At 44.2% G+C, this 455,017-nt stretch overlaps 14 protein-coding genes and 3 long non-coding RNA genes across 45 annotated transcripts; 9 read left to right on the top strand and 8 right to left on the bottom strand.

Annotated features, from left to right (window-relative positions):
• Positions 1-3,312: 3,312 nt before the first annotated feature.
• Positions 3,313-50,582, top strand: SLC4A3 (solute carrier family 4 member 3). Of its 4 annotated transcripts, XM_079947097.1 has the most exons (23): positions 3,313-3,664; positions 8,479-8,631; positions 11,742-11,898; positions 21,308-21,630; positions 22,507-22,664; positions 23,528-23,733; positions 33,177-33,328; positions 34,020-34,200; positions 34,967-35,102; positions 35,639-35,819; positions 36,594-36,693; positions 37,807-37,991; positions 39,718-39,934; positions 40,233-40,457; positions 41,900-42,048; positions 43,311-43,505; positions 43,688-43,894; positions 44,616-44,705; positions 45,908-46,074; positions 46,552-46,805; positions 47,196-47,365; positions 47,659-47,832; positions 48,208-50,582. In XM_079947097.1, exons 2-23 carry the CDS (start codon positions 8,578-8,580, stop codon positions 48,283-48,285), a joined length of 3,759 nt encoding a protein of 1,252 aa, XP_079803223.1. In that variant the 5' UTR covers positions 3,313-3,664; positions 8,479-8,577; the 3' UTR covers positions 48,286-50,582. The 4 variants fall into 4 exon arrangements, with proteins under 4 accessions (XP_079803223.1, XP_079803224.1, XP_079803222.1 ...); XM_079947098.1 differs by lacking the exons at positions 3,313-3,664; positions 8,479-8,631 and adding an exon at positions 11,382-11,512 and having other exon boundaries at positions 46,552-46,736; XM_079947096.1 differs by lacking the exons at positions 3,313-3,664; positions 8,479-8,631 and adding an exon at positions 11,382-11,512.
• Positions 50,583-53,450: 2,868 nt separating this feature from the next.
• Positions 53,451-76,755, bottom strand: LOC307199441 (uncharacterized protein). Of its 5 annotated transcripts, none has more exons than XM_079947275.1 (3): positions 76,562-76,755; positions 54,108-55,311; positions 53,451-53,852 (listed from the first exon to the last, which is right to left on the bottom strand). In XM_079947275.1, exons 2-3 carry the CDS (start codon positions 55,302-55,304, stop codon positions 53,766-53,768), a joined length of 1,284 nt encoding a protein of 427 aa, XP_079803401.1. In that variant the 5' UTR covers positions 55,305-55,311; positions 76,562-76,755; the 3' UTR covers positions 53,451-53,765. The 5 variants fall into 5 exon arrangements, with proteins under 5 accessions (XP_079803401.1, XP_079803403.1, XP_079803400.1 ...); XM_079947277.1 differs by lacking the exon at positions 76,562-76,755 and adding an exon at positions 55,821-56,429 and having other exon boundaries at positions 54,069-55,311; XM_079947274.1 differs by lacking the exon at positions 76,562-76,755 and adding an exon at positions 55,821-56,429.
• A 138-nt stretch (positions 76,756-76,893) lies between these two features.
• On the top strand, positions 76,894-154,977 carry LOC307199279 (unconventional myosin-X-like). The gene is made up of 41 exons (XM_079947087.1): positions 76,894-77,072; positions 93,867-93,965; positions 95,271-95,429; positions 100,766-100,953; positions 101,355-101,489; positions 102,206-102,330; positions 102,694-102,707; positions 103,554-103,638; positions 106,619-106,722; positions 107,969-108,098; positions 108,690-108,808; positions 111,577-111,723; positions 112,767-112,867; positions 113,231-113,297; positions 113,699-113,791; positions 115,691-115,759; positions 116,754-116,836; positions 117,679-117,787; positions 118,850-118,930; positions 119,693-119,817; positions 120,472-120,586; positions 127,402-127,508; positions 130,615-130,917; positions 133,397-133,436; positions 134,992-135,774; positions 137,495-137,618; positions 138,427-138,670; positions 139,486-139,581; positions 139,918-140,011; positions 141,477-141,532; positions 143,584-143,726; positions 144,776-144,970; positions 145,700-145,857; positions 147,419-147,542; positions 148,186-148,483; positions 149,136-149,343; positions 149,550-149,686; positions 149,896-150,022; positions 150,405-150,854; positions 151,545-151,736; positions 152,319-154,977. The coding sequence occupies exons 1-41, from the start codon at positions 77,052-77,054 to the stop codon at positions 152,430-152,432; spliced, it is 6,162 nt and encodes a 2,053-aa protein (XP_079803213.1). The 5' UTR covers positions 76,894-77,051; the 3' UTR covers positions 152,433-154,977.
• Positions 154,463-164,697, bottom strand: AIP (AHR interacting HSP90 co-chaperone). Its single transcript, XM_079947371.1, has 7 exons — positions 164,422-164,697; positions 162,368-162,547; positions 161,149-161,337; positions 160,562-160,738; positions 160,040-160,181; positions 156,477-159,549; positions 154,463-155,645 (listed from the first exon to the last, which is right to left on the bottom strand). Exons 1-6 carry the CDS (start codon positions 164,518-164,520, stop codon positions 159,344-159,346), a joined length of 993 nt encoding a protein of 330 aa, XP_079803497.1. The 5' UTR covers positions 164,521-164,697; the 3' UTR covers positions 154,463-155,645; positions 156,477-159,343.
• Positions 164,698-165,137: 440 nt separating this feature from the next.
• On the top strand, positions 165,138-172,195 carry LOC307224791 (glycine N-acyltransferase-like protein 3). Of its 5 annotated transcripts, none has more exons than XM_079991923.1 (6): positions 165,138-165,793; positions 167,405-167,509; positions 167,953-168,060; positions 169,004-169,130; positions 169,482-169,611; positions 170,271-172,195. In XM_079991923.1, the coding sequence occupies exons 2-6, from the start codon at positions 167,432-167,434 to the stop codon at positions 170,710-170,712; spliced, it is 885 nt and encodes a 294-aa protein (XP_079848049.1). In that variant the 5' UTR covers positions 165,138-165,793; positions 167,405-167,431; the 3' UTR covers positions 170,713-172,195. The 5 variants fall into 5 exon arrangements, with proteins under 5 accessions (XP_079848049.1, XP_079848047.1, XP_079848048.1 ...); XM_079991921.1 differs by having other exon boundaries at positions 167,335-167,509; XM_079991922.1 differs by having other exon boundaries at positions 165,138-165,885.
• A 1,431-nt stretch (positions 172,196-173,626) lies between these two features.
• MTCH2 (mitochondrial carrier 2) lies at positions 173,627-186,671 on the bottom strand. The gene is made up of 13 exons (XM_079991907.1): positions 186,451-186,671; positions 183,927-184,011; positions 182,879-182,985; positions 180,910-180,936; positions 180,577-180,633; positions 179,289-179,346; positions 178,501-178,552; positions 178,224-178,283; positions 177,759-177,852; positions 177,216-177,263; positions 176,631-176,698; positions 174,353-174,428; positions 173,627-173,822 (listed from the first exon to the last, which is right to left on the bottom strand). Exons 1-13 carry the CDS (start codon positions 186,535-186,537, stop codon positions 173,736-173,738), a joined length of 906 nt encoding a protein of 301 aa, XP_079848033.1. The 5' UTR covers positions 186,538-186,671; the 3' UTR covers positions 173,627-173,735.
• Positions 185,348-186,444, top strand: LOC307224826 (phospholipase A2 crotoxin basic subunit CBb-like; the record flags this gene model as incomplete). The annotated part of the gene is made up of 1 exon (XM_079991953.1): positions 185,348-186,444. A coding segment is annotated over one exon (564 nt), but the record flags the coding sequence as incomplete, so codon positions are not given.
• A 1,929-nt stretch (positions 186,672-188,600) lies between the features above and the next one.
• On the bottom strand, positions 188,601-219,676 carry AGBL2 (AGBL carboxypeptidase 2). 8 transcript variants are annotated; one of them, XM_079991847.1, is made up of 19 exons: positions 219,050-219,676; positions 218,316-218,379; positions 217,535-217,660; positions 217,211-217,393; positions 215,989-216,096; positions 215,389-215,539; positions 211,431-212,210; positions 209,934-210,093; positions 208,986-209,112; positions 208,377-208,477; positions 207,773-207,903; positions 207,007-207,073; positions 204,671-204,790; positions 199,396-199,584; positions 197,722-197,838; positions 195,022-195,088; positions 191,506-191,697; positions 191,140-191,191; positions 188,601-189,828 (listed from the first exon to the last, which is right to left on the bottom strand). In XM_079991847.1, exons 1-19 carry the CDS (start codon positions 219,074-219,076, stop codon positions 189,495-189,497), a joined length of 3,096 nt encoding a protein of 1,031 aa, XP_079847973.1. In that variant the 5' UTR covers positions 219,077-219,676; the 3' UTR covers positions 188,601-189,494. The 8 variants fall into 8 exon arrangements, with proteins under 8 accessions (XP_079847973.1, XP_079847977.1, XP_079847974.1 ...); XM_079991851.1 differs by having other exon boundaries at positions 199,396-199,527; XM_079991848.1 differs by having other exon boundaries at positions 218,316-218,376.
• Positions 191,607-195,897, top strand: LOC307224837. Its single transcript, XR_013842770.1, has 2 exons — positions 191,607-191,718; positions 195,200-195,897. It is a non-coding gene; the product is annotated as an uncharacterized lncRNA (long non-coding RNA).
• Positions 219,677-221,738: 2,062 nt separating the features above from the next.
• LOC307199090 lies at positions 221,739-223,804 on the top strand. Its single transcript, XR_013831812.1, has 2 exons — positions 221,739-222,303; positions 222,716-223,804. It is a non-coding gene; the product is annotated as an uncharacterized lncRNA (long non-coding RNA).
• FNBP4 (formin binding protein 4) lies at positions 222,978-242,964 on the bottom strand. Of its 2 annotated transcripts, XM_079946690.1 has the most exons (17): positions 242,710-242,963; positions 236,848-236,940; positions 235,230-235,366; positions 234,789-234,972; positions 234,312-234,459; positions 234,108-234,237; positions 233,172-233,513; positions 232,111-232,309; positions 231,396-231,520; positions 230,330-230,434; positions 229,619-229,752; positions 228,474-228,649; positions 227,496-227,815; positions 226,801-226,945; positions 226,451-226,707; positions 225,791-225,948; positions 222,978-224,331 (listed from the first exon to the last, which is right to left on the bottom strand). In XM_079946690.1, the coding sequence occupies exons 1-17, from the start codon at positions 242,831-242,833 to the stop codon at positions 224,241-224,243; spliced, it is 2,868 nt and encodes a 955-aa protein (XP_079802816.1). In that variant the 5' UTR covers positions 242,834-242,963; the 3' UTR covers positions 222,978-224,240. The 2 variants fall into 2 exon arrangements, with proteins under 2 accessions (XP_079802816.1, XP_079802817.1); XM_079946691.1 differs by lacking the exon at positions 230,330-230,434 and having other exon boundaries at positions 242,710-242,964.
• Positions 242,965-243,093: 129 nt separating this feature from the next.
• Positions 243,094-250,577, top strand: LOC307223563. Its single transcript, XR_013842134.1, has 2 exons — positions 243,094-243,772; positions 250,125-250,577. It is a non-coding gene; the product is annotated as an uncharacterized lncRNA (long non-coding RNA).
• On the bottom strand, positions 245,905-273,272 carry NUP160 (nucleoporin 160). The gene is made up of 36 exons (XM_079989677.1): positions 273,146-273,272; positions 272,899-273,007; positions 271,398-271,608; positions 270,193-270,415; positions 269,731-269,815; positions 268,560-268,674; positions 268,091-268,249; positions 267,113-267,190; positions 266,628-266,725; positions 265,627-265,711; positions 264,820-264,888; positions 264,469-264,552; positions 263,953-264,123; positions 263,372-263,471; positions 262,346-262,511; positions 261,434-261,561; positions 261,162-261,322; positions 260,378-260,508; positions 260,134-260,204; positions 259,362-259,518; positions 258,421-258,490; positions 257,481-257,579; positions 256,770-256,889; positions 256,557-256,652; positions 256,346-256,440; positions 255,972-256,068; positions 255,785-255,890; positions 254,599-254,759; positions 253,147-253,207; positions 251,483-251,593; positions 250,769-250,892; positions 249,788-249,889; positions 249,153-249,294; positions 247,821-247,946; positions 247,460-247,564; positions 245,905-246,462 (listed from the first exon to the last, which is right to left on the bottom strand). Exons 1-36 carry the CDS (start codon positions 273,246-273,248, stop codon positions 246,376-246,378), a joined length of 4,206 nt encoding a protein of 1,401 aa, XP_079845803.1. The 5' UTR covers positions 273,249-273,272; the 3' UTR covers positions 245,905-246,375.
• Positions 273,273-282,568: 9,296 nt separating this feature from the next.
• PLEKHG3 (pleckstrin homology and RhoGEF domain containing G3) lies at positions 282,569-327,820 on the top strand. The gene is made up of 19 exons (XM_079950327.1): positions 282,569-282,733; positions 302,200-302,564; positions 303,820-303,920; positions 305,349-305,418; positions 305,710-305,756; positions 306,699-306,849; positions 309,351-309,482; positions 312,272-312,454; positions 314,170-314,262; positions 314,751-314,837; positions 315,376-315,409; positions 315,869-315,973; positions 318,604-318,675; positions 320,543-320,581; positions 321,232-321,266; positions 321,631-321,933; positions 323,020-323,121; positions 323,730-325,188; positions 325,665-327,820. The coding sequence occupies exons 1-19, from the start codon at positions 282,619-282,621 to the stop codon at positions 326,471-326,473; spliced, it is 4,302 nt and encodes a 1,433-aa protein (XP_079806453.1). The 5' UTR covers positions 282,569-282,618; the 3' UTR covers positions 326,474-327,820.
• Positions 327,821-328,509: 689 nt separating this feature from the next.
• Positions 328,510-419,895, bottom strand: SPTB (spectrin beta, erythrocytic). 10 transcript variants are annotated; one of them, XM_079989572.1, is made up of 38 exons: positions 419,730-419,895; positions 416,624-416,692; positions 386,133-386,194; positions 383,355-383,553; positions 379,051-379,202; positions 378,080-378,253; positions 375,381-375,472; positions 373,699-373,779; positions 372,950-373,065; positions 371,115-371,227; positions 369,992-370,179; positions 369,023-369,140; positions 368,041-368,199; positions 367,495-367,797; positions 366,942-367,092; positions 364,297-365,167; positions 363,541-363,678; positions 362,664-363,420; positions 361,927-362,129; positions 359,963-360,053; positions 359,156-359,302; positions 358,581-358,844; positions 357,544-357,759; positions 356,973-357,062; positions 356,108-356,392; positions 355,813-355,943; positions 355,379-355,583; positions 353,516-353,890; positions 352,594-352,838; positions 352,087-352,225; positions 350,921-351,005; positions 350,557-350,753; positions 349,643-349,752; positions 348,336-348,414; positions 338,230-338,492; positions 336,308-336,481; positions 334,487-334,529; positions 328,510-333,230 (listed from the first exon to the last, which is right to left on the bottom strand). In XM_079989572.1, exons 4-38 carry the CDS (start codon positions 383,500-383,502, stop codon positions 333,063-333,065), a joined length of 7,071 nt encoding a protein of 2,356 aa, XP_079845698.1. In that variant the 5' UTR covers positions 383,503-383,553; positions 386,133-386,194; positions 416,624-416,692; positions 419,730-419,895; the 3' UTR covers positions 328,510-333,062. The 10 variants fall into 10 exon arrangements, with proteins under 10 accessions (XP_079845698.1, XP_079845696.1, XP_079845701.1 ...); XM_079989570.1 differs by lacking the exon at positions 386,133-386,194; XM_079989575.1 differs by lacking the exon at positions 416,624-416,692.
• A 12,886-nt stretch (positions 419,896-432,781) lies between these two features.
• Positions 432,782-439,737, top strand: CHURC1 (churchill domain containing 1). Its single transcript, XM_079986251.1, has 4 exons — positions 432,782-432,941; positions 434,336-434,471; positions 435,793-435,863; positions 438,473-439,737. Exons 1-4 carry the CDS (start codon positions 432,903-432,905, stop codon positions 438,563-438,565), a joined length of 339 nt encoding a protein of 112 aa, XP_079842377.1. The 5' UTR covers positions 432,782-432,902; the 3' UTR covers positions 438,566-439,737.
• On the bottom strand, positions 439,194-446,320 carry GPX2 (glutathione peroxidase 2). The gene is made up of 2 exons (XM_079986265.1): positions 446,046-446,320; positions 439,194-443,502 (listed from the first exon to the last, which is right to left on the bottom strand). The coding sequence occupies exons 1-2, from the start codon at positions 446,265-446,267 to the stop codon at positions 443,152-443,154; spliced, it is 573 nt and encodes a 190-aa protein (XP_079842391.1). The 5' UTR covers positions 446,268-446,320; the 3' UTR covers positions 439,194-443,151.
• Between the last annotated feature and the right edge of the window lie 8,697 nt (positions 446,321-455,017).

The following is a 455,017-nucleotide window of genomic DNA, read 5'->3' as shown; positions in this document are numbered from 1 at the left end:
TGGTCACGCCTGTCTTTCCATACAATTTCATATTGAATCAGACCTCCAGCTGCAGTGTCCACAGGTTGAACTGGGGACCTGCTGTTGCACTTTTCCTACAGAGCCAACATAATGGTGGGAAATGATTACAGTATTTGCAGGAGTCGATGAGAAGCTGGAGAATATCGTACTTTACAATGTTTTAATGGTCAAGCTTGAGTCTTGAGGCTCTAGTGACTTGGGGTGGGGAAACTGGCTCTCCAGAAGTCGTTGGACAACAACTCCCATCATTTCTGACCATGGACTATGCTGGTTGATGGGAACATCCAGAGGGCCAGGATTCCCCATTGTTCTGTGGATCACTGCTTCAGGTCTTAATAATGAGTACCGTGTAATAATTTATTTGAGGCAGGGCTTGTTGGTACTCAGTACCTCCTTCGGTTTTCAGAAGGGCCTGAACCCTGGGGGTTTTGGATTAGGACAGAAATAAATGCACAGCCATGTTTCTTGGATCTTTTGCCAGTTTCCAAAGAAGTTTTACTGAAAACTTGTTCTGTCTTTTGTTTCTGACAATCTGTGCGGAGTAGCCAGGATAGTTCCATTTAGTGTGCCTTTGTAGAAGTCTGGTTCTCTGTCGAGCCCTGGCATTTCTACCTCAGCATGCTGCACATGCACACATACACCTTAAAACAAAACAAGCCATGCTGCGCACAGCATGGTCCTCCAATTGTATGGGAGTTCTTAGTATTAACCAAATGTTTGATGGGTGCTTACGGATTCCTTATTTGCAGAGCCATTAGTGAATGCAGGTCAAAGGGAGGACAGAAGTTCTCAGGTTTGTTATTGCTTTTCAAAGAACCCAGTTTCATATCACATCAGGACAGAGCCTTCCTATTTTTGTACAAGAAAGTCCCCTCATCAGATGTGCATGCCTAAAGCTTTAGTTAGAATTTATAGGAAGTCCAAGCCATGTTCCTTCTGCTTTTCTGCTTCTATTTTTATTTTGTTTATATTCATAATGATTACAGCCAGTCATAATTCTAAAAAACCCCTATGCTTACATTAATCAGTTATTATTGTGAGCCCAATTCTTTAATCCATTGCTATTACCTCTTGTCTACACATTATTTAAAGCAGGGGTGGGGAACCTGTGTGCCCCCACCCAGAAGTTGTCGGACTGACCACTGGCCATACTGGTTGGGGCTGATGGGAGTTGGAATCCAACAACATGGGGAAGGCCACAGGTTCTCCACACCTGCAAGGTATGGAATTCAAATCTGCATGTGCGCCAGCACAATAGATGTGGGAGATAATACAAAAACATCCCATACAGAAACTTAGCTGTGACTAAGGGCTCGTCCACACTAACTGCTCAGACCCATGTTTTTTAGGCACAGCACAAGCAGAAGTGTGGATGAACCCTTAGATATATTTCTTGATAAAATCCTTCCATTGCTCATTTGGGAATAACTCACTGCAAAGTACAAATGTTTGGTGGAACTAAGAGTTTTAGGTACTGTAGTCAATTGCAAGTCACTTAAAATCAGTTAACCCACTGAGGTCAGACTTAACTGCTCCTACTGCATTCTAAGTACAGTAGTTTGTGAATTGTTCCAATAAGTGTGTATGCATGCATGCATGTATGTATGTATGTATGTATAAATAAATAAATGACTAGCTTTAGGGTGTGGGAACTCCTTCTTGGTCCATAGAACAATCAGAATATTTAACACACAAGCAAAAATTATTACTTGAACAGATCTGCTCTCTCCTCTCTGGGAAATAAATTCTCAGTTTTCATGTCAAAGCTTTCCCTTATGAAATAATTATAATAGGGCACCAACAGTTGCTCCTTTTATTCAAGTTAACACACTTTTGAGAAAATAGTTGAAGGTCAAATAATCAGGCCTAATTTGGGTGGGAGCAGAACTATTTTTTGTGTCCTATATTATAGCGCAGGGACAAGGAATACTTTTGATGTATGGTTTATTGTGTTGACAAGATTAGCAAGCAGCTTATTGTGCATAGGTTTTAAACAAAAAAATAAAAAATCCTAGCATGCACCTGTGAATATGTGATCTGTGTAGTGTCTCTCTATAAAAAATACACTTTTAACATGGCTTCAGTTTCAGATGTAAGGCTGCTTTAAATTTACACACCCACACACACACACAGAGAGAAAGAGAGAATTTCCTGTTAATATTATATTTTTGTTTTGTTCACACAACATGTGTGATAATTTATTTGTTTGCTTGGTTATTCATAGGGCACCTCTCAGCTAAAGCATGCGAGGTGACTTAAAACTGGCACAAAAATTTGCACAGGAATTATAATAGTTGAAATTTGTATAGCATTTGCAAGTATTCAAAGCACTTTGCTTGCATTGTCAGAGTTGGCCCCATCATTAAGGAGAATGAGGCAGTCTGGGTATAATGGCAGGAAATATTTTTTAATTTGTTGTTAATGTGTTATTTAATTTTCAGAGAGTGGTGCTTGTGGGATTTTTTGTTTTAGACCCTATGCACCTTGACTTGGGAGGTGAGAGGCACTACAAAGTCTTGAGTCTGCCCTGCAGCACATTAACTAGCTGTAATCTCACAACAACCCTGTAAGGTACATCTGAGAAAGAGTGGCTTGCCTAAGTGAGTTCATAACAGTGTTGAGATTCAAAGTGGGAGCTCTTTGATGATTTATTTATTATTATTGAACGGTATTACTATGCTGCCCCATAACTGAAATTCTCTGGGCAGCGTGCATTTTTTTAAAAAAGGTTAAAATCATGATAAATTTGCAAAACCTCAAAACTTATTAAGAATCCCCAGGAGGGCTGAGTCTCTTAGCCACTGGTATCATTCTCAATTTGGTATGTGCAACACTTTGGAATAACAATGCATCATGCAAGTTGGTATGTAGAGATGGCATAGGAGCCAACTCCTTGGGGCTGATGTCCCTTCGGTTTCCCCAATAATATATTTGAGGGAGCTGGGGCTCCCAAAGTTGAAGGGCATTCCCGTTCAAATGGTGTGCGCGCTCTGCGTCTTGTGATTGATTATGTTGGGCAGGGCTTACCTCTCTCCACCCCAATATTTTATTTGTTGGCACCTCTGAGAGATGGAAGATGGTGTGCAGGCATCAAGTGGTGCCTGCACCACTGCGTTGCCCAACCATGCGGCTTTGCCCCAGTGCCATGCTCCTTGGGTGTGGAGGTGCCAGTGAGGCAGTCTTAGCAAGGGAGGTGACTTGGCGTCCCTCCTTCCCTCCCACCATCCTCTGACTCTCCAGAATAGCCGCTCGGCTCAGCTGCTGCCTGCTTCGGTGAAAAGCAGCGAGTGACTCATAGCCTGAGCGGCTCGCCACACAGAATTTTAAATAAGGGAGCCAGAGCAGCCAATGTGCAGCTCGTCTCCAAGCAGAGCCAGTAACAGCGGATGGCTGCCTGCAGGAGGAGCAGGAAGCTGCTGCTGCTGCTGCTGCACTGAAAAGGAGGAGGCAGAGGTGGTGGAGGAGAAGAGGAGGTGTCTCAAACAGCCACCCTACCTGAGCCACTAGCGGGGAAATGGACACATGTTGAGTGATCTCCAGCAGCAGCAGCAGGAGGGAGGGCAAGAAGAGGCCAGTCACAGCAGCGTGAATTCGGTGGACCCCTGGCTGGAGGCAGGCAGCTCTCCTTCTCATCAGCAGCGAGGTACAGTATAGCCTCTTTCCCCACCCCCACTCCTGCCTTCATCCCATCCTGGTCCAGCATCCTCATGTACCTGACATTGCCAGGTCCAGGGCAGAGAGAGAGAGAGAGCCGCAGGGAGCAAAGCTGTGGATCTCATAGCAGGACCCTTTTAGATGGGCTTGCCTTCGCCTCTCTTGTGCTTGGCACACAGGTTTGGGGCTTTCTTTCTCCGGAGTGTCAAGTCCTTGCTGCAAAAAATTTAAAGGAAATAAAAGGGTGTGAGGGCCCCCTAAGCATCTGCCAGGGCAGCAGAGGAGACTGCAAGGTATGTGCATGCTTTGTGAGTTGTTCAGAGAGCAGAAGAAGGAAAAAGGGGAGGGGGGGACATTTCAGAACAGGCCATGTATGTGTCTGCATTCTCATCGCCCAGCATGCCCACATTTGGGCATGCCCACAAAAGATGTCAGTGATGTGTCCTGCTTGGGAAATCTGGAGCCTCCTGAACGTGACAAGTGACAATGCAAACCCCCTCCCCCAGTGCAAAATCTAGTGCAATAAATCAGCAATCCTTTGATGAGAGAGAGAGAGAGACTCAGCTCTAGGGAACAGGTCTCAGTTTGGGAAAATTTGAAGCAATGCAGATGAGAATGCCTCTGAGCATGCGTAGAGTACTTTTCCTCACCAAACTCTGCTTGTGGGATCAGTGGCCAGGGCTTCCAGGTCAGAGGGTGTGGCTGTCAGGTGCAAGCTCCAGCACACTGCTCTCACACAGAAATTAACCACCACTGTGATCCCCCCAAAATATGCATATGCCACAGTACTCCTGGCATAGACACCCTCATTTGTGTGTGTGTGCTTTTGTACATGTCATGCCTTCAGTTCAGTCCCATCTACTGCACATTATTATCTCGGTGTGTGCTCCATGTCTCCAGTTTCTCATCATATTCAAGGGTCCCTTCCTCCTCAGGCAGGGGTTTGAACTTTGGGCATGTGCTAAGTGAGATTTTGAGCCCTTATCTCCTGCTCTGTTGCACAGGACACTGCATCTTGTCCCTCTCTTGGTCTTCCTTTGGCGCCAACCAGTGGCGTAGCGTGGGGGGTGCAGGGGGGGCCGGCCGCACCGGGTTAGGGGGTGCAAATCCATGGGTTAGGGGGCGCAAATCCACGGGTTAGGGGACACAAATCCACGGGTTAGGGGGCGCAAATTACTTGCCTTGCCCCGGGTGCTGACAACCCACGCTACGCCACTGGCGCCAACAGCCTATCATTTGGGAGTGACGTGCGTCTCTCTAATCAAATCTGTCCTTTTCTTCCTCCTCTTGCTTCTCTTGTTTATTGCCATGGATCTAACAAGCTTCAGGTATGAGCCGTGCCCTGACCACGCTCAGCAGTGTATAAAGACATGGCCTCAAAGCCCCCATAGTTTGAATGTAAAAGTGGGGACAGCTAGGCAGATAGACAAGGGAGTCCAAGTAAAATGATACCGGCTTGTATGAGAGAAAGATACATTATTGGCAAGGCTATAAAAGGTTGTAAGAATTAAGAGCTGCTTTAATCGTCAGCACCAGTGGCCCATCTGGCCTTATTAACAGCAGCCTTTAAAGGAAGTGTCCACAGCACATGGCTTTAATAGATTAATGTCCTTGTCAATCACTCCCAGTAAGACTTGCTGACTCTTTAACAGCTGTTTGAGCAGCAGAAATGCAGTAGGAGCAGGACTAGCGTGCAGGTACAGTGGTGGGAGGAGCTCCACTTTCTTCCAGCTTCTGGTAAAGAGCAGACAAAAGTTTCCTTGCCAACAGAGAGCATCATGCAAAAATCTGTGACATCGACATCGTAGCCTCTGTTACTGCTTTCCTTCCTCTCCCACTTCTCTCCTTCTTCCAGCTGTTCCTAGCCATGCAGCTGCCCCTTCCCTGCCTCCTCCACTCCGGGCCGCAGTCCCACGGAATGTCTGTTTGGGGCTTTCCACAGAGCCATGTGCTGCTACTGTTACTGAATCTACTTTTCTCAAGTTCCCTCCTCCGCCTTACCCTCTCGAGCACTCCCAGTCCTAGTATGTAACCAACAGAATGGAGTGGGCGAGGGCAAATGTCAAATGCAAATGATCCCATTCTTGCATTGCTGCAGTCTTGAACTGCCACCCTTTTGTCTGAGTATGGTCTCGGCAGGGGGGAAACCCTTGTGAAGAGGATGTATAACACACTGACCATAATGGAAAGGGAGTGCATGCTCAGGCTCAATCCCTGGCATTTCCAGTTAGAAGAATCAGGTAGCAGATAATGAGAAAGTCCTCTGCTGCAAACCCGTGGAGAACTACTTGCCAGTCAGCATAAAAAATACTGGGACCAATGATCTGTCAAGTATAAGGCAACTTCATATGTCCATCTGTGATAACAGAAATGTATACCGTACCTAATTACATGGTGTGTGTCCCCTTTTATCCTCACAACAACCATTTGAAGCAAGTTGGGCTGAGAGAGAGGGAAAATGATTCAGTCACCCAATGAGCTTCATGGCTGGATGGAAAGTCAAACTCAGATGTCACAGGTCATTGTTGAAAACTCAACCCCACAAACTATGTTTCTACAGTGGTACCTCAGGTGAAGTACTTAATTTGTTCCGGAGGTCTGTTCTTAACCTGAAACTGTTCTTAACCTGAAGCACCACTTTAGCTAATGGGGCCTCCTGCTGCTCTGGCGCCGCCAGAGCCCAATTTCTGTTCTCATCCTGAAGCAAAGTTCTTAACCCGAGGTACTATTTCTGGGTTAGCGGAGTCTGTAACCTGAAGCGTATGTAACCTGAAGCATATGTAACCTGAGGTACCACTGTATTTTGGAGTCGGCCCACTTTCTCAGTCCCTTCTCATGGTGTTCTATACATTTTGAAAGGGGGAATTCTTTCATTTTTACATTCTAAATAAATGAGTATTGAGACTGCATGGAAAGTAATACTCTCCAACCCAGAGGTCCCCAAGCATCCCTTATTCATGGCATCATAGACACATACATTAATGAATGGACCAACCCAAGCTCAGTGTTAGATAAGAGAAGGAAGGTGTTTCATATGCAGAAAGTCCCCAGTTCAATTTCTGGCAACTCTGGTTAAAAGCAAAGCAAAACAAAAATAAGATGGTATGCGGGTGTTATAGACAGATATACTTGGCGCTGCATGTGTATGTAACTGTAGCTAGAATCATCTACAATACATGCATAGGAGACCCTAATTCATTTTTAGACAATACCAGCAGCAGTCTTAACAAGCTGCTTGCTCTGGAGGCACTACATTTAAGTTTACAAAACTTCTTTTGGGAATATTCAGGAGGAAATGGTTTGTCAAGATCAGCCCAAGCCAACACAAAAACAATGAGTTGAAAGTTACAGAGGCAAATTAAAACAAGAAATAAAGTGCATGTTTATAATTGCAATTAGCAATAGCGGTAGATGCACTATTACAGGGCAGGGTGTTGGTCATCTAAGCTATACAATAGCTATTATCGCTCAAGGAGCAGTATTTTGACATTCAAGGATAATTAGATGTTGAAGCAACAGCAGGTTCCAGCTTAGTGATTGCAGGGGCATTCCTTGTCTCAGAAATCTATTGCTGTCTTAATTATGGTTGGGTTTAGTCAAATTCTTAGCCCAACATTTACCAGAATTTCTGCAAGCCTGCACCAGTATGTTTCTGACACCCTTCTGTGCTGAAATGTTGTTTTCAAGAAAGCTGTTTGCAATGTTTTTCCAGGAGCTCTAACAATGTATGAGTGAGGTTTATTTATTTCATGTCATTATTTCCTCAATTTGTACACTAAGAGCAATCCTATGCACGTCTGCTCAGAAGTAAGTCCTATTAAGCTCAATGGGACTTACTCCCAGGTAAATGTGTATAGGATTGCAGCCTAGATCCACAAAAGCAGTTTAATGTTACCTACAATCCTTTTGCTTAGAGACTTTTGCAATTCCTGTCCCAGAGGAGGGTTTACTTCCTCTCCCAGACAAAACAACAATTTGTATGCTTTAATGTATGGAGACATACACATATTGAAAGCTGACCAGCACCTAAAACTGAAATGGAGCTCTTTTTAAAAAACCTAGCCAGGTGGGAGGGGGGACCCTCTCATGAGTCCTATTTAAATCCAGCAAGGAAGCAATGCTATCCACAGTCTACTTTGTCCAACTATTTTGAAGAGAAGACAGAAAATCCCCAGAGGGCTATTAAGAGACCAAGTCTCTGCTCAGTGAAACCCAGTAGCTATGTAGGGCTTACGCAAACAGAGGGATTACTCAGCTATGCTTCCTTGATTAGCTATAAATTACTGCCTTTTAACCCTTGCAATCGTTTTCCTTTGCTTTGCTGTTTATTATTTATTATTGTCATTATTAGTGTTGTGTCATCTCAAGCTGTTTGCCTGTGCTCTCAAAGTCCTCTTCCTATTCCCATAAAGAGGCTTTTCCTCCACATAACCCTGTACACAGCACCCCCCACCCACCCCATTTCTTTATTAGATTGGTGACTGGAATGGCACATGACTCTCCAGAGGAGGACATCATTAGACTATCATTATTATTATGCCACACGCCATTCCTTTTACATCCTGACACTTAGCGGCATGCAATCTGAGCCAAGCAAGTTGTTGAGCTGTCCATAGCAATATCCAGGTCACTTTTCTGAGTGCTTATAATTAATTTAGAACTCAGTGTCTTGTGTAAGGTTGTCGCATGATTCTGAGCTGTGGCTCTTAACTTTCCATTAGTTCTTATTCATCACAAATATAGCTACACACCCTTGCCATTTCTCTGGTCCAGATGTCCATGTGTTCTATCCTTTCTCCACAGGTTATGCCACGCCTCAGACTTACTGGTTGCCTGCTAATGAAAGAGAAGGGTTGATATTTGCCCAAACGTTGCATGACGGTCCATAGATCTTAAACCAAGATGGCAGATGGAAATAATGCTCCTTTGGGAGGCATCTTCACTACAGTGCAGCAGGTGATTCAAAAATATATATATAATAGATTTGCTTATCAAGCACTGGCAAAACGTTTTTGCTGTGGAAAATGAGATTTGTGTACAAATCAGTTCTTTTGACTGAAGTTCTTTGACTATGAGCCCTGCTCAGAGTCTTCTCAGTTCACACGTTATGTGGGAAAATCTATACCCTAACTAGTTCACTGCTCTCAAGAGGAAAAAAGCATAACAGATTTGCACAACCAGTAAAAACAAGTCTTACAGCACTTAAGACTAACCAAATTTATTTATTTGATTCCATTTATGAATTGCTGCCCATATATATCTCCAAGCAACTTTACCACAAAAACAAAGACAATAAAAACAACTTTAAACAATTCCGTCTCTAAAAACAAAAACAAATCCGCATAAAAAAAATCTCAGATCCTATACAGATTGGGATAAATTGTGACATAAGCTAGAGCTCTTTAAATCTTTAAGGTGTCACAAGACTTTTTCTGCAGCAGGCTAACATGACTACTCTTCTGAAGACACTGCAGCAGTGTTTATTCTTTGAAGTTTGGTATTCAAGAAGTGATAGCTCAGAGCATTTCCCCTCTTTAATACCCAGAAATGAGTTTTAACAGACATTGGCTTTGATCCTAGGATAAGTTAACTCAAGGAAGGTCATGGAATAAAAGTGCCCAGTTCCCTTACTTCTTCCCGAACTCAACTTCACGTCACAAAAGCCTCTTCAGAGGGTGAAGGCCCATATGAATAATGTGCAATGGGGCACACGGGGTTTCTGGGAAATGGAAGAACTGACCAAAAGTGGGCAGGCCTCCACCTAATTTTGGGCAATTCCCCGATATGTTTCTCAGTGGGTGGGGGGAGTTGCAGGGGCAACAACAGGAAACTTTAATTCCATAGCTTTTAAAAACTTAACTTCTCTTGGGATCCAAGCTCTCCTGTCTTTAATATCTATTTGTGGACTGGGCTTTGCTAGTTATGTTCAAGAGAACAGAAAGCCTCTGTTTACAGATGGTTGCATAGGATCAACTTTTTCTATATGGATCAGTGATACTAATCAGCCAGTCATTTTCCAATATTATATATCAATATAGCACTAGTTATGCATAAATTACAAAAGAATATTTACAAAGAATGAGAGGGCAATGTGACATAGATTTATTGCTGATATGATATAATAACCTATAGCCTTTATCAGGCTAGTGAAAGCTGGAGTTATCTGATAGGAATCTAGAAATACTGAATGTATTGTTTTGGAGGTGGAGTCACTCATTCTGCAACTATTGTTTCAAGGTTGCCCCAGGTGATCAAGTACTCTCTATACCAATGGTATTCACTATATCACCTGTGGATCAAAAGATAGTTGCTATAAATTTTTGGCACATGAAGCAAATAATTGTGGATTTGAGCAACTGACTTGTGTGATTTTGTGGTATTATGAAATATTCATGTCTGTAAGAAATGACCAATCTTTACTTTGTTTTCATTCTCTATGTGAAGTCCTCTGAATAAAGCCATTTTAAAATTATTATTTTTTTACATTTGGAGTGTCTATATCACAATATGTCTGCAACTTTGATTCCCTATATGGAGGGAATCTAGTAATATATTCTCTGCCCTTAGACCAGGCTCCTTCAACATCCACCAGAAATGATGCTTCAAAGTAATCCTTGATGTCTAAAATGATAGGTGCAGGGCTCCACGCCTTAAAAATCCTTTACCTGCTGTGTAAGTTCAGCTGTGATCATTCCATGTTGAGTGAAATGTGCTTCCTTCACAACCTTGCAGGTACTCTTTAAATGCATCAGGAAGTAGTCCTGTAGCTGAAAGCAAATTCCAGGGCTGATCCCTGTCTCAAATTAAGCCCTTGTGCAGGGGGGGCCTGCCTTTCCAGGAGCAATGGCAACACTGTACCTACACACCTGTATGTGTATGTACAGATGCACAGTAGCACAGATATTGTAGATTTTCTTGACTGTTTATCTAGGGGTGGGTGTTGGGAGCTGTTCAGTGGTTTTACTTCCTATTCTGGTTCAGCAAGGACCTGTCACTGCTGGGCCTACTGTGTTGCCATGGTAACCGAGGAGTCCACAACAGCTTGGCACCAGCATTTCAGGCTAAATTGACAGGAATTCTTCTTCTTTTAACCAGTGTCTGCAGCTGAGGATTGGTAAGGGGTAAAACTGACAGAGCTCATAGCTGCAGGATTGAACTGTGGTGCTTGGAAAAGGCACAGGGAGGACTGAAATGGATCCAGAAAGAAAGGGCTGTATCCAGAGCTGTACAGTAAAGTGGCCATAACAGATATTCCAAAGTGGAAGATTGTAATGGAGAGCATGGGATGGGGTCAGGGCCTGTGGTAAAGACTCAGGATAGAAGAAGGCAAGATGGAAGAAAAAGACTAGAGGATCAGATGCGGGGGGGGGGGGGGAGAGAGAGAGACTGGGATTACACAGGTGTGCTCTGCAGGCAACCAATAGGAAACATCAGACAACTGTGACATGGACTAGCCAACATTGGATCTCGCGATCCAAGCCTATGTCCTATATTTCCTGTTCTACCTGTCTCCTGAGGTGAATCGCCATTTATCCAATCTCTTTTTGGCTTTGCTCCTCCCGCCCCTCAAATAAGCTGGAATTCAAGGGATCTTCTCCTTTCTGGAATGCAGGAGGGGATGAGAAAGAACTTGACAGTTAAAATATCAGATTGTGAGAGACACTGATCATAGAGGAGTGAAGAGAGAACAAGAGGAGAGAGGGTAAAGGAGGGTCTTGAACGGATGGATTTGGACACAGTCTGTTGTTCACCTTCTGGATATCTAAAATTGTACAGTGCACACGACAGTAAACTTCACAGTCCCAATCTGGGGAAGAAGGCAGACAAGATTAGGAAGGCAAGTTCGATGTAAATGAATATCAGGGTAGACAACCCTGCCAAGCATTTTACTCTCTATTGTTTTGAGGGCTCTTGTGACCCAATCATTGTGAAATGTGAATGTGGGTACTATTGGGGAAGGAGACTGGGAACAGGGAAAAGGGGTTAGCGTTTTTCTATGCCTCTCTGTATTAAGGGACTGTTTTCAGGCACTGTGTGATTTATCAGTTCTGCGGATTGGTGTGCAGGATGGTGAGGATGCTGAGACGGCCTTTCCTGGCACGGAGGATGAGGAGGATTTGGACAAGACCTTGGCTATCAAACGGTTCGGAGACTTGATCAGCAAGTCTGTGCTAAGAGACCAGGAGAAGCTAGGTCGCAGCTACAGCGAGAGCGACTTTGAATGTACGTATGTCTTATAAACAAACTGAACCCAGTTTATAATCAGAGCACAGACCAAGCACAGCCTTCAGGTAGGAACCATATTTAATTGGTATGGAAGGCCTGCTTACAATAGCCTATTTTTGGGTTGCTGTATTTCAAAAAGTGAAAATCTGGACAATTTCCTGAAATTTGAAATTTGATATCTAGGGGGGAAAGGATTCACAAATACAAGTTTCAATTATTTGACTTCAAATATTGTCATTAATTCCAAATATAGACAATATATATTGATCAGTTACTGTACAAATTATCCATTTGTCTCTCTGACTGGTGGCAACTGATTTTGAGTAGCTAATATCTGATTTCATTCTCCCCTTAAAGTTTATTGTAAAGCTGTTCCACTATGAAACCTTATTGGAGGTTGCTTGATGGAAGCCAAACTGGCTATAGACAGGCAGTTTTTTCTATTGCTGCCTAGGATTTATCAAAGAAATTAGTTTCACATATTCGTCCAGCTGGAGTCCCAGATATCAGGCTTCAACCAAATTATTAACTTTGTTTATTTCTGTACTGTTAGGAAAAATAGAGGGGGGGGCAGTGGGAGGTGCCAAGAGTTTCTTTGTGCTTGCAGGTGAGGCATATTTTCCTTGTTCATCTATCCTGAGAGAGAAAGAAAGCAGCAGCAGCTGTTTCTTCTTGTGTAGTGTACAGTGAATACACATATAATATTTTTAGAGTAAGCAGGCTGACCTGGAAGCACTCTCACTGGTTTCATTCTGATTGTAACTTTCCATTCCATGGCTGACTTCTTAATATTTTTTTTTTTTGCAAGTTTGAGGTGGAAGTTTGTCAGTGCTGATTTGCTACTAGATACATGCAATATCATCAAGAACCCCCACCCCCAAAGTAGTTTTGTACTTAAAAATATAAGTACCGGTAATAAGGCGAACAGTGAATTGATAAATGCTCATGTGGTACTTTTGAAAAATTAACAAAAAGGTGGACAGTTTTCATGAACTATAGGGGAGGAACAAGTGACAGGACAGCTAACTTTTTTTCTATCTAGATTTCCCCCCAATCTGGCTGCTGGTTGAGGTTGATGAGAAATGTAGTTCAAAACTACTGGAGGGCACCAAGTTGGGGAAAACTGTCATTTCTGTTGTGAAGCTTAGAGAAATCCCTGAAAAATAGACAGTGAGTTCTGTTTTTATATTATTTCTGTTTTCACCCTGATTGTAATAGTTAAATAATTAAGTATGAAATGAATCACTATTAGTGAACATGCTTGGATTCTAGCAAGCCACTGATTTAAAATACAAGGCCCATTTTCAACTGCTGCATGATAGCCACCAGTAACAAGCAAAGACAGCATGTGTGGCTGGTGGTGCATGCAGGACTCTGGGGTCTAGGCACACAGCCCAAATGTCTTGCTGGCAGTGACAAGCTAAAATTTGGTGCGTGAAGAATCCACTATTGTGTTAAGCAACTGCTCCCCTACCAAGAATTGATTGTGAACATGGGCACTTGGATCCACTTCCATCTAGATTTAGGCCTGCTTTGGGGACTAAACCAGCTTTGATTGCCTTGATGGATGACCTTATCAGGAGAGGGACAGAGGGATTGTGACCTTGTTACTCTTACTTGTTCTCTCAGTGGCCTTTGATACCATTGACCATGGTATCCTCCTGGATTGACTGAGTGGGGTGGACACTGGAGGCACTGTACTATAGTTGTGCTGTTCCTACCTGTGTGGTTGAGTCCAAAGAGTAACACTGGGGGGTGCACTTCAAGCTCCTGACACTTGTGCTGCGGTGTTCCACAGGACACTATTTTGTCTCCAATGTTATTTAACATCTACCTGAAGCCGCTAGGAAGCTTAGGGCAAAAAAATCAACTGCAAAGGGGACTTGGAGATTTGTACATTTTGTATGAGAACTACCTTTTATTTATATAACAAAGAATTTTAGTTGATTTGACTATGTTTTACTGTATATATCAGGGTAGGCAAACTAAGGCCCATGGGCCACAAGCGGCCCACGGGGGTCATTTAACCGGCCCACAAGCCGCCCCCAAACCAAGCCGCTCACTTGGTGAGTCCCTGCACGCTGCGCTAAACTGGCGCAGCACAATGCAGGGACTCACTTCCGTGGCAGCGGAAATCGCGTCTGCGCAGATGCAGATGCCACAAATCGCATCTGTAGAGAGGCAGACATCAGAAATCGCAGGTGCACACGCTCACACGCACGCATGGAGGGCTCTCCGCTGGAGTGAACCGGCCCAGGCGAGGTAAACCTTGCCGATCCCTGGTATATATAGTGACTGTTGATGTTTTTGGATAATGCCATGGCCTTTGGCTAGTGCAATAAAAGTTTATGAAATTTATATGAAGCTGTTGGGAGCAGTCATTAGGAGTTTTGGAGCATGTTGCCATCAGTACCCTGATGACACAGCTCTTTCTCCATCGTATCTGAAACAGGAGAGGGCGTGCAAGCCCTGTAGACTGGATGATGGTCAGTGAAATGCGTTTGAATCCTGGGAAGTTAGAGGCTATGTGGGTGGGTGGTTCCTCCTGTGTGTGGAAGATAAGCCAGTGATTTTTACAGTACATATCATTCCTTCCTCATTTCCCACCAATTAAACATTTCTGACCAACATTTATTCTGCTTGCCCCCAAACGCTGGCTGTTGCAGTTCATGGTTTTCTGTTTCCAGAGACATGCTCTGGTTTGTTTACAAGCAAATGACAGCCCTTGCACATGTTAACATGTTTAACTGCACGTGCAGTTTTGGTGCTGATGGGGACTAATTCTATGTTACGTTGCTAAGCTGCACAGAACATTCTTCAGCTTCATTGCTAAATTCCAAATTAAAATGATGTCAAACTCCATCAGATCTTTGACCTCAGACATGCAGGGATGCTTGGTAACATCCCCCAAACCAGAGTGCTCTGAGCTGTGAACTCAAAGCACTTCATTTCTATTTTAACACCAGTGTCCCTACCCTCCACAAATGACTATAATATGCTATATTAAGTAGAGAGGAATGTGGTGTAGACAAACCTATTTTAGAATAAACCCTGAGCAAAGCTTTGATTGGCCTCACCCAAAAGGAATATTTATTTTAGAACACAATGGTCAAATACTTGTTGTTGTTGTTGTTTTTTAAATTGCCCTATGTCATAATAATTTTTTTAGATGATATTTATTAAAATTTCCAATAAGAACATACAAATGCGAACAACAACAATAAAAACAAAACAAACAAAAAAAACAACAAGTATAATTTCAGATCTTATTTTCTCAACCTATTTTCCCCGACTTCCTCGTGCCTCCCCGTTTTGTATTCTAATTTCATTATCCAATCAGCAAATCCATTCCCTTATTTCCCAAGAGTTTTTTACTAATTCCATTCCTTTTCTTAATCAAGATCTCTGAAAACCACATTATTTTTAAACCCCTGTCAATCTAGCACTCATTAATCTTATAGTATTTATTAAGATAGTCTTTAAATTTCTTCCAATCTTCTTCCACTGTCTCCTTCTCCTGGTCACGGATTCTGCCCGTCATCTCCGCCAGTCCCATGTAGTCTGTCATTTTCATCTGCCATTCTTCCAAAGTGGGTAGATCTGGTGTCTTCCAATACTTTGCAATAAGGATCCTTGCTGCTGTTGTGGCATACAAAAACAAAGTTCTATCCTTCTTTAACACCACATGGCTAACCATACCCAGGAGAAAGGCCTCTGGTTTCTTCAAGAAGGTATATTTAAATACCTTTTTCATTTCATTATATATCATTTCCCAGAAAGCCTTAATCCTTGGGCACGTCCACCAGAGGTGAAAGAATGAGCCTTCATTTTCTTTACACTTCCAACATTTATTATCTGATAAGTGGTAAATTTTTGCAAGCTTGACTGGGGTCATGTACCACCTATACATCATTTTCATAATATTTTCTCTCAGGGCGTTACACACCGTGAATTTCATACCGGTGGTCCACAACTTTTCCCAGTCAGCAAACATAATATTGTGTCCAATATCTTGCGCCCACTTAATCCAGTGCCGAGGGCCTTCTGGCGGTTCCCTCATTGCGAGAAGCAAAGCTACAGGGAACCAGGCAGAGGGCCTTCTCGGTCGTGGCGCCTGCCCTGTGGAATGCCCTCCCATCAGATGTCAAAGCAATAAATAACTACCTGACATTCAGAAGACATCTTAAGGCAGCCCTGTTCAGGGAAGTTTTTAATCTGTGATATTTTAGTGTATTTTTTGTTTTTATGGAAGCCGCCCAGAGTGGCTGGGGAGACCCAGCCAGATGGGCGGGGTACAAATAATAAATTATTATTATTATATTATTATTAATAATCATAACTGATTTAACCGTTTCATCCTGCGTGTTCCATTTCAACAGCAAGTTATACATTTTTTACAAATTCTTAGTATTGAATTCTAGCAATTCTGTTTCCAATTTTGACTTCTCCACCTGGAAACCAATTTTCCTATCCAGCTTGTAAACCTCCATTATTTGATAATAGTGAAGCCAATCTCGCACTTTGTCTTTTAGATTCTCAAAACTCTGCAATTTCCACTTATCACCCTCCTGTTCTAGGATTTCACAATATTTTGGCCATTTAGACTCCATATTAAGTTTTTTCAATGCCTTTGCCTCCATTGGTGACAGCCACCTTGGAGTTTTGTTCTCCAGCAAATCTTTGTATTTAATCCAAACATTATACAATGCTTTCCTGACAATATGGTTTTTAAAGCCTTTATGAACCTTAACCTTGTCATACCACAAATTTGACCAAATTTCTAGATCTTTTTTCACTTGATTCCAACATTTCTCATAATTGTCTTTAAATAGATTCATGTTTTTAGCTGTCATGTTAATCCCCAAATATTTTACACTCTTGACCACAATTAAACCTGTTTCATTCTGAAACCTCTCCTTCTCCCCTGCTGTTACGTTTTTCTCTAATACCTTAGTCTTTGATTTGTTTAATTTAAATCCTGCCACTTGACCAAACTCTTGTATTAATTCCAAAACCCTTTTAGTGCTAGATTCTGGCTCTTGTAATGAAGTACCAAGTCATCTGCGAATGCTCTCAATTTATATTGTTTCGCTCCGAGCTGAACCCCTTTAACCAGCTGGTCTTTTCTTATCATGTTCAGCAAAACCTCCAGGCCCGAAATAAAAAGTAGTGGGGAAATTGGGCATCCCTGGCGTGTCCCTTTTTCTATCTTGAATTCTTCTGTAACTACATTGTTTACAATTAACTTTGCTTTTTGTTCAGAATATATTGCGCCTATACCATTTTCAAAACCTTGGCCTACCCCCATCCCATGGAGATTCTTCTTCAAAAAAGTCCAGGAAATATTGTCAAAGGCTTTCTCCGCCCTATGTCATAATAATTGCCACACTTCTAGATCCATTTCCAGGATGACTTACTCTCTTGGCCTAGACAGTAAAACACAAGTCTGAGCCTATGTTTAGTAGGCAGTATCTAGTTGTAGTAACAATGGTGCAGGTTAATGCTAAAGCTAAAAGAATATAGCTTAGGACACGCCTTTTGTATAAGCCATGGTATAATTTGGTATGATTGTCATAATCAAATCCATGACATTCTAGGCCAATTGCATTGCAGTTCCCATGGAGACAGTGCTTGAGCTAATTTCCTTCAACATCAAAGCTATAATAAACTAGCAAATAAGTAAAACATTGAAAGCAAAAACACAAAACACAATGAAAAAACCACAGGAATATTGATGGAATCTGATCCATCAAGTTATGATCCATCAACTTATTTGGGGGCTTTGCTTGGCAACATGTAGAAACTTGTAAATGTTATGGCACTTCTTTTCCATGTATGATGATGGTAGTTTAAGATGTTTTATACATGCTGGATCCTTCATGTTGTCTTGTCACTTTTTGATGGAGGATATTAGTCAGGAGTATAGATATGACACATAATATAATTTTTATATGATATCTGCATGTAGATTATATTGATGAAAATTACAAGTATGCATTTTCACAGAATAGCCTTTGAGAAGTTGTTGTTGTTGTTTGGCTGTAAGAAGTTCAAGCTTCCTACTTGTGAACACACCGTTGTTTAGACCACATAGCCTGAGTAATAACCACTACTGATTCAGATCCAGAGACTATGGCTTACTGACAAAAGGGAGGCAAAGTGAATGCTAAAAAGGACTGGTAAAATTCAGGGTTGTTTCTTACTTACAGGATTAGACTGATGGAAGCAAGATGGCAGCTTTGGATGGTGAACAGAGTTGTATGGTGCACTGCTGTTTTGAGGGAAACATCAATATTGTTTCTTGGATTGTTTCACTGACATCTGATGATTTCTTTGTATTTGGGGCTACTCAGCAGTGCTCATTCATGTGGATGCTTCCACTATCACAGTCATGATCACAGTCATGAACTCTACTGGAATATCTTACAAGGCAGGTCTGACTTTGGACAACTAACTACATCAGGGAGAGTAGTACTCTAGAGAGTAATGCACAGGCAAAGCCACAGCTGAGCCCAGGAACAAGAACAATCAAGATTCTTCTTTCACAAAGCATCTCTTCTTTATAAGCATAGCTTCACTCTGAAGCAGCCCCCTCATCCTCATCAGACCACGTCTAAGGGGAAAACAACATATTACACACAAATGTGGGCAATGACACAATGGAGTCATTTTTTAAAGTTTTTTAAAAATGAAAAAGAGGCTGTAGATTTGATAGAACTGGTGAGGAGGAGAGGGTATTTTTTTTAACTTTTCCCCTCCTGCTGTTTTTCCCTGATTCATTTATCTCTTTTCCCCATGGGGGGGGGGGCAGCTTGATTGGAAAATGGCTAGTGGGAAAGATTAAGCACCTCTTTCTTATCACTCCTCCAGTCAAATTTGTGGCTTCCTGGGAATGGTTTTACATTAATAATAAAATGATTATGACTTTGTGATTTGTATTTGTGTGTAAAGTGTAATTTGCCTGGTAGAAGGTTGAGCATCCTAGACAAAATATTAAAGCTATCTCCTATTGGTTCCTTGGGACGCAGGTGGCGCTGTGGGTTAAAGCCTCAGCGCCTAGGGCTTGCCGATCGAAAGGTCGGCGGTTCGAATCCCTGTGGCGGGGTGCGCTCCCGCTGCTCGGTCCCAGCGCCTGCCAACCTAGCAGTTCGAAAGCACCTCCGGGTGCAAGTAGATAAATAGGGACCGCTTACCAGCGGGAAGGTAAACGGCGTTTCCGTGTGCGGCTCTGGCTCTGGCTCTGGCTCTGGCCAGAGCAGCGATGTCACGCTGGCCACGTGACCCGGAAGTGTCTCCGGACAGTGCTGGTCCCTGGCCTCTTAAGTGAGATGGGCGCACAACCCCAGAGTCTGTCAAGACTGGCCCGTACGGGCAGGGGTACCTTTACCTTTACCTTTATTGGTTCCTTAAAAGATATTCTGGAACTCTTCTGAGCCTTGCAGCCATTTCTCATGCATTTTGCTTTGGTTTGATAGGACTACTGTGGGCACAGGCCCTACTTTACAGAGAAGAGTTCTCTATTTGAAGGGCTATCCAGTCAAACTCCAGTTTAAGTATAAAGAACTATAGGAATGGAGAGCAGGGGCCTTGAAGTTGCCCATCGCCAGTTAACACCTGCTCAGTAGACTGCAAGCATGCAGTTCACCTTGCCCACGTCTTCCCACTATGGTGAAATCCATTGTACTTCTGTTTAAATGATAGTCGTTCTATGCCCACCCACAAATAATTTATCTCTATGTATAAATCTCTGCCCTCTTCTCTTTTGGGTGATATGTTTCCTCTTTTTTGACAATGTGTAAGTGGCTACCCTAGATGAAGCAGTGAAATCCTCACATCCAGGACTAGTTGGAGTCCCTGCCTCTTCACTGTGCTAGTAAGCTGTAGTTTCTAGATTCCATTGGGCTGCTGCTGTTACTTACTCAGTGAAGTGAAATTCGTTGTTTTTGCCCCTTTATATAGCATTCATCTGTTGCTTTAGCAAAAGTCTTGCCCTAGGCTGCCACCTACAGCTATGTTGTGGTAAAGCTGATCCTGACTCAGTTTTGTTCTTTTTCTTAAAATAGATCCTGGTAATACTTAATGGTTGAGATAGAGTTACAGAGTTTTGCAAAGTTAGATTGAGGGCAAATACTGAATCCAAAAAGGATGGAGTGGCTTTCTGATAATTGCAGTTTACTGATTTATGGCTGATTTCATTTTCAAATCACTTTCCATGTTAAAGACTGAGAATGGCTAATCTGTGAGGTCCACTGCTTAGAGAGAATATTATATTTGCTGGGAAGACAGACAGACAGACACACACACACACACACACACACAGAGAGAGAGAGAGAGAGAGAGAGAGAGAGAGAGAGAACTGTGGAAATGCTGTATCATGGAGGCAACAGGAACTGAGTATTGGCCTCAGGACAGATAAAATATGCAATTCTGAGATATTTTTGGTGCCTTAGGGGTTGTTAGACTTCTCTTAGAAAGGGACGCGAGAGCGCTGTGGTCTAAACCACTGAGCCTCTTGGGCTTGCCAATTGGAAGGTCAGCGGTTTGAATCTGTGTGACGGTGGTGAGCTCCCATTGCTCTGTCCCAGCTTCTGCCAACCTTGCAGTTCGAAAGCACACCAGTGTAAGTAGATAAATAGGTACTGCTGTGGTGGTAAACAGCAGTTTCTATGTGCTCTGGCACTCATCACGGTGTCCTGTGCACTAGCAGCGGTTTAGTCATGCTAAACATGACCCGGAAAGCTTTCTGTGGACAAATGCCAAGGGGGGCAGCTGTCTCCCCTAGATCAAGTAAAACAATCAAAATATTTAACTAACTGACCGATCACATTGGTTCTGCCCCCACTAACAAAATCCTGCACCCCTAACAAAGTCCTGTCCTCCCTAACAAAAATCCTCTCTACGCCCATCATTGCCAGTTCTCTTCAGCCTGAAAAGTGAGATTAGTGCTGCACCCCATAGTCACCTTTGACTGGACTTAACCATCCAGGGGTCCTTTACCTCTTAGAAAGTTTAAAGCCATATGAAGCAGATGCTGTAGTTTCTTTCTTACAGTGACTGAGAAAGAAATGGCTGTGTTGCTGGAGGGGGGCATTGCTCAGTGGTAAAGCACGTGCTTTGCATACACTAGATCCCATATTCAATCCTCAGCATCTCCAGCTAGATCTGCAGAGTCACTGCCAGTCAATATAGACAGTACTGAGCTAGATGGACCAGTGGTCTGACTCAGCTTCCTGAGTTCTTTGGGTGTGTTGCAATGGTAATCCTAGCAGGGACAAGAAAAGCTTGCTAAAATAGAGTGTAGGTGTTTTCTGCCTTTTCTTTCCCAATCCCTGTTTGCCATTCCCTGCAGGGTGCTTTCCTGCCCTCTCTCCATGATGCAATCCCTCCCTCTGTTTCTTTTCCACAGTCCATCGCCAGACATCCCACCACATCCATCACCCCCTCTCCACCCACCTGCCTCTCCCCTACAAGAAGAGACTTCCCCACTCTGACAGAAAGAAGAAGAAAAAGAAAAAACCAAGAAAGACCTCTGTACCTCCCTCTGATGTCACCCCCACCATCCAGGAGGTGGAGGAAGAGGAAGAAGAGGAGGAGGAAGAAGAGGAAGCAGAATCTGAAGGGGAGGAGGTTCTAGAGAAGGATGCCTCGGCAGAGTCTGACCTTGAAGCCTCTCCCAAAGGAGAGTCTCATGGCAAACCAAAAGCAGGGCTGGCAGAAGGAAGCATTGAGGTGAGAGATTTCCTGCTCACACAGCAACAAGGGCCATGGGCTTGGAGATGCATATACAAGAATTAGGTACGGTGGAAACAAGGTTGAAAGATTTCCAGTACCCCCTGTGTTACAATGAGGCAGTGCAGATATTTTGTAGTGCTGGCTGACCTGACCATTAGTCAGAGTGTGGGTGTTACCTCAGGCAGATTTTTAGCATCATGAAAAGATAGCAAAGTGTTAGTTATTTTATGTATTATTGTGTATTTATTTCTAGAGTGAGGTGCTTTTGACCTTTTCTGTTTCAGACGCCAAAACAACTTGGCCAGCCTCGACTTGGGTATGTGTGTGTGCCATTTGTTGTTCTGCCATAGGCAGCAAAAAATTTTGGGCCAGACCTGATTGTATGTGATTGTGTGCATGTGCGTTATCTGTTAAGGACTGGTGGAATAATCACATACAGTGGTACCTTGGTTTAAGAACAGCTTAGTTTATGAACAACTTGGATCAAGAATGCCTCAAACCTGGAAGTAGGTGTTTTGGTTTGTGAACTTTGCCTTGGAATAAGAACATGTTTTGCTTCCCGCTGAGTGTGTTCCATTTGTAAATTGAGTCCCCCGCTGCTATGGGAAAGCACGCCTTGGTTTAAGATCGCTTTGGTTTAAGAACAGACTTCCGGAACGGATTAAGTTCATATACCAAGGTACCACTGTAGTATGAAACAGCTGGATAGTATGAAGCATATGGGGGGGGGAATGGGTGGATGGCAGTTTTCCAAATGATAAAGACTCACAGCCTTCCTTCTTTTTGTCAGTGTTAGCCAGGGCAATAGGAGTGGCATTTCCCAGGCTTCCTGACTGCTGTGCCAGATATGCTCTTTGCTTTGCTTCATTACAGTTTATCATTGGGAGTGATGAGGAGGAAGAGGAGGAGGAGAAAGCCTGTGGCAGCCCATGCCCTTTGCCATTTCATGTGGCAGAGGAATGCAGTCACCTCGCTCCATTCCCTTATCTCTCCGATCTGCTGCCAGAGAAGGAGCCTATTTCTTCCAAAAGGTAAGGGGACTCAGCTCTTTACATGGTTTGGGCTGCAGATGGGCTGCAGATGTTGTGGGTAGTGAAAGAAAGGTGCTTGTATGTACCCAATTCATGACCAAAATGTTATTATTCTGAAGACCCAAACACAGGTGGGACTGGGATTAATTTGAGTCACATGTAATCCAAGTTTAGTTCTAGAACCTATTTCCAATTTCCAAGTTCAGTCCTGGAATTTGTAAATAGCTAGGGAGTGTGGATCTTTCTTTTCATAACTGAGAAACATGTATGATGTCACCAGTGTGCTATATGCTTCTGGGCTTGAATTAGGGAGGTATAAGCTCAAATCTCTGCTTTGCCTTGAAGCCCTCTGGGTGACCTTGGCCCAGTCACTATCTCAGATTGTCCTATCACTGAGGGTATGTTGTGAGGATATTATGGAATAACCCCCATGTACAGTGCCCTGAGCTCTTTGAAGAACCTGATACAAATGTGATTGTTAACAATAATCACAACAGGCCCTCATGCACCTGAGATTAGAGGTCAGTTTTCCCAGACAGAAGACCTGCTTTCCAAGCAAGCTTTGAGCAGCTTTGGTTTTTAGAAGTGCAATTCTAAAAAAGGAACATCAGAGCTACCAGCTCTGATGTAACAAGATACTCCATCAATTGGATGGAGAGGGTTTGTTTGCAGGGTTTATCCTTCCCACTAGGAAATAGCTTGTTTCTGCTGAGGCAACATTCTCCCTTGCTTCCAAGATTGTTTAGGAGAGATCAAAAGTACGTAGCCAGTCTCGTTCCCTGGCTTGTCTCCTTTTATAGGAACAACTTTTCCTATTTCACTGCCTGTGCCAACATCACACCCTCTGTTGCTGGTCTCCACAGTTTCCCTGGATATAAAGATAACAGAGTTTGGGACAAGCGAAAACTTTGGAGTCAGGTGCCAAGTGGGCAACGGGCAAGCTACGACCTGAAGGAGAGGGTGTGTATCGGCAGCATGACCGCCATGGAGAGTGCCACCTACCAGCGAATTCCCACAGATGAAGCTGAGGCTCAGATGCTGGCTTCTGCTGACCTTGATGATATGAAAAGTGAGGTTCCAACTGGGTCCCTGGTGATGGGGGTGGGGGTGATAGTGATGGTGTCTATCTGCCAAGATTCTCTCCTAGTGCAGCACTGAATGAATATGGGAGGCTTATAAATGCATAAATATTGCTATGCTGCATAGAACAATAGCCCTTTGTACTAAAAGTGGGCAAGTAGATTGCGTAGTAGCTTTCACAAGAAAGACACAATGAAGGTATATGAACCTTTTGTTTATCCCTCATATATTAAGTGCTTAGATGGATACCGCCTCTAAAAGAGGTTGTGTTTTTGGCTATCACTGCATGCTCATTTATATTAATAGCTATTATAATATCTTCTAGCAACGGCTTCCATAGGTTAATTATGCATTGTGTGAAGAACTGGTTCTTTGTTTGTCTTTAAGCCTACTGTTTCTCTGTATTGATCAGTAACCACAAGCTTTTGTATTTGCGAAGATTTATGATCCAATCCTCCACATATTTACTCAGAAATAAGCCTCTGAGTTCAATGGGACTTAAGCAACACTAAAGTAAATATGCATAGGATTGTAAGCAGAGAATAATTGTTCCTGTTTTCTCTGTCCACCCCAGTCATGATTCTGCCAACCACTGTTTGTACCTCCTCTGACCACCTTTTTTATGAAGAGCTAAAAACCTAACTGGTTCCCTAGACCCCAATGATCCCTCTACTCTCTGAGATCAGCACAAATAAGTCCTACTTGCACCTACTCTAGTGTCAAATTGTTTACCCAAGCCACACAAAAATAATTCCTCTTGAGCTGTTGTCAGAACTGCCTCCATCTTCCACGCAGAAATAGGCACACTTTAAGCCAGGCATAGGTAACCTTGGCCCTCCAGATGTTTTGGGACTACAATTCCCATCATCCCTCACCACTGGTCCTGTTAGCTAGGGATCATGGGAGTTGTAGTCCCAAAACATCTGGAGGGCCAAGGTTGCCTATGCCTGCTTTAAGCCCAGGTCCTAAGAACAAAATAGCAGCCCTGTTGGATCAGATCAAAGGCCTATGTTGTCTAGCATCCTGTTTTTCTCAGGGATGAATGAGATGTCTATGGAAAACCCACAAAAGCCCTTTCCCACTGTTCTCCAGTAACTGATATTCAGAGGCATGCTGCCTTTGCTTCAGAAGGTAGTATGTGTAGCCATCATGACTAGCAGCCTCTGATAGCCTTGCCCTCCATGAATTTGTCTAAATAATTTTTAAAGCTTGTCCAAATTGGTGGCCATTCCCACATCTTGTGGTAGCAAATTCCATATGTGATGTGTGAATAAGTAATTCATTTTGTCTGTCTGGAATCCCCCACTATTCAGTTTCCTTGGACGATCTCTAGGCAATAGCAGTCAGTGTGGTTGGGCAGTGATGCTCACCTGACCTCCAAACAGCTGAGTTGCTGCTGCTAAATGGGAAAGGAGGGGAGTGGGGGAGCAGTAGGAAATTCAGCACAGTGCAAACATACTGGCAGGAGTGGCAGATTAGCTCCATCAGTAGATTTGTGCTTTGCTGGACTTCCCACTGCTTCTCCCCCTCTCCTTCCTGGTAAGCAGTAGGGACTCAGCTATTGGGAAGTCAGGCGAATGCTGCCACCCTGCCATGCCTTCCACTACTGCCCTCAAGTTCAAGTATTATAGGAAAGGAAGAAAAAGTCTCTCTATTCAGGCCCTCCTGAATATGTCAAAAATATCCTAAATGTTGCTGTAAGTCATTAGATAGTCTCAGTGCATAAAAACTGCCTTAAAGGTTTATTTAAAATGTGCAATGACTTTACTGAAAGGAATATAAGGTTTGCAAGTCTGGAACAGAGGTAAGAAAAAGAACTGTGCTGAAATAAAATAATGGGAACTTAGCTTATATTTTGAAATTAACTCGTAGGATACCCTTACCTTGTGAGGCTTAAATAAATTTGTGCTGAAAATGTATGATATGAATGTAAAACCTAGTTTTTCTTCGGTGATGTATCTCATGTTAACAACATTCATATGTAACACAAATGCCACAAGGAATGAGTAAATGGCAGGGAAGCAGGAGAGCAAGATCTGGAAAAGGCTCTTGTCAAATTATTCAGGCATGGAGGGGTCAAACTAGAACTTGCAAGGGAAACACAGAATTCTCAAAATAACACTGATGTGGGGAGTGGGGGGCATTTGTGGGGGGAGGATCAGCAGGCAGGATGGGAGTGTGTAGCCTTCCACCTGCTGAATCTCCCCTGGAAGTGTCCTTCCCTTGGACTGATTAATTCCCTTCCCTGGAGCTAGAAACTGGAAACTAGTCTAATTGGGGGGCATTTTCAGAGGATAATCAGCAGGCAAGGGATGGTTTGAGCACTGCTTTCTTCCACCCACAGATCCTTCTCTGTGAGTGCCAAGCACTGCCATTACCTCTCCAAAGGTGAAGTTGGGTGCTTGCTTTTGACAAGTGTGGCCCAAAGCCAGGAAGGAAGCAGACTGAAATAGGTTGTGTGGGGAGATTGATGGATATGAATCATCTGAATTAAGCCAACTAGGCATCTATCTGTGACTGCTCGTAAATGATGCAAATAGCATTTTTAGAAAAGGACTTTTTCTCAGGACCACAATAGGGAAGAAAATGGTTAAATTTCCTCTCAGGGCTGGATGGGATAATCATTACATGTTAAATGCAAAGACACATTTAGCATTATGTGTAGTTTGGCCCTTACACAGATAGTGCAGTGTGTCAGGCTCCCAACTTTATCCCCCCAAAATCAAGTGTTTAGAACCCCTTCCACATTTCCCCTCCACTCTGGGAATATTTTCCCCTCCCTTCCCCGTCCTCTCCTGTCCCCATATTAAACATGGTTTTGCATTATTGTGTGCTGACACAAATCATAGTTAAATCAAACAAGGTTCCCTTATAACTCTAGTTTACAAATCCACTTCATTTTCAGGGTTTGATTCCTGCATAATATCCTGTTCATACCAGGGTGAGGTGGGTCAATGGTCAATGGCAATAGTTCTGTAATATCTGCTGTATCCTCTTGCCAGCCCAAAACTACCAGGGCAAATAATTTCTGAGTTGTTTCTTTCAGCAGTACTTTAAGGAAACACCACTGTAATCACTAGGGCCAGAAAAATGCATGTTCAGTGTCTTTATGGAACTTTGCCATTCATTCTTCAGCTTAGTTCACACCTACACTCCCAACACTGTATTCAGAATCCACTGGTGAGGATTCTCTAGGCCTTAGTGCTTAGAGAAAAAAACTTGAAATACTTAACTTGCTTTCTAGCTCTGGCCAGTGACCCACAGTCTAGATGTGGTCTTCTGTTGCCAAGGGCTCAGTTTTGATTTATGAGTTTATGTCTTAAGATGCTGTCCATCCATAATTGACTGGATGGAATTCTGAGATGGTCAGGCAGGCCCTGTATCTTCCCAGGAGTTTTATTTCTCCTACTGACTTTCTTGGCTCAGAGTTATCAGCAACCTTTTGTCTTCTGAGAGATCTATGTATTTTATCTCCTGAAGGGAGTGGCCACATTAGATCCAGTTTCCTGCTCAGAGGGTCTAGTGTTGTTGCAATTGCTGATAAGTTTCAAAGGCATTAGGATTCAGTTTATGTACATGTGCATGTATGGGCTGTGCTCTATGCCATGTCCCTCCCCATATGCTGGTTCTTTCTATGTAAGAGCACAGAAGAGACGTCATGGAAATGCCAGCTCTGAGCCCCAGGACACAGAAAAGCCAATAGGCTGCTTTCCAGGCTTCAGTGGGAGGAGACACCCAAAGAGTGTGGGGGACACAACAGGCAGTGCCACAAGCCAAGAAACCTCTTCCAGCAGCACATGTATTGGATCTCCTACAGCAAACTTCCTACTGAGCTGTGGCAGCGAGCAAGGATACATATATGCTCCCTTGGACTCCAAGCAAGCAGGGGAAGTCTTTACACTTTTCACTTGCCTAGATGACGCATGCTGGCATTTCCTCTCAAATCCTGTCAGAAGAAATCCTGAATACTGAACCTAGCAGCTTCCTGGATTGTGTGCTGCCTGAAGAGCTTCAGTCAGAAAAAGGGTCCACCTGCTAAATCCTGCTCTTTGCCAATGTTGTGATTGTCACATGCCCCTCGACTCCCACCTTCTTAAGGACATAGCAATGGCTGTTCCAGACAGAGAGGATGCAGTGAAGGAGACAGGAGTAGGAGACAGCTCAGAAGTAGGGATAGCCATCTGTGTCGGTAACTCTTTTGGCTATGAGGACTTTGAGGAGTTTGCGCTCAACTTTGAAGACTATGACCTATGGGAGGCCATCCAGAACCACTTGGGCTATCCTAACTTGGACCCCACCCGTAAGTACCTGCTGAGACTTATACGCGCACATATGCACATTCCCTCACACAACCTGATCTCAACTATGCTTAGAGTCTAGTCTTGATTGGGTGACCAGGTTCAAAAGAGGTCAGGACCTTTAATAGTTGTGCAGACAATTTCATCCCTGTGTGACAATTAGCAAAAAATAAAATAAAATAAATCCTTCTCCAGAATTATTAAAGGTACAGGACTGTTGTCCTTCTTTGCATCTGGTCATCCTGTCTACCCCGGGTAGATACAGAGCACAGGGAAGTTATACCTTGCCCTATCCCATAAACATACTTTCAGGCATTTGTGTTATTTTGGCATGGAGTCTATCTGTACAAATCTACAAAGGATGGGAGGCTGAAGACACTCAATGGCAATGTATACTTCCTCATCCATACACAAATAGTTGCGCTCATGATTTTGCAGTTTGGTTCTAGGTTGTAATTTGTATTTTCTAGAAATACGGCTTTTGGTTACAGTTACACGAGCGTTGTGTTGTTCTTTTTTTTGAAACTATTTTCATTGATTTTTATCCATATAACCCAAGTAAAAAAATAAACTGTCACAAGACAAGCACATAAAAACTAAACCAAACCAAATCAGGGTTGGCATGGGATGTTACATTCACAAGAAGAAATCATAAAGCTGTGTATCCTGATATATGAGCATAATGTTATAACATATGTTATAAAGTGCAACGTATGCTGATTCTACTGAAGACACACTCACAGTGAAACACACATCTTGTAATCCTACTCATATGCACTAAAACCATATTGTGGCACAGAAAACCCTGGGTCTTAATTTATCACCCAGGAGTTCCTATTATCAGTGCTGGACAGAACCACATAGTGTACTTGCTAGAATTGAGTCAACCCAGGCTGAGAAGCTGAGTGGGGGCTTGTAGTGTTTATTTATCCAAAGACTTTCCTTTGGGGCCCACAGCCTCCCAGGTCAATTTCCATCATGAATACATAGTGAGAGAAATAAGTGAGCAGCTCTGATCTTGGGACGTATAGAAGGAATGTTTTCTATGCTGCTCATTGGAGTTCTGGCTGATTTAGAGCATGTCTAAATCCTACAATTTAAAGCTGCTATCGGCCCTTTTGAGGGGGTGGAATATAGGCACCATACAGATACATGTACTTTCCCTGTGTGGTGCTAAGGGCAGAAGGTTTTTACATCAATAAAACAGCACTGGGGGAAGAGAGTTAAATCTCCTTTTCCCAAAAACTGCTGCAATCAGAACTGCAGCTACCAGATGCCATTTAATATATATTTTTTAAGAAGGCAGGAGATCTTATTATGGACCTCCCACATCAGATCTGTTTGTTCTTGAAGCACCAAACTCGACTTCTGTCTGCACTGCTCAATCCCTCTCCAAGTGGATGTCAGGCATGGGAGGGGGACACAGATGTATGTGACTGACATGTGAGTAGGCTAATATTATTCTCTATGTTTATAATAGTCAAACAATTCCACCTGACATGCTTTATACATTTTACACAAGTACACGAGTTATACACCTGTATCACACATATATTTGCCCTCAGATGTTATTTCTGTCTCCAGATGAACTGTACAACTTGCCTATAGAAATTATGAGCACTACATATAATATGACCCCAGAATAGCAGCTCCAAGCAGCAAGAGTGCATTAGTATTGATGAGCACTTATTGGTTTTTGTCACTCTTATGTAGCTGTAAATGGGATGGTGTGGTATCCAGCTGTCAACAGGCCTCAAATCAGGCGCACAGCCAGTGGGAGGAAAATCCCTCCGGCAATGTATAGATTTTGTTTATATTTAATTTACAGTGCAATTTGTATATGTCTACTCAGAAGCAAGCTTCATTGAGTTCAATGGAACTTACACTGAGGTAAGCATGCATGGAATTGCAGTGTTAGTGACCCAGATTCCCAAGGTGTCAGGCTGTAAAATGGTCCTTCCCATGAGAATGTGGAACAGGGGAGTGAATCCTAGCATTGCGGAGGAGATATGATGACCATCTTCAAAAATCTAAAGGACTGTCACGTGGAACAAGCTTGCTTTCTCCTGCTCCAGAGGCTGGGACCTGAACCAATCAATTCAAATTACAAGAAAGGAGACACAACATCAGGAAGAGCTTTCTGATAGTAAGCTGTCTGACAGTGGAACAGACTCTCATGAGAGGTGGAGGACTCTTCTTCATTGGAAGTTTTATACAGAGCTTGGATGACCATCTGTCATGGATGCTTTAGCTGAGATTCCTGTATTGCAAGCTGTTGGGACTACATGACCCTTGGGGTCCCTTCCAACTCTATGATTCTATGATTCTACTGCATTTCATACTCCCAAGATTTATTAAAAGTAGATGAAGAATAGAAAGAGGGCATGGATAGCTGAACTATCTTGAGAACACTTGGGCAATACTGTCCAGAAGTGCTGTATTGCTCATAATTTATGCTACCTTTCAGTAATTCCACTGCTGTTGGGGAAAAATGAGAACCCCTGAACAGTTGCCCTTGGCATGAACCATTAACTTAATCAACCCCTCTCAGCTGTTTTCTGAGATAGACCACACCACAGCTCCCATTTTAGGTCAGAGAAGCCCTCAACTATAGCATTTGAACTGCTGGCATGAGAATGTCTGCTCTAGCGTTAGCTCCCAAGGCCTTACTAGACATTGGCAGACACTACCTTAAACACTGCCTGCTTTTTGATGTGGGAGAACAGAAAGGCAGAAAAAAGTTGCTTTTAAACTTGTTCATGAATGATCTGGAATGAAGAGTGTGGTGACATCAAATTGTCCAGGGTGGTAAAAGCAAAAAGCAGTTGTGAGGAGCTCCAAAAGCTCCACACTGGACATGAGTAAAATAGCAAATGAGGCTTAATTTCAGCAAGCACCAAGTGATGCACATTAGGTTATTTCCTCCACCCTAACTTCTAGGGTCTGAACTGACAGTGACTAACCAGAAAAGAGATCCTGAGGTCACGGTGCAGAGCTCAATTAAAATGGCAACCCAATGTGCAGCAGCTGGAAAAAAGGCAATTCTATGTTTGAGATCATTAGGAAAGAGGTTGAAAACGAAACTACCAGTTTGATAATGCTGTTACAATACTCTGTGGTGCAACTGCACCTGGAGTACTGTATACTCTAGTCACCTCACCTCAAAAAAGGTTGTTATAGAGCTGCAAAAGAGCAGAAAAAGATAACCAAATGATCAAGGAGGGGGGAGTGGTGATGAAGAACTCCCTTTGGAGGAGAGGTTACATTTGAGGCTTTTTAGCTGGGGAAAAGGTAAGTAATAGGGAATATGATAGAGGTATAGTCATGGTGAGGAGAAGGTGGATGCAGAATTTTTTTTCTCTCCATCTCAAAGTACTGCAAATGAGGCTAAATATGGGGAGGTTCTTCACATAGCTATCCTGTGGAATTTGCTGCCATCCAATATAAAGTCAGCCACCAACTTGGACAGGGGTTTAGGCAAATTAATGATGAGGTTATCTGTGGCTACTAGTTATGATCACTGTGTGCTGTCTTCAGTATCAGCATGCCTTTTAGTACCATTTGCTGGGGGACATGTATGGTGAGAGCCCATGTTGTACTTGTGGGTTTCCCATAGGCATCTGGCTGGCCCCTGAGAGCAGGATGCTGGATTAGGTGGGCCTTTCGTCTCATCCTGCAGGGCTTTTGCGTTCTTAACCTTTGATAGATTACGCCCTAGGTATTTTATTTATTTATGTGAGGGAACCACAAAGCAAAACAGAATATACGAATATATGAATATTTAGTTCAAAAATGTGGACTGTTTTCCAAAAACATGCTGATCAGAGGGGGCAAATTATAATATTCAAAAGCATGACAATCAGATGTCAAGATGTTTGCTGTGGGGAGAGTCAGCCTGATACAGTGTTGGGCTAGGACTAGGACGACCCAGGTTCAAATGCCAACTCAGCTACAAAGCTCACAAGGTGACCACGGGGCAGTCACTCACTGCCTAATCTGCCTCACAAGGTTGTGGTGAGGATAAAATGGGAGCAGGAGAATACTGTGTACTGCCAGAGCTTCTTGGAGAAGATGTTGATAAAAAATGCAATAGATAAAATAATAAAGGGTGTGCCTGTATACCTGTGATACAATAAAATTCCCTTCCTATACTGTCACTTACAAAGCCCTGAAAACCCTTCTCCCCACTCCCTGGCAGCCACAGATAAGCACATTATGTGCCCCCACTGCCTTGGCATTGTTCCTGCAGCTTCCAGAAAACAAACAGCAACAGCAAATTGTAGCTGAGCAGAGGTTTTGCCATGCTTCATGGAGTATATCACAGTAGTCATCTGTGCCTCTCTTGAGATAGAGATCTATTGCATAAGCACCTGCACCTGCTCAAGAAGAGTGTTCAGGGACAAATGTGTGGGAATAAAGCCTCTGTTTCCTGGCTGTGTTGCAAACTGCTTCACAGTCAGAATGTAGAGTAAGACAAGGACAGAGAGGGGCCACTGCTCAGTGGTAGAGCATTTGTTTTGCATGCAGAAAACCCCAGGTTCAGCATCCAGCATCTCCTGTTAGAAGCATCTTAGGTAGAAGGGCTAGAGAGCTGCTGCCTTTTGGAGTAAACAGTGCTGATCAAGATAGATCAGTGGCCTGGCTCCTTGTGGGACATTTTCATAGCTACCTTGAGACCACAGAATCCTGAAAAGAGAGGGGCTGTGTATGCTCTACTTTAAAAAGGAAACATAACACCCCGAGTCCATGCCCAGGTTATCCAAGCTGTGTACTGAGAAAAGCTTAATTCTGTGTTTTGTGTTAAGCAAATTAAAATGAATAGGCTCATTTTTCATTCTGTTTCTTATAGACATGCTGAGGAAGGAAGGAGCTATGCAGAATGCTGCCTCCATGCCCCAGCTTGAGCTAGCAGAAATTTTGCTCATCCCTCTTCTGACTGCTAAGTTTTCACCTAGTATTGCTTACCCATCTCTTAGGGCTAGAAACATGGGGCTGAAAGCTGAGCTGCTCAGATTTCTGACTATGCTCCCATGGCTGTAGTCATGGCATACAGACAACCTTGGCTACAGAAGGACAAGTTGCTTTTCCCTTCATTCTTCTGCTTGCCCTTGCTCCTGCCCTGCCTTTTTTCTAGGCCACCGTTTTGAAGATAATCCAGGAGTAAGAAGACATCTGGTTAAGAAACCCTCCCGGAGCCAGACTACCAGAAGCAGCAAAAAGTCTTTGACTTCACAGTCTGTCAAAAAGAAGAAGAAGAAGAAGAAGCTTGACAGGAAACCCCACGAGGTAATGGCCCTGCCTTGTGGAGACCTCACAATCTACAGGCAAAATTGGTAGCTTCAATCAGGTGCTGGCCATGTTGCCTGTTGGTGAATTGCTTCCCACAGAGGCAGTAATTATAGTCATTATAAGACTGTGTGACCCAAAAGTGAGGCTGAAGCAGTGTCTACAGAGTTCATGGCAAGTAGGTAAGTATAGGTAAGTAGTCTTATCCTAATCTGTGTTCTTTGGGTCTCCCTTGATACAAGATGCCCTATTTCAAGAGGAGAAATGGCTGGCCTGGAAGGGGAAACTAAGGGTTCATTCACATTTTCTGCTTGTGCCATGCCTAGAAAGCACAGGTCCAAGTAATTTTCCCTGAGGGAAAGCAGAAGTGTGGATGAGCCCTAAATCTTTAGAGACTGTTGAGATAATATGAATCTAGACCTCCTCCAGTTATATTCTTTGTGTACTCTTGGCCCATAGGCTGTATCAGATCCACAGGATGAAGGCAGGCACATATTTCCTCTGAAGTTATCTCTATTCTCTCATAGCAGGTCTTAAGCATTCTGTCATCAGCAGGGATTTCTGGTGCTAATAGGACAGAGCTAAAGAGCACCACCCCATGACAGCAATAGGTGCTAGGTAGGCTATTCTCATGAAAGAACTTGGACAGAGGAAGCAGCTGCAGTTCAGTTCCCTTTCTTTCCTCTGACAGGTATTTGTGGAGTTGAATGAATTAGTGGTGGAGAAGAACCAGGACATGCACTGGAAGGAGACAGCGCGCTGGATCAAATTTGAGGAGGATGTGGAGGAGGACACAGCACGATGGGGGAAGCCTCATGTGGCTTCACTGTCCTTTCGCAGCCTTCTGGAGCTCAGGAAGACTATTGCCCATGGTGAGTAACCAAGGTGGGGCTGGGCTTTTGTCCTGAGATGTATGTTGACAAGACCTTGATAAAAGCCATATCCCAGCCTACAAACAAAAGACACAAATCAACAAGATCTCTCATGATTCAGACTCTCTCAAGGGAAAGAGAGAGAATGGTAGACAATTGTGGGTTGTCTTCTGATTGCCAGGATATCTTTTCCATCATTCATGGCAGCCTGGTCCTGCAGCTGAATGTGCAACACTGAAGTCTTGGGCTAAGAAGGAGGCCACCAAAAAGGTTTGCTTTTTCTCACAAGAGGTTCAGATCCAATTGAAGATTTAGGGCAGGATTCAACTAAGTTATTGCGTGCAAATTATGAGGTCCACCCGCACAATGGGACTTCCCTCCTCCTCCTCCTGTGCTCTCCCTATGCCCCCTAAATCTGCTCTGGATGGTTGAGGGAGCCCCTAGAACAGGTTTAGGATGTGGGGTGGGAAGGTGAGGGGGAAAGTCCTGTTGAGGGAGAAATACTCCATGGGAGATTCTGGGGAGATTAAGTGATGTGTGAAATCCCATGCAGTGGGGTACAGATACATTTTTGTGAGTGAGCAACATAATGCCCTGAGTCATTGAGATAAAGTACTGTTATTGCTGTCAGAAGCAAAGTGGTATGAGCTAAAATTTCCTTTGCACAGGAAAAATGATAGGAGACAACAGTCTGAGATACTTTGTGCCTGAGAAATCTCTTCAATGATCTTACATGACCTAAACCTATTGGTCTTCCTGATCCCAGGAGCTGTTCTGTTGGACCTGGAGCAAACAACATTACCTGGCATTGCTCACCTGGTGGTAGAAACCATGATAATATCAGACCAGATCAAGGCCGAAGACAGAGCCAATGTGCTCAGGGCCCTGCTGCTCAAGCACAGGTAAGTAATGTGCTGGCATTAGAAAGACAGCAGGTTGGGCTTTGAGTGGCAGGGTCACATGTGGAAGAGCTGCTGAATGTTAAGGAAGAGTGAACAGTGGTATAAATACATAAAAGACTGCACAAAAAGACCAGGAATGGCAAGAGGGAGGTGGGTGAGAACAAGATAATTTTTTGGTGTGGAGCTGATGAGGTTCCTGAAGTCCTCTTAGGAACTAGAGATACATAAAGATGTTGGCTGTCTTAGGGTAGTGAAATGGATATCTCTAAGTGAAGTTGTGGTGATGAAAGAAGCTCATAGCTTAAGATATATATGGGCAGGGAGACCAGGACTTTGGGGTATATAAAGGTCAGGAAAATGGGGGTACGGAAGCAGGGAAATAGATGAGCAGGGATTTGTTGCTGTGGACACAACAGGAATAAAAGATGTGAAAGGCATATTTTCATTTTGGTCAAGCTCTGAGCTGCAATAAACTTTAGCCAAAGAAAGCTGGCCACTGTCCTGTAGTTCCTTTAACATCCGCATTATTTCTTCAGCCACCCTAATGATGAAAAGGAGGTATTCTTTCCCCGGAACCAATCCAACTCCAGCATGAACTCTATGGTAGGAAACCACCATCACCACCACAACCATGCAGTTGACACATGCATGCCATTGATGGGGGAAGAGCGCATTGAGATGACAGAGCCCAGAATCCATGACCCTGATTATAGAGAGGTGAGTGAGGAACAGGCATGGAGAGCTGAATTGTTCTGAAGAGTACCGTATTTTTCCGTGTATAACACACCCCCATGTATAAGACGCTCCCTATTTTGGGGGACTTAAAATTAAGAAAATGGGGGAGAGATTGCCCCCGTGTATAAGACTACCCCCCTTGTAAACATTTTTTTAGTAAAAAAAAAAGCCCTAGTCTTATACACAGAAAAGTACGATAAGTAGAGTGAAATCTCTGTGTGAGCTAAAGAAAACACTGATACCTTCATTATTAACTGGGCCTTGCTAAGAAATAATGAATTCAAAGCAAGGTGCAGAGATTTCAATGTTTTCCACAGCTTACTTTATTTCTGCTGGTCACAGGGAAGGAACAAGGAAAAGTAAGAGAAGTGGCATTGGTCAAGAGGTGGGGGGAAATACTTGTGGGAGTCATTGGCCTAAAGGCTTAGGAACTCTCTGAATTTTCTTCATTTTTATTACGATGTATATATATCACTTGATTGTAAAAAACAACAACTTCAAAGCAAGCAAGCAAGCAAGCGAGTGAATGAATGTTATAGCATATGTATGCCAAAACAATCGATTTCTAAATTTGCCTTAAATGAGCATTTAGAATCACAGAGAGCAGCAGGAAAACTATTGGACTTCAGTAACCAGAATGCAGCCTGTCTTTTTATGGCCCTTTCATTTAGAGAGCCAAGTGGCACTCCAACAGTGTGGGAGGTAAATGTTTTCATAGGCAGCCCTGGCTAATGAGAACCTTTGTTGTTGAGACAGAAAAACATGCACCTTCACAGCTCTGAGGGACATCGTCACAAATATCTCAAGCTGATGGAGAAGATTCCCGATGATGCAGAGGCTACTGTAGTGCTTGTTGGTAAGGAGCCCTGAGCCAAAATCTAGTACTGAGGCCTTGAGCAGGCTTTCATCAGGAGACCTGTGGTTTTAACAACAGTAACATTCTTCCTTTTGCTGGCATTATCTCATGGGGAGTTCAGGGGTTCGGTGCTGCTGCTACACTGGTGGAGCAGCCATCTTAACCTATACTCTCTCAGCCCAGGTGGGGAGGGGTTCAAACCCCACCATGGGGTAGGAGAAGTACCGGTAATATGGCTCCACTCACCTTTCATATGCCTGGCTGAAAACTGTCTTGGCAAAGGCAAAAAAATGTATTGGCCAGCATATTTGAAGTTTTCTGCTGCTGTGCTTGTCATGACAGCAGCATCTTTTGCATTTTGCCAGTATAATCGAGCTTCTGTCAGGTACTATAGCCCCTCAGTTACAGCAACTCAAGTATAGGATTGCTTGTAAACCTGCTCAGAATTTCTAGGTCAGTCATAGGTTCTTGATAATGAAAAGACAATTCTCTATTAGGTTCTGCTTAGCTGTGGTATGGATGGAGGGAACTCCAGAGAAGCTTCTGAATTTCGCCCTTGGCTTTGTTGAGGTGGCTTCAGAATTAGATCAAGATCACCTCATTAATGGAGATGTCATTTTTCAGCTGCAGTCTTCCCCACTTCTGCAAAAATAGGGAATGGGGCAGTAACCTCAAACTCTGCATACTCAGATGTTGCATCCTGTGTTACTCACACTGCCCACTGTTAGCAGGTGTTGTAGAGAGGGCACTGCCAAGTGGTACTTGCAGCTAAGGGCTCATCCACATCTCTGTTTGCCCCACCACTTTCTCCTGGGTAAACCCACAGCTTACCTCCGAATTGGACCAAAAGGAAATCAGGTTTTCTGCAGACTGCTGTTTGTTCCAGTTCAGCCGTAAAAAGCATATTTTCCAGGGGAAAGCTGTGGGGCAAATGCAAAACCACTTGCAACCATGCCTAGAAAGCACGGGACAAGGGGAAGTGTGGACATGCCCTAAGTGTGTTCATATGTGTCATTTTGCCAAGTCTCCCTAAACCTGGAGCATGCTTCCTGATCTCAGAAGCTTGTTGCTTCCACACTGATCATCATGGTCTTATGCTTCCCTTCCTGATAGGTTGTGTTCAGTTCCTTGAGCAACCAACAATGGCTTTTGTCCGTTTGAATGAGGCTGTGTTCTTGGAGTCAGTCCTGGAAGTCCCAATCCCTGTTCGCTTCATCTTTGTCTTGCTGGGGCCAAGCCAGTCCAACATGGACTACCATGAGATCGGACGTTCCATCTCCACTCTCATGTCAGACAAGGTGAGGAGGAGCTGAGTGTTGGTTCAGGCTGGAGAAGACATGAGAAGGGTAGCAGCAAAGGTGCTGAAAGATGCATTAGAAAGGGAACAGCATGAAGACGCAGCACAATGCCAAGGGAGCACAAGTCAGGAAGGGTTTGTAGACTTGTTCCATGCCTATTAAGCACAGGTCTGAGTGGTTTTCTGCTTGTTACGCTCCTTTCCCAGGGAAAGCCCACTCTTTAGTGCTAAACTGGAGCAAATGTCAATCAGGAAAACACCCGAATTGCTATTTGCTCTGATTGAGTAGTTTTCTGGAGGACAGGGAGGGCGGGGAAGCAGCAGGACAAAAGGAAGCATGGATAAGCATGGTGGGGGCAGGCTGGGAGGCAGGGGATGTTTGCTCCCCTCTGGCATCACCTTTGTCAGCCAATTGATCCAGTATTTCTGCACCACAGACTGCTCTGTGTATGAACCCTCTTCCCTTTGCCTCCAGCCATTTTCCTCCTTTGGTTGAATACTCTGCTAATGATTTATGCATGCCCACACGCCCCCTGACTTGCCAGCATGGGGGATGTGGGGAACTGTAAATATGCATGGGCTGTGCAGTCTGCACAGAGGAAGAAATGCTCCCTTGGAAGGACTTCTGATGCACATTAAAGCATAGAACCCAGGGAAGAGGAATGTGTTGGGTGGACATGCCCTTTCAGATGCCCCAAATAGCTCAACTGGTGCATTCCTTTACCATGCTGTCCAAACACACTCCTCTAAATATCAAACATTTTTCTGAAGGCTCTTCCCCACTTGCTAGAAGTTGTTTTTATTTGCTTTGAAATACTCTGTCCTGAACTGGCTTCTGAAGAAGGTATGCTAGCAAACTGACTATAGCAACTTCCTTAAAAAAAAACCACGTTATTGCAATTTTTAATCTTACAGTGCATCCCACTGTTCATAGGATAGAATAGGTGCAAGTCAAACACATTCAACAATATTTCACACTTGGATAAATTGTTAGTGAGAGAATAGAAGGGAAATTCTATATTTTTGTGCATAGACAACCAAGAAAAAAATACATGGATATCCACTGAATAAAAATTTCATTAGATTTAGTGAGCTCATGCTCACAGTAACAATGCCATATATATATATATATATATATATATATATATATATATATATATATACACACACACACACACACACACACACACATATATATATATATATATATATATATATATATATGGATGCGGGTGGCTCTGTGGGTTAAACCACAGAGCCTAGGGCTTGCCGATCAGAAGGTTGGCAGTTTGAATCCCCGTCACGGGGTGAGCTCCCATTGCTCAGTCCCTGCTCCTGCCAACCTAGCAGCTTAAAAGCATGAAGTACAAGTAGATAAATAGGTACAGCTCTGGTGGGAAGGTAAACGGCGTTTCCGTGCACCGCTCTGGTTCGCCAGAAGCAGCTTGGTCATGCTGGCCATATGCCAGGACAGGAATCAAATGAACAGGGATAGGTGGAGCATATGCTGTTGCCATGACACTGAATTACTACTGCTGTCAATCTGAACTGAGAAGAGAGTTACAGGGTCCTTTGATGACACTGAGATAATATTGGCTTTGAAAGTAGATTGATGAGCTCGTCTTGGGTCTGAGACAGCATCACCAGGCAATGTTATACTGGAGGACAGAGGATAAGTGATGGGCTGCTCTCTGCCTAACTGACCATCTTCCCTTGTTGGCTGACAGCATTTCCATGAAGCTGCTTACATGGCAGATGACCGCCAGGACCTGCTCAATGCCATCAATGAGTTCCTTGACTGTAGCATTGTCATCCCTCCATCAGAAGTGGAGGGGAAGGATTTGCTCAAGTCAATTGCCACCTTCCAGAAAGAGCTGCTGAGGAAGAGGAAAGAGCGGGACCAGAAGAAGTCCATCAAAGAAGGGAATGTTCAGGAAGCCAAAGGTCTCTTCTCTCCTTGCCTTTTGTACCTTGCCATTCTGCTTCATGGCCAGGGTAGGGTGGGTGAGGAAGGATTAGCACAGTCCATGTCTTGCCTCTGCATCAGCTCTAAAGAGACACAGCACAATTTCGTTGATGTTGAGGGAGGGGGCACTTTCTGAAAGTTGGAGTAGGCAGGGATGAGGAACCTGCATCCGCCCTGTCTAGGGATGCTGGCGGCTGGCACTGGTTGTGAAGGTATCTTGCATCTACTTCCCTCTCCCTTCCCCTCACCCCCACCATGCTGTTCATGTCTTTCCAGAGATCTGTGAGGTAAAAGCTGAGGAGGAGGAAGAAGGCGAGGAGGAGGATGACCCTCTGAAGCGCACTGGCATTGTCTTTGGTGGTTTGGTGCGGGACATAAAGCGCAGGTACCCCAAGTATCTGAGTGACCTCAAAGATGCCCTGCACAGCCAGTGCCTCGCAGCTGTGCTATTCATCTACTTCGCTGCTCTCTCCCCCGCCATCACCTTTGGGGGACTGCTAGGTAATGAGTCCACCCTCCTCTTCCTTCCTCACCTCCCCTGCCCCACCCTAGTTCCTTGCTCAAGCTGGTTCCTGTTCAGCTAGGCTGCCCAAGAGATTGAGCACATTAGTTTAATTTTTGCCTGTGCTTATACTGGCTAAGTGGCTGGGATTGGTTCATCTGTGCCTGTGCCCTTGCTGGGCAAGTGGGTGGGCTCAGTTGGCTCTTGCTATGTTCAGATGGGTTTGGCTCTGTCCCATTGCACTCTTGCCTGGCTCTGGGGCTTTCCAGTCTATGCATGTTCCTTTCCTGTTCTCTATGGTAACAATAAAAGCATTTTACTACTCTTAATAGTCACTCCCCAATATTGCTAATTTGCACGCAACCCAGAGTCCTAAATTGGATGGGCAGAGGCCAGTGTAGGACAGGAGAGGGTCTCAACAAATCTCTGCAGAGAAACATCAGTAAGGATCAAAATGGCCTAATGTAACCCAGCAAAATGCTGGGGGCCAAGGCTTGCATGTGGACATTGTGCTCATATCCCTGAAAGCAAAAAACAGTGCACAGGCACTAGCCCTTAACCATCTGGGGTTAGGAGAAAGAATTTGTTTAATGGTGAGAAGAATTGTCCCTTTGTTATTGAACAGATTGGGGGTATTTTAAGCCCAATTACCCACAATCCATTCTTCTATACGTGTTCATGGGCACCAATGTATTTATTACTTCTTAAGCACTTGATGCAACAATATTGCTAAAGCAAAGTAGGTCTGATTTTGATCAGTTCCTGGATGGGGGACTCTGCTTGCGAATCCTATGTATCTTGCCTTAAGTTCCATTATGGAAGAAAGGTGGGATATAAATGTAAAGAAATAAATGATTTTTTAAAGATGTCATATAATATAAAAATAATAATAACTGTAACAGCGTCATATATCCATTGACTTACATTCTGCACTTTTCTCTCATATTAGAGGTAGATCCAGACATCAGTTTACCCTGCTCCAACAGGGTGGGTACCATTCTCCCTAGGACACTTACTCTTCAGAAAACTCAGTTCCTTTCCCCCCATGTTTATGGGTAGGGACCAGTGCAAACACTTCCAAGAAGGTAACTGAAATAAGCAGAGGATTCAAAATCTCTGCAGCTAGAATATATCTCCCATCACTTGCTAGACTCTCTAACAAGGGTGTATTTCTGTACAGGAATGCATTCTGTGATGGAAATTATCTGTTAGAATTTAATATGAGGGAATTTGCTCATGTTGAGGTTCCTTGGCCTAACTGTTCCACAAAATTATCCAACAGTAGCGTATCTGTGCATGGAGGGACTCGTTGGCAGTGGCAATTGAGAGAAAAGGCTATGAGTTTTCTCCTGTGGTGAGCCCCCCCACCAGGGGGATCTGGGCACATGTTTCTGTCTGCCACTCTGCAGTTTGTCCCAGAGACATTGCTCTTTCTCTACAGGTGAGAAGACAGACGGTCTCATGGGCGTTTCGGAGTTGATCATCTCCACCTCAGTGCTGGGCATGCTCTTTTCTCTGCTGAGTGCCCAGCCTCTCCTTGTCATTGGCTTCTCAGGGCCTCTGCTGGTCTTTGAAGAAGCTTTTTACAAGGTATCTGTAAACTGGTGTCTTCCTTGGTTCTACATTGCCACTTTCACATGCAGATGTCCCACATACTGCAAGCTGCTGTACACTGCTTATGAAGTGCCCATATAGGACACGATAAGGCTTAAATCTGGTCTAATTCACACATTACTTGAGTGGTGAGGGTGTCACCAAAATTCCAAATGACACGGGGGCAGAACTGTGTGGGAAACTTTTTGTTAACTTATTTTCACCTATATGGATGGGGTTTTAACTACCGCAGTGGAATCACCTAAAAATGAGAGGTTTGTGTTCCCATGTACATGGGAGTCGCTGTACACAAATGGATTTATTTCCTGCTTACATGCTGATCCCACACTGCTTAGGTAATAACATAATTTAGTGACTTCAAGGCTGGAATTGACTCCATGCTGAGAGGTGACTCCTCTCAAATAATCCCCATCATCTTCTGCACCCTCTCAAATCATCACAATAATCTTCTGCAGCCTGTGAATAGGGCTATTTGGTTTATTAAACAATGTGCCTACGTTATCCTTGTTGAGGAAATGCTATGCCCATACCAGAGAGCGCCACTGCACAGGGTAGGAGCATGTGCTCTCAGTTTAATGATACAGGATGCATGCATTGCTTTAACCAAGGAGGCCCAACTGCCTCAATCTGTCATGGTGGGCTGAAAGAGTAGTTATTGGCCAACACTGCTGCTATTTCTGTTGCTTTGGGCATTTCTGATCTTTGCTTGCATGGGAATTTGCCCACAGAGTGTCCCTGAGTTACCTCAAGAGGGTTTGGCAATTATGGTGGGGCAAGACTCGAGCACAAATTTCAAAAGTGTTTGGTGATGGGTATGCAGTACAGTGTTTATGGTGGATAATACTCAAATGTGCCTCAGAATAGCCTGCTAACGATTTGGTAGCGCAAGACACTGGATGCTGATGACCATGTAACTGAACAGAGGATGAAGCCTGATGATTTCCTTTTCTTGCTGGGTTGTTTGGCACCTCCCCTCCATCAAACCAGGAGGGGTTTATAATGCCTCAACTGCAGGCTTGCATACTTCCCAGAGGGGTTGCGCTAAAACTCTATTTGTGTTGCCCTCCTGGGGCTGCAAACACAGTGAGCTTGTCAAATACATAACAGTCTGCAAAGTTTAGCAGGCCACATGTTGTGCAGACTTGCTCTTCAAAATGAGCCAAGGTGCAAAGAATGGAAGGGAAACATGCTCAAGCCAGTTCCCTTATTTCTGTCTCCTCTGTTTCTTTTTTTGGCAGTTCTGCCAGAGCCAGGGCATCGAGTATCTGACAGGCCGGGTATGGATTGGCCTCTGGCTTATTGTCTTCATTTTCATCATTGTGGCCGCTGAGGGCAGCTTCCTGGTGCGATACATCTCCCCCTTTACCCAGGAGATCTTTGCCTTCCTTATCTCCCTCATCTTTATTTATGAAACATTCTACAAACTTTACAAGGTGAGCTTTGGATCTGGATCTGTCTGGCTGGCCTGCTGGTATCAACTCTGTGCCAGCATTATGAGACAAACTGTGGGTTATTGATGACTTCTCGCACACCACCCTTAAGTAGGAAGATTAACAACTCTTCCGTCTTTCATGACTGTCTGTAAGTGTCCTCTTTTCTGACACTATATTCCCAGGTATTTACAGAGCACCCACTACTGAGGTTCTACCCGCCAAATCTTCCAAGAGATCTAAATGACAGCACATTGCCTCCTGATTCCATGGCTCTTGACGCTCAGATGCAGCCAAACACTGCCCTGCTGTCCCTCATCCTCATGTTGGGAACCTTCTTCATTGCCTTCTTCATGCGCAAGTTTAAGAACAGCCGTTTCCTAGGAGGAAAGGTGAGGCTAAGGCCTAAATAGCAAGAAGTGTGGTGGCATTTCCCCATACAAACATCTAGCCTTTCCATTCTACATGTTCACTGAAGCAGGGTTTTTTTTCCCCTGTACTAAGAGCAATAATAGGTGGAGATATTGTTCTGATCCCCTTCCATGCATAGCTTTTTATGAAGAGAGCCTGCCTCTAGTCAATACCACGGAGGCCAAAGGTACATTACTTCCCCCAGGATGCTGAAGTTCAACCACAGAAATGCAGAGGCTCAGCCAGGTACTCCACAGGGTACCTTTCCTCAACAAAGTGCTCTTCAGATGTTTTGGACTGCAACTCTTACCAGCCTTGGGCTCCATGGCAAATAGTAAATGATGTTGGTAGTTCTAGCCCAAAACATATGGAGGGCACCAAGTTGGGGAAGGCTGCTCTGGGGCATGCCCAAATGTTATCAAGATACCATTTTGAATCTGGCTGGCATCCCCATATGATTGACATATAAGGTGGCCAGGGACTGGCAGTGTAGTGGTGGAGAGAAGGGTCAGACATCTTAGCATCACCTTTAGGAACTTTATTCTACTATACCAAACCTCATCACAAAGCATTTGCAGGCAGAGTCATATGGTGAGAAATTCTTCAGTGGATGAAAGACCAGATAGGGTTTTTGGGCTCAGCGCCCAGCAACATCTCCAGCATGCCCTGTGCTTACTTTCATCTCCTGTGCTTGGTCTGTAGGCCCGACGAATCATTGGAGATTTTGGAATCCCTATCTCTATCCTTGTCATGGTTCTGGTGGACTATACTATCACTGATACATATACCCAGGTAGGTACTGCCTGTTCCAACTCTTCACCACCCAGTGGGTATGAGGACATGTGTTTTTCAAGGAGTTTGGACTTTAATCTGAGACTTCCATTGTCTATGTGGGTGCCAGCATCTGTGTCTTCTCGATCAGTGTAAATTTCACATGAAAGCAAGACTTCTAAACAGGAAACAAATCCAGTTCAGGCCATTCCGTGAGTTACATTGTTGAATGTGTCCCTATTACCTCTAGCTGGAATGTCTGTGGAATGTATAGTCACCTAAGGACAGAATGCATGTCTGGCTAGGCTTCCAAATAGTGTCAGATGCTATATTGGCCTAGGGTGTTCAGGTTGGCTGTGGTGGCTGTGCTGAGAGAGGCATACATGCCTTTAGTGTGCATACAAGCTGTAGTTTGGAATTGCTATCTACAACTGGTAGTTTTATCATGTTAGGCTGGGATTCCTTCTAATCTGCAGTAACTTCAAAATGGGGCTGTGTTTAGGACCATCAGTCTTTGTTGAGGACCACCAAGAAAAGATGCAAAATCTGCCATGTGAAAACTTCTGTGATCCCTGATCAGTGTTCTAAACTAGAAGTGGAGCAAGGGAAGTGGGATACAGTGGTACCTCGGGTTACAGATGCTTCAGGTTACAGACTCTGGCTAACCCAGAAATAGTACCTCGGGTTAAGAACTTTGCTTCAGGATGAGAACAGAAATCATGCGGTGGCGGCACGGCGGCAGTGGGAGGCCCCATTAGCTAAAGTGGTGCCTCAGGTTAAGAACAAATTCGGGTTAAGAACGGACCTCCAGAACGAATGTAAGTTCTTAACCCGAGGTACCGCTGTATTACAAAGCAATGTGAATGTTCTGCCACATTTGCCCTGTGTGACTGCACAACCCATCATTATATACATATAGAGAAGCAGAGCCCGCTGCAGACAGTGCACAGGTGTACTACAGCAGCTATGGGAATTGAGCAAGCTCAGTGAATGCATCTGAGACCCATTAAGACATACACCCATACGCCAGTACAGGCATGTCCAATTAACATGACTTTGACATAGATGCCAAAATAGAACAGCACATTCCAAGCTTTCTGTGGCATTCCTAATGGAACTGGGACCTACTGGTGAAGGGTGGGTAATAAAGTTCTTGTTGATTATGATATCTATTCCATGCAGAAAACAAGACTGATGTCTTTTCCTCCATGTTGTCACCACAGAAGCTGAATGTTCCCTCAGTACTGTCAGTCACAACCCCCAACAAGCGTGGCTGGTTCATCCATCCCTTAGGAAGCAACCAGGTGTTTCCCATGTGGATGATGTTTGCTTCTGCCATCCCTGCACTTCTGGTCTTCATCCTTATCTTTATGGAAACCCAGATCACCACGTAAGTGCCAGGCCTCCACACTGGGGGCCAGCTCATTCTGTACCTATCACCCTGTAGAAATGCTAAGTAAAATTAAATAATTGCAGCAGCTATAATTGGAATTGGTGTTGGGTGGGAAGAGAAGTCAGAATCAAGGGGATAGACAGAGTGACCCCTTCTGAGGGGATGTGACAGCAGGCTCCTAACTTCATTTGTCCTTGCTGTCTACATTGAACAATAAGGGACTACTGTTTCCATAGCTTCCAGGAGGTCTTTTCTATAGTGGGATGCATATTATTTGTCTTGTATGCTCCCTTTGCTGACCACATGCCTTGATTCTTCCAAGTCTCCCAATTAGAAAGAGCTGCTGCAAAAAATAGTAATATTAAATTCAAAATACTGTGTGCCACTGCTCCCCTTGCTACAGCTAAAATCTGTTACATTGGTCACTGAAACTCATGTTTGTTCTGCTCCCCTCCCTTCCTATCTCCTTTGCAGCCTGATTGTCAGCAAGAAGGAGCGGAAGTTGATAAAGGGATCGGGCTTCCACCTTGATTTGCTGCTCATTGGTACAATGGGAGGGCTCTGTGCCCTTTTTGGGCTGCCTTGGCTCACGGCTGCCACGGTCCGCTCAGTCACCCACGTCAACGCCCTCACAGTCATGAGCAAGGCCATTGCACCTGGTGAGAAGCCAAAGATTGAGGAAGTGAAGGAGCAGCGTGTGACAGGAGTGCTCATCGCTGGCCTTGTTGGTGAGGTCCACACAGAGGAGCTTGTTCTCTGAGGTGGTTGTGTGCATCTTAGCTCATTTGAGCAACCTGAATTTGTTCGGCATTCATTCCCCTGTGGTGTAGTGACACTGTTTACTTGTGGCACACTGTGGTGGTGGTGGTGGGGTGGAGCTTATGGGAACATGGCTCCATGAAACTAGTGGACACATACAGTAAAACAGTGAGCCTGCAAATCTCCTTGTTCTTTCTAACCATAGTTCTGTGTCTCTATATTAAAGCATCGGGCCTATTCAGTATATATCCAGGGGTGTACATGTGTGTCAATGTCAGGCATTGTCCCATGTTCTGATCGTGAAGTATGGGTGTACCTGTGTGTAGAAAGAGAATTCAACACTGTATCCTGCTCTTCAGGCCTGTCCATCGTGATGGGGAATGTACTACGCCAGATCCCATTGGCTGTGCTGTTTGGGATTTTCCTATATATGGGTGTGACGTCACTGACTGGCATTCAGCTCTATGAGCGGCTCCTCCTTATCTTCATGCCATCCAAGCACCACCCTGATCATGTCTATGTTGTCAAGGTAGGTGCACTGGGGGAGTGGGGAGTGATGAAAGGGGTGGCAAGTTCAGTGGGTGGCAAGTTGAGATGGGCCTGAAAATAAAGATGGGGAAGGACAGAGGAAAGGCATGCAGTGGCGGGCTTGACTGGCATGGGGAGGAAACCACTCACTGAGTGGTACCAGCACAGCTTTATGAGAGATAACCCTTCCATAGAAGGGAATGGAGTATTACACTGAAGCTCTGGTACTTTGTCAAGTGCTAAAAAATAGAGCTGCCCAAAGAAGGGTGCATCATCTGGCTGGCTTACCTTTAGGTGAAGACCTGGAGAATGAACCTGTTCACATGCATCCAGCTAGCCTGCATTGTGCTGCTGTGGGTGGTGAAATCCACTGTGGCATCGCTGGCTTTCCCATTTGTCCTGATCATGACAGTCCCCCTGCGACGATTCCTACTGCCACGATTCTTCCATGAGAGAGAACTCAAAGCGGTAAGCAAACGCCATTGCCTGATGTCTTAAACTGTTATGGGAGTCCCAGTCCTTATTCAGCCATTGGTCTAAAGTGGTATGCATCAGATTTGGTTAAATGGTCAATATCATAACTAAAAAACTTGGCATCGTGATATAATGTTTGAAGCTGGAGAGCAAGAGACTCTGTTTTCACCTTCTTTACTGTCCTGCAGTACTGTATTGGAGAACCAGTTTGGGGGGCGCACATTGTGAATTTTCCCAGAGACCACCCAAACCTGCCTGTAGAATCATTGTGCTCTGAGGTCTCTGCTCTGAAAAAGAGATGGCCTTGTACCACCTTGTATTTGAATGGCTGCTTAACTCTTTTCTTCTGTTCTTTCCTCCCGCTTGCAGCTGGATTCCGAGGATGCAGAACCAAACTTTGATGAAGATGGGCAGGATGAGTACAATGAGCTTCACATGCCTGTGTGAGAAGTTGGCATGTGTCTACTGGCCCTGGTACTCCCTAGGCTTCATGGGATAAGCCTTCTTTCCTTGTGCTTTCCTTGAACAACCACCAACCTGAAGTGGCTTTGAAATGATTGTGGGCCTGGACCAACTGGCAGCTGTGTCATAGCCCTTCAAGCAAGCTCCAGGCCACAAAGGAAGCTTGGGCCAAGCAGCGCAAGAGATGCTGCCTTCTGGACAGACAGAGTATGGGGCCAGCACCACCACCCCCCATTTCCCCCAAGCAGAGCTTGCTGGTGTTGGTGCTGTGCCATGCGTAGGCCAGAGTAGGTACCTTAGCCAGCTCTCATTAGCCTCCTCCCCTAAGAAGAGAAGTAGACTGCACTGTTTTGCTAAGGGGAGAAAAGCAGCAGGCCAGCAAAGGAAAAGAGCAGCTAGGTCCTGCCAGAAATGCCAAGCCTGATAGCATTCAGGCAGAGCCAACAGATTCATGGAGTGGGAGATTTCACATGCACCAACTGGTCTCTCCATGCTGAACCATTGCCATTCAGTCCCATGACTGTGCCCATGAACATTCAACAGCCTGTGGTCCACCTGCCATTCTGAATGATGTCCTTAGCTAAGATTTCCTGCCCACAGAAGACTCTGAACCTCTTCCATTTGAGGAATGGCAGTGATGATTGCTAAAGCCAGTAAACTGCTGGGTGAGTTAGCAAGGGCCTTATGCACCGATTTGCTCTCAAGTATAATGCAGGTACTTGTGCAATATCCATGTGCACATGCATCTGCTTGTGCACAGTGCTGTGCCTGTTCTCACCATCTCTCAGGACAGCTGTAAAGGTTGCCCAAAGAGTAGACAGTGATTTGTGAAGTAGATCTCCACCCCTCAGACAGGAAAAGGAAGTGCAGGTAAAACTTGCCAACAAAACCTGGAGACCAGGAAACAGCTAACCTAATGATTGAATGAAGACTATGATCATCTCACGGTCAGGAAATCATCACATAGATTTGACACCACTCTTGTGGCTCACTGCCCTCTTCAGGCCCAGTGGAAAACAGGAACTCCCAACATCAGTGTAGTAGGCAAGCTGCAAAAAGCCACACCAGATACAAACACTGGCACCTTGGCCTTTGGTATTTGCCTGATCACATAATAGAACCTCTTACCTATTGTACTAGACTTTGTGCTTCAGACTACAACTCCTCCTTCAGTATTTCCAGCTTCATCTTGTTTCTTGCTGTAGCCTCTTCCTCACAGCTCCTGCTCTATTCTCCATCCTCCGCACGGCTATTGCATTTCTCACCTTGTTCTTGCCTTGTAGTGGCCCCAGCTTGAGCAAGATTCACTCCCAGATCCAAGTCTCCAGGAGGCCACCCCCTAGCCTGGCCTTGGCAACTGGAATGGGGATGGCTCTGAGGAGGGCTGAAGTACTCTGCCACTGTGGCATTGAGCCATTGCACTGTATGAGCCCTCTGTAGCACTTGGGGCTTCTCTTCATTCATCCCTTGACATTTCCAAGTTGATGGCCTCCCATTCCTAGCTCCTCCTCAGTCCTTCACAACCACTCCCCCAACACCACCATCAGCCGCCGCCTTCTTGTACTCTTAAACCCTGCTATTTTCATATTTCCCTTCAACTGCCATATAAAGAAAATTCAGATTTTTGTGATAGGACTAAATTTCACAGAAATATACATTTGTTTCAGTCACTGAATCTGATTTTTAGAAACAGAATACTGTGCTCCCTCGTACTTCATTGGTGAATGTCATGTATCTAGTCCTGGGCACTGCACAGGTGGTGTGTTCCATGCGGTTGAGCACATGCACAAACACCATCAGTGCAAGGTTTCGAAGAGCTGCTCTCCCACTGGGCCATCACATGGGGACTCTACACTGTGATGTCCTGTAGCTAAATCTGTTCTGTTAGATTACGTATATGGAATAATGGGGTGTGCAAATGTGCCAGCTGTGACTCCTGCCGTAGTCAGGCATAAAACTATGTGGATTAAGAGTTTGGCTCATGGAACTACTCCGGGCCATTGCTTGTTCCCTGTCTATAAAATGGAGGCTGTCTCTCCCCACCTACCTCAGGGGCTGCCTGCTGATGGCTGGGTAGTTATGAGGCCAAATGTTTTCCTCTACTCATTCCCAGCTGGCTGCCAGCCTGCCCCACCCATAGACAGTGACCTCCATTGTGCCCTGCATAGCCAGGATTAGGAAACTTGAACTGTTGGGGGCAAAGTCCCTGGTACTCTGCCTGTGCATTACGACTCCTCTGAATGTAATAGAAATGGATATGCACCAATAAACCCTTCACTGGAGCATTGTGCCTGGGTTCTTGTTCTGCGCACCAGAAACAGACAACTCAGGAAGGAATAGCCACTCAAGTAGGATCATAGGAACACACTGGAGTATGGTAGGCCCTTCCTAGCATGACATGGATACATGTATTCTTAACGTAAGGCAACATGAGAGATTCCAGCAATAAGGCCGTGTGGAGGCATAGCTTGCTAACTAGGTCTGTTTCTAGAAAATGCACATCCCTGAGCACACAACCCTGTTGCTGGAATCTCTCATGTTTCTGAAGCCTCAGTCCAGCATATTAACAAATTGATGTCTGGCTGACAGTGTCTCTTCAGGGTCTCACTATCAAAGCAAAAAGGTCTCACCATTGAGGCAAAAACTAACATCAAATCATCCCTCCACTTAAATTGCACATTTAAAGCTGGATTTCCCCCCTTTACATTGCATAGAGATGCATGTAACAAAGCAAAACAGGCTGCTTGTAAGGAAAGAGAGGGGAAGCACACATCTGGAACCCTGCAAGTGTGTTTGTGGAGTAACGTGAAGGCAGGAGGTGCAGCAGAAAAGAAGTGGGCAAGGGAAGGGTAAAGAGCCCCTCCCTCCAAACACCTGGGCTGTGCTAGGAATGGCCCTTCTCTGATCCCTTCTCAGAAGGAATGAATTCTGGTGAAAATCAGGGCTTTCTCAGATGCTCTTGGTGGCAGAGACTGGTCAAACAGCTCTCAGGCTATCATCAAGGGCAAATTTAATAACATACAGTTTTACCTTGGCTCCCGAACGCCTTGAGAGTCGAACGTTCCGGCTCCCAAACAATCGAAAACTGGAAGTGAGTGTCCCAGTTTTCGAGCATTCTTTGGGAAGCTGAACGTCTGACGGGGCTTCCGAGTGGCTGCAGGAGCTTCCTGCAGCCAATCAGAAGCCATGCTTTGGAAGTCAAACGTTTCAGAAGTCAAATGGACTTCTGGAACGGATTCTGTTCGACTTCCGAGGTACGACTGTATTTGTTTTGAAGTTATAACACCACTTTGCATGTATATAGTGCTTTTCAAGTGATCAAAGCCTTTCCCATACATTACATTGTTATGCCTTTTAACAGCCTTGTAAGATGTCAATAGGGTGGCGCTGTGGTCTAAACCACGGAGCCTAGGGCTTGCTGATTCCCTGTGAGGGGATGAGCTCCCGTTGTTCGGTCCCAGCTCCTGCCCACCTAGCAGTTCGAAAGCACATCAAATGCAAGTAGATAAATAGGTACCGCTCCAGCGGGAAGGTAAACAGCGTTTCCATGTGCTGCTCTGGTTCGCCAGAAGCGGCTTAGTCATGCTGGCCACATGATGCAGAAGCTGTCTGCGTACAAACGCCGGCTCCCTCGGCCTATAGAGCAAGATGAGCGCGCAACCCCAGAGTCGTCCGTGACTGGACCTAATGGTCAGGGGTACTTTTGCCTTTACCTTAAGATGTCAATAATACCACATCCATAGTATAGACTGGAAGCTATAGGGAAGCTGTGGCTCTCCAGAGCACTAATGAGGAACCTGTGGCCTTCTACAACTACAACTTCCACTATACTTAACCACTGGCCACGCTGGCTGGGGTTAATGAGATTTGGAGTCCAACAACATCTGGAGAGCCAGCCACTTGTTCCCCATCCCTGGACTTGCCTGAAGCTACATACTGTTACTTGGATGGGATTTGAACCAGGGTTTTCTCTGGTCAAATTCTCAGCTACTGCGCACCAGAACTTTCATTGATTGAACAGTAATGGCAAGGTCTAATTGCAACAGAAAGGGTGGTAGCCTTCTCAGGGTAGTAAAAAGTACTTCTGGCCGCCACCACACTCTTAGAGTTCAAGATGCAGCAGGAGCTGCAGGAGCACCCCAGGTCATAAACTTGAGTAGCCAGCGGTGGCTGAACTCATCAGCAACATGTGTCCCTGTTTGCCCCCATCATGCAGTCCACTGACTATCATGACTTCAAGTCATGATTGATTTCATCACCACCACAAACTGGTTCTCATTTGGAATTTGGTCAGCTTCCCCATCCAGATTCTGGTTCCTGTTTTGCTTCCCTTTACTTTATCGGAAAACTTCTTGGTGGCTGATACTCTGTCCCTGTGGAAATACTGACTTGTCACCAAGTTCCAGTTCTGCTTTAAAAACAGCTGCATGCGCCGAGCGTATGGAAACCCGAACAAGTGAACAAGGAATACTCCATGTCTAGCTACTAACAGTGTGTGCACGTGTGTGTGTGTGTGTGTGTGTTTTAAAAGCAGCATCTCAGCAAAAAAAAAAAAGGTTGGTGACCACAACTGAATGAACCACAGCTCCCCTACTACACTATAGTGGAACAAGGTCCTGTGCTGTGCAAGCAAGAGCTATCCAAACCCCTACAGAAGCTAGCAATTCTCACTTACATCCTACCTTGCACAACTGTAGCTATTACTAGAACTGGAATTAAAGCCGCTGCTACTAGATGCTAGACTAGAGGATGGGTTTGGGAAGGGTGTTCTTTGCAGGCTATGGACATTCCAGGGACAACAACGGATCTACCTGAACAGTTTTCACCAACAAGAGAGACATCATGCCAAATTGTTTTATTTAGCAATCAATATTTATAACCTACCCCATCCCAAACTAGAACACCAACTGAAGTGTAAAAAAATAATAATGTTAAAAATCCAAACTCTCTACCACATGTTGTTGGATTCCCATACCCAATGGTTAGTAATGATGGGTGTTGGAGTCTTCTGGAGGGCTGCAGATTTCGCATCCTTGCTTTACCAGCTTAAATCATGCCTCCCCAAGCTACCTCATTCAAAAAGGCTTTACAATGCTTCCAAACAACTGTTCAAGCTTTGGTTTCACTGACTTTACAATAAGATATGGAACCTTTTGGTATGTTGGCTCCAAGTCATTTAGAACTTTACAGGTTAAAACCAACACCCCATATTGTGCCCAGAGGATCACAGGAAGCCATTGTCAATGCTGGAGCAGTGGTTTAAAATGCTCCCTGTGACAGGAGATGGATCACTGTGTCTCACACTGAATGGAGCTTCTGATAGTCATGAATGGCAGCTCAAAGTAAAATACATTGCAGCGATCAACCTAACGGAATCTAGGCTTGAGGTGGTATATATTAAGTGATGCACCCAGAAGCAAGTCGACCTTCATTTGAGAGGCAGGCAACCAAGCAGAAGGGAGAGTCTATGTTTCACTGGCGAGCTGAAGATCCAGGGGAACCTCTTCCCTACCCTGCAATAGCTGTGCAAGCCCCTGGAAGCGTTCCTGCAGCTGGAAGAAAGATAAAAAGACACACATTTCATCTTTCAAAGTGGACTGAATTTTTCCATCCTTTGTCTCAAGATTGCTATTTTCCCTTTTGAATTCCTGCGTTCATCGCTTTTTGGTTCCACCCGAGACCCAGTTCCATGCAGCCACAGGCCCACCACCTTCCAGCTGCAAGGGATCTAGCCCGCTCTGTTTCTGGGCTGGCAGCATACTGCCCACTTTTGGGTCCCACAGTCGGGTAACTTCCTAGCTTCTTACTGTATTTATTGGTCGCATAAGGACTGGCCTGACCTCCAACTCTAGCAGCCAGTCACCTTGCAGGATGTTCTTGCGGTATTCTTCCAGCCTCAGCTGCCTCCCCAAGGCATCCAGCTCACAGAGAACAGCCTGGCGCTGTGGGCAGGGCACACTCAAATGGTCTTTCTCCAGTTGCTGCTCAAGGGCTTCCAGTTCCCTTTCCTTAGCCCCCCGGTGATGCCGCAGGTTGGAAATGCTCTGGTTTACTTCCTGAATCTCTGCTTCCAAGATCAGAGAACGTTCCTCCCGCCACAGCAGGGACATGAGTTCCCCATGGATCTCGTGCAGCTCGTTCCTTCCCTGGCTGGCACTTCTCATGCAGGTGCCCCTCTCATTGCTGCACCTGCTGCTGGTGGCTTGTGGCGGCGGCCAAACCTCCAAGCAATCATGTTGGGCTTGCGGTAGTCCAGGCTGGCAAAGGGAACTGTTGTATCCATGGTGTTCCAAGCTGCCCGCAGCCAGTCCTTTGCCTCTCTTGGTTGAGCCTAGATCTGAGGGCACTGGGCGGGTGCCATGGTTGCTGGCATGGCGCTCCACCCACAGCCTGGCAAGCTGGGCAGTAGCCAAGCCCTTGTGAAAGAGGTCAGGAACCAACCTCAAGACCTTCCCAAAGGGACAGGCACTGCCAAAGCCCTGCACATCAAGCCAGCTTTGGGGGCTGAAAAACTGTGCATCAATTGTGTCCCCTTTCAGGAGCAAAGCCCATTTCCTCCTGACAGAGAACAACTGCTTGGCTGTGCGTGCAACGGATGCTGGGGCACGAAGGCCATGTCCTCTCCTGTGTCCAAAGGTCAATGCATCAAGCGAGTCATCATTAACGTACAAGTTTTCACACAATGGAAACACAACCTTGGTGTCAAATGACCCTTTCAAGGAGCCCAGGTACCGCACATAGGTGACAAACCAGGAGATGTAGCTGGCAATGTCACACTTATCACAGCCAGCTGTGATCCTCACTCTATCCTGTCCATCCTGCTCTCTGGACTCAGCAAGCTTTTCCAGCTGCTCGAGGCTCTGGATATCTGCAGCAGGGGACAGCAGCAGCAACACATTGTAAAGGGTGTCAATGTCAAAAGCTTGCTGGCAGCTTCTTATGTGTCCCTCAAAGGACTGGATCTGATCTTGCAGAGCAGTATACAAGGCTTCCATCGATGCCATCAGCAGCCTGAGAAAGTAGAATGGGGAAAGGTTAGGTAAGTTGTAAAAAGCAACTCAGCAGGCAAAGCTTTCCCTGTCACTGCAGTTGTTAAATACACAGGATTGTGAGCAGAACAAGGCAACCCTCAAAATAAAGAGGTGTGTACACAGTGGAGTCAAACGGCAATGAAATGCAAAAAATAGCAGCCTGTGACAATTCACTATTTACAAAAGCTCTTTATACCTTTGTGTAGACCCACTTAATACCAACTGAGGATAACACCTCAAGCATCTGATACGGTGGGCCCTGGGCCATCAAAATTCAGTACTTCTGTTGCTCTTGTTCTCCACTGGAAGCTATAACCCTCATGTCAGTGATAAGGCAACCAGAGTAAGTATTGAGACACAAAGGTGTCTGTGGTCCAAAGAGGTGCCATTTCCCCACCCCTCCCCCTCTGTATGAAAAGTACACCCAGTTCCCCCTTATCTCAAACTTCCTCCATGGCTCCCCAACACACTCTGCAGTTGGGAACTTACCACCTCCAGGAACAGCAGTCACCTGAAGAGAAGAACCAGGTTATGTCTCACTGCACAGAGGGACAAATAAACACCCTTTGCCATGGACACAGCATGTTGGGACATGCTTTCAGCACTGAAACAGGGGAACTCAGTCCTTACAACTTTAGCTGTAATCAGTGGGGCAAAGCTTGCAGTTGGCATAAGCCAGCCACGCTAGCAAGGGAGTACTCGTAAAAAGGGAGATTCCTGTGCCAGAACTAACAGGGTCAAAGGGCCGGATGCCAAGGAAGACAATGCTCCTTTAGTATTAAAAGTGAGCTTTTCCTCATCCCTGTGGAACAAGCTGAACTTGCAAAAATGTACTCCTAAGGCAGCAGTGTCACACAGAAACTTCTTTTCTTTACCTTGTGACCTTGTTGCCAAGGTCTGCTTTCCCTGGTCACAATTGATGTAAAAATAAAAAAGGCAAAGAAGCCCTGGACAGTTAAGTGCAGTCAAAGGCGACTATGGGGTGTAGCACTCATCTCGCTTCAGGCTGAGGGAGCTGGCCTTTGTCCACAGACAGCTTTCCGGGTCATGTGGCCAGCATGACTAAACCGCTTCTGGCACAATGGGACATCGTGACAAGTACCAGAGCACATGGAAATGCCATTTACCTTCCCGCTGCAGCGGTATTTATTTAATTACTTGCACTGGTGTGCTTTCAAACTGCTAGGTTGGCAGGAGCTGGGACAGAGCAACAGGAGCTCACCCACTGAACCGCCGACCTTCCGACTGGCAAGCCCAAGAGGCTCAGAGGTTTAGATCACAGCGCCACCCACTGGGAGGGAGAATGGATGATAATATACTGTAAGTGTATGGAGCTTCTCAGTCTGTAGCCCCCAAAATTGAGAAATCTGCGGGGATGGCCTATCTTCTTGGCTGAAGAAGATATCTTCAAAATCTTATGGAAATTTCCTAAACTGGAATCTTTTCTCCACAACACGCACCTGGTCCTTTTCTCATTTCACTTCCACTGACCCCCCACCTCCCTGCTGCCTTGGACCACACATCATCTTCCTTTTGCCTAGTGCTTAACAAAGAGTCACCTGGGGAGGGGTAAATGTTTAGGTTTAGAAAACAGACATGCAAATGAATAAATGTTCCCCTGGCGGTTGGTAACAGGGAAGTGATCAGATGCCTGGAGTTCTGAAAAAAAGAGGAACTTCTCTTTCTGTGCGAGAATCAACATCCTAGCACAGCAAAGGCATTGTGGAATGAGGATTTGTTACCTTCTTGGAGAAACAAGGGGGAAGGCAGCGGCCTTAGCCAGGAAGAACTACCAAAGCAGGCTCTCTGGCAAAATATGCACAGAGTGCGTTCTTTGGGAGAGACACTGTCCAGGGACAGTGAAGGGTCTTGCGGTGATTAGTGCTTATAGCAGGGGTGGGAAAACCTTTCCAACCCAAGGGACACATTACTTCACACGCAACCATCTGGTGTGTGTGTGTGTGTGTGTGTACGTGCATATGCCAGCGGTAGGCTTGGACAAGAAGCAAACATGGGCAAAGTAAGGGATGTGGCTCATCTTTCTACAGTAGGCTTTATTCCAGCTGCACAAATGTTAGAGGGCTCAACACACACACACACACACACACACCAGGCACAGCTCCCCATCCTGCATCCATGAAAGCAAGAGGTTTTGCCACATGCCAGCCTGGCAAAAGCATATGGGGGGGGCGGCATGGTATAGGGGAGGGGTGAGCAGGGTGGCTTGGGAAAAGTTCCAAGAGCTTGAAGGTATGCGTTAGGGACTTCTGGTCGGCGCCAGCGCTTAATGGCGGCTCTCTCCCCGATCTCCGGAGAGAGGGCTGCTTCACGAGTTCGGGTCTGACCGCTACGGCGAAGCGGGGACCCCTAAAATCACAGGCGCGGAAGCCTGTGAACAAGGAGACTCGGTGGGCACCTTTTGCGCCCCCCCTTACTGCAAAAGAGCCTTTTTAAAGGCTCCGGAGGAGCATCAGGGGATCGTGCGGTGCTGAGAGTCGCTACCCAGCCCGTGAAGTGAAGCCGCGTCGCCATAAGCGGAGAGCGCCAATTCCTTCCTGAAATCTGAACTGAAATTGAAATACCCGTAAGTAGGATTGGGAAACCTACTGGGATTATAAAAAACGTTTGAAATTTGGCTGAAAACGGGGATGGTAAATAAAGGAAGTCTGCCTCCCCCGGTTTGCATGGCTTTTAAAGCAACGGAACTGGAAAGCTGCAATTGAAGGAAAAGTAACTTTGAATTTTTGAATTATTTAACTTTGGCATTGAACTCTAATTACCCCTCCAGCAAGCAGGAGCAGGGGGGGAAGAAAAGGAAACTTGGCTTAACCTGCGTGAGAGGAAATTTAAGTGATTAATTCCTGCTGTCTCTGACTCTGGGAACAGACTGCCTGGGTGAAGCGCTTTGACAGGAACTGTCTGACAAAACCTGCTGCAAAGCGGAGAGCTCAAATAGATACAATTTTTGGGACTTTACAGAAATATTACTGTTGCAATTGGAAGACTGAAAGTTTCTAAAAGACTGAAAGTTTCTAAAAAAACCTCTCTCCAAAAGGGTTTTCGGTTTCTTTGTTTCTTCTGCTTATTGGACACAATGTATTGCTCCCTCTAGAGGGCTGAAAGGTTACAGTTGTAACATAGACTGTCAAATAAAAACAAGTCACTGGATTTTGCTACTTAAGAGCTGTTCCTGTGGGAACGACCTTGGGACATGAGTGGTTCCGCAGAAGACATAACAACAAGATCTAAGGCTAAAGCTGCACAAAAGAAAAGAGGCTCAATATCAGGCTTATTGCCAACAGGCACAGCTGGACAGGAGAAAGGAATAAACGTATTCATGGATTCAGTGACTCAAGCATTACTTAAAATAAATGAATCTTTAGAAAATTTGACTAAGCAGAGCACGGAGAATACCAAACAACTGACAGAACTTACAACAAAATTGGACTTAAATACCAAAAGCATTACATCTAATACAGAAACCATAAACAAATTGGTTCAAGAAAACGCCACAATTCGAAAAATTGCAGAAGAAGCTAAAATTACTGCAGAAACTACGCAGGAAAGTCTAATACCAGTCTGTAAGAAGTTGGACCAGCATGAGGCGGCCTTGTCTTTGTGGGAGATGCAGAGGAAAGAGAAGAATTTGAGACTTAGGTTGGTCCCTGAAAGTGAAGGGGACAACCTAGTGGACTTTCTCACAAAAGAATTATCAGAATTTTGGCAGGTAAACTCAGAGGAAGAAGATTTTAAGATAACAACCGCCTTCAGATTGGGCAGAAGGCAAGGCAGGAAGATCCCAAGGGATTGTCTGATAACTCTGAGATCTAAAGAGGAAAGAGATAAAATTTTAAATTTACATTACCAGAGAACCCTTCAGATTGGAAATGCTTCTGTTCAAATTTATAAGGACATCCCAAAATATATTCTGGAGGTAAGAACTTATTTTAAGAATCTGGTTGACCTGCTGAAGAAGAATAACATACCTTTTAGGTGGGAATTTCCACAAGGTTTGTCTTTTAACTTCAAAGGAAAGAAAGTCAAAATAAGAACAGTGCAAGATAAAGAACAATTCCTAGACAGAAACGAGGAGGACCTTGTGAAAGGAGTGCTAGACTCGACCTCTGACACAGACCTTGGAAACTTGACATTTGGACTGAAGTCACCAACGGAAGAAGAACAGCTGCAGGGAGCAGCTGGAGGTAACTAACTAATAATGTCTCTGCAATTTTTAACTTGGAACTGTAATGGACTCAACCTTCCCAGAAAAAGGCGTGAGGTCTTTCATATCTTGAAAAGAGAACAATTGGATTTGATATGTCTACAAGAAACCCACGTAACAAGGGCACACAGAAGACTACTTATAAATAAAAGATTAGGACAGGAATTTATTTCATCAGACAAAGTTAAGAAAAGAGGAGTGGTGATTTATGCAAAGGAAAAATTGGCCCCAAAATTGATCTTTAAAGATGAATATGGAAGAATTTTGGCAATTGAGATACAAATCCAAGGAGAAAAACTCCTGATAGTGGGCATCTATGCACCAAATGAAGGGAAGGCAGAATTTTACAAGAAATTGCATGAGACATTAATGGATTATTTGGATTATAAGGTGATCTTATTAGGAGATATGAATGGCGTGGTCTCTACAAATATGGATAAAGCACAAAGACAGGTGGTCTCTAAGGACAGGAGACTACCTAAGACCTTTTTTGAAATGACTGAAAACATAGACCTGATTGATATCTGGAGAACAAGAAACCCTCTTGAGAGAGGGAACATTCTTTTCAGAGGCACAAATGACATGGACAAGAATAGATCAAATATGGATTACTAGTGGAATGGCCCCAAGGATAAAAAAGGTGGAAATCTGCCCAAAGACATGCTCCGACCATAACGCAGTGAAGATGGAAATGAAACTAACAACAGCTGGATCCTTCAGATGGAGAATGAATGACACCCTATTCAGAGAGGTGGAGATTTACAAAAAGGCCCAAAAAACCTTGAAGGACTACTTTGAGATAAATCTGAGGACAGAGGTTGAGAAAAGAGTGATTTGGGACGCAAGCAAGGCCGTGATGCGAGGTTTTCTGATACAACAGAACTCTTTAAAGAGAAAGAAACAAAATGAAAGGAAGGATAAGATTCTGGAAAAAATAAAAGAAGGAGAAAAGAAACTGAGGTCTAAACCAAAGTCTCATGAAATTCTGAGAGAAATTAAGTTCTATCAAATGCAATATATGGAATTGATGAACCAGGAGATAGAATGGAAAATCAAGCAAATGAGACAGAGGACATTTGAATCAGCGGACAAATGTGGGAAACTTCTAGCATGGCAATTGAAGAAGAGACAGAAATTAAATACAGTCACAAGTTTGGAGGTGGATGGAAAGAACATCTTTAAACCAAATGAGATTAGCAACTGCTTTCAGAGTTATTTCAGGAGATTATATGCACAAGGGCCGGAAAACGAAGGAGGCATAGAAGATTTTCTTAAGAAATATGGATTACAAAAAATTTCGCAACAAAGCATGTTGATTTTAAATGAGAAAATAACAGATCAAGAAGTGGAGGGTGCCATTCAAAACATGCAACTAGGGAAATCTCCAGGACCAGATGGACTAACCTCCAGATATTATAAAGCATTGAAAGAATGGTTAATACAGCCGCTTAAGGAGGTTTGAAATGAAATATTAGAGGGGAAAAAGGCACTTGAATCGTGGAAAGAAGCTTTCATCACACTTATACCAAAGACTGAAACTGAAAAAAACCAGATCAAGAACTACCGCCCTATATCATTACTTAATGTGGATTACAAAATATTTGCTGACATTTTAGCAAAAAGACTGAAGAGGGTGTTAATGGAGGAGATTCATAAGGACCAGGCAGGCTTTCTCCCAGGAAGACACTTATCAGATAATGTAAGGAACATAATTGACATTATGGAACTGCTAACTATAAATATTAATACGAAGGCAGTCCTAATTTTTGTGGACGCGGAGAAAGCCTTTGATAATATCTCTTGGAAGTTCATGAAGAAGAATCTCCATGGGATGGGGGTAGGTCAAAGGTTTGAAAATGGTATAAGTGCAATATATTCTGAACAAAAGGCTAAGCTAATTGTAAATAACGTGGTTACTGATGAACTTTCCATAGAAAAAGGGACACGGCAGAGGTGCCCGATATCCCCATTACTTTTTATATCAGTCCTGGAGGTTTTGTTGAACATGATTAGGGGGGACCAGCTGGTAAAAGGAGTTCAGGTCGGAACTAAACACTATAAATTGAAGGCATTTGCAGATGACCTAGTATTGACTTTACAAGAGCCAGATACTAGTACAAAAAGAGTTTTAGAGTTAATTCAATTCTTTGGTCAGGTGGCAGGATTCAAGTTGAACAAACAAAAAACTAAAGTTCTGGAAAAAAACTTAACAAATGTTGAAAGAGAGAGATTCCAAAACGAAACTGGGTTAACGGTGGCAAAGAAAGTAAAATATTTGGGGATTAACATGACATCTAAAAATGTGAATTTATTTAAAGACAATTATGATAAATGTTGGACAGAGGTAAAGAAAGATCTAGAAATATGGTCGAATCTGAAGCTTTCCTTGTTAGGCCGAATTGCAGTGATCAAAATGAATGTATTGCCTAGAATGTTATTTTTGTTTCAGACATTACAAATTGTGGATAAACTAGATTGTTTCAAGAAGTGGCAGAAAGATATATCTAAATTTATCTGGCAGGGCAAAAAGCCCAGAATAAAATTTAAGATACTTACTGATGCAAAAGAAAGAGAGCTTTTGCCCTGCCGGATTTGAGACTGTACTATTAATCGGCAGCTTTCTGCTGGTTGAAAGAGTGGCTACTTCTTGAGAATGCAGATATTCTGGATTTGGAAGGATTTGATAATAGGTTTGGCTGGCATGCATATTTATGGTATGACAAGGTTAAAGTTCACAAGGGTTTTAAAAACCATATTGTTAGGAAAGCATTATATAATGTTTGGATTCGATACAAGGATTTGTTGGAAAATAAAACTCCTAGGTGGTTATCACCTATGGAGGCTAAGGAGGTGAAGAAACTTAACATGGAATCCAAATGGCCAAAATATTCTGAAATTTTAGAACAAGAAAGCGGTGAGTTTAAACTACAGAGTTTTGAGAAATTAAAGCCCAAGGTACGAGATTGGCTTCATTACTACCAAATAATGGAAACCTTTAAACAAGACAGGAAAATTGGCTTCCAGGTGGAGAAATCGAAATTGGAAACAGAATTGTTAGAACCCAATACTAAGAATGTATCAAGAATGTATAATCTGTTGCTGAAGTGGAATACAATAGATGAGACAGTTAAATCAGCCATGATTAAATGGGCACAGGACATTGGTCATGACATTATGTTCGCTGACTGGGAACAGTTATGGACCACCGGTATCAAATTCACGGCATGCAATGCCTTAAGAGAAAATATTATGAAAATGATTTATAGGTGGTACATGACCCCAGTCAAGCTTGCGAAGATTTATCATCTGCCCAATAATAAATGCTGGAAATGTAATGAGACTGAAGGTACCTTCTTTCACCTTTGGTGGACCTGCCCAAAGATTAAAGCCTTTTGGGAAATGATCTATAATGAAATTAAGAAGGTACTTAAATGTACCTTTCACAAGAAACCAGAGGCATTTCTCTTGGGCATGGTCGGCCAATTGGTGTCAAGGAAGGATAGGACTTTTTTTATGTACGCCACTACAGCAGCAAGGATCCTTCTAGCAAAGTATTGGAAGACACAAGAACTCCCCACACTGGAAGAATGGCAGACGAAAGTGATTGACTTTATGGGATTGGCAGAAATGACTGGCAGAATCCGTGACCAAGAGAAAGAGACGGTGGAGGAAGACTGGAAGAAGTTTAAAGCTTATCTTAAGAACTGTTACAATATTGATGAGTGCTAAAATGTCAAGGGAAAGGAAGATACAGAATTGCAGCGGAAATTGTTTGTTGAAATAAGATGAAATTGAGAAAGATAATAAATTTTAATTAATTGGAGTAAAGGGTTGCTGAAAAATTGTAAAATATGGATGCAAAAAGGATGAGGTATGGGGAAGTCCGAGAAAGAAGGCTTATGAAAATGAGGTTATGAAATTATATCTGTGTGTTTGTTTTTGTTTGCTGATGTATGTATGTTGTTTTGTCTTAAAATTGGAAAAATAATAAAAATTATATATATATATATATATATATATAAAAAATGAAGGTATGCGTTAGACTCCTGGGCCTGAGTTTCTTCACCCTTACGCTTTTTAGGTGGGCCTCATAAAAGTTGTGGTAAGAATCCCTGTTTCTCTAGCATAAACACTGGATCCCTGCTTGAGGACCAGGATCCTTTTTCAGCCCTTCATTTTTATTTTTTTAAAACCATTTTGCTTCTTTGCCCCATTCTTGGGTAACCTTAAGTATGGTTTCCAGAGGGGTCACTGTCTGTTGCAGCATAAACAGCAAAGAGCTTTGTGCTTACCCCACATCTTAAAGGCTGGCAAATTTATTATGGCACATGCTTTTGTGAACCAGAGTGCACTTCGTCTGATACAGCTACAAGGCTTGCTGACTACGCATATATTCTTCTCATATCAGGAGAAGAAGGCAGAAAACTGATAGCAGCAAAGGTGCTCTGATATCCAGGTGTCTGCTCTTACATCTGCGGGATGCAGCATGAATAGGGAGCAGCCCTCTCCAACAGCTGGCTTTAAAGGCAGAACAGGCCATGAAGATTTGCTTCATACTACGGCCCGTAACAACTTCTTGCCTTACTCTGCTACGAAACTCTATGTCAGTTACAGAACTGTATTCAGTCTGCGACCCCAGTCTTAGAACTGAATCTACAGAGCTGACCTCATGGCTATAGGCTACAACATCCAGCCTAATTTTGGCACCTTTATCTTTTCTCCCTCACCCCAATTTGTGTAACATCTTTCCTCATTAAGAGTTCTAGAGACCTCAAAACTTGCCATGATTTTCTGGCCTTTGGGTTGGTCCCCCAAAAAGGAACTGTCCAGCTGTGGATTTTGGATTGCTTATGGACCAAAACAGCTACGTTTATTTTTATGTACTGTACTTCTTGTGAATTTCCCTAGGAGGCAGCAGAGTGCCAGAGCTGGCTCTAGTAGCACAGTCTTGGGAAAAGATGCAGGCCAGGGCAAGGGGCAGGGGGAGTGTTTAGGTAACTTGCAATTACCCTACACATGCACTGATGATGCTTATTTCACTTTGGTGGTTCTTAAGTGTCACAAGGAACCACATTATCTCTTACCTTTAGTGACTGGAAAAATCCTCTTTTTAGCACAGTGCTGCCAATTTATAAAGCATGGTCAATAACTAGTTAATTCCACACCATGATTTCAAGAAGGGGAATGGGCACTTAACTATCTAGTATAAATAATGGGCAATCTCCACGCAGGCAGTATGAGGCTTCAAAAGCAGATTTGCCCATTGGAAGGGAGGACTATTGATCCTTGCGTCCTAGGGCTTACTGTGCTTCAGAGCTGCTGTTAGTGGGGGGAGTGGTAAACAGCAACTACAATGCAGGGAAGCCAATGAAGGAGGTGGTTGTGAGTGAGCCAGTCCCAGGTATCAAAAGGTTTGCAACATTTTCTTCCCTCGCGCTTTTTGGGGGGGAGGGGGTGTACTTTTACTAACTGCATTACAGTGAGAAGGGCAGTAGACTTGACCTGGTGCCTTCCATGTTTTGAAATACAACCCGCATCAGACCCAATCTGTGTGGTCAATGGCCAGGATGCTATCAGTTGTTGATCAAACAATCTGGAAGGCAAAGGCTACAGTAGAGGAAGGCTCTTCCATCATTGCCTCCTCCATGATCAGAAAGGCTTGATCTGATGAATCTGTTGGACGTGCACAGAAGCATCAAAAAACCTGAACTGGTCAGTGGGCAGGGAAAGTCAATGTGATGGCTTCCAGAAATTGCTGTAAAAACTCCCATCAGTCCCACCCAGCTTGGCCAGCGGTCAAAGGTGATGACATCTTGTTGGCTTTGACTCAGGGGCACCAACTTCTCTGTGCAGATGGACACTTCCTGCTAGACAAGACTCCAGTTGCTAGAAAAAGCTGAGCAGGCTGCTGGAAGGGGAACAGCAGGCAAGCCATGAAATGAAGATGTTGCAGAAGCACAAAACATGTCTAGCCCTGGCCAGGAAAGGCACTACAAATTACTGAAAGGGTGGCGGTGATTTCAACTGGGTGTCCTGCCTAACCTTCTGCAGTGAAAGTGTGTTCTGACAGCCAAGGAATGGAAAACATGTGGCCCTCCAGATGTTGTTGAACTCTCAACTCACTTCAGACCTGCTGTGGTCCAGGGGTGGGGAACCTGAGGCCTGCAAGATACCGCTGGACTACAACTCCCATCATTCCTAGCCATTGACCATTGTTCAACAACATTTGTAGGGCCACAGGTTCCTCATCCCTGTGCCAGCACAAAGCCACCGCTAATTGTAGAAATGTTTCCTAGATCAACCCAAACTACTCTATTTATTCTGCAACTGCAATTGCAACAAAAATGTGGTATCTACTCCATGCACAAACACACACACACACACTATGCATGACCCAAACCAGCCATTACATCATCAACTCATTTCTGCTTGCATTTCTGAGTATGAACTTATGCAGCCAAACAACAATGCCAAGCCAGGAAGAGGTAATATCAAAGCTTCTAACTGTACCAGAGACAGACACATTTCATCCGAGTTGGCTTGAAGAGGTAGAAAATATGCCAGACTTTGGGAGATACATTGCTTCATAAAGAATACAATTTCAGCAGTGCCTTTTTATTATTACAGTGGTATCTCGGGTTAAGTACTTAATTCGTTCCAGAGGTCCGTTCTTAACCTGAAACTGTTCTTAACCTGAAGCACCACTTTAGCTAATGGGGCCTCCTGCTGCCGCCGTGCCGCAGGAGCACGATTTCTGTTCTTATCCTGAAGCAAAGTTCTTAACCTGAGGTACTATTTCTGGGTTAGCGGAGTCTGTAACCTGAAGTGTATGTAACCTGAAGCGTATGTAACCCGCGGTACCACTGTATTTTATTTTTTTGCCACTTGTAAACCTGGTTCCTCTCTATGCACCCTAAGTCAAATATCAGCGTATGGTGAAGCTGAAGAATCTTTTCCAATAGACCTTCTGCACACTGAGTTTACAGGGACACAAACAGATGTTCAGCTCCACTAGGTAAAAGCAAGGATATTAGCTTATTAGTGAGATACAGTCATACCTTGGCTCTCAAATGCCTCGGCTCCCAAACGATCAAAACACGGAAGTGAGTGTTCTGGTTTTTGAACGATTTTCAGAAGCCAAACGTCCAGCGCAGTTTCCAATCGGCTGCAGGATGTTGGTTTCTGAACATTTTGGAAGTAGAATGGACTTTGGGAACAGATTCCGTTCGGCTTCCAAGGTACGACTGTATATTTAAAATAATATTAGGAATGAGCTGAAGTATATCACCTCATAATGAAGGGTGTGCAACTGAAGCAGGTTCTCACCAAAGCTCATCAGCCATCACAAATGGAAACTGGAAGACACAAAATCCCATCACCCCGTTCTACACCCAAACCAAGAGAGCAAAGGCTTAGCGTTCAACACAACCGAGGAGACCACACTTTCTTCCACACCCCTCCTCCAATAAGGGGAAATGTGCACAAGATATTTCCTCAAACAGTCTTATGGTTAGCAAAACTTCTCATAAAAATGGGGTGTGGAGAAGTAATTAATAATGCTGGGCGAATGAAGCACGTTTGCAGCTCGTACATTGCTGAGTGAAACGCTTGTGAACTGAAGGTGGTCTGGAATAGGGGATCAAATCCCCATTTCATTTGGACCATTTTGGATGGGACAAGCTTATATCTATGGAGACAGGTGATGGCATTATGCAGTTTGTCTTCCCAATAAAGTTAACATTTAATAATAAACAAGCAAACCATGGTCTAACGTCATCATTAACATTGCTGCTGCTGCTGCTGCTTTTATTGTTGTGGTTGAAGTTAGAGCTCCTTAAGAGTTAGGAGGATCCTACAGATACCAGGGTCTAGATGATATCCACTTAGGGCAGACCACATCTACTACAAAGTCAGCAGCCACTGCCCAAGCTATTGGAAGAGGCAGCTATTGTATTGGATTGTCCTTGCCTGTTGTCGGCTTGCAGTCAGAAACATTTTACATTAGGAATGCCAGCCAGTGCGCAGCTTTGGCTGGGATAGCAATGCCCTTTAGGCAATCCCCTTCTCTTCTGGTGGGAGCAGGTGTCACAGGTCCCCAGTGTGATCCTGTGAAAGCCTCTCACACCCCCTTAATCTCATTCCACCAGAGCAAGGGCACAGCTGGTGTGAATACGATCCTATCTCAAGGGAGCCAGGCCTAATTCCTACAAAAGCAACATGGAGAGGGGGTGGAAACAAGTCCAGAAAAGGTCACTGATTGAAAATGCAGAAGACCAGAGCTGAGCAATGCCCAAGCCCCTCTCTCTTCCAGCACTGTCAGAGCAACGCAGCACACGTTTGTAGCCAGACAATGCGTCCAGTAATGTTGACATGTGTTTTAATCTGGTTTTTAGCAGATTTTAGCAGGTTTTTAAAGTTTATTATTTCTGAATATTTTTAAAGTAGTTGTATCTAACTGGGTTTTTTTTTAAAAAAAAACACAAAAACAACCACCACACACAACCTGACTATTTTATTATTTTATCTTTGGAAATCTCTTTGAGGTTATATTGCAATGAAGCACTATAGAAATCCTGTGAAATAAAAAGATAATAGTTGCAAACTGGTTTTTGCTTTTGTTTAAATAAGAACCCAACACAGTTTTATTGCTTTTATTCATATGAAGAGCACTACAAAAGCAAACCAGCAAATCACAGAAGTCTCTAGCATAAAGTAACAGTTGTTACAGGAACATCATTAGAGGACTGCAGAACTGTTCAAGTTGTGAAATTATTTCTTTCCTGCACAGGCATTCCTTCAAATTCATTTCTACCACAAACACATGCTCCTGGGGCAGATAAGAAAGATTTGCAGGATCTGTTTATCTTGAGGTCCAAATCTGAAGATTGGCTGGAGCCTATCTCATGACACACATTCAGGTAGATGTCCTTTGAGCAAGCAGAGTGCACATTCACAACCCACCATGAAGAGAGTGGACACATTGCAACAAGTAGCAACAGCTAAATAAAACCTCTCTTGCACAACAAATCCACTCCCTCCTGCCTGCTCCGGCAAAGAAAAAAGTCAAACTTTTGAGGGGTAAGAAAAGCGACAGAAAACTACAGTACAGTGGAAAAGCAAAGGATAGTAACACCTTGATGGCAACATCGCATAACCTTCACGCAACTCTTACGGAAATAAATCAGGCAGATTGCCCATTGTACGCTTGGTCTGGAAGAAACCAGAACCCATCCTCACACTGGGGATTCATGAACTGACACATTTTAATAGCCATGCAAGCTGATCAACATGAATACAGTAAGCCTGTAACTTGCATGCGTTTAACTTGTGTGCATTCAGCTTTACATGAATGGAGGGAAAGTTAAATACATAAGAAGGGGGAACAGAAAAGGGAGGGGTTCTGGAAAAAATGTATTTGGCAATCCCACCCACCACTGAACCCAATGGGTTTTGACTATACAGTACATGATTTTGGCTTTAGGCCCGATCCCCAGAATGTAACACCTGTGTACGTTGTGGGGCTATCGTAAGATATTAACCTCCAAAAACTTCCTTTCCCTGCAGCCGGTTAATAAAATTTTGAAGCAAATCTTACTCAAAGTAACATGACTGCCATGGAATATGTCTGAGATTATGGCAGGGGTGGGGAACTAGATGTTGGTGGATTTCAACTCTCATGTCCTCAGCTAGCATTGCCGAACGCCAGAAATGATGAGAAATGTGGCCTAGCAGCATCTGCAGTGTTGTAAGTTCCTTGTCTCTGGATTGTGAGATGACTCAGATAAGTTGGATTCCTTTGCCTACAGCTCTGCACAAATAAGATAGATATTTGCATGCAGAGCTCTGCAGCAACAGCTGCAAAGCAAAACTATACGCCGCAGATGTTAACCATCCAGAGGACAATTCTCAGTTTTGAGGAGTCACCTCAACTAATGCAACCACAATTCCATGCATTGCTAAGCGCTAAAAGATCAAAACCTAAACCCAAAGGAAATGCAATCCACTCTTATGCATCATTACCATGAACGCTAGACAATCTCCTGATTTGCTGAGACAGGCGAGAAACCGTAACACACACAAAAATGAGTTCCCCACCACAGCTAACTAAGGCAGATTCATCAAAGCATCATTCCAGAGGGGTATCCCTGTTAAGTCTTATGGCAGCAAAAACAGCAAAGAGTTTTGTGTCACCTTAAAGCCTTATCGTGGCATAAGATTTCAAGGGTGAGAGAGTTCACATCTGATGTTGTGGGCTTTAGTCCAAAAAAAGCTTATGCCATGATAAATTTACAATCTTCTAGATGCTACAAGTCTCTTGGTTGTTCTTTCATAACAGTACAGATTTGGACTGTAGGAGTTACTTTTGGAAATCATTAGAAAAACTGGAAGAATTGTGGTCGGAAACGGATTTGTAAATATGGCTATGGGCGTGGAAAGAGTTGGTATTTTTCATTTATCTCAGACTTCATATACATTTTGCAAAGTATGAGTGAAACAGTACTGTACTTAGTAACATAAAAATATTATCACTATGCTCAGGATGTCAGACTGCAGAGGTCTTGGGTTCAAATCCCCACTCAACCATGAAGCTTACTGGATGGCCTTATGCCAAACCTACCTGTTAGGGTTCTTGTGAGGATAAAATGGAAACAGGGGAAACTATGTAAGCCACTTGGAATTCCTTGGAAGAAATCTGGGAAATATATGCAAGAAATCAACAAAACAAACCATAGGAGAAAGTGTATGGCTTGGTTAGTGTGCCAAAAAGAAAGAAAGAAATAGGCAGAGGGATAAATCTTTTGTTCTAAGATCTCCAAAATTAGGAATTTCAAGACTGGACAACGTCACCCAAGGACCAGAAAAGGAGGTCTGCAGTTCAAAGGGCACAGCACCTCCCATGGATGCAAAAGGTCCCAGGTTCAGTCACCAGCACCTCCAGATAGGCCTGGGGACAGCTCAGCTGAAATCCCGGAAAGCTGCTGCCAGTTGGTGCAGACAACATTGAGGTAGATGGAATAATGGCACGACTCGCTACAAAACCATTCCCTATGCTCTGATCAAAAGGAGATATGGGAGAGCTATCAAAAATCGGAGAGAGCGCTTCATGCAAAATGATCCTAGACTGGGAAAAGGATGAGCAATCAACCTAGAGACAATCATAGAATCATGGAATTGTGCATCTGGGGAGATCCCACCCCAAATATGGTGCATGAAGCCATCATGAGTAAGGTAGGTGTTGCCTTCAGGCAGAAGCTCCTGTCTATTTATATTTTGATAAAGCAGGTCTGACTCATATGGAGCTAGTGACATCATTGAATCGAAGTTGTTCATTCAGGGCATGTCTCATCTACTGGCAAGCTTACACACCTTGAGATATGGGTGGGTTATGCACAGACATAGCACACATTTCCTGCTGTGCTTCCTGCAGCCCCCAGCAGAATGGGAAATTCCCTCTCGGCTGCTTCCTGCTAAGGGCGGGGGGAGCATAGGTGCTGTCCTATGGTGGGGGATTGCGGGAGGGGGGGGTGCATTTGGACTGAGATGCAAGAAGTCCATGAGTACCTCTCCAGTTCAGGCGAATCCCTCTTCTCTCCTCTCCTCTCCTTTGCCTCCCCTCCCCTTCTTGAATGACCTCATCCAAGGAGCTGCAGGAGGAAGGCAGGAAATGGGTGCTCACCAGACCCTCCTTTGATGTGCTGATCGGTCTGTGTCAGTGACCAGGCGCATCTCCAGGCCCTTGCCAATCCCAGGCAGACAGGATGGCTCCCTCCCTGCAACAGGAGAGCATCCTAGATAGGGATCACCTACTTGTCGTTCAAAATGCTTGATAAGGAGGGGGGCTCCCAGAAGGAAGAAAAAGCTAACCTAGGCAGGAATTGGGAAATAATGACACAGGATCCAACAGAGTCCTGGATGATCCTGCTCTTGCCCAAAGCTCTCCCTGCTTTGTCAGTTCTTCAGTCTCCTCTGCATCCGATTTCTACTCTCTGAGGCTTAGGTTTCCCATCCCTGGCTCTTGATGGTGCATCTAGCCGCTCCCCTCCCCTCCCCGCCATGCCATCCCTGAGCTCTTTCCCCCATCTTCATCCCTCCCTCCAATTTAAGCGCTTCAAATCTCTCCTCAAAACCCACCTATTTATTAGAACTCTGGCAGAACCATGGGCAGTACTGGGGGGGGGAGCACCCCCCCCAAAAGGAGCTTCCCCCCCCCCAATTGTAGACTGTTATTTTTCTTTCAGAGTTCTTAATATGTGGAACACAACTCATACACATAGAAATATATTTTGCCCCTTCTATACCCACCCACCCTTTTTTTTTTCTGGTGCCACCACAAGGCGCAACTCCTTCGCTGGCATATCCTCTCTCTATAACTCTGTAATTTAAGCCTAAACACATCTAACTGAAACAATCACTTATTGCTTTCCTAATCACTGTGCCCCCTTCCCAGCTTTCCCTTCCTTGGTCATTTCCTTGCTTCCTAGCAGATCCACAGCACACATTCAAAGCACATTCAATGCACATGAGGTCCTGCAAAGAATCTTGGGAGCTGTAGTTTCCTCTGCACAATTCCCAGTACCCTTAATTTTTAGACTGTAAGTCCCTGAAAGCAGGGACCTTCCCTCTTATGCTCAGTAAGGCATCACACACCCTGGTGTGCTGCGTGTCTGATTTCCACAATGATTCAGTGATGAAAGTCCCAGTCACAGGAAAAGAGTCAAGAGAAACAGAATGAGTTTCAGTGTTTCAGGTTACAGTGGAAATGGCCTTGGATAGGAGCCACTATTTTGCCACCAGGCACTTAGACTGAGGTCCTCTTGGCTACCTCCAGTTGTGGCTTTGTGGAGGAAATGGGAATGGCCTGATCAATGACTGTAACATTCCAGTTCTTTCACTATGGTGTGCCCTACCCTCTCATTCATGGGCATTTGGCGGGGGGGGGGGGGACAGCTCATTTTTCTCTTTACAGACCAGAAGAAAGATAAAGAGAGAGGGGGGATCATGTTTCCCTTTTTGGGTTTTGTAGCTTATGTCGTTATCCATCTAAAGCCGCAATCTGACATACTACTAGCCTCTGCACCTAGCAGATTCCAGATAGAAGTCTCAGCTCTGGCGAATGTGGGACAAAGGGAACAGAATGTTTCCGTTCTTTTCCAGAGCTGGCAAAGCAAGTGACAGGAATCCCAGCAGCAGTGTTTTCTGTTCACTCCTTTGGCACACAAACATCTCCATACCTGCTGAAAGACATATGTGCCAGAGCCTCATTCCTGGCATTCTGAGGAACTGCATCACAGTCTGGAGGGTTTTTCTGGAAGCAAAACTCCTGAGATATAACTAGAATCATGTGCTAAATTTTGCAGCCAGATCCTAAACTAGCTATGCTCTCCATCTATGGGACCCAATATAAATTTACACCTCTCAAAGACCTTAATGCCTTTCCTATCACTGCAGACATAGAGAGATATTTGAAGAACTGGTGTCAAAAGGGTGTGGCACTTATGTAGCTCTTTCTGAAGAACTGACCCATTAGGCTCAGAGTGCTCAGGGGTACTGCCAGACAAGACTAATTCCATGAGACTTCCTAGCATTCATTATGCATCACCATGAGTGTTAACTGGTGGGATCTCCAGTATCTCATGTACCTTTTTGGAAAGACACTCTCATCTGATTGCACAAAGCCACTCTTGTTCTCATCTACACAAATATATAGCCTGGAGTCTGCATTGCTCTAATATACCATTTGTTCTCCTATTTTGTTGTATGCTAGGGATGGGACGCAGGTGGCGCTGTGGGTTAAAGCCTCAGCGCCTAGGGCTTGCCGATCGAAAGGTCGGTGGTTCGAATCCCTGCGGCGGGGTGCGCTCCCGCTGCTCGGTCCCAGCACCTGCCAACCTAGCAGTTCGAAAGCACCTCCGGGTGCAAGTAGATAAATAGGGACCGCTTACCAGCGGGAAGGTAAACGGCGTTTCCGTGTGCGGCTCTGGCTCTGGCTCTGGCCAGAGCAGCGATGTCACGCTGGCCACGTGACCCGGAAGTGTCTCCGGACAGCGCTGGCCCCTGGCCTCTTAAGTGAGATGGGCGCACAACCCCAGAGTCTGTCAAGACTGGCCCGTACGGGCAGGGGTACCTTTACCTTTACCTTTTTAGGGATGGGAAACCTGTGGCTCTCCAGATGTTGTTGGACAGCAACTTTCATCACCTCTGCCACTGCCCGTGCAATTGGTATTCAGAAGCATACTACAGTGGTATCTCGGGTTAAGTACTTAATTTGTTCCGGAGGTCCGTACTTAACCTGAAACTGTTCTTAACCTGAAGCACCACTTTAGCTAATGGGGCCTCCTGCTGCTGCCGCGCCGCCGGATCAAAATTTCTGTTCTCATCCTGAAGCAAAGTTCTTAACCTGAAGCACTATTTCTGGGTGAGCGGAGCCTGTAACCTGAAGCGTATGTAGCCTGAAGCATACGTAACCCGAGGTACCACTGTCCCTCTGACCGTGGAGGTGGAATGAGGAATCAGATTTAGTAGCCATTGGCAGCTTTATCATCTTAAGAATTCATCTAACCCTCATTTATACCCATCCAAGTCTGTGGTGATCACTGACTCTTGTGGGAGCAAATTCCATCATTTAACTATATGCTGTTTGAAGAAGTACTTTATTTTGGATGTCCGGAATCTTCCAACATTCAGCTTCACTGGAAGCCCCCAAACACCAGTTGGTGAGAGCATGGTGCTGATAATGCCAAGGTTGCAGGTTCGATCCCCGTATGGGACAGTGCATATTCATTCCTGCAATGCAGGGGGTTGGACTAGATGATCCTTAAGGTCCCTTCCAACTCGACAAATCTATGATTCTATTGTTATGAGAGATGGAGAAAAACTTTCTCCACACTAGGCATAATTCTATACACTTCTCTCATGCTGCTTTTCATGTGGCGTGTGGGTGTCATGTATAGTGTTGAGTTGTACTTGTTGCTCACAAACATTACCTTGAGGAAGCATCCATCCATCTTCATCTCATATACAGTGGTACCTCAGGTTAAGTACTTAATTCGTTCCAGAGGTCCGTGCTTAACCTGAAACTGTTCTTAACCTGAAGCACCACTTTAGCTAATGAGGCCTCCTGCTGCTGCCGTGCTGCCGGAGCCCGATTTCTGTTCTCATCCTGAAGCAAAGTTCTTAACCTGAAGCACTATTTCTGGGTTAGCGGAGTCTGTAACCTGAAGTGTATGTAACCTGAAGCGTATGTAACCCGAGGTACCACTGTCCAAAGAACAACTGAGACATATAAGGGATGAAATAAGTAAGACAGAGGTTACAGAAAGGGAAAGCGTTACCATTTCCAACTGGGTATTGTGAATGTCTCCTTTTAGGTCACTAGAAGTCCTTGAACTGGAGGACTCCTGCCGCAATTTTCCCGCAGAGACCCTAAAACGCCATTAATGGGTTTGCCACATGACTAGTGGCTATGGACAATCACTTCCTGGCTCTGATACAGACACCAAGCAGCAAGCTTTGCATCTCTTTTCATCCTTTCTTTCACCAGAACAAAAAGGAGTTCTTGTGGCAGACACATTTTGGCAGGCCCACACAAACATGAGTTGCAACACTGAGTCGATTAATAGATTAATTGGTTTAAAATATTTCAATCAATGAATTGGGCAGGAGATTTGTAAATGTTTTCAAACAGCCAGTATTTTAAAAAGGATTGTGGTGTACATGCCTGCTGAGAATAGATGTCCCCTCCTACGAGTAGGGAGGCTGCATTTTGAAGAGGATGTCCCACACAGGTAGCAGCTACAAACAATGGATGGCTTGCAAAAATCAGAATGTTTTTCTTTTTATAGGCAAACATATTCAGTTTAAATTGAAGAATGTATTGCTTAACTAAACAAAACTCAAAATGATTAATCAAATGAGTCTCCTTTAACATGCAACAGCTATAATATAGATGCAAACTTCTCTCTGAGTTATGGCATATTGTTGGTGTTTCAACGTCTACAGAAAACTCTTTTATTCCCCCAAACCTTTGTTGGCAATTATTATACATCTGTTTTTAATCTTTTTGCATTGGATTAACTATTATTGTTGTTATTACAATACAGGTTGTGGTTTTGTGGTAGTTTTTATATTCTGCTGTACACTGCTTTATGATTTTTAAATAAAAAGTGGTATAAAAACATATTTTAATAAATACATACTAATGCACACACACTAGTGTGAGCTAACTGCCTTATAATAAGTAATAACAACAATAACAACAACAATAATTAGTTATTACTTATACCCCGCCCATCTGGCCAGGCCTCCCCTGTCACTCTGAGCCTTGCCCATTTTTAATGGTTCCACTTCTTCCCTTGCTGACTTCCAGATATTTTGGACTACAGCTCCCAGCATCCCTGATCGCTGGCCACGCTGGCAGGAACTAATTGGAGTTGTAGTCCAAAAAATAAAAATAAAAAATCAGGCAGGTGGGGAAGAGTGTCCCAAGGCCTCTATTCCATTTCTGAGTGGAAATGTTTCTTGTTTTCTAAGAGCACATGCATGCACTTGAACACTATGGCGCCATGCGGTGCACAGCCTGTCATTTCACACACTACATCTGCTGGTGGATATTTTAAATGCTGAAAACATACTGAAGGGCAATTAACACACATACCCCACATATATTTAACCAAAATATTAGAATCCTCTTGTATTGAAATCAGTGGAGAGACAAGCTGTTGCAGAATAAAGAAATACAACAGGCACATACCCTCCAACATTTCTCCAGTGAAAATAGGGACACCCTAAGGAAAAGTGGTACATTGCAAGATCAAATCAGGAACCGGGACAGCTTCTCTAAATCAGGGATGTTCCTAGAAAATAGGGGCACTTGGAGGGTCTGCAGATCCCACGACAGTGTGTAACAGGTACAGAGAACCTGTGGCCTTCCAGGTATTTTTGGAGACTACAACTCCCATAATCCCTGATCTTTGGCTAGGCTGACAAATGTGAAAATAAAGAAAATTACCAGCCAGCGCGTCGCTATGTGAAACTTAGCACTTCAGAATCTCCAGGTCTCAAGCCATGGAACATATACTCGGCGCTAAGCACGAACAAGAGAGCTTCTGAGCAAGTGCAGAGTGCTTTCCCGCTACCCACAAACGAGATCACAGGGGGCAGGACTTCCAGTTCAGCGTTCTTGGGAGTGACCTCCCTGATCCCTCCGCGCCTCGAGGCGGGCGGAGGCGAAGGTGGGGCAACAGGCCGGCGCTAAGCAGGCGCCATCCAAGGCGCTCTCGGGCTCCAATCAGGCGTCGGGGCGGAGCCGCGGCTGGAGCCGGCCACTGGGCTCGATCTGCCTGCGGGATGCTCGTGCTGCGGCTCTTGCTACCGAGCGCGCCGGGGAGGCGCTGAAGATTTGGAACGAGGGCGCCGCCGCCGCCTCCTCACCAGGCCAGGTGGACGCCTATAAGGGAGAAGCGCCACCGCCTCTGGAATCGGCGTTGCCTTCGGAGCAGATGGACCCCCAGCTGCAGGAGGTGAGAGCGCGGCGAGGACGAGCCCGAGGGCACAGTCCCGCCCCCTCCAAGCTGCTAGTCCCTCGACACTAGGACTCTTCTTCTTCCCTTGCCTTTGCGCCCTCCTTCAAGCGCGGCGGCGGGCGCGCGGAATCCCTTTCTGGCCGGCCAAAGAGGAGGGGTCGCCCCCGGTCCCTAGGCGCCCCTGCTAGGCTCGGCTGGGCTGCCGTCAAACGGCTGAGCGAGACTGCCCGGGCGGGGGGTGGGTGTGGGGGGTCGGGTTTCGTTTTGATCCAAGGGTCTCTGGCGGAGGGTCGAGGCTGAGGCCAAGGGCTTCTCCCCCTTTAGATCCAAGGAGCAGAGGGGGGCTTCTCTGCCCATGAAAGGTGAAGGAGGGGCACCATCCTCACACTTAACCCTGGCATTGGGAAGAAGAGGGAGGGGGAAAGCTGCAGGGTCTCCAGCGGAAAACAGAACCGGGTCCGGTGGGGACCTTTTGGGAGCAAGGGGTGATGATCCGTTTGCTAGACCGGGGCTATGCTTGTCAAGCTTCGCTGAAGCAGGAGTTTCCTTCTGGGAGGGGAAGGCGGGCGTGAGACAGTCTGGTTGCTGTGGGTGACCCTTAAAACTGGCCCCGAGAATCTCCCACCCTTCAGCCAGTCTGTACAGTCTATTGGTGTCCAAGCCTCTCTCCAGTGATGACAAGGGAGGCTTTGAACCTTGACTTGTTGGGATGCAGGGGGCAGATTTGGCACATCTGATTTCCTCCTTTGCTTCTGTGAGGATGGGTGCATCCTCCTGTGTGAATGAGTAATATACCCCAACAGACGCGTTAAACCCAGAACTTGTTCTGAAATGGATGAGCCATTTGGGGATTTTATGTCTGTCTGTGTTACTAATTCACATGCTGGATTTTTGCTACGCTCATGTAGCATCTACCCCTCTGTTTCTCTGGGGAGAGGAGATGACAGGGTGCTCCCTTGATTGAAAGTGGCACTCAACTGCTGCTGTGTGTGGTTTTTTGTTTTTTTAAAAGTGAAAACAGTCACCTTACCCTCCTCCAAATGAGCAAATTCGGGCTCTGTGCCCAAGGAATTCCCGTCAATACAGTTGAAGAGGGCTGGTGTGTGTGCGCATGCGCATGTGCACATGCATATTTCCACATATCCTTATTCAGGACGCTGGACACAGGCAGCAGAAGAAAAAAATACTGGGGAGAGGAGGGGGAAAGGGAGGGCAAAGCAGAAAAAAAAATTAGTCATGAATAGTCTTGCCTGTTGATTCCTGAAAGAGAAATAACTGTACATTTCACATTAGCCGTCTCCAATATTTCCTCCGAAGTCAGTCTTGTTGACTTTGATGGAGTAAACTTTCAAGTTGTAGGAATCCATACTTATTTCATGTGCCAGTTTGTTATTCAATTATAATTTATACAGTACTGCAGGTGAAAGGACCTATTCTTTAAGTAACCACCGGGGGTCCAGCAACAGTTTGTGTGTTATAGATGAGGGGGGTGAAGCAATTTGCCTGGAAAACACTTGCTGCCTCACTTGGCCTCTACTATTGCCTATGTGTGTTTGGGCTTGGTCTTTGTAACTCAGAACACTTACTCCAAGCGCCATAGGTGGTTGCTGCTAAGTCCCCTTCATACCAGGGGCAACTTGGCCTGTTGCAGCCTGCCTTCAGGAGATGGAGCCCAAAGCCCTAGTTCCCCCCTGACCATTGTAACCTGCATAACCCTCTCTTGCCAAGAGCTACAGCTGTACAGACATCTGGCAGGTGTCTTATTAATGCAGCAATGGGCTACTGCTGTGCAAGCAAGAATGCCTTCTTACTCTGGCTTAGAAGTGCCGAAGAAAACTAAGGGCTGACAGTGGCCTTGATGTGAGCAGTGATGCTGCGTGCTGCACGGTCTGCTTGTCGCTGCCCTTTTCTGAAGCAGCACCAGTTGACTGAGCAGTAAATGGCTAGCCATGGCAGTCCTAATTCTGTTTTCCGGGACCATAGTGCGGAAGAGTTGTGTGGGAGCACAGCTAAGCTGTGACTTGGACTGGGGGGTTGATGGTCTTTCGGCCACTTTGGCCTTTGGCTTTCCCCTTGACTGATGCTTGAGGTTTTCCCACCCTCTGTTAGTTTCTGGGCCATTAAGCTCAGTGTCTGAGCTGTCCAGGCACTAAGGGAGCAGGAGCAGATAATGGGTTTAAGGGGCTCCATCTTGCCCCCACCCCCTCTTTGTGTTCTTCATCTGAACAGATGTTTTTATGGATTCCACCCTCCTCTCCCCTCTTCACACAGCAGGCCGTGTCTGCTGTTCCCTCCCCCAATTCTCCTTGCACAGAATGTGGCCGGGAGCTGCTGTTGCACCCTTTAACTGATTAACCTAATGCTGCGCAGAGCGTCTGGTGCCTGGCTGTAATTGTAGGGAGCCCCATTAGCTCGCAAAGGAGCATCTTGCGCCTTCAACCCTTTGCTCCCCAGCCAGTATGGAAAGGACTTGAAATGCAGGCCGAACAAAGTATCAGCCCTCCTTTTACATCCATGACAGTTCTTTGCAGCCCTTCACACACACACACACACACACACACACACACACACACACAGCTCTATAGGGCAGACACTGCAGGGGCCAGGGCTTTTCTCAGTAGTCTTCAAGCATAGTTGCAGGTACCTCCAGTGGATAGTCAAGTAGCCAAAAAGGATCTGCAAAGGAAGACAGAAATCTGTCTTATTCTGAGTCAGACCATTGGTCCATCTAGCTCAGCAATGTCTCCAATGACTAGCAATGGGTCTCCAGGATTTCAGATGGGAGGACATTGCCATTCCTCCCTGGTGAACTGGGATCTTCTACATGCAAAGCAGCATGTAGCTGCCCTTGGCTGGAATGCCTAAGGTTGTGATTCTTTTTTTAAAAAAATATACTGAAGGGCACTCTAGACCTGGTTAGAGGCACTTTCCATATTATTTATTTATGCATCTATTTTTACATTATCCAAGAGCTACTACGCTTGTTACTGGAACAGATTCTGGCAGCCCAGCACAAATGCTTACAACCAACAAATGCTTACAATGCCTACAACCAACAGGCTAGGTTTGCTCCTTTGCTTTTAAATTATATCCTACTTTTCTGTTGAACAACTTTCCCTGCATGTCTGTGGGCAGGAAGTGGGTGACACAGAGGATGTGATTCTCTGTCATGTCTGTGGCTCTTTGGGATGAGCAGGGAGGTCTGGGTCAGGCTCTGAGAAGCTGCTTCTCTTTCCACATCCATTTCTGGTTTGAGCGGCTCATCTAAAGCTGTGAGTAAAATCAAACCTAAATACAGCCATCTGCAATTTTTAAAATATAACTAAACAGAAGGGGGGGGGGGAGAAGAGCAGAAACAGAAATGAGGCATAGCAGACCAAACAACAACAACTAACCCTCTTCTGAAGTCGTCTTCTAAAACATAAGAGTTTTCTCCTTCCACAGTGATGGAAGGTCAGGAAGGAGGTGGGGAAGAGGGCTCCCAAGGCCTGTTGGGTGTGCAGTGGCTGAAAAGGTGTCATGTTATCTACCTAACCTTCAAAGATGCCCCTCAGCAGTGAGAGCAGATAGTCTTATATGGAGGAAGATTAGAGAGGGATACAAATCCCAAAGCAAATACTTTATTTGGTGGGGGAGTGGGAGGAGGAGAGCATGTGCAAAGTCAAGACTGAGAAAAGCATATGGGTGGATGGATGGAGGCTGAGATGAGGAAGCCGACTGTGGCAGGAGGGACAGAGTGTGAACTGAGGGGGATGTGTGGGCACGGGACTGCTCATATTTGCTTGCCCTCTTGCCCAGCTGGCTGCCACTTCTGTGCTTGGCATGATTTGCTGGCTGGATAACTTGGCTTCAATCAGTAGCTCCGTGCTGTGTCTTGAGTATATGAAACCAAACCAAACCACACAGCAACACTCAGAATGGGCTCAGTGGCTTGAAGGGCATCCCCTGTGGTGTTGTGGAAGTCCTGGGTGGCACAGAGCCCATTGTGCCTTTTAGTGCCTCTGCATGTACGGTGGGCAGGCTGCCCTGCTCTCTGGGGAAGCCTGCCAGCAGGCGTGGGCACTTCCCTTTGCAGGCTGAAAACCAGAGCAAACGGTTGAATGGTTGCCTTGCTCTCCCTTCCCCCTCCGATCTCAGAGAAGCCAAATCTTCCACAGTGGCCTAGTCACCCTGGCTTGCTTCTTCCCTGGACATGTAACCAGAAGTAGCTCAGCAAGGGAGAGGGAGAGGTGGAATGGGGGGGGGGGAAGATGACTGCAGCTCTGTGCCAGGAGGAAAGTGGCCTGCAATCACAATGAAAACTCCTGCACAGCTGGGTGTGTGTGTGTGTGTGTGTGAGAGAGAGAGAGAGAGAGAGAACCGGGTGGTCGGGGAGAGAAAATGGTGGCAAGGGGTGTCCAAAGGGAGTTGTGACTATGACAATGTTTTCCCTGTATGTCTGTGGGCAGGAAGTGGACGGCCACAGAGGATGTGGTCCTTGTGTTTGTCTGCCTCTTGCTCTCTCCCTTTTTTGTGCCAGGGCTTTTTTGGGATGAATGGCGGGGAGGTCTGGGTCAAGCTCTGAGAAGTTGCTCCTCTGCTCTCGTCATCCATTTCTGGTCTGGATGGTTTGTCTGCATGTTCCAAAACTTTGTGCTTCACTTAGCTCTCTGAGGATTTAGGTGGCTGCGTTTTTCCTTACGCCACCATCTTCCCAAGTGACTTTTCTTTGGTGGAGAAGATGGTGGAGCCACAGAGCATGGAACAACCTGTATCTAAAACCCCTTTGTTGACTCTTTTGGCTCCCGAACAAGTAGCTTGCCACCATAGAAGGGAATAAAGCATGTTCAGCATAAGTGAAGGTTGGATTATTGTACATGGGGCATGTTTGGCCAGGGAGATGGTTGCCTCACTGCTCTCTTCCTGAGAGACAGGGGTGATTGATGGTGTGTGTGTTAGGGGTAGGAGATGTAGTGCTCTCCAGATGTTTTGGTCTATGATTCTCAACAGCCTCAGCCAGCATGGTCAAGGATGATGGGAGTTGTAGTCTAGCAACATTTTGAGGGCACCACATGACCCCGCTGAAATCAGGAGGTGAGTGTGGCACTGACTGTCTTTATCTAACTGCCCATTTTTTAATGTAGGAGTGCTTAACCAGATGTTGGTTTGATCTCACGAGACTATTTATTATTTGTTCGCTTATTACAACCCAGTCCTTTCCTCCAGAGAGTATAGGGTTTTCCGTTTTATACTAAAAACAACCCTGGAAGGTAAACTAGACAGAGAGAGAGAGAGAGAGAGAGAGAGAGATAGGCCCAAGGTCACCCAGTACAATTCATGGCTCAGAACCTCCTTGGTCTTAGCCAGCACTAACCAAGACACATACCTTTATGGATATATGGCAGGGAAGATAACATGGGCAAGAAACAAAAGCCTCAGGAGTGGTGATCAAAGAGGTTCCTTATGGGCACTTGAAGGATATTAAATGTGATATGGAAGCATACAGTGTGATTGGCTGAACAATTGCACTTGCATTCAGAAGTTGGTGTACAATCTAAGGGACAATCTAAGACAGTGCTATTGCGTTCAGGTCCTGCTTTCAGGCTTCCCATGGGCATCTAGCTGGCCGCTGTATATGCAGGAGTAGATAGGCCAGTGGCCTAATCCTGCAAGGATCTTCTTATGTTCTTATTTCACATGTGTGTGTTTTTCACTTGTGTGCAACATCAAGATTTTCCTGTGTAAAATGCCCATTGTGGTTCATATTGCCAGACACCAGCTCAATGTGGCAAGTTAATGAGTGTTGAGTAATTGGCTGGGGAGAGGACAGAGAATTGAATCAGCTCCTAAGAATTTCTAACTCCTTCCCAACCCCCTTTTAAAGATACCAATGTGTCATTCATTGTAAGGCTACTTGACCATTCTGAAAAATTAAGTTTCCAATTACCGTATTTTTTTGCACCATAACACTCACTTTTTTCCTCCTAGAAAGTAAGGGGAAATGTCTGTGCGTGTTATGGAGGGATGCCTCCGGATTTTCCTCCTCTAAAAACTATGTGCGTGTTATGGTTGGGTGCGTGTTATAGAGCGAAAAATACTGTATATAAGAAATATCACTTCAGGAACACAGGGTAGGTGTTTGGGAATGCTTAAAAAAAAGTAAGGTGTTGTTGCATTACATTGCTTTCTGTGCCACCTCTGTCTATTAACACTTGGGTTAATTGCAACGTGAGGTAGTACGGTTAGTTATTACATTGTGAATCCAACAGCGTCACATCACATTAGCAATAAACAATTAGCAAATATAGTGGACCACAGTTTTTGTTAGGAAGAAACAACTGGCAGCCCCACAGCTCAGGCTGGCCTCCATAGCATCCCCCATGACCTCCGATCCCTGGGATGTGCTCCCATTATGATGCACCTTCTGAGCCCCTCTTTCTGAGGCAAACCAACTGGAGTCTTGTCCAAAACTTGCATCTTCTCACCTTCAGAGGCTCTTCCAGAGTTCATGCAAACACAACTGAGATGCTGAGTTGCAAGAGAATTTGAGTAGAGTTTCTGTGGCTGTTCATGACAAAGAGGGATATACCGTAAATAATGAGCCCTTTGCTAGTGATTTGGACTAAGATGCTAACGTTCATCAGGAGGAGACACGATAAGATCATAAGTAGAGCTTGCATGCTGGATCAGGCCAAGGGCCATCTCATAGTGGCTAACCAGGCTGCCTGAGAGCTTTACCGGAGCCTGCTCACCCTGGCAAGGAGAGGGTTAATAAACCTTTGTCTGTGTTTTGACATGTAAGTGGACCCCTGTTTAAAAAAGTAATAGCTGATCATGAATCTAGGTTCCTTGGTTTGTTCCTATCCCTTATCTAATCACCCACACACCGATGTACATCTGGATTTTTTAAAATCTTGGAGGCTGGGATGGGTAGGTTTGTGTCCAACATCTACTGCTTTCATTTCCTTTGGATTTCTCTTTCCCCATTATAGAGAGCTCCAGTGCTTGAATTTTGCCAAGGTCATTCTTGAATTTCATTTGTGTCCTCTTCCAGCGTTTGCGATTCCCTGGGGGACAAGAGGGGGAATGAACCTTGCATCTATTCTTAGGCAAGGGAGAAAGGAGGATCCAACAAATCATGAACCTGTTAGCTTGACTTTGGTCCCAGCCTTTTTGCTAGAATGAATCGTAAAACCATCTGTCTTGAGGACGGAGCTGATGTCACCCTGGAGGGGTAGCGTTGTGGCGTTTAAAACAACAGCAGCCAGCACAGCTCTGACGAGGATGCTTCGTGCCAACCGGCCAACCGGCGTGCACTCCCTCCTCTTTCGAAAATGTGCCTGGCCTGATCTATGCGAGGAGATGGGGGAGGGATGCAGTTTGCAAATGCACCTTGTCTTTCAGTAAAGCACTTTGGCACAGCTCCATACAATGTGCTCATGCAAAAGCTCAGAAATGTGTGGCTGCCTCGCAGCAGCTCCACCAAGCCCACGTTTACCTATAAACGAGCTCCCTGCTAATGCTTATCATTCTAATAGCTTCCTATAAAAATAACAGCTGGAACATTCACCCAGATCTTATTTTGTTGTGCCCAGAGCATCCAAGCTTGTGATGGTGCTCAGCTCAGATGCTGAATGCAGATGTGTCTCTGCTCACATCTTCCTATTATGGCACAAGAGAGAGAGAGAGAACTCTTGGAATGATGAACGTCCCATAAGATCAAAGTCAAAATGCTACTCTTTGATTGTAACAGAAATGGAGGAAAGTGTGTAGTGCATGACTGGTTCATAGTCACAAAGAAAGAGGGTGGAACGGAGCCCTGGGTGGGATTTAAAGAACACTCGCCATTTTTAACCAGACATGTGGATTCATCGAAAGCTCCTTTGACATATCGGTGTTGTAAAGTAGGTGTTCAGCCTCTTCATCAGAAGGCAAAGGCTCCAGAAACACAAACAATATAACATTAAATAATAAAAGTCCAGAGGGCTGTATTTTGAGAATTTGATAGTTTTCCATAGAAACACATATCATTTTTTGATCCAGATATCTGGTTGCACTTCAACCAGTGCAATGCCAGTGACACACACTGTTCTGCTTTTTCTTATTTTGCCCCACTCTTCTATTCTACTAGCTGTTTGTATGGCTGAGAAAGGTTCAGATACAATTCTTTTTGGCAAGCGTGGAAAAAAGAAGCAGCAGCAGCTTAAGCTGAATGAAATTGGAATAAAAGACCTATAAGTCTGAAGTGGACAAAAATAATTCTGTCACATCTGCAATGGGATCTGAGTATGACCCAAATCTGAGAAACATTCATTTAAAAAAAGGGGGAAAGGAGGGGGGGCACTGAACAGACTATTGATTAAACTGCTGGCCTTCTTTCACTTGTGTGTTAACAAAGGAAATCAGCAGTGAATAGATGTTTTAAGAAATATAAAGCTAGGAAGCCATGTCGTTCTAATACTCTATTGGCTTTGAAGCAAAAAAGCAGCTGTTAAACATTTCCGGCGTTCAGAATTTATTATTATTTTTTATTTTAACCCTCATCCTTCAGACATGGCCAGGTGAGCTGGTTAGTGCAAAACTCTGATGTTGGCGATGTGTTCAATGGATTGCCCAAAGACATGAATGCACCTGCCACAGATCAGCAGATGCAGCAGCCTTCCCCAACTCAGGCAATGCCTTATGGTGACTTGCTATGCACAGTTCTAGGAAAAGGCTGTGGCAGATGGTGCCATTGACTCCAGCACCAACCCTGTCGGGTAGCCTGGAAGCAACAGAGTGTCGCGTCCTATTTCTCTCTCTTTTGGCCACCACCCATATATGCACCCTTTATTTTATTTTATTTATTACATGTATATACCACCTTTATCTTCCAAGGAGCTGAAGGTGGTGTACATGGTTCTCCTCCGCCCCCATTTCACCCTCGCAACAACCCTGTGAGGGGGGTTAGGCTAAGAGATGGTGACTGGCCCAAGGTCACCCAATAAGCTTCATGGCTGAGTGGGGATTCGAACTCTGGACTCCGGTGAGTTCTGACTGACAGACAACTTTGTCCAGCCAACAGGAGGAGTGGGGCACAGCCAGGAAAATGGCCAGGGGTCTAGAGGATGAAGCAAGCAAGGTGGCTACAGGAGGGCTGTCAATGTGTTAGACATCAACCTTTCCTCTGAGTGCCTATTGGGGAGTTGGTGGGAGTGACCTGAACCTTTCCACCCGGACCAAAGGGAAGATGCTGGGCAGTATGCCTTTGCCTTCATCCTGGATTGTCTCTTCCAGGCAATGTTGTTCTACTGAACAGGACATCCATCAAATATCCAGTTTCAGACGACTCCCTATATTGATTGACATTTCTGCAAGAGCTTGCAGGATGAGGTGTACGAACAAAATGGAAGGAGTTTGGGTCACAGAATACAGACTTAATGGGTGTCTATATAATGACCCAAGTTCACACATGCATGCCATTCTAGTCACTTGATTATTTAATGCTTGTAGTACTGTTCATTTGACCAGCCTGTGAAGTTTGAGTTTGTGTGTTAGGGCATTTGTAACTGCAAACCCCTCCCATTCAGTTGGTTGCATGACTACATTATTTGTACACATGTAGGGTTTATGTGCATGATGAGGGATCCCATAAAAAAGCAACCAATCAAATGCATTCAGGTGAGGGAGGGATTCCCCCCCCCATCCTATTCTCTCTCCCCATTCTCCCCAATTTATTCTATCCTGATTGGTCACGTGGATAGTGCTGTTGGTTTAAACTGGTTTGTGCTTCAAGTGGTATATACATTCTGCCTGTACTATTTGATGCCCGTAACAACTTATTCATGCATGCAGGCCACCAGCTGATGTAGAGCTAACCACACAACGAACATTCATCTGTCAACTATCCTTAAACAGACATGGTTCTATATTGACACAGTTCAGTATCCAAAGGCACCATCAACAGTTGGGAGAGCGTCTGATGGGCCAGGAGAGAGCTGTCATTTGTGTCTATGTAGATGGAAGCAAATATCTGTACATTCTCCTCATTTTCAGTGATGGAACAACTGCTTGGTGTAGTTCAGTATACGAATTAGAATAAATTATACATATTAGAATTCTACCAAAGGGCCTTTGAAAGTAGCATCAAGCACCAGGCATCTTAATACCATGCTGCTGAGTAGCCTCCACTGTCATGGTCATCAAGGAAATCTGGATCGTGGAAGGAATTTTAACCTGCCTTCCCAGACCTTTGAGTACAGTACAGTAAGCTGAATTTTCACCTCTTCTAGATTGTGGAGAGGTAATGTGGAAGAAAAGTTCAGCGGGAGTCATCAGTGTGGAGACGAGAGCTCCTTTCCAAACAGGCTACCTCTTGCAATCCACTCATCAGAATTTGTGCGTATGTAAGAAGATGGCAATGATTTTACTTTGATTTTGTTGATGCTGACCCCATGCGACATGCTGTCGCTGTAGATAACAGTGAGGAGTGCATTTGCACGTTAATTGCCGTGAGGTGACTGAATAGATGTTGCTCTGAGTTTTCTTTTTTTGAGAGAGAGAGAGCAAAGCAATTGCAGAGTTTGTGTGGAAGCAGAGTGGAATTGAATGTCAAAGGGAACCCTGAATGCCCACTCTTCAGCAAAAAACTCCCCAGTTTCTTTGCTTCAGCAAACCGTGTTGCCTTGATACACAATGGACATGCAGTGTTGCTCAGCAAGGTGCAAACACTTGGTGGATCTGGGCAGAAGGGTGACACAGGGGCTCACCCGCAGCGCTTTAAGATCCCAGTAAGCGGAATACTAAGCAATTCCCCATATTGCCATTTGTGGGAAGAGTAGATGCAGCTGCTACTACAGCTGAGGACACTTTTGAACCAGTAGATCAGGGAGCTGGAAATTAGATTAGTCTAAAGGCATTGCTTGATTCCTGTTCCCTGGGGCGGTGAGTCTCCAGCCAGATCTTGCTGCCTGTGACCTTGCCCGGATTTGCAAGCTAAGCACAGCTGAGGAGGGTGGGTGGGTCTCTGCTGCAGGGAAGACCTCCAAGAAAGGAAGGGCGGTGTCAGCTGGTTCGCCCTGACCTGCAGCCACCAATGGCGCAGCCTGAGTTTCTCATCTCCCTTGTTATTTCCTTGCTGCTTGCTGACAGGGCAGCCTCCCTTTTTTCATACCAATTGCTCTTTAAGGCAGGTATGTTGTCTCATTCTTGAAAGTGAAGAAGGTATATCATCTCATGATTTGTTGGTCTTGCAAACTGGGAATTGCTGCAGTCCCCTGCAACCCACCTTTCTCTACCATGAAAAAAATGACACTGACATAGAGAGGAGCAGGATAATTTGTACTTGGTTTCCCTGCTGTCCCATAAACCTAGTTTATGCATGGCAGTATCACATATGTAATTACAATTGGGTGTATATAATGTGAGCAGAACTAGTAGGTTCCACTTAAAAGATGTAAAGTGATAAAGTCTAGCTGGAAAATGCTGGAAAAAGAGTATCTGAGCATGTCAAGCTAACAGATGGTGCTAACTTTTTTAAAAATACAGAAAATAAAAATGAATGTGAAACTGAAGAATAAGCATGGAGGTATTGACTATTGCTCTGCCATCATCATGAATTCAGTCTCTCTTATGAATGCCAACTTAGTACCTGTTTCAGCACAAATCTTATTCCTAGGCTAAAAACAAGTAGATGTCACCCACACACAAAAAATAGTGCTGTCATTGACCATGAGTCAGTTCTAACTATTATACACTCTTGTATCCCCCTCTCTCAAAGCAACTCTAGAGAGCCATAGCAGAAGATTTTTCCATGCAATAAAACATTGCAGTGGTTATGAAATGCAGTATTCACGCAATAGAAAAGTGCCAAACAAATGGATAAAACCTGTATACTGTATTCATTACTGCTTTTCCTTCTGCAGGGTTCTAAACGTGTTTGCAAGGGTATCCCATTATTGCAAAACTGACCACCTAAGAAGTCTCCTAAGTGTTATTGCCTTGAAGCTTATATGAAATTTCTAGTTAGCCCTTACTTTTGGAGCGCTTCATCTCCTGCTGATTTGCCTCCTACCTCTGCCTCTTCCCATTTTGCAAAAGCTCATCATCCTGGCCCATTCACCAAGCTACTTCCTCTGGTCAATTCCTGATTGGTAGTTGGTGCTCTCTTGTCACACTATTAACTGTTTTGAATGGTGTGGCTGAGCCAGTTCTGAGGCGGGACAGTAGGGAGCATGTAAAGGCTGAAGACAGGCTCTGTTTGGTGTGGAGAGAGTCAACAGGTATCCAGCCTAAGAGGGAAGCCATGCTTGTTGAGGTTTAGGGGAAGACCAAGAAGGCAAGATAATGATGGTGATAATGATGATGATGATGATGATGGTGGTGGGTGTGAGATCAGGCTGTGGAAGCGCAATGCTGTTCGAGATGTATAAATGAAATTCCCCATCTACGATCCATGTGGTGTGGCCTCCCTTTCTGAAAGCCATTATTGATTCCCTCCTCTCCAAACCTTCCTTGGGGACTGATCAGATAACCTTTTTTTCTCTTGTGGGTATAGTGGATGCTCTTCCCACTGGCAGTGCTCTTACTCCTGCTTCCATTAGCTAATTTCTGTTTATATGTATCCATCACTTATTCATGATCCATTGGATCAATCAGAAGATGCATTTGTTGAAACCTGATTCAAGCCTTATGTGGAGACTGTAGGCCTCCCCCAATGCTGAGGCCAGGAGGATAGGTTAGCAATTTTGATAAAAGTCTTGTAATGTGGCCATCAAACCACAGGGCAGGAACTTGGTTCTCGGCTCTTTGTTGGCACATGCCAACTGTAGTGGTTCAAAAAACTCTTTCTCCCCAAGAGATGCAGCATAATGTCCAGGGTGTTGGACTTCTGCTACCAAATACAGCAGGACAGGGATCTGTCTCCTGCTTTAGATAGTGTACCCCCAGGTGAGTATTTCACTGTACATCTTCTACATGGGTAGACTCTGTACATAGGTGAACCAGAGTCGAGAGAAGGACCATCATTCACTTGTAAAGCACACAGAAGGTCCCACATTTAATTCTTGGTGTTTCTGGTTAAAAGAATTAAGCAGCGGATAATGGGTTCTGCCTGAGCTCTGGAGAGCCTCTGCTAGGCATGTTAGCCAAGAATGAGTGACTTCACACTGTATCCTGATTTGTATTGTTGTGACTTAACACATCTCAACAAATAAAAAAGTACAGTGCTTACCATTGAAATGTGAGACAGAAAAGCACGCAGAGAGTAGCCTTTCCCATCACCTCTCAAGTCACAGGCCAGACACCAGTTTGAAAGTGGTTGTTTTTAAAAAAATGAAAAATCCCAACATTCCCCACCCTTTTCATCTTCTGGTGTTTGAGCTTTTCAAGTACACTGTGCATCACGGGCATAAGCTGAGACATTTTTAGCTCTTGAGTCAGGATCCCATGAAACTCCGGAATTTTGCAAGACCCTAAGGTGTCTTCAGGAGAAAGGTTCCTCTGGTACATCTAGTCATGCAGCTCATCTGCAACCAAGAACAAACATGAGCTAAATCACCATGGAGAGGCATAAAGGAAGCAGGCTCCCTGCATTCATTGCCATCGCTTGCATTGTAGCATCCTGGCTCTTGACCAGCCCCCCACCCAGGCTGCCCTTCTGCTGATAACCGCAGTGGCTTTGCAATCAATCCTTCCTCTGTAGGTTTCCCATAAACTAGGCTGGCTCTTCTTGCCTCATGTTGAAATCTCTTTTGAGGTGGTGCAGAGCTAGACATGATTTGAATGTTGATATTCATCAAGCTGGATATTAAATCTCTTTTGCTAGACTTTTTTTAAAAGAGAAAAAATGCTGTAAAGATATTCATATGTAGGTCATACTCTCTTCCTATAACATTTCTGTGAAGCCACACAATTTGGTAGTGACGTGGAGTGGAAAAATGGAGGGGTTGCCTAACCTCTTCGCTGATTTGCTGCATCTGTGCTCCAAGCTGCCCTCGTGAGTTGCATTTTCTCCCGCGGGGTTGCAGAACATATTGCTCAGTGCTTTTTTTCCTTTAAAAAAAAGTTTAGGGGTACTCTCATTTTCCTACTCATATTGAAATACTGCCCCTCAATGAGGCCAAACTTAGATTCACAAAATGTTTAGGGGTATGCGTACCCTTGCGTCCCCCCCAGAAAAAAAGCACTGATATTGTTGCATTGTATTATTGCAAAGCTGTTAAAACTCATTGAATACCATTTAGAAGTAAGAATTTGCTTGTTCTGGTTTTGCACACTGGGTTTAAATCAATATTTCCTGCTACTATAACTCTAGTCATGTCTGACCTCTGAGGGAAGAGCAAAAGTCCCATCTCCGATGCGTGACCTGAGAGAGACATTTGCTGCTTTTATTAGCAGCAAGTTAGGAAACATGTTTCTGAGTGTGTATATCGAGTGGTATCTTTTGGAGGTCAGGGGAAGCCTCCAATTTGGTTTCATCCCCCCCCCCCCCTGCCCGGGTTTGGCCTTGTTTCCCATTTCTGCTCAATTTCCTCATTTCAAGAAGATGGTAAAATATGTACCATTTAAACGGAGGATCTGGAACAAGTATTTAGAGGAGACCATCTGTGTGAGGACCTTTTCACAGAACTCTTCCCTCCTAAACCTGGTCAATCCTCACCTGTCCTTGGCCAAGCAGGGTCCTGTGTTTCCTGTGGGAAGGTGTATTGAACTGGTGGTGCTCAGCTGCAAGCAGCAGCCATTTCTACAATTGTCACAGCACCTTCCCCAGTCACTGTGTGACTGTAAGAACCGTTGCTGACTACCTACACACTGCCAGTTTATGTTATCTTTTTCTCCACACAAATGTCTGCCTGAGGATCATCAAAGCTGCATGTAGGAAGATGGTGGTGAGGGAAGTATTTTTTAAATATTGCAGTTGCATCCCACCTCCTGCCAAGGAGGTAGTACAGTGGTACCTTGGGTTAAGTATTTAATTCGTTCCGGAGGTCCGTTCTTAACCTTAAACTGTTCTTAACTTGAAGCACCACTTTAGCTAATGGAGCCTCCTGCTGCCGCCGCGCCGCCGGAACACGATTTCTGTTCTCATCCTGAAGCAAAGTTCTTAACCTGAGGTATTATTTCTGGGTTAGCGGAATCTGTAACCTGAAGTGTATGTGTTACGGTAAAATCTGGGTGCGAGGCTGCTCTGCCACCCAGCTCGTCGGACTAAGTCCGCAGGTCCCTGCGGAGGAAAATGAGCTCAGCTGGAGACAAGAACAAGCTGCAGAAGATCCAAGTTTATTGCGCAACAGGTTCAAGGCGAGATTGAACAGTGAGAAAGGGGTGACATGAACTTTTGAAACTTCCCTCGATGTCCCAGAATACAGTGCAAAATACATCCCAGTTACATCATGAATACATTAAGAAGAGGTTGGGTTACACAGGATTAACATATGGAGGAGGGAGGGGGAATATGCAGAACTGGAGATATGCGCAGATAAGCACATCCTGAGTACCAGTGATGAGAAGACAATGGTCCATGTACTGGCATTGCCAGGAGGAAAGGCTTGGCAGAGTGATTTGACAGGATTAGGGTCTTGACACCTTGCTTGAGGGATTATGGAGGACAGGGGAGGTGTCATGGAGTCCTAGAGAAATTGAGCAAATTGGCACGTTGATTTTCTATGAATTTTATAGATTTTAGTCCCTTTTGACATTGCCAATTGGAAATAAATGGATATATTGTAGCGAAGAAGAAGGTGAAGAAGACATGCCACCCCCCCCTTCCGTATCAGTATGTAATCTGAGGTACCACTGTAGTGGCATTTTTAGCCTCACATGAGACCCTGTGAGGTACATTGGGAGGGAAACAATGTAGGGGCAGTTGTGTAAGAGATGTGATTGGGAGAGAGGAAGGGCTGCATCTGGGGATGCGAGAGGTCTCATTTAGGTCTCATTTAAAGCCAAATCTGCACTTTATGGAATGATACGCAAACTGAAGCACAGCTATCCTTTGAAATTCACACTTATCCAAATGTTGCTATGCAGTTTCCCAACTGAACAATGTTTACAAAAATGCAGGTATGAAGGGAATGTGTATGTGGGTAGGTTCTCCTATTCATCTTAGTTTTCACTGGTGGTGTGGGAGCTTGGTGGGCCCTGGGAAGACCTGGTATATGTAGACTGCAGCAACAGGAGGAACTTAAGCCCTGTTTATGGCATGTGTGGGCCTGTCTGCAGTGTGCCTGCAGGTGTATGATTGAAGGTGCATTGAAGGCATGTGTAATGGGTGGGGTACAGGGCCTGGCCCCCCAGTCCCCCCCATTGTGCACACTTCTTGCATTAATTGAACATGGGAGCTACACTTCCGGCCATTACAGTCAGCCAGTAAAGTCTCACACTCTACATTTTCGCAGCTTGCTACAGAAATGTAAACAAAACAAAACAAAAACCCACCACAAGACACCATGTTCCCTGTGATGGTGCAGTTGGAGCCTGTGTAGGCATTCATGTTTCCTGATTTGTCACCATTTCAGGACTTGTTGCTATCTGATGACAGAATATGTGAACAGATGCCGTGGAAAAGCTTTGTCCTAAAGGTGACACCTGGGCTATGGACAGTCCCTCTCTGGTGGCTCCTCCACACCAGTCATGGCTAACTGCTGCAGTCATTCAGAGATGCCCATGTGTGCACCAGCCCACAGGCTTCATTTCTGGAAGGGAGGCTGCTTCCGCTGATGCTTGAGGGCAATTGCAGGAAGCAACATTAAGGGTAGATATGCTCACGAGTGCACAGATAAGTGTGGTCAGGTGTAGAGCATATGGCTTGAATCCTGCTATGATTGGTTGCAGGGAACACGTGTGTGGCTGCAGGAGCAGGACCGGCTGCAGCCCTGCACAGTTGGCTCTTGTGTTGATGGATCCGTGCTCTTCACTTCAGACTATGGCGAGGTAAGTGAAATGGAAACACAGCATTTTCATGAGCCGCCAAAGGAAACCCTTCCCTTGCACATTTGGGCTAAATAAAAGTTGGTGGCTCAGGAGACTCTTTTCCCCCTCTCCTGTGGCCATAATATGCAGCACGTTTAAGGTTGCCAAGTTACAAAGAAAAAACCTTCTTTGCATTCTTCCCTAGGTGGCTTTGGCAGGTACAGTTTTCTTAAGGCTTTGTCCTCCTTTTCTTAAGGCTTGCAAATTGGTTTTTCCTTGAATTACCGCTGCTTGTTGACATTGCCACAAAGCACTTAGATGCTCCGGAGAGGCGTCTGAAAAGCCAGACAGACTGAAGGCTTTGGAAGCAGCTGTATGCAAGCAATTCACACCTCTTAGCATTTCTAAAAGTGGCTGCCTCTGAAATTGGTGATAATCCCTGTAGGGATGCGGGAGTCAGTCCACTTCCACCTCCCTTTCTCCTATAATTTCTTTGGTTTATGTAAGGAAAGGAGATTGGCATCTTTCTCAGACCCTCCCATAGCATATAAGACAAAATGACTTCATGAAGATCAGTTATTTTTATAGTGTTACTTCCAACTATTGGGGCCTGTTAACAGAGTGGCAGAAGGGTAGGGTTTCTTCCAAGCCATTAGCTATCAAACTTTCCAGGCGCAGAAAATTTGTATTCTGATTCCCCTTCTGATATAGGTAACTATCGATATAGATAATTGGTATACACCTAAAAGTGCAAAGTGTGGAAGTAAGCTCATCTGTACAAAGATGTCTCTGCTTGTAAAACACAATGAGTCACTTCAGTTCACTATTGGGTGAACTCACCCAGTGGTGAGTCCAGATGTGTTCACTGAGAGGACTCGTTCATCGAAGCCTGCTCAATGTGTATAAGTCATGTGAGATGTCATTCAGCTTAAGTTTTACTCAAGAGTAGACTTGTTGAAATGAAAGGACCAAACTTAGTCATGCCTAGTAATTTTAGTGGCACTACTCTTGAGTAAAACTTTGTTGAATACCACCCATGGTTTTAATTTATTTCTTACTGTAGAAATAAAAGTTTATAATAGATGCGAAAGGACAAGGTAAATACAGGAGGTGGGTTGACCCCTCCCATTTCCTGTTACTTACATCTCTACACCCTTACACTCCTTTTACTGTTGAGCCCACCCACTTCATAAATAAACAGGGCAAGAAACCTGCCGACCATCATTGTATTTTGTTAGAAGAGAGTCAACTGGTCAACTGCCAGGAGTTACAGCCCCCCACAGAATCCTGCACCTCTACATGTACCATCTTTTTCCTTCCCTCCAGGTGTTCTGCTACCCGTGGGCCTCTGTGCCCAGAGAGAAAGTCCTGCCGATGCATCGGTCGAGTATGGAGGGGGTGGAGGACATGTCCATGCTGGGGGACCTGCACGAGGCGGCCATTTTGCTCAATCTGCACCAGCGCTACCAGCAGGACCACATCTATGTGAGTGACCAAAGCAGACAGATTCTTTGCTAGCCCACCAACAGGCTGCCAGAGCAGAAGTGGCCTGAAAAGAAAGCTTAGTTGCACAGCTGTCCTTTACCCCATCTCACCCGATTTGGAGACCTCTTAATCATGGCTTGGACAGGAGTCTGTGTCTCCTCCTGGTTGTGCTTTGGCTGAATCAAGTTAGTATTCCTGGGTCACTCTGTACACATTTGGAACACAGCATCACTAGCGGATTTTATGTTGAGTATAAGGCACAGCTAAGGCCCTGTCTACACATTCAGGTGTGTGTGTGTGTGTGTGTGTGTGTGTGTAAGTGTAATAGACATACCATTTCAGATTGCAGGTGGGGAGTGATACACACACACACACACGCGTATATAAATATGGAAGTGCTGTTTTTAATGCTTCTCTGTAGTAAAAGGAAAAGCCTGTAAGTTGGGGGAAAGACCCACCCAAAATTAGCACACCAGAGAAAGAGTTTTTGCCCTAGCCTGTTCTGTAGGCACTAGTTTTCTACTTGCAAGGGGCATTTTTACAAAAGGGAGAATTCAAAAATGCTATCCCATCATCTGCATTCCATAGCGATATACTCTGTTTTGCCATTTTGGAAACTACCTCGTTCTCCTGAATGCCTAGTCTAGGCTTGAGTGTCCAGGAGTAGTTACTGGGTTGCTGCAGATGAGAAATGCAGTAATGTTTGCCATGCCATCAGTGGTTGGTTCTCTTTGCAAGAGGATTCTCAGCAGCTGGCATTGAAGATGCTCCAGGTGTTTCTTCCTGGAGCAGGTTTCCTAGGTTGAATGACAGACATGTGCACCAGAGGCAGTAAACATCCTCTTTCATCCCGCTTCAGGAGCTGTGTACGGGAGGCAGAGAGATGCAGGGAGTTCGGTGCCATTTATGGTGTTTGCAAGATTACCTGGGAATGCGAGAAGGGCCATGAGGCATGCTCCTCCTTCTTTCTTACCTGTGTGCAAGCCTGTTCAAATTCTGATATTGAAATGTGGATCTTAGGCTGTGTTGCATAGCAACAGTTACTAAGGCAACAGGACTGTATGCATCTTGTATTCCAGTAAATGATCAATTAAGTGACCCGATTTCTGGGAAGCATCTTCTCCATTTTGGGCGGACAAGGAAGTTGCAAAGTCTGTATTGCATGGTAATGAATCTTTGCTGTCTTGTGATGGACATGCCTTCTCTTTTTGCTCTCTTGACCCAGGTCTGTCTCCATCCTGCAACCTCTCCAGTGTTCCCTGTGCAACCAGCTCTTTACTGCCCAGACCTTTACAATCGGATCTTACCCTCTTGAACATCCCTTTGACAACTGCCTACCCTAATTTCCTCAGTTTGCTACTTCTTCCCTCCCCCATCTCTCTTTTTGCTGTAGGGAAATAGAATAATAATTAGCATTTGCATACCAGTATATGTTTAAATGATCAGAGAATATTTTGCAGACACTGTATTGGGGCCATCCTACAACTTATATGAGACACGGCACCATGGCTCCTCCTGTTCTCTGTTTATTGTAATATCTAATACAGATAGTATGTGACACAATGTCATTGCACTGTACATTCCCCCATCCCTGCCAAGCAGCGATGCAAGGTACAGGCAGCACACACACAAACACACAGTGCAATGATACCCCCACCATACGTGGTTTACATTGGATTTTTCCAAGGAGGGGAGAATGTGAAGACACTCAGAAGCAGTAGCTCAGAGTCTCTTGTAAAATCTGGTTTCAGTAATCCAGTGACAACCCTGTACATTCAGTGTTATTATCCCCATTTTGTAGATGCTGGGCTGAGAGAAGATTTAGGCAGGAGGATGTATGCCTGTGGATATTTTTTAAAAATCCCAGGAGGCGCTTAAAGATTTATTGTGAGAGACAGTAAGTCCTGACACATTTCAGACCCATAGCTCTACCTTGGGGCAAAAGAGATTATAGAAAATTTAACTGATCTTTTCTTTTAAAAAACCCAACAACAACAATAAAAAACCCTTCATTCTGCTATAATTCATTTTCCCTCAGAGATGGGTCTACTACACTCTGAAATGTGAAAGACTTACTGGTTGCCAGAGTAAACCAGAGTTTAGTGTGGCAAGTTGCAGTGAGCTTTCAGTATGTTCACTCCCCCCCCCCCTCTAGCATAGCCAGAAGGAGGGAATTAGTTTAGCTTTAGCTTCTGTTTCCAATTAGCCACAGTTTTAGTGTGTCATCTAAATCCCATGGTTAACTATGGTTTGTTGAAACAAGCCAGCTTCGTAAACTATGGTTTGAAATTGGGTTTCAAATAAAGCATATTTAAAATTAAGCACACTTTGCTAGGTTCAGATGTCATAGCAAGATGCAGTTTAATCAAGAATTTAAAGCTTCTCTTGATGGCCTCTTGTGACTGAGCCAGAGGAGGAAGAGAGGGGTGCACAAGAAGGAAACTAGCCTTGTTTCCACAATGCTAAAGTACCGTATTTTTCGCTCTATAACACGCACCTGACCATAACACGCACATCGTTTTTAGAGGAGGAAAACAAGGGAAAAAACATTCTGAACGAAACAGTGGATGTATCATTTTTGTGCTTCATGCTGTGGCCACAGACATGTGATCTGATGGTGAATTTGGGCTGACCCAATGCAAAAATCCTGAGAATCCCTGTGGATCCATGCTTTGTAACCATGTTTTTGCACCATTGCAGCCCCAGGCAACAGTGGGTGCGTGATTTTTGGGGGGCAGGCTGTAGCCATGGACATGCTATGTGCTCTGATGGTGAATTTGGGCTGACCCAATGCAAAGATCCTGAGGATCCATGTGGATCCATGTTTTGTAACCACGTTTTTGCACCATTGCATCCCCAGGCAACATTGGGTGCGTGATTTTTGGGGGGCAGGCTGTAACCATGGACATGCTATGTGATCTGATGGTGAATTTGGGATGACTGAATGCAAAGATCCTGAGGATCCATGTAGATCCATGCTTTTTAACCACGTTTTTGCACCATTGCAGCCCCAGGCAACAGTGGGTGCGTGGTTTTTGGGGGGCAGGCTGTAACCATGGACATGCTATGTGATCTGATGGTGAATTTGGGCTGACCCAATGCAAAGATCCTGAGGATCCATGTGGATCCATGCTTTTTAACCACATTTTAAGTGGGGAGGGAAGGAAAAACACAGAAGGGACAAGGAGCAGGAGAGGGGTGTGCAGAGAAGCAGATGGCTAAGAATGCAGGAGAGGGGTATAGGGAGGAAAGGAAGGCAAAAGTTTTCCCTCACCTACCCACCCAAGCCAGCCAGCTCCCGCTCTCTCTCTCTCTCTCTCTCTCTCTCCCTCCTGCATGTTTTCAGCTTTCCCCTCTGCTTGCCTGGAGGGGAGGGGCTTTCCCTGCTCTTTGTTCCATTTGAGCAAACACAGCAAGGAAACAGAGGTGGGTGGGCAGTAAGACCCTGAGGCAGAATGCCGGAAAGCAGCCACTTCCTCTTTTCATGTTTCCCTTCTAGGAGACGCGATTTGAATTTTGCCTGCTTTTTTTTGCCTCCCCTTGCACTATTTGGCTCCAGGGACCACACATTCGCTCAATAACACGCACAGACATTTCTTCTTCCTTTTTAGGAGAAAAAATCTGCGTGTTATAGAAGGAAAAATACGGTATATTTTTTGACATCAGAACCAGGCCTGCTCCTGCCGTGCTACCGAAAAACAAGACACCATATGCCTTTAGTGTTATGTCATGGTTTGCCTCCCTCAAACAAACCACAAGCCAAGAACAAACCTTGGTTACAGTTCATGGTTTATTTGGAGTGAGGCAAATCACAAGCGTGGATTTGGATGTAACATTGGCTTAGCTCTGAGCAGCATTGCAGCAGGAGGAGATGAAGTAGATTTTCTCATTGTGCTCCAGCGTGGTTGCTTGTTCAGTGAACCAGGTCGAGTGACTTAAAGAGTACTGAGCAGTCCCCACCACCACCATGAAACATAACCACCAGCTCCCCAGCTTGCTTGCTTTTTTCAAGAAGAGTACATCTCTAGCATCTTGTAGAACCTGACACATGAGGCAACATGTACAGGCACCGTTCTTGTTTTCTGAGAAACTATCCTGCTTCCCCCTTTCAGTGTTTTTCTTTGTCCACCCCACTCCCAGAAACATCCCGGCCTACTCCCATTCAGCCAAGCCTACACAGTGGTGTCCTGCTTCTTCTAAGCATGGCCAAGGAGTAATACAGGGAAAGAAAGGAACGGGAGAGAGGCCAGGCAAGGATGATTCCCTGCCCAATCCTTACAGAGATGCGGCTTCCCCTCAGCCCAAGGCCATGACTTGTCAAGAAACCCTAAGTATCCCATAGAGGCTTCTTTGCCACTTGAGCACGATAGTACTGTCCATCTAATGTCCCATCTCCAGTTGTGGTCATCTCTACCTCTGAGGAAGGATTTGGAGGGGGGGCAATAAATAGGAGGGAACATTCTTGCTCCACCCTGGGTAGGCTCCAGTGAAACTTCAGGTACATCATTTAGTATCCCTGAAATGTACTTAGCTCAATTAAAAAAAACCTAATAAAAAAAATCTTCATCGCTGAAGGTCCCCTAGGGAGATTCTTCCCAAATATGAATTCTTCTCACCATTAGAATGCATCCTGCATTTTGTTGAATGGGCAGCTTATATAATAGTTTCTTCTTGTTCTCAGTAATGTCCTGTACCCTGAATTAGCATATCTCCCTCTACATTAATAGCTACCTCCCTCCAATTATTTTTAGAGAGCTGTAATGTACCCTCTTAGCTTCCCTTTTTTTCTTTTCTTTTTTCGGCTGGGCTGAAGAAGTTCAGTCCTTTTAAACCTTCTTTCAAGACCTGGCCTCCACTTAAAACCATTGATTTCTGTCCTGAGAATGATGGATCCTTTCCACCCTCAGGTATATAATAGCCTTTGATGTTCCTTATCCTCTCCAGAAGGATATCAGTGAGCCCAAAGTAGGTCTGAGGGGCAAACTGCGATAGGTGGGAGATTTGTGATTGTTGATCTTACAAGATCTGTGCTTGCGTCTCTTTTTGGAAGGCCTCTGGCTGGCCTGAACACAAACAGAACTATCTGTAATAATATGGCGATATTTGCAAGAAGGTGACTGAAACAAATCACCCTGTATGGAGCTTATTAGCATTTGAGCACTGTCAGATTTTATGGGATCAAAGTGCCCGGAGGGAGGTAGAATATTGCCCTCTTGTGGCAAACGGTGAGTGGCGGCTCTTACAGAAGCGCATGTGTACAAATGTATGGAGTTGGTCCCCAGCAGCTCACTAAAACCGCTTGTTTATTTTGCTGTTCTTTCCGCTTTCTCCTCCAGACAAACATCGGCTCCATCTTGGTCTCTGTGAATCCCTACAAGCCCATCGCTGGATTGTATGATGCTGATGCCATGGACCTATACCGCCAGCACTGTCTGGGTGAGCTGCCACCCCACATCTTTGCCACAGCCAGCGAGTGCTACAGCTGCTTGTGGAGGCGCCATGACAGCCAATGCGTCCTCATCAGGTGAGGGAGACACTTTGGATCAGGAGGGCAGACGAATCAAAGCACCCCCCCCATAGCATATAGTTAAACAATGGAGGATGTAGCGATGGCCGCCATCTTTAAAAGGGATCGGGCAGATTCACAGAGGATAAGGCTCTTTAGTGTCGTACCTCCATTCTTGAAGGCCGTATGCCTCTGAATACCAGTTGTTGAACCAGGGTGGACAGCTGGTCTGCTGCACCAGGGCTCTCCTTATCTTTTTATGCTCATTGCAGCAAACATCTCCCCAACCATTAGTCGGGATTTTGGGGGGAGTGCTTCATGTACATTCTGGAGCCATTCTTTCTGACTTGTCATTGAGGCTGGCATTCCCCTTGGTTGGTGCTGTCCTGAGCAGGTTGTTTTGGCTGTCCATTTAACAGTGGCGAAAGTGGAGCTGGAAAGACAGAGAGCACCAAGTTGCTGCTGAAGTTTCTATCAGCCATGAGCCAGACCTCACTGGGCGGCCCTGCGTCAGAGAAGAGCACACATGTGGAGGAGGCCATCATGGAGAGCAGGTACAAGCCCACACAGCACAGGGTTGGTCTGAGTGTGTGGTTTGGAGGTGTCTCCTCTCAGGGGAGCCACGTCATGGACAAGGGGTAGGACTGGCACTGGAGCTATCTGCCTTCTAGTTATGGCCCGCAAACTTCCTTTTTCAGCTAGAGGGCTGTAAATGCATAGAGAGTGTCCAGCAAAAGTCCTTATTCCTTGGAATATTTCTGCACTTGATATGGAGAATCCATCTGCCTGATTTTTTCCAGGTACCCTTCAGAGGTCAGCAGTCTGTGCTGTTTTGAACCAGGGGAGCAAAGCCTGCCATGCTCATTCCTGGTGGCTGTTTCCACGTCCATTTCTTCAGGTGTCCGACATGTTTAAGTGGGACTGCTTGGTGCACTAAGAAAAGCGGGGCTGTGCAGCATGTATAAGCTACATTAATTGAAAATGTTCACATATATTTGGTTGATTCTGCTTCTGCTGGTCAAGGGGGAGGAGGAAGTTGCGGTAAACACACTTTGGAGATATCAAGTCGGTCATTGCAGACATGAGGGCTAGAAACTTGGAAGGTTGTGTTTTTTGGAGGGAGTTGTTGTTTTTGTTAAGAGAGAGCTCAGTTCCTCAAAATTTGCCTAGAGTTAAAGAAAGTGCAATCTACTCTTATTATACACCCCAAACATCACTACTAATCTCCTTCCTTCCTTCCTTCCTTCCTTCCTTCCTTCCTTCCTTCTAGCCCAGTACTGGAGGCTTTTGGAAATGCCAAGACAGTCTACAACAACAATTCTAGTCGCTTTGGCAAGTTCATCCAGCTGCACTTTTCCCAGCATGGGCATATCCAGGGTGGGAGAGTCACTGACTGTATCCTCCTTTTTGGTGGTTTTATCCTTGATTACCTTAGCTCACACCCAAGGCCAAGCGGAGCTGGTGAGCTGGTTGTGTCTCCACTGCTGACTTAGCAGGGTATAATCATGTCAGGCAAGGGGACCTTCCTCCCCATTTTCCAGCTCATTTCCGATTCTGTGTTGTTGAGTTTTCCTTTGCAAAAGAGGGTAGCTCTCTAACCGTTTAGAATCCAGGAGTGAAACAATCCTGGCCTATATAAGTTGGGGACAGAGTTCTTTGCAGCCAGATTCCTATGTCGTTGAAAGATTCTTTGGCAGACACTGGGAAGTCTTTCTAGGAGCCATCGTACCATTACTTCCTCCTTAACTCATTGCTCAGATTTATTGGAGAAGGTGAGTAAAGTTTATCTTGATTGTGCCCCTCTTCTTTGCCCCTGCACAACGTCCAGATGATATGGAGATGCTATGATGGCTACTCCTGGGTAGAGTACTGTCTCGACACCCCTAAAAGTTCTGCTCAGTAGAAACTCTGGTGTGTCCACACTACATTAAGCTATATTCCCCTTTTTTTTTGTTTCATTTCACTATAAACCTTCACCGTCTCAGAAAGAACCATGAGTTTCCCATAATACATATGCTTCCTCATCCTTGAACATCTATGTTATTAATAAATGTCCTGTTTTGCGCAATTGCATCTGTGCAATTGCACTAATGGACCCACACACAAGACAGTACTGAAAAGGGAGGAGTGAGGCTGATTTGCTTTGCTAGGGAAAAGGGAGTAGTCAGATTCTGAGACTGTGAAGTAGGCAAATGAGCAACGTATCCCGGTGGGAAAGTGCATGGGTGAAATGGTGCTAAATTAATCAAAAAGAAAAAAGGGAGAGAGGCTCCAGTAGTGGTGAAGGAGCAGCAACAAGAAAATGGCAGTGAAGGAAGACAGCACAAGACCTCAGTCCTCCCACTCAAGGAGGGATATAATTTGGCACATGGAAACGGAGATTAAACGGTGACTGGTTATGGGTTTTGGTGTGGACTTCCCTCATTCTTGCATAGAAAACTGTATGCGGTGATGCACACCTACCTGGATTCATTTCATGCTGTTGATGTAGCAGAAACAGGGCTAAGCACAGTGGCTGCCCTTCCTCCTATGTCGAGCACACATTTCATTGCCAGGAGCTCTGCTAGTTTGTGTGTGCCTTTGGGGTCACACACACCCTTCATTCTTCTTTGTTTCAGAACAGAGTTGTTCACCAGAACCCGGAGGAACGTAATTATCATATCTTCTATGCCTTGTTAGCGGGCGTCAGCGAGGAACACAAAGGTAATGAGGATTCACAAAGTTGCATTCTCTCATTCAATGAGAAGAGCAATCTCCTGCAGTCAGGCTGGGATGGGGAACCTTTTTGGGCCAGATCCTTATTAGGGTTCCTGACGAGCCAAACTTGACAGGTGGGCGGGGCCATTCACCAGTCAAAATCCTTTCGGCACTGAACTTCAACCAAGGGATGGAGGCTTGCAAAGGATTGGAACTCTGTGCACTTCTCCTGGGGGCAGTGGCAGCAGCCAAGCAAAGGACAAGAGCCTCTCCCCACCTCCCCCTTGTTGCCACCCTCCTGCTCATGGGAGAAGCAGCTCCCATAGTCTCATTTCAGCTGAAACTGGACCAGGGGTTTCTCTTAATGCGCTTCTCAGAAGTGCTGCTTCTCCTGTGAGCTGGTGCTTGGTGGCAGAGGGGAGGGCGGGGTAGATTCTTCTCCCCCTCCTCTCGCTTCTGCTGCTAGCTGAAGAAGCACAGGAGCTGCAATTTTGAGAAGGCTTTAATTTCCGCCCATCAGCTGATAAGTGGAGATTAAATCTTGCTGCCTTTTGCTGTGTGATAGTGTTCCCTGCTGGAAACGGGACATGTGGGCGGGCAGTGCAGGATTAAACCTTGTCCTCCCCCTCATCTGCTCATGTCACCACTGATGTCAGCTGATGGATGAGTGGGTGTGGTTTGGCCTTGCACACCAAACTGAAGCCCCTGGAGGGCCAAGATAAAATCTACACCAGGGTGGGAAACTTTTGTCAGCCCAAGGGCCACATTCCTTTCCAGTCAATGCTCTGAGGGCCACATGCCAGTGGTGGGTGGAGCCAGAGGCGAAAGCAAGTCGAACAGCAGGTGTAAATTATACCTTTATACAGCAGGCCAGTTTTCACACAAAGACCCTTCTGTCTTCCATCTAGGCCAGTGAGAGGCGCTGTCAGGACTCATTCTAGACAGAAACACTTGAGGGACCAGTGAGGGGCAGCGTATGGTCTGGGGAGAGTGCGAAAGAGTAGACAGAGAGGCCTAGAGGGCTGGATTTGGCCCCTGACGCACCCTTGCTCTGTACAAATTAATGGTGGAGTCCTGAACTCAGAATTCTAGTTTGTGAATGGCATTTCTCCTACAACTTCAAGAAGGGATATCGTATCTCAAGTCCACTCTGAGACTATGTATTTAAATGATGGCTTGTATTTCCTGTTTAGGGCCTACTCGTCCCTCTTGTAGGAGAGGAGTGCAGAAGGGAGCAGGGAGACACCTGCGTTGCCCACAGAATCAATAGCCCAATTTCTGTACTTAACCATGTCCTTGGACAGTTAACAGAGGCATGTTTCCCACAAGGGCTGGTCAGAGCATTGCTCTCTTCCTTCCACCAGCCCTTTCTAAATCTCCCAGCCCACCATGCTTTTTGCTGCTCCCTGTGCCTTGCCGCTGATCAGATTCAACTTCCCCTCCCTCCTGCCACAGGAAGACTTGCATATTTTCCCCAGAACCCCCTTCTTCCTTTGAGGGATTGTCCGTGACCTAAATCAGTTGAATTAGCAATGGCTAGTTTTCCATGTTACATACCACCACGTTAACCGTAGCCACAAATTCAAAGCTGGGGGTGGGGGTGGAGAATCTTACACTACAAGCAAGAAAACTTTGGTTGAATTGTTTGAGGAAAATGCCTCAGGGGTTTATGTCCCAGAAATCCCACGATGAATGTGGGGCACTACAAAAAGCAAGGCTGAAATTGGAATTAGCCATGAAAAATTTTCATTGGAGACGCATCTCAGACTTCCTCGGGCCATTCTCTGCTTGGGTTGTTTTGGAGGGAGTAGCCTTTATTTCTGATGCAGTCGGCCTAGTTTAAGAGGGAAAGGGTGTAGCTTCTGATACCAAGACAAAGCTTTGGTACCCACTTAAATAATACTTTTATCAGGATCCTAGTGAGCCTGGGAATGGAGCTGAAAACCCCTGACCTCAGATTCCAGTGAGTGGAATTTGTGGTATTTCCTCTGTGGTGTGTCTGCAACTGGGCCAAACTCTGCTTCCTAAAAAAAGTTCAACAACTTTCGGGGTGTCCTGGTTTTTACTTTTTGAAATATGGCAACCCTAGATCTCAGATTGGCAGAGAGGGAATTTGCAGTGGCATCCAGGAATGTCCCTAGCAGAGTAATATGGTATCTTCATACACTTTAGCAGTCCCTGGGCTGGAGAAGGGAATTTCTGCCGGCAACCACAGGAAGGTATATCTGTTTGGCAGAATTGCTGCTGTACTTACTGATGCAGCAATAACTGGGTTTAGAAGTCTTCTGCAATTAGATGCCTGGGAATTGGTTGTTTAGTTCTCAGTATTTTGAGCATTGAGGCAAACTAGACATTACAAGTTACTTCCTAGCAAGTTTATTTGAAAAGAAAAGAAGAGTAAAACAGCATTGGGTGTCTCTAATTTTGAGCAGAGGAGCAGCAAAAGGAGGGTATACTTAAACCGCTTGCTCTTTTCCAACTCTAAACCACCCATCCAGGCTGCTTTCACCACAGGTTGGCCACTGTGGGAAGCAGAATGCTGGACTAGATAGGCCTTTAATCTGATCCAGCAGGATCCTTCTTATGTTTTTACCTCATGAATTAAGTACCCCTCTCACTTGCCATTCAAAACTGCAAGTTGCCAAGGCTGCTTACAATTTAAAAATGCCATATTTCCGCTGTGGACAAGGCAATTACAGGCTAGTGTTGGCTCCCCACAACTTATTCCACAATATATTATCCTTGAGTTGTTGTTGTTTTGGGGGGAGACTTTGCCATGCTGTGGTTTGGTCCTATGATGTTGTATAGGACTGGGGACTGCTGTATAGACAACCCCAGAGAAAAGGAGCAAGTGGAAGAAGAGTTGGTTGCTTTCTGGATGTCCCTGGCTCATTTCTCCCTGTTTGTTTGCCTCGTCTCTCCCCACACCCTCCTACCCCAACCTCCAATATGTTTGCTTCTCCTTTGGGGAGCTGCCTCCCTACAGAAGCCCTGGTCCTGCTGGAGCCCAAGAGCTATCGTTACTTAAACCAGTCTGGCTGTGTAACCAATGAGAACTTGGATGACAAAGAGATGTTCAGCAAGGTCATGGTGAGTCTTCCTTTTGACTCCAGGCAAGACTTTAGGCTAGGTGTGGGTAAGCTGTGGCCCTCCAGATGTTGTGGAACTACAACTCCCATCAGCCCTAGCAAGCATGGCCAATGGCCAGGGATGATGCATGTTGTAGTTCAGCAACAACTGGGGGATACAAAGGTTTCACACACCTGCATTAGGCAATGCTGCGAGGGCAGGGGGTTCTCTCTCTCTCTCTCTCTCTCTCTCTCTCTCTCTCTGCATGTGTGTTTAAAGGGAAAGGTGTGCCTGTTCCTTCTATGAAGACTAAATTGCAAAATAACTGAATGCAAGAAGATCATTTTTCACTCATGATGGCCTGTCTGTACGTGGTGCCTGCTAATTGGGTGCTTTGTCTGATAGCAATTTAGAGAGGCTGCTTAGACTAAGGTACTGGTAGCTTGACGACACTTCTCATTGTCTGGCCACTAGCGTATTTCCCCCCACTGTTTCTTGCAGTTCTGCACTACTACATTTGTTCCCATCACTTAACAAAAAAGGAGCTGGGGGAGGGATTTAGCCTGCAAAAATATAGGCACTGATTTGTAATGTAGAAGGAGGGAAAAGATGTGAGGGTGCAATAGGAATCATATTTATTATTTATAAAGCACTTTTGATGCAGAGTGCTGTATAGGAGATAAAATTGAAAGGTAGACTGTAAAATAAGGGTAAAGAAAGGGCATGCTAGGAAGAGAGAGCAGAAGAGGATCCGCTTAAGAAAAAGCCTGGAAGTACAAGAGGGTCTTCTTGTAGCTCAGGGATAGAGATCCTGTGGCCCTCCAGATTTTTCTGGACAGTGTCAGCCAATGCGGACACTGCTGAGGGATCATGGGAGCTGTAGTCCAGCAAGAGCTGGAAGGTCACAGGATCTCTGTCCCTGTTGTAGATCCTCTTGCATATAAGGTGAAAGGCTAACTGAAACCAGGCTCAACATTCTTGGCTCTGTGTTCATTGTGGCAAAAATCACAGCTGCAAAATGGAATCAAGGAAACAGGTAAGTCTATGAAACAGTCTCTCTAAAGGACTGAACTAGGATGATCCCAGCAGGTTTACTCAGAAGTAAGTTCCATGGACCTCAGTACAGTTGCTTCATAGTGAGTGTGTTCAGGGTGCTAGCCTTAGAAAGCAAAATCTCACAGAGGTATGTGTTAACTGGTTTGTGTGCGCTGATGTGTAAGGATTGCTTTATAGCAAGTCTAAGATTGGCCCGATGTGTTTTGAGCAGACTGCCCTCGAAGTGATGGGATTTGGTTCTGAAGAGATCAGAGACATTTTCAAACTCCTGTCTGGCATCCTGCAACTTGGAAACATTGAATTTATGACAGCCGGAGGAGCTCAGATTACAACCAAAACTGGTAAGCGACACCCTTCTGTGAAGGGCATCCCCACCTGGAATCTGCTTCTCCTCCCTCATCGTTTTGGTGATCATGCTGATCCTCTGGGCAGGCCTTGCTGCCTTTCTGCTACTGTTCACAGGACAAAATGGACGCCCAGGAACTGTAGGAGTTGGGGGACAATTCCAAGTCTAGTTCTTCCCAATATGAGACACTGTTAAATTCACAGTACATTTTTAACCCCCCAATTCAGGTTAGGTTTTGAGTGTGCGAATGGGCTCGAACTTCACCATGTTGTGAAACGATGGCTTACAAATCCTCTACCCTAGTTGTCATGCTGGCTTGCCAGAGATAGCTTTGCCACGTTTTGGAATGTCACGGTTACTGTGTTTCTGTTATTTTCCCGTCTCCCCCCTGGGCCTATCAGTGGAGTCTTGGGGGATCAAGAGTTGCCAGCAAGGTCTCTCCAAACGTCTATCCTGCCTCTTGATTGTATTGGCTTCCTGTCGCTTTTTGAGGAGAGGCCCCCTCCCTCATCAATCACTTCCACATAATAAGAACACATTATCGCAAGCATTACTGCCATCTCTCTTTTATCATCCTCTCTTCTAGTGCTGAATAATGTCAGCGAGCTGCTTGGCTTGGATGCCTTCCAGTTGTCTGAGGTGCTCACCCAGAGATCCATGTTCCTACGGGGAGAGGAGATCAGCTCTCCCCTCACTGTGGAGCAGGTGAGTGAGTAGCCAATGGGCTTTGCACTAAGCCTGGCTATGATGGGCACTTGCCTCTAGGTGGCAGCACTCACATAGTTGTCAAGGGGAAATGGCAGTTGAGGGATGCCTCGGATTTGAACATGACGTACTCCCCCCGCCCTCCAACCCTTGAGGAGGGCTTCCCAGAATGTGCACTGTGGCTCAGGAATTTGAGTAAGCTGGGATGTAGGGAAGCCATTGGCAAGGCAGGAAGAGAGGGTGAATCAGCCTTGTTAACAACTTTACCGCTGTAGAGCTGGGTTGGGGAATCTTTTTCAGCTGCCTTCTGAGGGCCACACACTGGTGCCAAGTGGGACCAAAAGTAAATGGGGGCAGAGTGATGAATGTGACTCATGTACAGTAGCGTAGCTTCTGCATGGAGCCTCAAACTTTTCTGTATCTTCCACCCAGATGAGCAAGAGGCATTCTCAGAGTTCAGGGACACATTCCAGCCAGGCAAAACTCTCAAGGAGGGTGCAGACCGGGGGCCAGTAAGGTGTGTGGTCTAGGTAGAAACCTGTGGGTAAGGTAGAGTGGGTTAGAGGGCGGCATTTGGCCACCAGGCCTTAGGTCCCCCCCCCCCCCCGATATCTCTGCTGCAGATGTTGCATAATGTGAGCTGGGTGTCTCTGGAGAAGCAACAAGCAAATAAATGGATTCTCCTGTAGATAAGTGCAGCAAGCACTCAGCAGAGGATACAGCCCTGGTTGCATCAGGCCAAAGGCCCACTCAGTCCAGCACTCTCTTCCCACAGTGGCAAATCAGATGCCTATTGGAAACCCGCAAGCAGAACATGAGGCACACTCCTCAATAGCCCTTCCTCACTAGTTAGACTTCCTGCTGCCAAATGCCCACTTTCCCCATCCCAGCCTTCCAGGAATGCCAGCCAACTATTGCCAGATGCATGAGAGAATGTGATGCCAGTCAGTTTGCAGTGTACGCAGAGCTAATTAGAATGCCAAGCATTGGTATTTTCCAGTGTGTTAGACAGAAGGAGCTGAGGCCCGTCAATGGGGCCTTTGACAGAACGCACATGTCTGTGTGCCGCCCACTCCTGCTTTTGTCCTAGTCCCGGGTGTGTTGAGTCAAGCACCCGTTCCTGGAAGATGTTGCAGAGATGTTGAATTACCAGGCAGTCTGGCCACTTGAGTTCTGCTCCTCTCTGTCTGTGCTTCGCTAAGCGCAGTTGGCTCCGGCCCAAACTATACAATGCAGGGAATGTGTAGCTGTTGCCCACCTGCATCTTTCCACCATGTCTTTTTGGCCCTGTTTAGTTAAAGACCATTTGAGAGGGCATCATTGTGCCCAGAGTTTCCTTTCCCCCTGCAAGCAGCAGCCAGTGATGCAGAGCAGGAGCAGGGAAAGTCTCAATGTGCTGGCATCTTGACTAAATATTACCGAGGAGATGCAAGGAGGCAGCCACCAAGTATTCCTTGTAACATGTGGTTTAGGCCTCAGGCTTCCTAAAGGACAGTGGTGGTCACTGAGCCAAAGGAGAGACCTTATGGCTCTCCTGCCTTCTGATCTATGGTTTCCTGCGAGCAGCGCTGTCTTAGCATATGCGCCGCCGGGATGCAAAGATCCGCCCAGCTCCCCCAAATTTAGTTTAACCCGCAAATTAACTTATTATGCTTATGTCAGACACCACGCTTATGCCTTATCTCTTGTTTATGAAAGAAGGGAGGGAAAAGAAACAAACTTTTTTATTTGCTCATTTATTTACAATACATTTACGTATACAACACCACCACACTTAAACTTATAAGTATTGTTTAGGCACCTACTTAGGAGAAACATCAGTCATGTCAAAGGTGCCGCTGACCCTGCTGCTGCATAGTAGCTCAATACAATACGTAACATAATATTTTGATGTAAGAGTTAATTTCACGTGCACGGCACCGTTGTGAGTTACAAGCGCTGTCATTGAGTCTGACAAGCGCCGCTGGTGCGGTGTGTCTTTGGTAAATGAGCACACAAAGTCAAAAGTCCTTTAGTGAAACAGTAGGTATACATTTCGGTAATACCTAGGTATATACAGTGGTACCTCGGGTTAAGTACTTAATTCGTTCCAGAGGTCTGTACCTGAAACTGTTCTTAACCTGAAGCACCACTTTAGCTAATGGGGCCTCCTGCTGCTGCCGTGCCGCCAGAGCACGATTTATGTTCTCATCCTGAAGCAAAGTTCTTAACCTGAAGCACTATTTCTGGATTAGCAGAGTCTGTAACCTGAAGCGTATGTAACCTGAAGCATATGTAACCCGAGGTACCACTGTATGTATTTTGTTTTTCTAGCTTGATCAGAATTCTTTATTATTTCATAACAGGTAGATAGTTAAGAGCTTCAGCGGTGGGTGCTGGGCACCCCCCCCAAATTCAGCACCCAGGTGCCCCGCACCCCTTGCATCCCCGGGTAAATCCCCCACTTGCAGTCCAGACCCAGGTTTATACCTCATTTTCTCATGGTGAGAACAAGGCCTAGTTTGGCACAGAGTTGAGAGGCATGCTTGATAGCAGCCATCCCATCCTTGGCAATTCAGGCACCTGAATTTCAGCTGCAGTTTCTCTGCTGTTCTATACTTAAAATTAGTTTCCCAGGGATAATGTTCATTTGCCAGGCCTTTGCTGCCTCGATCTCCCCATAGTTTGCTATGTTGCTCTCCAGCATATAGAGTGATGTTTGGTCTCTCTCTCTCCCTCCCCTTCATTGCTTACTGACAAGCATTGTCTTCCTCCCTGTTTGCCCCTAGGCTGCTGACTCTAGAGACTCTCTCGCCATGGCCCTGTATTCACAGTGCTTCTCATGGATCATTGGCAAGATTAACTCAAAGATAAAAGGGAAGGAAAACTTTAAGTCTGTTGGAATCCTGGATATCTTTGGGTTTGAGAATTTCCAGGTTAGAAATTAAACTATTGGGGATTGTTGTGTGGACCAAAGGAAATTTCAGTGCATGCAGAAAACAAGCTGAGCTGATTACCTGGAGGCAAGGCAAAGGCCTTCCAGGGTAATTTCAGTACATTGGAACATAAATTGCTCGATACCAAGCCAATTGGGCAGGGGATGGTATGGTCATTGCCCCTTGAACCTCATTCTTGAAATTGGAAACAAAGGCAGCTGCCATACACCAAGTCAAAGTTACACAAAAAATTTGCTTGTATATCACTACACCCTGTATATTGTTTGTCGAAATACACCAAGTCAGGCATCTACTTCAGTATTGCCTATACAGACTGGCAGCGACTTTCCAGGGCTCCAGACAGAGGGCATTCCCAGTCATACTTGGAGAACCCAGGGATTGAACCTGGGACCTTCTGCATGCAAAGCATATGCTCTACTACTGAGCTACAGCCCTTCCCCAAACTCTGACAATGTCCTGTGAAAATTACTTTGGTAAGGCATTTAGTCAAACTCTCTTGGGATGTATGTTACATGGGCATGCACTCCCTTGTGTTTCCCCCTCTTTCATTATTACATTTATATCCCAAAGAGCTTAAGGTGGCACTGCATATTATTATTATTATTATTATTATTATTATTATTATTATTATTATAATACCCGGCTTCCTTCCCTGATGGGTCTCAACCACGCAACAACTTGCCACAACCCTGTGAGGTAGATTAGGTTGAGAGACTGCAGCTGACCCAAGGTCACCCAGTGAGCTTCATTCACTAATCCTTTTCTTTATGTGCCCTGTTTTCAACTTGAATGGGCAGTCTTGTCATTTGCAGTCTCTGTGGTTTCTGTGCCACTGCATGCCCAGACTGGCAGCAGCTGGCAGGAGAGGCAATAACAAGCTGACCATCGGCACTTCTGCTGACCCTCCCCTTCTTCCCGCATGCACTTCCTCTTCCTTGCAGCCCTCAAGGGAAAAAAGATTTTCCCCCCCCCCAGACCAAGAACATGGGTGCTAATATTGGTTTCTCTTGTCACACGCACAGGTGAATCGTTTTGAGCAGTTTAACATTAACTATGCAAATGAGAAGCTCCAGGAGTACTTCAACAAGCACATATTCTCCCTGGAGCAGCTTGAGTACAACAGGTAGTTAAAAGTGGCCTTTTCAGGAGGCAGTGGCTATTGCTTATTGGTAGTGGCCTCTGGCAACCAAGAGAGCCCACTGCTCTCAGGTGGAGGAGGAAAAACTGCTAGCAGAAAAGCCGCTTTGGATTTCATCACTGACAATCCATGTGGGGGTCAAGGAAATCCTTGGAAAGCTTGATAAAAGCAAGAGTCACCCACTACTTAGCTGCCTGGGAGCAGTTTTACCTTCCTCTCTGCTTTTCCCCTCCCAGGGATGATATTCTCCTTTTCGTGTACTTCTGCCCTGTCCAAAGCGTCTTGCTGTTTCTTAACCCCTGCTCTCATATGAGTGCCTGACTTGTGTTTCCCCTCTCTTTTTGGCAGAGAAGGGATAAGCTGGGAAGCCATTGATTGGATGGACAATGCAGAATGCCTGGATCTTGTTGAGAAGGTAGGCCTCTCTCCTGTGTGATGGGTTAGCATGCAGTCAAGAGTATGCTTCCTCTGTAGACTGGACTTTGACCTTGGTCCCAAGTAGCAAGCCTTGTTTCTGTGCCTTAGTTTATAGCTGCTATTTTGCCTTTTCCTACCTTGGCTTCTGTTACTTTTATGGAAATGGACAGGCTTCATTCAGAAGTTAGAATAGTTCATTGTGAAGAAAAAGAAGAGTGTAAGGAAAAAGAAGGGGGGGAGGTATGATTGGAAATCATGGCTAACTCAAGGTGTGTGTGTGTTTGCTGTCCTTATATACATACGTACAATTTTTACACCCCCCTCCAACCTTACTTTAGGCTGAGCAAGATAACATTACATTAAATGATCACTGCAAGTCTTTTTCTTCTTTGGCTACAGAAACTTGGTTTGCTAGCCTTGGTTAATGAAGAGAGTAGATTCCCCAAAGGCACAGACAGTACCCTTTTGGAAAAGCTGCACAACCAGCATGGGGTAAGTGAAAATGCATATATACACAACACTTGCATGCATTTATCTATGCATTTCTAAAATGTATATCATAGGCTAATAATAATTAAAAAATAATATAGAAACCAATGTAAAATATTACAATCCCATTACAGTAAGCCTGCTTTTAACTTGTGTGTATTCAGCTTAATAATAATAATAATAATAATAATAATAATAATAATAATAGGGCCAAAAGCAGACAGGCACCTGAGAAAAAAGACTTTGGCAATCCTTCCCACCACTGAACCCAATCTGTTTTGACTATGTGCAATCTCCAGAAAGTAGCCCCTGCATAAATTGCAGGATTGCTGTATTAACAAACCAGAAATTGGAAGGGAAACTAAATAAAGTCAACATCAATTGCCTCCCAGCAACCAAAACACCTTTGTGGATAAAATGATTTTTAAGCATCCTTCTAAGAATCAGGAGCGAGTAGGCAGACCTTCTTAGACAAGGAGTTTGAAAGATAAGATATCATTGCAGAGACAGTCCCAAATCTCATAGCCCTCAACAAGGGGGTAGGGAGTGGGAACAAAACAGAACCTTAGCTGAAGACCATGAAGCAGAAAAGGGGAACATTTAGGGAGGAGGCATTCATTCAAGGACCTGAAACACAGACCACTTAAGGATTTAAAAGTCAAAACCAGGACTTTGAACTGGACCTGGAAACAAATGAATTAGCATCTATTCTAAATAATTGCAGTGGTATTTGATCTGCTTGGTTGGCACTAGTTGGCAGCCTACCCTCTGCATTCTGGACCAGCAGCAGCTTCCAGATGGTATTGAGGGGCAGCCCTGTGTAGAATGTGTATATTGCAGTGGGTGGTGGTATATAGTTTTGATTCATATATCTGACACACCAAAGGGATAGAAGGAGCAAGGTGTAGATTAAAGAGAAAAGGAACCTGTATGGAACCATAGTTCGATGCCCCTCAGGGATTTGTTCCATGCTCTTCCCCCCCCCCGCCCCACCACCCCACATTAACACACAGGATGTGTTCCCACAAACTACACTTTACATAATCTTGATATTTTAAATTTCCTCTCATCTATGAACAAAGTAGGTGGTGCTCTGTTCGTTGTATGAAATGGGAACTACTTCCACTGTGGATTTTTAAAAGAAGGCCACAAAGTGAGCAAGAGCAACACAGTCCACAAAGAACCAGTTATCGATACTTCATCTATTGGAACCTCTTTGGCTGAGCCTCTGCTTCAGCCTTGGAAGGTTCTCTTGGTGTCTTCTGATAAAAAAAGCAATGAAACTGTGAGGCCAAATTAACTCTCTTCAAAGCAAAGCAAACAGAATTGCATAATGTGTCTCTTAAGCAGATGACCCTAAGTCTCTTACCAAATGAATAGCTGCTAAGATTCAGCGGGTGGAGGTTTAAAATTAGGTTAACAATTCAGGGTAGAATAGCTTTCCTTGTTCAGTTTACTGGATAATGGCTAAAAGCTAACAGACACAATCAGTACTCTGTATTTTAGCAGTTCTGGGAATTCCAGTAGGCAGACTGATCCTAGTGGCTTGTGACATAGCTGGGATGCTTCAATCTGAGGCAGGGAATCTTCCAGAAGGATAATTTCTGGCTCATCAGAATGTCTGAGTTGTAGCACTGACAGAGATGTTTGCCAGGATAGTTCCCTGGTTTTGGCTCCACCAAAATACTCTTAACTGACTGTTGTGATTACTGTGCGGCCATTTTGGGACCGACAGTTTATGAAGTGCAATAGTACTGCACCAGAGTGCGGTCTTGGCCCTCACTGTTTGGCTTGGTTATGCGCAAAAAATTACCACCACTCATGATATTTAAAAACAGCTGCTGATGTGTTGCTTCAGGAGCTAGTGTAGTATAAACAGTGCTTCGCTCACTTCTGTTTCAGAACAACCAGTACTATATGAAGCCTCGAGTAACAGATTTTCAGTTTGGAATCCAGCACTATGCCGGAGAGGTAAGTGCATTTTGGCCTGATAGCTGAGCAGCTGGCTGAGTTTGGGGCCTATAAGCCAGTGAGCACTTAGGCCACAGCCAGAGGCTGACAAAAAAGGCCTAAAGTGCAGAATTTTATTTCTGGAATGGGCATGGGATTGAGCAACAGTCTCTATCAAGTTTTAAAACTCTTTTAAGTTGCCAGTTTGAGGTTTAGGCCTATCAAATATTATTTTGTTGAACCCCCACAGATGATAGACTTGTTTGGGACCAGAGCACATATTACAGTTGCTGTGGTTTAGAACAGCCTATCAGTCTTGGCCCACCAGAGTTTCCAATCTGGTCTGCGAGGCCATTTCCCCCCAAATCACGCCCCCCCCATTAGATGATAACACAGCTGAAACCAGCTGATGGGCAGGAGGGCAGGGTTTAATCCCGCATTAACTACATGCACTGTTCCCAGGAGGGAACAGGATGGCGCAGCCAAGGCAGCAGGATTTAATCCCTGCTGTGGCTACTGGGTTGCTTTTGAAGGGAGGTTGAATTAAACTCTCTTATTGAGAGGCAGTGGGCTGCAGAATTTATTTATCTTTGACACTTTTATCTACCCTTTTTCCAAGGAGCTCATGGCGGCATGTCTCACCCCCCCTTCTTTTGCATTATCATAACAACCCTTTAAGGTAGTCTAGGCTGAAAGGTATTGATTGGTCCAAGATCACCTGGTGAGGTTAATGGCCGAGAGGGGATGTTTGGACTTGTCTTCCTAGATGTTGTCCAAGATTCTGGTGGCTACTACAGTACATTGTTCCTGTAACATAGCAGAACAGGGCTCTACATATCGCCTCTGGGCTAGTTCCCCTTCCCCTTAATCAATAAAGGGCTTGAGAGATGCATAAGGTTTTTGGCAGCTTTGGGTGTGTGAGTTCAAGAGTTTTCCCTCCTTGTTCAATGCATCTGTGTTGTGCATTATCATGATGGCACATTTTAATGCTTGTGTTGCAACCTGTCACCTGCAGGTCCTCTATGATGTGAGGGGCTTTTTGGAGAAAAACAGAGACACCTTTAGAGATGATATTTTAAACATGCTGAAAGACAGCAGGTAAGCAACTGTATTCAAATGAAGCCCAAACTAGTTGGGAGCTACAGATGGGCATGGAGCAGAGTTGCAGAGCATACATAACATCTGAACACTTTGATTGGGGGTAGGGAAGCTGTTTCTTGGACATTCAGTACTGTAGACAGAAGGATGGGGAACTGGTATGGAGTCCTAGCACATGCTTTGGGCCATTTTGCAAGCCCCCAGAGGCAATTCATGGCTGTTGGAGCTTTAGCTGTCAATCAGCTCTTTGCCACGGGACTTCAGGTACCCAACCTTTCCATAAGATCCAGCATAATGCAGCACATTCCAAGATTGCTCTGAACTACTGTAGTTCATCAAAAGGAAGAATGAATGCAACATGTAGTTTCAGAAAGAGATAGGCAGCACCAGCCTGTGCGTTTCTGTCTTTGGAATTTGGCAGTACAGCATGATTGCATCTTGCGTGCAGTTAACTTGCGTGATTTCAGCTTTACATGGTTGAAAGCCAACCAGTTGAAATCTCACAAGCTAATTGCACATAAGGCAGAGAGCTCAAAAGCTCCTTTTGTGATGGATTTTTCTGGCATGGAAAGAGCTTTTAAGTTCTCAGAATTGCTTACTGGACTCTGGGATGTTCTTGCACTTGGGCAGCCCTGCAAGATCTTGCGAGAGCATCCCAGTCTGAGAACTTAAAAGCTCTCTGCCTTGCTTGGAAGGTAAAGATGGTCATGTGGGCCCAGTTCCAAGGTGGTGATCTGGGTATATGTGATTTTGTGTATATGCAGCACCCCCAGAACATAACCCCCACGCAAAATGTGATCAAATAAATGTTTTCTCTGCTGTATGCTCCTCTTTGTCTGCAGGCTGGATTTCATCTATGATCTCTTTGAAAGAGTTGCTGGCTGCAGCAGTGAGGACACACTGAAGATGGGAACTCAGAGGCGCAGGCCGACTGTCAGCTCACAGTTCAGGGTAGGAGCAGCAGGCCCAATGAAAGGGCAGGCAGACATTCAGACATAACAGCCCCAATAGGGTTTTTCTTGCCTGGGATGAGCTCAGCTTCCACAATGAATTGTCCTACGAACAGGACAGACATGCATGTTGGGATACTGCCAGGGAGACAAAGGCCATCATGACCCCACGTCGATTCCGGACGACCCATTGATCTCCCGTAGATACAGTATCAGTCAATTAGCGACACGAGCTTCCAGAAATAGCTTGCCACATTCCAGAGCTGGTGCACGCTCTTATCAGCAGAGTTCGCACAGCGAAAGATGCACTCAGGAGAGGATTATTTACAACTTTATTCAGTGTTGGTCAGAACAAAGGAAAAAACATGACTGCCTGCTTCGGTGTCTCAGGCACAGAGAGAGAAACGAAAGCAATAGACAAACAGATACTTCCTGTGAGCAGGAAATACGTAGGCTGTGACTCACAACAGCCTGTCCCCTTTTTAAGGTGGAACGGAAATATCCTAACAGCTACCACTGAAGTGTTGTTTAGACCTTAGGCTTGCTACTCTCTATGCTTTGCACAGACTCTCTGCCTTTTCTTTAATTTTTTTTGCCTTTTCTTTAATTTTTAAAGTGCCCTGTGTACATTTATTCATCAAAACATGCATTTTCCCCAGTCTCTCTTTCTTTTTCAAAAAGTCATTAGTTGGGTTTTTTTTAAGGTTATAAAACAGCTCCAGGGATTGCAGGGACCATTAACCAGTCAGTGCTGTGCATTGCCACCAGCCACTGTAAACTAGCAAAACTGCGTTCCACTAAGCCCAACCTGGTTAGAAAGTTGCGTGTGTGATGAGAATGTGGTGATTGTTTGCCTTCACCACAGATTCTGTGCACATGTACACAACCTTTAAGAAATGTTGGGCCACATGAAATCCACGGTTCAGAGGTTCCTGTTTCCCCATCCTACCCACAAAATTTTTGTATGACTGGCTGGTGGCAGGTTGGGGGCAAGAGAGAGGTCAGAATCTTAATTTTCCAAAAAAGTGACTCCTTTTCAGTGTTCTTTTCTTCTTCTTTTTAGGACTCCCTTCACTCTTTGATGGCCACGCTCAGCACTTGCAACCCTCTATTCATTCGCTGCATTAAACCCAACCAGGAAAAGGTGACATTCTAGAGCTGCAACAGACAGTTGGGCAAGGCGGGTGGAGAGTCACCAGACCTTACATGATATCTAGGCTAGACAGGAAAGTGGTGTTGGTGTTTGGGGGACTTTCTACCCTTTTCTTCAAAAGATGGTGAGCTTAGAACCCACCAAAGCTGTAGGCAGAAAAAAACAGGGCCTATTGTGGTAATAGGGGAATATTTTGTGACTCTGGTCTGGCCACTTACAGGGTGCTCTCCTCTTTTGACCAGAGCTAGCACAGAAAGGAGTGGAACAAAGCATGCTGATGTCTGAGCCAGGACTGGATCTCTTCCAGTGGATTCTTAATGCAAGGGGCGGTGCTGTCTATGCCATATAAGTCCACGGAGTGCCTTTCCGCTTAACACAGGGTTAGGGAGCTTGTGGTACTCCCTATGTTGCTTGCCTACATCTTCCATCCACCCCAGCCAACATGATCAATGCTCAGGAGTGATGTGCGTTGTAGTCCAGCAACATTAGGAAGGCCACAGGTTCCCTACCCCTTCCCTAACGCATCTGAAGATGCATCCTACATAGCAACAATTCTCTCAATCCTAGAGAATTTTTTTTCTGTATGTGTGTGTATTCACAAGTGTCTGCACACTCATGTAAGTGGGGCTTGTCATACGAGATTCTGAGGTTGCCCTTCACAATGCTCAGGCCAATATAATACTTTTTATACAAGGAAATCATTTCTTTCTTGTCTCCTATCCTTGGCTTGTCTGCACTCCTTGCTTTGCATAGTCTCCAAATCTCTTCAATCCAGAGGTGGTGCTGAAACAACTGCGGTACTCAGGCATGCTGGAGACAGTGAAGGTCCGAAGAGCTGGCTTTCCTGTACGGTGGATCTTTCAAGATTTCCTCCTCAGGTAAAAGTGGCATTGCAAGCAAGAGGGTGGAATTTTGCTGTCAAATGTGGCCTTCAGTGCTTTGGGACTTTGTGGAGGGGTGTGTGTGTGAAATAAATAACTCGATGTGGATGTTTTGCTTGTGAATAAGAGGAAAGCTAGGAGACCTGCTTTTGAGCAAAAAGCGCAAGGTGAGTCTGGGCAGGTTGTCTCTTTGTCTCCTATAAAATTTGACAATGATTGCAGGCTACTGCTTTCGTTTTTGTTGTCTGAACAAAGAGACTTGCACGTCCATAACCATTTGAGATGGCTGGTTGGAAGGGAAAGGACAAAAAATAAACATTTCCCAAGCGAAGTATATTTCATTTGTTAAGCTGCAGTTCAGGACCTGGGTTAAACTACAATTTTTAAGTTTTAATGTTTGGGGCATTTGATTACTCTTAAGAGTTATTGCACTTCTGTAGTTGGCTGCCAGTTGCTTGTGCTTTCAGACTGACTGGAAAAGACAGTGGAGGGCAGCCAGTTACCAGCTGTTAAGAGCTTCTAACCTGTCAGCACTCAGAAGCAAAAGGAGAGAGCAGAATAGCCCCTCACAGGGGCAGGAAGCTTTGCTGAGGGAAAGAAATTGCTTTGTACCTTAACTCCTGGTCAAGAGCATTCATTTGGTTCTCTCAGGTACAAGATGCTCTTGAAGAACTGGGGCAATCCTGACGGTGCAAAAGCTACTTGCGCCTCCTTTCTGCAGACATATGACAGCACCCAGAGAGAATGGAAGCTGGGGAAAACCAAGGTATGCCCTTTGTGTGCAAAAGAGCATGTGGAGCAACACCCTGTGCTAAGGAATCTTTCTAGAGGTAGCCTGGGTACAAGATTGATGTGGCTTCTAGAAGTTTCTGTGCCCACTATTAGGCATACTGAAACACACCCACCCCATCCTACTCCCAGCAACTTCATTCAGAAGTATAGTACACCCCTCATTGCTAAGCCACAGGCCATGTCTTCTCAAGAGGTTCCTGTGTCACTGCTTAGGCATTTTGACACTGAAAATAGAACACAAGAAAATGTCTCAGAAGATGCTGTGAAATTGTTACCTGGTTGTTGTTTTTTTTGGGGGGGAGGGAATCTGTGTTGATACGCTGCTCCTTTATTCTTGGATACTGTATCTTCCTACTATCTCTGCAGCCCTCTCCTCCCACCCCATCCTGCAGTGCAAATGAGGAAGGGACTCACGGGTTGGATGTAGACACAGTTGAACTGAGTGGGGTCAGGTGTGCATCAAACACTCCACCCCCAAAGGTCCATGCTGATTTGTTCTCCCAAGATTGGAAGAAGAGTTTGCAGTGCATGCTGTGTGCCATTGGGAATGATGGAATCCCCAGTGAGGGCTGGGCTATAAAATCGCAGTGGAAGCTTGCATGCTTTGCATTTAAAAGGTCCCAGCTCTGCAGAATTGGAAGGGGTCTGAACCCCCAGTTTAATATATGGCATCTGCAGTTAAAAGAATCTACAGATAAAGAAATTGGGGAAAGACCCTTCCTTGAGACCTTGAGGAGCTGGTGCCACAGCACAGTGCTGGAGTGGATGTTTCTAGGATCTAGTTCGGTACAAAGCGGCTCCTTGTGTGTGCTGGCCTCATGCCAGCGTTTCTTAAGCAACAAGGCAGATATTAGTGTTGCAGTCATCTGGGGTACAGATGGGCGCAGGGCAGCTTCTGATGCACAACCAGCTTGCAAATATGTGCTTAGCAAACCCAGCTGAATGAAACAGAAGCAGCTTGGGGGTTTGTTTTTGTTTTGTTCGTAAAAGAAAAAGGACCCACAATTCCTCCACCCCGGCCCCTTTCCAAATGTCCAAATCAACAGACTGTAATTACAGGCCTGATGTAATTTCGTTGCTAGGCACGCAGCCAACAAGGAACTTTGACAATGAGCATGCCTGTATGTATCTATAGCAATGTGTAGAAGATAATAGATGTTAACATCACTATAGTGCATATCAAATGGGTAAAATCTGTTTCACTGATAGAAATTTGGGTGCTACATTTGGGGTGATTGTAATTCTGCATACTGAGCAAACATGGAATTTGGCATTGGGTGTGTCACGTTTAGAATCTAGTCCAGAAATTCAAATCTGTTACTTATTTATTTCAAAGCAAATTTTTCACTCTTAAGGCTGGACAGATAGGCTTTAAAGCAAATGAGTGGTGCTCGGTGAATTCCCATGTTTGTTGCCATTTGCCACAATAAATTGGGACTGAATGGAAACAAATACATGCTCTTTGCAAATTCACAGTAGTGGTGCTTCTCTGTATGCTTTTCTGCTTCCATAATGCAGGAAAACAAGAACAGTGTCTATGTAGATTTGGAGAAGGGACCTATTAAATTTATTTTATTTAGAAAATATATAGACCTTTTAATCAGGAAAACCAAAAACTACCCAAGTGATGTACAAATAAAATTGAAGGTTAAACGCAGCAGAAATCCACAAAAACAAAAATATGTAAAAACATAAATAAAAACAAATACATATACGTATAAAAAAGTATGTAAAACCATAATAATTAGAAATAAAGATAAAACCAATAAAGCTTTTAAAACAGATATACAGGTGACTAAGTTACATATCTGGGTAGGCTTCCTGAAATAAAAAAAGTTTCCAGCAAGCATCTAAAGCAATACAGTGAGAGGGCACCCTGCCATTATGGTGTAGCACCAGCATTGCTGTCTCTTCTTCACCCAAGGGATCTGCACCAGATTTGCTTTGTGTCTTTGTTAGGAATAAATTAGATGTTCTGAGTTAATAAGGCCGCTAGGGAGCACAGTTGCTTGGGACAGCAATTCAAGAAGTAGTCCGGCAGGTCACAAATGTGCCTTCCTTAAAAGGCATGTGGGGGGATATGGGGAGCCATAGACTCTTACTGATTAGGCAAGGGCAACCAGTCGCAATTGCCAGCTACATTTAGAGCCCCTGCATTTAGAGCATGCCAAATTCAGGGTGAAGTAACTGGGCCCAGCCAGGACGTTTTAGGCTGCTGTGTGATTCTTTTCTGCAGCTTATCTTTCATTTCCCAGCAACACGATGTACAGTCTATGCATTATATTTATGTTCTGCAGCTTGTGCTGCCTTAAACGAAACTGGGGAGGGAGGAAAGCTCAGGCATCAGTCCTCGATCAAGGGAGACCAAAGGTGGCTTGCCACTAGCAAGAGAGGAGAAAGGAAACTGCTGTCTCTCTGCATACCAAGCACTTGGAGTTAATAAATCAACCTTGGAGCCATTAAAGAGAACAGGCAGACAACTGACCTTTGACCCCACCAAGAACAATAGAACTTTCCCTCTCTCGCTCACTCTCAGAGTTGCTGGTCCATCTGAGAAGCAACCGGCTGCCTGGCTGCCCTTTCCTTGCTGTTCAGGGAAGCAGGGCCACTTGGGGCAGGGCTCGAGCTCTTTGAAGTCTTTGCTTCTCAGGATGAGCAAGGAAGAGGGGCAACAGGGTGGGTTGAAGAGGCTCTGCCGCCTATCCAGATGGGATTGATTTTAGAGGCAGGAAATAAGGGAGGATGGCCCACTTTATGAAAGACACTGGAGGAGCAAGGAAAGAGAGTCACATCCCTGATAAATGGCAAAGCAGATGAGAATTGTTGGGGCACACAGACCACTTTTAAAAATTACTGTGAGCCACAAGGTAGAAATGACAAGGAAGGAGAGAAACCGTTGGAAGTAGGAGGTAGGTCAAATTTAAGCTACAAAATTGGTTTTCTGGCATCCAAATAAAATGGTGGGTTTTTTTACCTTGGTTATTAAGGTGGTAGTTTGGAGCCATTTGGGTAGTAATAGGGGGATGCCTGGCATTTACAGAGATCAGTATGTTCAGTGTCAGCGGTGCTCTGTCAAATGTTCAAAAGCCCTCTAGAAACTGACCAAAGCTTAATACATTGTTAGCCAGCATCACTGGGTGTGACGGATGGTGCTTTGTTAAAATGCTGCTATAATGGCCAAGGAAACCCTAGGGTCTGCTCCAATGTGGAGACCCAGCCTGGATTAAAGCTGAGGCAGAGGATGGAGCCCTGTTTATATGTAAGGATTACAATAACGACTCTCTGGTAATGTCCTCTGCATTGCAGATGGAGAAGTCAGTTGCCGGGTTTGAGCAGTGGGCGCATTCTGTGGAAGGGCAGGAGCAACATTTGCACAGGGTTCTCTATTGGGGGTTTCATTGCATATAAGCTTGCAGAAGCTAAACTTGGGGGTTCAGTGAAGAGGTACAGTTCATGGAGAGGGCTACTAGCCATAATGGCAAGTACCCAGTCAAGGCAAGGCAATGCAAGATTCGGAGACATACAAAAAAGTTCTTAGAACCATTCCACACATTACACGGCAGTGAGCTAAGATTTGTCACCAAGTGTAAAGGCAACATATTGCTGCGGACTATCCTGGCTCCCTAAGAAGTGTGCATGTATACACGTGTCCAAATGCATGTTTCCATCAATCTTTCATTTTTAGGTACATACCTTTAAAAAATAAATGTTGAAGCGGTAGGAGGAATCTATACTTTTGTAGGAGCACCACAAAGGTGTTAAAGAATGATAAATTTTCTAGCCTTCACCTAGAATGTCGTAATATAATATTCTTGCACCAAGGATAGAGCTGCCTTATTTCAGTGGCCTTGCCTCTGTTTTTAACAGTGTTTTAACAGTGGCCTCACAAACAAATTAAGCTGGTGGTAATAATAATAATAATAATAATAATAATAATAATAATAATAATAATAATTTATTTATACCCTGCCCATCTGGCTGCGTTTCCCCATCCACTCTTGGTGGCTTCCAATGGAATATTAAAAACATGATAAAACATTAAACATTAAGAACTTCCCTAAACAGGGCTGCCTTCAGATGTCTTCTGAAAGTCAGCTTTTCCTGGCTAAGTGGTGTCTCAATCTGCTGTTACATGCACAGGAGCAGAGTGAGCAAAAATGTTGGCAATCCTAGCCCTAGGCAGAGCAGACTTTCCAGTTTTGATCACTTAAAACTCTTGCTCTATAGTGGTGCAGCATCTGTAGCTATTGCTGGCAATTAGGAGCGTGGGAAGTTGTGTTTCTATTGAGTCAAGCACCTTGGTCCACCTAGCTTAGTACTGTTCACACTGACCTACAGTGACTCCTCCAGTGTTTTCCAGCCCTGTCTGGAGATGCCAGGAACTGGATCTGGAACCTTCTTGCATGCAAAGCATACGCCCCACCACAGAGCCACAGCTCTCCTTTTCCTTTGCTGCCTAGAAAACAAATAGGTCTTAAAAGAGTCATGAGTTTGCCTTGTGAGCCCAGTCCCTTTGTGCCTGTCAAGAGGCCCTGCCTCTGCGTTGAAGCATAGGGCCCCTCTTTGTCTCTGGAGGTGAGGCCGAGGTTGAGGGTTAGCGACATGCCCCTGCCCAGTGAGCCTCTTTGGCCTGTTCTGCTCCTCCAGGGTGTCGCTGAGGGCTTTATGAGCAACCTGGGCAGGCGAGGCTTAAGGAGTCCCTGCGTGGTCTTGCACATGTGCTGGGCAGGATGGGGAAGGAGTGGGAAGTGCTTCCTGTGCAGTATATTTCAAGGGGGGGATTTCTATACTGAGCAATTGTTTGGTGGAGGAAGGAAAAGGGCTAGTATAAGGAATTGTAGAGCACAGGAAAGGAAGGGGAAAGCAGGATGGTCTTTGTGTTTCTCATTAGGGACAGAGGGGAGCAGCTGCTGATTGTCCACTGTGGCAGTCTGGACTTTGTTTGGATTCTTGTAGCACAAGTTTGGGCAGGGGACAACTAGGCAGAGAGGCACTGTGCTGAACTTTTTCCTTGCCAGCTTTGCCCTTCACACCGGTTTCCGCAAGCCTCCAGCTTCCTGCTTCAAGCTAGGGAATTCTGAAAGTCATCTGTGATTTCTTCATTTCTTCTGTTTGATTTCTGCAAATGCTGCTCTACCAATTTTGAGCAAGGCCATGTGTCCAACACTTGGGGCTTTATAAGTGTGCATGTCTGCACAGGTTGCGTCCAAATGGTCTCCCCTGCCCCCCCTTGCGGGCTGCTCATTCACATCCCCTAAGCCACACAGCACCCACATGCTGATTATCCCCTTGCCCTCCATATAGCTTTCTTCAAATATTCATGTGATCAAGAGCTTTTTGTACTCCTGCTTTAGAACTTCAGTGCAGAAAGGAGACTTTAATGCATTGGCAGCCTAAGCCTTTGGTTGCATTGCTTTCACCTCAGACAAATGTGGGAGGCTAGCCATGAATGCAGGTGATGAAAACAGATTTTCTTGGGGATGTTAATGCAATCTTCAACCACTCGAATTCTCCAGAAGAATGCTGCATTCAAAATACCAAAGGCATTTGCTATCCCAAATATCTGTGCCACATAATCCAGGGATTGTGCCCCAGAGTCTTTGCAGCATTACAATGCATCCTCGGAGTCACCTTTTGGATTGTGTGTCACTTTATTGGAGTACCAATGTTTTTGGTTCACCGACAGCCACACAGGTGGACCAGGCCTGACCTTCCATCCTTCTGGAACCTCCCAGACAGGAATGAGTAACAGACCAGGCCCATGGCTGTTTTCCAGACCCCACTGTTGGAATTCCAAGACCTCATCATGGGGCCACTGAAATATCTAATGGGATTGATGCATTTTCCCTGACCCATGTGGAGTTATGCATCACCCACCAGAGCCACAAGTGTAGCCTGTTCTGAAAGCAGGCTTCATGCCTCCTGGTTTCAGGAATAGCACCCAGGTATGTCTTTTAATAAAAAAGCAAATGCAGAATGACCATTTGTTCTTGTGTGCATTCAGGGTGAGCCACACCTCTTGGGAAGGTTTGATTGCAGAGGAGGCAATGAAAGTGAGAAGGAATCTTCCAGCCAGCAAGACAGCTTGGAGACAGGCTGGCACTGAGGCAGTGATGCAAAGAAGCAGCCAGGGGGAAAATATGTGTGGATTATCTGCAGTGCAGGAAATGATATTTGGAAAGATTCTTCCTCTCCCTCCCTCCCCCCCCCCCCCCCGCCGTTCTCTCCCCCCCCCCTTCTTTTCTTGGAATGGGTATCTTGTCATAGTTTGGCCAGTTTTTCTTCTGCATTTTGCATGCAGCGCCTGGAATGTTGACACACATACCCAGAGCCTCATTAGCAGGACTCGAGCAGCAGGCCCAGATAGCCTTAAAAGATGTCACTGAGCCAAAGAAAGGGTTAATAGTTAAAAGCAGTGCAGCCTCCTCCCCCCTTTTTCTCTCCCCCTTAATCCTTGAGCCTGCAGTGTGGAAGAGAGAGAGAGAGAGAGAGAGAGAGAGAGAGAGAGAGAGAGAGAGTGCGGGGGGGGGGGGGGGCTGGGCTGAGTTTGGCTCCTCTCCCTGCACAACTTTCTCCCTTGTCCATCAGCGACAGCACCCAAAGGGGAAGGGCTGGCAGAGCAGGGACTGGCTTTGGCGCAGGAGCATAAAAGGAGCCCTGTGTGCCTTGTTACGGCAGGCAGGCAGGCAGGCAGGCAGGCAGGCAGGCAGGCATGGGACCTGCTGGTGCTGCCTGGGACTTGCTATTTCCTCTCTTTGTGTTTGATGAAACTCCTCCCCGGGGTACCAGGTTTTCCTGAAGGAGGCTCTGGAGCAAAAACTGGAGAAGGCCCGGGAAGAGGAGCTGAGGAAGGCAGCAACCATCATCCGAGCCCACGTCCTGGGCTACATGGCAAGGTCAGTGCTTGAATCGCCTTCTTTGCCCAGCTGCTAGAATGCTCCTTGCTGCCAGGTCTCTCTCCTTTCCAGCTTGCTGCTTCTGGCTGGGCTTCCACTGCTTTCCCCCTTCTCTGCTCCCTCTTGAAATCCCCATACATTCCCAATGCAGGCCACTGACTGTGAAGTTGCTTACTTCCCGGGTCTCTGTCCCCTGCCTCTTTCCTGTTGCATCTGTAATCCTCCTATGAAGCTGCCCTGCAGAGAAACTCCCCAGCTCTCCCTCTTTTGCTCTGCACTGAAGACCCTCAGCCCAATCTCTGTCTTTATTTGCCAGACCCAGGCCAGTCTTCCTCACTTATAGCTCCCCTCTCCAGATTCTGCTTCCCTGGTGGGCTCTTCTGGGTGCAGAGAAGGGGGGGGAGTAGCTGTAAGCTGGCTGGCTCTGCATCCCCACCATCTATCTGTCTCTGCCTTTTCATCTTGTTGTTAATTGTTGTTGTCTTGTTCTGGCAAATTGCTATGTGTGCACATTCGGACGGTCACCTGTGCTCCACAAGGACACTGGTGTTGCTTTGAGGAATTATTGCATGGGCTACCTGTATTCCAGGATCGTGCCATTAACAGCACAGGGGTTGCTACTAGAGGAGGAATTCAGCACCCTTGCAATTCAGCTTCATTTTTTAAAAAGTTTCTAGCCTTTAAGGTTGCAAAGAGGCCTGAAAAGGTGTGAGCAGCCCCTGGTGACATCTCAAACGCCATTGGCTAGGGAAAGTGGAGGATGGGAGCTGAACTGAACTGCTAGGAGGCAGGGGGGAGGGGCTCCATGTGCTTTTTTCTCTTTCCTGTAACTATCTGAAAAAGACTAAATATTGCATAGGAAATACATATTGCATAGGAAATACTGCCCATGCAAATTTACATAATAAAATATGCAAATAAAACTGGCATCTACCTTTCCTTAAAATAAAAAAAATGCAAAGTAGTTTAGGAAAAAAAATGGTGTAGTTTAAATTTGGGCCTACCAAACTAGAATGTTGATTGGTGAACAGAATAACGGCAATCTGCCTAGTCCCCCCCCCCACAATACTATCCAAGGGGAAGGTAGGCTCCTGTTGTTCAGGCAAGGAAGTCAAAGCTGCATCTGCTGTCTACAGCAAGACTTGGCTGGGCTCCAGCTGCAAACATGGATTTCCCAGGCTGTGAAAACCATCTGCATTTTGAGGGTATAATCATGAGCTAGGCCCAGGTCCAGGCCATTGCATATGAACTGGGATATTGTTGCTAATGGTAATGGCATTGTTGCCACTGCCAGTGCTGCTATCACCAGAATTCTGCACCAAAATAACCCTCTGGAATTCTTCAAACTAAGAACCTTTGCGTACAGATTGTTTTATTTTGCACAACCTATTCTGCTTCTGTTAGTTGTATAAAAGAGCAAGAGCCATGCAGGACACTGGAACAGGACTAGCTGTACCATCAGGCAAGGTGTGTCATTGGCATGCAGCAAATTGGCAGTTGTTTTGTTTATTATAATTATTATAATTTAGCTTGCCATTGGGGAGTGGGTGCTATTTGGATCTCCTGTCTTAGGCCATAGGAATCTTACTGGATTCCTAACGCCCCCTAACCACTGGAAACCTTGTTCTGTCACTATGCTGGCTTCTGAAGCCTAAGAGGATATGATGGCAGCACAAACTGTGTGCTAGATGATTGGTTCTACAGAACCGGCAGAACAGTTTTGAAGCAAACAAGCAGTGCGCTGGAAGGGGTGATGAACATGCTTTCCCTGCTGAAAATGCCTCTCGACCACTTTTCTCCTGGCAGGGCTTCTGTATCAGAGCTCAGGTGGGAGAAAAGGACAGGGGTGGGTGGGTGGAATACTGGGGAACAGCATGAGCAGGGAGGCTCCTTCCACTTTACATTCCTTTGCATGCAGTTGTTCCCTTCCATTCCCCACAGATTCTGGATGAGTCTCCTGGTGTGTTCTTGTTAGACCTTGAGGTTTCACCAGGGTTTGCACACAGATTATGGATTTTATCAGCTTTAAGCATGTGAGAAACTTGTTTGTTTGGGTATTTAAAAAAATAAGTTTTAACTTAAGCTTTGATTCTCAGGGTGCTGAACTCAGTGTCAATATCCATTTCAATTCTTGTGCAATGTAGCCACAGGCTTGCAGAGCACACACATTCCCTGTTCTTTAGCAGGAGACACCTCATAGTGCCACATGGAGTGTCAAACATAGCAACTGCCTGACTCTTGTAAGTATATTTCCTAGATAATGCTTCTATTCCACAGAAATAATCTACTAGTTCTTCATATTGGTCCTCAAAAAGAAAAAGAAAAGCATATAATCCATATTGGATTCAAGTGGACTGGCCTTAATTGCACTAATAAAAGAACCAGACCCTCAATTCAGGCCAGGAATGTTAGGACCTAGAATTTGAGTTTTTTTCTAATCTGCAGATTAGCTACAGAGAAGGGAGATTCTGAACATGTACAGAGTGCCCAGTCTCATTACTAAATAAAAGGCATTCCCCAACTCTCTCTCTCTCTCTCTCTCTCTCTCTCTCTCTCTCTCTCTCTCTTTCTGTGGTACGGGGACCTTAGCTTCCATATGTGGGGTGGGTGGGTGTAAAAACTACCAAACTACCCATTCTTCTGTTTTGGGAGAGCAGTGCATGGCTGTCTATGTGGGAGCATCTGGAAAAAAGACTGATATGCTGGGAGGAGGTCATGACATGAACCATCCCTTTATTGTTTGGAGGGATGGGGGAATCTGCCATTTTGCCTTGGGTTGGGAGGTTCCTTGCCATTACGCCACTCAAAGTGCTTAGCAAAGACAGAGCTGGTGTAGAAACAGGAAATGAGTGGCCCCAAGAGGGAGATGCCTAAAGCATTCTCCAGAAACCAGGTGGGTGACAGATGGAGGAGAAAGGAAAGCATGGAAGGAGTGGCTTCCTGGGGAAATGTTTTTTGGAGAAAGCGGCTGTGGTTGTGCTGATTCATTGAATCTGGCATCTTGGTACACCTGGGTCAGATGGTTTCTGAGGCAGATGCTGAGGAGAACCTAGTGAGCAATGGCCGTTGATTGACAGTAACCCCCACTTTGCTTTCGTTGACTCAGGAAGAGGTATCGAAGGGTGCTAGCCAGTGTTGTGACTATCCAAAAGAACTACCGTGCTCACTTCTGGAAGAAGTCCCTCCTGCGCCTGAAGGCCTCTGCCATTATCCTGCAGAAGCACTGGCGTGGGCAGCTGGCTCGCAGCCTCTACCGGCACCTGCTAGAGGAGGAACAGCAGCGGAAACGGGAAGCTGAGGAGCAGAGGCATCGAGAGGAAGAGCGGATTAGAAAGGAGGAAGAGGAAAGACAATGGCAAGAAGAGAGGGAGCGTAGGAGGAAGCAGGAGGAGGAAGAGGAGAAGAAAAGGTACAAGGCAGTCTTGGTTCTGTCTCCCTGGCCCAGCTTTCACAAAACTGCAGCTGAAGAGGCAGTCCTGTGCCAGGACTGTACCACTTCAGACTGCAGGAGTGAGAGGGATGTACATGATTTAATGTTCCTCCATGTAAAGGATTCCCTGCGTATAGAAAATCAGGGGTCATGGATAAGGATTTTGGCTTACCTACCTCTGGTGTTTTAGTTTCCTATGTGGAGGACTGTGGGGTATTTTTCACCCCCTTGCCATTTGATCAGTCCCCTGTAGCCTGAAGCGGAACAGTCCAAACAGGACTCTGCCTTTGATGTGTTGCTCGTGACAGGCACAGTTTTGTATATTAACCACTTTAAAAGCACAGCCACACAGTAGCAAACTTCTATATCCAGGTGAGCCTAATTGTGCTCAGACAGACTTGAATTTGGTGACCTTTTAAAAAATGAATTATGGGAAGTAAGTCTGCATATATATGTTTCTAGTAGGGGAGGAGCCATGCATGGCCCTGAAGCCCTGCCTCCTGACCATTGGAAACATTACCCAACACCCTCTTTGCCTTTGCAGATTTCACCAGATACTTCCTGCATTCTTTTTTGAGCCCAACCTCACTCCTTTGTAGCTGCAAGCTAATACTAAATTCCATGCTTAGTGAGAATTGTAGAACACACAGTGCTAATGATAAGGCTCATCTGGATGATACCACTAAGCTGGGACTTTTTCCTTTGGGGCACTCCTATACTCAGCACAAGAGACTAGCTATGGAGGTTGCACAACTTGCTCTGGTCAAGTGCTGGTCCCTTTGAGCCAGGTAGACCAAGGTGGTCTGAAGCTTCCTGAATATCTGGACTCTGCAGAATTTGGAAGCTCCAAAGCAGCGCACCTGGGCATGTCTTTTAGTCTCTGGGCTGAAAGGACGACTAAGCGCTAGGCTCTGAGGTTGTCTCAGGACATCATTGCAAGTGGCTGGTTCATGACTACAAGGGAGAGCGCCACAGGTTGCAATGCAGTGGTAGTAACTGCTCCCTTCTAACACTATGATCCTACTTTCTATAAACATAAATTTTATGAAATAAATAAGGGTGTATGGTTTATAAATTACTTTTTATTTGAAGACAAAACCTCCAAGTAGCACAACAATAAAATAACACAGTAGCAGTAGCATGTCAATATAACCATGTGGGAAAAACCACCTCATTAAAACATCAGCACCATGTTTTTAATATTTTCTTGTTTGTCGGTCACCCAGGGAATATTGATTGATCAACTGCTACAGAAATTTAATTTATAATTAATAATAATGTGTACAGTTTCTCTGTCCTTGACATACACCCATTTGCAGTGAGCTTTTTTAAAAAAATATATAGATACTGTATTGGGTTTTTTTAATTGTGTATGCGCCTAACACTGTTCCATATGTTACCACAGTCAACAGCGCTAATAATAATGAAGTGATGATTACCAGCCAAGTTATTACTTTTACCCTTGGAAAATGATATGTGACTTTAGGAAGTTGTGTATTTTTAGAAGGCTTCTTCTTGAGGGAAACTACTGCATAATACTTTTCTTTAAAAACACAGTTTCGGAGCCCACATTATTTATTTATTCTAGAAGTCCAGCCTCCAATTCCCTTTTCTTGGCTTTGTGGTCAATCAGAAGTGTTCAGTGTGACATTGCCTCCATTCCACTCTGTCCAGTTTCTTAGCTTGTTCCTCAGTCACAAGAGGGGAGAGCTGGGGAAGTCTTGACACACTTGCACACCTCAAATTAAACCAAGCCTGAGATAATCTGGCTGTCCTATGGGAAGAGGGTGCCTTCAGCTACCTTAAAGGTAAAGGAACCCCTGACCGTTAGGTCCAGTCGCGGACGACACTAGGGTTGCGGCGCTCATCTCGCTTTACTGGCCGAGGGAGCCGGCGTACAGCTTCCAGGTCATGTGGCCAGCATGATTAAGCTGCTTCTGGCGGACCAGAGCAGTGCATGAAAACGCTGTTTACCTTCCCACCAGAGCGGTACCTACTTGCACTTTGACGTGCTTTCAAACTGCTAGGTTGGCAGGAGCAGGGACTGAGCAACAGGAGCTCATCCTGTTGCGGGGATTCGAACCACCAACCTTCTGACTACTGAGTATGTTCATTTGACATTTTTTACCCACTGTGAGGCGGCCTCCATTTCCCTCCACATGCATTCTGCATTGTGAATTGTTCCATGTGTGTTCAATAGCAGTCAGCATATGTTCTGGAGCCTTACCAAAAAAACAAACAAACCCCAACCAGCCTTCTGAAAACCCAAGCCTTTCATTAATATAATAATTTCCCTTGGTTTAACTTTAAAGGCTTTGTTACAGCTCACAAAATTTTTGATCTGAATGCAAATGACTGAGGCAGCAGTGTTATTTAAAACTTCATTGATTTCAGCAAATTTTCATGGCAAGCTGGACTGTAGATTTTATTGATGCGTTTGTTCTTTGTTTTTGAACAGAGAAAAAGAGCAGCTTGAAGCAGCACTGCAGATGGCTCAGGTGTGTTCCATTATGACTCCCATCATTTGCCTCTCATTTCAGAATACTAAGCAGAATATGAAGACATGCTGGTGATCTTTGTTGCTTGACCTTTTCCTCTTTACAGGCTAAACCAAGGTACTGTTTGCAGAATGCAGTGCTATGCATGAGTGACTCCGTCCTCAGTCTAGATGACACTCCACTCCTATAAAGTAATATAAACACCTAGGATTGTATGCCAACAAGTATCAACTTGCACAACAGAACTTCCCTCTCCTCTCCTCTTTCTTGAAGCTCACTGCACATCCTCAAAATCTTCTCCAGAAGGTTGGGGGACCCTCTGGAGCAGATTTTGGGGGTGTGCAAGGAGCAGATGGGGAAGTCCAATTGCACAAGTGGAGGTTTGTTGCATGAGCAGAAGAAAAGTGTTGGATATGTCCCTAGATGTTGAGTGTTACATGGAGTGTTCCTAGGAATGGCGGTACGGTGTCATCTAGATTGAGGACAGTTTCAAAGTACTGTAATAAACAGAACTGCATCCTGCAAACACCAGATACAACCCATAGTTGTACAAATCCAGTGGAATATGTCAGTGTCAGCTGCTGTGGGATCCTGATCAGGGTTAGCAATGTGGCATGTGGGACAGTGGGTTACCTCTTTCTTTTGTGCCACAGTCCTATTGAAAAATACTGGGGGGGGGGGCAGCTGCTATTCGGCTCTGAATGAAAGCTTGCATTGGTGCCAGGGGAAATTTCTCTCTTGAACCAGATAGAGGCTCAAGGGGTACATTTTTTTAAAATGGTGAGGGAGTTGCAGCTGAGAGGGGGAATCTGCAAAAAAAAGCCAAAAAAACAAAAAAAACCCTACTGACCCCTGTTCATTAATGAGATCTTCTGGTGGATCAAAGACACTTCCATCCAAGGCATATTTGAATCCAGCCTATTGTCACCTGGCTTGGTGATAGACTATAGCCTTTTAAGAGAGTTGGAAGTGCTTGTGAGAGCCTTTGCTTCCCATGGTGTACAGTACAGATGTTTAGTTCTTTTGTCCCATGAGTACCTCGTTAAACAGGCCAGGTTTTTTTTAAAGCAATACAAAACAGCCAAAGACCAGTGGCAAAAGTGCTGTGAACATTCCCATCACAAAACAGTAACCCTCTCTCAAACCACCTTAAACTTTACGAGGACATAAAATTTTAAGTAAGACCCATCTCCAGCCACTGTTAGAGGCTGTATTACTCTGAATACCAGTTGCTAGGATCACAAGGAGTGAGAGAGTGCTGTTGCACTCAGGTCCTGTTTGGAGGCTTGACATGGGCATTTGGTTGGTCACTTTTGAGAGAACAAGATGCTAGATTAGATGGGCCATTGGCCTGATGCAGCCCTGATGCAGGGCTCTTCTTAGGTTCTCATGCCTTAGAACAATTAGAAGAAATGTTGCACATGCAGGGAGCAGAGGGAAGTGCCACTTGGCCACCATGCAAGCTCCTGCTTTCTCAGATCTGTTACTGTGACTCCATTAAGGCTGATCTTTGAAAGTTGTCATCTGCGCCCCTTTGGGTGACCCTTTCTTCCAGATGGAGGCACTAAGGACCCAAGAGGAAGACCAGCCTTTACAGGAAGAGGAGCAGCGTCAGATGGAAGAGATCCTGCGACTGGAGAGGGAGATTGAGAAGCTGCAGTGGCAGCAGAAGACCGACCACATCACCTGTGAGAACACCAAGAACGAGATAAAGCGGCAGCGGGAAGAGGAGATCCAGAGGCTGGAGAAGGAGGCGTCCAGGGTCGCGCAGGAGTTCCTGGAGCTGCTGGATTTTGGAAATTTGGATGAGAGCGTGCAAGGCTTCGAGCACTCTCTGTCCAACGAAGGGACCCTCAACATTGAATGCAGCCTTGTAGCTCCCCTGGCTGAGGAAGAAGAAGATGAGGGCTTTCCTGCAGATGAAGAGGGACCACCAGTTCCCAGCCCAAGTCTCCTGAACCAGGACAGCAGCACCAGAACCAGTGACAACTATTACTCCGAGGAAGATGCTTCTCCGAATATGCCAGTGCCTAGGAAGGGAGAGAACGAGGAGGGCAACTCTCTGTGTCTTTCCACAGAGAGATCTGCAAGCCCCCAGAAGGAGCAGCCTATGGAAAGCATCTACCAATCAGCCTCGGAAATCCTGCAGAGTGACAATGGGGACGCGGAAGAGCCAATTTATAGCTTGCCTCCAGATGTGGAGTCTGACTATGACCACGAGGAGTTTGATGGCAGCGGAGAGGCTGGCAGCACGTCCGCTGAGCCCCTGAATGGGGAGGAGGCCTCGCGCAATTCCCACAGCAACGGCATGGACTCCAACCGTGGCAGCTTAGACTCGGTAAGGGCCGTTTGCCTTGAAGCAAAAAACAGATCCTGCTCTGAAGCAGGAAGTGTGTTTTTCTTTTTATCTTTCCTGTGTACATTTGGCACCTCAGTGCTCTCTTGTGTTAACTGGTTACGTGCTCCTTGGGGTTAAAAGGCACTTTGTTTTCTTCAGTCCACATTCGCAGCCATTGCATTTCATCATGATGCTTGTGAACATATTTCTACTCCCTTCCATCCATTGGATTGCCTAGTTTCATCTTGCATAACTGTCCAATCCTTGTGGTCTCTCATAGGCATCTGCCAGCTTGGTTTCATTGGCAAATTCAATCCACACTCTTCCTGTTTGCAATCCAAGTTGCAAACAAAAAAGAAAGGGGGAAAATGTAGTGAATAAAATAACTCCCAAGACTGATTCCTAAAGAACTCCACTTCTTCTTGCAAGCTGACCTTGGAACTTTTTCAGTCTTCCCTTGTCTCAGGATGTGGTTTTGAAGGTACAGGATGCAATAGCTTGGATGAAGCCAAGAAGTTCTGGGCTTGGGCAATGCCTGGATGGGAGACTTCCAGGGAACTGTGTGTGTTGCCTTGAGTTCCATCATAGAAGAAAGGCAGGATATAAATATAATAGAAGAAAGGCAGGATATAAATAATAAAATATAGGCACAGGATTTTGTTTTGTTCTTAAGTGTTAAAATCCATTGTGTTGTGTTTCCTTTAACCCATGGGTAGCCTTTGGCCTCCAGCTCCCAATAGCCTCAGCCAGCATGGCTCAATGGTCAGGGATGCTGAAAGTTGTAGTCCAACAACATTTGGAGGAAACCACATTGACTGCCTTAACCTATTGGTTACTTTACCAATTTTCTGCTGTGTCTGTATTTTTCTGTGTGATACTAAAAGCTTACTTGCACAACTGGTGTGTCTGTGCGCATATGTTTGCATATGCATCTCATATATGCACATTTCCCATTTGTTCTTCACATCTTCATGCACATTTTTATGTTTTTTATATATGTTGGAATATGGATTTTGTGCCTGGTATTGGTGCATTACTTGCAGCTACAATTATTGTATGGGTATTTGTGTCTGCCAGATTTACAAGGGCACTTACTGGATATTGTTTGACCCCATTAATCATGCACACAACAGCTACTGTCCCCGAGAACACACTCATTGTATGAACCTTTTGGGGGTGATCTTAAAAAGGGAGTTCATGTACTTTAGAAGCTATCCCATGTAGAATGGCAGTTCACCCGTTTAATCTATTTAATGCCTTTGTGCTGCCCATAAGGACATTGTGTGTGTGTGTGTGTGTGTGTGTGTGTGTGTGTGTGTGTTAGGTTGTGTGTAAAGTTGTAGCTTTTCACATGATCTGCTCAGAAGGGGGTTAGACTGCCTCCCCCCAGAAGGGGGATAATGAGAGAGAGACAGAAGCTGAGATGGCCAGAATGCATTTGGCTGAACATCAGAGAACTATTGCAATAGAAAATTGGAGGTTCTTAAAGCTGATAGTTCCAAAATGGAAATAGAGGCCAAAGTCCACATGTTGGCAACTGAGTATGGCAGGTTTTGGCCTTTGCCTTGAAATCATTCACCCACTTTAGATCATTCCTGCTTCTGTATGGTTATCATACTGCCTGGCCAGCTCAGCACTTAGATCTGTAGTGGAAGTGCGATAGGACTTGGCAGGTTGTGCTGCTTTGTTTCTGGAGCGTAACCATTCTTTTTGCCTCCAGTTTCTAGACAGTGAGGATGAAGGGGATGCTTATATGGACACGGATGAAGAATTCTGCAGCAGCCGGGTCACTGTGCTCAATGGATCGGGGCCAGCCTATTTTCACAGCTATCTCTACATGAAAGGTAAGCAGCTTGGTCAGTCCCCTAAGCTGAGCCATTTTCCCCTGCTCCCTAATCCCCTCTCAGTATTTGCTCCCTGATTTGCTGTTTTGTTCTTATTCATTTCCAAGATAAAGTCAGTAAGGCTTCTTGTCAAGGAGGGATTAGAAGGGACCTTGGTTGCTTTGCATTGGCATCCACATAAAGGCTGTGATGTGCAGTCCCAAGTGTTGGGTCTTAATGGGCATGTACAGATGATAACAGTTTTTAGAGATGGCAGAGGCCCTGTTGTGGAACATGCTTGAAGTGATCTGGCAGCACTGTGAAGCAGTATTTGGGGTAGTAGTAAGGGGGTGGATAAATGAAATTAACGCTTGATGCTACAAAATTTGAATTTATAAAAAAGATACTGGTCTTAGTGGGGAGGGAGGAGGCACCATTTGGGCCTCACTTCAGGTAACAAAATATCTCATGCCAGTTTTGTGTGGGCTTGTGCAAGTACACACATTTACCTCCCCACTCCCAGTTTTACTTTGGTAACTGGCAGACCAGGGTGTGTTTTTTTAAGGTTGTAGGGGTAGGTAGTAATACAAAAAGTCAACCCCTGCCTCGCTGTACGTTGCCGCTAATGTCACTGTGATAAACTTCTGCATGCTTTTGCATGTTAGCATTCTGTGTCTACAGGAAGCCCCACATTTTTCAGGGAACTGTTATGGCCAAGGGCAGGAAGATACACCTGCCCCTGTCTTTGTCAGGTGCTTGTGGAGTGCAGGGTGGGTACATTCTGGTGGTGCAGTAGCTTTGACTGTGTCTCTTTTCTCTTCCTTGCAAGGGGGCCTGATGAACCCCTGGAGACGGCGCTGGTGTGTCCTGAAGAACGAGGCCTTCATGTGGTTTCGAGCCAAGCAAGAGGCCTTGAAGTCAGGCTGGCTTTACAAGAAGGGAGGAGGCATGTCCACACTGTCTCGCCGGAATTGGAAACGGCGCTGGTTTGTGCTGAGAGAGGCCAAGCTGATGTACTTTGAGAACGACAGTGAAGAGAAGCTGAAAGGGACGATTGACATCAGGAAGGCCAAGTATGGGACACTATTATGTCTGTAAGCCCTAGGGATGAACCAATATCCCACTCCTGCCATTGTTGGTAACAGGAGATGTTTGGGGAATCCTTAACAACCTGGGCCTGAGGGGAAATTGTTTGACTCCTTAAGTCCTGTGGGACATCTTTAGGCCTGAGGCTGTTAGAGAGGGTGGGGCCTTAGAGCCCCTTACCTGAGTGCAATGGCTATTTTTAAAGCTTCAGTGTCAGTACTGCATGTATAATGACACCCTAGGACCAGGCCCATGCAGAGCTTGTTTGAGGCCTGGGATGGAAGTCTTGTTCTTGGCATGATAGTTTAAGTCTGGCAGGCCCCTGGTGGTATCCCCCAGCCTGTTTAGCCCTCTGAGGCCTGTGAAAAGTGCAACCGACTGCCCACCCCCCACCTGCATGGGCCTACTTAGGACTGATTTGAGAATTTTCCTCTAGCAAATTTTGCCCCACGTTCTTGTGCACTCCCCCTGGCCTCTCTTGTCAGTGCCCTTCAACTTGAATTGGTTTAGCTGTCTCTTTGCCCACATTAAAAGTCTTTTCAGTGATGTTGCCCTTGCAGTGGTTCCTTATCAACAAAGCCCCCAAAGGTGGTCTCTAGGTGCAGTAGGCAGTACCCTCATTCCCACACCAGCCTGTCACCTTACTTCATCTTTGGGTGCTGTTGCTTCCTTGTTCTCAAGTATTTTCAAGAGATCGGGGAAGCGTTGAGCCTCCTTGAGACCAGGCAGGCCAATGGAGATGGATGCCAAACATAGACAAACTGCCTTTTCATCCTGGCTCTTCACACTTGTTGTTTTTCAGGGAGATTGTGGATATTCACGAGAAAGAGAATGCCCTTGATATTGTGACAAGTGATCGAGTTTACCACATAGTGGCAGAATCACCAGAGGATGCCAGGTAGGGGATGCAGGGACAGGTGTGTGTTTTTCTTAAAAGGTTTCTGCTTTTTCCCAAGGCGAGGGGTGGGAGAGCTGGAAGCAACACCCTTCCCATGATGTTGTGCTCTAAATAGAAAAGCAGTTATAAAAATAGGGAAAGGCAGGAGAGTGGAAGATGAATCATGATATGCATGATGTTATCGGTATTAGTAAATATATTTAATTACGTCTATGATGCTTTGTATACAACTGCATATTAATTATAGTATTCTAGACTATTAAAAATTAACCATTTCAGTAATAAATATATACGGGGGTTTTTTTTAAGTGTCTTCTGCTTCTGTCTTTCTTACAGTGACTGGTTTAATGTCCTGAGCCGTGTGCACAGTGCTACAGAGCAACAGCTGAGAGAGATGCAGGATGAACAAGCCAACCCAAAGAATGCTGTGGTGAGTGGTGGGTCAAGTGGACCCCTGAAACTGTCACTCTTCTGGCTGATGAAGGATGTTCCTAGGCATTTGGTTGTCCACTGAGAACGAGATGCAGGACTAGATGGGCCGTTGGCCTGATCCAGCAGTTGGGCTCTTCTTATGTTTATCAGTAAACGGCAGGAGAGTTCTTCATGGGCACCCTTTTACAGAACTGAGTTTGAAATAAAAGGGAGGCTGCCTGAAGGATTTAACGCCCTCAGCTAGTTTGATGGCAGGTATGTTGGGCAAAGGACGTATCTGAAGCAGGATTTGGGCAAAGGGATTATGATCAGTGCCAGGAAGATCTTTGTGGGGAGTAGTGTGTACACCAAGTGTCATTTGGAGAAGTGACCAACCCTCCAGGACTGTCATCCTCAAAGAATTGTTTAGGGGGAAGGGATACGGGAGCCCCATTTCGTTAATAAAGCGAGAGCAAATATGTCTTCATTTAGGGCCTGTCACCAAACCAAGAATACCGTCAAAGGTGGACTGTGCCCAGGAACTGTAGCTTGCAAATGGAAGGGGAAGGTGGGCTTTTGAAATTCCACTCTTGGTAGTAGAATGCTTGAAGTTGTTAGGGTGCATTTCAGGGTGCTTCCAGACAGAAGGTGTTATGTTACAGATAACTGAATCAGCATATCTGACCCTTGCATGCCATATTGGGGCTGTACTGATCACTGCTAATCAGAACAGTAGATTGGGATCTAGCAAGAAATATGTGGGAGACGCATTCTAAATCTGCAATTGGAAACTAACCCCATGCTAGCTGGTACTTTTCCCCTTGAAGGTATCTTCCCTGATGCTTCTTCGATTTTACAGTGTGTATGTGTATATCTAGATAAAATAAATGTATGCACACATACATACAAAGAGAGCTCATTCACACACCGGTATAAGGACTTGGGGGGGGGTGCCATGTCTCACCCCTGGCACACATTGGAACCTGGTCATCCATAGAGGTCAGAGGTTTTTGATCCTCACAGTCATTCATTCCTACAGGAGCTCCAGATGTTGGGATTACAGTCCCATCATCTCTCATCATTGACCATGCTGTTTCAGGCTAATGGGAGTTATAGTCCAAAGCATCTGAAGGGCCACAGGTTGAGGAATGTTGCCCTCTAAGAGAAAGTAAAGGGGTGCACTCAACATTTTCACTGCCTCCTGGTGACACCAACAATTACGAATGCGGCCTACTTCTAATTACAGAGCCACATCGTGTATTGTTGCTGCTGCTGTCTTCCACAAACATCCCAATGTGATGTACAAAAGATAATAAAAACAGCTAAAAATTAGTTTAAAACAGCAGGGGGGAAAGCAAGATGAATTTAAAAGCAATAAAAAGTGGATGCCTATGTGTGGATCACACTGGAATGGAACAGAATGGTAGGAACTGGATCTTGCATATATCTAGAAGTTTGTTCCATTTTTTGTTGTTGTTTTAAAGGGAACCCTGGACGTGGGACTCATAGACTCTGTCTGTGCTTCTGACAATCCTGACAGGTAAGCTACAGCTGAGTTCCTCTTTGTGTGTGCTTTTTCGTTTTGTGATTTTCAAATATTTTTGGTGCAGCAACAATTGTGTAACAGGGGAAAATATTTAAATCCATCTACTGCATATTCGAGTAAATATAAATGCAACAGATAAGGAGCTACTTAAAATGCCTCCAGCCAGTATAAATATCTCCCAAATGGCTGTGTTTATTTTTAGTGACTGGCATTGGCTCCAGAAGCTCCTTGAAGCATTTGCTTTCCTCTTAATAAAGTCTAGTTGCTGTGGGTTTGGGTTCTCGAGCTCTGGGTGTTTCATACTTCAGGAAAATGTGTGCAACTACACACCACCTGCCCTATGAGCTAAAGTTGTGTGTGCTCTGCAGAGAGATGGCTGCTTTTATGGCACAGTACCATCCTGTGGGGTGCTTTCCCTTATATATTACCATCATTTTTGTTGTTAATTATTATTTTTATTTATTTATACCCCACTTTTTTCCTTGCTGGGACTCAAGGCAGCTTACAGATAGAAACAAGAACCACTAAAAACATTTTTTTTTTAATCAATAATGAAAACTATATACGTATATAAAATCTGTTTAAGGCATACCAATAATTACAATCAAAACAGCATGGCACCAGCCCTTTAATTTAATTAAAAGCAGTCAGTTCCCAACAGCCTGTTGGGACAAGAAAGCCTTTATCTGCCAGTGCAAAGGCAACAAGGAGCCAGTCTAGCTTCTCTAGGGATGAAGTTCCAGAGACTGGGAGCAGCCACCAAGAAGGCCCTCTCCCATGTCCCCACCAAGCATGCCTGTGAGGGTGGCGGGACTAGGAGAAGAGCCTCACCTCAAGACCCAGGCAGGTTTGTATGGGTCAATAAGGTCCTTCATACAGCCTGGGCGTAAGCCATGTGGTACTATATAGGTAATAACCTGCACTTTGAATTGTGCCCAGAAACAGACCCGTAGCTAGTGGAGCTGTTCTAGCAAGGAAGTCGTCTGCTCCCTATAACCAGCCCCTGTCAACAATCTGGCTGCAGCTTTTAGAGCCAGTTGAAGTTTCGGAGTACTGTTCAAAGGCAGCCCCATGTAGAGTGTATTAGAGTAATCCAAACTGGATGTAACTAAGACATCAATAGGAGTATAGCATCTAGATCAAGGGAAGTAATAGTGTCACTGTATTCTGCTCTGGTCAGACCTCACCTGGAGTACTGTGTCCAGTTCTGGGCACCACAGTTCAAGAAGGACACTGACAAACTGGAACGTGTCCAGAAGAGGGCAACCAAAATGGTCAAAGGCCTGGAAACGATGCCTTATGAGGAACGGCTAAGGGAGCTGGGCATGTTTAGCCTGGAGAAGAGGAGGTTAAGGGGTGATATGATAGCCATGTTCAAATATATAAAAGGATGTCACATAGAGGAGGGAGAAAGGTTGTTTTCTGCTGCTCCAGAGAAGCGGACACGGAGCAATGGTTCCAGACTACAAGAAAGAAGATTCCACCTAAACATTAGGAAGAACTTCCTGACAGTAAGAGCTGTTCGACAGTGGAATTTGCTGCCAAGGAGTGTGGTGGAGTCTCCTTCTTTGGAGGTCTTTAAGCAGAGGCTTGACAACCATATGTCAGGAGTGCTCTGATAGTGTTTCCTGCTTGGCAGGGGGTTGGACTCGATGGCCCTTGTGGTCTCTTCCAACTCTATGATTCTATGATTCTATCTGTTACTGCGGCCAAATCCGACATCTCATACACTTCCCCCTCTTCCCCACGACACATGCCCATTTATTCCAGAATAGTAGTTTTTCTGGACGTGGCTAACACTAAGCGCTTCCACAGTTTAAAAGTTGCATCTGAAGCAGTAATCCGACTTGCATCCTTGAAAAGGAGAGCAAAATCAATGTGTTTCTGTGTGTGGCCTAACCTTGACATGTTTTCTTCTTGCTCAGCTTGAGTCTGGGCAAAAAACAAACAGATTTGTGTTGTGGCTTTGGAAAAATCTTAATATTGATGATGATGATGATGATGTTGACGACGAGATACTAATTTTGATGATGGTGATTTTCCAGGCCAAACTCCTTTGTGATCATCACAGCAAATAGAGTCATTCACTGCAACAGTGACATCCCTGAAGAGATGCACCACTGGATCTCCCTCCTGCAGAAGCCCAAAGGCGAATCCCGGGTCGATGGGCAGGAGTTTCTTGTGAGAGGTATGAAGGCAAGATGAAAGAGCTGGCTAAATATATTGTGCCTGAGGCAGAACACCTAAACAGTACCCTCCTTGCCCCAGTGGTGTTAATAATACAAATAAGCCATTTGCTGGCCTTTGAGGCAGCCTATCTCACCATAGCACTAGTTGCTACAGTCATGGCACAGCTCACTCTTCCAAAGTGATAATGGCATTTCCCACTTTATAAATGGGATAGGAAGCTGATGATGACCATGGGAACTGATGCAATAGAGTGGCTCATAACATGCGGTGGTGAGAAAGCCTCCAGTTCAAATCTCCCCTCATCCAGGAATTCTCTAGGTGGTCATGGGCAAGTTTGTTGCTTTCTTTGCCTCAACCCCACCTGTTCATAGTGGCATTGCAGGATGCTTGTAAGGGTTTACTAAGATAAAAGCCACCATAGCTTAATGTTCTGACAGCAGTGTATAAGTGTTAAGAATTGAGGTATGTATTCACACCCTTTAAGTGTGGGTTTCACTGACAAGATACCCAGGGTTAGCAGCAGAGTATTTAATCTGAGGAACGATGTAAACAGACTGAGGTTTGAGGTGACTGTGATTCATCCCAATAATTAAATGCTGATCCCATCATCGCTCTCTCAATTGTCAAAATTCCCAACCCTCATTCAGCACACGCTTCAGCTGCCCTCTCCCACTTGCCTTAACATTCTGTACCCCAAGCAGTCTCCTCCCGCCCCCTCACTTCCCTCCAAGCACAAACGCCAAACATGGTTCATTAAAAGCTCTTTGGGTGGTTGAAGTGTTACCTAAACTCTTTCTTTCTTTCTTTCTTTCTTTCTTTCTTTCTTTCTTTCTTTCTTTCTTTGCAATGCATGCTCTGATAGTGAAGGCAGGAAGTCAGCTGGGGGAGATGAAGGTTTAGACTGATTTGTGCCTCCTCCTTCCTCTGTTCTTTAAAAGAAAGGAACAGAAATTTGAAGGTCTCCAGTAGCATCCCGTTAGCAAGAGAGCAAACTCGATTTCTTGAATTTCAATTCCATTGGGCCCCATTGTCCCTCTTTCCCATCAGGCTGGCTTCATAAGGAGGTCCAGAGCAGTAGCAAGACCTCTTCCCTGAAGGTGAAGAAACGCTGGTTTGTGCTGACCAACACTGCCCTTGATTACTACAAATCGTCCGAGCGCACAGCCACCAAGCTCGGGACACTGGTGCTGAACAGCCTCTGCTCAGTGGTCCAGCCTGATGAAAGGGTCTTCAAAGAAACAGGTAAGGAAGGGGGAAAGGTGTTCTTTGTGTGCCACTGTGTCCTTCTCTGAGTGTTCGTTTCCATTCTTTACCATTTTGTGCAGAGCTATAAATGTGTGGAATATCATTTTGGTCATTTGTAATAGGACACAGTCCTGGCAGACTATGGGGAGGGTCTGCATTTTGCATGTAGAGGGTCCCAGCTTCAATCCTCATTTCAAAGGATCCAGCATCAGCGCTTGGGAGAATCTGCCTGAGAGACCAGCTGCTAGTATTGGGATAGATGGGACCATGGCTGGACTTTGTATGATGCAGATCACATGTTCATATGCCTTTGTCTGTTCTGCATTCATAGTCGGTAAGGCCCGAAGAGAATTTCTGGACTCACTCTGTTCATCCTACAAACCATAACATTTAATTTGCTGGTTTCTTTGGAGTGAAATAGCATTTGTGTCATGGGAATGATGGCACAGAGTGAGTCCTGTGGGGTTAAGTTGGTGCTCCATGGGCCAAGCCAATCAAGTGCACAAAGGAATATCAGGGGCTTTCTGTAGACCCCTTTGGGTGCCATTGGCCAGTTTAGATCGCACGGCAACTGCATCATGTCATGAGCAGCTGATATAGCGCAGTCAACATTGCCACCAGGATCTGGCCTCTGCCAGCGCACACTTTTCTCTCTCGCTGTGTCATTTGCCATCTCAATTACTCCAAGATTGGGCAGTAGTTGCCTGTTTCTGTTTGTGCCTTCAGGCTACTGGAACATCACTGTGCATGGCAGAAAGCACTCGTACCGGCTCTACACAAAGCTGTTGAATGAAGCCATGCGCTGGGTCTCTGCCATCCAAGGAGTCATTGACAGCAAGGTTCCCATTGAAACACCCACGCAGCAGCTGATTCGGGACATTAGAGTAAGTGCCTCTAACTCTTAATTGCACATGAGTATGAGGGACGCAGGTGGCGCTGTGGTCTAAACCACTGAGCCTCTTGGGCTTGCCCATCGGAAGGTCGGCAGTTCGAATCCCCATGACGGGGTGAGCTCCTGTTGCCCAGTCCCTGCTCCTGCCCACCTAGCAGTTCGAAAGCATGTCAAAGTGCAAGTAGATAAATAGGTACCGTTCCGGCGGGAAGGTAAACAGCGTTTCTGTGCGCTTCTCTGGTTTCGCCAGAAGCAGCTTAGTCATGCTGGCCACATGACCCGGAAAAACTGTCTGTGGACAAACGTCGGCTCCCTTGGCCAGTAAAGCAAGATGAGTGCTGCAACCCCAGAGTAAAGGGGTCCTTTACCTTTTTATAAGCTCTATATCCAGATTACTAGGATCCCCTTATACTCACAGGTTTAAGATATTAAGGCAAATGAGCTTTCCTTGCTCTCTTCATATACAACCTTTTAGGATTTGCTCGTGTGTGTAAATACCCAGGTATTTGAGCTTCCCTCCCATTATTTGCATCATTCTGCTCGGTTCAGAAGCGGAGATGTCCCTTGGCACTTTCCCTTTCTTCCTGCCCCTCTTCTAGGTATACAATTTCTCTCTGCACACACGTTGGAATAATCAAAAGCAAGAATGTAACATACACAAAGGACAGCGTCTATTAATTCTTAAGTACTAGGTCTGGATTCTACAAAGGACTCTGGTAGAATCCCTCTTTCAGCGGGAATAGTGTGTTAAGGCACATTCATACGTGCAGGATAATCCAAAGGCTGCACATTTTTATGGGAGAGTCATAACTCAGTGGCAGATCACAGTGTTTGCATACAGAAGGTCCCTGGTACAATACCCGACATCTCCCATGAAAGAAGGATATCCAGTATTAGGGCTGAGGAAAACCTCTCAGACCTTGGAGGGCAGCTGCCGGTCAGAATAAAGAACACTGGCTGAACCAGCAGTTTGACTGTACAGAAGGCAGCTTCATGTGTTTGTATCATAGGGATCCCTCCACTGAGCTATAAGGAAGCACCTCTTGTAATTTTCTCTCTGAAGTTTGCCGTTTGGCCCCCCCTTTTCAGGCAGACAGATGGAAATACATATACACTTGGTTAGTTTCCCTACACACACACACACGCGCGCGCACACACACACACACACACACACACACACGATTAAAATCGGCAGAAGGGTGTAGATGCACATTTTATTCAACAACAACTAAAAGCAATATTATGATCTGTCAGAACATGGCGTGTTTCTAAATATTCAGAATTCCTTTTGATGAGAGGGCTGTTGTTGGCCTGACATACTCTGGATATTTTGTGATATAAAGTGATCTCCAAATCCTTCTATGGACTTGGTTTGGCAGTTTCCCCTGTTGCTGACCACCTTGCCATTTTTGCAGTACAAGGCCTTTAACTATTGTTTTATCTCTTCTGTAATGGACTGGGAGCACTTCCATTCAATAGTGCAATTAGATAGTTGGAGGGAAAGAGAGAAGCCCTGTAAAGGTAACCTCTATTTGCCCACCCCTTCCTTTCAGGAGAACAGCATGAACCCTGAAGTGGTAGAACAGACCTACCGGAGGAATCCTATCCTGAGATACACCCAGCATCCCTTGCACTCGCCGCTTCTACCACTGCCATATGGGGACGTTGGGGTCAACTGTGAGTGACTTGGTGGCTTTCGAGGATGCTATGTCAAGGGTTCAAAAGGAATATTTTTTAGAGGATGGGATGGGACTGAGGCAGAATCTTGCCAGGATGAAGGTCATCCAGCTTTACAGTGCAACCCAGTATACACGTTTCCTCAAAAGTAGGTTCAACTTCAGTGCAACATACTTCTTAGCTGAGTGTGCACAAGAATTCTGTGTACACTGACTCAGAAGTAAGTCTCAGTGGGTCTTACATCCTAATAAACATGAACAGAATTGCACTGTAAATCAGAGTTATTGTGTTGACTCCTGCTGAACTCTGATGTTTAAAAAAACACTGTAGAAGTGGGAAGATGCAGTGAACTTACCAATGAAATGGAATTAACTAGCTGATATACAAAGAATTGTGCATTAAGAAAGGAGCAGAATCATAGCCCTATCATGTAACCATTTCTAATGCGGGGAACTGGATTGTCTCTCAAGTGACCTTTGCGTAATGATAATTATCAGAGGAGTTTCCTTTCTCCTCTGGGTTGTGGGCATGAGCAAATGTGTTTCCTGGAGTGATGAACTACCAGCTGGCCAGTCCGTAGTTGGAGGACATACTGACTGCCTTCTCCCTGCCTTGTTGTTTGTGCCGCCTCCTCCCACTGCAGTGCAGCAAGAGAAAGGCTACAGCAGCCTCCAGGACGAAGCAATGAAGATCTTTAACTCCCTTCAGGAGATCGAGACAGTCTCTGACCCCATCCCCATTATCCAGGGCATTCTGCAGACCTGCCATGATCTCAGGCCTCTCCGGGACGAGGTGTACTGTCAGCTGATCAAGCAGACAAACCACGTGCCACAGCCCAACAGACCGGGGAACCTTCACCACTGGCAGCTGATGACCTGCATGAGCTGCACCTTCCTGCCCAGCAGAGGAATCCTCCGTTACCTCAAGTTCCACCTCAGAAGGTAAGAACCATCCTGGAGGAATTTCTCTGCAATTGTAGCTAGCTCACTGACTCCAGAGCACTGAGGAATACATTACATAGCACCAGACGCACCAGTCGCTGCAGACGTATAGAAACATGGGAAGGCTGCTTCATAGTGAGTCAGCCCATCAGTCTGACTAACTCAGTATTATCTCCGCTGAAGGGCAACAGCTCTCCAGGATTCAGTCCTAGCTGGAGATAGAACCAGGAACCTTTTGCATGCAAACAGGAGGCCCTTTGCCTAATACTTGCATCCTTAGAGATCACTGCAGAGGCCACCCACCCCCAATTTACCTCCACCTTGCTTTGTGAAAACTCCAGTGCTTCCTGTACTACTGTCCCTCATACCTGCTTTCTACTAAGCAGCAGTGCCAAGCTGGTCCTGATATTTTTAGGCAAAGGTGTAAATATTGGTCTCAGAGGCAGAAAATAATAAATAACCTCTGTCCAAATGAATGAAATTTGCTTATATTAAGTGATACAACATCTTCATAGGCCGCAGGTAGCCCACAGCCTCTTGAGTCAGCTTGGCCTCGCTATACAAATGACACGGTTCTAGGTCAAAGTTTGTTTCATGACAGAATGGCAATATGTTATTTACCTCTTCTCTTTCCTCACCCTCCCTCAACCAGAGTAAAAGATCTCTTCCCAGGCACTGAAATAGATCGGTATTCTCAGTTCATCACTGATTCACTGAAAAGAACCAAGAGCAGGGAGTTTGTCCCCTCCCAGGAGGAAATACAGGCCCTCATCACCCGGGAGGAAATGACCACCACTGTCTACTGCCACGGAGGAGGTTCCTGTCAAATTACCATCAATTCTCATACCAGTGCCGGAGAGGTAAGAACAAAGGCAGAATTTTCAAGGCAAAGTTGTCCAGGGAAGAAGGGGCATTCAGCTTGCTTCAGATGGCGTCTACTAGCGGAAGTGGAGGGAATATCTCTCTCTCTCTCTCTCTTAGTCCAGCCTGTTTGCATCTGTCTGAGAGGTTCCTTGTGCAACCAAATCTTTTGTGGCGTGATGTGGTCTCTCTTCTCCCTTTGTAGGTGGTAGAGAAGCTGATCCGGGGGTTGGCCATGGAAGACAGTCGGAACATGTTTGCCCTCTTTGAACGCAACAAGCATGTGGACAAGGCCATTGAGAGTCGGGTGATTGTAGCTGATGTTCTGGCCAAGTTTGAGAGGTAGGTGTTTCACAGGAATAATCCTCCTGTTTAGCATTGGGGGATTTGATACTTTCTAAACAAGAAGGCCTTCTGCTATGTTGCTAGTCCTCTGAGACCTTATGGCAGGGTGCTACAGAGATGCTGTTTTCAGAGACAGATGCTACGTGTAGACCAGCTCTTCTTAACCAACGAACCAGATGGTAACCAGCTTCTTCCTCATCTTTTAGACTTGCTGGGTCCGTGGAAGAGGAGGATGAGGATGGGCACTGGCAGCTCTACTTTAAACTGTATTGTTTCTTGGATGTTGAAAACGTTCCCAAGGAAGGGGTGGAATTTGCTTTCATGTTTGAGCAGGTAAGTCTTCGCATGGTAGAGAATAAGCAGGTGGGTGGCTGGGTCAAGCCAGGGTTGTGGAGAATTTGCCTGCAACAGCCCATTGCCATTAGGACACTGAGTTGTTCATCTTGACTTATAAGGCAATATACATAACTTAATTATAATTCCAATGGGGTAAGCATAGGCATTGGGATGGTCTCTTGAAACAAACAGCCTTTGGGAAAAAAACGTATTTTAGTTAGCTAGTTATTTGCCTGCTTTTTAGTGTATCTACCTCCCAAGGTTGGTTACAACATACCAATGTACAGTATTAAAATTCCAAAGTTTCAAAGAACAATAAAATAGCAAGTAACAACATTTATAGACCCACAAATAAAATTGCTCCTTCTGCTATTCACAGGCTCATGAAAGTCTCATTGACGGCCATTTCCCTGGCCCAGAGGAGACACTGCAGCACTTGGCTGCTCTGAGGCTGCAGTACCTCTATGGGGATATTTCCAAAATCTCCTGGTCCCTGGACAACATCTATCCAGTGAAGAGGCTGAAGTCCAAAATCCTGCAGTCCATGAAGAGTAGCGGTCCCAGCAGCCATGCCCTGGAGAAAAGGCGGACCAGCTTCCTGGAGGGCACTCTGAAGCGTAGCTTTAAGGCGGGCTCAGTGAAGAAGCAAAAGGTGGAAGAGGAGCAGATGATGGAGATGTGGGTGAAAGAGGAGCTGTCGGCGGCTCGGGCCAGCATAACAGAAAAGTGGTGCAAACTGCAGGGGCTGCTCCAGCAGCAAGCCATGGTGGCCTACATGAACATCATGAAGGAATGGTCGGGCTATGGCTCCACTGTCTTTGATGTGGAGGTGAGAGACACACAAGAAGCTTCAGTATTAATCCTTCTTCTTTGAAAGATGCTACAGGAGGATTATGTTTATTATCTCAGTTGCACTTAATAAGAACCTTCAAAGATGGTTCCATTTTATTACCCCCACTATTACAGATTGAGGATTGTGGGGGAGGGAATTGAGGTGCAAGCTAATTGATGAATTGCTGAAGAGCCAATGTGGGTGTAGCTAAGAGTATTGGGCTAGGAGGGCGTACACCCAGGTTCAAATCCTGGCTCAGTCACAGCTAAATTACCTCACAGCATTGTTTGGAGAATAAAACAGGGAAGCAGGAGAACAGAGTAGTCAGACCTGAACTATCTGGAAAGGCAGGATGTAAACACAATAAATAAATAAATATTGGCTACCAAGCCTGTTCATGGTTGAGCTAAGATTTGGCAGATCCTATTAAAGAATGAAGTGGAAATCGAAATAAATAAATTAAATATTTTGGGTCTTACTTTGACACCATTTTTAAATTATTTGCTTTTGAGGTGGGAATCTTTACTAATTACTCTGGGTTTCATTGGATGGGGGGGGGGGAGAGGATTGGTTTTTGACCAGGGGCTTCCAGTCTTCGGTTCAGTCATTCACTCTCTGAACCGTCCACTGACTTTTTCCCCAAGCAACACCTTCCCTTTGCTAACTCTTCTTGTTTCTTTCCTGCAGTGTAAGGAAGGTGGCTTTCCCAACGACCTCTGGCTTAGTGTCAGCACAGAGAATGTGTCGGTGTACAAACGGGGAGACCCCAAACCCCTAGAAACGTTCCAGTATGAGCACATTGTCTTCTTTGGGGCTCCCCAGCCCAATACCTTCAAGCTGACAGTGGATGAGAGAGAGATGTACTTTGAAACCCCCCAGGTATGCTTCATGGAACACTAAGTTAGCCTGTTTTGTGAGTGACCACAAGCACTTTTGTGCTGAGGCAGGATTGGGTGGGCAAAAAGCATAAGCCGAAAGGCTTCCTTTTTAAAGTATGTTGCAGGGGTGGGGAACCCTTTTAGCTCCCCAGATTGGCCACATGGGTCAGATCTGACAGGTGGGTGTGGCTTAGGAATCACCAGTCACAAAGCTGGCAAAGCATTTCTCCCTCCCGTTCCCTGAGCAAAGGAGGGTGGGGGGAGCAAGGAAGAAGCTTGCAATTGACAGATTTTTTTGGACTGTGCCTGTTCCTTGAGCGGAATTTAAACCTCACGTGCAAGCGGGGGTTGAATTCTGCTCAGGGAACAGGTATGCGCAGCCAAAGAAATGCAGGCTTCTTTCTTGCGTTTCCCAAAGTGATAGTAGCAGTAGGGGTTGGGAGAAAGCAAGGGGATACAGAAGACCCTTCGCAAGTCCCCATTCCAGTTATATTCCATTGGCTTCTGGCCACCATCAGAAATTGCTGCTATATAACTGCTCAGTGCGTTAAGTGATCCTGACCGTCCCCTCTTATCTTATTAGGTGGGAGAGATCATTAAAATCATGAAAGCCTACATCAACATGATTGTGAAGAAATGTTGTAGCATCAAATCGGCCACCAGCCTGGACAGTCGTGCGAGTATCTGGACGAGGTGATGAGGCCTGTGGCGCTGCACTGAGCCCTTGAGGAAAGATACACACTGTGTTCCAGCCAGATTTGTAGCAAAAATCCTTTTTTGTAAGAAGGAGAAAACATCTCCCTTTGTTCCTTTGCTTTGAGAGAAGGAAAAGGGGACTGATGCTGAGCACCCACAGCTGCAGGGCTTGCTCTTTAACCAAAACCACAACCCTGACTACTCTGGCTAGCTACTCAAGGCAGCTGGAGGCCAGGCTCCCTCTGGCCTCACTCTTGGAGTAAAGACCTTACTGCAGATGCAAAGTGAGACCACCAGAAGCAAATGTGGCTACCTTTCTTGAAGAGATTGAGGCGCGGAAATATTTTGTGCAATAAAAGCAGCAGGTGGGTGGGTGGGGAGTCTCAGTGTTGTGCTGTGATGCACCAAGCAAGATTCCCGCATGTGCAAGAGATAGAGGTTCCAGTTAATTTGGCAGCCAAGCTCTCCAATGGTAAAGACTAAACTAACCCTTTGGGGGGCTGATGTTCGCTCAGGGATGAGCTGCTACTACTGAATATAGTATTGGGAGCCTCTCTGCTGCATGGAGGGGTGGGTTGTGTTGTGTTATCAGTATTACCATCCCCAAAGGTTTAAGGTTTAATTACTTCCAAATCACAGAGTTTTCAAAGCTACAATTATTAAAAGGCCACCACTCTGTTTGATGTTAGCGGAGATCCTCACAGAGGCTTGTGACTCTCAAAGCAGGATCCTTATGGAAACCACCAGCTGTGTGTAAAACGACACATATTTCTTTTGGTGCTGTTCTTCCAAGCCCTTTGGAGAGGAGCTATTTCTCATGGTGCATGTTTGGAGAGTTTGCCACTTGGTAGTATAAAAAACCCATTTCTCTGATGAGTCCAGGGGGTGAGATTTGTGGATAGATCTACGTGTATCCAGTTGCAAGGAGAACAGTCCCTTTTCCCTAATCACTTTGATGCTGCTTTCCCTTCCTTCCTGGAGTTTGGGCTGCTTTTATTCCTTATCCTTTTCTATAGGCTAGTTTTTATGCCACACAAAGCCTTGGGAGGCTACAGATAGTAAAACAGACTAAATGAATGGATTTTGAGAAGGTAAGAGGAGGGAGCTGGCTGCAAAGGCGGCAGAGAGAAAAACCAACTAGAGTCAAGGTAACTGAGAACACAGAAGGCTGAAGGAATCATCTGTGCTTGATGAGGTAGGGAAGGAACGGGGCACAGGGAGGAGTCAGATGAGTTGGCTGTACATCTCTGAATCCCCACCTGTCGGAGGACTTGCTCCATTCTCTCCTGAAACCCTCCAGCATGCCAGCCTGGGAAGAATGGGTTTATCCTGTAAGCTGCTGAAGCCCTAGGCAGGGATGGGGAATCTGTGGCCCTCCAGATATTCCTGGGCTACACTTTCCTTTATCCCTGTCCATGGGCTGTTCTTGCGGGAGCTTATGGAGGGGTTATGGAGACCAACAAGTTCCACTAGGCTAAGTGCCACATTGGTCCATTGTGGTTGCTTAGAAAGGCCATGTACATAAGCCCTCCAAAGTTAATAGCCTGCCGTGGGTTGGCAGATGACAGATGAAAGGCAGTTAATGCAAAATATGTCTCTATCCTGCTTCTTTTCATAGCCTATGGGGCTAGGGACTTAATTTTTAAAAAAGAAAAATACAGCCAAGATTCTCAGGATCCTGAATTCTTTGTCTACTATCCATTTCTACGTTTGTGTAATATGAGGGGAATTATATTCAACTATGCCTTCCTCTCTAAGCACAAAGGCAGCATTTTTCCCTATTCCAGGCTATTTTGGGGTTTTCCACTTTCTTTTTCAGCTAAGTAAATCAAGCTGCCAATCTGCTCTGACCTACCAAGGTTGAATTTCAAATTTCTTGTCCAGTCCACTCAGTAAAACCCAAAGAATCTGGAACCTTTCCTCTACAAAGGATTGTCCAATCAGGGATCTCGTTTCCACACTCCCATCCCTTTGTCCCGGGGAATGCAAATAAAGTAAGTCACACCTGTCTGAAGAAGCCATCCAGTGATGTAATTATAATTGTTTTCTTTTTTATTGAAGCGAAAACACAAAAGCCACAGTTCAGGGTTTAAGCAGCCACCTCTTTTCTCCTGTAAGGTGCCCACCCAAATATCCTGTGCATGTTATGTAGTTACATCAGCAAGGCTGGACAGACTGTCTCACCATTCTGTAGTTTTGAAAGAGAAACATGGCCTTAAGACACCAGACTGAGTCACATTAAGAGTTCTTACCTCTTTGTTTTGGCCCTCACCAGGTTGCAGAGTGGAACAAAGACGACTAGTGAACTTGATATTCCCTGTTTGGTCTGATACATACTAGAACCTTCTTAGTACACCTTCCTGCTCCCCAGTCCTTAGCCCTGAACTACTGCTCTTTCCTGGCTCATGGGTTGCTGCAGGCAGCTTAAACCCAATTAGAAGTATAACTTCCATTAATTCTATTGCAGATTTCCTTCTGCTCTTTTTGTTTGTTTAATTTGTAACTGGCTTTACAAGATGGAAGTTTAATAAATTATTGGATTGGAATTGTTTTTCTTTGTTTCAGTACCTCACTCACAGGCTCACAAGACATTTTTTTGTAGAATTCTTTCCCATTTTTTATTTTTTTCAAATTCCTTGGATTGTGTGTAACAGTCCATGCATGGGTGGAATGAACTTGCATAGCGGAACTCCATCTTCATCTCCTTCGCCCTGCAGTCTTCCCACAGTTTTAGGAACCATAGGGGCTGCAGAGGTGAGGAAAGCAAGGTGGAAGTCCTGTTGTGCAAGCAGATGTAAACTTTCACAACAGTGAGTTCTGTCAATTATTAGTAACAGACGACCAAAAAATAATACTAATTGAGCAGAAAAACCTGCTTATGGGTATCCAGCCCATGGGCTAAAGCTTTTCTTGTTTCAGAAGTGCTCTATTCCTTCCTGGGCTGCTTTATAAAATTTCTATCCGATCACTGAGGGGAGGGATTAGGCTACAGAAAGTCAACTGAACAGGGTACAATAATTTTACTTACAAGGCTGTGCCTGGATTGATTTTCTGCACCAACTCCTTGTTCAAGCCATTGAACAGGAGAGTAGGTATGCAGATGTTTCAACTTTCCTTTATACCAAATTACTTGTTTTCATTCTTGGAAGAAAAAGTTGCAATTTTCCTTACTGACGGCAATTCAGAGGTAAACGGGGGTCTAGACTAAGCATACCTGTCAGAGCTGCCTCTAGGTCCCAGCTCACAGAGGACCAACGCTAGGCTGTCGTAATGTACAAAAGTCTTTATTGAAGTTCAATTTCCATTTCAAAGCCGCAGCGCGCAGCCCTACATCTTAAACCCTAGATCGGCGAAGTCCCGTCTGAGTCTCCTCCCCTCTGACACCAGTTTAAGATCCTAGCCCTGCTCCACCTTTTCCGCTGCTCTCTCCTCTTCTGGGTCCTCCTGCCCGCTGGGGCATTGCCCTTTCTGGACTCTTCCGACGCTGAGTCGCTTAGCTCCTCCCCCTGCCTCCTGCGGGCTTTAGGACCCGGTTTCCAATCCTCATTCTCTGCTGTCCCGCGCTCCTGTACATTTGAACTTGCCTCTTGCGCCAACCCAGTGACCTTTCTCCTAACCGTTACACTACTTCGGTCACTGCTTCCCTCTTCCGGGATACTGGCCGGATCTGACCTCCCCTCCATTGTCCGACTTTCTGATGGAGGCGTGGTCAGCCCTGCCTCATCTTCTCTCCCTGGTGGGGAATGCACTGGCCCCGATCCTTGGGACTCTTCCCCCCCACTCTGCTCTGGTGGGGAAGCTGGTCCTGATTTCCAACTACTGCTCTGGGAGTCCCTGCTGCCCCCTTGCTCCTGGGGCGTTCCCCTTGGGAACCCACTACCCCTGGCCACTGGCGCCCCCTTCTGTGAATCTTCCGATTCGCTGGAGAGGCTCATGGAATCCCTCGGTCCACTGTCCTCTTCTCCTACGCTCCCCTCGGATTCTTCCCCTTCGCTCTCCATCTCCTCTCTTCCCTGTGCCTCTGCTCCTGAGCCCCTGACAATACCACTTTTTAATCCTCTGGCTTCTTTTCTAGTTTCCACCAGGACCCAAAGATGCCAGAACTGTCACCAAATTGCTTTTGAATATGTTTTTTATATAAACAAATACCATACACTTGAACCTGCAATATAGAAACACAATGATGATTTTTAAAAATTATTTCCCAAAGATTCTGTGTTAGCCAGGCTTGTCTTCTGCGACTGATTTGCACTAGTAGTACAGAGACTTTGATAGGTGTAGCATGAGACTCAAAGCTGACCAACAGAGCCCTACCTCCTCCAAATATAGATATGGTCCAGAAAAAAGCAGTACAACCTTTGTAGCTCAAAGACAGGCAACGTACAATAATCTAACCATTAAAAAACATAAGCAAAAACATTTTCTTGCAGTACTTTGTGGTAGAGAGGAAACTTTATTGTACAACTCTGAATTCTACTGGTGGTTATTTAGATGACCGTTACTGAGCACAATCTACGGCCAAGTTCCCCAGTGTAAGAGCCGCTGAACTGAATGGGAGCTGCACAGAAATAATAGATTGTGCCAATTGTGGCGTTCGATCCCACATTCTCTGTTCACCCACTTTATCCCTAGGGGCATGTGCTAGGCTAAATATACACTGGGTAGCAAATTTTAAAGCCACAGAAGGATGAACCAAGTGTTCCTTTCTGCTTGGTTCATGACATTTCAATTTTGATTTGGTATGGTGTTTGGATGATCTCCCATTTTCTCTGCAAGTGCATGTAATATCAGGACAACAATGGGCTGCTGCCCTCTGGAGTAGAAGTTGGAGTGTACAGGCACACAGTACTTTGAAAAAGCAAGGTGCCTTTTCCCTATGGGACACCTTGACAGCTACAGTTTTTAATCCAGCTATACAGACCGTGCTATGCACACTGGTGCTGAAAACAGTCTGGAGGGGGGTCTGCACTGTGTACAGATGTATACTGAAGAGAGACAGCACAGACCAACAAAACAGAATAAACTGATTTGAAAGGAAAGGTAACTGGGAAGATGTAAAAAAATTAAAATCATACATTATTATTGGCTCTGTAGATGTATTTGGTAGGAACACAAGTAATCCAATTTGAACTGGGTAGGTAAATGGTATCTCCCACTTTTAGGGCCAGTTTCACAGTCCAGGCAAAGATTGCAATCACACTCACCATACAACAGGGATTCAAGGCATTTTAAGAGCCCATTGTCCTGACATTGCTCAGGTATGAACTCCACTGATTCTGTACCCAACATTGGCAATCCAAGCACAAAACCCATTCTAACAAGCAAATAACCTTGGTGGGTTGGGGCAAAGATCCTTCCTCACGGAAGAACGCCCTGAACAAGTGTTCTTTGCATCCTAAGTCTTTCAGTGAATCTGACTGTCTTTGATTCAGTTCCTGAAATAATTAAAGGGAAATAGCTGCTTATGACGGCATGTCCACCCATCATCTTTTCCTACACAAAAGGAAGGGAAAAACACTCTCTGAGCCTTTGACATGATCCCCCTACTGTTGGCTGCTGTACTCACAGGGAAAGTTGGTGCTTATGAGGCACTGCCCTCCTGGTGTGCCCTTGGCCTTAGGTAAGTCACTGGCGCCAACAATTACCTGTGCTACTTGGTGTGGCTTAAACGTTTCAGAAGGTGGCAACAGTCACCCTTAATCAAAGTCACCCTTGGAGTTTCAGAATATGCTGCACAATATATTGCTCGAATCTATACATTCTAGCAGGGGCTGGTTGGCTGGCCTCACCTTTTGCTATTTGCTCCCAAGCCCTACCTCTCAGAGAAGGGAGGAAGGACTGAGGCCTGTTGCTGTGCTGCATCAGTTTGGAATATTTGCTATTGGAGGCATCAAGAAACAACATGCACAAGACTCCTCTCTCTCAGTCATGTACTAAAGGCCCAAAGAAATGAAGAGTTCTTCATTTTTTTGAAAGTGCCTCTTCCTCCAATCAGCTACAAAGCACCAGGAACAACAAGGAATGTTGACAGCAGCCATTACATCAAGTAACAGGGAAGCTGGCATTCGGCAGAGCCTCCTAGTTTGCAAAGCAGCACAGGGCACCACATGTCTATGGTTGACCTATCACACCACAACACACTTTAACTAAAGAAGCCAAGGGTTTCCAACGCAACCACCACAATGCAGTAGGTGCAGTCTCTCTTTTTCCTTTAAAAAGACCTGCTGGATGGAGCATCCAACGGTTTGGTTCCTTCTTACTCAGCAATACACCACTTAAGGTTCCCTCGCAAAGGGAGATGTATTTGGATCCCACACATCCCACACAGCCAGAAAAGGGCAACCTCACCTACACACTAGCCAGGATGGACTGAGTACAAGCGCAAACACATGCACTACTGCACACAGAGGGCATGGCAAGGAGGAATGGCACTCAAAGGGAGAACTGATCACCTTCATGCAACTCTCATCATAAATGGCCCATTCAGCCTTGGCCCACAACACAAAGCATACCTCACAGTATCTCCTGGCAGCTCTCACACAAGCTAAGTTTCTCTCTTCATGAGCAACACAGGAAAAGGCACTGTGTGCAATGGAACAGGGTAAAGGGTCACTTGGAGGGATAACATAAGAGGCTCACACCTAATCTGGCAGACACATTCCTCTTTGGCCTGGGAAATCAGAAAGCCTTCCCTTCTCTCTCCCTCTTCCCTTTGGCAAATACTGCTATTTGCACAGAGGCAACATACTTTGCTGACAAGAAAGGGCGGCTTCCCCAATATGTGTGCAAAGGGGAGGGCCGCACTAGCCCTGAGCCAAGGAGTCTCATGGTCCATTGGCGCTGCCTGGCCATAGAGCACCGACAGCAAAGCCTCAGCTGTCTTGAGTGGGACAGCAGCAGGCAGCATGGTGGCTACTGGGAGAATATGCCTTTGAAACGGATCTTGTCCTCGTCTTCTTTCTGACGTAAGCGGGTCTCCAGGCTACGCAGCTCCCGGGCAACCACAGGGCCCAACGACGGATCCAGCTGCAAGACCTTGGCAAAGTCAGCCTGCGCTTCGGTTGCATTCCAAACAGCAGCATGGGCCTTGGCTCGCTTGAAGTAGGCTTTGACGTTATCTGCGGGGAGAGCCAGCACCTGAGTAATGCAGGCAGGCTCCGTACCCTCTGACCAGGCCCACCCAGTGGTCTATTCCACTTTCAACCAGGGCACAATACAAAGCTCCCCCCTCAACCCGTTACATGCAAGGACTCTCTTATTTATTTTAAATGACACGTCACACCCATCCCCCTAGGTGGTGCACCAGGGTTCTCCCCTTCTCATTTTATCTTCACAACCCTGTGAGGTTGGATAGGCTAGGAGACAGTGACTAGCATAGCACAAGGTCACCCAGTGAGCTTCATGTCTGAAAGATTTTCACCCTGGTCTCCCAGGTCCTAGTCCAACACTATACCACGCTAGCTCTCTAAAACCACAGTAGGTCGCCTCTGCCCCCACATGCAGTCTCTCGCAACACAAAGTTAGATTAATCAAATCCCACAACTCCCTATTTTCAGAGCTGCTTCCCAGTCCCCACAAGGGCATGGTGTGGCCAGCAAAATGCCTTACCTTCATACTTGTTGAGAATAGAGGAGCAGTGATCCAGCACCTCGTAATACTCCTCGTTCAACAGCTTACACTGGCAGTAATTCAGCAGCAAAGGGGTGATTTGTTGGTCCAGCTGGATCCAGTCTGGGGATCCGGGCTGCTCCTGGGGTACAGGACAAGGAAAGGAGTGTGAGGCACAGCTGGAGGATTTCAAAGGTTCCCCTACATATGAGAACAGAGGTGCCATGATGGCTGGGCAGCACAACCAAGGGCCCTGTTGACTGAAAAGGAGTGGCCTCCTGGAAGCTCTGCCATCAGAGCAGACCTTATGGACAGGGGAGGAACTGCGCAGGAAGCAGGGCTGCCCTTTATGCGGTGCCAATCCTGCTTATCAATCCACAACTCACATCTGCCTCTGCAGCATGATGCAAGGGAGGTGGGATCCCTGCTACATTCGGAGCTGACACACCCACCCTCTTAACAAAAATGTGTAGACAAAAGTGAAGCTGCACTAGGGTGTGAGGAAGACGCGCCTTCAGTCACCTTCATCTGCAGGTTCTTGAGGCAAGCGATGGCATCATAGTACTTGGCAGCTGCCTCCTGCACTTTGCCTTCCTTGTAGAGCTCATTGCCTTCCTGGTGGATCAGGGGTACGGCCTTCACTTTCTCGTCATCTGACATGGCCCAAGGATCTTGCCGGTATGTGCCAGGAACTTCCACCTAAGCAAGGCACAAAGGCAGCAGGCTGGGTTAGATAGCGGGGGCAATGTGAGCAGTGTAAGAGCCCATCTGACTGTGTGCCTTCTGCATCCCAGGGCACAGGTAAGAAAAAAACACATCTTTGATGGGATTTATGAAACTGGGGGGAAGTGAAATAATAGGAGGGTTCTCAGTAGGCAGCTGCTGCTTCATCCCTGTGTGGTACCTTTAAAAAGCTAGCAAAATCATCTCATGTACTTAGCCAAGAAAATAAAAGCAGACACCAAGACAGATCTGTTGGGAATCAGCTTTCTCCTCCCTTCTTGCACATCCATACACCCACATACAGGAGAAACTCCCAAATACACAAGAGAGCCATCACTCTCCTGATTCTGACTGTCCCAGAGGACCTCACCTTTCCTTCCCCTCACCTTGAGCATCTCAATGGCAAAGATGAGGGGCTGGGGGTTCTGCTGCAGCTCATCAAGGTCTGGGTAACCCAGGGAGTGATGCTCATGCATCTGAGCAATGCCACAGCAATGCCGTTGTCCCTCCAGTGGATCCTTCCCAGCCGCAATGTTCCTCAAGCTCTTTGACACCATTGGGTACAAGACCACATGCTGGAGAGAAAGAAAGAAAAGATCAGGCACAGTCCTTCTTGCTAGGAGAGAAGAACCTCTCCCAGGGAATACCATCAGCCCCAAAGATGAGATAAAATTTTGTGCCTGTGCTGAAATGATGTATTGTCTCTCCAAAAAGAACAAATCTGGCATTCCATCACCTGTGCCAGATCCAAATACTTAGTTGTGAGTTGTGGAAGGAGAATCCTGAAAGCTGCAGCCAAGGAAACTCCAATTCTGCACCAAGAAAGCATAAGGATGTGTTAGGGAAACTACAGATGCCAGGGCTAGGGAAGAGACCTCTCCTTGCCTGGTATGTCTAAGCCACTTCCCACACTAGACCAAGCTAGCTTGCTGCAGAAGTGGGGGTTCTGGGTTCAACTTAAAAACAGGTATATAGAAAGAAGAGTACCTGGATGCCAAGATCCAAGTCTGAGGCAAGTACTGTTTAGTGAGAGAACCCCAGCAGATTTAAAATAGCAAAATATACAGCAAAATAAAGTGTGGAAATATAAGTTGTTAGACCTTCATAATACACCCTTCCAAGCTCCTTCCAAAGTTTTCCTCCTCCCCTAACACAGAAAAAGACCAAGGTAAGTTAAAAATGGTTTACTGACTTCGAATGGCTTCATAAAGTTGCACAGACACTAAAAGTTGGCTAAGTTACAAAGTGGTTAAAGTTTCTAAATGATTGGTCTAGGAACTCAAAAGAGTGTTTTGTGAGAGCCATGCTGAGCTTCTCAGGCAGATGTGCGTGGAGGTTAGTACAATAGGATTGATGACCTAAGGGGAAGTGACCTAACTAAGCCTGGCAGGACAGCTTATTCTGTGGCATTAACCCCTTCATGCATTAATTAAGACTTAAGAATGTTGGTTCTATGATAGCTCAGTTAGTAGAGGAGGAGACTCTTAATCTCAAGGTCATGGGTTTGAGCCCCACTTCCTGCACTGCAGGGGACTGGACTAGATGACCCTCGTGGTCCCTTCCAACTCAACAATTCTATGAGGCTGGTCATCCCACAAGGATTACCTTTGTGTCACACAAGAACTCAGCCATCTCTCCCTCTCTCATGGTGTGCAGGATAGTCTCCCAAACGGGCAGCTTGAATTTCTTGCCAATGATGAGCTCCATGGGCTTCCCTCGGGTACGGCTGTCATCCAAGACTCGCTGGTCCGGACTGCAAAGCAGTGTGCGGTAGTGGAAGGTCACCTGAAGAGAAGCGGAAGCAGAGTGGGTGGATCAAGGGACTGACGTGGCATTACACCAACTTCTAATATGACGAATAAAGCTAATAGCACAGTACATTGCCCTCACTGTATACAAGTGAAAGAGTTAGTGTAATCAAGTTCAGAACAGAGTTTGTAGAAATTTCAGCTTATTAGCTGATCCATTCCATGCACTGTAGGAACTGGACCTTTAACATGGTGGTACCTACCCTATGAAGCTCCATTTCATGGCATCAAGCAGGCACCAACTCTTTCATCTTTTCGGTGCCTATCAAATAACCTTCATTTTCTACAATAAGCTTTTCAAGTGGCGTTCTGTATCTGTCCTTGACATGTACACACACACACACACACACACACACACACATATGGATGTTGCTAAATCACTTTGGGATTTTATATGGGAAGCATTAAATAAATACAAATTTGATTCTCAACATCCATTTAAATAACTGGTCAAATCAACCAGTAAATAGATATAGAAAGTCCTAGCCCAGGGTTTTAAATAAGCCCAGAAAAGTTACCTAGCCTACAAAAATGTTTAGTAGCCAGCTGGGAGCTGGCAAAGAAAGACTGGAGAGTTGTAGTACCAAGCTGGATGCAGAGGAACAGAGCACTCCATTCCCTCCTCTGCTAGCCCACTCACTCACCTACATGCAAGTCCTGGCCACCCATGGCTACGACTTAAACGCAAGCCTGTACCAGCCCACTAACCATACCATACTGCTATGCGGGTGGACTGAGCAGCAGGTCTCACAAGCTACTGGGCCAGAAGAAACTGTTATTCATGAAGCTGTAGGAAATTATATAGCAAATAAAAATAACTTTTTATAAATGTCTCTGTCCCCCAATTTCTCAGGCAGAGAATAAAGGGGGGGGTTACTGCATTAGGAAGTGTAAATGCAGGAAGGGGCTTCAGCATCTTATAAACACAGATCTGCTTCCAACTGAAGGTGGCTTAGGTGACTTTTATCCCAGGAAGCTACTTTATAGCAGATCAGACTATTTGCCCCCTAGTTTAGGGTTGCGTGCTCTGACTAGCAGCAGCTGCTCAACAGGGTCTCGGGAAGAGGAGGCCCTTTCCTCTCCCTTCCTATCTGTTCCTTTTAATTGGAGATGCCTGGTGCAGAACCTGCATACAAAGCACCTGATCTGCTACTCACCTATGGCCCTTCTTAAAGGAATAAAGGTTTCTCTCTCACATACTGCGACTGGGAGAAGCAACACATGTCAAGTGTCTTCACTATCCAATTATGCAGATTAATCTGTAAACTGTTTACTGATAGCACAGATGTGGCTTTATCCTATTTTAATGCACATATTCAGTTTACAAGCACCAAGTCTGTTCTCACTGCAAATATGATCCTGCTTTGAAGGTTGAGGAAGGGTCTCTTGTATCAATTGATGCTTTGGGGCACCGCCGACCTTCTGATCGGCAAGCCCTGGGCTCTGCGGTTTAGACCACAGCGCCACCCGCGTCCCCCAAGCAGTGTATACATTTTATTAAATAAATAAGACCCCCCCACACACACACACTTCCTTCCCCCCCTCGGGATTAACCCGTCACATATTCGAAGTGGACTTGGAAGCACAGCTTGCAAAATGCACATTTATGGGCGGGGTGGGGGAAGAATCCCTCCATCTCGAAGGCAGGCACGAATCAGCCTCGAGTTAGCAAAATTCTGGATGTATAAAGCGTGGGCAACAAACTCAACTCGCAAACCCCGCACCCCACTATCTTCACCGTGCACGCGTATTTTAGCCTCCTCGTGCGTCATCGCCGCTCGCTTGCGCATGCGCGTTCCTCCGGCCTCGTTCCGTTATTTGCCTCAGCCCTGAGAAACCGTCCTCTCTCACCTTGGTACCATCTTGGTAATCTGGTTGGGGCCCTCGGCCTTCCTGCACCAACCGCTTCTGGATGCCATCCGCCCGGAGCTGCTCGACCTGGTCCGCCATGATGGCTCCTCGCCCGAGTTTTGCTTCGAGGCAACCTTCGTGCGTCTCCGTAGCCTACGGATGAGCCGCCGAAGCTCCCTTCGGCGGATGCCGGATGTCGTCGGTTATTTCCGTATCCGGCTTCGGACGCGGCTGACGGCAGCCGAAGTCTTTCGGAAGGACTCGGGCTCAGCCTCGGCCGGCTATACTTATTGTAAACAAAGGGGCGGGCGGCGCTGCTGCGTTGCGCGGATCTGGGCTCTCAACTCCTGTCCCAAGTAGCGTCCTGAGCCCAGTCTGCGCCTGCGCGTTTTTCTTTGCGCGCCTGTTGCGTCTCCCTAGTCTGCGGGGGAGCTCCTTGCCTTTGTACAGGAGCTACTGAGTCTGCAGATAACGTAGTAGTTATTGCATACTGCTAATCATGTCACCAACATGAAAAGTTTGGAATGTTCTGCCCTAGTAATTGCACTTCGTATTGCATCTTTACAATGCAATCCTATATGCTCCATTGAGTTCAATGGAAATGACTCCCAGGTACGTGTGCCTAGGCTTTGTCAATTTCCTCATGATAGCTAGATTGCAAATAAAATAGCTAGATTGCAAATAAATTATGAGTCTTGCTTCGCCATTACAAAAACATGGGAAGTGAGTGAACTAAAGACAAAATGTAATTATGTAAGAATTTTGCATATTTACATTTTACATACTATAGTAGGATTGTGTATAAAATTTATCTTTTTAGTTTTATATATTCACACACGGCTGATATTTTCACTAGATAAATAGATATAATTCAAATATATTGTTGTGCACTTTTTAAGGTAAATAAGGGTCCTTCTGAGGCCTTGCTAAACATGTGTGACCTGTGGAGAACACCCCCCACCTACACTGCATCATTTGCAGGCTTTGTTCTCATTTCGATTTTGTCCTAGTCCTCGTTTGTGCTAGCAGGCTGCTGGCCATGAATTTCTCATTTCTCCAGCTTCAGTTTTTTTCTGCTTTGTCATTTACATTCTTCACCTTCTTAACTAGGATGTTAGGGATGTGTGTTTTTTAATAATTAACCAATAAATAAATAAAAATACATGTTTGACAGGGACAGGATAACTGTTTCCAAGCTAGGTTGAACCATTTCCCCTGTGGGCTCAGAAAATGTGGGAATGAATCATTTGTCTGCTGCATGAGAACAATCTGGCAGAGGACTTTCCACCTTCTCGCTTTGCCCCTAACTGCCTCTGATGACTGTGTAGTAGACTGACAAGAGGACTCTAGCCCTTTCCATTGTACCTGGCAGGTAAGAGGCCCTGCTGAAGAGAGTATTTCCTTTCCCTTTTGCAAGGTCCCCAGAACGGGATCCAGAAACATCCTCATATCATTTTGCAGACAGTAAGTGCCCAATTAAGGAGGAGATGGGAGCACTACAGAGCTCCACACACCACAATTAGGTATTTTGGTGTTTTTAGTTCAGATCTAAGCTGCCTTTCTAGCACTGACAGCTGCTGCTTCTCCTGCTAGGTTTTAATATGATAAGTTATACTTTTGCTTTTTGATATATTCAACAAGGTTGATTTCTGCATATCTGGGTCTTGCTTCGCCATTACAAAGAAATCAGATTGTGCCAAGGGTCCACACTGGAGCTAGAATCTTTTATTGACTGGTGTAGGGTTGTCAGACACACAGGACAAGCACCTTGTACCTTTAACAGCTGAGTAAGAGAGAATTGGGACAGATGCCGTTTGTTATGGAGAGATAAGCAGAAGACGCATTGGCTGATGCACACATCCCCCAACCATGTGCAAATAGTAAAGGCCCAGGACCCTATCTCTAAGGGCATTCCAAGTCCTGTGCTTGGCATTGGGGAAACACTGAACACTGCCGTCAATGCTAGCGCACCTGCAGAAAAGTTATTCCTGCATGAATGTTGTGTGACAGATGCCAGTGTAAATTAACATGAAAGGCAATCGATGAAAGACTTGAATTCTGAAATTTCTCCAGAGTGATCTGGTGCTTCCTTCCTCCACTTAATACATTGTCCTCCTTTCTTCTGTTTGAGAGCACTTGGGAGAGTTTAGAAAAATAAGATGCCATTTGATTTACTCTCTATTCCAAAATCCAGGAAAGTTGGATGCAGGGTGCTACCAGCAGAGCATAGGTGTGTTGCAGAAAGATGGGTTAATATAGAAGCAGGGGCATAGGAAGGGGGTGCGATCCGCCCCGTGTGTCATCCCTGAGGGGGTGACAAAATGGCACACCGTGGGGGGCATCTAGCCTGCAGTGTGCCTGAGCCACATGTCTCTCCTGGGAGTGACGCAGTGGCTTGGGAGCCCACACTGCCTGAAACAGCAGCATGGGGCTTGTGTCTGCCAGGCGGACTCCGTGGGCAGCTTGCCAGCCACCCCCCTGGGTAGATCGCTGTGGCGCCCCCGTCCCTCCGGGTGCCAGAGAAGTTAGCTACGCCCCTGCGTTGAAGTAGCTCCAGGTGATTCTCTCAAACAAATGAAGGGGAAGGCCTCAGGAACAAGCTAGCTTGCTAGATGATGTCCCAAGATGACTTAGTCAAAAGTTATTTTGCCTTGGACTTTGAATTCATCAGAAACTCCTGACTCTGTTGAGACAGAACCCTGTTACTGATCAAGCTGTTACTAACCTTGAATGCACTTACTCCAATTTCCAAGTGCCCAGGTGTGAAAGGAGGCACAGCAGTGCCATTTTGTACAGCTCATTGTCTGTGTTCTGTGGCATTTACCCAGTCATATGACCCAAGTAAATCTGAGTCTGGCAAACTTCTACATCCCAGCATCATTAAAATGTGTGTTGCTTTTTCTGCCATGGCAGATTTTTGCTGAAAGGGAAGGTTAGATCCTTTCACCCCAAGCACCATTGGTCTTTGTCTTCATTTCTGGAGCATCTGCAGGCCCAGCCTACTCTGAGGATGCTGGTGTTAGTCAACAAAGATGAGCTTCGAGTGCTGAAGAAAGAGCTGAGGAGCTGTTTCCCCGAATCTCTAAAGGTGAGATGGCATCCTCCTCTGCTCTTTGCCAGGCAGATGCAGAACCTCTGCTTGGACGACGATTCCAACCCAAAGCTTAATGTGAACACCACCAGGAGCCCAGTCTTTGACAGATACCTCTTCAAGAATCTGAGGGAAGGGAGTAGTGGTTTCTTTCTTATCCTTTAGAGCTGGAAATGTCAGGGGATCAAGGAACTGTACTCTGGGCACAAGGGCTTTCCAGAAAATGGCAGATAAGGTTGGGCTGGCAATGTCTTGACTCACTGTTGGCTTCATGGATCAACTGACCACTGACAAGGTTAATGGCAAGGCTGGCCACAAAACTGACAGGCGACATTTGAAAGAAACCAGGAACACATCTGAATTCTTTTAATGCTCCTGTTTCTGTTACATCAAGATAGCTGAAATGGCCCTGCCGTGCCTCCTCCCTCTTGTCCCACCAGGTCCATGGGGCTGTGCTGAACGTGTGCCAGGGAAACGCTTTCCATCAGGAGATACTGGTAGATTCCTGGCCCAGCTTCCAAGTGGTCATTGCACGGCTCCAGAGAGAGGTATTGCTGAGATGGGACACCTAAGAGAGGGATGTTTGTCTTGGTTCTGAGTAGCATCAGCAAAGGGCTTGAATTGTGAGGACGAAGAAAGCACTACCAGTGGGAACAATCATTTTGCATGTTAGCCTTAACCTCAATTTAGTGCTGATAGCTTGGTAACTTGTACTTATGCTCTCATAGTGTAGGGGTGTGGTGCATTGTTGCTGGGGCAGCAACATGTCTGCCCCATTATTTTTAAAGGGGGATGATGCACACTTTTACCCAAGGGAGAGTACAGCCACATACAAAGAGTCATAGTGGGGAAGATAGGATTGAGAGGTGGAGCATTCCTGGTGCAGGAACTTATCTCTTGCCAGGGTGCCAACACCACCACAACAGGTGCCTAACTCCTTTGCACAAGTACTTTCCACAGCACACTCATAAATGAGGTACAAGCTGGGGCATATTTTCCTGGCAATGAAATATTGTCAGCTGAATGCTAGAGAAATGCTGTTCTCTACATCAGATATGCTAGTGGGGGGAGTCATTTGAGCCCCCTAAAACAGAAAAACTGCACATATTTTGCATAGTAACACTTAATTAGTTTAAAACAAGGGTGGCAAACCCCCAACTCAGAGGCCTGATCAGATCAAAGACCTCCCCGATATTGGGAGCAGGAGCAAAAAGAGGGGAGAAATTTTAAAAATGATGAGATTGATCATCTGAGGCTGGATGCAAATTGCACCTCCATCATCTGAAGAGGGGCATTTGTCACTGATCAGATGAGCAATCTGATGTGTGCTTTCTGTGGTTACCTATGTCTTGCAGAGGGTTTGCTATGATAAAAATCTTATCCACCTGTTTTAAAGCTTTTTATGCCTGCTCTTTAGATGAAGACTCCTAGGTGGGCTAGTGTGTGCAAAGGAATGACCTCTTCCCATCTTTCCTGCTTGTATTTGCCTAGAAAGTACCTTCAGAAAGGAACTATTTTATCCAATCTTGTGCAGTTTTCTATAAGGACCTAGATGCCTATGAGAAATTGGTGAAAGATTCTGATGCCATTGATTGGAAACAAGAATTCTTACTTCAGGGTAAGACACCTCTACACCCAAAGTTCTGTGCATGTGCCAGTGTTACTAATTTAGAATTCTTAAAAAAGGAATATTGTATGCACAAGTTTTAAGAGTGTGTGTGTACTTTTCTAAACTGTTTCAACATTGGCATATGCATTTAGAGAAGTGTTATTGTCACCTGTTCTGCATCTGTGGAAGAAAAGCTTAGTTTTGGTGCTGCTGAAATCCTCTTCACTAGTCAGAGCAAGGCTTCCTTAAGGTGATCACCATTTTACTTTTCCCATAATAATAGAGTTGTGGTCTATGCTTCTGCGACTTCTGCCCCTCTCTGAGCACCTCAATAATCCCCTCACCATTTTCTACACCCAGGTCTGCAGGATGGTGTGTATCAGACATCTCAAAACCTAGCAGCTGCCAAGCATTTCTCCACAAAGCTGGTGACTCGGACCCAGGTTTTTGTTGTGCAGAAACCCTTGAATTTGTCTTCTTCCACACCCACGTACGTCACGCTCTATGACTCAGGGGTTGCAGGTAGCAAGCAATACAAGGAAGGCAGGAGACTTTTGCCAGTGCACTAGTAATTTAGAGCATGGTGCCCACTCACTGGAGACCTGTAACAGGGGGAAATATGTGCAAGAGGAAATAAACTCAAAGCCAAGAGGTGACTCTTATGCTAGGCAGAGTTATCTTTTCAGGAAGAAAGGACAAGGACCTTGGCAGTTTCAAGATTTAACTCTGTTGCAGCAAGTACAGGAACAAACAACATTAGTGGCATTTAATAAGTCTCATAACAAATGCCACTCATCATTCCCTCTTAATTAATTTTGGAAAAATGTAGCCCAAGTAAGGAAGTCAGCATAAAAACTGGATCCCTCATTAATAACGGTAGGGAATAAATTTAATAAATAATAAACTAGCTAGGGCCTCCCATTCTCCATGACTAGAGATCAAACAAGCACCACCATGTGCTCGTAGATCTAGGAAACCCACAGAGGGCTCAGTTACACCGTTTGTCATGTTAACCTTCAGGTGGTTGCAGGGCACCCCAGCACCATCTGCAGACTTCAAGCTTGACACTTGGGTGCTGTAGCTGGCTGGTTCATCGTGCCTTAAGTGTTACTTCTGAAGGTAGGCCTTAACCTTTCTTTCATTCTTCAGGTCAGGATCAGAGCTGAAACTCTCATTTCTCAACACCACTCATGCTGCCCTGCTGAATGAGACCTGGAGTGTAGGTGGCAATGAGCAGAGTCTCTGCTATCTGACTCGGCTAATCGACTGCTTCCCTAGTAGTTGCCTTCTGGATGCTGGAGGATGTCCTATCTCTTGGGTCCTGCTGGATCAATTTGGGTGCCTGAGCCATGCTTACACCATGCCAGCGCACCGTGGCAAAGGCTACATTCAGCTGGTGATAGCAGCACTAGGCAGGAAGCTACAAAGCCTCAATTACCCAGTCTATGGCGATGTCCTGGAAAACAACACATCAATGCAGAGAGCCCTACAATGCCTTGAAGCCAACTTTACTAGTTGCTTTCTGTCCTATGACCTGCATACACCCACCTTTCCAGCTAAAACTGATTTGATCCAGACCTCAAACAAATAGCCAGCAGATGAAGGATAGATTTGATTTTCACCGATTCCATCTGTGCTCCCGGAAGAGTTTTATCTGACGGTTGCTGGGCCACCCAGAAGCATACAAACTCCCAGGCTTCAGAACTGTATCATGATGAATCAAAATGACTGAAGGAAGTCTACTGAGAATTTTTGACAGGTTTGAAGCCTCCAGTTGGCTAACCTAATAGTGCTGCTCCCTGTTTATGCCCTGACAAAACATTACTGTAGACCTCTTGCAGAGGCTCAGTAAAGTAATCGAAATGATAACGTCTGTAAACAGAACCTTAAATGAAGTATTGGGAGAAGCTATGTGCAATCGCTGTGGATAACTTTTAAGGCATGTGCTATACAATATTTTACTTTAACACCAGAAAATTCCAATTAAAGTATATCACATTTGTAAAATGCACACTGTTTGGCCTGAGGACCAGTAGATGATACATAGGGCCAGAGTCAACGAACTGGTCCCCCATCAGAAGCCCACACAGGAGTTCTGCTAGCAAAATAGGGCTTTCTCCTTGTGCCATGTGTCCCCTGAAATTGGCTCACAGGGTGGGAGGTGTTGAGAGAACCCCAAGAACAGAATGTGGTGGGAGGAGAGGAGAGATTGGTCTGTCTGGCAAGCAGAAAGAGTGACAGAAGAGTGTGAAGCTCAATTCTTCCCATAGTTTCTAGTATTCAACGCAAGAGGGCACTTCCAGCAGTATACCACAAGGGCTACTGTTTGGAGCCCATTTCTCATGCCTGTTCATCATTGCTGAACGACAGCTTCAAATAACAACTCAAACTTTACTGATACCAAGGAATAAAATAGCTACATTTGAGCAAGTACAAAGTATTATCTGGGGCATTTAAAAAAACCCCCACAAACCCACCCAACAACCCTGTAATAATGCATTTAGCTGTTCTAGGAGCCAAGAACAAGAGGTCCTACCTAAGCTTGGGGGAACACACACATTGTCTGGTACAATGTTAATAGTTTACTGGAAAATTGCACAGGTGTGTGTGCGTACCCTTAGTACTTGTGGGCAATTCTCTGCATCATCTTCACTCCTATCCTCTTTATCCATTTAGACAAGATGTTTCTTATTCTAGATCCAAAAACATCTGAAGGGCATAACTCCCATCCATCCCAGCTAGCATGACTAATAATCAGTGATGATGTGAGTTGTAGTCCAAAATATCTGGTGGGTACCATATTGATGAAGGCCAATTTAGGCTCTTAGAAATGTAAGTATCTTACCTGTACTACTGGCCCCACCAGCATAGTAGATATGCAGCTGCTTTTGCATTTCATGACATTATGTTCACCTATGTTCATCACCCTAATTCATATTCATTATTATCTATTTGGTCACATACTAGTGCAGTTTGATCCATTCATCCTCCAAGAAATGGCGGCCTTGCTCCAATCCACAAACCAACCAGCCCCTAAATGCCATCTAGAGTGAATGTAAGATGAGAGCCAAGAAGAAAAATGTGACTGGAAATGTAACTGCCTTTTATAATTAGCAAATGAGTGTACAAAATACCCCCATCTAAAAGCTTATCTTTAGGCAGTAGACAAATATGGCAAACTGCCACCTCCGTCCCTCACAAACCTAGCATTTCTTTTTGGAGACGGTAATGTGACGTGAGTAGCAGCAACCATGCTTTTTTTGTGAAATCATAGAAGGTCCAAGAGCGAGTAGCACAGATCGTACAGGAATGAGGACAGGGGGCTAACCTCACCTTAGCTGGCTGGTTTGTACGAGAACAAAAGCCTACAGGAATTATGCCTTCTGGTTACACTGTCTACAACTTTATTAACAAAGAATGCTAATAGAGACTTTCCTAGTAGCATACTGAGTTAACACGTCACATTCTGCACTGCCAGTGGTTTCACGGTCATGCTTTCAAAGAGCAATTTTGCTAGGCACAGACACATAAGAACTCACCTCTTCTAGAACCTCTTATGGCCAATAGACTGCATTTGACACATTTCAATCCTCTTGGAAAAACACTTTCAGAAGACAGTAGCTTTCTATTCCCACCCCCACCCCCAGTTTGTTCAAAACCCCTGAGACAGTAGCAGATGAGATGCAGGGACTTGTTCCTCAGAGTGCCCCAACACTTCGGCTGTGGAGGCCCAATTCACAAATTACTGTGACCAGAGAGAGGCCAATTTGGATCACAATATGGCAGCTGTCACTGTGTGGGAGCCTTGTGCACACCACCTCTTAATGGCCAGACTGGGTCATTTCCACCACAAATCTGACTGCTTGCAGTGGCTTGATTGGGTAAGGGGAGGAAGCCTGCCTAATCCACACAGTGAGCATCTGCCCTGAAACACGCCCCCCCGCCCAATGCAATGGCAGTGTGGAACCATTTCAAGCAACATTCTCCATGGTGGCTATCACAAGAGTGTTGCCAAGGAAATTTAGAGGCACACTCCAGCTCTGCTTGGTGACAGCATACATGCTTGATTTGCCCACCACAGCTTCCATAATGCTTAACTCCCTGCACAGCCAAGCAGGGCTAGCAATTTGCCAGCAATCTTTTCATGCCTGAATATAACAAAATGTTTGAAGGGGAGAAGGCTAAGAGCTGTACTGTCTGGGGACAGGAGGAAAAAAATATTGGTCCACTTTCCCTCAGCAACCCACAGTAGTCCTGGGATGGTACCATCAGAAGGTAGGAGCTGGGGAGAAAGATAGCATTCCCATCAACACAAGACATCAGTGCTCTCGGGAAAAGGAAAAGAACTTTCCACATTCCCAACAGTGTAAGCCGTCTCTTTTTTTTCTTCCTCTGACAGGGGTAGCTTTCCTGTCATCCCTGCCCCTGCTGCCTTCCACCGATTTGAGAGACAGAAATGAAACTCCCCCCATCACACTTGTCATTAAGTCATGCTCACAGCCAGGTCCATTGCCCAAGATTAATTTGATTATTTTTCTTTTTTAAAAAACTGTATAGAAATCAACACACTGCCATCATTCTGTGCATCTGGAGCGGCTGCAAGAGGCCCAGGGCTCAGTGAAATCTCTTCTCTTCCCACACATACCGCTTCCCTGCAGGCACCTTCCGGAAAAACAGGCTGTTCCCTCTGCTCATGTTACCCTGAAAACATGAGGAAAAAGGAGGCATGAGAGAGAATGTGAATAGAGACTGAGACTTTGGGGACAGAGGTCCAGCATCTTTCCAGCAACAAATACAGAGGGGTTTTTCCCCCTATTGAGGGTCAAATTCTGTCAGGGGTAATCTGTTTTAACTGGAGTGGGGGCAGAGTCTCTCTCTCTCTCTCTCTCTCTCTCTCTCCTTTCCTGAAGAAAGAAAGAGCTTGGAGAGGGCTCCCTATTTCAAGGCTCTCCCAACCATAAAACTAAGCCCCAAGATGATGAAGCTTGCCCACCCTGGAACATCAACACGGTGTGGCAGCTGGAATGCACCCAGAAGAGGTGAGGGCACCCCAAGTCACACAGTGACATCTTGGTCTGGCATCCTTGCTTGGGAGGCTGGTATACCCAACGGCCAAAACCCCTGGAAGAATTGGAGAGGGGAACTCTGTATTGCCAATTATTCCTCTCCCACCCACATCAAGGGCAATATGCTATGGTCCTCTAATGAAAGGGCAGACAAGACAGACATACCTCCCCCTGTAGCTGGCTCCAGCAGTGTAACCAGGACGAGTAGGCTGGGGCATAAGGAGGGAGGCCACCAGCGAGCCTGAAAAACAGCAAGAGGCCAGGGTAATTTACCAAAATGGCTCACCAACAATATCCAATGTGCAGAACATCCATTTCTAGTTTCATAGTCACTTGGGAAACAGTAGCCCAGATGCAACTTCTAGACTAGAGCAATTACTTCGAAGAACATTCAGGCTGAGCTTTCATATTAAAAAGACACAGGTCTGAATCAATGAATCAGCGAAGTAAAAGGTCTGTTCCAGTTCAGGCTTGCAGCCAGCTTTTTGCTGTGCTGTACAAGGCAAGGCACCCAGAAAACCAAAGCCCATCTTTACTACCATGATGAGTCAGCTCTGGTGTAAAGCAAAGCAAAATTATTTGTCCAGAGAGTGTAAAAAAAACCAAAAAACCACGAGTTCGGAGGAGAATGCAAGAGGTTTATAAAATCTTGAATAATGTAGAGATAAGTGAAGAAAAATATAAACATTTCCCCCCTTCTCATAGATTTGAACTGCGGTGGGAGAGAGTAAACACAGTGAAACAAGCTGGCAGGGCATTCAGAACTAAGAGAAATGTTTTTTCACATAACTGATACAGTGGCTAATAGAATCCCCATGTTTAGAGGCAGACTCTATTAATATCATATGCTGGAGACAAATGACAAGGAAGGGCTGTTGCTTTCATGCTCTTCTTGCAAGTTGTCTCTGAGAATATGACTACCTGTTGTTGGAAACAGAAATAATGATAGGTCTGACTTGCATGTAGCCATAGGTAAAGGTACCCCTGACCGTTAGTTCCAGTCGTGAACGACTCTGGAGTTGCGTGCTCATCTTGCTCTATAGGCCGAGGGAGCCCGCATTTGTCCGAACAGCTTCCGGGTCATGTGGCCAGCATGACTAAGCCGCTTCTGGCGAACGAGAGCAGCACACAGAAACGCCATTTACCTTCCTGCCAGAGCGGTACCTATTTATCTACTTGTACTTGGCATGCTTTTGAACTGCTAGGTGAGCAGGAGCTGGGACCGAACAATGGGTGCTCACCCCAGCATGGGGATTCGAACTGCCGACCTTCCGATCGGCAAGCCCTAGGCTCTGTGGTTTAGACCACAGTGCCACCCACGTCCCTGCACATAGCCATAGTTAATGCTTAAAAGCATGGTTTAATGCAAGTTTAACCATGGTTTATTGTGACAGCGCAGTGGGGTCAGAAGTCCTTACTTCACTTCTCCTCAGCTTCTGTCTGCATGGGGAGCAACAAACCACAAATCTTGGCTTGTTGTGGTGTCTGAAACACAAGGTTTGTGGTTTGCTTCTCTCCAAACCAAGCAGTAAGCCCATAACATGCTCATTCACATTAACTATGGTTTCATGTGATGCATGAACCAGACCTATAATTTAAGTATCTTCTCAAGAGATTCCACAGTTCTCAACATCCTGTCTCCTAGTGGTCAGAAGGTACATCCCAGTGTCTAACCCAGGCTTCCTCAACCTTGGCCCTCCAGATGTTTTGGCCTACTACTCCCATGATCCCTAGCTAGCAGGACCTGTGGTCAGGAATGATGGGAATTGTAGTCTCAAAACATCTGGAGGGCCAAGGTTGAGGAAGCTTGGTCTAACCCATCAAACAATGAAAGAATCAAAATTTTCTACCTCTGTGTGATCAGACTCATTAATAAAATCAACACCCATAAACCATGTACTGTAGTAAGATAAAAATGAATAATAAAAAAAGCTTGACAACAATGGGCAGAAACAGGACAGATCCCTTATTTTCTCTTGAGATTGGAAATCTATTGAATAGACCTGTAGTGTCCACATGAATTTAAAAATATTTACTGGATTTGCAGATGACCACAAGATTGAAAGCCAGGTTCAAATTTTTAGAAGTCCTTAGCTGCATCTCCAGCCACAACTATTTTGAACATAGGCAGGGCGCAGTGAAGGAGATGGCTCTTTGACCACTGAACTTTTAAATTAAACCCTTAAGAGCTATTCTAGGAGACTTTCCATGTCAGATGCTTTATTTTCAAGCTCTGTGGGTTGTGGTACCTAAATACTGAAAAGCAGCTGCTGAAAATATGAAGAGAACAGATGCGAGATGCAGCACATTGCTAAAACTCTCATTGCTTCATGAAGGAAAGGGACCTGACAAACCAAGACTAAATGAGACTGAACTGCGTGTATTATACATTTGAAAACACACAATCAAAAGCCAAGTTAGAGAAATCAGACTCTGCACTCACCCACAACTATTAATGGCCATCAGGTTTGAGACGAGTACAAAGGGGTAAGTCAGCATACTGGCAAAGAACTGTAGGTACAATACAGCAAAATACACCAGTGAAAACAGCCCTCAGTTTTCCTTCACAAGCCCCACCCAGCTGATGGCCTGTTAATGGCAGAACCTTCTTAGAGCTACAGCAAATCGAACGGTCACCCTGTAGTTGCAGGGAGTATGCCTTAGGCTAGAGAGAAGGAGCTCCACAGGGCAGTGAAGCGTTATTGCAGTTGCAATTCTGTTTCAGGACAGGAGTTCACAGCAATCACGAAGCAGATAAAATGAAACGGCTGGTAATTGTTCAGCTTAAGCCGAACAGTAGTTTGAGCCAAGCAACAGCACCTACTTAAGACCTCAGCACTAGAGATCAGATGGATCTCAAAGGTATTGAACAGAGATCCTGAGGTGTACAGCTTGCAAGGCTTCTTGCACAGGACATCACCAGCATCACCCCCAGCTTCAGGATGAAGTGCTCAAGCCTACGCTCACATCCTCAGGACACAACCCACCCCCTCTTCCCACAGGAAAGAGAAATGAACTGTACACTCACTCCAGTGACAGCCTGAGAATAGCTTTTCATCTCAGTCATGGTGGAGACCTAGAAAGAAGAGAAATAAAGTAACTGACCCCTGTTCCTCAATTAAGAGTAGTCACTCCCAAGTCCATCATAATCCCTGCATTGGAGCAAAATCTGAAGGAGCTGCCTGAAATTACTAGATGTAATGGAGGTAGCAACATACAACCACATTCAGAGGTTGAGGACAAAAAGGATATACAGTGGTACCTCTGGTTGTGAACAGAGGTCCAGCCATATCCCAAAGTTTTCGCAACCGGAGAGACCACTTCTGCACATGGGCGCGCAGCAAAACACTTCCAGGTTTGCCGCTTTTGCAACCTGAAGTTTACATTACCTGAGGGTAACGTAACCCGAGGTTCCACTGTATTGCTCAGGAGAATGTGCAGCAGGACCATGATAGGGACCTTTCAAGCTGACCAAGGCTAGGGGAGGAAACCTTTCATACCTGCCTACCTGAGCCCAGCACTCCACTGTCCACACCCCATACATCACACTACTTGTAGTGTGACTACTTACCCCATTCTCCAGTGCATAGGTATTGATGAGGTAGGCCAGCATGTTACAGAGCCACAAGGACAGGATGTCCCCAAGCAGGCGGGGGATAAGGCCCCTGGAAAAGGAAAAAAACTGATAAGTGAGGCCACATACTGCCTGGAAAAAACATCTTACATACATATGCACGCTTTCCTCCAGTGTGTGAGGCAGAAAGTCTGGCTGTATTTCCATGATGGGAGGCTGATCAACTTTAGTGCAAAGAACAATGTTACACTTTATCCCAAGAAAGATCACAATCTGCTTAAGAAAATCTCGGCTGAATTAGACCAAAGTTTCAACTAGTCAAACATTCTGCCTCCCACGAGCTCTGGCCATAACTGGACTCGCCCTCTGTCCCTCCCTGTTCCCCATGTCCCCCATGAACCAACAACCATGGCAGGTACAAAAGGAAGTTCACCCCCCACACACACACAAGCAAGTACTCACGCAAAAAATCCCAAGATGCCCTCTTCCCGGTAAATGGTGACAAAGGAGCTCAATACCCCACTGAAAATTAAGAAAGAAATTCATTTACTCTCAGAAATCAAGAAACAAGTGGCTCTCCCTGACCCCCTCCCCGTTTTCAACTTCAACAATGACAGGAAACCTCTGTGCTCACACACTAATTGCTCCCTGGCCTCTTTTTAACTTCTCCTACAAAAAAGGCATTGGCCTTGTGGGCTAAAGTCCAAAGGAAGCCGCCTGGTCACAAATATGCACATACCTGTACTTGGTCTCTCTGCCAATGAACTGCACCATACACCTCAACGTGATCACTGAAGGACAAGGACGGAGGGAAAAGGGAAATGACATCAGCAAGGATCCTCCCCACTCTCCTTCCCCTACTCAAGCCAACACAGGAACACACTACTTCGCCACTCTCCTAATTGAAGCTTAACTCAGACAGGACAGATATGCCCCTGGTTCGGGAACAGGGGTTCAACCACAGTTAAATGGAATAGAATGCCCCTTGAAAATTCAGGCTCATGGTAGGGAGCTATGACCTTGGATGCCCAAGTGACAGCTGTGGCCAGAATGCCTTTGCCTAGCTGACACCAGTGTGCTCACTATGCCCATTCTTGGTCACGACAACACTTGCCTCATACACATCACATTTGGATTACTGCAATGCTCTCTGCATTGGGCTGCTTTTGAAAGCTACAATTGGCAGAATGCTGCAGCCAGCCTGTTAACAGGGGCTGCGTACAGGGACCATGTGACCCCCTTACTGAAACAGCTGCACTGGCTTCCAGTGTGTTTTGACTCATTTTGTTAGGCACCTTCAGCTGATTAGGAAAAACGGAGTATAAATGTCATCAGGAAACAATTATATATCAGATAATTGATCAAAGCCAGCACTGTGCAAGATGGATACCCGAAGCACAAAAAACAATGACCATGAAGGGACCTGAATGTAACAAGGAAAGGCTGGTGAATGACTTTCCTCTTTCTTGTTGCCAGGGAGGAAAATGTGTGCTGGCAGTGACCAAAGGGCTGCTGGCCCCTACTTACCATGAAAAGGGTGGGTGACTAGCGTAGCAGCAGAACGTGCAATCATCTCTTGAGAAGTCTGTGACCAAAAGGAATGGCAAAAACATCAGCAAAAAGCCAGCCAAGGAAATGGCAAGATTTAAGGTGACAGAATGCTCCCCATCTGACAAGGTTCCACTAAAGCACCTAATGGCTGTCACTTAGTGTGAGTTACAACTCGAAGCATTTGTGTTAAGCAGCTGCACTTTGAGGTTAAAACTGAGTTTATAATTCCTCTACCAATCAAAGCCAATTTCAGCCGAGCCACAGGTTTCAGCTCATTTAGAGACAGTGCTTTGCTCTATTATCACGCTAGGCACAGACTTTCCAAGTGCATCCTATTGCCCACTATAGCACACTGGAAGGGCTCTTTCCAGGTGCCTCATCTCTCTAGTTTTAGGACTTCTGTGCCTGGATGTACACTCCCCTTTAAACAGCTTGTAGACATCCTGTCATACTGGGTGGGATTCACCTAACAAACTCATCAGCAGAAGCCCTGCCCAAGGTACAATGTGCTTTCCCCCCAGTCCCCCCCTCCCATAGAAGCCAATGCAAGGATTTCCACTCACGTAACAGGACTTGCCCTCCCTCTCCTCCTGCCACATCCTCCTAAAATCTGCTCTGGAGGATTGAGAGAACCCCCAGGACAGTGCACAATGGGAGGAGAGAATAAATTGCTCCTTCGGGCAAGGAGAACCCTGGGTTAATTACAACCCAATATTGCATGCTTAAAGTCAGTTCTCCTGGCCTCTGTTCACTGATATGGAACAAAACTGGCAGGCTGCAATGTGGGACACTTCTGCACCATTGCCAGGCACCAACCAAGGGCCCCATAGGCTCTAAAGCAGCCTTTCTCAACCTGTGGGTCCCCAGATGTTGTTGAACTACAACACCCATCACCCCTTGCTAGCAAGGCCAGAGCTCAGGGATGATGGGAGTTGTAGTTCAACATCTGGGGACTCACAGCTTGAGAACCGCTGCTCTAAAGGGTTCCCCACTGCCTGACTTGTCTTTGCCACCCAGTCATTCACCTCACACACCCTGCTGCTCCCCCAGCATCTTTTAGAAGTGGGTAGGTGGCAGTGTCTCTTTTGAAGGGGAGCCAAGCTTGGTTCCTATTCCTGGAGGCTGCCCATGTTAATTTAACCAAAACGCAATGTTTGATCACTTCTTTCAGTGAACAGATTGTCACCATTCAACCCTGGCACCTGTGCATGTGAAATCCTAATACATCCCAGCTTAGCCCATGTCAAATGAATCCATCTCTTACCTCCTTAACAACTTGCTCTAAGGAGGATGAGGATTCCTTGGGGCTGATCCCTGGGTCCTGGAGAGAAAAGTGAGCATCAGAAGTCATGGGGTGACGGCATTTCCAGTGCTGTCTGTAGAAGGCATCTTGTTGTGCTGTCTAATTCTGGATGGAAGATATTCTGGAGAACCCCAGAACTCCCAGAGAATGCACTACTCTACATACCATCTGATACAGGCAGCAGCCACCTCCCAATACCCATGAGCTCAGGGAAGGGAAATAGAGGAGCAATCACTTGGGTGGGAAAGGGAGAAGCAACTCATGCAAACAAATAAAAGCTAAGAACCTACTTACCTCAACTTGATCAGCTTCCTGGCAGTGCTAGAAGTAGGAAAACAAAGAAAAATGAGCCCATGGCTTATCTTCTCATTCTCAGCATTTTAAGCATACCTAATTTTCTTTGCATTCACTTTCCCATTCCCACGATTGGATTGCAAGAAAAGGTGTCTAATAAATTTAATTAATAAGAATAAGAATATTCCATGCTTCTAGATTCAGGTAGGTAGCCATGTTGGTCTGACGCTGTCAAAATATATAAAAAAATAGTAATAAATGTCCAGCAGCACCTTAGAGACCAACTAAGTTTGTTCCTGGTATAAGCTTCTGTGTGCATGCACACTTCTTCAGATACAGTGTATCTCAAGAAGTGTGCATGCACATGAAAGCTTATACTAAGAACAAACTTAGTTGGTCCCTAAGGTGCTACTGGACAATTTTTTAATTTTTTTAATATATTTCAATATTCCATGCCGTCTGTCTCAAAAATGTCCTCAAGATTGTTACTTGAAGTATTCCCAATGAAAAGAAAGTACATGTTACTTCTTGTACACTTATTGCAAGCCAGCTGAGTTTTTGGGAAAAAGTAATACATACTATATTTTTCCATGTATAAGACTATATTTTCCCCCAAATTTTTAAAGTTTAAAATTGGGGGTCGTCTTATACACAGAAAGTTTAAAATATTTATTTCTTAATTTTGGGCTGAAAAAATAGGGGTCCTCTTATACATGGGGGCATCTTATAGATGGAAAAATACGGTACTTCTGAAGGATTTTCATATACCTATAAAAACCTGCATGTTACTCTGCAACTATTATCCCACAGTATTTTCAGTGATTTCTCCAAGATGTATTCTAAGTCAACAACACTACTTATATATCTATGAGTTATATAGGATTCTTCACAGATTAATTATTGAAAGCAATGTGCATTTGAGTCATCTGCCAATCTAGTTCTTCTGTGTAACTAAAAGCAGAGAAGCAGCCTTAAAAAACTGAAACTGCTACTTACAGGTTGGCACAACCAAGTGGCCACAGTAGCAATCCAGGCAGTCCACAGAAAACAAGGCTAAACTAAATTTAGATCAAAATGGTGCATCCTATAAATAAACAGTTTTGATGCTCAGAGACCTGATTGTATGGTCAAAACCATGTGTGCAATAGAACTTCATCTCACTCTCCTCACCCATGCACCCTCCCAAAATCTGCTTCAGAGGATTGGGGTAACCCCTAGAACACATTTAGAGGATGCATGGGGAGAGGAGATGGAAGGGAAGTTCTGCTGCACAACCAGAAGCCCTTGCACTAATAAAATACTTTGCTGGAAACCACCCCATGAAACTGTCAAGTATCTTCCCATTCACTCTCAGCATCAATCACAATAATTATTGGCAGCAACCAAAAAGTATAACTTGCAAATACTTTTATTTGGAACTGTTGTTGGCTTGGGCCATAAAATGCCAAGCTATGCTTTGGTGCTCTAAGAACAAATTTTGTCTGCCAAGGCTTTAAGCTAGTTTACAACCCCTGTGTGAATGCTGAGTACATACCATACCCTGATTATTTGAAGACAACTGGAAATTTGGCCTTACACTGAAGAGGATGCAATTTAATGAATGGGAGCACACAAGAGAAGGAGGGGAGCAGATAAAACTCATTCAAGTGATACATTCCATGTGGAAACAGCCCACTGTGTTTACTAAGGCTTAATCCTAGACAACTACAAACACCCTCCTCCTCATATTTGCCATAGCAAGCATTCCTTCCAATCTCTGACAAGCTACAGAATGCAACTTGAGTCTAGGGAAGGTGGGAATAATACCTGAAGTTGCACACTGTTCTACAGGTGTTCCAAATAACGACTTTCACTGCCTTAAAAAGGCACTAACACCTTATTGGCAGGGCTTAGCAGGGCATGGCTGACTTTATCAGATTGTGAAATGTTTAGCATACTAATGTTGCTATAGAATAAAATTATATAGTACCTGTAAAACCTTACTGTGCACTATAGTGCCGATAGCTCCTGAGCAGAGTCTAGGAGTCAAACCTTTGAAGAGTCCAGCCCTTCCATCAATCTTCATAATGTGTTTAGCTGAAAGCAGAAGTCAATACAGATTAAAGGATCATACTCAACATTGACTCTCACCCCATTCACACACCTGCCTAGAGGAGATTCCAGCACCCAAAAATGTGTTTTAAAAAAAGAAGTTAGGGATGCAAAACTATTTAAAACTCAGCCTATCCCATGCTAGAGAAGACCGGGCCTGATGCCAAGTTAGAAACTTCAGTACAAAGGTCACGATACACAGCTGCAGGCATAATCTCCTGCACAGCAAAGCATGCTCATGTCCTATTTATTTCAGCATGCTTAACTGAACATTGGACTAGGCTTAAAATAATGTCAGCATGCACCAGAACCCAGCTTGCCCTTCCCAAACTCTGCCATTCTCTACAGCAAGGAGGGAAAGTCACAGGTTTCCCAGATATTGCCAAATGGTTAGGAAGTTGAACAACATCTAGAGGGTCACAGCTCCCCCATCTCTGGGTTGCAGTAACAAGTTACATGTTAATGATCCTAAGTTTGAGTAACAGTGTGCAAGAAAGCAAGATAGCTCAGAGCCAATAATATACAAGTCGGAGCATGAAGTGCGACATTGCTGGGACATGCACATGCATGCACAGGCTAAATCATATGAAGGATACTTGAAGGGCAATAGGCTACAGGAAGAGAGAGGCTCAGATGCCCAAACATTGTACTTTCCTGTTATTCTAACTCTGTCTCACTGCATGAATTCAAAAGCCAATGATCATGGCTGTAGCACTGAAGCTTCTTGAGAGTTGAGACTCACCACTTTACCTATATAAACTACCACTATTCCAACAGTTGCAGGATCTCTAGCTAATTCTTGTACACATGAGAAGCTCTGCTTCAAAGGCGTAGGCACCGCCAAGTGCAGTGCAGCAATTACAGCAATCCAATCCTGCTTTAAGTCTTTCTGGCTCATTCACAAATCTTATACATTATGCACTCACCATAAGCAAAGAGACCAGGCAGCTGATAGACCTGTCGCCCAAAGATATTTCTTCCCAAAGTTGGAGGGAGGGGTTCATATCCCACCTTCAAAATAAAGAGACAGCCTGCAGCAACCTGTACAGTGTGAACAGCACCCCAAGGAATAATCCCAACATTCCCTAGCAGTGAACAACTATGGCTGTTCCACTCACTGGACATTTGAAAACTGAACCATAAGAGAAAATATGATCGATTTTTTGTTCTTAGAATTCTATGGCTGTGCTACTAACTGTAAGTTTAAAGTTCTAAAACCACTATATTCAGAAGATGGTAATAGTTCGTAGCTCACATTAAATGTCTGGGTGGTCTGCAGCTCAGCAGAAAGTCTGGCAGAGTCACTGGATACCAGGTGCCATCTCTTAGTGCTATACATATATATGTCTTATTAGTGATTGTCGTAAGATGTTCTGGGAATCTTTTTGGCTAAAGAACAGGAAATAAATACTTTAAATAAAATTTGGAGCTACAGACCAAACATATATCTCCATAGACACCACACTATATTCCCCCACTTCTTTGCTCCAAAGTGATTCCCCCTTGCTTTTTTTCCAACCAGGTAAAGTTATTTTAAAATGTTTGTCCTTGATGTGATCTAGGTGACTCTGAAGATAAGGTTGCTGTGATTAAATGTTAAACAACTAGTTGAGAACATGGAGCTATTTTGCTTTTTATGCTGTGAATAGCCACTTGATTTGTCACAATATATCATACTAGGCAACATGTTTTCCATAGTTTATAACTCACATTATCAAGGTCTGCAATTTAGCAAAAAGTTTTACGGACAAATTGGATACTGTGTTTCACAAGTCCAATTTACCAAAGAAGACAATGTGCTTTCTTGGCAGAGGTAGGCAGTATTTATTTTTGAGATAGATAACCCACTACATAGCTCCACATATCCTCTGTGTAGTGCATCATATGAGAACCACTGTGAGGTTAATAACAGGAAGCCTCACAATTGTCTTTTGTCCTTAAATTCTGAACCTTATATTATAGGAATTTGTGTATCCAAACTCAGAAATGCTAATGTGCTTCCCGTTCCTGCATTTTTTATTAGAAGGTGGATATGCAGGCTGTTAAATATTTTAACAGACAGGGCTGTTGTACCTGGGGCAGCTATGCTTTTCAGCCAATGATGATACAAGTACAAAGCCACAGCTGGCCAAAAGCAACATGCAGCCAAATATACTAAATAAAGAAGTTCTTGAGGCTGGAACTACTGGGAGTGTCCGAAACACTACCAATAAAAATGAGAAGAGGACAAATTTGAATACGAGGCACACATAAAACCAGCGCAGAAAACTGATCCAGATTCAGAAATCAGCCAGGCTCACAAAAACATTTGAGTGAGGTATGCCAGTCTGAAACTGGCTAAAATTAAACATTGGCTTCTGCAATGAGGATTGTTCTGTGGCTAGCACTGGCAATTTTGTTCTCTCAGGAATGTGGACACAGCAAAGGCAGCAAGCGAGAGAAACGCAGTGTCTTGGATCTGATTTTGACCCTCTGGTGTTACCGACACCGGTTGCAAATCCCACTGCTAGGACTCAATCTATATGGCTGCTACTGTGGAACTGGTGGTTCTGGAAGCCCTGTGGATGCAGTGGATCAGTGCTGTTTCATTCATGACTGCTGTTACCGCCACGCCAGGGTCTCCTTAAAGTGTCACCGCAGGGTAAAGTGGCAGCGTTACAAACTCTCGTGCAATGGATCAGAGACGGAATGCCAGTCCACCAGTATCTGCGGCAGGATGGCATGCGAGTGTGACAAGCAGCTGGCGGAGTGCTTGACAGCAGCCAAACCCCGCAGGAAGCATTCTTTCTACAACAGGGAGGCTCTCTGCAAAGGACCCAGGGACCCTTGCCCAGCCGTTCACCGCAACTGGACTGAAATTCTACCCTGGGAAAGCCTTTCCCCTCGACCAGTCTCGAGGTGGGGCTCGTAAGTAACCATTCAACTCTGGAAGAGAACAGGCTGCAGCTGCTGATTCCCAAGGGCTTCCCTCGCCGGACCCACCTCAGCACCTGCGGTACTAGGCAGCGCAATAAAGAAAGACTCCAAAGCGAAGTTGCACTGCAAATGACGGCGCCTGCTGTCTGGATGGTGCGAAAGTGAGGAAGCGCTTCCCGCGTCCCTACGAGCGGCTTTCTTTTTCCTCCGCCGGGGCGGCGGCGCTGCTGCTGCTACGCCTCGGGGTAGGGAGGCGAGCAGCCGCCGCCCTGCGAAAAGGAAGTCTGAAGCAAAGCAAGGCCCGAATACGACCCAAGGCGAAGGGCGACTCCGCTACTTCGAGGGGCTGCTGGCTACGCGGGGAGGGGGGGCGCTGCTATGGAAACGCGTTTGGGAGCGAGGAGGCAACTTCTTCCCCAGTGAGCGAGGGCGGGAGGCGACCTGGGGCTTCTTTGACCTCCTCCCACCCACTCAGTGCCGCCCCCTTCGTCGCCCTCACGAGCAAGGAAAACCTGCCGGGACTGAAGGCCTCACCTGCACGAGCACCTTCACGTACATGAGCGGCTGCGAGAGCACCGTGAGGCCGGAGCCCAGCAGCATCTGAGAGGCCGTGTCCGCCATGCTGCAGCCGCGCCGGGCTCCGCCGAGGGGGTGGGGGGGGAGGTGGAAGCAGAGGCTACCGCGCCACCTCCACGTGACCTGCGGTAGAGGAAGATACGGCTCGAGCCGCTGCCTCCACGTCCTTTCCCTCCCCTCCTACTCCAACTACTTCCGGTTCCAGCTAGTCCCTGTTTCTGCCACTTCTAGAGCGCGATAGGCCTAGCCTATGGGGGGGGGAGCAATATTGACAGTGACCTGCAGCCTGAACTTCCGGTAAAAACCAACCAACTCGAAAGCTATGATTCTCTATGGTCGCCGCTCTATAGCTTTGCAGCTCGGTGGTAAAAGGGGTCTAGAACTGAAGTGTCAGCGAGGACTACGGTTGTACACAACTCTAAATCCCCCCGCCCCATTGAATTTCTCTTGGCATTTCTCGTCGTGCTTCTTAGATCTGATAGCCAATAAGAGAAAAAAATAGGCTTTTGCGTCACACGGTAGGTGGGCTAAGAATCTTCTGATCTAGAGGTAGGAAATTGTAGATTTTGAATCGGAGTAGCCACTGCAGAATGAGAGGCCGGGAAGAAGCTGTCGCGAGAAGAGTACATCATCCGCGCCCAGTTTTAGCTACATAAGTAAGTCATTGACAGGCGCCGGATGTGTAGTAGAGGGCATTGAAGTCGGGACAGTCAACGAGTGTTTAATATAGTTTATTCGCCAATACGTCAGGTTTTCAGCAATCGTTAGGTTTTCTTCGCTCTGTGTACCATTAGAGGCTTACTAGTTAAAATGTTCATGGATAATGAAAACTCAGGGTTGTTGTTTTTCTTCTACTTCCATGCCTTCCTGGCAGAACTGTAGTACAGTTGACATTGACTACAAAGGACTTCTTCAGTAAGAATTTGCAGGATCACTTTCCTAGCAGAAAGTCAAACTAACTAACAAAGCAAGCGCTGCCGCTGCCGCCGCTCTATTTAGTTTGCAATTCAAGTCTCATCTTACTTTGGACATCCTTGCTCTCAGGGAAGCTGCCTAGACCAAAATCAAGCATTCATTTTAAAGTGCTTTAATTATTACCCAGGAATTTTCCACATTCGGTTAATATGCAATACTACCAAAGCAAGTAATGGTTCTAGCATTTCAAAACTTCCAGCTTGTGTTAAGAGAAGAGCTTATGCATTGTTGCTCAGCACCTAGACTCTTGTGCGGTCTCAAAATGTAATATCCTTTAAGTCCATCCCCACTGTAATTTTCCCTTCATCATCTCTCCCTTTCCTACTTTCCAGAGAAAACCAAGCATTGACTGTTTAATTTTTAAAATGTTGCTGGTGCACATGCCTGCCCTTTTACAGAAAAAAACTAGTTCCCTCTCATTCTCATAACAGCAGCAGCAATAGCAACAAGGAAAATGGAGTGGACAGGTGAAGTATTCCCAATGTTTTGAAACCAACATATCTCTCCCATTATTTGGACACTGAAGGAAATTTCCAAGGCACTTACACATAGGGAAGAAAGGCAGGAGGTGACAGTGAACAAGGTAAAATTATAGCTGCATATAAGGTGCATTTTAGTTCAAATACGCTTTCCTGCCAGAATAACTGATTAAAAAATATATGAAATTGTACTTTTCCTAGATTTTTTGTGTATTTTGGGACAAAAATAGGTAGTGAAAGAGTTACTTGACAGAAACAAGTTGTAGCAAATGCTAAACTAATAGATGCTAGTTTAATACTAAAGAGAGTAAGAGGAAAATGCATGTAGATTTGCCAGTCTGTTTCTCATTTGCAGTTCAGACACATATTTAATGTGAGATTTCTTCGTTCCTTCCTGGATTATAATCCAAAATCTTCATAGTGAGAATAAATTATAGCTTAATGGTAACACAACTGACTTGTTTATAACAGGTCATCAAAGTTTACACCCGAGTGGATGGATTCTTCACAGAAATAGTTTTTAGCTACATTATGCAAAATGAAATATCATTCAATAGATTTCTACATAAATATGTTCTGTTTGGGTGTGTTTTAGAACACTAACAATTATTTTATGACAACTGAAAACTTAAAAAAATAGAATTGCACCTTCAGTACCTTTACTATGCCGTTTAATGTTCAACAATACATACTTTTCACTCACAAAGAGTAACAGTACCACTTTAGAGGTAAAAATGCAACAAAACTTGTACCTTAGTATTGCATTTTTTCCTTGTGTGGTTCCAACATTACAGCAACAGAATTGTTTCTGTTATTATTGTGCCCACTGCTACACAATCATCTATTATTAATTCAACGTAATAGTTTTCAGATATTCACCCTTCATCATTAAAATAATAATAATTCATGTACACATTTGATAGGAAACTTGGGGGGGGGGTTACAAAAATAAAAAAAAATGGTGGAATGACATGCAACCTCAGTAAATGTGAATTTGGGAAGTAATGGTGGAGGGTTGGGGAATGCGTGTCTGATGGTGGAAGTGGAATTTATAGAGAATTAGCATGAGGGAAAGGCTGTTTAACCCCTCACACTCACTGAGTCATCCTATGCCCACTGGATCTTTCCCCTCTTCTGATTTTCAACCCTGACTTGGTGGGGAATAATTAAAAATAGCCATGTGAGGCATCTGCAGAAGCTGCGGGCAAGGAGGTTCAGCACCTCCTACCTGCCAATACTTCCTTGCAAGTACTTCCTACATATTCACCTTATGAATAAAATATAGAGGTGGAAATTATGTGTTCTTCCTGAAATGCATTGTACTAACCAAAGGTCTTAACAGTGGGGAAAGCTTTGCCCTTTCATATTAGTTAATCTCAGCTACAAACCTATAAAAATAAGACAACTGAAATCTCCCATCCTCTTTATCAACACTCCAAATTCTCTCTCATCATCAAAATGCAGTAGACTTTGTGCTAAACATTTGTAATAGGCCTGCAACAGGAGAGTGCCAGCTTTCCTTCTAACAAGTTAACTCTTTGTGAGTTATTAAACGTCTATGGCTTCATAGGAGGGCACAAGATGTTCCTTGTGCACAAACTTTGCCTTTGGATTAGCCTCTCTGTTCTTCAGTAATGCATATTTTTGTCCAATCATGTTTGGAGTTCCCCTGACTTTGGCATGATGTTCATTTTCAGACTTCAGAACCATGTAGTCAATTTTGAGTGGTTTCCATTTGTATTCTCGGTAGGGAATAATCTGTGACCTGCTTTGGTTCAGATTCCACAGGTTTTTGTTGTCAATAATGCTATGAGATTTCAAAGAAAGACTTCGACGCAGCATTAAAGTCACAGAAGGCACTTCAGGATTCCACCACATGGACCTAAAAAAAGGGTTGGGAGAGAAAAATAGTTCTTTTAAATAATTAAATTTCAAATACTGTATTGTAGATAAAAAGTGGTATACAAGCACTTGTAATTAATTAATAAATTGAGAGTGAAAGAAATTCATTTCACAAAGACATAGTAGGGACCAAGACTTAACCACAACCTAAAGGTATTAGCATTTCATGCAGTTCAAAGCAGGAAAATGTCAGTTATCAGGGTTAGACTCTTAACTTGAGCAATTGTATTTAACATGTCTGGGGGGCATTGTTTGTTAAATAACAGTTGCAAGGACCCCTGAATAGAAACAGGACCACAGTATACAGGGAGGGGAGGGGAGGAGCTTCTCCCTAACAACAGAAGCAGTTTCCAGGAGCAAATTTCATTTAGACTGCAACACAGTAGAAAATGGGCCCTACCATGGTCCTAATCCCAACAAGTTTCCAGCGGCCATTTAACAAAAATCCTGAGACATATGCAATAAAGCATAATAAAGCATGTAGTTTGGCCTTGATTTCTGATTTTCATTCATGTTCTAAAAGGTGAGAGAATACAATACAGTGGTGGTTGTTTTACCAAGCAGGATTAGCAATCGCTGGAATGCTGACAAAGATTATCGGTACTTTTGTGTGTCTCAACCGAATAGCCTTTTATTTGTTGAATTATCATATAGCTCAAAGATAAATGAAGAGCAACTAGCCAAGGCTACTTTCCAAGTTTCACCTTGCATGAAATAGAAACTACATCATACCACACATTAGCCACCCAGCCTCAATTCACCTAGTTTAACCTGATTATAATACACACACACACCAGGCAACAGTCAGTGAGTACAGAACATGCCCTTTACACAGCCTCAGCATGTAAAGAGCATTCACATCACACTACACACATAACTGTAAACCTAACACCATAAGTGTCTTGTGGCCTCTTCAACACTAAACAATTCCTTATGGGAACAATGCATACACATGGTTTTCTTGGGGTGGGAGGGGGGTTGTATACATGATGAGGGTGGCTGTAAATGAGGTCCAAAAACACAGATGAAATACTTATTTGCAGTATACTGTATTCCACAAAAGCTTATGCCACAATAAATGTATTTGCCTTTAAGGTGCCACAAGACACTTGTTGTTTTTGATGCAAAAGACTAATCCACCTTGCTTCCTGGAAGTACATGTAATGTTTTCCTGCACATGTATCATCATGTAAGTAAATTGTAAGTGAAAAGGCCTAAAGTTAGACAATTAAATCAACGCCATTTCAGGAGGCTGTCATGGTGCCCAGGAGGAGTTCTGACCCGGTAGTACCTGTGTCGTTTGACTCCAAGACCACGAGGACATTCAGATGAAACACAAGTGCCTGTAAAGAAGTAAAAGGAAACACAAATGCCAAATCAAAACGAAACAGCAGTAGTGCATTTCTGGCTGAACTAAAGTCAGCAATGATGTGAATTTTCCTCAATGTCTTGTTTCACTTAATACAATGGTTTAGATTTGGTGTCTGACAGACATTCCAATTAAAGAGAACAAGTACCCATCTTGTCCAGATTCACACCTAAATTTGTCTTCTTCATCTGGCAGAATTTTCTTATTAGGATCATTCACTCCTAAATGCTCATTCTGTCCCTTAACCTCACAGGTAAATTTGTCTGCTTAACTACCCCAGTCCTGTACCTGCATTCTGTTTCTCATTAAATTCTTCATCAGGCTGTAAATGGAAGGAAAATGGGTGCTGTTTGATGGGTGACTTTGTGAGGCTCCGTCGCTGTTCTATTGATGGAATCATAGCTACGAGAAGCGGCTGGGGACCCTTGATCTTGATCTCAGGTTCAATTATTGGGATGTTCTGCTTACCCAAAGTGAGTTCTACACAGTGGAAAGACAGAGGTAAGATGAAGGAACGTAAAATGTCTTCAAAATATCCTCTGCAACCAGAAAGCCTATATTCTGCTATGAATTCAGTACATTGCAAGATAAATGTCTGTGACAAATACTCTGATATAGCTCAATATTGCCCCCTAGAGTGTCTGCAAAGAAAGATATGGGCAAAATCCAATTGTGGCATCCTGCTTCCACAACTGCCAAGTGGAGCTGAATAGCCCTGTTTTTTCAGTCACAATTTTAATTGCGATTCCATACCAACGGGTAGAGCTTGGTAGAATGCATCTGGGCTGCCTGAGGTTTATGCCCCTCCCTATACTCACTCCTCCCATACATTCCACTATCTTTTTCTTTTCTGCGCATGGGGTGGTGGTGGTGGTCTGCTTACCTTAAAAAAAGAAAAAAAACCAGAAAGTGTGCAAAAGCACAACATCAAATATTGCCAGCCTTATTTATCAAGTGGATGCCAATTCCCATTTTCTTTTTTGAATTTTTAAAATACCACTATCTTGCAAAATTGGTAAATGCGTCCTGAAAGTGCTGTACTGGTTATAAGTGAATGATGGCACCTTGAGACCCATGTACCTAAAAGAGCACCTCCCCTACTATCAACCCTCTTAGTCCCTACAACCAGTAGTAAAAACTGTTGGTGGTTACACCTCTGGCTAGTGCCCAGTTGGTGTTGACCCATGTTAGAGCCTTGGTGGCAGTTCAGTATTTGTGAAATGCCCTTCTGAGTGGGGAGCATCTATCTCCCTCCCAGTACTGTACATTTCCGAGCACAATTCAAAGTGATGTTACTGACATTTAAAGCTCTAAACAGCCTCAGCCCAGTATACCTGAAGGAGCGTCTCCACCCCCATCATTCTGGCGGTTCCTTCACTGCGAGAAGTTACAGGGAACCAGGCAGTAGCGCCCTTCCTGTGGAATGCCCTCCCATCAGATGTCAAGGAGATAAAAAACTACACAACTTTTAGAAGACATCTGAAGGCAGCCCTTTTTAGGGAAGTTTTTAATGTTTGATTGTGTTTTTAATATTCAGTTGGGAGCCGCACAGAGTTGCTGGGGAAAACCAGTCAGACAGGTGGGGTATTATTAATTAATTAATTATTAACTTTCAGATGGAACTTTAAAAAGTTTCTGTATATCCAGGTATTTGATGGCTGAAAGACAGTTTTTGCTAACCTTGAAATAAAACTGAAAAGCAGCAACATGGTCACATCCACACTATACGTTTCAAGGCACATTCAACACACATTTAAGGCACATAACATCCTCCAAAGAATTCTGGAAACTGTAGTTGACCCCTCAAAGAGCTACAAATCCCAGTACCCTTAACGAACTACAGATGCCACTCCCCTGTCAGAAATATATGCCATCCTCTGCCTTGTACTTAGGAGTATACAAAAACTGTTTTAAAATTCCTGTTTATATATACAGTACAGTACAGGCAATCCTCATTTTGCACAGAGGTTATTCAGGATCCCCTGCATGTTAGTGGGGCCTGCATAAAGTTTTTCACCCCACCCCTATTCCACTATGTTAGTGATATTTTAGTGGCATTTTTGGGTCACTTTTGGGTTTGGAACTGTGTGCGTGTGTGCAATCACACGTCAGTTGGCCGTTGTCTGTACAGTGGTATCTCGGGTTACATACGCTTCAGGTTACATATGCTTCAGGTTACAGACTCCGCTAACCCAGAAATAGTATCTCGGGTTAAGAACTTTGCTTCAGGATGAGAACAGAAATCGCGCAGCGGCAGCGTGGCAGTAGCTGGAGGCCCCATTAGCTAAAGTGGTGCTTCAGGTTAAGAACAGTTTCAGGTTAAGAACGGACCTCTGGAACGAATTAAGTACATAACTAGAGGTACCACTGTACATGAAAAAGCAGATGCATACAGTGGTGCCTCGCAAGACGAAATTAATCCATTCCGTGAGGCTCTTCGTATAGCGGTTTTTTCGTCTTGCGAAGCAAGCCCATTGACAGCTTAGAGGATTAGCGCTATTAGCGGTTTAGCGGCTTTTAGCGGATCAGCTGATAAGCAGCTTATCAGCGGATCAGCTGATAAGCGGCTTAGGGCTTAGGAAAAGGGGGGGGAGGGGGAAAACCCTGCAGGAACTCGCAAGACATTTTCGTCTTGCGAAGCAAGCCCATAGGGAAATTCGTTTTGCGAAGTGCCTCCAAAACAGAAAACCCTTTCGTCTAGCGGGTTTTCCGTCTTGCGAGGCGTTCGTCTTGCGGGGCACCACTATATCCATATATTTGCTCATGTACACCACTGTAAAAAAGGGCAGTGGACACTTAGTTTCCCTTAAATGAGAATTGGACTAGGCTTTGATTATAATGTAATCCAGAGAAATTTATCACTTGATTTACATGGCTACAGGTGCAATTTGGAAATTAGGGAAAAGGAGTAAACTTTTGCCTTTTGTCCCCATCGTGTCTGTGTATTTATAAAGCAATAATAGTTAATCATGGTGGCATGGTAGTGGCTCATGTCTGCCACAACTTTCTTTTCACCATAGAATCATAGAGTTGGAAGAGACCACAAGGGCCATCGAGTCCAACCCCCTGCCAAGCAGGAAACACCATCAGAGCACTCCTGACATATGGTTGTCAAGCCTCTGCTTAAAGACCTCCAAAGAAGGAGGCTCCACCACACTCCTTGGCAGCAAATTCCACTGTCGAACAGCTCTTACTGTCAGGAAGTTCTTCCTAATGTTTAGGTGGAATCTTCTTTCTTGTAGTTTGGAACCATTGCTCTGTGTCCGCTTCTCTGGAGCAGCAGAAAACAACCTTTCTCCCTCCTCTATGTGACATCCTTTTATATATTTGAACATGGCTATCATATCACCCCTTAACCTCCTCTTCTCCAGGCTAAACATGCCCAGCTCCCTTAGCCGTTCCTCATAAGGCATCGTTTCCAGGCCTTTGACCATTTTGGTTGCCCTCCTCTGGACACGTTCCAGTTTGTCAGTGTCCTTCTTGAACTGTGGTGCCCAGAACTGGACACAGTACTCCAGGTGAGGTCTGACCAGAGCAGAATACAGTGGCACTATTACTTCCCTTGATCTAGATGCTATACTCCTATTGATGCAGCCCAGAATTGCATTGGCTTTTTTAGCTGCCGCGTCACACTGTTGGCTCATGTCAAGTTTGTGGTCAACCAAGACTCCTAGATCCTTTTCACATGTACTGCTCTCAAGCCAGGTGTCACCCATCTTGTATTTGTGCCATAACACAGACATGTATACACCCCCCCCAAAAAAAAGCCATTTTCTGCAATGTGTGTAAGGATAGATTCCTCACCTTGATACTTCTTATCTACATTTTCTTCTTGCACAAATGTAGAGAGTGAATTTTCTAGATTTCGGTTCTGTATAAAAGAAATGTAGAGAATAAATCAGTATCTGACTTTCTTATTTTTATATATGCCTCATAATGAGTATTAAAGTGCACCCTATGTCTTTTTTTTTTCACCATGTAGGCACTTTCATTGCCCATGTGTGTCCAGGTGTTGCTCACCAAAACATTTCCGTACCCTATTTTACCTTTCCCGTAGATAAACAGACTTTCTTCTCTCCAGTCAACCAGGAAGATTGCCTTTGTCCTTTTGCAAGGGTCTGTTTTCTGCTTTTGATCATGTATTTGTTTTATTCAATTCAAAAACTAAGCAAAGCAATGCTGAAAAGGCTACCTTTCAGTATGGACTGATACTTACCTCAAAGCCTTCAACACCACTTTATTTTAGATGTACCTCATAGGCAGCATTTTTCTTACATTTGTTTGCATAAGTATAGGAAAGAGTATAGTACACTTGTGGACATCTATCATGTGAAGATCACACATATGCCTGTTTTGCTGCATGTTGGGAAGCAGTGATCCCTTCTTTATCCTTTTCTCAGTGTTTTCATATTAGAAGTATGCACTCAAACCCAAGGGACTTCCTTTGTAAGTATTCCTACCCCATTATTTCCCTCCACACATATTTTCCAGTAAATGCCCACTAACTATATTAGGTGCTAAAGTTTCTAGTACCATTGACAGTAAAGTTTGGTTATTTTTATATCTTCTCATCTCTCTTTGGTGTGTCCAAAGTGTACTGTAGGATTTCTCCAAAGCATTTTATCAGCCCTCTAATCTTGTTAAATTTCCTTGGCAATATTAAAAGAGCTCTTGGTTCAAGCATCTCTCTTTGTAGTTTCTTATATGCTGTGATGTCAGTCATCTTTGTGATACCCGGCTCCCTTGACCAACCATGTTCTTTTTGCTGCTCCTCCGTGGAAGTCACTTACACTGGGGTTCCTTTAAAGGACATGCATAAGTGGGGGGTTCCCCGTTCCGCCCCCACTCCATTCCGCCATGCCCCTTTTCGGTGCCCTTTTTGGGGCACGTGTAAGTGGGAACGCATGTGTCGACGGGAACCCAAGTAATGCCACTGCTCTGCAGGACCGAGCTGATGCATCCCGCAAGGCATCTCCAGCATGCCTATTCCAAAATTACCGGTAATGTGCAAATGGGGGAGGGAGGGCGAAACAAGATTAACATCAGAAGGAGAAATATTTTGTTATTATTCCGGGAATCCTTGTCACGTTTTAAGTTCTTTCGTCTGACACCGGCATACAACTGTATTTTGCAAAGGCACGTGTTAAGATCTTTCGTATCCTTTGTCTGATACCTGCATACAATAGCTGCATACAACAACCATACTTTGCAAAGGCAGATGTGGAACATTACAAAGAAAAGTTCATCTTTTGCAAGCATGCTCCTTGAAGTTGTTGCATTTGACACTTGTATTCGCTAAGACATACGTGGCACACAAAAAACTTTTATTTGGACATTATGCTTAAAAAAATTGATTCATTTGTACATACGTGGAACACAAAAGCTTCTATTTGGACATTACGTATATAAGAACTGATCTATTTTTATTTCCTGTTCTAAATGTTGGTCCTTAATTTCTTCTACTCAATTAGATAATGTGAAAAGACTTATGTTTATATGATGTATAAGGAATTTATATAGTTAAACACAGCTAGTTACGTTGTGAGTATATTTGTTAGTTGAATTTACATAACTATCAGTTTGACAGTGTTGTGTAAGTTGACACTGTCCTTTTCTGCAACATTCTCCCTGTCCTTATAAAGTTTGGTGACTGTTAAGGAAGAGGGGAGTGCCTGTGGCGAGATGTAGAGAAGAAGAGGGAGGGAGGGATGTTGGAGGTAGGAGAGGGAAACACAGACACTTTCAAGGTTATTTTAAATCCCTTCTTATAGAGCACACACACATCTTGGCACACACGCCATAAAGCTACTTTGCTATTTTCTTGCATTTCTCAAGCCCTCTGTGTAAAACTAAGGAACTGTTACTTAGTGAAGCTGAGAGGAGGATTTTTGTTGGGGGGAAGATTTTAAGAAGATAAACAGTTTTGCTGTTGTTTTATTTCGGGAAGATAATGGGCTGCAAGTTAAAGCTGCCAGCTCCCCTGAATGTTCCTAAGAAGGAAAGAGAGAGATAATGAAGGAAGATATGAGCTATAAGTTAATGAAAGGACAGCTCCCCTGTCTCTCCTGAACGTTTCTCAAGTCACTCCAGAGTGCCACGGCACACTGGTTGAAAACCAAAGCCCTATATTAAATTCTTGTTATAGCTCTCTAAATGTATGGTCGCCAAATAACCACTGAAATGGTCCACCACTCACATGTTATTTTAGTAATTAAGATAAAACGTTATGCGTAGTGTGGCAATGTTTTGTGCAGCCACCTACAACATATGCACTCAAAAGGGAACAAGTTTATGCTTCAACACTATATCCAATCTAACATTTCCTTAAAGTATTTTTCAAATATTTATTTCAAGCACATTCCTTTATTATTCATATCATGGGTCAGTCTCCAAGATGAATTGTGTAATGCAGTTCTTTAGTGTACTAATACACTTATAAATTTCATCTGAAAGGCACTGAGCATACGGTGAATTGTAACAGAAAATTAGATTCCACAAACCAACCTGACACACACAGAGTACTTGATTCATTTGCTTGTTCTTCTGTTCTGAACTGTTGTCTCTCCATGATCTCTTGGAAAGGCTATGATTTTTTTCAACACTTGGAGAAATTGTGCTTTCCTAAAGGAATTTAATAGAGAGATGGTATCTTGGCTCACTCTGAAATCACAGTGAAAGGATTCAATGGGATGCTGTCCAAGGTCTCTTAACAGAGACTCCTTATTCCACTCAAACAGGAAAAGCAGAGGAGAGTCGAGAAATTCAGAGGAGGAAACGGTCACACAGAGAGAGTCTCATTCAGCACAAGATACTTCACACATGGTTGAAGGTTGAATAGTCTCTGCAGTTACAGAAGTGAACATTTATCAATTTAATATTGTACATATAGGCAAATATGTATGCCTGCCATCTGATCAATATAATAAACATGAGTTCTGGAACATCATGCATTCTAAATCAATTCAAATAGTTGGATATGGGTGGTCTATTGATATAATGTGCCTTGACAATTAGAGTTCTTCAAACACAATCCTTGCTAATGGTCTTAAAATGCAAAATAATGAAAATGTCCTTTCACCAATATCTTTTTTATAAAGTCATTTCATTGATTAAAGGTAAAGGTAAAGGTACCCCTGCCCGTACGGGCCAGTCTTGACAGACTCTGGGGTTGTGCGCCCATCTCACTTAAGAGGCCAGGGGCCAGCGCTGTCCGGAGACACTTCCGGGTCACGTGGCCAGCGTGACATCGCTGCTCTGGCGAGCCAGAGCCGCACACGGAAACGCCGTTTACCTTCCCGCTGGTAAGCGGTCCCTATTTATCTACTTGCACCCGGAGGTGCTTTCGAACTGCTAGGTTGGCAGGCGCTGGGACCGAGCAGCGGGAGCGCACCCCGCCGCAGGGATTCGAACCGCCGACCTTTCAATCGGCAAGCCCTAGGCGCTGAGGCTTTAACCCACAGCGCCACCTGCGTCACCTGATTACTCATCCATTAATCAGATCAGGATGACCAACCAGCAGTTGGTAAAGAACATCGGCATGGTTTTGTCTGGGCCTCACAACCTGCTACTAATGCTAACAGATTTGGAGTACAGGACAGGGTGACACAATGGTGAAAGTTCATTGGCTTCCTCTTTCACAAACAGAGATACAATAAAAGAAGTCAGTTATCTAATGCCATTGATGCTATTGCAGCAAGAAGCTAGTACCCTCCACTTTTTGCCCCCTCAGTGGAACTTATTTGAATCCAGAAACTACTTGTAGGTCACATCCACTCAAAACAACTCTTTCACACCTGCAGCGAAGGTTTGCCCCTTCCCACCATCTGACAAGAAAGCCAAAGAAATTGATTTACACCTCTGGTCCCATCTCCCTGTGCCACTGGCAAATGCTAATGATCAAATTGTCTCTGTATATGTGATGGATCTCAGGCATGCCAAGCTGAGCTGGCTACAGAACAGGCTAATTGCCTTCCTATCTAATTACACCCTCCCACAATCTTCAGGAAATAAGTACGGTAGGTGCCTCTTTTTGCTGACCTACAATGTGCCATTTAGTTGCCTTGTTTCAGTAGCATATTTAGGGAGGGGTACAGGGGCCAGGCCACCCCAAGCGGTGCTTGGCTGGTGGGGTGGATGTGTGCTCCTTTCATCATTCTCCCTCGCTGCGCCTCCTCTCACCTGGCAACTAACTCTAGCCGCACTTTGCTGGCAGGATGGTGCCTGGTGCCCCGTAGCGATTCTGCTTCCCCTTTCCTTTGCAGATCCTCCTTCCCCTTTCCCCGTGAAGCAGAAGATGGGCTGCTGCCCAGTCTGGTTTTGCAACTGTGTGAGAGAGAAAACCTGGAGAGAGGAAGGGGTGGGGGAAGGCTTCCCTCCAAGCAAAGCTGGAGTAAGCAGTCATGTGCACACAACCCGGCCAACCCCCTTATTATTTTCCTCCCCTCAACGTCTCAGAGATCAATTAAAAGTGGTGAAGAGATCAGACTACCATCTCCTGTCCTTTTTGGAAACAGGGTCTTTTATCAGGATTAAACCATTTAAATGGCAAGGTTACAAGATAAGCACTTTGGAGTATTGCTTGCTTATAATGTGTGTGTGTTTGGATCTAGAGGGCAACCTACATGTTTATGCCATGTGAATACATAAAGAGGGCACTGTTGTATACAACCAGCTACAAAAGCAGAGTCTCATTTACACTGAAAATAAAATACCATTGACCATTGGATAAGCTGAGAAATGGTGACTGGCCCAAGGTCAGATGGTCAATTTGTGGCTGATTGAATATCTGAAATTACATCTCTCCAGTCCTACAGAACAATGCTAGCCCTGCCCTGAAGGATGATGAGAGTGGGAGATCCACTGTCAATTTGAATTCCTTCTGGTTCCTGAGGTAGGGTAGATGGTGGGAAGGGCTATTTTCTTGAGGTTTTGCTGCACCAAGCTGGAACAGTAGAGAAACACAAATTGGATCTCTAAGCTTAGTGTGCCTATGTAAGATCCAATGGATCCTTTGGTTGCCCAGTTCAGCCTCTACTGGGCCCCATTCTGGGACTCTTAATGTGGTCTGTTGCTGGTCTTGAGTGGAAGTCAGGCATCAGCTGCACTAAAGCTGATGGTGGAGAGGAGTCAGCACTTCATCTTAACCCACCACTCCTGCATCATAAGGGACCGCCCCACAGGCTGCCAGGCTCTGTAGCTGATGGAGGTGGGGCTCCCAGATGATGAACAGTGAGAGAGGCAGCAAACTCAGTGACTGCCCTGGGCAGCAAAAGCCCTAGCTATACCACTGCCTTGTTTTACATTCTTTCTGCATTGTCTTTTAAGAAAATGCATGTCTTTGATTTTATCATTTGTGTATGATATATTCTTAATTTAAAATATTTATTGCCTGCCCTTCATCAATTCTTATAAAAGGACAGGCTGCAACAGAAAACAAACTATAATAACCATATCAATAAAACAATGAACAAACTCATAAAAATGCACAGAGGTAGCCAAACAAACAAACAAACAAACAAAGCAGAGAAAGACATTAAAACAAAACAAAAAATTAAAATGCCTGAGCAAACAAATACATCTTAGCTTGGTGCCAAAATGATACGAGTATCAGTGCATATCATACTTATGAACAGTGTGAAAGCGTGTGAATGAAGGCACACACAACACAAACATGGGAACAGTGCCCCATATATATATTGACACCCTAGTGTAGACACAACTATAAATGGAACACTTTGTGAAAGAATACTCCTGTTTTTTGTTTGACTTATGTATTTATTTTATTTGGTGTATCTAGTTGAACATATGAACCTTCTTAAACTGAGTCAGGCCTGTTTACTCTGATTGGCAGCAACATTTCCTGGTCTCAGGCAGATCTTTTTTTCAGCCTTGCTATGAGATTATTTTTCTGAAAATAATCAGGGATTAAATATGGAACTCTTCACATCCAAAGTAGATTGTAGTGAATTTCAGTCTACAAAATGCAATTATCCCCCATGCTTTTCTGTAGGGAGGGGGGATTATGACAGAATCTTAGGGTCATATCCAACTGTGTCACTCCTGCTGATGGAAAGCTCTTTGATTCAGTGGCTACTTCTGTCAATGGAATGAGGATAGAACCAATTTGTGCTGATTCCACCTTCTTCCTGCAGACCCCTACATGCCTCCAAAATCTGTTCCAGTGGTTTGGATGACCCTTTCAAACACTATGTGCAAGTGGCATGGGTACTGTAGTGAAGGAATTGACAAAAATCCCCCCCTAACTTGGCTAAAGCAAGCCTCCAATGGATTAAATAATCTTCTGTTATTATAAGATATACCATTGAATGCAACCTTTAGGTATGCATTGGATGGCGTTGCTATATGTGCAACTAAACTATCTCCTGTCAAGGAAAAGAGTAGGCAGCCACTTATTGACAGTTGAAGAAAAACAGCATACCCACTAACCATTTTGAAATATGGCAACCCTTGCTACTATTATCATTACTACCACTACTAATGAATCACAATCTAGTTAATTAGACCACAGCATATAAGAAATGTTAACAGCTGTGTGCTGGACAGTTGGATGTTAAGGAACTATAATTAACCTGCAAGGGTATAGTGGATAGTGCCCATAATGATGACAAGGAACAACTACCTTCATCCCCACTCTGCTTTGTAATCTTTAAAATTTTATAATTGTGGAGTTTAAAAAAAAATTAGGTGTAAGGTCTCCTACTGTACCCTTTAGGTACAGATCATTCATATGACCCCTTAAAAAGAAAAATAATTATGTGTCAGACACTAACAAGGCTACCTGCTTCCTCATAGCAATCCTGTGCCATTAACAAACTTTTGTATTTCGTACAGTTGAACTTTAAAAAATGGGGGGAGGCACAGATGCTCTCTGGGGTCACCTTGCCCGAGGTGCTTTACACTAAGGAAGGACATTCCAGAATAACTCAGCACTGCAGTGGAAAAGCAGTGGTGTTCCTAAAATGCTAGGTAGTGGGTGCCACTGGCTGCTGCACAGTAGACAGCAGGAGGGTAGCTGGAAGCTGGGCAGGCTGGTGGCAGCAGGCAAAATGGTGGTGGGTGGGTGGCCAGGCCAGAGGGAGCATGTAGATTCTCTACTCCCAATCCTCCTCCTGAGATAAAGGGCTCAGTGTGGCTAATAGGTGGGCTGCCTTAGAAGTCACGAACAAATTATAACAAAACAGTGATTGTTTCTGCAGAATACTGAGGCCCTGTCCATATATTTTGCTACCTGAGGCAGAGCAGTAAATGGTGCCTCTGCCACATTCAGGGTGCTCTCACACACCTCTCATTCATAAACAGAGAGAGATTAGCCATCACTCCTACACACTGCTTAATTTCCAACATTATCTATTGTCCTGCCCCCATATTCTCTCACAAACACTAGAAGGTTAACAAAAAAAGATAAAGGGCCCCTGGATGGTTAACTCCAGTCAAAGGCAACTATGGGGTTGCAGCGTTCATCTCGCTTTCAAGTCGAGGGAGCTGGCATTTATCCACAGACAGCTTTCCAGGTCATGTGGCCAGCATGACTAAACTGCTTCTGGCGCAATGGAACACCATGATGGAAACCAGAGTGCATGGAAACACCGTTTTCCTTTCTGCCACAGCGTTACTTATTTATCTACTTGCACTGGCATGCTTTCAAACTGCTAGGTTGGCAGGAGCTGGAACTGAGCAACAGGAGCTCACCCTGTGATGAGGATTCAAACAGCTGACCTCCTAATCAGCAAGCCCAAGAGGCTCAGTGGTACCCCTCTACAGCTGGGTTATGCATGCCCCATTGTTGACAGATACAATGTGAAAGAGATAGAGCATGGCATATTCATTGTCATACCCACACTCACTGACTTATGTTTACCACTGCCAAAGTTCTTCATGGTATTGTTTGACAACAGCAGCTCTCTCACTCTTGCTCTCTATTATTCCTCATACACTAAATTTTCCAGAGGGGGAGTCTTGTGGCACCTTCAAGACTGCATCTGATGAAGCTGACTATGATCTATGAAAGCTCTACTCTGGTGCACAACAAGATTGAAGCTGGTCTGTAGGAACTGGCTGAGTGTGTGATTATATATAGTCTGCTATTGGGATAGCACAGCTATGAAACATCATTGTCTGAATTCTGGCACCCACTCGTCCTCTCTTTCCCTTCTTCCCTTTCACATGTCAGAAGTTTTCTTATTTGGACAATGTTGCAAGGTCAATGGCTTCAAGAAGAGAAGGAGTACGGGTAGGAAAGAAGAAGTGGTGTAAGGAATAAGAAAGAAGCGTTCTCTCTCAGTCTCCTTCTGCCACTAGGTCAGACTGGTGTAGGTAGGTGTATAGGCATGGGAACACACACTTCCCTCCACTGCTGCTATGGACTTGCACAAAACACAGCAATAAACCTGCTCATTCACTCTCCCTTCTGCTGCTCAGTTGAACTAGCACGCTCTACCTGGAGAAGTGAATTGCAGGAAAACCAAAGGCACAGAAAGAGGCAGGATGCTGCCAGCACCTCCACTTTTTTCTCACTGGCACTCCCTCCCAGCCAGCAGAAAGTGGGAAAGGAGTGTGGAGACTTAATGTTCAAAGCAGGAAGCAAGCTGGCTGTAGAGCCAAAAAGTGACAGAGTGAGGTAGCTGGCTGAACAGCCAGATTTGGGGGCATGTAGGACCTCAAAAATCTTCCACTCTAAAAAGTGCACCTCCCAAACCACTACATGTCTTGCCCAGGCTAGTTAGTGCAGTCATGTCAATGATGAAGGACTGAGGAAGATGAGAAGCTTCTGCTTGTCTTTCTAACAACGAAGCTCTACTAAGTTATGTCAGTAGACAGTATCAGACAGCCAACCCAACAAGCACTGGCAACCCCTGTTGCCACCTGGCAGCCCAAGAAAGCCAGACCTTTCCATGAGACAATGAGTGACCCACCTAGATTTCTCAATAAATAGCAGCACTGACCAGGCTTGCTGCAGGACAGTAGTGTGGTAAGTGACCAGTCAGTCAGTAGAGGCCTGGCTATGGCCAGTAACAGAGGAGTAGGAGGAGTGGCACCAAACTTAAAAGACGTATGGAGGCAGTGCACCATCAATTTACTGTGTAGGACAATAAACAAAAAATGAGGATGATGTGAGTAAAACTGGGGAGGTAAGAGTAATCACTTGTGGGGATGGGGTGGGACTGTGAGGGGGGAGAAAAGGGACTGATCTGTCACCCATGGCCTGAGGCTTCAGGCAAGTGTCTCATTCAGCCCCATAAAAGTGTCAGTCATGAGAATAACCTAGACCACTTCAACAATGCAAGAATTAAAAAAAAAAAAAAGCAACACTCACTAGACAGAAAACTAGTGAAATATCCAAACAGTTGAACTGCATTCCATTGGGAAACATTTCTAGCTGGCTGTCCTCCTCCAGCAAAGGCACTTATCTGGTCTGTTTTAATTTGCCTCTTACCAGGATATCTTTCTTATGTTTTGGTGTTTGACTCAGAGTAAGTTTCTGATGCAACTCATTCCTTTCCTTCCTTGTTCTGAGTTGTTTCTTTTTCTTCTTTTTCTTCTTCTCATTAAAATCCTTCAGAGAATAAAAACATAACAACACAATTGTGAAAGTGTTCCCAATTACCACCTAAATGCAGTCAAACAATGGTTTTGTTTGCATGCTAAACTAAACTAAACAAGCATAAAGATTCCGAGAGGAGATTTCAGCAACTTTGCTTCTCCCTAGTCATTCTGCTGATCTGCAATCCTGAGCTAAGCCATGGCTTGGCATAACATTTTGCCAAATCCAGGCTTGTGGTTTAGTCCTCTCCAGTGAAAATAAGGGCATCCCATTCCATAATGATAATTTTACTATTTATACCTCACACATCTTACTGGGTTGCCCCAGCCTCTCTGGGCTGCTTCCAACATATATAAAAACATAGTAAACATTAAACATTAAACAACCTTCCCTATACAGGATTGCCTTCAGACGGTTGGGGGATCAGATAACTCCATACCCTCCAACATTTCTCCACTGAAAATAGGGACATCCTAAGGAAAAGTGGGACATTCTGGGATCAAATCAGAACCCAGGATGGTTTCTCTAAATCAGGGACGTCCCTGGAAAATAGGGCAATTGGAGAGTCTGCTAATCACAAGCTGCAACTGATTGTCTTATGGCTTGTCTGAGAGAGCTAAGGCATGAGCCTGGGTTCAGACAGCATGCTAAACCAAATTGTAGCTTAGCACAGCAGCAGAATGACCAGGGAGCAGCAAAGTAGCCATGGTTTCCCCTCAAACAGCTTGTACACCTGCATGTTCATGCTAAACTATGGTATGGTTTAGTGTGAAGAAGAAGAAGAGTTTGGATTTGATATGCCGCCTTTCACTCCCCTTCAGGAGTCTCAAAGCGGCTAACATTCTCCTTTCCCTTCCTCCCCCACAACAAACACTCTGTGAGGTGAGTGGGGCTGAGAGACTTCAAAGAAGTGTGACTGGCCCAAGGTCACCCAGCAGCTGCATGTGGAGGAGCGGAGACGCGAACCCGGGTCCCCAGATTACAAGACTACCGCTCTTAACCACTACACCACACTGGCCACACTTGACATGCAAACCAGGCCTTAAAGTCCATTTCTATTTCCTTCAGCGACCGAAGTATTCCTAGATTCCAAATAAATAATAATTTAGAAATTATTGAGATTGCTCTGTGGCATTTAGGCTGTAATCTTGTGCACACTTACATTTGAGTAAGTTCTGTTGAACACAGTTGTATTTACTTCTGAGTCAATAAGCATAGGAAATATGCTTATCTCTCAGTGTTTGTTGTATTTTTCTGCTCAGTTCTTAAGTCCCACCCACAGTATAATTCTTGTTCTTGTTCTTTTTCACAGCATAGTCCTAATAAGTTACCTATCCAGGCTTCAATAGCAACCAGTAGCATAGTTTTCTTAGGACTTGTACAAATTGTCATCTTCCAAAAGACAGAAGTGCCTGCTTTACTTATTTGTTGCAGGCAGTCCAGCTATCTTCATTCAAAATATAAATTTTGTGGCTGCATTTTCCCAGCACTAAAACCACACTACATTATTGGCAGGAAAATGCAATTCTCCTTCCAGTTCATGCATGTTTTACTCTAGCAACTGCTATGTGGAAACAGGTCTCAAAGGCATCTCACAGAAAACAACTGACAAAATCAACTCAACTATGGGGTGTGTGTAGATTTTTAAAATATTTAGAGACTGAGCACTCCTTGCTATATCACTGAAGAACTAGGATATTAATTGTGTCCTTTAAACAGAAAAAGGCAAATGGAAAGCACCTCCTTCTCTTGCAGAAATGCCTAGCCTTTTAAGGCATGTTTAAAAGAACTTGCTGAAATGTGTTTTCCAAAAACAGCCAGTGTGACTATACAATGTAGAATTTCAATTGCTAGTATCAAAACAAGCTTAGTATTGAAAAAAAACATCTTTGCATAGATTACAATACCACTAGCATACTTTTCATTGACAATAAATTAGTACAAAAAGCATGAGGAAAATAAACTATAGAAAACAGATACAGCAACAAAATAAAAAAGCCTCATCAATCAATTTTTTCCATTTTTCATTAAATCCTTTGAAATATGTGCATTTTTTCTTTCCAGTAACAGAATGCACATCTCCTGTAATGGTCTCTTTCTGAGCCACTAACATCAATAGCAACCCAATCTGTAGTAAGGTTAGTGTCCCCATTACATTACAAGGGACCAGGATATTGAAGTTTTTATATTTTTCCAGGTAGATTTGTTCACCAAAAAATAACTCTCACCTTCTCATCCATGTTGAGCAAATGTGCAGGGGGGCCATCTGACTGGGAACTGTCTGAGCCACTTGTGCTAATTAAAGGAAAAGGAAACCATTGGTGTGATGCAGGGCAACATAACAACATAAGAAGGACCCCCAGGATTAGGCCAATGGCTCATCTAGTCCAATATTTTGTTTTCACAGTGGCTGAACAGTGGCTGGAAAACATGCAAGCAGGATTCAAGCACAATAGCACTTTTTCCTCCTGTGGTTTCCAGCAACTGCTATTCTGCCTCCTGTGCAATATATGTGAAATAGAGATGATCCAGTTGACATTGTGTACTTAGAATTTGAAAAAGCTTTTCATAAAATCCTAGACCAATGTTTCCTGGGTAAACTTAGCAGGCATGGAATAAGAGGAGAGATCCTCTTGTGAGTCAGTAATTAGTTAAGAAACAGGAAGCAGAGAGTAGGAATCATTACTGGAACAGATGGTAAGCTAACTGGCCTGTAATATCCCAAATCATCTCTGATCCTTTTTAAAAAAACTGGTATTACATCTGATCCTTGGGTATGGGGACTGATCTTAGGGACAAATTACATATTTTTTAAGAAGATTAGCAATTTCACATTTAAGTTCTTTAAGAACTTTTTAGTGTATGCCATTTGGACTGGGTGATATGTCAGGTTTTAATTTGTCAATAAAGCCTGGAACGTCACCTGTTGTCAGCACTATTTCCTTGTCATTTCTCTAAGGTTCGAGTCAGTAAAAGCTTGCAGACTTGAGTTACCTGGATTCAACATCTGATAGAGAGATGTCACTCCAAGTACCATCTATGTTTTGTACATGGCCCAGCTCTGAGAGCTTTCTCTGGATTTTTTGCTTCAGTAGTTCCTTAAGTTCAGATAGGCATTGCTGAAACTAAGAGAAAGGGTAGAAAGCATGGACGAACTGCTGATTAAAAACTTACATAATGCAGTTTTTTGGTTAGCAAATATCTCATCTGAGCAGAATTGAAGCACTCAGGGTTGAATAGATTTGCTAACCATTTCAAGGTTTTTTTAAACCACTTTCGGGGGGTTTTCTTACAATCAAGCAGTATATAAATTTATGAAATAAATAATAACTACTTGAAGATTTTTGCACATCTCAGATATATGAGCAGCTGAGAGGAAACTAGGAGCTTTGCTAAATGCATGTCTCAGATTTGTATCCGACCATGCTTCCATTACAAATCCAAATATCTCTGGCTTTCGATAGACACCTTTTCAAAATGTGAAAAGTAAAAAAGGCAGTATCAGAGGCTGGTCTCAGAAAAACAGGAAATAGTTAAAGACACTGGCTGGTCCATCATTGTCCTTTGACCCTGCTTAGCAGTAACAGGAAACTCTTACCTTAGAACGGTCAGGGTCACAAAAGTCCAATAAGGTGTCACAGACATGGTAGCCCAGAGATTTGAGATCCTCATAGGTAAAATGAGAGTTATTATTATTGCCTGAGAAAGACAAACAGACAAACAGACAAGTAGTTCTTCAGTCTTTAGCAAATTACACTCCAGTACACAACATCCAGCATGGAAAGATTATATGCTGAATGTCTTTTAAAACTATTAAATACATTGATGATTGAAACAGAGGTTATAACTTAACCTCTTTCTTTTCTTTCTTCCTACCTTTCTATCCAGTGTTATGACAAGCCAGAAATTACAGAGCATGATAATGGAAAAATAGATGTGATGGAGGTGATAATGGATCAGCTGAGGGGAAAGGCTCTCTGTGCCTCTGTGTGTATTCTGCATGCATGTGCATGTATGTGTCCTGTGGTTGCAATAATGTGGGGCAGCTACACTCACAGCTGCTATGTGATCCCTGGAAGTGAATGTCGCCCCCCCCCCCCCAGTCAGTCACTCCTTTGCTACATCCCACTACTGTACTGCGGTATACCACCAGCTTTTCATTGACAGATAATGTCTGCTTTGGTCTTGGACAAAAATGTACACTTACCCAGAGTTGTCCCACTGAATGTAGATTCCATAGTATAGCTATTCACTATCCCCATTCGCCACATCACAACCCGTCCTGTTCCTTCTTTGCACTTTTGGACTTGAAACTTACAGCTGTTGAAAGAAAACTAAACATCCAGATTGGTAAAATTAGATTGTATTTTAAGAACTAATTTATTATCTCTCTTTAGAACATAAGACAAGCCCTGGTGGATCAACCAAGGGCCCGCAGTGGCCAAGCAGACACCTCTTGAAATACTAAAACATCTTCTCTATTTACATTACTATATAGGACCATTCTTAGTATTTTAAAAATTCCTGTATATTCAACATATATTATTTCCCAGTCAATTCCTAAATTATCATCACCCAAGCCCATTTTATGTATACATTAACTAATCTGGACATCTAATGTTAGTCATTGAACAGACAAACTAACATCCAACTAAAGTCCATTGATTTTAGTGAGTCTATTCTGAGTATGACTTAGCTGGATATCACCCAATGTTTTAGTAATCTCATATTGGAACCAAATGAAGAGTTTGTTTGAAATTATATTTTAGCTCAAAGCAGGAAAAAACAACCTAGATTCAATATGCATCATCTGCTGTCATATCACTTCAAGTGTGGAATGACTGAATCTAAAAAATATAAGCCAGAATGTTTACTTCAGCTAAGTGATGAAAAATCTGGGCATTATAATGTAAATTGTTAGGAAGATAAAAGTATCTTTCTATCATGATAAGAGTAGTAGGCCAGATATAATAGCCAGCTTTAAGGTAATTTATAGACACTCTCATTAAAAAACCCAGGAGATAAGGAAATGTGGAGACATGCTTTACTCAGAACTGAGTGAAGAAACTGAAACAGAAAAACACATTGCAACAAAAGGTAATTTCCAACACATAATTCATAATGAACTAAGATCTTCCTATAAACTATACCCCACCTTGTCAGGAATATTCTTGCTTAACATAAGAGGAAAGATTCGTTCATGGAATAATCGCTCTTGTGCATATTTGCTGTTACAGCCATACATGAATATATTATTCTTCCGGCTGTGTCCATGGAAGTCACAGTACAACAGAACTTCACGATCCTCAAGGACCCTTGCAAAGAAATCAAACCCAATTAAACATATAAATGGCTAGCTGGCACACTAATAACCATACTGCACACTAATAACCATACTGTTCTATTTCTTTCCCACCGATGTGGAAGAATTAAGTAGTTGGAACAAGTTCTAGAAGCATTCCTGAATGAATGAAATCCCTTAAGCTAGGCCTCTATTCGATGCTTCATTATTTAAGGTAAAAAGGCAACCTGATCCTATGTTCCCAGTTAATGCTGTATTAATGTAGTTGCAATACCATGGAGTTGCAACAACTAAGCAGAAAGCACAGTAACAGCTGTAGGAACAAAAGAAACCACAGCAACACTGGCAGACATTCCCACAGCTTTCTGGGTAACTCTATCACCATTCATCAGTCACAATGTTGCCCACCAGTGCCATTCACACATTAGCCATGCATGAAAAGCACCAAACAGCATGTGGTACTGGCACAAATGGCAAAATAACATCATTTCCCTTCATTTCCCCACCCATCTTTCCATATGTGAATATTATATCCTCTTGTGCAAACTGTATGTGCTATGACATTCTTTCCTCCTCCAACAGCAGAAAGCTGTGTCCTACACACAGGAGGTACTCAGCCCCATACACAGGTAAACTCTCTTTTGGCAAAGGCCAGGCACTGCACTGCAGCCATTGCCACTGGTGGCATGAGGATCACAGATACATAAGGAAGATCAGCCACTGCATCCACAGAGCTCCCATGGGACCCCCCAAGAGAAAAGGGGTAAATATAATCACAGTTACTGCAGTCTCCGCCTCTCTCCCATGTTCAGGGAGAAGGGACAGAAGCATGAACACTACTGTGCAGGTTTAGAGACCATGTGCTTCAATCTGATTATTGCTCTCCTTAGTTATAATGGAAGTATAGGAATGCTCTGTTGTGACTATAGTTGCATACACTACACAAAACTGCCATGGAAATTGTCTATGGACAGATCTCTGTTCATGCACAGCATTCCCCCTCATGTTCACAGTAACTATCTTTTTTTGTTTCCCAGGAAAGACAAGTATTCAATTTTTAAAGTAGTCTCAAGAACTATTTCTTTTCCTTCCTGATCTGCATTTGCAAACATTCCCAAATCAAGAGCAACAAACCATGATAAAACAATAAAAACAGATTAAAACACAATTCCAGTGCAGACTCTTAAACCAATGTACATAATCTTTTCAATTTGAAAAATATATATAGATTACTAAAAATGCACATTTAGTCACAAAGGCTCTATAATGGTTTCCTTTGAATGGTTCTGAATTTCACCCACTCTGCTCCCAGGTATTGAGATCCAGTTCATAAAATGGTTTGTCACACACCTTTTGATCATGGCTCGAGTGTGCCAAATGCAAGGAAAGGATTCCTTCAGTACTGTTCTGTAGTTCCTGTTCAAGTCCCTTCCTGCCAGTGAGCAGCGGTAATTTCCAACAATTACTCCATCTGGGTTTAGCATGGGCACAACCTTGAATATGAAGAGATCCCGAAGGAGTCGAGCATCAGGGGAATCACTTAAGATGAAATCAAGGAAGCCTCTCATCACCCACGAACTGTTTGTTTCCCCAGGATGAACTCTGGCACTTAGTACAATAGCTTTCTTTGCAGCAGCAGCAATGGCACTTTTGGATGCATTGGTAATAGTGAGGAGGTAGACTGTGTTCCCAGCTAGACTGCGGCATAGAGGGCGAAGTTTGCAATACTGAGAACAGAGTGGATTATTTACTAAAGTCATGAGGTAGTGCTGCAGATCTGTATAGGTGTAAGGATAGAAGTGAGCAAAATAACATGTATCATGGCTATGTGGAAAACGAAATGTCCAGGTGAGGCAATATAGGGTCTGACCATCTTCTGTGTTATATTTATAATATTTAATGTTACTGCCCTCTCTCCTCCAGCCAATACCATGAGACTCGGCATCCTTTTCAGAGTACAGGAGAGGCTTCATCCCTACACTGTAGAGACTCTTGGCTTTCATCAGATTAACAATAGTGAAGCGATAGGTGACATCCTTTCTAGTATTTTGTACTCTGAAATAGTACCATTGCGTGTACTTGCTGGTATAAAGATCTGTCCGCAATGTGAGTTCATATTCATACTTGCCTCTGAAATGCAGTAATCAAGAAAAAATGCATAAGAAGCCATCAGAAACTTTCCAGTCTATGGAGGGAAATGTTACATATCATCAAAATTCTACAGCCTAAGGGTGATTTCAGGCTATCACTATTTTCAGGTGGGATTCAATAACATACAAGAAAAATTCAGGTTGCACAATTACAATTGATTGGGTGGTCTTGAGCAACAAACCCACTTCCTCATGACTGGACTTTTTGTAATAAGGAAAGTGACAGGAAAATACACTGGAAAACATGAGATAACACTTCCTTGATGCAATATTGTATAACCTCAATCAAAAATTGTATAACAATCAAATCAGGATGAATGCTCACTAAATAGCCAACAGCATCTAGCCTCCCTGCAAACAGATTGGGATAACTGCTCAATAAATAGAGCATCTGAAAGTCCCCTTACTTCACTTAATTTAATTGAATTGAATCAACTGGGTTGGTGTGGTTATAGCTATTGGCCAACAATTCCTTAGGGAAATGAAGTAATGATTGCTTGCTAATAACCCTGAATAGTTGGTTGATAGGAGATACAGAAAGCAAAGAAGCCCTGTTGATCTATGAGAAGAATTCCAAAATGCACATTAGCTTCCTTAGAACCAACAAAATAATGAGGAACTTTTGAGTTCTACAGAAGCTTCATCAGGCTGAATGGAAGTTAAGCAAAATGGAAGTAGAGAGAGAGAGAGAAGAAAAACACTTGGCTTGATGTTGAAGCCCCAATGTCTGCATTCAGATCTAAATTAGACATGAATTTTGGCATATAGTTTTTCAAAAAAAATTAAATAGCTACTAGTGTTCAAGGGTCAGGTGGGGACTAAGGCATGGATTTAAGCCCAAGCCATTGTGTGTACACATATTAATAATTGCCTTAACTTCATGAGCTGATTGCTTTGACAATGAATTAGGCATTAGCTAATAACCATGAATGGACAAGATTGGAATAGAACCCCACACTTTGAGCTTAAATCGGTTTAGAGTTGGTGTGAAAACTGCTGAACTGAAAGCTCAACAGAAAAATTGCATGCAGTTGGGAAAGTGGCTGCTCTATCAAAACTACAAAGAACTGATAAGCTAAGTGCAGTATATATTTTAAATATTATTTCAAATAATTTCAAACAAGCTCACTGGTGAGGAAATGCTTACCTAATAATTTGATGCTGTTTAGCAAATTCTGTTAATATTAAATATCCTCAGAACACAGCATGCGTAATATGTTTCTTATTCAGCTTCAACATTTATTTTATTGATTATTTGGAACATAAGATGCTGCCTTACACTGAGTCACGCCATTGGTCCATTTTGTTCAGCAATAATAATAATAATAATAATTTATTATTTATACCCCGCCCATCTGGCTGGGCCTCCCCAGCCACTCTGGGCGGCTTCCATAGAAACCAAAAATACAGTAAAATATCACACGTTAAAAACTTCCCTGAACAGGGCTGCCTTAAGATGTCTTCTGAATGTCAGGTAGTTGTTTATCGCTTTGACATCAGCTGGAAGGGCGTTCCACAGGGCGGGCGCCACTACCGAGAAGGCCCTCTGCCTGGTTCCCTGTAGCTTTGCTTCTCGCAATGAGGGAACCGCCAGAAGGCCCTCGGCGCTGGACCTCAGCGTCCGGGCAGAATGATGGGGGTGGATACGCTCCTTCAGGTATACTGGACCGAGGCCGTTTAGGGCTTTAAAGGTCAGCACCAACACTTTGAATTGTGCTCGGAAACGTACTGGGAGCCAATGTAGGTCTTTATTTGCTTGAAGTGGCTCTCTAGGGCAGAGCTTCCCAAGCTTTCCATGTTGGTGCCACACTTTTTAGACAGGCATCAATTCATGACACAGTTTTACTAGCAAACCAGAGGTTAAACTAACCCCTTCCCAGCCCTGGGAGGAGTGCAACACACCTACACACAGCAGCCGACACACTAATGTGTCAGGACACATAGTTTGAAAATCTCTGTTCTAGGGTTTCATGTAGACATTTTCATACACACACATTTTCAAAGCACTGGAAACCTCACCAAACTAGCATTCATACTTTAGTGATGTTGAGCATAAGATAAAATGCCAAATTCACAAAGGACATTTCAGAGGAGACTTTGCTGTAACAGAATTATACAAGAATTTATTGTGGCAACTTAAAGACTACCAGAAATTTTATGCCACAAAAAATCTGTTAGTCTTTAAGGTACCATAAGACTTTTTAGGGAGTATTGAGGGAGCTGGTCAAGTTGCCCACATATGTCCACAGAACTGCAATAATTAAAGGTATTTGGAATAATGTAACATAATAAATACAAGCTATCCATAATATATTCAATAAATTTCTGGTCATAAGATACCCATAATATATTCAATAAATTTCTGGTCATAAGATATTCAAAAACTGTTTGACCTGTTTAGGATTGAATCAGATGGATGAGCAGCACTTGAAGATCTAGGCATGTATGATGGGCACGCTAGTACTTAAAGAAAGTCTCAAAAAGTGATATACCAATGCAAGATCATAGAAAAAGCTAAAGAGAACTGTCAGTTGATGACCCAGACCCAGGGTGGGGAATCTTTTCAGCCTAAGAGTAGGCATGTCTAGAGGCAAAAATAGGCAAAACAAAAAATATGACTCTTACCTTTGTACAATACAGTGGTACCTTGGTTCTCAAACCTAATCCATTCCAGAAGTCTGTTCAACTCCTGAAACAGTTCAAAAACTAAGGTGCGGCTTCCGATTGGCTGCAGGAGCTTCCTGCACTCAAGCTGCATAGGACATTCAGCTTCCACAAAACGTTCGCTAACCGGAACACTTACTTCTGGGTTTGTGGGGTTTGGGAGCTGATTTGTTTGACAACTAAACCATTCGAGAACCAAGGTACCACTGTATGCTGCATTCCACCTGTAGAAAAGTTTCTACACCCCCTCCCCATCTCTCTCCAGCCAAGCAAGCAAGACAAATAATCAGAGTCCAAGGAGACAGTTCAAACAAAAGCACTAGAGGAGGAAGCAGTGAAGAACCAGTGAGGGGTGGGGCTGAGGAAGAGTGCCAGGGCCAGTAAGAGTCCTGGAGGGCTGTATGTGGCCCCAGGTTTGAGGTTCCACACCCATTATAACCATAATATTAAAAGGTTTTTCCCTCTTTTAGTTCCAGATAGTTCCTCTTACTCACACCCTGACGGCTTTCTGGAGATTCCCACTCTCAAAGCGTGATTCAAACAACAGCGTGGTGTCTTCTGGATCTCTTAAGCTGACTGCAGCTGATTTGATGGGCTCTTTCGACCCTCCAACTCGGGAACCAGTGAAACAGGTACCCTTGGTTGCTGCAGAAGAGGAAGCATAGCTATCACTGACTTAGCATTGTAGTTTTCTCTCAATTAGCAGGTATGTGTGCCAATTATGCAAAACCAATTAGTCCTGAGCAACCATGAACAAATAGCACTGAAAACTGGCTGCAAATAAAAAGATGACTTCAATTTGGCTTCCATTACTATTTTCTAAGAACAGGGCAAAGAACTAAAGATGCTGTACTTTCACAGGTGCTTTCCCCCATAATGGCTACCAATGGAGCTGTTAGAAACTTTACAAATTTGAGGCAGCTACTATTTTTAGGATTCAATTGTTCACTATTTATAATAATTTCAGGCTGTTTAAAAAATCAGACTTCCGAGTTTACATTTTTCATGCCTGCATTCTTGTTTACTGGAACGGACACTATATGGAATGTACTATATTTTATTACAGTTTATTGTCAGTGTATATATGCAAATACCTGAATCTATGACATAGACAACAGTTCCACGATCCTCTCCCATTACTTCTGGAGCCATTTCATTTTCTGTTGGCTGATAGAAAGGTTCAGGTTCAGGGGGAACCCACTCTAACAAAATACACAATGACATTTATTTCCATTGTGGCCTTATTTGTACTTTTAGAAGAAAAAAAATAAGACATTAAATAAGAATTGATGTATTTCCCCTCAATCTCTAGTTCTATGACAAGGAAAACAAATAAGTAGGAAGAACGGAATGCAAATAAAATTACTTAATTACTTAAACTGAAAACTATATGTGCTGTAACATGAATTAGAGTAGTGATAGGGAAACTTTGGCCTACAAGCCAAATTAGGTCCAGCACTGGTCCTAATTTGGTCTTTGTGGTCTGTCACCTGATGCCATGGTAAATCATGGGATTAACAGATGGGTGGCCCTGCCCATCTATTAAAGTAGCCATGGGAGATGTCAGGATTTGGCCCACCGGCTGGATCAAGTTCTCCAGCCCTGGGACTCTGGAGAAAGGAAAGCACACAACATAAAAGCCAAATCAATGAAGGTTCTAAGAGATCGGACTCTTGGGGCTTATTTTATAAACATTTTCATTAGAGACCATAGTAATGATTTGCTGATAATGCCAAGTTATGAGTCACAGCTAACACATAGATTTTCCCCCACAATATTAATTTTATGACCTCATTAACTCATCTTATTAAATAAAAAGTGAGTGACAGTCAATATTAAACTTACACTCCGCCATCTGGTGACAAACACTGAAATGGCAGTGTATTTGGCTTCACAAATATACTGATACCACTATTCACACATTATATTTTACATATTTTCCTAACATAAGTATTGATTTCTTTGCTATAACAAGGGAATGTGAGAAATGGTCTTAATTAAATCCTGCCACCATAATGGTTATTTAATCCACAATACATTTATAACAACAAATTTGGGAATCTCATCTCCATAGAGTCAACTGAAATAATGGTTTATTTGTTTTAGTCTGGAAGAACTATGAAAAGTGATTGAGTATTATTCACATTTTTTATAACTGCCCAGGAGAATCTTAAATTTACATTGTTCATTTTGGAGTGGGTTATCTGGATTTGTGCAAATGAAAAAGTATTCAGTCACAGTCCTTGTATAGCCATAAAACTTTAGAGCAAAACATTATCAACCATGTAAAACATTGATTTCAATCCAAGAAATTACCAATGTGGTGGATATAATCCTTGATCACTTCACATTCTACTGGCCAGAGTGGAGCCAACAGTGAATCATTGGGAACAGAAAAAAGATTCCGAGGTTCTCTCAAGCGCGGAATACCAGGCCCCTCTGGATGGTCAAACATAAGTTGGTTGCTTTTAAGAAGTGCAGTCTCCATCATAAGTGAACCTGAAAAGGGAAAAGAAATAATACAAAAGAAATTTATTTACAGATACCCAGGAGCCTTGCAGCTATGAGGCCACAATCATACATTTCATTCACAGCAAATCAATCAATATATTTCTCATATCAGGCTTACAGCTTACTTACAGAATGAGTTCTTGTTTGAATTATTTTCTGCTCTACTTTTCTTGTGGAAGTTACCCGGCTTTGACACAGGGCAAGAACTCTTCCAGCTTTCAAGAGGCAAATTGGGGCTCTGAGGAACATTTTCATCTGGGGGAAAAAATTCTACTATTAATGTGAAAAACTAGCCCAAACTAATATAGGCAAAATCAATTTATTTCTGAGCTTATCGTTATTGTAGTGAGCTACTATACTGGCATGAAAAACCCACTGAATAAAAATTTAAAACTAACATTATAGTACTAGGGCTACTTTTTATATGCCAGCAGCATAGCTTGTATGCATAGCTATCAGTGTCATCCAAATAATGAGGGACTATGTCAGTCTACAGTGCAATCCTATACATGTCTACTCAGAAATAGGTCTCACTGAATTCACTGAAGCCTTACAGAGATCTAACATAACAGATATTAGGCAGACAAATAAATTAAGATATTGCATACACATATTCTGAAGTAAATTCCACTAAAGTCAACAAGTGTTGCTTCAGGCTAGTTAGAACTTGGGTATAAGGGGGAAATTACAATGAGGGGTCTTTTGGCACCTTAAGAACTATTCATTTATTACATTTCTATGCTATACTTCCTCTCAAAGGAGTCCAGGGCAGCAAACAGCAAAACAATTAAAAACATTTAGAAATGTCTGAAAATGTTTTATAATCAGTTACAGAGCCTGATAATGGTAGATAAAATAAAACAAACCGATCTGTATGGGACCCAATCCCAGACTGGGATCAGATTCTTACCTTTGAAATAGCCATAGTATTGAAGATGCTGGTGTATGAACCTTTCATATGGCTCTTTAAACTGCTAAGGAAGGGAAAATGAGGAATGAGCACAATGAGCCTCATTTACCAAAACCACTGCATCCATTGCTATTTATTTACTACATTTACATCCCACCTTTCCTCCAAGGAGCTCGAGGCAGCACACATGGTTCTCACCTCTCCCATTTTATCCTCACAACCTTTGAGGTTTAGGCTGAGAAAGTGCCTGGCCCAAGGTCACTCAGCAAGTTGCATGGCTGAGTTGGGATTCGAACCCTGATCTCACAGGTCCTAGTCCGACACTCTCTAACCACTAAGCTACCCTGTAAGTTACAATGCTGAGATAAAGAATAAATTCTCTGAGTGCGCAGTATCTCAAAACGAACCAGACACGACAGTGGCGTAGCGTGGGTTGTCAGCACCCGGGGCAAGGCAAGTAATTTGCGCCCCCTAACCCGTGGATTTGCGCCCCCTAACCCGTGGATTTGCGCCCCCTAACCCTAACCCCCAGATGTTGCGCCCGGTGCGGCCGGCCCCCCTGCACCCCCCACGCTACGCCACTGAGACACGATCAAAGCGTATCATTCTAATCTCCGCTGAAGAGATCTGAAAGGTTTTCTAGCATCCCACCAATACTTAAAACCAGTTGAGAACCAGGAGGTGACTGACCCCCATCCAGCCCCGTACATTTTTGGACTGACTTTTGTACTGACCTCAGATGCTGGATCTGCCGGACACATGTCATTCAGCACAACAGCACAACTATCTGCCTCCTGCAGAGAAGCGGAGAAAAGGCGTTAATAAGAAAAGAAAGCCTATATGAAGTAGCCTCGTCTTCCACTTGGCAAGAACAGCAAAGGCTGATTATTCTGCCAGTCTCCACCCATGAGATTCCCCGCGAAGTCGGTGTGGCGTTGTGTGTGTGTGAGAGAGAAGGTTAATTTTGACAAAGGGACGGGGATATTACTGTATGGATAAATGATAGATACGGAAGAAGAGGCTTCAAAGCAGGCTTTTAAAAAGGTGACCTGCGCTTCCTCTGACTAAGGCCAAAAGAAAGTTATTCTACCTCAAGCGCCTGGCAACACTTTCTGCCGACCCATACGAAGCTGAAAGGCTTCTATGGCGACACTGCTTTGGTCACTCACAACAAAACGCCCGCAGACGCACACGGGACCGGCGCGCGCGCCTGCTTTTCATAACCGTCGACGGGAGGTCGCTCGCTCGCTCGCGGGCTTAGCCAATAACATTCGCCCAATCTCGGGACGGGGGGCAGGGAGTGGCAGGACTTGCTGCCTACCAGATATGTGACTCTCGTGCCCGCCCCTCAGTGCTCTCAGGAGCGCTCCCCCCGCCCCGGCCGCCTTCTTCCCCTCTTCAGTCTTAGCTACCACTACTCAGAGGAGTGGGGGGGCAGAGTATCCTAGTTACCAGCCACGCCAGAACTAGGCAGGATGGGGGTGGGACTAGCCGTTCATTGGTCCGTCAGTGCGGAGTGGCAGCGGTACAAGCCATTGCTTGAACTAGGATAGCTTCTCGCCTGGTGGGGTTTGGGGCTTTTTTCGTGCAGGTGGGGAGGGACCTCTTGCTTCTGTCCGATCATTGTCGTTTCACAGTCTTATGTCTCAGTCCGGGGTAGGCTGGGGCCATTTTGGGGGGTGGGGGGGGGCATCTGTTTGTCTCGAGACACAATGGAGCAGGTGTGGCAACTTGAGTACCTGAGACGTCCAGATATAGAGCAGTATATTAATGCGCTGGATTATGGAGAAAGCTAGAGAGTTCCAGAAAGACATTTACTTCTGCTTCATTGACTATGCAAAAGCCTTTGACTGTGTCGACCATGGCAAACTATGGCAAGTTCTTAAAGAAATGGGAGTGCCTGATCACCTCATCTGTCTCCTGAGAAATCTCTATGTGGGACAAGAAGCTACAGTTAGAACTGGATATGGAACAACTGACTGGTTCAAAATTGGGAAAGGAGTAAGACAAGGCTGCATTTTGTCTCCCTGCTTATTTAACTTATATGCAGAATTCATCATGCGAAAGGCTGGGCTGGATGAATCCCTAGCCGGAATCAAGATTGCCGGAAGAAATATCAACAACCTCAGATATGCAGATGACACAACCTTGATGGCAGAAAGTGAGGAGGAATTAAAGAACCTTTTATTGAGGGTGAAAGAGGAGAGTGCAAAATATGGTCTGAAGCTCAACATCAAAAAAACGAAGATCATGGCTACTGGTCCCATCACCTCCTGGCAAATAGAAGGGGAAGAAATGGAGGCAGTGAGAGATTTTACTTTCTTGGGCTCCATGATCACTGCAGATGGTGACAGCAGCCACGAAATTAAAAGACGCCTGCTTCTTGGGAGAAGGGCAATGACAGGCCTAGACAGCATCTTGAGAAGTAGAGACATCACCTTGCCAACAAAGGTCCGTATAGTTAAAGCTATGGTTTTCCCAGTAGTGATGTATGGAAGTGAGAGCTGGACCATAAAGAAGGCTGATCGCCGAAGAATTGATGCTTTTGAATTATGGTGCTGGAGGAGACTCTTGAGAGTCCCATGGACTGCAAGAAGATCAAACCTCTCCATTCTGAAGGAAATCAGCCCTGAGTGCTCACTGGAAGGACAGATCCTGAAGCTGAGGCTCCAATACTTTGGCCACCTCATGAGAAGACTCCCTGGAGAAAACCCTGATGTTGGGAAAGATGTAGGGCACAAGGAGAAGGGGGCGACAGAGGACGAGATGGTTGGATAGTGTTTTCGAGGTTACCAGCATGAGTCTGACCAAGCTGCGGGGGGCAGTGGAGGACAGGAGTGCCTGGTGTTCTCTGGTCCATGGGGTCACGAAGAGTCGGACACGACTAAACGACTAAACAACAACAATTATAATAATAAATAATAATAATATATGGGGGGATAGTTAAGCCCCGCTCCACATAATCAATCACAATAGCACACAGACACCATTTGAATGGCAATGCTCATCAACTTTTGCGGGGGAGCTGCCCCCCTCAAATATTTATTGGGGGGCCTGAAGGGACCTCAGCCCCTAAGAGCTGGCTCCAATGCAATGGAGAGCATAGCTGGGGGTGAAGTTATACCGTTGGAGTATCATAGCATTAGCAGCACCGAAGTGACTCCCCCCCCCCCAGCAAGCCTGGGCAGTTTGTATGGAGGTCCTGGTCTGGCCAGACGACAAGACTTCGCTGCTGTAGTCCAATGGAAAGTAGAGCAATATGTTTGGCTGCAAGAGTTGCAAGGAGGTGTACAAGGCACCATTCTACTGCATTGAAGACTCCACTCTGGATAGAAACACTAGAATTGCAGATTTGGAAGGGACCTAACCCCCTGCAATGCAGGAATCTCAACAAAAACACCCATGGGAGAGAAGCTGGGTTTTTTTACTGATTGCGTGGGGGGGGGGGGGGACTGCTTCCCTGTCCACACTTGGAGACACCCATGCACTGAGCAAAATAAAGGCAATTACTGAGCTACAGAAAAAGGAAATTTGCAGAGAATCATTTAAAAATAGATGCAGGAAATATTTAAACACTGTAATTTTATTCTGAGTGCTGTTTATTTACATTTCACTTGTAATTACCCTGCAATTATGGAAACTTCCAGCAGAGTGTAGATTAAAGTGAGGAGCAGCAATTATGGTTAGATTGTATTTCTAATTGTAAAAAGACTACCTTCCCATGAGACAGAATCATCCAGGTTTCAACTGCTGTATTACAGAAAAGAGCATTCGGACAGCATGAACGAAAAAGTCAGGACTTTTTGACAAAATCTTGGGAGTCCTTTCTTCCTATGGGTTAGCTTCTATGGAAAAGTTTATTTCCTTCCTTTAAAAAATGAACTTGTAAGAAATTAGTTGTTAGATGACAGTAGTAGTAGAAATTTTAAATCAATTTCTTTGTATACTTGTACACTATGCTTTTCGATAAAAGAGGAAAATGCTTTAAGTAAGATCACAACATTTAAGCACCATGCTGTCATAACTACAGTTTTAAGTGGAAAAATAGGAAGAGATGGGATGCAGGGAGTGGGGAGTCAGTTACTTGGTATGCCACTGTCCTTCAGTTCCTACTTTCCTGCCAGCAAAAGCCAGTGGAAGCTCTAAAAATGATGGACCTTAGACAAGCCACTCTCTTTCAGCCTCCACTCTCAATCTAAAAAATGGGGTTAACATTAATCTACCTTACAGGACTGTCTGTAAGTTTAGACTATGCTAAGTTTAGGCATATATAAAAACTAAGTATTGTTTAGCTAGATTTTCAGGAAGCATGTTTTTCTAGGAAACCAATAAGATCAGATTTCTTTTTCTTCAGTCAGTGATGAGAGGCACTGTTTAAGGATAAAAATAACCAAAACAAGCCTTCAAAAAGTATTCCATCAGATAACTTTAAATCCCTCTGTATAGCTTCTGTTTATTACTGCCCTCCCTTTCAAAAATATTATTGGAAGCAGGGAATATAATTTCTATAATTCTATGGTTTTACTGAGCAGAGCAGTAGCATGTTTTTGGTATCAACTACTCCCCAACCACCTCTGTGGTATAAAACATCACATTCCCAAGCATATGTCATTGAACTTTACAATTAATGCTGCCAATAGAGTCAAAGAAAAATAAAGAAGGTTCTGAAGTATAAAAAGTGATTTTATTAATGTATATGTACAAATTTACAAAGCCAGAAACTGGAGAAATACAAACAGCGTTCAACCATAAACTGCCTTTTCTTTCATTTACAGAAAATCAATACCACTTGATTCCGTTTTTAAAAAAGTAAACAAGGGAAAAGACGCAACACATTGACAGGTTGGATAAATATTCAGCCTGGCTTTAAATGTAGACAAAGACCCTACTTTTGCTGGAACCTGACAAGAGGGGCTCAGAACTGAGTAACAGAGAAATGCTAATTTTCCCTCTCCTCACTGCTAATGGCTTCTAGTACACATCCACCAAGCAGCAGCTACTGAGATGGGGAACAGTGCTGGATAGTGAGCAAGGGAGAACATATCCACCCCATGCATTCACCAGTGAGCATTCAGAGACAGGAGCAGCTGATGCAGCAATGTGCAGGCACACAGCTGCTGACTGGCTTGTGCTGACTTAAGTGCTGAGCCAGCTACCCCTACCTCTCTTTGCCCACCAATGAAGGCATTAGGAACAACCCACCAGTCAGTGATCAAGTGCTCAGTGGAGGAGGCTGAAAATTGCTTTCTGTCCCACCTCACTATAGCCACATCAATGAAACTATTAGCATGTTACAGCACCAAAAGTATATTCTAGGGTAACATTACAGGAAAAATAGCTAGTCTGATACAGGTTCTAGGACAGAAACAAGAACTGATTCTATGAAATCTAGCAAGAAGAGCAATGCTACCAAAACCAAGGTGCTGGCAAACATTAGGAATGGAACAAGGGGTTCAAATCATGCAGAACTGTGTCTGTTGTGAAAAGAATGTGCATCTTTAATTTGCATGTTCTGTAACACCCAATTGCAAATGGTCATCATCTTGTAGAAATATTTCCAGGAAGTGGAAGAACACTTTTGGGCTTAGCAAGGAAGAGTCAAAACGGCAGGTTCCATTTCCAACTCCACAAAGTGCATTAATAAATTCTGGTACCAGCTCTACCCAGGAACTGGACATAATGGTATTCCACCTTTGTGTGAACTGGGATTAGGAGGAGTTTAAGACAGGAGTGGTCAAGCCTATTCATTATTTCATAAGCCTATTTGCCAAATACACCTCTAAAAGGATTCACAAGTCCACGCAATTTCTCTGTCAGGTCGTTCAACTGAAAAATATGTATCCTCAAAAAGTTACATTTATCCAACAGTAAAAGTTTCTGAACTGTACATGTGTGGTTAAAAAACAAAATAACAACAAAGTTGACTCATGTGCTTGAAGTAGCTTTCCGCCTCTTGAGTCGAGATCGCCAGTCATCAGGCAAAGCCTCAAAATTTGCATTTCTCTCTGCCATACCACTGTGAAGAACAAAACATTAGGATTGCCAGTCAGCACTGGGAGAACTAAAGAAATCAAGATTTCTGATATTTTCCAGACTGTGCCCATTTGTGAAGGCAACCGATCCCCCAAAGAACCTGCTTTCATGTTTACGCAATACCAACTAGCATGTCCTGCCAGTGCAAAGATTTATGCTTGTACAATGGAAATGTTTCCTACTCTCCTCCCCTGTTCCTGTCCTCCCCAAATCTTTCTGGAGGGTTAAGTGAACCCTAGAACAGATTTAGCAGGCACATGGGGGGAGGAAGAGGGGAGTTCTGTTGTGCAAATATAAATCCTTGCAATGATGGGATGCGTTACGTACCACCCACATTCACTATCAATACATAGTATGATATAGCACATTAAATCCATTCTGCATATAAGGAATGTCACAGAATTAATAAATCACTTCATATGCAAGAGGAAACTAACTCTTTAAAGCAGGGGTGTCCAAACTTTTTTCAAAGAGGGCCAGATTTGATGAAGTGAACATGCGTGAGGGCCAACCAAAGTTGTTGACCTTTTTTTGGGATTGAAGTTATTGAGCTTTTTTACAAGTCAGAAATGCCGAGTTTATGGAAGCAATCTGCCCTATGCTATTTTGGTTCTTGAATATTTCAGGAAATGCATAATTATATGGCACTAAGAGATGCTTTATGATGTCATTTTTACACACCATGATTAGCCAGCTTCTGTGCAGGCTACAGATAAAAATGTGCTCATGATAAGATAAGGCAGGTTTCAGGCAAAGGGATTTTATACTGCAGAAGTCAGGAAGCATATAGAACCTGAGGGTGGTTTCTCACGCAAATCCCTTTCTCACACATTGCTATTTGTATACATCAACACGAAGTCTTCCCTGTATGTTGCACAAGGACAAGGAGGCCAATAATGAATCTCACATTACAAGGAGATCTGAGAAGCATGGTGGCCCTTAATTCCTTTGTAGTCAGCTGACGGCCGGTGGCGGCTACACGGGCCACATGACGAGGTCTGCCGGGCCGGATTCGGCCCGCGGGCCTTGTGTTTGACACCCATGCTTTAAAGGAATGCTGCAAGTACATAACATTTCTTTCTCTTCTGCCTCACATACAAGGTTTCCCCCAAGGTTGTGCTGTGACTTCTGGAAATTAGGCCTACAAGCTTGCTACTGAAACCCCCATATCCACTTCTGTTCTGCATGTGTTACATTCCCCATCTTCAGTTTTGCCCAATGCCCCTGAAAACATGACAAGACTCTCCAATCTTCCTTTAAAAAGGAACAGCTACAAATAGACCAACCTAAACCCTGCAGTGGCACGAGTCACTTAAACCAGAAACCATGGGCTGACAGTTGACACTGCACAGAAATCTGGAATCATTTACCTAAAGCAAATCACACTGGGCGATGCAAGGAGTGGGGTGCTATCAGACCGTATCTTGCTGTCTCTCTCATACCTGATTAACTGCTGCTGTTTCCATTCCTCAATTCTCTTCTGTGAGATCACGTCCCGATCCTCATCACTTGAGCTGGAGTTTTCTTCCTCATCCAGTTCCCGCTGAATGCTCTGCCACTTCTTTACAAGAGAGGGCATCTTCGTCTTGGTTTTTTTCCTCTGCGGGGAAATATTTAGCATGTTACCCTGATGACTAGAGATAGGCCTCCATGAACTCTTCATTCTCACTCTTGTTAGGAATAAGGTAGGCAAGACAGGAAGGAAAACAATGATTTTACCCATTCTTTTTGCTTAATCTCACATTAGAGTAGATCATAAAAAGCGTTCTGGCTAGCAGAGCACACATCCCAGCACAAAAGCCACAATGGCCCCCAAACAAGAAAACAAACAGAACCAGCTTGGTATCTCTAAGGTGATTAGGCCTCAGGGGAGTTGGTGGACTCAAAGACCTAAAAAGAGCACCTTCTTCTCTAATGTATTTCTGAAATCCCAACAGCTTCCAGTTTTGAAGCTGCCAAGTTACTCATTCTGTACCTATTGTCAAACAAGATGTATCAGTTCTAAAGTCTAGCAGAGTAAAATAACACACATTTCAACCTATATGAAGCTTGTCCAATTTCTGGCATGCACAACGACAGGAAGTACAAATTTAAGTACTCACCTTGCCAGCTCTCCTAAGCTTCTTTGACTTCTCTGGAGGTAGTGTTTTGGGTGGCGGTGGGGACAGTGGAGGAGGCGGTGGAGGCGGCGACAGCTGTTCTGTAGTGCTAGTGGCAGGAGCGGCTCCTTGTGTAGGAACTGGCTGTGTGGTGCTGGCAGAAAGACCAACAGGCACACTACACTCAGAATAGTTCATGAGTGCCGGCTGCGTTACTCCAAGGAAACTCTGTTGCAAACTCACCCCTGGGGTCTGAGGGCCTGTATACACAAAGGGGGGGGATGGGAATTATTTCCAAAACACTTTTCCAGGGATATCAAGCAGCTAAGAAGAAGGATGTGGATGTTACTCACCAACACCTATGACTGATTGCCCGTAAAGCACTGGACAGCTTCCAATGGTTGCTGCTCGTTGCACCAGTCCAGCACTGATTTCAGAAGCTTTTCTCTTAAGAGATTTAGTGGAGAGAGGTGCAGATACGTTGGCCTCAGAGTTGGCCTGGAAGCAGATAGATGTCAATTAGTTTGGTTCTTTTAAATAGTCTCTGTACATTTTTGGAACATGCATGTCTTTTCTTATAAAATTCCATGTTGTTTCAGGGAAATTGTCTTGGATGTGTAGGAGCTTTTACACTAACAAATCAAATCACTGCAGATTATCTGACGGGCAATTTTAGTTCTTGTGAAAAAGCAAAATTCATCTCCTCTATCTGAAATCATTCTGTTGGCTTCTCTCTTTGCAACATCACTATCACAGCATGTTTATTGTATATGGGTCACACAAATCCATTTTCTGACACACGTTTTACAAGGGACTTTGGCACAAAACTTGAATGGCAGAAACAAACTACTTTTCATTTACTGACTGCTATAGAAGATTGTAGTAGAAAGTTTATGCTACAGGCGGCAAAGAGGGCAAGACAGTTTTACAACAGTTTTACATTATAAAATGCAAGAATGCAGAAGATTCACAGGTCAAAGCTGCATACAATCCACGCCTGATACTAGCTTTTATAGAACTGCTAGAGGGTCCATCTGCACTAACTTACTTGGCTGTTGGCAACTGCTGGTCGGAGAAGAGGTTTCAGTACAGCATCTTCCTCTGTTCCTGGTGCTGGTGGTTCCTCATCTCCATCATCCTCCATCTCTACTTCCTGTATTTCCCCATCTTCCCCTGGTGGGGGAGGGGGTGGGGGAGGGGGAGGGGGAGGGGGTGACTCTGGAGGGGGTGGTGGCGGTGGTGGCATTTCCAAAGGTAAAGGGGGCTGAAGTACAGGGACAGAGGGCTGGAGCACAGTCCAAAATGGACTGAGAGGCACAAGAGAGGTAGCTGCAGCTTGACTAGAAAGAGGCTCTTTAAGAAGAGACCCTAAAAATGGGGGGGGGGGGGGAGAGAGAGAGAGAAAGAACATGTAGGTTTTTTTTTAATTACGCCATACCTGCAAGAACTATCCACCCAACTTATAACTTTCCTTCCACTATTATGCTGCTTCTTTTCAGAGAAGAAAAACTTCCTTGGAAAAGTATTACAATGATCCCACTAACCAGCCCCCAATGTTAAAAACCAAATTGGAAAAACAATACAAGCAGAAAGAATTTATACTTCCCATGTCAATATGGCATAGCGGGTATGCTATATGAACCACATGCATAACAATCGGCAGTGATATCTCTAGAGGTGGGTAAAGATGAGAGTGAGGAACTTGTGGCACTATGGATATTGCTAAACACAGGACCACAGGTCCTAACACAGGACCACAGGGCTTGTTAGCTGTGGCTGATGGGCACTCAACACCTGGAGGCCAGCAGGTTCCCCATCCTAGTACAGAAAACTGTTTTGCAAGTAATGCACTAATTTCAATTCATCTCCACCTGGCTGAATACTGCAATATAAAGAAGGATTTCTGAGCAACTGCCTTTGGGCATTGAATATACTTACGAGAAGTAATAACAAGGAGCCTACCTTCTTAAAAACATTATTCCAAATTGGATTAACTTTCTTTTAGCAAACCCTCAAGGTCCAGTACCTGTAGTATTATCAGACGATTCCGCACCAGACTCCATTTTCTCCTTTAGTCCTTGTTTAGGAAGAGCTTCCATTTTATTCTCTAGGATCTGCCCCTCCTCTTCCTCCTCCCCATCTGGGAACTCCCATTGGGATTCGCCTGATTGTTCGTTAACATAGAAATAGCGTCTATGATCCCTAAATCACAAGAAAGAAAACAAGGTTTTACGCTCTCGCCCCTGCACTGACACAATGATATAGTCCTCTCCCGCGACAGCGGAGTGCTCTCACAGGAAGAACCTCTTACAGTAGGACTGCTGTTCACAAAGGCAACAAACAGCTTTGAGGAAGGATTTGCAAGATGGGCTTACTCCAAACTGTTTGCGCTGCTGGCTCTGTGATCACAGCCCTGACCCTCCACTCTAAAAGTAGAGGGTTATTGAAGCAGCTTGTGGCTGATGTGCAATTAAAGGTTCAAGGATGCATTAGGAAATAGACTTTTTAGGTAGTCTCAGGATTCATTTCCTTCCAGAATAGCAAAAAGAGAAACAGCCCAATTTATGAAAGATGGCTGCTCCCCCATGGACTGCTGCAGTCACATTTATGATACTCTTGGTGTCAGACATAGTGAATTGCTACTGAGAGGGAGAGGATCTGGGAGCTGAAAAACAAAAGAGCAAAGATTTCAAATAAACAAAAAGAATCAAGAAAGCCAAATATAAGAAGAAATAGTTTGGTCTGACCTGCTGGCAGGAGACAGTTATCTTGTTCTTCGTTGAGATCCTCAGTGAGGGAGCTTTCCATAAGGACACAGGCGTTACTTGGGAGCGGAGTTCCTGAGATCCTGCAATGTGCACAGAGCTCTCGCATGCGCGACCCCCCAAGCCCGCCCTCCTTAGCGCATTTACACTCAAGAGTAAACACCAGCTCTGTCCAATCGCGGAATCAAATCCATTTCAACACACTTAACACAGACTTTATATTTCTCCAATTTTTGTGGCTGGCTGAAACTCTGTATGTGCCAGAGGCTCTCTGCCCGCTCAGCACCGCTAAGTGCAGCTGCTCTCAGTCTCCAGACAGATGACGGCACGTCGGCAGGTGGTGATGGTCACAAATCATGTCTGAGATGTCAAAGGTGAAAGGTGAAAAGGGGAGAAGAGTGCGTACCTGTCCCAGTGGCAGGACCAGCCTTTAGGGGCGGCGTTTATTTCATACTGTTTTAGCTGTTCAGCTGCATCTTGCAATTTGCGTTTGAGGTAGTTTCCTTGGAGAGCTCCTTCCCGCCAATCTGCAATACGGGTCTATACCAAGCAGGCAAGGAAAAATAATGAAAAACCTGTAGAGACAATTGGTCTCATGCACATCACTTTCCACTTAACTTTGCAGTTCTACACAGTGGGTGGAATTCAACGTCAGTTGTTGTGTTTGCACACACATGACAGCTTGCCAGATAGAACCATCTCCTCCTCTCCTAACCCAATGTATGCTGTTCTGTGGGTTCTACTGACCCCCCTGTGCCAATTTTGGAGGGCACAGGGGGCATGCAAGGGAGAGGGCTGGGAAGCCCAGTTGCACAAGGAAAATCAAGACTGGTTAGATGAATCTCACCCAGTGTTAGTAGCACTAATACAAGAGTCAGCACTAATGACAGAGAACATGATGAGAACTACATATAGATCAAGAAAGCCTCAGATACGTTACTGGACTAAAGCATTCCGCTTGAGGGCCAAGGGGGAGGGAGCGGGAAGGAATGAGGGAGAGGAAGCCTGTTATCCATGCCATAATACTTAAAACTTCCTAGATTCCTATCACACTGCAATGCTGCCAGTTGTTTGGCTCCCTATGATTAATTTTCAATAAAAGGTAAACTTTCGTTACCTCAGTCTGCAACAGTAGCATGTGGAAGTTAGAGATGGATTGTCTACTGATGCCCAAGAACTCCAGCTTGCTTATCAACATGTTGGCCAGCTCTCCAATCTGAAACTGCCAGAAGTAAAGCAAGCAAGGGGTCAATAATTTTGTGCTAGTCACAATGCACAAGGCAATTGCAATGCTGAAGTGTACAAGACACCATCTGTTTTAACAAAAAGAGGTGTGATCTGACCAGTAACTTACAATTGGCAAAAAATTGTGCCAAATTCTGAAAGTATGCTCTGCCCACAGCATTAGCAGCCATTTTGCAGGAATACGTTGAGGCTATCTAATATTTTCTCTACTTTTAACTCGAGTGTTACACATGGATAATCCATATGGCTAATGCAACTATTTTCAATTTATTCTCACACAAGAAGAGACTGTCCCATTTCCCAGTGCCAACATCTTCTAAACAGCAACACTTAATACAGGGATAATAGGTACAGGGAACACACAAAGAACATAATGGCTGAATGTTATTTCCAACTAAGTATTTCTGACAGACATTAACAACTGCATTTAAGTGCCAGACCTTCCTAATTCCCATCAAGAAATACATTATTTGCTACTAATACCTGACACACGTCACTAAAAAGCAGTATCAGAAGCACCCCTACGGAATAATAACCTAGAAGAATTTCAAAACTACTCTGCACAATAAAGCTACACAGCTTTGAAGTCTCCTAGCCAAGGTTAAGTACTGATAGGGATCTAAAGGCCAATATAACCCACAAGAAGGGTGGCAGTTTCAAACTGAGTTGAACTACAAACTTCATGTGTACACATTCATTGTGTGCTCAGATTCCAAACAGTCAATAATCAATTGCATACTTTTGGTATCTCCAATCAGTATAGCAGCACCTAATCATGCCATGAAAAGGACCGATACCTGTGTGGCAATTTCAACTGACTGAAGAAAAGAAAGTAGAAAGGAGAAAAAAGCCAACTCAATTTGAAGACATTTGGAAATGTGTGAACTGCCTCAAGTAATATTGCTTAGGTTTCACAGCAGAACCATAAACCCACATACCTTTAAGTCCTGCTCCTCATCTTCTGCTTTGAAAGTCCCTTGTGTTTTCACTTTGTCTTGCAATTCCTCTGTGTCTGGCTCATTGTCCGAGTTCTGCTCAGCCACTTCTGGTTCTTCTTTCACCGCTGAACAGAAAACAAGAGGGGGTGGGGAGTGTTTGTAAGTCATTCTCCATTTAGTGCCCAGTATATCTTCCCTTTTACAATGGACTGGCATAGGTAAGAAGAATGATAGGCAATTTACTAGGGGAAGGGTGGGGAGGAGAATCCTGCCTTTTCAACCTACTATGTTGTATTATGTTTTTCTTTAACACAAAAGACCATTTCAGACACTGGATTGGAATTATTGGCGTGACCAGTATCTTCCTACCTCAATCTTGGGGAGACACACTTAATACCCACTTTAAAAACTTAAGGGTGGGATTCACCTAAGGAGCCCATCAGCAGAAGCTCTGGGCAAGGGTTTCTCCTTATGCAACAAGGTTTCCCCCTGTCCCCTGTACTTTCAAACTGGCTCAGGGGTGGAGGTCTGGAGAACGTGCCAAACAGCACACAGGGGGAGGAGAGGAGGGATTGTTCCATCTGACATGCTAAAATGGTTGCACAGACAGAATGTTCATAATAGTGCAATGCTAAATTCCACCAATAGTTTCCCTCCTTAGTAGCACTAGATATAACTGAAGAACCAAAAAGGATCCTAAGCAGGAGACTCTTACCTGCTTGTCCAGGTTCAGGACTCTCTTGACCTGTCTTGCTAGACCCTCGGCTGGTGGATTCTGGGCTGGCAACCCCAAAGAGCTTCCATTTTCCTTGCTTGGGTAGCAACCGTCGTGCTAACTCTGACTGACTTCCATCAGAAAGTGGACTGGAACCCGAAATACTCCCATCACCTTCTTCTAAAGCACGTAGCTCTGCCTATAAGGCAAAACATTACTTCAGTGCTGGGGAGCAACTTATTTGTTTCTCTTCCTATTCCTCTACATTTGTCTACATGTCCATTCTCCCCTAGTACAACTTCTCTGGACAGAGATTACTTCAGAGGCAGTAGGCTTCAACATTGCAGAAAAATAAGACATTTATCTTTTCCATGAAGTTATCCTGTTAAATGCAAAGGTTCCGCCTGCACCTGATTAGAGACAAACTCAGGCTGCTTGTATAGTTTTAAGAGGTTTCAGATGCAGGATTGCTACTTGTGCACCCTTCTTAAACCGTCATATATTGAAAAGGAAGAATCAAGTTGAGGAGGCAGGCAAGCAAAGATAGGATCAGGGCCTACTCAAGTCGAGCTGTGCATTCCCCACAACAGGACCAACTTTACATTTTATATAATTCATTTGTTTAAGTATTTTAAAGCTATAAACTTCTTTGAATACTTTGGCAGAAAGGTGGTATATAACTGAAATTGATCAATCAAAATTAAAGACCAATGGCAGGCCAGCCACAACCTTGGAAAGGGGGGAGGGGACACAATATAAAAAAAAGTCTTCTCAAAGAGTTACACTACTGAAACCACAGCACAGTACTTTGTGACTAGAAAAAGCAACACCTCCTTGAGACAGCTAATGACTGTTGTTTGCAACATAACGAGGAATGAAGGAAACAACTTGCCTTGCCCTCTGCTGTTCTCAAAATTTCTGCATCAATTCAGTGATTTGTTTAAAAAAATCATGCATAGCCCTCAGTGAAGTTTCAGTAGTGGGCCATTTATCAAATAGACAGCAGAGAGAGGCAAATGGCTCATAGAAAAGTTTCCACAACTTCACTGCAAATGACTTACCTTCTTCCTCTCCAATACCATCTCTAGCTCAAGAGTATCCTGCTCCTCTTCCTCCTCTGCACTCTCCCCTGATTGCACCACACTACACAGGTCCTCCTGAGAAGGGTCTTCCCCAATATCTCGGTTGCCTTCCAGCTGCTGATCAGCAACAGTTGCTACTTGCTCTGGTGCTACATCATCTTCCACCAATGGATCCACCTCCTCCTTACAGATAACCTTCCGCCTCCAGCGCTCCTCTTCCTCCTTCACCACCTCAGGAAGTAGTGGAGCCAGCAGTGATGCAGCCACTCCCTTTTTCTCTTCTTCATTACTTGAAAGGGCCTGAATACCTTCATTCACTTCCTGTGAAGGCAATATGATTTTGCACTAAATCATTAGCTTCCTGCAATCAGTCACAGAGAACATGAATAACCTCCTTAAAGAAAAACAAGTTTCTAGTTCTCATTCTGCAAAGTTTGCTAGTGTGTGTGCCCAGCATTTAACAAAGGCCCTGGAATCAGAGCTTCCAATGAGATGATGAGAATTGCTCAGAGCATAAAAGTCCTATTTTCCAGACTTAGTAATTGATATCCTTTTAAACAGAAATGCCAGAAACAAATTGAGAAACTTATACATACAAACGCTGTGCTCTTCCACTGAGCTATCCAATCCCTCCCATCCTTTTATGACTCCGTTGAATTATCCATATGCAACAAGACAGATCTGTCTATAATTTATTTATAAAACCCCGAGAATATGACTTATGCTGTGAACATGCTCTGCACGGGAGTTCTTGCTCTAAAGTGCATGCAGTTCATTCTTGCCATCTGGAAAAATAAATCAGATGCCTACACAGTGCAAAACAAATATAATAGAGAAAAGTGGGGTTGCTGTTTTTTCTTCTCTTAAATTTCCATTCAAAAACAACTATTTTAAGCCAGTCAGGCAAATACTAACCTTCTTCAATTCACGCTTCACAAGAGTTGCCCTCCGTCCAGCACTGCTGGCAGCTGTAGCACCACCACCTTTTCCCTGGGAGCTTAGGTCTGCAACCACTTGGCAGTTTTCTTCAGCATCTGCCACAGAACTAAGAGAAAAGCAAATTCAGCAAGGGAAACTAAAAAAGTACCAATTCACTCTCCTCTTCTGTGCCATTCTTACCTGGGCTGGTAATGCTGGATGCCCTGAACTTGTGTTGCAAGGTATTGGGGCAGCTCCCAGGTAACCTCATTAGTCTGAGTATTCCAGTAATAATAGCAGCCTGTGTTTTCATCCCAAACTTCTTGCCAGTCTCCCATCTCCACTCCAACTATAGGAAGAAAGCAAGACTTCAGTGAGCATCCTCTCCAATCTGAGTATCCTCAGCTTTGCTCTATATACCTAGAGAAGATTGCAATTATATCCTCTCTCATCACTCTCAATTGTTATCCCACCCAACATTCATCAGCTGCCTTTAATAATCCTTTGAAGTCATAGACCTGGGCAGATTAGCCAAAAAAGGCTCCCAACTTTCATCTTCACACCACAACCAAATTGCTTTCAGTTAGAAAAGACATGGTAATTCATGGGTTATCAACCCTTGCAATGCCTCTAGTATACAAGCTTGTGTAGTAGCACAAGCTATTACATGGAGCTCACCTCCTGACAGGGAGCACTGAGTGTCATACTGCCACTCAGCCACCTGGTCTGTTCCATTTGCAGTTGCCAAAACTAGACTGGAAGCAGACTCCTTGGGTTCTGGGCGTGGAGGAGTTGGAGGTGGAGCAGTGGAGGGAACAGTGTTCTCAGCAGGCTGTGAAGGTGCTGTAATTGCATCTATTTCCTTTAAAAATACAAGTAAGATAAAACAGGACATCATTTGACTCAAAAAATTAAGAGCATTTAAATATTTGGTAATAACGTAGAAAGAGAAATTGCTCAACCCATACATCAAAGATTTAAAACATCTATCCATCAGTCTAAGGTTGTACACCTTTTCATAGAAACTGTAATGTATTGCTGTGAATATCTGTACGTTCTACCCAAGTTCTACCCAACAGGATTAATTATTTAATGAACCAAAACAGAATTCCTACTAACCGCTAGGAAGTTGGCCAGGGTACTGTCAATGTCTGTTGAATTATTGCCATTTGCATCTGTAGACTGTGCTGGTTTCTCAGACATCTCACTGTCTTCTTCATCGCTGTCTTCATAAGCGCCAAGTAAACATAAGCCACCTAGAACAGAAAGTCAATGTGACCATAACTGAGATAATGTATTAAAATAACCTACACTTGATCTTAGCCAAAAGGCCAAGAAGCCCTGAAAATTTGCTCCAGAGAGTCCTCCAGTTTTTGAGGATGTGCAGGGGGCTGCAGGGGATAGGAGGAGAAAGTTTCATTGTACAAGTGGAAGTCAGCTGTGCTACTGAAACAGCAACGTTGGATACAACCAGTCTTGCAGACACTCGCACTAGTGTTGCTTTCCCAAGTCTCACCTCACTGCACAGAATAAATTATCTGTCAGAAACATCAGAGTGCCTTGCACTAATGTCAAAATTCTTTTTTTATCCACAAAAGACAGTCCTGTTGTCTTTGCTTTATCACTAGAATGTGAAATAAACACTGGAAAGATGCTTTCCAGGTTTTTCCTGTAATAATAAACAGCTCATCTGCCCTAATTTTCAAGGAATGGTTGCATGGAAAAATCTGAAAAAGCAAGTAGTCGTCCCATAGTCCTGAAATGACGAGTTCAGTCAAACATAAATAGACTGAGGTTTTTTTTTTCATATTAAAGATGGCATTGAGACCAAAATTCTTAATGTTTACAACCTTCTATAATCTCTAAATCCAATCAGCCCCCTCTAAAAATGAGCAACAAGCCACAGTAAAGTACCCCTGATATTTCTAAGGTAAAACACAAGACAAAACGTCTGTTTAATAAACAACACTAAAGGCATCTGTCAGGAGCTGGAGTCAGGCAGAGGTCAACAATAAAACAATATAGCAAATGATGTGAGTGAATATAGCAAATGATGTCAGTGAAGTCAACTCTATTCAAAGAAACAAAACAGTTCAGTCCTGGTGGCCACAGCTACCCTTCCCAGTAGGTCTTGCCCCAATGAAGCAGTTCCAAGGATTGAGGATCTGTCTTCCCACCGCTCTCTAAGGTTTCCCCCACCCTTCCTTCCCCAGCAGCTTAAAGCTTCATCATCTTGTCTCTCGTTGCTCTGCTCTCTTAATTTCTCTGCATGTTCTGGGAGACCAAGGGGAAAGGGAGCTACTTGCAGCAGGCGGGGGAAACTGCCTGCATTCTTCAGCAGCCTGCCTCATCTCTATCTCCTGGTCCCCCTCCTCTCCTATCCGAGTCTGAACTGCACTCTGCCACAGCCTCTTCCTGCTCACTAAACCCTGCTGCCTCTTCATCTTCCGACACCTCCTCCTCTCAGTCTGCTCCCTCTTCTCCCTCGGACCACTCGTCATCGTCCCACCACCAAGAAGGCTCTGAGCCTTCTTCCGTTGGGGGTTCCCCAGCTGGTGCCTCTGACTACTCCTCTGCATCCAGCCAGTCCATGACAGCATCCTTCTCTCACAAGGATTTGTTTGTTGCTTTCACACTGTTCTTAAGATTGGTACACACCCACTGTATACCAATAACTTGACCTTTATAACTGCAGATTAAGTTAGTACACTAAAAGGGGAATTGAGAAATTTGCTACCTGTTGGTTTGACAGCTACAGGCCCAAGAGGCATGCTAGCTTGAGGTGGGTTTGGGGCTGTCCTTGGAGCCTCTTCAGTCACTTCAAATTCGTCTGGAAAAATCAAATGCAAAGAAACAGATGAAATTGGAAACTATAGTTGATGCCTTCTTGGTTTGCTCATACCATGAAGAGAGGAGAAAAAGGGTCACATGAGTAGGCAAAAGCTTTCTTCATATCTCAGCTCACTAAGTTAAGATATGATCATCTGAATACAACCATTCTTAGAAATGCCATCCTTAACACTTTATTTTTAATTTTCTATTACTGTAACATTTGTGAATCAAAAAAGCTCCAAAATGAATACCTACTTTTAACTCACAGGTCCAGCAATTAAAGTTCCCCCCAACAAATTTTAAAAGCTTTAAACCAGCAATTTGTTTATTGAACTAAATACAGCACTACATTAGTTGCTGTGGGTCCCCACTTGTATTTTTCAATTCAAAACAAACCCCTAAAAGTGGCTAACAGCATTAAATTGGTAAAATAAGCATTAAATACAAAATTACAAAAACTAAAACAAAGGTAACACAAGTTCAAAAATTCAGTTCTACAGCAGAAACATATGACAGTAAATACAACATCATTAGATATTTGCCATAATTTGAAGAAATAGCAAAAATTCTACCATAACTAAAACAAAAGCAACATTTAAAGAGAGTAAAACGGTATATAATTTAATTAGCATACATATTTAACTAGCAATCCTAGGGGATAGGGGAAAAAATACTTAAGACACACTGGAATGAGATATAGATATAGGGAAACTCTCTATTTAGGGCACAAGCCCCTATGCTAATTAGCTTTTTATTGTTTTTAATTAGTTTTAGAGACAGCAGCATGCTGCTAAAAAGAGCAAAACTAACTATAACTTCAGTTTTGGCCAATTACAATCATAACATCATTTTTGGTAGAGGCATCTTTACACCATTCTAATAATTTCTTAGCTACTTGCCAGAAGATTCATTTTACTGTGCAATGTATAAACAGCTGCATGACATCTAGTCACCTTCTCTGATTTTCATAGCACTTGCATCATAACACTTTGTTGTGGGAAAGCACAATCTTTGCCCCCAGTTAGAGTAATCATTGTTACTGAACGCAATGTAGAATGTGGTTGCCGGAGTGTTAAGACATTCCACCTGGGTAATTTCTGTGCTGTTTCAAGTGAGAAGACACAAATTCCACACAGTGTTTTAATGATTGTGCCTGACCTTAAATGTGCTACTACAGCACAAAATCACTCATCTGATTCTATTCATCTCTAATCCATCCCCTTACCACCACCCTACAAAACACCACGTCCTTCCTCCTGGACCCCATTAGCTGGGGATAGCCTGTAACACAATCAACTTGACATTTTTCTTATGTGTTACTAGTTTATAAATACCCTTTAAAAAAGGTAAAGGGACTCCTGACCATTAGGTCCAGTTGTGACCGACTCTGGGGTTGCGGCGCTCATCTCGTTTTATTGGCCGAGGGAGCCGGCGTACAGCTTCCGGGTCATGTGGCCAGCATGACCAAGCCACTTCTGGCGAACCAGGGCAGCATGCGGAAATGCCGTTTACCTTCCCGCCGGAGCAGTACCTATTTATCTACTTGCACTTTGACGTGCTTTCGAACTGCTAGGTTGGCAATACCCTTACAGACAGATAAATAAAATCAATATCAGAGAAAGGCTACAGCAAATAAATCAACAAGAATTTACAAGGCCTTTTCAGCTCAACACAATCATTTGGAACTCCCACCTCAGGAAAACCATTGAAAGAGGCAGTGAAAACCTGGTTCTTTATTAAGCTTTTTGGATAGTGATGCTATATTGTTTTTCTACTGTAATGTATTTTATGGAATTTTACAGTTGTGCACTTATTCTTTGCTGCTTTTATTTATAAGCTGCCTGAAAAGGCTTCAGGGCTAAAAATTGCAGGGTATGAAACACGAGTAAATAAATAATAAAAACCATTCTTACATGCACCTGGGAAAATCCTAAAACAGTTTTCAAATAGGCTTTCACACTTGAGAAAATATATTATCAGTTCCTCCCAGCATTGTTTGCATAGCAGCTACTCTCTGTGGACTGCTGCTGCAAAACATTCTTCTCACATTGCTGTTTAAAGCCTTAAGTGACTTAGGCTCCAAATACCTGAAAGACAGCTTCCCAACAGACTATACTGGTTACTAAGATCAGCAAAGCGGGCTTTCTTGGAAGTTCTGCTACCCTCAGTGTGGGGAATGGCAGCCCAGGAGAGGGCTTTCCCTGAAGCAGCCTCTAATTGTGGAACTTACTTCCCAGATGTTTTTGTCATATACAGTGAGGGGGGAAAGTATTTGATGCAAACAATGCTAAATTTGCCCACTTGCCCTCTGCCAAAGAAATGACCAGTCCATAATTTTAATGGTAGGTTTATGGTATCTGTGAGAGACAGAATAACAACAGGAAAAACCCCAGAAACCCAGAAGACAAAAATCAGAGATTGATGTGCATTATAATGAGTGAAATAAGTATTTGATCCCTTCACAAAAGATGACTTAGTACTTGGTGTCAAAACTCTTGTTGCCAATTACAGGTCAGACGTTTCTTGTAGGTGGCCACCAGGTTTGCACACATCTCAGGAGGTATTTTGTCCCACTCCTCTTTGCAGATCCTCTCCAAGTCAGTAAGATTTCGAGGCTGATGTGTAGCTACTCGAACCTTCAGCTCCCTTCACAGACTTTCGATTTTTGTCAAACCCAAGATTAGACAATACATGGTCCCGTCCATCGTCCCTTCGATGCGGTGAAAGTGTCCTGTCCCCTTAGCAGAAAAACACCCCCAAAGCATAATATGTCCCCCTCCATGTTTGACAGTGGGGATGGTGTTCTTGGGGTCACAGGCAGCATTCCTCCTCCTCCAAACATGGCGAGTTGAGTTGATGCCAAAGAGCTCGATTTTGGTCTCATCTGACCACAACACTTTCTCCTCTGGGTCATTCAGATGTGCATTGGCAAACATGTACTGTCTTGAGCAAGGGGACCTTGCGGACTCTGCAAGATCTCAGTCCTTCACGGCGTAGTGTGATACCAACTGTTTTCATGGTTATTATGGTCCCAGCTGCCCTGAGATTATTGACAAGTTCCCCCCGTGTAGTTCTGGGTAGCTTCATCACCGTTTTCATGATCATTGCGACTCCACAAGATGAGATCTTGCATGGCACCTCAGACCGAGGGAGGCTGACAGTTATTTTGTGTTTCTTCCATTTGCAAATTATTGCACCAACTGTTGTCACCTTCTCACCGAGCTAGTTGGCAATAGTCTTGTAGCCCAGTCCAGCCTTGTGCAGGTCTACAATCTTGTCCCTGACATCCTTGGACAGCTCTTTGGACTTGGTCATGGTGGCTACTTTGGAATCTGCTGGATTGATTGCTTCTGTCGACAGGTGTCTTTTGTACAGGTACTGTAACGAGCTGGGATTACAGGTAAGACGTCTCCCTTACAGCAGGTGCTTCTAATCTCAGCTCCTTACATACAGTGAAGATACCAGGTAGCCTGACATCTGGCTAGTTGATAGGGGATCAAATACTTATTTCACTCATTATAATGCACATCAATCTCTGACTTTTGTCTTCTGGGTTTCTGGGGGTTTTCCTGTTGTTATTCTGTCTCTCACAGCTACAATAAACCTACCATTAAAATTATGGACTGGTCATTTCTTTGTCAGAGGGCAAACGGGCAAATTTAGCGGGGGATCAAACATATTTCCCCCTCACTGTAGTTTCTGCCATATGCTGAAAAGACCTAGGCTTTGACAGTAAAGGTATATTGTTTTGCGGCACTCTCCTCTTATGGTGAATCTAAACTGTTTTGGTTGGGTTTCCTGCTCTACGTTTTATAACCATAAACATTTTACTTGGTTTTAATAACTATATGATTATATTGTTGTAACCACCCATGGGTGTTTCTGGTGACGGGTTGGTAAGAAAACTTATAAATGTGTACATGCACGCACAAATCAGTGTACATTGTGCTTTACAAAACAACACCCCCAACAGAAACAAATAGAGCTTGCAGTCTAAATAACAATGGGGTGCATAACAATGGAAATTTTAACAAATAAATAAATAAGCTAAAAGATGCAGATTTAATTATACACTGATGTTTCTATACATGCCTACAACACCCATATTCTGAAGCTACAGGGAACATACTAAAGCATATCTGGGTCTGGTTAGTGCTTGGCTGGAATGCCACCTGGGAAATTGGCAAAATATAAATACAATATATATTACATAAATAAAAATGAGAACACCCAAGAATAAGGGGATGTACATAATATAAACTATACTACACTGTACTGGTACTAGGATTGCTGGAGAGCACAAATAGAAAATGCATCCAGTCACCTGTCCAGATCATTCTCTCTCCTACCCACCCCACAGGCCAAGTTTGACAGGTGGGTGGGGCTGTCTACCTATCAATCACCAGGCATCACAATTACAACAGATGACCCATTTTTGCCTATATGGTTTAGTGATGATTAGCTGATCACTGAGTCTTGTGGAGCACTATGCATGACGCTTGGCAGCCTCACAGCTGATTATGTACAACCTGTGCACAGAATTTCCCAAGCTCTGACAATCCATTGATAGCCAGTGCTTGGGCAGCCCTGTGCAAGGAATATCGTAGAAAAAGCTCCTTTAATCCAAGCTCTGTCTGTAATAGACAGCAGATGTAGGGCAGGTGGGTGGCTTGGCTGAAAGGATCTGGTGGGCCTAACTGAGCCTGTGGAACAAAGATACCCCACTAATGTCGTAGAGTAACATGGTGTCAGCATCCTCCTTCATCATACACCAATACTTCTCACAATATACCTGCTATACGAATATGCACAAGAGCACTACACTAATCCCTATTGAAATGGCAGCATCAGCCCAAACTAAAGTTGCACAGGAACCAAGTAGTCTAGGTAGAACAGGAGACTGAACAGGAACTCAGAAACATTGTGTCTCCTGTTCAGTAGTCTAATCCCACAGGCACAGGTCGGATCAAGAGGGAAAAAAGGAAGCATGTATATGTGTATTTTGTGTACAGAATAGAGCAAGCACCACCTTGGAGAACGAGAGGGTCATGACTAGAAAGACAGGGAATTTACCTGGAAATTTAATTCCATTGTGCTCAATGATGCTAACTCCCAAGTAAGCCCGCACAGGATTTCAGCTTTATTTCTTTACACTGCTTTTGCTAACTAGATTAAAGGGACAATAGAATTAAGCTAAACATATCGAAGAACAAGAGCCGGGGAAAGGAGTGGGGGGGGGGGCTCTGAGGAAGCACAGCGAGTACCAACAAACCCAGGCAAACTGACTAGGAGACCTGGAACAAGTTAGGATCTCCCAGCCTCAGACTTCCCGTCTGCAAAATGGGCAAAAGCAACGGCCCAGGTCATCCAATAGTGGGAAGGGCGACCGAGATTATGAATTTGAAAGAGCCCTTGGGAACCTCGTAAGATAAACAACGAGGACTAGGATAATGGTGTTGACATAGTGGAAACGATGCGCCAGTGCAAGGAACGGGGCCAGAAGCCGGACCCACCCGGGTGACACGATCAACCACAGGGGCCAAACTACTGCGGCGAAGGCGCCGGGGGTGGGAGGGGGGCTGAGAGGCGGCCTTATAAACAAACCCTTAAACGCCCCCCCCCCAAAAAAAACCCCGTGCTCTCGCGGTGGGGAAGCGCCTCATTGAGCGTCACAAGACCAGGTAACTCTTTCAGCAGAATCCCCGAAGGGACACGAAGCCCCCCGCCAAGCGCCTAGGCCGCGCGGCCTGCCTGCCCGCGCCCTCACCCGCTTCCGACGCCGAGTCCCCCTCGCCCGGTGCCGCTTCTTCCCGGCCTCCGCGAGGTCCAGGCGGCGACAGCTGGAGGATAGGCCTGCGCCCCGCTGGCGCCGGCCGCGACTTCTTCCCCATGGGAGCTGCTCCGAGCCTCACTCCGCCCGCGCGAAGGAGACGCCGCCGGAGAAGGCAGAGGGAAGAGGCCGGACGAGGCGGAGAGAAGCGAGCGGCGCCTGGGCCTGCCTGTCCGCCGAGGGTGGGGCGGGGCGCAAAGGGTGTCGGGATGCCGGGGCGGGGCCTGCGCCCAGCGCCGACCCGCCTGCCAGGCGCGGCGCCGGTTTCCCTGACAAGCGCCCCGAGCGAGGGCAGGCGCGCGAACCTCGCCGTTGAGACATTTCTTAGCGCATCCTTCTTCCAAAGCAACTACTCTAATCATAGCTGTCAACGTTCAGATTTGAAAATAAGGGATCAGCAGCCTCGAAAATAAGGGATCAGCAGCCTCACCTGTCCCGGGGACAGTCTACGGGATATCTAACAATCCGGGATAGCAGCGGGAAACGACTCTGGAATAAGGGAATTTCCCGCAAAAAAAAAGGAAAGGTTGACAGCTATGACTCTAATCCGAACTTAAAAATGGAAAGCGTAATGCTGGTGGTCAACAAAAGAGGTTGGAAGGCTGTCATAAGAGAAATATTTAAAAATGTAGTATAAACACCAACAATTGGGAAACACTTGCCTGCGAGCGCTCCAGTTGGAGAACAGCCTTTACCAAAGGTGTCATGAGCTTTGAAGACACTCGAACTCAGGACACAAGGGAGAAACGTGCTAAGAGGAAGGCAGGCTTGGCAAATCCACACCGTGATCAACTCCCGCCCGGAAACCAATGTCCCCACTGTGGAAGGATGTGTGGGTCCAAAATTGGCCTCCACAGTCACTTACGGACTCATTGTTAAAACTGTGTTTATGGAAGACAACCTTACTTGGCTACGAGTGATCGCCAAAGCAGCAACTTGCAAGGCAGCCCCGGATGCACCCACTCCTCATGGGACGTATAATGTGACTTAGCGACAAAAGGTACTAACTGTTGTAAGAATGTAGAAGGAATATAAAGAATAACTCAATAATGATAGATACTGTATATTCATTATAGAATACGGCTAGGATAGGAGGTCCAACTACACCTTTTTCTTTTTTTCTGGTTTTTTCTTTCTTTAATTCATGTTAATAAATAAATATGACAACAAAAGATAGTAAAAATACAAATCAATTTAATTTATGTAAGTAAACAAAATACTTGTATATGGTTTTTTCTTACACGGATTATATATATGTTTACTCAAGAAGATGTACAATACATATGTATATGTATATGTTATACAAGATAGGCTACATGAAATGTGTCATATAAGAGATTGTTAATAAAGCAAAAAACAACAACAACAAAACATGTGACAGCCCCGGACGTTGCTTAACAGTCAAAAAGAGTTAGAACTTCATTTTCAGGGTTCGTCACATGCAAGATTGAGCGAAATTGAGTGCACAACAAGAGGGTATGGGCAATGGCGATTCAAAACAGGACAGGAATCACCCCTTTGAAATATATATACTTGAGTGTCAGCAATGGGACCTGGAGATGTTGGGATATTATTACCGAGGCTGTCACTTACACAGGGTGGGACTGATGGGAGGTGGAGCCCAACGTTTGGATGCCTAGAGGTTCCTTCCCACTCCGATTTATATTCTTCCTTTTCTCCAAGTAGCATAGGACGGCATAGAGGATGCCACCACTCTCATTTTGTCCTCTCATTGAAGTAGTGACTGCCCCAGGTCACCCAATGAGCCTCATGGTTTTTTTGAGAGAGGTGAGGGTTGAACCTAGGCAACACAGCCCAACTCTTAAGCCTCTACAGCGCTCAGTGATATTGCCATCGTCTGTTTGCATTTGTAAAAATTAGCTACTTTTCAGGATAAAAATACAATTGCATTTAGATGTTTGAGACTATGCATTGACATATGCATTCTTTTGCTGGGATTGCTACACAATTAACAGAACAGATAAAGGAAAAACTTTATTTAAGTAACAAACTTTTTAAAAAAGCGTTTGGAGAAAATGGAAGGTGATACTTCAGAGTGATTGACCTAAATACACATATTTTATTTCCATGGAAAATAGCTCTGTGATAAGGATGTGATTGTGTCAAGCCTCACCCACTACTGCAGCATGGCATTCTATAGCAGGGTGGTTAACCTTGTGCCCTCCAGATGTTGCTGAGCTCTCATCATCTCTGTCCCTCAGGTATACTGGCTAGGGCTGATGGGAGGTGTAGCTGAGCACAGGTAATCCACCCCTGCTCTACAGCTTTGCCCCAGGGTAATGTAGCCCTTGGTCTGAAAACAGTTCTTCATGTTATACACTTCGTATTCCATTCTAGTTTTTACTGGTAAGAAACCAGCTAGAAAATCAGGCCCACATCTATGCTCAAACGCTATCTCAGTTGCGCAGGGGTCTAACTGCTTTGTTTGTTTTCTGAGCTGGACAAGCATATTGACAAGGCAGCTCCAGCAATGGTTCGCCTCTCCAAAAAGTATGTGTATATGTAATTCTTAACATATTAGCGCCTTGCAAACAAGTCATGACAACTGCTTGGTGCCCATTCAGAGTCTGTAAAAGCAGCAGGGCTCTGCTGGCTGTGATGCAAGATCACTTTTCTTTAATAAAGCACTGGAAGTGGCCATTTTCACATTTTTTACATCCTCCTTTGGTATCCCTGCATCAATCCGCTCGCACAGGCACTCCTTTGGGCCTGCAGATCAGGACACTGGTCTCAATGTCACTTGAGAGAATATGGTCATAACCCATACCAACCATCAATAAAATGGCATCTTACCATTCGAAACTCAGATAATGCTAGCACTTAGTTTTTGTGTTGTTGATGATGTCATTTACACTCAAAGTTGCAAAAGAAATATTGCACAATTATGAAGCATTGACATTACTTCAGTAAATTTTCCACTGGAACAAAATTGTCAGTACAGTCAGGAATAGAAACGTCGAATGAGAACTAGTAAATAACTGATCATTATCTGTTCCCATTTCCTCCTTCAATGGAAATATCAGATCACACTTTCTATTTGTCTCCTTCAAAAAACATCTTTCCCTATGGGAAGATGCACTGCAATAAGCTATTGTCAAAAACAACTCTGGATTTTTAAACAAAGATTTCATTTTATTAAAGATAATTCAAAAACTGTCACAATAAATAAGACCAACATTAGCTCCCATATATAGTACAGTATAAGGAATAATTCAGTAGAAAGATGGTAGGAACATGCAATGTACAACCCAGGGTTTCATTGCTGGAAATGATTAGCACCCAGTTCGGCACAGGCTTAAAAGCTTAAATGTAATTCAGCGTCCCCAACATATTTATTTTAAAAAGTCTATCATTCCCTGGTAGGGAATGTTTGGTTCATTGTGAAAAAATAGAATTTGTAATAATAGCACCACCAGCAGCGCACAGGGTTCCCTATGACTCCAGCTAATCCATGCAAAGCAAATGCTTCACACATACTTCATGCCAGTTATGCACATTAGCACAGTCTTTCTTTGTAGCTTTGCCTGAAGGGCCACCAGGCACAAGGTGATTAAGTAAAGTCACACAATCCAGGTCCATCTGCTAGTTCCGACGATACAGAAGATCCCGAGTTGCCTTATCAACCTGGTTTTGGTAGACCTCTAATTTGTCATGCACCTTCTGATATAGCTGGAAAGGAACAGAAGTACAATCATTTTCTGTTAATAGGTATAGTTGAGGGATTGAGCATGCAAGAGATACAACTGCCCTTTATTGCCTTATACCAAATTTTGCAGCCTGTACTGACTCCCAAAGCAGCTGATAACAATTTAATTTCAACAGAAAATGCTAAAGATTCCTGCAGTATTTTCTGACGCCCAGCAGTTGGTTACATAGTTCAGGTTTCAACCCCTTCCCTTCAGAAAGCATTAGGGCAGCAGATGGAATTGAGGTCCAGCTCATGATATACACATAAGCTTTATAAACTCCCTTAGTCATGAAACTGGGGCGGGGGGAGGGAGGACTTGCAGCAGGTAAGTTTTATTATAGTATTTTGCATTTTCCCAAGTGAAACTTAATTTGCTGGAGGATAGACATTTCTCTATGCTGGTTCTTATACCTTTTTCAGGAGACTGAGTGTACAAACTGTTGTAATAATCAGTAACCAAAATGGCATGGAGACAGATATAATTGATTTATATATGAAAACATTTTACCACATTCTGGTTCAACAATAATCTTCATATGCCTCTTGACCAAAGCACAGTATTTGTAATCATATCCTATATATTAATATCAAACACATTCAGTATCAAGAAAGCTTGTAGTTGCCCCACTTTAACCTTATCCACCACATTTTCTAAGAAGAGTGCATTTGCAGCTGCTTGGTAGCTAGGCAAAGCAATGGGTCCAGGCCTGGTTTCTTGAGAAGTATCCACACCACAGCATTTTCATGATGGCAGGGACCATCCATTACACCATGAAGTCACACCCTGGACCTAATCTGTCGCCCAACCCCCCTGGGTTATATTTAATAAGCCAAGGATCAAAAGGCATATGGTCAAGCACACAGCTGAAAGCACCTTGTGAACATAACCAGGTTACATACATTCAAAGTGATACAGTAAGATATGACAATCCATAGCACTGGACACATTGATTTCTATTTTCCATCAGACATACTTACCACTGTGTTATGGTGATTGGTTGCATTTTCTCCTAGCACTTGAAGAAGCTGGTCAATTGCAGAATATGGAAGCCAAACCATTGGAGTTGTAGCTGATAATGGGAACTAAAAAGAAAATAAAACCTTTAATATAGCTGAATGAGACATTAGCTGAATGAGAAACATCCCAAGTGCAAAAAATGTAAACTAGGGCATGAGTCACTTTGGCCAGGTCTCTAGGCTGCAACATGGTCATCCAGGAGAACTCCTTGTCTGTTTTTTTCTTAGTTTTTCCATAATTCTTCAAGCTAGGTGCATTCCATCACTTTTTCTCATTTGTAAAAAATATATATGGTGGAATGAACTGAATACCCAATTGTACCTCAATGCCAAAGTAATGAGGTCCTTTCCCAAGTAAGGCATCCACATATTCCAGCACCAAATCCACAGCTTCTTCCAAGAGGTCATAGTTCAAATAGAGGCGGAGAAGTTCAGCAGCATCTACCATCTGTAGAGAAACAAATGAAACTGAGCAGACACTTACTGGAAAGTCTTTTTATATTTAAGAAGCTTAGTGGATGACAGGTAGCCCTCATTACTGGTGAGATTTATAAGAACCCAACACAAGACACATCCTGAAAAATAACCCATTGCAGAAATTCTTGTAAAATTCTGGACTGATTTGTTCTGGAGAAGCACAACTCTTTTATTTCTTGCAGTCAAGGCCATGGCTAGCTTGCTTCCCTGTCTTTCAGATCCCTGTGTTGCTTCCATTTCTACCCCCTTAAACATTTGCAAATTATTTCCTTTATTTAACAAAGGCTTAAAATGAAAAATCCAAATTGTTTACTGGGGTTGAAATGACTTTGGGTACCATGGTGGATGACCTACACCAGACAGGGCGTGTTGCTGTTGGTTCTGCCAGATCTCTCAGAGGCTTTTGTTATCATCTGAAATGTTTGGTTGATATTTATTTTATTATACAAATTCATAAACCACTTCACAGCCTTGTGGGCATCAAAGCAGTGTACAATAAAGTAAAATGCTATAAAATAAAAATAAGGTAAAATGCAAAAGTCACAAGTTGTAACATCAAAGTTCCCATTTCATTTACAACATTAAAAAAGTAAAGGTAAAGGACCCCTGACAGTTAAGTCCAGTCGCAGACCACTCTAGGGTTGCAGCGCTCATCTTGCTTTACAGGTCAAGGGAGCCAGCATTTGTCTGCAGAGTTTTTCCAGGTCATGTGGCCAGCATGACTAAGCCACTTCTGGCGCAACAAAACACCAAAACCAGAGCAGTGCACGGAAATGCTGTTTATCTTCCCGCTGGAGCGGTACCTATTTATCTACTTGCACTTTTTGGCGTGCTTTTGAACTGCTAGATTGGCAGGAGCTGGGACTTCGCAACGGGAGCTCACCCTGTCGCGGGGTTTGAACCACCAACGTTCTGATCGGCAAGCCCAGGCTCAGTGGTTTAGACCACAGCGCCACCTGCGTCCATTTACAACATTAAGAACATGCAATTTACTCACCACAGTGCAGATTTTAGCTCCTGAATTACTATTATTTGACAATTACTCAAGCTACAAACAAGTGTCACTGAAACTCAGTTATCACACTTTTAAAGCAGTCAACAGGGAAGTAATGAGCCAGCATTGTACATTTATCCTCCACTGAACACCAGCTTAATTGTGCACAGATCAGGTATTTACTTTGTAACTGTTGATAAGCCAGTTAGGCAAGGGCACTCCATGAGACAGCAACTTGTTGATTACACAGCGATGGTATGAACAGTTCTGAGACTTATATCTGTCCAGGTAGGAGGACAAAAGACGCCATGCTTCATCTGTTGCACTGCAACACAATTGGAATACCATTAACAGATGGATGGATACATGCATGTTTCTGTCTGCCAGTGAAAATCTCCATTCCTGAATCTTTTGATGGTTCACAGGGGAGTCTACACATCCCCTTTCCACAATTTCTTGCTCAACTTTTTATATGTGATCTTGTTTTCTTCTGTTCTTAATTCAGTTAAGCCAAAGTTTCTGGACCCCTAGAAAGTGTTGCCATGTGGTTTTATCTGAAGTACAAGAGCCACTACAGGATGTCCTTAACATTTGCACTTAAACCATCCTTCAAAATATACAAAGCAAAAAAGAAAGCATGAATGAACACTTTACTACTGCTGCTTCAAGATGGTTTGTTGAAGACTAAATGAAGCAGGACAACCACAATCCTGAAGTGCAATTTCTGGTATTTTATTAGCAAGAAATATTTATTTCCATGCAGATTTCTTGGACCACAAAGTACTTGCTTTCTTTTCCTGCAAAATATATCACAGTACCTGGTCTCCTTGGTTGTGATGACTGATGACAACTGATTTGCAGCTAGCCAATCCCATGCTTCTGTTAATGCTGTTTCCCCTCCAAACTGGAGTTTAATACATCTGGAATACAAATAACCAGGTACATTCAGATACTGTATGTACAATAGTAATTCTAACCCTTTTTATTTATTTTTTAAAAAACCGGTTGAATTCTTCCCACCCACCCCATATGGAGTTATCCCTGCTTTGTTCTAACAACTTTATTAGATTCTCTGGCTGAGAAACAATCAAGTTCACCTGAGCAGGAAATTGAACTTTTCCAAACATTCCATCATATAATTGCTCTTTGCTTCAGTTACAGATGCTGAAGTAATGGCTGTGCTCTAGAACCCTACATATGCACCTGGCTGTGCTTGATAAGGAGATCAGTGAGCTTACTGAATGCTTCTACTATTCATGGAACATCTTTGCTTATTCAGGACTGTATCAGTGACTGTCACCCATCTTTAAAACATCCTGCCACAATTTTAGCCGCCAGCACAAGTGTCACTGGTTTAGTTGCTACCAAGGTAGTTGAAATCAGACTGATACCTATGAAAATGGTAACATCAACAGAACAGGAAATGATTGAGAGGTTGTACAAACCAAGCACAGAAGCTTAAGTGAAAGTGAAAACGTGTATTGGTAATAGTTTCAGGGCTTGATTACCCAGCAATTTGTTCCAAGGATATTTGAGACTCTCAAATGAGAGTTGGCCAAGGCAAAATGTAAGCTTATGAGCAAGAATACATCAAATGCTCTAGACTCATTGCTGCCATAATCACTCCCACTTCATATCACATTCTCATATTACTCGGGCTTAGACATAGTTTTAAAGCAAGAGTGTATGATTTTACTTTAAAAGTACGTACTTTCAAATCCAAATATACTTTTTCCAAAACATCAATAGATATTTCACTACTCACATTATGTACTTAAGTCCAATAATATGTTACATACTTGAAAGTAAGTCCCTCAAACACAGGTGTTAAGGGAAAGTTGTAGGTCTGGCAGAGAGAAATGGCAGTGTCAAAACGACCAGCCTGCACCAACAGGGTTACCAGCTCCTTGGGGGATGAGTTTCCTAGGTAGATAACATAACAGAATTACATCATCTCAACCGCACACATATGTATATAAGTGGGCGATATTCAAATAAGTTTTTGTACTAGCACAAGGATTAGCACAAGTACAAGGGGATTTCCCCTTTTCCTCCCCCACGTGTGTGCTGCCACCCCCAAATCCGCTCTGGGGTGCTGAGTGAACCCACAGAACAGATTAAGGGGCACTTATGGAACTTTAACATTAGTGCTCTATTTAATACAACTCTCTCTATCTGCCACGCTTGTATACAGAGTAATTGCAGCATTCAGTTCTTATAGATGCAAAGCCACACACCCTCTCTCTCATAATTGAGTAGACCATGCCTACTGTGGATATGAGATCACAGAACACTATTTAGCAGAATCTCCTCTTGCTGCAAATGTAGCAGCAGCATAGTAACGGTAGTGAGTGTTTCACAAATTAAGACTGGATTCCACATCTCACAAACAGCAACGGGAGGATGTGGAAATACATTTCTTGTGGGTTACGGATCTCCCACACAGAGATTAAATTGCTCACCCTCTGTACAGTTATTAAGCCAAGTAGTATGAACGTAATTCCTGAGCTTACCTGTAATAGCAGTTGTTGTTGAATCATGTTGTGCTAAAGTTAGCCGTATGCGAGCCAGCACACATTCCTTTTCCAAATCCTGCAGCTCCAAGATTTCAATCCGGCTTCCCGCTGTACCAAAATAATCATTTATTTACAATGTGGCAACTTCAAGAGTCTACTATTGAGAATTCAAAGTTAAACCAGGCAATAAAAAGGCAAAATTCTGCTCTTGAGTGATGAACAGCTACTATACTAGCTTTCTTTTAGTCAACCCCAACTTTTTACACATAAAAGGTTTCCCACTAATCATTAACTTTATAAGGGGGCAGCTGATTAGCTGGATGTATTGAAGTCATCTGCAAATTAATATTTATATTTATCCTGATTTCCTATTTGAACAAGGACATCAGAATTTTCTTTGGTATTATCATAAATAGGAATGTTGGGCCCTTACCATGAATGTTCTAACTAGGGCAAGACATCAAATATGCTGGATTATATCCACCAATAACCCTAGTAGGCAATGAAACATATGATAGTCTTTTGGGCCAGCCATGTGACCCAAGGCTCTTCCTTTAATTATGTTAGATGAAAGTATAAGACAGATGCTGAAGCATTCCAAAACTAACACCAATGGCAGCTGTGAAATAGAATAATGCACACAGATCCAAAGTTAAGAGTTACAGTGGTGCCCCGCAAGACGAATGCCTCGCAAGACGGAAAACTCGCTAGACGAAAGAGTTTTCCGTTTTGGAGGTGCTTCGCAAAACGAATTTCCTATGGGCTTGCTTCGCAAGATGAAAATGTCTTGCGAGTTCCTGCGGGGTTTTTTCCCTCCCCCCCCCCTTTTCTAAGCTGCTAAGCCGCTTATCCGCTAAGCCGATAAGCCGCTAATAGCGCTAATTCGCTAAGCTGTCAATGGGCTTGCTTCGCAAGACGAAAAAACCGCTAGACGAAGAGACTCGCAGAACGGATTCTTTTCGTCTTGCGAGGCACCACTGTACATCCGGAGGAGGCTGAAGAGAGCTGGAAGAAAAAGGTTAAGTCCAGGGTGAAAACAGGGAACGAACTGAAGGAGGAATCTAGGGTCACATGGCTGACCCAAAAGACTATCATATGTTTCCCTGCCTTCCTGTGTAAAGAAATGCCTTTAAAATCATAGGCTGTAAAATTCCCATATCCTTTCTTCCTGTAGTGCTGCAGTGATGAGAAAAATGTTCCCCTCAGCACTAATGAAAATATAGAAGTCTTCTTAACTTGCCATTCTTGTGCCCTTTTGGCCCTCCAGAATAGTGGTTGTATTTTCATAGCTCATACCTATTCTGCCCCCAACAACAGCTCAGACAACACTGTCTACTGCACAGTTATTGCGATCAATTCAAAATACTGAGCTATGTGGGTAAGAAACCAATGCACCAGACTCTCACATCTCAAGGAGACATCCCAGATAACTAGCATAACACAGATAAAAATATGTAGACAAGATATGGGAGGGTATGGGAGATAGGGGAGGACAGGAAGGAACAAGACTAAAGGCAAATGCCCTGCAAACATGAATCAAAACTACCCAAACATAAGCTGGAAAGCAAGTAAGTCAGAAAAATTAAGCTGGTTGATCAGAATTTAAGGGTAGACATTTGGAATTATCTGCATTTGAGAAAGTGGAACAGCAGAAGACTCACTTGGGGCAGCAGCACACTCTCCATCATGACTTCTCTTGGGGGATGCTCCTGGACGTTCATACTAGTGTGAGATAGGATAAGCACTCTAAACAACTGGAAATACAAATCTTCAGTCTCTACAACAACATCTTCACTAGTGTTTAAGCACCACCAGGATTCTGTCTATGTTTCCCAAGATTTCAGTGCAGAAACATGCAAAGTGACATCCTCAGTTTGACTTGCAAGAAAATGGCAAATTCTGTAGCCGGAATCAATTAAGCAAAGGAAGCAAACTTGCATTATCTACTTATTCTGCATATTTTTATTCAGTGAACATTACTATGGGCAGAATAGTTGTGCTAGTGCAAAGGTTAGTGCTAGTGCAATGTGATTCCCCTCTCTTCATGACCCCATATCTGCTCTAGAAGGTTTGGGGAAACCTCAGAACAGATCTAGGGGGCATGTGGGGGAGGGCGATGGGGGGATTAAGTTCAGTTGCACAAGGAGAAATCCTTGAGCTGATGGAACATCTTGTTGCATGCTACATAGAATATAACCCTATGAATATTTATAATAGCTGTGTAACCACTTGCCTGCATCCAATGAAATGCTAATGCAGATGTACCTTGGAAGTTGAACGGAATCCGTTCTGGAAGTCTGTGCAACTTCCAAAATGTTCAACTTCCAAGGCGTGGCTTCTGATTGGGTGCAGGAGCGTCCTGCAGCCAATCAGAAGCTGCAGAAGCCATGCCGGACGTTCAATTTCCAAAATCATTCAAAAACCAGAACAATCACTTCTGGTTTTCGATTGTTCGGGAGCCAAACATTCGAGTTTACAGGTGTTCGGCTTCCAAGGTTCCACCGTACAAGACAAGCTACTTTATTTCTAATTATTTGTTATTGGGACGCCAGCACAAGAATTAGCAGTGGACATACTGGCTGTGTTTGCACATTATGTTAAACCAATTTATGTTTAATACCTGTTTAATGTGAACAAGCTGCATTGTAGTGAACATATATTGCTACTGCTTGTGGTTTGTTTAGAGCAGCCTTTCTCAGTTGTGGGTCCACAACTCACATCCCTAGCTAGCTCGTCAGAGATGATAGGAGTTGTAGTTCAACATCATCTGAGAACCCAAGGCTGAGAAAGGCTGGTTTTGGGAGAATCAGATCATGGGCCTGGGTTTGGATGACATGACAAGTCAAAGTTTTCACTTTGTTGCTCCCAGGGCACAATGACTAGGAGTGTGGGAGAAGCAAAGCAGGAATTTCTGAGTACTTCTGTATGAGGACATTGCAAATCTGTGTCAAACTAGAGTTAAACATGATTTAATGTGATCTGTGAACCAGGCAGTGTGACAGAGGTTGCTGCCATCTTAAACATACTTGCAAACAGCAGCCAAGGTCTTCATGAAAAAGAGACTGCTAATAATCAAAGTGAGATCAAATCTTGAAAAAGGGGATGTTTCATACCACTGCACCAGAAGCTGGCTGAACTATCCATGCATATTCAGGGCGAATGAGCCGCAAACAATTAAGAGCTGCAAGGTAACAGTTTGCTTGCTTCTGCAGTCCAGAGCGGGTACGGACTTCTCTGCCAAGGCGCATTCCATATTCAAACATGACTGTTCCGGCTGAGGAAAGAAATAAGACAATACAACAGTCACCTCTTCCCCAACTGAAATATAACAGCTTCAGGTTAGAACAGGCTGTAGTAGGAACTTAAAGTAGAAACAACTTGAAAATCACCTATGATCTAGTGGAGAGGAGGAAAAACTAACCAAAAGAGAAATTAAAATTTGTAAAACTTCAGAGCTGGACACTAAAACAGGAGATATTCTTAATTTTAAAGGTTGTCAGTATTGAGGAAATAAATGGATGAAGTTAGGGTACAGCAGCCTTATATTAGTTTAACTGCCCTGCCTTCCCTCAAAGTAATCTGGGTTTTGCAGTTTAGCGTAGATGCGTATATAGCCTACACCATGGTGTTCAGCTTTCAAAAACACCCGACACTTTTCTATTATATACTTTTTCCATTCAACTAAGAACATATTCAGTAAATATATAGTTCCAATCATACACCTGGAGCATATATGCAGTAGAGAATTAGTGGGCAGCAAAAGTGTTGAGCATCCTCTCACATACCATTCTCCCCTGCAAATACTCCCCCCTTCATGGCCCTCTCATTAGTGTTTATCACAGAAACATGGTGGCTTTTCTAATCCTCTAGCACAGGGGTTTGCAAGGTTTACCTCGCCTGGGCCAATTCACTCCAGTGGAGATCTCACTGTGGGCCGGATTGTGTGTGCGTGCCCACAATTTCTGGTATCTGCGCACGCGCAGACACAATTTCCAGCGTCGCAGAAGTGAGTCCCCGCGCCACGCTGGTTTAGTGCAGTGCACAGGGTCTTGCCGAGCAGGCGGCTCGGTTCGGGGGCAGCTTGTGGGCCAGTTAAACAACCCCCGTGGGCCGCTTGTGGCCCATGGGCCTTAGGTTGCCAACCCCTGCTCTAGCACAGATTAGCTATCATGGCTGCACTCTTTCACCACATGCACAGACTGCTCATTAATGGGAAACAAATCATCATCTGATTCAATGCCACAAGAATTGACATTTTAACAGGTGGGGCAATTTTCTCTTTTATATAATCTGTCATACCTTTCCGGTAATTATGGCGATAAACATGGAAAGCATATAGCAGCTCATAGTAATTATGTGTCATCAGATCTACTGCCCGAGCACGGTATTCAATTATTCCCACAACCTATAATACAAACAACAGTTAGACATAGCTGAAGATTTCCTTATACCACTACCTTACTGCTAACAAAAGCAGACCATTTACCTCATTGTGGAGATTCACATAGGGGAACTCCACAAGATCCTGGAGCTGGGAGCGTTCACAGAGAACTACCACCAACTGCCGTAAACAATCCAGCTGCCTAGAAGGGAGAAAGAAAGAGGTAACTCTTTGCTATCATGGACTGTGAATTCTGTGGACTGGTTTTTCACATTTTAAAGCAGTGTACACATTTAAACAGTATATAAATGTCTTAAATGTCTAGGCTCTTTAGAACCTAGGCAATATTTTCAGGGTTTTTTAAAGAGCCAAAACAAAAACAAAAACAACCAAACAACCAAACAACCCCAACCACCTGTGGTTGGCACTTGATTCATAAAAATAGGGTATATCAATGCCTAAAATATATGAAGTATTACCTGCTAGAATCTGGGTTATGGGTCATGGCTTCATATGCTTGACTGTTATGTCCTAAATCCAAGTGGTGTTTGAAAATGCATGTCCTCAGGGTAGCCTGCAATACAAATATGTTGAGTCATCTATAAACAGCTGGAAAATTAGTGTGGCGGCACAAACATATGCTGAATGAGAAGGACACACATCCCATAACAGCAAAACTTAATTCCTTACTTGGCTTCTCCAATCATCAGCTGCTTCTGTGATTGCTAAGGTAGCCAACTGAATGATCAGTTCAGGTAGACCCATGGTATCCAGAAGACGCAGAACCTAGGGAGGGGAATATACAGCCAAGAATGTTTTACCTGAACTATTTGTGAAAATGTTAAGTACATGTTATGCCACCCCTTCTACAAGAAAGGTTAAAAAGCTTGGAAACAAAAATACCTTGTCATAGTACTGTAGCCGTGGGGTTGAAGCCATTTCAACATCCTCCGATCTAATTAGTCTATCCAAAAACTCCTCTTTTCCAACTTCTGAGGCTGCTTCACAGAAACAGTCCAGAGCCTGAAAGAAAAAAAGAACTTAAACCAAGGCTTGAGACAAAGTTAGTCCGAAGCACAGAATAAACTGGGATCACTTCCATATTGTTTTGCTACAGTTATCAATTCCATACTGTATGTCAGAGGTTGCCAAACTTTTTAGGGCAGTGGTTACATCTGGAATTCTGAGGAACTGTCAATAGCATCAGTCACAAAATGGCACGCAGGTGCATGCTATGGTTATCAAATCACTACACATTATAACTCAACATGGATACCACTAAAAACTATTACTAGGAACAGTCCATGCACACACCCACACCCCACCCGAAGCTGCCACTGAAGGCCGGATATGAACAGTGAAACATCTGACTCTAGGAAAGCAGTAGACAGATTCATCTGAATAAAGCCTAGATTGGTAACACAATTGACACTTATTTTATATTTTGCTCCTGTTTAGAACAAAGCTGTCAAATCTACAGCATTCTGCAGACATCAAGATCCTCAAAAGTAGCTGAGAATCTCTCACTCCTAGCTATGACTACTGTCTAACCAACTTCTCTCCTTTTGTTTCTCAACTCAAACAATAAACATTTTTAGAGAAATAAGAATTTACCTTGTGCCCTTCTCCCATAACAAGGTAGCAGCGTCCCATCATAAAACAGCATGACCCCATATTCACATGGCACCAAGGTCCCAGAAAACGAATATATTCCTAATATACAAACATCCACTAATCAGACAAATCAATGTTATGTCTTACTTCCCACTGTACTCAGACATTGTTTAACCCACACCAATTAAAAAACATGAACAGGCAAGCAGCTAGGCTGGATTCCGATCTACACATTTAGGCTTGGAGCCTCTGTTCCTGTGAGATTAACTCTGTTCACAGAATACTCCTAGTGCTATAGTGAGGAGAGAAGAGAGGCATTTTCAAACACCCCTGCCCCCCCAAACACCTCTGCTCCATACCTTTGGGGGACCCTATGGAAAAACATGGGAGTTTGTGCTGTAACTGTAGGTGAGGGGGGTCGGTAAAAATGGCCTCCCCAATTCAGCCAGTGGGAGCCTCTACTGGATTGAGAATCCCTTCCGTAATATCCAGTTTTGATCCATTTGCCTGATTTATCTGGGCTACCTTTGAGTGATTATTAATTATTATTATTATTATTATTATTATTATTATTATTTTAGGGCAGCATGCACATAGCATCCTTCCCCACAACTAATCCACTGCTTTGAACCAGTGCTAGCTTTCTTTTTGCCAATTCTTTTTATAGATTTTCAAAATTATTATAAATCTTGCCAAATTAGTTCAATTTAATACAATTTTCCAAAACCGCTTCCCACTCTCCTTATAAGACATGCCCAAGATGAACCCCAGTTGCTGCTCATATTCTCAGTTAATCTCTTGATCCCACCATATGTACCAATGATCCATCAGCTGCCCCTTTACATCCCTGCATACAAAACCAGGGCTAGCTTTCTACTTAAGTATTTTCCTTCTATCCTTTAAATATTAATGTAAAGGATTTCACAAATAAAGATCTCACCTGCAATTGAGCATACTGACAAGCCCCCATCAAACATTCTGGAAAGAGGAAGTTAGGATTGCTTGGCCATCTGAAGACTGCATAAGGAATATAGGTTCTTGAATGGATGACAAGACCATGGCTTAATTTTATGAACTTCTATCATATCACGTCTTCCTCGCCTTTTCTCTTCTAACTAAAAAGTCCCAAACACCGCAATCTTTCTTCCTAGGGGAGTCACTCCACCCCCTTGATCATTTTGGTTGTCCCTTGACTGTGCTGTAGTCTTTTGAATGAATCAATACAGCAGCTCCTCACATGTACAATCATAGGGATGCATGGGAGCAGGAGCTGGTTGGAGAGCGAGGCTGTAGCATGCAAAGTCGGAGGGCAGGAACAGAAAGGAAGAAGAGGAAATAGAGAAGAGATGGGCAATGCAGCAGGCTTAGTGTGAGGGAAGGAAGAGGAAGAACAGGAAGACGGGAGGCAAAAGGACAGACAGAGGAAGAAGTGCTTGGGGCTTCTCCTGTGCCTTCTGGTCCCTCCACTTCTCTCACACACAGTCTCATACCTCAGAAGAGCATGAAGGGAGGGAGGATATATTTGGCAAGCTGGAATGCTTGCACAGGAAGAACTGAATGAGCACAATGATGAATTTCACCCAATGTCTGTATTTTACTTGAATAAAACTGAACTGTAACTCCCTGCTATAGAGGAATCACTGAAGCAAAGAATTTCAGAAATTTGCAAAAGAGAAGATTAGTATAAAATGTCAGTAATTGTCAGCTGGTTATGCCAAACTGTGCCTCTGTCTGCTGATTCTGCCCCTGCACATTGTGTTTGGAGGGCCCCAGTTAATTTTTATCCTGGGGTAGAAAGTTTAAGAATCCCTGCGCTAGAGGAACAGAAGAAAGCATAGTTCCTGTCCACCGTTTCAAGCAGAAGCTGCAACTGAAGGATACAAGAACTGCAGGAGATAACTCGAAATTGCAGAAAACATTTGAGGCCAACTCAAACTTGATTCATCCAAGGCTGCGTTAGGTGGGAACAGTTGAGATATTATGTGTTTTCGGGCTACCTCCTGAAAGAACAGCTCCACGATAGTTTGAGGGCTGGACACTAAAACAGATTAAAAGATGTTGTCTGCATCAGTATCTCTAAACAATGAGAAAATGCCATAAACATGTTTCGTACATGACTCTTCAATTTAATGGTTTCCCTAATACTAACTTCTATATTCCACTTCTAATAAATCTAGGTGGGATGCAGGGAAGAAAGGCTGTAAACTTAAATGCCAATTTTTAGATTTTGCTTACTTAAGATGTACTTTGCATTTTTAGACACAACACCAACTGTTTTGACAGGTAAAGACCAGATTTTCTAGCTATCTATATAACTTTCAAGTTTGAAAAATCTAGGCATAGGAAATATGGCACGTAGGATACTTAAAATTTGGAAAATCCCAACAATTTTAAAATAAAAATCTAGCCTAATGACTGCAGGTAAAGGTGGCTGGGTTAATGTTAAAAACAGCCCCTGAGCTATAGTAGTTTTGGTTCTCTGAGCAACGATTTCAGCATTATCTTGCTTTAAAGTATTTTAATCTGAGCACTGGAGAACTGATGTCTATAAACATGATTAATCTTTTAGCAAAGCCTTGTATTGTCACTTTTAAAAAACAGTAACTGAACATACTTACAACCAAAAAGAGACAAAAAGCTTTTAATTTCTTACCTAGCTTGAGTGGTGTTATAGTTGTAGAATCTGTCAGTTTTAATACAGAAAGATGCTGTAGGTTACATTCCCTGAAGAAACCAAGAAAAAATGCTTATCAGACAGAAAAGTCCTGAGCAGAACCTGCCTAAATTAGCTGCTTGCTATTATCAAACAAAATGCCTATTTTTCGCTAAAGGAAAAGAGAATGGCCACGCCTACTTCATCCATCATATTAATTACAAACTATAGGTAAAGAACTTACAGTTCATCAACTGGAACATCTGATGCCAAGCGTTGACTTGCCCACCTGATCAGGTAATATGATAATATCAAATGAGATGTGTGATGCAGCAAGTTCTGTTGAGTGTGGTATAGCTGGCCTCCGCCCAATACCTGAAAACACAACGTAAGTATTAGTTGTTGTTCAATAGCTGTCAATGGCCAAGTATTTTCACATTATTCAGAAAAGATGCAAAAATCCTTGTGGTATTATCCTCCCCTTCTCCATATAGATATTTATACCCCATTTTGACTTTTCTATAGCAATATCTTCAGGGCTGTCCCTAAGCAGTTGCTAGAAAGGAGAAGAATGAAGCCAACGAATATTGAAAGCAAGATAGCCAAAGACAGAAGTGCTATTTTAAGTGGGTTGAATGGGACTGAAGGAAAATCAACCCAGAGCCTATCTAACTGAAGTAAGCAGCTGATGTTGGAAACATGACATTACTATCTGATCTGAATCAACTTAAGCTCCTTCTTGTTAATAAGGATAATGGCTTGGATTCAGATGTGCTGCTCTGTGACAAGATATGTTTTGGCCCCCAAGTTCTTTCCTGGCTGCCAAGAAAGTAGCTCCAGCAACACAGTACACCCTGACAGCTAAGCGGTAATGTCCATTCAGCAACCATTGTAACCATTCCATTATTATTCAACACCACTGAATAATAATAACCATTCCATTATTATTCAATGTATGCTGTTCAGTTAATGATGTAAGGATTGTACTCCTTGAGGTCATACAGTCAACTTTGTTCCAATATACTCACAGTATCTCCAAGCCGTAGCAAGAGCTGCTGTAAAATCAACAAGTCCCGACAAAGCAAAAAGCGAGTCATAGACATCTTGTACACACACCGACACACCATGTTTACTGTTGTGCTACTACCATAGAGCTGTGAGAGATGCATGCGCACATTTAGGGGTTGAACTGTAGACAGAAAGGTGAGAAAAGGCAAAAATATATGCATCTACCGACATAAGCAGCTTTCACTTAATCAAAATGTTAGGGGGAGGGAGAGTAGAGCTACTGTTCTCTCACCAATATTGAGCCCTCTTTCCATTTCCACATCTGTCTCATAGTCCATTTCCCGGATAAGCACCCCAATAGCATCAATTGGGTTTTTGATCTCTTGCAATTTACTGTGAATATCCTCTATTAGATTCTCTCTTCAAGGAAACCAGCAAAATGTGTTAGGCTTCATAAAAATATACTGAAAATTTATTCAGTTATGAGGGAGTAAACATGATACAGAAGATACACTATCCACCCTATTAAGAATTATATGTGACACCCTACAACTAATTTTCCCACACACTGTCTCATGGGCTATGACACCCTCGGGTTGAGGAACATGAAATTGTAAGATACAAGTAATCTGGAACAAACTATTGCAATCAGCTGAGTGTAATTTGTACACTACCTTGAGACAGATTGTAATAGGCAGTATATAAAAACTCTTCATAGAAAAATGAAGTAACAAAAACACTGTACAACTTTTGAATTTATATGGCTGCTTTTTAGCACAGGGACCCTAGGGATTTTGCTTGTAGTGTGACCTTGGTTCAAACTGTCTGGGGCCTCAGCTGGAGATATAGTGTGTTTGAGGACATTTTTAACCAAAAAAGAAATTGAAGGCTGAATCTCTCAGCTCTGACAGAAAAATAACTTAGGGGGTTGGTGCGTAAGACTACTCTCTTGAAGAAGGCAGGGCCTATAATCTGGAAGGACATTGCTTCACAGGGAGGGTTATCAACTGTGCTGCCTCTGCCCTCTGAGGGGAAGGAATAGTGAGCCCAATTTTCTGAGAACTACGGCTACTAGAACTTTGTGGCTAGAAAATAAAACTCTCTCCCTCTCTCTCTCTCTCTTATCCAGTCAGCTAAATGCTATAGAGGGAGTGAGAAAATCATTTTTTATAAATGGCCTACTTTGCTCATAGCGCATGCTTACGTGTCATTAGCAATCAAGTCATGAAGGATCTGTCCTGCAGCTCTCTCTGGCGGCTGGGAACGGCAGCAAGCCATTTCCATTGTTAGTGCCATCTCCACAGAAATTGATTCACCAATTAACCGAAGGCACTGAACGAGACTCACAAGATCATGAGAAAATTCAGATTCTACAATAAAAAGGTGGTATTTAGAACTTATTTCAGAGTGTGTGTGTGTGTGTGTGTGTGTGTATGTGTATATATATATATACACACACACACACACACACACACACACATGTATATATTATATAATATATATAATATCTCACAATAAAAAAGCCAACTATGCTGGAAAAGCAGGGAGAAACCCAGTTAAGAATATACTTTATAATTGCTTGCACATTCTATCCAGGGGCAAAACACACACAAAAAAATCACTTCATTAGTGCTTACTAAAGTCAACAGGACACCTAAGAAGCACCAAGAATGAACTTCCCTAGTTATGTTGCTCTCCCACAGTGCATGATTTTGAAACATCAATAGATTTAAAACTCTCAGTCCAGCCTTTCAATTTATCCATTTGCCTGCTGACATGAGGCAAGTGCTTCTAGGAAAGTGATCATGAACTGATTCCTTAAAAGTTCTTGGAGAGAGACGCACCAAGGTTATTGTTACCTGCTAGGATATAACTAACTGAAAATAACCAACATGGGCAGGAATCCAAAGAGGTGAGAAATTAGATCTATGAGCCCAGAGACCCTTTATGCTTACACTTCTTGAGCAAAAGCTCCACATGCTAACATGGTAAATTGCTTTTAAAACAGAGGAGGGTTACCAAAGCAGTTTATTTTCCATGTAAGTAAAGTTTTGTTTTGAGAACTTGGAAGTTCCACTGCAGTAGTGCAAGCCTGATGTGAGTGGCTTTCTGGACCCTGGCTATTTATCAGAAAAATAAAACACTTTTTTAAAAAATGTAAAGACTATGTTCTAAATTCTACTCTGCCTACAACATCTTATAGTGGGTTCGTGCACTCACTCTCTCTTACCATCTAAGCCAGTGCTCTCAACTTCATTCACCAGTTGTTCATCAAGTGAAAGGTAAAGGTGATCCATTAGGGAGCAGGGCACAAGAAAAGACAGGTATCCCTGTGTGGGCAGAAGATACACTCATCATTTAGTTTTCAAACACCACAAAAAGATGATTTACTTACAATGGAAAGCTCAAAGCAACAATCTGAAGGGGGAAAATGCCCATAGTCAGAGTAGTCCACATTCTCAGCATCATAAATATTCAAAGATACAATGGCAAAATAGTGTACTGTAATTTAGGAAAAGCTCAAACTAGCCATCTTTTAGCAGCTTCTGTGATTTTCAGATCCTTATTGAAACTACGGACCATCTGAATTTCTAAGCAACATTTGCTCAGGAAAAAGTCCCATGTAAAACAAGTAAAACATAAATTTATATCTGCGACATTTATTACATAAAATTATAATTACACACTACTGAGAGCTCTTGAAACTTAAGACCATAATAATTAGGGTCATTGCCCGCCAGAGTTGGACAGGCCCATTTTGCTCTATGAAAGAAATATCTGAAATTTGCCTCTTTCTAACCTGATTCTCACCTTTTTAAGCAGGCACACCATGCTAGTGCATTGATTCAAGAGAAGTGCAAGTGGGCGTGAGAGTTCTTCTTGGTACTGAACACAGTAAGCATAGAATTTTGACCAAAATTCTATTTGCAGCTGTCTAAATACTTCTTGTGAGAATTCATACTCAGTCACATTTCCTTGGAACTGGAAAACAAGAACAAAAACACAGACCGAAGATTAGCTATCCAGCTCTGCTAAATGGATGTTGGCTGCTAAAGGTAATTTCCTCCCTTTCCTCTCCCCATGTGCCCCCATAATTTGTTCTAGGGAGACACACATGGAAAACCTAACCCTAGCAGAAGTACTTCATTGGATTGGATACCACCCTAAAAACTAGCATTACAACAGTAGAGCATTTTTTGACCTATCTTAAAACGAACACATAAATATAAGCACAATTATTACAAAGAACCAATGAAATAAGAATCCAAGAATGAAGGTAATCTTGTTGAAGCAACAAGAGGGGCAAAGACTAAACAGAACTCTTACCTCATTTTCCAGAGCTATAGTAATTTCTTTTTTCAGCTCATCCCAGGACAGGTCTGTGAGGTGCTCAGCTCTTTGAGAAAATATCTAAGGGAAAATTAAAAGATGTTTCTCACCATTAAACCTAAAAGCACATAATTCTAACAGCATGCCAAGCAGTGTCAAAAAGAATGTTCTAAGTAGATGACTGCTGACAGTAGACCACTGTAGCTGTGAACCGGCAGAGCAGAGCAGAGGAGTGCTCTGCCCTTCTGCCTCAAATGCCAATCTTGCCATTTTGTGCAATTGACTTGTTAGTTTAAGTTGTAATGGTTTTCCAGAAACTCCCCAACAAATGGTGATGTTCTTCCTCACCTGTAAAGCTTTAAGCAAAGCCGCATTTGTGAACTGTCCAGGCATGAAGATGGCCTCTGTAAATGTTTCCTGTAAGAGTCACCATGATTAATTATTTCCCAAGCAGATCATGTGATTCATTTTATTCCCTTCCACTAACAGCTACGTCCAAATATTGTCCCATGACTATGTTCTGGCAACTGCACAACTTCAGTTTAAATGACAATTTCCAATGTGCACTATATATTAACTGTGTGAAATTGTTAATACATTAGAGGTCCACACATGCTGCCTAAACCTTGAAAAAAATAAATCAACCTTGAAACTAAGAGTAAAACGAAGTGTAGAAATTGATGAACTGTTCATTTCTGAAACACAAAGTTTTGAACAAAAAAAAAATGAACTTAACAAAACAAGGCATGCTTCCGGTGGCCAAAGGAATCTTGCTTTCAGACACTTTGGGACACAAGAAGACCAAGAGTAATATCAAACACACACACACACACACACACACAGAGAGAGAGAGAGAGAGAGAGAGAAAGAGAGAGAGAGAACAAAATTTACACATCAATTAGTCAAAGCCAAAAGTCTTGCACTTCAGACCAAACAAAATGCATGTTTGACACTACTAATCTAACATTTTTTAAAAAAAAATAATTCCTTCTTTCAAAGATCCATCATTTCACTGGTCTTCCTTCTTAGCAACTGAGCACACAGATTTGTTTTTTCCATATATATGCAATGTTCATACTTTTAGGGATTCATACAAGTGCTACTCATCTGTGTTTTGCCATTCAAATTCATAATTAATTAATTTGAAGAACTCACCCTTGGGTCCTGGTCATCTCTAATATCCACTTCTTCAGGTGGCAGGGGCTGCACAGAGACTTGGTTCCACTGACCTGCAACATTGCTAAAACAAGTATGGACCATTTTAGCCAACTTTACATTTATAGTTCAAAAAAGATTACTTCCAAGTAGAATAAATAAATATATATACCTATGAACAATTAAACATAACCAACATCTTCCATATTTTTGACCCATGACACCACAAACCTACAATTATAAACTAAAAACAGATGAATGAAAGTTTGTTGATGCAGGTTTCCCCTACATGGATATGTGTTTATGCACACATAGAGACTATCATCGTCCCCTCCCCTCAATGCCAAGTGGAATATCTAAGGAACTATATTTCAGCAGCTCTGCAGCTTTCCAAAACCAGTCATTTTCCTCCCACCTACAAAATGGAGGGAAGTCTTCCTGTTTCTGTGATGCTGGCCCTGCCAGTCCAGTGTATGACCCTTCAAAACCACAACATCCCCAGACAAGGTAGCTTCTGTCCATTTCTCCAAGATGGCTGATACATATAATTGCTGGCTGTTTCAACAAATAGTCTAAGAACTCCTATGACATGCCAAGTCTACCAGGAGACAGAGAAATCTCCTTTCCAATTTTCACCTTGTGTCGCCACCTCTTAGCTTAAACAGGTGTGAAGCATGAAACTAACTGCTTGAGCAAGCCTGCATGCTGCTCACAGCCCACCCTAAGTATTATAAACATGGCTCCCCTGATCTTTTGTCAACCTCCTTAGCCATCCAGAAACGCCTTACGCAGAACTATATGGTAACTCCATGCTTCATCAATAGGTATCAAATCCTTGTTAGAAGTGCCAGCATAGGTTATAGTTAATTTCTTTGAAGTATCTTTCTGCTATCTCTTAATGTTGAGAGAATCTCCTTTTTAATTTGGATTCAGGGCTTAAAGTAACTTTTTCCTCACCCAATTTACTGCTCATGGTTACACCAGGGGTGGACAAAACTTACTGCTCAAAATTGATGTATTTCACAGTGGTTCTATTTTCATCATCATGCCAGAGTGCCCAGATCTCAGCAGTAGTTAAGGAAAAGTCAACAAGGGTCTCCTAAGTTAAAAACATACACAACAAGTGGATTAGAACAATGAATATGATTTTCAAACCTAAATATACTCAAGAGAATGAAACTAAATAACAACAGTACAAGGGAGAGAACTTGTATTTTGTTGAATCTATAAAAACTAATATTTTTTAAATTTATTACTAGCAGACAAATACTGGGGTTACACACAGAAGATCCCATGGATCAGAAGTAACTGATATACAGGAGGCAGGTACACACATCCTTTTCTCTCCAACATCGCATCATGTTGCTTGATCTCATATAGAATGGAAGATGGAATGGAAGACAGTACTCTACTGACCCCTATCAGTGCAGAGTGGATGTTTCTTGACAGACACATTCATTTTAATGTAAATCTTATTCATTCCCACCTGAGAAGTAAACAGTGATGATATGTGATCAAGACTATAGCGCTGACTCTCTGTGCTGACCAACTGGAAGACACAGAACTGCAAAAAAAATGATTCCGTCATTAGTGAAAATAAAACTGTAAACTATTTAGACAATCCTTATATTACAGTTCTCTAATTATAATACCCAGTAACAATTCAGGATGTAGTAATGGCACTAGACTGTGAAAATCAAGTTGAACAGATGCTATTTAAGTTGGTTGTTTTAGCACTTGTAGAGAAGAGGACATCCTTAGCAATTAATTCACTTTTCAGGCTTTCTCTTTCTGAGGAGGAGCAATAGGTTCCCTATGGAGATACCACAGGTGCATTTGAAATGGAATGCCTCCATGCCCAAGGCATAGGAGACATAGTACTCCTTTATGTAAAGTGTAATTTTGTCCTCTGCAGACACCTACACAGTGCTTTCCATTTCCTTTTTTCTCTAGCCTTCTTCACCTTACTTTCTTGTTTGCAAAGCTTGGAGATCTAAAAAAAGTGATACAGAAAATTGGGTTTGGGACTCAAGACAGGAAATGCACCAATCCTGTATGCTGCATCTCCAGAAAATAGTCTCCACGTTTCCCCCAAAAAAAACTACACCAATGAATTTATCTGCCACAGAAGGAAATGAGAAATTGTTCTTCCCTGGAATAATACATTTGATAAGTCCTTCTGAAAGCACTTCATCAAAATACATCTTATCAAGTATCAAGGAGCTATTATTTCCCAGTTTTTAAAGCAAAATACATTTGAAATTGTCAGCAAGATCTTTTAATCCAGGATCAAAAGCTATGCCATTTTGTAAACTTCCAGGACTGGACAAAACATGTTTAAAATTATTGAAGAAAACTTTTCTTATCCACATAAACTCTGAAACTGATGGGTCATACTAGTAGTTCCCTGACTCTCAACTTAACAGCAAATTAAAATTCTACGAATATAAGACAATTCAAGTACCTGTCCTTGTTTGGGTGCATGCAAGTATACACCAATGTAAAGCCCCAGGGTCTCAGAATAAGACAGCTGTAATCTGTGTCCAGTCCCAGCAGCAAGTCTTAGGTCCTTACTTACAGGCACAAATTCCAACATATCAGCCACCATCAGGCACATTTGATCCTGCCAAGATAAGAAGCCAGATAAGTAACACAATCTGCAAATGGGACAAATGCTTTAAACACACCTGCCAAAACAGCAGCTTGATATACTAGACAGATACTTTACCATGTGTTCCTTTACAGTAAAGGATACAGATCTGAAGGTTGTGCATGTTCACAGCAGACCACAGAAAAGGTAATTAATATAGCTTGCATATTCAAAGGGACATGTTGCCAAAAACCAACATTTGGAAAGTATCATTAGTCATATGAATAATCAACCATCAGCAATGACAACAGTATTCTATCAGAAATTAGCATTTCACACTCACTTTGTAAGACCACATTCGAAGTTTATGATCCTGGTAGAGTGCAAAGAGGAGGGCATCATGCTCACGACAGTGGACAGACAAGCTAACAGGAAGTTCTGAAGGACCTTGGTCTCCTCTGGAAAAGATTTAAACTAAATTTTATATATAATAAACAAACAAAAAAGGACAATTTACAAGAATTTAAAAGTTAGAAGTGCCAAATCTTCACCTGATGTCATGGTGACATCATATTGAGAGGTGGATACCACCACCCACCTTGTCAAACATGTGCCATGAGGTATAGGGGAGATAAGAATCTGGCCCACCAGTCAGATTAGGTTCCCCATTCCTGGTTTATAGTGAAGCACTACCTTTTCATATAAAACCATACCCCTTTCAAGATAAAAGTTACAACATTTGCTCTTCTAAATATTCCAAGCAACCATCAATCACAATGCAGCCATTTAGCCTCCAAAGTTTGAGGGCATGAATTTGTCAGATTTCCGTTCCACACTTCCTCAGTGTATCAGAATTATCTCTTCACAACTCTTCTCTATGATAGGTTAGGCAAAGAGATAATGATGACCACCTGCTGAGTCACCTGGCTAAGTAGAGAATTTCTTACTTCCAAACCTAACACTAGCCACCCAGGCTCTCTGAACAATAGCCATCATGTCTGGAAATAAAAAGGATGCAACCTTCTTACTAAAATGTAGGGAACCGTGAAAAACAGTCAAACGTACACACTTTCTAACCACTGGACTATGGGCAGATTTGGAACACCTCTGCTACATGCAATTGTAGCTGAAGTACTGAATCCAACAGCATCCCTGGCCTTCATACGGAAAAGAAAAAGCTGACTGTCTTCTGCAGGTTCTTATTCCCTCAAAACATGTTCATTCCTTTTGCTTTGTCCAGATCTGAGACGACTGGAACAATTTCAAGATTAACTTAAGATGCTTGTTTAGAAAAGAGAGCCACCTAAGAAAAAGCACATTACACTTCCAAGAATTAATTACACTTCTAGACATGGCTGAAAATCTAAGTACAATAGATTTTAGTTAGCTCATTTGGTTGCTGAAAAGAAATAACCTCCAATGAATAACAGGCAGAGTGCTCATTCAAGCCTGTTCCAACTATGCCACTGGCAACTGTAGAGACTTCAAGAGCTGTTTGCCATCAAAATACTAGCCTGATAGCTGTTGGCATCCAACCTGTAAGCAAGCGCTGCATGACTGAACTCTGTTTCAACTCCACGACTAGAGTTGAAACCATTCCTAAAAACAAAACAAAAATGATTTATTAATAATGCATGCATATATGGTGCACAACAGTAACTAAATCAGATGAATAATCTTTCAGAAGTCCCATGTGGAAACATTCAAGACAAAATGACTACTGATTTGAGACATTAATTGACGGTGTCCAAAATTGCAAAAGCAGGTTCTGCTGCTGTCTTTGTTCCCTTAGTTTAGTACAGCACACACTTCTCAATTAGAACAGTTTTGCGGATATGGGGAGTCAATTGCCTTATGCACATTAGAAAATATTTTAAACCTCCTTTAAATTCTTATTCGATGTGCAATTTCTGAGATTTATAACTGAAATGCAAAGCAACTTTAAATAAATTATCTAGATCAGCTTCTGTACTTACCATGAGTATTGTGAGGTGGCAGATTAAGGACAAAAATCCCACCAGATGCAGATGGCAAAGCAAAAAGTGCTCCTCCATCACTGGTAAGCCAAGCTGCTGAAGCAGTGGAATGAGTTGACAGACCAGGGATTGCAGGAATCACGCAATAGTTAAAAGGATCTCTTAAATGAACTTTTCCAACATCTGTGAAAACTGACTGTACATGACTTTCTGTGATCAGCTCCTATTAAGAAAATCCCCAATAAGCTGAGTTATCAATAAGAAATATAAATTTGAAGTATGAACATGGAAAAGTCAAATAGGAAATGCCTTTTCTATTCAAATTTGTCTTGTAACATATGACCTAGAAGTGTCTGAAAAATGGTATCAAAGGAAACATTAGACAAAAGCAGTTTCTTCAGAGCAATCAAAGGAACATAGGAAGCTGCCTTATACCATGTCAGACTGTTCAGCTAATCCAGTATTGGGAATTTTGGTGTCTCTCTAAGATCTCAGGAACAGGACTTTTACATGATCTGCTCCTGCAATTCTTTTAATGGGAGACACCAGGGATTTAAGCCAAGACCTGGTGCATGCCAACAAGGGCTCTGTCAATGACCTATCACCCTTCTCAGTGCATTTTATCTTAGACAAGATTACTTTGCACTATCTATATGTTTTGCTCCATACCGAAATTTTACCCAGCAAATTGTTCAACATAAATTTGCAACAATAAAAACATTTGAAAATTAGATTTTCTTTAATTTTCTATATAAAAAATGCAACCAAACATGTGGCCAAAAAAAAATACATTACAAAAAAATAAATTACAGAATATTTCACAGCCCATTCCCAGAAAGGGTCAGTTCAGAATCTATAAAACCATATGTACAAATCAGCAACCTGCAGTTAGTGATTGCCCTTCAAACCAGAATCAACCCTTACACCATGAATGAGTTGGGTTCAAGGGTTAGCCATAGTTTTCCAGTTCAGACATCACAATCATCTATGATTAACACTAAATAAGAAAGAATCTAAACACAAGGTGAGAGACAAGCCTGGGGCTTGTTTCTGACACTCCAAATCATAGTTTGGTGTATTACCTGAACTGAATATGTTATACAGTATATGCAATCACAATCCAAAATGATAGCGTTGTCTGTGTATTGTAAATTTGCTTGTGTGTTAATTCACACTCTTAGAATTTTTGAAAAAATGTTACTTACACTCCTATACATCCGAGTGGGGTGTGGTAAAATCAACCTATGTACTGTCTGATTGGTTGAAATCAAGATAACAACATTATTCTGGGTCTCAAATATATGTACTCCTCCAGGTAAGAGACTACAATTCTGAAATTTGAGCTGAACAGCATTGTTCAAAAGGTTTATATCAAGGGATTCCTCTACCAGTTCCAAGGTTGCACCTGACGTAGCCCTGCAAAAGAAAACAAGTAAATACATATATAGGAATTATAGGTTTACAGAGTACAATTCAACCCAGTATTTACATGGTGGAAAGACAATGGCACCAAGAAGCAAATCTCAAGAGTCAGATATATGTGCTACCTGTATTTCTATATGCCTTAGATTTTGAAAGCATACAAAGAGCATGCAGTGCACACCAGTGTGCAGTGGTACACAAGGAGGAAAAGCTGTAGGTTGCCCTTCCTCTTCTGGAAGTCCAGGAAGGTATACAGCACAATCAAACTAAAACATCTCAATCAAGCTATTTTAATACTGCAGCAGACAAACACAAAATACAACTATGAGATTCAACATCACTTTAATCTTCTCCCCCTTCACAAAGCCAGAACGGGGAATATTAGAATAACTATACAAGACTGGGAATGAACCTAGTGCCAAAAGGCACAAACAGCTGGAGGAGTTGCCAGGAGGCAGAGATAGACACATTGGGAACATAATTGTGTGAGGCTACTGAGCTCCATGGTTAGATGCATAGCTTCCTGTTGACCTAGCCCTGTATTTCACCAAGACAGCAGTAAAACACAATAGTTCTATAGTGTGGTTCAAGGAATTTTGTGGGCCTTTGCTCCTCAATACAGCTTCATTTGCTAATTCGTCCATCTCACTTCCTACATAATCATGCAGCTGTTTCTTCAAACTGCATCCCCAACTGTAATTCACACAACCTTCCATGCCCTACTGAGGTACCCATTCACAGAACTCTCCAATTTCAAATTCAATGGCCATTTTGCTGTCACATACAGTTATTATCGAAGATTACTGTCAATTACTGCTCAAGTCACCTGTCATTCATTTTAATGCCTTAACTTTTTTGGCTGTGGACCTTTCCTCTGCATGCTTTCCTTAGGATACACCCCAACTTTAGAATTCTCTTCCCACAGAGCTACAACTGGTGCTGTCCTACCATTCTATTCATAACTGCACTAGGTTAAAAAAGGCATTTTAAACTGTTAGCTTGCTTTAGTTCTGCTCTGGAAGAGCCAACGGCTCAAAACACTTCACTAGTGAATAACAGATCAAAACCAAAAGAAAAAGATCATCTGGTTTATTTGGGTATATCACCCTAGTCACATGCTAAACGGGATCAGGCGTCAGAAGAAGATGCCTGAAGGGGAAGCGGAGGGCAGCTCCTCTTCACTCTTCCCAACCTCTCCCATTGGAGTGAGAGGGCAGGATCCGATCCGTGGCACTGACTGGCGGGTGGGCTGCAGAAGCAAGGCCACGTCCTCGGACCACTCACCAGTGGATGAAGCGGTTCCTGGTCACAGACCCCAGCTGCGCGTTTTCTTGGTACCAGAATCCTCCGGCGCTGTCGGCGTAGCGAACGGGCGTGAGGGACGAGCCGCCGCCTGCAAGGGACAAGGCAAAGGAGGCACGTCAGCCAGGCAGGCAGCAGCAGCAGCGTGACTTTTACCATGCGTGCAACAGCAATGACACCCGCCCAGCAACCCACGTCCGCCGCCCGCTCCCTGGCCGGGCGCCTCTACCTGGGAGGCTGAACACGAGCTCGCGAACCCGGCGCCGCGCTCCCCGCTCAGCGCCCACCAGCTCCAGATATCCCCGCTCCGGGAGCCCGACAGCCGCCGCCATCTTCCCTTCCCGCGCGCGGAGCCGCAGTGGATCACGGGATAGTGGGAAGGGGGCGCGGCCGAACAGAGCCTGCTTTCGCGGTGAATCATGGGAAGTAGAGGTGGCCTGAGGGGTCTCTGTCCTGCGAAGGGCTAGATGGAGCGACTGCTGGGCAAGGAGCGCAGCCAGACGCCCGTCCAGTTAGACCAGGCGCAATAGGGAAGGGGCATTTTATGGAGCAGGTTTGCCCAACCTGGCGCCCCTCCAGATGTTTTGGACTGCATTTCCTGTCGAAACATCTGCTGGCTGGGCCTGATGGGAGTTGTAGTCCAAGACCTCTGGGAAGAACCAGGTTGGCAAAGAGTGGCAGCCAGGCAGACTTGGATGAAAAATGACTTCAGTGGTGTAAGCTAGCGAAGGGGGAAATGCAAGCAGATGGCTTCACGGATAAGCGTTTCAATGTTGTTTTATTGTTATACTGTAATTTAAAAAAAAAAAACTACACGGGAAAAGGAGCAACTCAGGTAGTTTAGGACATTTGCAAAAAAGAGGCCCTTGATTTACCTATGACGGCAGAGAAGAGGAACATTCATTTCCTCTCTAAAGTTTGCTATAGTTTATTTAGGTCACAAAATGGTAGGGCACAATCCAGCCAAAGTTAAGCAGTTATTTTTTTATAAAAAATATTCAAATATATTTTAGAATTCAAAGAGAGAGTTTTGATGGAGGAAGGGTATTTTTGCAGGGTTTGGTAAGAAGCAGTAGGGCTGGACCCGCAGTGGTGCTGCCTGCCATGGCCGTCTGTGCCAGGCATGGGGCAACAAAGCTGAGGTGCCCCTATCCACCCCCACAACCATCCAACCTTCTCTCCATGTTTGCTGTGACTGAGCATTAAGGACAATGCCTGTTGCTAAATATGTTCAGCAGGATATATTGGCTTTCTAATACATCTTAGGTGTGACCTCTGTATCCTTGGTAATCCTATGTTTTTAGGAAGATTTCTGAGAAATCTACATGACCGCAGTGTAAATCAGGAAGTGCTGTAAATCAGCCAGTTGGTGATAGAAAGGCAGAAATTTAGATTCCCATTCATTTTACTGTTCTATTAGTGTTCTAGGGCACTTCTTCCAATATTGTTTTCTGCCAGTGTTTCTGTCAACCTGCTGTTTGCTCTGTTCACAGGAACAGCAGCTAGCCTGGGATATGTTCACCTGCAACATAGCTCCCATTGGCATGGTTATTGCCAAAAGTTATCCTCCCTAACAGCATGTAATGGGCATGACAGATGACATTAAGAAGGTGTGGAAGAATGATTTTAGAGAGTTTAAAGATAGTGAATCAGATAGTGTGTGGACTAACTCCCCCTCCCAGTTTATACACTATCTTTGTGAGAATCCAGCAAGCCACCTTTTAGGATTCCTCTAAAACTGCCCTACATGGCAAATAAGTGTTTCCATCATGCAGTTGGGGATGTGCTGAGAGAGGATCACTATTCTACATGTGGTGGAGCTGTCCTTTTGCAAACAAGTTTTCAGAGGAAGCGTTCTTAGAGCTGGTTAAGATTACTAGCAAAAAACTTCAGTTAGACCAGTGTTGGCACTCTAGTCAATCAAAAGTGAGCTTAATGAGGAAATTAAGCATAACAAATTACTAGCAGTGTTATTGGCAGTGGCTCAAGTAGAATTAACAGGCTGTTGGAAAGGGAATACACCTCCTACAAAACACGGTTTGTATGTTAAAATATGGGATCATGTAGCACTGCTTGAGTGCTTCGCAGAGGATAGAGTGGTTATTCAAGGTAAAGCAAAAAAGGGAACATTTTGATACTATTTTATATGGTTTCCATTTATTAGCTGTATTAATAAATGGACATCCTCCTTGCCCTCTGGTGACTAATCCAACTTTGTGACAAGGTTATCTCCATTTTTCAACATGATACATGTGGAAATATATTGTGCTGATAAAACCCCCTGTAATTAGCAAACAAGTGTTGTTTGTTTTTGGTTGCCTTGTTTGTTATTAAATAACTATAAACTTCAATTAAAGGAAGTTTCCCCACCTTACCCAATGCTTATCTTCTGCTATTCTGGGAGTTGTTTCTCAGAACAAGGTTTTGGTTCTGGGTGGTCCCTAAACTGCGTGACACACATTCCATACAGCACTACCATGAACCAGTGCAATCCCTCAGCCCTGACAAGAATAATCTCTCGCTGGAACTGGGAACAGAACCAGCAGCTGGCACTTAGATTATTTCATCCTCCTTCCTTCTGCTGTGTGTTCCATGGCTGAAGGTGCAGCTTTCAGTGGCAAGGTCCAGCCTGCCCTGCCTCCCTAAGTCCTTGTTGTTCTAGGGCCTCACAGCACCAAGAGAGGGTAGGGCCACCAGCAGCTGCTGTGGGATGGAGATGTGGAGGACTCTGAATGGCGCTGTTCTGTCTGCTGGGAGCAGCTCTGCCTCCCTGGTGTTGGGAAGAGGTTGAAGGGCTGGGTCATCTCAAACAATACTTCCTTTCAGGCAGAAGAGCTGCATGAACAGCTCTTAGGCGGCTGTGGCTGTACAATGCACCCTGTCTTCCTATGCAGAATGGCAGCATTATTGTGCCAGTCAGGTGGCTGACGAAGGCCTGCTTCTGGGAACGTAGGCACTAGCTAGAACAGGCCCTGGGCTGGAACAGAGACACAATGGTGGACCAGGACAGCTTCTAAGCGGACCCACCTGTATTTCACATATCCTCAGGGAGAGGCAAAGGCAACCTTCCCACTGCCTATCTCTGTACCTGACCAACCCTTTCTAGTTCCATGCTTCTCAAGGCCTGACTATCCATTGGACTAATGGGAAATTTAGGAAATCAGGTCTACAAGGGAAGCTGAGGTGCCAATGGCACACATAGTTTGCCCTACAGCATTTTAGCCTTTTCTCTCTGACAACCGTTCTGCTGGTCCTGATGAATGGGCACAAGCAGATAGCGTTAGAAACTGAGATATGGAAGCTAGGAACTAAATGGCACCTTAAACCGAGGTTATGGGGGCAACAATGGAATGTCTAGGCTCACTTTTTTATAACAAGAATACAAATCTGGAAATGAATGAACTGCAGCTAAAATATATGTTCATTTTTCATATGGCCTAGTCCTTCCCCTGTCCACCCCCTTAATGTTCTTAAGAGGGTCTCTTCTCCAGTCTTCAGAGTAGCTGGAAGGTCCTTGTTTCCTTCCACTCTGCAGTTTTAATCTGAAATCTTAGACACAGTACTAAGAAATTCCCTGTTGCAAAATGCACCTAGAACAATGGGAATTTTGAACACTGCATGCATGCATAAAGTTATCTGATGGCTGCAGGAGATACCTTCCAACTGAAAGTCACCTTCAGAGATGCAGAATCTGAAACAGCGGGGTTTGCATTGCCTCTTTAACTTCAAGTCCTCTCTCCCCCCCCCCCCCGCCACTGTTTCTTCCTGGGTGGTATTGGGTGGATGGGGGAAGAGATTATGGTGTGTCTGGGGCTGTCTCCTGCTGCCCTGCCCCCTACCTAGTGAGAAGGGATGCTCACTTATGAATCAGGGTTCCCACTCTTGAAACTTCCCTGTCACTGCCCAATCCTATGCATGTGTATTCAAGGAGGCTTATACTCAGGTAATGGGGGCCCCTCACCTACTAACTTTTTGCTTATTATATACCTATTTATGTGAGCTTTTAGCTTTCCTCTAAGGAGCTCAGGGTTCTTCCACTCCCCAATTTATCCTCACAACAACTCTGTGAGGGAGGCTAGGCTGAGCAACAGTGACTGGCCCAGGGATCTTCATGGCTGAGGAGGATTTTAATCTTTGTCTCTCAGGTCCTACCTAATATCCTTTCATCTTGGTTCACAACTCCACATTCTTGAAAAGAAGCTGTAGAAGTGAACAAGCTAGTGGGGTGGGTGGGGCAGATATACTATTTCCCCCAAGGGGCATGCCTGTTAACGCATTGTTAAACACCACCCGCAAACTTCACAGCCATGTGAGATTCCAGGGAGTTCCAGGCATGTTTTACCCTGTGTTTGTGTTTCCTTTTTGGACAATGAGGCACAGAAGAGACTGTGGTGTCTTTATGATATATGGTTTATTTACACACATATACAACCTGAGCCTATGATGGAAGGGTGCACAACGTTACACCCCCAGAGGTTATTGTTTCTATCCTAGGTGCAGCCCTGAATTCTAAAGGATGCCAGCCATCGGGTTCTCTCTAATCTGTTGCTTTACTCCTACATTGTATCACTCCTAACCCTGTACTAGGCAGCCATCTATATAGTGAGATGGGAGAGCCCCCCTCCATATCATAGAATGGTAGAGTTAGAAGGGACCCCAAGGATCATCTAGGCTACCTCCTGCAACGCTTACCATAAAAATATATTGACATTATTCTCAGCTCTCCCACCCCACTAATATTGCTTCTCTGTTGCATTGCTGCTTACAGATTGGAACGATTTCCCTCCAACTCACATCAAGCAAAAACTGCTAACCTGAACTATGCTACTAGCCTTTGTTCTTCTAGTTAACCCAGAGCTTTGCTTATGGCTTTCTTGATGGGTCATCACCCTGTCTTTGTTTGTTTAATGACTCAGCCATTATCAGGTTGGCCTGAACAAGGGAAGATGAATCCAGCTATTAAGAGTGTATCTACCAGTTTAACTCTCCAAACACTGATTGCATTCTAACACTTACTAAATCCAGAAATTATGGGTGCCTGACACCTACAATGCTGCAACTTGCGTCTGGTTGGTTGTATTTTGGGTCATGTTTTGGGTATCTGGAAGATATATTTGCCTTTCTGGCATATTTGCCATTACATTTAGGTAGCTTGCAGCTCTGTAGATTACAGCTTGTTACATGCGCATGAAAACTCAGTCAAGCTTTAAAAAAGGCATCAAGCATCCTATTTTGGCTCAAATAATTCCACATGCAATCATATAGTGTCATGGTGCACACCCTGGCCTCTTGTTATTTCCTAAAATATTGCACGTATATATTGTACTGCATGAATTATTTTCACATTTTTATTCTCATACTTTTGTCTACACATCCTAGCATGCCTGATCAGATCACTGCACATCTAAATAAGCATTATTCGTCCAACAGAAGCCAGCCAATTGCCTCTGGAAGTCTACCAGAAGAGCATAAAATTGATGGCCATCCCCATGCAGTATGAAAAGATATACTGTCTCTGTGCATGGAGGTTCTATTTAGCTATAATGACTAATAGCTGTGCATCCAGGGTAAAACACTAGATAGGGCCAGCATCAGCCTCCCTTAGGTTCAATGCAGGGTTGCACATGAGTCTCTGGGAATAATTTATTTCAATGTATGTTACCACAGAAGCACTTCATAGGAGAGGTCTTTTTAATTTATTTGTTAATAATAAGTTTTATTAATTTTCAGTGTATAACCATAATCACAAAGGAGAGGTCTTATTGTGCATAAAGATTTCTTAGATTGTTGCATTGGATGAAATTGCTTTGCTACTCACAATAAACCTTACTTGATAGATTCAGACAAATCCCGTGCCAATCACAGATGTCCTCAGGAATGAACCCCCCTCTAGCTCCTCCCTTTCTGTTGTGTAAACAGTGACCGATGTTCATTAAAAAAAAAAAATCTGCAACCCATGTTTGATCTCTGAGGGCTGCTGAAATGTTTGAGTAACACCAACTTAGAATCAGGCCTGCCTACCTATAAATGTTATGTGCTTTATTTAAGATGACTGTAAATTGCTACCACTGACAGGGAAAGCTAAGTATTCAGTCATAAAATGTTTACCTGTTTATCCCATGGCATTTCTTTCTTTCTTTATTTTAATTTGCAGATTTTACAAGGAAAAGGAAATGGAAAAAGAGGAAATAAAATTAAAGAGGAAAGAGAACACAAAACACCAACATGATAACAAATTATTGTTATTATTATTGTTATTAGTAGTAGTAACAGTAACAGAAACCACCATCAGTTCACATTATGGATACAGTGACCATCAATAAATAAATCTTAAATTAAAGGTATACATCAATATAAGCCCTCCAGATGTCCAAAACTGAAACTGATGCCTATATGAAATATGTTCATGTAGCTGGGCAGTGAGGTCCTCAGACCATTGTGTATTTGGCAGTAGTTGTTTATCCTTCCAGGCTTGAAATATAAGTCTCTTAACCACCATAAAGGCTTGCAAAACCTACTTTTGTCCATCCATTAAACCTCATATTATAGGGACATAATTAAAAAGTATATAAATGTCAGCAAATATAAAGGATTTTGCCAATACAAAATTGAGGCGAGTAACAACTTTCAAATTGAAAGGTTGGCAGTTCGAATCCCTGTGATGGGGTGAGCTCCCATCACTCAGTCCCAGCTCCTGCCAACCTAGCAGTTCGAAAGCACATCAAAGTGCAAGTAGGTAAATAGGTACCGCTCTGGCGGGAAGGTAAATGGCGTTTCCGTGTGCTGCTCTGGAGAAGCGGCTTAGTCATGCTGGCCACATGACCCGGAAAAACTGTCTGCAGACAAACGTCGGCTCCCTCAGCCAGTAAAGCGTGATGAGCGTCGCAACCCCAGAGTCGTTTGCGACTGGACTTAACTGTCAGGGGTCCTTTACCTTTACCTTTTAACAACTTCAGACCACTGGATAAGCTCACATCATATACCTCAAAGAGGCATTTTCAGCATTACAACACCCTTCTGTACTAGACAGTACAATCTTATACAGAAGTTGTGGAGTCCAATATACTCAAAATATTAATTTTTCCTGAATCAATCTCAGATCCAAGGAAATACTCTGTATAGACTCTAAAGCAATATTCTATTGTTTAGGCTGTGTAATATCTTCTAATTCACTGTTCCACACTTCTCTAAGTTCCTGAATTTCTGCCTTACCAAAATCCATTAAGCATTTACAGTATAAGCATTGGTTATAGGTTTAGTTTTCTGTTTCTTCCATAGCTGTGGAATCCGTTGTTTGACAGGCATGGCATCTCTGAGTTTTGTGCCAAACACAACAAAAGATGGATGTGAATGAGTGAAGTGGCAACTGGCAGCTGTAATTAAAATAAATACTACAAGATCAATAGTCTGGTCTTCTATTGAAGTGGTTAACTCAGCACTCTTAGCTGAAATTGTATAAATGGTCAAATAAAAAGTGACAGGTTTTCCAAAGCAGTTTGCTTTGTCTATGTGACATTACTGTAGTTTGGAAATGCTTGTGGAAACATAACATTTTCCAGCCCAATCCTAAGAATACTTGGCTGGGAAAAGTCCCACTGATTCTAATGGGATTTACTTTAAAATCCTGTTTCCTTTTTATTTTTAAATGAAGAATTATTTAAAAACATACTTTATTCAAGTGAATGTACATATGAGTCTATATCCAGCCACAGACCTAGAACCATAACATACAGATCAGACATAAGGTCAAGCACATTATTATCCTCACTCAAAGCCCTGCCCATCTACAGTGTTGCCATTATTGACAGCAACGTATCTTGTAGCACAGGTGAAGTGCCAAATTTCTTCTAGAACCAGCTTTTATGGACAATTGTGCATTGGACGAAGTCTCTTGCAGCAAAATCAAGGATTTTTTCTAGCCACCTAAAAGGCTAAGAAATTTATTAGAGCATATGTTTTCAAAGACTCCCCATCCATTGAACCAGATACATGAAATGTTACATATGTACAACATGGTTTGAAGGGGGGTAATTATACACCCTGAGTTTGGAGTGAAAGCAAATGCAAATGCAGAAGAGTGCAATCATGCAATTAGCTGTGGTAACTCACAAAACAGTTGTTGACAACACAGGCGTCCTGTAATTGGTAAGCCAATTAACCCATATAATGGTTAAAAATTCGTAGTCTGGATTCAATCCACAAATTATAACGTTTGATATATGGTTCGTTACGGCTAGTTTACTACACCCCGGCAGTTTCTGTACTACTGTTATACTAACGGAAGCTTGGCCCAATATAAAAACATCACCTTTGTCCCCCTTTTTTGGTGTGGCGTTCCATATGGAGGCGATCGTTAGCAGGTGCCTCCGAGTCCGATACCGACAGGGTCAGGCCAGGGGAGCGTCTCCCCCCTCCACCACCTTGTCCTAAATCTGGCACGGGGAGGGCAAGGGCAAGGCAGGCGGGAGTTTCGGGGCGGTGCCATTGCCCCGAGCTATAGCTCAGCAACTCCGACTTGCTCCGCCCGGCCTAGTGGCGCGCCCTCCCCGGGAGAGGAGAAACTGCGCGTGGCGGCGGCGGCGGCCCAGGTAGCTCTGGGTTAATAATTACTAGGAAGAGGGAAGAGCCGCTTCGCTTCCTCCGACCGCGGCCCCTCCTTGCGGCTCCGGAGTCTCCACCTACCCGGAGCGTTGGTGACCCGCCCGCTCTTTCTTTCCCCCTTCTTTCCCTAAAAGCCTCCTTCGGCGGGGAGCTTCCTGCCTGGCCAGCTCTAATCTCAGCGGAGTCTTTCGTCGCGTGGATCTCGAACTGCTGAGCGCCGGAGCGGCTTGCACGGCTTTACTGAACCCGGGTCAGTTTTTTTGTGTTTTTAAAAAAATATCGGGTGACTAGACTCTTGGAGGATTTTTTTTTTCTTGGGGGGGGGGGGCGGAAATCGCTGTCTGCATTAAGTGGCTCTGGATCCAAACCCCTATGGGACGGGGGTTCTCGAGTCTCTCTTTTGCACCGGAGACGGGATTAAGGATCGTGTGCATTCTCCGGACTGGGATTTGGCGACTCTCCTTCAGTCCCTTGTCTCGCGCTCGCCGTTTCCCTGGACACGGCCCCGTCCCCGGACGGGTGTGCTCATCCGGGCGCAGGTGCCTCCCTGCCGTCGGGGTTCCCACCTCCCCAGGGATTATTCGGAATCGCTTATCCTCTAAAAAGCTTTGCCCGCCCACGCGGAAATGGGTTTGTGCTGCTACATATAATCGCGCGCTTCCCGAGTTGTTAAGGGAGGCGTGGACCTACTTTTGCTGCTCTCGCACGGCCGTCTGTAAATAAGAGTTCTTTCTCTCTCACCCACACCCGGGAATTCTGTAGACGGCTCTTGGGATCCTGCTGAGCCCGGGAAACGCGCGCGCGGGCGCAGTTGCGCCTTTCTTGATGCGCCTTTTGAATTAGGCAAGTCCGTATGCATCCTCCTCCCTAAAGTACCACAGAAGGAAATCGCGGATGTTTGCTTTCCCCCTTTCCTTAAGGTCCCTTGAGGCACTATAGTTTTCCATCCCATACGTGCCTGGCTCAGAAGTAAGACCCGTTGAGCTCCGACGGTTTACTTCCAGGAAAGTAGATAGGGAAAGGTTGCCGTTGAAATCGCTTTTAGTTACTCTTCGGTTGCACAACTGAGGTGAATTTTCCGACCCCTCCAAGCGAATTCTCATGGGTGGAATAGTGGACTGGAAAGGCGGGACTGGAGTATCTGAGGAATTTTGGAGCAATTCGCCAGAAATAATGTGGCCTAATGGTGTGTATGTGCCCTCAGCCACCGGGAGTGGTGAGTTTTTAACCGCAAATGGGAAATAATTGGGTTTGAGGCTTAAACTGTTCGTGCCCCCCCTCCAGGGGAAACCTGATGGCCGTGTGTGAACCTGAAGATAATGTGAATGGCTTTGGAATAGGAGGGAATTCGAGGCTGGCCAGTGACTCCAGGGGGCTATTAGAGCGAAAACTGTAGCTCTCCATCTCCTGCTGTTCAGGAATGTTGTTATGTCAGGAGATCAGTGCAGACATGTGCATATAATCGTTTCCCTAAAACACACTGGCCTGTAGTCTCACCCCTCACCTGACTCCTGCCTTGCTTCCCTCCTGCCCCTCCTCCCTCTGTGGGGTGTGTGTCTGCCTGCTTAGGTTGGGCAACTCCCATTGTAAATTATTTAAATCTGGCTTTTCAGAAATTTTAAAACATGATTGTGTAGTAGCAGGTGGGGAACCTGTAGCCCAGCAGCATATATAGGGCCACAACTCCCACCAGTTGTCACCAGCATGAGGGATGATCGGAGCTGGAGTCCAACAGGATATGGAGGGCTTCAGGTTCCCAACCCCTGTTGCATAGTAAAAGTGGGGAGACGACCTCTCAGTTTTGGGAGATTTTTGAGGACCTATACATAGGGAAAGCAATATCTATCACTGAACCAATAGAGGTCTGTGTGGTTTTTGAGTTCTTCCTTACACATATCATTAGTCTAATAAGAGAAGTCCTTTTTTGCCTTTATTCTCTGAGACTGACATCTCAAATACTGTGGTTGTTTTTTTTTACAGCGTTTCATTGAAATAATTTGGGACACCCCTCAATATGGTGCCTGATTGTGCCCTTGTGGGTAGTAGTATGCAGATTTTTCCTTTAGGTTCTGTTCCTGTGGGCTTCTCTTCCTGCTTTGCCCTTGTTATCATTATCGTTTTTGCTCCTTTTATACCCTGCCCTTCCTCCTGAAGCAACCATGTTTGGCTGAGGCAGCAATGATAAAAAAATTCTAAAAATAGTTTAAAATATTATCTCAATCGGTTATCTCAGGGTTGCAACAAAACTTTATTTCAAAATGTGAGAAAGTAGCCAGAAAACCCGCCATGGTTTTTTTTAACCACTTGTGGTCTACAGGAATGAGAGGTCCTGCTTTTATGTGCAGTTGTTTTAAAATGTGTTGATTGTCAACCAACCCACTAACATCATGTACGACCTCAATGTGTGAATTTCAACCTTGGAGGGTTTTGAGCTGCATAAATGCACTGAGAATGCTAAAACTTGGAGGGAAGTAATGCAATGAATGTAAACACATGCATGTGGAATTAAGTCCTACTTCAAAGGCTCAAAGGAAAACTATGCATTCTGAAATATCACATGGTAACATCATTATTTGGGCCATGTCATTTCAGGCCGCAGATAAGGGGATAATTTGTTTAAATGCTCTCCCATTTAAAGCACCTTCCTGTGTGCCTAAAGCTAACATAATGTGAATTCTCAACTGGCAGGGCATTCTTGGACATTTATAGCTTGGCTCTTAACTTCAAGCTTCCATCCAGTATGTTTAGTCATAGGAATTGGTTATTATTATCCAAAGAGAAAGAGGCAACCCAGAATTCTTGTTTCACCGGTATTATTGCAACCTGTGGCCCAGGCCTACTTTACACTTGCCTTTTCACAGATATGCTGTTTTAACAGATAAGGAGCCAGTGAATTCATGTTTAGTGGATGTGTCTCCAGCAGGGAAGGCCTTTCCCAGCTTGTGGTGTTGACATGACTGTGCAAACTGTCACACAGCCACAGAGGCATTCTGCCACACGGTACAGCTTCAGTCAGGTTTATGTCAAGCACTGAAAATTCAAAGTATCCCAGGCTCCTTTTGCACATTCCTGGAGAGATGTGGTTGCCTTGGTTGTTCACAATAATGTTAAAGAACTTCTGCCCACATCATTGGGTTTTCTTGTTGAAACAGGGCAGAACTTGTCCCTGATAACCCAGCCTGAGAAGGGTAATGACAGAGAATGTCATTATGTGCTTGGCCATGTTGACAGATAAACCATAATTTGCCTTTGTTTCACAATGGCTACATTTGCGATGGTGGTAAATGGCAATAGGCTATTTTGATGTAACATGGTGCAGCAGCAAGGGTATTGGGTTCGGATGTGAATAGAAAACATAATATTCAGATACCGAGTGAACTAACCAAGTCACATACCCATAAGAGAGCAATCCAATACACAAGAAGCCGCTAAAAAGCATGCTGGTGTAAGTGAAGACAGAGTACAGTTACATCAGATTGAAACGGTTCAGCAGTGGGGCTACTGCTGAATGAGGTGGCCTAAGGCTGGCAGAGGCGAAACGAGCCTTTAAAATAGTGCTTGAATTACAGCACCCTTTTTAGCTTTACCAGGTGCATCACATTACCAGGTCATGTGACCGATCTGAACAGGCTTAGGATCCAGCCTAACTTTTCCCCTTTATGGTTCTGCCCATGTCCTGCCCCCAGAGCACCCCTTTTTCAGAGCATATGCCAGATTAAACTCCACTGGGCCCTGGCTGAGATGAGATGGGGGAAATATAGCTGAGGATGAAGAAGTTAAGCTGGTGTAGCCTGGCTGTGTTCGGAACTTCCTTGCACAGCCGGATATCCACTGGATCCTCACCACCTCATCTTGCTATGGGATTCCTTCCCAAATGACTAGAATATAATCTATTTATATTCAACCTTTTCAGACCCAGGACCCACTTTTAACCCAAATTTTCATTTGGGGACCTATTTCTTGATCTTTTACCATATATTTGCATAGTGGTCGTGTTCCTGTTACAACCCACCTAGGTTCAGGTAGCAACGCACTAGTGGGTCCCGACCCACCAGTTGAAGAGCAAGTGATATGCTATTAATACATATAGCAGCCAATAAACAATAAGAGATGTTGCTTATTCCAAATAGTTGACGATGGTTAAAGTAAAAAGTTACTGTGAAGAGCTCCAAAGGGATGTCTCCTAAATTAGGGGTTGTCCACACTTTTCCGCTTGTCCCGCTGCTTTCCCCTGGGAAAACCTGCTGTTTACCACTGAATCGGAGCAAATGCCTATCGATTGATGTCGGCAGATTGATGTTTGTGATAGTAGTGGGTTTTTCTGGGGAAAGCAATGGGATAAATGAAAGGCTGTTTGGACCCATGCCTAGAAAGTATGGGGCAAACGGAAGTGTGGATGAACCCTTGGTGGAATGGCCAGTGGAATTCACTGTAAACAAGTGCGGAAGGATGCACAAGGGGGTAATAATTATTATTATTATTATTATTATTATTATTATTATTTTACATATACGCTCATGGGATCTGAACTGGAGTTGACTGATCAGGAATGAGAACTTAGGCAGATAGTGGACTGCTCAGTGAAGATGCCGATCCCATGTGTGGCAGTTGTGGAAAGTATAAATCCCATGGTGGGGATCATTAGGAAAGGAACTGAAAATAAAACTTCCAACATCCTAATGCCATTATACAAATCTATGGTGGGTCTGCCTTTGGAATACTGTGTATTTGCCTCACCTCGGAAAGGATATTGTAGAGCTGGAAAAGCATTCCAAAAGGGGCAACCAAAATGATAAAGGAAACAGAGTAACTCCCCCATGAGGAAAGGCTACAACATAAGGAGCTTTTCAGTTTTGAGAAAAAGCAGGTAAAATTACGCATCTTGTGGAGAGCGTGGCCAGAGGAAGCTCTTCTTGCTCTCTCATAATACTGCGAATCTTGGACATCCAGTGAAGCCGTATGTTGGAAGATTCGGGACAGACCCCCAAAAGTACTTCTTCCCACACTCATAGATGAATTCGTTCTCACAGGATGCAATGATGGCTACCAACTTGGATGGCTTTAGGAGAGAGAGAAATTCATGAAGGATAAGGCTACCAGTGGCTACTAGCCACATTGTCCTCTGTTGGAGGCAGCATGCCCCTGAATTCCAGTTGCTTGAATTCATGAGGATGCGGTTGTGCTCAGGTTGTGCTTTCAGGCTTCCCCTAGGCATCTGGTTGGCCACTGTGATGCTGAACCAGATTCGCCTTTGCCCTGATCTAGCAGGCCCTTGTGCTCTTACATTAATAGCTGTGTTGCATTTCCTTGCAAGGTCCTTCTTGCGTACAAAGGAGAACGCCTAGGTTAACAAAGGTGTGTTTGACAACATAGAATCTCCTAGTTAAATGTATTTTTTCTCTCTCAGTGAGCAGCCCATGAAAGTCCCTGGACTTCTCAAGAGACACAGATCTTCTTTCTCCTTCCCAGGATGTAGATTCAGCTCTCAGTTCAATGCAATTGGCTTTTGTGTACAAATGCAGTACGGAACCCCTTCCATTATATGGTTTATAAACCCTTTTCCTCTTCCACAGTGTGATTTGCATAGGCAAACACAGTACGAGCACCGAATCTCCAAGAATGAACTGGATTCCGAAATGTTAACTTGGCAAAAACAATAACTCCCGATGCAGCTAGCTAGTAGGAGTGTGTATGTGTGTGTGCTTGTGCATGTGTAGGGGAGCTGGCACTGGAATTCCAGACAGGCTGGTGGCGGCGGCTGCTACAGCTGCAGGAATGACATTTTGGCCTCTGCTGCCCTTTAATTTCAAACTCTCTGCTCCATCATACTTTTCTATTCAGCTCCTTATCCCCTCCTCACCCCATTCCCTTCTCTCCCTCACTCGTGGGTACCGAGGACTCAGAATGGAATAATGAGCTCTATGAAACCACCCTAGGCAGTGCTGTGTTTCAGAACTTCTTATGCGATAATGTGATTTGATACTTGGGGGGGCCTCTTCCCCCACAACTCTCATTTGGTACAGCACGGCCTCAGCTGTGCGCTGTTGCTTATGCCGTGGTCAACTGAGAAATAGTGGGCCATCCTATTATTGACCATTATTTTGTTTTAGATTTTTATTAATTATCTGTTACAGAATCGGTGAAAAACCTTCACAAAGCAATTATTATAATTTCTGCATACAAACATAAATAATAAAACATTACAAGACTAACAAGAACAGGTCACGGGTGGGGGGGAATGCAAAACACGAGCCTTCATTTTATTTTAATTCCTTGGTTCTTTGCAAAGTCACAAAGAAGTAACAGGCAAGAAGTGAAAGGTGTCTGCTGAAGAGTGATTGTGGGCAGTGCTGGAAGTTACAGTAAAGGGCACTGAGCTATCTGGACTTTCATCCATGCCGTGTACAGTGGAAAATCAGTTGCCGTCGTAAGCTCTAGAAATGAACATACATCTGAAAAGAGAGATCCTGAAACCTGTGATATTCTCTCTCTCTCTCTCTCTCTGTTGCAACACACAAGCATATAGTATATGTTTAGCTCAGAGATGAGCCAGAACAGTGCAAGGAGGAAGAGATGATTAATGGGCAATAATAATATGATGGATAATAAAGACAATCTCTGAGGTTGGAGGTAATCCCTGGTGTGACTGTTGTAATCCTGCCCTCAAGTGTAGGATGTGGAAGGTGGGGCAGATCCTTAGTCTCTTAGTATTGTATTGATCATACAATTTGCCTTTCTTGCCCAGCTGCGCAGTTATGAATTGGATGCTTCCCTTCCTTTATTCCTAGTGTTCTTCCTCTGCAGATGGGAATGGGCCTCCACTGTGAGACCGCTCTGGGGATCCGTTCTTCACACAGAGTCTTTGGGTGACTCCTGATGAGCTCATTTGGCTTTTGCAAGCAGCTGCCTCACAAAAATACCAGCTGTGCCATTAAAAGAGCCTAGCAGACAAGCCTCATTGAATCAACAGTCACACCCAGTGCATTACCAGTCTGCAAGCGTGAGCATGCTCCCATTACTACGCTGCTTTGCACAGAAACATCCACAATCCCCAACATACACACACTCATACACACAGAGATGTAGGTTGTTCACAACGCACTGTGGAGACCTGACAATTGCACAGCTTGTCTCCAACAGTAATAGGTAAAGCGGAAGGTGTGTTGTGTTTGCTTTTAATTAGGGAGGCATTTGCTGTGCATGAGAACTTAAGAGCCAAATTATTTCATGATAAAATGGGTGATCTTGATAGTGAGATCTAATGTTATTATCTTTCCCTGGCAGGTATGAGATGATACATGTGTTAAACGGACTGACAACCAGATTGCAAACAAGTTAAGCTGGTCGACTTGGATTTAGCACTGCTTAATCCTTATTCAGTATTTTGAATATACTTGTTTATTGATGGAATTGTTCAGGGCCATTGCACTCCCCAACCCAAACTGGGGATCCTAGGCCCAGAAGTGCCCCCGCTATGTAAAAAATGAGGATGTGCAGACTTGCACTGGGCACAGATTGTATAAAACTGCTGACTGCAAGTATAGTGTTGAACAATATACAAATAGTTTAGAACATTCTAACAAAGCCTTTTAGAAGTTGTTGCAATGAAGTTCAGTGATTATTAAAAATAAGCTAGACTTGTCCAAGGGGCCAAAGGGGTAACATCAGAGTTCTGTTGACCTGCTTCTTGAGAACACCTTTGTGCCATTCATAATTTTCTCCATTGTTATGTAACTGAAGAGGTAGATTGGAGATGATGCATTCACACAGCGCCATCCTTGATTTTGTACATGTGTCACATATACATGGAACTTGTTTCTTGTAGGTCATAGTAGATCACAGTGCACACAGCAGTAAAAGCTGCAATTTGCTAACAGAGCTAAATGGGCAAAGTACCAAAGTGAGATTTTGCAGAGTTGGTTTTTAAAAAGAGAGATCCCTTTGAATATACTGGATCTAGAGAAGTCCCCTGGAAAATGTCACATTCCATGTCTGTTGTGCCTTTGAACTCATGTTGTTATGGGGTAATGTTCAGAGACTGGTCTGACAGATGCAACTTTCACCTCAACTAAGAATTTTTCTGCTTTCTAATTTAAGGGTAGTTGCAGCTCTCAGCCTCTGCAAAATAATTATTATGGATCACTTGTTTGAGACAGGATCTTATGGTTAACAGGTACCAGAGCATCTTGCAGTTCACCTTCCTGCCTTAAGGCAGGAATGCTCCCCCACCACTTCTTGCATAATCCAGACCATAGTGTGCCACAAGCTTAGTGCTAGGGTGACTGAAGCGTCTTATGTAGACGGTGTAAAATTATCCAGATGCTTCAACTTAGTGAGCCAAAGCACATATTGCAAGGCCTTCTAGTTAAATGTGATGTGGACTAAAATTCCTTCCAAATAAAAGGATAAGATGTTATTTAGTGTTTCAGTAGGTTGTACATTTCTGTAAGTTTCCTCAGTATTTTGGTTGCTAAAGAGAAAAATGTAATCCGGGGCTTCTCCATTCTGCTGATATCATTTAGCGATGCATAGCAAAAGCTGAAATTGTCCCATGTGAAGCTCATTCCACAGGGAAATGGAGAAATCTAGCTCCAAAGCCGGACTATTTGGCATCCCCCTGAGAAGTAGGGAGTATAAAATTGAAGGCAATGACCATTCAAATCTTCCAGTGAAATCAGCAACAGAAGCAACAACCCCATCAGACTTCTTTCTTTTTTTTTTAAAGGTTCTTCAGGGATCTTTGGAAATGCAGTTATCATTTCTGCACAAAGATCTCTTCAGTGGTGCCAGTAGCATTTGACAAAAAGAAAAAAGATTTTCATTGTGGTGCTGGTTTGACTTGGTGTACCATAGCAAAGGAGAACAGTGATACCATCTGTCATCCTTGGCTGAGGTGGGAATAGTAAGGGGTGGGGCTGGACTGGAGTTTCCGCTGCTCCTTGCCAATAACTCTGATCAAGCTGGTTGTGTCCTGGAAAGCTTGCACACTGCTCTTAAGGGTAAAGTTAGACCTAATCTGTCTGGCTGCTTCCGAAGTAGCAGAGAGATTGAAATCTGCAGATTTTGACAGCCTGCCGGGAAAGGAGCGATGGCATTCTCTTCTCACGGGATGGATTTAGATGCAAGGGATCAGAGCTAACTAAAAGGAAGGAATGTGCATGAGGCATCGTATACAGATGGATAAGTATACAGATGGATAAGCAGAACCGGTATGCTGCGTAACTTTCCAGCAATCAAGCGGTCTCTGCGGGGGTGTAATCCTGGGTGGGTTGCTAATCTGCTCAGTGTATCTCAAAAGGTCAGGAAGAGCTCAGTGGATGTAGTGTCATGGGTGGCGCTTAAAGGTGACATGAAAAGGATTCTAAAAATTCCACAAAGGTATTTATTCTTGGTTGGGCAGCAGTGTCTTAGGAACATAATCAAGGTTTAAGCCCCCATGGTCACAGATCACAACCCACTGATAAAAGCATCTGCTTCAAAAAACCTTGTACCAGCAAAGGGTCTCCCTGCTCTTACAATAAGTCCATGAACCCACACCATTTATCAGCCTTTCTCCTCTCCTCTCCCCTTCCCTCCTGCTCCCTCACACTGGCCCAGTGAAGGATCAGTGGAAATATTTGGTATGAATTCCAGTGCAAATATTTGTTTGAGACTCTAAACAAGCCTCTGGAAAGGTCTGTCTGCTGCTACTGTGCAAGCATGGAAAAGTAAAACTGGCCATAATCATCAAAGAAAAAGGAATTTCTTTAAATGCTTAAGATGAAAGGGCCCTGCAGTCGAACATGGCGACCATTTTACAAAGCGGCAACATGCCAATATCTGCCTGGCTGCCACATGGGGACGTGGATGAGAAAGTTACTGCACATTCTCTCTCTGTGTCAGATAGCTGGGGAAGCCAGGCAGTGATGCAATTCTCAGCTTCCTTTGGCAGTGTGGTATACAACCATCTTCCTTCCTGGTTACATGCACACTGTAGTAATTTACATCGTAACACAAGTTAATAAAGTATGAATTCAGAATGGACTTAGAGTGCAGAAGGTGGATGTCTGGCTGATGGAGGGGGTGATTGTAGCAGGGCCCTGGCCCTTGCCTGCTAAAGGGGAGGTTTAGCTAAATGGCTATAGTGAGGTTCTCATCCCCAGTCATTCCAAACATGTCTTCAAAAGCAGTGTTGGCTGGTGCCTCTTGGGACTGGCAGTGAGGAGGCAGGGGCCAACAAAAGGTGAAGGCAGAGTCAGTGGACAGGCAGAAACAGCTAGTTCTGATCCCCCCCCCACTCTTTCTAGTTGAGTTCCTCAAAGGTAATGCTGAGATTAAGCAGGAGGGAGCTGGCAAGCATTGTGCCACCCCCTGGGCTGGTTGTAAGTATGAAGGCAGGCAGGGCAGGCTGGTGGGATCTGGCCAAGAGCAGTTTCTTTATTTCACAAAATTTATGTATCCCATGAATGTAAGAGAACCTCAAAGCAAATTACAAAAGTATAAAACAAAACATGAAAATTATTGATAAACAGGTAAAAATAGGTATTTAAGATACTCAAAAGATGACCAGTAGCTAAAACTAAATAAAGCACATGTTGCTTCTGCATGTCTGGAAGTTGGAAGGCTGGTGGGGCAGTGCCCCGTTCGTCCTAGTAGGCCAGCCAAAAGACTTGGGAACGTTTCCTGCCAGCCAGAATGGAGTCTGGAATTGGGAGCTGCAGGCAGAAAAGACAGTTGGCCTTTTTGTTGTTGTTCAGTGAGGGGCTTGGGGGCCCTTGGTTCTTCCTGTCTGGAGACTACACCATTTCCATTAAGAGGACTGTGGTGGCTGGTTTATAAACTGAGTTCAGATTGTGCCCCATAGAAAATGTAAAGTAAGAAATGTGTGAGCCCTGCTGTGCCTCTAAGAAGCAGCAGCAAAGGCCGGACTGAATGTCCACAGCAAACCAGCTTCTCATCTGTGGCGTTGGTTCCATCCAGTTCTGGCAGGGATTTGATAAACATTAGCTTGATGTTTGTGGTGAATTTCAGAACCAGTGAAAGCTGCTAGACTGGCTCTGGAAACACTTAGTTTTTAGCAAAAAACAAGTAAAGTCCTTGATGGCTTTTCAATTTGTCCGCCTCATTGCAATAAAGGTCAAGCTGGGAACTGAAACCCTGTAGCCCAAAGAGGCTAGTGTAATCTAGGTTGGAAAAGCAAATACGTATATGTTGTTTATTTGTCCTCTCTGAAGGCTTCTGAAACGGTGTGAGTTTTAAGGGTTAGGAGGGGGGAAGTATTAGTTGTGGCCATGATTGCGTAGACTTTTTAAGCTACATTTGAACAGGAAGGTATTAAGAGTATATAATTGGAAGGATCAGTAGATGAATTGGTTCTTAATATGTCTTAACTGCCTTAATGTATTCACAATTCAGGCAGGGACTTGCAGAGTGGTTATTATAAAATTAGCATAGGGTAACTTCATAGGGTGGAAGGCAGGAAAGTAGCAAGGCAAGTGTTGCCTCCCTGCAACCAAATGGTGATATGGAGCAGTGGGGATGTAGTTACACTTAATACCTCCCATGGCTGTTTATAACGTTTTAAAAAAGAATTAGGAAAAAACCCACCTTGGAGATCTAATCATGGATCTCTTCCCATCTCATCTAGTTTGGCCCTTGGATATGCATCTAGGAATGTAAACTGTGAATGTAACAAGTGTTTCAAAGAGGTATATGAAAAGAGAACCTGAGATAAAATGGAATAGACCACATGCTAATATAATGAAATTAATACAAGAATAAATTTTAAAAATGTTAGGTTAATGTTACACGACGGTACTATTTTATTCATGTAACATTAACCTAACTTTTTTTATTATTATGGCGCCGCAACCCCAGAGTCGTCCGCGACTGGACCTAACGGTCAGGGGTACCTTTACCTTTTTATGTATAGTAATTCATTCTTTTTTAAAAAATTGTCTACAACGCAAAGCTTATAAACAACTTATAAATATATTTTAAGAAAGAGGTACACGTGCTGGGGATGGGCTGCAGTTACCTGTTGAGTGTCAGCCTGGATTTGCCCCTTGTTACATGCATGTCCTCAGGTGACTGGTAGGCAGTGACTGAACACTTCTGGTCCCATTACAGACAGGGCTCTCTTTGAATGAGAGTCCCAAAGTTTTTCTTTTCGGAAATCTTTGCTTCTATTTGCAAATATTCTGGGGAACATTGAAGCCAAATGATTCCACTCTTCATCACAATACATATCCCACTGAAGCAAATAACTAAGCAACATAGAATCCTTTGGCTCACTGGCAAATTTTGGGCTTTGATCCTGATCCCATCTTCTTAGCGCTGGAGAAATGTGGAGAATCTGACATGCTGGCAGAACCGGTTTCAAAAGTTTCTTATGAAACACTCCCCCCCCCCCCCAGTGTCTGCTGCCCTTTATCTTCCAAGTCTATGGCCGCTTTCATGCTAACGAAAATTATGGCTTCACTGCTGACTGGAATTCAGGGGAAGAGTTCCATGTCCACATGTAAAATAAGGTGCGGCAGGTGCAGTTCTCAGAAGAGAGGCCTCCAGGTACATTCCATGTTGTTTCAGTCATTATTAGCTGTTCTTCCTGTGAGTCAATACTGAACCCTGGACAACTGAACTCTGTACACATCCTGCCCCCCATCCACAATATTGTGGTTAGTCCCTTTCTTTCATACTGTTTTCCTGAAACCTACCTTCCCATTTCCTGCTTAAGTTAAAATGCGCAGTTAGCCATTGCAGTGCTTTACAATAGGTACTTGATATTATTTGGATTTTACATTACTGTTATCCTTGCGATGATCCTAAACCTTACATTTATCCTATTGTATTGGCTAGCTTATTAGGAATCTTTGGGCACAGAAGTTCTAGCTTCAGTATATGAAATAAGGGTAGATTAGAAATCCCATCTGACTCCATAAATTCAGATTCCTGCCTGAAAGTCATGCACAGTGATGTGGTTTTTTTAAAAAAAGTAGACAGTTTTCTGGATAATTTTCAGATGTGCTAAATTGATTGATTTAGAATGTGTATTTGACTTCTTTTTAAAGTTTGGTTTACTAAATGTGTGCTATGTTTATTTACATGCCTACAAACATCTCAGCAGATTTTACCAGTAGCTAAAAGTATTTGAACTGTAATGTTTTGATTAGGAAAAATATAACTGAAGGACACTTAGCAGTGGAATCTTGTGTATGTTTGCTCAGAAATAGGTCCCCTAGTATTCAAGGGGGCACACTGCCAGGCTAAGTGTGCATGGGATTGCTGCCAGAAATGAGGTTCAAATGAATTAAAACTAATGCAAGGATGTACTTGGAAATTATTTTTATTAGAATATTTAATTTTTTTTTACTAAACACATATGTTTAAGATACAGCAACTCAATAGTGTATATACTTACATTGTTTAAGCTTTAAGGAAAAAGTTTAAGCACTGAGAGCTGCTAACATACTAATCTTAGCACATTCAAAGAGCTATGCATCTTTATTTGCTGGGTTGCGCTTCTGGGATCCTACAGAGGCTCTTGTGGGGTGGCAGGGTGGGGGAAGGGTTTTTTTTCCCAATTCACTCCCTTCCCTGCACAACCCCCAGTGCCATCTCCCAAACTGGTCTGGAGGGTCCTGGCTTGGGGAAGGGGGAATTAACAAAATTCTCTTCCCCACCCTTCAGCAGAAACATCTTGTGAGCTGAACTCTGCTGGCAGGAAGTCTGGAAACAAAACACACACACATTTTTCCTAGGGGTCGTCACTTGGAAAAGAAAGTTAATTACCCCTTTGAATGTGCCTCATTTGACTGGTACTATATATTAACTATATTTGTAATGTTATGAAACAATGCAGTTTTAGAAATGGAAAATGTTTCACTGAAAAAAATACAGGAGTGGGACATTTGCCACAATGGAAAGTTTTCTTCCCAACATCCGTGGATAGGTGTAGTATTACAGTGGAGTCTTGCACATTCTTGCAGAAGTCCTAGATCCGACTTAATTTAAGTTTCATGTTCTGGTAATGTAGGTGACATCAGTAGCAATGAAAACTAGATAACACAGTTTTACAACCCTATGCAACTTCCTGGATTAAGTATTTATCTAGATACTGAAGAAAAAGAGATATTCCTGGTTGTTTCTGAAAATCCCTCTTTACTCCAAATGAGGATTGTTGGAAGTGTAAGAAAGGGAAGTTTCACACCCTGTGTACCCAATCTGAGGTGTGACCTGGCTTGCTATCTGCTATAATGCTGGCTGTTATAATGACGTAGACCTTTGAACTGAGAGGCATAAAAAGTGCTGTTAGATTTGTTATTGATATATTGGACTTTGATACCACAGTGAGTAAAGGAGCATATCCTGCTTCTTCTAAATAGATGACAATGCTGCAGCCTTCACTGTGGCCACAACTGATATGAGAACATGTACTCACTGTGAGATTGTCTGCACACTCTGCTCCTAGCAATACTGTATCAGACGTCATGATCTTTGGGCTCAACAGGTTGGTTGTATGATCAGTGACTACAAAAAATGATATAGTGAATCAACAGGAAGATTTGCTTCCTGCATAATTCCTAGCCACTTGAAAACAAAATAGTGGGTTGGACTTATTGATTCACTAATCAGAAGTTTTGAGTGTGGCTTGGTGGGGGTGACTGCTAATCTCACATAGTGTCCTATCCACTGGGTGGCACTGTGGCTTTTGTCTGGCTCTGAACCTCCTAAGCAAAAGGCAACAGAATTAGATGAAAATGAGACTGGTAAATTTAAGGTCATGGGCACGTTCTTGCTTAAAATGCATGTGGATAAAGGATAGATGATTTAGACTAGTGCATCTCCAGTTCGTGAGAACTTGTAAGTTAGATTTGAATGGTGTTCAGTAGCTTATCGTGAGGAGTAAACTATGTACTTAGACTTTCAACAAGTTTTGATAAATTCCCTCACCAAGGATTCCTGAGCATGATTGGCTGTCATGGGATAAAAGGATAAGGTCCTCTTATGGATCAGTAATTGGCTAAGGAAACGGAAGCAGAGAGTAGGAAAAAAAGAAGTTCTCACAATGGTTTTAAACACTTCAACTTAAGCACCTACTAGTAATCTTACTAAATTTGAAACCTTGGGGTGAAAACTGAGGGTGTTTTAGGGAAAGGGCTTGTATCTGCAATATACAGGAAATTGTTAGATCTGTCTACTAGATCCCTTATAGGACTAAGTCACTATGGGACATGGATATGGGGACGGTTATATCAGAAACTAAGTGGAAGAAATTATGGACCTATGAACTATATTGGCTTATATGCAGGAATGTTTGTTGAACATATAAAGATGTTGTCGCATGTTGTTTCATCTTTCATATATAACTTCACAAATTACATCATGTTGTTGGTGTGGCTGTGGAGGCACAAGGGTCGTTGTTTTTCTGTTTACAGTGGGAGTGTCCTCTTGTACAGAACATTTGGTCTGAGGTGTATCTGGGAATTTCTTCTGTTTGTGGGACTCCTGTTCAAATAACTCCACAACTTTCACTTTTCAATGTATGGGATAATCAGACACAACAAGAACAAAACTGTGGTTGTTGGCAGCAGCCAGGATATCTATTTGCACAAAAGTAGAAGACATTGCAAGGATTACATATTTCCCTGTGGCATAAAAATGTATGGAACATTGAGATAGTGGGAGAAATAGTGCATAATTGGAATGTTTCCAAGGGATCGAAAATGTCGGAACATTTCCATCCTGTGTGAGGAGAGTTCATTTCTTACACTGCTACAAATAGCCTTCAGGACATTGTATCTATACCAACACCTAAAATATGGCATACTGTATGTAAGAATATGTGAATGTTTTATATATTATTGTGTCTCTCTATTGTGATTTTGTATCAACTGAGAAAATTTGTTTATAGTCCCTGCCATCCCTGGTTAGGTTGTACTGTATGGTGTGTGTGTATATATACATATCAATAACAATGGGATTGATATTGGCTCCTGTGCTTTGCAACTTGCTCATAAGTGACTTGGAGTTTGGAGTGAGCAGTGTGGTGGCCAAATTTGCTGAGGAAACCAAATTGTTCAGTGTGGTATAACAAGGGATTTTGAGATCCAAAAGGGTATATCCAAACTAGCTGAATGGGCATTAAAATTGCAACTGTAATTCAGTCTAAGCAAGTGTAAAGTGATTTGAATTGGGGCAAAAAATCCTAACTTCACATATGGGCTATGAGCTGGTGGTTCCTGACCAGAAAAGAGATTTTGGAGTCTTGAAGCACAGCTCAACAAAAATGCTCTCAGTATGTGGCAGGAGTGAAAAAGGTGGATTCACTGTTGAGGACTGTGAGGAAAGGGTTTCAAGATAAAACTGCTACTATCATACAGTTTTAGCTAGGAGTATAAATCAGTTGGATGTATTATATGTTCTAAGATTGTTCTTTGAACAATCAGATACAATTTAACTTTAAAGATGAGAATTTTGCTCTGCTTAGGTGTAGTTAAGTAAGACTAACCTGAGATTTATTTAGACATATTTCAAATGAGGAATGAGATATGATTTTACTTTTCCAGTCAGCAGTGTCCAACCTATTCAGTAAATGTTATTGAGTTACTCTGCAAAGTATCTAGAGAATTCCTGGAAACAAGACCTTTGGTCAAAGCAATGTTTACAAACTTCTTTCCTTACCTGGACTTTCTTTTTTAAAAAAATCTGTAAGCTTTATCTCAGCAAAAATGAAAATAAAGATGCAAATGTTTTTGCTAGATAAAGTCAAGGTCTTGCAAGTTCAGCTTTCTGTTTCTATCAGCTCTCTTCATCAAATGCCTCTGAAAATTAATAAGGGGGAAGTTTGTCTGCAGCATCTGGCTTTGGGAGAGTTACTGCCTGTGACCATGGAGGTTTCATTTAGCTGCCTTAGCTAATGGCTTCTGATTTATTCTTTCTGAATTTCTCCAGTCCTTCAAAAAAGTCACCTGAGGTAAAAGTTCATACCTCAGGGTTCCATAAGTTACTTCTTCAGACAGTACATACAGTCAGTCTTGAACCTACTGTCAATCATCTTCAGGGGTGTTCCAAGTTCTGGCATTACAAGAGTGTGAGAAACATTTGTCTTTGTGTTGCGTTCCCACTCATATTTTATGGAACTCTTATTATCCCACCCTTTCCCACTTCCCCTTGAGTTTGTTAGTTTAGAAAACCATACATTCCTTATAGGAAGGTTTTTGATGCCTTTGATTTTAGCCCACAATCCATTGCATACTTCATTGGAAGTAAATATACCCTAGCAGAAATTGGGACTAACTGAGCAATCCTATTGTTGAGTAATGCTGGCTATGGGGCTTTAGCATATGGCAGAAGCCCCACTATGCTAGTGGAACTCAATATATACTGGCAGACCATTTCACTGGCCTATCTGAAGTATTCTGCCCATGAACATGCTCTCAGAATGGCCAAAATTGGGTGAAGCCATGGGCAGGACAGAGCTGCAGCGAAGGAGCACAATTATGCCATATTATGCAGTCCTCCAGGCCACACCCACACTCCCATTAATGATGTAACTTTACACTGGCTCCAGACCTGGCTCAAGAAATTCCCTTCTCATTGAGTTCAGTGGGAGGAGGGGAAATGGCTTTCCCCACATCGACTCCTCCCACCACAAAACACCATGTTCTACGCTTATTCGTGGTATCTCAGCTCTCAGTCTCAGCACACCACTGCAGATGTATAAATTCCACACAGGGAGACCATGATTCTGGTGATAGACCAGGCAAGGTGGGGCTATATTTGCCTGGTTGTGTACACTTAGAGCTCATAAAGGGGAACCTTAGGGAGCGGAATTATGGGGAAAGGGCACATTGTGCAAACAGCCATGTGCTCCAGTCCCCATATATGTCCTGGAGAAAGGCTAACACTTCTCTTGAGGCTCCCACTTTTGGATTGCCCTGCTCTGAAAAGTAATAGACACTATAGGCATTGGTCCTTCAGAACGTGGGCTTTCCTATAAAGTTGTGCACATTTTCTGTTTAGTCAGTCATATGAGCTCCTCCAGCTAGTTTGCAAACTGCTGTCAGGTTAAGTGGTTCTTAAATAAACAGCACTTTAGCAGGGAGACTCAGGCCAAGCAGGTTCCCAGACACTTGGCCAGAAACACTTCCTTTTCTTTGTTTTCCCCTGGTCTGCCTTTCACGGCAGCATCCATCCCTTTTGTATCCAGTCTCAGGGCTTCTGCCTACCCTTCTGGGATAGAATCTCTGCAGCTGTTAACCACAGGGCCCAGCCTTACCCTATGATATGAGCAAAGGCTCATGTCTTCCAAGTCATAAAAGGAGAGGCCTTGAATTTTTTTGTTGAGGAAAGCTTGTTGCTTCTAGTGCAGAATCAAATGAGCATGTTGGTCTTATGTCACCACATTCCAGTGGGTTCCTCTACACAAGGAACCCTTAATTGAAGGTAGAAGGTGTGTTGCCTGTCAGTGATGAGCTTGGGAGATGATGGGTAATATGTTGGTGCATACAATGGGTGCCCAGTGTCAGAGGCAAATAGGTCCACCGTGAAATCATGGGAACTCAAGGGTGTGTTAAGAGTTAAGGAATTGTTGAAACTGTTCATGGCATTGTTGTCGTGGTGTCTAATAGCAGTGTGGACATCCAGCTCTCATGGTTTTTGCAATGAACCCACTTTTTTGTAGTTGGACCCCCAGTATGTTTTTTAAAACTGCTTTTAATTTTGGTTTTATTTTTTAAAAATCCAAAAGAGAAGCCTTTTCAAAAGAATTAGAAACTGAGATTTAAAAGATCACCCCATTCTTGTGCGTGTGTGACATTTAGTGGCAAACATAACAAGCATACTGTGTGTGCCATATATTTGAGTAAATAAGTTTGAGTAGTACACAATACAGAAGTATGCAGTTACCTTTTAGAGGCAAATTTTATTGTTGTCAGTCTTCAGAAAGTCCCTATGAGGTTCCTGATTTCAGAGTCACTCAGTGTCAAATTTGGTGAAATCCCTTGGGATGAATGGCTTTATAACACCATAATAAACAAAGCCTCCTAGGACACTTTGAGGGATGGGGAAATCCATGATTTTAGTGGCTATTTTAGCGGCTTGCCAGCACACGAAAGTGTTTCCAGACACTTCCAAGCCAGACCAGCTGTGTCCTCTTTACTCCCTCTCTTGTTTGTGTGGGAGGAAGTGTGTGTGTCTCAGCTGAAGTCCTCAGTGGGAAATGAGGAGCCAGATTTTGTTCTGGGCGTGGTGCTCACATGTAGGAGTGTTTGGGGGGGGGAGGAGAAAGACGTCAGCAGCCTCTACACCTTCAGGGTTCAGAGGCCGTTCCCGGCTTCACTTGGCAGATTTGCCACCTGCAGCAGCAGTGCAGACAGCCTGGCAGACAAACGAGTGAGGGATGTTGATCTGGGAGGAGAAGAGCACCCTGGAATGGCTTCCGTCGCAGATTGTTAAGCTGTTTGGTGAGGAGTTGGGTTTTTCTTGATGAAAAAGTGATCCCCGCCCCCTCGTTCAGGTACTAGGACTTTGTGAAATGGGTCTGGGAGCAGGGAAAGTTTCCTCCTGGCAGCCAGAAGGAATCTGGATAGAGATGGAAGTTACAGTAGCTGACAGAACATGGGCTTGTTGCCACTCGCTTGTCTACCTGCTTGGAGCTAGTGGAGAAAGCCAGGCAGAGTTACGCTATACCGTTGAAGGACACTCAAAGTGCATTCCTGCCCCCCTCCAATGAATTATGGGCGATGTAGTTTGTTCAGAGTTGCTGGGAATGATAACTCTGTGAAGGGTAAACGACAGTGTCCAGAATTCTTTGAGGGAATGAATATGTTTCAAATAAGCTTTAAAGGTATAATGTGTAGGAAGAGGCTGTGGCAGAGAGCAGGTCAGAGTCAGAAGTGGAGGCTGGAAAGGAGGGAGGCCAAGAGGCAGAGTGGAAGCAGGCTGCTGAAGATGCCAGGAGGTCTCCCCTTCCTGCTGTGATCAGCTCTCCTCCCTCCTGGTCTTCCAGAACATGCAGAGGAATGAAGAGGGCAGATCAAAGAGAGACAAAACAAAGGACCCTCAGGATAGGAGGAGCCTTAGAGAGTGGTGGAGAAGCAGAGACCCTTCAGTCCTTGCAGCTGCCTCATTGGGGCAAGACGTGCTGGGAACAGTTGCTGTGACCACTAGGCCTGAGATGTTTTGTTTCTTTGAATAAAGAGTTAACCTCACAGACGCTTTGTGAGTTATTGCTGACCTGCTCTTGGTCCGCCTTGAGAACACCTCACTTGTGGAGTGTTCTGGGCACTTAGTCTTCAAGAACTTGTTTATCATCCTTTCATATGTATGGTGAAAACCTAGTAGAAATCCTTAATTTCACGATTGCTTGCATAAATGTACATAAAATTTATAGAGCAAAAGATACATTAACTATATGTCTCCTTGGAACATACTCCTAAGATAGTACAAAAACTCTGCTGAGTTGCAAACAAATATGTTTTTGCACCAGTTAATTGACATGCTTTATTTAGGAAATAGCTGAATTAGAAAGCTGGAAAATGTTTAAATCAATTATGTACAGCAGCCCTTTCATCTTGGTGGTTTTCACTTTGATTAAAATTGCTGTTCCCAGCAACTCCCTCTAATTTATATGTCAGGTATAATATGTGTAAGATGAACCTTAACATTTCAGGATTCCCTGACAAAACTCTCTCTGTGCAGACTTCCCTCGGTTCCTGCTTACCCCGTCTCCTGGCAGAGATGATGTGGTTCCAACCTCTGCTGCCTCAGGCATGAGCTCTGCAGAGCACCCTCTGAACCACCCGCCTGCAGCCCTGACCAATGCTAGCCACATTATGGAGGACTGGAGCGAAGTGGCCCAAACACCTTCTGATGCCACCTCACTGAGGGCTGGACTGCTGCACAATGCCAACAACAATGCCTCCTCAGGGCCCTGGCGAGGCCTGAAGAGCCCTTCCCTTTCTTCGGCTGTCTCCCATTCCAAACTAAGCTACCTGGAGCGTGTGGTCTTGGAGATTGTGGAGTCGGAACGCATGTACGTGCGGGATTTGCGAAGTATCATAGAGGTGAGCGTGCCCATAATGCTTGCCTGCCTGTGAGGATGGAGTTCTTCAGTTCACTGCCACAGTGTGTTCACTGCCACAATATAAGGGCCTCCCATCTTCTGATCTGGGCATTAAAGATGTCTTCTATCTAGCTGTAGGAAAACCTGGCCTGGGCAGAAGGTTAGGAGCAGGTGCCTGCAGGCCTTCAGACCAAGAAAACCCCTCAGTATTTTACTGTGCAGAGTCCTTGTGCTTTGCCCTCAGCGGCAAACTTCACACACTGTTTCCCAAACAGGGATGTACTGATCATTATTTTCAGAGGCACAAAACACTTCCTGCTTGCCATGTTGCAGTGTGCGAATGCAGCGCATTGTGTGCACTGCTATGGACCTTGTTTATTTGCATGCTATGGCTGAAGGGCCAGGGAGTTCTGGTGCTAATTATTTCCTGGTTTAGAGTATAGAAAGGGGCTTTCTGCCCTGTTGGAACACTGTTTAGGCTGAGTGTAGGAAACAGGGAGTGTATGGTGGGAGCTGTGGGCTTGAAAGACCTACGTTGGATCCCAGTACGTTTCCGAGCACAATTCAAAGTGTTGGTGCTGACCTTTAAAGCCCTAAATGGCCTCAGTCCAGTATTCCTGAAGGAGCATCTCCACCCCCATCGTTCTGCTCGGACACTGAGGTCTAGTGCCGAGGGCCTTCTGGCGGTTCCCTCGCTGCGAGAAGCCAAGTTACAGGGAACCAGGCAGAGGGCCTTCTCAGTAGTGGCACCCACCCTGTGGAACACCCTCCCACCAGATGTCAAAGAGAAAAACAACTACCAGACTTTTAGAAGACATCTGAAGGCAGCCCTGTTTAGGGAAGCTTTTAAAATATTGTATTTTAATATTCTGTTGGAAGCCGCCCAGAGTGGCTGGGGAAGCCCAGCCAGATGGGCGGGGTATAAATAATAAAGTAATAATAATAATAATTAATAATAATGGATTATATTGGGGATGGGGGGCAGGTCTGAGGCCCTCCTGATGTTGGTGGCATCCAATTAGCCCCCACCAACAGAGTCAACCGTCAGGAATGATGGGAGTTGCAGTCCAACAAGCTCTGGAGGGCCTCAGGTTCCCCACCCCTGGATAATATGGGAATTCCCTAGAACATTGATTAGGTTGATTAGATCCCCATCACCACCACATGTTTAGGTGGCTGGAGCTTGGGGCAGTCTGTCGTATTTGCTTGCTTATTTTGCTACATGGCAGTACTTATGACACAATGTGACTTGGCAGAATTACTTGGCGAAGATAATAGACACTCAAGAGCTGCTTCTACGGCCAGAACAAGTTAGTGCACTCTTTGGGAACATCGAGGATATCTATGAACTGAACAGGTGAGTATGATGTTTGATCAACATGGCTTCACTGGCAACTGCCCCTGCCCCACCCCTTATTTTCCAGAGAGGACTGAAAATCTGTAAGCACAGCAGAAGGTACCCCCTCCCTAAATGGTCACAGTCCTATCATGACAGTGGGACAGGTTGGGGGATAGCAGGAGACTCACTTGCTTTGCTCTCCCTTGCCTTCCTTCCTGCTCTCTCCCTGTCTGCATAAGCTCCGCTGACATGTCTTAGGCTGCAGTCATAGAATTGTAGAATTGTGGAGTTGGAAGGGACCTTGAGGGTCATATAGTCCAACCCCCTGCAGTGAAGGAATCTCAACACTCCTCCATCCAATTTGAAACTATACTGGACCCCTTATCCCATTATCCCACTTACCTGGGATAATCAGTAGAGCTTCTAAGTAGAAGCCATTTAAGATTGCATTGTTATTAATGAGAAGCCAGCCCTGTGTTTTGCACATTACTGAAGTCCGCCTTGGGACAGGCATTTTCCTGTCACCTCTTTGTCATGAACTGGAAACACTTTACACATCTTATGGAAGCTGATAGATGCAGATTAATGCCTACTGATTGTGTTCTCAAGCTGAAGCTGACTGGAGGGTTGGATTGTGTGGGTGGCAAGCTTCTGATAAGTTCTGTTCCTCCCTTGGTCCAGCTCCCCTATTGCTGGAAAGCGGGAGCCAACATTCTTTCACATTTAGCCAGAAGGTTTGTCTCATTCTGAAAGTCTGCAATATAACAACATGGATGTTTGACCCTTGGGGTTTATTTGAACAGTCCTGGGCAGACATGGCTGCGGAAAGGAAAGTGGAGAGACGGTGTTGGTCTCAGAGCAGGGAAGCAACATCTATCCCTGTATGATGAAGCACTGAGGAGAGGAGAGGTCAGAGGGGCAGACTGAGTTCAAATTGCTCCTGGCTTACTGGGCGTTCTTGGTTTTGTTGCTTGCCTGTTCTGTGAACTAGCTTCCCCTCCCAAAATTAAAAAGTTCCTTGGGGTAGACATGAGCTCATAGTTTGTCACTGCAAGACACTTTGGGCAGTGGGGAAATGCTGTTTGTGACAAATAGGCTACACGAATAGTTGCTGGAGCAGCTAGTTGGCCATTTTAACCAATGAGTGCCCCTCTTTCTGTGTAATGGCTGCCTTGTGTTTTTGGCTCCCTGGCAACAGTGGAAGGGCTTCCCCTGTGCAGGTGGGTGCTGTGAGTACTGTTCCCAAATCTTTGCATGCCTTGAATTTTGCTTCTATGTTTGGGACTTGGAGGGGAGGGAAATGTTGTTTGCATTTTGCCTCCCGCATGTCCCTTGAGTGCCTATGCTACTAAGATGCTGTGCTTAGAACATGTGACACAAGAGGCTTCACCATGTGTGTGTGTCTGTCTGACTCACTGATTCTTCCTTTTCTCAATTTCTGCTCAGTGAGCTTCTGCAGGATCTGGACAGCTGCCACAATGATCCTGTTGCCGTGGCAAGATGTTTTGTGGACAGGGTAAGGAGATGAGCAGATACTGTGTTGTGGTAATCTCTGACTGTATAATGGAGTGTCACAGAATTCTGCTGCACAAGCCCTTTCGACACCCTTATTGGGTGCTTCCATTAGGTATGAGGGCTTAAACAAACAGTATGTAGGGTGAGGTTGGCATTCCTTGTATACAGCCGTACTGGGCATGTTTTGAGAGGCAAGCTGAGATTATTGCTAAGTGAATATCCAGCCATCTTTTACTGATTGCTCTCTCTCTCTCTCTCTCTCTCTCTCTCTCTCCCCCTCTCCCTGCAACAGAGTCAGGATTTTGATATCTACACTCAATACTGTAACAACTACCCTAAGTGAGTATCCTTTGCAGTGAAGGGAGAACTGGTTTCATGGGGCCTTGGGTGACCCTTTCCCCTCTAATAACTTAATCTTTTTACACAGAAGAAACCTTTGGTCAGCCTCTGTCTCTGCGGAAAACAGAATAGTTTGTAGGTGCTTTTTTTTTTTTTTAAGTCAGCGTTCAGTGACAAGATAACCCAAATTTTGCACTAATACCAGCTGAATTCTTCAGACTGTACATCTTACATTGGGAATAGCCACTGTGGTACCCTCCACATGTTGTGGGATTACAAGTCCCTTCAGCCTCACCCAGCCTAGCCTGTGGTCCGGGCTGATGGGAGTTGTAGTCCAGCAACATCTGAAGGGCAACATGTTGTTGTCTGTATTAATAAAATTGGTATACTCCCTTCATCCTAAGATCTCAGGGCATTTCACAGCATAAAAATACAGAATAAAACCACAAAGCACCTAATGTTGGCTGCCCTTGATTTATATAGACTAGCAGAAACAGAACATGTTTATGAAAGCTAAGCAGATTTGCATGATTTATATAAATCTGTTTATCTTTCATAAAAGTTTCTGGAAATCGTAGCAAGAGGCAAAGAACAAGGCAAGGTAATGAAGCCCCACAGCTGTTCTCAAAAGTCCTGCTCCAGGGGTCTTCCTCTTCTTTCCCTCTAACAGGCTGACTTTCCAGGTTTCCCCACACTCATCAAAGGAAATTCCCTGTAGGAGGTACAGGATGTGCTATATTGCCAAAGTCTGATTGCTTCTCTCTGTTAGCTAGTCTGGCTGTCACTGGCTTCCGGATCTTGTTTTTAAACCCTTGCATTGCAGTCCCTTGTTGGGGTGTTTGAGCATGCCTGTCCGTCAACTCATCTTCAAGGGAAGGTGGGAGGTTCTCTGCTTTGATCTTCAGTGCTATTCATTATACCATGATGCGTTTGACCCTCTAGCTCTGTGGCAGCTCTGACCGAATGCATGAGGAACAAACAGCTGGCCAAGTTCTTTCGCGAGCGGCAAGAGCAAATCCGTCACTCATTGCCCCTTGGCTCTTACCTTCTCAAGCCTGTCCAGCGCATTCTCAAATATCACCTGCTCCTTCAGGTAATATAGCAGTAGCCTAGTTGTGTTGTCTAACTTTGCAGCTTTGGGACCTGTGTGTTTCACTCTCTACCTGTTTTGTCTAAAATTCAACCATAAAATGTGCAGGTCTGTGTTCAAGCAAATATCACCTCTCTCTTAGAAAATGTATTGGTCGCTAGTCAAGTGGGAACAGTTGAGAACTAATACAGAGTTTGAGTATTTGCAATTATACAAATAGTCTCTGTGGGTCACACATGAGGAAATATAGATTGTAGGAATTAGCTATACAAGAAAATGGTTTCTCAGAATCTCTGTATATATTTCAAAACCAGCCCTATTTCTGTGAAGGAATCAGATTTGTATGTTACCAGTGTTTATCCATTTATGCAGAGATAGGATACTTTCCCCAATTGCTCTACATTATGTTTTTCATAATTCAAGTACCGTACTTTTCGCACCATAGGACGCACCAGGCAATAGGAAGCACCTTGTTTTAGAGGGGGGAGAACAAGAAAAAAAATTCTCCCCCTCTCTGCCCAGCGCCCCTTCAGCGAAGCGGCAGGAGGCGCTGCGCAGAAAGGGGGGAAATTTCCCCCTTCTTGTTTTCCCGCTCTAAAACAAGGTGCCGTTTAAGGTGCGTTCAGGCGGCTACCTTGGAAGCCTGGAGAGCGAGAGGGATCGGTGCGCACCGACCCCTCTCGCTCTCCAGGCTTCAGGTTCCTTTCGACCTGCTCTTTGGGGCTGGCGGGGGGAAGCCCACCACCAGCCCCAAAGAGCAGGTCAGGGAGCAGCGGAAAGCTTCTATGGCTTCTTTAGCCCCGCACGCGCTCTCCCAGCTGGAGAGGTGGCGCGCAGCTAAAGGGGCTCCTGCGATAGCCGCGCGTCACCTCTCCGGCCGGGAGAGGGTCGCGGGGGGCTTCTTTAGCCCCATGTGCACTCTCTTGGCTGGAGAGGTGGCGCGCGCCTAAAGAGGCTCCTGCCATAGCCGCACTTCACCTCTCCAGCCGGGAGAGGGTCACGGGGCTATGGCGTCTTCACTCCATAGGATGCACACACATTTCCCCTTCATTTTTGAAGGGGAAAAAGTGCGTCCTATAGAGCGAAAAATACGGTAAATAACAAAAAAAGTAATGTAAGAAGAGCCCTGGTGGATCAGGCCAAAGGCCCATCTGTGATTAGCCTGTCGGAAGCCTGCAGGCAATTCATCATACCACTAAAGCCTACATCTTCCTATGCTGATTTTCATAAAATGTTCTTGATACTGTCATATTTTAAGTTTAACAACAATAGACATAACATTTGAGTAACTTAATGGGTGTGCTTTTTTAATATAACTACTGAAATGATTCCACCCATGATCTTTTCTCCAATTAATATGGCCATAATGGCCAAATCCTGCAGTAAGTTACAATTTCTTGCTCGTATTTATCCAATGGACTGATCCTTCAGTATGGTTCAAAGGAAAAAGACCAGGTCTAATTGAATTTGCTAGCCTAGACTCTATCAAGCAGTCCCACCATGGATGATAATGGTCACCTTTTTGTACTTCCATAGGTGAATGACTTTTGTTGTTGTTGCTGCTGCAATCATATGGCATCTTGCCACCATGTTGAAAAAGTTTTTTTGCATTGTTATTTTTAAAGAAAGCATGGGACTTTGGTTCCAAAGATTCTCCCCAAAAACCTATGGAAATTTCACTGATCCAGCAGAAGTTTCCGTGAAAGGGTGAAGTGAGCCGCTTCTACCTACAGCTCCTGTGGCATCTTCCTAACCCGCTCCAGAGGGTTTCCCAACCTGGAGCAGATTTTTGCGGAATCACGGTGTTACGTAGGGAAGAAGGATCAACGGACATAGTCTCATACATCCTGAATAGCGCACCCCAGGCTTCGGGATGCAGGCAGCTCTCCGCAACCCTTGGGAGACTGGCGCGACTTCCCGCCAGGCTCCCACGGCTTGCGGAGAGCTGCCCGAAGCCCGGGGCGTGCTCCGCTGCGCTCCCCAGGTTTTGGGCTGCAGGCTGCTGTCCGCAAGCCTTGGGAGCCCGGCGGGAACTTCCGACCCCTCTCGCTCTCCAGGCTTCAGCGAAAGCCTGCATTCGCCCCATAGGACGCACACACATTTCCCCTTCATTTTTGGGTGAAAAATATGGTATGCTACTTAAGGCTTTGGGGAAGGGCCATAGTTCAGTGATAAGAGTATCAACTTCAAAAGCAGAAGGTCTCAGGTCCAATCCCTGGCATTTCCAGGTAGGGTTGGAATGTCCTACCTAACTCGAAAGACCTGCTGTCAATCACTATGGACAGTTCTGAACTAGGTTGACCAATGATCTGACTCACTCAGCATAATGGGTTTTTTTAAATGGCTTTAAGTTATTACTTGGCTTGACTCTTGTGTACTCTCCTGGGCCCCAGAGCTTAGTAAACTGGGCAGTTGTCAAGAGACAACAAACTGGTGAAATGAATTTGTGTTAGAGAGCCTTACGACTCTTGGCTTACCTTCTTGGCTGTGTGGTTTTGTCGTAGGAGATAGCAAAGCACTTCGACATAGAAGAGGATGGCTATGAAGTGGTGGAAGAGGCGATTGACACCATGACCTGTGTGGCTTGGTATATCAATGACATGAAACGGAAGCACGAGCATGCTGTGCGCCTGCAGGTAATTTGAAAGGGGAAAGTTGTCCCAGGTGTGGCATTATCCTTGGAGAGCTGTGGCAATTCACAAGTAAGTGTTATGTATTCACACTGGCTGATGCATCAGGCAATGCCACCTTTCACAACCCATAAAGAGAAATTCCCTTAAGAACGTATATGCAAAATGAAACTGACTTGCAAAACACGATGGCAACCATGTGTGTTATTACTATCTTTAGTGGTTTGCTCTCTTTCCTGCTGCTTCCTAGCACTGCAACATTCCTTACCATGAAGTGTTGCTAGCTAAAGGGATTTTTAAGATAGATCGATAGATAAAAGGTATTTTTGCTCCAGTATTCCCTTTTCCTCATTCCAGTTTGCAATGTCTAATTTTCCCCCTTTTTTTCAGACCTCAGTACACACATACACTGTGTTGTTTTTCCTGTGCTGCATTCCCCCCCCCCCACTTCCCATGATTTCAGTCACATCACAGCAGCACACTTTTCAACGTCTTGTGCCAGTCATTTAAGTCCTTTCATAAAATGTTTAACTTCATGGCCCTTCCAACAATACCCATGGAGCTTAACATCAAGGAGATGTGACAAGACACAAGCCTGGAAATCCCAGATGAGGAAGTGATTATCTCCATTTCTTTCCTGATGCTTAACAAGTTCAGGGACTGACCCCTAGTACTGAATATCAATTTTTGGTTTGAGCCTTAACACAATTAGAGTCCTGCAAATAGCCTCACAATATCACCCCAGCAGATTTTAAGTGCATTCCCAGTTTGCTTGCACTTCCTTAGCCTCTCATCATTCCAGATTTCATTTACATTATTCAGTCTTTAAAACGCCCTTGTGAGGACTCCACCCGTATCAGCATTAGTGTCGTGGAAATTTAATGACATGTTTCCAAACATTGAATTTAAATTTTTCTCTTCTTAAGGTTTGAGAAGTGCACGTAGGTTGCTGTAGGTCAGGCATGGCCAAACTTTGCCCTCCAGCTGTTTTGGGACTACAACTCCCATCATCCCTAGCTAACAGGACCAGTGGTCAGGGATGATGGGAGCTGTAGTCCCAAAACAGCTGGAGGGCCAAGTTTGGCCGTGCCTGCTGTAGGTGGTGTCAGGCCTTACCTTAGTTTTCATCTGTGTTTTTAGCCAATTAATTTATTTCTGCAGGGAATTTGAGCAAGGTGATGACGGCACCCTATGGAAACAGTAGGCAAGCTTTAAGATAACTACAAAAGTAATTTGAACTGGGGCAATCAATTCTTTAGTCATCTGCAATATACAGTGGTACCTGGGTTTAAGAACAGTCCTGTTTACGAACAATTCAGTTTACGAACTCCGCAAAACCGGAAGTAGTGTTCCAGTTTGCAAACTTTACCTCGGTCTACAAACGGAAACCGAATGGTGGAAGGGCACCGGCAGCAGGAGGCCTCATTAGGGAAAGCGTGCCTCTGTTTAAGAACAGATTCAGTTTAAGAACGGACTTCAGGAATGGATTAAGTTTGTAAACCGAGGTACCACTGTAATGGCATGAAAACACCCACAAATTGGAAACTACATAAGGAAAATGAAGGGTAGCGATCTGTCCAGAGCAAAGGAAGATGGTAGGAGCAAAATTCTTTCTAAATGACTCTTTTTATGGGTTTATATTACACAAGCTGTGGATCATATTCTGATCTGTGGGGGCTGTGTAGCAAATGCTTCTTTACTGGGCTTCAGGCAAGAAGCAAGAATTGCTGATGGAATGTCCTGTAATAATACCGGAGTTCCGGCTGAATGATTTGTCACGATGCCCCTTCTGGCTTCAACCTGTAACACTAGAACCCTCTGACTCAGAAATGGGGAACCTGTGCCCATGCTTAGATGTTTCTGGACTGTAACTCCCATCATACCTGAACATTGGCCGTGCTGACTTGGGGCTGAAGGGAATTGGAGTCCGGTTTGGAGGTGTATGTGTTCTCATAGCAGAGGGAACATTGAGGCAGAGAGAGAAGCAGCCTTGAATAGTTCATTAGAAGACTGGCTATAAATGACAGAAATATATAAAACTAGGGGCTTATGTTCCCCCAGCTGCTTTGGTTCAGCCTCACAGAGTGACTTTACACTGGACTAATCTACCTTTCCAGTGTCTCATTTGGAAGATCCTTAGAACCTTTCAAACTAAGTAGAAGAAAGGGACAAATATTTAGAATACTTAAGATTCCCTTATTTAACTTTTGCTGATGAAAGAGACCCTCTGGGTACGAAACCATTCAGATCATTTTGTTGTTGGTAATGCTAGGCATTTATTTTCAAGACTGCTGACAGATTTCGAAAATACTTTGAATGTTTGTGAAGGTTAAACAATGGAAGTGTTGGGGGGAAGCTTATATTCTGAGTTGTGTTGAAATGAATGTATTCTGCGGGCTAAATGTATAGCATTGTATCCAATGCTGTCGTTCCTCTTGTACAATGGGACTTCCCCCCTCGCTGCTCTTATCTCCCCTCAAGCCCCTTGCACATACTCAAAATCTGCTCCAGAGGGTAGGGACACCTCCTGGAGCAACTTTCGGGGACATGTGGGGAGAGGAAGCCCTGTTGCACTAGTGGAACACTACTTGTGTGGCATTGGGTACTACCCACATACCATAAAACATTCCACCCCCCCAAATTCTCAGATGGCTGTAATTCTGTCACAGTACAGACTACAACCAGTGCTGGCATCTTTGTGACTCTGTTTGGGATTGCCTTGAAATGGCACCTAATAGGGATGGAAATATTTCACCTTTTTTCTGACTGCCCCCCCCCCTTTTGCTGTTTTACAGGAGATTCAGTCATTGCTTATAAACTGGAAGGGTCCTGACCTGACCACTTATGGAGAGCTTGTGCTGGAGGGTACTTTCCGTGTCCATCGGGTCAGGAATGAGAGAACTTTCTTCTTGTTTGACAAGATCTTGCTGATAACAAAGAAACGGGGCGATCATTATATATACAAAAGCCACATTCCAGTAAGTAGTCCCAACCTTGCAATTCTGTTCATTCACGGGGATGAGTGAATCTTTTCAGCTTTGGTTTCTGTCAATTTTCCAATCTTGAAGTCCAGTCATCCACATTTCCACATCAGTTGGTTTGTTTTTTTACAGTCCATGAAAATTCACCAGCATTTTAGTGTGAATTTCTCCTGATATACATTTATGCAAAGCAATTTCCCCTAACCTAACATATTTTTTATGCTATTTACCCTGATCCATGTACTTTTATGCACACTTTGCCGTAATATTTGCATTTTTGTACACATTACTTGGCTGGAGGACTGCACTGCAAAATTTGGAGAAATGTGAATTCCAAAGGCTGGCTGAGTTTCGTTTCATGTATTGTTTTGGCAAGTGCAAAATTAGTAGATTCACTATTAAACGTGAACTGAAAAGAAGTTCATCTCCCCCTCCTCCCTATGAGTAGGCAGTGTGATTAATTCTTCCTCCCTGTTTTTGAGGGGTCAGGAGGGTATCTTGGGTATCAGGGTAGGAGGGGCGTGAGCATGAATCATTCTTTGTCACTTTGGAACTCATACCTGACAGCTGAAACAGATGTGAATTTATGATCCAGGATAGAAGGCCCCAAGGCAAACTTTTGTCTACCTGACCTGACTCTCCCACTGCTGCTGCCTTCCGTCTTCCAGCACAATCCTAGACATAACTCAGGAGGGAAGAGGGATGGCGAGGGCATTTCTCACACATACATGAGAGCAACAGTGTGAATTTGTTACCCCTTCAAATGCCCAGTTGCAAGAAAACGGGGAGCTTTGCTCCACAGACACATTTGCATTAGTGACTTCGAATGCAAAATCAAAGGAGTGGTGGCTTTTCCAGACTAATTAAGAGGAAAAGGGTATCAATGGGTGTGCTGCTATTTCCACACAGCCAAAAGGGAGTGGGGGGGGGAATCCATTTTTCTTGCTACTGGCTTGTATATAAATTGCAGTGGCACCTGCTGACCCCACAATGTGATGGTGTGAAGTGACTGCCCCAAATTTCACCCCCATCTCCTTTCTCTTTGTTTTGCTGTTGCCAAGAAAGGCTACCCTTAATCTTTCTGTACATCAAACATTTATATATTTATATGTGCCACTCTCGCCCATCTCAAAGGCACAGGAACCGACAACAACAACATGTGCATATGCAAGGTGATAATAGATCTGTTCCAACCCAATACAAATCTGTTTGGCTGTTTTAAGCCTGAGAAGGGGTATGCACCGGATACTTTTTCTTTACTTGAATCTGTGTCCCTACCATAACCAAGTATGAATATGCTTTGGATGTGCTGATGGCATCAAATTCTCTGTGGAAGGGGTGGGGAGAGAGGGTCAGTGGATGATGGGGTGGGAGGGGGACTGGTGTTCTTTAGTTCTGAATACAGCATGTTTTTCTTCTTTATATTATTTATGTCTGTTCTAAAATTTAGTACACTACATTGTTTTCAAAAAGGAACTGACAACAACACAGGAATTGACAAACACACACTTATAAATATTATAACAAACCTTATGGTCGCCCCCCCAAAAAAGTTGGTCAAGTTAAAAGGTCTTTGTCGTCCTTCTGAGGATGCCTCTCTGTTTATCCTGGCAGCCCTCGGATGATTCAGAGAGATGGCAGATTTGGCGAACTTTTGTTGTTGACGTTGTAATGGGTACCTTGGTTTGACATCTCTCCCTCTGCTCCTTCAGTGCTCCTCCCTGATGCTGATTGAGAGTACACGAGACTCACTGTGCTTCACCGTCACCCATTACAAGCACAGCAAACAGCAGTACAACATCCAGGTGAGATAAGCCACTGTCCTTTATAAGGGGGTTTGAAAGTGATTTGGGGGCAAGGTGCGGAGATAGTTGGAAACGTGTGTTGATGGGGTGCCTGATGTGGAACTGGCAGCCTGAATAAGGGCAGGCGCCGAGTGAAAATAAGAGGGGCAATAACAGGACCTGAGAAAATGGGTCGATTGGTTTTGGGGCAGAGAATGCAAGGTGTGTGTTTTGGAAGGAAGAGGATGTGAATGAGGGGTTAGGGCAGTTTGTTGGTGCGTTGCAATGCCAATGTTTGTCAGCGGTGTGGAGATACTGGTGATAAGAATGCTAATTGGGGAATATCATAAGAGTGTGAGTTGTTAGGTGTCCACAGCAGGTGGGCCTGGTGTGTGCGTTTGCATGATAACAGCGGAAAGAGTGGCAACACTCAAAAAGGGCTGAGGTGTAGCTGAGTCAGGTGAGTAATCCTGGCTTCCCAGATGCATAAGGTGTACTTTTGTTCCCAGGCCAAATCGGGGGAGGAGAAGCGGGTTTGGACTCACCACATCAAGCGCCTGATTCTGGAAAACCACCACGCCATCATCCCTCAGAAAGTAAGTGGAGGCTCTCCTTCCTTCTCCTTCGCATGTCTGTAGAATGGATGCTGGAGACCCCATGGGGTTCTCTGCCTTTCTTTAAAGCTTAGTCTGAGCCATGTCTCAAGAAATGCTCTTTTTCTTTTTTGAATCAGAGGGGTGCTATTGGAGGTGTTATTTCTTCTATACATCTTTGCCTTTTCTTTACTCTTGAGTATGCTTGATTGGTTCTCTTTACTGAATCATACAAAGCCCAGCCATATCAAGCTAGGCCTAGGCCTAGGAGCTTCCATAATGTGGGTATGAGAGGTTTGGTGTTTGGAATTTTGTCTGCTCCTTTGTCCAACTGAGAAAGGGGCAACTGTTGTGGTGGAATTTGTTCCTAGTGTCCAGGGATGATGGGGCTGAGGGGAACCTCCTTTCTCCTTTCCTCTCTCTCTGTTATTCTTTGGGGGAGGGAAGAGAGGTGGGAACTCCCCATTGCCTCAGGTTTCAGGATCCTGGATTTCCATTTCCTTTTCAGTTTAGTGCTAAGCCAATACCTTCTTTTCTTCAGGCCAAGGAAGCTATCTTGGAAATGGACTCATACTGTAAGTTTCCATTATTTTCTAAAAAAAAAAAAAAAGTCCCAGTAGTTTGTTTTTAGAAACCCTCCTCCTGCTTACTGTGTCCTCAGCAGGGCAAGGCAGCAGACATGTCAGAATTTCCCAACACAAGTCTAATAATGTACTCTGCCTCGTGGGGTTAGGTTCTTTCACCTGGTTGCAGGAAGATTACACAACACAGAAATAAACAATAAGTGGAATGTGATTCTGAGATGTGATGCTGTATTGATGATCCAATTCTCTGTCTCTTGTAATTAATATAATTGTCACCTCCTTGGATTGCGAACCTAGCCTGAGTTTGCTTGCTGGAGCCTCTGCTGCTAAATGTAATATTCAGGGGATTAGAATGGTAAGGTGGTGTTAGCTTGGTTCATGCATGAGGGGGTTGGTCATACCAAGGGGGGCAGTTAACAGGTTCTCAAACACTCCTGCCGCTTCCTTTAGATCCTTCTCGCTACAAATACAGTCCAGAGAGGCTGAAGAAGTCCCTGTCATACCAACCTACAGAAGACATTCCTCAGTATGGCCGGCAGGGGCGCCGGCAATCAGGTAAACAGGGCAGGGATGTACCTATCCAAGCAGTGGTGTGTGTGTGTGTAGGGGTGTGTGTAGGGGTGTGTGTAGGTGTAGCTGTTCTTACTGTATCCTGATGGCATACCTTGTGTGTACCTGTTGCTGTTGACTATAGGGCAGAAGTTTTTGTTTTCTGTAGTGGCTTGTCCAGTAGTCTGTTGATAGCAATTAATATTTGGCCTTGGAGCTTAGTGCAGCTGACAGGTGCTGGAGCATTTACTCTGCCAAGGCCTAATGACCTCTGGCACACCACAAACACACGCAGACAATGTTCAGAGAACATACCTTTGTTTGTTCTGGAAAGTTCTATGGGAATTTTTCTCCCACTGTCACTGTGAACTTGTCACCTTCACTTCAGCAATACAGGAAGCACCATGAAGAATCAAAACAGAAAGGAGAACAGGTCCAGTGCTTACTGGTAGAATACTTTTTCATTTTCGTTCTACACATTTTGGAGTGAAATACTCCCCCTTCAGGAGCTGTAGACCAGGTATAGGGAAGCTTTGGCCCTCCAGATGTTGCTGCATTTCAACTTCCATCAGCCTCAGGAAGCATGGCCGATGGCAAGGGATGTTGAGAGTGATAGTTCAGCAACATCTGTTATACCTGCTATAAATGGAGTTAATGGACATTGAAATACTGATTCTTAAACATAGGATAATACTCATTTATACCATATACATTTTTACATACATAAATGCAAAATAAAAACTACGAAACTTTGGTTGTCATAGACCATATTGAATTTTTGTTTTAAAAAACACACTATTCAATAACACACATAGAGCTAAAAAGAGGTCTTGTTTCAAATAAGTGTTAGAGCCTGTTCTCTTTCCTGTTTTGAACCTCTGCTTCAGAAACAGGTAATTCAGAGTTGGAACATGCCAGTAAACAACTTCGTCCTCTCCCCTCACCTGGTCCCTCTTGCATCTGCCATCAGTAGCCTAAACTGTGGAAAAACTGTGGCAATAGCAACCTGACTATTTATTGGCAGCAAGGTGATGAATTGGTTCAGCCTTTTCGTCTGACCCATCAGTGCTGCTGTTAGGACAGTCTTCGCTGACCTGGGGTTGATGGGAATTGTAGTCGAAAACATCTGGAGGCAAACGTTTGGCAAATGCTATTCTATGCAATTTCCACACTCAAGAAGTATTTATCATTCTTTCACAACATTCAGGCCAATCTGCTTCCAAATTCAGGAGGCTAGGATAGGTGGACATGCTGCCTTGAACACACGTAGCTGACAGACTTCAACCAGGCTAGTCCTCCATCCGCATCCTTGATCTGAGACAGGATCCCAGGGTGTCCGGTAGAGAGGCCTTTCCCATTCCTTCTAGCTGAAATGCAGGCTGGGAGCTGAACTGGGAAGTCTACCACTGAACTAGTGACCCCTCTCCCACTGCTCCCTCTGACTGCTCTTCAGATTGTTGTGTAGAACAACCACCTTTCACCAATGTGTCAGGCAAGCTTGTGCAAGTCAGGGCAGGCTGGTTCCATTTCGTTGACTCTCCTGGGTGTTGTACTTTCATACCAAAACATGGAAGCCGTTCCAAATTCCTTTTATTCCTACTTGACTTCTTATCCTAACAAAGGGTGCTCTTGCTGTCAACAACTCCTTACACGGCATAGGTTTTTTTGGGATGGGGGGGAACCACACACATCATGGCCCGCTTTCGCAACTCTAGTAGATGCCTATGGGTCTCTGTGTGCTGGGCTGAGTTTGTGGCGTGTAAAAGTGTGTTGAGGTCCTGTGTGCATTGTTTGATTGCTGTGTCAAGAGAGAACTGCTGAGCTCAAGGCTTGGGTGCTGCAATCCTAGACAGCTTCTAAAAAGAGAGCTCACTAGAGGAACTTCTGAAGGGCACCTGCTTGTTAAAAGCAGATCGTTAAAAGGTTTTATCCAGGAGTGTTGAGAAAATGGACCTCTTAAATAGCTATTGGGTGGTATTATGGACCTAATGTAGTCGTGTTCATTAATTTCAACAGGTCTGCTCTGAGTAAAACACAACGTAATATTTATGCCTGCAACAAGAGTGTCAAAACAACATGCTCTTTGTGCCCTGAAAATAATCTAGAATGGCCCAGAGAGTTGGAAGGAGACCCTACAAATAATCTAGTTCACACTGCAACTGGCAGCAGTATAGGACCATACAGCATAGGTTCCTCTTATGCTCCTCCCACCCCCCAGCAGTAGGCAGTTCTTCTCTCCTAGCATCACCACTACCTCCTCCTCCCATTCCAATGGACATGAGGTGGGCAAGTACACTTACCAAAGGAGGAAGGCAAGAGCAGTGGTAGCAGCACCTCTCTGGGTACCAAGCCGTTGCCATTGTACTTGCCCCCAGTACATTGTTCTGGGGCATTGTGGGCAATTCAGCATTGTGTTCATCAAAGTGGCAAACAAGGGAATCTGGGGCAGCAGAGGTGGCAGCGATGGATCCTCAGCAGGTGCCCAAGGTTTCCGACGGCTGACACTGGTCCAGGTGCATCACTGCACTGAGTCACCGCATCCCTAGTGTGGTGTAGGCCCCAGCAAGGCAGGGCTTTAGTAACATCCCCAGCAGAATGGTATTGACTCTAACAGGTATCTTATATCCTATCCTTAGAGCCTTTCCGTGGCAAAAACACTGCTGAGAGGCTCCTAGATGGACTCGAGCGTAAAGGCCGCAGGAAATCTGGTGCGGGCTCCACTGATTTAGCATGTGGCACGAAGGGGCTCTGCCATCTGGTGTTGTGGGGCTGGGAGCAAGCAAGTGGAGCTCTTTGGGTCAAACCTTACTGCGGAATAGCTTATGGGCTTTGCCTCCTGGGCACAATGCTGGCTGAACATGCCTCTCAGTCTCCAGCGAACGTCATAGATGATGCTGGCTTTTAAGCTCTACAGGCAGGGCTGTGTTTATTCCATGAGTTCACAAATTGGTATCTGACACAGAATTGCGAGAATCCCATTTTTTGCTCCTCTCTTTTTCTTTTATCAACTATACTACTAATTATAGAACCTACATAGTTAATTTCATTTAGCAAAGTCAGCATAGAAAATAAATCATGTTCTACAAGGAGAACAATAATTCGATTAATTTGCACATGTGTCAAAAGAATACTAATTACAGTATACAGTCAACGCAATATTCAAAAATCTGATCACACCCATATGTTACCCAACATCATTCCCTCTTTGTAGTTGCTTATTTAGATTAATTCTACATTAGTGCATGTTAAATCAGGGGTGGGAAACCCTTTTAGCTCAGGGGCTGCATTCACTTTTGGACAATCTTCCAGGGGCTGCATGTCATTGGTGGGCAGGGCCAGAGGCAAACGTGGGTGGAGCAATGGCTGAAGGTTACATTTGTAGAGTAGGTCAGTTTTGAAAAACACTCCAGGCAAGTAAGGGGCATTAGCATGGTTCAAGGACACATTCCAGCCAGGCAAAAACACTCAAGGGAGGGTCAAAGCAAGACTGTTGAAAGATGAGGCCTGGAGAGAGACTGGAGGTTCAGATAGAACTAGAGGGCTGCATTTGGGCCCCTGACCATGAAGTTCCCCATTTGAAATGCAATAGCACCAGACACAGTAAATGTGAAGTTCAGGTGGCTTTTGAAAAGATGTGGGAAATGTCTCTTGAAATCATAGAAGCCTAAGAAGGGCGAACAGGGCTTTAGGCACCTGGAAAATGGGACACCCTGTTTCCTGCCTGGGCTTTTGGCCTCCTTTCATCTTATTTGCAGTCCAACTTGGATTGTCAAAGTGGAATAAATCCTGCATAATAAGAAACTGCTGAGTTTGCAGGGGGAGGTGTCTGATTCTGGGCAGCAGAATCTGGATTTTTATTTTTATTTGCTGCTGGAGTATACACAGCCCCTTCTGTAGAAGAGTGGGTGAGAGACAGGGCTCACTTTTTAAAAATATGCTGGTTTATTTGGCCTCCTAGTTCATTTAGTCTTGGTGGCTTGCAAGCACAGATTTATTTATTTAAATTTAAACAATTTATATACCGCTTAACTACAATAGTCTTTAAGCAGTGTGCAAGGAACAGGATACAGAAAAGGTAAAACCTGGTTAAAACTAGAAAATCAAACTTCCAAAAGCGCCTGTTGGAATAATAATTTAAAAAGTCATCTGTAGGCACTGGAAGTCCAACAGGGAGGGGTCCAGTCTGATCTCAACTGGAAGGGCATTCTATAAAATTGGGTCCACAATACTGAACACACTGCTCTTTGTGGATAAGAGCCATATGTCTGAGCCATGGAGAAGTACTAACCAGGACTCCCCTGAAGGCCTGTGATTGGACAGGGATGGAGGGATTAGGTGTGGTCCTTGACAGGTGAAAGACTGGTGATGCTGTTCTCTGAGAGGCTTGTTCTGCACTGCACAGAGGAGGCTAGTGCTGTTCTGCACTTCACTCAGATGCTTCAAGGTGTTTCCTTCTGGAGGGGCAGAGGTGGCGGGCTGAGGCTGGTGCCGGGGTTCTCCCCACCTTTTCTGGTATTTCTGGGCTCCGAACCAGCATTTCAAGAACTGATCTCGCAAACTTTCCTTTCATTGCAGAACCAACAAAACAGATTCTCAAGCAACTGAGCAACAGAGGTGAGTGGATGTCCCCCTTTCCCACATGCCCCCAGCCTAGGTGGAAGAAGCTCTGTACTGACCAGATTTCCCTGTCCCAGGTTTACTTGACCAGTGTGGGTGGAATTTGACAGGTGCCCGTCCTTATGCCACTGGTCACTCCTATCTCAGATTTATTACAGCTAGCAGTTTTGAGCACAGGGCAATTCTATATTGCTAAACAAGGCACCTTAGATGCTGAAAGGCAGGGATGGGGGAACCTGGAGCCCTCCAGATGTTGTTGGACTGGACTCCCACCAGCCCCAGAGAGCAAGGCTGGCGAAGGGTTGACGTTTCCCCACCCCTGCTCAAAGTGTGTGAGCCTGAATTGTTCCTTTACTCAGTCACTCCTTCAGCAGTGACTTCTTCCTGTTGCCTTGTGGTTGACCCACTGCCTTCTCAGGGGACCCACAGCCGCTGGAAGGGACTGTAATAAGATATAAGTGATGTAAAAATGGCTCTCTGCCAGCATGTTTGCTGTGTCTGCTGCTTATAAAGAGTAAGAGTGTGCCTGAAATGGAGATTGGGAAATAGGGAGGAAGACTACCTGGGCAGGGAAACAAGACCCCACCTTTTTCCTAATGGCCTCTTTTTCCCCCCTTCTTCTTCCTGTGCTACAAATCTGGCAATAGGACTAAAGGTAAGAGACAGAAATTCTAGAAGACAAAATAAATGAGGGAAATTAAGATGGGTCTTCCCTTTCTAAGGAAATTAAAGTCTTGGGTGACATGCGATGGGCTTTGGGTCCCTTACCAAAACGCCACCTTAAAGGTAAACTGCTCTGGGGTAAATGTTGGTGCAGGGGCCATTATTCATTTTAATAACAAAATGACATTTCCCTCTGACCACTGCCATCTCCCACAGGGTGGCCAGTAAGCTTCTCACAGCTCTAAGCTGTGCGCTTCTGCTCACATGTTGAGCAGGCAGCGATCGAGCGCAGGTTGAGGAAAGGGCACCCTAAGCGGTGTCTCTGTTGGTGCCCCAGCTCTGGGGCCTTTCTAAAAGCCCCTGCTTGCCCTCACTTCACGTAGCATGCAGGCAGTGATGGAGCCCTTTTGGAGTTTGGGGAGCCCTCGCTCCCCACCAACAGCTTGCCGCAGCAGCAGCAGGATCGGCAGGCCCTTCCCCAGGAATCTCTGGAAGAATTGGCTGAAAGCGATGGCAGCGAGAAGGATATGGGGCCGGAGGAAGAAGACGAAGAGGAGGAGGAAGAGGAAGAGGAGGAGAGGCTGGTAGGAACGGAGCAGGTGGCAGACTTTGCAAGCTCCTTGATGGCCGTCCTCCACTGCTGGCACTATCGGGCCAACGCTTTGCTTTTCTCCTGGGGCAGCACGGTGAGGTGCCTGTTCAACCCCTGCTGCGTCTCCCTCCTGCATGCTGGCTTGGTGCATGGCTCGTGGCTGCCCTCCGTTCCTTCTGTGCCATCTTCCCATTAATCAGATGTGGGACAGCCCCAGAGGTTCCCGTGTGGTTTCTTTTGCAGCTGTTTTAACCCTTCAGTGATACTACTGACTGACTTGGTGCTTTTGTGCAGTCCTTCACGGGGGCTAACAAGATTTGTGGCTTGATAACAAAAGAGGCTCTTTGGGTCTTACCATCTCTGTAGCTGTGGGAGGTCCTTTTCCTGCCATTCCCTGTCCTCTTGTCAGGAAGGTTCTTCCACGTTAGCAGCTTGATAATGAGACAAAGCTAACGTTAAGCAGGAACCTCTTCCAAGTCCTGTTGCCTGTGCTATTGGACCGTCCCTGGATCCAGCACTAACTGTGCACCTTCCAGATAGCCTGCAGTTTTTAACTAGTGCACTCCACCAACCACACCAAAGTGCTGCAAGACGTGTAGAGAGTCTGCTCGGGAAATCTGTGTTCCTGGATGAAATTGGGACTGGCTTAAGCAACTGCAAGGCTCCTCTGTGCCAGGGCAGCAAGTAAACCAGAGCCACCAGCACTTGCGTTCACCTGCTGCTTGCAAGGCTGATGGATGTGACATCAGGTGGTTTTGTTGCTGCGTCCAATGGCTAGAATATTGGACTTGGACCTGCGTGGGCACTCGTGATGCATTTTAGCTATCTGGGACACTGTAAAGTCATATGGTGTTTCAGAATGACAAATAACAATGGCTAGGGATAAAAAAATTCCTTCCAATAGCACCTTAAAGACCAACTAAGTTAGTACTTGGTATGAGCTTTCGTGTGCATGCACACTTCTTCAGATACACACGTGCATGCACACGAAAGCTCATACCAAGTACTAACTTAGTTGGTCTTTAAGGTGCTACTGGAAGGAATTTTTTTATTTTGTTTTGACTATGGCAGACCAACACGGCTACCTACCTGTAAATGGCTAGGGATGTTTGGCTGCTCGTCAAATGGCTTCTTCCCAGTAGCATGTACTCAACTCTCTAATATTTTTGTTTTGGTTCAGGCCAAGAGCCACAAGGCACAGGAAGGGCCCAAGCAATACCAGTCGCCAGGCAGCAGTGGTGAGAAAAACAGGGTCGGGGATAATGTCTCATCTGTCCCAAAGGTGAGTGGTTGGTGGTTGGCAGAGTTGCTGTTTGGGGAAGTGCTATTGCTCAGTGGGTAGAGCTCCCAGGTTCAGTCTCTGGCATCTCCAGAGAGGGCTGGGAATGTCCCTTCTGAAACCCTGGAGAACCTCAACCAGGGAGATCACAGGTCCATCCAGGTTAGGACTGTCTGCTCTGTCAGGCAGCTTCTTACATTCCTTGGGGAGAATGGAATTTCTGCTCATGCCAATTTTGAGACAGGGAAACTCTTGGCCCTTAACACTAAAAATAGGATTCAAAGCCAAAGGCTCCTGGACATTCCACTTCCCAGACTCAGTTCCCATACTGAGTATTCTATGCCACAGTCTTTTCCAATGGATGGTCCACATTGTCCCCAGAAGATACAACATAAAAATGAGCAATATTTCTGTCTGCTATTGAGTCAACTTAGTAGTTGGTGGGTTCCCTGCCTTAGAAGCCAACATGTTTGCTGGGTTCAAGAGTTGGTTGCATTTGAGTAGTGACTATTAACTTAGCCCTTAAACTGTTTATCTGCAAGACCACCATTTTTGGGTTGTGCGTTAAGTGTGCAAAACTTTCCTTCTCTTTTTGTGGGCACATTTCCTAGGCGCGGTCAGCCATTGAACTCAGCATGGTCTTAGAAGCTTCTCCCCTTAAGGAAGAGTACCTGGAAGAGGGTCCTTCAGACCCCGAGTCGGTGGGCAACCCGGAGCCAGTCCTGGCAGGCCAGTGGGGGACCCTGAATCAACAGCGTTCAGATAGCCTGGAGCCCACTGAACATACTGAACTGAAGCCGCTTAGTAGCGAGGAGGAGGAGGAAGAAGAAGAGGAGGAAGAGGAGGAGGACAGACGTGCACCCCAGACCAGAAGCATCCTCCCTTTCTCTGTGCTGGATCAGGCCAGCGTCATTGCAGAGCGCTTTGCCAGCAGCCTCTCTCGCCGCAGCAGCCTGGCACTCGAGGAGGGCAAGGGCCACCTGACTCCAAAGCAGGCTAGCCGCAGCAGCAGCGTCTTGAGCCTGGACGGCAGCGAGAAGGCAGGATGTCGCACGAACAGCACCACGGACTCCCTGCCGCAAGAGCCCCTGGGTGAGCCCAGCAGTGCCTGCAGCGGGGCTGCCTCTCCTGGGCTGCTTGAGACGGACCATGCCTCCTGCAAGCGGAAGGAGTCCATGCTCTCCCATCAGGACCGCCTGCTGCTAGACAAGATCAAGAACTACTACGATTACGCGGAGCACCAGGACGCCGGCTTCAGCGTCAGGCGGCGGGAGAGCCTGTCCTACATCCCCAAAGGGGTGGTGAGGAATTCCGTCTTCAGGATCAACAGCCTTCCCCAGCCAGAGCCTGCGCAGGAGGGGCTGAAGCACAAGAGGCCGGGGGGCCCTCCCAGTGGTGGGGCTGGCCCCACAGCAGCCTGGGTGTTGTCAAATAGGCCTGTGGCTGGGATACAGGCCCCCCGCTCCGAGGCAGCCTCTGCTGGAAGCCCCCTGCCCATCACGGAAGCGGAGTTCAGGCCACCGGCTGAGATGATTAAAATCTGGGAGGAGATGGAGAAGCCGAGCGGAGAGGGCTGGAGTAGGAGGCCTGAAGGTGTCACTCGGCCAGGCACGGCAAATGGGCAGGTGGCCGGGGGCTCCTCTCTGCGGCACGCGGAGAGGCTCCGTGGCCAGGAGAACGGCTTTGACCTCCACGAGCCGCTTCTCATCCTGGAGGACGAGGATCTTGGGGCCATCACAGAGGAGTCGGCGGTGCCCTCTCCTGAGAGCAAGTCTCCTGTGGAGCGGGCTGCGCCTTCTAGGAAGCCCTGGAAGCTGGCCCATGAGCTAGGGGGCTCTGAGCAAGATCGGTATCTCCCCCGCTTGCACCCCCGGATAATGCAGCTGGCCCACCTGACGGAGGCAGAGCTGGCGGAGAAGGTGAAGAACAAGGTCTACCAGCTGGCCCGCCAGTACAGCCTCCGAATCAAGGGCCAGAAGCCTGCAGCGCATAGGAGGCTTGCTGAGCTGGAGGAGGAGATGAAAGGCAATACCTTGACTGTCCAGCCGGAGGCAGATAAGAAAAGCAAGGGTATGTATTGGCAGGAGGGCACTGTGCTATCACAGGCAGGACCTCATTGTTCATATTATATAAATTTCAGCAGTGCCTAGAAGCCATAGCTGTGAGCATAAATATAGGAGATTCATTGTGACTTATATTTTAAAGTTTTAGATTAATGACTTGTCCTTTCCTCTTGGGCTCGTGGGAGGTAGCAACCTTCATTAAAAACACCCCACCGGCAACATCCACCAAAAATAAAGATTCACAAGGGTCCTCACCAAAGTGACCAAGAACTTTGCAATTCTCGACTCCTCAAGCTGAACAGCCTCTGGGAACCTCCTTCCCTCCTTGCTGTTTTAAAGGGAAACAGCATAGCTGCTGTTCAGCCAACAAAAATGGAGCTACTGTGATTGGGGAGTGAGGGGGACCACCGTTGCAGCCTGCCCACCCAGCAAACCCCTTGCCTTATTGCTGCCTCACTCATTCCTTGTTGGTTTTTCTTCTAGGCAAACGGAAGCCAGCCTTGACCCTCCCCAATACTTACGAGCAAGTATTGCTGCAGGAGGCCAGCCCACTGACTCTCCCCCCATCGTCAACCTCGTCCCTGGACAAGTCCCCCAAGCGCTTCTCTTTCAGCCCCTCCTCCAGCAGCCCGCGGCTTGCCTCCCCCACCAGCAGCACCCTGTCTTGCAGCCCCCTCAGCCCCGTCATAGCTGAGAAGTTCAACTGGCCAGACGTGCGGGAACTCAGGTCCAAATATTCCTGTCCATCAGGGAATCAGAAGTGCAGGCCGCAACCCGTCAACAGGAGCCGCTCAGCCCCTGAAAAAATGGTGGATACAGCTGGTAGAGTTCTGGAGGAACACCAGTCCTCCAAGAGGATTGTGAAGGCAGCGGACAAACCCCAGCAAGGGGGCATGCCAGGCTGCAAAAGGGAAGCTCCGCCGGACTCCATCCTCCAGGGCCACGCCTGCGACGCGCACAGGGAATTGAGCGTTACGGCTGAGACCTCTCTGGAGAACCGTCAGCGAGTGGTTGTCATGGAAAAGCTGCTGGATGTGGCTGTCGATCCGGACGAGAGCTTTGTGCAGATTCGCTCCCCTACTTCCCGGGAGAAGATCTCTCTCAAGGCCGTGGTGGAGAGGTGCAAGGCCTACCAGGACTCGGAAGAATACCGCAGGCGTGAGGAGGGCCTCCAGGAAGCAGCTCCCCACAAAGCACTTCAGCAGGTTTGCCAGGAGAAAACAGACAGCAGCCAGCAGAGCCTGGTAAAGAACCTGAGGGAGAAATTCCAGACCCTCAATTCCAACAGTTGAGCTCCTATGTCTGTTGCTCCCATGTTGCTAAGCCCTCTTTTATGAACTAGGATGGTTCTGGAGTTGACATCATTTTCTCCTCCAGCTCCTTGAGAGGAGAAAGGACGGGTGACAGTCTCTTCTCCTCCGACCTGGATTGCACCTGGCTCATTGTGCTCCAACCTTCGTGTCCAGCTGCCTCTACCCTCTGGGAAGTTGCTGAGCTCATGGCTGTGCATTCTGAAGCAGGTGGTTGCTGTCCTTTGTTGGCTGTGCTGTTGGGAAGTACTCTTCACACGTTTCCGGGAAGCACTGAGAAGCTTCCCATCAGGACAGGCATACCACAAATCAGAGACTCCTTTGCAGCTACCCATATGGTCCACTAAGAAAAGGTGTTTCCTTTCCCTTCAGGACCAAATCTTTGCTTTGCCAAGCCACAGCAGAAATGAATGAGCCTTCTGTTGCTCAGTCTCATAGGATAACCATAAGTTATTGTTCCAAATTATCTTTTGTCTTTACTTTTTTATTTTTAAGAGCGTGATTTTACTGTGGCTGGCAGAGGGTTGATCTAAGACTCCCAGTTTGATAGTATATAATCTTAATAATATTGGTTGTGTACACATTTCAGTTTGTACGCACTGTGCAATAACCACTTTTGACCAGAAAATGTGGCTGTGGTTTCTTCACTTGGAGGGTGGGTGGGGGGAATGGGGGGGGGAATTGCAGCCTATGATTTTTTACTGCAGAAGTAAGATTGAGAAGTCTTGAGCGTCACAGAGCTCTCTTAAGTTCACCAGTGGCATGGGCTTACGCTAGTGTGGTTCTGATCCACTATAGTGCCAGGAGGTCTTAAAAGACCTGCACATCCCTTGGTAGAAGATTTATTCTATTCACTGGTCAGGCTGGAAAGATCACTGCCCCACCCCCACTACTGGATGTCTTTAGATCAAGTTTCTCTAAGATGGGACACTTTGCCAAAGGAAGCAATGCAGCTCCACTAGAGGAGAGCTTTGTATGGAGAAATAGGAAAGTGCTGCAGCTGCCCAGTCTTATTATCGAATGTTGGGTTGAAGGGTAGGCAGTGACGGTTGAGAGAAGTGGGGCACAAACACATTCTGGATTTCTGGGGCAGGAGTCAGGGTGCAATGGTGGGTTTTCATCAGCTGGGGTGGGAAGTATTTGAGGTTATTTCTCCACCAAACAGCAGAGAAGCAATGCCCACCTTCTTAGGGTGAGTTTCAAACAACAGAAAATGTCATGGGTCTGCTCCATTCCTCTCTCTGCCTGCCAAAGACTATCCCAGAGGTCCTTAGGCAACATCTCTGGACATGTTCAAGGATACTTTGCATTAAAGGCTATTCAAGATAACTTTTGGGGGTGCTCCCTTTTCTTTTGTAAGCTGGAAACGGTGTGGGTGTTCCAGGCAGCAAAATGACTGCATAGTGTTTTGTTTTTCCTTGATTTTGACAAAATTTATGTATCGCTTGATTGTAAGAACACCTCTGAGGGGTTTACAAAAATATAAACATTTAAATTCTCAGTATGGGGATTTTAAAACATCCAGAGTATTATTAAATACAACAGTAGCTGAAGAGAGATAAAACACATGTAACTGCTCCATGTCTGGGTAGGATTGCCTAAACAGAAATGTTTTAAGCAAGCGCCAAAAATAATATAGCAAAGGTGCCTGCCTGATGTCAATAGGAAGGGAGTTTCAAAGTGCAGGTGCAGCAATATGAAAAGGTGGATTTCTTAAAAGTGCAGAAAAGGTCTTATGTTGCACCTGTAACAGTGGCAGTTCTGCAGACCCAAGCCATCAAAAGGGCACATGTGGGGTAAGGTGACCCCGCAAGTAAACTGGTCCCAATCCGGTAAAGGCTTTGCATACCAATAGTAACACTTTGAACTTGGCCTGTTAGAAAATGGACATCTAGAGTTTTGAGCAGAGGTGTTACACACCAGCCCCTAGGCTCTCACATGTGTCTTTAACCACACTGCAGGTAACTGTGGGTGAGCCCTTCACGAACAGAAATTGCACACAAAATCCAGGAGCCAAGAAGGGTTTATTTGTTCATTTATTAGAAAAATGTTATTAAATTGCTTCTGAAGCACATTCTGAAGCTTTAGCTCTTTTCTCTGGACAGTGGAAGCACATTGGAGCAGGTGGAACTTGGTGCCTAGCTGTTTTTAAAAGAGTATGAACCCCCAAACCCTATAAACCTGTAGGAGAGGTCCTGGGCTACTTTAGCTGTTCTCCGTATCTCCAAGAAACAGCCCTTGCTCTTCTGAAGCAAACATGTTCTGGGCCTGGTGCATGTGGAGCTCCCTTCTAACAGGTCCTGACCTCTGCATTAGTAGTGGGGTCTTGGAGAGCTAAGCCTGATGGAGGAGCCGCTTGACGGAGGTGAAGTCGCTTTAGATCTAAGAAGGAAGAGCTAGGCGCAGCCAGGCAGGGCAAGGCTGCAAGTTGCCAGACAGCAAATGGTTCCTGCTTGGGAAATGGTAACACTCCCTGGGTCTGTAATGGGTAGGAGCACAATGCAGCGAGACATAATGGCACACCGACAACGACTGCACTCGAAACGTGCCAAGCTGAAATCAAACAGAGGTCTGGGAGCACAGCTTATGGTGCTGTGCACAAGCAAAAGGTTAAAGAAACGGGGGAGCAGAACAAGTACACATAAGGTCTGAAGCAACTTCCTTATTTAGCACATATCCTAGTATAGGGCAGTGGTCATACAGCAGGAATAGTCTCAAATAACATTTCAGCTTAGCTTTGTGTGTTTTCAGCTTCCTGAAAAGGAGCATTTTACCATACCTGAAACTCAGGAGTTGACAGGTGAAAATATCCTCCAGGAAGGGAAGGGATGGCTGAGCTTGCTAAAGCCAGAATGCTTATGAGGTCCCAAAGGTATTACTTATTGTACAATTGCAGTTGGGTAGCATGTTTAGTAAATATTTCTCTTCCTGGTGGCATTTGCTGGAGAATCGGCTCCTCCTAATTCTCATGTGCTTTGTTGTCTAAAAGAAAAACGGTCACCCTAAACTTGCAGGATCCCTACTATTCCTTGCCTGGTGCCTCTCCTAGACAGAGCTGCCTCACATAAGATTTTCTTTTTTAAAAATCCCACAATGAAGTCAAAACCTCCTGCCTTTCCCCCCCCCCCCTTTGTTGAGCCATTCTGTGCTCACTTCAGCAGGCTGATAAAGTATATATCCTCTATAAGCATGGACTGGAAGAGTGGAGAAAATACCACTTGGGGGGCATTCAGATTGTAAGTATGGCAGGCAGTGCTTTCTTTTCTAGAAAAAAGGGTGCCAGTACTGCACAGCTGCAAGCAGGGAGGCAGGCGGGGGGGGGGGGGACACACACCTCTCTGCATGTGCTCTTTCCCAATGCTGGCATCGTCGTCTGGGCACCAATGAACAGGCTGACGATAAGCAGCCCACAGGTTTTCAGCACAGCTTTGCAAGGTCACCAGAAGAATGCCGATTCCAGGCAGGCTGGGGGCTCTTGTTCCTAAGAGTGCCCACTGTTTTTGCTAGAGAAGAGTTCCCCCTCCCTTTTGCACCTTTGAGCTCTCCCTAGCAATAACCATCAGTACCCTGGTGGAGAGAATCCTTCCATGTTTTAGCCTTGAAATGGAGCATAAAGGCATTCTGCTTAAATAGGCCTTGTTTCACATGTGCCTAAGCTAACTGCTTTCAGTGAGCCTAGGCGCCCCTTTATCTGCACAGGCTAGGGCTGCATGCCTTGAATATCAGTGCTGTGGCAAATTATCCACAATATTTAAGTCTTTGTTGTAATAGCATGCTATATCACTGACTAGTGTCCAAACTGTGCAGCAACAGAGAAGTATTAGTGGGTTGACTGCTCTGACTGAGGGTCCTTATGGGCACTGCTTGCTCTTCCTCTGGAAGCAAGAAAGGCTTATGGAAGCAGTGGAAGCTTCTCCATTAAAGCTAAAGGCTCTCATGGCTACCTGCCTTCCCACTTAGAACCAGTCAAGAGTGTGGCACTGCTCCTCAGTCTTGGTGTTGCACTTGTAGAACACAGTGACAAAACCAGATTGAGTTGGCTCTGGCTAAGCCTACTGCAGGTCTCCTTGCGTTTTGCCCTATCAGCCCCCAATTGGCACCAGTTGCCAGCATCATTGAGGGATGCTTAATTAGTATGGCTGCCTGCTCTACTTTTCAACTTTCTTCTCCACCTCCCCTTGCAATCATCTCTGCACCTACTGATTAATTTCATATTTAAAAACCCAATTTTGCAAGATGTGAGTTGTGGTACAACCTGCTGTTCAGCAGTCACCTAGGTGTGCATCCTACTCTGAACATAAAAGGGGGAAGATCATCCTTTATGGCAGTGATTGTTTTATAATGGCAGAAAGGAGAAGGCTGGCAGCTAAGCCGTCGGATAACTGTACTGGTGATGTTCAGTGGGGTTAATGCTACCAGACTCCACAACCCGGAACACTATAATTCAAAACCATTTAGATGTATTGGCTTTTCGAATGTAGCATTGTGGAAGAATCTGCTCTGCTCATCACAATAGTGAGGCAGCCGATTGTCAGCTACCCATTACAGCCCAGGAGATCTGGAAAAGTTTAACACTTTTGAGACTTGACAAAAGGTAACATGTGGAAAAACCTCAAGCCTCAGCTGTTGGTACCTGGATCCATGACAGTAAGTGTCAAGCCAAGCCCTGCTTTTTCCCACAGCTGTGGGTGTGAGGCAAAGACAGCCCCCCCCCCCGAAACCCATCTCTTTTGCTTAAAGAGACAGTTTCATAGCTTCCTTTTCGAGCGAGGAGAATCCAAACCAATCTGTGCATGGTGTTTACAGAGCCTGCGCACTCCTGAAGTGATGATAATGGGATGCCCCTAGGTTAAGGCACTTTTTGTATGGTATATGGCACCCACAAAGAAAACATGGTTTAGAAATCGCAATGAGCCCTAGGGGTGGGGTGCTCAAAAGACAACTGAAGAATGGGAGCCTGCTGTTTTCAGAATCCTTACTATCGCTGCAAAGAGGCCGTTGCAGGAAAGGCAATCTCCAGGCTCCACTCAATGTCAAAAGCAATTAGCTCTCCAGCAATATGTTCCAAAAAGAGCAATACAGCTGAGCTTCCATCTGTCTTTGGGAGGGGGGAATGATGAATTCCTTCCTTGGATAAGGGGCGTGTGAACTTTATCATAAGGTCAGAGCTAGATGTGCCTGTATATATTTTAAACAGCCATTCAGACACCCACACATCACAGGCAGAGGTCTCTGCAGAAGGGAGCAGTTGGGATTAAGACTGCATTTACAGTAACTGAGAAAGCCACACTCCATTCTACAGAAGTGTAAGCAGTGCAGTGGATTACCAAAGGCCATGCTCGGGCACAACGCATCCTCGGAGGGATAAGAGAGGAGCCATTTGCTTCTGGAGAGCTGAGCCAACACAGAACAGATGTTTACAGAAAGCTCAGGGGAGGGGAGAGCACCTGGATTCAGCCTAGTCACAAAGTTAACCCCGGCATAAATATAGTGGGGCTGATAAAAACCTCATCAAGTAATGTGGGGCACAATCCAGCAAAAGTTAATGGAGGCTAAAGTCCCCTGAAACCCAACAGGCTGCTTCTCAGTGGGGCGTAGCTGCAACTAACTTCAGCTTCGTTGTATTCCTAGTGCTTGCAGCGGGTGAGCAAACTTCCTCTCTTTTTCACAAACACACACACACATTTCTAACACGTCTCCATTCTAACCAATTTAGTGCAGAAGTCTGAACATGGGTCATGCTCTCCTCTTTGGTTGCAACCCTGATTCATTTATAATCGAGCAAGGATTCCGCCACCAACGCAGTGGACTCTGGGTGGAACCTTTTGGTGAGAAAGTTCTGTGCTTTGTGACACGGTATTGTGCATGCGTGTGTGCGTACGTCACAGATGCCCCTGCAAAGAAGAGCATCAGACCTGCTGAAAAGAGAAAACTGACTTCCAGCATGAGGGTTGGATCTTGATGCATGGTGTGCCTGTGCTATAGATGACGGTGAAATTCCACATGACGGTTCTATTCCAACAGACAATTTGGGAAAGCAGCTTCTGGGAACCAGGGCTTTTGGCAATGAGCTGAGGACGTATTTTCCCCAAACTCCGAGATAAGCAGAATTGCTCCAGAGCCATCGTGGTTTTCATTCAGTTCTCTTTTGGGGTGGGCTAGGTTCCTGCTTCACTCCTTTCTTCCATAAAAAGCCCCTGAAATTGACACACTGTCTTCTTCCCTGAAGCAGTTCTTTGTTCACAGAGAGGTGTGCAAAGCATGATCACGCACAAGGTCAGCCTTGCTGAACTCTGCATTCCCAATGAACCAACCAAGGACACACACCTCGCAGCTCTGCTTGCAGCAGGGATGTTGCCTTGTTACCTGAAACACTGGCTTGATGCCCTGGGTTGTGTGGGGGAGAGAGATGGGGATGTGGTGGGAAATGAGAAGCAAGGCTGTGTTGTGGAGATGAGAACAGTGTTTTGAGTGGTGCCAGGAGTGCCCAGGGACACTCAGACATGCAGGTTTTCCCCCCTTTATGCACATTAGAACATAGGCATCTGGCTGGACCAAGCCACCTGTCTAGCTATTTCTTTTTGGGAAAGAAGCTGAATCTCTTCTCTTTGTCTTTCTTGGTCAGACTCACGTCCATGGTAGTGATGGAAGGCAGAGGCAGGCTTTGGGCCTTGGTTTTAATGCTTTGGGATTCGATTATTGCTGTGCTGAAGCCCTGAAGCCAGGTGTGCATCTCATCCTGCCAACAACAAAATCCGGTTTACACACACTTCAGTTGCCAATTGCTACCCAAAGCAATGTTACCAAAAGAAAAGACAAAAAGACATTTCAGCAGTCTCGACTATGTACTTTCTACATTTTTAAATGTTTCTTCAAAAACATCCAAAATATTGGCTGATTGTCGCTAGCTCCCCCAGAGAAAAGCTGAGGGGCAGGAACACATTGAACTAAGGAAGGAAAAAATGTTAAAGCAGAACAATTCAAAATAGATTAAGAAGCCAATAAATTCAATTACCAAGAGAATGATCAGTTCACACATAAAGATTTATACGTCTGAGTAGACATGGATACTCAGCTGCAGTGCTTTTTTTCTTTTAAAAAAATGTTTAGGGGTACTCTCATTTTCCTACTCATATTGAAATACTGCCCCTCAATGAGGCCAAACTTAGAGTCACAAAATGTTTAAGGGTATGTGTACCCCGTGTACCCCCAGAAAAAAGCACTGCCTATATGTGTCTACTTAGAAGTGAGCCCCATTAAGTTCACTGGTGCTTACTCCCAGGTAAGTGGGCATAGGATTGCAGCCTCAATCTCCTTATTAAAAAAAAGGTTGCACATTAATTCTACTCACGGAACCCTACCTAGAGACCCATTTTATTTTGCTTCCTTTTCTGTTAGAAATCAATGTTAGTTGCTTTCCACATGGCATTTCAATCTAATGCCAGTATTTCTACATATGGCTGCAGCCATTCAGTTGGCTCTGAATAGAATGCTGAGCTTTCCTGACTTCCCCAAAGTTCCAGGAACAGTCATTTAAAGGCAATATCCCTTATGAGAATACAGGACAATTGAGGAGTTTTCCCTCTAATATCTGGTAATTCAAATATATACATAGAGCAGTTGAGATGCAAGCAGACACACAGGTGCTACTAGTCTTAATACACTCAGTCCTCAAAAAGCAACAGCAAGCCCCAAGGTGGCATTTTGCTAGCCAGCTCTAGTAACTTAAAATAGTTATTTGATGAAACACAAACACCTTTTCTCCTACCCTATGAAAACCTAAATATATTCCAGCTCCTTCCCACTCCATCAAGTGGGTGTGACCCTAGCTGTACTTGACTGCTGATTCAATGAGCAGTCATGGTTAGTGGCCCAGCCGTGCCAAAGCTTTGATTAGCAAAACAGTATGATGCAAAGTGGTACCATTTACTTCAGTACATGGAAACAGTGACACGCGGTTCATTTCTTAAGCCCAGAATTCATGACAACACCTACCTCATCTTTGCCATGGAAGAGCCATTCACTCCCGTTGCTGAGTCTGCAAAGTACAAAAATTATTATATAATACACTTTTTTTTAAAAAAAAAAAAAAAGGTTACCTGGCTCTAAGGGTGACTTCTTGTCAGGAGGTCCACACAGAGAGTTGGAAGGGACTTCAAAAAGTAATCTAGTGTAACCCGACATTGCAGAAAATCCACTGCTATAGCATCCTTGACAGGTGGCTATCTAGCTTCTGCTTAAAAACATTTAATGAAGGAGAGTCCACACCTTCCAAGCTAGTCCATGCCATTGTTTCAACTTGTACTGTCTGGAAGTTTCTTCCTAAGGTTTAGTCAAAAATTCCTTTAATGAATCATTGGTTCAGATCCTATTCCACGGGAGTTAACAGGGGAGGGGGGATCTACTCTATCCTTTATGTGATAGCCCCCTCAAACATCTGAAGATGGCTATCATTTCACTTCTCAATCATCTTTTCTCCAGGCTAAACTCCTTTAACCTTTCTACAAAGATGGCCCCTCAACATCTTTGTCATCCTTCTCTGAATACAGTGAGAAGTGCAAATATGTGCTACTGCATGCTTTAAGAACCAAATCATTGCAGAGTTGGAAGATACCAAAACATCACCTTGTTTAACTGCCTTGCCCTGCCTCACAATCCTGTACAGTATGTGCAACTTGTGAAGAGTAAGCATACAAAACTGCTCAATGAACTAATTCTGCCCTGGGCTTGTTTGGGAGGAAGGGCAGGTTATAAAGGTCATCATAAGCAAACAAACAAACAAACAGTTTGAGGTGACTCTGGCAAATGTGTTTTAATTAACGTACCAAAGTGCGCTAAAAAGATCTGAGGCAACAAGAGAAGCACACAACTAATAAAAAGGAAAAATGCTGGTGTCTGGGAGGCTTTCTTGTGTAACAGGCTGAGATGGATTAACTAAAGAGTATCTCAGTAACTCAAGTTGGGAAAGCTGCAGGAAAGGGGATTCAAAATTATCAGGGGGCTGGAGGGACTCCCCTAGAAGGAAAGGTTACAACATTTGGGGTCTTGGACGTAGCCAGGGTGGGGCAGCTGCCCCACCCTAGATCAAGTAAAACAATAGAAATACTTAACTAACTGACCAATCACGTCAGTTCTGCCCCGCCAACAAAAATCCTAGCTACACCCATGTTTGGGGTAGTGTATAAAAGACAAAGAGAAGTGTGTCGTCACCCCCTCATTATACTCGAAACCCAGGATCATTCAGTGAAACTGGATGGTGGTAGATATAGGACAGACAAAAGGAAGCACTTCTTCACACAATGCATAGTTAAACTATGGAACTCACAGCTACAAGAGTTGTTGGTGGCTATCAACCTAATTTTTGATGTGAATTAGACAAATGCACAGGGGATAAGGCACACTGGTTGTATGCTGCCTCCAGGATCAGAGGCAGGGATTAGCTATTGTGTTCATGCCTTGTTTGTGGGCTCCCCATAGGCATCTTGGTTGCATTATGGGAAACAGGATGTTGAGCTGGATGGGCCTGTGGTTTGATGCAATGAAGAGTTCTCTTATGTGTTCATCACTTTGGACTGAATAAACATTTTCTAAAAATCATGAACTTAAAATATGCGTTCCACTCTGAGTCACACCTTGAAAGGCACCATTTCCCCAGATAACCTCTTGGTTGTTCAGACGGAAGATTGCCTATACCCAGAAAGCTTATCTTGCTAAAGGATCTGCAGCAATCGTATGGCCAGAAACTATCTGCCTTAGAGTTTGACCCAAACTGGCTCACACTGGAACAAAGTTTTGGAAAGCTGTTGGGGGCCTTACCTCAACTTGAAGACGTGTTTTTTCTTCTTGTAACCAGCAGCTACTTCACAGAAGGCATTCTTCAGCCGGAAAGGCTCCTCTCCATGGTAAGGCACACCCAAAGCCAAACTTTTGGCATCCTTAAAGAAAGTCAGCTCACTGTTTCTGAGCACACAGTATAACGTATTCCAGGACCTGCCAAGAAGAAACACGGCTTACAATAGGGGACACAAACTCTTCTGAGGCTGCATGCCACACTCCGAAACACAGCCCATTGAACACAACAGGACTCACTTCCGAGTAAACGTTTATAGGATTGTGTTGCGTGACTCCCCCACCGCCCATCAGACTCAAAAGATTTGTTTTGTTCATTCATTTGCTCACTTTCTAGAATCAGAAAAACAGGGCTTGGTTTTGATCTCTTAAATAGAATTTGCTATTAGTGTCTTTAGTAACACTAGTTTTTTAAAATCTCAGATTTAACTTTTGGTGTCAGAAGAACATTATTATTATTGTATTCCCCAGGAGGGGCAAAAGCTATATCTGAAGATATATTTTTTTAAATGATTTTTTTTTTGTAGTAGGCAAAACAAAAGATCTTTCAGAGAAAGAAAAGCAAAAGAGACTTATTCCTAAAAGTATCTTTGTTCAGGAGTGTCTATTAAGAGAACAAAATGAAATGAAACAGAACATGCCAAGACCAGCTGGACGTTTCTGTGTCTAATAAAAATATCCTAGAGAGAAGATTGTGAGTTTGGCCATCTTTTTGATCACTGTAAGTGGTCAGAGAATTTAACAAAATAAACTCTATGGTGCTTAAAATGAATGACTAGGAGTTTTTCTTGAAAGCCTAAAATCCAATGTTTGGTATGCAATGGTTTCAGCGTTTGAGGAATGTGATAACCTCCAGAGCATATCCCAACTATCCTCCACAGCATATCCCAACTATGCGACAGCGGCAAAACTAGCCAATAAGTATCAGATTCCACCTGTTTGGGCTAAAATAGTTCAAGATACTTGTAAGGACTTACAGCAGGGGTCAGCAGCCTGCGGCCCATGGGTCACAAGAGGCCCACGGGGTCGTTTAAATGGCTCATGAGCCGTCCCCAAACCGAGCCGCCTGCTCGGCGAGTCCCCGCGCTCTACGCTAAACCAGCGCAGTGCAGAGCGGGGACTCACTTCCATGGCACCAGAAATTGTGTCTGCGCATGCTCAGATGCCAAAAATCGTGTCTGCGCAGATGTGATCCAGCCCACAGAGCAATCTCCGCGGGAGCAAACCAGCCCAGATGAGGTAAACCTTGCCGACCCCTGACTTACAGGCACTGTGGACCACACCTTGTTCTTGAATTTAAGGATATTGCCTTTTTCAGCTGACCTCACTGGGCTACTGCAGTGCTGTGCTCCTGCATTTGTATGCTACAAATGCTACAGTCATGCTAAGAAAAGTCTCACAACAACCACACTCGCTTCGGCCCCAATCTCCTCTCGAGCACAAAGACTTTGCCAGCATGGGCCTTACACTGCAGGAAAGCTTTTCACCTCTCCTTTCCATAAAGCCCAACGTGCCAAGAACCTTTCACACGAGCAGGGGCGACAATGCTGGTCCCGCCACCTATATAATCTTCATCATTTGCCTCGATCTGTTGTGAACTCATAGGATTTGACTTCATTTCATTTGTCCTGCAGTGGAGACCTACCTGCCTGTGGCCCCCAGCAATAGCAACTCTGTAAAGCAGCCTTTGTCAATGTGGTACCCTCCAGAAATTTTGTACTACAATTCCCATCAGCCTAGCCAATGGTCGTGGATCATGGGAGTTGTAGTTCCAAACAACCAGAAGGCACCAGGGAGGCAATGGCTGCTGTGTATGTTAATTAGGGAAGCTGTTGCCAATTCTTCATACAAGAGACCAGCCCAGAAGCCATGCAAACATTCAACTGTACCTGTTGGAAGCCCTCTTGTTAGGTGCCTCTATATCGTGCTTCCGTCCTAGGTAGCCCTCAAGTTGTACGCTGTGAGATCTATCCAGCTGTGCAGGAAGGGTGGCTGTCTCATCGATCTCGCTCACAGGGGTCTGGACCACTTTGAAAAGGGATTCCTTTGTGGAAGTTTCCTCACCAACCACTCTGATCTCCATCTCAGGCAGTTTTTCCTCGGGCAGCTCTTCTGAAACCAATTTGTGATGTGGTTTCTCATTTTCTTGTATCTGCACGAGAGGGACAACTTGTTTAACCAAAAACAGAACCATTCAAGATGGCGTGTGTGTGTTTCTGACTTTTGCTCCATTCCATGGAAGGAAGTGAGAGTCTTTCTTCATATTATGTAGACTGAGGCAGTTGACTGTAGTGAACAAATGCTGTACCATACCACTTCAGAGGGCTGGAGGGAAGTATATATTGAAATGCCCATCACTCCACAGGTTCCCCTGGCACAGCAGTGGGGATTGCTTTGTATAGCCCTCTCCCTTACTACATGCAGGAAGCTTTTTCAGAGGGGTAGGAATCAAAATATAACCCCTCATTTGCAAAATTCTACCACTCTTATCATCTCAAGGTTTTTACTCAAATTATGTTTGTAAAAAAGAGATGCCACTGCAACCAAGTTCCTTCCTGTACTATTTGGGTACATGGAGAAGCCTGTGTGTGTGTGTGTGTGTGTGTGTGTAGGGGGTGGCAGCCAACACTGCCAATACTATATTATTGCTTTATTTTTAAAACCAACACCTAAAATCTGATTGTAGATGCAGTGATCTCAGTGGATAACCTGAACACTGAGCTTTAAACAGCAACACTAAAGTCACAGAGATTCAGTGGTTTGAAACTCACCCATCCCATCCTATCTCTCCCCCCCACCTTTTCCAGTCCATGTCTGAGTGCTTCAGCCAGGAAAATCCACTCTTTGACAACAAATAGGTGCAAATGGCAATTTGGGTTTTCAGTGGATTGCTGTTTGCTCCAATTCAATGGGAAAGAGAGGGTTTTGCAGGGAAAGCGTGGGGCAAAAAACAGAGTTCAGATCTGGATCTGGAAAGCTTGAACCTGTGCCTACAAATGCAAAGCAAAGGTAAGTATGGATGAACCCTAAAATCCTGCTGACGCATCCTAAAGCAGCCTTTCCCAACCTCGTGCCCTCCAGATGTTTTGGAACGCAAATCCTATCAGCCTGAGCCAGCTGGGCTGTGCTGCCTGGGGCTAATGGGAGCTCTAGTCCAAAACATCTGGAAAGTATGAGGTTGGGGAAAGCCGTCTTAGAGGATCTACAACTACTCCTGGGAAATGACCATTATTTCAAAGAAGGTTAAGTTTGTAATAGTCTACAGACAGCAATATATTTCATGCATTGATTTATGTAGCCCCATTAGTGTGCATGGTACTTTAGAGAATATGAAAGGAAAAGCTGCAGAAGTTAGCATAGAAGGAATATATGGTTGTTTCAAATACACACGGTTAGGCTTAATTAGCCAACAGGCTACATTATGACTTCTAATCATAGAATCGTAGAGTTGGAAGGGACCGCAAAGGCCATCTAAGTCCACCCCTAAATCTCAACACACAGTCACCCATCCAACTTGAAAGCATACTAGACCCCACTGAGCTTTGCAAATGTGCTAGCAGTTTTATTGCTGCACCACTAGGTGGAATACATAGGAAATAATATGTTTGTGCTAAAGACTGTGGGCAGAAAATATTACTTCTGGTGAGGGATTTCAAATAAGAGAGGTGTCACCATGTACATGTTATGGGAGTCAGTTCTGAGCATACAGGGCAGGAGACAATCTTTGGATGATAGATTGCTGGGAAGCTGGACAGCTACTCATGCAATCCCTACTCATGACCAGCAGTCAATCACAAACCAAAGGACTGAGCCTAAGACAAATCCTAGTGCCCTCTCTTTTCCATCAACAATAACATCAGCCAGGCACATTATCAATTCACAGACAAGTCCTCCAACCATCATGCACAAGCAGTACATTTCAGTAATTTACCTGAGCTAAGTGGGAATCCCTAATGAAAAGGATGAATGGGCACAACTCAAACATTAATCCTGCAGAAACTGGTGGGCTCAGCTCTCCAATAATAATAATAATGTTTATTATTTATATCCTGTCCATTTGGCTGAGTTTCCCTAGCCACTCTGGGTGGCTCCCACATATCCTATTGTCCAGTTTTTCAGTACCAAACTACTGGTACATGCCTGGGGAAACAATATAGTGCAGCCTCCCTGGTATCATACATCAGGGCACTGGTGGAGTTTGCATGTTTTAAGTATTTCCCTGACATACAATATCTCTGGGGCATGTCTAGCTAACCAGCATGCCAGACAGGTTTAGATCCTGTCTTCCTAACACAATAGCACTCTTTGTGTAAGCAGTGTTTCTGCCACAAGGGAACACTCCATTGTGGAATTTCCACACCAGTATTATAGTGCCTTACAGACTGTGTCATGTGATTTTTCTGAATGTGTAGATTGGCATTTACTTGAAAGGCCCCTCATTCCAGATGCACAAGGATGCTTTGGTTTGCAGTGGTCCACACAACTGATGATCCTAGCTTGGAACCATCATAGGCTGTACAGTGGCTGGAGCTGGCTTCACGTTTTAGATGTTCCACAAGATGTAGTGGTGGCCAACTTGGATAACCTTAAGAGGATTGGTTAAATTCCTAGAGGATCAGGCTATCGATGGCCATGTTCTACCTTCTCTGTCAGAGGCAGTGTGTCTCTTGAATACCAATTGCTGGACATCACAAGTGGGGAGGTCCTGCTTTTGGGTTTCCCAAAGGCGTCTGGGTGGCCACTGTGAGAGCATCCAGATGGGCGTTTGACCTGATTCAACAGGCTCCACTTATGTTCTTACGATTCCAAGCTGCCTAAATGGATCAGCTGCTACAGGGCAAGAGGGACAGAGAAGTGCTTTGTGTCGGTAGGAGCATATAAAGCCAGCAACATTAGGCACTTCTTGAGGCTTATATTTGCATCTCATACTGCCTCCAATTCAGTGGATCAGAGGAAGCAAAAGGAACTGAGGTCAATAGTCCACAGCACAGCTAAGAAGAGAGAGCATATTGTAATGTCTCTGTTAGGCATGTGTGATCCCAGAGAAGAGCAATAGCTGGCAGGGAATGCAGAGATAAGCACCCTGCCCAAAGTCACTTTAGAAACAAGTTGACGGCAAATCTGCTCAGCCTGGTACTGCCTAGAAGTGATAATTCCATGCAGGGCATTGTAGACGTACATCACAATGTTAAGATCCAACTAAATATTACAGGGGACAGGTAGATGTTGCTGACCCATCTCATTCTTGCCGCACCTTCTTGGTAATATTTGGCAAAGAACATATGAGATGATGCCAATGTGTTCTTCTGTGTATACCTGCTCTCTACAAGTGAAAGTAAGGGCAGAGAAATACTGACATCACTTTTCTTTTAACAAACAATACTGGGAGTTGTATGTTGGCAGGGAGGTGTCCTTGACATCCAGGTATTCTCTGCAATATATAGCTGGACACCTAAAGTGGCTTCAGTTGTCATCCCACCTCTCCACTGAACTGAGGTTTTGTTTGGGGGGGGGCAGTGGCTAGGGATCTCTTAATAGCTAATTCTCAGCAGCAACCACAATTCCCAGGATTCTTTGGGGGGAAGCCATGACCGTTAAACTGATATAATACTGCTACAAAGGTGTAGCACAGATATGCAGGGTGAGTCTCAGTGTCGTTACTGCCCAACACACTTCCAGCACCACACAAGTCACCAACATAGCTGCAATGTTGAAAGCCTGAATAGAGGATGTTGGAAAGGGTCCTTGGTCACATCCAAGGACCAATTTACGCAGTTGTTTCATTCCTGTGGAAACTGCACTTGTGTGAAACTATTTATCACAAATCTATGGTGGACGTAATCTGAGCTCATGAAGGCAACCTGTAAACTGGTTTGTAATATTTGACTGCAATATTGCTCCCAGTTTTACATAAAAATTAAACCAGGTGAGACAGAGTTCATATGATCAGCTGGAAAGCTAACCTGAGAGTGATTATTCAGTTTGCTAGTGCTTGGAGGGGCATGGTTTGGCCATGGCCAGGAGCTTCACTTAGTGTGCCAGGTGCAGTCCCTTCCAGAAAAGGGGGAATCTGGCCACTACCACACATACTTTGGACCACTCTAGTGTGAGGCTGCCTTTGAAAACTGTTCAGTAACTATAGCTGGCTCATAATACCAGGCAATTACTAGAGATCTTTATTTGGAGAATTTGACTGTATTGCTTTATGCACTGGCTTGCAGCATGTGTCCAAACCCAATTCATCCCTGGCTATAACCTCTAAAGCCACATATAGTTTAGGTCTGGGAAATCTGAAGGGCTATCTGCTCCCCACTCATGATTCTGTCCTCCTTTTAACATCCTCTGGGATGCTCTGCTGTTCACCCTACTATCATTTGAGGTTGCTTAATGAATAACTTCGTAGTTGTGCTGCCCAGGCTCACAAACCCCCTTCCCAGCCTTCAGAAAGATAATTAAAACTCTTTTGGTTAAGATTTGCTTTTGTTAACACAGAATATGTTTATGATGCTCCTGTTGTTTGCAAGTATATAAGCCCCACTGAGGCCTAGTGGACTTACCTTTGAATAACTGGTAGAAGAATTTCCATATCAACTGCATTCACTTTGTGTTTGCAACATTGAGAACTGCAAGTACATTGTGTGATTGTGGGTCTAAGTGCAGAATGTAATCATAGAACCACAAAGCTGGAACGAACCCCAGGGTAAGCAATGGCTCTAAAAACGAGACTCAAGAGCCAACAGCACGCTTAGGTGCCAGGAAAATATCAGCAGCTCTATCTTATGTGTGTCTAAGTTCCATTAACTTCAATAGAACATTGCCAGGTGTGGCCAGGAGTGCAGCCTAAGACATCTGTACTTGGACCACACAGTGTAACTACCCCCAGCATGCATCCAACATTCAACCAGCTGTGCAGAGTAGTGCAGGTCAGCCTTTGCCAACTTGGTGCCCACTGGCTGGGGTTGAGGGGAGTTGTAGTCCAAAACATCTGGTGGGTACCAGGTTGGCCAAAGGCTCTTTAGGTTATACTGGCTAATTCTGCATTGGCATCACACATTGAATGTAAAGCACACCAGTAGATCTGTGCTTGCGCCAGGTCAGAGAAATTACTGGGCCTGATGCCAAAGGTAGGATTCTATTCTTCTTGTCTTCCTACCAATGCTGACTTCTAATGGAGCAGTACTAAGGCCAGAACTTATTTTGTTGAGATCTTCAATAACTCCACGGTATACTTTTCAAAATGTCAAAAGCTTGCCTGCTTGGGGGGGGCGGGGAGTATTTTCCTCACCATTTGTTGTGTGAATAAATTTTGTGATAAAAGAGCACAGGTGCCTATTTCACCACGTAAGCATGCGGTAGGAAACCCCTGCTAATCAAGGCTTCCTGCCATGAGCACAACAGCAGCGAAAGCAGCTTTGTCATAACATGGCAAGTTATAGGAATGATACATGCATTTCATCAGTTGTGACCTGGCCTTTATGGCTTTATGGCTGTGGTGGAGACCCTGGGTCCTTCAGATGTTGTAGCCCAGCAACATTTGGATGGCCACAGAACTCCTAGCCCAGCTTTAGGGGAAGGCTGAAAAGTGCTCCAGGGACAAATAAATAGGCTACCTGAGGCAACTCCATGTATGACTTCTGAGGAATCTTTTTAGCAAAGCGCTTCTTGCTTCTACAGTTTTGAATGTAATCCCCAAAAAAACCTTGCGCAACTCTTATTGATTTGAGGCACATGGCAAAATACACCTAGACGCCACAGCTCAACAACTGAGTCTCTGGAAGAGGGGGAGGGTGTTAAAAATCTAAATTAGTGGAATAAATAATTTGGCCAAAGGTAGCCCCTAGCAAAGTGTTCCTCAGTCTTAATCGTCCCTGCCCCAATCTTAGGTCCAATGCCTTGTCCTTTCGTGCTGGCATCTGCTGGCTGGCTGGGATTCCCGAGTGCAGTTATTTTTCAGTGCTGTGCCAGAAACACCTGAAAAATCTAAACCGTTTTGACTATAAAAACTACAGCTGTGCTTCCTTTTCCTGGTGCCCTCTGCCCTCCTTATCTCATTGCAACAGGCCTTCTTGGTGCATCACAGTGAACAAGACAAAGTATGGAACGAGCTGTCCCAATGCCTGCAGGAATCCATAGAAACTCAACTTTGTGAACAGCTCCACAAAGACTTGTTTTCTCACAAGCACTCTTTTGCAGGGCACCTTATCCAGACACTTGGCCTTTGCTACTGTGACAGTGATCAGCTATTCCACAGAGAGCAGCAAAGCTCCAAGACCTTAAATACCTGCAGAGAGTAGATGGTCACAATAAACCAGTCCCAGAAGAAAACTGATATTACAGAACAGTCAGTCCCCAGGGGACTTAAGAAAAATGGCTTTTGAATTGCCTGCGAAACAAAATGCTTACAAGTGAGGGTTTGTTGCAAGCGTGTGTACTGAGAAAACAGCGGCTTCAAGTTGCTGCCTTCTTTTGTGATTAACCACAACTTACTTTGCAGTGTGTAGCATGCATACCCAGTTGCCACAAATGTCAAGGCCAGTAATTGTTACCAAGTTAGTAGAAAAGGCTGGATGGAAGCAGATATGAGAGAAAAGCAGCAACAGCAGCAGAGATTCTCTTCTCTTTTTTTGGCAGGATGGCCTTCAAAACACTACTCCAGGCCTCCAGGATTTATCCTTAACAGCGAACCTGCGAGGGATTGCTCCAAGGTCCCATTCTATTGCCAGGCTTACATGTGACCAATCATTCATCTGGTCATGCAAAATGGCTTGACCACAGGAGAGGCTGTTTCAGACAGGCACTTACTGCAGAGGTGGAGCCTTGGCATCAACTGATCTGAACAAAGGTTCAGAGAAGACGTCAGTGCTGCTTGGCACCCCACTCCCAAGTATGGCCCAAAGCCTGTGGGGCAAGAATGGAAGGAGGCTCATGTATTCTGGGAAGAAAGAGGCAAGGATGCATGGGAAGAAGCACAAGAGGGGACGACAGGCACAGATTGAGCCAGGGAGTAGTCATAATAAATAAAATAATAATAATAATAATAATAATAATAATAATAATAATAATAATAACTCCCAGGGAGTACTTTGGATGACTTGTCCATTAAAGGCACATTGAAAGTCTGTCTTCAGATATTAAGCTGGCGGCAACAGGACACAAAGAAAATTTTCAAGGTATTGTAAGCAAGCTGCTTAAGGGGGGGAAGAGCTGTAAGACTAAGAAGAAGGGGGAAAGTGAAAGAAGGCTGTGAGAAACAATGGCACAGAGAAGCGCAAAGGCTTACAGAAAGCAACAAAAGTGTTGGCAGAGTTGTGGATATTTTGCTGGACAGTACGGGGATGAGTAAGAGCAGTGGAAAAAAGCTGGCAGCAAGAAGGGCCTGCCTGCAGATTATCTGATGAGCTGCATGTCTTGCACTGTTAATGAGGAAGCACCTATCAATCATCATGTAGGAGGAAAGACCTGATTAGTGTATGTGGCGAAGACCGATCCTCTTGGAATGATGGCTTGTGCTTCCCAGTGTAAATATTTGTGGAGTTTTTAGATGTTCAGGTACACAACTGCCTTGGATAAATACAAAATGAAAATGGATGTGGATGCACACTTGTAGGTGAGTGTGCAGGACTGAGATTACTGTGCCTTAATGCTGTGTCTTCACACTCCAACAAATGAGCCTTTTTAGAACAAAATAGAACATTTATTGGCTGCATTGTGCTTCTGTTGCTTAGGGAAACTTTAACTGCATGTTTTGGGCTTATTTTGTGAAGCCACGGTGCCTCCGAATCACGTCGAGAGGTACATGTGGAAGGAGAGCTACTACCACATCTATCTGCAGTAACAAACCTCCATTTACAAAAGGGACGGGGAACCTGTGGACCTCTAGATGTCGCCGGCCAATGGGTCAGTTTGATAGGAGATGTGGTTTAGCAACATCTGAGGGCCATAGGTTCTTTAGACCTGGTTTACAGCAAAAGTGAAAAGCAACCACAGAACTGCATTTTGTTGGCATGTTATACTGAGGTGCATTGCCACAGGTCTTCCTTTGTACCTGTGTGTCAGGGAGCACCCTGCGTCATAAAGTAAGCCCAACTTTTTTAAAAAAAGAATTAAAAGTTTCCATGAGTTTGGGTGCCTCTGGTATAGCAGGTATTGTCCTAACAATTCATTTTGATGTTTCTGGAAGCACCTGTAAGATTAATAGTATCACAGCTACATTGGAAGAAATCTTTTAGGTATGGTTCTTTCTCAGTTGCTTTTAAGAAAGGTCATGATCACAGCACCTTCATCATCGTCCATTCGTTGCCCATGATCTTCCATTTTACAAGCACAAAAAGCAACCCACTTTTCCAGGAAGGGCAAGGTCACTCTATAAATTGCTAACAAAGACAGCAATGCAGACATGAATTCCATCTTGTGATTTCTCTTCACTAACTATAGGGTGTATTTTATGCATTTCTGTAGGCTCAATCACTCCACTCTTCTTCTCACCAGGCCACTGCATTGCACCACGTGAAAATGTATTGACTTATGCATCAATACACCTGACACATTCTTCCTTTGCAAGAGAATGAAACTTGGATCCTAAGACGATAGAGCAACCTGGGATGTGGGCCTGAGTAGCCCATGCTGGAATTTTGCTCATCACTTTCTTTTCACCATGAGTACAACAAGGCCTATCTTCATTCCTTAAAAGGGCAGAGTGGAATAAAGAAGAAAGCAAATGCTTATTAAAAACAATGTACAAAAAAATATGTTGTTAGAGTGGCCAAGTTGGATACAAAGTTCCCAGACAGATCAGATCTTTTCTTCAAAAGGGTTTCCCAAATGCCTGAAAAATAAAATATATATAGAACAACCCTCTCTTCTGGGTACAGTTGGGTTTCGAATAAACATTTGACTCCTTGATCCAGACAGCATTCGGAGCTGTGGGTAGGGAACAGGAAAGACTCCACAGGAACAGCAGGTGGTGAGTATCTTTGAAACATTCATTCATTTGATGCGGCTGGACTAATTAAAATCACTTGGAAGCCAGGAGCTTCTTTGGCTTTATAAAGAGATCAGGATCAGGCCTGTAAAGAGGAAAGTGCCTCAGGAATCACTCCAGAGAAGGTGGGTCACTGATTAAGCTAAGAGTGTTTGTACTCTTCTCTCCACCTGGCTTCACACTTTTTCTACGAGAACTATCAGATACTGTACCTCCACCTAGAGCTCTAAACCCAACATTATTCTGCACAAATGCCTTACTCTAGACCACTATTAAATGACCAGAAGTCTTATCTTCTTTTCCATCTAGTCACACTACTTACGATACCCTGGGTTTAAGGTTTCTGACACAGAAACTATTACAAAAAGCACACTGCTAGGCTTGTGTGCTGTTGCCAGGATCCTAACTGAGAAATGTGTGTAGCTAACAGACTAATCGTGTACGGTCAAAACTGTGCACCATGCTATAAGCATTAGACACCGTCAGATACAGTAGCTCCTTCAATGAGAATACAGCAGCTCTCCAGTTCAAAACATATACACAATTGAGTCTATGAAGGATCTGTTACAGCAAAAATATAATTTACAGGGAACCGCAGAGCAGCCTTTCCCAACCTTGGTTCCCAGATGCTGCTGGACTCCAACTAACTATCAACTCCACCCAGCATGGCCAATGACCAGGGAGGATGGGAGCTGCAGTCCAGCAACATCTCAAGAGCACCAGGTTGAGAAAGCACATATTAAAATAGTAACATTAATCTATATTTAACAGATCCATTTTGCAGATATCCATATTGGCTCCAAATTTCCTGGTGTTTACTATATTTATCAAAGTAGAAGACTGTGAAGAGTACTGCAAGTTAAAGTTCTAAATAACTGAACATAAGAATTCTTTTTTTCTTTCTTTTGCCAGAAAAATACATTTTGTGTATTTTTACAAAGATGCAACAAAACTGGATAACTGAATTAAGCTGTGGAGGTTTCCAGGAAGGAGGAACTAAAACTGATAACTGACCAGTGATGAGTCTTCTGCATCAGGAGAAATGGCATCTTCTAAACTTAACTCCTCCTTCTTCTCCCTCTCTTCTTCAGGCCTACAGTAAACACAGAAGAACATAGTCCAGTATATAAAATGGAAACAACATGGAGCAGAATAAGTCATCCTCCCTGTGCTATTGCTTGAGCAGAGATGTCCACTAATAGCTGACGAGGGACCTTCCAGAACAGATTGGGGAGGGAGGAGCTGCCAGAAATTAGCAAAAATTGCCTACCCTCTTCCATTAGTGAATGCCTCCTGCTGGATCAAAAGCCCCTTTGCCTGTGCAACATCACCAATTAGATACAGCCTACTGCTGAAGTTTGTTTGTGTGTGTTTTTAAAGAAGATACATATATATATATATAGTGTCTATACAAAGAAAACCATATTGCAGCGGTGCAGAGTGTGGAGCTGACGTTTCCAATTGTGTAAATAATGTGCATGCAAAACCCAGAACTCAACCCCATACAACCAAACTCAGTATGGAACAACAGCAACAAAGAAAGACACTAGGAATTTCAGCCCTAGGTTAAGTAGGATAGTTTTCACAACCACAAGAGGGCAGCATCTCAGTCCTTTTTTTTCTTTCCAACTCAACAAAGATCAACCCTACATTCATGAGATAGCTGTTGCCTCTGCCAATACAGTGGTAACTCGGGTTAAGAACTTAATTCGTTCTGGAGGTCTGTTCTTAACCTGAAACTGTTCTTAACCTGAAGCACCACTTTAGCTAATGGGGTCTCCTGCTGCCGCTGCTGCACAATTTCTGTTCTCATCCTGAAGCAAAGTTCTTAACCCGAGGTAATATTTCTGGGTTAGCAGAGTCTGTAACCTGAAGCGTATGTAACCTGAAGCGTATGTAACCCGAGGTACCACTGTACACCAGACTCAAAAAATAGTCTCAGGTTGCACTCCAGCAGAGGACAGAAATGTTAATCCTAATTGTGGAATTACACCCCTGGGACATCAATTGATACTGTTCATCTTGAAAGCACCATCTTCTTCAGCGTTATGAGAGGAGTTTCGCTTATTGTGACCCAAAGATGTGGATAAGACAGTGTTGAAGAGGTCCAACAGGCTACATGATCTCTGGATCAGTGTCTGGAGGCAGTAATGGACTGGATGAGAGCCAAGAAACTGAAACTGAATCCTAACAAAATGGAGATACTGTTGGTGGGTGGTTCTTGTGTCTAGGAATTGAGGATTTGGCCTGTTCTTGATGGAGTTCTGCTGACACTCGGGCAAGTAACAGCCCAAAGGGCAACTTACATACATGTAACCTACCCCATCTCAGTTTCTGGCTCTGTCTCAAAGTCAAACTCCAGGTCTGTGGTCCTTGCCACTTTGTGCTGCGAAAGGTCTTCTGGAATCGTTCTATTCCTTAGTAATTCAAGCTGGAAAAGAATATTTTTGGGGGGATATTAAAGAACACACAGGGTGGGGTTTTTTTGTATAGGCAGATGTGAAAGAGGCCACTCCCCATTCCCTGTTGTACCTGTGACTGCATTTTCATCTACCCCATCCCTTCAAGGGTCAGTTTTGCCGTTCCTACACCTACACATTTCCCCCATATTGCACTTCACTGTACTATTTGCCTTTTATGTTGCCGTATCACTGCTCTAGGGTCTAGCACTCGTTTTACTGAGAAAGGTATTAGCATGCATTAGGGTGCTATAACAGGCATTGAAAGCAATGCTTCGGCCAATATTTTTTTCCTGACAAATATATGTATATTCATCTTCAAATTATTATTTTTTTCAGCCCAATACTCTCTGCAGGAATATTCAAGAAAGCGTTTTTGAAAAGCTTCACATTAAAATAAAATGAAACACAAATTAGGCTTTCTAATGTCGTACCTCAATTTTTGAGCATCTCAGAAGCCAAACATTTTGGAACCCAAACACCGAAAACTAATTGCTTCCATTTTCGAATGCACCTCAGAAGTCAAACGGCTTCTGCTGCATTTTTTTCCTTTTTTCTCCATTGATTTTGCCAACCGCCCTTTGCGCCTTGGTTGTCGAACGTTTCGGAAGTCAAACACTCTTCCGGAACAGATTACGTTTGACAACCGAGGTACCACTGTAGTAATAAGAGGCAAGAGTTGGATCCCCATATTCCCAACCAGCTTGGTTAGTAGGTTTCCATTATTGTTAACCATACAAAGTGCTGGCAGGCTCTTCCTTCTGTGGTCTACTTACTGTGGTCAGACGCTCCAAGGCAGCAAAACGTTCTTCCCACGTGGCTGTGGATTTCTCAAAGGCTTCGTGTCTTTTCAGTAGCTTCTCCACAGCATCCACAGTTTGCCCGTAATCACCGCTGGAGAGATAGGGCTCCTGAGCAATGAGCCACGCCTCGGCCACTGAGGCATCCCTGGAAAACTGGCACACCTCGAGCACTGGTGTGTGAAGAGGAGAAGGGAAACCAGAGAGAGGGTCATGACTCAGCATGTGGGATGCACACACACTGATGGCTGGGCCTTGCCCTACATGGAAAAGTGCCCACTTGGGTGGAAAAGCCTCATTCCAGTCAGCCCACCTAGGAAACCCCTCGCGGGATACTTACACAAGCGAAGCCAGTCCCAACGCCTGTCCCACTTCTCCACCATCTCCCTCCTCTTCTCTGCCAGCTGCATCAGTTTTTCTTTTATCTAAAAGGAGATGGAGGAAAGTTTTCTCTCTCCCTCCCTGCCACAGATTTCATGGCAGTTAGGTTAAGTGCACAGAGTTTCCTGCTCTAACTATGTATAATGCTTACACGAATCCCGCTTTTCTTTCTTACCAGAAAAAACCCTAAGACAGCGCACGCACTCAACAATGATGACATGGGCAGATGCTCAAAGCTAAGCACACCTAAGTGCCTTACATTTCCCTCTGTGCTGGGTTGTGGACAGAAGGCATGGAATGCCTATTAGATATTCACATAATATAGATGAAGTGTGGGGATTTTTCATTCTGTAGTTTCTTGGGACAATTAAAACTATTGCGCATGAGCAAAAAACACAGGCAAAATAGGGAGCAGCTCAGGCCCATGTTTTATGCCATGGCAGCAGACCCCGTCTTTGAATGAGAGTTTGCTCCATGTATGTGGTAGGCACTGAACTGTCCTACCTATTCATGCTTTTTGCACCCTCCACAGATCCTCTTCCCCCTCTTGGAGCAATGCACATACCCCACCCCCACCGTGAGGTTGCAGGCATGCACTGTGCAATGGAGAATCCCCTTCCACTCTCCCCATCAGCTGACGGGCAGGAGAAAGAAGTGCTTTGCCAGCCTATGCTCATCCCTTTCCGAAGTGCCAAGCATAGGGCTGGCAATGCCCCGTGTGCTATGGTTCCCAACTGGCTCTCAGGTGCTTGGGAAACTCACATAAGGGATTTTAACAGGTAGATGAGACAAACTACCGGTCACTCATATGATGACATAATGATTGTCAGGCAGGCCGTCCCGCTCATCTGTCACAGGTGTTCATGAGAATTCCCCAGAGTGAAAAAGGCTCTCCTTCCCCTAAATAGAATTCTGAATGGGTTGCTGAAAATGTCAGAGGGGGAGAGGGGCTGCTCTGTCATAAATGCCACCTGGACTCATGGCTGAAGGAGGAAGCACTTTCGTTCCAGAAAGCCAGTGCCTCCATCTACACCCGCAGGAACCTAAGGTGGGGAGCAGCCATGCTTAATGCTTAATATATATTAGTCATCTGTCACAACAAAGCCTGTGCTGGGAAGCCCTCACCTCATCAGCAGCATGGTGCCTGCGCTGCAGCAGGGCTTTGCCAAGATCAAAGCAAGTGGTGAAGCTTTTCTGCCTGGTGTCTATCTCGGACTTTATGCCCTGGTGGTGTTTCATCAGAAGCTCCACAGACGAAACATCCCTTTAAACGGGGAAAATAATGGAAGAATAAACAAGCAGCAGAACGTTACTAACACCCAAGCGGTCCTCAGCCCAAGGACTTTTTCTCAAGTTGTAGGAGATCTCCTGAAAACCAGTCTCAAAGGCATGCAAAGCCTGAATCAGCAAATGTGATGTGCAACTGGCTTCCAGCCAGGCTGCTTCCCAGAATGTTACAGCTCACAGGGCTGATTTAAAAAAAAAAAGGGGGGGGGGGAGATTATGAACTTGGTAAGCAGCTCTTAAGGGTTGCATCAGCATGCCAGGAACTACAAATGGTTTCTCTAGCATCTGGGTGGGAAAAGAAAAAAAGGGGCTGGGTGGGAGTCCACTCCCATTCCATCTTGTTACCTGGGCTTCTCCTGTGTTTCAATCTGCCGGATCACACTCTCCATCCAAGATATGAGGTCCCGGACCATGCTGAAGAAGCGGAACTTCTCCGCCGTGTCAACCAGCTGAGCCCGCCGCCCCTCACAGGCAGTCAGCAGGGCCTTCCAGGCCTTCACCACCTCCTGCTCTTGCTTCTGAATAGCAACGGCCCTTTCCCCAGCATAGGCTGCCTGCAGGCGTACCGCCACCTCCTGGAAATGCTGAACCTGCCAGAGAAGAGGGAACTTTATATTGCAAGCCAAGAACGTACACTTCACACCTAAGACCAGAGTCACTTCCAGGAAACCTGTTTAATGGGCATTCAGCCTGTCTGTGGGGAGATTAGACAATGTTGCATCATTATCCAACACTTTCCCTACTGCAAAAAGTCTTGGTTTTGGGGAAAATTTATTTCGGATGTCCACATCAAGCGTCTGTTTTGCAGCCTGAATTTGTTAGACGCGACAGAAGCTTGCTCAAAAATACCGGTAGTATGGAAGCATGCTGGCTATGCAAGTCTCTCCCAGACATGGTTTCCTAATTTTAAAATGGAAGCACGAAGGACCAGTTTCATAGGGAAACGAAAACATTGAGAATCTGGTTTGGGCTCCGTAGCGCAATAAATCAAGAATGCCAGTTAAGCCAGAAGAGACTGTTTTCCTAATGTTCCAAAGTCTTCCAAGGGAGGATGCTAACTTCAATCAGATCTGGAAAACGCCACATAGACCTGTTCAATTTCCCTTTAGCCAAGACACACAGATGACACTAAAAATGTGGAAGGTCAAGGCCAAGCATCCCTGGAGTGCTTAAACACATATATTTCTGAACTATACCAGGGATTATACCAATACAGTTCCCCATGTTGTCCAGTAGTGAGCTATAGACTTGTAAGGTATGTGGTTACCTGCTGTCCCAACAAGTGGATGTCTCGCTCAAACGCTGTGTGCATCCTGTGGAAAGACTCTGCTGTGTTGACGTCCCGGCCCAACTCCTCCGGCAGCTCCTTGTGCTTCTCCTCAATGAGAACCAGGATCTCACCACCATCATAGAAGAACTTGTGCAGTTCATAGGAGGCAGCCAGCAGCTGTATCCTGGTATCAATCAACTCTAACAAGTCAGCCCAGCTCTCATTCAGACTATCTTTCAACTCCGCAATCGTGGCAGCTTCCGGGTGGCCAGCATCAATCAGCTGCTCAATTATGAGATTGACACCATCCACCCGCTCCTGCCCGATGTTTCCTGTTTCCCGGGTGAAGTCACGGAACTTATCTCGCAGTAGCTAGCCAAGAAACAAACCAGAGAGAACATGAGCATTCTAAGAGGTCTAATCTCATTCAACAATGGATGCAATGTCACTTTCTGTAGATCCAGAACCCATGTTCAGTCCCAAATTACAACATGAGACTTACTTGGAAACACACACACACACACACAGAGAGAGAGAGAGAGAGAGAGAGAGAGAGAGAGAGAGAGAGAGAGAATCTGCCAATTTTATCCTTTTTCTCTCTAGGATAACCATATGCAAAGGAGTGTAGGGCTCTTTTATTTTGCATAGTGATGTAAAAGAGTGTTGTTGTTTTCAGTTGCAGGCTGTCACCCAAAACTGAAAAAGCCTACCAACATATGAAAGCTTATGCCATAAGACATTTGTTAGCCTTTAAGGTACCACAATGTTCTTTCTTGTTTTTTCTGCCGCACACTAATGTGGCTGATTTTCTGAAAACAGCTTACAACAGCCACTCTTGTCATAACACAAGCTCTCTTCAGACATTAGCCAAGTGCAGGTATGTTGGAGTGACAGCACCATGCGCTCCAGCCTGTCCCTGACTAGACATAGCAACATGGTCTGAAGGGGGCTCCTAAGCAAGTTTGCTTGAGCGTGCTTACAAGTCCCCCCTGTGGCTGGGAAGCCTGAATGATCCCAAGGACAGGGAGGCTGGTAAGCATGTTCAAGGGAACACATTTGCGAGCCCAATTGTGACCTTGCTGCTGAATGTGGTAAAGTCAGGAGTAGAGGTGGCAAGGTTGTCGGACACAGCGCCATGTCTCCAACACACTTTTACTTTCTTAATATTTGAAGAAAACTATAGTGATTTCTGCACTCCAGGCTGCATGTCTTTTGTTATAAAAAAAAGATAGTGCCTAAACATGTAAAAACAAAAAGATATATTAAACACAGGATAATTTTAACAGGTAAACGAGAAAAAAGAAAAAAGAAAAAAATGTGAATATGTAAATATATATGTAATCAAGAGGACAAAATAAGAAAATTAAATTATCCTTTAAATTACTAAATAGTTTGCAACAGCATATGCGATTACTTATTTTCTTGTGCCTTATTGCACAAGAAGATTATTCCACTTAAAAGACAATTACTTGTTTGTTTGTGCCTTTACACCAACTTATTACATTAGTTAACTTTGCCATGTGGGCTGATTCCCATACCCTAACAAGCCACTCTTCCAGCATAAGAATAAATGATAACTTCCCATTGTAAACGTGCAGTGGTTAAACCCTCAATACATCGGGGGTTCCCTGTATGTTAAATGCAATTGAATTTTAACACACCCTGTACCACCTAGCAGCAATGTTTCATCTGGCCACCACATGACCGTGTGCAGTCAAATAACACCACTCACCACCCATTGTCCTCATTCACATGGTACTTATACCCCTAAAGTGGAACTGGCATCTCAAGAGAGATGGGGGACTAAGACACCTGGCCACAATGGGCTGCCTAATGCACATTCTGACAGTGCTTGCTCACAGTGACATGGTCGAGGTCTTGGCCCATCTCTGGGGATGATGCCACTACATCTCTCTCTGCGATCCACTGCTCCAGGTCATCAACTTCTCGCTTCAGCTTGAAGAAGTGGCACATGTGCTCCAGCTTACGCCTGCGCTCCTCAGACTGGTCTTTCAAGCCTGCATACTGCTTGTCTACTTGCCCCTGCAGCCGGATTATCTCCTCCCTGAAAAACACCAAAGGAGGACGTGCCTGAGCCATATCGCCCGCCAAAGGAAGAAAGACACAATCCAGCAGATATGCAGTGGGCTGCGTTTCCGGAGAGCCAAATGACAAGATATGGGATCTATGATGGGTCAGTTGATACCACGCTCCACAGAACTTTTTAAAAAATCTCCTTGCTGTTCTCTTCCAAAGCTTTGAGAGACTGGGAAACAGCAGCCAAACATACTTACCCTTCCGGGTGTCCAGCAGAGAGCAGCTTCTGAGCCCAGCTAGCCAGCTGCTTGATATTTTTCCCGTACTCTTCTATGGACCGCTGCTGGCGAAGGAGTCTCTTCAGCATCACAATGCCACTCTCTTCATCCTAGGAAAAGAAAACCCCTCCAGTTACTGATGGCATCTTATCCTGCCCCGGAGTGGAGCCAACCCAGGAGTGGCGCATCCCATTTCACTGTGCTGCCCCATCACTGCCCCCCCACCCCGACCTGGGGATGTGGCAGCAGCTTCCGGCAATATTAGCACCTTTACCTTTGGCTTCTCATCAGTCCCCATATAGAGCTCCTGCTCACTTATCCAGGCCTCTGCTTCACCAGCATCCAAGTAATATCGCTGAGCCTCACTTGCTTCTTCCAGGCGCTGCAACCTCTTTGACGTTTCCTCTTGCAAAGTGCTCCAGGAATCCCTCAGCTGATTCAGGCGCTCTTCGGTATCCCGGAAGTCTCCATCCCCCTCCGCTCCAGCCAGCATGGCCTCCCCTCTGAAAAGGACGTCCTCAATGCGTGGGGCATGGCCAGCAATTTCTTTCTGCAGCGTCTAGCAAGGGACAGAGGCACTTTTAAGGAGGTTTGGTTAAGATCAGAAAGCTCTTTGAAGGGAGCTCTTCCCATTTACTGAGTAGTCATTAATAGGGGCTACTGAAAACAATGTCTAACATGATGGCAATATTCAGGTCTTGCAGGCTGCTGCAAAGGGAAGCACTTTGGCATCTATCTGCATCCTCACCCACCCCGAGGGAACTCCTTTGACTCAGGGCTTGTACACACCAGAGTTTAGCATGGGCTAGGGTCTGCCTGTGTCCCCATTTATGCAGCATCGTCCATACAACCTCACTCTCAAATCAAGCTGTAAAGGGAGGAGGCTTGGCAAGGGGATGAGGCATCTGGCAGAGAGTGGTGAGTAGGCAAAGCTGGAGAGCTCCTGGTACATGCATATTTGAGAAATCCTCCCACTCCATTTGCTAACAGCTATTATACAGACACCACTGAACGTTTGGATGTTTGCAGCCACAGCCAAAATCCACCCAGCCAGCCTATGTGTTCATTCCAAAATGCAATTAAATTAAATTGGCGTGAGGGATGGGACGACAAAACTCAGAGGTGGTGGACAGACTCACCTGCATTTTCTTCGTAAGCATCTGTACTGACAGGAGGTTTGTGCCATGGTCAGTGGACTGAGCAAGGGGCAATCGCTCTTGTACCCAAAGCTGGAATACAGAAGAATTACTAAAGTGCAGGTACAGAGAAGTCAGGCTATATATGTGTACACAAATGGGGTGGGTGGGGGATGAAGTAACACTTGTATATTGGATCCTGAACATCCTGGAACTCAGACGTTTTGGCTCCTGAACACCGCAACCCGGAAGTGATGGTTCTGGTTTGTGAGCTTTCTTCTGGAACCTGAATGTCCGATGGGGCTTTCACATCTTTTGATTGGCTGCAGGAGCTTCCTGTAGCCAATCAGAAGCCTCAGTTTGGTTTTGGAACGTTTTGGAAGTTGAATGGACTTCCAGAACGGATTCCATTCGACTTCCAAGGTACAACTGCATTACTCTGTTTATCTAACACAGACTGCCTATGTGTCTCATGGGGACCAGTTGTACTGTAACAGAGCCCCCTGCCCTCTAAATTAAAGTAATAAGGTTGACTAGAAGTCCTTCCTAATGGCACATTCAGATGATAGCTCACCAGTTCATCTTCCAGATCCCGGTCCAACTGGTATCGAGCCTTGGTTGTCTCCAGCTCCTTCCTCCTCTTATCCAATGGCTGCAGAAGATCCTGGAACCTTCTCTCAATGATCTCATGCTTGCCATCTGCTTCATGCAGGTCTCCTCTGGTTGAAGGGGCGTGAGACAGCAAGTCTTCCATCTCTTTCTTCCTCACACTTACTTGCTCATCTAGTCGCTGAAATTAGAAAGCCTCTATTAACTCAGCCCTCTTGTCAAAATTTATATTTTTGGGGGCATAGGCTTTGGGCTTGGTGACATATTTACAAATTTCCAGCCTGACTTTCCCATTTCATTTCCTAGAAAAACAAGGACACCCTTTTTATTCACACCTGAGACTGGAGAGACTTGAAGAGAACCATCATGGAAAGAGTAATTGAGGAGGGTTGGGTCTTTCTTTGTGAGGGGTAAGAAAATGGTAGTCTCAGCAAAAAATGGAGAGCCCCTGTTCTGATGGCAAAGGTGAAAGAATACACTGGAATCAGGGTGAAAAGGGATTATTGCAGTATCTAAGGTCTTTCCAGGCACACGTCCTAAGCTCTGTGTCTGAGTGCTTGTTGGTTTGGTGTGTTTTTTTGCCCTGGAGCTTACCCCACAAAAACCCACTCTGTAGCACTCAATTGGAACAAATGTCAAGTCAGGCTTTCGTGGATTGCTGTTTGCTCCAAATGAACTTTAAAGAGGTGTTTTAACAAGGAAAGTTCTGGAGCAAAAAAAGGGGGGCAGTTCAAAAGCTGGACACAGCCCTGCCACACCCCCTAGTGCGGGCAGGGGGATTGTTAACAGATAACCACCCCCACCCCTGCCGCCTGGCAGCAGGGCTTTGAACTGACTTTCCAGATCCCGCCCCTCCCCCCGGCAATGGGTATCTGCATCGACTCCTCCCTCCACCCTGGAAATGGTATTTGACTAAGTTTTTATCAGACTAGACCCACTGAAAATAATGTACCTAATTTAGTCATGTTCGTTAATCGGCGAATGCCACCCCCTGTGACTTACTTTCAGGTTCTTCAGTAGGATGTTGACACTGGTGAGATCTTTCCCTTGGGCATCAGATTTCAGCTGCTCCTCCATCTCACTAATCCATGCATCAAGGTCAGCACAACTCTGTGCATAAAGGTCAGAGCGGTTGGCATCAAACAGGTGCTGAGCCTTCTCATCTGTGGTTGCTTGCAGCTTGTCCCAAAGCCGGTGCAGCTCCTCTAGCCTCTGGCAAACAATGTGTTCATACTGGGGCTTCTGCTCTGCTAGCTTCTGCCCTTCCTGGAGAAAAGAGAGAGGGGATGGGGGGAAGACATGGAAGCACTTGTCAGAGCAAAGGACTGGCTAAGAGGAAGGCCATCTATTTCTCATCAAGAATATACAGAGTAAGAAATACAGGGTTGGAATAAGATGGGTCTTTGTAGTCAACTACATGCAGTGCTCCAAGTGGTTGCAGGCAACACAACATTAGCTGGTGGCTGGATGAGGACAGGATAATGCTCCGAAATATCAGGAGTCACTAAGGTATAGAGACAATGGGAGAAAAGAGCTGGGAGAGATGTCACACTACTCCAAGTCTTGCAAGAACTTACCTCATCTACATTCTCTAGCCATCCTTGGTTAGAAACAAGTTCTGCCATGAAAGACTGGTGCTTCAACCATTTGCTGTGCAGGTTCCGGGCTTCATCGTAGGATATGTCTTGCGCTGTGAGCATCTTCTCATCAATCCAGATAGTAAGCTGCAAACAAAGGAAGTTAATTACTGCAAAGGAAGGTTATAGGCTTTTGCCAAACTCCCTTAACATTTTGCTAGTACTTGAAGCTAAGTGATAAATGCGGGTAAAATAATTAGCTAAACAAACTCAAGACTGTTTTGTTCATATTCTTACTTAATTCTCTCCCCACCCACCCACTTTATTTCAGCCACTTTTTAATGACTGATTGTGCTTCTCTGAAGTACTTGGAATCATAGGGCTGAGATGTGGAATTTATTTTTCCTGCTCCAGAGGCTAGGACCTTAACCAATGGATTCAAGTTACAAGAAAAGAGTTTCCGACTGAACATCAGGAATAACTTTTTGACAGTAAGAGCTGTTTGACAATGGAATGGACTCCCATGAGAGGTGGTGGACTCTCCTTCACTGGAGGTTTTCAAGCAGAGGTTGGATGGCCATCTGTCATGTATGATTTAGTTGAGATTCCTGCATTGTGGGAGGCTGGACTAGATGTCCCTCAGGGTCCCTTCCAACGCTACAATTCTATGATTCTAGGAACTGAAAGGTGCAGTGAGAAGTATTTACTGCTGGCATAATCCAAAGTTATAACCACCATTTGGAGAAGAAGGATAAATGCAGATGCACCTTAGATTGGTAGCAGGAGCAGTAGGCCTGGCATCCTTACCTCCTGGCAATTCTGTAGGAAGTTCCGCAGCTCATGATTGTCCTTCAGCAGCACCAAGGCCTCTTGAGATTTTGCAGTGTTTCTATTGTACCTAGAAACAACAATACAGTAGCGCCATTCTTAAATGGCTATTATTTATTCAATTTATATCCTGCCCTTCCTCCCAATTGTCCAATAGCTTAGCTCAGAGGTTTTCAACCTTTTTGAGTGCACGGGTCTCTTAAGCAACTACATTCTTTCTGCTGCAACCTTGTGGGGCTCAGGTTGCACCCCTTCTCTGCAGAGCTGGCAGCCTCTCTCCCTCTTTCAAACTCCCTCCCTTGTGGAGTGTTCCCTCAACCTCCTCTCCTCTCCACCTCCTTGGTAGTCCTCTGGGCAGCTGCTGCTGCCTTCCCTGGTCTCTGAGTCCCCACCCCAAATGGAGGTGCCTCCCAGAGGTGCCATTCACCTGCGGAGCTTATACCCAGGGCTGTTGCAACCATTGGTAGGCTGAGACGCGAGAGGGCATCAGAGGAGGGAGGGAAGGAAAGAGGGGCAGAGGCCAATGTTGCCCGTGGCATCCCTGACCATCATTCAAGGCACCCCAGGGTGCCACAGTGAAAACCACTGGCTTAGTTAGTATCATAACACACTGGTCCCAGCAACCCAGAGAACCCTGCTACACTTGTCTGTATGTGTGTAAAGCAGCTGCGCACTGTAGATTTCCAATGACAGCCCTTTAGGGAAGGGCTGTAGCTCAGTGGTAGAACCAGCTGCTTTGCATGCAAAAGGTCTCAGGTGTAACCCCTGACATCTCCCCAGGTAGAGCTGGGAGAGACTCCCTGCCTGCAGCCCTGGAGAGCCACTGCCAGTCAGCATAGTCAAAACTGAGCTAGATGAGCTGCTTCCTAAACTCCTGAATCATTCCATATCTCAAGCACAGAGGCAGAAAATAAGAATCACACATCAATGGGGCTCAAGCCTTGCATGTGGTCAAAAACAGAATGCTGCTATGTAGGCTAGAAATGGGACAGCTCGGTCGACCGAGCATGAGACACTTAATCTAAGGGTCGTGGGTTTGAGCCCCACATTGAGCAAAAGATTCCTGCATTCCCAGGGGTTGGACTAGATGACCCTTGGGGTCCCTTTCCAACTCTTCAATTCTATGATTCTATACAGTAATCACTGCAAGGTAAACAGGGCACAGCACAATAGTGAAAGCAAGTAAACTGACTTCTCCATCCCTGCCTTAACTACATTTTTGCTCCTCCTCAAATGGCAGCTTTCAGTTTGGAGCTGCAAGCTCAGACTGTTGTCATGCTTGTCTTTTATTATCCTGGTTAAAGATGTATGAATTTTCCTTTTTAATAGGACTTGTGGGGAGGGATGGGTTTGCAGCTCAGAAAAGGCCTCCCCAGATCTCCTCATATGCATCTCTTGTTTTGGGCTATTATTGCCTCAGAACAAAAATCTGGGTGATGGTTTTGCTCTGTTTGAAGAGATAACCAAATCTCTCCCTTTCTCTCTCCCCACCCCCCTTCCACACACTTCTTCAGATGCACTGAAACAGAAGCCACTAGACCCTTATATATGGTGGGAGGGTGGGGTTTTTCTCAGGAGGGTAGTAGATGGGTGATTGACTCAATGGGTATGGTAAACCTGTTGATGACTGTTAACGACTGCAATTAGTCCTACAGGAAAAAGCAAGGGATAGTATGCAGATGATTAGCATATGCAATGAGACAGGAATCCAATATCTCTATTAAGACCAGTTTTCTCCATAACTTTCAGTTTAGTGATAAGTTGTAATTCAGCAACTTTTCAGTGTATCTAAAGAAGTGTGCATGCACACAAAAGCTTATACCAAGAACATCCTTAGTTGGTCTCTAAGGTGCTACTGGACATTTTTTTAATTATTTTTTTGTATCTTGTAATGTGAGCAATAGTCCTGAGCTGTCCCGTTGAAACTATTCTACGAAAATTACCTCTCTTGAATCAGCTGCACTTTCTCCTTGATTTTATCAGAGTAAATATTTCCTTCAGCCACCAGCTTGTTCCCACTGGCCACCAGCCCTGTAACTTTTTCCTCGTTTGCTTCCATAGTAGCAAGGAAATCTTCAAATTTTCGGATAGCAGCCACTGATGCTTCCAAGGTGTCCGGGGGCTCGATGTGAGCCAGAGTGTATTCCTAAAGCAGTTATTGTGGAAGAAAACAAGTCAATTACTCAGAAAAACAGCACAGGAAGTTAAAAAACAACAACTCTTTTCTGCAAAGCCTAAAGCCAATTCTAGTCCACAACAGTCTGCATGTTAGTTTGGCACACTGCAGCCATCATATGCATGTCAGCTAAAGAGAAAGCACTTGAAATGCCTGCATAAAATAGAGCCCAGCTTTTGCAAACTGCTTCTATCAACTTGCCGCTAAGCACAGGATTCGGCTTTCAGCATGCATCAGGAAGACTTGTTTCTCCAATATTTCTCAATATGTGCTGAAATGCAGCTCCTGTACAGGAGAGAGTGCACAGCATGGGCAGGATTTTTCTGTGGCTGCCACATGCCAGCTGACAAGCTTCGTAAGACATGCAAGTGCTCAGATGGCAAATTCCACTACTGCTTCTCTGTCGAGCGCAACACTTACGACACTTAAGCACCAGGATGCAATCTTGAGACACTGATGTAACATACATAAAAGTTATAAGATGCATGTTCCCTGCTGCCATACCTGATTAGTAAGAATGATTTCCACTTGCTTTGCATCTTTAAGAAATTCCTGGAAGCCAAGACACTTGTTGAGGAATTTCTCCCTGCTATCCCACATTTTACATAAGGCATTCCAGCCTGTATCCATGCCCTGAAGCCGCTGCTCTAGCTGCTGATACTCAACATCTGTCTGTCCTTGGGTCACTCTGTCTCCTATCTCCTTGACACTGTGGTAATCATCCTTGTGTTGATCAATTTCTTCCTTAATGGCAGCATGCTGCTGCAGGAGGTGCTCAGCTTCTACCAGTGAGTTGGGCACCTCTTCTGAAGCAACAGCTTTTTGGGCCTTGAAGAGCCATGCCTGGAAGTCATCTAAGTCCTGCAAGAATTTGTGCAGCTTGCTGGCTTCTCCGAGAGAGGCCTCCTGGCTCTGCAACGTATTCTGCAGGTCCAGCCAGACTCCAGTGACAGCTGTCAGTCGACAGTAGATGTCGTCAGCTAGGTCAGGGTGCTCTTCAGCTAACCGGTGTGCTTCCTGCTGCAGGGATGCAAGCCGGGCTTGGATAGCTGCTAGGTCACGCTCAATGCCATATAACTTCCTCTGCATGGCAATCATGCCTGCCAGGTTTTTGCCAAGGTCCTGCGTAGATTCGATGACACTGGTTTTTTCCAGGATCCATTTCCTTGTCTCCTCGCAATCCACACAGTAATTGTGGAGGCTAAGGGCAAAGTCCACAGCTTTCCGCCTCTGAGCTACCATCTCCTGGAAGACTTTCCATCTAAAAGAAGCAGAGCAAAATGAATGAAAGAAAGAATCATTGCATTGAATGCAGCAGAGATCTTTTCTTTAGGTCCTTCTTTTTCATGCATCTGTTTTGGTCCTTTTAAGGGGAACTTACCTGGCATTCAGACGCTGCTGACACTGCCTCACACTCACACTGCGTGGATGCCCACTTTCTATTAGTCCAAAGGCAGCTTGATTGACCCCTTCAATCTGAGAAGCCAGGTTGTTCATTTCTTGCTCCAGAATATCAAACCTGAAATCAAGATCAGTTAATTAATTGAAAACTCAAGATGCACGGTGGATAACTTCTAAAGTCCTACTTTGAATGTGTTGTCTTTGTCCTATTCCTCCAAAACCCAATTTAATTATGCCACATCTCATGCCACATTCAAAAAACACCTAAACTCAGGTATTGGTAGGTCACCAGGGGAAAGGAAATCCAGAGTAAAAAGCCTTTCCCCATGCCCTTGTGGCCCTGAGTCTTGCATACATGGTAATTTTGCTTCCAGTCTATCTTCATATAGTACAGTATTTCAATACAGGAAGACAATGGAGGAGGTTCAGGCTGCTAAGGTCTAGGCCTGACACACTGAACCTTGAATTAAGCCCTTCATCTGCACTTTAGTGCTATATTTTTGAGGTCATTTCATGCATAAGAAATCATGTTTGCCAGGGTAATGTGTAGTTCTTTACAAAGTGGACTGTAACCCACAAAAACGTGTTCCACAATTACTGTAGATCCTGCAGTTGCTCCTTAATTGTCCCAGTTAATGTATGAAGCACTCCCTCCACACCCTTAACTTGCTTAGTTTGAGACAAATGTTCCAAACATCGAACATACACTGCCCAGGGAACAATCTCAGACATTTACCTGTGTTGCACAACATCCAGGTCCTCCAAGGTATCAGGAATCTCCATTTGTTCCAACCACTTCTCCTTCTCACTCATCCAAAGCTCACATGCATCTGTCTCACTGAAAACTTTGTAGAGATCCAAGGCATCCTGCAGCTTCTGCCTACGCAGATCTGCTAGGGACACAACTTCATTGTACATTGCCTGGATGGCCTTCAGTCTGTTCTCAAATCCTGGATCATCCCGGAACTCCGTGGGGAAGTTCTGTGCTTGCCTGTTCAGGTTGTACATGACTCTCTTGTTGTCTGCTACATCATCTAAAAGGTCCCTGTGCTTTTTAACAAGGGCTAGAGTGGAATATTCATCGTGCCCCACATCCTCACTCGACACCAGACGATGGGCATCTTGCAGCCAGGCCATCAAGTCATCCGCATCAACCTGGAACTGGAAGAAGCTCTCAGCATCCTGCAAGTTTTTCTTGTGGAAAGCTGCCAGTTCCTGCAGCTGGGCCCAGAGGGCTTTCACTTCCTCAGTCCGTCTGCGGATTTTAAGCGCACCAAAATGATTTTGAGCAATCATAGCTTCTCCCTCTTTGATGGTGTGCTGCAGGTGGGTTTCCTGAACGCGCAGCTCATCCTCGAAAGCCTTGTGTTTCCTCTGCAAGATGAGAACACTGGTCAGGTCTTTCCCATAATCCAGGGAGGAATAGATCTGATCTTTCTCTTTGATCCAGCTTTCAGCTTCATCCAGTTCCCAAAAGAATTTCCAAAGGCGCTTGGACTGCTCCAGGCGAGCTTTCCTTTCCGCAGCCAAAGCCATCAGCTCTCGATGACACAGCTGCAGGTGGTTCACCCGATCCTGTATCACCTTTGGGTCACAAGGCCGATAACCTGCACAAGCATGTGTGGACAGAAAGCTACTATCAGCAGACATGCACGATGCATTTTCCTTTAAGTCAGAAAGGGAAAAGGCACAACATCGATAGAGCACTTTCAGGTGGTTTTTTAAAAATGCTAGGGAACAACCCACCTAACAGGTGGTTAAGTAGCTGTGACATGAAGACAGACAGCTATGGGGGAATAACTATAGTTGTGCTTTTCATTTGTTCATTGATTCTGACAAAAAAGCAAAAGCAGAGATATGTGCTTTGCAGAGCTTCAGAAGGACAATGGACACCATCCCAAAAATAAAAAGGAAACAGAAAAAGGAATTGTCGCTTGAAATGGTGGAGTACAGGTCTGAGTGGAGAAAGTGGCTCTGATGGAACTTGCTACTGAAATTTATTTTAAAAGGTTACATGAGTGCTTGCAAGCTTTAGATGCACAGTGGACAGACTCTAAATAGTTTAAAGTGGACTTTTAAAAAATGGCACATAGATCTAGAGTGTAGGAACTATGTCATTCTTCCTTAGTGGCACTCAACAAACAGAGACAGATGAATTTATCAGTTTTGGTTTCTCTCAGTTTTTCATTTTTTTCCCTTCTAAGTTCAGTTCTACAAATTTCCAAACACTTTGCGAAAAACTCATCAGCATTTTAGTGTGAATTTCTCCTAGCAGATAACATATTTGCTTATTGTGCACATATTTACAAAGCCATGTTCCCTAATAAAATGCATTTTTGTATGTTATTTTCACCAATACATGCATTTTCGTGCACGTTTTGCCCTAGTGCATGCATTTTTTAAAAAACCCTTTTTTTACTAAGTACTTGGCTGAAGAACTGCCTTGCAAAATTGGGAAAAGTTAGAATTCTAAAGGATGGCTACACTTCAGCTTGCCTATAGTATGAATTCTGTAGGTTCACTTTTAAACATGAACTGAATCAGTTTTCTTCCCCATCCCCAGTCACAAATACTATTTGTATTTGTATCAAATACTGCTGGGGTACTAGCACATACCCACATTTCAGTCAGCACTCCCACCCACACTAGTCAACCAGTAGAGGTGAGAATTGCATTTCTGCCACACACAATACATTGACATTCACATCCTGAGTAAATGTAATATTCCCTAAAGAGAAGCACATCTTTTGAGGGAAGACAATGGGAAGCAGTACAACAAATAAGCAACAACTGTGCAATTCTTGCACTGAAAATCATTATCTGGAAAAGCCTCCAATATCATCCAGACTCCACCTCCCAATCCTTCTTTCTACTATCGCACCAGCTAGGCCCAAGAGGTAGCCGCCTGAAACCCCAGGACCCAGCAGTTTTAAAGGCAACAAGTGCTATAGATTCTAGCTGAACTTAAAGGCCCTACTTATGAATTAATTTGTGCACCCTGGACCCGTTTTACTATAAATTCAGTCAATTTAAGGTGGAACAGGAGATGACTTGGATAGCTCCATTGGCAGAACATGAGACTCATAATTTCAGGGTCACAGGTTTGAGCCCCATGTTGGGCAAAAGACTCCTGCATTGCAGCGGGTTGGAGAAGACAACCCTCAGGGTCCCTTCCAACTCTCTGATTCTAAGTGGACAGAGGCATTTTCCTTAAACCATTTTTTAAAAGGAAGAGGCAAGGATACAGATGGTCTCCCCTCACTCCTTCCCCGTTTATACTTAGGGCTTCTCAACTCAGAAATTATCATTCATCATTCACTCACTCACTCACTCACTCACTCACGGAAGTCATAAAATTCTTCTTGGAAAACAAACACCTACCATCTCCGTTGGCAAATCTAAGGGCAGCTGCACTGACATCACGAACCTTCTCAGCCTGGATGACCATGTCCGCCTCCATCAGTTTATGCTTCTGAAGAAGGTATTCCACTTCCAACAGGTGCTTCCCAAATTCAGGAGACAGGAGCTTAGCCTATAGAAGCACAAAGGAAGAATGTACCCTTTTCTCTGCCTCTGCTAGGGGCAGGCTACACATTATGTACAACCACATGTAGCGCAGCCTGATGGCGATTGTTATTTTAAGAAAAGCAGCTTCAGAATGAATTGATTTTGAGCAGAAAAGTAGCAGAAATAAAGCTTAATCCTTTTCCTGCCTGCCAGTTCTTCATTCCAAATTACCACACAAAGCTTGCCTCCCTAGGGTTTATAATGCTGCATTTTGAACGGGGGGGGGGGGGCGTGCAGGGGGAAGTCACTTGGAAAGATGATCTGTCTTGGGAAAATGGCAGGCAATGGGAGCACAGGATGAGCCTCCACCTCAATTTGATGGCTTCTTTCTATCAACCTGCAGTATTCCACCCAAGCCCTTCCTTACTTTCATCTCATCTATCCAGTCAATACTGTGTAGCATGTCTTGGAACAGCTGCTGCAGCTTAAGGTTCATCTCCAGCCGCCGCCGCCGGGCCTGCAGCAACTCCAGCAGGTACTCCCAGAGCCGCAGGATGTTGTCCTTGCGAGCATTGATGCGCTTGATGTCGTGGTAGTTCTCCATCTCCAGTTCCTTGGCCACCTCCTCTATGGCCTGGACCCGTTCCTTGTAGGCTGCTGTATCGGTTTCAATGGCTTCATGCTTCTTCTTTGCTGCCTCCACAGCTGGCAAGTCATTTCCAAAATTATCCTGCCCAAATTAAATTCGCCTTTGGTTAGCAACTGTGTGGCAACACGTTGCCTTTTCTTGTGCATGCTATAGAACAGAAGGTAACGGGGGGTGGGCGTGCCAAATTCCCCAGAAGGGATCTGGGTACCATTTTAAGCTGGTGCCAACAGAATGCTTGTGTCCCCCCAACATCCCTTGCTGTTTCTGATGCCACCAGGCAGATCAGAGACTGGAGCCAGCACAATCCCTGAAGCCACACATTACCTGTGCAACAAGGCGCTGGTTTTCATTAAGCCACGTCTCCCGCATTGCTGCCTTGCGATCAAAGCGCCGGGCGAGCTGCTCCAGCTTCTCCTGCCTAATAAGCTCGTTTCTCAGCGCCAGCTCCCGTTCATGCTCCGCCTTCTCCAGCTTCTCCCAGGCCTGTGCAAATGTGTGCACACAGGAGAACGAGAATTCAGTATGCAGGTACAGAATATACAATCAAGAGGCCGCAGCAATTCCTATGTAATGCCGCGTGGCACATTCTACAAAGAATTCCATTCTTATACGGGCTGCGCTAACCAACCTCACATCAGCAAAATGTTGCTTGGCCAGATAAAAGAGCTATTGTTCCTCCTTGTATTTTTCTCTAAGGGATTGTTCTCACAACACTTTTCTTGTATATGCAAGTAGCCCTGGTTTTTTTCCAGGCACCTGCTCATGTGAACACACACACACACAGTGTGGCAAACTGAACAATAACACATCCTAGTTGGTAACAACTCATATGGTCCCAGCAAAACTCCCCCCCCCCAAAAAAAAACTACACTCATGGAAAGTGCTGCAGACTATATATGTGAAAATTGTCCATGTGATTGTCCATGTGAGCATTTATTCAGTGTTGCTAGAATGAATAGGAAAAGTATTGTACAAAGCAGATCTAAGGTACTTGAAGGGAAACGTATTCAGCTTGTGGTGTGGGATCACATCCAGCTGTCCCTGTAGCTTCCTCCTTGGTTTCGACATTAGCTGCTGATCACCTCTCCAATCTTGCTGTATCATTTTTTTGCCATGCAGTAGTAGGGATTGAACCATGGATGTTATGAGTCCAAATTATGTGCCCTGTTACTAACCTAAGGCCCTTTCCCAAACAGCTAAAGTAATTAAACAAGAATTTTTAAAAGTTCTAGAAGAAAAGTCCTAACACTGAAATTCTCAATCTATCACATTTCTGTTAACCATTTCAAGGGACTGCATGAGGTACCCTGTTGATGTCAGACACTAATTTTCCTTCGTGAGGCGTATACACTTTCTGATTATTGGCTCGCATTCTTGACTGGATGGTAAACAGCAGGACTTCCAGGTTCCCCTTCTCCTGAAACCTGCCAAAGAACACAGCAAAAATGAGAAAACATACTTTTAGGTGAAGAATTCACAATGAGCAACACAAGCAATGTCTATTAGAGTCACTGAAATACAGTGTGTTCTGAGCTCAGGCCATAGAAGCTTAATGGTAAAAAGCAGTGAAATAAACTAATCATCTATCCAGAAGTCTAACTTATCAGCGTTTAGGGCAGTTATTGCAATTTGCATGCAGATAAATAATAAATAAAAATAAATTTAAAAGAATGATGGTGACAAAAGTTCTTTTAAAAAACTGGAACACAAACACCTTATAGCTATTTGGGGTTGATTCAAACCTACACATATGCAATAGCTTCTTTGGGATTGTAGCCTCTAAAACATAACACCAGCACTACGTGGTATCTTTTTCAAGCTACCATCAAGTTGTCATCTTTATGTTTAGAAACCCTTGGTTAACAGTTATAGAGAGGAAGGCATTTTTCCTTTTCCTCTCTTTGAAACTCAAGGTCAAGGGATCGCTAGGCATTCACAAAGCAACATTTGCCAAATTCCTCCTGTTTGAAAGAAGGAAGGCAGCAGAACTGCACCAAAAGAACCCACTGAAACTGCAATTTTATTTTGGCATTGTAACAAAATGCAATTCAGGGTACATCAACTGCCTTGTTCTCCTTCAGCTTGGCTCCTCACTGTTATTTGTTACAGTATCATTATCATCATCACGATGTCCCAATCTGCACAGAAAGCCTCAGATCACAACCGAATGAGTCACAATGCAGATGGGCACAGTTTAAGCTACTGGGGGGGGGGAATGGTAAACATCAGCAAAAAGTGGGGGGGGGCATCCTCCTTCCAGTTGACAGGTGCTTACTTGGGCGGTTTTTCCACTGTGCGGTATGTACTGAAGGACTGGAGCTGCTGCTGCACGCCTGCCAGAGAATTAGCAAACTTGCGGCTGTTGAGAATGGTAATGGTCTGTTCTATCCACGTCAGCAGGTCTGAAGCCAGTCCACTGTACTTATCGATCATTTTCTCAGTCTCCATCGCATGGTCCATTACCTGAGGAAAGGAATAAACAAAGTGTTGCTCCCCTGGCACCTGCTGCTCGAGGAAATATGTCAAGCCCGTTGTCAACCTACAGATCCTGCATATGGGAATCTTCTGCACTGTCAACAAGTCTGACGTTAGAAATTCTGGGAAGTCTCAATTCTGGAAGTCTCAGGCCTGTCAGGGAAGATTAACAAGAACCACCTGTCCAGCTGTAAAAGGAAGTGTGAGAATAGCAAGATGCCACCAAATGTTAAGGCAGAGGAACTAAAACTGAGTTATCACACACAAACTTATTTATCTTATACTACTCCCTTATGAAGACTCCTAGGGTTTGAGGACGGGGCAAGGCACATGGGAAAAACCACTCCCTGGTAGTTAACAGATTGTCTCTCACCCCTCACAGTTATTTTTCTGTCAGAAGTTTCCACAACCTCTGGCAGTTAGGGCCTAACCAAGATACTAACAGAACCAAGCTGGGTCTATATATGATGATAGGGGCTACCTCAGTTCTCAGTGGCTTGAGTAAATCAGCTGCATTCTGGGAATCAAAGAGTAAAGCGGAATGGGGTATTCTCTATACATTTGTTTTTAAATTATTGTAATGCTTTTGTGTATTTAATGGATTTTTAAGTAGTTTAGAGGCATTTTTTGTGGAAAGGGGTGGCTATGTCAAATAAACAATAATCCAATATTGTTTGTATTCAGTAATAACAAGTTCAAACTAGAATAGCTGCAAAGAAGAGCTATTAAACGGACTAGCCTATATGTGAAGAAAGCCAGCATAGCAGAAGAGGAGGTTGAGAGGCGGCAGGGCTGCCATTGCAGCAAATTACTGGCCATATCAGTCATTATGGCTTAGTAAGGAATTAGTAAAGAAACTGTTTTCTGTGGGCAGAAAGGGGACTTGCCTGCTCTACGGTGGTATTATGTGACCATGCCCTTACCTTTCCAACTCTCTTCCCCTCCACAGCAAGCACCTTCATCTTGGAGAAGTAGTGGTAGAAAGCAACTACGTAGGTGATGATGGATTTCTCATCCGGGTTCTCCGTGAAGACATCTGAATAGAAAACAGAATGCCAAGAGAGCTCTGCACTGTGCCCAAGAGCTTTGTGTGTGTATCTGCCACCCCCACCCCTTGAAAGCAACACAGCACACTCAGATACACACACCTCACTCTTCACAGCAAGAGAACTCCACAGCCTACTCAGATTGCAACTGAGCTAACACTCAGCTTCATTGCACCCACTCCACTTCTGTCACTTGATAGACCGCCTGGACCAGTCCCAGGAAGATCTTCACTTCTTCCCCTACCCACCCATCTCCTGGCTACACAGGGGGGACATTTTCCCCAATTCTTTATTACAAAGTAATTCTTTTTTTAAAACACACACCACCACCACCACCACCACAACAACAAAGACACTGCCCATCCTTGTAGGAGAAACTTATTGTGGAAGAATTTTGCATTGCGTGCCTGGCACAGAGTCCACCCATCTGGCACACCTAACTGCTAAGGAGGGGAAATGAATGGACACAGCAACGGTCTGGGATTTAATATGGATGGAACTTTGTTGAATTCAGACATAGGAAGCCTTGGCATAGGCATTGGGCATGTATCCCTCCCAGCTCCCACGCTGGGGAACTGAGGAATGACAGAGTCTATTCGGGGGATGGATCCATTGCAAAATGCAGGTTTACGTGGATGGTCCTCCAACGCCAAGGGAAGCTTTATGGCCCACTGGCCCTATGCAACTGGCTCTTTGGACAGAGACTTCCTTCCAGACCCCTCTAACGGGGTATCCTGTTATAGCTGCTGCAGAGAACTACTTCACCTCCACCGCCACCCAAGTGGATGAAGACTATAGGATTCCGCCCAAGGCCTAAACCGCCAAAGTTGTGACTAGTGCTAATGGGATGGTTTTTTTTAATGCACTCCACAGCTGTCAAACCAGGAGGAATCTGTGGTCCTCTCTGCTGTTGGGACTACAACTCCCATCACTCCTAACCATTAGCTATGCTGGCTTTACAGAAAAACATTCATGGAGCACAACTGGAAGAATGACTTCCACAAAGAACTTTTTCATACTGCATGCAGCATGGCTGATTTGTGTCTATGTGCAGGGCTTAAATTTTGGACTTTATAGTTTTCCTTTCTATTATAAAAAAAATCAGACTGAATGTGGCACATAAATAAAAAAATATAGGAAAGAAGGAAAACAATCTGAACAACAAAACACACATAACACATCATAATAAAACCCATGATCAGGAACAGCAGACTAAAAATACAGCATCAAAGGCTCTGATTAAAAAATGCATGCACAAGAATACAGAAAGATTTAGAATCAAGGAATCATGGAGTTGGGAGGGACCATGAGGGTTGTTTAAGTTCACTCCTCTGCAAGGCAGGAATCTTTGGCCCAACATGGGACATGAACCCACGACACTGAGATGATGAGTCCCATGCTCTGCTGACTGAGCTCTCCCTGTAACTCCCTTTCATTTCAGAGCAATGCAGCAACAGAAGAGCTTTCTGGTGGACTGTGCTGTGAGAGAGCTTACAGCTGCAAAAATAACCTCAGAGCTTTGCATCCACCTTTATGTATACATAACTTCATGATATTCTATAGTCAGACATTCTGCAGCCAATTCAGAGGCTTCCTCAGGTGAACCACCATTTCCTCAGCACTTACGGACACTTCTTCTGTATAATTCTCATCTGCCTCGTCAGCTCAATTCTCAATTTAAAAAGGGCAGGCACAGAGCCAAACAAACTCACCTTCTGGGTCAAGAAGCTGGGTGATGCCAAGTTGCCGTTCCGCCACAATGAAAGCATGCTCCAAGTTGTGCCTGGCATTCGAGTGCTTCAGCTTTTCAAAGTCAATCAAGTCAGGCCTAAAAATTAAGAGGACAGTGGGAAAGTTAAAGCACGCAGTATGGTAGGCCAACTTGACCATGCAAAAGGAAGTGAAAGCTAAGTTTACCAGTGAGGCTTGCAACAAAATGCTGCAGTGTGGTCTGCTCCTCTTCGGTGTCTCTGTCAGTGAGATACTCCATTTTGTTCCTCCTCACACACAATATCTCCCTCCTCCCCAACATTCAGAGTTATATTCAACTAACTTTTATTCAGAATAGACCCATGGGAATTCATGGCCATGAATAACCTAGGACTTTTCATTTCAATGGATCTACTCTGAGTAAAAAGTTGGTTGAATACAAGTCTATTTCAGCATTCCACAACTGCTGGGCATGCTCAGTCCTCATTGGCCTCATTCTTTTGTGTTCATGGATCATGACGTTTTGGACACATAAGAAATGGCACTCACCTCCAAATAGCAAGAATGATAACTGAGACTTATAGCAGACTAGTGGAGGGAATGAGGCAGAGTTCATGGAGGAAAGATGAGGCCAAATGTGTGCACATAGACTCATCATTACTAGGCTAGCTCAGGAACACCAGCAAAACATTCAGGTGTCCATCAACCCACTGCACTTAAGTTCTCTGAAGGGCTTTTCCCCAGACCTTACCTGTGCTTGTGAATAAGGGCATTGAATGCCAAGCCATCCTTCCAGCTGGATGTAAAATTGGTGACGTTAACATGGGGATAGCTGCGTTACAAAGGGAAATAACAGGGAAGACAAAAGGATTTATAATTCAGTCCAAGAGATTACAAAACGGTAATCCAATTACAGACCTTATTTTATATGAGGAAAAGCTTTTCTCTAAAAGAGAAAACAACCGATGCACAATTCGATTGGCACAAGTTACATTTTCGAGCCACATCTTGTACTTTGGAAAACACCAGAATTAACTTTTAATTAAAAGGCAGATGTGAGAAATGCTAGCAGGCACAGTTTGCATTTCAAAGTGCAGGTGCTGCTCCATAAAAAGAAGAATGTTTGGTCTGGATGGACAATTCTGATCATCCAGGTTTTGGGTAGCCAACATGGTTACCTTCGGGTGTTGTTGGACTCCAGTTCCCATCAGCACCAGTTAGCATGGCCAATGGTCAGGTATAATGGGAGTTGTAGTCCAACAACTTCTGGAAGGCACCATGTTGGTAGCTCCTGAATTCTGCTTTAAGACCAGCAAAGACCAATTAGCATTCCATGGGATGGACAAGCTCAGCCTTCCTTAACCTGGTGCCTTCTGCTTGCTTTTGACTGTAACTCCCATTAGCCCCAACCAACATAGCTAGGGATAATGGGAGTTGTAGCTCAGAATATCTGAAGGGCACTGGGTTGGGGGAATGCTGACTGTGGCCCACAGGCTGTTTCCATCCTTTCTAGCTACTTCCTTCTATGCACTCCAAAAATACACAAATATATATCCTCCGTTAATCATATTGGAAGCAGATTTCCCATTTTAAAACAAAATAATAATGATGAGGATCAGAGGGGCTACTCCTGCAATTGATTCTCCTCACTGTGAAAATGGAAATGTTCTGGCTCCTAGTTTCATCTGCGCTGAGATAGTCATGTCAAGGTTAACATATCATGGGATGCTTGGGCTTTTTGCACCCTCCTGAAGTAGATTTTCAAGCATATAAAGTGATAAATGAAAAAGCCCTCTAGAGAGTTCTCCATGCATTATCAGTCTACCCACAAATGACTCAGTTCATGGCACTTGAAACAAAACGTCAGCATGTGCAGTGGCTACATTACAGATAGAGCTGGAAGAACAGGCCCCCAGAGATGCCCTGCCTGGAATTCTTGCTCCTCTCCACTGCGAGCATTTGTATACCCACCAAAGTGCAATGTTGGAAGACACTTTAAATATTTTCACCTTGTCCCAAACATAGGACAATCCAAAAGAGATTCCTTCAAAAATATAGGGAATCAATTACAAGGCCTAAGCCTTCCTGAAAAGCGAAAGATACCAAGGTAATGGTGGCAGAGGGGAGAGAAGCTGTGCTTGGATTCTTTACAGAGAACGGGGCCGTTGTGGCACAAAGGAGAAGATTATGAGGACAATTATAAAAACAGTCATATGTCCCATTTTAAAACAACCTTATGACATAGCCCTGAAAGATCTCTGTCCTTTGTGGTATACTTTGATGGAGAGTTTTAGTTATATCACTGGTAAGAACTGAGTAGGAACATGGCCCAACTTCATGGTCCCATCCAGGTTTCCCTAGCTGGTTCTGCAGGCTTAAGCCAACTGGTTTACCGTGCATTCACTGAGTTGGAAATATTAGCAGTCATCATACCCAGCAGTTTTCATTTGACACCAGAGTAACAATGCATCCTTCGCGGAACGGGTTTCCCGGCCTTCTTGAGTCTGAACAATGATGTCCTGGATCTAAATTGAAATAAAAAATATTCCACTCTAAAGGCCTATCACTACAGATGCTTTGTGTATTAGTATGTGCATCTCAGGTTCTCAGCACACACAACTTAGCAAAGGTAACAGTCGTTTCGCATCATTACAACATGGGGAAGGGGGAATCTGCTGAATTTGCACTGTAAATGGATTATGATGCCTCTTCTATTGAACAATATTGCCATTCCAAAGTGTACTTTGCATAGCACCATTTCCACTCCACCTTGAACACTATTATTTGTTCCAGGGACTCCCCCTTATTAGCTTTTCTTAATCACCCTGCTTTCCACTTTCAAGATACATATGCTCCATATCAGGGGTGGAAGGAAAAAGGGTTGTACAAAATTAGAGATTTAATGACTAGAGGGAGACCTATACAAGGAATGTCTTACATGACAAGTTTCAGGGTGTTAAACACTCCTGGCTTAAGTCGTTACAGATTAGGACGTTCCTTAAAAGGTTATTCAAGGAAGTGACTAGTCTGTGCTTCAACAGGGTTTTTGAACATTCTGCTTCGTACTCAAAGGGTTCTGTTTCTTTTATTTATAAACTGCTGATTGACTGCAAGATGGGAAATGCAGATGGACTGCACTAGGCATGAGAATACGACCCAGGCTCAACACTATATGAAGACTCCTGGAGTAACATATGGGCAAAGCCTCCTATAAAGACCATTTTGGCCAAAGTCCAGGAGGCAATGCTGGAGGTAGTGCTCTGCTGGCACTGGACTCTGGTCAAGCTCTCTCGCATCACCTTTGCGACTTCATCCCAGTGTTGGTGGGGCCGTAACAAGAGAGGGAGCTTTATACATTTAGGGTGGGAGTGTGACAAGCTTTTTGGCAAAATATTTCTGATGTCATTTCCAAAATTATTAGTCAACCTCTGAATCCAAGCCCAGCTTTGGCCCTTCTGTCATTAAGACACTGATCTAGACCCTACCCTTATTCATAAGGATCTAACCACCATGCTGTCTACCGCTGGCCATTTAGAGATCACCTCCCACTAAAAAGACTCCAAGGGACCATGCCTGACAGGATGGCAAGGGGAAGTTCAGGATCTGGCTGTTTCTGCACATCTGACGCATCACATAAGAGTGGTTAGATTATCCACCACCGCACACTAAAGTTAAATTCTCAAAATTATTTATAACGTAAAGTTGAAAATCCAATATAAATGTTATAATACAATGTAAAACTGTAAGACAGGCACACTTCAGGGCGCCTATTTCTGGTAAGAAGAAAAACCCCACCCTACCCTCAGTCACTGGTCTCCCAGTGATTCAGGCTGCAATCCTATGTAGCCCCAATAAACACAGTGAGACTTACTTCTGAGTAAACATGCATAGGTTTGCACTGAATGAGTTGCAAACATACCAAACATTTCATTCTTCTCCTGACATCTTATTTGCAGCGTTAAAAAAAAAGATGGATTCTCAGCTAGGGTATTATTAACATTGCTAAGTATAAACTGCCGCATGTCGGCTTTTGTGCTGGACAGTGCAGAAAGGCACAGTCTTGCTCCAAAAAGGCTTACACTTGAACTGCTTTGAAAACCACCAGCATCCTTTCATATCACAATGGGTCAGATTAGTACAACCAAAGGGGGATTAGCTGCTGCCCACAGAAGCAGTTGTATGTGTAACTTGTTTGCACAAGCCCCAGAACAAATAGACATGATCCAGCCTAAAATGACACCTGAGAGCAATTCTAGCACAAATACTCAGATTATGGGACAGCCTTATTTCTGGCACAATGGTCGATGCAGCAGAAGTTACAATACTATGGAAGCAACATTTCATCCTTGAAGAAATTGTCATTGAGAGTTGCACTGAAACCTTCCAGTGGAGCTGGGGGAAACCATAAACAGGGCTTTTGACAGTGATGTGGATGCTGCTTTTATAAGAGAGAGAGAGAGAGGAATTTCATGCTTTGGGAGTTCAAGAGTTCAGGAGTATGCTTGCTCTTTCTTCCTCCAAGCCTCATAGCAGACTTTCCCATCCCTGGGTGGCAAGATCTCCCTGCTTATTTCTCTGCTTTCTTTGTGTCCTTTAGTGGCGTGAAAAGTCAAGTGCTAATGGCTACAATTCAATGGAGCAACATTTATTAACATACAATAAAAGACATGGCTTCATCCATTCTATAAAAACTCTACGCTGGCAACTTGCTCCAGCCTGGAAGAATTACTTCTCAGCATATGACAAGCATAGGGTTGGCATATGTCTGGAATTTCCTGGACATTCCTAGAATACAGTCCGGGGAAATCCGAACGTATGGCAACCAATGTCAGCAGTGTTGTTTTTGCCGATTTCCCTTAAAAATAGCTCAGAAATATCATTTGTTTCATTTTTTTACTGATTTTGCAAAAAAAAAAGTTCATCAACTTTGGGCAAAACTAAAAAAACTTTTCTGTTCAGATTTTCACTTTCGGAAATATTGCAACCCTAGACAAGCAAGAGTGTGGATATGAAAACCCCAAATAGTAATCTGCCAACATGTATAAACCCTAGTTTATAGCCGCTGTCAGAACATGATATCCTACTGATAACCTCCTCTTTGTCTTTTTGTGGGAATCTGGCCTAGCACTCACCTGGAAGCGCAGGATGATTGTCCAGATAAGGCCCAGCACCAGACGGTGATTGCCATCAACAATGTCGTGAGAGCCCATGTTCTCCAGGTGTACCCGTTGCTCCTTGAGAAACTGCAGGGCCTTGTCCACATTCTCCAGGCAGTGGATCCGCATGCGCCCCTTGGTGGGTTTGGGCTATGAAGTGAGGAAAAGGTGGTGTTTAAACTTCTAAGAGTTTTCGGCCATCACCTAATTCCCTGAAGGGAGAACACCCACATTGCATCTACTCTCTTTTAAGAAACAAATTCTAATTCTTGCAATAGCAAAAGGGGATCTGCTCAATAGCGCAGACTCTAAACCTTTGCTAAAATTATGACAAATGGTAGGTTTCCAAATACGCAGAATATACATACATTTCAGCTACATATTACAAAGTTGCCTACTAATTCTTCTCACCTACTTAAACGTGCAGCCTACTTTTTGTTCTCAAAAGCAAAAAATGCAAAACATAGTATGTGTATATGAAATCTGATATCATACAACCATGGAACCAGAACAAAGCTCACTTTTGTGAGACCCAGTCCACAACACCAAAGCACAATCTTTCATTTATCTTGTTCTCCAATGGTCATCTTATCTCATCTAGATTACAATGTGCCATGTGTTGAAAGGAGAAGATGAAGGACAGCACGCAAGGGGTGGCTGTTGAAAAACAGCCTGCATTAGAGTAACTTTACAGGTTAAACTAATTCCAAAACTGGAAACACAAAACGGCTTCCCGGTACCAATATATGCTGTGAAAAATCTGTATCCACAATCATTACTCCTGATGCTCTACACACAATTTGCACCTTGTTTTCTATGCAGAAGAAGAATTTTGTAATCCGAAAAGTATACTTAGGAAGAGCATGATTATTTTCCTTAGGGCAAGAATTCATGTATCTTATGCACTGTTAGTTCCATAGAAGAGCGAAAGTAAGAGGGAATTCTACCAGCAGCTCTCCAGAAAGAACCTCCAGCAGTTTGATTAACATCCTTCCATCTCTGAGGTCCATGTAGAGATCAGAAATGCGACAGGTCACACGTGCCAGGTGGGAATTCACCCATTTGGTGAAGGTTTTCTTCTGCACGGCTTCCCGCTCATCTGAAAACAAGAGAAGAGTATCTTAGTCACTGAACTCAAACACTCATAATAAAAATGCACACCCACATGAAATTCTGTAAAGCTGCTGCACAGGTGCAAACTCTGGTATGCGGTGGGAAATTTTGTATTCTGAAAATCTCAATGATTTGTTTTTGTTTTAAAACTAGTCAGCTTCTAGGCCTTATAGCATCCAAGGAAAGTTTAAATGTTTGGACAGTATTTGGTAAGATCCCCAAAGCCAGACAGGAGCTTTGTAAAGGTCAGAATTTAGTGCCCTGCACAGTTCCTTGTACCTCCCCTATAACTATTATTCTCTAGCACTCAAGTTCCAAAGCCCAGCTGCCACTGCTCTCCAGAATACCATTCTGGAGTTACAACATTTCAGCAGGCAGCTACTGGGCATGCACTTATTGGAAACAAAGCAGTATGGCTGCCCTGGGGGTTTCCCCACACTGGAGTCTACTCTGTGACAGCAGCTGTTTACATTTCCATTTAATTTGTGTGGTGCATGTGACCTTCAAGGGCCCACTCTATCACAGGAACATAAAGCCTTGAACTGGGGATCACATTGGCTGAGGCTGAGCCAATCAAGACTGCATCTGCTGATGAATCAGAACCACCTTAAGGCACAGTAGAGAACAAGGCTCTGAAAAACTGGCAAATGTGACTTTCAGGCAGTATGAAGCTCTGGATTGGCCAGGCCTGATTTGAATATTAGGATTTCAGTATTAGGATACTGAACTTTGGTCCTTGCTTGATCAGTAGTACAGTATTTTTTGCCTCCTGCCCTTCACACTAATGATCTTTGAAGCTTAAAAAGACATTGCAGTAAGAACAAGAGCTGTTTAAGATATGTTCCTGAACTTGGCTTCTTCACTATTATACTTTTATAGACTTCTTGAAGCTCAGTTACACAGATCAATTAAAGAGAGTTTGAATTTGTTCTGAGAACTTTTTATTAGGTGCAGCATGTCCACAATCTGACACTTACTCTGATGCTAATTACATTTCCCAGGACCAGAAAACTAAATGAACAATACACAGCTCATCTAATTGCATCATCACTGTAATTTAATTTAAACTATCCTAAGCCTTTCCTCTCACTCTGCCCCCCCTCCTTTGTGTAAAGCGAGGAATGGAAGGCAAGAACCAGCCATGAAAGAGAAAGAAGCTAAGGTGCACTCCCATTTTAAAATCAGGCAGCTTTTAGAAAGCTAGCTACTGGGTACAGGGCTTGCGATGTGTCAGGAATCCAAGACCGGAATTTCCAAAACGTAATTCTCAAGTCATGTGTCAGAGTGACTAAAATAGCTATGGCAGTTACCAGAATCACTGATAACAGCAGGGTACTGTTTGAACCCATCTGAAGAAGGGACAAACTGTGCTTTGGGGCACAGTAATATGCAGGGCTTATCCACACTTGCCGGTACCTTTTGCCTTGCTCTTTCCTGCTCTTTGCCCTGCTATTTTTGAACTTTAAAGAGCAGGTTTTTGCAGAGGAAACGCCAGAGCAAAAAAAAAGAAAAGAAAAAGAAAAAGCGGGGGGCGGGGTGCTTGGACACAATGTTTTAAATCATGGACCATGCCTAGAAACAGTGGAGGAAAGGTGAGTGTGGATAAGCCCTCAGGCACTTCATTGGCCTTCAAGCATTCTGACAAACACAAGGCACACCTGCCTGCCACTCAAAGAAAAATCCATCCCTTTCACCACTCTTTTGTCCACACAGTCATGGTACATCATGGTCACTTCCAGGCTGTCACTATCTTCTGGTTGGATCCAATCACATACTGGCAAATTCAGATTGTGAAATTGCAGTTGATTGGGAGGTCTTGTGCAACAAACTCACTTCCCTAAAAGATGGGGAGCAGGGTACGGAGGTTGTGCTAAGGAAAGTGATGGGGAAATATATTGGAAAGTGCAGGATAATGGTTTGACACATCATCTAACCTCCCTGCAAACAAACTGGAATGGCTGTTCATTAGATAGCCAACATTATCTAATCTCCATAAGAAGAAATCAGGATAAATGTTCAATAAAACAGACCATCCGGAAGCACCCAATGTAGGTTCAGAAATAATTAACCCACATCATTTGAACTTGCTGTGAAGCCACACAGAAGGCATGCTTAAAGAAAACTTGTTTCTTAGGACCCAGGCAACTGGGTTTGCTACATGGTGTATTGTCAACAGGAAGCTTGCAGGCAATTCCAAATTCTTGAGGAGCATACCTGCAGTAAACTATCATTGCTACATTCTCCCATTTCCCCCAGAATCCTCCAACGCAGAATTCACTTCCCCTATTCCCCAATATATTGTGCTAAGAAACATTACCGCCTGTTTATTGCACGTTTCCCCTGCAGGGAGAAAGTGCATTTGACTTGGGACCCCTCTAATTGCATTAGATTCTTCCTCCCACCCACCCGACTTAATTGGATGAGCTCCAGGCTCCCAAGGGCTTAAAATTCTATTTAGCCAAACTGATGGGTTCAAATACAAACGTGAACTGGGGAGTGAGTAATATTTAGACAATATGATCTCAGTTTATTGTTCAGCTAATTCAGATTTTGTTAAGAGTCGTGACTTGAGGCACATGTCAGATTCAAGCCTTCATTAGAGGACCAAGGCTGCACATAAATCATTAAAACGCAGGCTGGGAACTATCATCCTGCACCCCAGTTATTAACTGAACAATTCACATGAAGATACAGCAGGTGGTTCATCATATGGAATTCTTGAGCTATGTTTCTACACTGCAAATGTGAGCTGTTTTGAGGATCATTTGTTAAAGCTTCATTGCCACTTCCAAGATCTACAAACCTTAAAGATCTTAGGGCGGAAGCTGCAATAATTAAACAAGTCTGAAGCTTGTTTAGATTTGTATTGGTTTGAAATTAACATTTTGTATCAAGGCTGAAAAGTGTTTCTTTTCTGCTAAAAATTAGAGATTTCAGGCCAGTTATATGAATGACATGGGGAGAGTTTCTTGCTTTCATCCAGAAGTCTACCAGGTTAGGTGGCCAGTCTTCTGCCCTTGCAATCTGGCCTGTAATATACAGTAATATCCCTTTAAATAAAGAACCCCTGTAGATTCACAAATAGAATCTCCCACTATTTCTGCCTCCTCTCTCAGTGAACTGGAAGGCCTTTCCTTGGCCTAAACATAAATTCCTACCACTTTCATCTGTCTACACTCAGCTTTTCATTCATTCCACACGGCTGTGTTGTGCCCAAAGTTATGTGGTTCAGTAGGTAATGTATATGCCATCTCTCTTTCCTCCAAGTGCAAAGAAGCCTGTTAAAAACAGTCTTGTTCTGCAAGCACTGGCTTTCTAGTTGCAAGACAAAGCTTTTAGTGGGTGTCTGACTTGACAAACCCCCTTGTCTGTCCACCTTTCCCACTGCCACCTGCCTACTCAGACCTCTCTGCACCTGATTATTGGCCACAAAGGAAACACAATACAGCAATATGTTTGCTGCATACACCTTGTCTCTTGTTTTCCTTCCAAGTGCATGTGTGTATGTGAGTATGTGCTTGCGGGGTCTTGTAACCATACAGCATTTCCCCAGCTGGGAGGAAACAGCAGCCTGCTATACAGCTACTTAAGTGTGTGAGCTCTCTCCCCTTCTCTTTGAGAGACTGTCCTTGATATGATCGTAGCAAAAGGGAGTGATGGATGAGAGAGGGGCAGATGGCCACAGCAGGTGATATATGGCCTCAGTACTTATTTGCAAAGCTACATTAAAGCCTCCAAGATGCTCTGACACTAGCCTATGGTGAAGAATCATATAAGCACCACCTAACATAACATTAGGCTCTAAGGCAATCCCAGACAACCTGACCAACCCAAGCCAAATGCAACCTACCAGCCACATACATTAGGCTGTCAGAGTCTTAACAAAGCTCTTGTTTTTTCCTGCCTGCCTGCCTGGGACTACAAAAACAGAGACGGCATCAAGAACTTGGCAGACTGGTGCTTGGTAATTGGGCTGGCGGCCTGCAGGTTGTGCAGAGCTCTTAAGAGGGCTCTTTTAAAAATGAAGGGATAGCAGCAAAAACAGATCCTCGCAAAGTGTGCTACTACTCAGTGAGGAGAGAAAAGTTAGGGATCAGCATATGAAGAAATGTCTCCATGAGGCAATGGCCGTGTGTACCTGCCAGAGCTTTGATCCGAGATCTCTCGAACAGCCTAGCAGAACTGTTGTCATTGTCCAGCTCATCGTCAGATGCGTCCCAGCGAGCGTTGATCCGACTGTACTGCTGCTGAATCTCCAAGTGATCAAAATCAGTGGCCGATGTCATAGTTCTGGGCGTTTGGCTGCTGTTCTTGTTTTAGTTAGCATGAAAAGGTCCCTGAAGGGAAGCAAAGCAAAGTGTTACCTCTCCCAGGAAAACATGTTCTCAGTCTCCCACTGCCACCAAAACACACACATACACACACACACACATCTAAAAGCAAAACAAGACACCTCAAGATAATTCAAGGAAGCTGCAAGCCACAATTGCCGTTTACATATTTTTCTAGCTCCCAGCTTCTGCACGTTATGAAATATTGCAGCAGCCACCAGCAGGGTATTTGAATGCATCAGAGTTAACTGTGCCCAGTAGGTGGGGATATAACTTACAGGAAGATTGCATTTCACATAGCACAGCCTGCCTTTGTGTGGAGCTTTCAGAAAAACATTCTGCTAGTCTCAGGATTTACTTTGAAGTGGAATCGATGCATCCCATGTGTGTATATTTTTCACGTTGTCCACACGAAATTGTCCTCATTCAAGTGGCAACCTGTGCTGGTGTTTTTCTCCATCCTCCTAACTTTAATTGAGATTTTCCGGGGGGGGGCACTCTAACATGTTTTTCATGTTACCCAACTGTGGACATACTGAACCACAATGTGTGGGTTCTTTGAATGTGGGTGGGGACTATTCTCTCTACTACCATTCGTGGACTGTTTGTGCATCTAGGCACAACACACACTTTCTTATTTTTTAACCTACTGTTTTGTGCAAGTCTGTTATACTAGAAAACTTGTAGTTCATTGTTGTTGTTTTTTAAAAAATGGCAATGGACAGGTAAACAAATGCCTGTGTGCATGCCTAAAATGGAACTCTTGTTTTTGGAACAGGGTGGGTGGGCTACTAGTGGGCTTAGCATGACACAGAAATGGAGTTGTGGACACTATATTCTCCAAAAGGGGGAAATGAATTCACACTGGGAAGAACACAGGAAGGGGCTAGAAGGACTGGTCCTCTCTTTCTGACAATCCACATTTTCTGTCCTTTTTTGGGAGGGAAGACATAACATGAATCCTGACTGCCTTCTTCAAACTTCTAAAAGAGCAGAAAGAAAAACTCAGATAATGGACAAAAGTGCAAGCTCTTTTGCAATCCTAGGCAAAGTTTAAAACTTGATTTTCACCCTATACAATCTGCCATATCTTATTGTATGCAAGGGTAGGGATTGTTTTCCCGCTAAAGGGATTTTCCTGCTTCAGCCCCCTTTCCCTGCTCCTTACAAGTGAATGGAGAAAACTTTGTTCCATACACCATGAAGCAACAGAAAAAAGCTACAACCAGCAAATCCAGGAAGGAAGGGGTAAGGACACAAGGAAAGATAACCAAGTCCCAAACACATTTGACTAAAGTCACGCAGAGGAACAGAGCCTCTGTCTTATCTGCACTGAGTCAACAGCACCTCTGTCTTATCTGCACTGAATTTGTTCACCTACATTAATTCCTCAGGTTTGTTGCTTATATTGAGAGGTAGAGCTGCATTTCATCAGTGTATGGTGACACTTCAGCCTAAACTTCTGGATGACCATTCTCAGTAGTTGTATACAGATATTAAAAAGCAATGGGGACAAGATGAAAACTTGTGGCACCCTGAATGCCAAAGGCTAGAAAGTCTATAATCTCCCAGCACCACCTACTAGAATCAATCCTCCATAATGATCAGAACCACTGCAAGACTGTGTTCCCTAATCCTACCACCACAAAGTACCCAGAAAGATACCATAGTAAGTTACACTGAAAGTTATGTGAGAGGCCCAGGACAATCAACAAGGTCACACTCATCATGTCCATTTACTGATATAGGTTACCCACTAACACAGGGAGAGCCATCCTGAGGTTCTCAAGTTGTTGTTGGGCTGCAACACCCATCAGCCCCAGCCAACATGGTCAGGGATAATGGGAGTTGTAGTATAACAACACTTTGAAGGCATTGCCTTGGCTACTTATGCACTAATGCAATCAAAACAGTTTTTATTCCAAAACCAGGCCTAAAACCAGTCCAGAAAGGATCTTAAAAATCAGTTTAATCCAGAAATACATGGAGTAGAGATGCCACAATACGCTAAAATATGTTGCATAAAAAAGGCATGTTCAAAAAGAGGAAACAGTTACGCTCACTCAGTTCCAAATTGGATTCCTACCACTTTTTCTCCAGGAATCAGATCAGCATTTCCCTTCAGGGTGTTGGCACTACATTCCCCCTCCAAAAAAATAAAAACAAAACCACCTCCGACTGTCTGAAAGAATGAAACCAAAACACCTGCTCTGGTAGCTCTAATCCGTCAAGGTGGACTAGATGCTTCTGATTATGCATTGCCAAATCAAATTGAAAATTTTGGAGAGGGGATGCAATTTTTTGAGCCTTTAAATCCCTAATTTATAGCTGCTGACATTATAGTGAAAGCAGGGCAGCTCAAGAAATCCCTGCATCTCCAACTGTCTACAGTGTTACAGATAAACTGTCCTTATAGCATTACAATCTATACAAGGCCTTCTACAAGAGAATGGACATACTCAAAACTTCCTCTTTCCTGAAACATTTGTAAAGACTGCAGTCCTGGACCAAATATGCTCTTTTAGGATTTCCAAACCAAACCAAACCAAAACATGCTACTAATGCTAAAATAGCAACAGAGCTACCTGTTATTGAAGATTTGCTTCTCTCCCTTGGCACTACTGTTTCTTGTAACACCTGTGATAAACTGAGGGAAGATAGGGCACAGAAACTGCATTATATACTGTTATTCATTTTTTCCACTTTTTCTGCTCAGTTTCTTTGGGATTTCCTTTGGTCATGGTAAGTGATGGAAAAAATTAAGAAAACTAAACTAATGTGGCTAATTAATTTCTATCCAAGTTCAACTCATAGTTCTTTACAATCCCAACTAATACAATCCACTGAAATCAGCATGATCTAAGCACAGTGTTATTTTACTTTTTATTTCAGTGAGACTTAAAGTGTGTTTCACTTTCTCTTAACTGTATCTTTTTTTCTGCATGATGCTTCAAGCCAGGGGCTTTGCAGAACACAAGTAACACACATTTAATTGATCGGATCTTCTAAAGTGGAGAAATTGGCCCAGCAAACCTAAATGTGAAATTATGGCTAAGAGGCTATGTTTAAGCTGCTAATAAGGATTTAATGTCTCACACAATTTAGTAAGTGCTCATGTGATCCATGATTGCTGAGAGTATGGCCAAAAGACTCAAAAATTCTGCTGGTGTGTTAGTGTTCTTCAATATTTACCAGACAAGACCCACATTCCCAATGTATCAGACTGAAGGAAAAGTTATCTTTCAGCTAGCCTATGAGATGATGTTCTCCCCCATTTTATCTGTTTACTAGCCAGATTCCCAGCAAACAGTGGGAACATGTAAGGGTGGGAGACTCCACGAATAATGCTTATCTTTATTTTCATATTTACCTCTTCCTCTGGGACAATATTTCTCAAAGTCTGCTCACAGCTGCACTGTGGATAACCACCTTGTTCTCTCACATCTACTGCTCTCTTCTCCCACTCTGGTTCGAGCATCCCATTGTTGCTCTCCACAGTTTCTATTTATCTAGTCTATATATGCACATATTCATCTGTTACATGCACATGCACAGACATACTCCATGGCCCATATTCCAGGGATTGCGGACATATGGCTCTCAACATCTCTGTGCTGGCTGGGGCATTGGAGCCCAACAACAGATTGAAGGCAATAGGTTCCTCACCCCTGACACACACATTTAGGTTGAAATCGCACTGGCATAATCTAGCAGAGATATATCACAGTGCACTTGGGAATCTTCTTTTGTTTCAGTGAGTGTGCATTATCACCACTTAGAAATCATGTGTCTCCTACTTTAAATGTCTAGCTGCTCAAGCAAAAGATGTTCACCTTACTTGCCTCTCTCAGATGCTGGTCCATACTTCCCTGTGACCAGACTCCAATATAATCCTATCGCTTATTGTACTTGCCACAGCCGAACACTGTGTACTGCCCTTTCTTCATTGCCCATCCCATTCTCCTCCTAGTCTTGCCACCATTTCTTTCACTATTACCTGTTCCACAATGCAGTTTCCTTCACCTTTTCTCTGCCCCTCCGGTGTAACTAACAAGACTGAGAGGAAAACAACCGATTTCACCCATGAGAATTCCTATAACTCTCACCACTCTCTGGTCATTCCTGAGATGAACACAGTCTGAAAAAGCCTTCTGGGCATTTGCAAATCATCCTGGATGAAACAAATGCTAGCACAACTGGCAGAGTTTGACCCCAGATTGTCAAGTTTCACCCAGACCAGGCGGAGGGGAGAAATACCAAAGGGGATGGTATGAAGCAGACAGCCCTGGGGAAGGAGAGGGAACTGGGCAAGAGAGCTATGCCTGTTAACTATGACATAAGGAGGCCTTCCCCAAGGTTAAAATGTGGGGGGGGGATCCCAAATACATATAGTGAGATGAGGAAAATGATGGGTGGGGTACTAAAAAGCAGAAAGAATGTGTCTTTTCACAGGTGACATAAAAACACACAGAAGTTGAAATAAGATTATAAATCCACCTTGCTTCATTAGTCATCAATCAATTAACCCTCCCCCCCATACAATCAATTTAAAACAGCATTTTTGCATTTCACACATTCACACCAACAGATGGAAAGAAGCTCAAAAGCACTTTAAGTGGCAGGTATAAAATTTGTCTGACAGTCACTCTGTGTATTTCCCTCAGCCAGACCTCAAAGGCAGCATAATAAAGCATACAGGTAAGCTGCTCTAACCCTATACAGTGGCACATACAATTTGCTTCAACCTGTCCTGTGATTACGTTTGGGAGAAAGGAATAAGAGACTGGACCTGTGATAGCCTGAACCTATTACACTTATAATTATAATTGCTCCTTGGCTTTTGTTATGCATGACAGGCATTTCCTTTTGACCAGAACTCCTTTGAACACACAGTCTGAGGTGAGAGCCACAGCAGTTTGGAATACCTCAGCAGTTCCATGTCACTTGATGGCAGCAGAATTGTAAACATATGAACAGGTGTGCAAAGAAGGAGGAGATGGCTGAGGTTGTCACGAAGACATTCATGCCAGCTTATAAACTATTGTCTCAAGTTGATGACTAAGCCGCTTTTTACATTCTCCATCACTTCCCCCGTCAGCAAAGTGAGTCCAGGAGGAAAAGGTGGACACACAGACAGATGTATAAATATGGAAAATTGTGCAGATAGGTAAGTTATTTTTGCAAGATTCTCTCTGCCTGGTCAGCAGTTATGTGTAGGCAGCTGTTCCCTGCTGTTGAGCTGTGTCTTCCTGTTCAGATGTAAAAACTTTTCTAGGCCATGTCCCCTGAAATGGAGATTTTTCTGTTTTATGAAACGGACCAAAAATTCCCACCAGATAGAGATTATTTTTATAGCCACCTTTTCTGCCATCTTAAGTACTTTCTCTCCACTCTCTCTTATCTGTTTGCAGATCTTCAAGCATTTTAATGCCTTTGGCCTGGGCACAAAGCTCTCTAGTAAACACGCTCCCTGCTCTGACTTCCTTGCCAAACACTATTCTAATAATACCATCCCAGCTCCAACATTCCTGTCATCAGAGGATACCCGAGTGTTCAGATATTTCTGTGTACTGGAACTGCTTCTATGATCACTGAAACAGAACCCTAGAACAGCCCTCAACAGGAAGTGAGCTAGGATGGAATGTAGGACAAAACAGCCACCTATGCAGTAAGGAAGAGGAAAAGTTTGCTGTCTCCATAGCAATTTATCAGAGCCCTACGAGGAGTGATTTTCAGGGCCTCAACTTCAGGAAGGAAGGAAAGAAAGAAGCCAGGTGAGGGAATTCAATATGCTGCAAGCTGCTAGGCACTTAGTACTATCCGGGGATGTTGAGCCAAATAACAATCCTCGGGCTAGCATTATACCGTAATTCCATATTAAGATGGAAGGCTGGGCTATAAGATCTACTTATAAAAATAAAGTAGGGGTGGGGAGCTGGATCTGGCCAGCAAGCCAGATAGTTATCTCCCCCATCCCTTGTGGGCCAAGTCTGACAGGTGGGGAGGGTTACCCACCCATCTTTGACCTGATAACGAATGATCTAGCTTAGCCAAAAGGGACCTCTTTGGTTTTTTGCCCACACAGGTATGGTGGAGTACATTGCAAAGAATTTCACTAGACCCTTGCAATGCTCTGTGCAATACCCAACCATCAGTTGACAGTTGGGGCTTGTGGAGCACTGTTAACAGGGCTTTGTGGGCACTGCCATTTAGCTGAAGTGCCTACAAAGTCCCTTTTGGCTAAGCTAGATCATTAATAGTCCCACATCTGCTGTCACATATGACATCAGGTGTAGGGCAGATGGGCTTGGCTTAGTTTAGCAGAAATGACCTTGAGTTAAATGGGCATCCTCTACCTGAAGTAGAGCAAAGGTGCCTCCATATGGTCACTATTTGGGGGGAATGCATTTAAAGTGGATTAAAGGGCTCTGCAATCCTGGTGCAACTAATTCACTTTTTAAAAAAGAACCTGACTTTTTGCAGTTTGGAAAGTGATGAGAAATGCGTTGAAAAGTGTGGGATGAACAAATGGCTAAAGGAAGACATGTGAACATGCCCACCGCCCCCAAGCAAAAATGAATTATATAATTTCGCCTAAGAAAATGGATCAGTAAATGCACCTGATGTAGAATTTGGCAGCTAGATTGTTGACCAACGCAAGAAGGTCTGAACATATAACACCAATTCTGGCACAACTGCACTGGCTTCCAATTATCTCTGGACTTAATTAAAGGTGCTGGCTTAACCTATAAAGCCTTATGTGGCTCAGGGTCCCAAAACCTTGGAAACTTCATCTCTTCTCATGAACCAGCCCAGACCCTGTATTCATCATCCCAGGGAGGCCCTTCTTTGTCTGCCCCTTCCAAGTGGTTGCTCCCCGCTTATGTGAATATAATGGGAAACTATTGGACAGTGGAAAAATCACTTTCCCATGTAGAGAAAGTTTTGAATTAGTTTTAAAAGATTTTAATTTTTTGCAGGAAGTATAGAACATGTGAGATGAAGCATACATGAACATTCCAATTCTCAAGCAGGAGCCAGGCACATATACCTTGAACATTTCTTCGATGAAAATAGGGACGTCCCATTCCATAATAATTTTACTATTTATACCCCACACATCTTATTGGTTTGCCCCAGCACTCTGGGCAGCTTCCAAGATATATAAAAACATACTAAAACATTAAACATTTTTAAAAAAATCTTTCCTATACAGGATTGCCTTCAGATGGCTCGGGGGTTGGATATCTTCATGCCCTCAAACATTTCTCCAATGAAAATAGGGATATCCTAAGAAAAATCAGGACATTCCGGGATCAAATCAGAAACCAGGACAGGAATGTCCCTGGAAAATCGGGACACTTGGAGGGTCTGAGGCAGTAGTTTTAGAGAAAACTGGATGCCTTGAGAGAGGCATTATTTACTTTGTCCCATTGTTACCTATGGTCAATCAGGTTTTTGAAAGAATATAAAACGCTGCAAAACCTGTTTACCAGAAGTAAAAATGGGATGAACATTTTTACTTTCGCTTCTTTGAGAAACCTATCCAGTAGAAAGGAAAGTTTCTCAAGAATCCAAAAAGTCAGTTGAAGAACTGAGCTACACCCACTTAAGGCATAACCCCTTGCAACTTAACCCAGCAGTGTTATCTGGGTTTTTATGCCTGGTCTAGCCTCTCCTCTAACCCCACCCATGTACATCCATGTGCAGGCATTGATAGTAGCACTTTGTGACTTGCTGTTGTCACAGGCAATGTACAGAAGTATAATTAATGTGTACTGGGAATGCTTCCTGCACCATTAAATAAACTAATTAACTAGTGCTAATTAAATGGGGTATTTAAAAAAAAATGTTCCACTAAGTACACAGATCTCCATTCAGGATCCAGTGTCTCTTGGCTCCTTTTGCTGGGTGAGCAAATGGAGCCAAGAGGCACTAGATCCCAAGTGAATAACTTTGTATTCAAAACTGCCCCCTTTTCCTCCTTGCATCAATGGTGTCTCCAACATCCATATACTTCACTTTATTTTATTTTAGGGGTGGCAGTGGAATCTTTACTGTTTATCATCATGGAAGGTAGAGGGGTACAAAGGCAGGGGAGCTAGGCACCACAGGGCCAGTGGTGGGAAGAATCCAAGAGTGCCCAGGACTAGCAAGGAAGGAACTCTTCCTGATCCAGATTTACTAGAATTGAGACTTGAGAACACAAAATCAAAATACAATCTTCAGAAGAGTATTGCATTCTGTCCTGGAACCCAGCAAAGTTCTTTATTCCCTGTCAGGTCAGACCAGGGTTTCATAGCTCTTTAAGTTTAAAGAAACAGCATGCAAATGATTTTCCCATCTAAATTTATGAATTTCCAATATGTAATTCAGTCTGCTGGGTTCTCACAATCCATTGTTCCCCTTAAGAAAACTCAAATCAAATCATCTTTTGGAGAAAAGCAGCCTCCACCTGTTCTCTTTTGGACATCTTTCTCAGTACTTTTGGGTGGTGCACATGTTCTTGGCTGGCCCCAACCCATACTTTCAGTGGAATACATCTATGCTACGTCACCAACATGCAGGATCTGTGCAAGGCAGCTGTTTCACTCCCATTACACACTGGGCACACAGTGAGGCAGACCGGCACCGGTACTCCCACTCTATGGATTCCAACTATACAGTGCTCTACTTTTTACTACCAGTCTCCTTTGAAGGCAGCCTGTCTGCAACTTCTCTTTATTCAGAACCATATTTTCATTACCAAGCCAGAGGTGAATCATGCCAGCCATTTGCTTTCAAAGGCAGCTTTGTTGTCAAAAATGGACAATGATATCCACACTCTCCAATGCATTTAAAGAGGAAAACTCTAGCCAAGATCACCTAGTCTATCATGCTCCTGTTCCTTTCAAGCATGTCAGGACTTTAAGTGTTGGACACCACACTGAAAGCATCAAATACCGCTGCCTGAAGCGAAGTACGGTAATTCCAAGGTACATGCAAGGCCAATAACATGATCACGTTTACTGAAGAAGATCAGTGTTACATCACTCCAATCAGCTGCTGTTGGTGGACTACAGTTGCACAAGCACACAAAATGAACTACACAGAAAGGCTGCTTACCTCAAGCTCTCTTTCAGCCCAGAATTAGTTAAAGAAGTTTGTGGTATGCCTCTTGCAAACAATTCTCAGCTCCGTATACTTGGGTAAAGGCAGCAACAATGAATGACAACTGTCAAGTCTCTCTCCCTCTTTCTCTCTTTCTCTGTCTCTCCAGGCTGGCACGATAGAGAGGGTGGGGGAAGTATGTGCATACCAGTGCAGGTCATTTGAAAGATATAGATAGCAAGTGTGTGCACATATATCTAAAATTGTCTGCAAGCAGCTGTTAGTTCAGAACAGCTCTAAGAGGATCAGGTTTTCTCCTGCAGCCCCAGCATGTATCTGTGGAGTATGAGCAGCAACAAAGACACTGTTAGTTTATACAGCATCTTTCAGCATGTGAAGTCTTGTACAACTGCCATGTCTATCCTGAAAATAATCCATTGAGGTGGGTTAGACTGCAACACAGCAACTTGCCCAAGGCAAGCTTAGTGACTCAGTGGTAATTTGCACTTTGATCTCCTTATACTCAAATTCCAACTCTCCACCCACTTCACCAAATTTGAGTTAAGAAGCATAGCAACAACAGGAAGAATGCTCGCAACAAGAGGAAGAATAGGTTGTCAGAAACATCATAAGGATGATCTGCCGTTTTGGAGATAAAGCTTGAGATAAATAAAATGAATGGCAACACATTAAAGAGTGGGTATTACTAACATAATGCATCATCCATAACTATGCTAATTTGAGGCTGATGGAAGTTGGAGTCCAACACATCTGGAGGGCTACAGGTTCCTCACCCCTGGGTTCAACTTTTGGAAAGAACCAGAAATAAAGAAGCCAAAGTTGGGAAGAAGCGCAGTGGAGTCTCAGGAGTGTTAGTCCAACATTTTAATTTCTTCTATTCAGCAAAGAGAGGGACGCGGGTGGTGCTGTGGGTAAAACCTCAGTGCCTAGGACTTGCCGATCGCATGGTCGGCGGTTCGAATCCCCACGGCGGGGTGCGCTCCTGTCATTTGGTCCCAGCGCCTGCCAAACTAGCAGTTCGAAAGCACCCCCGAGTGCAAGTAGATAAATAGGGACCGCTTTCTAGCGGGAAGGTAAACGGCGTTTCCGTGTGCTGCGCTGGTGCCGGCTCGCCAGAGCAGCTTAGTCATGCTGGCCACGTGACCCGGAAGTGTCTCCGGACAGCGCTGGCCCCCGGCCTCTTAAGTGAGATGGGCGCACAACCCTAGAGTCGGACACGACTGGCCTGTACGGTCAGAGGTACCTTTACCTTTACCTTTATTCAGCAAAGAAGTTGCCTATTCCCTCCCTTCAGACTACAGTATCTATTAAATAGATTCTAATTCACGGGAGAGGGAAATTCTGCAGTGCCTCTTCTGCGTTGTGTTTGTAGCTCCTGCCAAGGGTTCTTGCAGCCAGTGGTTACTTTTACCCTAGTATTCACTTTACTACTGCTGTATGAGAAAAGTTCAAGGCCATCTTTGTAGCAAATTTTGTTAAAGAAAGCCAGCTCTTCACCACCACTCTCAGCTGTCGGAGGTGGGGGGGACGACCCAGATGCCAATGTAACACCTTTTTTGTTATCTGTGCCATAATTACAGCACACAAAATGTCTGCACAATACCGTACTGTAAACTGGGAAAATGCACACCATGTCAACACAATTAGATGGGCGAGGCAGGCACAGGGGACTCCAAAATGTGGACAGAAGTGACTCACATTGCCCATCCTGAACAGCATGCCCCCAGTCTGAATAGGGGCCCTACATGTGCAAATCTCCCTAGCTGAGATTACTAGAGCTAAGTGAGGTGGAGGAAAACATGCCTATTTCACAAAATGTGGAAGAAACATATTTCCAGGAAATTAATTGCCTTTTCTGTAGAAGATACCTCATTTCCTGCCAGGTGATGTAAATCACTCCAACGGATTATACCAGTTATGGCTGCTTGGGGACAGAGCCTAAACCAAATAACTTCCATCTGCCTGCTGAATGGGTAGAAAGCACGAAGCGCCACATTGCAGAAGACTGGCAAATATAATCCTTCTTATGTACATGCAAATAGCAGCAGCCTTCACACATTGTTCCATTCATGGCAACATGTTCATGGGTTAATTCCATGTCAAGTACCGCAGGCATCATTTTCTGAATTGCACTGAACAAATTTTCATACAAAATTTAAGCGGCAGCTATGTCAGCTATTTCAGAGCAGTTAATGAGAACAAAAGCCAAGGTTTTCATCCACTCTGCTTGAAGAAGTGGAAATGCACATCATTTTCCATCGCAGGCTGACTGGGAGGCGCTACATCCTATGCATAAGAATGTGGAAGGCTGCTTTCTCTTCTTGGCCACAATCCTGCACACAGTTACCAACAAGCTAACCCTACTGATTTCCAATGAAACTTGTGCATTGTTATCAGTTGAGCAGCATTATTACTTTGCTTTTATATAATCACATTAATGCCAGGAAAACACCAGGCAAGTACAAACATTTTTGTGTCCTATTTCTGTTTTGACAGATATTCAATAAAACTTGTGAACTGCTTTGGGCTCAACATCCCTGGAGCATAAGAGCTCACAGCTGATATTTTAAACAGTTGTCAGCCACTCTTGGACATTAAACTCCCTCCACACCTCCTGACAACCCTCAGCACAATCACATTAGCATGAAGGCTTTTCCATGTTGGCACATGAAGCCTCTCTCCTAGCTAAATGCTTTTCTGAATGCAGACAGATACCATTAAGCACTCTACAATTTGTGCTGGCTCATCTAAAATCCGTGTTCAAATTTATTCCGCTTTCAATAACAATAAATAAACATTATTCTGCTAAGCTGCACATTGCAGTTTTACAATTGTCAGCCCTTAATGAAGACTGAGCAAAACAAAACAAACAGCCAAAAATGCTTAAGTCCCTGGAAAGACTGGTATGTATTAATTTTGAAACTTAAAAAAAAGGCAGCAGAGTATACTACGTGCACAGTACAATCAGCCTTCCTTGATTTAAATATATCTGTTTTCTCTTCCTCCCTTCAAAAACGAATATATTTAATGAACCAGGGCTAGAACATCATGTGGGGCCAAGGCAGCAGTACATAGCTTCCGGTGGGAGAGACCTAGAACCAGCACTTCCTTCCCAGATCCTGTGCAGCACAGGTGTGGCATTCAAAAGCTGAAGTGCGACAGTGGAAAAGGCAACAATAATGTCCCTTTACATGGCACCCTGTGAACTTTTTTGATCCACGAAAGCCATTTCTCAAGTTAATGGAATAATTTAGCCACAAGACCAGCAGTAGCAGCAGCATAAATCACCAAGGCTGCTATGCAGCTACATCTTAAGCCAATCCCATAGCATCATCAAGGACAGTAACTGTTTACGAGGTTAATGAAATGTAACAAAGGCTGGAGATAGAGAATAGTTTTATCAGAGAGCTGAAGGCATTCTGAAAGAATGGTCATTGCTTCTGGTGAAGATGCTAATTTTACTTTTTGCTTCTGGTAAATAGGTTTTGCGTTGTTTTCGTAAGCATTCCAGAAGTTACAGGGAACAAAATTAATGCATTTTGAGCCCCACATTGGACGAACATTGCAGGGGGATTGGACTAGATGACCCTTGTGGTTTCTTCCAACTCTACAATTCTGTGAATCTATGTACCAAGGAAAGTGATGTCTCTCTCAACCACTTCCAGCTGTTTAAAAACATTGTATTTTTAAAGTTGGAGATAGCTATAGCTTGTAAGCCACATATTACTTTGAAACAATTCCAATAAATTTCAATAAGCCATAAATTAGGTGTCAGCAACCTTTTTGGACTAGTGGGCACATTTCAAATTTTGAGAGAGTGCTAGGGCACTATTCACAAGATGGCTGCCATGTGGGGTGTATGTGTGTGTAGCATAACACAAAATGGCTGCCAAGGGGAGTGTGACAGAACACAAAAGTAGAGAGACAACCATATGCTTACCATGGGAAGTCAGCTATGTCCCACTGGTGTTTTGAAGGCGCTCTCTCTCTCTCTCTCTCTCACACACACACACACACACACAGAGAGAGAGAGAGAGAGAGAGAGATTGTTGCTGTCAAATAATGACAGGGAGCATTCCCAATTCCAGGAAAAACAGTGGTACCTCGGGTTAAGAACTTAATTCGTTCTGGACGTCCATTCTTAACCTGAAACTGTTCTTAACCTGAGGTACAACTTTAGCTAATGGGGCCTCCTGCTGCCACTGCGCCACTGCCGCATGATTTCTGTTCTCATCCTGAAGCAAAGTTCTTAACCTGAGGTACTATTTCTGGGTTAGCGGAGTCTGTAACCGGAAGCGTATGTAACCCGAGGTACCATTGTACATACAAAGTAGCACACCACTCTCATTTTACAGAAATTGTTTAGAAATTATAGCATAATTCAGAAGGTACCTGCACATTTTGTCCTGCAAGGAGGGCTGGAGACTTCTGCCCTGAGGAAGCTCTGTTTTGCACCTTCAGTTTTGCCAGTTTGGAACATGTGAACAGCAAAACCCTTCCCTTACAGGGTTGTTGAAAGTCGGCACAAGAAAAAGCCTATAAAGCACTTTTTGCATACTTAAATATTAACTAATAAGAATGTGAATGTGAAAATACCATGAGTAGTTTTAGAAGACTGCATTTTTCATTTGTATAATTCCAGGAATTAAGAACCACTGGCTGGCAGCAGGTTAGACAAATTTATTTTCAACATAAAATATTAATTATCAGTAATACAGGTTAATTCAAACAAGGAGATACTTGCCATAGTCATTCTACACAGGTCAGCCCACCATTTCAAGGGTTGAGCAGTCCAAGCAGGGTTAAAAGATAATAAGGGGCAGCAGGAGTAACCCATCAAAAGTGAGACCTGAATCAGCATATGCACATTTTATGCAAATCTGTCTTCTTTAGTTGTCTTTTTCATGAAGTGTAAATGGCTACACCATATAGGATTGCATGGCAAATCATGAACTGATACCTTCCCTTTAAAAGTTATACACAGCCTTGGAGTGCTGCAAGCTGAGATTAAATGCTTATGATCAGATGAAGTATTTTCATTTCTGTCACAATCTTGAGTTTGTGGTTATCATTGGTTGTGCTTTATTTTTTTGTTTCACTGGGCTGCTGCCAAGCAAATTCCAACAGGATCCAAGTACTGTTGGCACTTTGGCTAAGACTTGGCATGGTATGCACTAGCTTTGTTTGGATCCCCAAATTAACAGGGCCAATACAAGAACACTGTGGCACCTCAAGATGGACTAAACTCTTCCTTCCTCAAATATTTTTGAAGGGGTTTAGTCAATGGCACAGATTAGTAGTAGTGACAGACTATTGTCAATTCCAGACTGCCTGTTTATTTAGCATCAGTCCTGATTTGTGCATTTGTGGGGCTCTTCTATGACATTAGCTATTTTTTTCCAGCATTCATTCTGATTTGTTTGCAGGGAGGTTATATAACATCGCACCTAGCATGTGTTATTTCATATTTTCCAGTGCTGTTTCCCATCACTTTCCTTACTGCATAGAGTCGTGTGTGTGTGTGTGTGTGTGTGTGTGTGTGTACAGGTTTATTGTGCAAGGATGCCAAATCAACTTTAATTATGCAACCCAAATATGTTGGTATGTAATTGAATTGCACCCAAAATAGCTACAGTCTGGAGCCAGGAAAGAGCGAGCTTGATAGGTGTATGATACACAGAGGGAGGCAAGATTGGAAGTAAATGTGTCAGTATTGTAATAGAGCAGGCATAAGCAAACTCAGCCCTCCAGATGTTTTGGGACTACAACTCCCATCGTCCCTGACCACTGGTCCTGTTAACTAGGGATGATGGGAGTTGTAGTCCCAAAAACATCTGGAGGGCCGAGTTTGCCTATGCCTGTAATAGAGCAACACACAAATGACAAAGAGTATGGAGAGTAAGCTTCCTGAGGATGAATCAATACCTGTTGTAGGACTGCTGATGTAGGGCTGGCCATTGCAAAAGCCTGAATTGTCTAAAATAATTTTATCAAATACTTATATTTTATATAAAAAGGTAAAGGGACCCCTGACCATTAGGTTCAGTCGTGACCGACTCTGGGGTTGTGGCGCTCATCTTGCTTTATTGGCCGAGGGAGCCGGTCATGTGGCCGGGTCTAGCGAACCAGAGCAGTGCACGGAAACGCCGTTTGCCTTCCTGCCGGAGCAGTACCTATTTATCTACTTGCACTTTGACGTGTTCAAACAGCTAGGTTGGCAGAAGCAGGGACCGAGCAACGGGAGCTCACCCCGTTGTGGGGATTTGAACCGCCAACCTTCTGGTCAGCAAGTCCTAGGCTCTGTGGTTTAACCCACAGCGCCACCCACATCCCTATATTTTATGTAAGCAGAGGCAAAATCTGCAGAGTTAATGTCTAAATTTTGTTAGTCTTACTTTTGGTTCAAGGTGGGTAGGACTCATCCTATTCTCCTTGCCCAAGGAAAAAAAGGCAAGAGCAGCTTCTCCTCAGTTGTTTTTCAATGGGGAGGGGATTATGCCTTTATTTGAGTAATAAGATTGCATAAGAGATGCCAAGGGGATAGGTTGCAGCTGTGCCAATTTCCAATTTCAGAGCCTACCTCTTTCTTCCTTGGGTTAGAGAAACCCTTTTACAGACCTGTGTTTTATAGTCTTATTGGGACTTTTTAATAAACCTGCATGAAGCTTTTTCTGAAACACACCTAGGTGGTTCGTACGTCAAGATAAACCATGGTTTATTGCAATTGGAATGAGCTGCAGCAAGACTCAGGTTTGCACTCTCCCCCTTCCATCTCCTCTGTGGCTTTCAGTTTTGGTTAACCGCAGTGCAGCATTGCATCCAAACTGTAATCTGAAGTTAATCTTAATCAGGCATAGGCAAACCCGGCCCTCCAGATGTTTTTGGCCTACGACTCCCATGATCCCTAGCTAACAGGACCATTGGTCAGGGATGATGGGGATTGTAGTCCCAAAACATCTGGAGGGCTGAGTTTGCCTATGCCTGATCTTAATTATGGTTTGTTGCAACAAACCAGCTCTATTATTCATGGTTTGAAGTTGAAGGATCGCTACAAACAAATGATAGTTAAGATTAAACACAATTTCGTTTTGGATGAAATGACAAGCTATGGTGAATCTAAAGCAAGCAAAAGCTTTCTGAATCCTCCTTACATCTGTACTAGAGAAGGAAAAGAAGGGCATACAGTAGAGTGCAAGAGCAAGGCTTGCTGTGGGTTATTCCCATCATGATACAAAATGGTTTGTGGTGATCCCAAACTGGCCCACAAAGGGTTTGTGGGTTTTTTAAAACTGCACATTCAATTTTGATGGAAATCATTAGATAGTTCATACTGGTGAGAGAATTGGAACCAAACTAGAGAAGAGAAGACATCATTTATGCAATTAGTAATAATGTGAATTGTGTTTTAAAGTGAATAGCTGATGTGAGGGCACAATATGGATTGAGAACCTAGCACGGGGAATAGTGGGTCTCGCTTTGCTACGCCCCATCCCCAGCTGAGATCCTGATCTAGCGCTGGCTCCCTGTATCTGCTATTTTCATTGGTGGGATCTTCCATTTGCATAATGGAAGCTGTTATTCCGATGCACCCAATGCATGCCCCCCATGATAATGACTACAACATAAGGACTATGAAGAGTAAACAGCTAAAGCTACCCATATACCAGGGGTTTCCTGTCACTTGTTGTTTATTTTTAAGTCAGTTGCTAATTGCATGAATGGTGTCTCATTTAGTTTGGCCCTTAAGTAGATCTCTGCCGGAAAACTATGCAAGTCAAACAGGCCTGTTCCTCTCTCCACTTTGCTTTTCAAACCAATTCTGTTCAATTAAGGATTCTCTTTGAAAATGTTTTTCCTATTATTAGTATACTTCTCATAGAGCTTGACAGGGACTGAGAGGAGTGAGTTTCTTTGTACCTGACAGTTCTCTGAGAATCTTCAATGCAGCATTTCCATTTAATATAGCTTGGGTTTCCCACAGAGCAAAAAAGGAAAACATTCTTTAGCACAAGAAAAATGGGATGGTCAAACAATAAAATAGACAAAAAGTATTGGGACTTCTCATGCAACTCCTTCAACTCATTAGATTTAATTTATGATCAAAATAAAAACAGGGATTTTAAATGCAACATTATTATGACAACACACATATTGTAATTTACTAGTTGCTTTCATTATGTATGAAGATTAAAATGCCCAGTTTTTAATTTATGGAACAGTACAACACTGTAAGATAAACTGCAATTTATCTTACTTGGTTTTTTTAAATCTGAACATGATTTTTAATATGAATGCTTTAAAAAAAATTGCTACTGCATACTCTGAGTTGAGAATGTGAAACACACACTGTAAATTAAAGGGTAGTTTATGGTAGTTAATGGAAAGTTGCATAAGCTGCTAGTTGAAATATAGATAAGGTCAGGGACTAATTTGAACCATTTTAATCCACTTGGTTCTTCGTATGCATAAATGAATAGCTTTCAGAAGGATCTCAAACATTTCTCTAAACTTAAATACAATATGAAACTTTCTCACGGTAGTAATGGACCTAAGCATGCAGAAACAGCTCAGTCTTAAAGCCAGATAAATTATTCTCACCTGTGAAATATTATAGTAGTGCATACAAAGAGAACAATAACCATACTCTGGTATTATGCACAACATATAGCCTAGGAATCTCATATGGCAAACTCACACAGCAATTCCCGTACCAAAGCCTGTCATCTCTCATTGTTTACAGAAGAAAGTGTAGATTTAGAACCCTGGCATCATGCAGTAACCTGACAATATGCTTTAATCTCCACTGCATCCTTTCATCCCAGAGCACTTTACTTGCTAATGCATGTTGCACAAAAGGACCGCTTCATCCAACTATAAGTATGTCCTCATCTTTAAGAAGACAGCATTCTAATTGCAGAGGAATATTTTCTTATAGATCAAAATAGGAAATTACTATTATTAATATTATTCACCCTGAGGTTCCAGGGAAGGCAAAAAATACTGAAGACTTATTTCACATAATGTGTATACAACCATAACTTCACCCCCCCAAAAAAAAACCCTCTCCCATGCAAAGCTGAAGTGTACATGACATACAACCAGACAGACCCTATAATCTGAGATGATCTTCACATGTGGGCACTATATACGGATGGTGCTAGTTGTGCTGTGACAGCCTGAGCTGGGCAGTCATTAACACAGGAGGGAAATTTGTGCCAGGTTTGGGGTTTCATATCAATGTGGCTCTGAACTGAATGGATATGCAGTCTGGCGTGTGTGCTCCTTGACTGTCAGAGTCACACTCCACCACATTTTAGCCATTCCACAGGCCTGTTTCCACTGGGAAAACAGCTCCACTGTCAGCATGCTCGTAACTTTCACCAGCTTACTTATCATGGCATCAGCTTATCCAGTGTTTGCCAATGTAGTGAGGTTTCTGCAGCCAGTAGATATTCAGTATAATATTGCTCATGAAGCTTCTGAGTCATTTTGTTAATTTTTATAAGTTCAAATAATAATGATGATGATAATAATAATAATAATAATAATAATAATAATATTTATTTATTTATTTATACCCCGCCCATCTGGCTGGGTTTCCCCAGCCACTCTGGGCAGCTTCCAACATAATATTAAAATACAATAGTCTATTAAACATTAAAAGCTTCCCTAAACAGCATATGTAAAAACATATGGATATGTTTTTACAAAATTTATTAATTACAGCAAAATCATATTAGCAAAGCACTGAAAACCTGCTGCCTTATCTCCTGTTTCAGGGCAGCCAAGAAATTTATTTGATATAACAGAAGTACAAAATATTTTATGGCTCTTGTACATTTGCAACTAATTATTTAGCAGATAAGAAGCAAGACTCCCATTCATAAAATACTGGAATGCAAATTCAAATTAACATTCATATTTCTTTTAAAATGGGGGAGGGGAACTGAGGGAGAATAGTGTTCGTATACCCATGTCCTAGAAAATAGGTATCTGTGCAAATAATTCCTCAAACTGTGACCCTTTTATGACATGCATAGAATCCTAGAGTGACAAGCAAGCTCCAGATCAGGAGCAGCCAAAATGGTGCCCTCCAGATGTTGTTGAACTACAACTCCCATCATCCCTGCCTGTAGCTGATGGGAGTTGGAGTCCAACAACTTCTGGAGGGCATCATGCTGGCTCTCTCTGCTCTAGTTCAATCCAACTGGGAATATTCCAAATAACCCCACCTGGATTCAGGAGTTAGTAGACTTTGGAATCGGCCACAATATATACTGTATTGGTTTTAAGTGCTGAGAAGCAGCTCCCTTTTGCCCACAAATGCAAACACTTTCATCTGGCTCCCTTTCCCTCATTCTCTGATGCACAGTTCCTAAGTGTTTCTCATGCAGAATCTTCAGACAGCATGAAATTCCATAAATAGCAACCAGCTCTGACCCAGGCCTCCACAGCATGTAAGGGAGAGACTAAGTGGTTTGATAATACCAGCGCAAATATAAAACACCAATCTTGGCAAAGCACCAGAAAGTTAAAGCCCGTAAAAGTGCCTATTTTTTTGACATTCTCAGAGTTACAGCCTGAGAGACAGACTCTACAAAATAACAGGCAGTTTTTCAAATGTATGTTTAAATTGGCATGTGCAAATGAGCAACCAAAGAGGCTTTGCTCCTTTTGGAAGAGGTAGCAGTTCTGACATGCAACATTCCCTTTGATCTCTTCCCCACTTACCACACACGCCTGGATACTGTGTCTCTGCACCATCTCAAGGTTTCTATCACAGCTCCACAGCTATCATTTGATTGCATCAATAATGCTTGATTCAAGGCCAGTCCTGTTATAAAGGGTGTATGTATACAACCTCAGAGGTTTGTTTTTAGGCTGGAGCAGGGAGCAGAGAACTGCTGTAATATCCCCTTGTGGCCTTTTGAATCAACATCTAGAAACATGTCCCTATCTAGTTTCTGAAATACTTCAGATCATTATTCAGGTTAACTTTTGTCAGCAATTCTCTGAGGACTAACAGCAGGTTTGGCCTTGGGAACAATAAATGCATTTTGGCTCAATGACAGCTGGTTCTCTTTATTTTTGGAGGAGGGGACAAGGTTGGGCTGGCAGCTTCAGCTTGTGTCCTAGACTCTGAGAAAGCCTTATTCAGCAAATTACCCCTGACAAAGAAGTTAATATTGCCACTTCAGCAAGATGTCCCCACCCCTTCACCTCCCTGAGAAATCTCTACATTCCATAATTCTAGAGGCAGAAAGCCTCAACAATAGATATGTGGCAGCACATAGGAAGATAGCAAGAAATCAAGATGAGCGGATGTGAAAGCTGCCTGGAATAAAGTGTTTGCTACGCTCCCTCTGTCTCATCATCATCTCTCAGTAGAAAATGGAAAGCAAACTACTGCAGGGTGGCAACTCCCACCTGCCATTGTTCCACCCTCCTACCCATTAGAGCTAAGGTTCTGTAGAGAGGAGTTTCTAGCCTTTGGGGCCTTGGTATAAATGGAAAATTGCTAGGTACTAACTTTGGAGATAGCAAGGTTATGCTTAAAATTCTACAAGGAAGGCTCAAGCAGTATGTGGACCGAGAACTCCCAGAAGTGCAAGCTGGATTTAGAAGAGGCAGAGGAACCAGAGACCAAATTGCAAACATGCGCTGGATAATGGAGAAAGCTAGAGAGTTCCAGAAAGACATTTACTTCTGCTTCATTGACTATGCAAAAGCCTTTGACTGTGTCGACCATGGCAAACTATGGCAAGTTCTTAAAGAAATGGGAGTGCCTGATCACCTCATCTGTCTCCTGAGAAATCTCTATGTGGGACAAGAAGCTACAGTTAGAACTGGATATGGAACAACTGACTGGTTCAAAATTGGGAAAGGAGTACGACAAGGCTGCATTTTGTCTCCCTGCTTATTTAACTTATATGCAGAATTCATCATGCGAAAGGCTGGGCTGGATGAATCCCTAGCCGGAATTAAGATTGCCGGAAGAAATATCAACAACCTCAGATATGCAGATGACACAACCTTGATGGCAGAAAGTGAGGAGGAATTAAAGAACCTTTTATTGAGGGTGAAAGAGGAGAGTGCAAAATATGGTCTGAAGCTCAACATCAAAAAAACGAAGATCATGGCTACTGGTCCCATCACCTCCTGGCAAATAGAAGGGGAAGAAATGGAGGCAGTGAGAGATTTTACTTTCTTGGGCTCCATGATCACTGCAAATGGTGACAGCAGCCACGAAATTAAAAGACACCTGCTTCTTGGGAGAAGGGCAATGACAGGCCTAGACAGCATCTTGAGAAGTAGAGACATCACCTTGCCAACAAAGGTCCGTATAGTTAAAGCTATGGTTTTCCCAGTAGTGATGTATGGAAGTGAGAGCTGGACCATAAAGAAGGCTGATCGCCGAAGAATTGATGCTTTTGAATTATGGTGCTGGAGGAGACTCTTGAGAGTCCCATGGACTGCAAGAAGATCAAACCTCTCCATTCTGAAGGAAATCAGCCCTGAGTGCTCACTGGAAGGACAGATTGTGAAGCTGAGGCTACAGTACTTTGGCCACCTCATGAGAAGAGAAGACTCCCTGGAGAAGACCCTGATGTTGGGAAAGATGGAGGGCACAAGGAGAAGGGGGCGACAGAGGACGAGATGGTTGGATAGTGTTTTCGAGGTTACCAGCATGAGTCTGACCAAGCTGCGGGGGGCAGTGGAGGACAGGAGTGCCTGGCGTTCTCTGGTCCATGGGGTCACGAAGAGTCGGACACGACTAAACGACTAAACAACAACAACAACAACAAACTTTGGAGATAATACGGAATATTATTTACTGACCTATTGGTGTGCTTTATGCTCAATTAATTTTATTTACTTGTGTTTTAAATGAATTGTTAACTGTTCAGTTGTTAGTGTTATACTGTAGCAATATTATAGTTTTTATTTTGCATTTTTGTCCTTGTACTAATGCACCCTCTCCCTTCCACTCTGGCTAGTACAGCTGCAGCAGAAGACCCACTGTGCTGTGCCCTCACCCCCAGCCGCTCCTGGGATTCCTCTACCCAGCTATGACTATTTGGATTGGAGCTGCAGTTATATTTGGATTAGCATTTTCAGATATGCTGTGATTTGTTTTGTGACACATGTACCTCAAAAAAGAGATTAAAAATACTTTGAATAATGATTCTGTGATTAAATACAATGCGGTCATAGTAAACCCTCTGCAATTTGCCTTGATTTTGACTCCTGGTCAGGAATATGAATGATACCCATTCTTTTTCTTCATGACTTAGAAGTGGGTCACAACTCAGTATTTTTCTGTGGGTGCAGTGAGTGTTGTTATTGTTTCCTGAATTGCGTTAACATACTTATTGTATCATTTCTCCAAATATTTAAACTGCGCTAACTTCAGCTTAATAATACAATGTATGTTTCCTCCCAGTTCAGTCAAAGCTAGTAGTAATGAGGCACCATAAACCTTCTCCCTGAACATACCACCGTCTGCCATATCTTATTCCACCCATGGAAAATTAGTCTCAATAGCCAAGTATGCTAAGATGCATATCCCAGTGCTTCCCTGTATGTTAAGAAATACCGTTTTAAAGCGAATCTAATGTGCCCTTGAATCTAATGCGCACCTCATGAAACCAATAAAGTATTTGCTGGCAAATGTAAATGCGGCATCAAATCTAACGTGCACCCTAATTTTCACAATGTCATTTAGCAAAAAAAGTGTGCATTACATTTGAGTAAATATGGTATATATTCTTATATATCACAGATGCCAACTTGAAGGTATCCTTACAATTAATTAATAAATATGCCCAATAACCAAGATACAGTGGTACCTCTGGTTACATACGCTTCAGGTTACAGACTCCGCTAACCCAGAAATAGTACCTCAGGTTAAGAACTTTGATTCAGGATGAGAACAATAATTGTGCTCCAGCGGCGCAGCAGCAGTGGGAGGCCCCATTAGCTAAAGTGGTGCTTCAGGTTAAAAACAGTTTCAGGTTAAGAACGGACCTCCGGAACAAATTAAGTTCTTAACCCGAGGTACCACTGTACTAGTTTACCTTTTGATAATGCCTCCCTACTTAATAATTGCTTAAGATTCTTTTAGTATATTTGGGCTAGCAGTAAACAGCATGGTAACTGGCACAACCCTTGCAGGTGTCAGGCATGCCAATTTGATGTGTGCGAAGCTCACAAATCCTTTCATTGTTTAGAGTGCAGACCATGGACTAGAATCCATGCAAAAAACCAGACACACAGAGAAGTGTTGGCTTTACCATTTGGCATGACAACAATTCTAGTCCACACATTCTTGTCCTTGAGAAATGCCTTGTGTATAGAAACTAACTTTCTGATACAAGACAGCTGTTTCTTTGAATAGCCAGCAACATATGAAGCGTCTATTGCTCTCTATGAAGGGCATTCTCTTCCCCACATTTTTACATTATCATATTATGTTTACAGGAGCTAGAGATAAGTAGACAGAGTATCTGTACATTCCCAGGCTTTTTATTTATTTAATAGATTTAAATGAGGGTAGATACCGTAGCAGGTGGAGTCAAAATCTATTAAATAAAAATAAAAAAACAGATACAAGTTATTATGCCAATCTTGAGGTTCTTTAGAAATCATAACCTAAGAAAGTGGGTTAAAGTCTTTTAGGTAAAAATAATAATAATGAAGTCAACTTAAGTGATTATGCAAATCACAAAACTATTTCAAAATCATTTCCGAACAATAACCTGAGTAGAATGTCAAAATCTGAGGAAAGAGTAAAATAAAACAAAATCTGCAAGACGCAAGCTTTGTGTCTTTTCTTATATCACAACAGGCACCTGATTTTCTTAATGCAGTGTCAGGGTTCAACTCTGACCAGAGCTCATATGAAGGTCTCTTCAGCTGGGGAGCAGATCTCTACAATGCTGATGATTCTGAGGAGCCACTGAAGCTGGACATCCCTGACTGGATGTCCTCCCCACAACACTGCCTGGATTACTACACAGCTCTCAGACTCACCCGCCATCTCCCCCAAGGTCCACAGGAACAGAGAAGATGGTGAGCTAGGCAGGAACTTCAGAAATACTGCTGCCAAAGTGCCCATATAATTGCCTGAGACATTACATGGAAGCACCTGCATGGATCATGGCCTAAGAGCCTGGAAAGGGTGAGCCTCCAGCTCCTACATAAATTTCAAGGCTGAGCTACTTCATTGGTACAAAAGCAGATCCAGTCTTCCAGATCTAGAGCAACAACACTTGGCTGGATCTCATTATTCAAACATATGTTTGTTGTTAACACTGAAATACAAAATTATTAATTTCATTATGAAAGCGTAAATCATTTGAGCTGTGCATGTTAAATTGCCCCAGGGCATTCATTCTTTTGTTTTCTTTACCACTTAGTGCAAATACTCATTTGTTTTGCTTTAAAATGAATGAATGCTTGTATATTTTAAAATGTATTTTATTGAGAGTTGGGATTCAATAGATTTCTGCCACCTTCTTAAGAATTGTCTTATAAATTGGTTCATGCTTTAGAAGAAGAGAAGAGTTTGGATTTGATATCCCGTTTTATCACTACCCGAAGGAGTCTCTAAACGGCTAACATTCTCCTTTCCCTTCCTCCCCCACAACAAACACTCTGTGAGGTGAGTGAGGCTGAGAGACTTCAAAGAAGTGTGACTAGCCCAAGGTCACCCAGCAGCTGCATGTGGAGGAGCAGAGACACGAACCCGGTTCACCAGATTACGAGTCTACCGCTCTTAACCACTACACCACACTGATATTTGGGCTTATCAGAGCAGCTGATGAGTCCGAGGAGGCTTAAGCCAGAAAGGATTTTAGGTTCTTCATAGGCCCTGGCTTCCAGATGGAGGCCTTATATCGCAATTTTTGTTTGTGTGCATTTTAAGATTTGAAACCTTTCCAACCCAGTGGGTCATTAGAAGAACTTGTAACTAAGAACTTTCACCAGTGTTTGATTATTTCCTCTTCCCACACAATCCATTTTCACTTTGTGCCATTTTAGGCTCTACACATAAGGGTATAAACAGCCTTGTTTATAGTGATCTGGAAGCTGCCCTGGTAATCAGTTTTGGCTGGAGAGTGGGATTTTTTTATTTTTTTTATTTTTAAAGACAAATCTTTAAATAACTGATTGGGCTCAAGAGCTACAAAATGGCTAAACAGGATCTCAACCACACTAACTGATTGTCATTGTGTGCTGGTACAGCCTGTTTGTACCACTAGAAAGAGTAGCTCTCACAATGAAAGAAAAATGGGGTTTGGAAGATTGGTTCATACATGTGTCACACTTTTTCTATTGCATGAAAGCAGTTTATGGACCTGCTTCTCCAAAGAGACATTAAAAGTTTTGGTCTTTCTTTCTGAGAGGGAAAACCTGGCTAAATTTAAGTGGTGCCACTTTTAATACATTTGAGCTCAAAGGTCTGAAAAACGTTCCTTTTCTACAAAAGAATTTTTTTAAAAAAAAGCAACTTCAGACAGCCTCAGATAGAAAATGCAACCTGTATACAATGACTTTATTTTATGGGGTTTAGTATATGGACTCATTAAAAAGAAAAAGAAAACTGAATTCCAAGCACCTTTTGTGCTCACTGTGATAAGATGATTCAGTTCAGCTGTAAAGTGCAACCCTTTTCCCGATCTTTGCTACTGTCTTATAATTGTCCAATGATGTTATGTAGCTCTTGCTTCTGCACTTTCCTTGCACAAATGGAAGAGAATTACTAGCTAACTCCAATCATACCAGTCTTGGAAGCAGCCTTTGAATTGTATAACAAGGACACTCCATTTTTAGGTGAGAATACTGAAAAATACTTAAAGATGAACAAAGCAAGGAAGTGTGCCTGAAATCCTACACACACTTATCTGGAAGAAAGTCCCACAGAGTTTCTGAATAGTATAGGATTTGCACTGTATACCTATTTACCTGGGAGTATGGCCTGCTTCACTGAATGGAGCTTATTTCTGACTGTACAGGATTTCTGCATAGGATTGCACTGTGCGTTATTGTCATTCACAGCGATTTATAGCTTCTGGGATCGTGCTGGGCAGAAAGCTCATTGTAGCAGAGTTTCTGTGTGCATGTGCAACAGAATTCCATAGCACCACAGGCTATACTACAGGCACTTACACCCCAAGGGGCACATTTGACTCCCATCTGGAATTAAAAGTTTTACTGAACAAAATTAAGCTGGGAATTAATTAAGACTATGTCGTCCTGCAGAGCTTGTGTCTTTAAATTTGGCAGGCGCTGGTCTAGAGGTGTTGTCATGCTGTTTGGTGCTGCCGTCTCTCCCTCTTTGCATTTGTGTAGTTTCATATCAAAGCCACATGCTACATTTACTACATCAATATAAATGCACTATTAGACCATCATCTCCTCTGGAGTACAGGGCTCCCTCTCCTTTCAGCCAAAAGGAAGTGCAGAAAAGTGAATAGAGTATTATTCTCATCTCTGCTCAGCTATCAAGCTCCCTAGGTGGCCTTGGGCAAGTCTCTTTCAACCAAAATCAGCAGGCAGTTCAAAGTTTTAAAAATGCCACTCAGAGCTCCTTGGAGGAAGGAAAGGTTACAAATGAAACAAACAAATTAATTAACAGACACAGAGCTTGGTCAGACAGGGCAAGCAGGAACATAGATAAAGCAATTAATCCATGGTGAAGGGTTGGATGAAACAAAGGTAGTCTCAAAACTCCTCTGAACTACTAAGCTCTCCCCTGTCCTATTAAAAATCAGTTAATTTTTCCTGACTATATTAACTCATCCATCATGGCAGTGACACTGCCCTACTGCAAAGTAAAGCCAAGGGGAGCAGTAATTTAGCAAATAATCCCTCTTGAGCTGCAGGAGTAGTGAGCAAAGGAAGCATTGAGCTACGACCTGTTAATACACAAAACAGTTTCTCAGGAGCAAACAAACTGCAAAGCGGATATTGTAATTCTAACCTACATACAGTACATTCCAAAAAGGCACACCGACTGGAGTGTCCTGTGTCAATTAATCTGCAATGGCGTGGAACAAACACAAATGCTCCGCATACATCTTACACTAAAAATAGATGCGTTACATAAAACAAAACAGCATCTCTCACACACATACACAAAATGCCTTGGAAATTTCCCCTTACACACACAACCGTCTCACAAATTTCAGTGCTGCCATGTCTCATAATTTATATTACATGTCCAAATCTCTTTCGGAGAGGCTAGTAGAATTCCATTCCTGGAGTCAAGTGTGCCTGTCTTCTTTTAATTTAGGGTCCACATGCATCAAGGTCAACAGATTCCATAGCACAGAATGATACGAACAACTGGTGAGACCTAGGCCGGTGTCAGTATGCTCAAAAACTCCACCCCGATGTCTCACTATGATTTTTAAACTCAGTCAAACACACCTCCTAGGTTTACCACCTGTATACTAAGCTAGAATTGCAAGAGCACATCAAGAGGCATTTTGGGTGGCTGCTCTTCAACTTCTTCTGAAAAAGAAAATCCAAGTCTGGTTCTTTCAAGAATAGTGTTTTTCTTTCCTTCTTAGTATCAGCTCATTTGAGATAGTCAAGGGTTAGACTAGTCAGCGAAGGTAGCTACTTGATTTAATTGGATGGTTTTATAAACCTATTTTTACGTTTATATATTGCTACTTGCCATGAACCTTTGGCATGAGGTGAGCTATAATTTAATAGAAGGATTTTTATTATTTAAAAATCCCTAACTTCACAGCATGTGGTATCACTCTTGCTTTGATGCAATGTAATTTAACCTCCCATAGATGATTCAGGATGAATACTCAACATACATAATAACGTATCTCGATTCTGTAAAGGAATTAAACTTCTATGTTCAAAATAAATTATGCAAACTAATATGACTTATAAAACTTTTAACTTGCAACTCTGCTGCAGAATTTAATTTGAAACTGAATATTTCAAAAATTGCTCCTGAATTGCCTCTTTCTTTGAAAGAAACATATACTTTGGGTCCAAAGAACCATGAGCAGAAGGAGAAAATATTGATAGTGGTGTTCTGAAAGCTCTTGAACAAGTGCTAGCAGACTCCTCACGGTGTAGGGCCGCAATGTTTTGAGGGTTCTGTTACAGTATGAACAACATGGTGAAGAATACAGGATGTAAACTCTACAGTGAGCCGTAACAATGTCTGAAGAAAGAGCTTGTGCAAAGTCACACAGACTTCTGATCTCATGCCATGTTCTTCATTAAGGCTAGAAAGTGTGCTTCTGCTTTCAGAAGAGACCTTCAAATTCACATTCATGTGTGGTATGAGAACAGCTAGGTAACGCTGATAGAAATGTAGCTTTAAAAAATCACTCTATGAGAGGAACCCATGAAGAGAACAGAAGCTCCATATTGTGAACCCTTTGGGGATATTGCTAAGTAATGCCCAAAACAATCCTTAACCAGAGGAGCTGCATTTAAAAAGAATAAATTTTGATTCCCATGAATTCAAAACCTGTTTCAAGATCGAAAATGCTACACCAAATTCGCCTTATGAGGCATGACTAAAGATTAAGAACTCAAGATTTACCTTTCCATTTGTCTCTTTATTAGGCTAGACATAACAGTTAAGAGAATCATGTGTGCACACATACGCACAAACAAAAACCTGCAAAACGACATAGTTGTGTTGCAGCAAATCATCAATAAGATCCACAAAGATGATTAATTAAGGAAGGGTAGCATCTGGGAATTTACAACACCAGAGGTAATTCTTCAAATGATTTTACAGTGGACAAGCAATTTAATGTAAGTTTCCAATGCTGTGGTATAGCCAAAGAGACTAATGTGGTCTCTGGTTGTATTAACATCGAGTAATGAGAACATAAAACAATTTACCCCTGTTAATTGTTTACAGCAGTGGCAAGATTCCTTCTATAATATTGCACAGAGTTCTGTGTTCCACATTTAAAAGAAACCGGAAAACTGGAGATTACAGAAGAGGCGCTACAATAGTTAAGTCTGACAACAGCAAATGAAAAAACAACAACTTTATTTTGCCTGGCCAGTGCAAAACCACTTTTCTCTCTTATAGTAAATTGGATTAATCTATGACCCATCAAACCACACACTGACACAGTTCAATATCTATGTATGCCATCCTACCGGAAGCAGTAAACCACCTGTTTTTGCAGCCTGTCTGGGGATGTGGAAGAGGAGTGTTGCCAATCATTTGGCAGGACACAATCCAAGGCTGGTGGGCTGTGTTTGACCTTATGGAACACAAGTTGTGCTGGGCTCCATTAGGAAGCTCAGCCCATTGATGAGGTTAATGTGTGTTTTCTGTACTCAAGTTCTACCAAGGGAAGTGACATCTAGTGCTTACAGTTTATAAATCTTACACGAGGCTCATGAAAGCTAGCAGTTAAAATGGTATGTATATTATGATACATGAGGGTTCTGTGGCTGGAGTTTCCCTCAACCCCCCCTCCCAATTTATTAAAAAGTAGTCACAGGGTGTGGGGCAATTTGGAATGTGGTAGGGGGGAAGGGATCTAACTATCTGAACCTGTATTTATTCTAATCTCTTCCCAAGAATGCTATTGACTATAAAGAGGGAAACATATGAACACTGTGTGCTTGTTAAGGCTTCCTCTTTGCACCCAACAGCACTTTCAGAGGGAAATTTGGATTGGGGCTGCAGCACACACACAAACTGAAGTCCTAATCTTGCCACTGGTCATTCTCCCCTCCATTTTCCTCAAGTAAGGCCCAGCACGTATACTGCTAGCTCCTCAATCCACCAACCTCTTGAAAAGCATGGTCTGGCAAGAAATTTGGAAAAGCTCAGGACAGATTTCCACCAAGAGATAGCCATCTATGCCTGCCCCAATGTCTACCAACAACCTGCCCCCCCCAAAGGTGTCACAGTAGGTACCTTCCAAATATCACATGGGTGCTGATTAATCAAAAGGAGCAGGTGCCACTGAAGACAATGCATGAGGCATCCCTTCCAGATCAAGGGTACATTTGATCCCCCAGTGACCCCTGGAAAACCTGCAACTGGCTTTCCTTCCAGCTTTACTCTTGAGAAGATGAAAACACCTTGTTGTGAGTAATTCACATAGAAGCAGACAGGCTTGAGTCACCCAGCTCCATTTGTTATCATTCTGTTTTGTCCAATTGTCTTCTTACTTTCTCTTGTTTATTCTTAATAAAAAGTCTAATATAATTTGGCTGCTGGGGTTTGAAGTGTGGTTTTGCCAAACACAGTGATTCTGGTAATTTCCCACATGTGCTACTAGGAAGAAGAGTGGGTTTCATGGAGAGGCAGTTGGATGTGGATGCTAACAGAGGGAACTGGCTCAGAAATACAAGGTGTTTGTCTCAGGACAGCAGGCACCAATACTTCTTTGAGCACCCCAGGTTTCCCTCCCATGTGGAGCTGTAAGTCTGAAATAGAGCAGTGGGGGCAGCAACTATTGGGAAATTAAGAGACAATTGGCCAACAATTGGCTGTTATGCAGCAGTTGCGCAAGGAAGGTTGCCAGCCGTTCTTCCTAGCCTTCTCTCCTTTTGTTACAACCACAAAAACTCCTTTCCTTTTCAAGAAAAAAAGGAGAGAGTTCCAACCACAGGACTCGCATCCATGTTGATGACTCAGGGAAAGGCTCCAGCTCAGAGGGAACACTTTGCACACAGATGGTCCCATGTTAAATCTCCAGTTAAGGTTTGGAGTGTCTGAAACCTTGGGAAGCCGCTGCCAATCAGTGCAGACAGTAATGAGCTATATGGAGTGATAGTCTGACTTGCCATAAGGCAGCTTCCTACGTTCGGATGGGGTACCCCAAGTTTTTTGTAGAATATGTTTATTGCTCTGATAATAATCTAACTGTATTTTTATTATTATTATTATTATTATTATTATTATTATTATTATTATTATTAAAGGAGAGAACTCATTACATAGAGTTTGGCCCCTGCTTTTAAGATTATTATTATTTCACATACCACTGAATGCCAAAACAGCTCTACAATGGACAGAGTGAATCAGGTGTGGATTCTCCAGTAAGAAAAAGCACACAGCACTTAAAGGAATGGATGTGTTGGCTAGCATCAGATTGGGCAACTTTAAAAACCAAATACTGTACAACAGTGAGCCAATAATGAAGGGCTTCTTGCTTTATCACACTAAATATGTTGGACTGGGTTCAGACCACTTGTATCAACTCACTAAGAATTCAAAATTTCAAACAATATAGCCTCACAATCCTTTTGTACAATTCTTCTTTGAAAGCAGAAGAAAAGGTAACATTATTTGCTCAGCCATTTCACAGTTTCAGTAAAAGTTCACAATGTAGCATCTGTGAAGGAGTTCCAGCTTAGACAGTAGGCTCCAGCACATGGATCAGTATGGAAACATAAGGTTTTAGGGCCAGTCTCCTGAACCCTAAGATCAGGAGACAAAAGAAAACAACCTGAGCAGACCAAGCCATATCCAGATGCGACTCTTCAACCGGAGTTGGCATATTCTCCAGCTAATTTCAGTATAAAACATATTGGCTAGGACCTGTATTTGGTCTAAAAACGCATTTCCTCAGATTTTTTTTCCTGTGTTAACAACATTTAACAAGTTGATGCATTCCATATGAAAAGAACACCCACTTGCAAGAACGTCCAGCTGGGGAAACAGTCAAATTCAGGTTCAGTTCCTTCATTGCTTTTCAGGGCTAGCCTGGGAATCAAACTGCATAGTAACTTCTAATTATTTAATCCAGATTGTTCACTAACTTATGAAAAACAGTATTCAGAATATTTCAGTAAAATAATGTATTTATTGAGTACTATTATAGCAACAAATGTGATTTCCCCACCGCTACCACCATCAATTACATACAAACTTAAGTCATAACAAAATCAAAGGAAAGCCATAAGTATATCCTTTCATGTCCCGGTTCAGGAAATATTTGCCAAGGTGACATAAAACAGAACAGACGCAAATCGCATTTACTTGTATGAAACATACTATTATATTAGCATGCCAGTCATCTCCAACTTTGGGGAAATAGTTCCTTGATAGATGGTTGCATGGCAGCTCAAGGCTAAAGTATGAGACTAGACTAGACAGGCCTTACAAGAGTTTCAACATGTTCAGTACAAAATAAAAAATAAAAAAGCAAGCCGACTCCTCCCCTCAAAAAGCTGATATGAGTTGGTATCTAACCAATATGGGTTTAGACTGATATGGTAGTAAACTATATGTATTGCACTGAGCTTCCTAAAGGAAGGGGAGGAACCACAACTCAATGGGAAGGACACATGCTTTGCCTGCAGATGAGCTCCAGGTACAATCCCTGAAATCTTCTGATAAGAAACCTCAGGTGGCAGAGTCTGCCTGAAGCCCTGGAGAGCCACTGCAGCCTACACTGAACCAGATGGACAAATAGTCTGCCCTGATATAAAACAGCTCCCTATCTTATTTGAGAATGTGATGCTGCTGACCAACCCTTACATACCTGAGTACTTTCATATTTAAGGATAATTCATATAGAACATTTTCTCCTGAGTAGAGGATAAGTCACATACGAAATAGACCTTAGTCCCATCTCAATCTTCTAATACCAATAACTCCCTCCAATCACAACAGCCACCAGTCAGGGAAAGAATGCCACAGAATTTGTCAAAATTGCTCCACATCCCAGTTACAGCAGCACCACTGGAAGAAGCAAGGAAGTGAGATTGCTCAACTCCTGGTGTGCCTGCCATTTGCAAAGGGCCATGGACAGCGTCAGCACAACACCATGTCTGGCACAGGGCAGTTGTGTGTCAGTCCTTTAGATTATACACAAACAATGGTGGCACAAATGGAAAAGCAGAAGATATGGATGAAAAAATCCCAGGCTAATTTTGAGGTAGCCTATTTAGGCAGTGCCACAAGACAGATGGGATCACAGGCAGATTTGATGCTTACTGTGGAGGGAGCGCAAGATGGGCTGGCGAAGGAGGTTGATCTGGGCACTGCGAATGGTTTGTAGAGAGACTGCAGATACAACACAATGAAGAACAAAGCATAAGAACTAAGAATAGGATGTTTTTAGTCACATTATACACAATTGGTTGGTACAAGAGAGAGACAGAGAGAAAGCTAATAATAGCACAGCCCACAACGGTTAACAGATATTTAGGCTAAGAAAAGCAAGGGCATTTTTTTGTAAGTCCCATATCTTTTGCCTCTATATTTCTACCCCTTCTCTATATTTCTGACACATCGGAGAAGATGCACAATTTGCAGAGATAGCAAGGAGTCAAATCGGGGTTTTTTAACGTATTACCAAACAATAACAGTTGTCTTTTCCACAGATGGATAATGTAGATTATACATAAATCAGGCACTGAATATCACACAAACCTTTTTCTTTATCAATACAGATAGGGAAAAAATAGCAACAGCCTTACTACTGGAACTTTCCTCCCTCAATAGAAGAAACATGTTTTTAGAGACTGGGAGAGAAACACTTACATTGCCCTTTTCAGTATAGATATTTGACTAAGTCCCAAACAAGTTATTTATTTTATAACTTTTGTGATAACAATAATTTATGACTCTGACCACAGATAATGAATAGGTATGAAAAATGTGTGTGTGTGTGTGTGTGTGTGTGTGTTGGAAAAGGATACCTATATAATGCAGCCATAAAACTGAGAGTTAATGCTAATAGGCAGGCAGGCAGCCAGAAAGAAAGACTTTGTTCATCCCTGCTTTTACAGATTATTTTGTATGTGGTTATGAATTGTACACACATACACACACCACAGAAATAACAAGCAGAAGCTCAATTAACACAATGCATTAAATGGTGTATGCCCAAACTCTTCTCCCCAATCACATTTAGATGGGAACAAGTCCTCCTCAATGTCACTGATGATTTCCCCTATGACATCACAGTCCAAGGCTGCAATCCTAAACTTGTTCCCTGCAATTACTTCAAAGTAAACGTGCAGAGTGAAATCCCTGAGACATCCACAAAGCGTATCACACAATTCTCTCATATTCAAAGTTTTGCAGACATTATAAATAATGGTATACCTGTGGTTATAAATATCAATAGTTATTATTATTATTATTATTATTATTATTATTATTATTATTTTCTAATTACCTTTACTTAAAAGAAAGAAGGAAGGCAATCCTAGGGTGAAAGATGACTATATTAAGAAATAGGAATTGCAATACCATACCATTTCCAGACTGAGAACTGCTTGGCATCTAAACTGATACAGTCTTATAGTCTACACTAACTGTATTTGTCACACCAATAAATATGAGCAGACAAAAGTTGCAGCCCAAGGTTCCCCTGCAGGCCAAGCAAGTAAAATACTCTTCGTCCATTATTTGTCAGTTTCAAGCCTCTGCTGTTCTGAACACCGAAGGTGCCAAACTGAAGCCTAAAGCTGTTCAGAACAAACAAGCCCACATCTATATAGATAGGTAGGTACAGCAATCACATTAACCCACATAAACAATGCAGATCACAAGATGATGTTTAAGGCTTCAGCCCCTTGCATCATTATGCATCTCTTTATTTATTTCTCTCATAATATTTATATACCACTTGATGGAGGTTTTTCTACAAAGCAGTGACATAAACAAAGTGCATTTTTTAAAAATCTAGAAAAATGGCAAAAACTTTAAAATCAGATTTGGTTCGTGACATCTTTGCTATGCCCTTCTGACAGAATGTATGAGCTATAGAATGATTTCTGTAGAATGCGGAGGGAGATAACTTGCAACTTCAGTTTGCTTATACATGCTTATTGTGAGGACAAACAAATTATGGGGCTAAAAAAATCCAGCACATGAAATGCTAGCTCGCTATTTAGGTAAGAAGTTAAATGGAGAGTCCTGCCCTGTGCAAAAAAAATACAGGTTAATCGTTACTGGTTTTATGTAACATCAGCTCAGAAGGCTCTGTCCTTACCTTGTCTTTACTCCTGTAAACACAAACACACTTTTTCTAAAATTGAATGACTGAAAAAAGCCATATTTACAACATAAAACAATGTCTTGCCTGCACCCAACAAATGATACAAAGCTACTACAACTTGCTTACATCAGCCCATGCGACCCACACATCTCCTCTATCATAGGATCTCCCCAAAACAGAGATGCTCCAATGCTGAATCCCATTAACTGAGTATTACAAATGTGTGGGACAATATAATATTGCATCACCTAGTGCTCTTTTCCAGGTTTGGGACATACATTTATACAAAAGGAAGCACGAGCAAGCTATAAATCACACGTCCAAACAGGTTCCAGGGGGCAAGTGTGCAAGAGGCAAATCCGGGAGGGGCGGACCTCTTATTCTACTGTACGCAGCAAAAGAAACAAAGTCTTGTAGCACAAGACATTTATTGTCTTGAAGGCGCTACAAGACACCTTGCAGGGGGGAACGGTAGGAGCACAGTTGAATTCAAGCAGGCATGCTGTCTCCCAAGTCCTGACATCGACACCCCTAACATAACAGCGTGTGGGAGAAGGAGACATGGTTAGGTGTCTGGGAAAGGTTACCCACCACAAAGGCTCCCTTTCGAGATTCCACTTCCAGGTGCGCTGCTGGGAATGGGACAGTTCCAAAATCTTGTAAGAGGCAGATTCACACGCACACGCAAACTCCTAACTTTGCCTTCTCCTCAGCCCCATCGCTCCCGCGCCTTTCCCGTCAGCAACCTTGGCTCGGATCTAGGGGGCAGCCGAGAATCTTAACTTCTCTTCTCAGTGGGCCAACGCAAACCCCCTGGCTGTCAGCCTCGGAGAAGGTGGGGGGCGTCGGCAATAAGGAACTGCAAGCCTTCCCCTCTCTTAATTCCCCCCCTCGGTGTTCCTCACCGCCACAACATCCGTTCGCTCTTATAAGAACCCCGCCTGCTCGGGGTGGCAGATGCCTGCGACATCGCCACCTCCCCCTCCCCACCTCCTCCTTCTCCAGCAGCCCGAGCCTGGTACCACCTGCCCGACTCCATCCCTCGCCGTGCGCTCCAGGTGCCAAGCGGCGTCTCTCCCTGGTCAGACTCACCTGCCTGGGGCACCAGCAGCACAGAGCGCGGGGCGGCGGCGAGACAGAGACCCGCGGGGGCCCGGGTGGTCCTGGGAGCGCTGAGCGGAGCCGCCCTGCCAGCCGGCGATATAAATAACATTATCTGGGCGTGCAGGGACATTCCTGCCCAGGGACAGCTCTGCTGCCCGGCCCAGATAGCCCTGCTCCCTCCGGGGAGGGAACAGAGGGAAGGGGGGGAGGCGGGCGGGCGGGGGAGGAGGCGCTTGCCCTGCAATGCAGCACAGCGGCCCCCCCAGGCCAGCGCCAGCAGCGGCACCTGGCGATGCCCAGCACAGCAGCAGCAGCCGCCGCCACCGCTGGTACCTGCCTCTTGCTGCTGTTGCCCAGAGGCTGAGAGGGAGTCCTTCTCCGTTCCTCCCCAAAACAACCACCCACCCTCACCCGCTCCCCTAAGGCGGGCGGCGCCCGGTGCAAGGCGAGAGTGTGTGAGGTCGCTTTCTCCTCAGGCGCAGCAGCCCTTGCACGAGGCGCTCCAGGGAGAAGGAGGAGCAGGGAAAGCGCCGCGCGCGCTCCAGACCGCAGGAGCCACAAGCAAAGGCAGAAAGGGGCGGGGGGGGCACAAGTGGGAAAAGGCGCCAGAATCTCCTCTCTCTCTCTCGAGGCGCGAGCGTGAACGCCAAGCTGTGAGGGAGATCTGCCACAGGCAGGCTGGCAGCGTGCTGCTCCAGCGAGGCGGGAGTCGCCTGGGATACCCCGGGCAAATGACTGGGAGGGAGGGAGGGAGGGAGGGAAGCCGGCCTTGGCTCCTCCCGCCTCTTGCAAAAACGCGCGCCGCTCCGTTAGGCGACTGACGATGTATTGGCTCCCCCCTTCGCCTGCCCCACCACGCGCGGGTGAAAGGCCAGCTAGGGCGCTGGCTGGGGCCGTGTCCACGGCTGCTGGGTGGCCGTATGCCAGAAAAACAGCCTCACTGGTTAAAAATAATTGGCAGTTTTCCTCACACGCACGCGCCCCGCCCGCGCGGCTGTATCTCTGCTTCCCGCTTTTTTCCCTCAGCGAGTGGAAAATGGGAAGTTTGCGGGTTCCAAGCCCCGCGCGCGCCCCCGTGGGCTTTTGTGTGCGTTTTCGTGCTGCCCACCAAGCAAGTTGTCTCGAGAGGAGCTTCTTCCTTCACTTGCAGCAGAAATCCCAAGTCACGGCGATCGATCAAGCTGCGCTTCAGATTGCTAGCTCTGCCGCCCTCAACAATCTGTTCCGCATCAGAACCAAAGCGCGGCAGGCAGCAGAGGCAGCAATAGCTGGATCCCCAACGGCCCCTGCTGCTGTACCGCGGCCGCAGCAGCATTTTTCTGCGCGGCGAAACTACCAGGGAAAGGCACGCCGAGGACTGAAACGCTCCTTGCAGACTCAACACGCGAGACAAGAATTTATGCAAGCGGAGGGAGGCGACTGACTCACACCTCGTAAGAGCTGCAGAGACACTCGCGGGCACCGGACGAAGGCTGAATCTGCTTTTCAGGTCCCGGCTGCAGCAGGATTGTTGCAATGCAAACTCCTGCTTCTCCCAAGTCAACAAATCCCGTTCGCCAAAAGAAAGTTGCTTGTGTGGCAGACGGTCACCATTGACACAAACACATGGTTTGCTCCCATTAATGTCCTGTCGCTAAGACATGCTAGAGGAGGTTGTGTATAAAGGAATTAACGTTCTTGATAGCTTTAGACATTTTAAAAAAGTAATAAACAAAAATTAAGGTATTTATGTGCATAACAGAAATACTGGAATATTTTAAATGGAAACCACTGGAGCATCTTGACGCCTATTCAGGACCAACAAGCAGAGGAAAAGTCTAGAAGGAGTGGGCAGAAGTTAGACGAGGATCTACCAGAACTCAGTGATTTGTAGAGCATCAGCAAGGATTCTGACTCCCAGTTGTTTAAGAATAAATAACACAAGCAAAAAAATATCTCCCTTGCTCTCATCTAAATTAGGCTACTAATATGAAGAAAGCTTGGAGATGAGGTACAAGAACTAGGTTTTTACAGTGGTTTTAGGATTTACTCAGATGTGTCCTGTTCTTCAATCCTAAGGGTATATTGTCCCACACTCAATACTATTTTGCACTTGGCTCCAGTGCAAAGATATTGTCAAGGCTGAAGTCTGCCTGCTGGTGGTCTAGAACACATCTTCTAAAGAACATAAGAAAAGCCCTCCTGCATCAGGCTAAAGTCCCATTTTTTTCCACAGCTGCTTTTCTGGTGCTTATGGGAAGCCTGGAAACAAGCCATGAGCACAACAACAACACCCCCCCCCCATTTGCAATTCCCAGCAATTGGTAATCAGAAGGATACAACCTCAGATTCTGGAAGCAATACACAGTAATAATAATAGTAGTAGTAGTAGTAGTAATAATAATAATAATAATAATAATAATAATAATAATAATATTTATACCCTACCTTTTCCCCAAGCAGAACTCAAGATGTCTTACAGAAAAAAAGAAGAGTTGCTAAAAACAAAAAATTATAAACAATTAAACATTAACAGAATTAAAACTATATACATATATAAAATATGTTCAAAACATACAAATAATTATGATAAAAACAGCACAACACCAGCCCTTTCATTAAAAGCAGTCAGTTTCCTAAATCTCATTGGAGCAAGGAGGTCTTCACCTGCCAGTGGAAGGACAACAAGGAGGGAGCCAGTCAAATTTTTTAAGAGAAGGGGTTCCACAATCTAGGAGCAGCCACCAAGAAGGCCCTTCCCTGTGTCCCCACAAAAATGCCTAGTAATCATTTATGGCCGTGTCCACCATTAATTTGTATAAACTCCTTTTAAAGGGAAGGGGTTGGTTATGTCTCCTCCTGATGCCTTCTCTGGACAAAAATTCATAGGAGTCACTGCACTGCCTCTTTGTCACTCCCAATGTAAGGTTATTATACTCCTGGGTCTTGAGCAGCATGGGAATCCAACAGAAACACTGTTTTATACCTCAAAACATTCTCTGCATTCCCTCTGCATTTTGTAGGTGAATTAAACCAATTTTAGGGTATAATAATAATAGTTATTTAAAAATTATTACAAAAAATTAATGCCCCAGCCTGATCACATTTAGTGAAACATTCTATTTCTGACTGAAATAATTGCCCAGGAGCAAGAAAAATCTGAATCAGTTTCTTTCTTTCTTTTTTTTTTATTTAGGATTTTCTTGTTTTACAGAAGTGTAATGCCTCGTATTCCCCCCCCCCCCATGTAACATTTTTACAAATCCGTTTCATTTGTTGAGGCATTAGGGGGAGAAGGGGGAAAAAAAAGGAAAAAGAAAGGGGGTGGAGGGAGGGAAGATGGATGGGGTGGGGTCAGGTGGTGGTGTTTCTATTATGCTTAATGTATGTAGAGTTTGGTGTCAGCGTTGTTTGTGTTGTTCACTTGTGTTCCTTTGGTGGTGAGAGAGTTTGGGGTTGGCCTAGGGTATGATTGTTTGTTTGTGATTGGCTGTGGTGATCTTTGTTTTCGTGTGTGAGTGGGGTGGGTGGGTGTTTTGGATCAGGTTAGCCATATTGATTTGTATGCTGTTGGTGGATTATTGTCATTGTCTTGTTGGGCTGTGTATGTGATAAAGGGGAGCCATATCGGGGTGAAGGTGTCTTCTTCTGTTTGTCCCCGTGTCAGTTTCAGTTTATTAGTTAATTTTTCCAGTAGGGCTGTTTCCCATACTATTTGGTACCATTGGTCCATGCTTACTCCTGACAGGTCTCTCCAGTGTCTGGTCATGGTGTTTCTGGCTGCTGAAAGTAGGTGGGTTATGAGTTCTTTGTGGTGTAAATGGGCGTTGTTGTCTTGGAAGATGTTTAGTAGGGCCAATTCTGGGGTGATATCTAATACTTGTTTAGTTATTTTACATATTTCTCGTATGGCTGTTGCCCAGAATAGTTGGATTTTGGGACACTCCCACCACATGTGGAGGTATGTGCCTGTGGAGGTACACCCTCTCCAGCATTTTGGTGAGGTTCCTGGGCGTATTAGCGCTAGTTTCCTTGGTGTTAGGTACCACCTGTAGGTGAGTTTCAGTGTGAGTTCTTTTCTTTTCGTTGATATGGATTTAAAGGGAGGTTTAGACCACATTCTGGTCCATTGCGTGGGGTTAATCTCATAGCCTATGTCATTCTCCCATTGTTTTTTGATTGCGGCTAGGGGGTTTGTGGGATTTTGGAGTAGTATTTTGTATATTGCGGTTACCGTCCCTTTACTGTTTTCCTTTGTTGTTAGGAGGAGGTTTTCGAAGGTTGTCAGGGGCCTAGTTGCTGCTAATTTTACTGTTGGGTTGTTTAAGAGGGCATGTAGTTGGTGTTGTGTTAACCAGGGCATTTGGGTGTCTTCTAGTTTGTCTTGTATTTCTTGTGTTGACAAAGGTTTGTTATTTTTATAAAAGTCTATTAGGCGATATAAGCCTTTGGTTCGCCAGGTTTTTATCTGGAGGTTTTGTGCTGCATGGTGGAATAATGGGTGGTACGCCAGGGGGATTGGTGGGGATGGGGTTGGGAATAGTTTGCCTATTATCAGTTTCTAATTTATTGTGGATAAGCTGCTATGGGGGCTTTGGAATTAGGTCACTGGCAACTTACAGGCATTTACAAATATACAATATAGTCTGAGCATAGGTCGAGATTGACATCTTAAGAACACAACATGTGCTTCAAAAACTTATGCAGCGCCAATCTAGCTCTTTAACCCTCTGTCTCTCCAAATCTATTGTCCACCCTGCCCCCTGCTTACACCAATCACACCCCATCCCCATGGGTGAAGTGGAAAAGAGGCTTCCTTCTTTCCAGACTCAGAACAGGCTAGGGCTATTGACCAGCTATCTTTATAACAAAGGAGTTACTTGTAGCCTTGGTCATTAACACAATCTCCAGCAGTCTGACTGGTTTAATCAGTTTAAAAGTCTTACAATGATAGAACCATGGAGTTGAAAGGGAAACCCCAGGAGATCATTTAGCTCAAGCTTCAGTCCATTAACACTATTTGTAATCACTCCATAATTTCCTCATTAAATCCTATACAGCATTTTCTTTGCTTCAGTCATTTAGGTCATAAAAAAGAAAAAAGTGTACAGCTCATATTGCCCCAATTCAGATTCAAACTTGTCTCATTTCTACTAATGTCTCATTTTTGTTTGTTACATTGTCCATTTGTTCTATCTTAATGCAGGATTATCTCATAGCATAGAGAATCATCCATTCACAGATGACTGTCCGCCCTTCTATTCTTAGTTTTATAGGAACTTAAATAGACTTCCCAAGACTCGAGTCAGCAACCACTGGTCAAGATGATATAGGCAGCATCTTAGTATCCTGTAGCCAAAGTAGTCCCATCTGTGTTCCTATCTACAACAGTGTCCAGGGCAAGATCAATCAAGAGGAGGCACATCTTTATCTAGCAACCAGCAATCTCATAATACCAAAATATTTTATTTCAGATTAGTACAACAGTGTGATTGAGGCATACACTATATATTTGCAATAAGTAGACAATAAATCTTGATAAGGAACTATGAATAGATTCAGGTAGGTAACCATGTTGGTCTGACACCGTCAAAATAAATAAATAAATAAATAAATAAATAAATAGATAGATAGATAGATAGATAGATAGATAGATAGTCCAGTAGCACCTTATACCCAGAATAAACTTAGTTGGTCTCTAAGGTACTACTGGACATTTTGTTTTAATTTTTTAATTCATTTGAACTATGATTAGATACTCCTCTTCAGAATATTTGTAGTTGTGGTCTATAGGCACTGATTCTAAACCCAGTGCTACATTTATTAGCATTCTAGAATTGAAAACATACAAACCATCGACAAATAAGCTTGTGGATAAGATACATCAGGGCGGTTCAATGCATGAACCCCACAAGACCTTTTTTGGCAGTACTCTGGCAACACTTGACTGCCTGTGGACTGCCTTCCGAAAGCTGGTTGAGTGAGACTCTGGGCTTTGGGAATGTGAGGCCTCTGACAGGATCCCAGAGTCTTCTCTCCTCCTTCCCAAAGCCTAATTGGCTCTTTTCCTGTTTTGGGAAGGAGGTATGAGGGCTCTAATAGGGACATGGGTGGCACTGTGGGTTGAACCACAGAGCCTAGGACTTGCCAATCAGAAGGTTGGCGGTTCGAATCCCCACAACGGGGTAAGCTCCCATTGCTGAGTCCCTGCTCCTGCCAACCTAGCAGTTTGAAACCATGTCAGAGTGCAAGTAGATAAACAGGTACCACTCCGGCGTGAAGGTAAATGGTGTTTCCGTGCGCTGCTCTGGTTCGCTAGAGCCAGGGCTTTTTCGGCTGCGGCTCCAACCTGGTGGAACGCTCTGTCACAAGAGACAAGGGCCCTGCAGGACTTGACATCTTTCCGCAGGGCCTGCAAGACAGAGCTGTTCCACCTGGCATTTGGTCAGGGTGCAGCCTGACCCCCTCCTCTGGCAATCTTTACAAAGCTTTAGTTTATGGTTGCCATCAATTTTGATTTTAATTCATTTTTATAATGTTTTATAATGTCACACTGTTTTAATGTTGTTAGCCGCCCTGAGCCCGGCTTCGGCTGGGGAGGGCGGGATATAAATAAAATTTATTATTATTATTATTATTATTATTAGAAGTGGCTTAGTTATGCCGGCCACATGACCCAGAAGTTGTACACTGGCTCCCTCGGCCAATAAAGCGAGATGAGCGCTGCAACCCCAGAGTCGGTCACGACTGGACCTAATGGTCAGGGGTCCCTTTACCTTTATGAGGGCTCTAGGACCCTGCCAGAGGCTTGTGCCTCCTTCCCCAAGCCTGGTGCCTGGCTGGCTTAGCTGACTTAGGGAAGGCAGTGCTATGGCTGATGTAGGGGTGTCCATTTTTAGCCTCACCATGTGACAAGGCAGTGTGTGGCCCGTGGGTGGGTTCCGTGTCAAAGTACTCTTGCAGCCCAGTTAGCATGAAAAGTTGGATAAATTGCCCTGGGATAAATAGTGGCAAGAGCTTTCATTAGCTAGCTAGCTATTTCAGACCTGTAGAACTGTGTGAGCTATTTGGTGAATGACACCCACTCCAGTATAGTGTTATAAGAATTTTAAGGTCTTAGATATACTGTATAATAAATGTTCATAAATGTACCAAGCAAACACGTACATAAATATATAAACCACATGTCTGAAGCAGCACAGGAAGACAGTCCTGAAACCATTTTAACTCCGAAACTGACCAAATGTTTAAGTAATTACCATCTCAAAGGAATGGCCGGACTACCAGAAAAGGCAATCAGATAAGGCATTATCAGATAACCTGGCAGACAGGAAAAACAACAACATTCAAATTTCTGTTGTAGACTGCCTTTTCTGTGATGTAGGTATTATGTACCTGGGAGGTGGTCTTGAGCTACACCCCTTCTGTGATGTATATATGATGTTTCTGGGGGTGGTCCCGGACTCCAGGGCGGGCAATTTAAAATGTCTAAGGACTTGTGTGCATGGCTCGGGATCCTCCTCCTTTCTCCTGCGTGTTGGGGAGCATCCTGTTGCAGCAGTTAATAAAGATCAGGCTTACTAGCTGCTTTGCTTCTCAATATTCTCTGGTTGGTCTCTGTTATTTTCTCCTACCGATAGAGAACCTACAAAAGGACTCTATATGGGCTCTTGGGAAAGGGAAAAGGAGCAGTGTTTTTTCTCATAACAATAGCAAGGACCTTCATAATGGGACAGCCATTTACACCTGGTGTTCAATTGGGGGGTGTTCCTGTTTATTAGGAGAAGCAAGATCTATGGTTGTTTTATTTGTTATTATAGGCATATCCTCCTCCCCTTCAAGCATATTCCCAGGGCAGTTGATCCACTTGTTGGAAGACAGTTTGAGCCTTTGGGTGCAATCCTGTATTCCATTAACTGGAAGTAAACCCCACTAAACTTAGGAGGACTTAATTCTGAGTAGACACGATAGGCTTGCACTACTAGACACACTTTTTTTCCTTTAGAGTAAAAACAAACAAACCGTTGCACAGCTGTACTTGCTCTCAGGTAGAACTTCTTTTTGTTAATAGCCAGAGCAGATGGTTGAAGGTAACAAAATATGGTAAGGCTGGAGATAGTTTGTAACATTTACTTAAGTTAGTTATAATCTTTGTACTCTGCCCTTACTTTGTCAAAGGAGCTGATTATATTGTACTTCTGGCTGCTCTGTAAACTGAAGGAGCTTTGGGAGCTGTAGTGAGCTGAGAGGCTGCTCCAGATGTTTTTAATCAATTTAAACATATAACTTGTATGACTTATGATTTGCTGCTGCACAGCAACAAGGTATGGAAACAGGCTATTTACTAATATTGATGTCTCTGTCCTCTTCTATATAGCCTGGAGTCAAAAGCACAAAATGTCAGAAATGCTTCAAATATGACATTTAGTATAGCCTTTTTTCTTGAAGATATATTTCAGAACAGCACCGCAGAATGACTCAAAAACAATTTGCCTAGCCCTAAGGAAGCACAAACATTTTCAATTAAATAATGGACAGAATGGGAAGGGTATACTTTGTCAAAACTTCTTTCACTTTTATAATGAAAAGAGGGCTGCAGTTCTGTGCACTCTTACTTTGAGATAAGTCTCATTAAACAATAATTGCAATCTGAATCATGTCTCTTCAGAAGAAGTAAGTAGGACTTAATTCAATTGGATTTACTTCCAGGTAAATGGGATTAAGATTGCAACGTTAAAGATAAAGGGACCCCTGACCATTAGGTCCAGTCGCGGACGACTCTGGGGTCTTGGTGCTCATCTCGCTTTATTGGCCGAGGGAGCCAGTGTACAGCTTCCGGGTCATGGGGCCAGCATGACGAAGTCGCTTCTGGCGAACCAGAGCAGTGGTACCTCTTTATCTGCTTGCACTTCGTGCTTTCAAACTGCTAGGTTGGCAGGAGCAGGGACCGAGCAACAGGAGCTCACCCCGTTGCGGGGATTCAAACCACCAACCTTCTGATCGGCAAGCCCTAGGCTCTGTGGTTTAACCCACAGCGCGACCCACATCCCTCAATGCACAGTGAAGTTAAATGAAACCATGTTGATTTAAACAGATTTATATGGAAATATTAAAGTCAGTCAAGATGCTATCCTCAAACATTTTCTTCAGCAACAGTCCCACTGACTTAAATTGGTTTATTCTAGGGCTACATATGCACCATACCTTTAAAGCACTTTCTCTCCCCCCACCTCCAAATAATCTTGGGACCTGTAGTTGCTGGGAAGTGTAGCTCTGTGAAGGGTAAACCACAGTTCCCAGGATTCTGAGTGTGGGTATGTGCTTGGGAAACAGTTATTTTTATTTCCTGTAATTAATTTTTTTGTACTTCTAGCTGTGATCCTACTCTTTAATTTCTGATGCTTTTATTTATTGTAATATTAATAAATAGCTTACCATGAACCTTTGAGTTTGAAGAAACAGGCCTGCTGTCATGGCATGTCATTCCAACCATATCTGTGTTAATTTAAATCGAACAAGATCACATTAAATCCATATATTTTGATTTAACTTGAATGTGAACAGGAATCCATGCATTCAAGATCTAACTGCAGGAATCTAGAGTGTCTTGCCATCTCTCCCTGCCCGCCCCCCATCCTCACAGTTTTGGGACCAGTTCACAACTTGAAATGGATTAGCATTAGTGCATACTTTCCTTCCATTTTAAGAGGTGTGGATGTGGAAGATAAAAGCCTCAAAATTTAGGTGACGCGCAGAGAGCCTATGTCCACCAGATTAGTCCACAATATGTTGCACATCTGACAACTGGGCCCCAGTGCTGATGGGAATGTTAGACTGCCTTGTTCTGTTCTATCATGTCACTTGCATTATTCTGAAGGATAGCAAATCCTTCAGGAAAACAAATGAGCTACTACATAATTATCAAAATAATTTAATGTGAGCTACAGGATAGAATTGCCCCTAAGAAATAACTACTGTGACCAACCAACCTCAAACCCAAGCATTTGGAAGCCTAAAATCTCAGCATTTTTATTTGCTTGACTTGTTTTTGCTTAATTAACATCTGGCAGTGAATGTCTATTAGCCAAACTCTGTGAAACTCATCAGCAGACAACAGCTCTGGCTGAAGCACTGCAATTGCTCCAGGAAACTCCACTTAAACTAACACTCAAACAATGTGTGGGAGAAAGGTAATTAAAAGCAGGGGTGGGGGGAACTGGGAATAAGATAGTAGGTTTTCAGAAGAAGAGCACAAAGTTAACCACCTTCATTTTTTTTCAGTATTGGTATTTATGAAGACATTTTGTAATACAAACCTGAAAAGCTAACAGAGGCAGGTGTTGAATTTTATTATGCCTGGATTATGTTTCCCTGGAAGTAAGACCTGTGCAGTAGGTCCACCACAGGGGTGGGAACCTCCAGCCCAGGGTTAAACTTGGCCCACCAAAAGTCCCAATTTGGCTCATGAGGTAATTTTATGTGGGATAACATTTGCTTGATGCAACCTCATATTAAGTTCCCATAAATAAATTGGAATGATTTATCAATAAATCCAATCTACCCCTAAATAAGTCCAGATGAATGCTCAATAAATATATAATTTGGAAGTGACTTTAGTTTGTAAGCCTGATGACAGGGACATTCTCTAGCTTTCTCTTTTAAATTAATAAAAACCAATTTGAGAGACAATAATTGTCTAAAAGTTGAGGTAAAAATATGATAAATAGAAAGTATGTAAAAGATAAGCAGGCTACCAGACCATGGATTCTCCTGAATCTCCTCTGAGCCTGGTAATGTTGCTTGGGTATTGGGAGTGTGCATGGAGACAAATGCCTCATAACGTGTCTGATTACAGTGGTTGGAGAGTTAGGGAGCTAGCCTTTGATGCTTGCAGTATGATGAGTTGGAGTGCTGGGAGCGCCCCTTCTTTTGCCTTGGCATCACATTGTATAAGAGGCTGTGGAAGAGGGTAATGGGAGCATGTTACCCATATTCTTCTGGTCAGGATCAAACTTTTATCTCCTACTTCCCAGATCTGTTCTTTATCCTTTTCTGAGCCAGGGCCACATTGACCCAGTTATAAATGTATGGTGTACATAGTTGGGGTGGGTTTTTTTTTTGGGGGGGGGGACGACAGATACAGCTTGTGGACCATAGGTTAGCCACTCCTGGCCTATCCTATGGAGCAAACCCCACAGCTGCGGCTGCCATTGTGTATCCTGGATTCTCCCATTGGCTGCTTGTCAAAGAGTGCTTTGCTTCCTGTGTGGGACTTGAATACTTGTCCCCGGGAGGTCTCTTTGCAGGCATCCCATCCAGGAATCTCTGTGGATGCTGTTTTGTACACCTTCTTCTATATCCTCTTTGTGGTTTGCTTGCAAAACAGTGGCCATGTGAGGAGTGTTAATGGGATTTGAACCCGTGTGTAGGAATGCCTGGGGACTGGCAGTTGTAGGGTCATTGAAGGCTGTGCACCAGGGTTGATAAAGTGGGGTACTTTGGCATCACACCATCTTGTGTGTTGTGATACTGGGGTGTGTGCTGGGGGCATGTTTCCACCACCCCTGTGAATGAATAGGCTATGTGTAGTGTCACTGGCACAGTCTCAAAGTATTGTTATCCATTTGTCCTGTTTTTATGTGCTTGCTCTTTGAAGTACAGTGGTACCTCAGGTTACAGACCCTTCAGGTTACAGATGCTTCAGGTTACAGACTTCGCTAACCCAGAAATAGTACCTCGGGTTAAGAACTTTGCTTCAGGATGAGAACAGAAATCGTGAGGCAGCAGCAGGAGGCCCCATTAGCTAAAGTGGTACCTCAGGTTAAGAACAGTTTCAGGTTAAGAACAGACCTCCAGAACGAATTAAGTTCTTAACCCGAGGTACCACTGTATATTTACATGTTTTGTGGGTCTTATTGCTGGTTGTGTATATTATATAGGGACCACACTGCATATGGTACTGCAGTGTTAGTCAACATGGTACACACCAGATTATGTTGGACTCCCATTCCCACTAGCCCTGACCATCACAGCCAGTGGTCAGGGATGATGGAAACTGTAGTCTCAACAACATCTGAAGAGCACTATGTTGGCTACCCCTGTTGTACTGTATCCTTTGGCGTGGGGGAATCACAAAACTATCATCTTCTATTCATCACAGAGTTCAGTGGGACTTTTTCTGAGGTAAATGCATAGGATTGCTGTCTCAGAGTCCGTGTTAAGTCTGAACTGGATAGAATGAATGAACTGATACATTCTGGTTCAGCAGTTTAGTGCTGGACTGGAGCCAACTTTCTGAAGCCTTTTTTTTTTTTAAAAGACATGGTGACTTAAACGTATCAGCAACAGACCCGCCGTGGGATGTTAGTTATCTAGATGTTGCCATTTGTTGATGTCATTTTTGTGACTGAAAGCCTCCTCCAGATCCCTTTTCACAGAAGGAAAACACTGAGGCGCGCGCCGTGGTTACCTATCAGAAATACGTAACCCTTGGGCGAGTGAGTTATTTTATCTGCAGCAGTACATACAGATCCCATTTAAGCTCCATTAGACAGTGGTACCTCGGGTTACATACGCTTCAGGTTACAGACTCTGCTAACCCAGAAACAGTGCTTCAGGTTAAGAACTTTGCTTCAGGATGAGAACAGAAATCGTGCTCCGGTGGCGCGGCAGCAGCAGGAGGCTCCATTAGCTAAAGTGGTGCTTCAGGTTAAGAACAGTTTCAGGTTAAGTACGGACCTCCAGAACGAATTAAGTACTTAACCTGAGGTACCACTGTATATATTTTTCTCGAGTTAGGAGCGCGTAGTAAAGAAAACATAGTTCGCAAAAAGGCTGAGCGGCGCATGGGAAAAAAATCTATCTATCTATCTATCTATCTATCTATCTATCTATCTATCTATCTATCTATCTGGGTCTGCTGTTAAGACGCCACCTTCGCACCGCCGCTAGGCACCGCAGAACGTTCCGCGCCCGAAAGATGACCTCATCTCCTCCTCAGCTCCGCGTACCTGCAAACCCCGCCTCCCCGCCCACAGCCCAGACTCCCCCTTCCAAGGCGCCCTGTACAGAGAGGAACGCTCGGAGTCGGGTCGAGGAAGTCTCGTTTGTTTCCTTCTTGTCTCTCGCGTGGAGTGTGACGTCAGGGGACGCGCAGAACCAGGAAGCAGCTGCAGAGGCGACATGTGCGGGGGCTGCGTGAAGACCGAGTACCCGTCGCGGGTAAGGGGCGGGCGGAGGCAGGGGCGGGCAGCAGGCGCCCTCTCCTTAATGGCGCCTCTCTCCGCAGGTTCACGAGAATGACCCGCCCCCAGCTTGCTCCAGATCAGCTTGGCACCCGCCACTCTATAGGCTGCCATGAAGCCACCGGGTGTCCCGTTTCTTCCTATATTGGCTTAATATAAGGCGGGCCTCGTCTCTGGGCCCGTCGGAAGTGCTGCTCCATTAGATCTGGGCAGCTACAGTCCGCTCTCGCACACGGGGGTTTAGCAGGGGCTTCCAGGTCAAAAGGTGTGACTTGCAGCCGACAGTCATAACCTCTACTACTTACAAAGTAAGGCCTGTTCCGCGCCCCCCTCCTCAGTGCTGCACTGTTCCCACCCAGTGTCTTCACCTTGGTAATGATTTGTTCGCTTTTAATTGGGACATCCCATGCCCCAGGCAGCTGCGGAAAGTCAGATTCAGAGTAGGTGGATGGAACTGCGTTGAGAATGACTAACCATATTCGTGCAGAATACTGAATGATGGCTGCACCCCAGTTTCCTGCAGGAAGGGTACAACCCTAGGTTAGCCTATCCAGCCATGTCCCATCACCCCAGCCACAGGGCCAGTGGTCATGGATGATGGAAATTGTAGTCCAAAATGTCTGGAGAGTGCCAGTTTGAGAGAGCCTGGTTTAGAACATTTGAAATCCCAGAAAAGCCTCACTGCTGAACTCCGTAAGTGTCTATAGAGTTGCGGTTTACAGGTGACAGAGTGGTTTTAGGTTAAGGTTACCAGATTTTTTTCAATGAATCCGAGGACACTTTTCAACTTCCTACTAAATAGATGGATTTTGTCAGGGGAGTGATTTGTAAATCCGGAGACTGTCCCTGGGAAACGGGGACGTCTGGTAACCTTATTTAGGTTATACTCTATGAATATATTTGCATATATTATGTTAGGATAATTGAGAATATGTGTGTAAAGTAATTCAGTATTACTAGCCCCATATGGTCTATGTGGATGCTGAAGGGAAACAGACAGGCATTGGCACTGAAAAACGGTGGCTTGCCTGAGACCTGAGACCACTAAATGTTTGTGGTTAGCCTAAAACTAGAACTGGAGAGGCCCAGTCATGCTATTAACAACTTTTACATCCTCTGTTAGAGCAAAACTAGATTTTACACCTAGTATATAAATTGTGTCTGTTAAGTTTCCACCTTCATTGCTAATAGCTCTGTATGGAAATCTGTGTAGCCCTGAATAAAAAAAACCCCATTGCTGAATTTTTAAAAAGAAAAAAGCATTTTGTTCTAGTTGCAGAACTCCCATGTATTGCATAATTTGAAAATTAAATTTTATAAGAAGAGAGCATTGGTTTCACAATAATAATTTTGTTCTTCTGAATGCCTTAGGGTAACACCTGCTTGGAGAACGGGTCCTATTTGATGAACTACGTGGGTTGCATTGAATGTAAAAAAAAGGATTTCGTGTTGATAACAAACAAAGTAGCAGAAGATGATGATGGAGAGGAAATTATCACTTATGATCGTAAGGAGGCTGAACTTTTACCAACTGTACAGACGTGCTCAGGGCTTAAGAGGCTCATTCCCAGAAGCCTGTGTGTTGAAAGCTGAATATGTTCAGAAGAAGCACTTTTTATGATGGTTACATTTTCAAATAGGTGGTAGTGATCCACTGTGACATGGTGCTCTCCAGGATACTTTTTGCAGCTGATGGAGGTAGTCATTTTCAGTTGTAAGCGTAACTACATGACCAGATTCTCTCGGAATTGTGGCTGCTGCTGAAAGAAAACCGATGTTCCCATTTCTTTCTATCTGGCTCTTGGGGAAATCTGTCTCTTGCAGTGCCATTCTGGCTACCAGCCCTCCTCTTATTTATTTCCTATAGCTTCCAAGAATGGTTTCTATCCCCATCTCTTTCATCATGCTTGGAAGCTCCTTATTTATTTTATTTCTTTATTGAATTTATATACTGCCCTATACTCACATGTCTTAGGATGATTCACAGAATAAAAATCAAAATATAAAACCACAAAATACATAATAAAAATAAAAATAACAACAACCCAATAACTCCCCCCCTCCCTTCAGTGAAATTGCTTGGAAATGTAATGCATGCAACTTTTGGTGATGATTGACTGAATGAACCACTATTTTTCTTGTGTTACCTGGCTAGTGCCACTCTTTAGAAACCAAATCAGCCATCTTCAAGTCATGTAGAGATGTAAAATTTTCTAAATAAATTTGTCATAAAATTGTGATGTGAGTGAAAGATTTAAGTTGCGATTAGATTAATTACCTAAATGCGAAGGCTGTAAAAAGCAACCGTGTTCAGCAGCTGTGGCAGTGAAAAAAAACTTGTTCTTTTGGAACATCATTCTAAGATTGGATGTATCTTCCTGGATTTTGCCACTTGGCTATTCAAACAATTTTAAATGAGCAACCAAGTGTCGAACTGCGCTGCTTCCCCCTCCAACTTCTCTGTACACCTCTGCTGTTCCTACTCCCCTTTTTCGTAGCTTCTGCTGCTACAATGGCTGTTTCTAGCTGGATGGGCGTTGTTATAGTAGCTACATATGTGCAGCTTCTCTCCTGTCAGTTTGAACAGTGGTAGTGATAGAAAAAGCAAAGTGAACATAGTATGAGAAAGCATAAATAATGGATGTGCACCCCCACATGCTTATGTGTGTGGTGGGCCTAACAAATGTCTTCCTTTGGATTCCTGTCTAACTGGTTGAATATCTTTTTGAAACAAGGGATTGATTCAGAGCATGAGCATGATTGGGGCCTAAGTGGTCCTGCTATCCAGGCTAATGGATCTTTTCTAAATCTATTGGTTTTCCTTTCAGATGTATGTAAGAACTGTCACCATGTGATAGCCAGGCACGAATATACTTTCAGTGTAGTGGACGATTACCAGGTAAAACGCTTGTGACATTCATTAGTCTCCTGTAACTTGTTTGCTTGTTTTTGTGTTAAGCTTCTGTGTCACTAAGATGCAAGAAGTATTGGGATCCAAGGTTGCAGTCCTGTGCGTACATATCTGGGAGTATGCCTCATTGAACATGCCAGGATGTATTTTGAATACATAAGCACAGAATTGTGTTGTGTATAGTTGTAATATAAAATTTCCATCTCTTTTTTTTTGGGGGGGGGGGGATCTAAAGACCATGTGTGATTTGCCTGATATGCTTCTGGGTTGTACTAGCTGCAAAATATGTTGCAGCTGCTACACTGCTTACAGTTATTCATTCTCTCTGTGTGGGTTTTAACAGTCTTTCATTTGGGAAATATGTCAAGGCACTATGAGGTCCATATCAAATGGCAGACTATCCAACAGATATTACCAAACTTCTTTGTCAGTTATGTTTTGCATGGGGGGTGGATGTTGCTTTGCTGATAGCCTCTGATATAAAGATAGCTCTTAATGTTTTACATCATGTTCAGTGGTGATAAGTGCTATTGCTGTCGCTGTCCACGTCCCCTCTTATAGCTGTATTTTCCCCTTTTTGTCTTTTGTTTGCTTATGTAAACAATGTGTTTTCAAAATGTGTGCCGATGGCAGATGGCATAATTGCTTACATTCTGCATGAAGTGCATAGCAGTATTTAGCATCTAATACAGACTGTTGCTTTTTAGAATCTCTGCTTTCATTATATATATGCAGACATGCAAATTTCTAACCCTCAACCAGTTGAAAGAAAAGCAAGGGGGTAAAGTAGAAGGTTTTTTTCCTGTGCTGGCCCAGGCCCACTCTGCACCCACTCACCCACACTGAAAGCCAGGCTTTAGAAGAGTTGGTCAACTTCTGAGCTGTAGGTTCCTGAGTGCAACTTCCCAGACCGAACACAATGTTGTATCTCTGTCTCCCTCTGCTGGGCGGATACTGGATCTTTGTTAACATTCTCTCAGATAATTCATTAGTCCTTATGACTCATGCACAACTGGTAGTGCTTATTAAATTTTCAACTGGATGGTTACACAACCCAGTAGTACTCCTGGGTCGCTACCCGTACATGTGAGAGCCACCACAGTTTCCATTATAATAAAATCCTCTCACATAGGCATATTTCTCTCTTTTTATTAAATGCAGTCACCAAAAGTAGATGATAAAAAGATATGATCAGAAGTGGTAAGGGTGGGCATAGTGGGGAGGATGCAGATTAAAGAGCACTGATTGTAAAGAGTCTTGGAAGATCTGGTGGGACCCATAAGGAGCTTCCATTGTGGCTCCTTGCTTTAAGTGAAAAGTCTTGTGTTCAGTTTCCGCAGTTATTCTGCATTGCCATGTCTATATGCTCTCCATGGTTAAAAAACAAATAGTAGAACTGTGGGTCAAGAACTGTTGAATTCTGCACTCTAGTTCTTGCAACAGTTAAGCAAATATGCATATACCGTATTTTTTTGCTCTATAAGACGCACCAGACCATAAGGCGCACCTAGATTTTGGAGGAGGAAAACAAGAAAAAAAAAAATTCTGAATCCCAGAAGCCAGAACAACAAGAGGGATCTGGCTTCTGGGATAGCCTCTGGCTGTTCTGGCTTCTGGGATAGCCGCGCCAAGCCTCTCCTCGGCAGCAGGATGAAGGCTCCACCTGCCCGAAGAGGCTGCGCACGGCTAAGGCAGAAGCCAGGAGAGGCGCTTCGCTGAAGGGGCGCTGCGTAGCTCTCCCTCTCTGTGCAGCGCCCTTTCAGCGAAGCTGGAGGAGGAACAGAAGGAGCCCCTTCTGTTTTTCCTCCGGCTTTGCAGGACAGGTGCGTCGCTAAAGGGGCGCTGCACAGTTCTCCCTCTCTGCGCAGTGCCCCTTCAGCGAAGCAGGAGGAGGAACAGAAGGAACCCCTTCTGTTCCTCTTCCCGCTTTGCAGGTCAGGCGCGTCACTGAAGGGGCGCTTCGCAGTTCTCCCTCTCTGCGCAGTGCCCTTCGCTCCATAAGACGCACTCACATGTCCCCTTTTTAGGAGGTAAAAGGTGCGTCTTATAGAGCAAAAAATACGGTACTTGCTTTTTTGTATACTTGGGTCTCTGGTATAATTCTGAGAAGGGACAGGGAAATATAGAAGCCTGCTTTTTTGTCTACTCTCCCCCTATTCTGGCATTGCCTGCAAATTTTAAAGATTGTATTTGTGACCATAAGGAGAAGAAAACAGGTTTTTTAAAAAATGAGATCTGAAGTTTTTCTGATGCTAAAGTCTACCCCCAGTACTTCATTTCATTTTAATAGTGTTGCGCCGGTTCTAAGCAGCTGGAATTGTACAGGCATGTCCTCACAATAAAAAAGAAAAAGATGTATTGGCTCATGTAGAAGCAAGTTCTAACAAACATGGCTTCAATATGATGTGACATGGCAAACTGCACATTAAAGGTCTTGGTTTGTAAAACAGCAGCAATTTTGATGACCTGGAGACTTTCCATTGTAGTTTTCAACTAGGTAGATGCTAGATTAGCCTGATGTGGCCTGGCCCACGTTATGGGCAGCAAGTGTTTTCTCTCACTCTCCCAACGTAAGTATGTTTTGTCTCTTGTTCTAGGAATACACCATGCTGTGCATGCTCTGTGGCAGGGCAGAAGATTCTATCAGTGTCTTGCCAGACGATCCTCATCTGATGACTCCATTGTTCTGAGCCTCTTGTTTTTAGCCGATTGTATCATGTTAATTTTGTAACAGCAAGTTATGAAACATGGATTTTTTTTGGGGGGGGGTCCTGTTCAGTCCATGCAGAGTCAAGTGATAGAACCCTCCTCCATGTTTTTAAGTTACAAGCTGCTTACCTCCTCTCCACTAAAGGTACATACTGCTTCCTAAACTAGTAGGTGATAAAGAAGCCCGTTTCCTCTGTGCTGGCTTTAGGGCCTGATTTTTAGGACCCATTGTCAGCTGGCTTTGGTAGGAGAAACAAAAATAATAATTCTGAGAGGGGTTGTTCTGCAGTTGGCTTCATGCAGAAATGATAACAGCATCTGAGAGATAATAGAAATTAATCCTCAGCAGGAAGGAAAGTTGCTGGGCAAGGACTGCCCAGATTATTTCCTTTTCAGTGTCAGGAAAAGTCTTTATCAGTGTTACATATTTAGTGAATTGGCTCAAGTATGGGAGGTGTTGGGTTCCTTTGGCCTTTCTGATGTTGCTGTACTACAACTCCCATTATCTCTGGCCATTGGCCATGCTAGATGGGGCTGATGGGAGTTGTAGCTCAGCAACATCTGGCGGGCCAAAGGTTCCCCACACTTAACACTTGAAAGGTGTTAGTGTTTTAGTTTAACAATTACAGTTCTGTCCTAAGTCAGTACCAGCCTGTGGTCCTTGTCTAGTTCTACCTGGCTTTGGTTGGGTTGTGAAATTAGGCGGGGAGTGGGGAGGATCTGGTGTGAGGCTGAGTAAAATGTGAAGTTGCCCTTCAGGAACAAAGCCAAGTGCTGTAACTTTTCAGCCACTGCTTCTGATAATTCTTGAGTATCAGCCTCTGGATCGCCCATTTTGGAAGTGTACTGTACTATATATTTTGGACAGTAGTTTTGTTCGCTATGCGTTTTGACATCGAAGATAGCAAAACCAAATTTTGCATGGTGGTTTTTGAGATCAAGGAGCAGGTTTTTGTCTATGTTTGAAAACTGTTGGATGCCACTTTGAATTACGATAGTGGACTGAGCCTTTCAAAACTCTGCTGATTTTAACCACTGATTTCAAAGCAAGCAACTCTGGGGACAAAGGCTGCTAGTGCTTGATGAGATGGGTCTTTGGTGTGATCCAGCAAGACAGTTCTTGCATTTGGAATTAAAGCTTTCTTTAAACCCATGGTGTTGGAACTATTTCTTTCCTAAATGGCTAACCGGACCCACTAGAAAATCGCAAGGGTACACTGACAAGCTTCATGGCGAAAATAAAGCATATTTTAGCCATCTTGTTGGACAGCATAGTAGGTGCAGTACAGCTTATGCTTCTGTCCTATTGAAATAAATGAGGCAAATGAGCCTGGGCTGCACCCATTGCATGGGATTGAACCTTGTGCTATTAGGATTATCCCATCAGCACAAGCATTTTTTGCTTGCCAGATCAAACAATCCCCTCTCTTCTTTCCCTGTGTACTGTTCTGGTGGTTCTCCCAACCTCACAGTGCTGATTTTGGCGAAGGGAGGTGTAGAAGCCTTGTTGCGCTAGCAGGACTTCTTGTGCTGGCTCCTGCAAGTGCAACTTTTAAAAAAATCTGTCCCATTTTTTAAATAAAGTGTTACACTAGCCAGCACTTCCTTTAGCAGAATTGCACATTGCTCTCCTTGCTCTGAAGGAAACCCTCTGTTCTTCCCACTTAGTGTTTGTTTCTTGGACCTGTATTGATTTTAATTCCTGGAAGGCCTGACTAAATGGAGTCTGTAATGAGCTTCATAGATTTATTTATATTTTAGACTAAAAGGGGGGAGGGGTCTAACAGGACCTGACTCATTAGATGTCTGTGTTTCTTTCCTCTTGCACTTTAAGCACTTCAGAGGAAAGTCTTTGTATTGCAGCCAGTCAAAAATGTGGTAGCGGCTGATCCCAGTCTCCTCATTCCTGCTGAAGGACTTGCCATAAAATACGGTGCTGTAAATACAGTAAACAGGCCTTGATATTCTGAAGTGCATGAAGAAAACTACAGCAGCCACCTCATTCAATTAACAGCATAAGGGATGCATTGGAAATAATGACCCTGCAAATAACAGGGGCTGTGTTGATGTGCAAAACGCCCATCCTTTCTTTGTGGTCCACAGCATGCTTTTATTATTGCTTTTTATGGTTCTACAATACCTGAAGAGCGTAGACTCTCCCAGGGTCATACAGGTGGACAGCGGCAGTACATGGCGAGTGTTGAATCTCCCTCTTCATCCATCTGGCAATGTGACTCCCGTTAAGAGCAGGCCTTGCTTTGAATGGAAGTCACATCGCATTGTACAGCTGACCCAGTTTGCAAAAGCTGGCCTTGTTCCATACAGCATATTAAGATACCTGCAGAAAGCTGTATCGTGACGGGGGGGGGGAGCATCTCTACTTTGTTCTATCATTCTTTCTGCTCTCTTTAGTCAAAACTTTGCTAATGTGTCTCTTTGTGAGGGTGAAAGGACAGCCGCTGGAGCTGCATTAGGCTCCCCATGATCTTTAAGAGAAGTTTACTGAATAAGCGGGGCATGCATATAGAGACTGGGAATGTAGTTTGATGTGGCAAGCCCAGGTGCAGGGGATTATCATTTAAAATGATCATAATGAATCTCAGCAATTAAATCTCCTGTGCATCTCTGGCATACATCAGACTAGCCTCCCTTAAGCAAAAGGCATTTTGTCAAGACATACTCAGGTTTACCATTTCCTAACTCAGACGTCTCCTTTTGCACCTGCTTCATGCCCTCTCATTCACCTTGACAGTTCAAAAACTGTCATTTGGCACCCCACAATTCTGCTTTACCTTTGTGGCCAGCTCTCCCTGGCTGGTTGGACAGAGTGCCAGCGACGGGGAGTGCTGCAGTCTGCCACTGTCAGATAAAAGCGGGTGGTGGTGGAGGAGGAATGATAAACAGAACTGCAGACATTTCATCTGCCTGCAGAATTCATGAGACCAGGTCAGCTTTTCTGCAGTGGGTGCCAGGTGCATGCCCCTCAAACCTAAATCCCAGATTGGGGCATTTTGCATTTTATTTGCCCTAGGTTAAACAAAGAGTAAACTATGATATAAATTCTTTTATGAGATAGAAGAGGCTTCTGGGTGTTTCCTGAGATGTGCAGAAGAGTATGGTAAAGAGTAGAGCAGGTTCCAATGAGTTGGATGTGAGCAGGAAAAGCATATAAAGAAAAATAGCGACATAAATGGCTCACCTGAGTTCAGCTGGCAAGACAAAAGCAGAAGCAGGAGTTTTGGTGCCGCTGAAAGCGATATAATCAGAAGTGGAGGTAGTAGATTCCATAAAATTAGAATCTTAATTGCCTGATTTTTCTCTGGATTAGGAAGAGCTTCTTCCACTTGCATTGAGTATCAGAACATAAGAAGAGCTTTCTGGATTGAGTCTAGCCTTCTGATCTCACAGTGCCAACCAGATGCTTATGGAAAGCCCCTAAGCAGGAGCTGAGCACCAGAGTACTCTCCTCTCCTGCGGTTTCCAGCAACTGGTATTATGATTTACTTTGCTTAGTAGCAAAGCCCAATTTATTTGCGCTGCACTAGCAATACGTGTTAACAAAGCTGGGCATTTTAATACTTCCTGCATGGAGCTGGGGCAGCATGTAAATTTTCTAACTAGGTATAGTCCCAATATCTTAAGACAAAGGGGCCTGATAGAATACTGCAAGTCATATTTGTTAAGTCTATACTTTCACGGGGGGAATGAATTGTAGCAGGGAATGCTTTTACCTAGCAGAGTTTAGGGTCATTTTTCAAGCCTCGTTGAATGGTTGGCGCCTTTGGGGGATGTGGAAGGACAGAAATATTAAGCTAATAAACGGCCCCCGGTGATTCGGCCTGGTCTTGTACACATACTGCTTTGTTTAATGCCACGATTTATGGGAAATGGGAATAAAAAGGACATCAAAGGCCAGAAATGGGAAACAGACGAGGTTTTTGGCTTTTTCAGCCTAGGAAGCAAAAGCAACCATTTTAAAGGTGTGTGATAAGAAAACAAGGTGGGATTCGTCAACTCATTTATTGGATTCATGAAACAAGGAGTGCCCAGCAAGAAAGGGCCAGGGGATCAGCACCTTTACACCTTTCGGGCCCCCTCCGTTGAGCTTTAGGAGGGCACCGTCACTCAGTAAAAGTCTGATGTTGGCTCTGTCAGGAGCTAGGAGGAAGCACCTGATACACTCAGAAAGAAGGTGAGGGAGTTGGGGCGTGGGGTTTTTTTCTACAGGTGGGCAGGGAGGAGACACCCATGATCACAGCGCAGTGAACGTCAAGCCATTCTTATGACCTGCCTTGCTCCATCAAGACACTTAGAATAATCCAGTGGTGGCTGGTGCCCATTGGGGACAGTAAGTGGAGCCAGTAAGTGGGGCCAGGTCCAATGACAGACAGAGCCCACTAACTCTAGTTTTGCCTCCTTCCTTCTGAGTTCTGCAAGAGCAAAACTGAGAAGGAAGAGGAGGAAGCCACCTCCCAGGGTGTTTGTAAGAAATAAGGTGAGGGCAGGCAGAGGTTGCCCTAATGGACCAGTCTCCACTGGAATAATCTTGGGGATGCTTGTTCTCCTCTTATTTGGCAAGCTTCAGGAGGCGCTGGATGTCGGGCTCGATGTTGGTGGTGAGGAATCGGGGGCTGTAGCGCTTGAAAGGCTCGCCTTCGGGCCCCACCAGGAACTTCTCAAAGTTCCAGGAGATGTCATGGCGGTGCACCGGGCTCCAAATGATGAACTTGGGTTCCATCATGAAACAGGAAGGGTTGTCATCTGGGTAAGGAAGTTTGTCCTTCAAGTAGGCAAAGACGGAGTGGGTGTTCTTGCCGTTCACCTCGCATTTCTGGCAAAGGGTAAAGTTGGGTTCGAATCCGGACCCAGGCCGCACATACTTCAGGCTGTTGAGGATCTCTTCATTCGTGCAGTTCTCCTGATGGAGAGAAGCGGGAAGCACAATGAGCATTGGGACACCCTGTACAGGTCAATCTCAGTCTATCCAGCAGAGTACTTTGGATGCAATCTTGATTTGGTTCCTGCTATGCTCAAATGCATGGCTAGTTTGACTTATGTGAAAGTGTCTTCCTTGCAAGGGCTGAAGCTCGTACAAGAGGATATTGCACAACATTCTGGGGCTGGCTCCCTAGAACAGATGTGAGAAACAAGGATTCTCATTGCTTTCAAGGCAAGAGTTTCATATATGTGTTTATAAGCAATAATTGGTTTCGAATCATCTTCATTTTGACCAGTGGGATGATTTTCCTGTTCTTTTAGCATATTGCAGTATCCCCCTCCCACAGACGCTGCTAGACTCTAGAAGTCTTTCTGGAATTGTAGAATACTGACTCTAAAGTTGGCTGGATTCTGTCAAGTGCTACGTGCAGTGAACCTTTGTTTTTTTATTTTTAAAAGTCTTATGAACACATCTTTTGTTTTCAGACCTTCTTATATGGATCCTATCTGGGGTGGTGAGGAGTGTGGGTTGCATGTGGGAGAGAGGAGTGGGTTGCCCGTCTGCAGCATGAGGCCACCAGATGATTGGCCAAGAGTGACTGTGGCTCTCGGGGAAAAAATAACTTGTTATCTCTATTCTAGGGTGTTAGGTTTCCACAACTGGAAATAACTGTGGTGCATTTGTGGTTCAGTGCCAAGAATATTTTCTCCTTGGGTAGGCTGGCCAATGGCATTTGTTTTATATTCAGGTCCATTGTGTTCAGTGTTTGGCACTGAGGAAGGCTCTGCCTGCTGGAGACAGCACAGAGACAGTTTGAGAGTGTGGACTGGCAATGACCTTAGGTCTTTCTCAGTTCTGTCATTCTAGTCAGGGCTACCTATTTTAGGTTTGTCTGCCGCTTTACAATTTATAGAACAATCCTGTGCCTGTTTACTCAGCAGGAACTCATTGTTCAGGGGGATTTACACTCAAGTAGCAGCAGCCTTGGCGAGACAAACAGTCCTGTTGCAAATTGCACCCATGTCTGCAAACATCCTTACAAAATCCTCATAGCTGGCTCCTAGACTGATGAGAGCTACTTCTACCATCTCCTCTGCTGCCTGCAGTAAAAGGGACAAAGTCATGTGTTTAGTGTGCTAGCACAAAGCCCATGCATTATTGCTAGCAAAGTTTATCCCAGAACAAACAAGTGGCGACAAGTAATTTCCTTTCTGGGCACCTGGCATGATGGGCAACAGAAATCTTCATATGGATTAAGGGCAAGCTCAGGAACTGATGCAAGTAGTGTCAGGATCACAAATGGTGACTGAATTAAACTCCTGACTGATCCCTAGTGAAAAAATAGATGCCAAAATGAAGCAGCTCAAAAAAACTGAAAAGCTAAAGTAAAAATAAAAATCAGTGTATCTAAGTTGATAGCAGAAGAAAGTATAAGTCAATATTTGGGTGGTATACACCTTCTTGAATCAAGCATCTCCCCCCCCCCCCCTTTTTTAAAGAAATTGGCCTCTAATATTTATAATGCAGAAAGATTGGAAATCTAAATATAACATAAGCAATTGTATGAGCTTTTGTTACTTTTTATTAGTTTTTATGATTGCATTTTTTGTAATATTAAGTTTAAACTGTTTTTAACACCCCCCCTGAGACTGTAGGGTGGGTGGAGTGTCATAAATGAAATAATAATAGGAATAGTAAAAACAATGTAACTGGCATAGATAATAATGGCTTTCTCTGGAATCAAGGAGTGATCCAAAGTTTCCTCTGGCAGAGCTACACTTCCCCAAACCCTTAACAAACTACAGTTCTCAGGATTCTTTGGGAGAAGTCATGTGCTTTAAATGTATGATGTGTACACAGACATTCTCTTATAAATTTCTACATTTTTGCTCCAAAGAGAGCCTTTGTGATGCCTTTAAAAGTGGCAATATTATAGGGTCGTAAATATGCTAAATTACATCTTAACAGAAGAGCCAGAATAAGTGTCAATTTATAGCAATTGAATTGTTTCTGAACAATGTATTTGAATTTTATTCACCTGGCACTTTGCTTCTCTCTTCTCCTGAGAATCCTGCAGGATTGAACAGTTATTCAGAAGTCACAGTCCAGGAGTCTTTCGGATAAGTAAAATTATCCCTCCTACACGATACACATGCAGCTTGACCCTCCTGCGTGGAAGCAAAGCCCCATTAAGTTAAAAGGGGCTGCAATCCCTCACTTCTCAAACAAGTGTACATAGGATCCACAAAGGAATGATGATAGGGTATTGAAGAGAATGGGCTTACTTGATGGGGGAGCTGTAGCTTGGCGGAAGAGCATCTGTTTTGCATGCAAAAGGTCCCAGGTTCAATCCCCGGCAGCTCCAGGTAGGGCTGGGAAACACCTGTCTAAAGATTTGGACTGCTGCCGTGCCACCAGTCAGTGTCAACAATACTGAGCCAGATGGTCTGACTTTGTTAAGAGATGGAGCCATCTTTTGCCAATAAAGGCTGGCCAAAGAGAGAATGAACCAGGTCACTTACCTGGTAGCCAAACTGGTTGCAAGGGAAACCCAGCACAACCAACCGCCGAGGGTATTTGCTCTGCAGCTGGTTCATCTGGGTGTAATCCCTCACCGTTGTGCCTCAGAGGGAGGCCACATTTTCTATCAAGACCACCCTCCCTCTGAAGTTGTTGAAATCCACCTTCTCCCCTTGGAGGTCGGTGGCGTTGAGATCGTAGAAAGATTTGGCTATGGGAGTCATGGCTGCAAGGACCACGGGCAGCAGCAACAGGACAGCAGTGAGCCCCTTGCAGATACAGTGACTTGCTTAAAATGCTCCTCTGTGGGTTCATGCGATTGGCTGCACCCGGGTCCTGCCGGGATGGGCGGAAAGTGGAGCCATTGCCTGTTATCGATCCAGCTCTTTACTGATTCGGAACAAAAGGCGCAGGTCAGGCCACGGTGTGTTCCATTGCAAGCATGTAGCTGAGGAAGGATATCCAAGCCACGGTGATACTTAGGCCAGCTCTCAATAATTCATGTTGCTTAAGACAAAGGAGCTTGACTCGGAGAATGCCAGTGTGATCCTCGGGAGTAAGTCCCACTGTGCTCAGTAGAACTTATTCCCTTGGAAATGTGCTTAGCATTGCAGCCTGGGCTGGGAGGGCAAGAACTGAAAATGCAGCGGTTTGTTGCTTTTGTAGTAGCACTTCGGGATCATTAACAGAGGTCAGGAAATAGTTAGGCTGGGCAAAACTATATAGGCTTAGTACTGCATAAGTTCATCCTGCAAATTTCTCTGTGGAGCCCAGTGAAGGCACATTTGCAGTACGATATCAGAGCCGGAATTGGTGTGAAAAATTGGTGTGTTGTAAGAAATTGCTGCTGTTTTGAACCATTTATAGCAGGGCCCGAGAATTGTTTCCTGTTGAATCTGCAACAAAGTGTTGCTGCATGGAGTGCTTCTCTTCTGGGTTCCAGACGCTCCATCTCTCTCCCAGTTTTCCATCCCCGCCCCCAACAGCCTATGAGCATTTCATGTCCACTGAGGTGTAGTGTGTGTGTTTTGAGTAGTGTCTGCATTAAGAGCAGTAGTTCCCAATTAGCTAATTACTGAGGACCTCCTATTTTTCAAAAGCCAAGCCATGGACGCTTTTGAAAATTTTGATAACTAGGGAGCAGGGGGGCGGGAATCCCAGGTGGCACTTACATTGGGGGTGGCATGCCAGATCCTAAGGTGAAGCGCAAGTCCAGGCACCCCCCCAGAGCCCGGTGAACTGCTCCCAAAAGCAGCACAGCCTGGGGCTGGGCTCTTAGTGCGCTGAGCTGCTGTGTCTCCGAATGGCGGCTGAGAAGGATGCAACTGGCACGCACTGGCACCCGGAGTGGGGCTGGGCCTTCAGTGTGCCCAAGCCATGGCGTCTCTCCTGGGAGTAAAAAAGCAGCGTGGGGCTGGCATCCGCCTGCCACCTCCACCTCAGCTGCCCTCCAGCAGGAGGGCGACTGTGAGTGACTGCAGGGCATCAGAGCTGCCTGTTTTCGCAGGCGGTGGTGGGCTGGCGCATGCACACTGCATCCTACTCAGCGGCCCTTCCAGGTGGAGGGCGCTGGAAGGGACACAGTTCTGGCAGCTTGCCCCACCGCCCTGGGCGGCCTAGCTGCAGGGCATGCCCACCCACCCCAGGGGCTTGCTACGTTGCCGACTCTATGGTAGTTACCTCTGCAAAGCAATTTTTTGAACAAAATGTGGGGTGGTAGCCCCTAGTAAGCAGGGGATTTTGTTGTTGTGGTTTAGTCGTTTAGTCGTGTCTGGACTTGGCAAAGAACTCTTAACTTCTGGCTCCGCCTAAACTCAAATCCCCCCAGTTTACTATCCCTAGTACTTCAAGACTCCCAAAAAAGTGCCTGGCTTATCAAAAACTTCACTCTTGTGGCCTATCCCCATAACACCTACTCACTATGGGCCCTACTAAAGCAAACAGTCTAATTGGTCAATGTCTAAAAGCTATCGAGCATCAGAACAACCTGGCCACTATAAGGAAATTCTGCCCTTGGTACGTTCATTTTCCACCTCTCCATTTTGATTCTCTGGCTCCATAGCTGCACAAACTTCTTATCCCAAAATACAGACGTGCTTTTACACTTGTAAGACTGGAGGTTTTGTCATCTGTGGTACTTGAGGGTCGATTCCAAAAGATCCCGCCTGAGAAACGTCTTTGCCCCTGTGGAGATGGTAGCCCCGGAAAAGCGGCTCTCTACAAAGACCTGAGGAACAAGATCATCACCCCACTCGTACTAACCATCCCAGGGCGCTCAACCACTGCCACAATGTCCTTTCTTCTATCAGATCAAAATGAGCAGATAACAGCAAAGGTTGCTAGGTTCATGGCAGGGGCAATCAGAATAAGGGCCACTAACTGACGGCTGAGTCAGGACTTTAAATTGTGCTCTTATATCAAACTTCCTTTTCTGCGTATACTGTAATGTTTTACTGTTGCTATGGCCAATGGCTAATGCGAATAAAGTTTTATCTTACCTTCCAGGCACTCCAGTCTTCCGCTGCCTCCTGTAGAGGATTTTAGGTATACTAGAAAACAAAGTGGGACGTGGATGGTGCTGTGGGTTAAACCACAGAGCCTAGGACTTGCTGATCAGAAGGTCGGCAGTTCGAATCCCCGCGACGGGGTAAGGTCTTGTTGCTCGGTCTCTGCTCCTGCCAACCTAGCAGTTCGAAAGCACATCAAAGTGCAAGTAGATAAATAGGTCCCGCTCCGGCGGGAAGGTAAATAGCGTTCCCGTGCGCTGCTCTGGTTCGCCAGAAGTGGCTTAGTTATGCTGGCCACATGACCCTCATGCTGTATGCTGGCTCCCTCGGCCAGTAAAGGGAGATGAGCGCTGCAACCCCAGAGTCAGTCATGACTGGACCTAATGGTCAGGGGTCCCTTTACCTTAGAAAACAAACTAGGGCTGAGCAATATCTCGTTTTCAACATTGTGATATATCAGTAGCTAAGCATGGTGATATTCTGAAATATCCCAAGGTCTGAAATTGGAGATCAGGCGTGGGGATGAGGGAAAGAGCAGTCATGGAGATCTGGTGGGTGCAGATCAGGCATGGGGATGAGGGGAAGAACAGCTGCAAAGATCGGATGGGTGGGGGGAGGAGAGGAAGCAGAGTCACCTCCATCCACTGCATGGGTTGAGTGGGAGGGGATGGGGATGAGGGGGGGGGGGTCAAGCTGCCGCTGTGGCTGCTGCTCCTTTCCTGCTGACTGAGAAAAGCTGTTCCGCCTCAGTGCCAGGGGAAGGTAGTGCCATGGTGCCTTGAAGCGAGGGCAATCAGCTACCCTGTTTTCCTTCAGCATGAGGGAAGGCAGCTCAAATCAGCAGCAATATCATGCTAGCAGTGATATGTTGCTGTGAATTGCTAGGTCAAAATCGTTATCCTGGTGTGATTTCAAAACCAATGTAACTGATTTGTAAGAAAGACAGTACAACCTGAAAAAAGAGACAAGGCATGTACTTTTGTAAACCAAGAAAATCTTTAATAAAAATATTTTTTTAATAAAAAAAAATCAGTTTTGGCCAATATATTGAAAAATCTCTCAGCGCTAAAACAGACCATAAAATTTGTACTATTACCATGCAAAAATGACAAAATAGTTGGGGGGGGGAGGCAAGGGACGGGGCCATGGACCCCCTGGGTGCATTCTGTAGACCCCCAGGGGTCCCTGGACCTCTAATTGGGAACCACTTGTTTAAAGAAAGAAAAATCAACCAATCTTTCGGGAATAATACGCTGCATCCAAACATAAGTATTATAAGACTTTGTTGGTGGAGGGAGCACCATACAGAGTGTCTGAAGCAGGAATTGGCATCTCTTTTGGAAGCCATGTGTCATGTCTTCTTTTTCTTTCTGAACCACCTCTCTGAGGTGTACTGTTGAGATAGTCCATTTGATACAGTCTGCTGAAGATGTCTATGAAAGGGCCCCAGATAACAGTCACATTTGTCAGCCTTCCTGCAGCTGATGATACAGTTAATCACCACTCTCTCCCTATTCAGACGCTAATGATGATGAAGAACCTGCGTTTTACAGATAGAACAAATACTAGGGGAGGAAGCAGCAGATTCTTTCTGAGCCTTTATGGCAAAAAGGAGCCATTGAGGTTGACAGCAAATTGGTCTCCCGCAAGGCAACAGACTGGCAGCTGGGCTAGTGAATTGACCCAACTCGGTAAGGACTACTAGCCTTTTCCTTGATGCTTATAATTACCACTCAGGATAACCATCTATCAAAAGTAAGAACTCTACATTTGAAAGGGTGTGCAAATTGTCCCTTTGAACATACTGAGGGCACACACAGGTGTATGTAGCAGTGTATGGTATATCATTCGACTAAGCATAAAGGATTGAAAAAAATATTGTCAAGTAACTAGCTTTGCTAAATTGTTATGCGAGCAAAGAACATTTCCTCACATATATTCCTTATGCAATTCGTATTGCTACTGGATTGAATAGATGAGCTGGGCTGGGGGAGGTTTCCAATTCTTTGATTGTAAAGAGCGGCTAATTGGGTGCTTCAGACCTGGCAGAGAAGATACCGCTTAGCAGATCCTCATAGTTAGTGAATTGCAGGCCAATGGCTCTTAACGGCTGTCTGCATTAATGGTTGGCAGAGATCAAAATGGGTTGCTCTTTTCCTTTCCTTTTCCAGCTTTCTCTATGTAAAAGGTAAAGGGACCCCCCCCCCCCGGCCGTTAAGTGTCAGGGGTGTCACTGTTGCTTACCTGGATGGGGAGGGAACAAGACGTTTGGGGCCACGCAGTTGCACCGCTGGGAACATCAGGTTGGCTGGTGGTCAACCCATAGCTCTGACCTCACCATTGTCCCACCCAGCCAGCCCCAGCCAGGTAAGCAGCAGCAACATCGGTGTCAGAAGGGGCAGTTTCGCCCAGCACAAACACAGCTGAGGTACAGTGAACTTCGGTATTTGTTGGAGTGGTTTAACACTGTATCTTCACCTATGCTCAACATGTATATTTTCAATTAAGAACAAGTATTATGACAAAACAATGGAATGCCTCCAGTGCCCTCATCTCAAAATGAGACCCGGCCCAGTTAAGAACAACTCCCCTGAAATGTCTCATGGTTCAATGAAGTAGAGGTGGCATTACAGTATTTATCATGTCTTGTGTCAACCTAGAATAGATGCAAACCTTTCTCATAATAGTTTTTTTATTGACTGCTGAGGTCTGTTCTGAGAATTATAGCAGTGTTTTGAAAGGAAAAAAGAAAAATTACTTCCACTGCTGCAATGCACGTCCCCTTTCCAAAAACAGCTTGATAATGAAAACCTCTAATGAGAATCCTGCTTCTCCTGCCACGAGGAGGAGCAGGCTGAATTATTAACAGCTGGATCAGATTCCCTGTAAGCTCAAGTAGAGGAAGCTGGGGCATGTAACCAAAGTACAGAGATCAGATAATTTTCTGTAGCAGAGGAGGGAAGGGATACAGGGCCACTCCACCAGCACAGTTCAGACACCAGCAACTCTTGGCTCCTTCCAGTAAAGTGTATCTATCCTAGCTGGCCCTTAGAAGAACGGGTACTTGAGCTTGCTTATTTCCTTTTCCCTCCTCATCAGTTTTCATTTTGTGTTGTGTCTTTTAGAGTGTAAGCCCGAGGGCAGGGATTGTCTTGTTTTTATGGATCTGCAAGATGCGCTCTGGGAGCTTATTACTATTTTGCTGATGAGCAGAACAATAATAAAAAAGAATATAGGATGGAGGACTTATCTTAATGCAAGTTACCTCAGTGCCTCAGCAAAGCAGTCTAAGAACACGAAAAGCACAAAGAGCTCCAAACAGCTACATCAACCATGTGAAATCTGTCTATACTACAGACTACGAAACCAGATTCACACCCCTGCTGCCTGAATTGAGTGCATCAAATAGGGCAGACAGCAATACAGGCTTAGGGCCAGCTCAACATTCTTGTGTACACCTAGCTAAAACATAGCCTAAGAGCCTTGCTGGGTGAGGCCAAAGGCCCATCCTGTTCTCACACTATAGGAAGCCCATACACAGGTCCTAAGTGTGATGGGACTCTTCCCACTTGTGATTCCCTGCAGCTGGCATTCAGAGGCACACTGCCTCCACCAGAGGAGGTAAAACATGTTCTGAACATCCATTGTCCAACAGCAGATGTAGCTACTGTAGGAAAACCTACAACATGATTTCACTCTATTGAGAGACTATGGGGTGTGGAGGAAACTCTGGATGACGACTTGTTTGCTCTTCCTTCCTCTAAATTTGTACTGTTGCAGGATTTAAAGATAGAGGGAGATAGGGTTTAACAACATGCCACTATCCTGCGGCATCTATTTGAAAACATCTAAGCTGTGGTCCTCCTGTTGACCCACAACTTCTATCAGCCCTGGAGACTTGACTATGCAACTAGGGCCCAAAAGGTGTTCAGAAACATCTGGCAGACTACAGATTCCCCACCCAAGTTAATTGATGCAGAGAGTAGCAGGCAGCTTAAGATCTTGCAGTCTCCTTTTGAAGGAGGGATTTTATATTCCTCGCTACGGTACAAAAATAGCTGCAAATACATATAATGTTCACTCCAGGACTCTGCCAATTCCAGGTGGTCCCATGTGGGCAGAACTAATCCTTGCTTGTCGCAATTTTTCTGGACAAAAGCTGGTTGCACTGATGCATGTGCCAAGCTACATCCGTTCCACCCCTGGTTTGCTTCTTCAGCTCCTTTCTTGTGCAACTGAGCCCATTTGCAGCATGAATTAAACATAGCTCAATTCTGAATGTGTTCTCTACATAGGGAGGCATTTGCTGTTTGACCTCCTGAATTTCACTTCAAGTGAGATTCTTAGCAGCAACACAGCTTCTTCGTTGCAGAGGACCGGGTTAGCCACCCAGCAAGGAACTAGAGCAGCCACCAACCACTTTGAGAATCTTTATTTTTGTAAAGATCTTTCTTGTTTAAAATCATGAGTTACAATGACAGGCCATACAAGGAAACCCAGTCAAAGTGCAAAGTCCACAAATTACAGACACAGCAGAGGATTCAGAAAGTTCTAAGTTTGGCTGGATCCCATGACAAGTTTATATGCAACGGTTTCTGCTACAGACAGAATGATCTGTGACTCAACAGGACGGAGGCAGCCTCAGAATACTGGAGAGTGCTAGATTCCCAGACTCATCCTCCCTTCCCCAAGCACTGGCCTCAAGAAGCACTTTGTGGCCTCCTGAGAGCACCACTCCAATCTGCACAGAGAAAAATCAGCATTGATTAGGGAGCTTTTCTCGCACTGAAAGAGTTGTCTTAATGACCCAGAATGCACACCGTTAGTGTGGCTCGTTTTGCTCAGTGTTGGGAGCCAGAGGCTTCGTCAACCACTTGTTTGTGAGTTCAACCCAGTTAAGAGGCCATTGCTGACTCTACACAAGAAGGACTCCAGCTCACGCCATAAGCAAGGCAAAGAGCTCCTCACCTGTTCCCCTTTCTGGTCTTGTGTGTTGTGAAGATTACATTGGAGTCTAGTAGTTTGTGCGTTATAGTTAACAGCATCAGCAGCCCAGCTTCTATTATATTGGTGGGATATGGTCTTAGATCTTAGGTGGAGCAAGTGGCGCCGATGTGATGCTGAATTGCAGCAGGCAAGGAAGAGCTACAGTGGGGACATCTTTGGGCCCTCCTAGCTTGCAGAGCCGGAGATACTGGGAAGCCTCCTGTGCTCATTTCAGGGACAGAATGACATCCCTCTCTTCGATCCTTTCAGACAGACCACCTTGAGGGCAGCTCTAGCAACAGAGCTTTAAAGAACTGGGTGCAAGAGACAGCCAGGAACCAGCTGAGACAACCACTCTCTGCAGGCAGCTAGCTAGCCACTGTTGTTTTTTGTTTCCCAGATGCACTGAGAACATGCCAAGTGAGTTATTCCACGTTTCTCATCACACTTATGCCTTAGCATGGCAGTTCTGCATGCTGCCACAGGCCTTCCACGCTGTAGGTTTAAGTGGTCGTGCAAACCTGCTTTCTGCACTCACAGCATGCCCATTCACCTTGGGTGCAGTGCAATCCAGTCAGAAAGCAGGAGCTGGGGGTGGGGAGAGAAGACAACACAGGCCACGTAGACTCTCTGTGCAAGGAATGGCCCTCAGTCTTCATTCCAACCTCCTAACAAGCTAGGCAGACCAAAGCCAGCAAGGCCTCAACCAATCAGATCAACCGAGTTTGGGCTTACAAAAGAGGCAAAAAGCTCTTCCTTTGCTGTGGCCCATCCATTTCCCTCAGTCTCTACATGCCTCCTCTCTCAGGGCAAAGATGCCTAGTTCCCCACCTGCACAAGTCCTCGTTTCTTTGCATTTTCACCTGTTCTTACAGAATTTGGGTTCTACTACATCATGGCTGAGAAGAAGCTTTGGTCCTCCGGGTGTTGTTTGATTCCAGCTCCCCTCATACCGTCACAGCCAGCACGGCCCTATGGTCAGGCATGGTGGGAGTTGTAGTTCAAAAACTAAACAGGCTACCAGCTACGTGTGTCTCTAATTAGTGTCTACAATATCTCCAGCTTCACACTAGGTCTTGCAGGAAGCAGTCCCTTGTGGTCAAGCCTTTTCGTGCCTCTTTCTTCCCAGACCCTGGGACTGGGGTCTTCCTAAGGGACTGTGGCTACAGGAGAGCTGCTCCTGCCAACAGCAGGCACTGTGTGTAGAACTCCACAGTTTCCCCCTTACATTTCCAGTGGCTTGATACCTGTTCAAACCCACCCAGCACAAAGAAAGAGGTAAAACTGGTGGTTTTGAGAATGGAGCCTTTTTTGGAAATGCAAGGCACCCTTGCTTTCAGGACAGCCAACTGTATTCCCGCTACTATCCTTCCTCTCCTTCACTGGGTAAAAATATTTTTCATCTGCTCTGAGACAGAAAGTCAACAACATGGCAGAAATGACCGGCAGAATCCGCGACCAAGAGAAAGAGACTGTGGAAG

The sequence above is a fragment of the Podarcis cretensis genome (assembly GCF_951804945.1).
Source record: "Podarcis cretensis genome assembly, chromosome: 1".
Lineage (NCBI taxonomy): Eukaryota > Metazoa > Chordata > Lepidosauria > Squamata > Lacertidae > Podarcis > Podarcis cretensis.
The sequence above is the reverse complement of the archived record's forward strand: the minus strand, read 5'-3'. Positions and strand labels throughout refer to the sequence as shown.

Coding starts and splice junctions, on each gene's coding strand:
- SLC4A3 (XM_079947096.1), top strand. CDS start 11,399: ATGGATTTGGACACAGTCTGTTGTTCACCTTCTGGATATCTAAAATTG. Junction 44,706..45,907: donor TCACTGATACATATACCCAG/GTAGGTACTGCC, acceptor TTGTCACCACAG/AAGCTGAATGTTCCCTCAGT. Junction 47,833..48,207: donor ATGAGAGAGAACTCAAAGCG/GTAAGCAAACGC, acceptor TCCCGCTTGCAG/CTGGATTCCGAGGATGCAGA.
- LOC307199441 (XM_079947275.1), bottom strand. CDS start 55,304: ATGGCATCGATGGAAGCCTTGTATACTGCTCTGCAAGATCAGATCCAG. Junction 53,853..54,107: donor TTATGCGACCAATAAATACA/GTAAGAAGCTAG, acceptor TCTTTCTTCCAG/CTGCAGGAACGCTTCCAGGG.
- LOC307199279 (XM_079947087.1), top strand. CDS start 77,052: ATGGACCCCCAGCTGCAGGAG. Junction 120,587..127,401: donor GGAAGCTGGGGAAAACCAAG/GTATGCCCTTTG, acceptor CCGGGGTACCAG/GTTTTCCTGAAGGAGGCTCT. Junction 145,858..147,418: donor AGCTGATTCGGGACATTAGA/GTAAGTGCCTCT, acceptor CCTTCCTTTCAG/GAGAACAGCATGAACCCTGA.
- AIP (XM_079947371.1), bottom strand. CDS start 164,520: ATGGCGGACCAGGTCGAGCAGCTCCGGGCGGATGGCATCCAGAAGCGG. Junction 160,739..161,148: donor TTGCCATTGAGATGCTCAAG/GTGAGGGGAAGG, acceptor TGCCTTGCTTAG/GTGGAAGTTCCTGGCACATA. Junction 160,182..160,561: donor TCAAGAACCTGCAGATGAAG/GTGACTGAAGGC, acceptor CCTGTACCCCAG/GAGCAGCCCGGATCCCCAGA.
- LOC307224791 (XM_079991923.1), top strand. CDS start 167,432: ATGCTGGTGTTAGTCAACAAAGATGAGCTTCGAGTGCTGAAGAAAGAG. Junction 167,510..167,952: donor GTTTCCCCGAATCTCTAAAG/GTGAGATGGCAT, acceptor TTGTCCCACCAG/GTCCATGGGGCTGTGCTGAA. Junction 169,131..169,481: donor ACAAGAATTCTTACTTCAGG/GTAAGACACCTC, acceptor TTCTACACCCAG/GTCTGCAGGATGGTGTGTAT.
- MTCH2 (XM_079991907.1), bottom strand. CDS start 186,537: ATGGCGGACACGGCCTCTCAGATGCTGCTGGGCTCCGGCCTCACGGTG. Junction 178,284..178,500: donor GGCAGAGAGACCAAGTACAG/GTATGTGCATAT, acceptor CTTAATTTTCAG/TGGGGTATTGAGCTCCTTTG. Junction 177,853..178,223: donor GGCATCTTGGGATTTTTTGC/GTGAGTACTTGC, acceptor TTCCTTTTCCAG/GGGCCTTATCCCCCGCCTGC.
- AGBL2 (XM_079991847.1), bottom strand. CDS start 219,076: ATGTGTCCGGCAGATCCAGCATCTGAG. Junction 216,097..217,210: donor GGATTATATCCACCACATTG/GTAATTTCTTGG, acceptor GTATTTTGTTAG/AGTGGGTTCCCCCTGAACCT. Junction 195,089..197,721: donor AAGTACTCTGTGTGTGTCAG/GTTGGTTTGTGG, acceptor TCTTTTATACAG/AACCGAAATCTAGAAAATTC.
- FNBP4 (XM_079946690.1), bottom strand. CDS start 242,833: ATGGGGAAGAAGTCGCGGCCGGCGCCAGCGGGGCGCAGGCCTATCCTC. Junction 235,367..236,847: donor TGTAGCTGTCAAACCAACAG/GTAGCAAATTTC, acceptor TTTCTGTTCTAG/GTGGCTTATGTTTACTTGGC. Junction 226,708..226,800: donor GCAATCAGTCATAGGTGTTG/GTGAGTAACATC, acceptor TTGTGTATACAG/GCCCTCAGACCCCAGGGGTG.
- NUP160 (XM_079989677.1), bottom strand. CDS start 273,248: ATGGCGGCGGCTGTCGGGCTCCCGGAGCGGGGATATCTGGAGCTGGTG. Junction 263,472..263,952: donor TGGTGTGCCTGCTTAAAAAG/GTGAGAATCAGG, acceptor CTGCCCACACAG/GGATACCTGTCTTTTCTTGT. Junction 250,893..251,482: donor AACAACAACTGCTATTACAG/GTAAGCTCAGGA, acceptor TTATCTACCTAG/GAAACTCATCCCCCAAGGAG.
- PLEKHG3 (XM_079950327.1), top strand. CDS start 282,619: ATGGGTGGAATAGTGGACTGGAAAGGCGGGACTGGAGTATCTGAGGAA. Junction 305,757..306,698: donor TACTGTAACAACTACCCTAA/GTGAGTATCCTT, acceptor TTGACCCTCTAG/CTCTGTGGCAGCTCTGACCG. Junction 309,483..312,271: donor AGCATGCTGTGCGCCTGCAG/GTAATTTGAAAG, acceptor GCTGTTTTACAG/GAGATTCAGTCATTGCTTAT.
- SPTB (XM_079989572.1), bottom strand. CDS start 383,502: ATGACATCGGCCACTGATTTTGATCACTTGGAGATTCAGCAGCAGTAC. Junction 349,753..350,556: donor CCTTGGAGCGTCTGACCACA/GTAAGTAGACCA, acceptor ATTCTTTTCCAG/CTTGAATTACTAAGGAATAG. Junction 338,493..348,335: donor ATGCAGAAGACTCATCACTG/GTCAGTTATCAG, acceptor CCTCTCGTGCAG/ATACAAGAAAATGAGAAACC.
- CHURC1 (XM_079986251.1), top strand. CDS start 432,903: ATGTGCGGGGGCTGCGTGAAGACCGAGTACCCGTCGCGG. Junction 434,472..435,792: donor GGAAATTATCACTTATGATC/GTAAGGAGGCTG, acceptor TTTTCCTTTCAG/ATGTATGTAAGAACTGTCAC. Junction 435,864..438,472: donor GTGTAGTGGACGATTACCAG/GTAAAACGCTTG, acceptor CTCTTGTTCTAG/GAATACACCATGCTGTGCAT.